The sequence below is a fragment of the Thunnus thynnus genome, chromosome 23, assembly GCF_963924715.1.
Source record: "Thunnus thynnus chromosome 23, fThuThy2.1, whole genome shotgun sequence".
Classification (NCBI taxonomy): domain Eukaryota; kingdom Metazoa; phylum Chordata; class Actinopteri; order Scombriformes; family Scombridae; genus Thunnus; species Thunnus thynnus.
The window spans coordinates 9,703,728-10,277,301 of NC_089539.1; the positions used below are offsets into that span (position 1 = coordinate 9,703,728).

A 573,574-nucleotide genomic window follows, 5' to 3' on the forward strand; every position below is an offset into this window, starting at 1 on the left:
TTAGGGATCCATTATCTGCAATATGATGTCATTCCTAGACATGACATCACCTGCTTCTTTGTTTGTGGTTTTGGAATGGTTTAGATTCCTTTTACATTTTTTGGGGATAAGGATTTAAACTGTTGTGTGACCACGTGCCCCATGAAGATCACTTTTTGTTGTACCCATTATAATTTGCTCAAACTTGCCTTGGGACTGTTATCAGCTAGATGTTGCACCAAATTTGTTGTGTCTTCTTCACAGGCCTCTTTTGTTGGAGAGCAGAACATCAAATCATCAACATATTGCAAGAGAGCACTCCTCCCTGGTAAGGTCAAACCCTCCAGATTTTATTTTAATGCTGCAGAAAATATTGCTGGACTTTGACAATACCACTGTGAAAATCAACCATTGAGAACCACTGTATATCTGAAGGCATCTGTGATACTATAGTGTGTAGATTTGGTACATTAGGTACTTGAACATGAAGTGTTGCATTTCTCCATTCATCTGGCTGTCCCTCATCTCTTATCTTTTTCAAAGGAAATATTGGGGTTCTCACTGGGTATGTGTCACATGGTACAATAATTCCTGCTTTCAGGAGAGAGCCAAACACCAGTGTTATACCTTATTTTGCTTCTGGCTTCAATGGATATTGATCATTTCATGGTTAGTATTCTGATTTAGGTAAAATTTCAACTGGTTACATGCGCTCAAGCAGACCAACATCATATTTAATGTTAGCCCAGAGAATTGTAGGAATATCTGTCAGCTCTGGCGAATCAGCTGCTAATTGAACCATGGTTGTTGTTTTTCTGCGCAGGCCTTCTGCTTCTGAGCGTACACACCTTTTCCCAACAAATACCAAACCACATGGTGTACTGTATGATTTCAATCTGTTGTAGAAATAAATTAAAGGCTCGTACTGAAGCCCTGAGAAGCAAGTGAGAAAAAAATTCTGGTTATCTATTTTCTAAGCCTGATTTAAATTGTTTTCTCTCCTGTGTTTATGACTTAGGAACAGGTGAAAAAAAGGTTTTGCCAGGATAGTCTTTCAAAGTTCCTTTTTTTCATTTTGAAACAGGTGGGAGGTGATTTTTTTTACTTCCTTTGTTGTTTGTTAGGATAAAGTTTTACTTTCTCCATGCACTCTAAACACAAGGTACATATATTGTGTGTTATTGTGTGCAAGTTATGTAACATTACTGTCAAGTCTTTCTTTTGGCTAGAAATGTATTTAAATCAAAATACATGTATATTTGTACTGTATTTTAATGTGTGTTTGTTTGTTTTTTCACAACAAAAATGCTTGAAAAATATACAACTCTGACACAATACTGAAAAGCCAGAAACGTGTCATGTCCTCATCTGATCAGGTTCAGGTACTTGTACGTGCCAACAATGGAACCTTCAGGTGTGCTTGGACCCTTGAATTGTGCACACAGTATTTTTCCTATAGATTATATCAAGAGAAAGAATGCTTCATTTAAATGAAATGACTCTACTCCAATCAGTAATAATATTAAATTGTATATCATGGCAAACAGTGGGAAGGGGAAAATCCACTACTTAAAGTGAGAAGCATTCATGAGATACGACTGACAACACATTCTTATTTTCTCTCTGAGCACTTTCATCTGCCAACAAAATCAAGTTTGGCTCACTGTTCCAATATGCTTGGATAGCCTGGGTCATATTTTATAACACCTTACCAAGCACCACTGATCAGGTTTGAATTTCACCCCAATAGTATGTAGGTCTCATTCTACCCTCTGTGAAACAAGACAACATCACTCAGAGTCATAGTCATTGATAGTCATTAAGTCATTGTTGTTACTTGAGTATTTTATTCATTAAATAAATAAACAAAGCTTATTAACCTTTCATGGCCTCCTCCTTCACTGATGTGGCTTACACCTCTAGGATGGAATTGTTGGACCCACAAGTCAAATGTTGGACTTCCATCTGGAATATTAAACAAACAAAAATGAGCTGACTGGCCTCAAGGGTGATTTAGATTGGTCTCAGTCATTGGTTCCAAAATTGTGGTCCGGGGACCTCCAGGGGTCCTTGAGGGGGTTCCAGGGGGTCCCCTTAAAAATGGGGAGTAATTCAATTTTACTAATATTCTATTCACTAGAAGTTAGCACCATGTATAAGAATGACTATTCTGATCAGAGATTTCACTGTTTCCAGTTATCTCCCCACCTACACTATAGAAAGTTGGAATGCTCTACTAAATCAAATCTAACAATTAGCTACCTTCTCAGATAGGGGTCTCTGGAACAAAAATCTTATCAAATGGGGGTCCATGGTTTGTTATATATCAATTTGGGGGTCCTTGACATGAAAAGGTTTGAGAACCATTTGTCTAAGTATCAATGGTTCAACTGTCAACTGAGGACTGGTTAAGAATAAGCATTGCACTATAATTGCAATATTCAATAAACAGCATCCAATTCTATATCATAAATCTGTATAATAACTGTATAAATTTAAATGCCAAAATCAAAATGTATCCAAAGTGCTTATTCTATTTTGAATAGCTATCAATAAATGTACACAATTATCCTATTTACTTAGCAAATGTCCAGATGTCCCACTCATTTTTAAGATTTTTTTTTATCTTTATTGGTAAAGCATCCCACTCATAAGGGGTGGAGTGTCCCTGTTACCATGACTAACATTACTGTAAACTAACATTAGCTATGCAGTCGACTTAAGCTAGGTTGTAGCTGTTGGTTAGCCATGAACAATATGTTTTTCACTCACTAGTTAGTAGGCTAATGGCTAACATCAATATAGCTAATGCTAACAGCAGATTAGCGCTGATTAAAATACATTTCTAGCCAAAAGTAAGACATGACAGTAATGTTACATAACTTGCTCACACACAATATATGTACCTTGTGTTTAGAATGCATGGAGAAATTAAAACTCACTTGGAAGAAAACATTAATGCTTTTAGTCCTATTTAGCACATGTGGTAGTGGTGCACTTCATCCTCTGGCCCTCTGGTTGAGTATTACAACAACAAACACTTTCACAGATTTAAAAAAAAAGAGGAACCTAAAAAGATTATCCTGGCAAAACCTTTTTTATAATTAGTTCTTACATCATAAACACATGAGAGAAAACAATTTAGATCAGACTTAGAAAATGGATTACCAGAATTTTGTTCTCACTTGCTTCTCAGGGCTGATGATGACTCAACACAGTCTTTCACCCACGGACCTAAGTCCTTCCGGTTTCTGATTGATCCTTTTGCTAAAGGGATAGCTGAGTCATGCATTTTGAAAAAGCTGTGTTTTAGGTCCTCTGGTATTTTCACTAGTGCTGCACACATATCCTCTTGCCAGTACAGCCACCACATATTCAATCTGTCACTTTCAGCACCTGTTTTAAGCCAACCCTGTCCACATGTCTCATCCTGTTCATATGAGTGTGTTGTGCAGTGCAAATCCTCTTGCTTTATGTTTTGCACTTCCTGCCACTCATACACATACAGTAGATTTCTTGGATCATATTTTACAAATTGTGGTGCACAATTTAGTTGTGCACCACAATTTATCTGATATCACAACATATCTGATATTCTGCTGATATTTACCCCTCCATCAATTCATCACCCTGGTTAAATGACAATATTTGTTGTTTCCGCTGGAAATGTCAGAGGGTAGAGCGACTGTGGAAATTTACCAAGCTCCAAGTGCACCGTCCCCAATACAAAGACCTTTTAACTGAATTTAACAACATGGTTAAAGACGTGAGGGCTTCCTATTTTGCCAACCTAATCTCGTCCAGTAAATGCAACCCCAAAGTCCTGTTTGATACCATCAGCAGTATTGTCACTCTTGCACCTCCTGATGTGACTTTTTTTTCAAATAAAGATTGCGGCAACTTTCTCTCTTACTTTGTGGATAAGATTAGAGATGTCAGGGCTAGAATCACCCCCTCCTCTACCCCCTTTTATGCCTATTCAACTCGGCAGTCAATTTTGGACTGCTTCTCTCCTATTTCTCCTATTCCCCAAGACCTTACTGATCTGGTGGGCAGCATGAAACCTTCCTATAGCCTTGTAGATATTTTACCGACATCCATGCTTAAAAATGTACTTGGGTCTATTGATCCATACCTGGTCTGTATTATAAATAGCTCCCTGCAATCTGGTTGTGTCCCAGCTCTTTTTAACACGCAATTGTTCAGTCTCTTCTGAAAAAACTAACCTTGACCCATCCCTTCCCAAAAACTACAGGCCTACATCCAAGCTGCCTTTTATTTCAAAAGTCTTAGAGAAAGTTATTGCCTAACAGCTCACTGCTGTCTTGACTGCACACAACACTTTAGATAAATTCCAATCTGGTTTCCATCAGAAGTATTCCACTGAAACAGCTCTTCTCAGGGTCTCCAATGACATAATGATGTCTTCTGATGTGGGTGAATGATTTGTTTTGGTGCTGCTGGATCTCAGTGCAGCTTTTGATACTGTAGATCACAGCATCCTGATTGAAAGGCTTAGGCAGTGAGTGGCACTGGGAGCACCCTGGACTGTTTCTCCTCCTATCTCTCAGATAGGAGTTTTTCCGTGTCGCTTGGTCCCTACATGTCTGAAACTGCTGCTCTTTCTTGTGGTGTGCCCCAGGGTTCTGTCTTGAGTCCTATATTATTTGCTCTGTATATGATTCCCTTAGGTCATATTATTATCAATTTAAAGGTATCTCTTATCACTGTTACGCTGATGACATTCAGCTGTATGTCTCTTTTAACACTGATGAGATTGATAATCTGTTTTGCACAATTGTCTAACTGCCATAAAGGACTAGATGGCTAACAATTTTTTACAACTAAACACAGATAAGACTGAGATCCTTATCATTGCATCAGATAGCAAAGCCTCCAAGGTTGCTCAGTGTATTGGGTTCCTTTCTTCAGCTGTACAGTCTAATCTTAGAAATCTCAGTGTTATATTTGATCAGGCAGTGCACTTTGATCAACGTATAAAATCGTGAACCTGTTCATGTTTCTTTCATTAAAGAAACATTGCCAAACTCAGGTCTGTCATTTCACAACCTGAGGTAGAGATGATTATTCACACTTTTATATCATCCCAGCTGGACTACTGCAAATCCCTTTCACTTGCCTCTATTTGTAGACAGTCATCCCTGGACCATCTACAAATAGTCCAGAACACTGCTGCAAGGCAGCTGTTAACCTTTCCTGCTTCAGCGTCCAGACTGTGGTCGGGAAGCACAGGGGAGACAACGCCACTTGTATAACACAGCGTTCTGGACTAGGGACCAGGTCCAGCAGGATGTCTCACATCACACCCATCTTATCATCTTTACATCAGCTTCCCATCAAATTTAGGATTCATTTTAAGGTTCTTGTTTTCACATAGAGAGCCCTGTATGGTCAGGCACCTGGATACATCTCTGACTTGCTCCATCCTTATGTCATCAGCAGGTCACTTAGGCCTTCTAACCAGGGCTTACTGGTTGTCTCTTGCACTTGACTGACAACAAAAGGTGATCGTGCCTTTGAAGTGGTGGCTCCAACACAGGAATACTCTTCCTATAGAAATATGATTTGCAGTCTCTGGCAGTGCCTTTAAAAAACAGCTGAAGTCTTGTTTATTTAAACTGACCTTTGTCTCGCCTCATAGTGTCTATTGTTTGTATTTTGTGTGTTTTTAAGGTATGTTGTTGCTTATGTTTTATTGTTTGTTCCTTTTATTGAATGTTTGTCTGCTCAGTGAAAGGTCCTACATTAAATTGACTTTACTTACTTACTTACTTACTTTTTCAGTACTGATTATCACGATGCTCAGACAGCACATTAAGTCGCGTCCCCTTAGGTTTATTGGACAACACAAGGAGAGGAGAAAAGAGTGTTTCAATTTTTCCCCCTCATCATCCACAACAGATAAGGGAGCTGTGTATTTTTCTTTGACAACTTGACCACTAACCCCTATAGCTGACATTGTCCTCCCGCTCATTTTTGGAGCTGGAGCTAGATCACATTTCTTTATTACCAACTCTATTGCCCCTGAGTCGACCAAAAATTTGACCATTTGGCCTGAGACTTGTCGTGTTAGTGTTGGCAGGGTGTGATCTTTCTGTTTTTGTTCTAAGTTCTTGATAACTTCTTGTATTAATTGATAGTTGTGTATTTATGTGAGTGTCTGTGTTTGTGTTCTCACTGTTCCCCTGGTCTTCTGGGTCCCGACCTTTCCCTGATCCTGCGTACCATCAGTCTCCACCTTTTTCTTTGTTTTCTGGGTTTTGTCTGCACTCATGGGTAAAATATCCAAGCTTTCCACAGACGAAACATTCTTTGCCAGTTTTGCTGTTCCCTCTGCCTGGCCTGTAGCTTCATCCCCTGCCATGGCCATGGGTGTGACTTTGTCCTTGGTACATTGTCATCACTCCTTGTGATTGGCCTTGGAACATGGCCAGCTGTGCCATCTGGAGCTTTGCTGCTGTGTCTTCACTCTTCTTGATCTTTTTCTTTTCATTCTCTCTGAATCTTTTTTCAGAATGTATGGCATATCTTCTCAACAGCTGCCAATCTTCTTGTGTCACAATCAATACAATGTCACTTTACGTTGGACTGTATCTCTGGAAGCAGTCCTTGGATGAAGGATTCAGATGTGCTTCCCATGGTGAGTCATTTTGGTTATTGCAGGTTCTGTCCGACCGTTGCTGGCATTGTAATCTTTGGTCAGACACACTAGATAATCTGCCACTGTTTCATTTGGTTCTTGTTTGAAGGCTGTGATTTTCTTTAGGTCCATCTGTGGAGTGCACCTTGGCTCTACTCATGTGAGCAGTGCATCGACATAGCCCTGGTAATTTGTATGGTCGGGTCTCAGGTCAGTTGGTGGCCAGTCTCCCTGCACTGCTCCCCATTTGAATTTCGGGTACCACTGCAATAGACACTGGATTTCTCCAGTAGTGGGGTGATGTTTGATAATTTGGTGGAGCACCTGTTATATGCAGCTCCTCTGGCTCCTAGTCGGTTTGGTAGTTCTTCATCCACCCATACCATGTCTTTGTATTCGGAAGATCACATCATTGGCGTCTCTGTCATTGAGAGGGATAACACACTCCACCATGGGGAATATACCGCCCTCATGTTCTTCATCTTCTTCTTCTTCTTCTTCACCCTCTGGATCTGTGGGATAAGGAAATGCTTGTGTCTTGCCTCTAGTGTTCATGTATGGTGGTCCTTGCACTGGAGGTGCTGCAAGGGGTGGGTGTGGCCTTCTGTTCCCTTTCTTTGGACCCTTTATTCTTGTTGGTGGTGGTGGCTCAAGAATCTCAGGGTATTCAGCGAAGGTAGTGAGGTCAGGATAGATGCCAGGACCAGAGTATGGTGGAGGACTATGGTCCTCTTCTTGATGGTTGTTTTGTGGCTGAAGACATTGTGGCAGGGCTGCGTCCAGGTCAAGATCCCATTTGTCTGTTTTGAGACACTGCACGGCCTGGTTAGACACCCCTCCCTGACCTACTGCTGCTACTGCACTTTGTTTTGCTGCTTCTACAGTTTTTCATCTCTCCTCTATTTACCTCTTCCAGCCACAGCATAAATGCTTTCCAGTCCCCAGTAAATGGAGTGAACTTCTTTCTTTCTTTATTTGACATTTCTTTTGCTTTCTTTTTATCTTCCTCCTCCTTTCTTACCACATTCTTTTTTAATTATTCCGGATTTCTTGGGCTGAAATTCCCTTCTGAAAGGAAGCCAAATTTTCTTACCTAGACCTCAAATTGACTACAACTTTGTTCACCATATGTCCTTAGCATATATGGAACTAGGGGTGAGACTGATTTTTTCACATTACTGGGTTCTATTTCTCGTTTGCTATTTCTGGTACCCATCTCATGGCAATTTGATTGAAATTACCCAGTAATTATCAATAAGTTGTCACTTCGGTGCAGACACTGTTCTTATTTCCTTGTTTTAAATTGTCCAATTTATGGCAGTCTGCTACCTCGTCTTTTTTGTTTAATAATCACAGGATTCATTCTGCCCAACCTTAACCCTCACACACTGTTTATATTCTGACCCACAATCAGCCTCTGTACTAAACTTTTGAACTAAAATCTAGTTTACATTCATCAACACCTTATCAGTCATTAATAAACAGGTGATTTATTCGGTAACACTGTACAATAAGGGTATATTAATTAACATTAGCTAATGCAGTAATAAACATGCAGTAATAAACATAAACCAACAGTTAATTAACAGTTAACTAATATGTCTAGAAATCATTTAGTAATGGTGTTCATGTTAACTAAGCTATTAATACATTATTTAAATCGTTCATAAAGATGCTATTAATATTAGTAAGACAGTAATAAGCATTAATCAACTGTTAATTAATACAATCATAAGCATTAAGTAACTTAACAAATGTCTCTTGTTAACATTTATTAAGGGTTTACATGCTTATTAAGGTACTAACTAATATTAGCAAATGGTTGATAAAGATATTAATTAACATGTATGTGATGAAGTTCATCAGCTAAGCCATTTCATTAAGAAAAAACTGTTTTTATAAATGTTTATTTAAGAGTAATGATTGTCCACTTACTTGTCCATCCTCCAACTTATGACTTATTTTTGGTAAAAGTTTAGATCAGTGGACACACTCCATGGTCTTCATTTAGAGGTTGTAAAGTTGAAAATGTGTATCCCTTAAGTAACATTTCATAAATGCAAAAGAGTGCTGAATAAGCATTACTTAACCATAATTAACCATGTATTCATTCTCTTTGTGACCCGTATTGTAAAGTTGAAAACATGAATTCCTTAAGTAACACTTCATAAATGCATGAGTGCTGAAAAAAACAAACAAACAAGTATTAATGCTCTTTGTGACTCTTATAAATTTGAAACAATCACTCAGCTGCTAAACTTTAGTGAAACATTTCCAACTAGAAATAAATTCATCATGACAACCATCTGTTATCAACATGATTCATTCCAAATTTAAAAAAATGAAGACTTTTGCTACATATTAAAAGAAAATGCAATGATTTTAGCGTTCTTTGAAAGGAATAATGAAAAGTGATTTAACAATTTCACTCTTCTATGAAAATAACGATAAAAATGTTTTTCTGACAGGCATGTCACTTGCGTTATTTTGGAAACTAGATTTTCAACAAAAATTGAAGAGCCAAGAGCAATTAACCATAAAAAACATGTTTTTGAGTGGAGGGGATCTCTAAAAATTGGGACCATATATTTTACCATATATGTTCTGCAATGTTACTAAGACATTACAATTTACGGAGTGAGTAAACTGAAACTGTACCGTAAAAGAGAGCATCATTTAATCCCAGGACATTACAAAGTCCACACCACATCCGTTCATCAAAATAGATGGTTTCCTTTCCTATGCAATATAGACAAACTTGCACCATATTTTCCAGTGTTACTAACTAAAACATGACATTTTATTGAACAAGAATGCTGAAACAGAAGAACTGTCAAAGAAAGTAAGAGTTAATGATATGGTAGTTACATTGCACTAAAAAAGTGTGCTTTTGATGTAAGGATCATATAATAAACATGTTAATACAATGTAACAATATGTACCAACACAAAGCTTAAACTGTTGTTACCATGTAAATGTACTATATAAATATTACTCACTTAATAGAAACTGGGTTGAAAGAGGCAACTCCCTACTGTAGCACTTGTGTTCAACTTAGGCTATGACGCTACTTTGTTTACCTGGGCCCTGATGACTAAATATGAAAGGACTGAGTGGTTAATGAAACAGTTGGCAGGTATATTACAGTGCATTCAATATTTGTCTTACACTTAATGAAATAATTGGAATAATTGAAAAAAACAAAAACAATGAAAAGAGCTCTTGTAATTAAAAAGAAAATGATATAGTCCTTGAAGTGTGTGATGATCATTCCTCATCCGGTAATTTTCTGCAAATCCGTTGTGTCAATTCTGTAAAACAGAATCTGAAGCAGCTGGCCACACCACTGCCAGGTTTCACCACTGGGACTGGCTCACCATCACATTCCAGCAAAGAGTTAATTTTAAGCTACAAACCCAGGGTCATCAAAAAACCAATCTGCAAGTACAGTACAGAATAAATCAGATAAATCATCATAGTCTACTTTCAAATGAGATCTCATCCACTTCCTCAAAACTCAATTTCACAACTCTATTGTCTAGGGATTTTTCTTATAATTTTATGGTATTGCACCAAAAATTAACTTCATCTGGTATCAGTAAAGCAAGGCATTCTCATATAAATAAAATATATTTCCTACATCTCTCATGCAACATAAAACTAGAATCCCTTTAAACAGGATCTGACAAAAACAGAATAACTTTTGCAAAAATTAGAGTAGCATAACTACATTCAACATATTACCATGAATACAACCAATACAAAAACATTTGGACACACCATATACATCTAAAATACTTTGTAGTACTGTTCAAAATACTACTAACAATAAAATAATAACCTAATAATAGTAATTTTTTTTAACTTAATTTCACACAAATTAACTGAATTCCTCATATTCACTTCAACTAGCAAAGCTAGCTATGTTATTAATTATGCCTCTAGCGCAGTCTAATTCAACTCACCAGAGCTTCCAGAATAAAAAAACCCCACAATCCCTTTGGCATATGTGACAAAACAGTTATAAACCTTTAAGGAAGAAAACTGATAGTCTAGCTGAGGTTTATTACTTGTTTCTGCACTTCTGCTTTCTCATTTATCAACCAGATTTTTTAGCTCTTCAGTTTCACACACTTCCCTTTATCTCTCGATCAGTGGAATCTGACACTAACAGGGGTGCACTCTCTCACTGGGTGAGCTGACAGGATGCACTGAAGTTCAAAACACCCTGACTTGTGAGGAGTTAACCCTTTAGTGCCCCATTTTGCTAGTCATCTTGGATCATAGGAGGGGTCAGGTGTACCACAGATGACACTCACACCACCCTTTTCACAAGTTCTGAGTTGTTCCTGCAAGTATAGACCTTGAAAAGGAGCCCGTCATGTCCAAGAGATAGAACCTTATGAACAGACAAGGTGTAGACCAAGACACTGCCGTGCATATGTCCTCAACACTCACTCCACTGAACAAGGCCATAGAGACTGCTACACCACATGTGAAATGCGCTCGGACCACAGTGGGGGGTTCCTAAGCCACCTGCCTGTATGCTTGGAAGACACTCACAAAGCCAACTAGCTAGGCTCTTCTTGGATAAGGCTTTACCAGCCACTCTATCTCCATAGTACACAAACAGCTGTTCTGTGCGCCGAAAGGGGGCAGTGCGTTCAACATAGCATGCCAGTGTATGTACTGGGCACAATAGATGCAGTTTTGCCCCCCTGACATCCCAATGGGAATGAGGAAAAAATGCCTCTAGCTGAATAGTTCTCAACCTAAAGGAACTCCTTATGTTCTTGAGTTCAAAGGAGGGTTTGGTCTGAGAGTAGCACCGCTGTGGTCACCACAAAGCAGCAGACAGCTGGGTTGAACCGACAGCGTGCACAATTCACTCATTCTCTTAGCTGAGGTAAGAGCAAGCAGCAAAGCTGTCTTGAATGACAATGCCTTCAGAGAGGAGCGCTCCAGAGGAGGACATGGAAGTAAGCATCTTTCAGGTTGATGGCTGTGAACCAGTCACCTGGTTGAACCAGTTCCAGCAATCTCCTGATGGATAGTATGTGGAATGTCTTTCAGGTGATACATTGGCTCAGAATGTGGAGATCCAAAATGGGTCTGAAGCCTCCTGTCTTCTTGGGAACCAGGAAGTATGTGGAGTAAAACCCCCTCTGTTTGTTGTGAGCGGGAACTATTGAGACAGCCTGTTTCAGTAACTGGTCCTGGATCTCCTTGGAGAGAGAATCCATCTCCTCTAGGATAGAATTATCTCCTTGATGCCCAAGAACGGAGGAAGAACATGTCAGAATTGGAGTGAATAAGCTGGTGTCAATGTTTTGTCCATTCACTCCAATAATGGGCAGTTGTGACGCCATTCCTTGTGTCAGAGGACCGGCAGCCAGTTGGGCAGGCTGGCAGCCAGGAAGCTGTGATACTCCAATTTGGCCATCTCCGCTGACAAACCTTCCATAAATGGAAGATTGGCCCATGGGGGGCTGGTATCGAAAGGGCCAAGCCAGTGGAGTGGTTCATGAATGCATCACTGTCAGCTACCTTCACCGTCACCTTCCATATATCCCACAGATATAACCGGAGGGGAATGGAGAGGACTTGGTGTATCCTCTCCTTGGTCTGTGTGTGGGCCTGGGGCATTACTCCCTGAGGAGGAAGTAATACCGCCGGCCGGGGAACACAGTCTGTCTCTGTCTCTGTCTCTCTCAGGAAGGAAACCAGTCCTGCCACTGGTAACTTCATTTTCAGTGGCTCCCTCCAGGACACTTCGACACAGGCTGTAAAAGCCCTCACAAAGTCAGCTGACCGGTAGGTGGGATGGGGAGGGGGGGGTCTTAGAGAGCCCTACATGCTCTGCTGCCATGGCCACAACCTTCATGAAATACTGGCAAACTGAAGTTGGTGGTGGATTACTGAAGGTCAGCAATGTTGTTGAGAGGTGTCATCATCTATTGGCGAAGCCGTTCAGAGAGTCTCAGCTGAGGTGTCTGGTGGCAGAGGCCCAGACGAAGTGGGAAACTCATCCTCACTGTGGAGATCAATCTCAAGCTCCAGTTAGTTCTTGTCACAGCGAAGTGAGATGTCACACAGCCGAAAATAGTCCCACTGTTGCCAACGTTGAGTCCACGAAAGACCCTGGCAGTGCACACAAGGTGGTGGATGCATTATGCCACTCTCTGCATGGTCCTGGCTGAGGCACTCAAAGCAGAAGAGATGCCCGGCAGCGGTGGCGATGACACCAGGGCACAACGGGCAGGAACAAGCTTGGTGGGGTGACTCCATCCGTGGAGATGTAAGATCAGTGAGCTGATTTCACCGTCGCTGAAGTGAGAAGGAGGTGAGCTGCAGCAAGACGTTGCCTTTTATACAGTGTGAGACACATACAATTAGTAGGCGTGTCCTGATCGGCCAGCTACGTACATGTGAATTTCAGTAGGCCTATTGCGTGCGTGTGATTGGAGGAGAGTATTACCTATAGAGTCCACTAGAGGCAGAGCCTGTGTGAGATAGAACTTTCTCATTTTACAGCTAAACAGGACACTAAAGTATGTTTCTGACAACATTTGAAGTGTAAAATAGGCAATGCAGTGACAGAATCTTGATTCATATTTGATCAGCACTGCCTAGTTTGATAGTTTGAGCTGAGTTCGTGTTCTGTTCGCGTTGCACTGGATGGAACTCATTTGCATAGGGTTGAGGTTGAGTTATGATTATGCCAATTCAGATATGGTGGTTGGTCCATAGACTTGCCGTGGCGTATCCATCACGCACCACTCAGCTGGATCTCCTGCTTTCCATAGAAAATGAAGTGGATCAGTTGACTTGACATCCGTCAATAGATCCAGTCTGTCTGCACCATCAGGCTGTTTTGACCCTCAGTGCATACCATCAGCTCATCCAGTGAGAGAGTACGCCCCTGCTAGCTCCAGGTTCCACCAATCTAGAGAGAATGGGAAGCATGTGAAACTGCAGAGCTAAAAAATCTTGTGATAAATAATAAGAAAGCACAAGTGCAAAAACAAGTTATAAACCTTAGAGAGACTATCAGTTTTGTTTCTTGATGGATTAGAACTGTTTTGTCACATATGACAAGGAAGTTGCATTGTGTTTTTTTTTTCTTACTCTTGAAGCTCTGGTGAGTTAAATTAGCCTGCACTAATAGCATACTTAATAGCATAGCTAGCTTTGCTAGTTGAAGAGAATATGAAGAATTCAGTTAATTTGTGTAAAATTAAGCTAAAACCAATCAGAGTATTTTGAACGGTACTACAAAGTATTTTGGATGTATATGGTGTGTCCAAATGTATTTGTATTGGTTGTATTCATGGTAATATGTTGAATGTAGTTATGCTACTCTAATTTCTGCAAAAGATATTCTGTTTTTGTCAGATCTTGTTATATTATAATTGTATGTTATGTGAAAGATGTGGGAAATATATTTAATTTATATGAGAATGCCTTGCTTTACTGATACCAGATGAAGTAAATTTTTGGTGCAATACCATAAAATTATAAGAAAGACAATAAGGTTGTGAAATTGAGTTTTGAGGAAGTGGATGAAATATCATTTGAAAGTAGACTGTATGATGATTTATCTGATTTATTCTGTGCTGTACATGCAGATTGGTTTTTTTTGATGATTTTGGATTTGTAGCTTTGAGTTAACCCTGTGCTGGAATGTGATGGTGAGTCAGTCCCAGTGGTGAAACCTGGCAGCGGTGTGGCCAGCTGCTTCAGATTCTGTTTTACAGAATTGACACAACGGATTTGCAGAAAATTACCAGATAAGGAATGATCATCACACACTTCAAGGACTATATCGTTTTCTTTTTGGTTACAAGAGCTCTTTTCATTGTGGGGTTTTCTTTCAGTTTTCGTAAACTGTAAGAGAAATGTTGAATGCACTGTAATAAACCTGCCAAGTGTTTCATTAACCACTCACTCTTTTCATATTTACCCATCAGAGCCCAGGTAAACAAAGTAGCATCATAGCCTAAGTTTAATACAAATGCTACAGTAGGGAGTTGTCTCTTTGAACCCAGTTTCTATTAAGTGTGTAATATTTATATAGTATATTTACATAGTAACAACAGTTTAAGCTTTGTGTCGGTACATATTGTTACATTGTATTATCATGTTTATTTTATGATCCTTACATCAAAAGCACACTTTTTTAGTACAATGTAACTACCATATCATTAACTCTTACTTTCTTTGACAGTTCTTCTGTTTCAGCATTCTTGTTCAATAAATGTCATGTTTTAGTTAGTAACACTTGAAAATATGGTGCAAGTTTTTCTATATTGCATAGGAAAGGAAACCATCTATTTTGATGAACGGATGTGGTGTGGACTTTGTAATGTCCTGGGATTAAATGATGCTCTCTTTTACAGTACAGTTTCACTTTACTTACTCTGTAAATTGTAATGTCTTAGTAACATTGCAGAACATATATGGTAAAATATATGGTCCCAATTTTTAGAGATCCCCTCCACTCAAAAACATTTTTTTATGGTTAATTGCTCTTGGCTCTTCAATTTTTGTTGAAAATCTAGTTTCCAAAATAACGCAAGTGACATGCCTGTCAGAAAAACATTTTTATCGTTATTTTCATAGAAGAGTGAAATTGTTAAATCACTTTTCATTATTCCTTTCAAAGAACGCTAAAATTATTGCATTTTCTAAATAAAATCATTACATTTTCTTTTAATAAGTAGCATAAATCTTCATCTTTTTAAATTTGGAATGAATCATGTTGATAACAGATGGTCATGACAAATTGATTTCCAGTTGGAAATGTTTCACTAACGTTTAATAGCTGTTTGATTGTTTCAAAATTACAAGGGTAACAAAGAGCTTTAATAAATGGTTAATTATGGTCAAGTAATGCTTTTTCAGCATCCTTATGCATTTATGAAGTGTCATTTAAGGGATACATGTTTTCAATTTTACAATATGGATCACAAAAAGCATTCGTTAATGTCCAATTATGGTTAAGTAATGTTTAGACAGTATAACATGCACAATTATGTATAGGTTAGGCTATAAGTTAAGAAACATCTACATAAAGATAAAGGAACAAGCAGACCTCTAAATGAAGACCATTGAGTGTGTCCACAGATCTCAACCTTTATCAAAAATAAGTCATAAGTTGGAGGATGGACAAGTAAGTGGACAATCATTACCCTTAAATAAACATTTATAAAAACAAACAGTTTTCTCTTAATGAAATGGCTTAGCTATGACCTGTGACATACATGTTAATTAACATCTTTATTAACCATTTACTAATATAAGTTAGTACCTTAATTAACATGAAAACCCTTAATAAATGTTAACAAGAGACATTTGTACTTAATGCTGATTATTGTATTAATTACCTGTTAGTTAATGCTTATTACTGTATTAACTAATGTTAATTGCATCTTTATAAACTATTAAATAATGTGTACATTAATACCTTAGTTAACATGAACACCATTAGTAAATAATTACTAGAGACATTACTTAACTGTTAAATATCTGCTAGTTAATGCTTACTACTGCATTAACTAATGTTAATTAATGTACCTGTATTGTAAAGTGTTAGCATGTACTCCTTAATAAAGCTTTCAGAGAGCAGAAAGAGTTTTACTCTTTAGGTCTTTTACAGCATCTATTCTGAATGAACAAAGTAGAAGAGAAAAAAAAACTCTGCTGCTTGTAGCAGCATGTCTGTCTGTGAGAGGGAGAAGGAGAAGGGAAAGAAAACTCTGCTGCAGCTCCTCTGTGAGTGTGTCTTGCCGAGGGCGGGGCACACACACACAAGAGAACAGTCTGCTATGAGCACTTTATTTGATGAAAGAAAGAGTGCAGGTGTTGTGTTACATCAAATCCATTGATATTCATTAAAATTTGAATGTTTTCTTATTGAATTGTTGAAATTTTATTTATCCACCACAGCATTAGACAGTCTTTCTGATGACACGATGCGCTCACATCATAAAACGCAGAATTCAGACTAAAAAACAACTTTCACTGTTGCTTTCAAAATGTCAACAGTATAATCCTGTCATCTTTAATTAAATATAGTACATTACTGTCAACTTGGGTTGATGAAATGGCTGAGATTTAAAAAGTAGCAAATGAACACCAATAAACTGAACACCTTTTGGCAGTATTTTACAGTAAAAGTAGAAAACAACAGTTCTATGATGTATTTATAAAACAGCAACAAACTGCCAATTTCAGCAACAGCAAGACACTGTAAATTTTACAGTAAATTAATGGCAATCCTGCTACCAGTTCTTCTATCATTTTTTGACAGAAAAAAATCTTTAACAGTGCACCATGGGATGGGGAACAATAAAAGAAACAGTGAGTGGTTATCCAGTAAATTTTAATAACTATTCTTAATTATATTTAAATGTCAAGTCATGTCAGTTCCATCTGTACAGCGCCAAATCACAACAAAACTTATCTCATGACACTTTTCATATAGGGCATGTCAACTCTTTAATAAGGCCATACACTTTAAATGTCCTTTTGAAATGTAGTTCTTTCACACTTAATCTTGATACTTTTAATGTTTTATGTAAAGCACTTTGAATTGTCTTGTTGTTGAAATGTACTATACAAATAGACTTGACCAGCCTTGCCTCCTTTTTTTCTCTCTTCCACACACACACACACACACACATTGGTTCTTGCTTCTATCTAATTCAAAACGCACTATATCATTATTGTCCGCAATTACACAACCACAATAATTTCGTTGAATGTTAAGAAAACAAAAACAATTTTGAGTGGTGCCTTTTGAATAAGTATGGGTTGAATTTAACCCTCCCTACATACAAAAGTGTGTATCAGCTGCATAAAAAATTAATACAAGTTGAAATATTTTCATTTCTGTGCATTCTGGATCACTTTGGGAAAAGTCAAAAATCATCAGGCTAAATGAACACAGTTTCCAGGGTCTTTTACTGCTCTCAAATGTAAACATGAGTCAGATTTGACTCTGAACAGTAAGTAAGGGCCAAACAGCATTCCAGGATTACTATTCTGCCTGATCTTATCACAATTATGTTAAAATCACAGAACAGCTTGTTCTCTTACGGACAATTTCTCTAAGTGAATTTGCTGTTTTGAGATGTCTTCAGTGACCCAGCGCCAGACTCAATGCCTCGGTCGCCCCCTTTTCACCAACCGGGCCTTTGGTTAAGACACAGTTGCATGGAAGGGAGGTTTGGAGCTTGTGAGGGTTCCTGACCGCTGCCATGCACGGTTTTTCCCTCAGCAATGAGCCGTCGCTGGTTCACATGACAACATACCCGTCCTTGTGGCCAGTTTTTGAATTTTATTGCAATATTTAGTAAATCATTTGCAAATGGACCTCTGAGCTTGTGGGGCTAAAAGATCTATCATGTAGTTCAATGAAGGTATTTGTACATACAAGCATGCATCACAGAACATCCCATATTCGTCATCCTAACAAGAGTCTTTTAATCAATGCACAATGTTCCATCTATTCATTCATAGCTTTATCTATCTTTCTTCCTTTGGGGGTTTCCTTCTCTGCCTCTGTCTACTGAGAAGTAAAAGTTGAAGGCCAAATCCCACAGCTCGGGTTTGTTAACTTATCCACATCTGTCGGAACTGGCAGTGGAACATCCTCACATGAGAGGCAGAGAGTATTATATTGTGCACTTAGCTGTAAGACAGTTTAACATAAGACATTATAACATAATCTTAAGACAATAAACATATAGATTATATAGAGTATAAACTTCCATTTCAGTAACCACAAACAAGATTTGAATGCACAGCTTTAGGAGTGCATATAGAACATTTCAGCTCAATGAGTCAACACAGCACTCCATTTATATATTTTTATAAGGCAGCAGACAGACTCTACTGGCAGTACAACCGAACTGTTGCCACACTAAAATTAGCCCCCTTAACTACCTGCTTCTCTTTGTGAATCTCTGTTATGCACAACGTATCCTCCCACCCCCAGACATAAGGTCAGCTCCTTACAGTTTTGACCGGATCATGAATTCTGGACGGACACAACATGAATGTCAATAATCCAGGCATGACAAAACTTAACAGCAGCTCCAACAAACTTCACAGCTCCTATAAGATCATCTCTCAGCTATGAAAACTCCTGATAGCAGTCATTAATCACTCCAGTAATAACGAGACAGAAAATAAACAGGGGAGGTGTGCTCTCTCTCTCTATTCTTCTTTCAGCCATTCACTTAATCTCTCATCATTCCTTTCGATATCATATGCCTTCCTGCTTCTTTCTTGCTTCAACTATGATCTCTGGACTCTTTCTTGCTATCAGTCATTTATTCCTTCCACCTCCAATTCTCTATTTTTGCCTTTGCATTGTGTCTCTGGCTGAGAGAAAGAGAAAGCATTGGCAGGTAATTTGAGAGAAAACAGTGCCTCTGTTCTATATGATATGCCAACAGCGATACTTACCAACTCAACCTTCTCTAATTACCTCCCAGCCAGACGTAGACTCATTGTTGTTTACTTGTGTGTGTTTTCAGAACTATGTGTGCATCTCTGCTGCATTGTTTGCAGCTGGGCATTTTTCATTGGAATGGGACAGTGTCTCCAGAGCTCGCTGGCTAGCTTTGAGCCTGGGCAGTAAAAGTCATTTGGGGGTATTATGGACTGAGCGAGAAAGGTTCTGTGAATGGTGGAGTAGATTATGGAGCGATTCCCTTGTGCTCTCCTCCGCCTCTTCACATTACACAGCTAATACACACACAGGCTCAGTGGCATTGCTTGTCCACTGGATCAAACCAGATTTTTATTTAGTCAGCTGGGAGCCGGCCAAATCATGCTGCACTCCACAGTATGGCTGTGACTGTTTTGCCATGCATTTACATTTGTTTGGCTGACAACCAATTTAGGTACAATATAACAACAGGTTAGGATTTGGCAAGGTTAGATTTTATTACACTCCAATAGGAAATCACAAGAAAGTGCTCCCACCTGCAAGCATTCCTGCATGTTTGTGATCGTTGCCACATGTACACACATCGACAACAAACACCCACCAAACTACCAATTCCTCCTGTGCTGTTATATCCCTTGAGTTTACTGTGTATTGCTATTCTAGCCGACTGAGATTGTTTGATAGCGCAGACACATATCCCATATCCCCGAATCTCTTTCTGGGTTATTTTATATTTAGCCTTCTAGTGGCTGGTCTCGCATGGCTGCACGAGCCTCTTGCTCAACGCTGCGCCAAGAATCCATAAAGCTGCCCTGAGGATTCAGGCCTGTCAATTTGTGTTTTATTTTCCCTGAGAATACTGATTCCTGCCCTTCATGCTTCTTCTCTATTCCTCAGTTGCAAGGTTGAGGAAAAAGAGATGAAAAGAGAGAGACAGAAAGTAGAATGTGCAAAAAAGACTTGGGATGGACCAGGCAGGAGGCTGGAGATCTACGAGTTGTAAAGAGGTCTGGTGGTTTGGAAGAGATGCCCAGGCGCTCTCTCTCTTGGCCATGAGAGAGGGCCTGGGGTTTGACAGAAAATATGAAAGGGTGCGAATTCGATGCCAGGGGCTGCGGGAGAGAGCAGAGACTGAAGTGAGGATATTAAAATGCTGGAGCGGAAAGCTAGTGCTGGGAGCAACAGAATGGAAATGGTCTGAAGGGAAAGTATGGTGCGAAGGAAAGAGTTGAGATAGAAAGGGGCATCAGGGTTGGAAAAGCAGTTTGGAAAGGGAATGAAGGAATGACTGAGCGCAGTGGTCAGGGATGTTGAAAAGTTCCTTCAGATTGGGAGTTGAGGGCAAGGGCACAAATAGAGAGAAGAGGTTAGTGTGAAAGGCTAGAGCATGGCTATGACTGGAGGAGAGGGCTGAGGAGAGATTAGACTGCTGCCTGCGTGCCTGCGATTGATCTAATACACTACAAGGTGGCTGTTCCTGATCAAATATGGATGATGAGCTAGCAGATTGACAAACAGCCCAAAGCATGATAGGAAAATGACATAGAAAAGCACTTCCTCCACTCCTCGTGTAAATCTTTAGTTTTGTATTTGTTTATGATCTAATTCTGAAAGTTCTTAACCCATTTATGAATCAATCATGTTTTCAAAAAGGGATTTGTTTTCACTAAGACACAGTCTTGTTACAGCAAAACAATACTCGTCAGTTAAGCTTCTGTAAGGAGACACAGTTTCCCTTCTATAAATGGCCCTTTTATAGGCTTTAGACAGAGCCTGGCAGATTTAAACCAACGGGAAATTTACACACAATGGCTTTGATTAGAGCCTTGCTTCATGCTCACCTCCTATTCCCAGACTTCTATTTCCAAGTATCTCATAGCTTGCTTCCAAAAAGCTCATATGGGAGCATTTCAGATTCCCAGAGAAATATATTAATTACCATGCAAATTAGTTTGGGAGTCATTGACTTAAAGCATTCGCCATACTTCATTTCAGAGTCTGTAAATGCAATTAATGGGACCTCGTTCACAAGAAAGAGAATTGCCTGCAGATAATTGTCATTGTCGGGATCCTATTAAAAAGTTTCTCCCCCCAGTAAAACATGGCATTGAGAGAAAATGCTAGCCATCACGTCACTGCGACATAGGCCCCATAATGGGATAATAAAACCTCTTTCATCTGCCGTGAATAGAGTGATACTCAAAACAAAGCAACATAAAATGATTTCCGACATGATTTCTGAGAGCCCCCCATTCAATTACAGTTCTTGGGCAATCTGTGCAAATAGGCTACTGTCGTGGCAATTTTGCAATTCCACTCTGACAAAGAGGAGCAAGACAAAAATCTCTTACAGTATTGTCACACTTTATTAAGGTTCAGAGCAGGGTACACAGCACAAAGTTAGTTTGTAGTATCCACACAGATGAATGGCTGTTCACACCTTTTATACTTTGGAACTCTTCCCTCTTGTCAAAGCTGCTTCCTCCAGTAAACATCCTCATCTGGTTTTGTTCCCTTCTAAGGTACTGTAGCAATTTTGCTACTCTCTGACACACCATTTCAGTGAACAGTTATCAAATTCTCTGCTCACACCCCAAAAAAACCAAGATACACATTCAATGAACCCTTCTGTTGTTACATTGATAATACCTTAGTATGTAATCAGTATGTAAAGTTCTCTCAGTTAAAAGTTACATGGTAAGATTCAGAAAGATCAAATATAGTGGAAATGAAACATGATTACATGTGCAGTAACTGTGTTCAAACCTGCAAAAAAGATATTCAAACTTGATTATAGGTGTAGTATGTGTAATTTCCGTCCCTCCCTACCTGCAGCACCCAGCTGCAACGGATGCCTTACGAAATCCTACTTAGCAGAGATTGGGGAAGAGAAATATTGAGGTGGAGGAGAGATGAATGCAATTGGAGGATAGAAGTAATTCAAACAGAAGGTTTCAAATGACCTACATAGAAGTGAGGAAGAAACACACTTTTTTATGAATGCAGCTTGTTTCCATGTTGTAAAATAAGCAGCACTGTCAAATCTTGAGGAGGAAGGAGCAGAAAAAGGAATTGAAGGAAGCTCCATGTTTAAATCTGGGGCAACTGGTCCATCACTATGGTGATAATCTATGATCCGGCATGATAGGGGTCAAAAACAGGTGACAGACAAACAGCCCCAAGCAAACACAGATAGAGTCATTGGATGCATGTTGTGTATGCTCAAGCTCAGCAAATTTTTGCCACGGAGGGAAAATAGCACATGAGTTGTGATTTTCTTTAACCATGGGCCAGGAAGTTGAGTCCATTAAATCAAATTGTTTTTTCTTAGGTCCTGAGATGTAAAGATTAAGGCTGCATTTATCAAACATATAGTGTGAGGTTGTTTGTATTACTGGCTGCTGCAGTTTCAAAAACCCAGAGAATTATGATCAAACTCTATTAGCTCATTGGTTTGGTTTTATGTTATATTTTCAGGTTCCCAGCTTTCATCAATCTTGTTCACTGCCTTCGATAAGTTGCACAGTTGCACACTATCTGCCTAGCACCAAACAGCATACAAACAAAATAAGTGACAAGCAGGTTAAGACAGTCAAAAATCCAGCAAAAAAAAAAAATCCAAAAATTTTTTCAGGAAGAAGTGAACACAAAAATTAAGTTAAAAGATAAGTGAAATGACCAGAAACTAGATGAATGCTAATGTTCCCACATGTCTTCTGTATGTGCAATTTTACACATTTGTTTTGTGTTTTGTCTGACCCCTACAGGCCAGAAATTGATTGATGCAGCTTTAACGATTGGGTTTTCAGTGTTAAGGTTATGTTTAAATTTCTGTCCAAATAAATCAGGTTTCAATTGCTTAGAAGAACAAGAAAATTCATAATTCAAAGGTGCAGTCAGACATTGTAATGTCTATATTACAACTTCCCTCATCCATACACCCAGAACCATGGCAAAAAATCAAAAAGTAGAGAAAAATCACTGTCTTTACTAATTCTGATTTGACTTGCATGGTATGTGGCAATTGTTTATTTAATTTTGGAACTGACTAAGCCTTATTTCAATAGCAAATGCAACTTTTCTCTTTGTTATTTAATTTTCTTCTGGCTTTTGGCAAGATGCCAAGCCAGGAGGCAACACAAGCAAATGCACCTGTTATCCATTTGGAAATGACAGCAAAGAGATCAGCATGTGGAACAGGTGGGTCACTCCATTCCCACCATGTTGTTTACCTGGGATCAACATTTACCCCTGCTGCTGGAAGGCATATTGCCCCTTAGCTCTGCTTCCATTAGTCAAATGGCTGTGCTGAAATGTTAATTTGCTGTGAGAAGAGAAAACAGGTGGTAAAGGGTTCACCAACTACTGCACTACGGTCAACTATGGTAAGCTATGTGAGATGGGGGAGCGATGAGGGGTCAAGACATTTATCTCATGCGTGTAATCATTGCTGTCAGCATTGTCATCATCATCTGTAATGTTAGAATTGGATTATTTTCTGCTTGTGGGAGAGTGCACCATCACACATGCACATGCATTTATCATATGTGCCCATTCCCACTGGACCCTCAGGTAATCAGAGATGTCAGCGGAAGGTGCTGGAATGGAACGTACTTTGATTGTAGTAGCACATCTCCATTAGCAGAGAAGATAATTACACAGTATTATCATATCATCTCATAGCTGGATGTTCTGTTGTCGCTGTTTGGGTTATGGCAAGCTGACAGAAAATGTTAACACTAGATTAAAGAGTGGACAAATTATGTTTCAATTCTGCCTCATAAACACAGTGGCACATTACAATACATGACAAAAAAACACTTTATTTTTCACTGATAGAAGCAGGATATTGAGTATTGGATTGAAGAGAGATCACACAGTGACACAGTAATAAATTCATCAAAAATTTAACAGCAGGTTATTTTTCATGTACACAGTAATTCAGTAGTAATATATCAGAAGAGGAGGGTAATGTGAAATGCTGGAGTGCAATGGGAGAGTTCATCAATGATTTAATGTTTTCTCATCTCATACCATCAACACAGAGATAGATTAGGCAATAAAAAGATTTTTTTTTCCTCATATATAGGCAGATTATTGACATCCACTGTGGCATTGGAGACTGCAGGAATTAATGATCAGTTGGACATCAACTTCTTCACTGTCCCCTCTTTTGGCCTACAAGTAATGTGGCACAATAACTGCAGTTATTTAAAAGTACTTTGTTGACACATTGTTTTGAAGCATATCATTGCATCACCCAGTAAAAAACTAATTTGGTGAATACAGATTTTTTCTGATAAATTGAAGGATATAAATGTTCTCCTGTACTTCTTATGTTACATAAACCATTTTAAACCCATTGGACTATCAAAAACGCATTGCCACTATGCTGAAAACACTATTTTTTTTAGCTCTCAACTTCCCCTCTAGTGCCACCATGCAGTTGACATTTGAGGTTTTGAGTGAAAATACTGGATGGACTGCCATGGAATTTGGTTCAGACATCTATGTTCACCACTGTTGAAGTGTAAAACTAAGATGGTGAACATAGTAAGCATTACCCACTAATGCTGTGTTCACTTCATATCTCTCAGACCACATTCATGAGCAACCGTGTTGGAAAAACCATTCACTTCAGCCTCTGAGCCTCTCTTGTAATTCCAAGTCGAAGATATTGGGAATTTATGAAACCAGTGATATCTTCCACTTGGTAAAAGTAAATACAGAGCTGTCAACAAACCAGTGCCAACATGGCTGCAAAGCCTCCATTGGTGGGAGTTACATCTAAATAAAATTCTATATTAACAGTAATTCAGTAGTTTCAGATCATTTCAAAGCAGCCATACACTGTTTGTTGTGTATCTGATTTCACTTGTTAAGGAACCACTTTAAATGCCTGAGAAAAGGAGCTAATTTAGTCTATTTAAATGGTGTGACTACAAGGCTAGTGGTGGGGGTAATAATCTTGTACATCATGCTGACATAGCTTGAATGCAGCATAAACATCAGCATATTAGCATTGTCAGTGTGAACATTTTAGCATCGTGATGTTAGCATTTAGCTGAAAGAACTTATGTGCCTACAGTAAGTACAGTATCACAGAACTGCTTACATGGCTGTAGACTCTTTGACTTGTTGAATGACAAATGTATTGTTAATGGAAGGCAATGGTGGATAATGACTTTTCCATTAAAACAAACAGCCTGTCATCAAAAGAGCTAAAAGGAAAACATTGTATGTATTTGTATTTCAAGGTTTTTTATGTTACACTGATACTGTTGTTTACTGGAGGCCGAAATGAGAAATGTTACTATTACTCTGACTTGTTATCTACACAGCAATTAACTGGCTGACTCTGTGAAACCACTCAGCTGCAGTATTAAGTCTGAGATCTCTTTCTTCCTTCCTTTCCGTGGTGAACCACTGTCTCGCAGATATTCAGAGAGCTGAAAAGGCTTCTCGGTTTCCTCTCTTTCTCTTAATCCATGACAGTAAGAGAGAGACTGCCATGGTACCAATAAGAAGACTTTGTTCGCTTAAATCACTGAGTGGCAAGCTAAGTTCAAAGCCCTCCTCGGTGGCCCAATAAAGAGGAAGTAGCTTGTGTCTGGACAGATCAAAGGGAAGACGCATAGAGAAAGGTCAGGTCTCAGACGGTCCCACACTGAGAAGCTCAGTGTAGCACCGAGAGAAGGAGAAGCTCCCTACCAGGTTTTCTATTACTGTCACAATGGCTGCTGCTAGGCTCATGCTAGGTGATATGTTATTTTACATGTTGGGCCTAAGTCATTGTTGTACAAAAAGAAAGAAAAACCCAGTAATTACCAGCAGTGTCCCTTCTCCAAACTACCTATTGATACTTAGGATGTCATTATTTTTAGATTTTTATGTCGAAATAAACAACTCTCATCAGGCTAACAATACATGGTGCCCCAAGAGAGAAAAGCCTCCTGCCCTGCCTAATTAGATCTTCATGGATTCACCTTATGTTGAACATGTGACTTTGTAGATACAGGACACTCTGACCGCTAAGACCCCCCGCTCCGTCCTGCCCTGCTGTTCTTGGTCATACACCATTTTAATTTATGGGCGAATATACTTTTTAAAGTAACTTGTGATGGCAGGATTTTAAGTGTATGCCGCTAAAGTTATCAGTTTCTGGGAAACTGCTTGGAAGGCTCAAAGAAAACGCATTGACCACCCGGCATGCTGTGTACTTCTAAGACTCCCTACTATGCAAACTGTTATTAGGCCACTACTGCAAATAATTTATTACAAGAACACTGCATCTTGACTATAGTTACTGCAAAGCATATTTTTTAGGATATGAGTTATTGGCTCTCCATACCAGTATCCATTGTTATACTAGTGTCCAGGCTCAGGTTCTACTAATTGTCACATTAAAGTGTGTCAACTGTAGAGCTAGGAGATAATTGTATAGTCAGAAATCACTGTTTCCTGCTGTAACTCCATAATTGAACACTATACTACTGTGTAGAGCCCTTTTTGCTCATTCTCTTTGGCTTATTAAGGTTCCACTGACGTGTAAAATCCTTGCACAATCAATAAAACATGATGTTGAGTGCTGCCAATAATCAGTTAAAGGCATGAAAACTGAGGTAAAGATCGAAGTTTAGCATTAAGATATGGAGCACCAAAGTGTGCAATATTGAATAAATAATGAAGGCATATGAAATAAGTAATAATTTAAATAAACAGTGAAGGATATATAAATGAACCAATACATTGTGAAATCATTGAAGAATTCATTAAAATTCAGCCTCATGTTATTCCATTATTCTTAGTTTCAAATTGAAATTTTTACTTCACTTCATAGAAGAATTGTGTATATCAAAATACTCGTTTTTAAAAAGTCTGTTTTTAGTTCATAATGGAATTTTTCATCACTTTTCATATCACCTTTTACTTCATAATGTAACTTTTTATAATGTCAGCTTTATTTCATCACGTCACTTTTTTTATAATGTCACTTTTAATGACAGTATTGTTGTCACCGGTCACCGCCCCCTCATTTTTTTAATCAAATACTCTGATCATCTCTTAGACAAGCAAGCTCAACAAATAAGTCACTGGTTCTAGATACCAATATCCACTGCTGTTAGTGTCCACTGCTTAGGTTCTAATAAGTGTTGTATTGTACCATTAAAGTTTGTCAACTACAGAGTTAGAAGATCACTGTGTTGTCAGAAATTAATCCATTCAAGGTTCCACATCTGGCACATTGACCCTAAGCAGTGCCTTATCTCCACAGCATCTCACAGAGTAAGACTTGGAATACTACACCCAGTGTAGAATGGAAAAGTCCCTCAGCCAGTGTGTCAGCCCATGCATCATGCTGGATCAGGATGCCACAACTGGTCCCTTGTCCTCAGAGCATCTCACTGAGTACTTTGGTATCACATTCAGAGTAAGCCCCTTCAGCCAGGCTCTCTGTCATTGATGTGGACATCCAAGGACAAATTTCATCTGAATCCAAAAAGAAGTCATCGATGAGGTCAACTCTCTCTAAGCAGTGGTTCTCGACTGAAGATCCTCCAGCATCACTGCTGTTGCCAGCTTCTAGATGTCAAATGACAGAGAAACAAAGAAGGGTTTGGCTGGAGCTGTTGCAACCATGAAATCCTTCGTCAAAGGATGAGTCACTGCAGTGCCTTTATGGGATTCCTCCATGTGCTCCATGTGCACGTTAGGTTAATTGGAAACTCCAAATTGACTATCTTGCATTGTCTTTTAATTAAACATTAATACATTAATTGGATATAGATTGTGTTGTGTTTCATTCAGTGTTTTTACCTGTTTGCTACTCTAAATGAATACTTGAATATCGATTGTTGTAGCCGTTTGTTGGAGACATACATGATGAGATTGAGCTAGAACATGACTTTCTCTGTTTCCTAGACATCATGCTAAGAGTCTGAAGTCCTGTTAGCATCCCCTAGTGGTTGCAAGTGCAGTCTTCATTATGGACACGATATGAAAGCATTGGATAAAATACAACATATTAATGATATAGCTATTCTTGGAGTCTTAACAGCCCTACCATAGTTTGTCCTGAGGATGGCACCAGAAGAATGGGCAGGAAATCACCAAAATCTTTAGGATTCGTCCTCTGGGGAGCAGGAGTCAAATGGTAAAACAGTCTGTTAAGTAGAATTTGATATTTATTGTGAACAAGTATAAATTTTGTCCTGATGGGGCTGTTAGAGGAAAGTTCAGTAAGTCAACAAAATGATTACGATTCATCCTCTGGGTATCAGCAATATCCACAGTTTGGAGAGTTGCTCCTCTTTAACCAAATAAAGGAAAGGAAAAAAAAGAACAAGTGACATGAAATTTAAAAAAACAGACTTGGAAAGGGCATTTTTAAATAATAGCAATTATTTTAATTGTATAATTCAATAAAAATAAACTCAAAACTCTGTTATTATAAGTGATGAAATAAGATTTCATTATAATTTGTTGAAATTTAAGAATTTCATAAATTATTCACAATTTATTTGTTCGTTCATATGCTATTTCAATTTATGCAAGCAGTTTTTAAAAAATGTTATGATTATTTGTTTATATTAAATCAAAACTTTGGGATTCCATATTAAGAGGGATTGATTTATTTGGCATTTTATCAAACACTATTGGCAAATGACAAAATAAATGAAAACAAAAGCAAAAAATGGTCATGCACAAATGCAAAAAACAATATTATAGCAAAAATATAAAAGGGAGGTCATTACCCAATAATTAAAGGTTCTTGCATAAAAGCATTTCTGTGACAGTCACTTTCAAGAAGAAAATGATTCAGGTAGCCAGCCTACACTCTAAGGTCTTGGAACAAAAGGCTTTAATGGCAAAGGCCCGATTAATTCTTTTTCGTTTGTTTTTCTAGGCTTGGGAGCTGCTATTGATTATTAATCATTATTTCACCCACTCAAGCTCATTTTACTTCACTACTTAGAGATAGTGATTGTTTTACTCCGTGACTTGAAGGTTCAAGTTCAACAGGTTGCCAGGTCAATGACAAAATTCTCCCTTTCTACTCATATATTTCCCTAAATTTAAAGAGAAAAAGAAAAGAAAAAAAACCCATAACAACAAAATAAATAAAATAAAATAAACCCACCCACACCTATTCCCCCCCCCCCCCCCCCCCCCCCCCCAATTGCTTGATCAGTAAGTTATCCTGGACACAGTTGAATATTTGCAATCTGGATCACTGGAAGTACAGCTAGAGGGTAAAGCCTCAAGGGAACATGATGAAGTTTACACAGTCTTTTTTCATGTTTTTTTTTTTAATGTTTTTTCCATTCATGTGTCATTGTATTTTCTTGTGCTCATGAGGTTATTGTATAAGTGGGTTAAGGATTAGTCATTGTCTAATTGTAATCATTTGAAATTTCGGAAATATTGAGGCTTTTAAGTGTGTTATTTCTATTGTGCTTCATGAAATACCAACTGTTTGTTTAATTTAGTGTCTTTCTTTTTTATACAATGAGATGGCACTTAATTCATTCAGTTCATTGAATATTGCCTTTGAAAACAATGACTCTTCAAAAGCATCATTAACCATCAAGTAAACAGACAGAACAACAGAGCTCCCTCCCGTGCTTGCTTATCTGTCCTTGCTGCCTTTGTTACAGGTATCATTCACTGCTTCCTGCACAGTTGAGTCTTTCTTAAGTCTCAACTAAAGCTGCTAAGATGGGGGATCATATTTTCACCGAAAAAGCATTTATCTGATTTTTCAAAGCGGTTGTACTTGACAGCAGCTTGTGAATGTTTCACTTGAAATTCTCATCTACATTTTAAAACACCATTTAAACTCCACAGATATTTGTCAAATCCATTTGAACTCCAACAGAGGCCAGACTGCCGGCGCTACACACCAGTGAACACAAAGAGTCAACAGAGCCAGTGCCACAATGTTGATTCATGTTGAGAGAGAATAAAATACTACTTTATTATGGTTCACAGCCAAAAAAGTGAGTCAGCCAGTATCTTTTTGTATAACTTTGAAGCCTTTGAAGGGGTTACATCCTCCAAAATAGCGGGATCCGAGTCAGTGTTTTCAAGCCTTGTGTGCTTCATTCTGTTTGGAGTTTTAGAAAAGTTATGTAAAAGTGAAGGGAAGGGATAACATATGTAGGCCACAGCTCATGAATTATATTCAAGCCGAAGTGAATGGCTGTTTGTGTGCGAGTGTGTGAGACAGAAAAGGCAAGGGAATGTGAATATGTACTTAACTGCATGATTTGCATCAAAATAGTGTATGTCTGAATTAACGTGTATGTGTGTGCAGGTTTTGTGCTTGAGTATTTGTGTGTGTGCCAACCAGACTTTGGCCTTTCTGTACAGTCAGTGCCACAGCCACTGACACAGCACCATTCAGAAGGCAATGTGCCAGTGACTTCCAACCAAGTCTCTAATTGACTGTCTACAATGAATCCTTTGCTTTTAAAAGAGAGGAAGAGAGATGGAGATGAGAGAGGGGAAAGGGGCACAGTTTATTTTGGTACAAATTGTCCACTTTCCCCATTATTAGTGCATAAGTTACCGAATAGGGCAATTACACACAGATTTAGAGGATTACAAGGACTGATAGGGACACATATACAGCAATTAACTATTTTATTACACTCATGTGGTTTATAGTCTGGTTTACAAGAGGTCCAGTCTAGTGCACATTACTACAGCAAGGCTAAGCAGGAACTGTTTACTTATTGAAAATGATAGCCTAGTTGACAAACCATCTCTGTTGGCTGCAAAATAGAATAGCAAAATGTCTCGCTTGAATATTGAGTAATTCATGCTGAGGCTTATTTGTTCCCTGAGGACCAGAGGATAGTGTGGGCACAGTGTTTTGGTTTAGTATGCATGGCAGGGTGTGTTGAGGTGAATGCATTGAGGTCTCCAGAGCACACTGCCAGCAGACAGAGCCAACTCTAGCTTGACGGGAGCAGCCAGAGTGTAGAGCTCTCAGTGGCGCTGTCCATGGTGCTGAGGTCCAGTAACTGTGGTACTGCAGCAGCATTGTGTTGGTCATATATAGGTGAGCGTCAGTGCCTGGAGCTGTCTGTGGTCCTGAAGCTCCATTGCTCTAGTGTGCTGTCCATGGGGCTTGGTGAATGGCGCTGTCCATGGTGCCAACACTCTATTGTGTGCCATGGACGGAGGTACTGTAGACATATGACGAAAAAGTAATCAAAAAAAGTGAAATCTGACTGTTGTATCATTATATATTAGATATTTGATTGATGATGCATTATGTGTAAGTACCTTTTGCTGCTGTAGTTGGTCATGGTGAAGCTAATTTTCACAACTTGTGGTATTATGATTAGTTGAATCTCTGACAATGCACCTTATCTTATAAGATGATTATGAGATATGTTTTTTAAAGTAAAATCTTCATCTGAACAAGTGTGAAGTGACAGTGGATATACTTAAGATAGGTTCAGTAACTTCAAAATACTTGAAAAATAAACTATGTGACATTGCCTTTAGGCTCAGTCATTGTCACTAAACATAAAGCTGAGGGTCAGTGGTCTGTCTGTCTTTGCTGCAGACAGACTACAGCCAGGCTGTGCATATTTTAAAGCATATGTTTAATATTTCAGCAAGGACAATAATTGTATTATTTAGAAGGTGTTAATCAACATTGGTTTTTCAGATAATACAGAACATTACAGCCATGACTAGGCACAAGATGGCAATAAAATCAATTCTAAATTGAAGTTAGTGCACTCCTGGTGATTTTATTATTCAGTATTTTTTTTAAAAAAAGTGAATACATTTGAAATAAGTGCTGAAAATGTGGAAATCTTGATTTTGTTTGACTTGTTAACGGTAGTCATTATGCAAAATACAAAGCTCCTATATTAAAGGTACAAATATGTCGTTTTGCCCACATAAACACATAACAAAATGAATATCTTTTCAAAATAACATGAAAATTACAATCCATTACACATATTTGCTGACAAGGAAACCTAACCTCCCTCTATCCCATAGTAAAACGACTGAAATAAAGCAAAAATTCACTATTCACATAATATGTATATATGTGCATGTGAGAATTACTGTATATACCTCTTATTGAAGGGATATATTGCTCGTAGGAAAATATCACTCAATTATTATTGATTCAAAAATCGAATAATCATACAGCATATGCAATATCAATAAACAACTGTGAGCCGTGATTCCAACTGATGCCATGATGTAAAACGATTTCGTCCGCGTAACAGCATCTAGCTGTTGTCATACCACTGTAAACCGCGACCTCAAGTGGTTTATTGCTGACGTAATATCGATTATCTGAATGTTTCACTTTGAACAAAATCACTTGGAGTCGCACAGTGCGCACTTTTCCCCTCGCTCTTTTCTCCCACTGTCTCTCTGTCCACTCTCCATCCTCCGCTTCCTCCTGCAAGCATGCTGTGATCTTCATCTACTTCATCCCCAAACCGTGAGCTCAAAGGACTTTTTTTTTTCCTACGACCATCCCTCTTTCATTCATCCAGGCGTGTATTCACCGGATTTTATAGGACTCCGTTTATTTTTCAACCCAGTCTTTGGACTATGCCAGCGGGGCTGCTGAGGCTGAAGAGAATCGAGGAACCTACCACAGGTGAAAGGAGATTTTACGACGCTGCGGTATAGATGATTGAACACTTTGAGCAACGCAATCATCAGGCACCAGCGCTTCCTTATACTGAAATATAAAACGGAAATTGAGATTAACACACTTTGGGACAACTAAAGGGACGTTTACCAACTTGCGTTTCTGAACGAATATAAAAATCATTTCCCAACTGGGATTGCTAAGGAAGATGTGACCTTTTCTTTTGCGCACCGGCAATCCGACTACCCAAGGAGCAGATCACCGCTTTTCTATCAGTTGCTCGATCTTGACATGTCTTTTTGGGGGATTACACGCGGAGATATGAGCATTGTAAGAGGCCGAGCTGGATTGTGAGATTAATACCTTTTCTTTTTATTTGTCTCTTCAAAGAGGAAGTGCTCTGTTTGTTCAATGGCTTCAGTGTCAAGGTTGGCAAGACGCAAAGATGCCAGTCGCTGGCCGAGAATGTCGTCAACTTTCTGGGCTGTGGTGCTTCTGACAGCGCTGCTGGTTCTCTACTGCGGTAAGTCGCGGCGCTCATTTTGACCACACATATCGGCATTTGGAGCGTTTGGCACAAACACTGGTGCGCAGTGGGTGACCGTGTCATGCGGGGACGCTTTGACAACAAAATTATGCGCCTGGTATTGGCAATCGCTCTTAGTGTATTGATCTCACTAGTTGTCGACGTGTCAAATTTTTTTTTTCTTTTTCCTAACAGTTATCGGAAAACACTTGTCCGCACAGCTGCGCGCGCACACACACACTAAAACCCACACACAGACATGCATGAGCTATACAGAGAGACAGAGAGAGAGACTGAGAGGGAGAGAGCTTAGATAAGAGTAAAATGTGTCTTTTTGTCTGTGAAATGTGCTGAAAACACTTTGGATAGGAGAATGAACTTCAGTTTGCCAGAGGCCTAATTAAGTCTCTTGTGGCTCCCTTTAATTCTCTCTCTCTCTCTGTCTCTCGCTCTCGTGGACACACACATACACATCTCTGTCCTGAGGGCTGTATTACTGTCAGACTGACTTACTGGGGTCAGACAGTCATGTATCTGTCACATTGACTCTGGACTAAAGACTGGCTACAGAAAATGTCTGAAATTCAGATGAAACATACTGTATAAAGAATAGACTTTCCATTTATGAACAAGCCCTGTTAGTTGGTCAAACAGTAAGTCTTACCCCGGGTGGTAAATTCAACTATTGCCTGAGGATAACCTTATTAGGCAAATGTATTCACACACACACATACACACACACACACACGGTTGCACAATCACTCTCTCTCTCTCTCTCTCTCTCTCTGAGGCTACTTCTCTGGCCGAGGATGTCTTTTCATTTCTTGTTTCCTGGCACCTTCACACCTTCTCCCTTCTTGCTTCCCTTCTCTGTCTCAAACTGCATCTGAGTCACATATGAGCAAAAATCCAGCTGGCACACTGTGCTCCAGTCTGCTATGTGTAAAAACGGAGGCTATGTGCAATAGCCATGATAAACCCATTAAAAACTGAGCTATTTCATTAGCCGCTGAGCAATGATTAATATAATCATCTTGTCTTCGAGCACATTAGCAATGCTGGTGTTGTAGAGAAATGAACAGATTCGTTATTTGATCATTTTAGCCTTCTGGAGTATTCCGTATGATGTCCAGAATGGCCAGAGCTCTGTCTTTTTCTCTTTTCTTCTTAAACAATGAACAAAAGATTGAGTTTGCTTTGTAATCACACAGGCACGGGTTAATCAATAGGGGGTTTGGTTTATAAGAGCGAAAGGTTCTGGACAGGGGGTCTTTTTCTTTTATGGTGCCTTCGGCCATGTCGATTGATCTCCTGCTTGTGTCCAATCAATGGTGCCTGGATGTTTGTTTCAGTCAGCAGTCTTTGAGTTCCCCAAGGACCTCGACCTCCTACCCAGCAACACCTCACCACTTCTGGAACTTAATAATCCAAGCAATAGTGATTCCTTGATTTGTTGTATTTTTTCTTTTATAACGTCTTCAACCCAAACTGCTCAGAGTTGTTTGCTATTTTCAGTCTGAAATGCTATTTGTGCAACAATGAGACTGGAATCTTTTTTTCTTATTGGGTACTTTAACTGTAGCAAAAAGATAAATGTCCATTATAATGGATATATATTATTTCCTCCCTTTTTGCTTTTTGTTCTCGTTTCTTGTCTTGTGGACTTTTTGGCTGATAAATCTCCACTCATTTGAATTTGCAGCTCTGAAGATTTCACTGTTCTCTCTCTTTATTTTTTAGCTTTGTCTTTCTTATCATCCATTTCCATTTTGTTTGACCTTCCTCCTTTTTTGCTGTCTTTCTGTTTTGTCATTTTCTCTTATTTATTGTACCCTCTCCTCTACTTTGTTGTTGTGTCCTTCAATACCCTGGTCAGCTGGCTGGTCCATTTCGCTGTGTCGTCTTACATACCTCCAGATTTTTTTGAAGATGTTTTTTTTTGGTCTAACTCCATCTCCATTTTCTGCATACTTTATTTTTCTAGATCTATTTTGGGTCTTTTTACCAGACAGTTTTTCTGTTGAAGGTCTGAGCTGAACTGACTGCTGCATGTTACTGTATGTTATTCTGACTGAGGTCTCTGCTCTCTCAGCAGTTTGTACCGCCTCTCTCTCTTGTCATCTATTGTCCTCTGGCCTGTCCCACTTCACTTCTCTTCTCTTCTCTTCTCTTCTCTTCTCTTCTCTTCTCTTCTCTTCTCTTCTCTTCTTCTCATTCATTAGTCCAAGAAACATCTTAAGTCATTTATTTATAATTGGATTATTTTTTTATTTTCAGATTTGGACATCTTGAAAAAAAGTATTACTTTGCAATTTTTGACATAGGCAGTAAAATCTTAATGTCTCTAGCTCTCTACATTATACTGTATGCTTAACAGTGTTATTGAATTTGCATTTACATTCTCATCTGATCATTTTATGGTTTTTCTTGGCTATCAAAACATGTTTGTGGGGATTTTTTTTGCAATTCTGCCATGATTAGTTCAGCACATATGGAGGAAATGGCTGTTGTGCAGGCTATAAAAATGGCTATACACATATGCACATATAAATGCCACCATAGATGATTCACAACTTTTTTATCTGTACATCTGTTTCTAATGCTTATATGCAAATACGAATAAGTGGCATCCATTTTTACTGTACCATGTGGATATTATTATGTTTAGATTTTAATATGTACTTTTCACTGTAGTCCGTGAGAGAAAAAATACTGTACATATTGTAGATATTTACATGCATGGTGTGTACTGTATAGCTATTGTTTGTACCAAGGGCAATTTTGCTTTGCAGTGCTGCTGTGTTGTGCAGCCAAAGGGGGGAAATGAGGGAGCTCTGTGATTATGGCTATGACTCATATGGTGCCTGTCACCTAGAATCAACATCCAACTTCACACGATCTGCTGTCCTCACTCAGGCCCTTCTGAGAGGGAGAGATTGAAGAGGAGAGGGAGAGAGAGAGAGAGGTGTGGTGGAGAGAGGAAAAGGGAGGGATAGAAGAGGAGGCATTGAAAGAGGTGAGGCCAGGAGGTAGCTTGATATCCTCACTAATGCTTTGATAAGAAAAAGGTGGAGGTGTGGGGAGCGGGATAAAAAAAAAAGGGAGGAAAGGAAGGGGAGATGGAAGGAGGCAAGACGGAGGAGGGAAAGGGACTAATGAAAAGCAGATTTGGAGGGATGAGAGGATGAGCCATAGGAAGGAGGATAGAAGGAGGGAGAAGAGAGAGAGACAGAAGCTCCGCTGAGGATGAAAAGGGAAGCATGGTGGTGAGGGGGCAAGAGGTGAAAAAAGTGGAAAAAGAAAGTGAAAAGAGTCAGACAGGGAGAGACAAACATAGGGCTGAGAGAGAAAGAGAGACGCTTGCAAGATAAATGACAACTGCACAACAATTTAGCGGCTCAAATCATAAGCTCCTGTTGGAAACTGTAATCACACAAGAATGCTTTGGTACCCTCTGATTACATTAGAAATTTTTTTAAAATGCATTGTATTCTGCACAGTAGCTCCCTCCTCTGGAAGCTCTCAGCCATGCATTGGTTTGCCGACGGTGTTATGTATTCATGAGGCTGTAGCCCTGCATGTGAGCTTGGAGGAAGGTGATGATAGCCACAAGGCTAGCTAATCAGTATGCTAATCTTAGCTTGGGATAGCTAAGGAGTGTAGCACGACTGTAGTCCTGGTCTGAACTGCAAATAGAAAGAGAAGGAGATGAGGAAAGATAGAATAACAGGCAGTTAAGCAGGGGAAAAGGTGGGGGAAGCAATAGAGAAAAAGAGGCGGGAGACAGAAAGAAAGAGAGGTCACGTATAATTCATTCCTTGTACCAACCTTCAATGTCAAAAATGTAGCGACTGCTGATTCATTCCAGCCTTTAATGTAATCTTCTGTGCACTGTTACATCCACAACATGGACACATACACGTGCACAGACAGATATAAACACTCAAGGGCAAACACATACATTAGAGATATTAATGAACATAACATCAAAGTAGGCACATAGGTTACAGTGATGCGCACACACCGGCACAACTGAATCAAAGCAGGCATTCAGGGTCACACATACAGAAGCAAACATCCATGACCTACTTGCACATACATGAACATCACCCTGGAAGGATACAGATTTTGAGAATGCAGAAAGGTTGGACACACACACATGCATGAGCACACATTCAACTGCTATCAGGGACAAAAGCTCTCTGCTGCTTAAAACCATTGCCATCAGATCACTCTGTCTCTCAGCGTGGTCTCCTGTGTTTCCTTCTGCCTGTTTGTTTATGGCTTGCTGTTGTTGTGCGGCTGAATCGATGGAATGTTGACTGTTACTGAGAACTGCAGCTTGGGGGCATCCATGGAGAAAAGATGGTGTGACGTGCCCTGATAGCTGAGGCATCTCATCGCCTGGCGAGCTCAAAACACATAATCAAGCATATGTAGTGATATGTGGAGGCTCGTATCTGCCGACGTGTGTACACACACATACACGCACATACACACACATAGTCTCCGTCGGAGATGTCTGAGAACCTTGCAAGTCTGATTCACCAGCTGAAAAAACGGGAGCCGACTGACCTCGAAAACGCAAGAACTTGTAGGTGAACGCATGCACATATTTGAATATCTTATCCTATTTTCAGCATAGCCTCGAGCCTCTTCCTCTGCAGGGAGGGAGACTGAGAGAGGAGCCACTGTCAGGAAGCAGCAGAAAGGGCTGCCGATGGCCTGGGGACGTAAATTCATAAAGGGAGTCAACTTGTTGAGTTTTCCGCCGAGAAAGCACAGAGCCACATTATGGACCCCCGGAAATGGGGCCAGAGACCATATACATATTTCAACAGCTTTTTAGAAGGCAGCTTTGCAAAATTTAAAGACCATGATGAGTGTCATTTGAAATATTAAGTAGCAATGGGATCTTATTCAGTGTGTGCAGGGATCCATTGACATTAAATGGGAGATGGCAGTGTGGCCACAGGTGGTGTGTTTTTTTTTCTGTGTGTGTGCAGCCTGCACTCGTGTCAACTCGCTGCTGCACTTTTGACTGAATAGAACAATTTAGAGTTATGGGAATGCTTGTTGATGGTGATCTTCAGGTTGGCATATGTTCGGCGCTCTTGGCTCTCTCTCTCTCTCTCTCTGTGAGGCAATGGGCATCCATCATCCCATACGTTTTAAAAATGTCTTGATGTTTGCACACTCTGGACTGTGGAAAGGCAACACCAGGATACACTGACTTATAGCTGAGGCTGACAAGAAGCTTCCTTCCTTTCTGAACCACTTTTTTTTTTTCACAGTGAACATCTGGTGTATAAATAGTTTGTTGTTTCACCTTGGATTCTAGTCAGCCTTCTCAATAATAGACCACAGTTACGGAATTTCTTTTAAGGATGAGCAGCCAACCTGCAGCTTCTAAAATGGTACTCTCTTGATGTACACTGAAACACAGAAGTCAAACAGAATTATTTAGAAATTACATTGACAGGGTGCATTGTTCCCTGCAGCCTCACACTGAATCAATGGATGTTGACCTTTTCGATGACAAGCTTAACACACACAACACTTATAAATGCAGATATGCAATCAATTACAGCCTTGGTGCTCCTCATTTCAATTTTAGCATTGTGTGTGTTTCTGCTTCTTGTTAAAACTATTGATTGTAGGGAAAACTCGTGAGGAAAAATCTCCTTAATAAAACAAAGGATGTAATGTCATCCCTTGTGGCAAGCAGCACATACTGACTGGCAGACCCCTCCTGGCGAAGAGACAGCAATAGCTTTTAAATTATAGAAGGATTTTTGTGGTATAGCTACAGTAACTCATACAAGTCAGCATCATGCCTGTGTTTTGCAGTTTCGTTATCACAGCTTTATATGTAGAGTAGCACCACACAGCCTGTTCCTTCGCAGCTGCTCCACAGCCTCAGAACAGTTAACACCTACAACAGTTGGCTCACTTGTTTACGCTGAGACGCAGTAAAAGTTGCATTAAAGCCACCTCTCTGTCTCACTGATTCTATTTTCCTCATCGCTTCATCCTCAAAACCATCTCCCCCTCAGTTCCTGTTTCTCTCTCTGTGTTCCTCAGTTTTAAGATGCCTCTACATGCACCTTTGTAACCAGACCCTGCTGTGTGAAAAACGTGGATGCCATAATGGCACGCTAATATACTGTGACATTACCTTAATGTGAAAACAAATTGTGTAGTGTTTGGAGTTTTCAGTTAGGCAAAGTATTGTCATATGCGTCTCCATGGCTAATTGCACCCTAAATGCTCCGTGTCCCATTGGGAATTAATTTGGTGTCAATGTGACTTTAATTACCATTTAAACTGCATTTATAATATTTACATATCATATTGTAAGTGGTGTATGACAGCAGGGTTCAACAGGTTGCGTTCAAAGAAAGGCAATGTTTGTGCATAAATGCTTGGCTGCCACTGTAGCATGCAAATGTCCCACATTAACTGCTTTTCCAGCTCTACCATGACAATATAGCTCATTAAAAAAAATTACAAACACAGAATTTGAGATCCAGGCGCCTTTGACAAAGAAAAAGTGATTAATGATAAGTTCTTGAAACCAATCTTTTAAATTGTGCAAGGCGGCTTAATTGGGTCGGAATCCGGACAGAGTCTTGCGGTGTGCTTCTGTCTCAAGAGGATTCATGGATGTGCACTTGTGCTTGTTTTGCCTACGGCCAGTAAGCCCATTCAGAGAGAGATGCTAAAGCTACTCCCCCTTTATTACTGCAAAAAGCAATTGCTTGGAAGAAAATGCCAGAATGGTGCTTTGAATTCCTGGAGGGGCCCATCACTGAGACGCGGCCCATGGAGCTGAGACAGCTAGCATCTGGAGCAAAAACATGGCGGTAAAGTGAGGAGAGGGAGGAGGAGGGAGGAAAAGAGGGAGTACGATGGCAGAGGGGCAATGAGAATGAGAGAGTAGGACAGGCAGAGAGCACAAGGGAGACAGAGAAATGGTGAGTGCGAGACAGACAGAGCCAGGGGTTGACGAGGGAGCAGTAGAAAGAGCTTGAGAGAGAGAGAAAAGGACTGCGCAGGCAATGAGACAAAAGACAGACAGACGAGAACACTCAGACGGTCCGCAATTGACAGCCGGTTGGGGAATAAAGTCAGCTAACACAATGAAGCAGTCGGCAGACAGACTCGCTGCAGAGTAGCCGAGAGGCTCTCAGAAGTAGAAACAAATATTACATTAGAAGAGACAGAAGCCATTTGTCACAGTGGGAGGCCTGAGAGGTAGTTAAGCTGCAGAATATGGGGACCCGTGGCCTCGTTGATACATGTCGCCACGAGGAGGAAATTGTGCTGAAGTCAACTCCGTTCAATCAATTGTCTGGTGTCCTTCAATGACTCCCGCACTTAACGAGATAACGCCAGCACAAAGTTTCGCCAGTCCAACTCTCCAGAACTTGTTATGGGGCCTTGAAGGCCTCCCCTCATTCCCTCCCTCAATCCTTTCCCTCCTCCTTTCATCCACTCTTCCCTTTTCCTGCCAGCCTGTCAGCCCCACCACTTCCACATCAAGGCCCGGTGACATATATGCTGACAGCAACGATTCAGTGTTAATGTTTCCGGATGATAAATCTGCTGGACATGTATGGCCTAAATGACAGCTGCACTCTGTTTGCACCCAGACGTCAGAGACGGTTGATATTCTGAAACTGTTTCAAGGATTGTAGGAATCAGACAGCCAGTCGGTCAGTCAGTCGGTCAGTCACCTGGTCAGTCAGTCAGAGTTTTGGCTGTGAGCCACAAGGTCCATTACCTGGCTCTCAATATGAAATTGATTTCATTAAATAACAGCTGAAGTAGAATGTTCATAATAACAAAAGCATCTATTGTCTGTTTTTTCTCTCTTTGTTTCTGCCTTTCCTTTCACTCTCTTTCTCCTTAGTTAAGCTGCTGACACTATCTGTGATTGATATGGAAATTACAATGCGCTTGCCCTCATTTATCTTGCAGTGTTGCTTGTTGCTGCTCCAACAACCATTTTGGGATGCAGAAACGATGAACTGATTTGTGGTAGCTGTTGTATAGAGCAAAAGGGATATACAGTAAAGATTTGATTTGAGACCCTGCATAGCCCAGAGGATGAGAAAGTTTTCCTGTTTTAATGGAAAAACAACCACTGTGCCTATGAACAAGGCAGTAACCTCAATATTTCTAGACGCACACATGGAGTCCCAGAAGCAACAAATGTCACTAATCAGTCAAATGTATCATTGAATACATAAATAAATAATACAATGCAGTTAAATAATTTAAATGTATGTATTAATGACTGTAAAACCTCCTTGTTTACCGCCCATTCACCCATGACTATGAATTTTTACAAATTTTTCATGTTTTGTGAGTTGCAGGGATGTGCAGAGAGCCCGGTATTTGTATTCAAATAAAAGTGGAAATAGGTGTAAAAATAGAGTTTTTATTATATTATTTTTCATTTTAGGATTTTAAAGTGTTAAAATAACTGTCTATGAATAAGCTATCTTATGAAGGAGATCCCCACACTGGGTCTTGAACTCGAGTCTCCCAGATCATCGATGACTGTGCTGACTACTGAGCTAAAACCATGTGTCTTGCCAATGTGCAGCCAGACCTGTACCTTTATCTCTGGCAAACAACCCTAACTCCGGGAGTGATGTCCAAATAAGGAAATGTGCGTCATGTAGCAGGTGGATGTGACTCCCCTAGTTGAGACCTGCTAATAGACGTAACAGCGGAGCAGAGGAGAGAGACTGAGATAGCGATGTAACTGACCTGTGCGCTGGTATTTAACATGTAAAAACAAATCATTTTCAAATTATTTGTATGAAAATAAATGTTTGTATTTGGGCCCATCCGTAGTGGGTCGCAGCATACGTTTAATCCCCTATTTTACCAACATGTGTTTATATAGTAGGCCTATTACATATACGTATTTTGGTGTAATGTGGTATAAATATATGTTAGAGTAGTTATTGTATGAAACACTTACCCCCTGTGGATGACATTTAAATATGTTGTTTTATTATGTCCAACGTTAATAATTTATACTTAGAACTCCAATATTAAGTTAAGTATGGCATCGTGGCTTAAAAATACAGTAAAGTCATTTGTGCAATCTCCTTTTGCAATGAGGGCATTAAGAGAGCAGTTTAAGATGAATAAACCTTGGAGTGGATAAGCCTGATGTCACATTGCAGCAGCAGAAAAGAGAACTGGTATGACAGAAAACACTGGAGGATGCTGCTGCCTGGAAAGAGACAATCTAGTCAGATGAAGTAAGTACTGGAGCTGAGCTGTTGCAGTTTTAACTTCTTTGAGAGCTTTAACTTACTCTTGCAACGAGATGCTATCAAATTTGACAGATGCGGTGTGTTTACTTTTCTAAATTTAAATAGTGTTCATGTGAGTAAATGTGACACACTTACTGCATGTAGTTGGAGTTCTTAGTTCATGGCAATGATAGAGTTTTAACTACCTGCTACCAGACAACCGTTTATCTTTGTGTACAAGCATACACCCTCAGTGACTGTAGCTCCACCAGTCACCAGCCACTACTGGTTCCGAGTTATTTTTATATGATCAAAGTAACTGCCAGCAATCAAGATGTTCTGTGTGACAAAGTTGACTGGTGGTGACTGACACATTTGTTCCCCTCGGGGCTTACTGTTGCTGTATGCTGCTGAGATCGTTCAGCATTACAAACTTGTATACTTGACTCGACCTGAATCGACCCAAGTGTTGCTTGCTGTGTTAACTGATTTACATACCTCAAGTTTCTAATTCTTGATTACTACTGCCATGATACAACATACTGTACATATGTACTACACAAATTTACCACAGTGTGGCCTTATGGAGGGTACAAGTGGTTGGTTAGCCAGACACTTCACCACTTTGGTCCAGACTGAAATATCTTAACAACTAGATTGCCATGAAATTTTGTACAGACATTCATGTTGCACAGATGATGTGCTGTAGCAACTTTTCATCCAGCACCACCATCCAGTCAAATTTGAATTTGCCCAAAAGTTTGATTTATTATAAAATAACTGCAAGACTAATGATTCCCATCAGACTGTGTTTAGTGCTAATTAGAAAATGTTAGCTTGCTAACACACTAAACTAAGACGGTGAACAGTATTTAATGTAAAACACAAAAACACAATTTTACAAGTCATCTGTAAATGTAGCCCACACATACTTAAAGATAAATTACTTTATTTCCAGTCAATACTGGTGTGAATGTCACAGAAAACTCAAAGGTTTGATATGTTTTAAGGTCCAATATATACAAAGGCAATATAACACTCAAATGTCTGGTTCCAAACAGTAATTTCTGCCAAAAATACAGCTAAATATGCTTTAGTTTGTGCATGTTAGAGCCTTTTGTAAAGTTGTCACCCTCTGGGGCTCCATCCAGTAAAAGGGGGTGAAGATGATCCCCTGTCTTCTCTGAACAAGAGAATAACAGCGTGCAGGAATAGAGGTAGAGATTCCAGAGAGACAGCCTGACGAAAAGTGTGAGAAGCAGAGGGGTGGGACAGACAGAAGGTTAGGACTGCTGCAAGGGACACAGTAGGAAATGTTGCCCGAGAGTGCTCAGCGAGCTGCAGCAGTGTAATTCCAGCTGATACTCCTCTACATGCTGAAACATGCCTCAGTTATGCATGCATGGCACGATGGAGGAGATTTAAGATTTTCTCTCATGCTCTCTTGCTATCTCAGTTTCTCTCTGTGTCTCTTTGTATACAGTATTTCCTCCCTTCCCAATCTCCCCAGCGCCCCTCGCTCACACTCTCTCCTCCTCCCAGCCTTTGGCAGTGATAAACCCTTCCATTGTTACAATGACAGCAGAACATGCGAGTTATGCCTGCCTCTTCAGGGTTGAAGAGCTCATTACGACTTCTCAGCGGGGACCCTATAGGCAACAATATATGTGATGTGCATGTGACACAATCAGTGAAATTCATGCAAATGCACCCTGTTATGAATTACACTGTTGGATATTGCCCTTTGTGATATGTAACAATCACTTTATTGCTGGCATACCCTATATCTTATATGAAGACCAAGTATTTAGATAAAAAGCAGGACATGGTATCTTTTGATTTCTTGCTTTTTCCCCCACAATTTCTGTCTGGTTTCTTTCCATACTGTATTTAAATGATAAAAGTGGCTGATTGTAGAAGCGTGGTGCCATTTGAGAAAATGACACATTTTCACTCAGATAATCTGATCTGATATTGGACTTGTAACTTTGAAGAAAACACTATCTCATCTCTGGCATAAAACCAGAATATTCAATATAGATCATTATTTTCTGAGAAAGACACAATCTACATCATTTCAGCACCATCTCTGACAAAATGGAATCAATGTGAATATGACTGGGAAAAGATATTAGGTAACTCACTAGGGCTCAACCATTTATATATGTAGGTTGTTAATATCACTTGCTCTGAGTAGAAAATGGTTGGTTCACCCAGTAAATTACAAAACAAAAACATAATTTCTCACATACAGTACTTCTAGTGGTACCCATCCATGTCCATACTTAATATTATTTGTCGCAGTTTTGAGATATCGTACTCGTATTCATACCTCCACCCTAATACAATGTAAGTGAATGGAACTTTGCTTTCAACAGTTTTCATTGGAACTACATTCTCCTAAAAATAGAAAATAATATTGATGACAGTATATTCTGTGGATTATCCAGAACAGCAGGGACACTGTTTCTAGAAGGGATGTTACCTTTTTTTAAATGTCAATTTTAAATGCTGTGAGCACCAGAAACAAATATCTGTTTACCTCCATCCTATTGGGGTAGAGGCAGATATGTGGCTAGATACTACAAGGCAACTCTGTCTCCTAGACATTAAATTTATATATTGTTTCGCCACATATGTTTTGGTGGAAACATAGTTTCTCCCTGGATTATGATTACTGGCATTATTTTCTACATTGCAGGATGTGCTGTGCTCTTGTACAGCAAAGATGTTGTAGGATAATGGTCAGGGTGGGTCATGACAACCCAAGTCTCACATGTGGTTATAACACTTCAGTTAAGGTTAGGGAAAGTTCATGGTAAATATTTAAAAAAATTAAAGCCACTCTGTTTCAGGTCACCATTGAGAGCTGAATATTAAACCAAGACAAGAATCATTCACTAACCTTAAGCCAGTGCTTAGAGTTGCCAAAATATAACCATGAAACACTTAATCATGCTTTAGTTGCCACAAGCAGATATCGTAGAGACATAAGTTGTCAGTTTTGCAGATATGTTCAATATTAGCATTTTGCAACTTTGTGTTTATTTCAAAATGTTTTTGCTGTTTCACATTAGTAATATATAAAAAGAATTTCTAGGAGACAAGGTTGCACTGGTGGTAAATAAGAAAATATGTTTTTTTTTCACAATGTGGATGAACTGATCCTTTAAAGACTGAAACCATTTGTACACCAGAAGATCTCATCAATGCTTAATTTACAGCATGCACATTTTATATTTACAATTGAAGTATCAAGGGGTATTTTAGATTGTACTTTTTTTTTTTAAACTTCAAACACGCTGACGGAGACACAATAACATATTTCTTGTAATTATTGTCATAGATATAGTCTAACATACACCATAGTGTGCATCATTAACTCAGGGCTGTGGTGAATGCAGTACATAATATTGGTGGGTGATTTCATTTTTATAAAAAATGATCTGTTATCACAGGAAGATGCATGTCACCAGCTCCCCAATTAAATCAGAAGCTCTTGGTAGCGAGCGTTGGTTGATGAATCAATCCTACACACTCACATAAATGTAATTACTTCATTTGTCAACGTCTGGGGAGACCACATCGAGCTCCATGTACCCAAAGCTTCCAGCAGAGAAGTGAATAAAGAGAACTCTTCGCCATTTCGCCCTCCTCTTCATCTCCGGTAGGGTCTGCCCCGTACAACTTAATCACAGCTATAATCATTCAGTAAGAGCAGAAGTTATCATTTCATCAATTCCCTTTGGCCTGTGGCGGACATTACAAGCAAGATATGAGTTTCACATCAAAGTAGATACCACCCCCATTCACATCCACCTTCACATACATACACACACAAACTATTGCTGTACTGTACTCTCCAGAAGAACAGCATGCATTATTCATCAACATGCTAACATCTATTAAAGAAAGATCACATAAAAAATGAGTTGTTTCTTTTAACCCCTGAGCTATTGAGGTGGGGGTGGGCGGTGGCTGACATCTGTTGTTATGGGTGCTGTTGCGGGAAGGTGGTAATCAGATGATGGGCGTTATTTTTTTGTATTCTAATCCCATCTTGCATTGAGAGGACAGATGTTGGCAAGCTAATTAACAAATCCTTGGGCGATGTCGACGTAAGTCTTCACATTCAGAAGCTGTAGGAGGGGAGGGAGATATTTTGTTGGATCATACACAGTCAGCATCTTAAGCATTACACATAAGTGTGTGAGTATAAATGCTCACTCTCTCGCTTCCTTTGCCACAAACCACCTACTAAACCCTGATTTTGAAGTCACACATATTTTTTTAGTGAGAGACATTAAGCTGAAGAAGAGGTGGGGTGACTTTTTTCTCCTGTTGACACAGTATGTCATCACCAGCCATCAACTGTTGCTAATTTATGAGCAACAAGACAGAGGCATCATTTTATGGCTTTGATAAATCAAACAAAAGTAAATACTGAATATTTCAATGTTTTTGCATCATGGATATGTAATAATTATGAATCAGTTTTCTCAGCAGTTGTATTAATACATTTTAATTGGAACATAATTGCAGATTAAGCATTTTTGTTAACTGCAATGCTACTTTGCTCTCCTTTCTGTTGTTTTATTGTATCTTTGTAAACCCAATAATTTCATGCAGACGTATATTCTATTGTAATTATTAGCTAGATGTTGATAATGAACCGATAATGAACAAACAAAGAATTGCATTTGATCACATATTCTATTCATTTTTACATTTCTAAAGACTTGCAAACCATGCAGCTAATCTATCTCTTGACACTGTGTGTTCTGTGCAGTAGTGAAAAGTGTTCAGGTCTTTTATCTAACTCAGGGTAAAAATACTCCAACCAAAATGTATTCAAGTATTAGCAGCAAAATAAGTATTAAAAGTAATAATGCAAAAGAATGACCCCTGCCAGCGTATTATTAAATTATTATTACTGATGCATTACATCTTTATTTTATTTATTAGTTTATTCAGTAGGAACAACACAGATAAACATTGTTGCACAGGGAAAAGCAGTGTAACAGATGTAATGTATTTAGTAATGTACATAGGGCATCAAGCCCCCGTCCCTGCTCTGGTTTTTAAATTCTGGTTTAAACAGCTGAACAAATATGTAGATAAAACAGACAGAACCAATAAAACAGGCTGTGTACATGTGTCTATGTATTGTACATGACTGTGTACATGACTGACATATAGGTGCAAGAGTGTGTGTGCATATATTATTCAGCATGTAGGCAAGGCAAGTTTATTTGTATAGCACATTTCAACAACAAGGCAATTCAATGTGCTTTAGCATGAAAGGCATCAAGACAGATTACAAAAGCAACACTAGGCGATGTAAAGAGACATTTAAATACAATTGAAAAGTGTTAAATTTGGAAATAAAAAAAGAAGCTAAAATAGAATAGTAGGCATAAATGTATGTGACAAGTGAATCCATTTGAAAGTAATTGAGCGCTCACATCTTTGTTGTCGTTTAAAATATTCATACTTTATTGTATAAGGTGGTCATACATTTTGTATGTGACTATAGCTGTAAATTAAATGTAGTGGAGTAAAAACTAAAATATATGTAGTGGAGTCGAAGTATAAAATAGCGTAAAATGGAAAAACAAATACCTCAAAATTGCACGTGCTGTGCTGTATTATTGTTCAGACTTTAATATGCTGTATGTTCATGAATAGTTAACTTTTTTCTTAATTATACAATTGCAAACAATTTATCTCTTAAAATGTTAAAATGTTTTCTGACTCTGCTTCTCTCTCTCTCTCTCTCTCTCTGCTGACTCACTTTGACTTCTGGGTTAACACTTGCTTTTAAGCTTGCACTTTTGGTTGACTCAGCTTTGAGGGTCTGATCAGAGGGTTGGATGTCCACTCACTCCCAGCAGGAACTGGGGCTGCCCTTGTCATAGCTGCGGCTCACAGGAAGCATTAGTGGTTCGGTTAGCGTGTAGGGCGACCGGTCATGAGACAGTTTAGTGCATAGGGGTGTTGCTCTTGAACACACACACTCATATGTATACATTGATGCATAATCATTTTTAAAATCAGACAAATTTTCACACACACACTTGCCGTCTTACTTTCACTGTCTTTTTCTCATTTTCGCACACAGTCTCATTCTCAGTCCTCCACAAGGAAACCCACACACAGAAGCACACACACACACACACACACACACACACACACACACACACACATTAGCTTGCCATTTCTTATGAGGACATTGTTTTAATTTACATTGATTTCCTGGAGGTTTACCTTAACCTGAACCTAACCCCTCTTTTAACCCTGCATACAGTCTTAATCCTCGCCCTCACGAATACAGCTAAAGGCAAGCACAAAGATACACACACACGCACATACCCACACACACACACACACACTCATCCATGTATGCAGAGTATGCAAATTTATAAGATAGTGGAGAGAGGGTACCAAATAATGAATCCTCTTCCTACTACTGCAGGGAGATGAATGGCCAGGAGAGTGGAAATAGAATTTCTCGATTTCATAACCCCGTTCTTTTGTTGTATTGTCAGCCTCCGTAACGAGGTCACCTCAAATCGCTCCCCACCTACTGGAAATCAGGGAACAGGAGTATGTTAAAAGAGAAAAAAAAAGAGGAGAGAAAGAGGGCGAAATGTAATGTCAGAAATGTAGGGTTCTCAAGGGCCAATTTTAAGTGTGTAGATTTAGTTGAAAACGTGTTGATGCCATTGTAAATCCCAGTTTTAACCTATGGCATCCTGCTTGCAATCAGCATAAATTGCTACTCATTTGAATGTCTAGCTGGAGTTTGCATGAAAGCAGTTTTGTTCAGGCTTTCTGCTGTTCACTCAGAGCATGTGGATGTATTATATGACTGAAATGAATTATCAGAAGCTTACGAGTAAACGCGCCTGTGAATACACATACAGGCACTCACACATGCATGCTTTCTCCTCCACTTTTTAATCTTCCTCTCTGTCCCATAAACACACACACACACACATCCTGCACCTACAGCCATGGGAAGGGGCACTAAGATCTCATCCTGAGGGAACCACCGAGAGAGATTAACGTGAAGTATTTCTCTCTCCACGGTGGTTCACTTCTGTAGTGCTGCTAATCTAATGCACACATTATTCAGAGAGGCCCTGCATCTATTAATGGAGAGCACAGCCAGATTTATCGCCCAGGTTTAACTGTATGGTAAAATAGCGCATTAAGCAGATGATATCACAGCGTATATGAAATGATTATGCGAGCTTGCAGATAAAAAAAAAAAAGAGGCTGAGGGGACCTGCTTAATTAAATGCAAGGTCCACTGTTATACATCAATGGTTTTCTCACGCGCAGGCCACTTAATGTAAACTGTGAGGAAGGGAGCTGTTTTTCTTTTTGCTTCTCTTTTAATAGTAAAGAGCTGATCTGCAGTGTTTTATCCCTCCTCCGCCCACTCCTCCTCCTCCTTCTCATCCTCCTTATTCTTCTTCTCTGCTGTGTCATCTCTAGAAGCCGCTGTGCCCAAATTATTCCTCAAATTTCCTCCCGCTCGCCGGATTTTCACAAAAAAGGGGCCAAATGGCTTCCTCTATGGCTCATTCCTGCGTCATCTGTAATCTCTTCCTCACCCTGAGAGAACAGTGTGCTTGATGTCCATTAATACTCCAGAAATCTGTTGTATGACATTGTTAACAGTTTGTGTTCAGAAATTTTTATTGACTATATGGGAGTAATGATTGCTGACTCTGGAAAGCTGTGACCTTTGCATGAGGACACGCACTTTGCCACACTTCTGACGACCACCCAGTTTTGCTCTAGTACAAGTAAAATAGGCCTCACAAGTCAGCAAGACATCCCAACACGCAGCATCACACTTAACAATGTACTATGCTACTCTGTAAAGCACAGAAGCAGTTCCCTCATGGGCATGTAAAATTTAGGTCCTGTTAGAGAAAGACGAATTTGAGCATGATGCAGCAGCCATTAAATAAGCCATAGATTTCTTCTCTGTTCTTTTATCAGGGTAAGCACACAAACCCTGGGATAATTCAGGCAGAATTGAATGCTCACTCTATTTTTCTGTTCTGCTCCTCCGAGCTCCCTGAAGCTTCTTTATTGAATAGCCCTAGATGCTGTAAAGAGGAAAGTGGGAAGGGACCACCACTGCTGCCAAAAATGCAACGGTGGCGCCAGGGTGAAGCTGTAAAAATATCATTGCATGCGTTCTGTAAGTGCTTGAGTGTATGTCTTATATGTGCATGCTTTTTATTGTATGTACAGTGCATAGGCATTGTGTGTGAAAAGATGGGGGCAGGTGACATAAACAGTTTCTTTCCCCCTCTCTTTATCAGTAATGAAATGTACGTTTGGTAACCTACAGTTTACATTGTGTTAAATTATGATAATTAAAGTGCTGAGAAATATACTGTATACCTATTGTAGACATCCTTCAGGGTTGCAAGTCCCCTCTTGGCAATTCAAAACAAAAGATAAAAACTGCATAGTTGCAATTATATTATGAAACTAGGGGAGTGCAGATCTCTGCCTGGTCTGTTAAGTCAAGATTGTGGCGAAGATAACAGAAACAGGGATTTACTCATCTCATATCTTGCCTAAGTTTAGTGGATCATAACATATTGAGTTTGGAATTAATTAGCAGATGCTCTGGTTCAAGATGAGACCAAACTTTTCTATCGATGTCAGTTTTTGAGCCACAACGAAGGCCAAAATGTGGCCTGCAACAGACTAGTTAAGCCTTGTTTTAAGCCTAGCTGATTGCCACAAATGCCTTTTGCTATGTTGTAACACATATTGTAAAATGGCAAAGACTGCTCATAAAGAATATTTTTTTTTATTACTGTTGCTTTACTGTGCAAAATTGATGTTATATCTCACTTAGAAGCAGTTATGTTTGGGTTGGTTTCACATCGGGGTTTGAAGAGCTGCACCTCAACGTAACTGCAAAGTGCATCAGTAAGCTCTCATCTGTGTGATACTACTAAAATGTGAGCCAAAACCTTTTAATGGTTGCATCATAAAAAAAAATTGCAAAAAGAGGGGGCTGATTTAAACGTGAGACACCCCAGCTGTGAAGAGCTCTGTGAGTTAGCGGGAGACCTTGTGTTGTGCTGGTTGTGCTCGTGCCAGGCAGCCCCTTGTGAGTGCTTAGCTGGTCTTTAACTGCACACACACGCACACACACACACACACGTGTATCAGGTTACCTTGACTGACAGCGACTGGGAAAACAGCCATACAGTCAGGTGGCAGATAGACCTACTCATGAAAACATGCAGCAAATGATATGGAAACACTTGCAGAAAGATAGACACAAAGGTATGTTATGATCCCGCTTACACAAACGATTTTTTTCACCTTGCGCACCTACAATCGACAACTCCTACTACTGAAGCATGTATAGACTCTGTTGCCTTCGAGAAATACACACATGTGTACACACAAACATACAGACACATGCAACACACCTCCATTGTATAAAGTAAAAAACATGTAAGTGGTTCCCTTGGGAGAGAGTAGGTGGAATATATAGGGGCATTTTCAACGCCCAAGGCACAGTAAGTCACTGCACTCTTAGACAACAGGCTCCTAATAGGCTTTGCCTGAACTCAGTAGGAGTGAGGTTTGAACAATGGTTGATGGAAAAACAAATTCTTATAGCACCCAAGATACTTTGTTGATATGGGAATAAACAGCAACACTTGGTGGAATAAAAGCTGTAGTTTTATAGGTGCTGCCCTCGGGACTTGGTATATGTGAAAGTAAATACCAGGAGGACCATGTTATCTTTGATTTTGATAGATGATAGAAGATAGAGGATAGAAGACAGAAGAAAACTATGCCTTTTTTAGTGTTTTTGTCATTTATTTCATGTCATTTTCTCGCTTCCTCTGTCACTCTTTTCCCTCTCTTAACCCATCCCTCATATCTTTTTCTACTTTCCCCTTTCCTGTCTTCTCCCGAACTCTCCTCCTCGCCATCATTTCTCTTGCAAATGTCTCATGTTTCTTTCACATTCCTCCAATTCCTTACCTCCCCGACCTCCTTGTTTCTTTCCATTCCCCTTTTCCCTTTGTCTGTGTCCATTTTTCTCCTACTGCTTAACAGGAACTATCAGCAGCAGCAGCAGCAGAGCTATAAAGTGCTGTATTTTACGGTAAAGCTTCTGGCCCCAAACAACTCTTGGACAACTTTGCCTAGTCATGCAGTTAAAATCTGTGTCACAATTGCTGACCAAAACATCAGCTGCCGTCAAAGGCAGCAATTTTGATGCAATTTAAATGGAGAGGAAATGTGTATAAAGGCCAATTACCACTGTGGTTTTCCTCACTTAAGAACCTCAGGGCTACTCCACTTCCTTCCTCTCTTTCTCTCTTTGCCCCTTCATCCAAATCAGTGGAGGGAAGAGGAGTGGAGTAGAGAGGGAAAGTCTCTACCAAGATGAGATAGGAGGAGAGGAGAGGACTGGAGAGGAGGAAAGAAGCACATGTGACAACTGGAAAGGGAAGGAAATGAAGGGAAAGAAGAGGAGGTGATAGTGGATTAAAAGAAAAATTAAGTCCAGAAGAAGAGAGAATAGCAGAAGACAGGAAACAAATGGAGAGCTTTACATAGGTAATTACAGCAATGGGTGACATTTTGGCTTTAAAGAGCACTTTATTGACCACTCCACTTGTAAGCTCTTTCAAGAAGGCTCTCATACACTGTGGTATAAAAGCTGAGCAGGATCAAGATGAGCCCATTCAACTCCATGGAGGGTTCATATGAATATACATGCCTCCTACAAGACCATCAGTGGTCAGTGTTTTCCCAGACTATTCTCCCCAGAAAAACGACACAATGGGTCATAATGTCAGTTGCCTAAAACAACATACTGTATAGTTACGTTTGAGTGACAGATGCCATCTAGCAGCTGTAGTAATTATGACCCGGAGCAGTGGCGCAGTTCAAATGACGTATATATAAGACGTGGTCAAAAAATGTATTTGGTCGTTTAATTTTGAGGACTTATTATTTCAATCAGTAACACACCTCAGCTCCTGATACATCTGGGATTTGTTGTAAACTGGAAAAAATGCACCCTGTGTCGGCCAAAAAGTGCCTTTATTTGGAGTTTCAGATGGATTTTCGCAAAACAAAGTCATATACATGGCTAGTTGATAATGGTAGCTAGTTGGTAGTGCTAACTGGGGTTACATTGTTGCAAGTCCATCTTTCTGTTTATGGTGGACTGGCTAGAGGAGAGATCCCAGAGGGCCTGCACAAAAGATATTTGCTAATATCAACAAGGTAGCGTTCAAAATTGGTAAAACATTGACAGTAAAAGAATTGGGGCATTCCTTTAATAGTGTCATCATAACAGGAACTGCCCTTCAACTTCCTGCCACATTAGAACAGATGTGCAATTTAGGGAGGGGAATGATCACATTGGTCAGAAAAAGAACAGGTCACTCTTTTTTGGTGGCCTGGCAGAGACACAAAGATCTTGGTCAACGCAGATCAGAGCTGGGCTCAAATCCCGGTGGCCTCCAAGTGGCCCAGTTCAACAAAGCCTGCCAAAAACGAAAGCCAGAACAGCTGATGTCAGTGTCCCTGAGATAATGCAGGAGCTGAGGCACTGGTCAGGGTGGCAGAGGACGGGACAGGACGGGCCAGGAGAGGACAAGAAAATAGAAAAGGCTTCATTTTATGGTTTTTGCCTTGAGAGTGTCCTTGGCTTTGCATATTTATGATGGTGAGGAGACAAGTAGGAAAATCGGAGACAGGGTTTAGAATAATTCCCAATTGACCCCCCTGGCAGTAAAATTGTAATAATCCAGAAGCCATCTGATATTCAAAGGTATATTAACTGTGGGGGTTCACTGTCTCTCCTCTCAATGACTGACCATGTTTGACTGTGCTGGTGGATAACTTTCACCTTAAGTGACGGAGCTGAATTTCACAAATTCACATTTTGTTGTTGGTGTTGTTTATAATTAAATTGCATTTCATCTTATTTTAGTTGTCTGGTTTAAGCTGACAGCGTCTTCCCCCCCTCCAACAACATACTGCTACTCTACCACCACACCCTCAACATCAAGCCCTTGCATGACATTACTGGGTCATACTATTAATACACACCACGGGGTTTCATTGCCACATGCATTCTTTGTAAATATTACTTTAATTTCAAAACTGCTATTTTTAGGCAGCCAGTTGTCAGTGGGGGTCAAAAAGACACTCACTAGCCTTATGGAGTAGGTGCGTGTTTGACTGTTCATGTCACATCCTGGTAAATTATGTTTTTTTAACATATCTGTGCTAAATCTATTATGCAAAGCTGCTGCATACATAACATTTGTTTTATTGTATCAGAGTAGTATGTGTCTAGAGAGGATCCTGAAGCTAAGAAACTTGCCAAAAATCATGTAATCATTATTTGAAAAAAGTCAAAACAGTCAAACACATTAATGTCACATCAACATCATTCCCTGGCCCCATCAAAATTCACTTCAAAGTCCCTTAGCAGGAACCTGTCAAGCAAATCACTGAGGAGTACAAAGTGCATTGAAGAACCTCTTCCCGAGTACAGATCAATTTTCTTTGTGATCAGCCGAGCTTGATGAGATAAAAGTGTTTCAAAACGTTTTAAAGGCAAAGCTGTTTCCCTCTCTGTCTCCCCAGTCAGCCACTTTGAAGGCTTAGGGCTTTTTTTCCCTCTTTCTTCTCTTTTGTTGACTACGCTGAGGGTGTTAAAGCAGGCTTCTCATTTTGTGAGCGCAGCATGAAGCAGCAAGAGGCCACCATGCAAAATATCAAAACTAACAGTAATTGTATTGTTGTATCAGTCGGGTAGACGCAAAAAAAATGATCTTATATCTGATATTTAGATTGGTAAAACATGAAAAACCCTATGTACCGTTTGTTCTTTTTGTTGAATGTTAAGCTCTTAAAAAGCACTCAAAGCACTCCCGCAAATATTATCCTCTCTAATTCAAACATATTTGCCTCTGAAGAGGTAAGACGGTGGATTGTGGTATCACAGTGTGGTTCAGGATTTAAACCTGCATGGGTGGTGGCAGTCTGTGCAAGCGCCAGGCTATGGTGTTAGCCACCGGTCCTGCCAAGCGAGGCCCCGCCACATAAACAGGATTTCCCCCTTGGCAGGCAGGCTGGCATAGCGGGCCCCACGGCCCTTTGAAGTGACAGGCCCCCTGAGTCCCCTGGGAGAGGCTTGGGATCTGATCCCTTTGCTCATACACACTCGCCAGGACACAAACACGCACATATACACATTCACGCATGCACCAACACATAATCTGTTCTCGCTCAATCAAGCACCCAAAAAATATGATCTACCCCTGTGTCCAGCAAATACACACATGCAGCAACACACAAACCATGCTTACATCTTTGTAGCCAATGCTGATAAAGGGCAAGCAGGAAGCTCCCAGAGTGCACCTGGCCCTGTGTTGATAAAGGAGCAGGTCACGGCTCCCGGCATGCATCCAGGGTTGGGCCAAGAAAAGACGGATGAGGTTGAATGGCAGAAGGATAAGACCAAGAATAAGTAGGAAAAAAACAACTTTTTTTTGTCTCTTCTAGCACCACTTATCTATTACATGTAATACTGATGACAATAAAAATGTCTACATATTCCACTTGCTGCATAATGGCTAAAGCTGCAGGGCGTAAAGGGTCATTTCACCTGGAATCAAGAAAAAAACAACATTTTCCTCAAATGTATTCAAGTTAGGCAGATTTTTCTTTTATTTGCCCAGGTTTTGAGTTCTCTATCCTTGAGATTTCTGCCTCCACCCCATAACACCAATGCAATGGAAAAGCCAGTTGCCAGGAAAAAAAACTCACTGCTTTTAATTTATCCTATTTCACTTATCAAACACTTATCAAATGTTTTCCTACATGATTTAAATACTTTTTGGCCTCAGAATTTGCAAACTGACAATTATAATTATTGGATTTTGCCTGGAGGAGAAAGCTAATGATTTGAGCTATTTCATTGGGATTAATTTAATTTATATTTTGAAGATTGCGTGTACTAATTGATTAGCTTTAATCTTTCTAAATGCGGAATGTCACTTTGCCCATGGCGGTGTGGATTATGTCATGCTGCCGGGGCTTTGGTTGGGTTATTAGGCTACACATTTCCTCTAAAATGCATTGCATTACTCATCTACCCACAAACCAACTCATAGGTGTTTGTTATAGAAGAACACTTTGCACATCTATTTCATGAGACAGGTGCGTAGGAGAGGGACGAGTGGATCAAAAGTCAAAAGTTGCAAACAAACTCTCACACACTGTCTAACTTGCAATGATGTGTGTACTGTATATGCAACGTGGAGCTAGACCTTTCGCCTGATGAAGGTCCAGCACCAAAACGTCGCATATAAATGTATCATTGCAAGTTAAACAGTGTGCAAGAGTTTGTTTGCAACAGGTATTTGTTATGCACATCAGTGGTAGACACTGAGATTGATTACACCGCAAATAGTAGAAAAGATTAAGAGAAAGGGGAAGACAGAGGCATAAATAAAGACAGTGCTTGGTGGGAAATACAATTGAAAAGTGCAAGAGAGTTAAACGGAAAGATAAAGGGAAAGACAGAGGGAGGGAAAGAGAAAGAGAGAGGCTAGAAATCAAGAGAGAATCAATGAAGAGGGAGAGGCTATCAAAAGCTTTCAACTCAGCGCCAATCTTTGAAAGGGACTTAATCAAAATTGCTCTGCTCTATCCCCGGCCACCCCTCCTCCTGTTGACTGTGGTGCGCTTCGTCAGCCGGGGGCTTGGCAGTAGTGATGGTAATATTGCAGGAGTTGCCTATTATCGATTTGCTCATGGCAGCCCTCCTTCATTCTATCTGTCACTATTAGCTCTGTGAGTGAGTGGACACAGGAGGAGTATGAGGGGAATGCAAGGTTCAGATGGTGAGAAAAAGAGAGGAGGAAGGTAAGGAAGTGGTCAAGAGACATAGAACTGTATTAGGGACTGTATGTAAATTATTGGGTTGAGGAGGGGGGCTGAACTGTATGTTTTACTTTCTAAAAAAGCAAAGTCCTCCCCAGCATTATCGATATTTTCTTTGAACCCTCTGATCTCCCTTATGATGGCGCATCCCCATTTTAACATGTGTGTCAAATAAATGAAATGAGTGTTTTCACCAAAAATGTTGTAAATATACAAAAATCCTGTTTACCAAATATCCGATCTATAATATAAATAAATAACCGATCTTTATGTTTGAACTAAATTCTCTTACATGAACAGATCCTATTAGTGATGCTATTAGTAACATCCCAAACTGTTAACAGCCATTGTCATGTTTCATTTCACTTTACTGATCAATACAAGTTAGCAAAGTGTGATGCTATATTTGCATTATAGGCGAGTTTCATATGACACATTTAACTTCACTGTACAATTACTGCAGTTCTGCACTCTACTACTACAGCTACTAGCTGATTGTGAAGAAGAATATAAAGCTCTGATAAAGAGACTGCAATATGGCCAAACACCCCTATACGATCCCCATGAAAGATATCTTTTTGATGCAACAAGGCTCATTTGATCTCTTTTGCATAATAAATCTGGCAAAGTACATAAAATGTAAATGTGGAGTGAAAAAAAAAAAAGATCCTCCACTGCACTCCCAAAACAATCAGACTACCCTTAAGTAAACATAAAATTGCAGTACCCTCCCTCTTTTCTGACCCACTGTCTCCCCCTAATAATTTTCATACAAGCCCTTAGAAGCCTCTGAAAATGGCCTCTTAGCCACGGTTATGTCTGAATAATGCTATTTCTCCCCACAATGTATGAGCAGTTCCTTTTTTATTTTATTCTCTCTCCTCAACCTCACACTTTCTCTCCTATACCCTCTTATTCTCAAAATTTCTCTTCCTTTTCTCTTCTTATCTCTTCTACTCTCTTCTCTTCTCTCCTCACACTCGACAACCTGTCTATTTCCTCTGCCTTGTCAGGTGATTGAGAGGCATGATGCGAAAGAGGGAACAGGAAGGGGAGGGGGCGGGGTTGTAATAAACTCAAAGATGAATCAAGGACCAGGCAGTGAAACCCACATCTCTTCTCTCTCCCTTCCTCTTACTTCTCCTCCAGGCACAGAAGGGTGTGGTGGTGTGGTGGTGTGGGGGGGTTATGCAGAGTGTTAGCAAGAACTGCTGAGGACTCAGAAACCCTGCACCTTTTTTCTTTTTTTAAAGCCCCTCCACTGTTAAATGCATGTAAATAGTCGTGTCTTGTAGATGACAGGCAGCAGATGTTTACCCCAGGGCTCAGTAAATCACAGGTTAGTTACTTTGATTATGGACCCTCGTCAGTCCCCGAGAGGAATAACTTGACAGGCTTTAGGGCAAGCTTGTGGCATGAATTATAAATAACACAGTCAGTTGGTTACTGCTCTTCGATAGCCAACTGGGAAACTGCGAAGGTGTTTGCTTCAAGAAATAGAGTTCAACTGAAGTTAAGAATATAAATATTGCAGATAAACCTACCACAACACATGTCACATACTTCATATATGTTTAACAACCCAATATCCTACCAAATACATTTATATACCATTAATTTGTTTTGCCAACTAGTATGTTTCAGAGAAAACCTAAGTGCAGCACAGGTCACTGTCAATGGGTTTTCCAGTCCAATGAGTGTGATGTTCTTAGACAGCATAGAAGTCATAGAGAGGAGGTTGCCTATGGAAACCCAAACTGTCCAATATTAGATGAACAAATAATCAAATACAACAAATTGCAAACAGATACGTAACTGGCTCTGCCCTGTTTATCTTGATGATAAATAAAACAAGAATTGGGAAAAATGGTGTTCATTTTTTTGTTACTTATCTATATATTGACACTTAAAGTGTCTATAGTTGGGACATTTGGTGAAAGCGGCTATCATCAATATTTTCACATTAATAGTGGATCAAATGGTCATGTGTAATGTAAAAAAAAGTTTTTGTTAAAAAAACAACAACACAGAATTCTCATCCAACTCTGCAGTGCCCTTCACCTCTAGCATTTTACCATCTTTCAGCTCATTGTTTTGGTTTTACAGCCCACAACTTTAATGTATTGGTTCAGTTTCCAGATGCTGTTTTCAGCAAAATAGATCTGACAAAACCACTTTACACTACCTACTCAGCACTTAATGGCAAAAGCAAGGCAAGCGAGTAGCCAACTATCTTAACTTTATTGTTGTGGTTCACTCTAACCACTCTCTTCAACCTTATTTCTAGCTTTCCTTTAAAAAAATAACCCCAGATAAACCGACTGTATGCTCCCTGCCCAGTACCAAATGAAAGACACAATAATTAGCGGCTGGCTGCTGAACATACCCTCAGGAGCTGGTGGAGACCAAAACAGAGAATGAATATTGAACATTAATCAGCTGGCTAGAAACACAACTTCAAATGAATGCTAATGTTGCTCCATATCTGCTAGATTTCTAAATAAGAAAATGTTTGCTAATAAGTTCAACATATCAACAGAGGATAACAGAGTGTTGTGTTTACATCCTGTTTCTACTGTGCCCAAGTGTCCAAAAAAATCTGTCAATGAAGGTTTAAGGAAAGACTGTTTTTGGTTAAATATTGAAAAAGTCTTTTTCAAAGTTTTTTTTAGGACCATAATCTTTTCCTAACTTTAACCAAATGCTTTGAGTCACTTCAACTTAACCATGAAAAGATTAGTTGTTCTTTAGATTTAGTCATCTTTCAGATAGTGAAGAGAAAGCAAATGAAAAAGTGCACATTTGCAGATACTGTCAGTGTCAACATTTTGCGTGAGCAGTCTGCAGATATGTTTGGTTTTTCCCTATTATGTTGATTAAAATCATAATCCAAATGACACTGTGTCTGCTACAAAACGTGTGCAGATTTGTGGTATTTAGATTTAATTTTTAGAAGATAGAGTTGGTGGATAAACAGTATACTGCACAGTATGTAGCATATATCTTTGATTCTGTGTTTGACAAACCGTTTTTTGTAAACAGTCTTTCCGTGTTTGACATGAGATCTTTACAGCAGCCAGTGTTTTCCTCCTCATAAAAGAGCTCTCCGCTCAATAGGTGGTAGAACATGAAGCCAGTGCAAGCTGCCCATGTGTGTGCGTCAGTGTGTCTATGCATGTGTGTGTGGCAGCCAAGCAGGCAGTCAGGCATCATGCGGCCACTGTATCAAACAACAGCAGTGGATGCCAGCCACACTTCCGCTCCTCACATGAAAGGAGGCAGGATGGGAATGGTTGTGGTTTGGGGGAAAGGATTGGGGGGGTCGGATGGAAGCAGGGAGGGATGGATGGGGCGGATGGATGGCCGAGCGGCCTGAGGAGGCTGCCAGGCACCCAACTTCCCTGCACAGATGGAGCCTCCTCCTTCTTTTTCCTCTTCCTTCTCCCAACACTGCCCAACACCATCCAAGTACCTCATAGACTGTGTGTGTGTGTGTGTGTGTGTGTAGGAAGAATGTGATGGGAATTTTAAGGTGTAGGGGTTTATGTGTGTTTATGAGTTTATGGATATTGGATTGTTAGTCTGAGCATCTCACAGTGTTTCTGTGCGTATGTGTGTGCAGGATTTGCAGAGATGCGGGGAGGGGTTATTTGTACAGAACAGTAGGGGGGGGGGGTTGGCTGGTTGGAATGCAAATGCCCATCCGAAAGAGAAAACTCAGGCCTCAGCTCATTTTTATGCATTTTTTTACGCTTACTGGGCTCAAATCAATCAATAAATAAAGCAAACGTGGGAGAAAAAAAAAAGAGAACGTGCATTTGTGGGCAGAAAATTGTTGGTGGATAAATATGTAAATGCTCAGTGCCTCTGTGAAACATTGCCATTGCCCTCCAAGCATTTTGGGCCTACTTTAGAAGCAAACACATGAGTGATCAGAGTCAGAGCCTTGCTTGATAGCGTTCCTCTCGAGGAAGCTTTTATGACATGAACTCTTTTTTTTTTTTCTCCCCCACTCTCTTTCTCTCTTCTTAAGCAGTTCACCCCTCTCACTTTCAATTAATCAACCTCCCTCTCTTTTCTCAGTCTTTCTCTCTCTCCCTCAATCTGTTTACCTCTTTCATACGTTCAATTAACAAACCTCTTTTTCTTTTTCAGCCTGCAGATTCTGGTCACACTAACAGTATGTTGCTGTCATCTCTCCTGTGGCTCATGTAAAACCTGCAACTTCCTGCACAGATAGAGGAGAGAGTGTATGCATGTGTGTGTGAGTTTGTGTGTGTGCGTGTATACCATACCAAAAGAAACATTTGACTCCATTTTGACTCCACCTTGACTCCTTCATGGATCAGCCCCTGTGGTTGAAGCAAGAACAAACATTTGTGCCCTTGGCAGCTGCAAAGGGAGATGATTATCAGGGATTGAGGTGATGTGTTTGTCTGTCTATGTCCATAAATACTGGATGTGTGTGAGAGATGGGATGATGAATATGTTAGAGGCTGTCTTTGACTCATGCAGGATGCAACCTTGTGTGCTGCTGTGCCTTTACATCTGGGCGGGAGCACTGATCTATAAATTCTTGCGTGTGTGATAATTCTCTCCCTTTTTTCCACATTCTCTCTCTCTCCTTCTCACACACACACACACATATATATAGAGGGAGATACAGGTTGCAGGGGGAGGCAGACCAGCAAGCAAACATGTGGCACTTGCCAACACCCCGCAAAACTAATCTCATATCTACTTTTGCTGCTGGGAGATTGTATGTGTGACGGCCCTAAGGAGAGCCGAGAAGGCAGAGAGGGGATAAAATCAAATCTAGCTCTTGTCACCAACTCAATTCTCCAAGTGATCTTTGTGTGTGTGTGTGTGTGTGTGTGTGGTGTATGTGAACATGACATACCGTACAGTAAAGTGCATGTAGGGATGAACACGCATGTGTGATTCACCACTTGTGCTTTCTCTTACTGCTGAGAAAATCGAGTTTAAGGTTTTCATTGGTATGCCAAAGTTACAGAAGATTGTGAATACGGCTGCTGCTGCTCAAAAAGAGTGTCATCCATTCTCCACTGTAGTTCTGTTTGCCCTTCAACTAAAGAACCTCTCGAGCCTATAAGAAGGGGTGAGAGCAGTTTCTTTTTTTAAGGCTGTAGATTCAATATACATTGCAGGTGGTGGCACACTCACTGTGCTGCGGAATAAGAGATGAAGATGGAGCCCTCACATGTCTATAGCCGGGGATAATGGGATTCCAGGCCATATTTTCACGGTGTAAAGAGACAAAGCCTGGTTGGAATCATGGTTGATCCCCCTGTCTTTCTAGTGCTGTCAGAGGGAGTTTTAGCCCTGAAGAGGCCAGGGGATGGTGCTCTATCTTTACAGTGTTTGTCTTCATTCTCATATGCTCTCACTTTCTCTGCCATTTCTTTTGTTCTCTCACTCTCTGTCTGTTTCTCCCTCCTGTCTGTCATAACTTTCTTGTTGATGCTCTCCTTTCCTCTCTTTTTTACTTTTCTATTTTTCCCTCTTCTCGCCATGTGCTGTCGCAGTCTTCTTCTCCCTGCTAAGTTTTCTGGTTGATGAATTATTCAAAATATTAGTCTACTTGTCAAAAAGAGCTTGTATTTAAAGGATCGTACCGATGTGTTTGCAGGTTTTATCCCCTGACAGTAACTAACAATGATGAATAATTGATGTATTTGCTGATCATTTTCTGGTACAGTTTAAAATTAGCGGACATATTTATAGCATTGACCAAAATGAATTGATGTTAATCTTCACTGTGGTAGAATACACATTTCAAGCAAGTTTCACGTAAGTTTCTCTGTATATTTGTTGACCTTGGTGGCAAGCTGGTGCAAACAATTTCCGTTGAAGAGATAAATAGATGCGATGCTAGATTTCCATACCAGACGGATATGAATGGAAATCAATGAATGCCTGAAATGGGGAAAAAATTGCATGTAAAATCAGCAGTAAAGTCCTTTCAGTTAAGGTTAAAATAAATGTATTAGTTATCCTAACATTGAAAATGAACAAACTTTGTATTTGCCCAAATTTTATTTTCCTTTTGTTGCTCTGCAGATGCTCATTTTTAAGTATTTCAGATATTAAACCTTTGACTGGTTTGTGGGGCCATCTGTACAGGAACCATATACAACATGCACGAGGGTAAGAATAAAACACACAAGTTTATTATTTCTCATGTCACCATTTAATATTGAGCTTTCTCTTGTGGCCTGTATCCCCCTGAACAATCCCTCTGTCTGCTTAACTGAAGGCCATGTGTCTATAGCCAGGAACTGCAACTGAGCAAAGGGGCAGTATATGGATCCAATAATGTGTGTCCAGCAGCAGCCTGTGGTGACAGACAGACTGTGTTAGCGTCTGACTCTCTGCTGAAGCGTTGCTGCAAAATTGTGAATCATCTCGCCCTTCATGTCACTCCATACACTTACTCCCCGTCTTCCTCATGCCCTGTAAGACAAAAATTAGTTTTTCCACGTCTGACCTCCTTCTCTTATTCTTCCTCTATAGCTCTCTTGCTCCATTCTGCCTCTCTTTTTGCTGTTCCTCTCTCTGTCTACATGCCCTCATCTAATAATCACATTTCTTTTCAATTGCCTTTCCTTTTTTTCTCCCAGATGAATGCAGGCCTGCCAGGGTAACTCAAGGTTACGGCAATCTAGAGAGGAGACTGCTCTTTTTTTTTCCTTTTCTTCTTTTTTTATACTTTGTGCCAGACTATGTTGCTACCAAATATTACCATCATCTAGTCTATTTTCACAATTGAATTTGGCTTTGGCCAGAGAGGCCACAGCCTCCTCTACTTTAAGGCTATTGCTTCTTTTCAATTTCCATTGTATTGCTTTTCATCCCATAGCAGGTACACACAGTCTCCTGTGCCTCATTTATTCAGAATGGTCTTAAAAGATATATTGAAATATATACAAAGTGTGCAGTAAATGACCCACTAGGCATAAAAAATACATGTTTTGCATATTTGCTTTAAGGTTCAGATTCCACCTGTCATAATTCAAGATAACTGTCATTACCACACTTGCATGATTAACATGATTAACAGTTGTTACATATTGTCACTAACAACAAAGTGACATGTTAATCAATAAAAGTGTATGCAAGCAAAATCAAATGTGAGGCATGATTACAGGGTCCCTGCAGTCAATATTTTGAGGGGGCACAGTTTAATGATGCATATACTGTATGTTAATGTTCACACCAAACCAGTTACCAGTAATTATTTGCTGTGGCTCCTATGTTTATGATCAAACCAGCCCCCTATCAGTAATAATCTAGAACTAGAATTGAATGACACTTATTAACTCTATATTGCATTTAATAGCATAATAATGAACAAGAAAATGTTAGTGAAATAGGCTTTAAACTCAGAGCTAACGTCACCTGGTTAGCTTGCCAGCACTGTTGATTATTTAATGTTAAGTAAATAAAGCTCACAAACATGTAGCCACTGTTTTTACTTTCGCTATTTAGCTCTTGATGCTTTAAAACAAACAAAAAAAAAAGAAAAAAATCCCCTTATATCATCCCCTGTTTTTTAGGATGTATTTGAAATAGGCTAATGTAGCAAAGGACAACAAGCTAACACAAATTTTAATTTCTTGTGGGTTGTCATTAAAACCACTGATGCTAAAGTAGCTTTAAATAGGGAAATTCTGAACCTCTTAAGTAATTTACAAATTATTCAAGTCTGTTTTATGGCAGAGCTGAGATTGGTTATTCATACCTCACACTGCGATTTACACAACCGCAATTTGCAACGATTCTACACGACTTCCACAGCCACGCAGATGAGCAGCATCTCTAGCTCCACTGCTATGTACTGCTTTCTAGCTGGACGGAACAAAGTAGCCTAGTTTAAATGCAAATAAAAACATACAGAGAGGCGATGTTTGTTTCTATACTATATTACTAAGGCTAATTAAAAACACCACAGAAAATATAGTATAATGGAACAATTTCTAAAGCCATTCAATTGAAAATATTTGAGGGTGTTGTCAAGTTGAATCAGCGCAACATCTCTGCCTACATACATCATATAGTAGATTGGCTATTTAAGTATGTGAGGCTTTAATTGTATGGTCCTGTTTTAGAACAGTCAAAATATATGCCATCAGTTCAAGGTTATGTTTCCAATTTTTTGCAGCACCTGACACAGGCAAGCACTGAGCTGAATATTTCCCTTTTTCAAAAAATTCATTTTTATTGCTTTCATTGGGGCGAAGAGACACGTTATCGCCTGGATCCATGTCTCACCTCTTATCTTTCTGCCTCCTTTCTTTTCTCATTTCTATACATACTTTCCTGCCTGCCTTGTGTGCAAAAACTCCTGCTCTGTTCACCTGTTTGCTCTCAGACGAGCTATTCTGCATGTCGAGTGCTTATACAGAAGGCCAAACCTCTTCAGAGTATTTTTTTTCTTTGTATATCTTCTCTCCCTTCCTCCCTCCTGCTTTGCTGTCAGGCTCAGTGATCTGTTCCTAAATGTTCCAGTAGGAGATTTCAGCCACTTTTAATAGCAGTGAGGATGTTCTATACATAGAAGATTGCTATGAAAATTGAAACTCGGGTCAATTAACGTTCTCTCAGTCGATTCCTAATAAAATAGAAACTGTGGTTCATTTAATGCTGATAGAATATTGATTTTTAATTACTTCTTAACAGATTGAATATGACATCCTCATTACAAAAGTTGATCAATATTAAAATGATGAAGTCAGCTTTCTTCCTGGATTGCTTGTATTGAAAGGGAACTGAAGCCAGCCCTGGTGTGATTTCTATGTTGTCACTAATGTGAGACGCTTTTTCTGGGCGCCATAATTAAGGTCTTGACAATTTTTTGGATAAACTAGTCTGTAAAAGTAAAGCAAAACCAAAATAGTTGATAAAAATGTTTGTAGTGCAATTTTGCTTGGCAGTAATTGGAAAAAGAGTCACTTCAGCCATCATTAATACATTCTGCATCATAGTTTTTCATCTTTTTATTCTTTTAATATTATTTCCATGTTGTCAGTAAGGAAATGGCAATCCAAATAGGGTTAGAAAACAAAGGATGTAAGGTCTGAAGCTTACAAATATTAACTTTGATTAAAAAAAGCATAAGCAACTTTTCATGCTCCCTCCAATTCAACAAACATGTTTTGCAAAGATTACAGTCATCAAAAGCAGTGTTTATGGTCTTTATTCCCATTATGTATACAAAGAATCTTTACAAACCTGGCAAAAGCAAAGATTAGATGCAAGAGCAAAAAGACTTAGTTGGTTAGATATCCAGTTTTATTTATTTTTTCTTGTGGTCACAGTCTGAGTCTGATTTCATTTCTAGTTATTTTATCACATTTAGACACAGTCTGTCCTCTGGGTATCATTACCCACAACTCTCCCTTGAATCAATGGAAACACTTTGTAGATAAACTTGTATTTGGTGTTGTTGAGACTTGACTCTCGTTAAATATTTAATTGTCAGTGCCGTTGTTTTTATTTGTCTTTTGTCTATTGAGATGGCAGATAAACAGCAAGACATTGCTGTTGAACAATTTTATTGTCTTTACATAATGTTAGCTGATTTGTAAAACAGTGAGCAAAATGTAGTGCATTTTCTAAAGACACAATATGAAAATGTAAAAAAAAAAAAAAATTAAGAATTGAGGAAAGTCACAATTCCTAGGCAACATACTTCAATGACATTTTGAGTCAGTATACTCTAAGTTCAAGTTACCACACGAGCTGCAGCATCTGATCTTTGCAGCTTTTGCTGTAAATGCAACACTCACATCTGCATCATGATTGGTGTTGGAAAATTCAACACATATGTGTTTAAACCCTAGTATTGAAGAAGTGTGGGGAGTAAAGTTAAAATGTTAGTAAATGTTTCTAATCTGCTGGACAGGTTGTCGACTCATCATTTTTTTACATGACTGAATTCATAATTATAAATTCTTTAAGTTTCACCAACATCATGTATTCACTCCTTCAGCAAAGCAGTTCCTTCTGTGATACTTGCCTGGTGAAAGCTGATGAAAAGGAAATTAATAATGAATCACGTAGACTTAATAAAGCTCATATTGCCAATAATTCTTTGTGGTACTGTAGCACTTAACTGGTAACTCATGGAATCAGGCCAGGTGAGGCTTCAGTGCTGAGGGATGATGGATGAAGAATGGGCAAATGGAGACTAAATGGAGAGGAAGCTCCGGGGTGTGTACATGTGGGTGCTTGTTTGTTTCTTCTCTGACTACAAGAAATGTAAGGAGCTTAGTACAAGAGGATGAGACTATCACTAGTGTTTGTCGGCTCAATGTATTGCATTTTAAGACGTAATGAAATGTGCGCTGTGTGTGTGTGAAGTCAATAATGAACCGTATAATAACTTTGTTGCTTAAGTCAGTGTGAGTGACACTGATTCCAATTAAAAAGGGCAGATGTTGTGGACAGTTTACTCATTTAAGATGGTTAGATTAAATGGATGAATATGTGATCAACTGTATTAAAAGATTAAAAATAACAATGTTGTTGTGTATTATACATCCAATTAATTACAGGAAAAACAATCTATTTCTGTTCTTTTTTTCTTGAAGAAAGAAAGAATGAAACTATATCAAACTTCTGTGTGACATTTCCCCTTCGGGGGCTGCAAGACACGAGTCTTTCTAACAGAAGCTAAGGAGATTAAATTCTTGGAGAAGCAACACATATGAAAACCAGAGAGATGTTGCTGAATATCGTACATCTCTGACAGGTCACTCATGGCTTGACATGAATAGAAACTAAGCTGGAAATCTTAGCAGGAACCTCCAAACATGCGCGCATTCTATCAAATTTTCTCATCTTTTTCAAACAGTTGAAACTTTTTTTTTTAGATTAGGTACAGTAAGAACATTACATTCCCCAAGAATAGAACAGGATTGAAAGTAATAAAGCTAATCTGTCTTTCCTTTTAGGCTAATAATAAGCCCTTTATAGAAATAGATGAGCTATAAATGACATCCCGGTATGTTCATTATAGTTCATATATTCCTATCTTTAGATTTCCTCCCATCACTTTGCATTGCATAACATGTGAAATGAGAAATATTCACTAAAAACACACAAACTATGATGTGAAAATTAATTGATGTCCCAGTTGTTGATGTCCCAACAAATGTTTCCTAAATACAAAGACATGAATGTGACGGATGTCTGAGGTGACATGTTTTTGATGGATTATTCCCTGGCAGACACTTTGTTTCTTTCCTGTGGGTGTCAGGTGATTGACAGTAAGCAAAGAGAAACAGAATCAACACAGAAACACTCAGCTAGAACACTAGGTTGTGATAATTGAACAGAAGGTTTCACAAAGCCAAATTGGTTCTTGGTGCTTGGTGCTTGGCTGTGATCAATTGTCTCCCGTAAGTGTGCGGTGAAGTTGAGTGGCAGCAAAAGGCCTGCTTTGGTATCTCCAAGTATGGTAGCTGTGTGCAGATACTGCTCGGGATGATGTAACGGAGAACAGAAACTTAGATCATTGTCAGGACAATCCATCTCAGGTGCAGGAATGAGCCATCCTGTAGCAGTCGTGTTCGCAGCCTGCCCATTTCTTGTTTCCATATTCACTTTTTTCTCTTAACATCTGGTTGCTATCGTGTGCTAAACACATAAATATCTGTCCTGATCAGATCACATAGCCTACTACAAATTTCTCAAAGTTGGGAAAACACATCCAAGTAAATCATCTTTGGCATAATTACCTACCATATTACCTTCAGCTGGCTTACTTTGTGTTGTAGCAGTACCCTGATGTTTCCATCATTCAAATTTTCGAGAGCACTAATGCTAACGTATCAGTACAATGGTGCATGTTTTAAGTTATTTAAGAATTTGGGAAAATCTGTTACTCGCTTTCTTGTCAAGAGATAGATTAGACGCTCAGTATCACTCATGTCTGTACAGTGTATAGATAGCTGGAACCAGTAGCCACTTAGCTAAACTTAGCATAAAGTGTGGAAACAGGGGGAAACAGCTATACTGACTCCTGCTGTGAAACTTGGATTCGCCACTGGGTAATTCATGGATTATGAAATGTTTATTCAATTAACTCTCTATTAGGTTGTTAAAGGACTTTATTTAGAGTCGATTGACTCCCAGAGGCCCAGAGGCAGCCATTGTTTCATGAGAGACAGCAGGAGTGTGTTCATCTGGCCAAACAATAATGACTCCACCTGTCAGAAGACACAGTGGGTCACAAGGGAAACCATATTGGTGGCTGCCACCTCAACTTTTATCTCTGATTAAATTGTAAGAATCTTTGTGTTGGACACCCTACTGGACATGAGCCGTATGTTCCAGCTTTTCCCTCTGATTAAGCCCTCCTTCAGATTTATTGGCCATGGGAAATAATGGGAAACACAGCGAATGTAGAAGTTTTAGGCCATTACTCATGGCTTTTATTGGCATGGGCTCTGTCTGGCACATAGCCAGTGACCTGCACAGAGGACAAAGCAAGTAACGCCTCTCCTGGCTCCTGGCAAGGAAAAGTGAAGCGGTGAGGGGGTGGCAGTAAGAGGAGGAGAAAGTGAGAGAGGAGACATGGTAGCAGTGTAGGTGGGTGGTGTGAGGATAGAGGGGAAGGAGATGGTTTAATAATTTACAAAAAAAAAAAAAATTCCATAGCACTCCAAAACTTATCTCCAAATATTTTTGCTATATTTTTGCCCCTTGTAATATAAAAAGAGGGTTACAAAACATATAGGCAAACATCTCACAGGGATTTATAATAGTGTCTAGACAGAATAGTTGGTCCCCAAGGTGGCGGTGCATAAATGAGCCCATGTACTTTGTGATAAAACTAAAGTTCAAGCTAGAAATGAAGGTGGGATATAAAATACTAATATGCATATATTCGTGTTTTAACCTGTTGTTGACGTGTACAGGAAATCAAATTTAACCTGTATGTTCTGCTCAAAAAACATACTTTTATATATTTTAAATAAGGTGACATGAAAAGAAAAAAACATATCTAAAGGGCCACTCCATCAAATTTACTAATGAAGCTGTATAATACAATAGAAAGTTGTATAATGTCGTCTGTGGTTCTGGAGGGAGCTTTTGAAAGTTTGAAAACATAATTATTGAAAGATGTTGTTTAGCTGCTTTATGGGAAATGTAGAATCCAGTATTTTTGATGCTTGCAGGATATGTCAGCATCTGTTGTATCTTTTTTTTTCCTATATGTTTGATTAATTATCAAAACACACACACACACGCACACACACCCGCGCAAAAAAACAAAACAACAAAATTAAAACAAAAAATTGCTGCATCTGTCCCTCTCAAGTCCACCAACATTATGGCAGTGCAATACTAAATCGCTGGAGTACCCCTTTAAAGTAAAATGGTCGATTTTGCAATTGTTATTATTTTTACACATAAGAAAGTAAAGCAAATGTCAACGATATATAAGCCTATTTAAATATCCAAATGAAACAATGTGACAGATTCTGATTTGCACCATGCTGTTTCATACACTCTGAAAATTCATGGTAAGAAAAAGCATAGATGTGTGAAAGGAGCAGAATTCTAGCAGCATTTACTCTGTTTTCTCTCCACACTATTCGAGTTCATATACAGTGCTAAGCCATGGGTGAAGTGATTCCAGAGGTTGTTCTGTGCCAAGTGAAGCTTGAGGCTTGGCTGTGCAGCGAATGTTGGGCCTTAAATTTCTGTTTTATCAATAACTTAAAAGAAAAGTCTAATTACTGGTAGGTGTAGGAACATGCAGCAAAATCACTCACTGCATTCTTTTCATGTTCTAAATATTTCCTCACAGTTGCACAAATTGCTTTTGCCACCTTAAATTTGTGTTAAAAAATGATGCTCCAAACACTGTACATATGGTTTGGTTGCTTAGGGACCATTTTACAGGTTCAAATGTGTTAAGTGTCAGGACCAAGTGCATAAAGATGGCAACCTTGTGAGTAGTTGTAATTGGTTCTTCTGGCACATCAAACTGCATAACTACAACTGTCTCTGTGTTTCTGTTTCCTAATTAGGCTTTTATGCACACACAGTTATATTTAGTTTGCTGCTTTCCAGTGAGTATGGAATAGTATAGGTTCAGTATATGATAACATCAAACATGCTCACACACCCACACAATCACAAACACACATATAGTCTTCCCACCCTAAATTCTTGTTGAGGTCAAGTCCCTGTTAATTGCTTTCCATGCAGTAGATGGATCACAGTGTTAGATAGGAGGCAGGAAGGTGTCAGTAAAGAAAAAAAAGGCACTCTCCAACACACATGCATGCACACACATGCATGATATAAACACACACACATTTGCAACATGCAAACGAAGGCATAGACATTCAAAGCATGCACACAGACACACACAGTCTGGCACACATGCCAGCCGACAGAGACTGTTATCAGCTAATTAGTGCTAGAAGCTGCAGGGGCCAACCTTATTGACACTGCAGTGACAGTTTTCTGGTTTGAGTGGCACCGTCACTCGTCCAACTATGTCATTCTGATTCAATTATAAAAACAAAAATGCTGGGATAAAACTCACAAGTACCCCAAGGAGGAAATGCAGCTTTCAGATGCAGTGATCACTTGAGCAGCCATATGGGCTATTGTGCGCAAACTGGCCAGTGTCTTCCACTGAATGAATTAATATTTTACATTTTCAGCTATTGCTACATCCCACATGAGGTTTAAACAGCATTCAAATATACATAAAACAGAAACAATGGCAGTGTTTCCACTCTGCAGGGGGGGAGATTACATGAGCTATTGTTTTGCTATCCAATATTGGTCGTGCTCCAGTCGGATTGGATTCACTCACAGGAATCTGATATCCTTTTAAACATCACACTGTGAAGGGAGCAGAAGAGGCTTTTTAAGAATTTGCAGCGGCATCAATTCTTTATGTTTGTAATATGATGAAATTTTAGGCTACATGTGTAATAGGTTTCAGGGGGTGTTGAATATTCTTGGAAAATGAGCCTGAGGCCAGGCTAACCAAAGCCTATTGCTTGTTTCAATAACTGAGAGGCTTTACTTATATGGAGGTGCAGAATTCCCTCAACAGGCATACATTTTCCTTTGCAACATCCAGGGATGAGGTGCAGTAAATCCACCTGAACTCAGCACCTTTTTTAAATTTATTTTATTTTATTTTATTTATTATATTCTTTCACATCTTATATCCCCCTCCACCAAACACACACACAAACAACACACACACACACACACACGTGGACGCGCGCACCCTTTCTAGTCAAAATTAAATCTTTATGAATAAATGTAATAAAAATGGGGGTAATGGGTAAATGGGGGTAAAATGCGGGTCTTTCCAACTTTGAATTATTTTGGTTCGCAGTCTGTATGATCATCTGGAGTCCACGGTTTGCTCACTTTTTAAACCTGCATTATTGGAAACACTCTCATAGCTGCACTATCTCATGCTTTGTCGCTGGAGGAGATTATTTGGGGGGAGTAGTGACGTAACCTGGAGCTAAGCAGATCGAAAAAAAGTCCAATGAGGAACACACACACAGTGATAGAGAGAGGTGGTATTCCTGCCTGCAACTGCATGTTCTCATCTTTATAGATTATGTGATTGGAGACCAGACTAGATAGAAGAAACCTGCGCAGACGGGTCTTTGCTCAGTTTGATGTTTTATTTGCCTTTCGAAGAAAAATCAAGGGAATTGGGCAACCACACTGCCTCTGGTTATATAAAAAAATGTTTTCAAGAGTCACTGACGCGCACATGAAGATTATCCAGACCATGCATACTTTATGAAACTGGCAGCTCTCGTGCGTAAATGGCAAGAGTTGCATTGGACTGAATGAAGAAGGGGGGTGAGAGTAGGGGAGAGGTAGAGAGAGGGAAAGCACGGCAGTAAGAGAGAGAGGGAAAGTGACGGAACGACGGAGCAGTGTAGTGAGGAACTGAGAGAGAGAGAGAGAGAGAGAGAGAGAAACAGAGAGAGAGCGGCAGTGAGAGGGAGGGAAAACGAGAGAGAGGGTCTGCAAGGCGACTTGGCTGGCAGTGTTTGCCTCTGCCTCTCCAGCAGTGGGAGAGATGTGCGTAACATGCAGCGGAGAGCGGTGATCATCATCTGCGCGCCGCAACGCCGTGGACCGCCGTGCGCACTCGAAGACGGAGACACACCGAGGGGCGCACCCCGCTCCGCCGAACCTGTCGTGAGCGAGACTCCGGTGAAGCCGACTAGAGACTCTTGAAGAAAAAGAAGTGAGGAGAAGAAGGAGAAGTGGTGTGAGGAAAGATGACAGCCCTTCAGACGGTGATTGGGGATTAATCGCCCCAGTGTTTGGAGCCACTCTGACGCACCGGCGGCGAAGCAAGCGCGCATATATATTTTTTTGTTGTTTTACGGAATCCACCTCTTGATCACACCTCAGTCGGACTATCAAGTGGGGATTTTGCATGAAGGGAATGAATGCTGAATTACGTGACCAACAGAATATGAGTCAGTGCGTGTCTGTGAGCTGAGGTGGAGTGTCTCTCTCCCGCTGCACGGCTGTCTCGGTCCGCCAGAAACCTTCCTGCGCCAGGATGCAGCTGCTCAGAGTTGCGTGGGCACTGACCGGAGCAGCGATCTGCTGCTTTCTTATCCTCCTCATTCACTCCCGCCTGCTCAAAGAAGGTAATCACTCAGACCGCCACTGATTTACATGTCACTTTTATGATGTTTGCACGCGCCACCACCTTCCATGTAGTTTATATGAAGTTTTCCGCAACAGTGATTACAATGCGGAATGTATCCGTCGCCTCGGCGCAACTGCAGTCAAAAATCGACTTTTTTCTTTTAGTACAGCTAAAATGAAAATACAATCTGAACAACACTAAAGCAGAATCAATTTGAATGAACCTCAGCATCTCAGCTGTGATCTTCCTCACCTGCGATTGTGCTTAATTGAAGATATTTTCTTTTCAGAAAGAAAAGTAGCATTAAAACATCAGTTCAGTGTTTGTGCAGAGTACTCATTTGGTGTAAACGTTTTCAATAGATGGCACTAGAGTCTAGCTTTAGGGTAACATTGAGGTCAAGCGGCTCTAATGTCGTCCTATTATCTTCTATTGTGTATTCTGCCCCTTTTATGTTCAAGCCGGGGTAAATTTCAAACCCGATCATCATTCACACTCCCCCCAGCGAGGCTCAGTGCTTCAATACACTGCCCAGAGTATGTCTGTCATCATATTCATGCTGTATGGATGGCATAGCCTGCGGGCATGGCTGCATTGTGGCAAGTGGTTCAGCTTTTGGGGGGTAATTAATTGAGTTTCATTCGCTGACATTTGGCTGAGTGAATGGCATGTGATTTAATGACTTTGGCAATCAGCAGAAATCCATCAGAACGTAACTGATGTTTCAGTGTGGCAGCTTATCCCCCGTAACAAGCCATTAATTCCACCTACAATGTAGCATAATAAATACAAATCATACCTGTCTACAGGGAGATCTTCACGCAGAGGTTGAGTACACTTACTGCTCAAACTCCTTATGAAAGTCAAATAGTGTAACCCAAAGAATTACTGTACTCTATGAACCTGGCACAAGAAACAGCACTTAATATTCTCTTTATACATGTATACCCCGGGGCAAGCAGAGTCTGTTTGGCACTTAGGAATGGTCATGGGTTTTCTTTGTGCTGGTTTTCAAGAAGCATGGCTTGGAATGGCCTGCCATCCCGTCCCCGCCTCCGGCCCTGGGCAAATATTCAGGTCAAGCAGTGGCAAACAATCTCTCCTCACCGTGGTGAGTCCATGACTACTGTAGGGTAGGAGAATGTCCAGCCATACTGAGAGGGAAAGAAGAAAAAATACGTATCTGTCAGCCAAAGTTGGAGACAAAGGGTGTTCAGGATTTTGTACTGGCACATGTCCCGAAGCCTTCTTTTAGAGTTTTAATTTACTGTGGCATGCTAGCCTTTTCTACAGAGGTCAAAAAGAGGATTGTGTGGCCACCTAACAGTACAGAAAAAAGTGCTGCTCACGGCTGTGTTAATGCGAGGGACTCTCATTAGATTCAGGCCATCAGCATTGTTGAGCTTGTTGACTGGCAAGGCAATATTTTTGACCTTCACTGCAGAGTTGTTTGTCTGTATCATGTTGTGCTTTTACACCGAGGTGTTTTTCCCCTAAGCCTGCATTTTCTTGCCTGCTTTCAAACTTGACACCAAATAGCTTTTAACTTTGGGGGAATGCTGCTGCTTGCTCTGTGGCAAGAAGATGCAATTTAAGTTCATTATGGTTTATAAGGTCCCACTTGCAATCTACTTGCAAGAGAGAGTGAGAAAGAGGCACACAAAGGAGGGCTGAGAATATGCTCACTTTAGGCTACAAGAATGGCCAAGGTCAAATACAGCTGTAAGGGCTAATAACACGAACTGATAAAATGAATTCAAAGGACTGCATTAGTGAGAGTCTTGTGGGGATGAGGATAATGAAAGGCATGCACAAGGGGCCTAAAAAAGAACAGACCCCTTTTAATCTTTTCTCACATATTGGTTCATAAGCATTAAGAACATCAGGGCTGTGCAACACTCCATGTAAAATACATATACAGAAGAAAAGGAAGAGGACAAACAAGAAAAATGTATTTTTACTCTCTTCTTCATCAGGTCACAGATTTATCGTCTGTATCTGTGTTTACATATATGTGGGTGAGCTACTGCTGGTGGTGCAGATGTGCACGCAGGTGGTGAGTTATCTGAAGGTAGCCTGTCGACAGCACATATCCTGAGTTATTATCATAGTGGTGAAGGTGGGAGTGCTAGCTAGCTAGACATCCAAGAAGGTGATTTTCGCAATGGGAATGCTCACGAGGAAACAAAATGTCACCCCTCTTCCAGCCGTTAGATATACCCGAACATGCCAGCGAGTGTATTTTTGGGAGTTGTACACCTCATTGCATCAGCTCTCTTGCATAATGTGACATGGGATCTCGTGCACTGAGAAATGAGGATGCAGAGAGGGGTGGATTGGGGATGGAAACATATTAAAACATTATGCATAGGGAATGTGGATGAATTTTGCACCATAAATTTCTCACACTGTCCACTTCAATAATTCAAGCAATGGAGCAAATCCCATTTTGCTCTTCATTGGCCGAGATATTTGTCACATGGCAATAGAGAGTCTGACAGGTTCATGGAATAGTTCTTGGTAGAGGAATTCTCTGGTGAATTCATGGCTCAGGATAGGGTAAAATGCTGAAGAGTTTCATTCCAAAGCAGAGATAACCATATGTTACTTACTTCTAAAACATTATTTTTGCATGATCAGCCTGGGGCTTCTTTAAAATCTAAAAGGACTATAGTTCTCTTGTAATACAATAATATAATTGTGGAATTATGTGAAAATTAGCATCATGGAGATTCCAGAGGTTTATAGTTAAATAGTCAAAATAGCAGACCTATTCCCTCTTGGTGAAGATCATTATTTGTGGAAAAATATCTTCTCAAGTGCATCAGTGTAAATCATGAAGAAATCTGAGGGCTCTCAGCTGTAAAGAAGATAAACGGAATAATCTTGAATGACTGATGTGCTTTTGCTTCTTAATGTTCTTGGTGCCATGACTAAAGTGCAACAGCAAATGCAGTCCTCTTTGATTTAACATAGAATGATCTGGGTTATTACCAGTGAGCATTAGTAGGCAACTTTGTTTGACAAAACAGATTTGTGTTTTGGGATGAATACTTTCATAGGTATCTGAGAAAATAGGCTTGAAAAGACAGAAAACACAATTTAATTTCAAGTAGATTTCAAACAAGCCAGCTCTTTTACCCATGTGGCATTATGAAGAGACTCACCAGTGAATCTCTCTACTAAACTCCTTTTTAACTGTACTCATTTTGCCAGTAGACACCGTCGCAGTTTCATACTTCAAAGAGAGGCATATTGGTAATGAGAAGTTGAAATTTTCTTTTTATTAATTCATAAAGCAATGTGTCTGCACACCCCAGTGGCCTCTCAGCGTCCTCTGCCCTCCCCCTAAACCCCCAAGAGGCCACCGGTCTGCCTGATGACTGTAGTTATTGATTCTCAGGTGAAACCACAGGGTGAGCCATAATGGGCCAAAGTGACAGACATACGTGCATTCATACACAGCACCTGACATCAGGCAACCAAAATCATTCTTCATTTACCACAGACAGAAGCCCAGCCCTGGGGATCCTCCTTAAAAAGATATGGATTAGGCATTCTGTGGCATGACAGCTCTGCTTTGAGCCTCAGGCAGATTTGGGTCAAGCAGTGGCAAATGCTTTGTGTCATGCACGTATGTGGGTTGTAGAGAAAGGGAAGCCCTGTCATGTCTAAAGTCATTAGTTAATTACAGTATGTCAAGTAGTTGAGCTCAAAGGATTTGTAACCATACCTTACAATAATCAGCACTCCCTTGATTTCTTGAGTGGCGGTGGGGGTAATCACTTCATTGTGGTCATCAGGCAGGCACCCTCCTTCTCTTGTGTTTCAATGATAAGCCCACAACACCTCCAGAGGGCTCAATAGTGACATCTGGCATCCCAGGTGTGCCCCCCACTGCTTTTACCCCTTCCTATAGATTTATGGTCACCTTGAAGCCCAGATCGGGTCCTTTCTCTTCAGCCAAACCCAATGGCTGCTACACTCGGCAGCCTCTGACAATGACCACAGTAATGCCACAATGCATAGGGAGGTAGACCACAAGACAAGGTACAGCCTGAGATTTGTTGTCATGATCTCTGGCAGAAAAATAAGCTTCTGGTCTAGATCCACCTGCATTTTCCTGTCACAGGCTGTGTCCAGTAGGCTTGATTCCCTCCTTGTGGTTGGAAGCTTTGGGAGTTGTCTTGCTGGTACGAAGGCGGTGGTATTAGAGAAGCCAGTTGTTTGGGGAGAAATGACACAGGCATAAGTTCTCCTTTGCTCCAGGATACTTGCCAGTTGCCAGAGAACCTGATTGTGTCTCCAGGTACAGTGGCCTTTAGAAAGATTGTAAGGATGGGTAAGGCATTGGGACAACTTGTCATGAGACCAGAACCACCTCTCCCATGCTGAACCTGACCTACAATGTCTCTGTGCCTGAGAGCAAATTTTTGTTGCTCTACAGTCTCAAATGGGGTCAGCCTGGGAGCATTTGCTCGTATCCCAACATCTTGAGACTCACTTTGGTGCACTTGTATTCTTCAGTGAGGCTAGAGACAGGCAGTTCCAGTGCACCATTCCCATACAAGCTGATACTGCTGAGGCAATGCGGAAGTCTAAGCCACTTCTTTATGTAGGAGCTGATTGTTCTCTCCAGCTTCTTGACTTCGGTGATGGGAATCTTGTAGACTGTCAGAGGCCACATCAGACGTGGAAGCAGTCAGTACCACAGGCACCACAGTTTCAGCTTGCCAAGGAGTAAGGTCTTGTCTATGCTGACCAGTCCTTTGATGGTTTCTTCCCCTAATTTGTACGTAGGCTTGCATTGTACTGCCATCTCTGTCTTCTCTTAAATAGCTTCTGTCTTCCAGTATTTGTTGTCTAGCTTACACTGTTTTTCCTTGAAAAAAGCTGATGGAAAAAAGGAAACCAACATTTAATCAAAAGAAAAGTCTGTAATCAAAGGTTGTTCAGCTTGTGACTTTGCAGCTTGCCTGTCACACAATAAGTTAATAGGTGCTTTTATTTTAAGAGGTCCTTGTGGAACAATGCCTAATCAGGTCACCTTTAAAAAGCCCTCAACTCAAAGCTCAGGTCACTGCAAGAAAAAGGCCAGGCTTTGTTGCCTGTGCTCTCTACAATGCTTCGAATGCAGAATACCCTCGCTTGCAACCTTCAAGATGCGACCCCATTGCCTGCCAATGGCCATACAAATTCTTCAGGCTCTTCAGCAGGAATGGGGCCAGTTCTACAACTGCAAATTCATAGGATCATTGGCTTTATGCACCAGATTTGTCAAGCAATGGATGGTTATGTAAGATACTGCAGGACTGCTAAACAACTGTTTATATTGACAGTTGTTAGTGTTTCCTCTTTATGCCATACTATCTTGTTTTCCTATTTTTATTCTTATTGCAGAGATTTCAGTCCAATTACTCCACTCATTGTGCCATCTGTGAATGTTTCATTTTTCCATCAGAATATTAATTCAGTTTGTGCTAAAGAAGCAGAATGCTGAATGCACTTCAGGCGCAGTCTTTTAAAAGGTGTCATTGTTTGCCAACCATCACCTGCATCTAAAAGATGTAGATGTGTTTAATTACAACCAAGGCCGGAACGAACTGCAGTATGAGACTTCAATATGACTTAGAGATACAGCAGCAGAGGTGTAGTCATTAAGTATTTCTTCCTTTTTATGCATCTATTATTAATCTGAAGAAAGAAGGGATTTTAGAGAACTTAGTCCTGAAGCACGGCTTTAGGCTCAAGTGACATAAAGATAATATGCGTGTATTTAATGCCGCAGTAATACTCCTTTAGCATACTGAAGCAATGTAGATGCCACAATCACCATGTTCTACTTGGCAAATCCTTAATGATTTCAAATCCCTCACAGCAATGGTATACATAGGTAAGCAGAGCATTCCTCTGTGTGTAATCTGCTGTAAACCGATTTAAATTGAGCACAATTTATCTTTAATGGTCAGTATCAGCTGTAATCCATAAGGGTAATGCACATTAATCAATTGCTTAATTGATTCATTACTTAAAAGGTTTGTTAATTAATTCAGTTCGATGAATCAATCACAGTTGCAGCAGAAACCTGTGGTGGTTTTTCAAGGTAATCTGAACCCACTCCAAACGACCCCCTTGTGTCCTGTGTCTGGGGGCATTTTCTATCTGTGTGTGTGTGTGTGTGTGTGTTTGTGTGTGTTAAATCGCCAATATTTACTCATGGCACTGTTTTTCACAGTTCCTATCGATTGTGGGACAGTAAAAAGTGTGCACTATTGCACCCTGTTTTCCTAAAGTCCTATTGATTGCGTTTTGGCAGTGCTGTGGGACAATAAAAAGGCAGTGGTTGGAGTTAGGCTCTAATGAAAAGCTGGCTGTGAGGATCCTCACTGGGTTCCAGTTTTACTGGAGAGACTCATTGGCCTTTGGAAATAGTGATGTTAGAAAGACATTGACCTAACACACTTCATTCCTGCCCTTCCAACCATGAAGTGCGGTCTAAAATTCCCAGAGGCCCTACCAATCCAAGCTTGAAGACACAGAATTTAGCTACTCTGTCTGTAAAACCTTGAATCAGCAAGGACATGCAATGCTACATCTTACATCCTCAGATGCTGGTGATAAAATGTGTAACACATGCAATAGATTGTGGCACAGATCAGCAAGCTAGCACAGATTGCTAGATTGGTTTCTGTGCTCGTCCTGGTTGTTCAGCTAAGATGTGGGGAAAAACATAAAGGATTGAGTGATTTTAATAACAGCTGCTGTATCTTTAATTAAAACCTCGTGCAGTAGCCAGGAAGTGCATTCTGGTCACTGCAATCTGATAGAGCTCAGCTGTATAAATTAGTCATGTGAGTGCATGTACACACACATACAGGACGGGATAGAGGAGGAGCAGTGTTTGGCAGACATACTGAGTAAGACAAGGAGAAGGAGGGCCAGTAGTTTGAGAGGTTAGAGACTAGCAGGGCCATTTGTCTACCAGCTTGTCAGCTGGTGGGAGAAAGATTCTCTCAGATCAGCATTTTCCTCTAAGGAAGGGCGGATTCCTCTGAGTCTATTCTTGCAACACTGGCAACATGTCCATCACAGCCATCTCTCACAGAGAGGATGGTTCCTCCCCTCAGATGATCCAACTCAAGCTTATAGTATTTATCAAGATATACAAGCTTAAAGAGTGCTGATTTAAGTGAACTGAGCTGGACCCTCTGTCCCTTTATTCATAAACTAACTCTCCAGACTATTGATTCAGTGACCACCAGGGTGCTTGAGTGTGATACATCCACACATTCTTGAGGAAATGATGGGTGAGAAGTGTGCTTACCCTTCTGCGGTTTCAATTTGTGCTGTCCCGCTGTGTCAAAGGTAGAGATGAGGTCATTCCTCTGTTCAATCAATCGCTGTGTCTCTGTTCATCTAGCTGATCAATAGCTACTTAAGAAGTTTGATCTTCTTTGTGAGTGAGATCACAGTCATTTGAATGGACTGAGAAACAACGTTTTTCTCTCTTCACAAAAGCTTGGCCCCAGAGGCCATTGTGACACAAATGTGGTGTCTGTGATAACAGGCTTGGTCATGCTTTATGGATCCAATGCGTTCGAAATGTTTTTTTTTCCATTTTCATCTGACAGAAAAGTAGGTTTAATCTGACATTAGCTTGGCGATAGTGCATTAGCTTTTCGTGTCAAAGAGGCCGAATATTACCGATGCTATGCTGCTCCACCGAAACAAATTGCATGTTACTCTTTAGAAAACTAATGGAGGCTTTATCGATTCAAACAAGGCCAGCCACTTGCTTTGTCTCGGCTGTCAGATTGTGTCTAAAGCAATTTCATAAAGATCATTATTTTCTTTCTCGGGATGTCTTGCAGCTAAACAAGATCCTCCTTCGTTCGTTCCTGCCTTTTGTGCTGCTTACGGTGGCAGCTCTTATGCTCCAATTGAAAATGAATTAGAATAGAATGCCACATAATGAAAATCACTAAAAAACATTGGCACGTCACATCCCCTTAGCTTGTTGCACCCTTGAATAGATTGCTTGTGGGGTTCCAATTCCTATTTTCGATCTAACACAGTAAGAGAAAATGGGTTTAGCCCACTGTAAAGGACAAGCCATAACATTATGGGTCATAACAAGCGTTGTCGCTCATTTATCTTCTAATGTCATTATACCATGCGGAGGGAAAGGTGCTGACATGGATGTTAGTCATGCAACAAAGCGAGATAACTCAACACGTTTGCCGCACTTCTGGTGATCATCGTTGGCATAATTGAGGAAGCTGGCGAGCATTACGGTGTCAAAATGTGATCCAACAGGTTGCTTGAATAACATTATTCAAACGATTGCATGTTTTGTCTTGTTTACTCATTGGAACCTCTTGTCTTATGAAGTTGTGGAGTATTTATTAACAGCAGAATCTGTGATCCATTAAATTCAAAACACAGAGCTGGTACCTGCTATCATGCCCAAATTGATTGTGTTTTGTACTACACAGACTAAGAATAAATCATTGTAAAATATTAAGGTTTTAAGATGGTTAAAGCAGGCAAATATTTTGAATTCGTCCCTGTTGAGAAAAACAGAAAATGCTGATTTTTTTAAGTCTTCGACATTGCCTTTTAGTGGTATTTGTTGGATGAGATTTGTGCATCTGTTGCACAAAGAGCTGGAGTTCTCCTGTATTTAGCCCCTTTTTTTTGACTGTAACATCGTTGCTGCATATAGTTTTATGCTCATGTTTACAGCTCTGTCGATACAACAGCAGGGAGGGAAAGAAAAAAAAAAGAAAAGCAAAACAGCCGGCGATTCTGCTTCATCATAATCATTACGGTCCATTCCACATGGGGGAGAGGAACTTCATTATTGTACCTGCAGGGACTGTTAAAACCAAACTCATGAATACAGAAAGCTTTCTTCTGTGGCATGTTGTTTCTTTACAGTACTGCTACTAGGGAATATTTAAAGCCACATTCTTCACTTAAAAGTAATACATGGAGTATATACACTGTGTACACAGTAATTCACAAGTTATGTTGTATATTCATGGCTATGGGTGCTAAACCAGCCGGGGTTTGCAAGGTGTCTGTTTGAGCTCAAATAGAAGTATGTATAAGGGGGCAGGTGGGTCACTGCTTTTTGAAATCTAGTGTTTCATCATCTGAGAAGTAATGTACTTTTTTCTATTTGGTATGTATTGATGTGCATTGATGTGATCTGACTCTGCCACACATCTTTCCTCTTTCATAACATTGACTTAGCTAGCCTCCTTTTCCCCTACGGTGTGTGTTCACGTCCTCCAGTATTACATTTTTCAGAGGTTATTATCACCAAGAAATTCACAGTAAGGGCATGAATCAGACGTACCCTTGATAGTGTTTCACCGCACAGTGTGAAACAAAAAAAAAAGACGGAAAAAAATCATATTTTAATAATCATATGTATTCAGCAAATGAAATATGCCAGGCTTGCACATTTGCCTTGCTGAACAGACAATAAATTATACCTTGTGCGCTGCCACATAAGCCCAAGGATAATACCACATCCAATGAGTTGAAAGGAAATAGGGCTTGTGGGATGCAGGAAACAGAATGCCCTTACTTAAATCAAACGGCGGGGAGAGGAAACATTGACACGTAGGTCCTGTTGGTGCGATTCACTTCCTGCATGTGTTCTGCTGTGCCAGAGTGCACATCTGCACAGTGAAGTTGGCATGTAAACACACAGCCTTGCTCCTTCTGCAGAGGTTCGTTGCCAGATCGCAGATAGACGTTGTGGCCACAAACGTCTGTGCACATCGTTAACATGCAGAGGTGCAGTGACAAATACAAATGCAGACATATGCATACACACGCGCGCACAGTCCTGCAAATATACACCGGAGCTTGACAGACTGTATGCACTATCTCATGTTTGCTTCAGTACATTGCAAAGCAAATTCCTGTAGCTCCAAGTCTAATTTATCAAACAGACTGTGTGAGTGTGTGGCGTGGTGTGTGCGTGTGTGAAGTTTCATCATACATTCCAAACACACACTCTTCTTCAAGATAGTGAATAAATGCTGCAAGCAAGCGTAGATGTGCACACACAGGCACAGAGGCAGCCATGTATACATATGCATGTACAGCCACAAAGGGTCATTTGCCCAAACACACACACACACACACACACACACACAGTCGCACACACAGAGTGTGGCAGGTTCTTATGGGACTCCAGAGAGGATGAACTATTGCTGCAGAGGCCACACACATGCAAACAGTCCACACTGAAGCATACACACACAAACACACACACACACACACAAAATACACACATTGAGGGATCACTGAAACAATCTTGTCAAAGATGGAGATGTGTGTGAACAGAAAAGGCATCTGCTACTTCTCCTACATGGCAGCGGCTTGATAACCTGACACATAACATGCACACATGCACACACACTCACACACACACACACACACACACACACACACACACCATATCCACAAACTGTTAGCATCATCTGTCATTTGGTTGCCACACACTGACAGATACAGTACATTCCAGTTATCATCTGAAGACTTGACATAATCTTGCGCACACATACACAAACACACACTTAATACACAACCTATCTGACATGTAGGCATACAAAAAGGCAGAACTGACATCATGGAGGAAGGGCAGAAGTAAAAACCAGTGACATCTCAGCCCTAATAGTGTCTGATAGGTAAACAGAGCATAGCCACCCACCTGCCTTTTGGCCCAGGTGGAACCACTTGAGCAAATTGCCTCCTTAATTGATGGACTTGAACTGGTTGTGTGTGTGTGTGTGTGTGTGTGTGTGTGTGTGTGTGTGTGTGTGACTGCTGGGGTTTCTGCCGGTGCCTGTGGCTAGGGGAGCAGTAATAGTGGAAAGAGAAATCTGTCAGCCGGTAATGAAATAATTGGCACAAACAGTTACACATGCGGGCTCCTGTGCGCACACACACACGCACACAATTACAATTTCTGATGCACATAAATACACACATGTCCACAGACACAGGCTGAAACATTCTCATAGATTCGCACTCTCTTCTGCGCACACATACACAAAACGCACACACAGCTCCAACCATGAGTACAGATAACAGCCTAGTGAAGGAGCCTGATGCACCATTTCCTCTGGTTGTAGCTACAAATGAACTAACCCAGTGGCTGAATATGGACAGACTGTGACAGCAAATGAGGCGGAAACGAACAGACGGATAGAATGTAGAGAGATGAGGAAGACGAGGGAAAGAAGGAAGGATACTCTCTATATTTATACACTGAGAGGAGAGGAGTTAAAGTGCATGAACGAGAAGAAAAAGAGTAGGATGATGACGGAGGAAGAGGAGAGAGAATGAGACAGACGGAGAGAGAGTCACAGGTTGTTGCCGATGGGTTGCTTCCTGAAATAAATTCTTTTTGGGGGAGGGTTACCATGGCAACTCAGGTAACGGCAGACAGGGATTGGTTGTGCTAGTAACTGGCACCAGCGCTGAGAGAGAGAGAGAGAGACAGACAGAAAGAGAGAGAGAGAGGGAGGAAATCATCCAAATTCTGTGTAGTTTCTATCCTTGTAGGATTTCAACTCTCTTAAGATTATCCAGTTCATCTGTGAAATGAGGACCAAGATTAGTCAGATTTCTGTCATTAGCTTTCAGAAAAAGACCCTAATATATTGTGTGTGCAAAGAGTTAATCAGATCTTAAGATGCTTATCACTGTCAGTATTTTGAGAATGACATGGCAGAGGTCAAAAGTTTGGTTTAAGTTAAAGGTCCAGTGTGTAGAATTTAGTGGAACAGTCTTGGCAGAAATGGGTTATGATATTCATAAGTATGTTTTCATTAGTGTAGTGCACCTGAAACTAAGAATTTTCGTAACCTTACAATGAGCCCTTTATATCTACATAGGGATGTGGGTCCTCTTCCACGGAGGCCATGTTGCACCGCCATGTTTCTACAGTAGCCCAGAACAGACAAATCAAACACTGGCTTTAGAGAGGACTTTTTGCAGCTGCTGTAGGTTCTCCTACACGTTTGGAAGGTCAGGGGTATTCAGTTGGTTGCAATCTGCAACCTCATTGCTAGATGCCACTAAATCCTATACACTGCACCTTTAATGTGCTTAATGTCAATATTACTGCCAACCAAGAGAGTCAAACACTGTCCCTCCAAAATTTGTGAATAAGTGATTTGAGTTTTGTAGCTGGAATATATTTCTAAAAATAGAAAATATTCCCAGTGTTTCATAATTAAAAATGTGAAAGTGGAGAGAATTTTGTTTTTTTATTTATGCAAAGCCTTACTTCAGAGTACCACTGGTGCTCATGCTTAATTTCTAAAAATTACAACCCCTCAGACATCATTATAATAGAGGGTCTCTTACCAATATCCTCAGTCAAAACTTAAAAATCAAACAATATCTAATCCTAAAGCACATAACTTTATTATCATACCATACCCAGTCAGTGGTCAGTGATTTTCTCTCTTACTAGCAATTTGTATACAGTTTCATTTTCTTTAATTGTATCTTGTATTGATCTTTTTTGAGTAATACATCCATTGTTTGTGAATTCATTGTTACCTGGACTTTTCCAATGTCCTGAACTCCTAATGCGGGAGGAAAAATGACCTGTTCCACTCAGGTCAAAGGTGAAATATGTTAATGAGGCATTGCTCCTGCTGCCTGTCTGCATTTTCATCAGTCTCTGCCTCATTATTTCAAAACCTAATACGAGAAAAGTCACACTATGTTGCAAATAAAGTTAAGATTAAGTATTTGACCTGGTAAAATTGATTTGTTTTGAACTATATATAACAGTATTTTGACAGTTTTGTTGTTTTATGATCTTTATCTGTTTTTTGCTCTCCTGATCACTGATTAAGTCTTCTCCTGTGCCATTACTTGCTCTGTTTTAAAAGCCAATACATAAAAAGTTGCCTTAATTAATTCTCATTCAAGCCACTGTCACATTTTGCAGTGCGTAAGGATGCAGCAGTTCAAGTCAAGAGCTGGTTACATTTACTCAACATCCTCAAAATAGCCCTATAATGGCGCTGCACAAGTACATGTGTCTTGTAGTGGAGAGGACACAGTGAGGGAGTGGAGAGAATATATGTGTGTGTGAGAGTCCGTGTGTAATAAGTGTGGTAGATGCAGATGTGGGGAAGCAGTGCCTGTGAAAGTCCCCTCAGGGGTCTGTGTATAAGGTTGTGTAATGTCTGTGCAAGTGCATGCATGCGCATGTGCAGGCAGGTGTTCTTCCACGCGTCTCTGTGTATTCGTGTGCACTTGCCTATATGCAATTGTGCGTCATTATAGGCTCCAGTCAATGTGTGCATTCCTATTGTGTGTATATGTGTGTGCGCACCGGGAGCCTGGAACACACAGCAAGTCAATAATTAGCACAGACAGCAGGGGGAGGACGATGAGAGAAAACAAGATGGAAAACAAGAGAAAAAAAATGAAAGAAAAATAAAAAATAATAAGTGCAGCAAGCGTAGCTGAGTCCCCCACCCACCCACCCTCTGGTTACCGTGGAAATCCAGATAAGGATGTTTCCTCTCTTATTCCGCTAACAGGGCTCTGCATTGGCTCTGACAGAGCCTGAATACCAATTACACTGCCCTGGCACCTCCTCCACTAGAGACAGAAACAGGGGGTTGTGGGAGCAAGGAAGAGCAACGGCGGGGGCAGTGAGGGACACACAGAGAGAGGGACAGACATGAGATGAATGCAAGGACAGAGGGACACAGGGTAGACTCGGCTGACCATATAATATGACAATAAACGGGGGTAGACAGGGAGGGTGAGGAATACGGTGCAAATGAGTGAGAAGAGAGGGATAAAAGGAGGAGTATGTGAGAGTTTTGGGAGCAGTAAACGACTGAAACCTTCTGTCTACAACTTTTCATTCTCTCAGGCATCATAACAAGCGTTCCCCCCTGCCCCTTAGTGTGCTTGACCATTTTCTGTGAAGTTAAAGCTGTTTTCTTTGCATCTTAAAGTGACGTCTGACCATCGGCCGGTAATAATAACGGAGGCCTGATGATAGCTCTGGTGTTGAAGCTGATGAATAATTTATCATTTATGCCGCGCCGCAGTGAGCACATAGTCTCCATTAAAGCACATTGACTGTCTGTGCTCCAGCTCTAGCCTCTGGCTTTATTACTAATGCACACACATGTGTGCCCACATGCCGACACGCATAGACACACTTCAATGCACACGCACACACACATATTCATAAACGGAGAACTTCCTCCGTACATACTTGACATGCTCCCATCTCTCCTTCTTTCCCCTGCCTCCTTATTTCCTTCTCTTTTGTTATGCTAACTGCTGCCGTTATAGTAAGCAGTGCTGTTTCCTCTGTATTACCAAAAACAGGGTGCGGGGTGAGAACTCAGGTTGTGATGAACTCTTAAAAAAATTCACACAGACATTCTCAAGTCCTCAGAGAAGAACTACAGTGAAGGCAGTGCCAAAGCACTAACCTTGTGTCACCACTTGCTGTGATATACAATACATTTTTTCTTTCCCTTCCTGTATTTCTCTCTCCTCTTTTGCTTTCCTCTCTCTGAATGGCAGCAGCAGTAGTTTCTTTTTGCAGGAGTCAATTGCTAGGCGCTACCTTTGTGACTGGCACAAAGACTTAGCTGTGCGGCACCATCAGCTCCTGCTCATCCAGTTATTGTGGAACGCCTTGTGTAGAGGTACATAATGTAGTTCTCAGCTGCTTTGGAAGTTATTGTCCTCCTCCCATGTATTTGACTGCATATTAATATTTGGTGTTTTGTTGAATGAAATGGTGCATTTTTCCTGTGGTAAGCAGGTTTACACAGTGACTTCATGTAGATATGCAGGATGAAGTTGAGCAGTTTAGAGTAATGATTTCACCATCACACTCAACTTTTTTTTTTATAAAGCCCTATGGAGTTTCACAATCTACATATCTGTAGCAGTAGAAACTGGCACGATAGTTAATTGGTTGTAAAATATTTATGACACAAACTTAAAGCTGTCATAATTCTACTTTATAGACAGGATTCTCTTTCATTAAAAATATTAAAAATTAAATGTAAGGTCTTATTTCTTACTAGCAGAAGTTATTTTTGCATTGCTGCTATTTTGATCAGCAGTCTTTAAAAAAGATTGAGGTTTTTTGAAAGTCAATTTTGATCCCTTTGACATTTTTTTTTGCAAGGGGGTCACATCAGCTGCCTCTAACAAGGTTGCATAAGCTAAGTAAAATAATTTCACAGTGACTCACATGCATGAGAAATGAAGTTTTTTTTTCTCTACCCAGCAATGGTAGGAGTTTAATTAGCTCTGTCACATATTTTGTAGTGATTTTTATTGGGGCCCTATGGAGTTTATTTAAATTCATAACCTTGATATTTAGCATACTGGAGGTTAATATTAAGGTAACCGCATATCTGTCAAAAAAAGAATTCTCATGCTGAATAACTACATCGGAAAATTAGCATTTTGTTTATTTTGAAGTGACCCACCTTGCTCAGTTGTAATGCATTGAATATATTTGGAACTAAAGCACTTTGGCCACCCAGAAAATTATAACTGTACACAACAAAACCTTCTCTTTAAAATGAAATTGTTTCCTGCAGGTTTCTGCATGGTGTCTGTGCCAATCTGCACCTCCTTCCTGCAGGGAATATTCCAAACTATTTCAGTATTTTTTTTTTTTTTTTTTCTGTATGCGTCTCGTCTCCTTCCCGGCTTTCCTGCACCTGAGGCACCAGATTGCGATATCTCTGCAACCATGGGGTGGGCAGTAGGTGTGTTATCACTGTTGACACACTTTAAGAGGTACCACACATGCACCAATGACACACACACACATACAGGTACTGCATTGCACAGATAAAAAAGATTGCGACTCTCCTTCTCAGTGTAGCCGGGGGCAGAGGAGAAACAAACCACACAGTCACACCCTGAAAATGATAGAAATGCCATTTCATATTATTTCCCAAATTATTTCCCTCTGACAGTTCAGTTCTATTTGGTTTGCTTTTGTTCAAATTTCACTTTGCTCTACAGTCTTCCTGTAGATTTGTTTTCAGTTTTACAATGTTCAAAAGCAGATCATGGATTTAATATTAATGGAATCTGGGTTTGTGTGTGTCCTTACATGCGTGTGTTCCCTTCTGTTGTGCTGTGTGCATTCTGTTCATCATACCAGTAGCCAGGTTATCTCCTCCTTTATCATTATCTCCTACACTAGCTCATAAATCTGTGCTGATACCGCCGCTCCAGTGTACTAATGCATATTCATAACACCACCATCTAAATATTCATGAGCAAATGTCTGGCCAAACAGCTTCCCCCGCCAGAACAGTGAAATATAAGAAACAGTTTGCCTTTTTATGTGCTTGTTTTTCGCTGTTTGTGGCAGTGGGTGGGGAGTTTTGGAGGAGATGATGTATTTGCATGTCTCAAGGAGAATTATGGGTGCAGAAGTTTCCCTCCAACTATGCAGGCGACTTCACCGAGGTAGCTTACACTTGAGTTTTGTCTTTTTGTTTTTTATTTTGTCAAGAAATTGTCCAAGGGCTGGTAGTTGAAGGTGAAAAATGAGCAGAGTAACTTTTGATAGGTTTATTTTGCAGAGTTGGTGCACATACATCACGGTGGCAACAATAAATGACATATTACCATGCAAATTACAGATGCATCACTACCACTTTTTTTTTACTACCAAAACAACACCATAAACTTAATGTATTTTATCAGTTGAAATCAAGTGGCCCTCTAACACCTTTCAGGGTTTTTATAACTGCAGAATATTTTAATCAAATCTACTTTTTTCATTGCATGTCTGACCTCTTTTTGATACTTTCTGTTACCACTCTTATGTATGTGCACCAAATGCTATCACCTCACTATCACATGTGTTTTTCAAAAACAATAATAATTAACCTAAAATAATATCTTTGACCATTGACCCTGGTTTAAACCCTTTTCTCTGATTCGTCATAGACAGTGGAAATTAGACAAATAAGAAAAGACCAAGCTCAGAGATGTCATCTGTTCAAAAAAACTGAGAAAGGGTAAAAGTGTTTCTTTCTTTCATTTATTCACTTCAGTCATTCTCCGAATGAATAACCTGATAGCAGATTGAGACGTTGTGAATAGGAGGTGAGGGATGCGAGGTTGTCAGAATCCTGTCATTTTAACATTGGTTGGACGAGTGTTTGCTACCGGATATTTGCAGGAGTAAACCACTAACTCATAGCAGTCATAGCGGATAACACACTTGACACATTTGCCACCACTATGTGATACCTGCAGTGACATTTAGAACCTTACTGTAAGCAATACTCCACATTTTAACCTTTATCCTGATGCCTTTAACATTAGAAGTAATGAACAGCAGTGTAGTTTGTCGGCACTCCCTGTGTTGCAAAGGCAGCCAAGGAACTCAGACTGGATCATATCTGGACATCAAAAACTGCAATCATTGCCCATTGTTCATCTTCTTTACTTTAATATCAAACCTTTTATTTCAACTCTTCCTCTCAGTAACAAAAAAAGGGACAGGTACATCCTGGATATTGATAAATGAGTGTCTTTTAGCAAACCTTATGATTCAAGCTTAGCTGAACAAAATGGCTGGGATTATAAGATGGGGGTAACTGCTAAGTAACTCAATTATATTGCAAAAAAAGGCCTTGGGGGAATTCCTCTGTTAATGGCTTCTTCCCGAATGATGTTTAATATGCTGTGAGTTTTCCATTTCTTGCACTTTCATTTTATTTCAGCCTCTAACATAGAGAATATTATGTATTACACAGTACCATGTTTATGATCATTGAGTGTAATTACACTACTGTAAAACATTCTATAGGATACATGGCAACTACTATAAGTTACTAATGAAGCCCTTACAAGAGGCTGTACTGTAAGTCCACAAGGTTTTCTGCTTAAGAAACTGCATCAAGGGTAGCAGATTCATCCTCACTCCCACATTGCAGTCTTTGTGTACTATTGCAGACAACTGATACCACATTTATAGCATTACAATAACTAGTCCAAAAGAAGGTCACAAAAATGTTGGGGGGTTTTTTTTGTGATCTGCAAGTTAGAGATTAAAAACTGTGTCATAAGTAGTCATCCTCTCACGTGATGCAGGCATATTATAAGCTTAAAGTCCCCCTGTACTCAAAAATATGTTTTTCTTATTGTTTCTTGACTTTGATGTTTGAGGTTCACTGTACAGATTGATGTGTTTGCAGAGTTTGACACTGGAGGGCTGTTTTCACATTCATCTGCTGAAGGGGGAAAGTTTATATGTTTTTGTCTTAAATCTGAGTTTAAGGCATGTACATACAATGATTTGTGACATCACAACTAGTTCGGAAGCCAATCATGGTCCAGTGTCCTACTTATAAAATGTGACGTGGTAACCTGAAGCCTCCAGTGCACAAACACTGAGAATGGAGACATCTTTCATCCAGTAGTTAAACTTCTAAGTAGTTAAGTAATTAAACTTTTTTGTGGAAAAACTATGTCAGACATAAATTATTATTCAAAGCAGAGTATTTAATGTTTTAAAACATGTCTGGAGAGGATCTTTAAAATCAGGTTCAGGCTCAGGTTACTTTATTTGTACCCATAGGTAGAATTGGTTTGCAGTAGACAAGGCATCCAGTTTGACACACATTTTTACAAACAACACAGACAATAGAAAGACATGATAAAAGTGCTCAAGGCTCCAATAATCAGGGCTTAAAAAGAAAAAAAAAATCAATAAAAACCGCTGAAATAAATAACCGCTAGAATAAATAAAGTAAAATGCAGGTAAAAAGAAATAAACAACATTGCTTCTATAGCATCTGTGCAATGTTGTTACGTCTTGTTTATCTGAGTGATGGCTGCTGGAACAAAGCTATTTTTATACCGCTTTGTTCTACATCTTGGGACTATAAACCACCGTCCAGAAGGAAGAAGTATTGTAATTGTACCAGTGTTTTCCCTATAATTGTACAGGCCCAACGAGAACCCCCACAGGCCAAAAAATCTTTTTTAATGCCAAAAATAAACCAAATATCTATTCATTTGGAAATGGAGAGAGATTGGAGAGAGCGAGTGTCAGAAAAGTGATGTGAATGTGAGCGGCGCAGAGGAAAAGGTTAGCGGTAAGTTGTCAATCCGGCAGTAAATGTACAGTATAGGCTACAGTGTGTCTCAATACCAAGTCTTGTCTGTTGTTTCCCCAGTTGCTGGAAAAGTGGAGGGGGTTAGCCCCGAAGTTAGCAACAATGGGTTAGCCTAACCTGACCACGCTCACTTACGGTGGACTGACCTTTACGAAGGACCAGCTATTCTCAGCCGCTCCTAAACAGAGAATGAAGAAATATGTGGCTGCTGAGTCTCTTCCGAGTTTTGCTCAGCGCCCTGGAAATGTACATGGTTGTAACTCAATGTGTAATGAAAAGGTGTAAAAATAATCTAATAATTTATTGTTCCCAAAAGGTTATAAGCTCAGTAGTTATTTATTTTTTTAATGAATAAGTACTTTTAAGCAGAACTTGTTCAGGTGACCTCCATTTGGCATTTGTAATAAAAACAAACATTTATCTTTAAACTTTGAGATATTATATTCCACTATACTTTATGCCAAGTGAAAAACCTAGAAACACGTACCAGACAGTTTTTTTATTGTCTTTTTTTTTTAAGCTGTAGCTCATACCAAGAGAATCTCAAGTGTAAAATCATTTGGCAGGTAGGAGATCCAGAGGCTGTTGCCAGGATTAAATGCGCCTTTTCAGTAACAAAATCACTTGACAGTCACTCTCACCCCTAGTCCACATTGTCTAATTCTGTTATTGTACCAGCAAAACTGCAGCTCCTCCTCTGAAATTAAGACATGGTACTGTTGTGTGACTATGACAAAATGACAGTGCCTGACAGCTTGTCCCTGCATCTGACAGCCGAACGTCCCTCACATCCCATTCCCCCCAGCAGGCAATATACAGACCAAATTATTCATCTGTAGAACATTTGAAATAGGGAAAAAAAAGCAGAGAAACAAATGACTTTCTTCCTCTCTTTTACATCTTTCAATCAGATGGCATTCCTGAGTATGGGTATTTTAGTTTCCAACAAGCCAAAAACTGTCTGAGTCAGTAACACACAGCTCTAAGGGAGCGTGGTGTGTGTGAGTGTGTGTGTACTTGAATGAAAACCACCCTTAACAATGGTCCGACATGAGATGAGCTGTGTGCTTCATACTCTGCATAGTTGTCTCATTGTCAGTCAGTCAGCTGTCAACAGCATTATTGCGATGATTAGGAGAAGGTCTTTTGTTCAGAAGAGAGAATCATCTCTATCAAGCTCTTGATTCAGAGGAGAGGAGAGGAGAGGAGAGGAGAGGAGGGGAGAGGAGAGGAGAGGAGAGGAGGAATCTGAAGGAATAAGTTAGGTCATGGCACAACCCTCACAGTTATTTTTACTGGTTTTCCATCTCTCTTTTGTCTTTTTCTCTCTCTCTCCCTCACTCTTTTTCACCTGCCGTGCCTGATCCCTCCCTCATTTTCTTCTGTTACATATTTCCCCTCTGTCTCTGACTTGCCTTCTCCTTCTGTCCGTCATTTCTCCTTTTCTCCTGCTCTTACTCCCAGACATAGCGACATCCTCACACAGAAACGCAAATTGCAAACTTTGAAGTCTGATGAAGTGACAGCTGCATGCGTCCTCACTGTCTGCCTTGCTTTTATTGGTACCCTAACGTTGCGCACGGGTAATTGGGTGAGCTGCTAATCAGGCACAACATTGTGGTTTTTTTATTCTTTTTTCATACTGTACTATGACTATTTTCCAACATGAAAGAGCTGAAGGCGTCTGGTATTTGATAAACCACGTCCCCTTTAGTTATTGCCTCTACAACTATAAAACTTTCTGTTTTAGCATGGAACATATGTGGTTTACAACGATAGCTGTGGCTGATTTACCACATGAAATTTTTACATTTTGAAATGATGGGTCCTTGATTTCAAACAGAGGTAGACAAAAGCCGGCTGACCGTCGGTATTGCTGGCTGTAGCTGGCAGATTTGATCAGCTGTAGCTAGGTAGCCTATCAAGTTAAAGTTAGCTCTATACGTTTGTTGAAAACGTTGTCTTCACTGACTTTTTAATGTTCCCAGCTGACTTGTTTTAAAATGGGAATCTTGTGAAAGGGATCTTGGATATGGACTTGATGGCTATGCATGATATTAAGCTAAAAGACCAAGGCTATACTGTATGTCACAGGTCAAAAGTCACCATCCTCATGGGAGTTGATGATCCATGTAGAGAACGTGTGAATAAAGAAACAGTATTGCTCTTGTGTTGCAGCTAGTTAGTCCTATCAGTATAAGTATAAGGAAAAATGTAAGATCAGATTCCATACTTCTTTGTATTTTCAAAAAGTATTATTTCACTTTAAATGTTACAAGAGAAAAGGCTTTGAGAATGAGGACTAACCAATGTGTTTGGCAAACGTAGCTAAGGCTATCTCAGATAACGCTGGCAGGGGTTGCTGAAATGTGAATTTCGCAAAATCCATTAGAGAGTAGGACAGAGCCACTAATATTACCCTAAATTCTGATAGCAGCCAGGACCGACTTCCACAGAAATATTACAGTATGGATGTGCTAGTAATGAATGGACAAATTTGTTCAGGGGAGTGGTTTAGCAACTGGTCATTGTCATCATGGTTGCTTGCTTTACGTGTTTGGGATAGCCTCACATGCTAACCTAACCTTATAGATTTTTACTTTGTGAGACAGTGGCTAAATAATCTAAGTATTTAGAAATAGTAAGTCCTTCTAAAAGGTTTATGCAGCTATCAGCTTCACCCTCACTTTCATTGCATATTGACACAGGCCTAATCCTGGAACAGTTCACCTGAAAAGCAGCCAAAAGCCAAGACCCATCAGTGAGAGTGGAGGTTCTGATGTGTCGAGTCGCTCTGTTTTCATCTCCTGTATCCCAAGTTGTGCTTACAGTCTCTTTTCCCCTCTGAGACACAAAAATATTAACTTTCAGCCTGGTGCAGCTGCCAATTTCCTGCACCTAACGGCACATTCTGTCCATCACAGGGAATGCTTTAGACAGGCATCTTGTGGGTTCTGGCAGCCTTAGCCAATGCAAGGAGTAGTTCCATCAGTATTTTCGGAGGTTATTTACCTAATAGACTATTATAAATATGTTGTGCTTAACCTGTAGAATTGTTCACTGATCCTTTTGACTACACAGACTTGTTTTTTATGCCTCCGTGCTGGCGACAGTCTTGGCTGGAGCAACAGCCATGGCCAGAGGCATTATGTTTTCGGGTTGTCTGTCCGTCCGTCCGTCCGTCCATCCCATTCTCATGAACGTGATATCTCAGGAACGCCTGGAGGGAATTTCATTACATCTGGTACAAATGTCCACTTGGACTCATGGATAAACTGATTAGAATTTGGTGGTCAAAAGTCAAAGGTCAAGGTCACTGTGACATCACAAAACATCTTTTTGGCTGTAACTGAAGAATTCATCCGCTAATTATGACAAAGTTTCACAGAAATGTCTAATAGGATAAGAAGTGATGACATTTCATATCCGAAAGGTCAAAGGTCAACTTCACTGTGACATCATAATGTTCTGCAAAAACACTTTTCTGGCCATTGTCCAACGCCGTAACTCAGGAACAGAAGGTGAGATTGTGACCATATTTCACATTTGGTTGGATAGTGAACTGGTGACACTAATCTTGGGTGCCCACATTGAAACTGTGGTGATTGTATAGATCTTCTGTCTTGCCGGATTGAAGGTGAGTGTGGAGCATCTATAGTTTAGAATTTGTAGCTTCTTTGCAGCAACATCCACATCTGAAGCTTTGTCTACTGACATGACTACAACTTTGTGTTCTGTCAGAATCAGCTTTATTGGCCAAGCATGTGGACATATACAAGGATAATACACTTGTTACTTTTTATTAAATTCCTCCAAAGACTTCACTACAAATATTATATTAGTCTGGACAGACATGGATGTAAACTGCAACTTGACTGGTTGGCGGAGGCATATAACCATGAGGTGGCATTTCTAGTTTAAAGTAAAAACAGGGGACCACCACCCTTATATTAATTGTGTGTTTGCACTATATTGTGGACCTCCACTCACTCACTGCACTTATAAAGTAATAAATTAAAGAGGTCCTTGCATCCACATCGCCTGCTGGAGCTGTTTTCATCTTTGTGGACAAGTAGTAAGGGGTTGCCTCTTCATATATTGACTCTCAGGCCTTTAATAATTAAACACTGAAGAACTGTTATCCTCTCCATCTGCTCCCTTGGGTCAACATCTTCAGCAAACTGAAACTTCACATGCAGCCTAATGCACATTGAAAAGACAATGAAAGAAAACAGCCTTCAATACAACAACTTTTCTATTCACTATAATTGACTTGTTACATCAGTTTTTCTTTTAACTTGACATTATGTTCATCTTCACTCAGTGAAATGTGTTCGCCATGTCTACCATGCACTGGAAGAGACTTCTGGAAAACAGTCACAGAATCTACACTATGTTAATCATTTGGTCATCAACCCACCACTATGAATCAGATTTGCTAACATATACATACAAAATAGCAAAAATTAAGGGTCATCTGTAGGTCAGCAGAAATTAAATACAGGAGAGGGAACTTGTAGATACAATAAATATGCTTTTTTATTTTCTCTAATGGTTGTAAAATAAAACGACTTATAAGCAGTAAGAACTGACAGAATAGGCTTTGTACAGCTGCTGGGGAATTTCAGTGCATGACGCTCCTATTTGTGTCTTTTTTAATTTTGTTTTAGGATCCTCCTTATAAAAGAGGACAACACTCTTACAACAGCAATATTGAGAAGAAGAAAACTGATTGGTACAATTACAACACACTTCTCCTACCATCCTCATATCACCTCAAACGAATAAAGCAGAACCTGCCAGCGGCAGCAACTATGCACCAGACTTGTGTTCCAGGATGGGGAGTTCATTTTAAAAGCACAGGCAATGATGAGATTTCAGGAGTGTGGATACTGCAATAAGATGATCACAAAATCCTATAAAAGAGCGCTTTATTGCTAAAGATAACTGTAAATACAACCCAACCCAAAACCTGCCACTGATCTTATTATATGCTGTCTACAACATTCCCCTTTGGCTAATAAAATAAAATGGATCATACTCTGAAATTGGCATTGATATGCACTTAAAGTCCCAGTGAAACGTAAGTTAGAGCGTCTTTAGCTTCTGTACTGTGACGTATTTCCCAGTGAAACAGAATATTTGAGTGGTGTACAGTTACAAAAGGGATTTAAATCAAATCCTTCACATTTGATTGGACCACTAAAAGAGGGGGAGGACGAGATGAATGAATTAGACCTCATCCACGTTGTTTTGGAAATGAAAACAAAGTTTTTGCCCACTGATATCCAAACACACATCTCTTTCTATTTCTCTCCATGTTACTCTGCTAGCTACTACAACCCACAAATTGTGAAGTGCGGTTGTATGTGACAGGTGTGGCTAGCTACTCGCTCAAAGTCACATTTGGTTGGATGAACTTCTGTAAACGGAGTCATCAAACATTTGAAACCGTTTTACAGAAAAAGAAAGGACATGGATTGTGATGTAACATACTCTGATACTGATTTTTTGACATATATTTGGCATATAACAAGAGATAAATGAAAAATTAACACAGGGATTAAAACTGGGAAAACATATTTTTCATTTAACTGGGACTTTAAGCTACATAATACTTAAAACGAAATCCCCATCATTGCACTGAGATATCAAAATTAACGCTAAGGGATTCCTTGACAGTTTGGCTCCTGTGTAGTTCAAATTCAGGTGTTGATTTTACTGTATATTACAGCTTTGAAGACAGACAGAAGACAGGGGACAAACGGAGACTCAAAACACCAAAAAGGGGGATAAAAAAGAAAAACAGCCAATCAGATACAGACAGGAAGATGAGGACACACACCAAGAGAAAGACGGACAGATCAGAAGACAGATAGGACCGGGAGAGGCTGGCAGACTGAGCAATGTGTATGTGTATGTGTCTTTATGCCCCAGCTGAGCCTCGGCAGAGCAGCAGCACAGAGGCCAAGTTAAATGGGGAGGGGAGATTAAAGGCAGTGCCGGGGCCTGCAGCCTCTGTATTCAATCACCGCTCTCGCCCACACCTCAGCCTGCATGCTGATCAAGCCGCAGTGAAAGGAGCCATGCACCCTGCCACTCCCATACACAAGCGCAGAGGCTACACACCCGTGGCCACTTGTGCTGTCAAGACACCAGATTTTGACCATATAATTATCAAAAAATATCAGGCTAATGATAACATTTGAACATCATGTTCAGTTTCAGTCATTAAAATAATGTTAAATATTAATCTTTAACAGTATTTGTAGTACTCTTAGTATTTCATCGCCAAATAGAAAAGCACAACATCTTTGGTGCACATGCAACAAAATTTAGAAAAATCACCATCTACAAAAACATCAGATGTTTTAAATCTCTCTAATTCTCCATCCATCGCTGTCAAACCTTTCACAGGTTTGATATATCCGGATCATTAAGTCAGTTACAAGAGTTGGCTGAGGGAATGAAGGTTGGAGAGAGGGAGGATGTGTGTGTGTGTGTGTGACCACCCTCCTTAATGTCACAGTGAGTCTAACTTTGCCTTTCACTTAAACTACAACTTAATTTGGATTGATGCTTCTCTGTTGAGGTGTTTCAGTGGTGCAGCTGTCGATGCTTCTGGCGTAGGAATAGATTTATTCAGGGTGAGACTTCACCTGTTGATTGTTGTAGCAACACTAGATAAATGTGTCATGTTGGGTTGAAGGTTTCCCTCGATTTTAAAATTTACTGGGGATATATAACTCTTTTACTGCCAAGAAGTTTGATTTTATTGAGGATAATTAATCATAAAATGTATTCTAGTTTTCTTGTGTTTGTTAAATTATATGACAATATATTTTTTTTAACCAATTCCTCTTCTTTTTGGAAATAAACACAAGGCCAGCCACACTGAGCCATTTGATACTCTGTTTTTCAGTTGACAACCATTATACTGAGGTTGTTACTGCTGCAATGGCAGTGATGGAATATCCATAGCATGCAGCCATTTCAGCATTTTATTTAGCTGGTATGAAGAACTGGGGCATTGTTCACCGACACTTTGTTGTAATGTCAGGGCAATCTTCTGCGATCAATGCTCCACCTGTTGAAATCTGCTCTGCAACTGTACCTACTGCAGGTTGCTTATTGAACTGTCTGCATGGTTTACATTTACAGATGTTGCACTCTAGTTTGTTCATTTAATCTAAACCATATTTTGCCACACAGCTGAACTGTAAAATGCTATTTCAGCGTGAAATGCAACTGGAAGAAACCACTGCAGGTGGAAAGTTGATCCAGTTATATTACTGGAAAAAAGACAATTTGGGTCGGACTGTATCTACAGCAGTTGCATGGAGGCATTAAATACGTTTGGAGAAGGTGTCTTTGTTTCAGCACATACAATATTCTCCATACACAGACACACAGCTAGTGTTTTTCTGGGAAACAGGGACAGATAATGGTGAGAATTCTCTAGAAATACCTGGATCTCACTTCCTGATATTCAACCCTAGTATCATATATTATCAGGCTATGCTGTGCAATGATTGCATACCTGAAGTAATTGTGTCTATATTCTTTTATTCCCTTCACAGTTGAGAGCGACAATCACAGAGAGGAGAATGTTTGCACTGGAAAAGGCTTTGCTAGATGACAAATGTATTTATATTATTTCCACCATCCACAATCTCTGCCAGCAAGAGAAACATGTAGGAGAATACACAAGTAGCTCAAGATGACCGTTCACAGTTATTGTGGTCTCCATGTGCTATCTCTGTAGACCTCGTAGCCACAAGCTGCCGTTACATTTTTCAAGACGTGCACCTCTGGCAGTGCCTCCAGCGGAGCTACAGAGTCTCTGTGACACCCTGATGTAGAAACAGGAATCCATTACTCCTTCTGTGTTGGTGACTGTGAAATATGTGAGGTTGGTTATGTTTCCTCCTGGCCATCGCTGTAGCACCACATTCTTCTTCATGTCACATTCAAAAATATGCCATTCTGCTTTACAGAATCCAAAATTTTCTCACAAAAACAAGTGAACCCTTTTATTTTTTCCTTCTCAAAATAATGCTTTGCTCAACTGATATTTTGTTGGAGAAAAGCCAGAGTATTTGTGAATTGTGAATGTCCTGCCCCCTGCTGAGTGCCTCTAAATGGGAGGTGGAGAGAGAGCAGGAAAGAACCGTTTTTGAGAAAAATAAAGAGTAAAAACAAAAAAAGCAACTTTTAAAAGTGAAATGGCAACTGCTAACGTTACTCCTACACATGTATGGAAGCTCAAACACAACCACACACACTTGCATATGCTTTGTTATAGATTCTCACACATTCAAGCCCAGCTGGCCCTGATCAGGAGCCTAACAGTGTCTGACATACCTTGCATCCATCCCCCAAGGGTGCAGAAGAAGAAAAACGTTTGGAGTTTCACACGGTCACCCAGGGGTCTTTAGTCTACGAAATCATGGCAACATTTAACTCTCCTGTTGTGTTTGCGGCCAAATTGGACTGATTTACAAGTTTTCTCTCTGAAAAAATGTAGTTCATTTAATCTGATTGTCATACGTTTCCATGACTTTGTCAACACAGAGCATCTGAACACACAAAATAAATTTGGATCATTTTCATTAAATTTTGATTGTTTTATTTGATGTTTGTACACCTGTGGTGTTTCCAGTGAAATTAAATGAATGGGTGAGACTACAATTAGCATATAAAACTGAGTTCAGGCACATGCCCATTCATCAGATGAGCACACTTCCTCTCCCAGACCCCTACATGCATGTGTGTTTGAGCACACGCACACACACATACACACATCATTCCCCTTCTTGGCTTCCATGGCAACCCCCATGGGAACCTTTCCCCAAAAGAATCTTCTTTCCCCCAGGGGAACCACACCTGTTTGCAGTTCTCACAAACAATCACAACATTGTAATAATGTGTAGAATTTTTCTTCTAGCTCTGTTATATAAAGCTTTTTTGAGGCCTTGCTCGCAATTCATTCTGTGGCTGCATAATGAACAAACAATATACTGTATGTAATGCTCCTGATCATATCTTTGATCATGACACTGGTGAGGAGGAGGGAGGCCAGGAAACTGAGAGTGAAGATACATTAGAGGAGGAAGTGTCAGAAGCTGAAGACAACACAGAATATGATTAAGACCAAAAGACAACTGAACACATCAGATTTTTATTTTGTGACACTATTTAAAAATTTGAAATGGTTTCAAAAACAAATGTCTTTGTTAATTGAACTTTGACACAAAGTAGTCTGGGATAAATATCACAATATGTTGCATCTGACTATTTGTTATAGTCAAAATAATCAATAATATATGTATTCTTATGGATTTATAAAAAGCTATAATGGGGCGGTCATTTTGGACCAGGAACACAGAAATAATTAACATGAAATGAACACAACAGGAGGGTTAAGGGACTTCACCTTATCATCGGTGCCCTGTTGGGATGTATCCTCCAGGGGAGGAATATGTGCTTAATTGCAGTAGTGAAGTGGCACTGGTATGCGCGTGTGTGTATGCACACGAGCTTTCCTGTGTTACCAAGGGTTACCAGGGTCATTTGTTCTCCCTTTTCTCCCACCGTTTTAATTGATGATCATTCATTGTTTCACGCCAACACCCTGTTATTAAGCAGAGTTCATTATTCTAAAACACTAACGCTGGGCAAAAGAGGGTGTCTCATGGGAAAACACCATTCTTCACATGCTTTACACAAGGTCACAGTAGGAAAAAGCGGCCCTAGCTTCATTATGAGAACTACACAGGGACTGAGTTGAATTTATTGTAATCAGAAGTCAATGTAATAGCGACAAAAGCAAAGCATTAAGTTGACGAGAGTGTGTTTCAAAGCCTTTGTATTCTGAATGCAGTGATCTGGGTGACCCTCAGTAAGAAGGTGTGGGATTCCATCTAGGGATGCTGTTATTGATCCAAATTTTGATTCTTTTTGCAATAAATCTATAAATTGTTGAGTCTCTAAAATGTCAGAAAATAGTAAAAAATGCCACAGCTTCCCAGGGTCTGAAGCAAAGCAGCAAGTCCTCACCTTTGAAAAGCTGGAACCAGCTAGTGTTAAATATTTTTTCTTTTCTTTCTTTTCTCTAAATTACTTCCATAATTACTTATTACTCATTACTACTTATTACTTAAATGATTCACTGACTTTTGAAAATGGTTGTCTGCTAATTCTCTGTCAATTGCCGATTGATTAATTTCAGTGCTATTTCTATCCCTATTCAACCATACTTTCTATGTCTATGAATTAATACATTCTTCTACCACTTCCTACAGTGGTGAGCAATAGGTTCAAGTAAGGAACACGGCTATAGAGAAGCTCTGGTATCATCTTGTGCTTTAAAATGTTAATTTTGAGAACAGCAAAAATGCTGGGAGCAGAGCATTTCCATAAGAGGTGTAGGAAGCAGAAAGGACAGCTTTCATAAGTTTAGTTGTAACTGTGGTTGCATGGCAACATTCACTTAGCCAACGTGTGTGCCTTTGTGTGTGTATGACACAGAGGGAGATAGACTGAGGTCTATCTTGTGGTTATATTTGGCATGCATATGCGGCATTTGTGCCTATATTCTTTTATAACTGCACTTGTTTATGTTGCAGTGTATGTGTTAGTGCTCCTGTGTGCCTGCTGCTTGCCCAAGCATTTTAGCGAAAAAGGGGCAGAAAAAGGAAAATCAAATCATTTTTTCAGAGTGGCTTCACAAAGCAAGAGAAGCGCTCAGACGAGCTTGCTTCACCCAAAATAGATCGACCAGACCACAGTTCTTTCTCTTTCCCCTCATCATGATGAGAGAGTGCTCCCAATGAGAATTGTCTCCAGAACTTTCTCTCATGGCTCATGGCGACATAGGCAGGGTATTAATAATTTCAAGGCTAGCTTTATGATGAGTTTTCGGTCACTTGATCAGTGTTGGAGATGAAAATGGATGTCTCAAGGAGTTCAATTCTTTCTAACAGCAATCTACTACATGATATAAGATGGTGGAACATGATCTGTGTACCTTTTTTCTTTCATTCAATAGTTTGTTTAAATTTAGGCACCAGAGCAAGTCAAGTTCACAATATCTTTGCAGCCTCCCAGAAACACAAAATCAGTTTGTTTTAATGGAATGGTTCAGCACTTTGGGAAATACATGTATTCACTTTCTTGCCAACAGTTCACTGAGAAGATTGATACCATGCTCATGTCTGTAGGCTACTCTAAATATGAAGCCACCACTAGCTTAGCTTAGCACAGAGAGTGGAAACAGGTGGAAACAGATAGTCTGGCTATTTCTGAAGGTAACAAATCTGCGTACCAGCACATCTAAAGCTCCGTAATTAACATATCTTGTTAAATGATTTTTTTTATTGACCAGGGCCAGTGTGTAATCACTGTGAGGTTGCCAGGTAACCAGCAGAGATTGTCATTCTTAAGTTTTAATTTTGCCTTGTGCCAAATTAACAAACAAGTTATAAAATGTTAATTAGTGAGATTTAGGGGTTCTGGCAGGCACATTCTGCTAACTGCGGACAGAGCCAGGCTAGCTTTCTGTATCTTTCTGTTTCACTTTGTTTGCAGTCTTTGTGCTAAGCTAAGCTAATCAACTGCTGGCTCCAGCTTGAAGAGACATTGACAGATATGAGAGTGGTATTGATCCTCTCATCTAACTGTCGTCAAGAGAGCAAATAAGCATATTTCCCAAAATGTCAAACTATTCCTTCAGTCAAAAACTAAAATCTATTTTGTGGCCTCTCTTGGCACTTTTTATGCTTAAACCATTGTGTTCACTGATAATCATGACCCTGATCAGAATTTCCTCGAATCATTTGTGTTCCTCTTACCACACTGCTCGGAACAATCACATAATTTCTAACACTGTCAATGACATACTGTACCCTCTTCAAATTGCTTTCAATGATCATCAAGGTCCAAACTCCAAATAAATTGAGGTTCAAATAAAACCTCCAATGTGTAGACAAGCACAGTCCCGACATGGACTCGGAACTCATGAGCTCAGACGTGAGGGGCAGGCGCGCTAGCAAGGAGGCTAAAACCCACGGGCACAAGCATCTATTGCCAGCAAATCTCTTAAGGTGTCAGGGAGTGAGGTTTACTCGCTGCACAGCACTGTACCCACTGGCTACCATTACACAAGGAGGTGGAGGTTTCATTGTTTCTGTACCTCATACTCCTTCTGTTCAAGTGCAGGTCATTTTGGAGATTTCATTCAAGCTCTACATCATCCAACGGCTCTTTTACCTAAAGCTGTAATTTCATCTGCTCTGCTCTCCTTCCCGCTACACCACATGCTGTTCAGTTGGCTCCTCCAGCCTCTGATTAGGCTTGTTAAAAGGATTCATTTAAAAACTAGCCTGCCAGGCCTCAGGGTAGAGGGATGACATCAAGGTTCTACTAATGCAGCGTTTGGATCCAAAATGGGATTTCAGACTTGCAGACTTGGCGCCGGACTCTCCCTCTCTCATTCCGAACAGCTGTAGTGTGCTGGAGTGATATAGCATTTTAGTCTGGCAATGTTTAACATGTACACACACACAAGCACATACACACACACACACATACACGGATACACAGTGTGTCCTCTCCAGCAGAACAGATGTGATGCTAGTTTCCAACTACATCAAGCTGCCATGTAGTGTTTCTGGGTTAAGTGGAGAATATGTGGAAAAGAATTTTTTTTGTTACCAAGGCTTCAGCCATTACATGCATCGTTTTGATGTTTAGAAAAGAGCATGTCCATGTGTTGGCATCCCTATAATTCACAGTGCCTCACAGCAATACACACACACACATACACACACACACACACACGAGCCGTTTGGCTCCTTCGAGACACTATGACAACATTGTTTGCTTAATACACAGATCAATATGTTATATTTCAGCATTTAACATTCTTCCCCTTACACAGCATATTTTTAGCCCTGCTAGCGAGATCACAGTGTCGATGTCAGTGGCTTTGCTGGCTCAAACTACAATGGTCTGGCTGAGTGGAAGGAGCAACACAGTCCCCATGGACTGCTAACACAGTTTTTAGACTTTTGTCTTGTTATTAAATTGTCCCTTATCAGCCCACTAACAAATATTTTCAGAAATGCAGATCTGATAAAACATTTCCAAGAAAAAGCTCACCTGTGTTGTTATGCTTTCATCAACACTTTTTTTTATACACTAATTAGTTCCACTAATTTTGTCAGTGAAAAATATTTGTTGATGACCTTGAGACTAAATACATAAAAAGTTACCTTTGATAACAAAATCTGTGACAAAATCTATTACAGTCTTCAACAACTAATAACTTTTTCTGAAAGACAAACAAATGGATAGATGAATGTAGTTTTAATCAACAACTGGCAAGCATCTGGAGAATCATACATTATAGTTCCTATCAATATTTCAAAAGTTGGTTCAGCTGACACACTGCTAAGCAGCATCTTGATTTCAGTTGTTATACCAGTGATTATATCTAAGGTTACAGGCTTCTTATAAGGAAAAAAGTAATGATTTATGGACCAAATGCATCTATAATCCCACTGAAAACTGGACAAAACACAGCTGAGATAAACTAGGAAAACATGCAACTATAAAAAGGTAAGCTAATATTAACACACCATTATCAACAGTCACCCAGTGTGTGGATATAACATTTACGTTACTTTCAGTTGGAAATTTTAGTATTTATAGACAGGAATGAGCACAAAATGTTGGCTTTCAACAATCAAAATATTTCACTCAATGTTTGCCTAAGGAACAGCTTTGCATTAATGTTGTCCATTTTAGCTGGCCCTCCCAAGCTAAACCTTATAGCCCCTTTTATGCTTAAAAAGCATAAAAATAATGCATGGCAAAAAAGTAGACTAAACAACAATGGACAAAAAAATTATATGCATTTTCATCAAAAGACTGATCTAAAACTAAATCAGAGTAAGGTGCCAAAATTAACACTACCTGGTGGTTACACAACCAGTGTGTACAGAAGCAGGTATATTACTGTCCCTCAAAGTAAAACACATTTATTGTATTGCGTAGGACTTGTGAGTTGTGGTGTTGATTTACCATCAGCAAACACTTCATAGCTATTTTTTGGTTGGGAGCACTCATCTTGTGTATGTATGCTGCCACAAGTGTTACTGCAAAATGACGGCTAATTAAAAACTATTTTCATAAGACTGCATTTCAATATCCTCAGTAATCCTAAAGTATTCCATGGCAGAATGCATTTGTGTGTTGAATTCAGAAGGACACTCTGAAATACTTTGGAAAGAGCTATTTCTTGTGCAGCACAGTGTGCAATCCCAGCATGACTCCAGCACACTGCAGATTTTCAAAGGACAAAAAAACTATACCTACCTCCCCTACCAAGCCTAAACCACACATTTTTATAAATATCTAAGCATTTGATTCAGCAGATTGAGACTCTGAGAGGCAGCTTTTAGTTGCATTTGGATCTCTTGAGCAGAAAAAATAAGAATAATTTTTAAAAATAAATGAAAAAGAGCCTCTTGAAAAAACATGGTCTCAGACATCTGGGCAAAAGATGCAATGAGTAGAAGGGGGAAAACTGTCATGTCTCCGCACATTGTAGCTGTGCAGGACATTTGTCAAAGGGCCGTGTATGGCAGAGCAATTGTAATGTGCTTAGGAGCGGGAGGAGAAATAATAAAGCATAGGAGCATGTCAATAACATTACGTTGTATTAAACCGTACGCTCTGCCACATGAATCCATCTTCTGCCACAGTCAGAGCTTTCATTTCACTCTAGGGTGGCCACACATACATTTTAATCAGCCATTTGGCTGGCCAAGCTGACAACTGCTCGACAACAGAAGCTGATAAGGGTGATGATAAATCATAGCGCTACTGGTACAAGCTTTGGGTTCGTTTCTGAGAACACCTGCCAGTTTTAGATTTTCCCCACTATTCATGAGGCTATTCCAGGAAACAGGCTTACTGTTTCCTCTCTTCACAGTCCAATTTCTTCACGGGATGTCTGTGAAGAGATTGGACTATATTTTGCATCTTTGCATGTATAACAATTCGTAGTGAAAAATACTATGTAATTTTTATCCTGCACAAAACTGCCAGACTTATTCTTTGGACCAAAGAGGTAGTTGTGCTTTCTCCAAACTACTGTGTTGAAGTTGTGAATCCTTTAATATTTTCTAACCTTTTCTGCAGAGATCCCTCAAGGCCATTAGAAAGAGGAATACCTTCTCGTGCTGGGGAGGTTTGGTACAGTTCATTATTTGCTTTGTTTGTTTAGTTTTGCAAGGCTTTACTTTACTGTGGCAATGTATGTGGTATCCCTGGTACTATGCTCTGGAGGCTGAGCCACGAGGATGCTTGGAGCAATTTGTTTTAGAAAGGAAGGAATGAAGTCGACTCCAACTTTATTAGGGGACTGAGACCAGCATGTTCTCTCACACAATATTTGGAAACACTGCAAACACGTAAAATGCTTACAGCTGAAACCAACTTAGGGCACAATATGTTTATTCTGTGTGGACAGTCAAGACTGGAAAAACTTGTCCTTCAGGGTCTCAATGCTGATACATATTTAGCTCTAACTTATTAGCCATGGGAATGTCAGTCAGTCTGTCCATCACTTAAGTCCAGACTGAAATATCTCAACAACTATTTGATAGATTGCCATAGAATTTTGAACATATATTTATGGTTCCCAGAAAATGAAGTCTGCTGATTTGGGTGGCCCACTCACTTTTCCTGTAGTGCCACAAGTAGGTTAGAAAATTCACATATCTATTGATCTCGACATGTACACAACATATTGGTACCAAATTTGGTGCAGATATTAATGGTTTATAGATGATGGATTATAAATGACTTTGGTGACCCCCTGACTTTTCCTCTAGTGCCACTGTGAGGTTGACATTGGTGGTTGTGAGTGAAATGTCCCTGCAACCACCGGATGGGTTGTCATGACATTTAGTACAGACTTTCATGTCCCCTTCAGGATGAATTGTAACCACTTTGGTGATCCCTTAACTTTATCTAGTGCCACCATCAGGTCAGAATTTGAATTTGTTCACCCCTTTGGATGATGACCAAATATCTGTTTAGTGCTCTTTAGCAAATGTTAGCATGTCAACACACTAAATTAAAATGGTGAAGATGCTGCTCATTGTACCTGCTAAACACTAACATATTAGCATTGTCATTGTCAGCATGCTAGCATTTAACGAGTGGCTGTATATTTTCAATCTTGTTGAATTATCATGACTTTGAAAATCTATGAGATGTTCTAGCTTATTAACAAATTGCAATTCATTTCCACTGAAATTTGAAATATTTCAGCCTTGTAAGTATCATTATCTTAATCAAATATGGTTTGCCATGTGTCTTGCAAAGTGGTATAAGATTAAATTTAAATGGGAAGAAATTTCCTGAATCCTATCCTTGTAATGGACTTATACACACGATACTACAGTACGTTGCAACTGGAATACTTTATGAGGCAGAGCCCAATTATTTTATTTTTACACTGGGTTTAAAATTAGAAGATTCTTTATCATTACCATAAAGAAGTCAGTGCAGCTGTATAGAGGAGAATATGGATGGCAAGACAACAACATGAAAATTTAATTCATTCAATTTCCCGGCAGCTACAGCTGGGACAGTAAAAGCAATGCCCCTGTTTGATGAAATGTAGGCAATTAATGAGCTCCATCGACTCAAGAAAGAAGAACAACAGAGAATTGCAACGTCAAATCAGCCACAGTCTTTGAGCTCGTTGACTTCACACATAGTACTGTACCTTAGTGCTAGAGTGATCCGCGTGATTACATAAGACATCCAAACAGTCTGTTCAGCTTCTTTGCAATGGAAGAGTTCCAAAGGAGAAGGAACTAACAAAGAGAGAGAGCAGAAAGAAGGCGTCGAGTAGATGATCTGCAGAGATGGGTGGGGTAGGGAGCAGGAAGTAAGCGCACGCACACATGAAAACATTCACATACGGTGCACACACACAGGAGTTTACATGACAAGTCATTATCCGCCATCACCCAGAGAAGACAGAAGAGTTGCAAGAGGGAGGAGGGAGTTAAGTGAAAAGGCACAAAGGAGAAATCAGCGAGCAATGTAAAGGAGGGGAGGATGGAGGAAGATGAAGAAAGCAGAGGAAGAGTGTGGTGGACGTGGGGGGGTTGCTTCTTCATCTCCCAAGTGCAAAAGACATGACAGATTTGATTTTGTTGGCATGCATTTTTAAGCAAAGGAATCTAGTGTTAAGACATTTTTCTGCACATCGGTAATCACTTTTCCCATCTTCTATGTAGGTTTATATTTATAGATATATACATCCAGTAATGTATGGCTGCTGGCTATAGAGTAGTCACACTCCAGTAATGGTAGAGATGGGTAAAGATGAGTGCTCTTCAACATTGTGACTACATCTGTGGTTTTCAGTTTGATTTACCTCTAAACATACAATCTGGTTTTGCTCTTCATGAAATGATAGTGTCACAAAAAGTAGACAATTACAAAGGTGTGGTAAAGGAGTAAAATACAGCAGAAAATTAAGAATGATAAGCATCTAATGTAGGTTTAGGTTGTTTTGGGGTAGAATTAGGTGTTACACTAATATGTGCATTCATTTAATTGTGTTAAGTTTAAGTGTTTGCATGTGTAGCAATCATTGGAGGAAAACAAAAAAAACAAAAGGGATGGTTTGAGATCATAAAAGAAGAGTGTGCTACTAAGAGTTTTAGTTTATTTGCATTTGCTAGAGGAAACATCATGGGATCACCAAAGTTATTATATTTCATGCTGAGGGAGTCATGAATGTCTGAGCCGAATTTCATGACAATCCATCCAAAGGTTGTTGAGCCATTTCATTTCACTGAAACCACAAATGTGAAACTCATGGTGGCGCCATAGAGGAAAAGTCAGGGGATCAACAGAGTCGGTAGGATTCATTGTTCGGGCTGACAGACTGACTGACAGTCAAAATGGCTAACAGTTGAATGAAATAAAATTTAAAAAATGTTAATAACATTTTTTTTAAAAGAAAATTGAAGTTGTTGCCTTGAGCTCTGGAGAACTTGTGGCTAAACAATGAATCAAAAAACAATCGATAAATACTGAGAATAATTCAAGTTCAAGTTTATTTGTCATTCCAACCACAAAATAAAAATACACATGTAGCAAAATTATATGTTGTTTTTTCTCAAGACCAGTGTATAAGATAGACAACACATAGAAACATCATACAAGCATAAAAACCTTTTTGAGATGTTTGAGTGGACTGGAAGGCCAACATGAATATGTCTCATATTACTGAAGTTTTGCCCTAAAACATACATGATGGCAAATAAGGGCATGTATATATACATCTACAGACACACCTTTAAAATAGGACATGAAAAATAATAGAACAAGCTGCAAACTGTATGCACTCAAACATTTTCTCAGTCTGAGGCCATGGCCACCACAGGTACCAGTGTGTGGATGAATCCTGATAGATCCCCATTACCCTGGGTGTGACCCCTCGCAGCTCAGTTCATTAAGCCAGCCACCCAAGTGTTCGGGACTCAAGTCCAGATTTAATCACAACTTCCATCCTCTTGCCAATCACAATTAGATCCTGATAAGCCTCTCCAGGATGGCACCCGAGGGTCTCCACACACAGACAAAGGTTAATTTGCAAGCAGCAAGGGCCCAGCTACTGGGCCAAAGGTCACCTGATTGAATACATGGAGGATGTGTGTGTGTAAGATGGGGGGCGGGGGGGCTTGGCAGCAATTACAAAGTTCATCAGTATTCATGCGTTTCATTCGTGGCTAATGGGTACATTACCTTCAAAGAGGTGTGCTGATAGGATGTGGCCCTTAATGGGAAATAGCGTGTGGGTAGTCTTTAGGCAGCTGGAATTTAAAAGTAATTTCTTCACCATTGTCTTTTAAAATCCCTTCACACATGTCATTACATCTGTGAGCTGCTCAGTACCACCATGCTGCTCCTCTCTTGGCTCCTGTGGTTCCACTGGAGCTGTTCAAGGTTAAAGATCTTGCCCGTCAGACATTAAGGAACACGTCCCTCCTGACATAAATGTGAAAATCTCAAAACAGCATCCCCACTGCGTTTGCAATGTGGTTAAAGTCAGTTGAATTAGAGTATTTGCAGAAAAGCGGGATCATGTTGTTTCTCCATGCCGGTCACATTTTCAACCTGGTCACTGTAACTTTTGAAAGACAAAATAACACAATGCTTACTTTTAGAAACAAAAGTTGGATTCTTAAGCAATAAAACACACCTTTACTCAATTCAGTACACTCAAGGGTTTTGCTGCTATAGCCTTATTTGGTCTGGTAAGACCAGTAGCTAATGTTAGCTAATGTTAGGTCTTGTGTAACTGACATTATTAAGTCAGTTTGCAATCTTTGTGACAATACTGTTAAACTTGACTTTAACCTGTCACAGATAAACATTTCAATGGTTTTATCACAAAAGTAAAACAGGCAACTGACTCAAGAGAATCTTTGAAAGTAAAGGGTAATTGTCATCTGTGCCAACAATGGCTGCTGTTCAGCAAAAACAACATTGTCTTGCTGTAAACAGATAAGCTGTGTCTGGATTTTTGTTTTATAGATTCAAAATTAGAATGAATGTCCTTGCCATGTATGTTTATGTCTACAAAGTCTTACTGTAGATATATGCAATACACAAATACATGCACTTGTGTCAGTCATTCCAGTGAGACTCAATCCCTCGAACGTGCTAATGTTAGTGCCATGCCCTGCCAATTCAGCTACAAAGGATTATGAAAAATGACAAGAGTTACAACACTGAACATTTTTATTTTGCCCTGTTTATGATTTCATCTCTCTGACCTCGCATCCTGTGGTGCAATGTCATTTTCAGGCCAGCTGGCAGCGGGGACATGTGAGATTGTGACGCTGGACAGGGACAGCAGCCAACCACGGCGGACCATCGCCAGGCAGACGGCCCGCTGCGCCTGTAAGAAGGGCCAGATCGCTGGAACTACAAGAGCCAGACCCGCCTGTGTGGACGGTAAGAGCAGGGGCAGGGCGATCCCGGCTTAGCTTGCTTTCTTTAAGGCCCCACTTCAGTGAAAATTACTCAGACATGTGTGTGTTTTTCCTGAGGCATGTCTGAGATTTACACTGAATCCTGTTGGTCTTGAAGCACATAAAGAAAACTAAATGTGCTCTTGTAACATTCAGGCATATCCAAGCGTTGAATCATATCATCAGTCAGGGCAGTTAAGGTTTGGCTGTTTTAAGTAGGAGCTTAAGGTGGATAAACCTACAGTGTGGAGCAAAGTGGATCACAGGGCTATCTTTGTGATGTTAGAAAAGCCTGTACTGAACCAATTTACAGTTGAATCATTTTAAAAAGTGGCTGTTAGGGGGTTTCTAAATCCCCCACCACCAGATGGGCTTATATTTCATGGAATAGTGACAATATTTGTGGAATAGTGCAGTTGTGTTTCGTACTATAAGCTTTGTTGATATTATTATTTTGTTATAATTATTATTATTATTTCTGACTCACATTTTCAGAGTATAGAGACAATATTAGAGCAATTACACAAATCTTTAATTGCATTTATTTTAGTCTTTGTAAAATCTAAAAAGCAAAAATCAGCTTCTGCACACTGTCAGTAGTTAATCATAATAAATCTAAAAAAATGTATTGAATTTTTGGTCAAGCAGAGTAATTACTGAAACTTAGCTATTCAGTGAATTTAACATAATTTTTTACAGTGTGCAGGAGCAGATTTTTTTTTTTTTTTTTTACTTGAATTCAACACTTACTCTCCTATGCACCTATCTAACTACAGGTGTACAAAGATCACTTTTCCTGTATAAAAAGAAACCCATAAGTGAACACATAATTCTTATTTTTATTGAAACATTAAAAATCAACAAACTGGAGATGCATGTTTTTCACAGGACAGCGACAATAGTAAAAAGAGTGAAAATAGTGGTGTAATTAGTGCACAGTGAAGAGGAAGAGGTCCATTAGTTGTGTCCATGGCTTCCTCACATATATCTAACGTTGAAGAAGTTTGCCCTTTATTTCCACTTGAGCACTGATATTTCTCTAGTCACTGTGACAGCTTGAAGAAATTTGATTCAAGAAATCTGAGGCTCTGGCAGTCTTTTGATGGGGTTGAATGATGGTGTGACTTCAGGTTTTCTTACATCTCTTAATGACATCTTCATTGTCATCCCAGTGCCTCTTAGGGTGCCTGTCTCTGAGTCTCTCTCACATGATGTGGCTTCTCGCCTGGGGAGAGAGGGGAGCTTATATGAACAGGTGACGGTAGAATAAACCGCTGTTGTTGGGAAAGACCTGCAGTGAGCTGTACCTTTTGTTGTCTTGTTTTGCCTGTGATTCAACTGTGCAGCTTGAGGAGTCTTCACAGTCACATCTCTGATTGGAGGACTAGTCCTCAGTGCACTGATCATAGGGGATGATGGCTTTGCACTGTGTGGACAGGAGGTTATACTAGTTTGTGTGGCAGACAGAGATGAATGTTGACATTGAAGAGTTGACCTTTCTCCAAATTCATTTTCTTCCGCTGGCCAAGAATTTGTCCAAAACGGCTTCATACTGAGATTTTTGTGCTTTGCCTTAGTCTTATAAAGAAAATCTGATCTGGTAGACATGACCACATGTGCACCTGCACTGCGGAGTCACTTTGCTCTCCCTACGCATGCCTCTTTTGCCAGTGAATACATTGTAAGGATGTTGCATAAATCCTGATAATATCTGGAGGTATTTGTCACAATGTGGGTTTCACGAGGCACTGTGGCATTTTGCGTAGGCTTGATACTCTCTTTTTCTGAAGAGAGCTTAGGCTTATCAGCAGGCTTTTTAGAGACCTTAGCAGCTGGACGGCAGTTGAAGTGGTTCACTGTACAACCAACTACTAGACCTTGAAGAAAAATAAAATCATAAATCATGGGTAATATTGAAACACTATAGAATAAAAATTGATACACTGCAGAATAACAAAAGGTTTTTACAGATAACACTTCATACACAGAAGAAATTCAAAGTGCACTTCATACAAGGCATAAAGCATGAAAATGCAAATCAAAATGTTAGAAACCATTTTAAAAGAAATGAACAGATAAAAACTGAGGAATAATACAAAATATAAAGATGCAAGTGAAAGGTGGATAATAATGAGTGCATAAGGTTTAGTCAAAGATGATGACTAACATTAAAGCTTTTAACCTGGATTTAAAGCTAGTCCAAGTCAGAGCAAGTCTTGTATCACCTGGAAGACCCATTTTTGTTTCTCCATGTTAATTTGGACTCTGGGAGCAGTAAGCAGACTGCTATTAGAGGACCTGAGAGGCTGAAGAGGGCTCGCTAAACGACAGTCAGAGATGTATTTTGGCTCTACAAGCCATTGAGATTTTTTTAGATGAGCAAAAGTCATTTAAAATCTACTCTGTTCATTTTTTTCTTTTTTACATTTTTTATTTTCTAATTTGAAATTAATCTCAAATACACAGCTCATTCAAAATAAATATTTCCTTGTGAAGTATGAGTATTGGGCAGAACCGTTTTTACTTCCATAGTCCAAACACACACAGGCAGATCTAAGTCTCTGCATCACCTATATTATAAATGTACATATAAGACAAACTATTTACTGTATGCTATCCTTGCAATGAACTGACCTCTTGTCCAGGTTGGGACACAAGTGAATATGGAAATGAATAAATATACTGTATACAGAGACATCATGCCCATGCCACAGATGGCTTTAGAGATTGTTAAATTCTATTTTCACGATATGTGTTTTTAATTAGCATTAATCCCTCCTCTCTGTGTAGGCTACTTGGTTCCTTCCAGCTAGAAAACATTACTTAGTAGCAGCTAGCTGCATGACTAAATGTACGTGGAAGTGTAGAAACGTTAAACGTGACAAAACAATAACCAGTCTCAGCTCACACAATGAAAACAGTATGACTGGAATACAGAGTTACTCAGAGTTTCAGAATTTCCCTATTTAAAGTAACCTTAGCCTCAGTGGTTTTAACTTTAACCCACAAGTAATTAACATTAGTGTTAGCTTGTTGTCCTATTAGCAGCCTAATTATTGTTTGTTTGTTAAATTTGCAGCACTGAAATGTATTCTACAAGTCAGGGGACATAAGGCCTTTTTTTTTTTTTTTTTTACAAAGAGTCAAGAGCAAAATAGTGTCAGAAAAAATAGTTGCTACGTGTGTGAGCTTTCTTTACTTAACATTAAATAATGGAGCTAACCAGCTAACATTAGCCCTGAGCGAACATTTTCTTGTTTAATATTGCTGTTAAATGCAATGTAGTGTTAATAAGTGTAATTCAATTATAGTTCTGTATAGTTACTGATAGGGACGCAAAAACATTACTGGTAACAACTTGGAAGCATTCTGAAACTGTGCCCCATCAAAAAAAAAAAAAAAAAAAAAAAAAAAAAATGACTGCATAATGCTCCTGACTGTATATATTTAACAAAATTTAGAACTGTGTACACTGTGTACATCGCTATTGCATAAGATGGTATTCAAAGTTTAGTTTAAGTTTGGTTTTGAAATCTAAATTATGCACATAATGTACATGAATGTATGCAGAGTGTGTGAATATATTTGTCTGTAAGGTTGTAACTTACCATTTCCTGCCATATTGTCACATTTCTTCCTATCCAAATACTCCCACATACACACATACACCTTTATTGCTGTTCATATTACAAAATCCCAGAGCTTAATATTATTGCCATGCAAATCTGAGATGCTTGTCTCCACAAATGCAATCTTATTTGTTTAGTCAGACTCAGGCCCTGCTCACTTTGGGGACATTGAAATAGAGAGAGAGTGAGAAAGCGAGCTGACATAAAAGACCCCAAACGCCACAAATGGGATTTCAATCAGTTTTAATCTACTTGAGTCCTTGAGGTCTGCTCTCTGTTGTAATATGCCTTTGCTTTGGCTGACACGATCTGTGTCCTTCATGCTTCAGATGCTGTTCACATTGGTCATCCCATGCATGCAGGATAATCCATAGCTCCATCAACAGTCTCACATGGCTTCCATGACAGTGTGTGGTAATGAAAACAGAGAGACTAGCTGTATTGTGGTGTTGATCCTGAAGTCATTCTTTGTTGTTGTGCATTCCCCGTTTCCCAGTTGCTCCATGTGTGTTTATTGCTTTGAGGAGGTGAAAATGGGAGATAAGCCGTCGACATGATAAGCCTTCCGTAGCCACGCTGTTTGATGCACGGGTCCATAAGGAGACTAGCTCGGAAAAAAGAAGACAAAACCTTTAAGCATTGCATCTCTGCAGCACAAAATGGTGTCTCTCTCTGACCCTTTCTTATTTATTCCTCTTTGCTTTTTTTTCCTTTTCTCTCTCACACACACTTTCACTCTTTATTCTCTCTCTCTTTACTGTATGCCTTTGATGGCTCCAGCCATTTGAGGCCTGTATCACAGCCCAGCGTTGCATAAGTACACCCTCTCCCCATCTGCAATTTCATGCTCTTGAGCCTTTTTACCTTTGTGCTTGATGACTTTTAAGAGAGCTGATATTGATTCTTATTAGGAGGGTGAGAGACCGCGAGAGAGACTATTAGAGAGAAACAGCGAGTTACCTCCTCATGCTGGTTGCGGGGGAAGAATGACAGAACTGCAGAAGGGGGCAACTCCAGAGACTCACATGCTCTTGTTGAGGGTCACTGTGGTTATGGCGGTGGCAGTGATAGCTCAGAGGGGAGTCCCTGTCTGAGGTGAATGTGTTTGTGATTGGTCTCTTTTTTGCTTTGATGCTGACATTGATGAAAGCTTCATAGATGACCGGTTCTGAGAGGCCTGTGGATAATACTGTGAATTACAGTGAGAAACCAATGTCTGCGTGCTCATTTATGTGTGAAAAAAGAATGATAGACTAACACATAATTTGCATTGTCATATCCGTAAAGCTGCATTGCAAGCTATAAAAATTATCCTCTTCCTGCGAGATGCACATCCCTGGGTAGCTTACATATGAGGAATTGTTTCAGTGAATCAGGCAGTGATAGAGACAACAGTATGCGTCAGGCTCAGTCTCTGGGCTATTAGACAGTACCAGAGCTCCAATCATACTGCATCAGCCCACTGGTTTGATTTGATCCAGGGAGGAAAGGAGGGGGCCGCAGTCTGTGGGGGAAACATGTCATGTCAGCTCCGGCAGCCAGTTAGCAAGCTAGCTGCTACCGCAGCGCTGTCCAGAGGGACCAGGACTGGAAAAGATGGTCCAGTGGTGAATCTGTAATGTTGCTCCTCCTCTATTTTCTCTTTCTTTTGGCCTTTTTTCTCAGTTTCTGTTTCACATACACACATGTATAGCGCAGACTGAAGACTGATGACCATAGGCTGTGGCCTTGTCAAAGGGAGTGGAGGAGGAGAGGGCAGGCAGATGGGGACCGCAGCCTGAGGTGGGTTGCTTCTCCTTGGGTGTGCTGGTTTGGAGCGAGACACAAATCACATGGCGCTTTTTATATACCAATCACACCCAGGACACACGACTCTCCCAGTGTGTCTTTTTTGCATTCCGTCTTTTCTTATTCGCACTAGTTCTGTTGTTTCATTTCAGAAATCTCCCATTTATAAGTTAGTATTACTAAAAAGTCCAACCCGGAAGAATTATATAATTTTCAGTTGCAGTTTGATTGCATTTTCCTTTGTTTAAATACATGATCCATTGCCTTGTAATGTTAGTGTCCTGTACATGACAGTTTTGATTTGCTAAATCTTTGCTTTTGTTTTTCCCCATAGCAGAAATCATTTTGTGAGCGCAAGTGCAATCGTGTCCAAATAGAGGATTTTTTTTTCTCAATTTGGCATCAATTTGTTGTAAAATGAGCCAATGTCTGTGTTGTATTATTTGAGGTGTGAATCCATGGTGAATCATCCATCAGCGTCCTGTTGCCTGTGATTCTAGGAAATCCATTGACCAAATAACTTCTATTGAAGTAACTGCAGTTATTTGGAATGGAAGCAGGAAACAAAACAAAAAAGACACGACGATAGATGATATTGTGGGCAAAATAACAAAACAACACCGTTTCAGATGGCTGCGACTGACTGATTCTATACTGTAGGCAAAACATTACTTACATCTGCTGCAACAGCTCAGTACTGTGCACTGATGATGGGACATGTGATTGTATAGTTTAATAAAATGAAAGGATATAAAATAAAAAGAGAACTTCTGGAAGGAAGAAGTCTATTTTATATTCTCTTTGTGAATTAGGTAAAAAGAATAAAGTGTTTGAGGGGGATGAAGAAAGGACCAGCTGTGCCTCCAGGCAGTGATATTTAAAGACTTAATTTTTACTGCTAAATTTAAGAACTTAAGAACTATAAGAACTCAGGTTATATCGCATTGTTTAAAACCAAAAATGTATTTAAATGTCATAATAGTCACACACTAAGAGTAAGAGCAGGTTCTTTTCCATGTCTAGTGATGGGCATAGTAAGCAGAAGGAGTGTTTAATCATATTTGTAGGAAAAAATAATGGTGGAATTTTCAACTTTTATATCATTGGCCATAAGCATACAATTTGGCATTTATTTTAAAGGAAATCTCAGACACTAAGACCTAAAAGTGTTGAAAAAGAGTTAGAAAAAGCAACTTTTTCCGCTGTTGTTTGTCTACTTCCCTATACACCCCCCAAACATTATTGAGGCAACTGTCGAGACATCGCAGTTACAGGCTATGAGAGGGAATAAGAGAAGGAACCAAAGTCCCAAACGAGTGTATGTATGTTATTTTTTTTTATTCTTTTCTCTCTATCTCTCTCTTTTTTTTTTTCCTTTTTTGGGCACTCTCAATTTTGCAAATATTAATGCGGAGCTCTCCCTCCAGAGTGACTGCTATCAAAACAGTTTCTTTGTGGGTTTACGCAGACGTGCACAGAAACACTGAGCCGGTCTGTGTTTTGCAGTATGACAAGCAGAAATATAGTACAAAGAATGCTTGTGTTTTCCCCGTAGGGAGAAAAGCTGATGAGTGGCGAATATTAGCATAAAAATAATGCAAAGTGTCATGCTCCGGCTTTCATTCCGTGGCAGAGTTACAGTAAGTTTTCTATCCATTAACCTTGCATTATGTTTCTCTGTAGCCTCCTCCCTGCTGAATTTCCTCAATAAGGCAAATCCATTTTTCACAGTTCTTTAAAAATGGACCACTTCTTGTATTCCTCATTAGATAATTACTTGCACTCACAAAATATAATTATACACTGAATATATTTTGAGAGACTTTTCTTTTGAGGTTATGTAATCCTTAGAGTTGTTGCCACTTTGGCTGCACAAACTTACAGTGGTGTTGTCCTTTGCTGCCCGCTATCATTTCACAAATACAGATTGGTGCCGTTTCTTTTTCTCAAAATGACAGATGTTAATGCAGTCAAAGATGAATAAGTAGTCCGCTGGATGTATGTGTGCAGGAGTAATCCCATATGCATACATTGACTGTAAATATTTAATATGCCAGATGATATAGCTCATACAGATGCCATAATGCATTCAGGCAAGTCGTTATGCTCTCTCTTAATGAAGCTGCATTATCCACATATCCCTTCTGCCCAGAACTCATTGCACTCTGCCTTCATAAATCTAGAGGCACAAGGTGATGAAGTGGACCCAGGTGTTCCAAGGTTCTGAGTTGTTGATAACGTCAGGGGTTATTGATGCTCTATTGTTGTGAATCTTGCTCTCTGTGTTTTATTATAATTAATCCGGGTTGAATGAGAAAGAGGCCACTAAAATTCTCTTGAAAAGTGCTTGATAAGCATATATGGATATAATAATGGAAAGCACTCACTTTTAAAATGCTACCTGCATTCACCTGAATCTTTCAGTCACTTTGAGTCTTTTTCCTGCTCTTTTCACTGTCTCCTTTTTATTCTGACGCAGAGTGTTGGTGTTACCTAAGCAACTGTGAGTCACCTGTAATTTTGTTCTAGAGGGGAGAGAAAAAAAAGTCATCTATGTATAATTCTTGCTAAATTCTGTGCTGATTTAATGCCAAATCATTCAGCTGAAGATCAACTCTACACTGAGTGTTCATGAAGAGGGATGTTGGCTCGGTAGATTGACTTCATGTGCTGCGTCTGGGTTTCAAATGAGCCATCAGGCTCTTGTGTTGAAGTATTACGGAGCTCTTTATAGAGCAGGATTCTTTGCAAGGCCAACACACCAATCACTTGCTAAGCCCATCAGAGTCATCCTAACATTTCGGCCTTATAAATCTTCAAGAGCTAATATGTCTCTGCTCAACTGTTACTCACTCGCACCTCGTCTTTTACATTCTCTGAGTGTGCACGCACAGGCATAAAAAACAGGCTCATCCACAAATGTGAGTGTACATAAAAATTGAGAGATTACATACAGTATTTGCACCTACGTATAAAAGCAAACAGATGAAATAAATCAGCGCATGTGACTAAATAAAAATGGAAGCTTTTCTCTGAGTCTCTCCCTCTCTTTATATCTTCATTTCTGACACCTTTCCGGTTGGTGGTGAAATCCTGTCAGCAGCCGAGGGCGGCGAGGGGGCCTGCGCAGCCTTCTGGCTCTGCACTCCGCAGTGCGCCTCCTAAACGCCCGCCGCCTGTCCTCCCTGTTTCCCACAAGTCTGCTCACCAGCGCTGCTGTGGTTGATGGTCCGTGCTCTCACCCTCTCCACCTCACTGGTCTAATTGGAAGAGAAAAGTTCCCCTGCCGTGAACGCATGTCCAAGGGGCTATGTCTGTTCGCGAGGCTACGGGCTATGAACAATTAATTAATAATTACTGCTTCTATGGACCCCTCAGGGCCAAAGCCACAATTTATAGCAGGAGGACAGCGTCAAGTGGGTCTGTAGTCTTAACTACTGCCCAGGCATAGTGATTGCATAATAGTTCAAATGTCTGTATGATCCTTTTTGTTTAAATTTAGTTGATATTCTAGGTGATAAGTTGTTGAAATGTGACCAGTAGTGTTTCCCTGGCTGTTCTATTGGTTAAGTTTTTGTTTGTTTAAATCATGATAGTGGTTGTTGCTCATGCTAACAGCCCAGTTCTTCCTTTCTCTCGTATAGCTTGTTCTGGCTGCTCCTGGACATAAAGTCAAACGTTTTTTGTTTTTTTTGCAGTCAAGGATTAATGATTAAACCCTTAAAAATAAACCTCAACGTTAAAACAGTAGTAAAAATATATAGGTACAATAAAGTATTTACTGTAAAATAACATTTAAAAGTGTTGAGCATACTTTACAATATTAAAGAAGGCTTTGTGCACTGTATAAAAGCTTTCATGAATTGGGCAAAGGTTGAAATCAGTATTGTGTTATATATCAGTTGACAGCAGAGAGTACCAAAGTTGATTAGTTAGTAATTTGATTCATTATTTAAGTCAGTTTTTTAAAAGACAAATATTTGATGGTTACAGCTTGTTAAATGTGATAATTTGCTGCTTTTCCTCATCATACATCACAGTAACCTGAACATCTTCTAGTTTTAGGTCAGAAAAAAGTAAATTAAATACTGCTCCTTGTGCTCTAGAACATAGTGACCGGCATTTTTCAGTATTTTCTGACATTTGGCAGACCAAACAATTTATCAGTTATCAAAAAATGGTCTGCAGTTTAACCGATAATTAAATTAATCACTACTTTCAGCCCTAAACATAATTGATTATTAGAGTGTAATGTAAGAAATCAATCACTTAACATGCAGCAGTGAATACTGTTGAAATGAAACAGATATGCCTGTCTAAATTATTATGAAATGACTGTAACAAGGACAAGGTTGTAGGCTTGTGTTAGCTCAGATTCTCAGCTACCCTCTATTCATTAACTTCAAATTTAAATCCCTGTTAATGTCACTATCAACCTCTGTCTGGCTGAAAAACACAGCATATGGAGTGATAATACTGCAATACTCACTGAAAAACTGAGAATATTACATGAAAGTCTGAGAATATGAAATAAAAATGTGAAAATGTAAAAACAAACAAACAAACAAAACCCATCAAACCTGATGATGACCACTGCTGGTGCCATCTTTATTAAGCCAACAAATCTGGTTCCAAAAATCTCAAGTAAGGATGAATATATGGCCCAAATGAATACTGTTGTTAATCCAACTCAGCAGATATTATTATTATCTACAGTTCTGAAGAAATTTCAGTGATGCTTTATTTCACAGGTACTTTAATTTGATACAGATTTCCTACAAAGAAGAAAGTAATTTGCAGGTATTTAACTGTTAATTTTATGGGATATTTTACAGAGAGGGTGGCGCAATTTGGTACAAATTGTAAGAATAAACAGAAAAGTTGTTTTAGTTCATAATATTTGGGTTCATACGTAGTTCTTAATTTGTAAAAATCCTTAATAAATTAGACTTAATTCTTTAACTGACAGAAAATACTTAGTTTTCAGTGTGTAGTTTTGTGTGTCAAACTACATATTAGCATATTAGGTTGTTTCTTAAAAACTGTAAAGTATAAAATTAAGGGATCTGTGAAATAAGTGTTACCAGACTTTCTTTGAAGTTGTGCATCTTTTGCTCTTCATGTTGGATGCAAAAGCGTTTATCAATAGATTTAAAGCCGATTTATGGTGTACAATTCCAAAAAATGTAGAAGAAAAACATACATAGGCTACACAAAAATGTTGCCATATGTTATGCAATATATTCTTTAGTTTTTTTGTGTTTAATTCAGTGTTTATGCTGCAGTTTTCCCATTATTTCCTTGAAATCACCTCAGGAAAACATGAAATCAGTTTACCATCTATAAGCATTTCAGACATTATCATGGACTCCTGAAAATGCTCCAATCTTTAAGCACCATACACAGATGTAAATTTTTTCCCCTTCTGGCAAATATCGAGATGCAATATGTAAAAAGACAGCTTGTTCTTCAGTAATTCCCTGTATTTGTCTAAATGTCGGGCCTGTGACAACCCTGGTGAAACATGTTGGCGTTGGATCGAAAAGCAGCTTTTATTGCCAGTTCTTGATGGAAGCTCAGACGAGGTGGGCCAATTATCTTTTGAGACCCCTTGCCATTTGATTTCTGCCATTTGACGGAGGGGCTGCCAAGAAGGGCTGCAAGTGTTCATTCACTCATTCACTCTCTCACTCACTCACAGCTCACATCCAACACACACGAGCCCATCTGGCACTGAGAGAGGAAGCGCTTTCTCTTTTTAACCCCCATTACTCACGAGGTGCTGATTCCATATGATGGGTGTCAGAGCCCTGCAATGTACATCTCCTCCACTGACTCTCCTGCACCCACTTATCTTCCTTTCATCTCTTCCTTGTGATTACAGTTACTATTCTTTACTTTTTTTAGGAGCCAAAAGGAATCAAATGGTTGGGGCCCCAGTTTTTTTGGATGGATGGATGGATGAATGGGACACAATGTGATGGACCGGCAACATAATATCACAGCTCTGCCGGGAGTCAAAGATCTGTGCTGGCTTTGACTGCTGGGGACGTGAGGACAAAGTCAATAGGCGAGGGGAAAAGGGGAGGCAATCTGCACTCGTCTTTATTTTCAACAGTGTCAAAACACAAGTAACAACACAATGAGAGCAATTGCCCATTGCCTCGTATCATGCTATTAAGCTCATGTTGGATAATTTTCAGTACACTACGCTCTAATGATGGACAAAAACATGCTGAAACTTGTTTTTACACATTATACTATGTAGTTGCTCAAAAAAAATGAGGGGACTATCATTATATGCCCTTCACATGATTGGGAGGTGGTGTGTGTGTGTGTGTGTATATGTATATGAGTGATGCTGAAGCAGGAAGTAATTTGGTGGCTGGTGGATGTAAATATAACACGGTTGTGATTATTCTTTATCTTCCTCATTAAAGCAGCGGAGGAACAGCTGCACGAGTACACTGGGCAGCTAAAGAAGGGAGGCACTCTATTGTGACTGAAATGATAAAATGCATAATTAGGTAGTCAATGTTGTGTTCCATCTCTCTCTCTCTCTCTTCCCTCTCTCTTTCTTTCCCCCCTAGCTCTGTCTTGCGCTGATAGGTGCAACTCCGTGTTGCCTCTCCATTTTCAGAAATGTTGTTCATTAATGCAATGCAATTTCGGGCAGGCCCTCTCTCTCTTTCTTGCCACCGCGTTTTGTCTTTGGTAATTTACCTTTATTGGCTGGCTTAGCAATTTCATCTGAACATGGGTTCATTTAATAATGTATGCGTCTGGTTGTTGTGTACCGTTCCAAACCCCACCTGTAATTGCTGTGCAGCTGGGTGCACTCGGCTGGATGGATGCGCCAGCTGAATGCGAGGACTCGGTGTGGAAGATGAAAAAGGGAGTGAAACTAGAAGAAGGGGCGGTTGTGTGCATATTGGTCATGTTGATGTTGTTCAATATAAGTCTCATGCTTGTATGGTAAGTATGTAGCTTAGGTTAGCTTAGCTTAGCATAAAGACTGGAAACAAGGGGAAACAGCTAGCCTGGCTCTATCCAAAGGTAACAAAATCCGCCTGCACCTCTACAGCTAACAAATTAACACGTTATATATGGTTTGTGTAATCCATATGAAAAACGTAGTGTAAAAATTAACAGTTTTACAAGTGGTTGTGTACAGAACTATTTCTTGGCCAGGACCAGTAACTTCCTGGAGTATCCGCTGGTTGCCTAGCGCCATAAAAATAGTCAGGCACATAACCCTCAGGGTTTTTTTTACAGGTTTTTACAGTTTGAAAAAAAATGAACGTATTTCTCAAAATGCTGAATTATTTCTTTAATATGTGTTTGTGCATTATGTGCGTCTACTTCTGTGTAGACTGGGCTTTATGCATGCCCTGTGTCCTTATCTGTGCTGCGTGTGTATGTGTGTGTACTGTCCTGACACACAACTGCAGTCACCCTCCGCTCTCATCTAATTGTTCTGCAAAGCCCCGCGAGGAGGATTGTGGTCACAGTTGTCTTTGTCCTTGGGTTGGAGCACCACTGGTTCACCTTGCCAGTAATAAAAAAAAAAACTAAAAAAAAAAAAAAGCCAGGCCTGTTAAGTGCGCATGCACATAAAAATATGTGTGTGTGCACATGCATGGGTGTTAGTGTGTCCCCTCAGTAGGAGGACAGACATCATTATCCCCACCCTTCACACCATCCTGTCCAGGGGAACCTTTTAATCTCCTTGTAAAAAAAAATAAATAAATAAAATCAGGTGAATGAAGTACAATAGAACCCCTCCCCCCTGTGCATCATCCTCTCCTGTCACGCGGGGGCAATTTTTATAAGAGCCAGTTATGGGACATCACATGGCCAAAATAATATTAGTATGGTGGTGACAGGCATGTGAAGGCAAGATGAATCTAGGATAAAAATAAAGGCAAATGAATACAAATGGTGTATCCTTCACCTAGAGGGGGGAATAAATCATATGCAGACTAATGTGGTGTTCACTCACTCGCTCTCTTTGTCGCTTTTTCGTCGTCACACACAGACACTCTCCCGTTCTCTCTCTCTCTCTTTTTCGTTGCCTTTCATTCTCCATCTCACTTCATCTGATTAAGTTAGCTACAAAGTGTCCTTCTGTATTAATAATCCGCTCAGAGAGGTGAGGGGAAAGCAGTACTGTATGTAGGTGTCAAAATGTCACTGTGGGAAAATGCAGTAGACCTTGCCAACTCACTATGTAAGGGATATGCCTATGTGTGATGCTTTAAGTATGTGTTTCCTCTCATATTTGTATTGTGTGTACATGCCTTTATGTTTACTTATTGTCCACTTGTAGCTAAAGAACACATTCACACAAATAAACCTGTCAAATCATCAATGCTCCTCTGCTGTAGTGGTATCCGTACAGGAGAAGTACACAGTGTGAGTAATTTGGTGCTTTTAAAAATAATGGAATCAACAAAAGAGCTGCAATATTAATCTGACAGTCTACTGTATAGTATGTTGTGTTTTGACTCACATTTTGTGTATCTTTGAGGTTGTAGTAGTAGTATTTGCGGGGGTGCAAGTAAGGTGTAAACCTAACTTTTGTAACAGTGAAATTTTACTGCCTGTGGACTGAATTTATTTATAACCCAGATTAAAGTATTTTGCATTAGGTCAAGCCACACTGTAAAACAAAGCTGTACCATGTACTAAGACAAATACAAGCAGTAGCAGAGCTGTAGTTGCCTTGTAGTTGCTGCCGTTCAATATTATTTCAGTTGTCAGTCCAGCAGTGTAAAAAGCCAAAACACAGTAACTACACAGACTGTTTGATTAAAATTTTTTTGGGCATTTGTTTGGCATGCCCACTATGCCTTCAGGGAGTGGAAGCAGAGAAATAAGTATATGGTAATAGGAAATATGGCTCTTATTATAACACTGTCATTCTTAAAGCACCATTACTAATAATATGGGGTATAGTACCATTTTTAACGGCAGGGTACCTTTCTAGTATCAGTAAACCATGCAACACTAGTAGGGCAGTATTTACATGACGTTTTCATGCTGGCATGTGCTGGCCATCTTGATAGTCCCTTTTGGCGCTAGCAGCCTAATCCGCACAGTAATCCACATGATTCCCCATGTCCATCTGCATGTGTTTGATTAATTCCATTAATTCCATCATTTTCCATCCTGATGTTAGTGTGGATTAAAAATCTCTTGACACCACTTTGAACATGCAAATATAGAGCTAAGCCAATATATGCAAATAAATTTGAGGTTAAGGACAGAGTGGACACTTGTCCCACTGAAGATAGACTACTGAGAAGAAGACAGAATTGGAGAGTGTGATGTGCTTCTTTCTGAATGGATGAATCATAAGAAGGTATAGAGGATGAATGGGCACATAGGAGGATATGTATGTGCGTCATTGCATTGCCACAAGGCTGATGAGTGGGCCAACGCAGGCTATAAGTGGTCCAAGTGCCGAATAATGCTCAGGCCACACATAACCCCATTTTGTGACCACTTACAAATGCAGCCTAATGGTTCAGCTGAGGTCATGGTCAAAACTGGGTCTGAGATGGAATATCTGTAGTTACCACAAGGGACAGACATGGGTTACTATGGACATGTGTGCAGATTACTTTTTTAAACCACCATATTCCATCAAACCCAGGTTTCTGCAGCGGTGGGAAAATGCTTTTCTTCTGTGCTTGACCACTTCCAAGACCACACTCAACCCCAACATGTACATATCGGCTAAGTGTTCAAGATCTTCACCGAAAAACAAATACGTGACTATGATGAATATGACCACTACTTCACCACTGGTTGGCATGTACAATTAAACTGTGATGACTTCAAAGTATTTCACATCAAAGGTTATATATCGTGAGAGAAATGTTTGTGAAATATTTCTTCTCTGCACACATGAAAACATTCAACTACTACCTTTTTCCTCCCTGAAAAATGGATAAACTGTGGTGTAAAGGGACCAGGCTAGACTGATTTGAGAGTGCAGAGGGCACATCCCGATTGATAGATGGAGGACGAGGAGGTAAAGCCTCACATCAGGTGATTGTGTGTTGCATGCACACCCGCAGGCAAGCAAACCTTGCTCCCCGCAAATCTCTCGGAGTCTAAACTGAGGCCAGAGGTTTGGTCCCAAGGGGAAGAACACTTACCGTGGATATAGCACTTTAAAGGCCAGGGCTTTTGAAATGTGTTGTGTACCAAAGTGGGTTTTTGCCAAATACTGATTTTATATTCTCTGGTTTTAAAAGAGACCACTGTTGCAATAACAGTTAAATTATCAAGTTGTCCACTGAAGCCACTGCCATCGATTGTGGAGTGTTCGGTTGCTGAGAGGAATTACATACTTTTATGGTAAATTAATGTACTTTTCTAGCATTTGGAGTATTTCATTGACTATGAAATTCCGATACATTTGAGACAATGGTTTGGAGAAGGGTTGTCATAAATTTAATGTTTCCATGTGCCAGTACTCCTAGCATGGCAAGGCTTTTCTTACCTTTTTCTCTTTTGCTTTCCTCAAGAAGACAAACATTTTGACATTTTGAAAAACTGTTGTATTTACATGCCTTTCACTAGAGTCACTCTGACAGTTTTGAAAGGCTTTCTTTGTGCTCAAAGTAAACCACACCTTTTCCATTTTGTGGTATAAAACAATCTGCAGAGGAGCAGTTCTCCTAAATTAACAAATTAACAAGGCCTTAGGACACAGAGTCCTGCTGGTTTTTAATTCTAGCCATCCAATCAGGGACTTGCCATGAATTGAATAGATTTCCCTTGAAATTTTAGCTGGTACCAATAAATATATTTTTAAACTGTGTTAAAACACAAGGACACTGCCAGTTTTCTTGGCAATGGTCTATTTTATAATTATACCAGTAATTAAAAATGGGGTAGTGATTTACTGATGTCAACCACTATTTAGAGTCACATCCCAGTCGCATTGTGAACAAGGCCAAAAGTGTTTTGTTCTTACTCAGCAAACAAGCCAAGGTGACAATTAACTTCCCAGTCATTGAAAAGCGTCCTCTGCTTTTTGTATGTTATTTTCTAGTGAAAGACTACCAGCTCAAGCATTTCGATATGCTCTTAAAAGGAACGCCATCTCAATAGTTCTTCACTCTGTAAAAAGCAGTTTTCAACCTCAACAGCTCCAAGATACAACAGACAGTGTATTCACTGAGGCCAGTGCAATTAGAAATTGATCAATGCTTACACGCACAAATCTCCTCTTAGCTGACCAAAATAGCATCCTACTCTACAGCAATAAGTAACATGACTCATAGAGAATGCTAAAGCATGTACACACACATGTCCTTATATCATCTCCTTGCCTGAAAGGTATAATATGTAACTATTCTGCATTACAATGTCTAAAAACGACTAGACCTATGTGATATATTTTGGTGAGTTGTGTACTTACATTATCCCAAATGTTTCCAACAATGTTGAAATGCAGAAGAATCCATACTTTAAGTCAAGGTAAAGGACCGTTTCATTTGGTCACTGGTCAATGGCGTCATATCGGCCTAATCCCATAATTCTAACCTTAAATCTAAACTCAAGACTTAACCCCTAGTGTGAAATTAAAAGATTATATTATCACATATCAGTTCGATTTAACATTTGTCTGCTTTTCTTTTTTGCTGAAGCAGTTTGTGATTTTTCTCCGTGAAACATTTAAATATTTTGTCGATTTCTTGGATGGAATCACCTGAAATTAATCACCAGATCATTCAGCCTCTTTTGAAACATTGTTATTTAATGGTTACTTTATAGCTTATGATGTAACTACCCTGTTTATACTCACTCGAAAACACAAGTGCTGATTAAACTGCTGAAAATTGCTGCTTATTGTTAAATCTATCATAACCCGCTTTTGTAGTCGTAGTAAATTCAACATCAGTAACGTCTACCACCTGGAAATAGTCCTTTGATGGTGTGAGAAGCCAAAATAACCTGACTTGGAAAAAAATATATTCAGTTTGAAAATCTGAAACTTAAAATAAGGTTCTTACGAGGATAGAAGAATCACACACAGGCATATCAGTAAACAGGTTGTATTGAGTCCAGCTGTGCAGGATGGAGCTAATGAAAGAGCCAGTGGCCCCGCCCCCTCATCATTGCCACTAATTACACTCATTAATATTAACGAGCTAATTTACATGACGGCAAAATGTATGCTATTTATGAGCAAGGTGTCTATGTTGGAGTTGGTGTGAAGGATAGGAAGGGAAGGTCAGGTGAAATAAAATCAGAAAAGCTCGCACACGCAGGTATGTGTGCATTTACACACAATATCCATCCCTTTAGTTTTTTATATAAAATAATCCATTTGTGTTCATTAGTATGTTCTTTTTCTCCATAATAACTATTATCTTATTTTTTGTTAACTACTTTTATTGTTTTTATATTATTATTTATTACATTTTGCACTATCCTACTTGAATACATTTGCAGAAAGGAGAGAGGCGCTCCTAAGTGATGGCACTCAAAATGCATTTTAGATTACAGACAAACTGTTCCCAAATGCACCTGTTAGATAAATGACAGACACCTTTTCAGACAACAAATGCATCTGAAATATGGCTCAAATCACTCATTAAATCTGGCTCAAGGGCACTCAGAAGTTTGCTGACATAGACATTTAAAATCGTTTAGGTGAACAATAATGTTTGTACTCACTGTTTTCAAAAATTCTTAATAGAGCCTCACAGATACTGATTTGCTTGGCCAATATTTGGGTGTTTATATTAAAAAATCAGATAATAATATACCATCAATATTTATTTTTTACCACATTTTTTTAACAATCCCTTAAGTTTGGTTTGTTTGGATATTATAACCAAGATACATATGTAATAATAATAATAATAATAATAATAATAATAATAATAATAATAATAATAATAATAATAATAATAATAGTAATAATAATAATAATAATAATAATAATAATGATAATAATAATAATAATAATAACTTTATTTATATAGCACCTTTAAAAACTGTTTACAAAGTGCTTTGACAGACAAAGCAAAAACAGTACAATACAAAAGCACAGACATGACACAGAAGGCAAAGAGGAAGACAACAGGAGAAGACAATGACAAACAATAAAGAGATGATAAAAAAGATTAAAAGATGATAAAAATACAACATCACATAAAAGCAAGTCTTTATAAATTAGTTTTAAGAAGTGATTTAAAAGAAGTTACTGATTCTGCGAGCCTTATCTCCTCAGGCAGGTCGTTCCAAAGCCGCGGGGCCCTGATGGCAACATCACGGTCACCTTGTACTGAGTGGTAGGCCTATATCCTTACAAAATCTGTGAAAAGTTAAACTCAGCCAATAATATAGGTCATTCCCATGCATTGGTCAAGATGTAATTTTCATTAAATAGAATACAACATGCTTAATAGTTATGAAGGTGGATAATTGTTGCACTTAAATTAGACCAAACTTCCTTGAACTTCTCCCCCTCCCTCTCTCTCTCTCAACTCAACCAGCCAAGGCAGATGGCCGCCCACCTAGATTCCAGTTCCGCTTGAGGTTTCTTCCTGTTAAAGGGGAGTTTTTCGTTGCTGCTGTCACCAAATGCTTGTTCATGGGGGAATTTTGGGTCTCTGTAAATTAATGAGTATGGTCTAGACCCCTGCTTTATGTGAGAATTTGACATTATATAAATAAAATGGACTTGAACTGAAAGAATGCTGAAAGGTACTAATATGCACCTCTGTTGCCTTTGTCCCTCTATTTAAAGTGAAATCTCCCACCCTTGTTAAGTATGTATGCTATACAATGTGGGCTGTTAACTGAACTGCACACTTAAGCTTTAACCAAGAAAACTGTGACAGAACATACAAATACTGTAAACATGTCACAGTGTAAGATGGCATGACACTGAATCTACCGGAATTTCCGTTACTTTTACAGTTTCCTTTAGCATGTATGTGTGAGAGACGGTGTGTGTCTGTTTTTGTGATATGTGCATGGGTGCATGCTGATGTGCACGTGCATAAAAAGTGGGATTCCTGTGGGAGACGACATCATCTCCTGAGACAGGACAAAGTCAATATGGAGAGTTACACAGAGCCCACAGGGAGCAGGCCACCAGAGGCCAGACTTATACCGACGGATAAAGATAGAGAGGGAAAGGGAAGAGTTTGCATGTTAGCAGTGTGTGTGTGTTAAGAGAGAGAGAGTAAATGAGAGGAAGCAAGGGCAAGAGAGAGAAAGTTAAGGATAGCAGGGCAGCAATTGTTTTGTGTACTGTATATCCAGTGCTCACAGCTGTTGGTTTGCGTAAAACCCAGCACATACACAAGTATGGGTGAGATGAATTTTCCTTCGGTGTCGAGTTGTCATGTATTTAATCAAGCATTTGAAACCATCTTTTTTTTCCAAAACCTTCTGTTACCCATTGGGAATTGACTTTTTGGAAAGATACCATTATTACTGTCTATGTGTGTGCAGTGATAAAGAAGAGAAGCAGGAGGGAAAGTGGAGTAGGTAGGGTTATGGTTAGACAGGAATATGGACAAAAACAAAAAAATGTCATTGTATGTGGTGCATGTCAAGTATGTTTTTAAACTGAATTTAATGTACTGTAGATCTGTAGATATAGTGCTGGGAAAGTTGCATTAGCATTCTCATTTTATTCATCTCATGATTTGCATGCACTTAAAGCAACCTCTTTGCAGCACATTAAAAAAAGAAGCAAGACAGGAATATAACCTATTTTGTGTTAATTCTACAGTGGAGTCTCTATATTATGTAATTTTCATTCCTGATTGTATTCTATTCATTTATTTGTTATCTTTTTTGTTGGATTTCTTGAGAATATTTTTTTTTTCTGTATGTGATTATATATGCATATACAGTTTACCACAGTTAATCACAGGAAGATCTTAATTTTACATTTATATATATTTTTAATTGGAAGGTTCATTTATATGGCATCTTTACTGTCAGTCACTCAGCCCTTCTACCCAAATGACCCTATGTCTTGGTTCAATGTGCATATCAGTGTGTTGCACAACTGTGTTCTTATTTTTTCAGCAGTTTTCTTTGATCAAACCACTTTGTGCTTTTCCACTTAAAAGCCTCTTGTTTAGGTGAGTGGTCCATTATCTCCCCTTCACCATGGTTCATCTACAATGCTAAAATAAACTCTACTTGTGTTTCTCAACCAGGCATTTGTAATTTTGAGGGGATTTTACATATTCCACAAACAGTGGTCAAATTAGAGTTATGACAGCAAATAGTGTTTTTGCTAGATGTGATTTTTTGTGATTAAAATAATTTACAGTAGACATTTATTGTTGTAATGTGTAGTTATGTGCCCACTTGTGACATAAGTACAATCCTCAAAATGTGTTATATAATCAAACTAGAAGAGTGCACTCAGTAGAATGTAGATCTCCACAAGGTCTGTACAGTAAAGATAGTGGCAAAGATTACAGAAACAGGGATTTATTCATCTCATATCATACCTAACTTTAGTGGATCATAACATATTAAGTATGGAATTAATCAGCAGATGCTCCAGTTCAAGATGAGACCAAACTTTTCTATAGATGTCAGTTTTTGAGCAACAACAAAGGCCGAAATGTGGCCTGCAATAGACTAGTTTTTAACTTAGCCTTAGCCTTGTTTTTAGCCTAGCTGATTGCTGGAAATGCCTCTTGCTATGTCGTAATGCATATCGAAAAATGGCAAGGACTGCTGAAAAAATGAAAGTCTAAGTTTTACGACAGGCTCATAAGGAATGGTGTTATAAAATACATTTTTCAGAAACTGTGAATCACCGCAACCATGAGAGGTCCTTGAGCATACAGTCATAAATGTGCACAAAACATATTAGGCTGATGAGTCCAGTAGTATGCAAATTAGCTGCAGACAGATAGACACATGCACACACACAAGGACACACATGACCAAACACACGATCCCCTCCAGGCTTTCTTCTGGCAGAGATAAAAATTATTCCAAATTATTGCAAATTTTAGACATTTGACTCTTTTAGGTGTACAAGTGGATAAACTCCAATAACAACAAACAAAAGGTTCCCAAAACATTCCCAGGCTGAAGATTCACAAAAAACTCCTAAGATACAGGAATTGTTTTATCACGCTCAAATTGCCTGAATTATTTTTGTATGTTGGTAACGTAAAACACTTGATGCAAAGTACTTGTGTCTGAAGAGCACTGAAAGTGCTTCAGCTTATCTTTGCTCGTCACTATCATGTTCATACACTGCTACTTGATCTCGCCCCCCTGCAAGCTCTTATGTAGAAAGCCGAGCAGACGCTCAGAACACAGTAGAGAGTGGACTCTTATTTATTCTTACAAATGAAGCAGAAGTTAATGTTTTGTACCTGGAAAGAGAGTTGAAGCATACAGGAAGTGAGACTACAGTAGACAGGTTGTTTAACTGCTGGTGGTGGTGACTGTAAAAGAAGAAGAGAGAGAAAAGATATCCACCACAGAACTTGTGATAAAAGTTGCAAAAGAAGAAAAGAAAGAGGGAGCAAAGAGAAAGACAGACCAGACCTCCCCTGGACCCACATTTTCCCATGGTGCCTAGTTGTTGGGCTGCCTTTAAATTTGTCCAGGGACAAAGCGGCACAAGGTATAATCCACCTGCCAGTCCCGTTCAGCATCAGCAGCACTCTGGCAGGAACATTCTGCCCCCCACTTAAACACAAAATACCATCAGTGCGGAACAGTAGAACCTATTCTCCTCTCCGCTCTTTCTCCTCCTCCTCCTCCTCCTCCTCTCTTCTCTGGATTACAAATGCACCACAGGAAAGCAACGTGGGTGGTGTTGTAGAAAGACAGGAGATTGGGTGAGAAAGACGCAGAAAGAGATGAACTAAGAGAGAGAAAACAGACGGAAAGATGCAATACTTTAGAGGCAGAGTGAATATTAGTGAGGGTGGAAAAGAGATGAGCAAAGCAAGGAGATAAGAAGCAGGGGTGGTGGTGGTGGGGGGGAATGAATGAGAAAAAGGAGTCAGAGCGTTTTTCCGCACCTTCCCCACCCTGCTCACCAGTAGGGAGGCCCCAGGAGAGAGCAGAGATTGATCGGTTCATTTGGATTGGAAAAGTGGATCTCTCCCCCCAAAAAACTTGTTTCCTTCCCAACCAAATGACAAATGAGCTATCGATTTGTTGTTTACAATCTGGGGTGTACAATACCCCCCTTAGTGCGCATGATGGACCTCATAATGGTCTCTGAGGTTTACCATTGACACTTGCTACAAACTGACAACTCTAAGGGCCGCAGCACGCCCACAACAGTATGGGCAACTCTGTTGTTAGGTCTGCTCCGTGTAAAATGACAAATAACGGTCAACTCTGCTCATAAAAAACACTGTCACAAACACTTGTGGCAATAATCACCCTTGTTCTTTTTCTGTTCTCTGAGACCAAATAGACCTTGCTTGAGCCCTGCAAAGGCTTTGCCATTTTCTGTGACTACAAGGATGATGACAGGATCAAAACATCCTCAATGCCTGTCTGTCGGTTGCCGCCAAATTGCCTAGTCCTTGATCGACGCAGATGGAGAATGTACCATAAGGGTGTCAGGCGATCAACAGTGCAGCCACGGTTAGACTTCCTGTACCAAGTGTCGCAACAAGCTAGAGGTTATTGTTTTCTTGACCTTTGCTATTGATCCTCACTGATCCTTGGAAATGTCAAGTTAAAACCCACACAGCCCTCAGCCACACTTACTAAATACAGTAAACAAACACACAAATGCAAGACACACAAGCACACACACATACAGAGAGAAAACAAGAGGGAGATTTTTTAACCTAATTTCATTGTGAAATGTAATTATAAGACAACATTATTGTGTGCCAAGTACGTGTAATTATGATAGTTATTGGTGTATTGCATGATGTCTGCAGATCTGAAATAATGCAAAAGCCTTGTAATCATCAGTCTATTCTTCCATGTCTTCATAACACTGTTCATTACCATCAATGGGCTTTTTGCAAAGGAGATTATTTTATTGGCCGTTTCACACAAGACAGAATAGTCTTGTTATGTATTCCTCCTACACGCGCACATACAATGTTGCCTCATTTGCATATGCATCTCTCCTCGGGGCGTTATATGGTGTGCAGTGCCATTTAAAGTCGAGTGCCTTGCACAAAGGAACTGTATCAGTAATGGAGGACAATGTGAATGAAATGATGTTAATTTAATTTGGGAGATCAAAGCAGCAAATATGTAGTGGTGGAAGAAGTGTTCAGATCCTTTACTTAAAAAAAAAAAAGTATAATGATGTAAATACTAGGGATGTCAACCATTAAACAGTCCACTAGGATAGAAAAGAAGAGGGGGTCTCCCGTACAACTTGGCTGAACAGTGATAAGGGGCCCCAACCAGCCACTGTTTTTTTATACATATTGTATAATCTTTAATAATGTGTTGTATTTTATAAGCTTATCATATGTTTTTAATGTAAAATCTTAATCTGAAAAGAAACTAGTAATGACAACTGTCAGATTAATGTAGTGGAGTACAAAACACAACATTTACCCATGAAATGTGGTGGAAAACAAGTGTAAAGTACTTGCAAATATGTCCTGCTTTTTTCACTGGAGTCCAAACCAGCATCATGCCAGTTATCATTTCACCTCTCTACCTCGGTCCATCTGCAGCAAAGAGACAATGACAGAGGCCATGTAGGGTAAAAATGCATCAAAAATGGGAGTGGGAAAGTTCTGGTGCTAATCTAAACTTGGCAGTTTGATATAGAAAAAAGAAAAAAAAAAAAGATAGAATCAAGGGTAGAGGCAGATTGGTCAGATTTTGATCTGTAACTCAGCACTTTTCTGGCAAGGAGTGAGGGTGCGGGGGTGGAGGAATTGTATAGGAGTGAGAACTAGATTGCTTCCCGATGCAGCTGCCTCGTAAAGTTGGGAGGAAATGACATCAGACATCACCGGAGAGAAGAGGAGAGGAGTGGAGCAGAGAATAGGCCTTCTAGAAGAAGAGAAGCAAAGGATAGAGAAGAGAGGAGGAGGGGAGGATGGATACAGAGCTTAGCCAAGCAGTACTCTAAATACATAACTAATGTTCCTTGCGGTGCAACTAGAGTCCCGGCTCATTTATTGTCTCAATAAAGCTTGTCTGACGGCCTCTGCATCGGTTATCAGTCACAGAACCATCTTAACTGGGTCAAGACCGCTGGGGGGGTGGGGGGATTGGTTCAACCTCTCTCTCTCTCTGTCTTTGGAACAGTGGTGGTGGCAGAAAGCACAGCTGGGGCCCTGTTATCGCTCACACTTAATGGAGAGAGGTCTTGGAAATTCAGAGTACCAGGACAGATATATTTGGACCGTTTATCCTTTGAAATGCACACATGCGGCCAAGTGAAGGACACCTGGTGCATATTGGATATACCAGAGTCAATACCCTGCCTTTGAGTTCCTAACTGGCATTATATGAACTTGTAAGTGTAGTTAAATCTCTATTTAAATGCTTGACACAATATTAAGAGCTTCTTTTACATACAAAGCAATGTGTTAAGAGGCAACTTAATTGTGTGCCATTGAAATGATGTTCCCGACAACTGCTGCTATTTCTCACATCTTTTTTTTTTCCAGTTTTTGCATAAAAAAGCACTGCTTTCCAAGTTTAAGCACACATTTTCTCTGGCCTTTTCCACGCTAACATCTAACGTCAAAGGAAACGAATAACACAGCTTCTGTCTCTAGTGAAAACCTCCTTTTTTGAAGAGAGAAAAAAAAGTGCAATTTTGAAAGCATGTAGGATAATAAACCCTGATTAGTCTTTGTTATTACAGAGAAAAAATTGCCTTCTAAAAAAATTAATCACCAGAAAAGGAAGCGTGCAAATGCACACTCTACACAGAGGCAGCACTAAGTAAATCAAATAATAATAACAACAACTAGAGTGCTGAGAAATGCTGAGAAAAAGTGATTTTCTTCAACACAGCCAGTTAGGGAAAATGAAAAGTAATTTGTTGTCCCTTTGAAAATATAAAACAAAGTGGTTGCAATCTTTAAATACCAAGAGAATACGTTCAAAGAGCAGAGGCCGTCAGACAAGACAATAAGCAATAGTTTAGCAAAAGAAATGAAAAGTGTCCTCTAAGGAATATAACTATATCCAGACAGTGGTTTATGGTGTAAAAAAATACTTACTGAGTACTGGGCATGTCACAGTGAGGAAATGTTCCCACCAGCTAATAAACTTGTGACAACACTGGTGTTACCGGTTACACTGGACATTTTACAAGATAAGATATTTGTTGATGACGCTAAATAGGCTCAATCTGTAGAGCGCTTACTTTGATCTTTAATATTAGATCTTCCCCTTAATTATGAGTTAGTGATGGCGGGCTGCTGCTCAGGATCACCAGCTCTCCTCTGTATATAGCCGGGCTGCGGTGCACACAGACATGGAGATGAGCCAGAGGATGACCGCCGCTTAGAACCAGAACCAGAGCAACCCGCCTGCCATCCAGAGAGGGACGCACCAAGAGCAGGCTGAGCAGACTGAGCAGACAGAGAGCGGGAGAGTTTCTGTCAAAAACAAGTATCAAGACCCGGGGAGACATGAGAGCAGCTGCTCGTTAACAGCTACGTGTGTTTACGGCAGAGAGCAGGAGGGAGGACAGACGTCTCACTCCGCTACTCTGTGCTGCAAGTTTTTTATTTGATGAACGTGTACGCTTATATGATAAAATGAACTAAATGGGTTTTATTTCTATAAAAAAAAGCAAAATGATGGTGGGCAAGTAATGTAATCGGTGTATGCCTAAACACTGTGTAACACCGACTACTGCAGCAAGCCTAGTGAGTACAAAAGTTCAAAAGATAAACACACTAATAATGGTACAACAACTCTTCTTTTATTACTCACCGTATTACCTTTCTTACTCGCTTGAATTCTCTTTGCATGATGAGCTTCTGTTTGGCCATTATCACATTTCCTGATAACATTTAGATTCATCGCTCCCCCTGTTATTTTTTTCCTAAATCAAAGCTTAAGATTATCATGTGCCTGACACATTGTGAGCTTCTTTTTACCAAGGTAATTATCTGGAGTGGGGAAGTGTTTTGGCTCGAAACATTGTTCCACTACTATTTAATTTTGTTTTCTTGCTCTAATTATTAAATTATCATACACTGTACCAGCTGAATAGTCAATGAGTTCTTAGCTGGTGGCAAGAAAATAAACCTGAAGGCAGAGAACTTTTCAGAGTCACTCTGCTTCGTCCCAGCTCCCACCGCCCAGCCTGCAGCCAGAATGAAAATGACACCAGAAGCTTCAGGCAGAGTATGAAGCTTTAAATTTTGTATCTATAATAAATGCCATGTTCTATACATATTTTACATGCCATTTGAGGCATTTAGCTGGCACATTTAATGAGAGAAATTAAGAGTGAGTGAGCAGTTTTGGTCAAGGACAAAATTGTCTGCAGTTTTTATTCAGTATTCAGATCCTGAACTTAAAGTTATAATACATGAAATCAAACCCCATTCTTGATATTATTTATGATCAGCATTTTTTCTACACTAGCCATTAAATATAATCAGAAAAAAAACTTGAATTGCTCCTCTCTATATATTAGTTTTTATTGTTGGTGTCAGAGTCTGCCATACTGTTAATGCAAACTGAACATTTCTTACAGTTGCTGCTTCACAAAAGAAGTTTTCAACTTGCAAAATAAATAATTTATAGTTTGTTTGATATACATTATATTCCGATATAATAGTGAATGTATTAAAGTCAAAAAGTACAATATAAGGGGCAACAAATGCACATACTTACATTAACTAGAAATTCCTGAAAGATGTACTTAGGTACAGTACTTGAGTAGATGCACTTGGTTACGCTCCTCTGATCCGACATTCACCGCACATCACAAAATAACCAAACAGAGCCATGAACTCCTATGTATACACATGAAGTGTATGCAAATGCACAAACAACATTCATACATGCACACATGCTCACAGCTAAGTGTTCACAAAGACCAAATGACCTGAAAATAATAAGCACTAACCAGATTCCAGGGAAACTGAACAGTCTGTCATAAGCTGCCTCACACATAACAGCAATGATTATGCTCTTATCTTCTTTGGGGACTGTACTGAGTTGAATTATCATTCATGCTGTATTGCTGTTTTGCTTAATTGGAATTTGTTTAGCAGGCTTTGTAAGGGAGCAAACAGGGAATAAACAGATTTATGGGGAGCTCTGCCAAGTAAAAGGTTATGCATAATTTAAGGCGGATTAGTTTGGATGTAGAGGTCAATAAGGCTAAATAGACAAGAATCATCAACATCCAGGAAGAAGAAGGGGTGTCTTGAGGGTCTGGGTCTCCACCAGCTGTGCAAACTCTTTATTAACAGACGCTAAGATGCATCCAGGAGCATGCATTAACTCACATTAACACACACTCATACACACACCTTGCTCATACTTCAAAACACATATCAGCAGCTAACAGAAGGCATACTATATGTGTGCTAACTAATTATATCAGTGTGTTTATTTCTGTTTGCAGCCTGAAGGCAATGTTCTACTTTACTCTAAGTATGTCACTATGTCATTCATCATCAACTTCAATATAGTCACCTTCATTACTGCTGCCTGCATCATGATCACAGCACTGTCATCATAACCCATCGTGACAGGGCTATACTATCCTGCTGCCCTGCATGTCACATTTTCCTGCTCTTTGCATAGTTTACATCTTGTTCACTCAGCTGCTGATAATGGCAGCGTGAGCAAACTGTTTTTTGGGGGTTTTTTTTTACATAAGTTGCCTCTGTCAGACAACAGTTCAGTCTGCAGTCAGTGTTTGAAATGAACACTAAGAGGCTGAGATAGTACAAAAAAGGAGAATTATTTCTTTTTAGCGTTTTGTTCACCGTCTTTTGTTTAGCAAGGTAACATCCTGTCTCAGAATTCATAAATACATGTGTAAATCCCATTTTAACAGCTGGCGTTTCACTCGCATGACCCAAAATATCTTTTTTTTACCAGCCAACACTGAAAGCAACAACAGTGATGTCAGTCTCCCCCCCAGGTCTCCACCTTCACTGATGCCAAGATGATCGTTCAGAGTCATTTGAACTGCTAGTTTAGCTTAGTGAGGCTTCAGCAGATAGTTGATGTGAATGAGTGTTAGGGAAGATATAAATTTGTCCAGAACACTATCACATTGTAAACTAGCTTACAGCTAATAGTAGTGTTAGTCATACATTTTTCAGCATTTGGGGCATCTAGATCAGTGGTTCTCAAAGTCCGGGGGTCTGCGGTCTAATTTGTGTCAGTTTAGGGGTCCTTGATGTGCAAAAGTTTGAAAACCACTGATCTAGAGGACAGACTTACTAGATGTTCTTAGGAAAAGGGAAAATAACTTTTGTTGTAATGCAAGCTATAAACAGTACTGTACTGACTATACACAGAATTTACTCATTCAAAAAAGTGTAGTTACTATTAAGTTAATCTAAAATGCATGAGTCAAAACCTTAATTTTATGCTTACTTGTATGTGTGAGAAAGGTTGAAAGAGTGAGTAAATATGTATATGTGCATATCTGTTGTGTAGGCGTATATCCATGTACTCGTGACAGACTATTACACCGTGCGCTGTGTTGCACGTCAGGGCACTGTGTCTCACAGATTAAGCATGCATTTTTCTGCTTTTGAGGTCAGGGCCGTTTATACAGTCTTATTTACTGAATGCGTCCTCATCTGCAATTATCAATTACTAATTGTTGCATATTTTGTCAGTAAAACACCATCCAAGGTCACTTTTACCCCCATGCATTCTGTAGTAAATGCCCATTTTTTTGACTCTAAGCGACATTTTTCTTACAACTTTAAATATATTTTTAATTAATCTGTTAATAATAATATATAATATAGCAGACTTCTATGGCTATAGTATGAAATGTAATGGAAACAGTCGGGGGAAATGTGGGGCTTTCAATAGGTAATTCTGTGTTCGCCACCTGCTTCCAGGTGTATATGTCAGGGGTTTACCGCTCACTGCTGATGTACTGGTGTCTCTGTAGACACTGGTGTTAAATGATCTCTTTCCTACAGACTCCTGTTCAGTCTGACATTTCCTCTTCTGGCTCACACAGCCTTTGGGCTCTCCTTCTCTTTGTGTGTGTGTGTCTGGTGGATGCACATGCATGTGTGTGTGTGTGTGTATGTGTTTGTGTGTGTGTATGTGTACACCCACAAATCAGGGGTTGCTGTTGGCGTTCAGCTGTGGGGAAATGTCAGAGCACATCTGCGAATGAACGATATCAGCAGTACCTGGTGGCCAGCGCGCACACATGTACACTCACCAAAGGAAAACAAGCCTGGAGCAATGGCACACCACACAACCTGCCAGTTATGCACCACAATGGCACCTAGCATAAATAGTATGCAGGAAAAGGAGGGTGTAGCTGGAAGCCGCTATGTGGCAACTGTGTAGACATTCGGACATGCAGGAACAAAAGTCTTATTATGGCATGATTCTCAGGTTTTCATAATTAAAGTCCCAATCAACATATGTACTGTATATTTATCATACTGTTAACATTTGAAAGATATTACTGTGGTATTGAAAGAGGAGGGATGAAAAAAGCCATCATTTTGTCATACTAATGTCTCACAGTTGATTTCAAATGAGACATTATTTTCTTTTATAAAATAAGTACAAAATTCAAAAATATGCCCAAATCTCAAGAAAGACATTAAATTAAGCATTAAGACAAAATAACTTTGTAATGAAGAGATGGAAAATGTGATTTTATATACTGCAAAAATCAACATCAGTTTTTACAGTATTACAGACTGAAATTGTAATAATTACATATCCTAATGTGTAAAGCCTTTTAAAAGTTTGATTCAAAGTTCTTGAAAAAAACACATTAAACAACAATTTTTGCAAGGTTGCAGTGCATAAAGGTTTGTTGTTTTTTTAATGGACCTACTTAGCTGCAGTGATGTTGTACAATGACTCATTTTTAATGGATTTTCAATTGTTTATCTTGTTGAAATGAACCAGACTGCTGTGCACAATTTTAAACATTTTTATTCACATGAAGGTCGTTTTTAGCCAAGATGAAGGAATGATGGATAATGGGAAGAAAAACAGCAATAATCTGTTACAGAATAAGATAATTTTTAATTTGAAAACGAAGAATCTTACTTTAATTTCAGAGCAGTCATGTCTATTAAAGTGGACCCAGCTGTAAAACATTATTGTCTCTTCCCATTAAAGATATTCATTTACCACATCAAACAATGGTGAGGAGGCAGTTATTAATATCAAATTAAGGCTTCTGTTGAATTTTTCTTTATTTTTTCAAAATGAAGTCCATTTTGCAATACAAAGTCTGTTTCGTGTTTGAAATATCAGTTTTAAAACAGTTTGCAGTTTTGCGTCATAAGTCCCGCCCCCTCACTGTTAGCAGATGGGTCATGAGCCAAACTAAAAGATCAAAGTACACATCAAATACATTTTTCCTAAAGATGCTTTCTGTCATTTTAAGTAGTTCTTATCACACTGATGTTTGTCTAAGCACGCTGATAAGTTTGTTTTTAATTAGTTATTTGACGATATAAAAAGGGGGCGTGGTGTTATGATTGACAGCTGCTCTCAAACCTCTGCCTCACTCTACTGCACAGACTCTGTCTCCGAATGATGTCACACAAGCAAGATAGCAGGTATTTTGGCTTCACTTTTGCACAGCGATAGGAAGCTTCGTTCATCTTTATATACAGTCAATGATGTATACAGAAAGGCACTCATATTCAGTGCTGTAGATGTTGCATGTATGGTAGTAAAAGATTTGTAGATGACTCTCTCTAATGCACACACATACACAAAACACACCCACGAATGCATACATGCGTGCGCACACAGACACAGGGCTGAGGTCTGGAAATGTCAGTCAGCGTGCTATCTCATTATTTCTGCCTCTTGAAGTTTCACGAGTGCAGAGGAGCTATTTGGGACACAAATGCACTTCACCAAAAAACCTCAGGCTTTTTAAAAAGGGGCTTGACAGCTTTTAGTGTGCAGATACTCATCAAGGCCGCCAAACGGGTGGAATAATCTTATGAAAATCAGGCAAAGCAATAGACTGGAAAGGAACATGCATGGGAAGGAAAAGAGGTGAAGAGAGAAAAACAGAGATGAGATGAAGGGAGAGAATAAAAATAGGGGGCAGGCATGAAAGCGCAAAAAAGAGAAAATAGTGGTTGCAAAAGAGGGGAGAGATGTGGGGAAAATAAGACAAGGGGAAATTAGCTGAGAGGAGATGAGCGGAGAGCAGAGGGAAGGAGGATAGAGAGCTGGTGGCTAATTACAAAGCGCAGGGATTTATTTCTTTGCATTGGGTTTTTCTCTCACATTCCGCTGAGCCTCCTCCTAATTCCTGCTCAGCTCGATTCAGGTTTAGGGAACGTCTGCCTACCACGGCAGGTCAGATAGTACAGTTAATTATCCAGATAGTAGATCCACTGTAAAAGGAGACATGGGAAGGGGATTTCCATGATGAAAGCAAATCTTGGAGTCTTAATGGCACTCAGTTGGGCTTTTTCAAGCCGTCTTTTGTTTGACTTTGTTGCCTGACATGTCAGCAAAGAGATTACTGTGTGTGTGTGTGTGAGAGAGAGAGAGAGAGAGTGTGTCTCTGTGGGTGTGTTTTCATATGTGCAATGCAAATGCTGTGGTAAATATACAGTGTGTGTTGTGTAGCTTTTACATTACTTAGCTGGTACCCTTATTCAAACTGATTTAAATCAAGTGCAACAATAAGGTGATCTTAAATTTCCAGATCACTAACAAGAAAAGCAACCACTAATAGAGAGGGCAGGTGTGCTTTTTTTTATGTGTGCACATGCTTTCATGTGTTACAGAGAAATATGCACACTTACATTAAGAAGAACTGCAAAGGGAGAAAATTCTGGCAGATTCATAGCACTCCTTTGTGAAATGAAGAAACAGTGGATTTGCTTAAAAGGCTATTTGACTCGCCATTACTGGGCATGAAATGCCTGAGCAGCATGCCGATGCATCAGAGAGGAGAAGGTGGGCAGAAGTGGCAGCGGATTGACAAAGAGCAGAGAGAAAAATGCATATGAATGCTTATGTGTTTGAGGTTTGTGTGCGTGCGTGAGCTCCAATTTACAAACAGCTCATTGTGAATCAGGAATGATGTTGATTTGCCTCTGTCAGACAGTCTCTGCATAGAATCACACAGGCACACAGAGTGTTGTGCATCACTACACTAACTAATGTGATTGCGTGACACAAAACACAACCGTGTAAAGATCTGGTGCATAGCTGGAATAAACAAATATAGGGAATAAATAACAAGATTTTCACAGTTTGCGGCTAAAAAGTTGCACATAAGCTGAGCGATTTTAGCACAGTAACTGTGTGTGTGTATGCATGTTTTCATCTACATAAATGTGTTCAAATGTTTTGAAAATGTTGCATTTTTTTAAATAAACATGCAGTCCAGCCATATCTGGTGTCCAAGATCACCAACCCTTGACACATTGCTGATTCTGCTACCTGCTCTTGCCATATCTGATCTGTACAGTTTGTAATTATCGTAGCACATCTTCTTATCTTAGCACCATCTCTTGGAGAGTGCTGCACTGCATTTATTATACCATATCTGATCTGTCTTTAGGTCCGCTTTCTGTCTTTCTTGCTTTCGTACTATCTGTCTTGCTTCCCTTCCTTCCTCTTGCGCCCTCTCTCTCTCAAACACACACACACACACACACACGCACAGCTCATCTTTCTCCTGCCATCTCAGGCTTGGCATGGCATTAGACAGAATTTATTAGGCCAAGATGCTGGCTGTTGACATTAGTGTGATCTACCATTTGGTGGGAAGATAAGTGTCCCATGGAGGGTGTAATAATGTTCTCTCCCTCTCTACTCCTTATCTCCTACTGATGAAACTGTCCCTTACACATACATAGCATCAAACTCGTGTATGTGTATTTTTCTGTCCAAGCCTGCCTGTGTTCACTGGTGTGTTTGTGCCTGACCGCTTGCATGCTTGTGCGGGTGCATGGATGTGTTTAGGGGATGTTTTTATTTCATATCACCCTTGAATCTTATAAATTTCAACATAAGCCACTGCCCTCACACCAGCACAGCAGTTATATGGTCCAATGGTAACAGATAGTGTCACTATCAGAGAAGATGTTCCTGGGAGATGAGTTTAGTTAGTGATGCGCATCCAACAGATAAGGGCTGTGTCTTAATGGTTTCTGATCATTTGTATGATAAATCACAGTGATTGGACGAGTTGCAAATAAAATGAAATAAATAAATAATTCCACACTTCATTTTAGTTTGTAAGGTGGCAATTCAACATACAAGCTGCAGTATTTTCAGTCACACTATCTGGCAATAAAATGCAATGCGGTATAAACAAATGTATCATTTATTTTTTTTAAATGTTGAAAATCGAAGTTAATTTATTAGGTTTGTACAGATACTGTAGACTTGCAACAGATTGGAATGTTATTATCTGTGAAGCAAATATAATAAGATACTTTCACACTGTTGCAAAGAGTGTCCAATTCTGAATTTTGGGGTTATGGTTGAATTTTAAGGTCCCATACTCTTTGCCAAAATATGGTTACATACTGCATGCAGCTGCTATTTGTCACTAGAGCAGTTAGATGTCATTTAGTGAGTGTTATATATAAGTAAACTGATGGGTGGATAAGGGGATTATGTTGCAGGAATAGTCTGAGAAGTTTCTTTGGATTTTGATATTTCATTGTGAAACTGGGTCACATATGGAATCCTTTGTAAATGTTGTGCATCCATGCTGACAATGACAGTTTTCATTTGAGTATTCCTTTCATAATCATCCAAATCAAGTGTTAAGTTTAACAATCACCTAATCAAGCTAGAGTGGTAGTAATACCTTTAATTACAGATTACAAGAGTTGGAATATTTTCTTTAATTGATTATTTGGTCACAGAAGTGTAGTGCAACAAGCTGTAAACACAACAGTGACAAACTATCAACTTGTTGAAATAGTAGAGTTTATTAGAGCTTATTTGCTGTTTGCAACTGCCTGCCACATCTGGAAAGCAGTGCTGAAGAGAGAAGTGAGATTCAATCAGTAAATAGTAAAGTTGTGGGCCGAAAAACCAAAACAATGAGCTGAAAAATGCTAAGACACTTTATAGAGTGTAGGGTAATTGCATGGTCATTACTAATATAAAATATTGATTCGTTCTTGTGGTAATTGTTATAACTTTAAGATGTCAGTAGCGCAAATTTCCATGAATAATCCCTCAGTCACCTGAAAATCAGTTCTTTCAACTTCAGATGTCTGTGTGGTTCCATTATTGAATATTACATCATTTATGTGACACATCTTTGATAACTTTGTTATTCAGTTAAAAACTGAGACAGGAGTTGTGACAGATGGAGCTGTTTTATAGTTCTCATTGTCTAAAATGACATCTGTAAGACACATGCAGAGAACAGCACTTTTACACGCATGTAACAACATTCATTCCCTCATTACTATTATTTACCAGACAGCGCTATACATCTTCATCAGCTGAGGGTCACCTCACTGGATGGTAATTCAGAAGTGAAACAAAACCCGCTAGTGACCTTGCTGACAACATTCATTAGATAAAATCACAATAATGGATTAAATTCAAAAAAGAAAGAAAGAAAAGATTTCTCAAGAACACTGCTAGACCTCTATTAGGACTGTTACATCTGACAAGTATTTTCCATTCACCTCTATGAATGGTGTGTTTTCAATATGTCCTCTAATTTTCTCATCTGCCTTCCTGCTTCCCTTTTCCATTTACAACCCTGTTATACATCCTTGCCCTTACACTACACTTAACGGCTGCCAAGGTAGTGCTGCATGGTTGTGGATGCAGATTCAGAACGCTTCCTTGTCCTTTAGATTTACATAAAATGGAAATTTGTCTTTGGCATTGGCATACTTCACACATCACATCAAAACAAAAGACACAATACAAATAATAAATAAATATGTGACCACATTTTTAAAAGATAAAATAGTTCTTTAAAAGGCAAAAAGGCAAGGGCTAGAGGAGTCATAGTGTGTCTGTGTGTTGGGTGGAGTTCTTAAGAGACACTTAAGACACTTGAAGGCAACAGTTTAATGTTAATTGAGAGGATGGATGGGATCTCCCAAAAAATTACTTATTGTGGTTGTTGTTTGGTTGTATGACTACTAATTTTGCTAGCCGCGTTAAAAGTGGTTGTTTTTCTTGGCTGTGATGTTTTCATATCATAAAATGATGAGGTAAGGTCATGTTTAGTCCGCTTAGCTCTGCTTCTTGCCTCTTTATGTCCATTGTATATGTTGAACCTATACTATCAACTCTCATTTTGTCTTCTTGCCATACAATAGCACCTTATGACCTTTTGGTTGCAAGGCTGTCAATGCCCTGACCGTAGGAGTGGTTGTGGTTGAGTGGTTGCGTCATGCTGCCAATTAGGACAATATAGTCAACGTACATAAAAAGGTTACACTGCACATCATTTGTGCACTGTATGTTCAGAACAGAAGAGTAGCTAAAACGCATCCCTGAGGAACACCTGTAGAGACAAGCCAGTTAGAGAAGGTGTTAGGGATGCAAACTCAATAGGGTCATAAGGAACTCTGTAATTGAAGTTACCAGACTTACATTCAGGTCAGACAGGTGTTTAGTGTTTCTGGTAGGGATGCACCGATCCGACATTTTCTCTCCTGATACTTAAACTCAGGGTATCTACCAAAGCTGAGCTCTGATCAGATACCATTTCTTGCTATTTGTCAAATTTTAAATTGGTATGATGTTACCTCACAGCATGGAACTCATTGGGATAAATAAGACAATATTATGTGCCCAGTCTGCCTAATAAAGTCAGTTTTTAAGCCAAGACCGCTAAATTGGTGCATCCCTAATTTCTGGATAGCAATGGATATTCAGAGGAGATATGAGTAGCATCTTCTATCTCTCGATTGGCTTAATAGGTAAATAGCATCACGTCTAGAGCGGTAAGTTTTGGAAATGCATCTGTCAGGAACTGGCAGTGGAATGGGGTCATGCATGCTTAGCGTAGTGCTGCTTGTGTAGCAGGGCTGATCTAATAGAAAAATTCATTGCTGATAACACCTCATATTTTTCAGATTTTTGAGCTATTTCAAATTGCATTGTTCCCCACATGTAACTTTGTCCCTGAAGTGAGAATATTAAAGTCACACATGTTTTAGATTGTTTGTGTGCAGCTAGCCTTTAGACTAATGATGTTAGGACCAAGTAATTCAACCTCGATAGTGTGTCAGCAAAATGCACTCAACAATAATAATGCTTTACACTGTTTACTGTGCTGACACATTGTTCCTAGTTCCCTCATTATTTACCCATGTAGTGCTTGAGAAGGTATACATATTTCATGGATTGATTGATACGTACATAGATATTGTTTATGGTGAACAGATATTAGCATTAGGTACAGTTCTTGCTGATGATCTACATGCAAGGTTATGACAGCAGCTGAAGGTGCCCTTAGAGCAAATTTATAGATATGGAACTGAACACAATTCCCACATGTTTTATGAGAGAGCTAGCATGCCATGAATGCCATGGCGAAAGAATATGATGTATGTATGCCCTATAAATCATTCTGGGTCTCACTGTTATCCATTAAAGAATCCTATTTTTCATCCATAAATGCATATGAATATGAGCATAAATATGTGTGTACTTCTTTCTTTATCTTGCCCATATTCTGTAATGGTCAAGAATGTTATCAAGATATCCTTATCCTCTACTTTGTCTTCACCCTCTCTTCCTCTATCTCAGTTCATCTCTTCTGTCTTGCTAATTTACATATTCAGGTGCATGTGTTAGTTTTTATTCCTAAATCCTTTTTTTAATGCAGTGTGTGATTTATGAAGATTGTGAGCCTACCCGAGACACAAGCGGCTGTGATTAGACACCTTATCTTTAGAGGGGTTTCTTATTACACCAAAAAGCACCTCATTACACCACGTACATAATGACCCTTAAATTAAACTTTTTCTTTTTGTCCTTTTTTTTCCCCAGACAGCAATAATTTTCACAAACTTGGTTGAGTTTTTTCAGGGCAAAATAATATTTGTTTACAAGAATAATGTTTGTTTACGATGAAAACTCCACAGGGTACCTCTAATGTCATGGCTAGAAGATTGTTTTTATATTTTCAGTCACACCTTTTTTTCCATTATTACAGTATGTAGTCTAATACTGCTGTGCTATTAATCACAGCAGCACTATTTCAAAAGCCAGAGGTTTAATGTAAATTTGTGAGCCTTGGATGTTTTTCTGCATATGCTCCTTGATGACTCATTCTGCCTCATTGCCTCTCGTGGAAAACAGGTAACTGCATATATTATGTATGAATTTTCATAACTGGTTGACTGCTCATGCAATGGAGGATGTTGAAACTATTGCTGATACCTTAGTTGGACTATAAGTTGTTCACGATCATCTAGAGGTTTGGTCAAGTTTGCATTTGCTCTAATACCACTTGGAGTGAAGCTGAGGTTTTAACCATTTATCCATTACTTGTAGCTTTCTATTTCAACTCCTCTGCTAATGTGATAACTACTTTTCATGAAGTCCACATTAAATTAGGTAAAAGAGCTTTTATGTATTCTGCAACCTCTGCCTGCAACCTTCTGCAACTTGATCTTAAATGGCAAAATTTGGTTTCTCTTTGTGAATTCAGATCATTGCAGCACAATCTGTCTGCTCTCTCATCTGGCTGCCACTGTTTTGGGGTATTTTAAAATCGATATGTGTTAGTTGCATTGATTTATTGTTTTAGATTAGTCCTATTTGTTTTATTTCACTTATTTGGGATCTAGACATCTACTGGATTGTTTAAGGAGTCCTAAGATAGTTTTGGTTGAAATATTTTATGATTGTATTGGATATAATTTTATGTGTTTCTGTGTTCATGCGCTGTAGTGTTTCACGCCAAAATTGTGATGTACTTTAACACATATTTTGTGTTGTTTGTTTTATGTTGTTGGGAGGCATCTCCTAATATATTAAATACTAAAGATATACTATACGAAAGATCAACCTTTATTCAATTTACAATCCTCTTTGTGTTAATATGCCTCTTAAACACAAATATGTGGATATGTATCTATATTTTTTTATTCATTGACATTTTTAATTAATTGACTGAGCTACTCCACAATCTTTCCACAAACCCCCTGGCAACTACAGAAGTACCCTCTAGGGTATGACTAGCCTACCCCTAATTGGGAATCACTGGTTTGGGGGCTAGTGGTTGTTACTGGAACTGTTTAAATCTGCACAGAGGAAATGAATAAGAAACACATAGAAAAAGGCTCCAAGCTCATTAATCATCAATGCTCTTTGGGCAAGGTACTTAACCCCTACGCAATTTTTACATGGTAAAAAAAAATCACTACAATAAAAACAAAAACAAAAGATGAGACAAGAAACAAAGATGAAAAAAGCTGACATTCCCTCCATGTCTTGACTCATTTTGTTTGGTGGTGATGATTCCTGTAGATAGCTGGAGATAACAGGATATTTTTGAGAGCAAATTTCAGATATAGCACTTAAATCAACAAAATGTCAGGTTTTGGTATCATGTCCTGCAGAATCTAAAAGCAAGGGCTTATTTCTAGTCTCATTATTCTACACTAACTCAACAATTCTAAAGAGCAAATCAATTTTGCTTGTGCTCTAGCAATTACAACTTGTAGCATCCATGGTTTGGCAGAGAGGAATAATGTAATTGTGCTTGCAGTAGAAAGTCCTTCTGATTGGTCTGAACTTTTCTTCAGTGGGGCAAGAATCTATGAGGAGAGAGTAAAGCTCAGTGCATAAACCCTAGTTGAAAAGAAGCAGCTCTTGTGGCAGTGTGCTTCCTCCCTGTGCCAACAGTGGAGGTTGGCATTGAGAACAAAAACGTGGGGCAGTGGTAATGACTCCTTTAGGGACAAAATGTGGGGACACATGCATAAAAAGAAAAAGATGTACAGATTATCCACTAAAACCTCAACAGTCAGTCGAGGTTAAGGAATATATTGACTAACTGCAGCATTTCTTTCTTTATCTGTCAGATTTCATTGTCACTATATTTATCATTGTTATCATTATGGTTCAGTCTATAATGGAAGAGCTACAGAACAAGTGGATGTAATATGCTTAAGCCTGGGGTTTTTCTGGAAAATCTTATGAACTGAAGTCTTGAACTGAATAAAACAGACCAAGTTGAGACAAGGTTATAACTCAAAAAAGTACAAATTACAACATGTTGTTATGACAAAATCTCGAAGACAGCGCTGAGTGTCGCAGAGTATTTATTGTCCCTGGTGGTAGAAGCTTGAGTACACGGCTTACAGAATATTTTATCCTGTTTGAAATGTTGCAGAATGCAAGAAGGGCTGTAAACCTGCTAAATATCATTTGTGATGTTTGAATTTATTTACCTGACTGATCACAGCTTTCGCCATCTCTCTCCATCTGTCTGATTCCCTCCATCTTTCCCTCATCTCTCACTGTCATCCCCTGCTTTCATATCTCACAATTGTCTCTTCACTTCATTGCTCTTCATCTACCTGCATGTCATCTCTCTTCCAGTCCACCCCTCTGCATCTCTCCATCTTTTCCTCCATCTTTTTCACTCCATTTATATGTATTTCAACATATATTTTTTTCATATCCCCCCTTTTCCATCATTTTTCCATCGTGTTAAATCTCTGCCCATATCTGTCTTACTCCATCTATCATCCCTCAACCCACTCTCTCTATTTTAATCGTTACATCTCTGCATCCACCTCTCTCTATCATTTCTCTTCATCTGTTTATTCCTCCTATTTTCTCTCACCTTTCTAATGGTGCCTTTTCTCTCTCCATCTTGTCTGCAGCTGGTATTGTTCGGAAAAAGCAGTGGTGTGAGATGGTGCCGTGTTTGGAGGACGAAGGCTGTGACCTGTTAGTCAATAAATCTGGCTGGACCTGTACACAGCCCGGAGGCCGAGTCAAAACCACCACGGTGAGTTCAGGCTCTCGTTTAGCCCCCCAGGTTACACAAACACTCACAAACTAGTCGGTGTGTGCAAAATGTGTCTACACCTACTGCAACAGGGGCACTGAAAACAACATGACTATGAGCTATAAATGAAGCATTTGCATAAAAAATCAATTGCGATGTAAATACAAACTGCAAATGAAACAGAAATGATTTAACAGTTTTGTTCACCAAACATGACTGTTTAGTGACCATTTTAACAAGCTGAATCATTGCACAATATAATGAAATATTGTTGAGGACTAGTTCCCCTTAAAATTCTGATCTGGTTATATATACAGCATTTTACATAGTATGAGAGCCTGTTTTAAATCACTGTTTCTTGGCTACAGTTTGACTTATTTGTTTTTATTTGTTTTACTCTCAAACAGTTTCATATTTGACAGTGTAAAAAGTGCAGTTAGTTAGAATTGCATAAGTAACTTAATAGTAACTTATAATAAATAATAGTAATCAATTAGTTGTTTGGTCTATAAAATGTTATAAACTGGTGAAAAATGTTGATCACTGTTTCCCAAAGCCCAAGGTGTAGCTTCAAATGTCTTGTTTTGTCCTGACAAATAGTCCACAACCCAAAAATATTCAGTCTACTATCATAGAGGACTAAAGACACTGGAAAGTATTCACATATAAGAAGCATCAACAAGAGAATTTTTAGGCATTGTTTTCATTGAAAATGATTCAAAACAATTAATCAATTATCAAAAGAGTTGGCAATTCATTTTCAGTGCGATCAACTAATCGATTAATTGACTAATCATTGCAGCTCTACAATACACTCAGGGTGTTTTTCTACTGCAAGCTAACTTGGTCTGGTATGACCAGTAGCTTATGGTGGCTAATGTTAGCTAACATTAGCAAACGTTAGATGGATATTGCCATTTTAAGTCAGATTGCTGACTTTGTCACTATTCTGTATGTGTGCTAGCTGTTAAACTATATTTTAGCATGTGGCAGGTAGATGTCACTGCTTTTATCACAAATGTAAAACAAGGAGTACATATACTTTACCTCACCAGGAGACATATTTGTTGTTTCCTGCTTGTGGTCCCATTTCACTCACTCACAGTAAGGTCACCTAATGATGTAGATGTCTTTAAACAAAGCAGTATTAATTTATTTGATTGATTGATTTGGCCACTGGGGAGCAGCAGAACAAGCTGTAAAGTTGATATGGCAAACAAGTTAGGAAACACTTATTTACTGTACACATCCTGCAGACATGGAGCAACATTAGCATTCATTTGAAGTTGCGTGTCTGGCAACCCAACGTATGTAAATCCAATATTCACTCTCCTTTTATCTCTGTTTTGGTCACCACTATCTTCTTGGAAAATAACTCTTTGGCTGCCAGTTGCTCCACTATGTTAGTCTCTGACTTTGTCTTTCTATCGTTTGGCGCTAAACAGGTAGCATACAGTGGGTTTAGTCAGATGATAATTCTCTGTTGGTTTGTCACTGCTCATTCACATGATACAGCCATTTAATTTGGTAATATAAAAAAATATTTATTAGTGCAGCTTTAACCAGTTTACAGAATAGAATCTTTGGAAATTAAAGGAAATTCAATGTGCCAATATTTTGTAATCGCTACTTGTGGCCACAGTGACTGCTGTTCAGCAAATGTTGCACAGTCTCACTTTAATTAATAAACCACACAATATGGGAAATGTGTGAAATTTACATGGGGATACAAATTCTTGATTGGACCTTTAAGCACCATATCCAACTGTTGCCATATTACTGTACTGTGCCAGCTTGCACACTGTCAGCCACAAGTTCATTGCGAAAAACAGAAAACCCAGTTAAGTATTCACTTCACACGCACCCTGGAAATGCTTCTCCCCCCTCTTTGTTCATCTTCAGCTCATCTTCACAAACTCTAGGCGGCTTGTTTACTTCCTCGTCGCCAGCAATTAGCTTGAATTAGGGACGCTCTTAATGTTAATGATCGCAGCAGATGGGGAGCCACTGCTTGTATTTTGCTAAGATGCCGCCCGTTCATTCACCCACCCGTCCTCCCTACCCTATCTCCAGCTCTCCAAGCATCCTCCTCTCCACTTCCTCCCCAACGCCCCCCTCCCTTCCCCACCTAACACACATCATACACCCTCCCACTGCTTTCACCCTGCCGTCCACTTTACAAGAGATGTAATCACTGTTGCTCTCCCGCCTGCTATGCGCAGTCTATACTGTAGCAATTAAAGAGGTTTCATTTGATGTTACACAACACACACACATACACACACACACACAACACAGCTGCCCTATCTGTGAATGTCAATGGGTGAACACTGAGGGCCGGTGGGGCTTCATTAATGCATCTGTCATGATTTAGTCATCAGCTGACTAACTTTTTTATGCCTTCCTGCTGAAAGACAAACAGACATACATACACACACATACATAGCAGATACACAGACTGAATGCTGAACCCAGACAGTACGGTGTGTTATCAGTCAGCTGCTGCCCCTTTGCTCTTATTGTGTTGTGAGTCGTGCACAGTGCTTGAAGTGGAAACAAAGCAAGTGCCAGTACTCTCATTATTCACATTTTGGCGTGTGTATCTGCCAGTATCAGCAAATCATCAGTGTTATATTCTGAACTTCTACAGTGAACAAAAGATACTAGGAGATATTACTGATGTTCACAACATAAATTTATTTCATCAAGGGGACAAACATTTCAATTATAAGAGTAAAAAATAATTGACTATGTGCACTAGCTTTAGTGTGTGCCGACAGAGAAAAGCAGGCAGTTGGGAACTGGTGAGCATCATATAGTGCCCGCTGGATAATGCAGGTTATTTAGGGACATTATGAATCGCCCAAAGAACCTGATATGGAAAGGGCAGAAAAGAGTACAGGCCAGCAGTGTAGGCAGAAATCACAGTGTGGGTGGGCACAGAGAAAATCAGGTGGGCCTAACCCGTCCAAGACCTATCATAGGCTACTATTAGGTTCTGAAATGTATATGTTAACCAAAATAGGCCAGTACAGCTATACTTGCCTGAAAGCACCACAGTTTAATCATACAAGCCTTATACATCATCAGAGGCAATGTTACAGGCACCAAGATAAACATTAACAGCACTGTGTAGCCCGGCACGGCGGTCACATATTCACACACACACACACACACACACACACACAGCTGACAGATGCAACAGCATCATTAATCAAGCATATGGATAGAGGTACACCGGCACCAACATGCTCAGTAACGTTAAAAATGACACCTGAACATAGCCTTGCACGGCAGCCACATAAACCACACACATGCACACACACACATACACACATACACAGATGGCAGGCCCAGCAACATCAGCATAAAATCCAATTGTACACCCAATAAAAACTATACCCAATAAAAAATAATATTGAAAGAGGCAATAGGCTGCTGCAGTCCAAAATTGTAAATTAGCTTACTTTTGATGATTACAGCAGGAGACGACGGGGCTTATTGGTGTTGAACACTCAAATTATTTCATTATAGTCCAAAGCTTCAGTCAGTTCTCTTTTAAAGGAGAGCAGGGAGAAAGAGTTCAGTCTGTATGTCATCAGCGATGCCCTGATGCCAGTTTTTATCCAACTGACAGTTAAACAGAGTCTTTCAACAGCACAACTTGTTGCTGCTGCTGACGGGGAAAGAGCTGAATTAGCAGCCATGTACGTGTCGTTACTTGGTACTTGTAAGAGGAGAAACCTGGTGCAGAAGTAGTCCCTTCCTCCTGGTCCACACAATGTCTTTTTATGACAAACTTAAGCAAACTGCCCTGTTTCGCAATGGTTTTTATCTTAACATACATTAAAAGCAGCTAGCTAGCAAAAAGTAAGCTTCTGCGCAATGCGCAGGCTGTATACTGAGTGAAAGAGGAGGAGCTGCTCACAATCTGGCATTTGCAAAATGCACTGCCACTCAAAAAGTCTGACCTATCATCATTGTTTGGTAAACAAGAATCAAGAAACAAGAATTTTTATATTTTTATTGGTTGTGTAGTCACGTTTGAAACAGTATTCATTGACCGCTATTCACTGAATTATCCAGCTAAAAAGGAAGCCTTCACCTACAGCTACGCACCAGATAGGCAGCTTGTGAGAAGTGCCAATGCACAAGATAAAATCACAGTACACCAAAAAGTAAAACGTAGAAGTGCCAGTACTGCGTATCAGTGAGTGCCGGACCACTTCGAGCACTGGTCGTGCACGTCCCTCAGTGCCCTGACACAAACCTGAACGTACCTGGCTGTAGAGACTGAGGTGACAGCTGTAACATGTTCCACCTACAGTGTAATTTGTTATCTGGGCAGGCAGATAGCCCACACACACAGTCATAGGCAACATAAAGCTGTATCCATGTATTATATTTGACAGATAGGAGCCAGTGTCTGTGCATCACAGGAAGCAGGGGTTTTGAGTATGCAAATGCAATGGTCACTGAGTGTTCATAGGCTAATAGATCCAGTGCACGAGCATTCTTATGTGTGTGTTAACATGCTCTCGCTGATGTCTGTTAGTGCGTGTCCCCAACTATTTGCATATTCATAACTGTGAATATGTGTCCCCACTTCTCTGCAAAGGGTTGCTTTGTACGCTTTGGCCTACTTGTACATTTCATATCCTGCTTAGGATGTCAGTCAATGTACCTCTCATCGGCTTATGCTGACAATATGTGGGACGTGACAGGTATTTCTTGCTTGCTTCATTGGCTACTTTAAGCTTGGTGACAGCTAGTCAAATGGCTGGACAGATATGTGCATTCATCTGTGCCAGTCAGTGTGTGTGTGTGTGTGTGTGTGTGCGTATTTAAGCAGCTTTCACTGTCAAGGATTCTAATAACTGGCAACAAGCAGACCCGGGTCATTGTTTAAAAATTCTTCTAAAAATATTAATCTATGTGATGGATGGTCTTGCCTAATGTGACTGCTCCCTTTAATCTTGGGCAAGTTGAGGAGTATCAGGAAGATTTAAGACATTACTTCACAACCATGCATGTAACCTAGAATTGCCTAAAATGCATTAAAGGTTAAGGCCGATTCGGGGGCTGCATCATTCTCCAAAGCAAAAATTACATAAATCTCTTGTTATCTGCGGACTCGAGGGAGAATCACGGACAAAAGCAAAACAAACAATTTACCCCTCACCCTCCCTCTGGTTAATTTTGAACAAATGGACCCTTCCCTAAGGCTTTTCAAGGTTACGTCCAAACTGCAGTCACCCCAATATTGCCTAAGGTTGACTGTTGGCAGTGCACAGTCCAATGAACATGTCCGACCTGTCTGTCAGGTGTTTGTGTGAAAACATCAATGCAGACAAACAGACATATCCCCAGTGGCATTTGACTAAGCCAAGTCAATCTGACTCAGCCCCACAGCCCCATAAAGGGCTATTTTGGACAAATGTCAGGAGGCAGTTTGCATGTATTGGTCAAATGTTTGAGAGTTTGTGTTTTCTCTGTCAAACAGAGTAGGATTGTTGTTCAGGATGACACCACTGACCTCTTCTCTACCTTCTGTTTTAGCTGCCAGCATGGCTCAGTATAAGTTGAGAGGCAGATCAGATGAATGCTGCGCGTCTTCCGTTAACCTAAGCAATGTCATTCATTTCAGCAGCAACTATTTGATGTGCCTCTGTTTAAAAATAACTTCCTCGCATACTTGTTTTCTCTCTGTTTGACTCCTTTTCAGACTTTTCCTCTTTTTACTTTCACTCACTATTTTGCGCTCACATTTTCTCCCTCCTTATCTCTCACTTTTCTCTCCTCTTCTGTGTCCCCCTCCCATCCTCACGCCACACTACACATTTATCTTAGTCTGACCCTGCTTTGAAGAGTACATGTTGTCCCTGTCAATAAAAAAATGCAATATGGATTTTTCTAAGCCTAACTCCAGAAGAAACATATGAAGATTGATATGTACATTGCTTATTACTGACAGTGACAGTGATGTTTTGAGCGAGGTTACTTTTATTAGCAGCGCTCAACGACTGCAGCTGAAAAGGACAAATATCAAATAGAGGTACACTTGTGAATGTTACAGCTATAGTACATAATTTATAACAGTAACAAGAGTCCCGATGATAGAGTGACAAGTTTCTCCTCTACAGGACTGACCTAACAGAAAATGGAATTCCTTACATGAACCATATCTCTGAGACTGTGAATGAGCTCCTTGAGTTCACTTAACTGTATTAATAAAACATTAAAATGCACATGGACACTCAAGTTTATGTACATCAGTCACCACTTTATTTTCTTTCTGTTTTATCTGAGGACATAAAACTGGATGCCTGCCAAAACGTGTGACGTATAGGAACACGTGAACATAAAAATGATGAATAATCACTTGCATACATAGCAGCCAAAAAGATCTGTCAAAACATAAGTGATGTTAGCAAATGAGAATATTCCAAGTTACATTAAGCTGACTACTAACTGTACAATATGTTCAAATGTTCTGCAGCGTAGTTTGTAGCACAAATAAAAATGAGACAGAAACAAAACTAAGAGTCTAAAGCAGTGGTTCTCAACCTTTTTTGGGCCAGCGCCCCCCTATCCATTATCCAGGTCCTTTACTGCCCCCTATCAATTCAAATGTAGGCTAATTACCTTCCCTCAATATTGATGTTGGTTATTATTCTGTGTTATATCATTTAAAAAAGCACATAAACAGATTTGTTTAACAGTTGGAATATCATTATCATTAGTTTCCCAGGAAGCGAAAAAGCCATGTGAATAGAAATTATATTTATGAGTGTTAAACAAATGCAACGATTAGAAATTTGACATTCAAACTTTAATTAGGTCTTGTTATTGATCACAAACAGTAGACAATCAGAAAGCGGTAATTTGGTGCCAGTGCCAAACAAGGAGCATTCTTATTAATTGTTCCAATGGAAAACAAGAGCAGCCTACCAAGGAAAAAGTCTGAGGCTACTGGAAAAAAAGCAGAAGGATATGTATCCATAGCTAAGGTATTCAATAGAGTACTGGCGGCATTTTTCTTGTTCTACGCCATTTTGCTGATATGATTGTTGTTGTTTTATGATGCTGTCCAGTTGATTAAATAATCATACCTACAGCAGTCAAATAAAATAATCAGGTCAAACCCCACAGGGGTTTTAGTCAGCAGGTTTGGGGGTCTCTCCCAAGAAAATGTTATGTTATTTGGCTAAAAACTATGCATTTCCACATAATTTTGGACTATATTAATTACAATATTTATTTTAAAAAAACACACTGTGTGCCATAAAAAATAATAATACCAAAACATTGGTAAAACAGTGAGTGGATTTGAACAGCGATTTTCTCATCCTCCCATAGTCAGGCTGTAGTCACTAGCCAGCTGTAGGGATGGTACGGTTAAAATTTTATCTTTATCTTATCTTTATCTTATCCAAAGGCCAACATTTTACTCTAATCTGTTAATTACTAAACAAATGTTTTGTTTTTTATGTTATCTTTTTAAAAAAAAAAAAAAAAAGAATCAATTCAGAACAGGCTTAGAATAGATTCAAGTCCAATAATATCTCACTGGAAAGAAATCAAAAATGTCAGTAAAATACTGTGTCAGTCCTCCTGTCCTCTGTCCTCCTCCTTCTGCTGCTGGTTGAGAAGAGGGGCTGGGTTGAGCCAGTAACTAAGTTTACAAGAACTTGCCAAATTTTAATATATGTTATAAACTAGGCTAAACACAAACACCGACAAACAGAGCAGAGGAGAGGACAAAGAAGTGAGCGCGACCATAAATGACAGCAAAACACAGTAGAGGCTCAGCAGTTTCTCCGTGTCTACACAGAAAGCGGAGCATGTTTAGCAGAGCAGCATCAGCGAGAGCTCCTTGTGTCTACACATGAGGCGTTCAGGTACAGTATTGAGAGTAGGTCACCTGTGTTTTTGAAACACTCAGAGCCCAATACACAAGTAGTTACACACTTAAAACTGATGAAAAAAGACTTGACAGTGCTGGGAAAAAACCCTGAAGTCTGATGATAAAATTTAGAAAATGTGCATTTGAATGTAGGACTAAATTTGAATTAAAACACACATACAAACGCCCCTCAAGAACACGTCAAAGCCCCTCTTTCAAAATTATTGCTTCCAGCACCCTCCAATGTTCTCTGAATGCTCCCCTGGGGGACAGTACTGCCCCCGTAGTTAGTGAGGAGTATTGGAGTACTAGAGTTACAGCTTATTTTAACACACATTTAAGTAGATATGACTCATATGCAAATACAGTATATGCTCTGTGTTACACTTGGAGACTAGACATGTACTTTATTGGTTATACACACACAGCAGCCTGCTTCATTTATAGTTGATTGAAAGTACTGTTGTAGCCGTAGAAAAAAAATGGCATCAGCACGCAACTTCCTATTTCTGTTTGCGAAGAATAAATCTGTTTAAGGCAAAAGTTGTGGAATAAAAACACTGTTAGAATTCACACGAAAATAATTTCAGCACCATGCACTGTTGGAATTGTATGATACAACCATGTTTTAATGGTCTCCTAATGTGGGGGCATTAATAGATGTAACAAGATGATATTTATATATATTGCCTACCACTGCTATAGTACCAGACCAATGTTCGCAACGCATTGCAAGTAACGGTCACAGCATTCTGACAACAAAATATCAATCACCAGATAAAAGTACACCTTAAGGCAGCAACTAGGGTTAATTTCCAACTCTCAAAATACTTTAATCCCTCTATGACGCTAAATGATTTAAATATACATTTTATCACAGTTACCACAGTCAAATGCTGCCTTTGCTGCCTTTCCAAAAGCTCTCTCTTTTTGCAAAGCGATATGCAGTCTCAGCAGTCATCTCCCATACCTCCTTCTTTCAGTGAAAGGCTTGCTGTTGTCTCTCTCCAGAGAGGAGGATGCTCTTCGTTGTGCCCTCCACCATTTTAGACTGTCAGATGAAACGGCGCAAGGAGCTATCTCTCTCTGCATGCGCCGACGCGGGGAGCTAGGCGAGAAAGAGGCAGAGTGAGTGCGCCATTAGAGGAGAAAAGCAAAATCACCTCAGGTTATCTGACGGCTTTTGTGACAGCCTGATAAGACAACCAATTCAAAACAGAGCTAGAAAAGCAGTGTGAGAGAAGAAAAGAACAGAGTGACTGAAAGAAAGAAAAAAGAGATTGGAGTCAGTGAGACGAATGGTAGCGTAAAACATTATTTAAGTCATTTTCAGTTGCTGCACATCAGGCAGTGACTCTTGTTGTTAAGCCTTTCGGTGCCTGTTAAATTTGAGGAAAAGGACACTCCTTTCAAAAGTCATTTTTCTTTCACTAAGTTATAATTGCATAAAATCCAACAGCAGGAAAAAACTGTTGAGACTTTTTTGACAGCTGCTACGTTCTTCACGGAGCCCTGAATAGAGTACACAATGCTTCAGCCAGTGTTTCCAAATGATCAACACACAGCAAGTCTAAAAAGATCATTTGTTATCCTGAAATTCAATCAAATGCATTCTACTTCTCATTGAGTACTGCGCATTTCACACGTAATGATACAACATCATTATTGGCATTTTCAGACATTACAGGAAACAGTAACTCAAAATGAGGAAAACAGTCCCAGAATAACTGAAATGAAGAGAAGAAAATCCTTAAATGTCTAACTAGGTCTTAATCATACGTTCCATTAGGTTGGTCCTGATTGGGAATTTAGGCTGTGAACAGAGTGCTATGAGCAGAAGTGGCACCTACTGAGAGAAAGACTGTGATTACTGTAATCAAGACTTTTTCACTGCGGAGAGGAGAGAAGAGGAGAGGAGAGGAGAGGAGAGGAGAAGAGAGGATGGAAAAAGGAGAATTGAGAGTAGAGAAGGAACAGTCCATACCTCTGTAAGCAGGGAATGAATGAGGAAATATGTTTGAGCATGAGTATAATGTTTCATAATATGAGCTCATGTGTATGCATATGCATATTTTATACACTCTGGGGGTGTGGAAGAGGGTAAGAGTCCTCATACTGTATGTGTATTCATGTATATGCATGTAGTTAAAGGCTGTTTTCATCCTCACACAAACAGCCTTTTTCTACAAAGGGTGCCATTTACAGAAGACAATCCCCTGGCCAGTCTGCATCTCCCTGCAAGCTTGGAGAGTATTTACGCATTTATACATCTGCCAGTGACAGCATGTGTTCGGCCGAGTATGAAAAAGCTCTTTCGATCGGGGTTTGTAAGCAAGTGCTGAGGGCCTCCCTCCCCATCCCCTCCATCGCTTTCTCTCTGTTTCTTCCTCTCCGTCTCTCTGTGGATCCAGCTCCGGCTGGGCCTGATGGGATCCCCCAACACCCCACCATCACTGCGTCCCCCCCTGTGGTTCTGGGTCAGTACCGACCTTGGTAATTGATCCCTCTGGGCCCTCCAGGCATATCCAACAGTGGGTTGAACAGAATCACTGCTAAGAAGACAGCTGCTTGGCCACCCCAGACAGGCCGAGAGACAAGGAGAAAGAGACCCTGTTGCTGCTTACCATTAGCTCTGTCTGCCAGCTTCCTTCTAGAGGGAGCCAAGTCAGCATAACCTCACTGCGTGGAAAATACCAAGTCCTCCATTTTGGGAACCTGGGGAAGATATTGGGGCTGTTAACAGAGAGGGGGCAAGAGGGACAGACAAAAATAATCTTTCTTATCAACAGCCCAAGAATTTGTGGGATCGATCTGCTAAGTGAGCATTATTGCTTAAGCCCACAGCCTCCACTGGCCTATGAAGTCCCTGAGTCCCTGCCTGTATTTCAGCCAAAGTGTCAGCACTGCCCATTTTCAGAGTTTGTCATTTTCATTTGGCCAAAAAAGGTAAAGGATTTCATAAAGCAGGAAATCTTTGCTGGCGTGTGCTCGCACTGTAAGCACCTGCAGATTCATTCGAACAAGCAGACAACCACAAATTCAAGGACAAAACATTTGCACAGTCATTCACACAAGAGTAAATAAAGGATATTTTTGCTGTACTGGGAAAAACATGTATCTATTTTTAAACCAATTTAAAATCCTATTTTGCACAATAGGTTTTAAAATGGTTTATTTATTTATTTTAAGAATTAGGAAGAAATTATCAATCCATATATCAACAGTGTATCTTTTTGTTTATGTAAAAAAAAATCTAAATTATCAAATTCAGATATACATAATATTTAAGGACTAAGCCATGTTATTGGCTTGTTTTGGCATCTGATAACCCTTGAAATGCATTCATCTGTTACTCCAACTGGGCTTCCTAGACTGTATTTCATTATCTCATCAGTGCCTTAAACCAGAGGTTCCCAACTACAGTGCTGCAGATGTATAACTTCATAGGCTATCATAGGCTATTTTTGCTATAATGATCATAAACTTGGTGCAGTCTGTGCTGTTTTTTCTGTATCACTTTCTGTCATGCCATGCCCCTAATAACAACACACTGATGTGTAATTAAAGTGGGTCATTTAGCAGGTAACCAGTCTGTCGCATCATGAAATACATGTAAAAGATGAAATGTGTGAGGTCTCTGTCTGAGTGTTGCTAACAATCTGTCTGTCTTTTTTAATTACAAGGAAATACAGAGAAAGTACATGTTGGTTTCTGTTTAGTCTCTTTTTCATGCTTTTTTTTTAATCTCTCTCTTTCTCTCATGCAAGCTGTCTTGAGTTGAGATGAAAAATAGAGAGAGATCATGCCTAAATTTTATTTCACATTACTGCTTAACAAGTCTGTAAAAATCAATAAAAAACCACAAGGCTTGCTTCCAAGTGAATCAGACCCTGTTTTACTCCCACACGTCTATATTTAACATTATACGCAAGGAACAGTTTCCTTGTGACGAACACAAGCACAGAACAGCTCACCAGGTTTGCGCAAAGCCAAAAAAAGGACATTTTCAAGACACCTTCACAAGATAAAACTGAAAGTGGTGGTTGTGGTGGAGATGGTGTCACTGTGTCTGAATCTGGGAGAACAAAAACATAAATAAATACTGCATCCTCATTTTGAGCTTGATAACCATACCGCCTTGCCCTCTCCCTCTCCTACTCCCCGTCTCCTCTCCCTCTCTCCCCTCAGGCTCTATGACGCGACAAGAGTCCCCCTCGACACTCTTGCACTATGGAGAGCATTGATGACCCCTTGACAGACAGCCAAAATCCATCTACCACCACCACCACTACCCTACTACCACCACCACCATCACAACAGGTCCACCCAAACCCTGGTCCCGCAAAGGCAGGAAGCAACACAAGCAGCTACAGAGCACCATGGGCCTCATGGAGGCAGCAAGGTACAAAAAAAAAAAAGCCCCCTCAAAAATACCTTTGATTTGTGACTTCTTGAAGTGAAGCTTGTTTTGCACAGGGCCTGAAAAAGGAGATCAGTCGTGTTTTTTGTGTGTTATTCATAGCCAAATGTCTTAATAAAGCTTTTCGATTTAAAAAAAAACATAAAAGTGGAAATATACTGTATCCCAATGGTCATCTTATTCACCATGAGCCTGCATAGGTACTGCACATATGCAATTTCTCCAAAATCAATATTCTTAATGTGTGAGACTTGATAAATAGAGTAATTACATTTCTCTCTTCTATTACTGTTTTTTTTATTTTTTCAGAGTCTGATCGTTACAAGCAATATTATGGTTTTATTAGATCACAAAGACATCATTCCCTAGCTTTAGCAGAACATGCAAAACAAGAGGAATCACAGACACAAACGCAAGCGCACATAAATCCAGATACAATTTAAACAACCGTCTGCTTGTTTGATATCTTTATTTGACTCCCTCATTTTTCCATAAGCCTGCCAGCTCCCTAGTGTGTGTTTAAACACAAAAAATCCATGTGTGCAGAAATACCAGTAAAACCCATCAGTATATTTTTTCAGCTTGTTTTTGGTCTGTTTTTATTGGCATGCCTTGTATATTGTCTTTAAAGTATTGTGTCAGATGGCGTCTCGGAGCTCAAATAAAACAAGGGCGCCAGACAGACTCTGATATTAATGCGTGTGATCGGGAAATAGAGAGTAGCAATGTAGTAAATTTAACGTACAGTGCAATAAAAGGGATGAGGCCAAAGTCATAAAAATGCCCAGTCTCATAGAGTTGCTGAAAACCAGGCTCTTCTGTCGGTCAATATTGTCAGCATTTATGGCCCATGTTATGATTTGCTTTCGAGAAAAAAATCTGATCTTGCTGCTTTTCAATCCAGACAGCAAGTCCTCAGCAGATTTAAAACTATAAATAGACACAAGATGGAATGCATGCTCTGTACTCAGATACTTGCACAGTGCATCATATAGAGGATTGTTGTCTGTCTACTAACAGAGAAGGCTCTCTAAGATTGGATTTAAACATTTGATCCCATAATATACAATGTAAAGGAAGACAATGCCATATTGCCTGCAGCAGCCTGTCCTCACAAGAAAAATTACAGTATGGGTCTAAAATTCAGGCTGGCAAAAGCAACCTCTAGTTACGTTTACACCATCTAGCGGCTGCAGTAATTATGACTCAGGGGAAGTGACGTAGTTAAGATGACGTCAATATTAGGTGACTTGATAAGGTGACTTAATAAGATGATTTTGCCCTGTTAGGAGGAGGCTGGTTGGGTGGATGGCTAGATAGATAGTAGACAACAGACTTTGCTACAGGAGACCACCGTTCATTTCCCGTTTCCAACCATTTTTTAAAAAAACGTAACGTCATGGTGTTTACTGTTGCCATGATAATAAAGGTTGCATAACTTTAAGGAAGTATAATCCATGATTCAAGTGATCATTTTAACCCAAACCATGATCTTTCCCTAACCCTATCCAAGTGTTCTTTATCCCTAAACCTAACCAGACCTTAACCACAACATTGTCACACCATAAAACATTATTTTTTAACAGTGTAACTGTTTTGGAAAGCCAGAGTGCATTACTACAGCTGCTCAATAGCATAAACATAACTGCAGATCATTTTTGCCGGCCTGAATTTTAAGACCTATACTGTCGTTACGAGGATGTGTTTGCCTACAGGCATGTGATCTCATGCAGTTCCATGCGATACAGTGTATAAACACATATAATCTGTACATTAAAGTGTATCAAGGGACATGTTGGAAACATTTCAGGCAAGTTGTTTGCATCCAAAATAAATCAATGACATTTTGTTATTCCCTCCTGAAGCCACCGTGGTAGGAGTGCAATGTTAAAGATGTTCTAATGCTCCCTTTTGAGCATTCAAGTTCTGATCATATTGTAGAATGCAGATACTGAACTGTGTTTGCTTTGATGTTCTGAAGAAATGCAGTATGAAAGGGTTGATAATGACATAGCACCCCAGATAGCTTTGAACTCTCTCTTAATGTGGAATGGAGCCTAGTGTCTGGAGGCCTGTGCATACATGTTCATGTATTTTGATCTCCGCGTCTGCTTCAGGCATTATCCAGCTTCACAGCATGTAATGAGCGATTTCCCATCCCTTATTAACCTGTGGATCATTCCTAACCTACAAGTTCACTGATGAATATTCATTTAGCAGGCTATTGTGCAGCGTGCGTGCTCAGATAGAGAAAACATGCTTGAATACACATGACTTAACATTGAACAGCGAGGGCAGTAAAAAGTATTAGAAACAAGTATAGTGTCAAAAAAGTAGAAGCATTTTAGAATAACAGATGAGCAAAAAAGGCTTTATTCCATCAGTGGATGTTTTAGCACCACCTTGCCATAGTTCAAGTGCAAAAAATATCCAATCATGCATCAGTTAATCAACTGCATAATTTTTAGATTTGAATTATTCACATCTATCATAGTGTTTAGAGAGGCAAAGTGGATCAATTTTCTTTCATACGTGCCCATTCACACGTTCACTCTGGGTCACCGCGCTGTGACATTTCGAGGGGAGTCAGCAAGAGTTCACACAAAGAGGAAATGTCAAGCCGGGGCCATATGTTCGAGCGAATGTGCTTTCAATCCTCTGACTCCCAGCTGGAGATTGTCTCCATATGTATTGTGAATATAGTTTTCTTTAGCTCCCACAGATGTAGCTGAGTTCATCCGCACTTGAATGCACGTGCAAAATATATGTAAAGGCCAACATGTGCGCACACGACTGCATCCTCATTTATAAATCAAAGCATTATACTCTCAGCTTCGCCTAGAGACAGGAAGCTCTATGTAATGTCCCTGAAATCCATTGTTTTCCTCATCCCCAGTTGAATGCTGCTGGGTATATATATCGATATGTATTGAGTGGATTGCCTGCTTGCTCCATAACAAGAGAAATCTGCACAAATTAGACATTAGTGCAGATGAATTGTGTCTATGTCTTTCCCTTCTGTTACTATGACACCTCCAGCATTCAAAAGTCTAATTCTCTTTCCGGTCTTGTTTGAACAGCCGCTGTATTCAAAGTTTGTCCATGTGTTGAATAGCCACAAGCAGCTCTGCATCACATTTTTCCTCAACTCTGCATTCCTCCTGCACGGGAATTTAAAATATTCTCTTGCCGTTATAAGATATAAAATAGAGTAATATGGTCGTTTCCTGATAAACCCAAGGTAATAATCACCTAGGGCCTGTGAATTTTATTCATAGGGCAAATTCATCTCATATTCATCTGACATCCGTTCCTCTTTTTTAATAGAAGGCTTGCATTTCCCTGAGATGAGATTTGTGTGTGAGATTTATGGGGAACCATTTGCCACAATGTGGGTGTGAGAAAAAAAAGAGAGGTATGCGACAGGGGAACATGGAGAGAATATAAGAAAATTACCATGGTAGACACAGACTATGGTAGCTTACATAAAACAAGACCATCTCTATACCCGCCATTTGCATTGCATTTCCCTTGAGATTTCAACAACTGTGTCTCTATGCAGTGATTCTGACCTCCTTCCATTTTATAGTTGGCTTCTTGACCATTCGGTGCCACTGTAATCTCAGTTTGCCCATTAGGGGGCACTGTGAGAGGTGTTTACACTGGGATAAACACCTGTTTGGGCAGCAGTCGCAGTCAAGCAGTTAACACAGGCATGCCCCTGTTTTAAACTGTTATACCTCTGGGTCATTTCGTGCCCAGCTCCAACAAAACCACGATATTATCTCTATTAAACTCAAGCTCAGTGAGATCTTTATTATTCACAGAGCATCAGACATTGTCATCTTTGATACACGCTAGTACTCCATCCAACACCTGCCCCCTTTCATGGCAATTTGCACCCTGTGAAATCATCAAGAGTTCATTATTATGAATTAAGCTTCAGTGGCAATGCAGCAATCTTGGAAGGCATCGGCGCCTCTATCAAGTTGGCTGTGTGACTGGCGGGGGCCAGATGGCGAGGAGGCTTCCAGATTTGTCTTTCTGTTGTAGATTAATTGATTCTCGGTCTCTGCACTGTGAGACTCGCTTTGTTATTGGGTTACACCCGCTGAAGAATTCTAAATATTTGACTGGCAAAACACTTCATTTGACAGAGAGTAAGCTGTTGAGTTTTTAATTTTTCGCTTACGATGCTATCAGATTGCTGTAATTAACACTTCCATTTGGTAGGGAGCAGTGGGTTTGATGATTCTTCTAAAAAGCTGTATTTTAGGCATTTTCTTGCCAAGAGTCAGATGAGAAGATCTACACCACTTAGCTTAGCTTAGCATGGGAAACAGCTAGAGACTGTGCCCCGCCAAGGAATAATCCTGCACATAAACTTCCTGTAAACTTTTCATTTTTATACTTTGTTTTTTGTACAGATTAAACAAACAAACTAGAACATCTTAATTAGAGAGTTTTAGTCACCCTCAGACAGAGCAAGGCTAGCTGTTACTCCCCTGTTTCCAGTCTTTATGCTAAGCTAAGCTAACCATCTGCTGGCTGTATCTTCATATTTAGTGTATACAGACCTGAGAGTGGTATCTCCTCGTCTAACTCTTGGCAAGAAAGCAAATAAGCATTTAACAAAATGTCAATAACCTATTACTTTATACCTTAAAGGGGAGGACAGATACTCATTTATACTGCAAAGACAAAGTTTACCAAAGACTTAAGTAAATGTCAAACTTCTGAAGATTTAAATAAAAAGATCTACTGTGCAGCTTCATGTAAGATTACAATAAATAATCATACTCTCATTAATATGATGAATTTCAAAACACAAAGTGCTTATAATATGCTAGTATAAATAAAATGCATTAAAAAGGACTTATTAAAATGCCTTTTTTACATAAATACACCAGAGAACCTTCACTCAGGAGCTGTGAGGAAAGTGACAATGGCTGTGAACTAAAGCAATCCTCTCATGTTTGCTCTGTCCTTGTTGATTCACAGGTCTCATAACACAGCCAGAGACGGGAAAACCAGGGAGTGACTCTGACTGAGGGAGCGAGCTCTCCCCTGGACACTGGACAAACTACTCGCTGTAAAACACTTCCTATTTCCTGTGACCGGCTTCTTCCGGGTTTGTGACAGCTCCCTCCTGCTATCTGTCGTTGGGTCAACATATTGCGTCCCGCCTCCTCTCCACTCTATCTGCCTGCTCTGTGAAATTAGCAGTGCCTCCTCGTGCCATGGAGGATCGGACATCTTAAAAAAATCCCTTGAATGGTTTTTGCCTCATCGGAAGTTCTCTGTTTGGAGCTGCTAACTGCTTTGAATACAGGATTTCCCACATTTCTCTCTAGCCTCTAGAGCAGGAGTTCCAGAGCAAAAAAAACGGGATCATTACAGACCAGACCCTGTTGCTTCTCGGACCACCTCACGAGGCCGCAAACTGAACTGAGCGCTCTCTGCTGTGAATAGGCCTTCTGCTGGAGTAAACCTCCCATATTTTTATAGACCAAAGAGCAAAACAACAAATACGATCATTATGACAGAGTGGACCATCTGGCAAAGACACACAGAGACTTTGTACACTTGCTGCTTGTGTCGCCACCGACCAACGACTCCCCCCCTCCCCACAGAGACACGGTACACAGCGGACCGATGCAAACCGAACCTTGCGTCCGGTGGCGTATGTACCGAACACAATCGAAGGAGTACTTTTAAAACTTTCCAGACATTTTTTTCTCAGACTAAGCCCACCACTGTATTTTGGAACTGGAGATATAGGTACTACATACGTATAACTGTGTATCAAAAAAATATCTGATTTGCATTTTTCAGTAGCTACGGTTGGGACAGTGTGCATTGTTGGGTTGGTCACGGAGAAGGATTGCAAATCATATCAAAGAGATGATGAATATCTACAGAGAGTATAAATGCTGTCGAGCCTGAAAGGGAGTAAAGAAATGTCATTAAATGTATTTTGAAAGGCCCTAAAAAGTTATATATTTAACAGTTTTATATGTTGTACCTTTGTAGAGAAGCTTATTGGACTTAAAATGTGGTCACAATGGCAGTTAAGTAGGATGTGAACAAATGCTGTTGTTCTCATTACTGCTGGCTCGTAGTCCCAGGTTTTCTGTTCACACCTCAGTAGCCGCTTTCTTTTCATGGTCATCTACAAGTCACTGTCTATCAAAACCATTAATGGAAAAAAAAGGAAAGTGACACAATTTATTGAGGACTGATCTGCAGCCAACTGAACATTGTAAATCTATGGTAGTCAGTGGAAGCCATTGAAATCTGCTAATTTGCTATGATATTGTATTGTACACGGTGTGGAATACTGACTCATTTCCTCTCTATGGGTTTTTGATCTCTTAATTTATTTTTGTGCTTGTGTTTGTTCGCACAAATCTGGCCTCTCTTCCGGTGGCGATGAATACAACGAGGAGAGAGAGAGAACAAGGAAAGCAGAGGAAGCCTTGCCGAAGTATTAGAGTCATTTACATACATTTTTTATCATGAAATATTTTAAGAATAAATTAAATACATGAAAGAAACGTCCCCTGAAAATTTAGATGGTCTTGGTGTTCAAGGTCACCAAAAGAAAAAGTCAATTGATCTTATTCTGGTCTTACTTTTAATGACTGTATGTGTTCTGTCACCCAAAAAAACGTGACTAAAAATGAAAGTTTCCTTTTCTTTCCCAGGTAATCAGGTGGTTTTATGACCAGATGATTTCTGGCTTGAATCACCAGGAAGCCCAAAAGGTAAAACTAGGTAGGTGAAGGCAGTGCCGTATCACTGCCCCCTCAATCAGCAAGCATTCTTGTTCTTTAGATTTTCCAGTGATAAACAGGTGGTTGTACTGAGCAGATGCCATATGTCAGCATGTGTAAATGTACAACTTTGTAGCAGAAGGTTGCTGGAAAAGAAAAAATACTATGATATCCAGCTATTCTTTTACTCTTAAATAGTCCACCCAGTAGAAAGCAATTTTTTGTTCATTTCTTAGTTCTTTTGAGCAATGATGTTTTTGTTTGTTTTTCTTCAGCTGACCACACAGTGGGCTTCTATCATACAATTGAGATGTCCATTTATAGCAAAAGTGCACTTTCAACAATCTGCACAGATTTGTGTCCATTAAAGTGAAATGAAATCCACGTTTAATTACACATCTCCTTCACATGAACAAGAGCAATGTCTACACCCCCAATAACTCAACATATGATGTTACATATGAAACATTTTAGATGAATAAATAATATGAATAAAATATGAAGGATTTGTCATATAGAAATAGCAAAAAGTCATATTATATGCAATGTGGTAATCTTTGTAGAACTTGAGACTTGCTCATCTGTGTTTTGGTTCAACAGCTCAATAATATTTGGGGGCAATGGACGCTTTTTTTTGTGGTATTGCTGTTTGTACTCAAACACAAAATACTTAGTATTTCCTCACTTCAGTCTGGACACAGACGTTGCTCAAAAATTGTTCTGAAAATGTCAGATTTGCAAACAAAGGTGGTGAAGGTGGCAGTTATACCACCTTCACCATTAATGGACATCTCAACTATGGTAGACCTTTTTTTTTAAAGTATTACACAGTCATGAGTTTTTGGGGGTATTCATTTACATCATTCTGTTCTGTAAACCCTCTGAAACTAATCTACACCAAACACAGCCTGCTCACCTTTTAAAATACACATCATAAACAAGACACATGAGTGATTTTTGTAATGCTAACTTTCTGGAAGGAAGTCACCTGAAAAGATCTAGTTCTGGTTTTGTGTCTAACATAGTTCAAGAATGGTAGAGATGGCAAGATCAAGTTCAGTACAACTATTTTTTTAAGAGACGACCATTGAAAGGTTAAACTGCTGATCCTATTGTGGGTCATGAAGGGCATGAGCCAATCCCAGCACATGTTGGACAAGAGGTAAGATACACCTGGACAAAAAGACTATACAGTCACATTAATCCTGGGGGAAACATGTTGGAAATGTGCTGGAGAATTCCTTTACAGGTGATCAAGAAAAAATCACTTGCCAGGTAAGTCAAGTTAAATTAGTTATATACATGTATATATACATATCTCAACTAGCCAACTATAGTCAAGTTTAACAATCAATGTCGCAATGTGCTTTGCTGGTCTACATCAATGTTGGTTTCTGACCCAGCTCAAGAAAAAAAGAACCTCATAAGAAATATCCCTCTTGATTTTGTGACAAATTGTAATTATTGAAATAATATGAAGTTGCAACAATCATTTAATATACAAAGACCATCAATTATAATATAAATTATAAACAGGACCCCTTTCATGACTGATGTGGGCTGAGAGGAGCTCCATGCAATAACAGTCCATAATGAAAGAAAATGACAACTGAAGGCATTAATCCATAGAAGCATGCAATTATGCATTTCACAGGACTCTTTTGTACAATGATGAGTGTTGTCATGTGATTTTCCAATACAGTGTTCAAGTGCTACTGAGTTGACTTCAGTGGATGACACATCAGTATGGGCTTCACAGTTGAGTAGGGATCATTATGGCTTTGCGCTGTCATTAAAAAATAGCAATTTAGCTGCAGAGTGATACATTTTCAATATTTTTTTTTTTGTCCTACTTATATTTTATTTATATTTTTACGCCGTTACTGTGGTACAACTACATTTCTCAGATACAGCTCTCTGAAACTATAAGCCCCATGCTGTTTCAACTTGTGTTTCAATTAATAAATAACTAAGTAAGTAATATTGTCACTGTTCTGTGAAAACCATGTATCTGCAAAATATCAACTTTTCATGAGCTAAGAACAGTTAGCAGTTCTATTATCAGCTCTGTGACAGTGTATTTTTCAAGTAGTCCTATTGGGGTTTAAATTCTTTATTTAACATAAGAAGCTGTGGGACTTTCTCTGCCCTCATCGGAACATAATTTAATTTGTGATACATGATTATCACTGGACAGTGTGACAAGTACTAATAAAGCTTGTGAGTCTGACCCTACATAGATCCTCCCAAAATGTTGCAGTATGTGGATGCAAATAAATAGAAGGTAAAGATGTCCATTCGCAGAAATCACATTTTTAAATAAGGGTTAGGTAAACTGGTAATATTGTTTGGAAGCATACTCATCTGCTGGAGGAGGAAAATGTATCTATGCTCACCTTAAATCTGAAGATTACATACAAGCATGATTCTGTGACATCAGAACTAGTCTGGAAGCCAATTGTGGTCCAATATGCAACTTACACAAGTGTGATGTGGAAACTTGAAGCACACACACACACACACACACACACAGAATGGACAAATTATTATTCAAAGCAGTATTTTTATATATTATATTTGTCTGTATGTGCCCTTAAAGATCCTCTCAGACATGTTTTAACACATATAAACATATTTGTAGAAGTGAAACGATGCCTGGTTATTAGTCTTAGTTACTACACTGAAGTCAAAATTGAAATCAATGCATTTCATAGTATGATACTAATAAATGTGTATTCTCCATCACAGTTGAGGCAGGGTATGAATGGGATTAATTAGATGCTTTCAGGGTTATTTACAATATTGCCCCTGTAGGCAGACAAACACTGGGGCTGGGATGGTAAAATAATTTCAGAGTAGAATGGGTAATGCAGACGCACAGTCTTCCAAACTGTTGTCTGGGTGTTCGCTCTCTCTGACCTGGCAGGCATCACAAACAAGCTACTTTGTGCACAATTTCTCTACTAAGATGCAGTGTTGGAGTGGATATACACATCCGTGGTTCTGCGGAAGTAACAATACACACTGCACACTGTAAAAAAGGGACTACAGGCATTTCCAGGTATATGCAAGTATTTGTTACAAGTATTTCTTATATCCTACATTATACCAATGGGAATATGTATGAACCATTTCAAACATGAAGCAGAAATCCATCTGAATCCCCCCTGACTCCATGCAGGAAACAAAGTCTTTTGATTCCAAGATAAACACAGAAAAGCAAAGGTCTTAACCCCAGCTTCTCTCGCTAAATCCTGGTTTGAACCGTTATGCTCACCCATACTTGACTTTTACTCCTAGAGCTAACACAGCGATCTGGCTGGATCATCTTTCTGCACCGTCCTCTATGACTCTGTGTACAGAGGAATATCTGGAGCCAGAAATGAGACCTCGAAGTAACCAGGGGAATTTTTTTTTTCTTCTCTTCGTAAGAGACTGATTGTCAGGAAGGGGTATGGGGGTAGGGGTGTTTAATTACAGCAGATTGAATTCCGATAATCTGTTCCATATCCTTGAGGTTTTTCTGGCAGCGTTTAGAGTCATGCCTCTACACGTTTTAATTTGATTAAGACAGGACAATGTGGGGTTTCCTGAAGCTATGACTATAAGCAGGTACAGTCAGAAAGGAACCCTGCAGAGAATGACGACACAATTGGAGTCAGATAGGGGCAACTATTACGCAGTGAATAGATTGGTGCCTTGGGTGGGTTTTACCCCCATTTTTTTGCTTCAAAGCCTCATGCAGTTTTCTCTTTTCTATGAAAAAATTGGAGAGCACGCCTGTGTGTTTGCTTTTCTGCATGATTCTGTTTGTTTGTCTGTCGATGTGTCTGTCAACGCCTACAGAGGGAGAGGAGGGAGAGAGTACACAAGATGCATGCAGCTCTACAGCCCACAGTAAACCCTGAGGGTAAAAGATTCTCTCTCCATTTACAGCCCAGATAAATCTCCGAAATACCAATACTGCATCACACTGCACAAAATATTATTATATGCTTTGATGGATAACATTTACCTGCTAATTCAAATTTCATACTGTGAGTCTTTGTTTACAATATAAATCTAATTAAGTGCAGCCATCACAGTGCAAGGTGGATCAATACACAATATGGCCAGCACAGCTGCTTACCTCACAAGGATGCCTTCCCCTGCCAATATTTTCAACCTATAAAATAGCTCGGGTTTTCTCAGTGTGGCCAATAATCTGTCAAGGTTAGGGCAACGAGAGAAAACATTACCTCAGTGGCTGACACGCTGGCTACATAAGAACAAATAACTAAAGCAGAGTCATAGCTTTATGACAAGGTTTATCCATCATTTTTTTCCCTTTAAGGACAGTTTATAGAAGTTTCCCCCGTGTTTATTTTGTTTTGTTTTTATTCTTTACTTTGTGATTGAGAGTGAATGCTAATTAAGGCCACACTTTTTCTTTAAAGCTGCTATAATCAAATTTTTATATGGATAATAGATCAAATGACTATGTGTAATGCGAAATGGGTCTTTTGTAGTGACAAACCCACAAAAAATGATCAACAACTCTGCAGGGTGTCACAGCATATTAGTGTCTTTCAGTTTATTGTTTTGGCTTTATGACCCATAGTTCTAGAGGCAACAGACGGTCAGCAAAAACCCACAGTACGCTACCTGCCCTACACTAAACAGAAAAAAGTTAGCTGGCTGGTGAACATAGTAGACCATTTAGCAGATAAAGAGCCAGATATTTCTGTAGGGAGTTAGTATAGACCAAAGACAGAGCTAAAAGGAGACTGAATATTGGACTTTCATTCATCAGGTGGACACAAAAATGACTGGAGTTGAATACTTATGCTGCTCTATCTGTCTCCTGCATGTGTAAATAAGTAACTGTTTGCTAACAAGTTTGCTGCATAAACTTAAAAAAGTGAATATATGTCAGTGCTTTGTTCAAAGCTTGTTTCCACTGCCCCCAAGTAGCAAAAAAATCTATTATTTCAGGTTTAACTTCTTTATTCATGTTTTACATGCAATAATGAAATAGACATTTACCATGTCTTAACCATGAAATTGTAAGGTTGTCACTGCAATCTGAGTAGTTTTAAGATATTGAGATTCAAAGTTTTCACATCCAATAGTAGATAGAAAAACTAACATGCAGTAAAGTTCTCTTTTATTGGTCAAAATAACAGCCCATTTGAAGATATCAAAATACTATTACATTATTGAACAGGGCTTTCAAGAGAACCAACTCAGAAAATCAATTTATGGATAAAGACTTTTCTTTTTTGAAATTACAGGGACAGTAATGGATAAAACTGAAAATAAACCTATTCGGAATGTTAACAACTTGTCAAAGAATAGTACCATGTGACTTTTTAAAAAAAAAAAAAGTCAGATACTGTAGAACCTTATAATTCTAAGTTCACAATTTGTCTTCATCTGACCTTCTACAGCATCAACACCACATATGCTGAAAATGTCAATCATTATCTTATTTGTCAATCTAATTATCTTTTAAACATGAAATTAATCTACTATAATAAGGTGGTTTACTAACAAGAACATTTGAAACCAAGTCTGACACACTTGGCATCAGAACCTTAATTAGTGTATATCCAGCAGTAGTGCTGCCCTCACCTTTCGTTCCATTGAGCGCTTTGCCACTGTGTGGAGTTTGACATGTGAAGTCTCAGGTTAAGCTCCAGGGCTCCAGGTCTGAGCTCTGCCTTTACTCCCCCTGATCAACCTCTCTGTGGTAGATGGTTCATTGTCAGCTGGGTGTTCAAGCTCCATTTAACTCTAACTAAGTGCCTTTAGCCATTATCGCTGTTCATTAATGCTGCACTGTTACTACTGAGCAGCCCTGAGAGCATCTGACTGAGGTGACTGCACCATGTACAACAGTTAAGACCATGCAGGAGTTGTCAACTCCATTTTGATGGTTTCATTGTTATACAATTAAGGGCATAAACATAATCCTAATAGCGTATTATATTGAGGATATTTGCTAACATAAACCTTCATTAAAATGCAGACACCTGTAATCATCTTATGAGCAAATGTTTATTTCCTCTAAGTAGGACAGGGACAAATCTTTGAACAACAAAGTCCTCTATACCAGTGATTCCCAACCAGGGTTACTTGTACCCCAGAGAATACTTCTCTGTTGCCATTGAATATGTGGAAAGCTTGGCTAATTACCTTAACAAACTCAACTAACCCAAATAAAAAATAGAAATCATGATTTCATTGAAAAACATATATCCACACATGTGTGTTAAAAAGAAAAATAAACAGCCAAATGGATTACAAGTTGGTGTAATTACAAAAAAAAACAACGGTTGACCATCAACCCAAGTCAGTTATAACACATAACAACATGTTGCCACTGATAGTGCATGAAAACTTCAAAATTCAAATAGTTAGCTCAAAATATAGGATAAACAATTGAAATAGATAGTTAAAAATAATGGAAAAATGGTTGAAATAAATAATGTAATAGATTAAAAGTTGAAATAGTTAGCTAAATGTAATATGCTGAGAGTGATTAATAAACACTTTTGAAACAGTTGGCTAAAAGAAATGGATAAACGGTTGAAATAGTTAGCTAAAAGAAATGGTTTTATACTGTATAATTAGCTAAAAAAGGACACAGTTTATATAGTTGGCTAGAAGTAAAGGATAAACAGTCGAAACCGTTAGCTAAAAGTAATGGATAAATGGTTGTATGTCTGTTATATGATAATATATTGAAACAATTTCCACTTTTAGATAGTATAATTGTGCTAAATTACATCCTGTTCCATTCATAAAATCATATTTAAGTGGTGTCAGTAAAGGGGTACTTAAGCTCATCTGATAGGGCTATGGGGATACACCAGACCAAAAAGGTTTGAAACCACTGCTCTATGCCAGTCAGTACTGAAGAAAGAAATAACAGACTAAATGATGAATGACTGAAGAAAAAGACATAAAGAGTGTGAAATGCATCCTCCATCCTATGGCATCAGTAATCAAGGTCTGCTACTGTACACTGAGTGCCCCTCCGTATCCCCAGAAAGGAAGGGATGCAGGGTGACAGCTGGGGACCTGGCCAGCACACTGGACCACTAAATGAGAAAAATGACCAGCTTTCACCAGCTCTTTTAAAAACTCATTTACATCCTGTCAGATTCCATTATGGCCGGGGACCTGCACCGAAGCTGCAGGACAGGACTGAGCCTGAGTGCACCGACCGTGCCGGCCAAGCTCCTATCAGCCTGACCCGGCTCACCGGTCCAGTAGACAGCTGATTCTCCTGTGTCAAGGTTTTTTGGCTTCTCTCTTTCTTTATTCTCCCCCTCCATTTTCCACACTACCTTTGGTGTGCTCTTGGCAAAGAGCAGGTGATTATCAGAGTGCCTGAAACCCCACTTTTACTCTTTTATACAATTACTGTACAGTATGTGCACCTAAAAGCATCAGCAGAGAGGATTAGGCCTACTAAATGCTGAGCCTTGAATAAATAATCTGCTAGGGGGTTAGCATTAAAAGAAAGCAGAGAGAGGAGGGAAGGAAAGTGAAAAGCATGTGGATTTAGCCTTTCAAAATAAAAATACACAGTATGACATGAATCAAGAACCTTGAAACTGCAGCTGAATCAAAATGACTGTGAGATCACACAACAGATTGTTTAGCACTGAAACAATAAGTTGATTAATTGATTAGTTGATCTACAGAAAGTAACAATTTTGATAATTAGATAATTGTTTAAGTATTTATTGTTATTAAGCCAAAATGTCAAATATTTGTTTGCTCAAGTTCTCAAATGTGAAGATTTGCTGCTTTTCTCTGATTTATATCATTGCAATTTGAAGACATCATCTCTGGCTCTGGGATATCGTGACATTGTCATTTTTCACAATTTTATAACATCTGATAGACTAAATGATTAAGTTAATAAAAAAAAAAATCAGTAGATAACAATATCTATTGCAGCCCTAATATTGTTAACACCAAGTTTTACTGTTAAATGAAAGTTTAAAATCTATTGTAATATATGTATTTTGTTTTCAAATCATGAGTCAAAAAACAATAATAAAGGAGTCGTTTGCATCAAATATTGCACAGTATAATTTTTGAAAAATCTGTAAAATGACACAGCCATAGTGTTGGGAGTATCACTTTGCTCTTCTGTATTCAAAATGTTTTATTATACTCATATTATTTGTACCAAATTTAAATTATTGTTTGTAATCAGACTGCTATAATCCCATTGTTTGAAAGAATGTTAATAATGTATGTTGGTAAGATACTCAAATTAAGATACTCAAACGTCATCTGAAAAAACTTCACTTCTGTATCATGAGAGGACGCTGGCGTGTATGTCACCTCTTCTCAGTCCGAGGTGAAATTGCTTTTTGTGCAAAATTGTGCTTTTCACTGTAAGTAGGACTAGGTGTTGATTGTCTCCGCCACCTCTTGTCTCAACATTTTTGAGTCCTGTATTACTAACAGTTTAATGGTTGTACACCTGTGGATCTGTGTATTCACCTACTCCACCAATCAGCTGTAAGCTGTTAGCCACTGACAAGCTGTTAGCCTATCTCTGCTAGCTAGCGATTCACAAGCATACTGAACAAACTGTGGTATACTCATATAATTGTACGGCAAACTCATATACCCCGACTGGACTTCTCTCTGCCACGATTTCAGGACTATCCCTGACCTCTCCCTAGATCCGTCATCCTGCTCTAGCTTCACTGCTGTGCTGCTGCTGTGGTCCAAGGTTGGGTGACCCCCTCCCCCCCTGGCAGCCTCGATAGCTAGCTGGTGCTCCTCTGTCGCTGAAATGGTGCTCATAAAATACTCCACACTGGAACTCCTAAACATCTTCTGTCACCTCCCGCCTGGATTACTGCAATACACCCAGCAAAGCCCTGGACAGGCTCCAATATGTGCAAAACTCAGCTGCCAGGGTTCTCACCCACACCTAGCCCTGGCAGCACATAACCCCCACCCTCAGCTACCATCACTGGCTCCTGGTCAAGTCCTTCAAAATCCTCCTCCTCACCTACAAATCCCTCCATGTCCTTGCCCCCAAGTACCTATCAGACTTCCTCCACCCCTATACCCTGTCCCGGAATCTGCGGTCCTCAGATATGGGTCTGCTCTCCATCCCCCACACCAGTCTGCAGACTAATAGGGACAGAGCCTTCAGTGTGGCAGCCCTCACCCCTGGCAGAGATCCACAATGCTGCATTTTTGGACACTTTTAAAAAACTCCTGAAAACTTACCTGTTCACCAAGGCCTATGACCTCTAGTTAATTCTGTCATCCCTGGCAATCATTGCAACTATTGTTTTCTGGTACTGTATTTTTGTTTTATCTGCCTAATTATGTATAAAGCGTCCTTGGGTCTCTTGAAAGGCATTATATAAAATTAAGTTATTATTATTATTATTATTATTATTATTCCATCAGTCAGTTGTTGCTATTGCCCCAAATATTCCCTGATTTGCTTTCCCGATCATTGCACAAGCTCAGTAACATGCTGAACATTATCTTTGTAAAACTGACAATTGTTTGTCATGTGCGCAGTTTAACTATACATACAAAACAGAATGTCACAGTGACAGAAGTAAGTAATTCAAAAATACAGCTGTTCAAAGATCCTACAGTTGCAGTTTGGGTGCTGAGAGCTCTAACAGCAGTTGAACTCACAGGGGTCACAATCGGCGGTCAGGCACTAAAAGCCACTTGCGTGTCTCATTCAAACTCCGAGCATGTCTGCAACACTGTGATCTGACGCATACATCAAAGCCACAGAGTGTACCTCAGCACACACTAGGAGCTCCATCAATCCCCTCTGGCCTGTGGAAGCTGCCTTTTCCAACACAGTCGGCCATCAAGGGTGACATCCTTGAGGAGGCGATACAAACAGCGTCTAATGAATTTTTAACGACGAGCATTGCGAGTGGCAAAGAGAAGGAGAGCGGGAAACAGAGACGGCGAGAGAGACCCCTGCTGAATGCATTACAGTGATTTGTGGGCTCACCTTTGAGCGGGAGTAAGAGGCCTCCCATCGCAGATCATCGGGGTGTTAAGTGTGCTCAGTGGGGGAGCCTCTCAGCACCGCATCGTGGGCCAAATGATGTTTGAAATGTTTTAATCAAATCCTGTCTGTTCATTAGACTAACAATAGGCTTCATGGGGTGAGCACTCAGTGGTTCGGCTTCTTACTGCCCCCAGGGGAACCCTCCTGATAGAGTAAGTTCCCTAACCTCCCAGTGACAAATTTTACCATGAGGCCTCTCTTTACATTTAAATGGGCCTTTATCAGTGATGGCAGTTTGTCATGCAGTGTGATTTATATGGGAAAAAAACGTCTTGCGTTCCAGTCTCAATCAGTCTTCTTGAGCTGCACTTTCATCTATGGCAGATTATGTGTCAACCTAATGTCGCCTAGAATGTATATGTTGAATTGATCAAGTAGACATAGATGTAAGACAGCTTGATGCTATTAGCAGCAGACTACCTCCACAGGTAATCTCTGGTTTTCTGTCACAGAGGAGAGGCTTTGTCAAGTGTGACACTCAAGAATATTGTTTGCCTTATTGTTTAGGATTAAGTCGTTTGAGGGTCTCAAAGCCCTTTGACTTCTTTTGCTGTGCAAACACAATGTGCTTTGAGGAGGTTTAGATAACATTATAACGAGTAGATTTAAAGCTGCAACATGTAACCTTTGTTGTTTTAAGGGCCCATGAACAATGTTTGATATTTTGATATTTTATTCATGCTTATATTTAATGTTAATATTGTTAGAGATGCAACATTTTAGTCAATTAATCATCAACTATTTTGATAGTCTAATAATCATTTAAATAATTTCTCAAGCAAAAATGCCAAAAATTCACACTAATGGCATTCCCATCAGTCTCAGCTGTGCTTTGTGTTTATTGCAAAACAGCAAATCTTAGTATACTAACATGCTAAACATGGTTAACATTTTACCTGCTTAACATCAGCATGTTAGCGTTTTCAATTTGAGCATACCAGCATTTTCTGTGACTGTGTTTTGAATGTTGCCTTTTCCCTCATTATTGCAATATGCTGAAATGTTTTCTAACAGACAATATGGTGGACCATGGATGAAATGTAAAATCAACTCTCATGAGTGCCAATAAAGGTTATTTCAAGGAGAGAGAAAAATGAACAAACTGGATAAAATTTGAACGGCAGTGATCACTTGCATGTACACCACTGCTTTTTTGCTTGGAGTGCCAAATTGGCCTTTTTGAGGATACCCAAATGTGTGCAAATCTGTGCCCAAATGGGACACTTCCATGCTTCACTTATGAATGTCACACCAGATGGGCACTCGTGCAGCCAAAATGCCCCTCTGTTTGGCCCAATTTATTGCCACTCTGGTGTGACCTTAGGGTAAAAACACACTCTTACCCTAACCCTGCGCATAGAAGAGGCTTTCCTTTTTCATTTTCAGCCCTGTCCCTTTCTGATTTAGGTGAGTAAGATTTTCAACTTGCTTATTTCTTGATAGCTTCCTACGCAAATGTATCCCAAATAAATCCTGTATGGAATGAACATGTACTGGTGTTAATCAGCTTAAGTATGCAATTATAAAGCCCTACGTTTAGTGTTTTTCCTATAATAATGACCCTCCATAACACATTTGTGATGTAAATGTACCATGTAGCAAGAAATTAATTATTGTATTAAGAGCCAACTCATCTGGACAAATTGAAAAGAAATTAGGTAGTGTGGCATTCAAGGAAAAAATGTATAGCTTTGTATTCACAATAACACACTCAACACTATATCTACTTCAGAAAAAAAAGGTTAATGATTGACTGTAAAATTGCTATAATCTGCACAGAGATAAATATAATTGTTCACAATTTTATTTATTTTAATTAATCTTTCTTTAAGGAACTGCTCAATTATATTTTCAAGGGTGGATGTCTGACTTTGTCCTGATACTGTAGGCCAATTCAGGATGTTCTTGATAGCAGACACAGTCTTTTACGTCTTCTTTCAGGAGCAAGATGCACCAGCCTTTAATCTGAAGTATGAAATGTCCCCACATTGCTAGACCACTAAATCTACTTTATTGTGTTATTTCAACCTGTCAGACCTATCGATCAGTGGATTAAGACAAAGATGATGTTTTAAAGCTTTGACTGAGGGTTTCATAGCTGTCCTGAAATCCAATACCAATAGGGGTTCATAGATCCTGGCCAGGATTTAGTGCTATAGGCAGGATTGATGACATGGAGCCAGGGTATAATAGTGGAGGTGCATAAGCCCCATCCTTCAACATAACTCAAGATAACGGTCTGCTTTTTATTTGGTTATTAGAGTCATTCAGTTGTCCGGTTATTTAAAACATCTAGCAAACCACAATGCTGTGTGTCTCTGTCATAGATAATGTGACAGGGTTTGCTTCTCTTGTGGGGAGGATAAATGTGTTCTAAAACTTCATCTAATACTTGGGTTGTATCACTGATTACCGCAAAACTGTACAAGCATAAGCTACCACATTATTCAAAGTCATATAATCAAATTCTTTTTCTTTTTTCTTTTATAGACAAGACAAACATTTTCCACTGGTAGAGCAACATTTTTTAATAGGCACCGGATTTATCCTCACTTTAAAGTTGGCAAATACTAGGGATGTGCAGAGAGCCCAGTGTTTGTATTTCTATCTATATTTGTTGAGGCAGCAAAATGATTTGTATTTGTATTCAAATAAAAGTGGAAAGAGGCTTAAAAATCCTGTTTTTTTTTATTTTAGTTTTAATTTTAGAAAATTAAATTTTAGTTCAGCTTTATCTCTGGGGAACAACCCCAAAGTCCAGGAGTGATGTCCAAATAAGGAAATATGCGTCATGTAGCAGATTGATGTGACTTCCCTCGTTGAGACCGGCTGATAGACGTAACAGGGGAACGGAGAAGAGCGACAGATAGCGATGTAATCTACCTGCACACTAGTATTTGACATTGTTTTTTTTCTTCCCGAAAACAAATAATTTCTAAAATATTTGTATAAAACAAATGCTCGTAAAAAAAGAAACAAACAAAAAAAAAACACTATTTGTGCTTTGCCGAATAACATATTTGTATTTGGACACACCCCTAGTAGATACACGCACAGCTTGTAAATATTATACACAATATTTCATTTCAAGATGAATGTGACTAATTTATTTGTTCTTTCAATCACAATCAATTGGCACTGTAAAATATACACTACTGTAAGACAGAAATGTAACGTTACTGTTGGCAAAAAGTACACTAGTTGACAATACAAGAGGACATTGGGAAAACCGAAAAGTACAATAATAAAATAGAAACAATATATGCTGTAACCAATACTCCTTTTTGAGCACCTGTTGCAGTCACCATTGCTTGACAAATCTGCTGCCAATGAGACTGTGAGGCCTGCACAATAATGTGGATAAATCTGCTTGGTATTAGGACAAAGCAGCCATCTCTGGCTCTGTTATCATTGATTTTGTGTTTTAGTAAGTGATCGGTGTATTAGAAGCAAAATGGAACTGAAAAAGAGGCAGTGAGCGTTTATTTTAACCCAAAACAGCACTGCTGACTTCAGTCACTGGCGCACAGTGCAAGTGTAGATAGTATCTTCACTGAAACTGCTGGCTCCTTTTTATTTGAGCTATTTATTAGTGCTGCTTCACACATCTCTCACTGGAAAGGCTGTATGTTAGGATAAGGTGTAACAGCTAAGGCCAAAGAGTTTCTGCCACAGTGATCTAAAATGTGGGGACAAATCTAACATCAGACTATTTATCACTAAATGGATCCACAATGACAGTCTTTTCACATGTTAGAGCTCATAAACATCACCTTTTGCCCAGAATCAGATTTTTACATATTCATATGTAATTGTGTTTTGCTTAGCATTGTTCTGTGTTCTAAAGAATCTTAATTTCACTTTCCTTTTCAAAATTGTAAATTAGTTACAGTACAGTAAAAAGTTTGGACACATCGTCCCATTCCCTCAAATGAGAAAGTGAGTCCAAACTTTTGATGGGTACTGTACATTTATGTATTATCTTACATTTACATGTGCTACATCTGCAATTGTCTAACAATTTGGAAATGAAAATGAAAAATGGCATTTGACATTTCATTTTCTAAGACTTAACCTGCTGTACAGTGGACAATATTCAAATGTTAAAACAAATTTGAAAATTAAAATGTAATATAAACAATGTAACCTGATTTTCCATTTGTGCAAGTGTTATTTAAGTCATCAACCCTGGGAGAAAATGATCCGATGAACTGATCTGTGCAGCTCTGTGCATTAATTTACCGCTGGCTCTGATGTCTCCGTAGCATTTTGATATATAATATTTGGAAGATAAATGTTGGTCTCACAGATGAAATCTAACAATTGTTTCTTTGTTGTAGTTTGTCTGAATGTAAAGTGAAGCTTCATGTTTTTACTGGACAGAACAGCAGCGCTGCCCATGGGGCTCTACATGTACAGATGTCACCACATTTCAATAAATACAAATGTATTACGATGAACAGATCAGTCTATATTAAAATTTGTTTCATTTTATTAAGTGTCCTCAGAAGTTTGTACTCCTGAGTCGAACCTGCCAAGTCCTCAACATACCTACCTGACTGTAATGTGACAAAATAATATCAACTCAAAGCTCTACGTCTCACAAAAAATAATAACCTCATTGACAGAGAGATGCAGTAAATTCTGTTATTCAGTTTGTGATGTAGCTATAATAAAAATCCAAACTGTTGTATAGCTTAATAAAATGAAATTTAGACTGATCTGTACATTTGAATACATTGATATTTATTGAAATGTGGTGGTATCTGTACATCTAAAGCCCCAGAGGCAGCGCTGTTGTTCTGTCATGTAAAAACATGAAGCTTCACTTTGCATTCAGACAAACTAATGTGGCAGCTACAATTGTTACATTTCATCTGTGAGACCAACATTTATCTTCCAAAAGGAATTATATCATATATCAAAATGCTACAGAGACATTAGAGCCAGCGCTAAATCACCAAAGAGCTGCACAGATCAGTTCACTGGATCATGTTCTTCCCGGGATGACAACGGACGCTGACCAGCCAATCATCTCAGGAGTCGGACTGCTAGAAGCTGAGATGACCAGCTAGTCTCAGCTGGCCAGTGACTCTGAAGACGATTTACAAACAGACATTATTTGGATAAACTGACCACATATTTGGAATCTACAAGGTTACTTTCTCACCTGAAAAAATATTAAAACTTAATAAAGTGACATATTAACAGTCATATAGTGGTACAACTGAAGACCCACTTTGATGAGAGGACTGATAGATTGCATTTTCATTTTCATTTTAAAATCAAAAGAGCATGGTGACATGTAAATGTAAATGCAGTAGACTTGGGGCAAAGTGCATTTGAATATTGTACACTGTACAGCAGATTAACTCTTTGAGAATGAAATGTCAAATGCAATTGTTAGAAAATTGCATTTTCATTTTATTGTGACTTAAATATTGCTTACATACATCCATTACATGGAAAATCCGGTTACATTATTTATATTCCATTTTAATTTTCAAATTTGCATTAACATTTGAATATTGTCCACTGTACAGCAGGGTAGGACTTTGAAAATTAAATGTCAAACAGCTTTTCCATTTTTGTGGTTCATAGAGCGCCCATACGAGCATGTGAAAATGAAAATTCAAATTGAATTACTGCATTTTCATTTTCATTTTCACTCAAATAATACATACATATACTATTGTGGAATTACATTTTCATTTTCAAGTTTACATTATCATTTTAATTAAGTCCCCTATGGGCTTCCATAACTTACTGGCTCATAGAGTTTTATATACTGTATATGTTAACCTTCATTTTGTTTACCTTGGATGAAGTTACCAGTCAGATTTTTTTACAAACTTTGTTTTTTTTTTTGAAGACTAATTTTTTTCTTGCCTTAACAGAAGACTGTATTACTGTATGTGTTTGACTAGGGACTGTTTAGCTAAGGTCAGTGTAGCATTATGCTAGTGAGACAGTTAGCTAAGTTATTACTGAAAACAACCTCAGTAATGCTAAGCATGTTAGCCATTTATGTGTATTGTCTGTTTATTCACATATAATTTACTTTATATATTTTAATTGAGCCATTTTATGTATTATAAAGCTGAATTCAGTTTTGTTCCATGTTCCAGAATCAAACTGATGTCACAGCAGAGAACATCTGAACTGTGTTTCTTTATCATTTCCAAGCCGTCTGTATGTGTGTGTACAAATATGAGAACTCTTGAAAAACCTGAATTTATCTGATTATTAGAGTTTTAGTCAGCCATGTCTGGAAGTGACCAGAAAAACTCAAGTGACAGCAATGTAAGTTTTTAGATCTGTTTGTAAAAGAAATCGCAAGTCTCATCTCAATAGCAAATCACACTAAACTGCTGGTTGACATATATTTATAGCTTAGCTATAAGTTTAGTTTACATTTCAGTCACATGTAATGTAGAGCCTGCTAACCTCTTGACACACACAGTAGGTGCAGAAATACATATGCAGAGATAAGCAGATTTATAGTTATACCACTATTTTTTTCCCAGCTTCTACATGACTGCAAAAGTCATCAATTTACTTAATTATACTTCTTTCAAAATGTGTGATGAGAAAATAGACAATGTATAATGAGATTTTAACAGGAATGCAACGAAAGCATAGAAGATGCATATCTCAATTTGAAATCACTTTTAATTTTCTATTTTTGCTTCAGCTTCAGTTTCTTAGTTTACAGTGTGGATACAATGTATACAGACATAATATTTGCAGTGTATGTTTGTTTATTGCATATGTTAAGGTCCTTTAGATTAAAATGACAGACCGTCCAAACATTCTCTTTTTTCAGAATTGTCACAGCAGTGAGGAGAAGGATCCTCTTGATGAAGTCGTAGCCGCTATGGCCGGACTTTCTGTAAGTGGAAGGAGGTGTCCACCTGTAGGTGGAACCAGCAAGAAGTATCACAAAAAATGCACAAAAGTCACTCTGTCCACACTCCCATGGGCTGTCAGTGGAAAGTCCACTGATGCCAAGGTGAAGACTCTAAAAAGACGATGGGACAATGTCTTCTCAGTGGATAAAATTCGATCCACTTCTCCTTACATAAAAAGGAGTAAGATTAAAACAAAAGTGCTGGGGAAAACCAAAGGGGAAAGGACCAGAATGTACTTTGTTTACAACCGAGAAGAGCCTGAGCCCAACATCCCACAAGAGCAGGAAAATATTGAATGTAAAAAGACAGAGACGACAAAGGAGGCAGAGAACAAAGAGAAGGCAAAGCCTAGACGGGGCGGAGTAATACATAGGTGGGTTCTCTAACAGCAACACTCATTCTTAGGGTAACTTTATTATTATTTTACTTTATTTTGTCTTTATTGTGAGAATTATAGCTTAAATTTACATTCTGACTTTAACAGAAGTGAGAATAATTGCTGCCCTGTCTTGCCATCAAGTGCCTCTGAGCCACAGAGCCTCAGGGACCTGCAGATGGAGGACATCAAAGCAGTGGGCCAGACCTTCTGCCCAGGATCATATTCATACTGGATATGGGGGTTCATACCACCGCTGCCAATTTGCATACTTTGGCCAAAATTGACTGCGGCCAAATAAATGAATAATAATTGATATTAATTATATTACTGCCACTGCTGTTTTCAGTGTCTTCAGTGTCAACATGACGGTTTATAGTTGCATGTATGATGAATTAATGACACTTTGGGTGTATAAACAGCCAAGATGGCTATTCTGGTGTTGTTGGAGGACTTTTTCTATGTTCATTCATGGCTAAGGGACTGGAAATCAGGATTGTGGACATGCATAACATTTTATAATGACATTTTTAAAAGATACACAGACTTTTAGTCTTGAACCTACACAGATTTTATTCAGCTGGTCCCGAAATTGCATTTTATGAATTTCTTTAAAGAGGCTATAATCAATATTTTTCATGACAATAATGTATCAAATAACAAGAGAACTGTCACTCGTAGTTATGAGCCTAGAATATTATCACCCGACTCTGCAGCTCCTCTCAGCTTTACAGAGCTTTAAAGGTTGTTTCAACACACAACTTTACAGTTTTGATTCACTCTCACCACTCCCTTAAGTTGTTTTCACATATGAACTCCGGACATTGTCCAGAGTTGCTCTTTCACACATGTAACACACAACAGGAGATTTTCCGTGTCAGACACGTTCTCACCTGCTGGAAATACTCTGTTTGGTTTAGGTGGAGGGTGGCGCCTGGGTAGAGCATGCAGGAGGCAGGACATGATGCAAAAAGTATGCTACAGTTGTAATTTGGTATTTTTAAACCTTTCACCCGAAATAAAACGACTTTTATTTTATGAGAAATCACAGGAAGTCCTCTCTCTCTAGCTTCACAGTCGAAACAGCTGGCCTGCTGTGATTATCCAGCACCAGCCGCATGATAGAAACGTCATCAACACGCCCACTCAGTCGCTGTGAATTCTCCGGAAAATGAGCTGCTGTATTCACACATGGACATTACAGTTTGTACTAGAGAGCTGGCAGGATGAAATCCATTTAAAGGTTATATATATAGAATTGTGAAGCAATTTCCATGTATCATTTTTTATTGCCAATGAGTGAACGGGTTGTAACGTAACTTAAAAAATTAGACCTTCCCCGACTTTCTCGGTTGTCTGTAACAGCCTGCAGATTGATTTCTATGTGAAGGACCAAGGCCAGTTTTTCAGCGAAAATCCAAAGGATGCGACGTTTTTGCGCGCTCCCGAGTGCCTCGCCTCTTTCCCACTAATGCACCATCGACTGGCATAACAACACAACAACACAATAAAAACAGTGCTATCCAACTAAAAACACACTGCAGATATTAGCTCTCCAGCTAATGAGACAGTTAGCTGCCTCCGTCAACATTACACATTTCACAACAAAACACCCCGCAATGACAAGTTGCCCACTCCCAAGCACACACAGCTAAAACGACATTATTTCCTCAATAAAGGAGCAGAAAACAAGCTCCAGAGCGATAGCAGAACATAGCTTACCCCATAGCTTTGTTTTTTCTGTTGGTTGTCCAAAGGTGGTAATAAGCACACATTTCACAACAAAACCGCAGTGTGTTGCTCCCCAGCCACAGCCCATTAACGCATACTTTTGCAGGTTGGGTGGTTTGGATTGGCTGTCACCGGCCAACGGCCACAGCGCAACAGGAGCCTCTGTGTTTGTGTTTGTGTGTGAGTGTGCACACATACATACGGAGGGCGGGGGCTGACTGACAGGAAGTGACATGCTTTGCTGAAACACAATGCAAAATACAACATTAGAGATCTTTTATGTAAGCAAGGAAAAAGACATCACCTGCAATAGTGATGCATGCGCCCATGTGAGTGCAAACAACAGGATGTTGACTGCAGCTCATTTAATGGCCACAGGTGTCACTAATGAGAAGGAATTTTAGATTCTTACAAATAGAACCTTTGATTCGGACATTTGCGTTCACACATACAGCTCCTCCGGGTAATGTCCGGATAACTTCAGGATTGCACTGCATGTGTGAAAGGGGCTCTAGAGTCGATTTCAGCCGCAGCAGGAAGCTGTTTTTAGAAAAAAAGCTTGAAAAAAAGACTGTACACTACCTGCTCAGCACCGGACGGCAAACAGACACAGTTAGCCACTAGCTGGTGAACATAGCAGAGCATTGAACAGCTAAAGAACCAGATATTTTCTTAGAGGTTAGTAAAGACCAAAAACAGAACTAAAGGAGGGTGAATATACATACTTACCACATACTTTTTGGAAAGTGCCTGCCCTTTTCCAATCAGACGACTTCTTAGATGATTCTGTGTAACAAACCTTCTGGTGTGTTAGGTTAGTTTTAAGGACCTGTGGTGGATGACTGCAGGCCAAATTTCAATATTTTGAGGTAATATAATATATTTGACTGTGCAAATAAAGTATACAGTATACATCCACACCAATGTATTTATTTTTGGAATGGTTTGTGGTAAAGGCCCATCAGCCCAACTTTAATGGCTGTTTTCTGTCTTCAGCAAGAGTGACAGGCAGCCCATGTTCTTCTTTGCCTCAGTAATCTTAGTAATTCCATATCCATTTCCCCATCTCTTTTTGCCATGCAGGAAATTTCATATCAGAGTTTAATTCACTGAGTTGTCGTGACAGTTTGTGCAAAGCCATGAGCTCTCCACCCTCTGGACGTTTGGTAGTTAACTCCTCATTCGGTGAAATATATGTTTTCAGCTTAATTTGATAGGAGCACACCACGGGGTTTGGAGTATTCATCTGACAAAATAACAGAGCATAGAGATCCAATACCATTATTATCATCGTCATCATATCCCTTGCTACTGGAGACTGGCAGCAATATAGGAAAACACTGGCCTATATGCAGTGTACTGGGAAACAAATTCAGCCGCAGACTCTGCTGGGACCGGCCCAGGGGGTAGGAGTGAGGGCTGATTACATATGTACAGTATATAACTTGTGATTGAGCCCAGTCCCGCCGGAACACACACGAAGTACGCTCTCATACGCACCCTGAATGACAGACACACAGAGAGGTTCAGTAAAAACTTTATGGATTTTTTGACAGACCACCAGCCCACCAATAAGGCACACCAGGATTTGTCCCAGCCAGTGCACCACTGCCTATGTGTAAAACAATTTTCATGCCTATCCTGAAGTGTACTTTTCAATCACTTTGACTTCTGATTGCTTTCTGCTTTAATGGTTATATGGCTGTAACCCCATTTGGGTAAAATGATAAAGCAGAGTTGAGCTTTAAATGTCATTTATGGTATTTTCATGTATGCAGTAAGAGGAAGGGAGAGTGTATAGGTCAGCTGAGCTTTTTCATCTGAAGATGTTGAATAAGAGTCCAAGTTAAGGAGCCCCTTCCTTGCCCTTTGAATTCTCTGCTAACATGCAATATGTTCCAAGTTTCAATTGCCCTTACATTTTGTGTAAGGAAATTTCATCCATCTATAAGTGGTGATGGAAAATTACCAGACTGTCAAAATTCACACCAATGAGTATTCCTGTAACCTTTGTACTTTGTACATTACCACATAATTTGAATGACGACACAGAATATCTAAGGTACGCTGTTTAACTGCCTGTGTGACATGATATACCATCTCTAGTACCCATCCACACAGATATTGGACCTATCAAATTATCAGTGCCAATATTGTCTGTCAGAACAAAAACTTTCCACTCCAGGAGAGCACTAATGTAGAGGGTTCACAAGTCAATTTCGCAAGTCAAAGCAAACACCATGGATTTACTGATTTCTTAGCAAAAAAATATTTAATTTTATTTTGACTTGCAAAATAAAGGTGCAGTGTGTAGGATCTAGTGGCATCTAATGGTGAGGTTGCAGATTGCATCAACTGAATACCCCTCCCTTCCCCCTCCCCTTCCAAACATGTAGGAGAACCTACGGTGGCTGCAAAACTCGCGAAAAACATGAAAGGCCCTCTCTAGAGCCAGTGATTGGTTTTTCCGTTCTGGGCTACTTTAGAAACATGGCGGTGCAATATGGCAGCCTCCGTGGAAGAGGACCTGCTCCCTTAGTAGATATAAAAGGCTCATTCTAAGGTAACGTGAACATAATGATTATTATTTTCAGATGATTATACAATAATTAAAGCATAATTGTGAATATTATATTCCATTTCTGCCAAGTCCGTTCTGCTAGATGCCACTAAATTCTACACATTGCACCTTTAACTACCAGAAATTGAGTTTTAATTACAGTATCATTGTTAAGATGATTACTGCTGTTTTGATGCACAACACTGATGATTCAGAAGCTTGGAGTCTACAACAACAGGGTATGGAGGTCCCAACTCTTCTATGCCTTCCTACAGTCCTCTTCAACTTATTCAAGCTGTCCCCAAAAGACCAGGTGAGAAGTGACGGACTGCACTTACTCCAGACACACTGCACCTTGATAATGGAGTGGGGTTGAAACGATTAGCACACTAACAGCTTCACACATGTAGGATGTGAATTCTCTTAGGGACGACAACGGGAGACAGACAGATTGAAAGGAGGAGGACGTGACCACCCACCAACACAATTCACAGCACAACTGCTACTGGTGCCACAGCACCCTGACACCTCTTGAAGGACTTAGTGCCCTCGAACTAGAGGTGAAGGTGTATCTACAGAGACTGAACTTTTTGTGAGAACAGTGGGCCCTATTGTAATTGCAACAACAAGCACAGTTGCTATTTTCTGTCATGTAAGTGCAGCAGGCATCCATGTTCACTATGCATAAAAGGGTTGGTAAAGCAGAATATAAATGCATGGGTGTTGTGTTTAGTCATTATCTCCTTAGCTAGTTGCATTAGTCATCTCTTACACCTTTTGAACAACCATGTCAGTCACGATGACACATGATGAAAATGGCTCTGCAAATGGAAAGGAAAATGTTATAGCTGTCCAGGAGGTGTAGAGTGTCAAGGCACAAATTTATACGGCACCATAAATTCACATAAAGGACCTTTTTAATTTTCAGTCACTATGTTTCCGCTCGTAATGATGCATGTTTTATTTTGCTCTTAGTACCTCTGTATTTGAATACAAGTAAAAGTATGATAAGGATAAAACCTTTTTAAAAATGTTACATACTTTTGCTGGGGTACCTGAGTTTTAGTCAGAGACACTTGCATCAAGAAATGTATCATTTATGGCAAATAGTTACACTGTAAGATTTAGCGGAAACAGCTCTGCAGTTTGGGGAAGCTCTCAAAGAATCTGAGTAAGATTCTGCAGGGAGGATTAAATCCCACCTCAATAAACACAAACATGAACATTAAATCTTAGATAAATCAACAATATAAAAAAATAGCACATAAAGAGGAGGTGGTGGCGGGAGCTGTGGCAGCAAATGGACTTGGCATGAGTAAGCAGTGTTGGGTTATAATGTCTGTACACCTGCATGAATGTGATTTGATGTTACAGTCAATTGATAGCCAAACAGCTGTGAACAAGCCAATAATTATCAGGAATGAATGAACAAGCTGATACCAATCAACCTGTTTGTTTTTAGATGAGAATCTTTGAAATTTCTGCAAAATTTGGTAGTAGCTGGTAACTACAAACTAATAGGTTATAGTAGCTAGTAACTAGTTTTTTTGGACGTTGATCTTAACGTGTCCACTGCTTAGTAAATGTCGTAGCACTGCATGCAACGGTCTGTACAAAGTCATGAAAATAGAGCTCAGAAACTTTGGGGAACAGCTGTAGGCTAAAAAAGTAATTTTTTACATTCAAATGTTTTACTTGACTTCACTTCTGCTCTGCTCCAGATGACCTCCAAAGTTAAACAAAACTTTTAATGTGCAGCATCTCCTCACGAAACACTTGATTTCCTCTGTGAATTTAGCCTTAGTTATATAACACTGTAACTGAGGTAAAAAAAAAAGTATTAAAAAATCATATCCAAGTAAAATATGTGCAGTAAACTCCACAGTAAAAGATCCTCTCAAGAGTGTAAGAAAATGCTAAACTGAACAGAAATGTCGAGTCAAGATCCAACAGTTGTAGCAGTGTTGATACAGTAGTCACCGACCTTCTTTGACTTAAACAGTTGGATCTACGTTTTGATTGGCCGTGTATCTCCAATCCTGTGAGACCCAGCTAAGCCTAAAACACAGTACCGAAGCTCAAAGCCAGCTAACCTCTGAAAAAGCTCTCCTGGGACACTGTTAGCTAACTGCTAGTGTAGCACCCTAACGACCAGTGATGCCTCATGTCTTCTTTTGCCTACAATGTCCTTAGCATGAAAGACGAGCAATATCGACAAGGGAGGAGATTGTGGCTTAGCAACCTCGATTAATTCAAAGTCTTTCACCCACACATCAAAGTGATGGTTTCATTTCTTTGAGACAAAAAGAGAACAAAGCTGTGAACTTTGGAGGATTTCACTGGTCTGCAGATATGAGTCCATTATGTTACCTAATAGTGATCTAAAGCCATTATGGTGTTTTTCCCCCACATGAGAGATGTGTTTTCTCAGTGTAACCACTTTTAGTGAGGACACATCAGTATGGTACTGTACTGATGTACCTCCTATACTGAAAGGGAAGTTTTTATTGTCTTTCAAGCAGCACATTATCTGTATTTTAACAGTTTACTAGTTTTCAACCAGATTTTGAAATCTGGTTGTCAGTCTGATTGTCACCATGTCAAGTTCTCTTAAAACAGCCACGGAAATGCTGTGCTGTGTTCACCAGCATGATGCTAACTTTGTCTGAGGCTGGGCAGGCAGTGTGCAGTGTTATCAGAGCTTTTTTTAAGTTTCACCTGGAATGGGCGTTAATTAGAGCGATGAGAACGAACAAAACTGTAAAGTGACAAACCAAAACAGTGAGCTGAACAATGCCAAAACATTCAATATAGCTGAGGGGAACTGCAGAGTCAGATGATAATTTTTTGTGGGCATGAGCAACCTCTCTTACAAACAAATAGTCATGTGGTACATTGTTGATATAAAAATATTCATCAGTGCAGCTTAAGGGTATTTTTCCTCATCATTTATAATATTCAACCAGCTGCCAGTGAAATACTTCCAGGTCAGTTCAGTGTCAAACCTTCTTCGCCTCACCCGAAGAGACGATTTGACCGCACCATGGCACAGCTTATAGCGGAACATGAAAGCAGGCTGAACCTTTAGGAGGGATGCAATGAGCATTTTTGTTTTATAACTCAGCACACTGATCAGATTAAAAGCTTAAAATGATGACACACAATATGAGCAAACTAAGAGCCCCATTTATGAGTCATTCATAAATTTTATGCAAGACATTTCTGGACACTCACTGCACTTCGCTCAGGGAGCTCTCTAGTTGTCACCACTTTCCCATGTTCTTTCCCTCTCTTTCATACTCACTTTGCTCCCCTCAGCCATGAATAATTGATAACAGAATGCGATCTTGGGCTTTAAGAGTTTGAGTACTCTGTATCTGTCTCATAATGATTAGTGAAAGGGTCACACTGCTGAAGCCCCTCGGTCGCCAGCATCCACCCTTAATCCTCCTTAATCCCCAAAACAATGGGGTCCTCCATGCAGGGGACTGTGACAGATTTTTATCATCCTGCTCAGAGGGATCAGTGTGTCTTCACACTGCCAACACAACAATGATAGCAGTTTAGAGCTGCCTGCCCTATAAGTGCCAAGTACAACCTTATACATTACACAAACCGCTGCAAGCACATGCAGTAGGTAATGCAAATGCAGACAAAAAAAGAAATTCTATTTTCGGTGTGTTATAGGGATTTTTCTCAGTTCTCAGTGTGATTTGTGTGTCGGGGTTAACATGTTTACCCCATCCAACCCCTCTATTGCCAACCACCTCACATCCTATTTCATATGGAAGGATCAAGGCTGGCTTGTTTTCTGTAGAGCCAGAAGGGCTTGCTTTGGTCTTGGCTTTGGATTATGAGCAAAGAGTTGAGGTGATACAGACAGAAGGAGAAGAACAGAATTGCAACACAGGAACTGTATGACCAAAATATGACTATAGATACACTAAATAAGAGGGGTAAGATCATATTCACAAAACATCCAAAGGCTAAAAGTAGCTCCTAACTGACTGAGTCAGGAGCAACTCCTCAAAATAATGCACATGTCAGTCAAAGTCAGCCAGTCAGTCAGTCAGCTGCTGCAGGTAATGAGCTTCGTTGGGTCAGCATTTTGGAAAAATACAACAATAACAACCTTTTGAGTTCATTAGGATCCGATCAGCTCACCAACATATTGGAACAATCCAATAACACAGAAGATGCTGGTTTGTACAACTCTCCACTACTTGCACACTGGGAAAATACAGTTTGCAGGGCTTCTGCTCTTCAAGCTCCAATTTGTATGACATTTTTTAAAGTGTAAATTAAATAATCAACAACAACAATAATTAAATAAAGCTGATTTCATGGCTATTGATGGATTGCCTGGCAAAAATGGTGCTATATGTAGAATTGTTTGCTTGATCAACTGTAGAAAGAAATATCACAATATATCAACATGCAGATGGTGTTTGATGCCAGATACAACCTTACCGTCAACAATATTTAACTATATTTCATGTGTGAAATCTGTGACAAACTAACTAAATATATCCACTTATGGGTTCCTGTATATTCATTGTTTCATTTCACATTCACTGACACAGATCGGCTTCCTATGTCATCCATAGCAACAGGGTCAACCTTGCCCCTTCTCTTAGTTTAGAGTTCTCTCAGTTCCTTACTAAAAATTGCTCTCAGCTGCTTTGTGAATTGGTGTTAAAAGGTTAAGATAAGATTCTTTGTGAATATGACCTCAGGAGTGCTTCACCAAAGCTACGTTCAGATTGATAATAGCCCTGGTTCAAAAAATGCAAACTCCTCATGCATAGTTGGGGTTCTGACACAGAGAGTTCTGGTGAAAAAAACACAGGGTTATCCATCAACAGTGCTCAATATCAAACTTGACTTGGCTAAACATCAACCCACTGCAAATTTGTGGGTTTTAGCAAGTTGAGGGAGTTGACACTAAAATTAAAAGCACATTGTGGGTAATCAATAAACTGATTGCAGTAGTTTTAGAATAAGCATGTTTAAATTTGACTCCTTTTAATCCAATAAAATGATAAATAAATGAAGGCTTCAGTATTTCTAATCCAGAATTGTGTTAGCTCTTCAAGTTGGCAAATAAAATGTACAAAAAAGTATAATTGAAAAGTTACTTGACTGAATAAAATATGAAAAAATCCCAAGTAATTCATTTTCTAACTTAATATAATTTAAATGTGACTATTATGACTATGCCAGCTAAATTATAAGTAAAGGCTTTATCATTACTCTCACAGAATTTTATTGAATATTTATGTTGCTAAAAATTTTTACAAAAAGTAATTGAAAAGTTACCTGAACAAATAATATGAAAAAGTATTCAGTAATTGAACCTTCTTCTTGGTTTCTGGTCAAAATTTGTGGTGAAGGATGAGTTGGGGGGACTCAAGACCAAAGTACTGTAATACTAAAATCTTGGCTATAGCCCTGATGATTTAGTAACATGAGTGCTGTAGATGTACCGTTCATCTTGCAATCTGTGTGGCAACGGATAAAATGATTGTAATAACTTTCTAGAGTTGTAAAATCCTGTCTATGGTGTTATAAAGTGCAGTGCAGTGTTCTGATCTGACAAGCCTTCAAACTCAAGGATCATTTACTCAAACACACTTATTTCATTGTGTCATTGTTACCTGTGGCAATACAACCACACAAACGCAGCCCCATGCATTTTATTTATTTTTTGATGCAACTGACCCACAACTAAAAGGGCTAGATGCAACTTAAATCAGTGAATAAAACCTGAGTCTATAGCAATCACATGCTCTCAACAACCATAAAATAATTTCCCAAACCTGAAGTCACCCAGACGTGTCAGCGGATGCATTCATGCAGAGCTTACAAAGTCATTACTATTACTTCCCACATGCCTAAATTATACAGCACCTATTGCCAGGCCTTTTGACCCACCTGGAGACATACTGTGAATACTATAATGCTATATTTCAGATTCAGAACAGCTTCCACCCTTGAGCATTATGATAATCTTTAGAACCAGCCATATCGCTGAAAATGGTCTGTCACACACACACACACACACACACACACACGCATAAAAAAAAAAAATTTAAAAAAAAATCACCCATTATGTCTGTATCTGAACGTGCACATTCTGGACATGCATGCACACACACACACACACACACAGATGCATCCATAAGGAAACAGCATCATCGAGACGTACAATAACAGCCATTATTACTTGGCATTTGGCAGTGACATCAATCAGAGCCAGCCATTCTAAGCACTGTGATGGTACATAACTGTTCAGCCAGAGAGCTGATTTAATAGAGCATGGTCTGATAAAGTCCCTGCAGAGATCACTTCATGGCCAATAGGTTGTTCAGGCAGCTAATTGGTCAAAAAATAAAACCTCTCTCAGGAATTGGATCCAATGTTATCACGGTGAGTCTGGCACACTATTAATGAGTTGCATTGGCTCCCTTTAGCCCCCCTAACTATATTTCTACTCAAGCTGAGCATGGGGACTTGTACTTGGGCATAATAATAGTGATGATGACCAAATGTTTACCTTATAAGCAGAGTCTGTACACAGGAGGATTTCTGCAGACTGTGTGTAGTTGTAATAACAGTGAGAGTAATGATACAGCCACACAGCCTCAGCTGCTCCGTTATTTCACAGTAGACCATCCAACATTTTTATTGATCCACATTCATATACCAATAGAGATAAAGAGATTTTTTTTTTAAATCTAGGGGACATATTTTTTCATCCCATTGAGTTTCAGTTCAGTAGGGCAACCAATATTTAGTGTTTGCTGAACATGATGATACTAAATGGAATCAAAGCCTTAACCCTGCCAATGTTAGAGCTTCACTTTACATATTGAGATACACTCAGTGCCAGCACAGTGCCTCCTACAAGTGAGCTTTGGAGGTGCTGGTAGGTGAATTTTGTTACCTACGGTTTCCAGTCTTTGCATTGAGCTAAACTAACAGGCTGCTGGCTGAAGCCTTGTGTTAAATAGACAGATACAGTATGAGAGTAGGGAGCCTAACTCACCTAACTCTCGGCAAGAAAGTAAATAAACATATTTTACAAAATGTCAAACTATATGCCTTTATCTTATATACCTTTTATCTTATTTTAATCATTTGGTCAATAAAAAAATGTGAAAAATATAGATCACAATTCACAAGTCCAAAGACTGAAAAACAGTCCAAAAGCCAAATATATTCACTTCATCTGGACCAAGAAAACCAGCAAATATTCACATTTGAAAAATTTTAAAAACTTAGCTACTTATTAAATGACTGACTATCACTTATTGCCAATTAATGTTCCGTCAGATTAATTGATTGATCAAGTAATTGTTTAAGCTCTAGACCAGAGAATGCTGTTTTACTGTCTATCGATCGACCCCTCCTTCCATCCAACCCACCAGATAACACAACATATTTTCATGGTATTTTGGCCAGTGTGGAGTATCCATGCATGATATATATACTGATAGGCTGGTTAACCCAGTAGCAGCAGTGAATGTGTGACATTTCATGGACAGCATCACCTCATCTGCCTCTCCCCTCGGCACATCATCTCCCCCCTCTGTGTCTTTACGTCTCCATCCTCAACTCCTCCTCTCTCCTCTCCTGTCTTCCTTCCCCGTCTTTCCTCTCCTCGTGCCCACTGTGGCGTGACAGGTGACTGACGACGTTAACAATAGTGGGTGCGGTGCTACCCTGCTCAGCAGAGCACACGCCGCATGATAAATTACCCTCATCAGTTTGTTTTGCCAACAGCCCACACAGGTCACCACCAAGGCCGGTCGTGACATTTTGTTGCATACTGTATATGCAAATACCTGCCAATCAATTAACGCGCCGCTCCCCGTGCTCCCTGCGCTGCCCATTGTGATTAAAATGAATTGATTGTGGGCTAAAATCAACAGCAGCCAGCCTGCCAAAAGACCAGGGGTCAGCGGGACACAACAAAGAAAATGGGGGGGGGGAAATAAAACTTGAAGTAATGTTGTTCTTTCTTCACTCTTCTCTCTCTTCCCTTCACTTTATTCTTTATCGCTACCTCATAACTGCGGGCATAAAACACTATGAAATTTGCTGAAAATGAGAAAACTGCAATGTAAACAGACTGGGTAATAAATTTGAGGGAGGCTGTCAGGGCTTTTTGAAGATCAGGTTGATATGTGATGGGAAAACGATGGTGGCAGCAATTTTTCAAGCAGCCTGTGGTTATCGAGTGATGTGAGTTCTGTGTTTCGCGAGTGTGTGTTTACATGTGTGTTACAGCTGAAGAGGCAGGTGCTCAGGGTTGTTAGTTCGCGATGGCAAGACTGACGGACAAAGAGCGAGCTATTGTAGGCACCACAAGGAAAAATTATAACCAGCTTTTGATTCAGTATCAAGGCCTTAAAAGGTGAGGTAAACAGATCACTGATGGTTTACAGAGAAACTGATTAAAGGACGCACTTATCATTCAAAACCATGCCTGCTTACATAAACAATGTTTGCACAGGAAGAGTTGAGAGCGAGGTAATGGGTGGTGCAATTCTGAAACGATAGCTCCCTTTAAAACTGCTATTTTCTGTGACTTTGGAGTGATTTCCACTTTTTTTTTCACACAGCTCTATTAAAGCAGCTCAATCATCACCACGAACTCCTCTGCAAACAGGAGTTCGTGGTGATGATAGTGAAGGCCATCAGCTCGTGGTTAACAATGACTGAATAAGTGACTGAATTTATAAACACAGTACTTTACCGTCTCTACTTAAATTAAAGGACATGACCAATTCAGATTTGTTCATTTTTGTGCTAGTGAATGATATCTGCACCATTGATGTTTGCATCTGATTGATAATTTGTTATTAGCCACCTAAAGGGGCACTTTTACTTTTAACCAGTAAGTACATAAGTTCAGTTTACACACCTTCAGGAGTGCTACTCAAGAAACAGTTGTAAATTGTCGTCTGTGGCTTTCTCTCGAGAGCTTTCCAAAGTTTGAAAATTAACCTTGGGTATTTAAGGTTTAATGAAAGATGCTTTTGAGTTGCATTATGGGAATTGTAGATCTAGTGTTTAGTGAAGCTTGATCCACACACTAGGGACTAAAACTCAGGATATCTCAGACACCGCTGCTCCGATTTTGATAATTATTTTTTTAATCTGTATCTTCTGTGTGTCTTAACTTCATGCAGGTGCGATACAAAATTCCTGAAGTAGCCCTTTAACCATGGTACCTAGTCAGCTATCTATGACTGTCAGCATATTTGAAGCTTGTATCTCATCAAAGAAACATAATCTTAAGATTTCAAAAGTGAGCACGGACTCTGAATACACTAAACCCCTCCACCATTAGTTGAATTATGTGTGATTAACTGGAGCATAAATTTAAAAAAAAAAAATCCCTGGTATATTACTTGACATGATAGCTGTGGTAATGGTTAAGCTTTGATGCTTTGATCCAGCGATGCTGGAAAAAAAAGGAAAACTGCAATCACACACAACACGTTATCTAATGTGTTATCGCCTGCAGTTGGCTAACATTGTCATGTGATTGGTTGTTCTTATTATGTGAGAGCCCAACACATGACAGCACAAGTAACCACAAAGCTTTGTAGAATCAAAACAAGATGGAGAAATTGATGTGGAAAGTTTGTAAGAGGCAAATTAGAGGATGAAGGGCAAAAGCTGGTACTGTGCTGTCAATGCAAATGCCCTGAAATGCAAGCAGGCCGTTTGATGGAAACTATGGAAACCAGCTATGCCGATATCTAATGAGAAATCATAAAATGTATTCCCTAATATGTTTCGTCATCTGTAAGTTTTCCAATGAAGAAATGAATTCGATTTCCAATGTCAAACTTATTTTACTTACATACCTTTCACTGCACAGTCCCATGTTCTTCTTCTTGCATATAAATTTTATTGTGAGAACTTTTTTGTGTACAGTACAGCTTCACCTGTAACGACAACAAAACCTCTCTGTTTTTTAATGTAGATGCCAAACCTCCACCAGAGCCACACACATGGCTCCAAGCTATGCTAGACCCTCACCTCTTCATCCTCCCCTGCAGATCTTGGCCTTCCCAAAATCTTCAGCAGTACTGAAATAGTCAAGAGAACAAATTTGTTTTTCACTTTCTATCACAAAATCAACTGTTTTTGATATATTTGATGTAGACACGTCTTTACATGCCAGATTTGACTGTTAATAATCCTCTACACCTATTAAACTGAATATGTTCCTTTTAGGATTATGGTTTTATTCTGTTTAATCTCTCAATGGTGGATTATAGTGTATGGGGCATGTTTAATGAAATAGGTCATTTTAGATGAACACCTGGCACACATTCATTAATAGGAGAAGTTAACTCCCTCATCCATTCTCTTTATCTGCATGATCCATCTGATCTCTGTGTCTCGTTTCAGGGACACCTAGTTTTCTGCTTTTCGTTTTATAGCTGTTATAATAACCCAGAATAACGGTCCACAGCCAGTAAACCATCTTCTTCCTCCTGTATTATCTGTAATGTGTAACTTTATCACAGCTATATCCTTTGTTGTCTTTGTTTGGGATTTCACTAATAGTATTTAGTGCTGGTTTTGTCATGTCTGCCATCTGCTGTGCGGATCCAAATGTCATTAACAGACAGACCTTCAGCCACAGTAAATATCCCGCCATTTGCTTGCAGCACTGTATTCAGCAGCAGTTGGACAGCCTTTGAGATCTTATGCCAAAAAATTTTTTATAGCCCTAAAGTTCAGGAAAGGCTTCAGTCACAGTTAAAAAGTGAGAAAACAAATTAAAATGTGCGCAGAACAAAAACTTTGTATGAGATGGGAATCAAATGGGAAGCAATGTTAATCATCCGCAATCCCATAATAGTGTTCTTATTAATCCTGCCTCCTTCACATAATCCTTTCAGAGCTGAATACTTTTATAAACTTTATTTTAGTTTTAATTTTGAAATATTTTTAGCTTTAGAGACAGATAAAGTATTCTCAAACTACAATTCAGTGCTATGGGGAGACTATTTGACTATAGTCAAGGGGCTGGGTATCAATACTGTATTTTATAGCAAGCTAAAAACACATCTCCATCACTTTTTTATAATTGTTGTTACTGTATATAATGCATGTCTGTTAACACATCTTATGCATCAAGTGTGGCAGATTAGGTTTTCTCCTCTCTTCTGGCCCTCTAAATTATCACCAGGCTGGATTCAATGAATCAGCTGTGCACTGATTACTGGGCGCTGTGTTCAGTGCTGTATCCAGGCAGGTGACTGGTCCTTGGATAGACGTTTCTGCCTCTTCCTGGAGCTTGATTTCTGGCTGGCGTGTGCATGGTTTTGGCATGACTGGCGTGTTTCTTTGTGATCTGGTCTCCCAGCAATTGTAAGCGTTAGTCTGCTACTCTCCTGTCGTCAGACCCAGAGTGATATTGCCTCGCTTCAAGGCCTTGTTTAACGCAGCGTTGTTTGTGTGTCAAGTGATTGAGCTGCAGCTTTGCAGCTCTCCCCCTCCTGCTGCTGGGAAGCTGCACCTTCACGCTCTTTGGTATTTTGAAGCCAGGCTGTGCAATACAGTGGGTGGCCCTTTCCAAACCCCCGGCCCCCACTCCCTGAGCAACTGCTGTTTTATCTTTACATCTCTACTTAAGCTGTTTTGTCTCTACGTTTCCACACTTCCACTCTGCGACCATTGTCGATATATGGACTGGTTTTTACTTGTAATGTTTTGTGTGTGTGTGTGTTTTGTTTTGCACCACAACTGGTTAGGCTCTGCGGCTCTGTCTGCCTCAGTGGGAGTGAACTGAAGCTGTCCATTAGGACACCAGGACTCCTACTGGGTTTTTTTTGTAAGAATATAAGCAATGTGTGTTTTTGATTTTTTTTTTCTTTTTTTCTTGAAGTTTATTTGAATTGTGGATCCATTTATATGGTCTGATTTATTGTTTAGCCGCATTAGGTTTTTTTCTGTTGTTGGTGGTGGTGGTTCTTAGAAGATTATTTCTTTTTTCCTGTTTCACTGTTTTGTTTATTTTTTCTCTTCTTTTTTTTTTCTTTTTGTTCAGCTTGTATTTGTAGATTCCCCCTGTGTTGTGCCCTCCCTTTGGTCAACTAGGCGTGCGTTTGGTGTGTGTGTGTGTGTTTTAATGTGTGTTCTTTTTAATTACAGTTGACCACTGTAGTGGCATTCATGTGGCCCAGTATATAGTGCTGTTAATTGTTTGCTTTCTCCTTTTTTTGCGCTGGGCAAGAGCTGGGCAAGCAGGTGGCAGGCTGATTCCCATGTGGTGGTGTCCCTTCACTGATCCCTTACTGTATAGCACTTGGGTGTCATTTGGACGGTGTGGTGTATGGTGTCAGCCCCCAGTCCTGCTGCTAACATCTATTATAGCAAATGAATGGGCCATTGGGGATTGCCAATTTGTTGAGGTCCTAATTTGTATTTTAATGTTGTGAGACCTGCTTGTCTTTTTTTTTTTAAAGAAATAAAATTTATATCTACTTTTTGAAAAAAACAAAACAATAGAAGTATAATCAGCCCATATGCAGTAGGGATAAAACAGCTGAGACAGAACAGCTGATGCAGAAATGTAGAAAAGTAGAAACAGCTGATGTAGTGATGTAAAGACAGAACAGCAGTTGCTCAGGGAGTGGGGGCTGGGGGTTTGGAAAGGGCCGCCCACCATAGTGCATAGCCTGACTTCAAAAATACCTTTCAAGTGTGTGAAACACCAAAATTACCGACTGAGAACTACACCTGAATTACAAGTAATGCAAACTCGCGTATACATACCAAAGAGGGCAAAGGTGCAGCTTCCCAGCAGTGGGAGGAGGAGAGCCACAAAGCCGCAGTTCAATCACTATCACAGCAGTTGAGAGACCAAAAAGAAAAAATTACCTTTAGCTCGAGGCCAGATAAAAGCAGCCTAAAGTTAGCAAAATAAAATTGAGCCAGCCTACCTTGACACACAAACAACACTGTGTTAAACAAGGGCTCAAAGTGAGGCAAAATTACTCCAGTCTGCAGCCAGACGACGAGCAGACCACACTGCAAAGCAAGAGAACAGAAGCACATATATTGCCAATAACACACGCTAACATGCAGTACAGGGAAACGGTAGAAATACACACCTTACGATCGCTGGGAGACCAGATCGCGAGGAAAACGGCAGGCATGCCAGTATGCCAAACTGTGCACACGCCAGCGGAATGGAAATCAGGCTCCAGAAGAGACAGAAACGTCCATCCAAGGAACAGTCACCTGCCTAGATAGAGCACTGAACGCACCAGCAAACAGCTGATGCGTTGAATCCAGACCAGTGACAATTTAGTGGGCCGGAGAAAAAAGGAGAAAACCTAATCTGCCACACAAGCAAATTCATTCATGAATTCTCATGATGGTGTCAGCTGTGGTGATGAAACTGTAAAGCCTCTGTACCGTACATGCAAGTGAACCACTCTGATCCAGGTGATACAGTATGCTGCCTTTTTGTGGATTCTTCTACCCGAACAAAGTCAAAAGAGATGACTCACAGAAGAATGTTGTTTATGTCATGAAAATGTACAGGAGTTCGCAGTATGACTGAGCTGTTGCTGCAATGACAGGAAGGGCCTGTGCCAGTAACTGCTTGGATTGCACTTTTCAAGGCTAAAATTGTCTTTCCAATCATTCTCTCCATGTGTGTATATGCGCACCAAGGTGTTTAAGTAATTTGATTGTTTGTGCATTCGCTGTGTGTGTGCTTGAGCGATACTCTGTGGGTGTGTTCCTCATGTTAAGATGAACAGGGAAAATGGGTGTGTGTGGGAGGGGAGAGTGGGGGGCGTACCACAGTGCATAGCCCATGCATAATTCATAGCTCTGCATTGAGCCATAATCTTTGCTCCGTGCACTAATGAAAGCTGCAGCGCTGCATTTTTACTGCATGTAAGTCAGGCTGACTAGATAATGTGGCAGGAAAGAGAACATCGCATCATGACTGGGTACAATGACTTCCCACTCCTGCCGTTGCTACTTTCTCCCTCCAGACACTTGCAGCCACTTTAATCCGACAGTCCATCAAATGTCACTGGAGGCTGATGATACAACACGCCAGACCTTTATGGTTTTCAAAGCTAGTGGAAGGGGCAGACAATACCTTTTAAAAAAAAAAGGTGGGAGGCCTGTGTGGCCAGGGAGAGAAACCAAGCTTTGACACGCGGAATGTAGTAATGCAGTGGTTGGGTTGTTGTTATAATGAACGAGTTCTAGCAGGTAGAAGGAGCTCCAACTGACAGCCAGTAGAGGTGTTTTCTTTTAGCTTGACAGCAACACTTTTCACATTTCCGATCCAGAACTAGGAATTGGCCGACAAAGCCAAATTTCTCACCCCCTCTATTTCAAAGAATCTTGATGTTTATGTGACGGAATAATGTGCATTAGTGAGAGCGGCACATCATTCGCTCTCCTCCTCTCTCTCCTCCTTTCTCCTATTTCCCTCCCATTGCCCATCAATTCCATGGGTTCGGCTCATTGAGTGCAGTGGAGTGAGACCGATTCGCATGGTCGCGCTCAATAGCACCACGCTGCTCAGCATGGGGATATTAGTGTACTCTGCCAGATGGTTTGGATTCAGTCCTCTGACCCCACTTGTAAAGAATCAGTTTTCTATCTGTCAGCCCCTCTGCATGTTTTTGTGTCCCACGTCTAGAGGTGTCCAGGCAGGGTACATCTAAGGGCTGTAAGCGGCTGATAAACGCTGACAGTGGAGAAGACACTGAAATTATTGAGTTGAGAGAAAAATGACAGTGAGAGACAGCTTCTATAGGACAACTCATGCTGTAAACGTAAGATAGAGAGAATGAGCAAGGAGCATGACAGCTTTTCTGTGAAACACATTACAGTTGTTCTCTACAACATGTCAACAGTCCATTCAGGCATCATTTCATGATTATTTTTTTTCAACTGACAAGAAAAGCAAAGCAAAACATTGTTGTGTTTAAGAATTTCAGGGATGAATGTTAGAACAACCAATCAGCAAGTCTTCCCCTCAGGAGACTCTGAATTAGAATCAGTGGGAAAAGCTGAAGGCAGAAGACAATTGTAAGTCTTGTAGGCGTACTGGTGCTTCCACATTAGTCTCACTCCAGCCTTCACCATGGCTGGTGCGATGTCTCTGAAGAAAGGTAAGTATGTGTTAGGTGCCATCAAAAATAGGAACGTATTATTGATTTCTACCAGAACAACAATTTAAGCCTTCATTTCAAAGTTCAAATGTAAAACAGGAATTTTCCCAGTGCCTGTGTCTTGAACAAAGCTCATGTGATGATGGGATATGGCCTCATTATTACAAGCAAAGGCTTTAGAGGCTCACCTAACACAGTGTCCTAACAGCAAGCAAGTGACCAACTGTCGCATCACATCCCGTAACATCACTCTCTGTCCACACTGAATATGCACTTCTGTTACAGTACATCTCATGAACAAACCGCATACCTATCAGCTGTGCGCTTGAGATCAGACTAAAGATGTAATTACTCAAGTAAAAGATGGGTGAGTACTTGCTACCTTCCTATGTTTGTACTATTTTAAACACATGTTTATATTGTGATATTTAGATTTTTCTTTACTGGAAATGACATACAATATAAATGTCCCTCCAGCCAGCTGTCACTTTATTTAGGTACTTGTAGTAAAATGAGGAGGTATGGTAGAGATAACTCCTCATTTCAACTAAATGAATCAGCCATTCCTTGTCCATGACACCATGTCCTACAGTGCTTTCCACGTGAGCAACAGGAAGTAAATAGAAACAGGGTGTCTGACAAAAGTTAAGCTCAAAACGGTGCGCTGCGTCACGCTGCGCAGCACTGCGTCACGCTGCGCAGCACTGCGTCACTCTTGGCCAGTTAGGGAATTGGAATAGAAAACAAAACAATCAAACTGATTTTGTCGCTGACACTCGCTCTCATCGCATTCAGTTATGACATATTGTGAAACCTCACCACCTGAGGTTCCCTTTTGGGTGGTTCATGTCAATCCCCTTGCTGTCTATAAAGTAGGCAGACTTCTGAGGCAGGAGCCTCCTGTCCATCGCCCACGATGAGCTCATGCATTATTCTAAGGCAAATTTCCTTCCAATTTAAAGAGAAGGTAGGAGGCCTTGGAACATGAAGAAGACAGCTTGTGGACAGAGTCTGTTGGACTTGAATTGCAGTGAGACTATTGAATTTTCCATGTCTCCCCAAGTCTGTATTTCTCTGGTCCTCCCACGGCACATCTTTTGTTTCTCCCTATGCCGTCCTGTTTGAAAAGCTGGAATACAGTACACTCCTTTCAGCTAATCATGTATTCATCTGAACTTATGTCATGCCATGTTGCATTGACATCAGCTCTTGTAATGAAAAAGAAGCTTAAAATCTAAGAAAAGGTTTAAGAAGCTGTCAAAATGCTTGAGCTTGGCTCGTGATTCAGTGGCATCCTCTCTTCCAAGAATATCTCCTTGGAGTAAAAAAGAATAATGATTTGTGTACATGCTGCAGAGTCATAGCCTAAAAGGAGAGCAATGCTTATTTTGCTTTTTTTTTTATACATTTTTTGAAAGTGCTGAAGGTTTTGAAAAGCACATCTGTCTGTATTGGCACATCTCCATGAGTCAAATTACAACACATTACGCTGCAATATCCCATAAACTGTTGTTAATCACCTTTGCCATCTTTGAGCTGAATCATTGATGGCTGAAAACATGCAATGTTTAGCTGACATTCTGGGAAATGTGTTTATTCCCTCTCTTGCCAAGAGTTAGATGGGAAGATGATACCACGCTCATGCCTGTTAAATATGATGCGACAGCCAGGAGATGGTTAGCTTAGCTTAGCATGAAGCAGGGGGAGACAGCTAGCCTGGCTCTGTCCCTATTAAATTAGTGAGCTCTAGAGGTGCTGGCAGGTTAGCACAAACTAAAGCTAGCCTGTCGACCAATACCTCTAGAGCTCACTAATTTAACAGGGACAGTGCATAAACATTGCTGTAAAAGCATCTGACTTAGCCAAAAGGCTATTTTTCATAGCTTAACATTGAACGTACAGATATGAACTCTCAGCAAAAAAGAAGAAGAAATGCATTTTCCAAAACTTTTCCTTTAACTGCTTATTTGAAAGGTAAAAGGTAGAAGCACTAATCAATATCCAGACTTTGACATTGACGTTTGACATTGACTTTGACATTTGAGATTATGATGCAGATGTCATGTCAAGCAACATTTACTATAAGTTTCTGTGTTCTATAAAGTGCTCAGTGTTTCCCTTCCTAAGGTTTCCACCAATCATTTTAGGCCAAGTATTTTGAGCTGCACACAGAGAGAGAGCCTGACCTGATCACTGTGACCCACTGGTTCCTCTGCCTCTGCGTTGCTTCATCGGATACTTGGTCCCTGCAGCAGCTGTGTTCCAATTAGAGAGCCCTGACTTATGTGGCCTGTATTAGCATTTCATTTAGGCTCCTCTGCTCCTCACCTGGCCCCTGCAGTGTGGCGGTCCGCCACAAACTGTCACCGGCTCGGACCGCTTGGCTGAGACTGCCCACCAGTCCCACTAATTGACTGCTGATCTACCCACAGCGCTCAGGTGAGCCCACACCGCATTAACTTGGATTTAATTCACAATATGAAGTAGAATATCGTCTTATCTTCTCAGGTCTTCCCTTCTATTGGTGGGATAAAAAGGGAGCAGGCCCATGCCATGGTAAATTTAAAAGAGACCATAGAGCGTGGATGGAGGCTATTTATGACATTTACCTGCAGAGCTTTTGATTTTCACTCTTGATTCCCGTTTTAATGGCAAAATTATGTTTATAATACTTTTCTAACCGCTAAGGAGTGGCACAAAATTTTATTTTAAAGCAGGATAAAATCACATACGACAGGTCCTTTGTACCTCAGTGTGAACATTAAGGGTGTCATGCTGCTGGCTGTGACTGCAGAGGGGTGCCCTGCAGAGAATAAGAGATTCCTCTAATCACTGTTTGCCTGGGCTGAAGGCTGCAGAGGGCCAGGCACTGCAGTCTTATCTCTAGGATACACAGAAGATCTCTTGCACACATACACAGAAATCAGGGAGTGTATTCCCGCAGCAGATGAGATTCAAAGAGAAGCAGATATTCAGGTATTCAAATAATATTATACGCTACCTTTTTATATAAAGTGAATCCCTTGACTGCCATTGTCAAGAGGATTTTTGAAAGAAGCGATTCCTAAGTTTATTTCCCAGGCTGCTGCCAGATATCATAAGATTCAAAAAGATCTCAGAAATATAATATATACTTGGATAACAAGCAATGACTTCATTTCCATTTTGGTTTACACAAGTTATTGGAAATGTGTTAATAACAGAAGTGAATTTCACAGCATCGAGCCACTGGGTAGCCAAACAGGGAATGTATTCTTCTCTCATTTAATTAGTGGGGTTTCAATTGAAAGCATCAACAGTCATCTTTTGAATGATGGCATGACACCTGGTGGAATTGCCAGTGCCCTACAGTATCAATTAGAGCACACAAGAATAACACAAGCTAATATTTAATACTGTCTTTTAATACTGTAGCATTAAAAGAAAAAAGATAGTGTTTTATCATTGACACTGGGAAATTGTGGGAAATGGACAACACCAGTGGTTCTGCATGTTTTAGAGCAGTTACTGCACTGCAAAAAAAAAAAAAATCCATATTAAAAAGCCATTTCTGTCCTTTAATTACATCCCAAAGCACAATCTAACTACAAAGGAAGGACTCTCTGTGTGTCTCACGTCTGTCTATATGTCCTTCGCATATCTCAAGAACATTCATCTGATTGCCTTCACACTTGACGGATGTATTGCTGAGAAACCAAGGACATGGAGTGTTGAATTTGCTGTAATTTGGACACGTGGCATGTTTAATATTAATAAGCTTTAAATAAACAAGTGAACAGCGAGTCGTTCAGCTCCATGTACACTGTCACATCACAGTGGGGCGGGGCTTCAGGGCTCTGACTTGATGCAAGTGCAGCATGGAGCGTCTCTCCTGCTGGCTGCTGACAGCGCTGTCATCTGAAGAGTCCATCACACTGGACAGTAGAGGAGGAGACATAGAGACCCTGGTACACATCGTCTTTAAACAGGAGTTTATCCGACTTTGTCACTTAGTCACGGTGTGGCCCCACTGTACGTGAACTGACTGGCAACAAAATCCGCACTCATTCATTGTCTATGGGAAGTGACTAATTCACTGCACAAAGCATGCCGGGATACCTGGTGATGCGGAGCACGCTGGTGGTGCGACGAGAGGGCGGGAAAAATTCAAAAATTCAAACAGTGCTCACATCAAGACAGCCAATCAAGCTGCTGCACCAGTTACTTTCTGAACAGCTGTGTGTACCGGTTGTTTGACTGGCGGGGCAGGGCAGATGCGAAATTTATACAAATTGGTTGTGTACAGTGGTTGTGCACCACCAGAAACACAGTCGCTCTGCGTCACGCTGCCCTCCGTTTCAATCATCCCTCTCTGTTTCATCCTTCTCTGTTTTCATCACAATTATGTATTTAGGTCATTTAGAGACAAGACTGTAAAAGTTTGCAGCCTGTCATGTTGTCACACACATCCGGGGGGATAATAACAGGCATGTTTTGAACGGGCACTGCACTAGTTTTACTATAATAAGTGAAAAGATATCAGCCAGTGTAGTAAGTATATTTCAACCTGTTTCTAATCGAAATTGTGTTTATTTATTTCTTAATGAGAAGAATAAGGCAAGTCTCTACTTAGTACTTGAAACAAGCTCTTTGCAGAATACTTCACTTCTTTTGCACTATACAAATCACTTTACGTTCACCATTTTGCAAAACCATGCTGTTGTGCTTTAGATTGTTTGATGAATTCTCCCAGGAAGCTGTTGGCTTCCATTCAGTTTTATAGTCTCTTGAGTCATGAAATCCATAGATGTTCAAATCAAGTTTCAAGTGTCTGCTAATTAATTTTCATAGTCTTCGGAAATAAATATGTAAAGTGAGGAAAAATACACCTTAAAACTATACACCGTTGGAAAATGCTCAGTAAAAATGTAAAGTTTACACAATTTGGACACAAGGACCTGCAAAAACACCAATGCCATACTTTAACTGCCAGATTTAGTGCTATACATTTCAGCATAAATGCTTAAAAATACTTAAATACATACTTACTATATAAATTACTAATCAAGTAAATCACTGAGTGACATCTGAATTTGGCCCTACAAGTTGACAGATTTATCTTATTAATATGATGTTAAATAAAATAATGTTAGCAGTGATCTTGCAAACTTGTGTGTTGCTCCTTTGCTTCAAAGCTCCCCAAACCACAGTACATATTTATCACCGCCTCCGTCTTACAACACTCCCCAAAGCTGCGCCTGTCCAAGTTTTTGTTGCATCCGTGAGACACCCTGACAAGAAATGGATTGCGGTGCTTTCCCGCCCCAGTAAACAGGCTTCCTGCTTGTGAAGGTATAGATGGGTTTGATATAGGATGCTGTTTAACCCAGAAACGACGCCATGGCCCCTGGGACAGCCCATTCCTCACACTGCACATCCATCATGTAGGGCAATCGAATGAATGGGATACAGGGCTCTCCCGAGGGAGGGCGAGGAGAAAAGGAGAGAGGAGATGTGGAGGGAGTGAGAGGAGAAGATGGTGTCAGATTTTACCCATGCATGTGGGTGGAGGTAACAATAGGCCCGCCTACCACATTTCCCCACTTACGGTGTTCAATTTTTAACGGCCTCTTTTGTCAGGCTCCATCATGTTCCGACTGCTAAACAGGAGAGAGAAGATCCGTGGGGAAGCCAGGTGAAGCACTGGGGAAATCTTCTGTTTAGGCTTGAAACACAGGATCTAGATTGGTGTAGTCGTGCTGGATTGGCGGTGGCTGTGAGGAATCTTCTGTGTTTACCAGCTCATTTTGATGTGCCAGACCTTGTAACAGCTTTTAGGTGCCTCAAACCCCACCGGAACTATATTAAAAAGCACACAACAGCACTTTGCCCATCACGGTGTGACAGCCATATACTTATCAAGTCTGCGTACCTTGAGTGGAGGAACTAAGCCAGAGAATCATTAAAAAGTCACCTCTAAATTCACCTGTGGAATTGAAATTTATTTGTGCTAAAAAAAAAGCATTAAATGTGAATCCTTGGTGTTTTGACTAGTTTTAAATTTGACCAGAAATGTAAGTTTCATTTATTTTTCTATTGCAATCATGCCCCTACATGTTCTCCATGGGGTGTGAATTTTTGGTTCTGACTGAAGATACTGGTACTGTAATTTGATGCAGGACAAACAAAGCACTGTTTCAATAACTCAGCAGGTGTAACAATAACATGAAGCAAAAGTAACATCTAGTGCAGGGGTGTCAGACTCATATTGGGCAGTGGGCCGCATTCATTCAAATGAGACCTCAAAGGGGCGGATTATTTTTTGCTAACATCAACAGGACTCGAGTCGATACATGGATATTCTAGGCTACTTTCTGATTTATTATTTTAAATCAATCAAGTTGTAGCCTACCAATCATCATGAAAATAACACAATGTAAAATTATAAACTGTAGAAGAGAACAAATAGCCTATCAGAGAAAGCCTTTTTTCCTATTCATACGACTCTGAACAACAACAATTACAGATGGTGTTTAAATCTCTGAGTCACTCATTAATTATAGGCTACATTTGAATTAATGATAGTTTTAGTTATAAAACAGTGATCTATTGTCTAGAATAGCTGGTTGAGATACTGTGGTTAGTCCAGCTGCCCTGTGAATGATACAGCTGGTCTTAACTGCTCCATCATGTGTCTCTCGACATTTAGAAAACAAGGATTGTTGTTGTTTTTTTCGAGATGATGCAAGCTCATTCACCTTTTCAGAGTCTTCCTGCTGTGTACTTGTCATATTTTTCTGCGTGTGTCTCGTAGTGTCGTTTGATATTGTACTCCTTTGTCACAGCTACTTGTTGTGAGCAAATGAGGCATACAGGTTTGCCATTTACCTCCCAGAAGAAATACAGCTCTTTACATCTATCTTGAAAAATTCTACATTCTGTGTCAACCTTTCACTTTTTTGATAGCATGTGTGCTAAACTAACATAACACAGCAACAGTCAGTGCAGCAACTACCCTGGTGATTTTTCCTACTTCTGGCCGATGGATAGCTTGTGGTGCTAGGTCTAATTCATTCATCATATCATAAAAACCCCTTACTGTGCTTATTACACATAGTTGATAATCATTGGATGTGGATATTTTAATTTAAAAAAGAAAAGATTTAAATATATGTTATTCCTCTTTCCCTCTAAAACATCTTGGTAGTCAGATGAGACATGCTCGAGTGCTAACGTTAACAAGCTAGGCTAACAACATTCCACTTAGCAGGAAGAGTCCTCCAAAGTGCCAAATGTTGTAAAAGGTCAGATCTTAAATCAGTATATAACCAACATTATGTAGGCTTGTATTAAAAGGGTTAAAACATGCCTTGTATCAACGTTCATACAGGACTTTGTTGCACAGTTTTTGACAGCGTGTCATCAAGCAACACTGGCCCTCAAATGTCAGTCAAACACTGCTATGGGAAATGCCCCACTGAGGCCTGAAGCTAAGACACTGTTTCCACAAATATATCCAAAATTGGTTTTATCCTCTTATGAAAAAATGGAAAATTATGCATAATAGCTGTATCATTTATTTTTCCTTACACAAATAAGTAGTTCAAATTTCAATTTAGCTTAAGGGAATCATTCTGTGCAGACAGTTTTGTTTCTAACTGCCTCTTTACAGGAATTTCTATCAACTTTAATCATTTCAGTAATTAGAATACTTCATTTCATAATCTAATATTTCTACTAACTAGAAAATATTATAAACACACTCATTTCATTGGACAGGTGACATCTCACTCCAGGAGGAAGCGACGGTAATAGCATATCTGATTGGCTGAGACATTAATTATGCACTTGGCTTCCCTTGACCGTCTCCGTGTCCCCCTCGGTCCCGACTCTCCGCTGAGTGCTCATTAGTGAAATGGATTACTAATGGATTATTAATCTAAGAGGAGGGAGTCCGCGGCGACCCAGCTCTGAACACCTGGAAAGCAAACAGTAAATAGCAGTTTACACACACAGACACAGACGCGCGCACACACACACACACACACACACACACACACATACACTCAGGTACAGAAATACAGTGCATAAACACAAACATACTCTCATCAGCATATTCAAACACACACACACACACACACGCATACACGCTTGCCGGGTGTTAGTTACAAGTCTTTTAGGACAAAAATAGCTTGACCATTTGATTTATTGTTGGCCCAGTAAATATAACGGATACATCTAATTAGCCGTAATTAATTGTTGCACCATCTTTGTTTCTCTAGGTTTTGGCCTCCAAATGTACGGCCTCTGCTATGTCCTCTCCTCCTATCCTTACCACCGGCAGATTTCCATCGCAAACAAATGGCGCTGCACGGTGAACCACACACAAGACATAACATATATCTTTTTCTGTAGCCGAGGCACCATTACGTTTGCTTTTGTCACCTAATTATTCCTCAGGAGAGGCAATTAGCCACCACACAGCAGCTAAGGCTGCATGATTTGAAACATTCTACACACATACACATGCACATACATGCATATGCAGGTAATACACAAATATATATACGTGAGGCACTCGCATGTTAACACACACATACTGTACACGGCGTTCCACACATGTTGCAAAGCAGTAACACACGCATGCACGCAGCAGACATAATCACTCAGGAGCACGGGTCCAGGGAGAGCACAGTGCACTTCGCAGATAAAAGAATCTCAGAAACAAACCAAGCAGTTTATATTTAGGCAGTTAATTTAATCAGATAAATGTTTTTACTTTATATGCAGAGAAAACCATAAATATAAATCTATGTACATATTCTCCATATCAAAGACAGACTTCAAAAGAAAAGAAGTGCTGTGCTTTCAACAGCCTTAGCGTGTCCATTTGGGGTTTGTTCTTTTAAAAATAATCACTGGCCTAAGCAAAAGTATCACAAAGGAAAGTGGAGAAAAAGACATAAGAAAGTGCTTAATCTTGTAAAAGCTGCCGACTACTTATTACAAAAGTTTGCAGTACCAAATGAGTTGTTCTCTGAGACAATGGACCAAAAGACCAATGGCACCTTATTTGTGTTGTGCCCTAAATATGTCACATTGCCGTCAGTTGACTCACAACTGGCCTGGGCTTGGCATAAACACTCACGGCTTATCAAATCTCCCTGCTACTTGCTGGGATGTCACTTCTAATCAGAGACCAATTACAACTTCCAAATGGGACCAAAACTGATCCAGTAAAAAGTGACATGCTTAAGTCTAAGTTTGACTGTGTTCTTCATTAAAAATGAAACAAACTCTGACAGGCTCGTTGGTAATAAGTCTTAAATATACCACTGAGGATTTCATTTTCCGAGACTCTGTTATTCCCAAATAGCATTGTTTGTCCCATTTAAGCAATGTTTTAATTATTTTACTCTAAAGGAATTTAGGATTTAGCACACATTACGTACATGACATTTATTTCCTGAATGATCTTATTACTGAGAAATGGCTAAATCTTCCGCTTCTTCTTTTTCCAATTGTAACTGCCTTGGGAGCTGATTAATTCAGTTGGCTTCTCCATGTCTAGTAGAGATACACGTTTAGAAAGATATGAGGGAAGTCTACAGCTCTCCATTTTCTCTGATTGCCTACAAAGGTCTCCCTCTCGCTGCCGCCATCCTGGCCAAGATACGTGGCCAAGATAATTTGGCGCTGACACACAACTACGTACAACACATAGCCATACACACTGATGCAGCACAAGGGTGCGTGCCGACTGCCTCCCGGTACACTTAATTTGGCTTAACACACATGAACAAATACATGCAGCCGCCCCCACACTCCACACACAATGCTGATTATTAGGGCCCAGTGTTTTAGGGATGCAAGGGAGAGCAGATAAAGAATTTGAATTCCTGGCAGGACTATCAGTAAAGGTTATTAAGCCGTTGTTGATGCATCCATTTGTCGTGGCTGTATCCAGCAGTGTGACATTTATCAAGTATGTCCAGCTAAATGTCACAGAGAGAGGTAGCTCGCTGTCCTGTCCCTAATTAGGACCCTGAAAGTCATACTGAAAGTCCCTCTCATCCACTCTTCTACTTCGGGACAACATTGATCTCTTTCTCTTTCCCTTTCTCATTCTTGCCTCTATTTTCTGCACCCTCCCCCTTTTTTTCTCTCTCTCTGGCATAGCAGGGAGTGCATGTTAAGCAAACTTTGGGGTTTAACAATTGATTCTGAGATGGGGATAAAGCGCAGACAAATGGGGAGGGATGTATGCCATCCGTCACGGACACAGAACTCATTGTTTGCAGATTTTAACCTATGGGAGAGCTAGCTTCTTTCCCAGTGGGTTCCACAAATCATAGGCAGGCAGGGGAGTGCAGCACAGTAGGCAGGCCTGGCCTGGGAATAGTCTGAAAGCAGGACGGAGACTCAGCTGTAGTGAACAAAATGCCTCGCTTGTACTGCTCGCTCCCTCTCCCCGCTCACCAGCCCCAGTTTTACTGGCCAGACTTAGAAATTGATTTTAAGGTTATGAAAATTCTAAAGTATAAAGAAAATGATAAAGAAATATGTTTATATAAAAATATGTGTTCAACATTTACTTTACTTACAGCTTTACTTATAGCTCTTGAAAATACATTTCTGTTGATGTGAATGTAACACTATGAGTGTCTGCGTGTCTGGTGTAGTTAAATATACAATATATACATGGGTAAATATGTTCTACCTGAAGCTAGTTTGAATGTCAAATCATATGGATTTCTTCCACAGTTACTGTCACTTTAGTACAAAATCCCCTCTTTGTGTTATGATTCCTCCACTGCAGCTCAGCAAGAGAAATGCATTTTTACGCACAGCAGGGACTGTGAATTTTGTCCCACATCTTTTACCTTGAAATCAGGAATGTCATGTCATGTCAGGAAAGGATCTCTTTGGGGCCAGTATGCACAAGAGGAATGATTACAGCAACCAAAAACAGTTTCAATATATACATTTATGTACAGACTTATAATTAAACCATCTTAAAAATGACACATTTGTGACAAAAAAAAAAAAAAAAAACAGTCCAAAGGGCCTGGTGTCATAACATTTTAAGGTAAGATAAATCTTCTATTTGATGGGGCCTACTTTAACATTTGACTCAATTTGTCCACACTGGAACATAAAAGCTGAACTAAAGGTAAAGGTAAAGTTAATTATATGAGTTTCACTTTCACATTAGATATACTTAATAATTGTCTTGTGGCTTAAATATTAAGCCATTCAAGTTACTAAAAAGTTATTGTGAAAGAAAAGTTTCTTTCTGTTCTTAGTTGGACAGGAGAGTGCAGCGGAGATCTGGGAATAGTCTAGTGAAAGCAGGACGAAGCCTCAGCTGTGGAGAACAAAGTGCCAAGCTTGTACTACACCCTTTACTACTCACCGGCCCCATTTTCTCTAGACAATGTTTTACTCTGAAGGTGAGGGCAGAAAAAAAAAAGCAATGAGTAGGAGAACAGTCTTTGAATCAAGTGTTCTAGGGGTTCAGATTGTCAAACACCTGCCCTGTGAGTGTTTACATCTTCTCCTATGGAGGCTGGGTAGTGAAAAGATCATTATGAGTATTAACTGTGTGCATACATTTCCTAAGTGTTACCAAAAACATAAAAGAAGCTCAGTTCCCTCTTGACATGTTTTCTCATTAATGAAAAGCAGATCTATAAAAGAACATTTCCCCATATGACAAGTCAGAGAGGGAAATCACTATATATGAATGTAAAACAATGGGTCACATTTTCAGTCACTCATTAGGGGATGTAGAACTTTGATTTATTTCCCTCTTAGTTAACTTTAAAATGACAGCATACAATAGCATTTAACATCCTTAGATTATAATAAGAACACATATCCAGTGTTAAATTGCCTCTTGTTTGTAACAGGTGTGGTGAATTTGGCTATTGAGATCATTTAACATGCTAATTTTAAAGTTAACAATAGAAATAGAACATGTGCTTCAACATTAAAACATTTCATTTCATCATTTAAAGTCTGAAGCTGGCCCATTACAGAAATCAGTTTGAACAATTTAGCGATGTCAAATCTTTGTGTTGTGCACAATAGGAGTCAAAATATATATTTACTGGCAATTGTTTACTTCATATTTGTATCTTTTAAATGCGCATGAATAGAAACTGCAGTAATTAATGTTTCTGGAATATCTTTTGCGTAACAGTGGAAGAACTATTTAGATCCTGTACTTGAGTAAAAGTGACAATACCACCAATAATGTACCATATTTCAGAACTCTGTCATATGTTTTGTACATAAAATAGTTAATAATTTGACTAGTAACTATAGCTGTTAAATAAATGTACAGCAGATGAGTAAAAAGTATAATATTTCCCTCTGAAATGTGGTGGAGTAAAAGAATAAAGTAGCATAAAAGGAAACACTGAAGTACAAGAACCTGAACATTGCACTTCAGCTTTTTTTTTTACTTGAGTAAATGTACTTAATTACTTTCTACAACTGCATTCACTTATTTTATAGAAAGTTCATATATACTGTATCGTGTTTATTCAGCAGTTTAATTCACATGAAGCTCTTCTGTATCAGTCTGTTTTTCTGTTGTGGACAGACTTTTTGTGTAATGAATAAGTGGATGGTGAATTGACGCTCATTTAGCCGCTTGATGAACTTGGCACAGAGTCAATTTTTAAATAGTTTTTTGCTACATTTAATTACTTTGAATTAATTTGGCACAATATAGACTTCAATGTGTACTTTCCACAAACATTTCAAAGTGTTTTCATGCCCTGATCTCATTCACAACTTCAAGCAAACGACACAGGTCACCTTGTTTTGTAGAATGGCTTGAAAAACAGGGCTTTTGGTTGAAACCTAAATAGGTTATCACATCCTTTTCTCTATTTTGCTTTGATAGGATATCGTGCGAACCCCCATCCATGCTCCTATTTGAATTCCTGATGTTTGTTTTGGCTGTGAGAGCTTTGAAGATAGGCCAGCAGTGTAAAACCCTGCACAGAGGAAAAAAGAAACCCCTCGAAAAATCCCACAGGGATATCGAGTGTGGTCCTGGAACATGGAATATGCTTCCACTGGCTTCTGAGTCAGTCCGCATTTAGATGAAAACACAGAGCAGTCACAAACAATACATTTGATGTCTTATTGAAAAAAAAGATACACTGGCTCAAACCGTGATTCACCATCAGTCTTTTAGGTGTAGGCTACTTTCTTCACGCTGGGATTGAATTCATTTTTATAGGAGGACTCTGCAGTGCTGAGGAAAAAGAACAGAAGCACATATAGGGTTTTAATGGGGAAGGATGTTGCATTAATGTATAGTGAGCTAACCCAGTGGTGAGTATCACGAGACCTCCTACCTGCATGGAGACAGAGCCAAAAACAGAGCCATGGACTCAAGGGGGGAATAGCTCTGAAGCCTGAGATTGATGATAGTTAGGGTGTGCGTGTGCGTGAGCGCGTGTGGACTCCAGGAATTTATTATATATATTCTTAGATGTCTGTTTATGTGTGTTAGATGTGTATGTTTACAGGAAACCTGCATGAATCAGTGATGAGGGTCTTGTAAATGTGTATTCCTATGTGAATTTATCCGTGCATGTGTGTGTCTGTGTGGTAAATGCTTGCATGGACATACACACATTCAACAAATCTGTGTATGAATGTGTGCTCAATTCCCCTGTTCCTACACCTCCTTTCTGTTTTTTGTCATTTAATTTCCCCTTGCTCGTTACCTCGGGATCCCCGCTGATTCCCCCTGGTTCCTCAGCTGGCCCCTGGCCTCTAGGTTCCCTAACTGAATCCTGTGTTGTTCAGTCTCAGAGCGGTCTAGGGGCCCGCCTGGTGTAACGTAAATAATTCATTGAATTCCAGTGCTTTGGCAGAAAGGTGATAATGCCTTTCTGGGTCTGTCTCATCCCTTAGGAGCTACGCAGCCCAGCGCAGAGAGTATCAAGCAACGGCAGCGTGTAAAAGAAGTTTGCATAACCTCTCGATAAGCGCATACAACAGTAAACGCACATGCACCAGTGTATGTGTGTTCATGCCTGTGAATGCCTGCAGCCCACGCATTCGCTACCAGTAAACCAGTAGAGATTAGAAATGTTGTAGTCTTAGCAGGACAAGCAAGATATGAATGACAAAGAACAAAATGAAATTGGAGTTGTGCATATCTATCATAGAAAATAAGCAAAAAAATATAAAGGTATATGTAAGTATATTATTTTTATCAACATTCAGAGTAGGGAAATTTAAGAAGACATATTTTGTGGTGAAATGCAAGAAAATGTACCCATGATAGTCTACAGTCTACAGTCATACTAGCAGCTAGAGGCTGTAGGCTACAGGCACAACCATGCTTTGAGCTAAGTGCTAACGTCAGCATGCTTATATGCTCACAATCAAAATGTCATGCTGGTGATTAATGTTTACCATGTTCACCATCTGAGTTTAGCATGTTCGCTTGGTAATATTTGCTAATTAGCAGTAAACACAAAGTACCGCTGAGGTTGATGGAAATGTCATTAGTTTTGCAGGTATAATACACCAAAGTATTAGACAGAGGTAAGTTTTGTAGTAGAATTAACAGTCTTGACAAGCTAGGTGTTTTATTGTTTCTTCAAGCCATTGAAGGCTTTAGGCCTGTAGCCTATTCATGTGTGTGTCTGTGTATGTATGTGTGTTTAATGGATTAACAATGAATTCCCAGTTACCAACAATTACTACAATATCGTCCCACATCTCTATTTCAATCTCGTCTGTTTCAATATGTCCTTTTGGGATCCCAGTTGGATTATGAAGCCAGAGGTTTGGATAAATGGGTCTATTACTGCAGATGGGACTAAATCAGTGGATTCATTTCTCTGCAGTTGAAAGATGCAGATCTCTGTGTAACAATGACAAAACTGTAACATCTGCAAAATTATGCCTGTTTAAAGGCCATGTAAAATCTACAGAGAAAGTAGTCACTCACTTTGCTGACATCACATCCTATTTTGATGAATTTGCAACAGAGGGAATACAGGATTAGAATCTGTTCATGTTGAAAGAGGACATTTCACTGTGGAAGAAAATATACTTAATGTCATAGCACAACACATTTCATGTACAGGCATATATAAATATATACATGCAAAAGCATGCTAACAACTTCAAAATGTGAGAGCAAAGGAGGGAAAAAAAGAAAAAAATACAAGGAGGTTAGGAGGCTCATTAGTTTGTGGGGTTACATAATAATGTTTCTAAAAAGCCCTTTTCATGACATCCACTTTGAAGTATTTAGGGTAAGGTTAGCAGCTATGTCTGCCTTTTAATTGTATGGGATGTTAACACTTCAGCTTTAGATAGCTTTATATTTCCCAAACACGTCAGTTAGTCCTCGTCCTAATAGCCTTTTCTCTTGTAAAATTATCATGGTTTGAAAAAGCAAACAAGCATGTAAGCTAAGAAGCCATACAAGCTCATGCAAAATAACAGTTTTAAGTCTTTAAAGGACCAGTGTGTAGGATTTAGTGGCATCTTGCCCTGAGGTTGCAGATTGAAACTCCTCACCCTCACCCCTCCCTTTCAAGCATGTAGAAAACCCTATGGTGGAGCTGGAGCCAGTGTTTGGTTTGTCCGTTCTGGGCTACTGTAGAAACATGGCGGTGCAACATGGCGGGCTCCGTGGAAGAGTACCCGCTCCTTTTGTAGATATAAAGGGCTCATTCTAAGGTAATGAAAACACAACAATTCTTATTTTCAGGTGATTATACACTAATGAAAACATGCTTATGAATATTACATTTTATTTCTGCCAGTCCTTCACTAGATGTCACTAAATGCTACACACTGCACCTTTAAGACCTAACTGTACTCTGTAATACCAGAACATGTTTCTTTATTTCCATATCTTCTTCATGGTTCATCTACTGGTAAGGATGATGATTGTTTGCCTGGGATCTGTTAGCTTTAGCCTCAGTCTTTTAGAATGAAACCATAGACAACTTTTGACTGTATGTAGCCAGCTTGTGCACATTTAAGACCCCTTTTACAAGGTTCTCGTTTTAAAAGGAGTCATCTTGAAACATTAAAAGAGCAGGAGACCGCTTTTTCAACCAACTCATGGAGCTAACGTTTTATTAACCAGCTAGCTACAGCTGATAAAACTTGCCAGTGACAGTTGTCTTGCCACCTGCAAAATTGACAGTCATCAGCTAGAAATGAGAGGCTTCTGTCAACCTCATTCAGAAGTTCAAGGACCCAGTGCTTCAAAAATTATTAAGCCTTTTTAGTGATAAAGCTGCCACCATTATCATTTTAAACGGTCAATTCGCTTTGAACATTTGAGGGTTTAAAGGTTTTGTCAAAACATTGTTACTTTATGCATTACTAAAATAGCAAGACAAGACAATGGAAAGAGCAACAAGTCCATGCAAAATTTTAAATGTTGATGAAGACAGATAAAAGATAAAAAACATTTATCTGTCTGCCACAGGGCTGATGATCTGTACTACAAAGAAAAACAAGTTTCCTTTATTCTCGTCTTCGCTCACATGAAAGATTTTCTGCATGTAAGTGAACTACATACTGACTGCACATCCTTTGTGTTTGCAGAGAAATAAATGCGCACATGCTTGCATGGGTACACGCACATACACACACAGGCAGAATATCTTCATCAGTAGCCTCTGATGAATGAAGCATGGCATCAAAGATGACAGAAGGTGTAGTCCCACCACGGCTTTTTTTGTATTTTAACCTAATCATTGTTTTCCAAGTGTTTGATCCTGAAGGCGTGTGTGTTTCTTTTCCATTCAGATATGAAGCTCAGCAGGGATCCTGTGTTAATAGAGCAAGATAAAGAGACAGCGAGGGAAGAGGAGCGATGGAGACAAAGATTGGTGTTGATATGAAAGGAACAAGATGCGACTCAACCCAAATAGCACTGATCAATCAGCTCCTAGAGAGATGCATGCTGGGAACATGGCGGTGCACTTGCCTGTGCCGCATCCTTGCTTCACTCGCTTCAATAGGTCGACAGACAGCTCAGTCGCTACTTCTCCTTTTAGTCTTCTTTCTCTATTCTTTCTCTCAATCTTTCTCCCATCCAGAAGCTCCCTAATCCTCTCTTTGCAAATTCACCCTCCAGTTTTTTCATTAGTTATTAAAAGCTGTCAGGCCGAGGTTGGCCTTCACTCCATCATCCCCAGGAGTTCCCACATTTGGTGCAGTCCTGAGGAGTGTCGGCATAACACACACCATCTATTAAGCACAAAGTATGTGGGGGAATTCTGCAGAATATTCACTCAGTCTCACTCGGTGCCTTTTATAAATTATCATATTACTAAAGAGGCACATTTGCTATGTATGGTTTGTTGCCTGGGAGCTCGTTCTAATAGCCCTCTATAAAGCAGGAGGGGGGCTTTGGACTCTGATGTATGCTGGCCAGAGCCCACTGTCAGCGGTGGGCCCGGCAATCATTTATCAGATTTTTTAAGAGATCTCCAGATGGGGAATATTAACAAGCATATTTGGCGGAGCTAAAGTCTATAAGAATCTTAGTGCCATACTTTGCTGACACTATACAGAGAGGTGGGGCTAGGGGCTGAAGGGGGTGGCGGTGGGGGTGGGGGGGTTGAGTCGAGGATTGGTATTCGAGATCTTGAGTGGATGAGTGGAGAAAATATCCACACAATATGCCTCAGTCAATTAACATGTGCCATGTTGCCGCGCCGCATTCATACATCATCTGAGAGGGTTTAAATCGAAAAACTGACGTTGCCAAAGTGATGACATTTTCAAGGAGCTCAAAATGCATTCCCACTTACAATGTTCCCCAGAATAAATCCTCTGCATTGTCAAGATATAAGGCAACTCCATTACTGTATTATTCTAACAAATGCCTTTTTTTTGGTTTTATTTTTCAAGATAGCTATTTTTATTGAGCGCTACAGTGTATAATACCACATAGAGCGTTAACATCAATTTAAAAGTATAGTTTTACAGCTAAAAACTGTAAATGCTGTAACATACACCCTCAAAACTTTTATTTTACTAAGACATGGTGCTGTATATATGTGAATTCTATGAATCAAATCCACAATTTAAGATCCTTTCTCATTAAATGATTGATTGCTTGAATGACAGAAGACTTTATAACCAGTGGCATCAGCTAGTAATGACGGGCCCCAATGCAAGATTTTTAATGGGTCCCACTCACATCGAGACCCACACACAATATGCACACAATACACACAAACTATTAGAGACTTTTATAGGTGAGACTTTCAGAAATTTCTTATTGCAGTATTTAAATGTAGTAAATTCATTTACTAAGCAAAATTTATTAAACTCCTAATTCGTCCAGAAAGATAATTAGGTCATGTTCCAGGTGCAGATGACTTTGAAACTATCGGAATATTATAAGAATATTATAGAGTAGAGCAGAAGGTTTCTCCATAGCGCTGAGGATAAAACACAAGCAGCACTTTGGAAGTACCGTGACATTATCTTTCTTTATCTTTATGTCATGAAAGTATCATATTTCACATTCAAAAATACATGCTACTGTAAGAAAGCACTTACTTTAATCATGCAACCATGCTAAAATAGCCTACAGTATATTCATAAACAGATATTGGAAATGTAACAGTAATATTGAGTGATTTATGCTCGTAGATGAAGGCTAATGCAACAAATAAGAAACCAGAAAACAAAATATCCAACACAAAACAGAAAAGCTCAAATATGAATGATCATTACATGATTGCAGGAAAGCATTTGGGGATTGAATTTCTCCATCTGCAATCGTTTCCATGCCGCAGTGGTCAGGATCTCAACATGTTTGCGCCTTAATTCCTTTTTCAAGGAAATACACAACAGCATTTTAAAGTCAGTGTGCACAGTCCTGTTCAGGTGTCAGGCCCGGTGTCAGTGAACACAAATGTTTGGCAAGCTCATGTCTACTCAGACAACAACAGGCTCAGCTCAAATTAAAAAGAGAACACTAGTGAGGCCGCGTGTTACGGTCGCTGTGGCTCCCACAACTGTTGGAATCTGTTCTGGATTTATTGGTTTCAATTTCACACCTCTTCTCTTTTAATGCCCGCTGTTTCGCTCCGCTCCTCCTCTCCACTGTGCGTTCCTCTCGGCTTCGCCTCAAGCTGCTGCTGAGCTCCACTCCTCAAAACTGTTCTCTCCTTATTCCTGCTGGTTTTTGACTCATTTTCTCCTCCTTGACTACTCTTCTTACAGTTATCCCTTTCATTTGTCCTTTTTTCTTCCTTTAGTACCTGTCCATGGTTTTTCAGAAAGCTGCAAAATCACTGCATTACAACAACTTTAGTTAGGGTTAGGGACTGTATGAAAATTATTTGGGGAGGGGGTCAAGAAAAGGGGGAGGGTTATGTATTAATTCTATGACATGAAGGGAGGGAAGTCTGACTTATTTAGGAGAACAGTGAAGGATCTTTTAATTTTTTCCTCCTCCGAGATTTATATTTTTCAGGGCTTTATTTTTCTTATCAAAATCACCCACCAGAACCAAAATGTCAGTTTTGAAAAACATCACTAATGGTTAAATGTTATCTCTCCACAGAGCAAATCATTTTTTCACTAACTTAATTTTATAAGTGTATAACAGAAAGCAGAACAACAAAGTTCGTCTGTGATATAGTTTGTAATTTATTATCTTGTTTTGATATTTATTGGTGTGCTGTTTATTCGGCAGCTCTTGATTCAGAATTAGAGAGTTTTTCATCATTTTGTTATGTTTGGCATAATATATTATTTTGAGATATTGGGGGGAGGGTATTGTAGTTTTTTTCTGGGTTAAGGTCCAATGAAAATACAAATAATTGTGGGGGAGGCCTTGCTTTTTTATAAAACAAATATAATATTCAGCCCCTGTCTCCACCGCAGTAATTTTTATACAGTCCCAAAGGCAACAAAAATGTATTAAATGTTAGCACAAGGTTTTGGTCATGGTTAAACAAAACGAAAAACATTTGCTCCACATAAAAAAATTTACTCACAATTCCAAACTTTCTCATATATTAGAAAATGAATGTAGGTCATCCAAATTAATACAAATGTATCCACCCCCATTTACTTTCCACTTCATTATTTCAATGTCAAACTACCACCTGTTTATGACTGAAACAGGTGGTACAGACTACACCTTCTGTTTAATTTGAACACTATAATATTACACATTCATTTCTTTGAGACTATAATTAAGAATTTCGAGCTGCATTTTCTCCTGTTGCAGTTGTGTCCTCCCTTTCTCCTCCTTGTCTCCTCTCATCGCCTGGGCTTTTAGCTGCCCTTCCACCGTGGCGTTGTCTGCTGTCCCACCGCAGCGGCAGAATGACCCGCAGGCTGTGAATTTAAACGAGGCTGAGAGCTGGGCAGGCCTGGGCCGCACCCGGCCATATGGCTCTGTCTCTGATAGAGGGATGAGGGGGTTAGGAAGGAGAGACAAAGGGATGGGGCAAGGATGAAGGAGTAGGATGGAGCAGGGGAAAGGATGAGGAAAGCTTACTTGGCAAAACGAAAGAGAACAAAAGGGGGGACTGAGAACAACTGAAGTGGCTGAAAAAAAATGAGAGAATAAACATGGCTCTCTCACCTGGAAGAGAGAAGAAGAGGTACACAGAGGTGCACTGTAAGGAGCAAATTACCTGGCATTAATCTGGAGGTAACAGCAAAGAGGACGGAGGAGGGAGGGAAGTGAGGTCGCAGGTGCGGACAAGGTGCCAGCTCACCTGGCAGAAGAGCGGAGCTCAAAAGAATAAGGGGTAGAAGAGAGGGATGAAAGGAGAAAGAATAGAGAAAGGGATCAATGCCAGCTCACAGGGGTAAAAAAAAATAGGTAATGATTCACACTAAATAACTGGAATCAACATAAATCCAATTATTTACATTGCTGAACTTTTTAAGTAATGTCATTTAATTTCGACATCTTGTGTAAAACCATACTAGTAAACTATTTATTTTAGGTTGATGTCTATAAGAATTCTTAGTATTTGTCCTCCATCACCAACTTAATTTAATCAAAATAAAAAATAAACCTTTGGTTAAACTCCAAAACTAAAAATCTTAGATTACAAGAAAAGATAAATCATTTTATAATGTTGGGTTTAGAAAATATAATGTACATTGAATGAACAAAAGCATTGTTATACTTTCTCAGTATTTAGAGGTGAAGGGGGTGGAGGGGTAAAGAGAACAAAAAGAGGGAAGAATGGACAGAGGAGAAAAGTGGAAAAAGCTCATTTTTGGAAGAAAAGAATAGAAACTAAAAAAAAAAGAACAGGTAGACAATACTACAGAGGAAAGGATACATAGAGTAAAGAGGGCCAGATGGAAGGAAGGAGGGAGGAAGGCGGGAGACAAGACATACTGGCCTGGTGCGGGGGCCGGCTGTGGAGGCTGGGTGTCGTGCTAGTCTCTGCGGGCCCAAGGGTGCAGACGGACAGAGGGAGGGAGGGAGATGAGGAAACAGAGATCAATTCTGTCAGAACTGGGTTCATACCCCCGGGGCCACAGAACTGGGCTGGCCCGGGGAGAGAGTCAGAGTAGGAGAGAGCGGAGGAGAAGAGCAGTGGTGCTATTTATATCGTTTTATTCTGGACTTAAATGTTACACAGGAAGAGAAAAGGAGATATATGTGAGCGTGAATTTGCTAAGACGTAGATGTTTGTGCACATGTTTGAACATCTGTGCATGCAGAAGTAGTGGATATGCATATTTGCATGCATAAATCTGTCAATATAGGGTTGTTGACTCTAGAAGGACACACAAGAAGAGCTAACCATCCTTTTGTCATTGCAGGGGAGAGTCATACATCCACGAGAGCAACAGAAGCAAGACGGAGACAAAGACGGAGAGAAAGAGTGAAGTAACCCCGCCTTGTCCCCAGCACCGGGGGAAATCTCCAACTCCAAGGTTAATTAAGCACTGGAAATGAGATCAAGAAGCTTTCCCTTTCCGACTCATTAACCAATTACAACGCTTCTTCAAAACAGTTCAGCACTCATCTCAGAGTGCAGAATAATTGTCTGCCAATGCAGATCAAAAATCAAATCACGCGATAGACCAGGACTAGCTTCGGCAACAGCCACAGGCGTGTGTGGATGTCCAAACAACAAGCACAAATTAAAGCATGCTACAAATGATATGTCGTTATTGTGAAAGTACTTGCTTTCACATGAGTACCATTCTTGAATCAAGTGGGATTATTAGCAATGCAGCGAATAATTCCACTTTCAGATAAAAATGAAATAATTCCAGAAATAAGCAGTGAATGCAAAAAGCACAGGATGTTGTGAGAGGAAAGTTATTTCAATAAAAAAGAATCAATTCCACTCGAAGGCACTGGCAGCAGCCTGGAAGACTGCAAACCTTGTGAGAGCCGAGGTCTCTCTGGGTACAGAGGCTCACCAGTCTCCCTCTAAAAGAGGTTTCTAATATGCTCTTCCAGTATAATTTTGGGGATGTCATTTTTGTTTCCTTTTGTTATTTTTGGAATTAAACTTTTGTATTTTTTGACCCTGGTTTTACCAAAATGAGCACTGATCTAATGCACCATGAGAGTTTTTCACCAATCTCACTTCAAATTATTAAATATTTCAAAGCCTAAAATTCAAGTCATATTTCCATTCTCAATGTGGTAGGAAATACTAGGATTTGAATAATTTTCCTCTTTGTATGAATTTATGACAACCAACAATTGGAATTACAAATTGCATGATCCATTCAAAGTTCACGCAGAAAGCTTGGAGGGGATTTGAGTCATATCAAGACTCCGCCAATGCTGAATTTAGCATGCTTCATAACTTTACATGAAATTTGATGGCAAGACCTTTTAATGAATAGTAGCTTGCTTTTTGTAGCACCAAGGGAAAGTCCAGGGGCACACTATGTCACCACAGTAATTCAAGGCCCATGTCAGCAGCTTTTAACCCCAGATCAGTAGTTCTATCACAGTCACACAGCCACAGGGCATGTACTGTACCACTGACAAGGTCACTGTAAGAGATTCTTTCATAGAGGTGCATAGATCAAGGCTTTAAAGTCTGAACATCACTGCACTGTGCCGGCATGTTACACATACTGAACATGGTCTGCACTGTAGAAGAAAAAAGGATGAGAGGAATGCTTAAGGTTATAAATCTATGCTTAGTCATGATTAGTGTTATAAAAGAAAGTGCTCCTGGGGTGAATGAGGTACCCTGATTGATTCCCTTAAAGATGGCGTGTATCTAAAATAGCCCTTAGCTAGCTATCAACATTTGTCCATTACTTTATTTCAACCATTACCAATCTATTTCAACCATTTGTCCTTTACTTTTTAACTATTTCAATCATTTATTTATCACATTTAGCTATATAATTCAACCCATTATCATTTACTTTAAGCTAACTACTGCATTTCAAACATGTATCTGTTACTTTTAGCTTTTTCAACTGTTTTAAGCTAAATGTTTAGACCTCTCTGCTTGCGTGCTAACTGGTGTCAATTGCAAAACGTAGTGTTAAGGTGTTACAGCTGACTCAGTATTAGTGTGATGTACATTTTTAATCAAATCATAATTTCTGTTGGGTTTTTTTTTTTCAAATTAGCTACATCACAATCTTTCAAACCTGTAAAAGTAATCTTTGGGGTACAAGTACCTCTGGTGGGAATAACATCTATAAATGTCTCAATTTATAAAATAATTCTTTCAATAATATTCTCTTTACATGCATGGCCAGGCCCGCATTCATGTTGTTGGAGTAGGTGAACATTTCATTTTGAAACAAAACTGTGCTTGCTGAGCTACTGCAGCATTTTGGCTCCATCCACAAGAGTCAATGTTTAGGAAAAAAAAAAAAAAACATTTCTGCACTTTATCACACTGTCAGAAATGACAAGGAATGGCTTGGTAACTACTTGGCTACTCAGATTTTTGTGTTAGAATGAACTAATTTTGTTTGCACTGTGCAATACTTAAGAAACCTCCCTGTAGTATTAATATGTGACATGCAGAATAAATGGAAGAAGAAAAAAATCACAATGACTTATATCGTATAACCTCATTTAACAATGAGGTTTGCCAAATATGATTTATAGATTGTAAATGTGTGAGAATAGAGGGATGGGATATTGTTATTCAGACTAAAAAAGCTACGCATGAGTAAAACGGGATGTGGATTTAAATAATAAGAGAAAAACCAGTAAGGTAAAAGGGCAAAAGATGGACTAGATAAATTCACTGCTGCCTCTCTTACACACCTCTCTGCTGCTGTTCATTTGTCTCAATTAGCGAGCATCCATTCAGGTTGTATAGTCTGTAAATTCATCCCACCCAACCATCTATTTACTTTACCTTTTCTATTTTTCCTCTCTCTGCCTCTTTCTTCATTGATTTAGTTTTAATTTTCAAGATGAGTGGCATTAATGTCTTACATTACCACAACACCATCACAGAGATAACAATGGAAATGGGCTAAAAAAATATATATCATTATGTTCATTAAATGAAAGTCAAAACTGAATGGTATGATACTTTTCTTTTTTTTTTTTAAGATACATTTCTGACGAGGAAACAGTCAGATATAATCACAGGGTTGTGGCTGAATGAATGTACCTTAGGAGATGGCAGTTTGCCACATTCTGCAGTTAAAATAAGATTCACCTCAATCTTCAAGTACAGTAAGCGAAGTAATTTGACTTGGTGACATTGATGCAGAAACATATTGACACAGTCAAACGGACTCACATGGCAGCAGGGCACCAAGTCCTCACATAGAGTGCAAAGTGACACAGCCTTTTATGTTCTGCTGATATTTACATTTCATTGTGAATTGTGACTAAAAAATAATGTTAGATCTGAGGTGTGTGGTACACTGAGTGACTGCAGCTGTGGTGCAGGGAGTGACCATTAAACAATAAGCCACTTACTCTACTGTATAGGCAGCAGATTTTTTGATCTATCATGGATTTGGAGGTGATGGTTTTAAATAGTGTGCCTGAGCAATCATAGAAAATGTTCTGCTACTCGTTCTCTCTCTCTCTCTCTCTCTCTCTCTCTCCCTCTCTCTCTCTCTCTCTTTCTCTTTTTCTCTGTAATGAAAAACAGAAGCAGCAGCAGCTGGGTGGTCAACTGTTGTCCTTCACATCCCAGTGACCAGCTCACACTGATCACTGTGCATTACTTTATCAAGAGCTGACGCTAGCACACACACACATGCAAACTCTAATGTCTCATATGCAGGGTGTGGGCACAATAAAAGAAAAAAAATGCACAATGTAACAGCACTACAGACTATCAAAATCCAACCCTATTGTAAGACAAGGACACTGATATTAGACAACTCTGTAAAACCCTGGATTACGTTCAGTTATGTTTTATTTGATCCAATGCCAACGTTTTGAAGTTCTAGCTTTGTACAATACCAATATTATATGGGTAAGGTTAGGGAAACATTGTGATTATGGCAAATTAACTATGGTTAAAGCTGCTATAATCAATATTTTCAAATTAACAACGGATCACATGACCATTTGTAATGTGACACGGGTCGCTTATAGTGACAAATTTACAGATAACTGTCACTCAAATCTGCAGTTGAACCTCAGGTCTACGCAGCATTTTAGCATCTTTCAGCTCATTGTTTTGGTTTTACAGTCTACAGCTTCTTTTTTTTTTTTACACTCTCATCTCCAGCCGCAGTGAGCAGCTGTTTTCAACAACAAAAAAAACCTTCTAAAAACCAACCGTGCATTACTTGCCCAGTACCGATGGCAGGCGGACAAAGTTAGTGAGTTACTGTTTATGAAAAGGGTGACCATTAATTGCGGGTCTGTGACGGCATTCAAACTCTGCTCTCCTGCAAAAAAAAAGTCACAAATGCAACACACCCATCCACCAACACGACCTTCACATCCTTTCACCTATAGATACATAGAGGGGATGCCACTTCCTGCATTGGACGTAAACTGTAAGGTGCGGAATCGTAAAATATGGACAGAAAGGTACAAACACGCACATCAAATGTGCAGAGAAACAAGGATACATCTTTTCTGATTTATTTTCTATGTTAGATTTTGTTCCTAAATACACCCATTTAATAAGCCAGAACCATGAATTAGACTTGCTAAGGAGAGGAAGCATCTCCTCCAAGTTAATTTGGAGGCCTTGAATTAACTCTTTTCACCTCATCGGCCTACAAAAAGTTGTAAGTCAAGGCACAAATAACTACAAATCGGAAAAAAAAACCTCATTAAAAGCAATGGATTATTATTTGAAGGAATGTGCACTCACCGAGAATAGACCTTTTGCTTCTCTTGTCTCCTTGGAATTCTTGAACAACAGACTATTTTAAAAATGGATTTGCCATGTCTAGTTATAAATATTTCATAAAGTAAATCAGTAATCTTCCCCAATTATTCAGAATGATCAATGTGCCACTTTGCCAACTGTAGTTTTAACAAAAAATATCTTATTTCAACAGGTGTCATAGCGTTTCATTTTTCTGGTCATCATATAATTGTAAATGAGATAAACATAATTGTCCCTCCAGGCCCACAGAGAAGTTGAATGTCTCTATTAGTGTCCTATGGGGAAAGGAGTGTGTTTATGTATAGGAGGGTGTTTCCCCCCTGCAGATTATTCACATTCCCCTTGCCGCAATTCTCCCCTTGACACATCATTGTAGTCCCTCCAGCGAAGACCATTTTATTGTTTGTGTGTCTGTGCAACAGTAAAGTGTGATATTGGTCATAAATATTTCATGCTCTCTGTCTGGGTGGTTCTCTACACAAGGCTTTGTGTATATTTGTATGTGTCTGGAGAAGCTGTGTTTGTGGTGAGAAACTGATGTCTTGCTTGGTTGTCACACCATTTGAGTTTCAACCTGACCTTTCATGTCCCCATTGGACGAAACTCTCCAGGGATTAACCAATCAGGGAGCCCCCGCTGAGCAGAGATTAAATCAGCCTCCCATAGCTGCCAAGTGATCAGAGAGGATCCATCTCACACACGCACACACACACTGTGATCAAGCTGTTCCAACCTACTGTGTGTCATGTGTGAATGTGTAAGAAAAGAGACAAAAGAGCCCTTTAAAGCCAACTGAAGTCATACTGTCCACACTCTGACTGAAATATGTTTGTGGCATCGAGTATTGAAAGTGTACTGATACTTCAAAGCTGGCATCCAGTGCTTTGTCAGATTCTTAGGCTTTTATATCTAAATCAGGAAACTTTCCATACTTTAAACTATATTTTATGTACAGTAGATTTAGTTTGTTCTTTTATATAACACTGATATATGATTTTGTAATATTCTGTTAACATCTTTTTTACAATTGCTTTGGTTCAATTTTTTACAAAAGTCTCAATTTTCCAAACTCTTGATTCAAACTCCATTAGTTAAACGCTAATTTTAGCTCTAAAGCTCTCATAGAAAATGAAAACACAACAAGAAAAAAAATAGTAATTTATGCAGAGGTCAAAATTCAAAATTATTAACTCAATAACTTTTGAAAACTTACATTTACTGAAAGGCTGTACTTTTGTAAATATATAGTCAATAATGACATTTTTAAAATTACTTTTTACATCAAACATTAGATATTTATTCACAGTAACTAATTACTGCCAGGGGTCGCTATATACCTAAAACTGTGAATGGGTAAAATTTACACATGCACCTGGCCACCAAATCTCTAATACTAAAAGTTGTACTGTGTCGTTGTATTAAGGCATTGTATTCACAAAGAAATGTCTACAGTCACAAGAGGAGTTTGTTTAATCATCACTTGTGTATTGGTCCTCTTGTTTTATAATCTAAGTATCTTTAAGAACACTAATCACTTTGTATTGCCGTCAGTATACACTAGAAACGAAATCAACATGACAAAGTCAAGTGCACAATTTCACCTTATCGATTATAATTTAGGAATTTCAATAATGTGTGAATAAGAGAACATCACCAAGAAACTTGAAGTAACCATTTAAGCTTTTTAATTCATAACCTCATAATGCAAATATATTTTGATGTTCCATTCATGAAAACAGAGTAATGCAACAGGCACATTAGGCTAAATAGCCCATAAACAATAAATGGTAACATGGCATAACATTTGGAAAGTCTAGAAGAGCTGCACGATTAAATTATTTTATCCCCATTCAAGTTTGTAGAGAGCTAACCGGAAGTTAGCCGATTCGGCCGGCAGAATTCTCTAGAGCACGCACAATATGCATTGATCCAGCCAGCGTGGGAATGTCAAAGATGACATCAGGTTAAAAACTCTGTATACAGTGAAATACAGAGAGATTTACCTGGCAGCGATAGGCTTAATCAGCATTGTGTGAACTCATTTGACAAAGGCTTGAATGTAAGGAACTTTTAATTTATATTTAAAAGTTCACTGCAGGTTTAATTATGACTTGACATAGTTGTCAGATCACACACTCCAACGCTGTTGCCTAGCAACTTAGAATGTTCAAACATAAACTGTGCAGAAATAAACGCATTTCATATACGGGTAAATTTTACACGGTGGTGGTTATAGGTATAATTGCCTGTGTTTTTAATCCGGATTCATCTTTACTATTTTTAACAACAGGAGGTGCTACACAACATTATTTTAGAAAAAGTCAAAGACTGGGGGACATGAATATTTCATTAAAACACAGTAATGTACAATCAAAAAACCACCACAGGTAAATTTTACCCCATGGTGTTTCTAGTGTTAAAAATAAAAATGTTTTGTATTTATTGTTAAAAGGGTACACAAGATAAAATTGAGCCTGCAGCCTCCTCTCGTCTGTCTCATTTCGCTGCTTTCCCTCTTTCTCTTCCTCTCCTGTCCTCCCAGTTCTAATCCCTGTTATCTATTTGATTGACCAAACCCTTTAATCACATAGCTATCTCGAGGATGGAAATGGCAGTGGCTAGATAATTAGCTGCTAGATAATGGATGCAATTTTTTTTCCGACAGCCATCCGCTCCTCCCTCGTTCACTGGTCATTCCTGGAACAAGTTTATAGTTAATTGACTATTCATCACAAGCCATCTGATGCTTGCTGAGTTGCTTTCACCAACATTCTCTGCTTTTACATCCCTGCATACAGATATACAATTATACAAAGGCAGGAACTAGCAAGCACACACACACACACACCTCCAAACACAGAAACTAACATGCACGTGCATTAGCATAGGGATCCCCCTACAGACCAGCTCATCTACATTCATACTGAAGTTAGCTACTAATTTAGTCAGTTTAGAGTTTGATTATGTGGTAAACAAAGGGAAATTAATCAAAAACAAGGCAGTGCAACACAGCACGTGTAAAGGTGTGTGACCTTTGACAAATATTCCAAGCACAGATTGTGTGACCTTTATCAAAGACACAAAGTAAACTCATACAAACAGATGTCAATTCTGAATGTGTGTGTTTTGTCAACTTGCTTGTTTGCACATAGTAGAGGGATACAGTGGAGTGACAGCACATGCAGTAGAGATCACAGCTATAAACCTGTGTTTTCTATGATTAACATTGGACTAGCTGCACATTTTCTTTCTGCCTTTGAAAAACAATCAGGAACAACTGACCCTCATCTAACACATGACAATGACCAGTTGTCCACATTGTTGACTTGTGGCACACCATTTCATCATCGTCATTATCATATGATTTACTTAAAACCTCAGAAAATTCAGGGAGAACCCTCATTTTCAATAGTGCGAAGGTACAGACATACAATAAATGCAGACACAACTAAAATCAAATAGCCATAAAAGAAGAACATATGGCTATATCAATTAAAAACAATGCTAAAAAGGAAAGTGTAGGGATTGACAATGAGACAAATAAATCAGTTACAATCAATAACAGTATTAATGAGGTCAACTTGCAGTTTTTTTTAAGCATATTCCAAGTATGTGGGGCACAGTAACAAAGCATATCTTCCTAACTCTGTATGAATTTTTGGTACTTGCAGGGCAAGCTGTGTCTGTGAGCGGATACCAACATTCCTAGAAAGCAGGGTTGAGAGATAGGAGGGGAGTTTTTGTAAAATAGCATTGTAAATAAATAAAAACAAATGCTGATCCCTCCCCGCTGATAGAGCAGACAAGCCACTTTTTTGATATAGTAGGCAATGGTGTGTCCCATAACTATCTCCAGTGATGAATCTTAATGTAGAGGGATATACTGCATCTAAAGGTTTGAGAGTGAAACTGGCCGCCCGCCCATAAATAACATCCCCGTAGTCCAATACAGAGAGGAAAAGTGCTTCAACAATTCTTTCTATTGTATATAAAGGAAAGAACGATTTATATCTAAAAAGAAAGCCCAATTTCAATCTCAGCTTTGATAACAACATATCAGTATGGACTTTAAAAGTCAGTTTTTCATCTACCCAAATGCCTAGATATTTATAGTATTGCACTCTCTCTGTTGTAGTGTTATTAACAGAACAAATTTCAGAACTACCATCGTCAATATTTCTTGCAATCGAAAAAAATCTGGTTGGAAGTTGAGCTCCGTGATATTGTTGTCAATATTATATATTTTTCATTTTTAAGTTTAATGTATATTATTGATCTCCTTTTAGTCATGCTGTCCTGCTATCAGTTACCAGCCCTGGAAGGAAGTCTGCTCTTGTGTGATCCTTCCAGTAATTTGTTCCATGAGTGGGTTGTCCTCACTGATATGACTTGTTTTTTTTGTACAGCACTTTGTAACCTATGTTTGATAGAGGTGTTATATTAAGACCACATTCTTGAAAGCATAAGGATTAAAATGGGTTTGAATTGGTTTTGTGTTGGTATGATGGGTATGTGTTGGTATGGTTGATTTTGTGCTGTTTTTGGTTTGGCATGGTTGGTTTTGTCTCAATATGTTTGGTCATTGGTTGGTTTTGTTTTAGTTTTCTGTTGATATGGTTGGTTTTGTGTTGGTATGTTTTCATTTTGAGTTGGTTTTGTGTTGGTATGTCTGGTTTTGAGTTGTTTTTGTATTGGCACGGTTGGTTTTGTGTTAGTATGTTTGTTTTGAGTTGGTTTTGTGTTGGCATGATTGGTTTTGTGTTGGTTTTGTCTTGGTATGTTTGATTTTGAGTTGGTTTTGTGTTGGTATGGTTGGTTTTGTGTTGGCATGGTTGGTTTTGTGTCAGTAAGGTTGGTCTTGGGTTTTTTTAGTCGGTTTTGTGTTGGTATGGTTAGTTTTGTGTTGGTAAGACTATGATTGCTCAAAAACTGCAGTATAAAAAGCATAATAGAAAATTATTATTTCCATTAGGGTCATTATTAGATAGAGAAAGAGCAATATGACAGATCTTCAAATCATTCAAGACATGGTGATGTATTTATAAGTATCATTAGACTACTTCTATGGCTTCTTACCCCACTTCAAGGTACCTTGACAATAATCTATAGACAAATCTGCTCTTTACAAACCACCTCATTAAAGGACATTAAATACTCATGGGAGGAGGAACTGGGTGAGGAAATATCTGATGAACTATGGGAAGAGGCACTCAAAAGGGTACACACCTCTTGTATTTGCGTTCGGCATGGTCTCATTCAATGTAAATTCATTCATAGGGCTCACTGGAGGAAAGCAAGATTATCCAAAATTTACAAGGATGTCGACCCTAACTATGTAAGATGTAAGCAGTCTCCTGCAAATCATGTACACATGTTCTGGTGTTCCCCATCTCTTGTTGGTTTCTGCAAAGACATCTTTAACACGTTCTCAGAAATAAGCGGCACACAGATCGAACCAGACCCTTTTATTGTATTATATGGGATTTCCTCACCCACACTACAACTGACCAAAATAAGGATGTAACTGTCTTTGTCACTTTGTTGACAAGACAATTAATTTTGCTTAAATGGAATCCCCTGCACCCTCTTCTCATGTTCTTTGGATTAAAGCCATTTTAAATAATGGCTTTAAATAATACACACTTAAAGGGTCTATAAACAAATTCTGTACAATGTGGACTCCCTTCTTTTCTTATTTTAAGTGACTACATTTCCCTGCAGTTCCAGAGTGATGTATATTTACTTTATGTATATATTTTTTTATTTTTATCCTCGTTGGACGGTGGTGAGGACGTTAGACATTCTAGTGATGGTATGTGTACACACAGCATCCAAGATGAGGGCTGTATTGTCTGATCTAGTTGACTTGTAAATAATTGTATCAAATGTATATATTTTTTGCTTGTTTTTTGTTATATTTCTGTTTCACACGCTGTTTGTTGTTCAAGTGCAATTATTTTAAATGCTGGTTATGTTGATCATCCAACAAACAAAACTATATATATATTTTTTTTTTTTAAACTTTCTTGTATGGCTCTTTTTCCACCAAATGCAGAGTTTTGGTTTACCAATACACATTAGAAGAAAAACAAGTAATCAGCTTCTCCCACCATACTGAAGGAAAAAAAGGTCACACATGTTGTTGCATGGCATGTTTCTGGAGTGATTCTGGACTCCATCAATTCTTCTTGCATTATAAATCAGTTGGAAAAGGGAAATGTAATTATTTAGTGGTGTACCATAAATTTTAGTATAGGTCTGGCGATGCCACTGGGTTACAGGATACTTTTCTCATCACGGGACCAAGGTGTTACCCAGAGATCTTTCATCAAGACCCTGCAGTTTCTGCCATCAGGCAAACAGAATGACATTCACATTCTTTCCCCAATTAAAGTGCGAGACTCTGTGGAAAGCTACGGGATAAATTGCCTCCTAATCGGGCAGGTGGGCTGTGAGGACTCTGGGCGTCAGAAGGCTTTAGATCATTCCATTTATTACCAAGTTGATTTAATCAGCACTGCCCGTTGATTTGATGAATTGCTCTAATAAGCCGCTTGGTGAATTGTTAATCTTTGGGGCAAGACACAGCGTTCAAAAAGTCTTTTAATACTGCCAACACAGATAAATAATTGCAGGCATTAAATGTCAAAGCAACATATGAATATAGAAAGCAGAGAAACGAGTGTGACTATGAAATGAACAAAAGGCGTGAATATGTAAAAAGAGTGAAATGAGGAGGGGTGGGGGGAGTGAGTGGACCTCCTGGCAAAACATGAAATGTGTAGTTTGTCTTGCATAGAAAGTGGAAACTTGAGTTACAGTAATTGGTTTGTGCCACCTGAAAATCAAAGTGTTGTATGTGCTAACTAGATTAAAAAAAAAAAAAAAAACAGCATTTAAGACTATCAAGAACAAACACACAACCTACGTATGAGCACTGGTGTCTTTTAAACTTCAATGAGGTGTGATCACAAACATACCAGGACAAGAGCTTGTTAACTTCACTCCATCATCCAATTTGTCACCAAAGAACACAGCAAAGGAAAGTATCCAAGGTTTCATGCTCTAAATACTCTTTTTCCATGCCTAATTTACACATACAGATGATTAATGAAACAGTAGTTGTTGTCATATGAGATGTGTGTGTGTGTGTGTGGGTGAGATGCTCTGGCACAAAAACAACCCACAGACTGTGGTGAGAAGTCATGCAGAGAGAAAGTAGTATGGGGTGGTGGAGGTCTGTCCCATCTGTCTCCCTCAAGAGCACCGCACACACACACACACACACATAGAGTTATTTATTTGATGGGAAGCTTTGTTTTGCAGCTAGTACCTGCATTTATCTAATATCCCATTTTTCTTTTAAGCCAAAATATGTGACAGGTTTCCAAAATTAATTTTCTATTTGATCAATTTTTCAGCAAATATAATTGGAGTTACCGCCTTTATTTACAGTAATTAATTATGCATGTGCTCTTTCTCTTTGAAACAATCCATTCTGTCCATGTTTGTTCACATGGGGACTGTTTACATTTGCTATTTGTCCTAGTTAATCAGACTGATGTGAGACTTTGCAGGATTATTGTTACTTTGAACTAAACTGACATAATGAGTGTGCGCACGCTTCTCTGTGTGTTATAAAGAAGCCTCCAACCATTAGAAATCGACCAACAGTCAGTTAACTATCGCATAAGACAAACAAGAGCATCTTCACAACTGAGGAGCTCAAACTTTTTGTTTTAAATGACTTAAAGGTTATCTAATTAAAACCTGAGAGAGTTGCAAAATTAAGTATCTTCAAAGTTTTTTTTTATTTGTATGCCTATTATATCTGGTTATTTTTTGACTGTACCTTGATGACACTAATTTTCCACATTGTAATGCACAAAGCAAACAGAGGAGCTGCACACAGTTGCAAAATATGAAATCAGTTGAAGATGGCGATGAGAGAGCTACATGGAACATCTAGGAAAACAAGGCGATTATTTTCATTATCAATTAATTTGCCAATTATTTTCTCAATTACTCATTTGGACTGCATCATATCAGAGCATAGTGAATAACGCTGATTACAACTTCCCAAGGTGCAAGTCGACATATTCAAATTTCTTGTTTGGTCTGACCAACAGTCCAAAACTCAAAAAGATATTCAGTGTAGCATCATGGAAAGAGCAGAAAATCTTCACATTTGAGAAACAGAGACAAGTGATTTTTTTCTATTTTTTGCTTAAACAATAACTGTATCAAAATTGTTGCTGAATAATTTTGTCAATCGGCTAACGTTAATCAAATAATTGTTTCAGCTCTAGTAAATGTTAATTAAATCAAATATTTGATTAATTATTAAAATGTAAGAAGTATAAAATCTTTAGAGAAAAATATTTAGCTTTCTCTGAAGTTTAATTGCCAGAGATTAACGTCCAACTGTGCACACATTGCAACATTTCCCGGTGAAGTACATTGATTCCTGGTACACTAACTGCAACAACAGTATACAAAGACAGAACTTGCATAAAAGAGATTCCATTTCTTATTTTAATTGGGCCTCTACATCAACAGTGCAGCCACATTGGTCATAAAATGCTGGAAAATACACTGCAGACTCACCCAGTATTTCACAGTACAATGCACACATTCCTTCACTCCAGTGCTTGCTGCTGGGTTTTTCTTGCATCTTTATCACTGAGGACATAAATGTGTCGTAGGTTCAACTGTATCCGAAATTGACTTTGTTTTAAAATGCCATGTAAAGATAACTGGTGTAAACAGCATGGTACAGTATATGTACATTCGTTTGAGAAACAACAAAGAACTGAACAGTTCTAATGACTGCAATGACTGGATGAATGCACACGCCGTACCGACGCATGGTGAAGATAATACGCTCTGTGTAACAGATTCTGCCTTTGTTCTTCAATAGAGAGAGCACAATCAAGAAAAAAAATTACATTCATTATCATCGAGTCTCATTAATAATGAACATCACGCTGATTTAAACAGGGAAATGGGTTTTGATGCCATCCCACGCACACACACACACACACGCTGTCTTGATATCATTTTTCACAAAATAGAAACTACTATCATGTTAGGCTTTGTGTGAGGCTCACAATGTTGTCAAAAGGCTATAAAAATGTGACATCATGACCCTGTGGAATAAATATGCAGCATGTGAATATAAATGTGGGAGTGTGACCTTGTCTCCTAGACATAAGGAGACAGCAACCTCCTTTTTTTTAAGTGCATGGACCCAATGCACTCAAGTGATAATGTCACAGATGTTGCTGACCTTTCTTGCCTCACCAAAAAACCCTTGCTTTCACACAGTCACATGTCCACAGGCACATGTGGATGCATGTGCATGTACACAAGTCACATGTTAACAAATTCACATGAGGCCTCTCGTCCTGCTGTTTCATTGTCCCTCCCTTTCTCTGTTCAGTACACCACGAGGCATAATGTCCCCCCGAACTCTCCATAGCCTCTAAGTAACACTGCACACGTATGGACGTACACACCTTCAGGTACATGGACACACTCACAGTGTGAAGTAACCTGAGTCACACAGGGAAGGTAGCATCAACATTAGACGGCTGTGATGGGGGTTCTTGTCAGAGAGCCTGTTCTCACATCTGTCTCTGTTTTGACCTCTCCCCATGCTCTGAACTCTCGGCGGCCACGCACACACATATCATGCAGCTAGCTGGCAACTGAACCTATTAGAAATGACTGGACATGTCAGGACCGGCTCAGCCACAGCCATGAAGAAACATGACACGACCACACACGCTGCTACACGCACATACGCACGCACAGTTCTTCTTCTTTAGACAATTTCAAGAGCAATTAGTCTGTTCATGCCACCCGAGTTAGGCAGTATATCTGAATGTGGCTCCAAATCAGAGGAGAAACACTGCTAGTTAATGATGTAGAGCTGGGGGAAGGGTCACCCATGACTTCGGTCAAGACTCGCTTAACACACTTTCTTTCTCCTTTTATTTAAATGCAGGCTGAAGGTTTGTATTCACGCCTAATTGACTCAACTCTTCCTGCTGGCTGTGTGCTGTCCACTGTCATATTATGTGTAATGTAAAGTCCAGCCTTTAGTTTTACCAGTGGCCTGCCATCCATTTCCGCTCATTATGCTGAAAACACACAAGATGCATTCTTAAAAGAGCTAATAAGACATAATGCTAAAAACATCTTGTATAAACTGTGTTTAGAAGACCAAACAGAATATCCACCTTCAAAGAATCCTACAGATTTCATCATATTAGCGACTGGTTTGAAGCGGCTAGTTAGAGCTGGCAGCTATTAACTTTAATGGCTGGTAGTCACTGTCGACACCACCGACAACAGGAATGACAAAGGTACAGGTACATCATTATAGAGTAAGGCAACATGTAACAGCAAACCTGGAAATGAAACTGACACTTCATCTTTGAGCTTTACAGGCAAATTAGTTGAAAAGGAAGCCAAAAATAATGAGCTGGTTATATTCAAGTCAATGACATGTGCTGTAAGTTTCTGTAAGAGAGGTAACAGTACAGGGCCATTACACCTGTTCAGTCACAGACAAGGAACATTTATAGTAAGTGGATATATAGTTAGATTTAGTAGAAAAGGCTGTGGAAGATTTCAAACAGTAACAAGGATTCTGCTAGGAATTAAAGGAATTGTTTGACATTAAGCCAGTACAGCATATAACCCGCCATAAAATGGTGAATTTCAGTTTTTGTACGGATTAAACAAATGAAACATAAAGTGTTAATTAGTAAGATTTAGAGGTGCTAGTAGGCAGATTTTGTTACTTTTGGACAGAATCAGGCTAGCTGTTTCCCCTCATTTCCAGTCTTTTTGCTAAGCTAAGCTAACTGGCTTTTGGTATTGATATTTCCTTCTTATTGTCAGCAACAAAGCAAATAAGCGTTTTTCCCAAAATGTCAAATTATTTTATTAATAAGAACATACTGTACGTGACCACTAAGTCTTAGTTAAATGAACAATACCAAAAAAGTACATAAGGTGGAGGTTAAGGTAGTAGAGCGAGCTGTACCAGTTCAAACAGTTAGTCTTCGAAGCACACTAGTGCGTACAGGAACAAATGTGGATTGGGTGAGGGGGGGGGGGGGGGGGGGGTTCCTTTAATCTTTAAACTTTAATCTGAAGCTAAACATATAAATTAAAATAGTAGTTGAGGCTAATCCATTACATCTAGGATATATAGGGTATATAACCCATGAGAAGCTCAGCTGTTGAAATGGACAAAAATGCAAAAACAGATAAATAGGAAAACAGGAAATAATAAATTGCTCATAGTTGCTGCTCTGTGCTCACATGAGGAGTTCAACCACAACAAAACAATGCATTCGTCAGCACTCAATGAACTGTGTTTTTTTTAATAACAGATATAAAAAGGGTAAAATGTTATTTACACTGTGTTTCACTCTTGCCAGCAGAAGATGGGGGGGTTGGGTGGGCTTGCCACACCCCTAAGCATCCCCCCTCCTGTGCCAGTGCACGCTAGCTTCTAAAAATAAATATTTAGTATTAATTTATAATTAGAATCAGAATTTATTCTAATTAATTAATTAATTAATTAATCAAATAATTATCTAAATGATCTAAAATATTAAACAAAACATCAATCATAACTCTAATGAGGTTAAACATTTAATTATGTTCCAAAATGATTGATGCTCAACTGGAGACCAGGAATGATGGGATTCACATGAGGGACCCAAAGCGTGACACTTTCAATTACCTAAAGTTTTATACACTCTCCTCGATGCACCCTGTGTTTATTTGCAGTCTGGCAAAGGCAACTATTGCTTATTTGCCACCACCTGAGAGATCTCACCAAGCTAAAAAAAAAAAAAAAACACTTTATTAAAAATTTACATACTAATTGAAGCGACATAAAAGGGTTGACAGACACCTCAGCCCTTAGTGGAGGATTGGAGATTAAGACCACAGGAAGCGAGCCGTGGAAAGTCTGCTCTCCTTCTCCCCGATGTGTGCGCGGCATCTTCCAGGATGTGCGGTTGTGTCGTATAACTCACATACCAGTTACACATGACAAAAACCTTGGCACATACAGGGCAACATGGCTGCAAAACAAGACAACGAGGACAGAAGATAAAGAGCTTGGAGGGGAGAAGAGAACGGCACGTCGCTCAACACGTGGTGAGCTGAAAAATGAACAAGTGCGCGTCACAACAGCGTGAAACCACAGGAAGTTATGGGAGCGGCAGGCAGATCAGTGGCTTTCCCCCCGTGGCAGATTACACAGAATACACACAATGAGAGACAGGAATATGGCAGCAGCTTACTTTTTCTCCCCTAATTATCAGACGCCATATTGACTCTCTTCAGGAAGAGAGGAGGTAATTTTGTTTCTGAGTCCTTTTGGGAAATTAATTCATTTTACTAAAGTGACTTGGTAATTACAGTGACATCAAGGTTAATTGCCAAATCTGTATTGCTTTGGTGCCGTCAACGTCAAAGAAATCTGTTCTCTAAACACTCACCAGTAGACAACAGACCACACAAGCACATAGACACACACACACACACACACACACACACATACACAAATGGCTCATCTGGGTTATGAACAAAAGCCTGCAGTCGAGCACAACCAAACAAGCACGGACATACACTCACATAAAAATACTGCATTATAAAGGCTTTAAAGATGCTAGTGCATTATGACTGAAAGAAAACAGTAAACAAAGCAAAAGGTCAAAAGACTGAATAATACAAAAGAGGAAGAGAGCTAAAAAAACAAAACAAATCCTACACAATAACCATTTTTAACCTTCAGTATACATGTGATGGGCGATGTTTATGATATGACTTATTCATTTCAGTAATGAAGTCCTTTATCAATTGTCTCTGATGATGAGCTTTGTCCACAGCTCACTGTTTGCTGAGGTTGCCCATAAATTCCCACAGAAAAGTTTATTAACAAAACAAGGCAAAGTCATCAGGGTGAAACCTTGGTAATCATTATTACGAAATAGGATTCATTTGTTCTCCGGGGACCAAATCAACAATAAAGACATCGTCCTCATTAACGGACCAGAATAAGGTGCCAACTGCGCTTGTTATGAAATATGTTTATTGAAACTTGTGTGGAAAAGCACCAAGTACAGCGTGCTCCACAAATATAAGTGCTGATTTGCAATCTTCCTTCGTACCCTTTTATCCTTGAATAATTTGAATTAAATTATTTTGCCTAATGTTGGTGCCCCTGTGCTGCTGCACCCTCATCAACGTACACTTTGATGTCTTCTTTAATGTGTGTGGGTTTTTCGGTTTGTTTCTGTTTCTGTTCGCAGAGCCGGTCGGGCACTTTCCTCCAGACAATATTGCTGGTTCTGACATCAGCGCATAAATCGGGGTTGCAATAAAAGTAAAAATAAAAAATATGTATGTTTTATCCGCACGTCCATTTCTTTCCCACATGCACCAGAAACACTGCAATATGACTGGCACTCTGTATGCTAAGAAACTACCAAAGGCATCAAATAACTTCACAAACAAAATGTGTCCTGCTGTGAAATCCTTTCTAGAGCTTTTAAAGAACGCAATGCTAGCAGAGGCACATGGAGAGTGCCAAGAAGTACCTCAAATGTGCTGAATTTAATGGAGGAGCGGTGCATCCAAATAGCCAGCGCCCGTCTCGTGCTACTGCGGCTCATGTTTCTGCATATGCCTTTTCTATCCTGACAACAGGTGCTGCATCAGCCAGACAGGATGTTCCTGGATGTTGCGGGAATCCCTCAGGTCTCAGTCTCCTGCTGCCCGCTGCAGCTGCCAACAAGCAGGCGTACAAAAGAATGTATTGACCAGACAATGACACACAAGAATCCACTGTGTTTACTTAACACTGTTAACACTGGCAATGTCTGTTTGCATGGATGAATCAAGCTTCAAGGTTTTATGCACAACGCTGAAGATTTTACACCTCAAATTAATATTAAAATAAAGCAGTTTTAGAATTTGATGCTTTCAATCACTATTATGTTCAAACTCGTGCTAAAAGAACTATTAAGAGTCAAAGCTAGTAGGGATTTGAGATACTTCGTAACTTTGATATTTGCTTGCATTCACAAATACAAACACACACATACTCATATTATTAGTTATTAAGTTAAGATAATTGTGTTGGTGATGATTGTGAAGTCTCCAAAATGGTTTATATTGCCTCTACAGACATTTTTGAATTAATTTTCAATTGAATTTTCATCACAAAAGGCTCCAGCCCAATCACCACCTCTCCCGCTGAAAATTGGTAATATTACATTTTTAGGCATCAACATTTTCCCGAAGATATCAAAGCTGTTTAATCTGAACTTCAACCTGCTACAAGATGAGCCTACCAATATCCATCATGGGAAGAATAATGACTTTGTTTATTTTTAGCAATATTCCCAAAAATAAACTCACAAGACAACATGGATATACAGATAGAAAAAAATCTAACTACAGACATACCCTTTGTTGCACAATTTATCAAACATTGTTCTTTTTTTAAAACCTATACATTAGCAACAGCTCTGGCAGTTTGTTGGAAGCTCCATAAAATCACTAACTGCATACTTTTACTCAATTTTCCTTTTTCCAACCTGCAACGAAAAAAGGTATGACACATCTCAAACACATCTCTCATAGTAATACCCTCCATGGCCATTTAATAATCACTTACTTGATTATCTCTAACTCAGGTTTTAATTTCATCTTATTTATTTGGTCTCAAGGTTGTCCAGGATGTTTTGATTCAACTTAATAATGATATCTATAATGTGCAATGATACAGTACATATTTCATATTGTACTCATATGGCCTACAGTATACAAGATATCTAATTTAATCAAATATGCTGTCAATTTGTCCAACTCTGTGATTCTTTTTCACATTTCAATACTTTGCATGATTATGTTCTATTCCTTTTTATTAACCCAAACAAATGTAAGCAAAGCCTCCATACGCCCACTCAAACAGCATCATAAAAATGAAACATGGACAGCATTATTATTTAGGTAGTAAAGATGATGTTACTTTGAGTTCATCTTTCTCTATATTGCTAACAAATCCATAATATGCCTGGTTATCATGTAGCAAGTATAAACTTCTGATTTATGAGTCTTCTAAATAAATAATTAGTTGGGTCTAGAATATTTAACCCAGCAGCTTACAGTGCTTGTGCAGCTTTTAACCAATCAGAGAACAGCTCAAGGCCAGTTGATCCTTGATCAATGATGGGTCTTGATTTGCTCATTAGGCCCAGATGTGAAGTCTAATTAGGCTCACCAGTCTCAATTGCTGCTGTATCAAAACACACACACACACACACACACACACAAACACCCTGGCCTCCCCCATCCCCTCCAACCTGGCCACCCCCAGACAACCCAAGCTTCCTGAGTGATCAATGTCTCTGTCATCCAGGGCTGTGTCCGGGGCGCCAGGCAGGGCCGGTGAGCCGCTGCGGCCAGGCTCGGGGCTGACATTAGCGGACACAGGGTGAGTGATGTCAGCCTGCTACTCCCGGGGGGCAGCAGAGGCAGGGGATCTGGCTTGGCCCAAAGCAGTGGGCTTGGAGAAAGGTCACTGCTCAGCCTGGTGTGATTAATAAGACAAGAAGCTGAGTGTCCCCAATGCCATTATCAATATCCGTGGCCACCAGCCGCCCTAACTGCATATGCAGTAGGAGTCTCACACACACACACAGGAGGAGGCTAAAAACACGGATGCGATGATTCGGATACACACACAAGCGTAGTTAAGTCTTCCTGGCGTGCCTTGTTTTTGGTCCCATTTGCTCGTTAATGTGAGAGGTCAGCTATCAATTAGATCATATTTATTCACAACAACGGCTCTGACTCAACCTGATTCTGGTAATGACTCACAGCAAACAAATCCGAGAGGTGAAAGTCTGGGACTAAAATGTCAGCACAGCCTCGGCGACAAACATGACATTTAAACAGACATCTGTTTCGCTGTTCAGTTTCCCCACCAACCGAAAATATTTATCCTTACCACAGTTATCCCATGTAAATCAGGAAAAAGAAAAAAAAATTCCCACTTGCATGAGACGAGACTGCAAGCCATTAAAATAGTTCTGGATCCTCATTTCCATGTACTGTACTGCGACTCCCTGAGCTCAAGCAAAGTCGAAACAAACTGATTTGGACATCAAAGCATGTGAAAGAAAATCCAAAGTTTACAAAGACAGTACTCCCCTCTGCAGCCTGAGCATTTTATTTCACTCCTATCCATCCTTTTCTTCTCTCCATCCTTCCTATATTAGCTTTTAGTTAAACCGCATCAGCACCAACAAGCAGATCTTGCTTCCTTAAATCAATTAGCCTCTGCATGTTGAGTGTAACTAATAGCCCTGCTGAATCCTAGATTAAATATGCTAGATACAAGCCGGGTATGAAGCGGGATAGTTAAGATAATTAAGAGTGATAAATCCTTGAGAGGGGGAGGAGGGTTGGAGAACTGGAAAGAGCCAAGTGTGATCGGCAAGAGGAAAGACAGCTTGAGAAAGACATGGGAGGCCAAGATGGGACGTTTTAATGGGGGAGTGATGGGATGAGGGGCCAAAAGAGCAGAAAAAAAATGAGAGAAAAATAAAAACGGCGTGCAAGTGTGAGCTGGAGAGCCAGTGGTGGAGCGGGAGTTGTTTTCAGCCTAGCCTCAAGCGACCCAGATGGCAAGGGCTCGTCTTCGTTTAGCCCTCGGTGCATTTGGCAGCAGTTACTCCTCACTGCTGGCTACTGTACATCTCTCTCTGTCTCCTCGCACTCGTTCGAAAGCCACATTAGAACGGGCCATGAAAGATTACCCCATATTTTCACACTCCACAAAGTCTTCTGTTTTTAACTCTCTGACCTCTGTCTCACATTTCTTTCGCATCCAGATCTATAATACAGCACACTGCATTGATGTCTTCTTCAGTGCTTTGCATTCCACTGTAATGCAAATCAACCTTTGTATTTATAGATATGTGCACTCACTTGTAGTCACTGCATTTTTCAAACTACACAGCTGAAGCTTTGAGACAGCAATGTGCTGAATGTCTAACATACTCACAGAAGTGTTGTCAGTGTATACAACTTTAATTTTTAAAGACAGCTAAATAAAAAATACATTTTCCAAGTTCTTATCCTGTGTTTTATGTCAAATATATGGCATAAAGCATGGTTATGCATGTATTTACTGTATACAGATGCATAGATTTATCCTGTAATGCTTTACTTTATGGCTCTGTAAATTCATAAGTGTGAGTTTCCTTGGTTTGGAAAGAACAATGTAATTTGGCAGTAATCATAGATGAAAATGAGATTGGTGTTCAGTTTGGTACACTTCCAATCAGTTAATTCAAATTAAATACTAGCCTAACCTAGTGACCTTCCAAGTATCCAATTCTAGATTAATAATGACTGAATACGTACGTAGAAATAGAGTAGTTCTTTCAATTAAGTTCCTCTATGACTGCTTATAACTCAACACAACTAACTTCACTCAAGTTTCCAAACTCTGTCTACATTTTCCCTATTATGAATATCAAACTACATAGTTCTTTCCAACAGACTTTCTAAAACATGATAAGTAAATAATGGACTCCAAAAGCTAACCTGACTAAGCCTTTCATCATCAACGTAAAACCGCTCTTAGCTAGCACCATTAGCTTGTGGGTTCTAGCACTGAAGTGTGGGTCAGAGGTGTGTGTCTTCGCAAACACTTTGCTTACATTTGGAAAAGTGCAAAATAGCTTTGGTCTAATTTATTGATTTTTCCCTCGTCCTCGACCTCCTGATGTAATAATGTGGGCAAAGGAAGTGTCTCTCTAGAGAGTCTATGCTATTAGTAGCCTGGCCGTCTTTGGCTACAAAATCTGCATTGTGTGTGACAATTGCTCTAATGCCAGCTGGGGTTATTCTCACCCCTGGATAAATTAAATTTAAAAAAACTAAAGGACAAAAAAAGTACAGCAGACTGAAAAAGAAACCACCTGGATGCTCCAGCAGTCTAGCTTGAAATCAGTAAACTAGCGTGTTACAATAACGTGCTATACTCAACAAAAATATCCTCCCAGGGTGAGTTAAGCAACCCAACTGTGGCCCCCTTTACACCTTGCGTTAAAATGCATTTTGGGCAATGGTTTTGGGTGACCAAATTGCAATCGGATAGTGCGTGACCACATCAAAGTACAGGTGTAAATGCACCCAAGAGTCACTGAGGACAGATTGTGATCCGGCAAAAACCACCTCCGGATGTGGTCAGAGACGCATTGTGACCACATTGAACACAAATGTAAATGCAACATGCAACTGCATTTGTCAACTACATGGGCAGAAAGACATAATCACACATGACTGTTCCAAACCAGGGAGGTAGCAGCCATTAGCCAGTCAGCATGCTAAGCTACTAAAGAAAGCAGCAAGAAATCTATGGATTCTACTTGTTGAAGACAGCTTCTTCCCCCACTTCGAAAAGCAAGCAAAGGTCTGTACAATGGTGCAGCTTCATGGATGGCTACCATCTTTTTTTTTTGCAGTTGTGTTCTTTTGGACCCACGCAAATGAGAGGAGGATGTGATGTTCAGTTGTTTGAGGTGGACAGAGCGATCAGATCTCAATGTGGACACTGGAGATATATATTAATACCAGGCGTAAATGTTATCAGGTTAAATCATATCTAGATACAATCTGGATATGAGATGCATTTTAATTCAAGGTGTAAAGGGGGCCTGTGATTCATGTGATTTACACCACTGTTTTTTATCAGGTTTTAACATTATTAACAGGCGCACTCACACTACAGCTGACCTCAGAGGAGGTGCTGTTGCCAACAGGGTTAAAGGTCAATAACAAAACAAAATTGACAAATTGAAAGCTCCCCATAAATATATATATATAGAAACAAATATATGCCTCAAGAACAATCACTAAATATGTACAGAAATAAATGTTGTGCGAATAAATCAAATGCTTGAATAATATTATAAAATCTCTTTAGATTATAACCTGATCGCATATTCTGTTTCATTTAGAAATATGTCACAATATGGAAACTTAAACTGCTGGGACTTTAATATTGTTGATTAAAGGTACACTGCTATTTTAGCAATAAATGTGCATTTTCAAACTTGCATACCTGCATATGAAATCAGCAATTATCTGAAATGTTAATCTGCGCCAGTAAGTATTTGTCTGAAAGAGTTAATTGGAATAATACTAAAGAGTGCCAGAAACAGATGACATAACAGCTTCACACACAGTTGGATTCATACAGCAGAACCTGATGAGGGCCGTCTTTTCCACCAAGCTAATAAGGACCTCAGGAGCTCTCCATCACTGTGAGAGATGCTTTATATTTTCCTCTGTCATCCCTGACAGAAGCAGGCCTCTGATTTAGCACAGGCCACACAACAATGACTTTTATTAGGGAGGTAAATATTAGTGTTGGGAGAGCGAGAGTCACAGCTGGGGCTGAGACGTGCTGCGTTGACTGCGTAGAGACAGTATAGTGAGATCGTTTGAGGGATGTTGAATTTCAGTCTTTTGTCACTTCAGAGTCCAATCAATTGTTCTCATCAATAGCTTTGTTCCGTTGGACTGTGTCCTCATTTTAATGAGATAACAGGAAATAAAGGCACTTTCTGACTTTTAGAACTTTAAAAACTTTGTAATGAAGTCCTTAAAGGGACACTCGCACAGAGCCCATTAGACTAATCTCCAGAGATGCATATCGTTACTGTGCAGAGGTGGGCACACACATATGTTGATTGCTCATTATTCCCACTATGGCATTACAATGGTGCAACAATGTAAATGAATGCAATCTGAACAACTGAACATTCAACATAGAAGTTGTACAGTATGCTGAATCCACTCAAACAGCTCAACGGTACTTTTGAAGCAGTGCAGCATGATATGAGGGACTCCGTGGCTAAGCGGCGTATCATATTTTATAAGACATCTCTTCTCCTCCCATGGGTTTCCTGGCTTATGCCATAGCCATCAGTTGTCAGCCGGCGAACTTGACAGCCACACCACATCGAGACAAGTAATGCTAGAAAGTGCCATGATGAACTTAAAATGATAAAAATGGCTTGAGGCCTTTTCAAGTGCAATCTAACATGACATGTAAGGAACATGCTTTACTTCTCTACAGCAAACTGAACAGCGGGAAAAGATTAACATTAATATCTAGTATCTAACCCATATTTATCACATCTTGTCACCAGCAACCACCCACCACCTGCCTTGATGACTCTGTGTCATGAGGGTGAGGGGATTTCCAAACGACATCCTTAGGAGTGCCCTCCCACTCATTCCCGGTCCCTCCTTCAGAGCCGGGCGAAATAAAGCATCATTTCCCTTTGTAATGGCTGCCGTGACGGCTTTGAGATTAGCTTAGATAAATATAAAGACCGGCGGTTTTACTACATGGCTCATTGGCATGGCAGATGACAGTTATTACATGCTGCGGGTTAAGAGGAGAAAACACGTAGAAGAGAGCAGGGAAAAATGGCAAAGGCAGATGGACGATAATGGCAGAGCAGATGTTTTTCTTCTTTTTTTTTAAGGATGAATAATAAACATTTGCTTAATGATTTTTGAGCAGATTTTTGAATAAAAGAGCAGCAGAAATTCCCATTGAAAGTTATGATAAGGAGGAAGGTGAGGGAAGGTACATATCTGTCATTCCCCTTGTTAGGAAACTGAAATATTTCTACATGCAGCCAATGCTGTTTTCTCTGCTTTTATGATGTAAATCATTAAAAATACTTTACAGTACTATAACATTAGCAAAGCCTCTGCAAGCATATAAAAGTGAACCGTAATTCCCTGTGACAACACATATGCATTTGAGAATTTGTGTTTGAAATGGATGATGTGCTTTTACCTACTGTGTGGATGAAAAGAAACAAACACACAGCCTGAGGGGCTTTGTGAAATAACCCTGATTGGGTGAATCACTGGATACATTTCAGTCATGGTTAAGAGAGTAAAGAGCCAGACTGTCAGGACTAAGAGAATGCAGACTGGCTCCAGGGGTTGCTGTTGGGTGCTGAGGCTGTCTTGGTCCTGTCATAATCCATCCAGCAGCCTCTGTTCTCAGTCAGTCACTCAGAATGTGCGCACCACAATGTCAGCATGTTTATGTTTGACTTGAAGCTGGGGTTTGATATGCAGCCCTGGCTATGCTTGGTGAGGGTCTTCGTTGATCATGATATCATGGTCATCAGCTCTGCGGATGTTCTCTTCAAGACAAATGATGAACAAAGGATTATTTCTGAACTGCCTGCAGCTGTGGTGCCCCAATCAGGCTGCAGTGGTGTTGGGTGTGTCACCGCTCTGACTGTGCTACATTTAAAAAAATTTTACAATATAACAATATAGTTAAAAATATGTTGAGGATCAGTCAAAAAGTAAGGGTAAGAAATGGATAATACAGAAAAAACATTTTGTATTTTCAGTCAGTGATCATAGATAAGATAAATGGCATGTTTCTCACCTTTGTAAACAGTCAGACTCCTGTGAGGATCGACGGACTGACAGCCAAAGCATGCTGTAGCAAACTATCAGCAACGGGTTGAACCAACTCAAAGGTGATTTTTCTATTACTTGTTTTTGTCAGTTGCTGAAAATAGTAAAATGATCATTGATATAGACTGCTTAAACATAATCACCTGATAGCGGGAACTGTATGATGATTTAAAAATACAAAAATTTGCTCCCCCTAATTGAATAAAGGGGATGCATTTTCTCCACTTGCTCCATTGCTCAGGCGCCTATGGACATGACACTATTTTATTGTGCACATTCAGGATGATGTTAGCGCAGGTCTGCTGTGAGTTTCATAGCTTATCCACAGGCAGTCTGCTAAAATACTTCCAGAAAACAGACAGCTTGTGCTGACGCCAATGATCTCTTTAGCAGTATGGACAAGACATAAGATTTACTAGTGGTGGGAGCTGCTGGGTTTCTAAACCAGTCAGTGATCCCTTCATGGGATATGATCTTTCTGACAACACAGCAGAACAGAAACAATATCTTTGGCTCACCTGAAACAGTCTGAGACAACACGAGATGTAACAGCTCAGGTGCATTTGAGTACTGACTCTCTACCTGAATCCTCACTTGTTTGTGTCGAACCTACCGAGATCTGTACAAGGATACCTGCTCTGTTGCTGTTTGGGGATTAGAACTGACTGCAGATTCTTTGCCAGTATTTTAAAAATCAACTCGTTTGCACTGAACTGTATGGAGAAAAATATTAAGAGTCTACTCTGCAATTGAAAAAAGAAATGAATTTTTTTTTTTTTTTAAATGTCCTACCACCTGACAAAACCATCCACACACTCACACAAAAGTCTGGATTGCAACACTGAGCATTAATTAACTGAAATAACAGTGAGCAAGAATATCAGTGTTTGGTTTCTGTATATTTTAGTTTATTTACAAAGGAACCACAATTATTCATCTTGACCTCGAAATATGAACAGCTTCCTCAAAAAAACCCCTCTCAAGTGTATTAATTAAGAAAAAAGAATGAAACTTTTTGTTGTTCCATCCACCACCTCTGTGAAGGTTTCCTGAAAGCAGTTTTAACAAACCACCATGTCAGGTTTTCTCTCTATTTCCCAGCTTATTCTGAAAAGTAATTGGGGATAATGAGCTGTAATCCATTTAAAGCCTGAACACACTTGTTCAAAAACATGTACTACACTACTTGTGTTGTCCCTTGACAAGTATTGCACAGGTCTCTACTTTTCAGTGTGTATAACAAAGAGATTTTCCATGCCAAAAAAAAAAATGCAATGTGACTTGCCAAAAAAGGATTATCTTCCGTGGAGGATGCTGCAATTGAAAGTGACGACATCATCTTTTACCTTATTTTTGTTATTTTGTTAGCAAACATAAAAGGAGACATACAGCTCATGCATTCTAAAAATATAGAGTTTCTCAACATTTTTCCACTTGGTAGTCATGCTACAGCTCGAGATCACTCATACCGTATATATTGATACATTCGCCTGGCGTATTTCCCATCACCCCCTGCAAAGCGTTGCAAAGGCTGCAAGTCTGTTCACTCAATGCAACAATCAGAAATGACCTTAATGTTGACAACAAGGACACCAGCAATGGATTACTTGTCAATTTGACTGCATAACAGAATCATGGAGTTGGAAGATGAATTACCCTGCAAACCAAGCAAGACAAGTGGTGTGTGTGTTCATTTAAACCCGATTTATGTATTTAACGGCTTACGACGGGGTGTACGTGACAGAGTGCCACCAGCCGCTTAATTCAGATGTATTACAGCTAACGCAGAGCACTTCTGACTGACAGCCAAAACATAACGCTTGGAAACAATTATTCATGAGGCCTGCAGAATCCTGAGTTAGGTGACCGTTCGGTTTGATGATAAATGCTTCGTTTTTAGCTCGAAATTAATTTGCTCCATCAGCATCCATGAACATCTATTTGTGTGTGTGCGCAGCGGTGGTAAGCTGCACTGGTCCTGTCTTTGATAAGTGCCCTCAGTGTTATCATCATTGTCGTCAACAATGCTGCCACCGTTGCTGATTTAATCACAGCCTGTCAATGTGTCCGCACTGCTGGAAGCTTTGTGTTCCATGTTGATCATTATGTGTTCCAGGCCATCTGCACAAAAGGAAGGCTACTCTTGATCAATACGTCAACAAAGATGACAGGCTCGTCCCTGAGAAATGTCTGCAGTGTTTGGCCACGTCTATGCGTAGGAGATGTTGTGCTTCTATAGTTTTTTTTTTTTTTTTACCTCCAAGAAGTGTGTGCATACGCCTGTTTTTGCATCTCATGTATGCAAATGTATTTTAACATGTGCATATACATCCGGATGCTGTGCCATCGCTATTTTCCGCATGGCCACTTATCAGTTTAATATGCTCCACTCACCTCTTGATTCCGTCCTTGTGCTCCACAACAGCCTGTCACTTCATTCCCGATGGTTGCAACGTGGAGCATGCAACACCACGCGCCGCACCTCCACGCCGCCTCGCTATCTGATATCTTCTTCCTCTTTTCACCTGATCTTCTGAAACCTTCATCAAGCAGATGGAAAGAAATGCACAAACAAAAACAACATCATTACACTAAGAATTTTTTTTTCTTATTCATTTGAGCATTCAGGCTCCACGCATCACATCTATTTAGAGGAGGCAAATTGATTCAATTTGCTGTGTTTGCATCACACTTAATTCAACAGCCTCTCGGTGAGCTGTAAAACATGCGTCGTCAGGGAGATGGTTTTATTTTGATTTTTTTTTTTTTTTTTTGCACTTCAACCGGAGATGTGTCTTCCTATGAAATCTCATTTATTAATGTAACTGAGCAGATCAAGGCAGTGAGGAAAAAAAACAGCAACAAATAAAGTCTCATGATGAAAAGCTGTAGATTAGGTTGTCAGATAGCTACAGCACTGATTTATCAGATATTATGATTGTTTAAGCTACGCAGCATTTTATTTCTCAGAAAAGAAAGAAATTAGAAAGAAATTTAAAAGAGAAATTAAAAAAGAAAATTAGAAAAAAGAAATGGACAAAAGTCCTTAGAAACTTTTGTTAAACAAGTATGATATGGACACAACATTTAAAACCATTGAGCAGTTAAACACACAGCCAGACTACCAATCAGACTGCAAATTTAGAGATCTATTTTTTTGTAAATTTTGGGGTGTTATAAAATATTAAGTCATCTAAAAATGTAATATTTATTATAATCTCAGTTTTGTACAAAGCACTTTTAAGGCTTTTTTATGGTAGGTCGCTTGACATTTTTGATGAGTGTCGCTAAACAGAAATTAAAGAGACATGCAATGTTTTCTACTCATGCTTCAGTGAAGGGTTTCAGTCATCTCCATGGTAACTAGATGCTATCCTCCATCCAGCTTGTTTAGGTATATTATATCATCCCAACAGGACTAATTAAACATGGATGTCACAAGTTATCAGACCAAAATATCAATAAGGAAGTTCAGTGAAAACTACAATCTCCATGGAGACGTTAAAAAAACACTACCCAATCACATTGCGCAGCAAACTATGATGGTGTCTGTGACACAAAATTCTCTAGGTGTGAGACATGAAAGGAAAGTGTCGAGCGACACTTTCTTCTGTCAAAAATACATCATTTCTATCAGGTTACACTTTCCCAAAGTGTCAAGTGACCTACCATAAAACAGACTTCATTTCAAAGTGAAAACAGAAGAAGTGTGAAATAAAAGTTCCAGAGACACAAATGATTGGTGTTAGACCTTATTTAGTTGGACATTTGAATTCTTAGACATCATCGACATATTTGTAACATGTTCTCCCATCTCATAACTGTCTGCAAACCATTTCTCTTTTGTAGAAACAAATGTGGGATGTTGCAACACAGCTAATGAGCTAAAATAGATTCCTCCATTTTGGACTTACTGGCTCTCTGCTATTGGTGAGCACAAATTTGCGTGTGAAAGTTCACCAAAGTTGTGGAATTTCTTTTCCCTGCATGAGAAAGTCAACTAATCATGGCAAAATTTTGCCGTTTTTTAAATGCTTGTTCCAGGCTTTAACTCAGATGTCAAATATACAGTAGATTAAATGTTGAATATGAAAGGCAGCATTTCTGTGCAATGCAGGTCAACAGTAGATCACTATTCAGGTCTCTGTTCTCCTACTTGAACCCTGTCTGAGCGTTAGCAAACACTCTTAACTTTAATTTCCTAGAATATCAGAAAATCTGCTCGTCCCAATATTCACTTTCCCCAGAAGAATCAGCTGAAACACCTAAAGCAAGGCTAAATCAATAGCATGTACAGGTTAATAGCAGTCGTGTTTTTGTAAGCCCGCACATCAACTATTAATTAGCTGGTGATTAGAGTCAGCTGGCAAGAATGATTCACAGCCTGAGGAGGCTATCGTCCTTGTGCTCTGGCAGGATAAATCAGCCAGTATTAAAGAGGGAGATAAAGGTTCCCTCTCAACATGTATTCTTGTGTCCTTTATGGAAGTACAATCACAAAACAATAGTTCACATTCACAGCGAAACACAGGCATGGTCTATATAACATATCTACTGTGTGTGCGATTTTGCGATATCGAGGACACATTTCAAACTGTAAAGACTTGATCTCTGTGCTCACATTCTGGAGAGAGTTGCTCTCCAAGACAGCTTGGGAGGAAAAGCTTGACACAAGGACAGAAAATAGACTTCATCATTGATTTTATCATCACCCATAGACTGAGGCAGGAAAAAATGCGGAAGACTAACAAAATCGGTTTTCCATTTAGGGAATAATTTACGGAATAACTGAGGGTAGAAATTACGACAGAGGCTGCATTGATAAATAGATTGAAAGGACTTGGAAACAAACAAATGAGAAAAAGAGATGTTTGTTTAATGTCAGAGTCCAAGTCTTGTGTGGATGCCAATGACAAGGCCATAATACACTCACCACCAAGACAGCATGCGCATTTGATCGTTCCCGTCTGCCTACCCTATCCTTTCTTCAGATACAGTCTAAATTAATTCTGTGCAGCTAAGAGACTTTGCAGAAAACAAATTATTCTTTTTTCTTTCTTTTTTTTTTTTAGGATATTGTTTTCAGTCTTTGGCATTCATGTTTCAACGGATGATAATTGGAATGCACACCTTCATATTCAAGATCCAAAGTGGAGAAAAACAGTGAGGATATTGGATTGTAATTCAAGTGTTTATAGTGTCTGGTTCTTGTGTGTCGGTGTTTGGTGTGATTACAAAGGGTTTGCGCACATTGCAAGAAAACAGGGAGGCATAACTTCGCTGGAAGAATCGATTGTTTTTTTAATCATTGTTTTGCGGTGAAATGTTTTTTGGAAGTTCACTTTATCGACTTAGTTTTTGTTTCATAAATCTTTGAATTGATGGGTGGAAAAAGTATTAAATATGTATTTGTTAAATTGTGTAGAGTGAGCACGAAAGCTCAAGATTGAAAAAAAAAAAAAATGCTGTCTTTTAAATCAACCCCTCCAACCCCCTCCCCAAGGGTCCCAACTCAAAAGCAACATCTACCCTAAATAAACAAAATCACAAAGACTGTTCAGACATAAAAGAAGATGAAGAGAGGACATGTGTCAAATACAAATCATGTTTCCGGCTTTGGAAAGCAGCAAGCAGTGTAAATGGATCAGGGACCCCTCAAAAGCAATTTCTGCTATGATTCGCACTGTGAAAAACAGGTGTCAAAAGATACAAACCTCAGAGGTCAGATTTTATATTCTATCTGTTGTTTGAAGGTGCCATAAACCAAGTTTGAAATAGATAAATGTTCATGATGAGGGATATGTTTTTATTGTTTTCTTTTGGGTATTTTTTTTTTTTTTAACATTGAAGTGACATTAAAATCAAAACAGTTTGACTTTGAGTCAAAATGCGGTATGTGCTGCTAAGTTACAACACTCATATATCAACATATATCCCAAAAATGAACAAACACACTGTTGCAATGGTTGAAATCTACTCCCTTTACAACTTCCAAATAGTAGTTTCACTTCTGTGTGGGAGGGGTGCAAATATACTGTATGCTTAGGGGTGTAAAATCTTAGAGAATAACCCAGACTCTTTCAAACTAGGGTCATGGAGTGAGGGTCTGACCAAAGACGCTATCAAGCTGCATTATGAAAAATGTAGGATTCTGTGTTTTTGATGCTGATCTTGATGCATAATATGGACTAAAAGTCAGGAAAATCTGGCCTCTGCTGCTTCAATTGTGACCATTCCTTTTATTATGTCTCTTGAAAGACCCCCAACACTATAGATGTGCAATAATGAATCACTGGAGTGTTCCTTTTAACGAGCGATTCTTTGTACTGAATGTAAAGTATTATGTAAATCTGGTGTGCTCACTAGTTATTGACACGATGAATTCAATAAAGTAGAAGTCATGCAGAGTGTGATGTTTATTTGATCAAAGATATGTAGATTCTCAAAACACTGAAGTGCGTGAACTCCAATGTATTTACTACATAATACAGTTCATTTTATCTAGTTGAAAACAACAGAATAAGAAATAATAAGAAAATGATGTGTAAAGCATTGTGCTGCTGTCCAGTGAAAAGCATGGATCTATAAGTTCAGTTCAATTCAATTCAATTCAATGAGTTTTATTAGCATGAAAGTTTTGAGAACAATTTTGCCAAAGTATCAAAATACAATTAGATTGTGGCACGTTGACACATCCTTCTCCTAGGAGTAATTTTAATTTTGAGAGGTCATTAAACTCTTTGAAATCTGAAATCACAGAGTTGAACTTGTTAAAGTAAATGTTCCTTATTTCATTGAATGTTTTACATTGTAGGAGGAAGTACATCTGTCTCAACCTCACCTGCCAAACAGTGACCACATACTCTGCTATTCATCCTTCTTCGATTGCCAGTTTGTGTTCACTGAGCCTGTCCTTGGTTAGGATCTGTCTCTGCTTTCTATCTCTGACAGTAGAGAGATATTCTGCCAATTCATCATTTCATTTTTAGGCCAGATAACATTATCATCTACTTCGCCTTTAGTTTCTTTTTCCCAATGTTCCAGATAGGTTTCTTTATATTGTGTTATAATTTGGTTTACTCTGATTGGTGTTTGGAAAGCAGTGTTGGTGTGAGAGTGGTCAGAGTGTCTGAGGAGAGGGGAGTTAGTCTCAGCACCAACTGATATAGGGGACTCTTTTCTCAGCTCAGCTTTTGGGTTTGGAGGACTTTGGAATGGAGGATGTCTAGGGGACTGGATTTAAGGAGATTAAAAAATGTGAGTGCTCTCTTTTGAATGTTAATTATCAGTGGATATCTGCCTAATTCTGCTCCACATGCATTTGTTGTTTTTTCTGGGTATGTATAAAGAGTATCTGCAGAATTCTGCATATAAAGTTTCTGTAGCTATGATGACTGAGTAGACCCCATACTTCTCTACCATACAGCACAATGGGCGTGATGACACTATCATATATTTTAAGCCAGATTTTACTTGGAATTTGGCAATTATAAAATGTTCTCTTAATTGCATTTAGAGCTCTTTGAGCTTTTTCTTTTAGTGCATTCACTACCCTGTTCAAACTCCCTGATGCTGTTATGGTTATAACAAGGTAGGTATAACTCATACTATGTTCGATGATATGATTATTTATGGTAAACTTGTATTTGTTCTCCTGATATCTGGGGCGTTTTTACATTATTCAAAGGTTTTAGAGGGGAAGGAGAATTATCTGAATCCATAATGGAGCATTTAATATGGTATTCTCTTGACAGTGATAATTGCAGATTTTGGTGTTACAGGAAGGCAATAGAAGCTACTGGTCAACAATCTCACAACACCCTTATTGTTTTAGGTAGGCGGTTTGATTTCCAAGCAGGCAAAATTGGCAACTGCTCCAGAGCCCCAGGGGTCCCAAAGGCCCCAGGGTCACTGTTACAGTGATATATTTGCTCTGGAACAGCTTACCATATCATGTTAGAATGAATTAATCTCATTTAAAGGCTTGTATGTATGTAGTCTGACCATGTGTCTACCTATAAGCATTCTTTTTACTCTGTTTTTATAAGATTGTTATCTAATAATAATGTAACTGTAAATCATAAGGGTGTTAAGGGGTCTAAATGTAGTTTTAACACCTTTATTATTTCAGTTTATATTACTTACCCAGTGCATATTTTGACACAGCAAACCTTGGACAGGGTAGTTTTCTAGCAGAAGTGCTAGTTGATGTCTGTGACTAAAGACAAAATACTGTATAATGAAGCTGCCTCATGTAGTCTGCGATGTGCTCTGTGCCTGATGGGAACCTAAAGGCAAGATGATGCATAAACAATGTACAGAGTGCAGGAGAAACTTGGGATCAAAAGGGGCTCACGGCTAATTTCAGCTGCTTATATTGAGCCTCAATCATTCATGGTCTTTCCTCACTTTCATGATAGTGATTCTAACTATGCATCCTTAAACAAATCTATTTTAATATATATTACATACAACTGATCCATTAGTATAAATCTACTGCACAACATGGCAGTTTTTTCATTAGACAGATGAGATGGCTTCACGCCGCTGATGGATGCGAGATCTGTGGGCTGATTGTAGGGCAGCCATAATGACCAACAGTCAGCGTGCGCTGTTCTGGGCCACGCCGTTTGATACCCTGCACGATCCCGCAGCGACATTTCATTCCCCCATGTGCAGAAGTTGTATCAAGGTCGTTTCAAATCACCCCCGTCCCCATCAAAGCGACAAGTTCAAACCTGATGCATCCCCGCACCGGAGAAGACGACATAAATAAGCTTGGTTTGACGAGTGAATATAACACGTCTGAGTGGGTGGGAGGAGGCGGAGGGAAAAGAAAATATTTTTTCACCCCTTAATGGAGCCGTCAACAATCACTTTTCAGCAGAGAGATGGAGTCACAAGGCGGATGGCGGTTTTGTGGTCTAAGGCAGAGGGAAAGCATCATTACCATAGAAAACATTACAGCGAACGACGGACATCCAGGCCATCAAAGATGATCATCTCATAAATTCCATGCACTGTATAATAGGCCTGTCACTCTTGAAGGCTGAAGGGAAAATAATGCCCACAGCTGATTTTTATCTTCCACAGTGCTTCTGCTGATTACTGCTAAATAGGCCTCAGCTTGTTTAGCTAATAGACACCACGGATGCAAAACCGCAATGTGTTGGGCAGCTTTTGATGGCCACTGTCCGAATCCATATGTCCCTTTCAATCTCCCATGTCTTATCATTAAGCCAATAATTTGATGAGCAATTAAAGCAAGGCCGTTGTAAACAACCACTCAGCCAGCTTGATGTGTGGCATGTCCAAGTGGGAGAGACTGTGGTCCTGTTACCGCTGCTTAAATGCCAGCGGTAGGTAATCAGGCATCAGCAGAGACCCTGGACGGGCTATCGCGACAGTGCATGCAAACACACAGATACACACAGTAGATGTTTATGGCTTCACAAATCCACACACAGTCAGGCACACATACACACACACACACGGGCTGAATAACAATAAGACGTTAATTTAGAACAGGGCCCGGCTAAATAAAAGACTAATGCCTTAGGTAGCCAACTCTCTCCTTGTCGTAAAGGTCACAAATTATGTCTTTGTCTCCGAAAACATGCAGTCTAGACGATGTTTGGGAGGGAATATTTCTAGCAGGAGGGTAGCATTAGACAGGCAGTTTCCCCTGCTTCTCGTTAATTACATGATTAAGCTCTGCTAAGGTTAAAGACCCATTCAAAGCCCTGCATCGCTAATTGGGACACAAGTGATGCTGCTGTCCGGACTTCATCTCCTCCTTGTATTCCCCTCACACACACACACACACACGCACACACACCCACACACACACATACACTAACAAATTTAATAGGTTACATCATGTGAAGACACGAGTCGTTCTACATTTTAATTTTGTGAGCCGGGAAACACCCCGTTGTGGCACTACATTTAACACAAATAAGCATTTAGCTAATGCCCTTCTCCAGCAGTGAGTACATCAGTGGGGTAATTTCTACAGTAAACCTTCAGTTTTAAGCAAGCAATATGAGGGAACACTACAAACTAATTATTCTTTTCATTCAAACACTTGTGCAACGTGTAGGTTTGGTTTCAGAAGTTGGGGAGGACATGCTTATATATATATAAGCATCCTGTATATCGAGAGGAAGTGGTTATTGTGCTGTCCATAATAAGGGTAGTACAATTTTTTTTTAAATTGCATTATTAATGCAGTCACACTACTTAAAATTAGAAGTCTTCACAGGTTGGATCATATCACCCGATCCGACAGGGACCTGAGCACAGTGAGACCTAACCCAAATAGACTCAATCCAAAATGCGGTCGACTCAAACAGACCCTAATAGAGAGAGAACACCAACACCAGCAGCAGCAGCAGCAGCAGCAGGATGGTCATCAATTAACAAGCAGCCTGGAAAAGAGCAGCTGTATAATGATAATAATAATAATAATATCCTGAGATCGGTTAAGTCATAGAAATTAATTCCAGAAATGATGTTTTATTCAGCTGACACAAATAATTGAAAGTACTATTTTTACCTCCTGCACCAACAGCAAAACATTCTGGACGCTAGATAGATTTTTACAATTTCCTCTCTGTGAATCAAATTCAAAAATATGATTATTATTTAATAGTATATTTTTTAAATAAAGCTTACTGATTTTCTAAGATATCTTCTTCTGCAATGATTATGGTGTACCACGTGATCAGAGCTTAAGCTGAGTTGGCTCTGATACATTCAGATCCAGTCTGGTATTAGAAATACTGACACACAGACCCAACACCCGTGGCTATAAAACCGAGTATAATTTGAACACTGTCTGACTCGAACCTTGTGGGAAAAATATACCTTTGTGTGTACGTCAAAAGAAAGATATGAAACATTACATAAATAGAGCAGTGAAAGACTTTTTTGACATAAGGATAAGAGGATAGGAGCACGTTTGAGAACCAGGTATGTAATATATTGAGGTGAAGAGCAGACCTGAGCTGTTTCATGTTGTGTCCACTGTCTGTCTAAGTGGTTTTTCACACATATAAAAGCATACAACATGTGCAGTGAATGTTCCAAATCTCTATGTGCACACTTTTCATCAAAAACCAGCAAAAAAAAAACGAAGCCTGCACTTATCCAAAAGGCCACTTCCACCTCAGCAATCCTGTTTTTCCCTTCTCTTTTGCTGTCTTCAAAGTATTTCAACATCTGTCAACTTTTAATGACACTTCTGTTATAAAATGTCTTTGCCCGCGCTGTGGAGCAATCCAGAAATTTCAAACATAGATGAATGGCTTCTGGGAGTGGGCGTACAGCTGAGAGCTAGCTAGCTATACGGACTCTCCTAGGACTGAACTGTAATGAGCACTATGAAAGGCCCATGTGGCCTGCAGAGCTAGCAGCTAGCTGTGCAGGGTAGCGACTGCAGATGAGACCCTCTGCGGTGCGCAGCAACTTTAACTCTTCATTAAAATGGAGTAATGGAAGAAAATCATGAGAGTTATCAGTTAAACAATGCAAGCTTCTGCTGCTGCTGCTGCTGCTGCTTCACTTAGAGTCCTAGACAGAGACAAATAAACTTAGCTTGTGTAAATGGAGCAGAAAGCATTCAGAAGGGGAAGACGAATAGGGCACGCACTCACACTGTTTGGGAATCCACTTTTATCCCTCACTATATAGAAATAGCCCCCCTCTTTTTCTTCTCTCCCTCTTACTTTCTCTCTCTCAGGCAAACTGAGAGATGGTGATCTTTTCAAAGGTCATTTGAACCATTTGTCTTATCTCAGAGTTTCTTCACTGAGATGGCGAGCACAACAGAGAAACTTTGCCTCAGGCTTTGGCTTTGTACATTTCATAACCAGCTGGCAAGAGCCCGAACAAAAATTTCTCTTCGCAATAATGTCTTACTTCCACTGTTATTAAATTATGATGCACTAAATATGACACCATTGATTTTTTTTTTGTCCCTCAACGAGCAATCAACAAACGGAGGGTTGTAAACAATACTGTAAACTGCCTTATAAATAATTCATGCAGACCCCCGATGGTTGACTCGTGTAAGCGCCCGTGCGCTTCGACCTGAGTTTGAATCTGGCTTTTGCTATGCTGCCATGACTTGCCCTTTTCATTTTGCCATATTTCTGCTGCTGTGTCTGTAAACACTAACAAGCCACAGAGAACAACCAGAATGCCTGTTCACTTAATAAAAATAAGTGAAAAATGATTGTGGATTGCTGCTGCTGCCAATGTCCTACTGTGAGGACTACTGCGTCTGTGCTTGAGTATTTACCTGTTATTATGACAAACGAGCGCTGATTATTACCCAGGGTGCACTGGGGACAGCAGTCATTATAGCAACTTCCTGTTTCTCACTAACACCTGTGCCGGACGCCTCAGGCTTTGGCAAAGAAAGATGAGAGAATTAATATTTATAAAGAGGAACAGCTTCAGACTAATCGCTAGAACAGAATGAGCTTGTTGTAACAATATGGAGACCACAAAAAGTATTTCACAGATGTAATAGAGTGAAAGAAATTATGTGTTATAAATATTCTGTCTAATATCATTGTTACATCATCATATTTGATTTCTCAAAGCAGACCTAATCATTTCAAACGCTGGTGACACTGTTCAAAATTTTGCCAGACTTAACAGTGACAGTATGAAAATTGAAACGAAATACAAATAATTACAATATCAGTTCTACTGACAGCTGTATAGATTAATTCTGTCATGCTCTCAATCTCAAGAACTGTCATTTGTGATTGCCTTAATGGATTACAGGCGCAAACACAGTGACTGCAGAAACCCTGCTAATAATATGTTTCAGCTTTGAATGATTTTTAGATTTGTTCCCCACTTATTTCTGTATTTTTCTGATATTTTGATGTAGAAAAGCAGACCTGGTGTTTCAGACAGTAAAATATTTGCCATATAGACAATGAAAATAGTTGTACATGTAGACAAAGTTCTAAACAGCAAATGCGTCATTTTAAATTGACTCTGAGTACCTCTGACTTGCAAATGTAGTGAGATTCTACTGTATTGAGAAATGTGACTTCTACTGTACAACCAGATCTAGTATTTAGAGTATCTGAGAATATAGATTAGTCTGTATTAGGGCTGCAACAAACAATTGTCTCCATTATTAATTTGTTTAATCATTATTTCTTTCAGCTGACAGATTAATTGTTTAGTCTATAAAACGTCAGGGAATTGTGAGAAATGAATTTCCCAAGATCCCAAGGTGATGTCTTAAAATAGTTTTTTTTTTCTTTTATTCAATTCACAATGAAAATAATAATAATAATAATAACATAAACAATAACAGCACAACCTCACAGTTCAGAGCCTGGAACCAGAAAATGTTAGATGTTTTTTGCTAAATAAATCACTTAAAAGTCCTCCTCCACTCAAACATGTGTTTTTCTCTTTACTTCAGTTGGATGTTTGAGCTTCACTGTACAGAATGATGAGTTTGATACTAGAAAACTGTTTTCACATTCATCTGCTGAAAGTTTCTCTGTGCTCATCTGAGTTTAGGGTGTTTGCCTACTAGCATGATTTGGAGCCAATCATGGTCCAGTATGCAACCTACACAAGTGTGATGTAGAAACTTGAAGCCTCCGAGCGTAAACACTGAGAATTGATACTACCGTGAAGTAGGAGACAACTTGTGTCCAGCAGTTAAACTTTAAAAATGCTTTTCTTTAATTAAGGAGAGGGAAGAGATGTAATTTTAATCATGTTTTAATCTATGTCAGAAACAAATTATTATTCAAAGCAGAGTAATTTTTTATATCTTAAAACATGCCTGGAGGGGATCTTTAGCGATTAATCAATTACTAAAATTGTTGCCAATTAATTTTCTGATGATCAACTAAGCGACTTATTGGTGGGTAAAAAATGTAACAGTGCAGCTTCTTTTACATAGTCTGTATTCAGTGTGTTTTAAACTTCATGATAATAATGAATGCGCAGCACAGCAGGGAGGTATGAATAGATGCAAAATTCATGCAAGTGTGTGTGTGTGGGAGGGTATGTGAGTTTTGAGGGGTGGGGGCACTGGATTATCCAATCAGATTTTAGGGCAGGTCAACCCCTCCTCCCAGAACTATCTCAGCAAAGCAGGCCATGATGACAAGACACCTTCAATTAACCTGCTGCACTCTGGCCAACGACATTTAGGCACAACCATGACCTGAATCATAAACTAGCTTCCCCTCTGTCCTCAGAAGTGTTTCACTTCTAATTGCTCCCCTCATACAGTCACCAGCAAAAAGAGGCTGAAAGTGAAAGGAGCCCTGGCACATAAAGAGGATTTTATCAGATTATTAATATTATTTACTGCATGTGTGTAGGCATGAATCTTATGCACAGGTTGCCCACAGTGTTTCTGGCAGACCTCACTGCTTTCACAGCAGCCCAAAAACTGAAATATTCATCTTAAACATGATCTTTACAGCACATGATTTATTTTCATAGTCCTATGCCTGCTGTTGAAAATATTCATGGCTGATGCTATGTTATGGAAACATAATATTCATACAGCTCTATCTCTTATATCCAGACATGTTCCCCTCTGTTTTCTCTCATTGATTTTGGCTGCTAGTGCCACCAAGTGGCTGGATTGTCTGGGTTTAACAGAGAGTAACAACACTACAGTCTCCTCTCTCTCTTTTTCATCCCGGCCGGCTCGGTCTATGTGCTGGACTGATTCAGCACAAACAGAGTCAATATGCCTTTTAAATGTCCAAGGCAGAACCACCTCAGTTGCTGTCATCTACAATTCATCTATATCACAGGCCGGGAATACACTTGTATGTATGTCAGTCGGTTCAAAATTACTTTTAGGGATGGTGATAGATGTGTTGCTTGATTGTTGAGTTGCTGCTAGATTGAAGAGCAGTCCACCCGCATCACCAGCACTCTTTCTCTCACTCTCTCAGGCCTCCGTCTCCCGGGACGGTGAGGTGGGCAAGAGCTGTGAGTGATATACGAGCAAGCTTGAGAGAGATGAGAAGGACCTGCCATTCCCTGTCAAGAGGGGACGTTGCAAGGCAAGAGGTTACACACATTGAAATGTCATTTCCTGCAGTTCACTACTTCACTCTCACCGCTACCTCGGAGACCATGATGAGAAATGCGTCTTATGAAAAATGGCTCCCATTACAGGCTTGACCCCAGCTGATCTTTGCAGTTGACCCCCACATCTTATAAGTGTGACCCCGTTGCAATGTCTCAACCTCTTCACCCTCTCCACACATACACACACGCACACGCGCACTCGCATGCAGAAGCACTCACACCCATCCACTCGTTTTCTGTCCCACGGGTGCCTTTAGCTTAGTAATGACTACCTAGCTAGCTGCCAATAGGACCGTAGTGAGTATCTACTGCTATCCTTTTTCTAAATCAGTGTAAATGGATCTGCTTCACACCAAAGGACAAGAAATTAATCTTGCACTAATCACTACCATGGACCACTTACATCAACTAGAACTGGATCCATGCTGATGAATTCATGAAATATTAGCGCTGATGCTGCATGTTTACCAGTGTTGAGGAAAGTTACTGTAAAAAGTAATTTGTAAAAGTAATTTACTTTGCTTTAATGATTTATAATGTGGACGTTAAAGGTATTTAATGAGTACAAGTCACATTCATGGCTGCTGCTTTTTTCAAAAAAAAATGAGCAAATTTCACTTATATCAAGCAAATACTGTATAAACAGTTTATAGAGTGAGCAGCATGATGTCTCATCATATTATATGATGAGACATATGAATGAAAAAAAAATCAAATTTAAATACTTCTGAGGAAAATGTAAGATTGAGATGTTTAAATACCTTAAACTAACCATTATGTTAAGTCAGAAAAATGAACATTTATGTGGCACTATGTGTAATCATTTACATTTACTTTACAATTGACTTCCTTTATCAGTGGTGGAAAAAGTAGTCAGATACTTTACTTTAGTAAAAAATAGCAAAGTACTGAAGTAAATTTAACACAAGTAAATCAAAAAAGAAAAAAATATCAAAACTTAAAAGTACGCAGAAAAATGTCCCCATAAGTCTTATGTTGTGATATAGGCTATATAATTAGATTTTTAATATTGATATGTTAATATGTAAGCAGCATTTTCATGTTATAGCTAGAGGTGGAGCTAATTGTAATTGCTTTATATACTATAGAAATTTAAATTACAGCAATGCTTCATTTTATAAATTTATCATCTTTTTTTAAGTTTAGAGTTTAACATTACAGAGTAATGTAGCAACTATGACTGTATTAAGGAACATTAAATGAAAATACTGAAGTAAAGTTCCACAAAACTGAACTTCACAGTATTTGAGTAAATGCACTTAGTTATATTAGCCTCCAAAACATTTGAAATGAATGGGTTTACCAATAACAGAGCAATCTTTGCCACACAATTCATTATTCTACTTTTCCCATCAACATGGATGATGAAACGCCTGTACTATACAAGCTAGTTTGAATGTTTTATTTAAAGCTGAGTGTATTTAAAGAACACATTTTACTGCTAATTAAGTGGACAAGAATGTCCACATAATTATCAGTGAGATGTTCTTGATCTTGTCCTGACCTTATGGTCATCCTCCTGTTTAAAGCGCGTGAATCACAGTGCTTGCCTGCCTGCATCTAGCACTATACATTGTGCGTGGGATTTTTTACTTTCAACACTGAGACCGGTCCAGCTTGGAGAGAACTGGCATACGTTCTTTATATCATCCGCCTACTGAAAACAAGCCCTTTTCCTTCTTTCTCAAATTACAGAAACACAGTAACAACTGCCTGTACCATTAAAATTTACAAGATACAAAAACAACGGCCATGTTTTTTTATGACAGGGGCTCAGGCAATACAATACACAGCCACATATTATCTCATAGCTCTGGTATCCTGCTACTGATAACAGCTGCTCTAGCCAGTAATCTTAAACACAGCAAATGATGCATAGCTGGTCATATACACTACAAACATGGTATTATTGAGAAAGACCCTGCAGTCTATTCTACTTATCCTTTAGTTGTCTATATATTTTTAAAGAAGGTTTAACACTCCAATTTGTATGGTGGCCCTGAGGTGCAAAGCACGACAACATAGAATGAAAAGACATTCACAAAATAGAAAACATTTCACTTGTATTTAGTCCAGCCATGAACAGGAATTATTGTCCCTACCTTGTCTATTTTATGAAATGTCTTTTGTTTTGGTGTTGTGTTTTATTAAATGCTATCATGTTATTTAATTGTCTTAATTTGTTCTCTGAATTGTTGTATTACCTGAAATATTGTGTTTTCAGGTTTGATAATAGGATTTCAGAAATGCTGCTGTGTTTTCTGAAATGCTGTGGTGTGTTCAATTTTGTTATTGTGCTATCTTATTTGTAAATGTGTTTTGTCCAATGTTGTTGTGTTTTGCACCTCAGGGCCACCATACAAATCAGAGTGTTCAAGGGCAAACATACCTGTCACAGGAGAAGAAAAATCTATAATATACTTCTAGACATTCATAGAAATCTGTCTATGTTCTAAAAAGTTAATGTACAGGCGTACATTGGATGTTTAGGCAGATATGTGATCATTGCTATAACACATCATGCAAGTATTTTTCTTTCATCCTCCGTCTCTGGAAAGATGACTTTATGTATTCAGGCTTCCTCTGGGTTATAATGTACGCCTAGTCAGACTTGAATGTATATGAATATATTTCACCCAAATGTGTCTGCGAATTGACCTCAAATAACTGTGTTAATCGATTCTATTTAGCACATTATTATCATGTATAATGTGGGATCAAGATATGCTCTGCAGGGTCAGTCATTAAATAGGGGGAGAAAAAACTGTTTTACATATTTAACATATTAGTGATTGTTTATAAGAGTCACACCATTATTATTATTTCTCTCATACTGAGAAATCAAGGATACAATGATGCCGTTACACATTTATGCAAAACAAATCTGATCAGAAGTAACCTCCAGGCAATGAAACAAGAGAAAATGTGCTGTGGGAGGAAAGCAAGAAAATATTTGATCAAAGTTAAGAAGAATGTCAGCATATTATGGTTTTCATCTGCATCCAGCCTGGCAATGACATCCTCCAATCAAATATATTCAAATGTTTATGTACAGTAGCGCACTCTGTTCTGACAGAAATAGATGATTGATGTCATCATCACTGAAGTGTGCAACACTGTTGTGGAGGCAGAGAAAATAATTTAACAATTTGATTACAGTTGGACTGATGGACAATGTGGTGCACGTAAAACAGCATCATTTATTTGCTCAACATTTTATCAGCAAATAATAAACATATTAAACAGTGGATAGCTGTTGAGAGACTGCAACCAAAACACTGATGAAACAGGAAGCCAGTGCATATCTAACTATGGTTAAACATAGAGTGACGTCAATTTAAGTCAAATTAAGTGACAGTTTTTTGCCACCAAAAAGCATTCAAATTATCCAACCCATCCTTGATAAAGCACATGGATCTCATTGGGAAAAAAACCTCATTAGATTTGCCAATGGAATAGTTATTAAAATCACCGTTTGCAATTCAAATCCACAATCTAGAACCCTAGAGAGATAATTTTATCATTTCCATATTCATCTACAGCAGTGTCAACAACACTATTCTCCCCCTTGAATGTTATTAAATACATTAGCTTCCCAACGCCAAGCCAAAGATTTGGGCTGAGGTTCAAGCCCTACACCTCAAAGACTGGAGGGCTGAAATAATTCTCTGTGTTATATCACTTAGAGTAGACAGATTTTCAAATTCACAATTTGACCCAAATTGTCTAAAGAGTATGACAGTAACCAGTAAATCTGTGGTGGAAAACATTTCCATTAGGCCTGTGCACATATTCATAATGTTTTATTCCACTGATGGGTTAGAGGATAGAATTTGTATTTAATTTGGGCAGGAAAGGGACATTTTTACATGATTAGATCACATATTTCATGCAAGAGTAACAAGCAGCAATTTACAAATATGTGGCTCAAACCACTGGCTTTTCCAAAAGTAAAAAGTGAGCAGAAAATGATCATGTGGGAAGGAAAGTGATGATTTCTCTCATGATCAAATTTGATATTTCCAGCATCGGCTGAATGGTGTTTTATAGGAGTAGTTTCTTTTATTTTTTCTTTTAACTATCTTTAAACCATCTGCTTTTAGCCTCATCCATTCCAAGTCAACAAGCAAGATCTTCTTTCTACACTCATTTTCAGTGCGGGGCAGTAACACATTACTTAGTAATGTGCTATTATTGTAATGCATTAGCTAATGTGATCACTTTTCTCAGTAACGAGTAGTTTGAGGGATTACAATTTGAAATTCAGTGATTACATTACATTTACTAATCCCAGTAACGATGCATTACTTTGACAAATGGGGGATCAGCTTGTTTAATGTCTTACTGGGAGTTGATATCAGTTAAGTCTGTCTGCGTTCAGTTGACAGACTTAGCTTGGCGCAACAGGCTGGATAGCCAGGCTCCTGGAAAAAGAAGAGAAATACAACATATTAACCTGTTAACACCAAATTCTCTCATCCACATGTTTTATTAGCTAGCTTGCTAACTTAAGCCACTGTTAGCCTACATTTACATTATATATTTAGGAATTACATGGATTGTTGGTGGGTTTGTTTGCAGTAAATACCTCCAAACCATATAGACTAGCTGCATATTAAACCTTTATGTCTAGATATAGTCATTCAACAATGACACAGGAAGACATACACCATGAAAGAGGAAAGATATTAATTTTTCCATCAACTGTAGGCTCCCAAGAACTGCTGGAATGCACTGACCAGCAAAGTGATGATATCTCCCATGGCAGTAACAAAGGTTGTATTTTTTTTTTCTTTGCACACAACTTGATTAACATGCCCCTCCTTAATCCCCAGCCTCCCGGCTACTTGACCCGCCACTAACACCCCTCTTGTCTCTTGCTGTTCCCTCGTTATCACAGCCATCTTGCCTGTCCCAAATGCCCTTCTTCCACTTCATGTGTCCTTTTTAATACACCACCTGCCTTCAAATGCCACCTTGCATTTCATTACAATTTTACCAAACACTTCACCTCCAGCCTCTTCTCAGGGTTTACTCTCATATTTTAGGGATTTAGCGGATTCTCTTATCCAGAATGAGTTACTTTAACATGAAAAAAAGCTTCTTAGGTCAATGTTTGGAAAGAAGAAGCAATCAATAGTAACACTTGTGTGGGTCGGGACCTACAATATTGGTGTGATCACAAATTGGTCATATGAGAGGGGTGTATTGGGGGTAATGAGCAGATAAGCACAGGGGAGAAAATAGTATAGTATCAAGTTAGTGAAATTCATGTTTGGGCAGCTGCTTTTGTGATTATCAGCCTCTAACTTTGTTCTGCTGTATATAGTGATCACTATACTGTAGTTTTTGACCACTAGTAGGCCTAGTGCTGTAATGCTGCAATGTTTTATCAGAGGGCATGAGGTCATACATGCACACGCTCAAACACATGGGCGAAATGATACAAACTCTTGGCACTGATTTCATGCTATTCCATTAATCAACAGTTGTGGCGGTAACGTGCAAAGAGGCATAGCAATGTGCCAGAAAGGGCAGTGAAGAAGAAGACAACAAGGTAGCAAACTTGAACGTAAACTATGCATTATTTAAAATATTCTCTTAAATAAGATTACTTATTTTACTTTGCCTTAATTATATCTGCTCATTTAGTAAAACCTTGCTCTTATTCTATTAAGTAGTTGTAGAGGCAGTCTCCTCATTTTCCACCATTTTCTTTACAAGGGTCTTTAAAACGTTTGGTCTAGAGTTTCCACAGATTGCTGCAATGACCTGATTATTTTAACACGATGACAACAAGCATTTCATTTTGCTTCTCCTATATTTCAAGTTATCAAAGTACCCTGCCACCTCTGCTGATTTTGGTGGATAGTTTAGTGTTATCACTTCCCACAAGAAGAAGGGTATCTGTGTCCAATTTGTCACCCTCCTTACCAATTTCTGCATGCAAAAGCACTCTTAAATTGCTATTCAGTTATTTAATACAAGTGGTTAGGGAGGATTGAGGGGAGGATGATATTTCTATTAACTCATAATTTGAATTGCAAATAATTTGCCAGCGTGTCATTTTTGTGGTCTCATCTTATCATCTGAAAAAAAAAGAGTGCTGCAACAGATCATTATTTTCAGTATTGATTAATATGCCAACTATTTTCCCAATTAATCAATTAACAGTTTTGTCTATAAAAATGTCAGAAAATATTGAGAAAATGCCAAAAATATTTCCCCAGAGCCCATGGTGACGTGTTATAAAATGACCAACAGCCCAAAACCACCAAGTATTCAGTTTACTATCATATATGACGAAGAGAAGCATAGTTTCTAATCAATCAATTCTAATCAATTAATATAATCATCTATCAGTTGTAGACTGCTTTAAATTAATTTTGTAATACAAAACTAGTAGGCTAGACGTGTGAATTGAAAAGAACAAAAGATGTAGATGTGTTAGAAAACAAACTGCTGTGATTCTGTTTGGTAGTTGAGTTTTACCTAAAATGTGAAGAAACTTATTTCTGTACTGAGAAGAGAAACTTTTTACCATAGGAGAGATAATTTTTCTCCTATTCTAGGTCATTCTCAAAAGGTGGTCAAGAGAGAAATAAAATCCCTCTCCTCCTACATCATCCATCCCTGGCCTTGAAGTACATCATGCTGTTCATCTTCCTCCGCTACCTCACATTTTTCTTCATTTCACTTCCAGGCGTGAGCCTGTCTACAGTGCAAACATGCAGTCGGGGGTCAGATAATCTGGTATACGAAGGGTTTTCCCACATTAATTAGTGCGTGAAATCAAGGATAAAATACTTTGAACTGTTTATTTTGTTTTCCTGTTCAGTTCATGTTTACTGCTCAGTTTAAATACAGTAAATCTGATTGAACATCTGATTTCAAATCCAAACAAACTGAAACTGTTTGCAAGTGGGCGTTTTTGAATATCATTCACTAGACCTCCCATTGTCTGAGTGGGATAAGACTCCATGAGCCACGACAGAAGACTCTGACAACACTTCAGACTGCTAAATCCAGTATGTGGTGGGATGCCTGACTTTAGTCCAAATCTGAAGATATTTCAGGCTTGTTTGTCAAGTAATTTTTTTCTTTTTGACGAAGGGGTGTCTTTCTAACTCCTTCCTAATAATCTTTTTCCCCCCGTTTGCATTTATTACTGATTCTCCTACAAATAAACGTCTCCTCTCTGGCAGATTTGTGACTCTGATCCAGGGGCGTAATCTGTGAACAGCTTTGTCAACATCGCAGGCTGCCTATTCATGTTACTGTTTATCGCCACATTCCAGGAAGACAGACAGCGAAGAAGAAGTGGGAGCAGAGATGGAGGTGAGAGGGAAGGACAGACAGAACGGTGAATGAAAGGAGGAGACAGAAGCCTCGAAGAAGAAGAGAGAAGTGGGGTAGAGCGGCTGTGAGAGGAGGGAATCATTCAATCGTTTCTGCAGAGGGAAAGAGGTATGAATATTCCAATTTTACCCTGCTCATTAGAGATGGCTGTCTCTTCCTTTGGGGGAAGCACTGCTTGTGTTTGTTTCCAGCCTGATTATTTGCATGATGTATTCTACAGCTTTATATTCAGTGATGGGAGAAAGATGACGTTCTGGCAGGCTGACAATGAGGCCTAAGGGGCGCCGAGGCAGGCGCAGTCAGTTTTATTCAATGCAAAGATCAAAGGCCACGCTTCTTTACCCCAAATTAGTCACCATTTCACAGTCACTAAAGCTCCCTTCCAACAACTCAACTTACTTGCACAGCTTCTAAACAAGGCTGTTTTCTAAAAGCTTGGCCACACTGAGGGGATATCATTGTTTTGGGACAACAGCCAATAACTAATCATGAATCCATACTGCCAAGAGCCTGAAAAACTGGTTACTACAATTTATTTTGGATGACCCAAGAAGCGGCAACAATAGTCGTGCAATATCCTGGTCTTCTGGCACAGAGGAGAAGATGGCTGCAAGTGAACCTTTTGGGCAAAACCACCGTTCAGCAGCCAATCATGAACTGGCCTTGAAAGATGACATGTCAACCACATTGTCATTTGAGATACTAATTAAAGAATTTGAATGAGCAGACAGTCTACAAACAGACCAAAGTAAAAAGAAGCGTCGGAAATTAACAGGAAGCAAGGACAAAAATGCCCCAAGAAATCTCAGAATGCCCCTAAAAACCATGATCGAGGGGCAAAAATTGCCCCCAAGATTTCAAAAAAGTTTTTTTATATTTACCAGTTTGGGCTAATATCCTGATCCTACATTAAGCCATCATTTTATTTTCATTAAATTAATTTAATTTCCATTTCCGTCTCTAACACACACTCACACAAACAGCGCTGTCGTCCACACTACGCCGCTGTTACGATACCTGGCAGAGGTCATGCAATCCTGCACCTGCAGTGAAGTTGGCTGCTGCGATGGACCGGTACCTCATTAAAAAAGCTCCAACTGTTACCGATGAAAGCAACCCAAATCCTGAGCCATCACTAACGCCAACCCCAGCAACTAAGACGGCAAAGAAAGTTTCCGCTTCTGTAATTGAAAAATGGAAAACAGACTGGCTTGGTGTTGAAGAGATGAATAAGATGACTCTCCTCTTCTGTATGCGGGGTTCACCCACCCAAACATAGTTTTAGATAGCTATAGATTTGCTTATAGTAAGTAATGCTAACGCTAGAGACTTCAAAACGTCTTTGGTCTGGCGCGTTAGCTAACATTAGTGTTAGCAATTTGGCTAGCTAACATTAATATTACAGCCAACATGTCTTGCCGACTGGTGGGGTGATCAGTGCCATTTTATAGAGGCTGTTCTATACTCTCTCTCATATATACATTTATATATATATATATACTCTGGCTCTTTTATACAGAGATACTCCATTATAGCTGTAAAGAAGATGTGTCAGTAGGCCGCCTTTGCTTTTTTACACTGAACCAAACAAAGCCGGCATAATGCCACCGCCGTCTGTGCATCAGTTCCCTTTCCCGCCGTGCCGGTTGTCCCTTACACAGATGTCGATCCGGCTCTGTGACTACCTCTGTAGCCAGGTTATTGGCGCCGCTAGTTTAAAAGTGGGGAAAAAATGAAGGCGCCCAGCAATAAAGCTGCACGGGAAAGGAGCACAGCCTCTAAATCCGCTGCACCAACAGCAGCAGCAATGGAAATAGATGACACAGAGTCTGACTTTGACAGTAAAACCCATGTATAATATGAATTCCACTCAAGTAGCCCATGAAGTATGGCTAGTTGCTGTGACTGACTTATTGAATAGTTTATTGTTTAATGGCTATTACTTTTGCAATGTTGTTACTTGAATTCAATCCTGTTAATGTTGTTGTTTGTAAGGTCACCAGCTTGCATTTACAGTTGTGAAACACTGCCTTTTATTTCCTCAAATATTTTTAATAGACCTTCTACAGTTTCTAAAGAGGATATTTTAAAAAAGACGATAAGCTAGTAGTTCACAAGACTGTGATGAAGTTTTCGATTAATCTATGAACTAATGCATTATAGAAATACAAAAGCTATTAGGAGATGAATAAATATTTTTATTCATCTCCTAAATATTTAGAACTGTCTCCTGCTTTCTCTCACACATACAGATGGCATTTTATACACATACACACACACTTCTCTTTGGAACAGCAAAAGCATGCTTTTTATTTACTCATGTTGGCACAAGGTGGTGATTACTGTATGCATTTTAATCTGGGCCCATTTCACATTAAAAACAGCAACTTTATGCACAAATTACCCCAAAATTTGTAAATGCCCCAACTTTTTAGACAGTTTAGACAGACAGTTTAGACAGACAGACAAATATTTTTCAAATTTCCTACACTGGTAAAATGTACAAACCAGCATATAAACAGTTCATCTATTGTGTTATATCTTTAACCGTTACATACTGTTCATATTCTGACCCTCCTCATAATTAGTATCTACACCAAATTTCTGAACCACAAATCTATTTCTCATTCATAAATATCACCAGTCATGAAAACATGGGTGAGTAATCCTTAATGAAGCTTTCAGAGAGCAGAGAGTGTGTATTATTTATTTGTTTATGGAGAAAAAACATTCTCAATCTCATTATATTCTGGTCCTATTATTATATTAATATATAAAACAGCTATCATGATATCAATGAATGTTACTGAATGTGAAGAATGCAACAATATTTTTGAATGCTGATCTTTGAACAGGAACACTGTCTGTGTACAAAAATATGTGTAAGCTGCACAAAAAAATTTAAAGAGTTGAAATATTTAATATTTTGTATTTTCTGAGTCACTTTAGGAAAGTTATAATAAATAATAATAAAATAAAAGGGTCAAATTTGACCTGAACACTATGTAAGGATTAATGGTATTCAACCTTAACGTTACTGCTAGTAAATTCTAGTTAAGTTATTATAATTAGGTTATGGTGATTGTGACGTCCTTCTCTCTGCCTTCTGCTTGTGAGGTTGGTTTGGTTTCCTGGCTCAGGAGCTGGTGGGCGGGGTTAGAGAGGGCGTCAGGAAACTACCAGAACCTGGGTAGTTGAGGCCTCAGCCTATCTGAGTGGCTTCCTTGTTAACCTCTTTGTCTTGTCTTCCTCCCAGATCTCCACCAGCCAGATGGTTAGGGTTTTGTGTTTTGTTTGCACGCATCACACACACTTCACTCATCCACACACTGCATTCATTACTGACCTGTAGCTGACTAACATTATTATAATATTTTATCTTACGTTGACAATAAATGTCATTTTGGAAACTTCATTCATGTGATTCCCTTCTTTGTCGCTGACTCTGAGCCAGTTTGTGACAGTGATGTAGAGATTCTGTAGATACTTGTACTGTATGCAGAAGCCAGTATAAAACTCTGCTTGTGCTCAGTGTAAGCCTACATTATGCCCAGTAATTGTGTTAACTGTGACAATGATTATGATGACTGTTGTTGATTTTCTTATCTTTGTCTTTTCACTTGTGTCCTTTTTTGAATTCATGTTGAGGGGCATATTTCCAGGGGAAAATGTTGGAAACATGGAAAGCACATAAAATATAGATGTGACCTGTTTCCCCCATCAATAAAACATTAAAAAAAAAACTTTGTGATGCAAACATATTTGTATGTTTGCTTTATAAAAAGTTGCATGTCACAACCTTCACTGCAGTCTGTAATGTAGCAGAGGCAGATGCTAGGTTGTTTTATTTTATTTCATTTTACAGTTTTTCTCTCTGCTTGTCCAGGTTCCGTGCTGCACTGAATTTGAGTCTTTTGTTTGAAATTTGAAACATTAGAAGTTCAGGAAAACATCATCAGTTTTTAATGCAGCTTAGCTGAATTGAGTGTTACAAAAAAATGTAAATAATTGAAATTAAATTCCAGAAATGGAATTTCCCATTAGCCCACTCACTGTACATTTCCTAGACATTTAATGGACAGTTTAAATACATGTCATGCTTCATAAAATGTTTGCAGTGTTCCTTTTTGTTCTACCATATGGTTGAGCTTACATTTCGTTGAATTTGTGGCATCAGCTGCTCTGCGGGCAACATGCTGACATTTTACTGAAAACGTCACACCTTCACTCCTGCTTTTGAGCCAAGTCAACATAGAAAATATGAGGCAATGCTCACCCTCCCTTTGCGACTCTTGTCGCTAATGTTTGTCCTTCTTTGTGCACACATTCAAACAACACGTGATGCAAACATTTTCCAGGAGCACCGTTTCATCAACTCCATTGGATGCCTTTAATGTGCTGCATAATAAAATGCAGCAATGAGCATACAACAGCTTTAATTCTACATAAATACCAAATATACAAGTCGCACTGCACATTGCATCATAGTGAAGCAGATTGTGCCTGATTAGGCTTCAAACATGAGTGTGATGGCTTCTCAGCATGACATCCACCTTCTCTCGCCTACTCGACTCACCACTCTTTTCTCTTTTCGCCTTTTCTCTCTCCGCTCAGCTCCCCCTCTCCCCGCCTCCCTTACTTTGCTGGAGAGCCTGCAGTCACATTAGCTCAGAGCAGTGACTTGCAACTGAGACACCCCCCGTGGTGCATCAGCTATCTATAGATTTTAACAGATACACAAACTCTTATCTGTTTGTTTCTGAGAGGGAGGCAGGTATGTGCTCAAACACATTTCTGCTCATATCCCCTTGCTAAATACACATTTGACATGTGTACGCAGCGATCTGAGATACAGTGGTATGGTTTCATTTTGAGGCTTGATGGCAGTTTAAAACTGACAGGCTATGAATCAGGGGAGACCGAGAGAAGAGAGAGAGAGAGAGACATAAAGAAGGAGGAGAGGTTGAGACTGGAGGAAGCTGTGAAGGTGAGAGGGAGAGTCAAGGAAGAGATGAGGCAAGACTGAAAGGTGAAATAGAAACAGAAGAACACAGCTTAGAGAAGAAGAAGTACATAAGCTGCAGAGGGCAAGGTGTGAAATGTTTGCGGTGTTTATTCACCTATATAGGGCTGAGTGATGTGGTTAAAATCAATATTACTATATTCATATATGTCACTGTATGACAAATGTATGACAATTACATATAAAATAATCTGACTGAACCAATAAACTCCTGTTTCTCTATTATACATTACATGATATCAAACTTGAATAAATTGTTTTGTTAGTTTTTGCTTCTAAGACCACAGAGGGCAGGAGAGACCACTTGCTTCTCAGACCAACAATCACTTCTACTATGCAACTATAATGTCTCCAGTTCGATTCTGGCCTTTTCCTTGCTGTTTTTACTAACAACTGTTAAGTAAAGATAAAAAAGCCAACAAAATCTACAAAAAAAAGCCACATGTGCAATGATAACATGACATCATCATAGAATGATTCAGGTGACAGTTTATAAACAATAGCTTAATATTAAATCCAAAAGTACAAGAGAACTTGTACAAGAGAAACTTGATGATAACCACAAAAATATTTGTTTTCCAGGGTGCCAAATACACACGTGTTCTTGTAACAAGACTAAAAGTGTACAGACATGCTAGCAGCTCTGAGCTAAATGCTAACATCAACATGCTTACATGCTCACAATGACAATGCTAACATGCTGATGTTTACAAGGTAATGTTTTCTTTCTGTCTTCAAAGGACTCACAACACATTTCATCACATTAAAAAAAGTATATTTTGAGCCCAAATTAGAGCAGAAAGTAAAATTACAATTTTGGACTCAGCACCTGAAAAAGAAACATGTGCATGTGTTTTGGAGATGAATTAGAAGGTAATTATACCATGTTCACCGAATGTTAGCATGCTAACATTTGCCAATTAGCACTAAAAGTACAATAGAGACTGATGGTAATGTCATTAGATTAGTATTTGGCAGTAAACTATTGGACAAATTGAGATTTTAACCTCAGGATGAGAAAATCAGAGGATCATCAATGTCAATTCATGTCAATTCATCTTCTGGGGAACATGAATACTTGTATGAAATATCATCAAACTCCATCCAATAGTTGCTGAGATATTCACTCTGAACCAAAATGATGAACCAACCAGCCGATATTACCATACCTGCAGTCATGCCGCTTGCTTGACTCAAAAAATAGCAGGAATGTAGTTCTAGCACAGATCCATTTTCATGCTACACAGGAACTAATGTCACGTTCATGTAATGTTGCACTTGCTTGTAAATTTGTTCACGTCAACCTCCAAATCATAATTATGACTGGCAATCTGGGATTTTGCTGAAAACTCCAATATGGCACTTAATAATGCATATGTGCCTGAAAACCAAGATAACATTTACGCCTCACATCAACCAAAGTCCTTTGTTCAATGTAATTAAACCCAAATTTAATGGATATAATGTTGTTTTTTTTAATTCAGCGTATTTTAAACCATCATACAACCAACTCAACTATCATATAACCTTCATTCAGTTGTCAGATGACATGAACACTTCCAGTCCTTACCATGGGAATATTTCCAATCCTTCCCATCCATCTGACATAGTATAAACGCGGCATAAGAACCAAAGACTAGTTACCAACATCGCTTGCAAAATGCCAAAAAAGTTGTACACACAACTTATGTTCTTGTGTGAGCCCATGTGGTTGGGCTAACAGCCATTCTAAGCAATGATATACATTAAGTGTATCTGACAAGCAGCTGTCAGCCTGACTCTCCATTATCGTATACTGAACACCGAACACACACACAAACACAGAGACCTGGTGAACTCACCTGATCAAAGTCACTCATTCATGTCTCTCCCTCTCTGTCTCTCTCTCTCTCCTACCCTCTGTCACTTACACTCTTGGGAATCAGAAGAGGACACACACCTGCGGCTGTAGATTGCCTCACTAAACAGGCTATTAGGATGCATTCAGGGACGACAGGGATGGCTTGTAATGCCTCTATAATCACAGAAGCCGTGCTTCGACAGATTGCTTGAGATGACTGCATTGAAATTCAGATTCAAAATTACTGATCTGACTTAAAAAAAATTACAAGATGGTCTTAGTTAAAACTTTGAGGGCTATTTATCTAAAATTGAGAATTGAGACAACCCATTTGGCATTTCACTGAAGGGGGAAAAACCTGTTATCAAGTCAGTGAGATGCTGCAGTCGCTGAGAATGACATGTACAAGGCAGCGACTCGTCTCTATGTAGGGGGTTTCTGTAGAGTTTAACTGAGCAAGGCAGACGACATGCCTAAAGACTGAGGAGTTACAGCCATGAAACCCCATAGCTCTCACAGTATCAAATCCAAAATTGAATTTTCTGCTCTGTCGCATGTTGCTTGTTGAGATGGAGACAGGGCGAGCAGGGAAGGGAAGGGAAGAGAAGGGGGGGGGGGACGGAGGCGTTCTTTGAATCTCTTAACCTTTACGGCTTGTTGCGGTATCAAGCCCTGCGGACAAGATCGGACGCTGACACGTTTGTCGAGGGATGACAAATTAGCTGTCCTTCCAGATGCCTGATTGCCTGACCTTTATTCACTAAGTGGTGGTGGTGGTGGTGGGGGGGGGAGTGACAGCGGTAAATGGTGCCCGTGTCAATGAGGGGCCTGCACAGGAAATGCACATTTCACCCCGTCTATTAGCAGTCGCAATGAGCATCATGGAAGGACAATCAAGAGCTGAGCATCTTACCTAAATATCTTCTTCTTTTTGAAAATATGTTCCATAATATTTGAATTATCTATGCTGATTTGTTTGCTGTAATGATAACTTTGAGTGTTTACTGCTAATACTGTAAAAACAAATACATTTAATGTAAAGGAAAAAAAAAACTGCTTGAAAATGGAAGAAAACAGCCTGTAATTTTCTCCTCTCATGGATGCAAAACAAAGTATGCGTTCTGTCTGCTAAAGTACTTCATATGACACTCAAGAATTCAGTACTTCATAAGTACTCGAGGAAGACATGAGAGCAGAGATTGTGTTAGAAAAAGAAAACACTGAAAGTAAAAGGACTTCAGCTGCTTTCCGCTGAAATTGGAACAAGAGAGTGTGCGAGCCGAGCTCACAAAATTACTCCAGCGCTTAGTTGCCTTTGAGCAAAGGAGATCTAAGTTTGGTTTGTGATACCTTGTTGAAAAAGTTGTTTGTATTTAACTCAATCTAATTGAGGCATCTTTAGCACTCAGATGAAGTGGGCCCCAGAAATCTCCAGGGTGCACAGTGGTTTTCAGAACCAAACTTTTTTCAGGTGGCTTTCTTCTAGGATGATAGAGGCAGAAAAATCACTCTTAGCATGTGGCATGTTTTCAAAGATAGTCTTTGCTTTTGTAGTCGAGTTTTAGAGAGTTTACTGAGCAGATGATGTGAATGCAAAATCAAACAAAGTGTGACAGCTTACATAAATAATATTTTATATTGCTCAATCAAGATGTCAATTAATGGTGAAGGTAGTATTACTAATTACAATGTTTATTTGTTTTTCAAAACTGAATATTGCCAAAGAACATAGTTTTCTAATTTTAAACTGCTGTCAATATAATAAATCTAATGTTACTCTATATTAATTTGATTTTCAGATATTTTTTAGATGTTTTCAATGAAAGCATTAGTACTAATTATAAGGTGAATCCTACCATTTTTATTATCCTACCATTAGTAATTTTTTAAGTTTTACATTTTGCTCTTGTCCATAAAAGGAAATGTGTAATTAAAAATATATAATTTATTTACAAACCCATCATAATTTAATAGCTGTGCGGTCAGTTAAAAAAATGTATTTTGTTGTTAGAGCCAAAAAAAACTATTGAGTTGAAAATACTTAGTGAAATACTTTCTAGCAGCTGCTAATTTGAACATACACACACTTGAATTGCTACGATAAAAAAACATAAAAATATGAGATGTTTGTTAACCATTGCAATGACAATGTCACACACACACAAAGCACACGGCTCGACCACGCTGAGCATGCTCACTCATCCAATGTGCTGATGTCATCTGTCCATGTGATGGCAAGGACTGACATGAATGTTCTCCATGAGCAGCTGAGCGGAACAAGAGCTACCAAAACATCTGCTAGCAAGGCACACACACGCTTGGATATACACACTCAAACACGTGGGAGCATACAAACAAGACACTGAGCTTCTGTGCATGTAGAGTTATTGTGTATCAACGTGGTTTTTACTTTTGTTTTCAAATTTGTATGCATGAAAACTGAACGTCTGGTCTCAGACGCCAAATTGGGATGGTTTTATACTTCTACCAGTCGCTAATGACTACAGATCATGACAGAATCAGATCTGTTAGTTATTAATTCATTTATTTGAATGACAGTGTGGACGGAAATTAAATATCTCTCCATGTTGGTGCTTGAGGGAGGATGGACAGCTGCAGCGGAGGTGTTTAGTAGAGGGACACTGAGGTGTTAGACCACATAATTATTTGGCAGGTTGCTTCTAAACCGTAAAAACTCCAAATTATGTAACTGGTGCATGTTTGAAAGTGTATAAAAAGCGATAAGGCCACAGGAGGATGTGACTGAAATGTCACAGAGTTAAGAGTCACCAAAACACCACAGTTTATTTATCTGATCCAGGAAAACAATGCATCTATGATTCCAATTAACTGTTCAGGCAAACCAATTAGAATGCTTTAAATACGTGAATTTACTGTTTGTATATCCCTCAAACCTGTTAATATAATCTAAGAATCTATATTTTATAAATTTGTTTATGGACTGTAGGTCCCTACCAATGTGTTTTAATAATCTACATTTAATTACACATCGGGTTAACCTGTAAGGTCAATGCAGAATTGTAAGGTTTGTGTGTATTCTGCAAAAAGTGGCAGATTTTAATGAAGAATGAAATAGTGAGATATGGGGGATAGTTGACCTGATGATCTGGCAACCCTCAAGTTGGCTAGATGCTGCACTGGCAGTATGTAAAAACACTATCTTCACTGGATATAACTAACAAGAGTCAATTGATTTTAAGTTTAAATTTAGGTGTGAGGTGTTAGCTAATTTGTGTTCATTGCTCAAAAGTGTTATTTTCACAGCTTCAAGCATTATTATTTTAAGCAAAAATGCCAAATTCAGAAGATGGAGGGCATATGGTCCTTTTTTTTTTTTTTTTTGAAAAAAAGTTTGCAGCACACATGGACCTGTTGAGCAGAGGCAGCATGAATAGAAAACTGAAACAACAGTTGGTGGAAATGACACAGGAGCTTCTCGCTTGTTCCATCTGATCAGCCTATTAGAAGGCAGGAGAAATGTTGCACAGCAGTTGTCTCAGTTGTCTGCAGTTGTGGGTGTTTGTGTGGCCTGAGGCAGAGCTCTGGTCTCAACATGTGACAACACTGTACACCTACAGGGGGTATGTTGAACACAGGTACAACAAGACGAGAGCACCTGAAAAGATGTTGAGGGCATAAATAAGCATGTCGAGTGCACAGACCGAGAACTGAGAGGTCAGAGAAAAATATTTTGTGCTTACACAATGAAGTAGAGAACGGAAAGCTTGAGAGGTATAGCAACGGTAGGGGGGCGAGGCTTTGCAGTCAGCTATCATCTTTGACATCTGAAACTTTTGTAGCATTAATATTTAAGATATGGTAAGTTGAATTAATTTTATTCTTCCCAGAGGAAAATCTTGTGCCAAAGATGCTCAGTATACATAATTTCCCCTTTTTCATGAGTGCATCAGAAGTTGAGTTGTTACTGTGTGGTTATTTATAACATGGATATTATTTATATGCAAAATTAGCAACAGCAAGTGATTAGTTTGTTTGTGAATGCCATGTATCTTTTTGTCAAGAAAATCCTGGTAGAAGCAGCTTGACAAACACTGAGACACACAGTCAGGTGAGCTCTGATGTCAAAGTGAAATGTCTGGCTGTACTGTAACCTGATTGAAACATTTTAAGAAGTGGATGTTTTTAAGATGGTTTAAAGACAGGTTAACATTTGAGTATTACATCATTGTATTATTTCATTAGCTAAAGCAAACTTTTGATCTGTGACAGAACAAGAGGTTACAGAATATCAGGTGATGTTTGACAATGGATTACAGCACAAAGTTGAAAGCAATTCATTTTCTTGTAACATATTCAAGTCTATCATATGTAAATGTTACATATTAATTTCAGTCTCAGATTTACATTGATAAAATAAAATGTAAAATATCTTTTTTAAATTAGAAAAAAATCTATATAATACAAGTTCTGTTTAAGGGAAGTTTTACAAGCAAAAACACTACAATTATGGATGTCATTAATTTCATATATTGAGTGGCCAAACTTGGTTGAACAGCTGAGTGACGGCACCGAGATCTATAAGTGGTTTAGTTTCAAGTGGACGAGACTTAGTTAATTTCAGTATTCTGTGAGCATGAATACATTGTAAAGTTTTCAGAGAGAGAATCTTAAAAGTTGAAATTCAAATGAAAAACACAGTTTTTGATGGATTGCAGGAATCTAAAAAACAAGATGGATCTGAAGTTTTAATAAAAATCTGAGTTTATCTTTGCCTTTCAGCAAGAACACATTAAGCTGTCAAATTCTCCCGTACAAACACAACATGGAAAAAGATCGAGGCTATCCTTAACATTGACTTTTGTCTGTCCTTTTCTATAAGTCTAAAGGTTTCCCTGCGTGCTTCTACGCTGCATGTTAAGCAGTTCCATCCAGAGTAAACTTTACCCAAGTGCATCTTCTCCTACCTAATTGAGTTAGAGGATGCCATCTCCTTTGAGAGCAGGACATTAAGCTTCCCTCTCAGGGAATGGCGGGGAAAGTAAATCACTTTTAATTAGAATAAACCTTAAGATTAGATCTGGCCTTTCCCTTCCAGTCATTTGCATATAGCACCTCTCAATACGATGCTAGCACTGGTGGCTGATAAGCGGGATTTGGAGATGAGAGAAGAGGAGAGGTGTTGGGGTTAAAGCCAAAACTGCTCAACAGGTGATTTGAAAAGGCCTTGGGCTTTTATTTTTGGGTACATTACATTTCACGCAAACAGAGAAAACTCATATTGAGGAAATGACACTTGGGGAGTTTGCTGTAGATGTGTGTGGAGATACTGCAGGGGACTCAAGTCAGGGCTTAGTCATGATGGTTATGATGGTGGGAGGTTATTAATGACTTAAGTTCAGGGTTCCTATACATTTTCCATTTCAAATGTGTCATACTTTTCCAGACTCAAATGTTTTCAATGTCTTTGTCATATTTCATTAGCTCTTGTTCGTTATTTTTTGCAGCTTTCCTGAGGGCATTTGATTTTGCAAGCATAGAGATCTTGTCAGTGGCTTCTGCTTCAACTGCAAGCTCATCTACAGATGTCAGAAGTGCATTTAAGTTGGTCTGAAGCTTTCTTCTCTTCATCTTGAGTTGGTCCACCTCATTTTGTACTACCTTCCGTTTCTGTGTTTGTTGTGTGTGTTCCCTCTTCTTCTTTTCCTCATCAAGGTGCACATGGTATCTCTGTCTTGCACAGCCAGCAGACTGTAGTAGTTCTTTGGTCATCCCTACATTAACTACCCCACCCACATGATGCAGGTCTTCTACTATCACCCACGGCACAATTAAGGTTCTCTCCGTCATGTTTGTGACAGTGATGATCTTATTAACAGAGAACCCTCTTTCCACAGAAGCCTGGCCATGGGACAGCAGGAAAAGCTTTTGGACAATTTCCCACAGATGTTTGAATGGATGCTTTTTGTTCCAGCTGTGCATTGAAGAAGGTGTCCAGTCTGCCGTGGGCAACTGTGAGGCATCCTCACTGGTTTTGCAGATCACAGTGAAGTCCCTCAACTGGTTGAGGATTGTGTCACACTTGTTGTCTCTGATTTTGTTCAGCACTGGAAATCATCTATAGGCACAGCCTCAGTTGTTTCTCAAAAGGTCTGGCTTCTCTTTTATTATCTGTGGATCACATGCTAAGTTTCCCACCTGTGTGTACCTCAGGGGGGCATTTCTCCAGCAGCTTTGTCACAGCTGTAACATGGAACTTCTTTGTCTTTTCTAACTGTGAGGACATCTCACTCAGAAAACTTCTTTGTCTCCCTCAATTCTGAAAGTAGCATTTCTCCATCAAATCCTATGTTGATAAGGGAGGCATCATTGTGATTTGCTCAATCTTTGAAGTATCTTAGAAGAGCTTCAATGGAGTCTTCACACTCTTAAATGTATCATCTGTGACAAATCTCTGGAGAAGGCGTTTCAGTGCAGTGAAAAGATCATCTGTCAGGAAAGGTAGCATGGCCTTATCAGTTTGATACTTTTTTAGAAAAGGCTGGCACTCTTGAGCAATGGAGAGCACGATGTTGGCTTTTACCAAAAACATGGGGTCAGTGCATGCCTTTTCAACAGACTCAAAAGGCTCGTTTTTTGGATGCAGTACTTTAGAGGCATTAACACTAGTTACATACAGTATGTCTGGATCTGTGACCATATTGTAATGGCTCTCTCTAGCACTGTGACATTTTCTAGCCATCTATGTTGACAGTTCCTGAGAGGGAAAACAATTAAACCTGATACTTTGACATAATCATAATGCCTGGCTGGGGAGTCCTTAAAAGCCAGTAAAGACAATTTAGAGTGGGCTCAATGACCCAAGTGGTTGTATTGCTGCCAGCTTCAAATGTATTGTGCATTATATGTAGTCCACAACTATGGTGAGGAGTTTGCATCCAATCTCCTCTTCCAAGTCACTGGACAGTGTGTCAAACAGCTTCTAGTTTACATTTCGCCCATCCTTTGATAGCTGCAATATGCCAACAGTGTTGCAGTTGATGTGTAGAGGTTTGCAGAGGTCATCAGCATATAAGCATGTATAAGAAAATGAGAGTTGAAAAACCTTACACAGTCTCCATCCCAAAAGTGTATGTTCATATAAAGTTATTTTGACTGAAGGGGGGGGGTCAAACTCTCGTCAAAAAGTACAACGTAGTCACCAGCAGATTTCACTTTTGACAAAAGTAGTGATGAGAAAAATGGCGCAGTACCAAAGGTTGTCAGGTAAGCTGCTTTGTCATCCCCACAGGTGAACTTGGAGGCAATGTTGCTGTTTGGAAAAAGGTCACACTTCCCAGTACAGCTATTGAAGGAGCCATGCTTCTCCATGACACTAAGCACCCAGTTCCCCACTTCTGCAGACAAAACCTCTGGGCCACTTACAAAGGTGCTCAGCAAGCTACTGGATGTAGCTGCAGATGTGACACTAAAAAATAAGAACAAATTTGGCTCATTTGGTGGAGTACAAACATTAAATAAAACCTAACTGCATAATAGCTTCACATCCAACAATTATGAACAAGTAGACACCAGAATTCTCACTGAATTGTCAAGGTCAAGGTTTGGTTTCTTTACACAGAAAAGATAGTCCATTTACTTTTCAGATAACTACATCACTGCATAACTAATAAATGGTAAGACAAGCTTAATATTTGGTTATTTGTGATGTTATGTATATATGCAATTCAAAGATATTGTCGCATTTTCTTTCAAACTAATTTGGTTGCGGATGTCCGGATTTGGCACAGTTATAAGGCACTTCAGCCAGAGCTGCTTTGCAGGCTGTGACGCAAATACAAATCCTGTAAGTTACCTGTTTTTGTTGTATATAAAGATGTTTTTCTGTGGATATTTAGTTTGCATTGATGTAATTTATGTTTTTTAAGATACAATTGCTTTGTTTTGTGTCTTTTATATCTTTTAACATCATGAGACAATGATGGAATGCATCTTATCCCTTGTATTGGATTGAAGTGTTTTTGAAGATCCATAAATAAAGCAAATCAAAATATATAAATATTCATCCTTCATCAATATTAGAGATATTTGCACAACCAGTAAAAGTATCTGAATTTTTGTGTATTCAAAATTAATTTTATTATGGCTAAACATAATTGTAATTATCAATTGATCTGATTTAATTTTCTCCATGAATCGATTAATCATTTTGTCTCTAAAACATCAGAAAAAAGTGAAAAATACAATTCCCACAATTTCCCAGACATTTTGTACAACAGTCAAAATCCTGAACATATTCAATTCACAACGGTATAAAATAGAGAAAATTTGCAAATCCCCACATCAAAAATGTATTAAATGATTAATAAATTATCAAAATACTTGCCTATTAATTTTCTGCAAGTCAGCTAAAGCGGTACACTAATAATAATAATAATAGTACTGCAGTTCCATAAAGTTGGGAAGCTAGTGAAAAAAAGGTGAAAAGAAAGGTCAAAATTGACAACATTTCCCATAATGAAACAGTCATTCAACTTTCATTAGACCCCTTCTGCCAAATAAATGTCCACATCTTTCAAACCCTACAGCAACAGCAAGTTTTCTACAAAAGTATATGATATAAATTTGAAGTCTCAAACTGAGAACCCCGATGACATAACCTTGATGACATCATCAGGGTTATTTTCTCTTTGGAAACTCCCCTCCACAGCCACAAGCAACACTGACTGTTTTACAGGCTGTCCTCATGATGACCAACCTAAGTGCCCCAATAATCAACAAATTGTTTTAGCTCTGATTTTTATAATATGCAATTTCTAATCTTTACCTCCTTCAACTAAAAATGCAAAGCAAACTGTTCTATAAATAAAAAAAAGAGTGTGTATATTTCTGTACTCTTGCTTTGGCACATTGAATTGTTCTCTACACAAACTACAGACAGAAACACACCTTTAAGTCAGTGACACACATTCGCTCACACCCAACACCTAGTAGACACTAAACAGTGCATTATAAACACCTTTATCATGAACTACTTACACTCTGAACCTCTCTGTCACTCTCTCTGCTTCTCAAGTGACACAGAGAGAACCCAGTGTGAGGCCAGCACAAACGAACCCCGCCTTCTGTGTTTTATTAATGAAATGAAAAAGGTCAGTCAAGTTATTTTTAGTTGAAAATGTTTCCTCCGTGAATGTCTGATCTTCAGGAATATCTCACAGGGTTCAGTGTCTGTAAATGACAGCTGGCAGCTGCGGAGATTTAACCTGCAACCTTTCTGATATGGGACAGACCCTCCAACTTAAAGTCTGTAGGGAGGAGAGAGGAAAAGGGGGAACGGGTAAGGAGAAAGGCATGGACATAAAGAGAGAAAGGAAGGAAGGACGGCGTGACACGCACACAGACAAACAGAACAGAGGCAGTGACTGAACCCCACTGAGGGAGATGTGCGGGGACACGTCCAAATCTCCTCTCATTCAGAGGTGACAGTCCCTCTGTCACCGTCGTAGAAGTCCGCAGGGGGATCAATGTCTGCTGAGGTGGCCAAACCAAAAGCTATCTGCATCTCCATTAGTATTCCTCCACGGTGGGGCCCAGGCCATCTACTGCATCGGCCTCGTAGCGCAAACCGGCAGCGCAGGTGCCACGTCGATAGATTGATAAGACAAGCCAGACATGGCCCTGGAAAGCCCGCGACTGAACAAGTGATTTAACCCCCTCTGGGATAAACTTTTAACATCTTACACAAGCAGCAGATAAGCACTTTCACACGTACAATATCACATGCAAACGCGCCCGGGCACACGTGATCGCACGCATTCGCCCACACTGAGAGCAGATATGGACATCTTACAAGGATGAATGGCCAGCCCGCGAAGGACGGCAGGACAGCATAATAAAAGCCAGACGAGGCATTAATCCTCCTTGTGGGGTTCGCTGATGTTTGCAGCATTACGGCAGGCCAATAACATTTTTCATGTCCCAGCTGTATGAGGGGGGCTGGAATTAGAGGGCCACCAGTAAGTGTAAAGCTAAATCACAACTATGTGCTTATCATATTGTGTCATCATTATAATACAGTGGCTCTAAGGTACTGGGTGTTTGTTTGAATACAGCACAGGTGATACTATTTGCTTAAAGGAATAGCTAGTTAGGAATAATTCATAGACATTTCTCTCTTATAGCTATCTGTTAAATATGAAGCTATGCTAGAGACTGGACTGGAAACAGGGAGAATAAAATAGCAAGGCTCCACCCAAAGGTACAAACAACAAAAGCTCACTAATTATTATATATATATATATATGTAATATATACATGTTATATTTTGTTTCCTTTTACAGGGGATTATGTGCAGGACAGGGCTGTTTCCCCCAGATTCCAGTCACTAGTTACCAGTGTCCTGGTTGCTGGCTGCTTCATATTTAACAGACAGATTTTGAGAGTGGTAGTGATCTTTTCAACAAATCTAGGCAAAAAACACTCCCAAAAAACATATATGTAAGTGTAAATATCCATTGTAGATGGTTATTTAAGCAACAAGACACAAGTCACTAAAAACCAACCTTTCTGCCTTTTCTTTTCTTACTTTTTTTCACAATAGTACAATTTTTTATTTGATTTTCTGGGCCAACTCTGTCAGCCCTGTTAATAAAAATAAAAAAAATTTAAAAAAAACAAGTGAGCACTCCATTTTATGAGTGGAGATGACCTTTACAGAGCTCTGGCTATAGTGAGGGGATTTCAAGCCACCAATTAGCACTCTAGTTGCTGTTCTAGTGCGATCTCAGGTCGCAGAGAGAGGCACACATCCCATCAACAACATCAGCATATAAAGCGGGAGGCAAGGCACGTACGACTCGGTCAACGACAAATGGATACAAAAGGGGGCTCGTCAAGTAGAGGTCACATTGCATTACATTGTGTGGCGATGTGGGGGTTTTGCATTGGGCCGGTTTTGAACTATATTAAGCAATTTCAGTAGGTATTTAACTTCATGTCAGTATTAATATAAGGGGTTATAATAATAGTAATAATAAATACAAATATCTGGTTAAAAAACATACCATACCACAGTCCTTTGTTACCATGGAATAACAAAAGACTGTACAAACAGGCATAATGCTTCAGAAGTCTTCAACTCCAATTCACTGCGTCTATGAAAAATGACAACACCAACGAATGCACACATGCACCTCGAGGATTATGCCCCAGTAAGCACACTAACAATGTGGTCAAGGGCAAGCATAATAATGAATTGATTGTCCTCTGAAAGTGTCATAATGAATGTGAATCAGACTATGCAGTGTGTTTTTAGCAATCAATAAGGCTATGAATTACCAGCACCATCCAAGTGATTGATTATATTCATTTCTATTTAAGCATAATGCAGCGTTAGATCAATTTTGAATATCTTCTACATTCTCTTTCCTACCTTTATAAATAAAACGAGCATCAAAGGTAAAATAAAGGATTGAAAAACACTGACTCTCTGCTGTTTTTTGCTTTAGACATGAGGTGAAAGAGAGACAAAAAACTATTTGAAATTAATTTCCAAAGAGTTGTCAATATTCCTGAAGTGTGGCACATGTAGCGCCTAGCTATGGTGCTGCATTAAGCTTTCATGAAAGTGAAAGTTAATTAGATATGATGACTGAACTCCCGGGATCGTAATTAGCCGAACTGCGTGACTGCTCTCCTGTAATTAAATGTCATTTTCCCTCAGTTCACTGAGCCTGAAAAAAAAGGGAGAAGAAGAGGAGGAAGAAGAAGAACCCTCTTGCAGAAAATGTCAGTTACAACAAATTCACCTGTGCCCCATGGCCTGATCCTGGACATTTCTGGAACACGGGCAAGCATGGATGACAAAAAGTGAGTTCAGGTTGGTAGTCAGTAGTGTGCACTGAACTAATAAAAAATGAGCCTCTGCTTGGTGGTCCCACACTGGTCTAGTTTCATAGCTCTCTCTGACATTTGGATTGTGTTTTGGGGGTTGGAGTGTGGACACTCAGAGGTTGCGAATGAGTGTAAACATTCAAGGTTAAAGTGTGAAGGTGAGAAAAGAGAGGGGGTCGTATCTTTGCGAGTGAGAATGAAATGTCAGATTCCTTCTACAGTGCCACTCTGGCAGGTGTCATATGTGGATAACCCCGGGATGAGAGGAAACAGTGAGGAGAGAGAGGGAGAGAGAAGAGGGGAGGCGAGCCAGTCCCACCGAGTACACGGCAGGTCCCTTGTCATGTGTTAGAGGAGAAGAGTCAAACCCGCAGGAACCAAACTATTGACTGACACCAGAGGACACACTGTAAGGACAATCATGACAACAACAGCAACCGCAACCTCTGCTGGAAAGCTGTAAACACAAGTACTCTTTCTCACAAATCTATTTTTGTACTCCTATGTTTAAAAAGCTGCATAGATATACCCCAGAAAAGATGAATGAATGAATTGTGGAACGTCATTTTTATGTTGACGTTGTAAGAAGCAAAGAAGTAGTTGTTTGCGTGTGTTTTGGTCCTGTGTAATTCTTACATTGTTTTTGAAATATATTATTCATAGCTTATCCATGTATAAGTATCATGATATATTGCTAAAGCCCTAATTTTGTTTACTTGATGAAATAGTTTGAGTTCACATGATAAAATATATACTGATCTAGAACTACTGGCAGCAAGGAAATGAACAAACTCCTTCACACGCTTGACAAGGCTTATTATAACATCATAGGGAAGGTTTATGAAACTTGTCATTTTTATATGAACTTTGATCTTCAGTATTTGGAAAGCTATTTTAAAAAGAAACAAAAGAAATCTTGATATAATAGTTATTATTTATGTATGTTTTTGTGTGTCTGTACATGGATTCCCTTTGTCAGACTCTCTACATGTAGTATGTAACATGTAGTCCGTGTTATGTATGCTTTTGTTTGGATGGATCAGTGTAGATGGGTAGCCACTGGGTGTGTACATGTTCTAGATGCTGTATGGTATGTCTATAATAAAGAAACAAATAAATAAAGAGTACAATTATGTACCCACAAAAGACCAACATGTACCAATAAACAATCCTATAATCACAAGGCGATTTTTAGAAAATGAGAGTACTACCTATTTTTCCTGTCTTCCTTCTTCTTTTGCATTGTGTGTATCAATTTGGAATCTCTGTCACTGTCACTGAGGGAGTAGACACAAAGAGTATTGACAGACCAACCGTGAGCAGCAGTAATCATCACTAGTACTGCGGCAAGGATATGATCCCTCAACAGCTTCCCACCCATGAACACCTCCAATTCAGTGGAAGCAATGCAGAGCAGGGACCCAAATCAGTTTACTGCCTTAAATTACTTCAGTGACTGCGCTTTTAGTTCAGTTTATACCTTAAATTATGTACTTTTAGTCATACATCTTGGTGTGTATCTCATACTTTTCAGTATAAAAATGTAATTCTCCTGTATGTCTATTTCTGAGTGCGTTGGATGAGTCTCTGGGGGCGCGTTCATGAACACTTGCATGAATGCAAGGATGGTGAATGTCACTGATAGGAACACCCACAGGCTATATTCTCTATAATAATCACTCATTTTACTGTCTCTATATAGTGCGCTCTCTGAAGAAATAGCATTGACTCTGGAAGAGACAGTGTGAGTGGGGAACCTAATTACCTCTGCCCGATGGACAGAAAATGATCACTGTGAATGTAATAAGGCTTTAACTTGTTTGCCTGAGAAAACGACTTGAAGCTCCCTGCCGTGTTTTGAATTAGAAAACGACAGGTTAAAAACCCACCTGTGTCTCTGACTCAATCACTAATGTGGCGTCACTCCACGTCTCGTCTATGCTGCGTTCCGCCCCGTAGAATTATCTGCATTGGTCACGGGCCTGATTTGAAAACCTTTTTCATGTCAAAGACACCACAGACAGGCTTCAACTACACTTTCATACACTGACTTGCTTTTAATTTGATTGCATTTTATGCCTTTATGAAATACTTCACAGCAGAGAGAATACAGGAAATGAGAGAGATGGGTAATGACATGCAACAAAGCTCCAAGGCCAGACTCAAACCAAAGATGTTGGGATTCATGGTCAGTCCCTTGGTAACCAGGGTGCCCCAATTCTCAAAATCTGTTCTACTTGAATGATTGAGATTTCTAATCAGAAAGTCTCTTTGCAAATTCAAGAGTTCAATTAAGTACTGCACTGGAACATCCTTATGCACCTCTTGGGGTGCCCCAAAGCCTTCCAATTTCCAAATAGGTATTCACTCATGCAAATATATCAGCACAAAAGTTGTACAAAATTTGAACACCACCCATTTTCTCCATGAAACAGACCAGGGTAAAAGGAAGTGAAGTGTTAAAAATAGCAATATCATGGGCAAGCACATTGTGGCTTTTGTGGGGATACAATGCTGTATATGATTCTACTACTTTAATGTCAATGCAAATCTTTTCTTGTATTTTGTTTATTTTTTTTATTTGAAATTAAAATTACAACAACAGACAGTGATGAAATTGAAAAACCCTGAAACCCAAAGGAAAGAGAATCCCAAACAGAGCCATAGAGCAAGTATTAAGGATCCATCATCTGAGTATTATTCCAGGGGAGTCTTTTATGGGTGCTTTAAATTGGGTGATTTCATGACTGCAGCAGTCTATGTAATATAATCACATTAAACTCCCTTAAAGGGCCTCCTAAATTCTCCTTATGTTTGCCTGATCCCTTATCGCAGTAGACCTGAAGTGGAAAACAAACTGCTGTGATTTTTCTGAATAAATCAGTTCTCTGTCAACACAAACAGGGAGGGCATGCCAACCAGATTTCACAAACTGTCGCTGAAACAACTCAATATGCTCAAGAATGAATTCGTACCGAACAACAGTTGTCTGCTTTGACCTTTCCTCCTCACCACAGCTTTTATGCCAGTAGCTATAGCATTACATCCTGTCTGCCTATCTTACTGCTTGAGCACTTAAGGTGTCTACCGCTAATTCCACCTGAGCCCTTAATTACCTCATTAATTTAGGCTGACAGGGTAGGTTAAAACCCCTCTGTGATCCCCAGGCTCCATACATGAACATTAGCCACTGAATGGGAGGCCACAACCCAGTACCCTTTTTTTGAGACCCTTAAGTGTTTAACAAGGTTTATACCTAATCCACAACTTTATCTTTATGGATCTTGGCCTGGTTTTTCAAAAGCAGCTTAATTGTTGATTGGCTTACAGTTGAACCAACATCATCTTAGTACTTGGCTACGATGGAAAGTCTTGTCTGAAAGAGGGCTTTAGGGACATTACAGTACGCCCAATGTGGCAGCTAAGCTATGAAACCATCAGTTGAGGATTTCCACTGTGGCTTTAGCTAAGCCATCTCCCAACTGGATCCATTCAATGAAGACAGCCACTGAAGGACAGACAGTAAGAGAAATACAATGGCTTGAAGCCTCCTGGAGATCCTATCTAGACAGAGCAGTAATAAGGAGAGGGCTGCGTGGAGGGTTATATTGGTCTGGCTGGATGGCATGGAGGAGAAAGGAGGGCCATCACACATGTCCAGCCTTGACTGAAGATGGGATTAGAGAGGGAAACGGGGGAGACAGACAGACAGAGATAGAGAACAGACACAGAGGAAGCGATAGTGAAGGAGAGCAGGAGAGGGTGAATGAGGGAATGGCATAGAGGAAGATTGATGGCTGACTCGTCCTCGGTCAGTGAATTTTTTTTTCCATCTCTCCAGACGAAGCCTTCGTCCAGGAGCCCCCTACCCTGCCATGGAGGAGGGAAACGGGCAGATGGTGAAGATGGAGGAGAAGAGTGAGAGTGATAAAATCACAGAGCAGATAGAAAAAGGAATAGGGTGATGGTCTGCAATAATGATGATTGTGAAAGGTGGAGGGAATGAGGAAATTGGGAGGGAATGGTTGAATTCTTTTTTGCTCAACTATTAGGTAAAGAGAAACATGAGAGATAGTATGAGGAAGTTAAATAAAAGTTTTAAAAAATAGTTTGATTTTAGGAATCCCCTAGTTTGTCTTTTGCTTAAAGGGGAGTAGTTGCCGCTCCTGTCTGTTTTCCTAAACCTTTACTCGGAAATGCACTTAAAAACATTGTGCATGTGAATTGCATTTGGCCACAGCTGGGGCTCTTTGCCACATGTGCAGGACAGAGCAGAAAACTGGGCTAAATGGCACAATTACATCTAATATGTCAAACAGCAATTGTATGTTTTGCCATATTTGTGGCATTCACGCAAGGAAAATCGATTATTCAATTAAACTACAAGAACAGAACAATGAATATGATAATTCTATTGTTGAAACTGACATTATATTCAGTAAGAACGAGTTCACTGTACACTATCTATTAATTGATCATTTTTTACATAATTACATCAGCTCTGCGCTGACTGTTTTTCATTCAGAAAACATATAATGCATGATGCATTCATTGACAAGTTTACAGATTTGGGTGTGCAACTTTAAATATGTAAGGGAAATACTGTACATGCACACAAACAGAAACATGCAAACACATTTCTTCTTCACTATATGCCAACACAACTGTTTCTGCACTGAAAGATGTTTATGCTGTGTTACAGCTGTATGTGTTCCCTGTGCTGTTGCTCCTTTTTTCTCTTCTGTCTCTTGTTCCGCCCATGTCTTCTACACCTGATTAGTCCTCACTGAGGTGCACCTGGAAAACGCCGGGAAAGGAAGTGGTTAAATGCTCCAGGTTGCTGTTGCAGCGAGAGGCTTCTGGTCTGTGGACTGCTGCCTCTCAGCCTGGGATTTTATTAAGTGTTGCTGTTGTCTTTTGACAGTTGTTTATAGTCTTTATTTAGTGTCTTGGTTGTTTTGTATGTCTTTATGTTAATAAATCCCATGGTTTGGATATTTTAAAAGGTGTTGTTAAAGTTTTACTTTGGGTCAATGGTGGAGTGTTGTTCGCCTTATAGGGCCGACTAAGGGCAGGGTGTAACAGCTGCATAACACCACATTAAGCCCGAGACAACAGTTTCAACATGGAGGCACTGTATGGAGTGACTGTAAGTGTGATACAGCTGACTCTCTTATGTTAGCTACAAAAGCAGTGTTTGTAATCACACATGTAACCATGACCTCAGGCTACAAAGGGCTGCACCATAGATCAGCAAAGTCAATGTACCATAAACCATGTATGATGTATAATTCGAGTCTGTTGTTTTGTTCAGCTCCAGTGTACTTTTGGATAAAATGAGCACTTTATTTCCAGCACAAAGAGCTGGATATGGATTTCATTCTCTCAAATCATGTCAGATCGTTTAACTTTGGTGGAGAGTTCATTGATTTGCAAGAATGGGGAGATTTGCCACTTGAGTGACTCTGTCAATTCATTCTTCTGTGCCTGATTTAAAATATATCAATTAATGAAAAAGATAAAATACCATGTCTATGAAAGGACATGATGTAGGTGCAAATTGGAAGCATGTATTGGCACTGTTTGAATATCCCATTATTAAATCATAGTGATGTCACTGTATTTTCAAACGTCATTGTGAAATGAACCAATTCTTATTCTAATGTAAAGGCTCTTATACAATTTATATCTAATTACAGAATTTGTAAAAAACAAACGTTTTTAAGAAAACTCCCCTCAGATGAAGTAATCCCTATCTTGTTACCAAATGTTACCTTCCTTTTGTTGTTTAAATTAAACAAAAACTTTTACAAACATGACCCTGAAACTTGGTTTGAGAAACACCCAACACAAAATACTTAGAGGTGATGGGACGGGTGCAATATATAGAAAAAGATGATAAGAGACATGAAAACTTTTCCTATAGCAACTTTGCTAAACTAGGCCAAAACTAACACAAAGCAACCAATCATACCAATTTCCAACAAATAACTTGATAATACTCAAGGCGACTGTATGAAAGCAGAGATGAGGCCTTGTATGTCCTTGCCATACTGCACCTGCAGGCTCACTTCCCATCCTTTAAAAAGCATTGAATAAACTCTACTGGCAGTTAACAGGTCCATTAAATCAACTACGATTGTGCCGGAGAGCGGAGGGGAGATGTATTACATTTGTGTTATTGGTCAAATATCGCTGGCCTGTGAAGGAAAAAAGGTGATATCCAGCACAGGCCGGGCAAATGGAGAAAAGGGAGGGGGGTATGTTACAGCTATGTCCTTTCTGATAAGTGAGTTTTCTCTTCCCTTCAACCCCCTCCCCACTTTAATAAGAGTTGACACCTATTTGTGACATATGACTGTATCTCTGATTGCCTGGGGCGTGATAGCATCCCGACGCCTTGCTCAGCTGGCGATGGAGGGATAGCGAGAGTGAGCAATGGAGAAATAGAGGGGTTTGTGGCTCAAATGTGCTGGTCACTGCAATACTCTATCTGTGGGAGATATGGAGGCTGTGTGTCTGTCTGCTGTAGCGGGGAGGGGGGCAGAAATTGGAATGTGAGCAGCTCATGTGTTGCTTGCTTTAAGATGTGTTGGATGACATAAGGGAATAGATAGATGGACAGAAAATCGTTGGGTACCTCAGGGAATCCATTTATTCGCATCTCCATTTGCTAGCCGCTGTTACTGCAGACATGTTTCTGCAGGGCAACTTCCTTTAGCTGTGGGATCTCCAGGTGTTCCCAGGCCAGCTGTGAGATAAAATCCCTCCAGTAGGTCTTTGGTCAACCCTGGGCTTCCTTCACAGCTGGCCATGCCCATTATACTTCCAGTGGAAGGTAATCTATATGCCTGATCTACCTCAGTAGGGATCTCTCAAAATAGAAGAGGAGTGGCACAGTTTTACATTCCTCCTGGATTGCAGAGCTCTGTAGACAAGGAAGACTGAAGAAACCTCATCTTTCATGCCTGAATCCATGATCTAATTATCTTCTTTCTTTTCTGCTTTTCGGTCTTTCGGCCAGCGTGAATTTGCAAAAACCATCTTCTACTTTTTTATTACGGTCCTTCGTATGACCCAGCTGTGTGAACATGGCTATCTTGGGCCCCGAGACCAAAAACTGTGTTATTAAAAAACATTGGTGCAGGCGTGTTGTTTCAGGTACTGGTTAGAAGATGAAATACAATCCAAGAAGGCCTTTTTGAGTAATACATCCCTGAGTTTGAAGGCCCATCAGATTGAACACCAAACAGCAGAATCAAAATCCTTCCTCACAGTATCGAGGTTGTTCCCAACATTAAGATCCTGTCCATGAAAATCCAAAACAAGACAAAAGACAAGGCACAACCCTGTCAACACACCGACCTTGAACTATTTGACAAATGCCAAGTATGCAGCGTAACAGACCCCTAAGACGCCATACATCATCTCATACCAAGACAAATGACGGAGCCTAGTTGAGAGCTTTTTTTTTTACTAGTCTGAATTCTAAGATGAGCTTTTATTACATAATCATCATGCACCACCGTCACTGGCACAGGTTGGTTGGCACAGGTCACCCAACCTTTTTGCACATAGTACAAAATACCGAGAGAGGTGGTATTTAAACCCTTAGTATCCATTTAGTATAGTTTCCATGTACGTGCAGCCTTGCAGTGAGAGCAGAGGTTTGACACTGTGGTTTCACAGATCAATGGCCTCTCCTCTGCAGTGTCTCTGGCATGATAAAACATTCCTCACTCAGTATGCTTACTGAGTCTTGGCTACATCTGATGTGCCTGGCTAAGAAGGTCACCAAGGTTAGATAAAAAACAAATGTACAAGTGTATTTTTTATCAATAAATTCAGCTGTACTGACAGTTATAAATGTGGTGGCTATATAAAAGATAAGCATATATTCTATGAATTGTGTAATGGAAGATCTGAATGGATCTCAATGCAAAATAACAATGTGTTTTCCAATCAAATTAAATGGCATGATATAGGCCTCCATATTATCTTAAAAATAAGAACTTCCTTGTACTTCTGAAAAACATTTATACAACATTTTTTGTTGGTCTATTCAACTTCAACAGTCTAACAGTATTTCTGTACACTCTAACATACAGAATCATTTGTCAGTCAGTAAAACCTTTTTGTGCTTCTATAAAAACTTTAAGGATCCCTCCCAGAATATCTAGAGCAACAGAGCCGGCAAAGAACCCATTTCATGTAATAACTTGATGTCATTCCTTTTGATTAACCTTAAACTCTGATAAAGCTTTAAAACTTTGAGTTAATAACCTTTGCAGCTAATGGCGTAAGACTGAATAATGTGAAGTCATCAAGCGTAGTTAAGTCAATGCTGCCTCCTGACCTTACAACCTGTAATGAAATGCATCTGCAGCCTAATGTGACGAGGATTGCTACAATTAATATGAGTGTATTATTTTCTTTGAAGTAAAGCAGAAGGGAAATGCACTGTGTACTGAAATGATTACTGTTGTTGTTGTTGCTTTCCCTGAGGGTATAAAATGTCTTGTGTGCACCATCCTATCTTTAAGAATTATTTCAAAGTCGCCTTTAAAGAAGAATCGTATTTGTCACCCTGATTTATTTAAATTTTTAAACCAAAATCAACAACTTAATTTCAGTTGGGGAAGTGTGCTTCAGTCCACCTAGAGCCATTGTTAATTACAAGTTAATGACTGTTTGTGGAACATTATGAAACCTCTGTGGCAACTGTTCAAAATTACAGGTTCCTGTAATACATCTCGAGACCGATGAAATTGTCATGCTCCTGATTGGGATTCATCAAAGGCTTCTCAATTAGGAGACATCTCCGTTGACACCGGAGAGCTTTTCCATCTAATGAAATACCTCACATTATTGCCCTGCTAGTAAATTATTCAACTAAACTCCTGATGGGGGGGTGGATGGTGGTGGATGGCAAGACATAAAGAGAAAAAAATAAAATAAAATAAAAATGAAAGGAGTCTCCTCATCATTTTCAATTCATCACCTTTCTTCCATATTGCCCTCCAGATCACAGAGAATATTCACCTAATCAGATTTATGATTTATCCCATTTAAATTCAGTCGACTTTCTCAAACGCTGAGAGGTAGTGGGTGGAGGAAGAGAGACTGTGAAGGAAAGACAGAGAGAGAAGCAATTTATAATCTACAGAAGAAAGACACCTAGTGTGGGTGACCTCTATTTTAATGAATAAAGATTGGCTCTTTATATATCCCACTATTGTGCCATTTCTAATGAGCATAAATTATTAACAGTTAGTGTCTCAGGCTCAAAAATCACTGGGCAGCTTCTCCTGATATATGTCGTATTATAGTCAAAATATGTGGATTTCAAAATGAGTAATGGTACTGAAGGGGCACAACTATAAGACTATTATGCTATATACAACTTATGAGCATTTTAGTCCATGGTTATGTTATGTTGTATGGACTGTGCTGGAGGACAAACATGTGAAAGCTCATTCTATATTTTCTTATTGCCTCATGAATATAAAGCGCAATTATTGTGATTGTACAGTACATGCAGTCGTATGTATGTATGGCTGGATATCGCTAGGACTAAATGAAAAAATGTGATTTGGGTGAATGAAGGAAATGTTGAATGAGCAACAGAGATTGCTCTATATCAACAAAACTTCTTCAAGCTCAGACAAGTTTATTAAAATATCACCAAACAAATACAAAAAAAGAAAAATGTTATCTGTCTGTGATTTAATAAATCACAAGCATACTTGATATTCCAGTGTAATGGCTGTGCTTGATTTATCACTCCATTCAATTTATTTTCACTGATAATTTCCTAATATCTGTGAACAAATTAATTAACATGTGCTTGCAATTCAATAAAATGTGTTTTCATTCATTTTTAAAGATTTCCTCCACTCATCGTAATTAGTTTAACCTGACTGCATTGATTAATTTGGTTTTATTAGCTTAATATTGTGTTGAATAAAGCTACATTACATTTACTATAACTGATTGCAATTTTTTGATAATTTATTATGAACAGACAACGCTAAAAAATTGACTTATCACAACACTGCTCACTTGTAAAGTTTGAAAAATAGTATTTTAAAGGTAACCTGTGGTTATACTACTGACTACTACATACTACTGACTAAAAGTTTGGATATCTCAACCTCTGCTACACTGATTTTTATCATTCTTCTTTAAAATCCATCTGTCACAAGTCTGCCAACTTTATAGAGGAGCAATAGCAATAGCAATAAATAGCTGGAGTACCTCTTTAACTAAGTACAATTGGGGCTACCAAGGAAAAATCATCTACAGTATATAAAGAATTTCTATACTCATAAATCTAATTTCTACAGTGAATCAAATCCAGTCTGCAGGACAAGTGCAGAGATTTCCAGCTAATGTGAAAGGGTTCAGAGGTGAAGTTTATGTTGAGCCTAAGCAAATTATTCCAAAGCCGTAGCAGACAAGGGTAGCTACTGAACTCTGATCCATTTTGTGCACAATGAAGTGGACGGGTCTGAGGAGTAGCCCAGGAGGGATCCCTTCAGTGACAAGGCGTATAATTCCACATTGCATAATCTGCCCTCAAGTATAAGAGCAGACAAAGAAAGAGGAGCTTAGTATTTTAAATGAGATGAAACAGCAAGAGGTAAGAATGTGACTCACAGGTGACGCGGGCGTTTGATATAGAGAATCACACCCATGCTTTACTGAAGGCCAGCACATACAGCACACAGGTGCCACCCCTACAACCAGGATTTGAAATAGAAGGGCTTTTTCACTGTGACCTTTGTAATTCTATACTGATGGGAAACACGGCTGAGAGTTGAAGTCTCTGCAGACCCTGCAGTACATCGAAATCCACTCCACATTTTCTGCCCTGCCTCAGTTGCAGAGGTCTCACAGGGTTTCCAAATACATGAGTTTGGTTCACTTCTGTCATACAGATCACAAACTTATTTCTCCAACTCCTAGCCTTCCACTAGCCAAAAAAAAAACTATCCTAAAAGTACCGTGTAATGCTTTTTCCACTTATAGACTTGCAATCAGTGATCAATGACTGAAGAACACAATTTATCCACTCTTCCATTAATGAATTTCACAATGAAAGATAAGAAAATGTGCTTTCATAATGGACCAGGAGAACTCACTGCAAACATATGAATAAACCCAAATTTTTATAGTGGAATACTAATGTTGCCACATAGTTACATTGTTTTAGTGTTAGGGCTGGTATATTTAACAGGAACAACATATAACTGGATGAACACCATGCTGTATATCTGCAGCATGTGTCAAGAGGAACATGCCAGACAAATACTCCCCATGTACAATAATGATTATAGCCAGCTAAAGCTATAAAGCCATCTTTTATGTTTAGAAGGGAGGAAAACCAATATGATCAGATTAGATCCTGTTTTCCATTCTGCCTACAGCCAATCTGTGATACGCTACTTTATTTTACAGATAAAATGTACACTGACACAGCCATACCATCACAGAAACACACACACACACACATATCTGAACTATCACTGATGGATCTGCTATGGATCTGCTGGTCTCTAATGTAATGGACAGGTGGTTAACAGGATGTATCTATGTAACCTTGACTCATGTGTTCACTTTACACACATAAGCACATTTGTAGATCCTGACAGCGCAACGAGCCTTGAAGTGATAGTGGTTTGACCCCAGCAGGTTATTTGTGCAAGTCTCTTAATGATTCAATGTACTCTCTGACCCCACTTTCCCTTTTATCAAATAGAGCAAGCTGAGATGATGAACTGCTTGGTTTGCCTGTCAATCTTTACTCATGATCTTAAGCAATGAGATCTTAAAGACACAAAATACACATGGTTAAAGGATTTCTACCACTTCTGGTAAAGATTATATTCACAAATTTAAAGTTGGGCATACAGCTTTAGAACAATGATATCAAACTTTTCAAACAAAGTTAAGTATTTCTTCTAGAATCATACACTGGCACAGCATTGCTAAAGATTAGTATAGAAAGATAGTATATTTTCAGAGTGGCACAGCATGACAGAAATCTGTTTTCCGAGTTCTAAATTGGATTAGCGAAATGTTCTCCCACTGAGTGTGGAAAGAGGAGCAGGCGTGTGGAAAATGTTCTTCACTAAGAGGAATCTTCTGGGCGACACAAATCCTGCTGAAAGGCGTAGCTGCCTTTATTCTTGGCCACCGTGCACGGATGACAAGCCTAAACGCAGACAAATTCACACACAAAAATGCACACACAGGGACATACAGTAGGTGCTGTACATGGAGGCAAAAAAGGCAAACACAGACAATGACAGAGGAACGTGACTGAACATGCACACACAAACCATGAAATATCAAACTTGAATTTACACACGCACGGCTGGGCTCCCTCACAATGAAAAGGGTGTGAAATGAGTCCAGGGCATGTTGCACTGTGGGAAGGCTTTTAACACATGCCTGGACACCAGCGAGTGGTCACGGACCCTTCCTGTGAGCTGGTCGACGCTGCTTGTGAGGCTTGTGGAAAACAATTAGCTGCGTCATCTCTCACTCTGAGCCGAGTCTCACTAGAGTTTAGTTGTGGGCAGAATCTCTGAGCTCTACAGGGAGCTAAACTTAGGTTAGTCTTCAGCTATTCCTGGATTTGTCATCTACCCTGACTAAATATTTCAGCCGGCACTGGATGCTCTGTTTTGTCAGTGTTTGTGTTGTCAGCAACTAAATAAATAATTAAGCTAGGCAAAGGGCCCAGACTTCTATTTTAAAATAACTAGAAGGAATTTTAGTGTGTTTGCTCCAACATGAGTAAGTGTCTACAGCCATGCTAGCAGCTCTGTGAGGCTGTACTTAGTGGAGCACAGTGGTGCTTTGAACTAAATACTAACAGTAGCATGCTAACATGCTCACAATGACAATACTAACATGTTGATGCTAAGCAGGTATAATGTTTACCATTTCACCATCTTAGTTTAGTGTGTAAGCATGCTAATATTTGATAATTAGCACTAAACACAAAGTACAGCTGAGAGAGTATCATTAGTTTTGCAGGGATTTGGTCATAAAACAAAGTATTAGACAAATGAAAATTTTGACCTGATGATGGCGCTAGATGAAAAGTCAGGAGGTCACCAAAGTTATGACCAAAGTCTTCCTGTGGCGGACATTACTGTCTGGATGGCAATCCATCCAATAGTTGCCAACATACAGTACCAGTCAAAAGTTTGGACACACCTTCCCAAACTTTTGACTGCTACTGTATTGGAAGCCCCACTCCAGCCAGTATTACTTCCTGTTTATTGGTTAGCAATCTTTCTCAAACAGAGAATGGGGGTGTGGTCACCCATGAACACACATCATCAAAAATCTGCAGCCAAAGACAGATGGAGTAGTTTTTTTCATTAGTTAGTTACTATAATAATGATTTTTTAATAAAAAAAATAAAGAAATTGATTTGGTGAGGTTGTTTATATGATTATATCAGACCAATGCTAGTTCAGCAATAATTCTAATGTAACTCACCTCATAAATGGTCACATAGTTTAGTAATTAATGTTACACAACTGCGTTTGCACTGCAATGTGTTTCAGGAATGACACATGAGACGCAATGTTTGCTAAAAAGAAAGTTGGCAAAGAGGCTGTGATGAGCCCTACTAACCCGACGTCTTCATAAAAAAGCAGAATATCGAGTTATAACCAACCAGTCTGATGTGTGTAGAGGTGTGTGTCGTTATACTGTTGCATCCTGGTGTCATCAGGTGATTTAATGGTAAACAGGTGAAGGTAAACAGTGAACAGCCGTGTGTAACGGTACTGTGCTCTTGTGCAGCACTTCTCAGAGGCTGCGGATTTATCAACATAGTCCTGCTTCCTTCAGATGCTGCAGGGATTTAATGAACTGAAGGAGAAGCTTTTCATACAGTATAAAGCAGCTGTGGACAGCAGATACTATAACAATCACCTACATTCATTTACAGATCAATACAGACTCATTTACTGACTTACCTGTTTTAACCACATTAAACATTATTTTCTGTGCCAATTTTGGTTGGACAGTGTTTCATTAAAATACATTATTTATATTTTAAGCATTAATCCGTTGTTGCAGCACCACGTCTGCAGCAAATAGCCTATTTAGTTTGAAACACAGGCGCCTGATACTGTATCAGTGGCCTATGTGACACTCACAAAAACAAAGGGATTTTATGAGGATGATGTATGACTGTAGCGTTCCACTAATCCACCATCGATTTCTCTTAGCAACGCTTAAATTTTTGAATGTTGAGCACAAAATTAAGTTATTTATTTATTCATTATTTTATTTATTTAAAAATATTTGGCAAACAGTGTGGCTAATCAACATTGTCAGGAAATGACTCAGAAAAATATGTAATATCTTAAAAATGCCAAAATATATTGTGGGGGTTTTAACTCACAACCATAAATATCTACCTCATGGTGGCTAGGGGAAATGTCAAAGGAAGTCAGTAGAATACATTGTGTGCAAACTATTTACAAGGGGTTATGTCCAGGACTACGTCTTGGCCAGTCTTTATGCTAAGCTAAGCCAGCCTGCTGCTGGCTGTAACTTCATACTGAACAGACATTTATGAGAGTGGTATTGATCTTCTCCTTTAAGTATCAGTTAGAACGCAAACAAGTGCATTTCCCAAAATGTCAAACTATTCCATTAATATCAAAATATTGCTTAATGCAGGTTTAAAATGTTTGAATAGCTACATTTGCTATTTTATTACTCAATATATGTATAATTTGTTTGATAAATGGTTTGTTAATTTGTTTGTTTGTTAAATAGTTCCATGTTCCATGTTCCACTGTATTTGTTGTTCTATGTACATTACCAGTCAAAGGTTTGGACTGTTAATAGGCTACTATTATGTTAATATTATATTAATACTATTGTTAGATATATGAATTGTCTGAGATTTTCTGCATTCAGTTTTATTTTGTATCACCATCTTAGTTTAGTGTGTAAGCATGCTAATATTTGATAATTAGCACTAAACACAAAGTACAGCTGAGAGAGTATCATTAGTTTTGCAGGGATTTGGTAGCATGCTAATTTTCTGCATTCAGTTTTATTTTGTATCACCATCTTAGTTTAGTGTGTAAGCATGCTAATATTTGATAATTTAGTGTGTAAGCATGCTAATATTTGATAATTAGCAATAAACCAATGTGGCGTTGGTTTATTCTTTGTCACTATATTCAATATGATCTATGTACCCTCTGTATAATTTAGTTTTCTTCATTTGATATTTATAATTCAATATAACTTTGGACTACTTTATTAATACTAGTATAATTTACTCAATATATCATTAGATTTATATATAGTTTGATATACTGCTCATTGATATATTCAGTATTTTTTAATGTACTGTTTCATAAATGATGTTGTAGTAGCACCTGCAGCAAGTTTTACGGTGCATGAATGGCATAATGAAACATATAATTCCATCATCGTGTGTCCATCTGAGATATTGTGCATGATGTCGATGTGAATATCATGCAATTGTTGTACTGCCTTTGGTTAATCAGTGTAATTTGTAAAATGCCACAAGGAAAGAAATGACACTCATCCCCCCTCCACCCAAGCAAAATGTTATTAAAATCCAATCACTGGCATCCGAGATATTGTGTGTGACATTTGGATGGACCGATGATGGTCGATCCATAGTCTCTCACCTGATTTCATTGTTGGGGACAATTACAAAGTTGCACTAATCTCATTTCATGTCTTGGTTTATTGCGTGATAGCTAGGTTTATCAACTGCTAGGTGTCCTTGAGGAATGTTTTTAACATTTACCTCTGAAAACAACAATCGTGAGAGTCCACTCGGCTTACTCATTGCCTGAAAATACCTCCCTCATGTGTGAAACCAAACACGCAGCTCACAGCACTGAAGTTTAAGCAATTCAGAATCACCTTTGTTGTGTGAAGGTTATTGACTCATCCCTAAGATCAATGTGACAGTTTTCGTCTGCACAATAAAAACGGCCTGCCTTATGATTCACTTAGCAGACGTGTTGGTTTGCAACTACTGAACAGCTAGAAAGAAGCTCATTCAGGGCTCGAATGAAACCAGCAAAGGTGAACCTTGAAAATAAAGTGCATAAACAGAGATTTCACACAAATACATCAAACTGTATTCTTCTTAAAATCTTAAGGAGTTACACAATGAAAAGTTAGTAAGTCCTATGTGCATTTGTTTCATGGTTTGGCTCCAAAACACTGTTACATTTGATATAAGATGATACAGTAACTTAATTCAAATGATGACAGTGAATTCATTTTCAAAAAAATTGTCAGTTGTAATGGTTTAAATGGTTTTAAAATTATAGTGCTTTTGGTAAACCTTTTAATGTCAGCTAACGGAATTTTGAAGAGGGCAATGGCACATTAGTTTTCATACAAATTGGTTGTTTTTTTGAAGTTTAATTTAGTTTTACTTAGTTTGAATTTTATTCAAGTTTTCAGAATTTATAACAAATAAAAAAAAACTTATCTGCAATTCTATACACTCAGGACTTTTGTGGTTACAGTCTTGTGGCTAATGCTAGGTAGAGTTAGCTAACCTTAGCTAGATTGATTGATTGAGCGTCATTTTTAAAAAAAAATTGTACTTGTGGTTTTTTGACACTGATGTTTTCAGCATGTCACAGATAAACATTCTTATGGCTTTATGTAAAGTAATGCAAAACGTGAACAACTTGTACCTTGCTAGTAGATGCATTTGTTGCTTTCTGCTTTTGGTTCTGTTCTGGTCACTCTCAGTCAGGCCTCAAAAGAGCTCAGGTTTGCTCCAAAACAGAAGCAAACAACAAACAATGCACAGGCATGCAGTTTTGTATGCTACAACTTGTGTCAGTGTATGCAGAGTTCAGACAGATCCATGTGGCTACACGGACACATACAGTACAGTACAGCCTGCAATGAAGCTAGTTCACTTAGGCTTGCAATGTAATATTCCTGTTGCGAAAATAGACCTACGTACTGTGCAATGATCAATCAAACTCTATTAGGGTTCTCTGTGTTTATTTCTGTAAATATATAGCTGTGACAGCACTGAGGTGTAAAGAATGGAGTGCGCATTTTGGAGTGAATGAGAACAAGTGAGGCAAAGGTCTGAGTTGATAATCAAATTCTGATTCACCACACTGCAGTTGAAGTGCTTCAAAATTGGCATGAAACCTTTTTATCTGCCTCTTTCAACTAATTCCCTCTTAGAAACAGATATCTGTCCAAAAAATGGAAAATATAAAAATGAAGTTGTCAAAAGCTAAAGTCCAAAGCCAAAACTTTGCTGTTTGAGCCTTGGTAGGGGTTTGGTCTCTCTATTAGTCAGCACAGTTTAAGGAACACGTCAGTTTCCTTGAATAATGCTTTACTTAGACTAACTAAGGGAACTAATGGTGCATTAGTATTAAATGAGACACACTGGAACAAGAAACAACCTGGTAGAGTCTAGATTTAACAAAGAAGCAAAAAAGAATTAATTCATATGAATGCATGTAGTAATAAGAATGTTTATCCCCTTAGGGAAAACAGTTAATGATCTATGCTAACACACAAAGCACAGATTGCACTTCTGCCAACACTGATTCTTCACTGATCTTTATTCTCACAGGAGATGTGGGTAGTGACTAAGAACGAATGGCTGTTTCTCATAATTTCAGAAATCTCTGTTTTTACTAAATAAGATTTAGTTTATTCTTATTTAAACTTGTGCAAAAATGTATTCATATGTGCATTATCAACTACACACCATCAAACCCAGTCACTTTAGTCTTCCCAGCCTTCTTTGCTAAAAGTAGACTTTGCCGAAATTGCAAAGGTACTCAGGCACCAGGATGGTACTGGATATAGAGACAAGGACTGTACTTCAATAGTAAGACCCAGGTTGTGGCTTCAATGAAGGCAAGCATCTTATCTGCTCAAGTGTCCTTAAGCAAGACACTGAGGTGTACAATAAGTGAGAATTTATTTTTATAGTTATTGAAATAAATTATTTCTATATTAAAGCTTTCTATATTCTAAAGCTCAAAAGACTGAGGAGCGAGTTTAATGTTTCTTTAATGAAAAAACAAATAAATACTGTAGTCACTTTTCTTTTCTATATCATTATTATAAATGGATTCATGGATAAGGACTTTCAAATTAAATTTCTGTTTGAGAGATTTAACTGGGCTTGCACTTGAATATCCTAAAATATCCTCGGTGCTGCTCCAAGAGCTCCAAGTCTATTAAACTTCAGACTTAGCAGGGCCTGTCTGACAGTGGAGGGCAGGTGGATTTTAAACCTCTCTATAACCCTGTCAATGAGCAACTTCACTTCACTGTGTGTGTGTTTGTGTGTGTGTGTGTGTGTGTGTGTGTGTGTGTGTGTGTGTGTGTGTGTGTGTGTGAGAGAGAGAGAGAGAGAGAGAGAGAGAGAGAGAGAGAGAGAGTGTGTGTGTAGGTGTGTGTGCAAACTAGTTCCCATGTGCCAAGTGTGTGTGCGCATGACTCACCTCCAGTGATGGTCTGGGATTGCAGAAAAAGAAAGACAGGGTTGGAGGTTAATCTGAGGTTGGTACAGTTCATCAGATTCCTGAAGTGATGTGCGGCAGCAGCAGGAGCAGGCAGGTAGAGTCTAGAGAGCTGAATACAGAACTGCAGCATCAACAACACAAACTAATAGTAGGTATCCTCACTTTGCGAAAAGGTAAACAAAAATATGAGACATTTCTGACAGTCGGAGATATCATTAATGTCGTACCCGCCACTATGTTCCCATTCAAAAAGCCTTTTTCAAATAAGTATATGGCAAGAACGCAATATTAATGATTTGACAGTTTCTGCACAAACGAAAACCAAATCCAACGTATAGACTGTAATATGCAGCTACGGCATTGTTTACTCATTGTGTTTATTTCAGCAATTTCAGCTCTGAAAGTGTTTATCTTATAATCTGGACAAAGAAGAAGAGCAAGCAAAAGAGAAAGTAAGATTCAAAATGAATTTTTAGTTGAGTGATTACTAAATGACAAGAAGTAAAGTCACTTATTAATGTTACAATATCAGCAGTATACTTTCAGTAGAAAACCTTGTACAGCATTAACTTGTAGGTATAAAAAGCATTGGAACGCAGCTCAAACACTGTCAGCTTTGTGTGGCATTTTGTTGAGAGGGCATGCAGTGTTGACAGTGACGGTAGAAAATGCAAAAAGCTATTCAGATTAAGAATGCTAAGCCTCCAGAGGCACAGCCTCTTCTGCCTCCATATGAAAAGACCCGGAGTGAGACCTGGCATACACTCTGTTGGATTACAGGGAAAAATGCCTTCCATCAAAAAAATGATTACAGCACCTCTTAGCCAATGTGCATGCAATGAGAAAGCTGAATGGATGAATAATTATAGCAAGGAGAAGCCGGAAGGAAGGTGAGGCAGAGAAAGAAAACAGAGGGAAGGGGGAGGTTGAAGGGGTGGTAGGTTTGTGAAACAGGTATTTAAAATCTGACATTCAGGAATAGTGCCGTATTCATGAACTGTATGGTTAGATATGATTTTGTCTCACAATAATGCATGCAGTGATCAGTATATTTCCTTTTCATACTCACCCCAAAGGGCCTTTGAAGAATCTGAAAAGAAGAGGCAGGGTGAGTAAGTTTTACAAACAACAAAAAGTCTTTTCATCACAAAACAGGCTCTATGAATACACTGAAGCCTATTTACAAAGAGATCAATGGAGCGTTCAAATAATTCAGAAAATGTTGATGAATAGACGAACAAGTCTCATATTGAATTAAGATTTTTCTTCATTTTTATGTTTTGTTTACTTTCGGGTGGAATTGGTGCAATAAGGCGCTCCAGATTCAATGCAATTCAGTTTACAAAGGGAGCTCGATTTTATTGATTTCATTCTGTGTAAAATAAATAGCACCTCCTAACACCCACCATGCCGTTCACATTATGTTGAATGTAGGAGTGAATTGGGAATGGCGCGAGAGGTCCTCAGGTGTTTAATGTCAAGGCCAGATTCTACAGTACCACGGAGGGCAATTCCAAATTTAACATCATTTGTAAAGATTCAATACTGCTACCATAAATCAACAGAAGGGTCTAATGTCAATGACTAACTACTATGTCTCATCTTGGAACTATTAATACTTTTTTTCCAATCTTTGGTCATGTTGATTGGGGGGTATTTACTGGTTCCATCAAAAAGTACATATTTCACTCCAGCTATGTCTTTTGTCAACTAGCCAAGGAAAAAAATCACTTTTTATGCATGGTGGAGTGATTGGCTGTATCTTTATTTGTTTGTTTGTTCTATTGGCAAGCAGAGAACCAATTGGAGCCATTGGACTACTCTGAAAGACTCAATCCAAGATCACAGCAAAGATTGGAAGGCTGACTACAGACAACAAACATAATGTGACAGTTGGAATGGTCCATTTCAGGTAATATGGAATTTTAACTTAACACTCCCCGAATATCTTGTTTTTGTCAACTCCCTGTGGTTTTACTTCTCAGTTTGCTGCTGTGATGTATGTACCCAAACTTGCTGGGTGTGGCTTGAAACTTTCCACCAGCAAGGGCAGTGAAATACTGCGTTTCAGCCTGGTTTTGACTTACTGTTTGAATAGCTGTGGAGTGCATAACACATAAAAGTCAACAGTGGAGCCCAGCCAGTGATGAATTTGTAAGGCTGATACCAATACTGATATTTGAAGGTTTGATAATGATAACAATATATCAGTTGATATTTTTTGCTTTTTGTCCTTTTGTTTTTTTACATAAACAAACAACATTGTATTATTTTTTGATAATTAAAGAATTGTGAGCAGTGTATGTACTGGTGGATGAACTTTGTGATGAAGTTAGTGTTTCTGAATGACCTCAAACTACAATATATTTGACATTTTTCATAAACATAAACACTGATAAACATTGTACCTGCAATAAGCTACATCAGCTGATGTATCAGCCTGGCCAATTTATCACTGTAGTTCTTTTGTGACTTTTGTGATTTTTGGGGGGGTGACTGGTGAGTTTATGTAATTACTCCATCTGCAAATTAATGCTTACTTGGTACAAAATGAGCCCTTATAAAATGTATGCCCAATTAAAAACAAAGAAATGCAGCTACAACAAGTAATGACTTGGGTTGTAACAACTATGAGTGCATTTGTTGCGATATGAATACCACACATATTCAATCATTTTCCAACCACTAAACATGCAGAGTGCACCTCAAAGGACAGGAAGTGCACTTCCAGGCTGCTGCGCATGTTTGATGAATAACACGCACGACTCCAGACTCACAATGTATGAGAAATTAGATGCAAAATGCTCAGTAAATCTGGCAGTGTGAGTTTATGTCAGCAAGTAGTATCTATACAATTGTATTACATAATGTTGCTATAGAGAGTAGCATCCCCTGACAATTTCCTCGATAAAAAAGTCAAATTATTACTTTAAAAACATGAAACATAAAGTTGAAGGCCATTCATACTGTGTTAGCAAAGGGCAATCAATACAACACTACTGACTTGAGCCAAGTCCACTGCCGGGTGTGAAGGTTGTTTGCTTACTCAAAACATGACTCAGGGTCTAAATGAGGAATTGAGTTACTTCAAGTGCTTTAGGTATGTTCCATATGGTAAACAAAAAAAGCTTTTTGAACAGTCCACCCTTACCAGCTGGGGGCTGCATCTTCAAAAGACTGCCAGCATTGGGGCAACATTCTGCAGGGCAAGAAAATACCAGAACATCTTACACTCTCAACATCAAAATGCAACAAATGAAAGGCATGAAATTCTCTCTGAGAGGAGTGCCAACACTGACAGACCACACCATCAGGTGAGGGTGCAGCCAAGCTATGTATGACTGGTAAATACAGCTCCACTTCTCTGTCTGATCTAACTCTTTCAAGCAAAAATATTGTTTTTCTTTGTTTTAATACTCTTCCTCTCCTCAAAACACACCTCCATTCTACACAAACTGCTTCTTTTCTCACTTTCATTACCTCCAACACAAATTCCTCCTGCTTTTCTTTTTTATATCAATCTCACGCTCCTCACACTCCTCTCTCATCTGTTTCTCTCTCCCCTGCTTGCTACAGTGTTTTGCCACGGCAGTTACCTTTTCCCCTGTAGGGCTGTGTGTCTGCTGTAATGAATTGTACTTAATTGCCAACTGGGACCCACAGCCTTAAATATAATTCTCAGGACACTTAACCTGGGTCACTATGAATGATAAACACACCTTAATAAATGGGCTTGGGCTCGAAGCAGAGAAGAAAACCATTTCTCTCTTAGGTCCAACCACAGCACAGGTAGGCAAACACACAATATACTGTAAATGATCAGGGCAATTATTAGTATTTTTAAATGAATCACAGCTTCCTGCAACATATTTTAAGGGCAAATGAGACTATAAATTCTATCCTGTTGGTGAGCCTTATTATAAGATGATATTAAATATAAACAAATGAAAAAGTACATAATGGGCTTTTTACAACCCTGCTTTCTTTTTGCATGCTCTTTTATCAACTTGATATCAATTGACCATTTTTGCTACCACCTCCCCCAAACAGCAATTGTTCAATCATGGCTAAATGCACAGAAGGCCTGTAAGCTTTGGATTTATCCACATGCTTAAGTGTTATGCATGGGGCTAGCAATAGCAATACTTGCTATCTGAAGAGTTTGGAGAGTTTTGTGTTTTGTTTTTTTTGGGGGGGGGGGTTGCATTTACAAAAGCAAAAATATACAAGAAAAAGTGTAAGGAATGGTATACACAATGTATCTGTCTGCTCTAATATAAGCCCTAACAATAGGCGTTTTTCACAGAAGACATTTTGACATGTCACAGTAGGAGAAGCACAAAAAAATAACCGTAACTTGCTCTATCCTGCAATACAAAAGTAACGGTGTTCCTTTGTTTCCATTTTTAGTCCTTGAAGATGGGAGGAAAGAACAGTTTGTGGATCCTACTTGTTGCCATTTTTAGCCTTTAACCTTTTAACTCATCATCCGTAGTCATCAAATGCATATTACAGTTAGTTGGAGACATTAAGAAGTCAGCTAAAAGCAACCAACTTTCAACCAACTCACATAGTTATGGGCAATACTGTCACTAAATAAACATTGATTAGCTAGTCAGCAAGCTAGCTGAAAAATCTCTAAGTGACAAAAATAACCAAAAAAAGCATACTTTTCTCTACATCTGTCTGAAATTAAGAACACATTGTTTCAACACTTGCGGCATATTTCAAATGGAAATCTGCTACTATTTTCACTGTAAAATGCACTCGTGCCATGCTACATTGGAAAGCTCCAAAAGGCCATAGCAACAGTAACTAAGGGGAGCAGGGCTTAGCAGGGCAATTATGAAAATTTAGGGATTCAAATTCCCCAGTTTGAAGTTGGCGCTGTCACTATTGTTAAAAGAAACCAAAGTCTATACTATGTGTTTCCTTTTTGTATATCCAACAAAATCCCCCCCTCATACAGCTGTGGGGATGTCCACCCTGTGTCTGTGGCCAGGAGATTGACTTTACTGGTTATGACACTCATGCATAATAGAAAGCACACAGGGCCCGGAGGAACTGAGGAGCATAGAAAAGAGGCACTGGGAGCAGTTAAGGTGTCTGGCCAATAGGACCACCTCCCACTTCCCGCTCATCCCCTCCCACCAATTCTCCCTCCATCTCAATCTGACACATGCTGCAAATGCAAAGCCAGATCAAAGTTAGTGTAGCCCTTATGAATAAAAGAGTACAACCCATCTGTGCAGCTGCAGAAAGAGAGGTTCTATGTGCAAAAAAAAGCAAAGCATTGGGTTGTGGGATGGCCACACTGGCGCCATGGACCTCAGCCCCTGCGGGACCGAAAACACAGGTCCTGCCATTTCTCTTGGCAACCAGTGCTAGAATCAATTGCTTGTGAAAATACATGAAAAAGACCATTCTGATTTAATGAAGTGATAATGATGATGACATTAAAAACAGACAGGGAGATTGAGCGAATTCCAGCACATGAACTACACGGATTGAGTGGTGAAAATTGTTTTTTGAACTTTAGGAAATGGCTGCATTACCAAGAAGGTAGTGCAAAACTCTTAATTTTATCCCATATAATGACAGGTCACAGCTAAGTATGTATACATGAGTGGATGTCCACATATCAGATGTAAGACTCACTGCTGTTGCCTTTTGAACATCAGACTTACTTTTTTATTTATACTTATTTTACTTATTTATACTTAGTACTTCTTTTCCACATTTTTCAAATCCTGGCCTAGCTGTAAGAATACAAGTGAGCTTTATGGAGATACACCCTAAGTCCCACATCTTCATGAAGAAAGGTTGGGAATCATTAAAAAATGCCTTGTATAGGAAATGTTTTAGGGTAGTGAATTCAAAAACCAAAACAAATTTTCTCAAAAGCAATACAAGATACCTCGACTATCCTCCACCTCATCCAGCCTTGGCAGGAAATTCTCATGGTTGGTACACAAAAGCCTTAGCATAAAACATCTACCATCATTATACATCAACTGCTGAGGGCACAGCAAGCACTGGCCCTGTGAAAACTGTGTGAAAGTTGGAACAATGTTGAAGTAAACAGCTAAATCAATTATATTCAGGTCACATCTGGAAAAACTCACTAAACAAGCAGTCACACAGTTAATTTGATACTCATCAGCTGGGCATATTTTACCCAATACGGTCTGCTTCAAGTTGAAGTTAGTTTAAAGTTTGAAATTGATCAGCTGAACTTCGCTGACTGACTTCAGTACAGGGGGTCTGATAGTATCAGCAACTAATCAGAGAGTTATCCAAATACTACTCCTCATCGTGCTTCAGTGTAGATTGCACCATTTCACTTTAAGAATGAAAAAGAAGTAGAAGAAAATGCTTCAAATGTCATGAATCACATGATTTTCAGTGGTTTAGCTAGATGTCACAGTTTATGGGCATGTGACTTTTGTTGTAGTGCCAACTTTGGAAATTCACAGTGATCTTGTTTATTATTAGCTGCCTATAACATGGATAACAGTCATATTCCAAAATAATACTGATAATTGTTACTTTACAAATCAATATCAGTATTAGCAAAATGTAGCATAATCATTTTAGTTATCTAGCTAAGCCCCTAATCCTACTTTATATAAAACACCCAACCTCAGAGGACAAACTCCTGTGCCACTTTGTTATTCCTTCTCTCAAAAACTGTCCTCTGATGTCACAGGATTCCCGGTATTCTCCTGGTATTAAATAGAAAAAAAACCCTGAGCCAGGGAGAGCAGGGGCGGAAGATGGCTCATCGGCTGACACAACGGTAACAGACACAGGAACGGAAATGACAATAATCACATAATTGGCACAGAGACAACAGCTGCTAGACACGAGCTCTGAACATGTAGCTGTGGCTGGTCCAAGGTAACATCTCTCCAAGGCCTAAGAATACACTAAGGCTGGATGAAATGCCTGAAGCAGGTGAGACTGGGACTTCGTATCAACCAGTATCTCCTGAGAGGGTCAAGTCAGTCGAATGAAGCTCAGAGGCAGGACACAACCCACAGTCCGCCAAGTATCAATATCCTGGTTGTAGAGGAAGGTAAGTCATCCACTGTTGTGGATATTTGGAGCGATGGTCAGCACCTCGGTGGAGAAAAGTGGACACGAGCCTGATGTCTTAAAGCTGAAAAGGTTTATTGAAGCACTTGGCCAGAACCGAAAACAGTAAACACCAGTGTTCTGCTCTGATGCTGTCTCTTTCTGTTCTGGCCCCTAAAGGTCTGAGTCCTAGTCTTTATCAGCCTACAATATGAAAAATGAGTCTAATTGGTTCACTAGTTTCTAAACAAGGAACTGCATCTTACCCGTGACAGTTTATGTCACGTTGCATGGAACTTCAGCTGTTTTGGTTTGAATGTCTGACTGTGTCAATAGAATCTACGCATCCACCTATCTGTGTTGTCTAGGAAAGCCTCCTCCGACCTTGGTGACCATGGCAATGCTGATTTACCCTCTATCAGAGAGGTTTCTGCTTTCCCCAAAACATCACAGACAGCTGGAGTCTCAAGGAGAGGAGACTATGTCCCCTTCCTGCTTTAGCATTACAGTGTGACCTCAAGGCCCAGACTTGACCCAGTGTAACCCAATTTGTAACCCCTAAAGTTGGAAAATTCCATAACAATCCACAACATCTGAGAATCTCCAACCAATCCAGACACAACATGTGATGGATAAGATCCAAGGATACAGGCCACATGTGAAATGGCCAAAGTCCTGCAGCAAAAAAGAGTGGAAAATGGTCAATGCAGATCTGAGCAAGATCCTTGAAAGATTTCAAGGAATAGCAGACAAGAAGCTGGAGAGGATGAGCAACCTGTTTTATGAATACAGGGTAGAGAGGTTTGGAGCAAGAGACCCAAGGAAGAATAAAACGGCAACCTCACCCAAGTCCAGAAGGTAACAAGAAATCAAGCACCTAGTCAAGGAGAGAAGGGACTTGAGGAAGCAATGGAGGTTCAACAGAGTAGAGACGGGGGAATCAACCTACTGCAAACAGACCTAAAAGAATACTTGGCAAGACTACAGAGGACAGAAAGCCCGAATTATGAAGGAGAGGGCAAGATCATCGTTCTACAAGGAAAAGAGCGGAGCACTGCAAGTGTCAAAGAGGATAGTATGCAGGATAGATCCTAAAACATTGGCAAGTTCGAGGAATGCAACATTAAGATCTCCAGTGTTCCAGTGACCATCACAAAACTGGTCAGAAATTATTTTCAAGATCTGCAGTTTTGCCTCACAACATCAGAGTACACCATGTCTTGGCAATCCCTGGAAACAGGAATAATGGTAAGATGCACCATGTCCCCACTAGCCTTTACAATGGCCATGGAACTGAACGTCAGAGGATCCAAATGGGTGGTAGGACGAGAACAACTGCAGTTTGGACAACGACTGCCTCCCATCCGCACCTATATGGATGACATGACCACTCTGACCACAACCATCGCATGTACAAAGCAACTCCTGGAATAACTTCATTCCAACATAACATGGGCATGGATGAGGCTTAAGCCAAGCAAATCCAGGACCATCTTCATTATCAAAGGAAAGCTCAAAGACCAGAGATTCCAAATTGATGAAACACTCATACCAACAGTATCAAAGATGCCATTCAAGAGCTTAAGGTGGTGGTACAATGCAAGCCTTAAGGACTAAGGACCAGATTAAGCATATGAAGGAGGCAATCATCAAGGCCTTGCTAACATAGACAAGACCATACCTCCAGGTAAGTTGAAACTTTGCTGCCTGCTGTTTGGATTGCTCCCCTGTCTGATGTGGCCTCAGAAGATTTATGAGATTCCCATCACCAAAATTGAGACAATGGAGAGAATAGTTAGTACATACATCAAGAAATGGCTCTCTTTTATGGGAACGGGAAACTGGAAATGCCTATCACAAGCCTAACTGAAGAATACATATGTTCCAAGGTAAGGCTGGAGATGACCCTGACAGAAACTCAGGACATCACAATTTGGGCAGCAGTGCCCAGAGTGGCAGCAGGCAGAAAATGGAACCCATCTGAGGCGGTGCAGCAGGCAAAATCTGCTCTCAGGCATGGAGATACTGTGGGTCAAGTGCAGCATGGATGAGGCGGCTTTGGGCTAGGCACAAGTAGACCCACGTGGCACAGAGCACACCTGCCCAGAAGAGAGGGATGGTGGTAAAAGAGATACAGCAGCAGGAGGAGGCAGAACGATGTGCAAAGGCAGTCTCACAGGTAAAACAGGGAAATCTTGAACACCAGAAGCTTGCCTGGAGGGATCTTTGGAAAATGAAAGGAGGCAGACTTAGCTTCATCATCAGAGCCATCTACAATGTTCTTCCCAGTCCCAAGAATCTGAACCAGAGGCTTGGCGAAGACCTATCATGTCCCCTTTGCCAAACACCAGCAATCCTCCAGCACATACTCACTGACTGCAAGACCAGCCTCACCTAAGGAAGCTACACCTGGAGGCACAACCAGGTCCTTTGGCAACTGGAAACTGGCAACTAGTGTTGGAAGAAAGGAGGACTAACAACAATGCCCTCTCTCCCTGAGCCCCTGGCTTCTCAAACACCATGGCCTTTGTACCAGCAGGAAAGGTACCAAAGAGGTCAACTGCAGGAAAAGAATCAAGCTTACTGGATACAGCACAGGATAGAAGATGAAGGTCAATCTAGACCAGACGCTCACCTTCCCACTGGAGATCATTACAACCAGTCTCAGGCTGGATCTGATCCTGTGGTCAGCCTCACAAAAGGCCCTGTTCATCATAGAACTGACTGTGTCATGGGAGGATGCAGTAGGCGAAGCACACAGACGCAAAAAGCTGAAGTACTCCAATCTAGCAACTGAAGCAGAACAAAAGGGCTGGAGAACATAGGAGCTCCCTGTGGAGGTCAGCTGCAGGGGTTTTGTGGTGTGATGTCAACCACTAGGCTGTTGGGAGGGATGTCACCGACAGAGGCTGCCAAGCGAAGCAGCAACTGGCTCTGGCTGAAAAGAAGGTGTTGTGGGCCTATCAACAAAACACCAAGGAAGGAGGGTGCCCACCTGATGACCCCACTGAAGCTTCTACCCCTACTCCCACTGCTAGTTATGATTTACAGTCCACATAAACAGGACTGAATCATTGACAGAAGAAACGTGGACACGACCAATCTTCCTGGAGTTCTGTTGCTGCTGGTTATGATTTACAGTACATATAAACAGGACTGAATCATTGACAGAATAAATCTGGACTCGAATGATCCTCCTGAAGTTCTGTTGCTGCTGGTTATGATTTACAGTCCACATAAATAGGACTGAATCATTGACAGAGGAAACCTGGACTCAACTGATCCTCCTGGAGTTCTGTTGCTGCTGGTTATGATTTACAGTCCACATAAACAGGACTGAATCATTGACAGAAGAAATGTATACTCAACCGATCTTCCTGGAGTTCTGTTGCTGCTGGTTATGATTTACAGTCCACATAAACAGGACTGAATCATTGACAGAAGAAACCTGGAATCGACCGACTCTTCTGAAGTTTGGTTATTATTCACAGTCTGCATAAACAGGACTGAATCCTTGACAGAAGGAACCTCGACTCAACTGATCCTCTTGAAGTGCTGTTGCTGCATAGGCCTATCAGCGAAACACCAAGGAAAGAGGGTGCCCACCTGATGAACCCAGTGAAGTGTTTGCCCCCTACCCCCACTGAAAGAATGATTGCGGATTACAATACGGGATTGTAAAACCAAGTCCTATGAGCTCAACTGCAAACTTTATAATCATAGTCTCTAAAAGCAACATACTTACATCTGTACAAACAAAACCATTTGTTCTTTTTTTTAATGTTCTACCAAATGGTGCTTCCTCAGATAAACACCATTACCACGGCTTTATTCTCTTAGTCTTACCCCAAGGAAACAAGCCAAGGCAAGGAAATACTCTCTGATGTGATATACCCAGCACAGATGCGTTTACAGTGTGTTATTAATCACAGGAAGATCATTTGCTCCTCAGAGCCGCCCAGGAGCTTAATTTCATTTGTTCCCATCGATTTAACGGCCATTTCAGAAACAGGGGTTGGTGAGAGGAGTGTAGGCTCGATACAAGCTATTGATCAGAAACTAAATGACCTTGTGCACACAGTGACCGTGGAAATCAACCAAGAGATGCAAAAGAAATTACATCATTCAAAGGTCCTGGCGGGTTTCATGTGGCGATGTTGGTCAGAAGGTCTGCTGCTTGATACGGTTTATAACCACAGATGGACCAATGTTAGTTGATGCAACAACACACGCACACACATCATATACACCTGCCCACACAAGCATCAACCCTCTCCTCCTGAGCGTAATTAATCTTTCTGTTCATATTCACGCTCCGCACCACTCCACCCCCCAGGAGCACTGTCATGACAACCGATTCCACGCTGGCGAGTTATTTTCCATGCTTTCACTCGTACTTGGCACAGGGAGTCAATTATGAACACCTTGCAACCTTTGGCCCTTTCGCACATGAACTACTATTCCCAGGTACGGTGCCACATCACAGCTAACTAGAGCCTAGGGGGGCCCTCGCTCTCTTGGTGCGCAAACAAACATTGTTTACACAAATTACAAGCTATAGGAGATGATTAACTACCCAGCTGAACCCAGGCTCCGCTTTGGCAGCAGTCCCACAACACAATTTATGAGGTTTTGTGCATTTGTGTGTGTGTGTGTGTGTGTGTGTGTGTGTGTATATGTGTGTGTTTGTGTGTGTGAGTGAGTGAGTGAGTGAGTGTGTGTGTGTGTAGATGGGGGAGGAGGTGTGGGGGTTAATACAATAATGAGACTGCAATGCTGTGAAGCCACCAAGCAGGAATTAGTGGCACTAAATGAACTACTCTTTTGTTTGAGGCCGTTTGATTACTTGGGTGGCAGCAGAGGGTGTGATTTCATTCACATTTCTAATCCTAATCTTGTTATAGTATACCTCCCCTCTCCTTCTACATATCCCCCCTCTCATGTGTGTGTGTGTGTGTGTGTGTGCACGCACGTTAAGTAGGTGAATGATGGATATATCTCGTTGCCTGGCTTACCTTATCAGCAGAAGGGCCAGTATGGGTTTCATCAAGAGGTTGATGAAGTTGGAGATACAGGTAAGCCAGGCAGCGTTTGAGGAAAGGAACACCCACACAAAACAAGATTGGCTTGTCTTCCCAGCAAAATAAATGGTGTTGTTGAGCCTGAGATAGTCAAAGAAGAAAAGGGGAGACCGCTTTTAAGCTGCAGCCCACTTGATAAGGGCTCCACTGTGATTAAAGAAGGTAAAAGAAAAAGGGAAACCGAGCTTAATGCAGTTCTCACTGACGGAAAACTGTCAAGAACTTTCTTAGGTTGCATGCTTGGTAATTGAAAACATGTTAACATAGTCGACAAGCTAATACTTTGGCATAAAATGTAGTGGACATACATTAACTTCTGAAATGACTAGTCTTTATTTAAGTTGATCGAAAAAAAATGTATCGACAATAAGTAATTTCTCAAGCAAAAATGTCAAACATTTGCTGGTTAAAGATTCTCAAATGTGAGAAATTGCTGTTTTTCTCTGCTATATGATAATTGTAAAATTGAATACCTTTGGATTTTTGATTTATGGCTGGACAAAACAAGCAATTTGAAGACATCACTTTGGGCTCGGAAACATGATGGGGTTTTATCAAGATTTTTGACCCTAGGTAAATCATTTTTAAAAACCTTATCAAATATCATCACCATATCAAATATTTTTCACTTTGCACTGTATATTTATAGTATGTGTAGGTAAAATATAGTAATATGAATCACAACCAAAATTAGATTTGTAAATGGCATTTGTCATTATACATGGTGAAATGTGCCAGAAATTTGGTAAGCATTCATGAAAGCCCAGTACTAATGTTGAAAGGTCTAGCTGTCCAATGATTCAGAGATACTGTATGTGTTGACATAAAGTATTTGCAGAAATGCAGAGATTTCTGCAACATACCAAGCAGCAATTAATACTGCATCTCATACAGTATGCTTAAAAATATAAACTGCAAGCAAACAATAAATGGCGCATGGTAGAACACAGAAATGCCAAGGCAGTCTGGGATATTTTACACAAACAGAGCACTGGCTGAGCCATTCTTGCCAGCATACATCAAACTGTCTGCTGTTCAAAGAGAAAATTTAATGCACCATCTAGAAGTTTAGGGAGGATAACCAAAAGTGCTCCTTTGCTTCATCAGCTCACTGTAGATGAATGAGTTTATGATCTCGGATGGAGTTCATTTTAGTCATTATTATCCCCTCTGCTACCTCTCTCACACCTTTTTCACCAGTTTGGTCTGCTTGCCATTACTGCCTCAAGACCTCAGTTTGTTTAAAAAGAACTGTTGTTGGGTCATCTTAACAGTGATAATTTGTGTAATTTTTCAAAACAGACAATCCAACAATCACGCACCTTTATGCAGCAAGGTGTGCAGAGATATGAAAGTAAGGCAGGATTTGCTGCTCTCTAAAACTCTTTTTTGTATTCTTCAAACAACTACTTACATCACTTTTCACATGTACAACTGTGCAACACCACGGATTCCTATAAGGAGCAACTGTCCAAAAGAGTGCTCCCTCTTCATCACCTCTATCTTCTCTCTGTCACCGCATTTCTATGATTCACTTGCATCACGACTACAAAGACATTCAATAGACACAGAGAGACTTGTAAAGAGATCAAGAAGGCAGTGTGATGTAGCCAGAAGGAGGCTGAATGTCAGTGTGGCCATTCGAATGGGTAAGACTTTTGCTTTTTGACGTGGTCAGACAACAGTCATTTCAACCATACTGAACCCTTGGTGCTGCCTCCCAAGCATACCAGTAAAGTATAGTGCTAAATAAATCATATTATTATCTTGAGTAGGTTGTTGCAAGGTAAACATGTCAATCTGTCCTTTCTTGTGCAGCCCCTTGTGTTTAAAACTACCCCCAATTGTTGTTGATGTTAAGTCAAGGGCTTGCAGGATAACATGTCCAGTATTTCTCCCTGGATGCAAACAGGATTGATTCTCCTTGAATTACGTCATGATGCTCTCCACCAGTCCTATACCCCTCCTCTTTGTTTTTACAGATACATCCTACAAAAGGGTAATCTGAGAACATCTAGAGCTGTCATGACCCAGACCTAAAGCTGAAATTCAAGGTGTAGACAGCGAAAAGAAAAGGTGATAACACTGCTCCATAGGGTGCCCTGTATTTCTCTGAAGCGTGACCTAAAAAACTGCCTTTGATACAAACAAACGGTGGCTTATCAAAGAGACATACCATAATCTAGGAAACCAGGCAGGTGTTGACTACTGGCACTATTTCTGTGCAAACCACTCCAGAACTGCCATTCCAAGAAATAGAGAAAGAGCACTGGAAGAGAAAAAAAAATGAGAGGAGGAGAGGTTTCAAAGAGCAGACAGAAGACAGACAGAAGTAAGCAGAAAGACGAGAAAGGGAAAGAAATGGGGACGGGGAAGAAGCAAAGAAAGTCAAGAGAAAGAAATTAATAAAAAAAAGAGGAGGAAAGGTGTACAGAAAACTGCAACTAAGAGGTTGAAGTAAGAGGCAAAGAGTGAGTATATGAGTGAGTTAGAGTAAGACAAAGACTGTCGCACTTCAGCTGACACGATGTCTCTTCATCTTGTCACATGGATAGAGAGGCCTGGCCCGGGGAATTGGGAGGAGTGGAAAACGCTGGATCCCAGGCCCACAGTGCCCATCACTGTCACTCATGTCTGGCTGTACAACACATTTTGGTGACATGTAGAGATCCCCTGAGTCTGAAATGGGACGAGAGATCCTCTTTTTTTCCCCTCCCACCCAGACTGCTTCCAAACAGGCCCCTCTTCTGTTCCACCAAGTACTGTTATATCCTTCTTCTGACTCCTTTCCATTTAATTCAACCTCTTCTCCGACGTCACAACAGCATTTATAACAGCATAATTTCAGATTAAAAATCAATTAAAATAAATGGGATTGGCTTAATCAGTGTATATATCCATGGAGGAAACGTACATTTGCACACAGCTTTTGAGAAGTGCAACTTTGACACGTACCGTTGACCAGCTGCAAACAGCCTTGATAGTGCTGACCTTTAAAGGGGAAAGGAGAGACCCGAATAGTCCAAAATGGAAGAAGCATAATTTGCTGTGTCTCCAATTTCTACCTGATCTGCTGTAGTATAAACTACTCCACCATGAAGATGAAAACACTGATTAGCAGTCAGTCATGGTACAGGAGTAAACTGTAATGCACAAATAAATTTCACTGTGCCACTTCCTGGTGTGGCTGGGCACTAAAAGTGTGCTCAGGCCAAAAGCAAAGTGAATTTACACCTTTCTCTAATTAACTGCCAATGTACCAACTGTAAAGACATTAGCTGTGGCTGTTAGATGCTGTGGCCAGCAGGCAGCGTTTGTAGCATCTCTCTGTTTGTGTGACAGCTCAAACTCTGACTGAACTCAAAACTTACCAAGAACTCCTGTTCTTTCTGTCATTCTCCTCAAGACCCCTCTCCTTTTTCCTTTTGTCTCTGTTCATGAAGTGAAGTATCTTTCCTTGACTTGGAATGTAATTGTGTAGCCATTAGACCTCCAGCTACATTCTAATTTCTCTTCCTCTTGATGTTATTCTCATAACTCCTTCTCTATTGCTCTGAGAGCTCTTTCACCCTTGCCTTTTGGTTTTGCTCTCCTTTCTGCAATTTCTGCATGGCCGTTTTCCCACTCGCCTCTCTATTTTGTTTGTCTTTATGCTTTCCTGTCCGCCAGCCTGATTGCTTTCCAGCCTGTATGCTATTGCTGTATGTCTGCATGCCATGTTGGAGGGTGCAGCTTGATCCATCAAATGGCAGGCAGTGACATCTTGAGCAGGATTTCACCAGCTTCTCTTGCTGTGCTGTCCTCACACATGTACGCGCGAATGAATGAGCTTGTAAGCAAGCAGCGGCAGTCCTACGCCTATGTGCGCCTTGGTTAGAGCAGCTGTGATGTTCATTCGGGTCGACCAGTGGCTCCAGCCTTATTAGAGAACCGCTAGATTGAAGGAACCAGACCCAACCCCCGAGAGTGGGAAAAGAGGGGGGAGGCGGGTGGGGAGTGCAGCCAGAGTAAGACCAGAGCGAACAGCCGCATTATCACATTTCCTGCCGCTATTTTCCAATTAGCTCACTATCGATCAGTTCGCCAGCCTCTTGACGCACTGTGCCTTTCACCAACTGGGCTTGAAGCCACTTTCTGTCCAAGTTGTGTCGAGATTTCACTACATAGCGGAGGTGGACAAGTGTGCTTTGCCTGGGAAATCGTCCAGGTATGCTGGGATGGCAGAGCTGAATCTGTCTCTGATATTCCCGTCATATGTGTCTTTACAGTGAAAGGTGGGCAATCAACCAATTTTTGTCAGATAAATTAAAGAAGAGAGTATCACATATGCATTTGTCTTATGCAAGTATGCTGTCTGGAAATGGATGACAAGAGTACAGCTCAAGGTTGATGTGATCATGAGCTGAGTATGAGGAATGGTTCTAAATAAAGGCATGTCATACCTGGCACTCTCTGAATAAACATACTTTTACTGATGATGTGTTGCAACAGAAGACATGTTTGATTTCCATGTTTTGCTCCAGACAGGCCATTTCCACTAGTGTCTCTGGGAGAAAAAAAAATCACTGTACAAGACTAATGTTCTCACAGTCAAACACAATTCCTCTATCAGCTCCCAGTACGTTTGTGTGTGTGAATGTGTGTCTGCACCCATGAGTGGCAGGGGAAAAGAATAAGGGAAGGTTAAAGCCCCAGTGATAAAAAAAAAAAAAAATTGGGATTGTGCTGATGACCCCATCACACTATGAGGACAGTGAGTAGAGGGAATGGACTGTGGCTCTGATCTCTCTCTGTGCTCCCTCTTTGTATATGTCTCTCTTTCTATTGCCATATTTCTCTCTATGTTCTTCCTAGACTGTACAGTACATATTGTTGACCATTGTAAAGCAACTCTATCTACCACTGAATCTTATGCAGTATTAATAGATGATTTTCGGATAGATTTTTGGCCACTTGGGGGCAGCGAAACGAGCTTTAAATGAAACATAAAGATTATATGGCAAAAATGTAAGCAAACCATTGCCTGTTGCAGACACAACATCAGTGTAAGTCCATTCACTCTCCATTTTTCTCTGATCTTGTCTCCACCAATATCTGTCTCTTCGGCTTCTAAATGCTCTACTAATTTCCTAACTATGTATGTTTTACAGTTTTTTCACCCCTTTCACATATAGCTATTCATATCCATACACATTTAATATAAAGATAATTATAGCTGCTTTAAGTATGGAGCTAGAGCCAGTGGGTTGATTAGCTTAGCCTAGCAAAAAGACTGGAAGCTAGCAGAAACAGCTAGCCTTGCTCTCTCCAAAGTTCATTCCACCTATACAAGCACCTCTAAAGCTCACAAATTAAAACACTGTAGCTCATTTGCTTAATTAATGCACAAACAGGAATGTAAAAGTGACAAATTGTGGTTCCACAGGTAGTTAAGTGCTCTAACTATTTCTGAGCAAACAGCAGCTGAGTCAGGCAAACAGTTTCCCCGTTTCCAGTCCTTATCCTAATTTAAGCTAATTGCCTTATGGCTCTAACTCCACACTTCATGCACAGACATGAAAGTGGTATCTATCTTCTTATGTAATTCTCCGAAAGACGAAAATAAGTGTTATTCCCAAATTGAACAATTGCCTTAAGCAAAGAGAATTTGCTTTAAGTGACCCTGAAGTGAAGTAAGTAGTAGTGCTCAATACCAGAGGCTACCTGAGTTTTGCTACTGATACCTGAACTTTTATTATTATTACATCTATGGACACATTTTGAGTATAGTACTAAAAAAGTTTTGAGGTTCAATACCTAACCCTAATGATGACACTAGTGGAAGATTAATTTCAAATATGTTAATTGAAAAATTCTCTTAACAGGTACATTTGCATTTGAAAGTGGTAAAATCAGACAACAGCAAACACTCAGGTCCCTCCATTATTTTCTAATATATTGAATCAATAGTGTCTGCGCTATTAATGTGATGGACAGACAAACAAAGACATGAATAGAGCCCAAATCAATGGTTCCCCCAGACACACACTCATACACAATTTCATTATGGAGAGGGCATTTATCACACCACGTTAGCAGATTTCCTACACGTTTCAGGGAATACAGGATTTGAAAAGCCATTGCTTGCATAAACAAATGAATCATGATGTTATCTTGCTGTTTAATGTATTGTACCTTTGCTATTTTTTTAGCAGAGGTGTCACCTACAGCAGCATAAAGCTCATGAGCATGGGAAACAAAAGCTCCTGTCAGTAAGGATCTGGTTGTGTGTCCTGAACGGGCTGCGCCCTCTTATCTGAGCTCAGCAAAAGTTCCCATCGATTGGCCCGCTGATTGTGCGTCTGTCAGCCTACCTGTCCGGCCCTTCTCCCTCCCTCCCTCCATCCATCCCCCCTCCTCTTCCCGGCCCAAGGCCTCATTGATCAGCCGTGCCCTGGCTCCTGCCCGCTGATCAGTCAGCTTGATGTCTTTTGTGTCTGGGTGAAGTGAATAAACTATTGGGCCAATCGAACGGGAAGCATAGGGGCTAGGAGAGTTGGTGTTTGGCCCTTGAATGCGAGACTGAGAAGGACAGAGGGATGGGAAAGGAAGAGAGGAAGGTGTGAGAGAAGAGAGGAAAGATGAAACAGAGCCATATGGATGAGAAGGGGGTGAGGGCAGCCAACTGCCAGTTCTCAGTAAGATGAGAGCCACAGCACATAAAAGGGTGGAAAATAAAGAAATGGTAAAATAAGAGATGAAGGAATAGAAGGTGGCACCTCCCATGGGGTGTAAGTTCACAAAGCTCAGAAGGCCTCTCCCACCAAGGCGGGAGCAGAACATCCATCTCCAATCCACAGACTGATGACAAGCTCCACAGATAAACACTAGAAGCGGCATCCAATCCGTCTTGAGACTGTCAGCGTCCCAGCGCTTCTTCACGACTGTGGACATAGGGAATAATTGCGTCCATGAGGGTGCATAAATTATCCAGCAGTTGTGGCAAATCCATAGGCAAGTGGATGAAGCCTGAGCACAAGGATCAGTGCCTCTTAAATTTCTGAGCAGAGCTTCCAAGTCTCAGATGGGCCAGACTGATGGGAAGAGGCCAGGATAAACCATAATTTCCATTTCATCCCTGTCAATAAGTATTTGATGATGGAGGATAAAATAGGAGGAGAGAATTTGCTATTATAATAAGTGAGGCCTTTATGATCATATTTTGTAGCAAGGTGACAGAAAATTGCACTGATGGATGCGCAGATGGATGATGCGATTGTGGCATAATGTAGACAGTTGGTGGAGGAAAATATTGGTGGTTATCAAAATAGATGCTAACCCAAAGTAGCACTGCATGAGTGCATTTATTCACATTCAAACAGTTCCAAGAGCATATGATTCATTGTGGAAATGGCAAAAAGAAGTAATGCAACAGTTGTTTTTGTGTTGATATTCCCCAAAGAAAAAGAAGAAAAATCTCCATGAAGGGTTTATTCTCTTTCACCTACACTTACCACAAATAATTTGAGCACAAAGTCCAAATCATGCCTCGTGCCGACTCATTACCATCTCCTGCTATGACAGCAAATGCATTTCTAATCATGCTTATAAAAACTGAACACATAAACAAACATTTACCCTGTTTCGAAGCCCCTGGTTTGCTTGGGGATTGGTGCATTTTCTTTCTGTCCTCCATGTTTTCAGTCAATCGGTCCTTAGATAAAAAGAGCTTAGAAAGATTATCCCCCTGGCTTGCATGCCATTATCATTAATCAGTGTGTTATTGACTGCTCTGTCCTTTCCTGTTTCAAGTTCAGGCCTCCCTTAATCCACAGATTTTGCCCAGAAGACACACACTCAACTCCGGGAGGCTCAGTGCAGCTTGAACCATACCCACCCTTGCAGGCACCAATCGATTTGCAGCGAGCCCTCTCCCACCTACCAATCAAAATGCCCAAACATTGTGACTGGTGATGTAAATTCCCCCTCCGAGTACCCAGAGACTCATTTTGAAAATCTGTAACAAAGGCCCGAGGACTTAAAGCTCAGGATCTGTCAATTTTTAAATATAATCAAATACGATGTGAAAACACCAAAGTGGGAGTATTCATCCAATTCATTCATCCAATAAAGATTCACTAAGCTCTGAATTTGGTGAATTACACATGATAAGGGCTCCTTATTTTGGATTTTATTGTAAACATTAAAAACTAGTAAAAATCTGATTTAAAAAAGGCAATAATACAAAAAACACACACTCTTAAACAACATCATTTAGAGTGCAAACACTTTTATTTTACTTAGAGGGACTGAAGGATAATTAGCAGCTAATTTCCATTCCCTCCACTTAAATCTCTGCACGTTCTATTATCAGGAGATTTTCTGGGCTATGTTCATTGCAAGAGGCCATTGTTAACCAGTGACTCCTAACTATGGGTGCTTGTGCCCCAAGGAGTACTTATGTAGTAGCATACTGTTGTCAGGAAGTAGAAATCCTAAGCATAGTGGACAAATAGCTGAAATAGTAAGTTAAATGTAATGGATACATGGTTGAAATATTTAGCCAAATGTAATGGATACATGCTTAAAATAGATAGTTTAAACTAAATGGTTGAAATAGCTAGCTAAAAGTAATGGATAAATGGTTGAAATAGTTAGCTAAACGCTGTATAAATGGTTGAAACGTCCAGCTTCTGCCACTCCATGTTGTAGTATGAATACAAAATTTATCAAGGCGACCTACACAGCGATAATTCTACTGTCTGAAAACAATTACTGTAACAGCATTCACTTTAAAATAAACTCAAATGAACATGATGGGTGGTGTCAATGAACGTGTCTTTGAACATAAGATAAAACCACTGCTGTAAACTACTGTGGTCACTATCTTCATGCAACAGAGTTCATTTTTAAAAATCTAAAACAATGATCCTTACACACCATCTACAAATTAATATGAAACACCCACTATTCCAAAACTGATCACAGTACCAAAGTGTTACATGCAAGACATACAGATATGAAATTTGAGTACCCTGATTCTATCCCGAACACTTGGAGATATATAAAACGACAGTGATCATCAACACTAAACAAAGTGCTCTTGAGTGAAACGTTGAACTCGTAGCGGCTCACCCACCGCGTGCTGCTCTGTAGTTCAAACTCAAAATGTAAAACACACAGTCACAGGCATTCCCCGGCATTTCCAAGCCATACCATGGGAATTGATGTTGCCAGGCATGTTTGTGCTGGAGTACAAATCATGCTGTCAGTTTCAGTGCACCTATCAAAAAAGCAAGACATCAACACACACAGACGGGGACGACAGGAAGCACACTGACATAGCATGAGTCGATGGGGAGGGAAGTAGCCTTGAGCAGTGATTGGAGAAGCTAGTGTGTTTGTGTATTAAAGTGTGTGTGTGTATGCAGTCATGTGGCTTCAACAGTGCCTGCGTTGGCTCGTGTACTGTATGTGCATCTGACTGGTTGTGCTGTGTGTATATTTAACCGTGTGAGTATACACATCACACACACACACACAGTTGTATATCCGTTGGTAAATATGAGCTGAGCCTGATCAATAATCTGAAGCAAAGAGAAGCTTAGGGCTTTACCACATTAACTCTACACTGTCAATTTCTATTGTCCCCACACCTCCCCTGTGTTCCAGCATGTGTGCTTGCACATGCTTTATGTGCACAAGCATGTCTGTGTGAGCATGCCTGCAAAAGACTGTTTGTTTATAGGCAAGGCATGTTAGCTTAACTGTGTTTGTGTGCACTCGGCTGTGTGTGTGGCGCTGTTTACGTTGTTTAACATACGTTGGGTGAGGTCATGTACGGTCCAAGCTTCCCACTGTTGACTGCAGCTATTTACCGACTGTGCTTTACTGACACATACAGCCTGGTCAAACAGATAGAGATAATCTATGCAAATGTAACACAGTGTTTTCTAAATCAAAAGCTATTCAGCTGCCTGTGTATCTTCCTGTACGTGTTCATTGAGACAGTTCCCAGAGGGCTTCCTGTGGTGCTGGCTTGGTGATATGAGACTGATTAAAAACATTACAAAGTAGTTTGTTCAGAAGCGAGAGCGACAGATAAATTTGTGTTCTTTTAATGTGAATGGAATGTGGTATCACAAGGATGTCAGGATCTTGTTTCATTTGTTTTTGTTTTGTCATACATGGGACACAAATCTGCAAAACAAAGGTTTTCAGAAAGAGGAGGAGTGAAAGGATAGGTTCAGGTTTTTTCAATCATTCTTAATGCAAGAGTTAGGGTTACCATCTGTAATCATCCCTCCTGCCCTTTCTGGATGTTAGCCATCCCCTCATAGAGTGACTACACTGTAAAAAATGGGGAACAAAATTCAGTTAACCAAATCAAATGAGGCACACACCTGAATAAAGGGTGAATGAATGAAATTTATGAATAACAGTGTTAACTCAAAGGGCACCAGCAGAGAGCATACTCTCAGCTGTCACATTAAGATCGCTTTAGGGAGGGATCTCTTCATGGCTCATTATTGACAGGAAAACTCTTTTAACATTCATATGGGCATGTGAATATTGTTTTAATTTAGATTTGCAAAATCAGTTTATTTATCCATAAACAAACAGAAAGGTAACAGTATGTGTTTTTCTTTTTTTATGGGGAGTTGTTGGCACTTTTTCTTGGTGACCAGCAGCTGGAACAGTAACTTCCAACATATCTTCATGTGAAACCTACATTTTTACATTTCTATTTGTGTACGAATTGAACCAGTTTACCCGTTTCCCCCTTCTTCCAGTCTTTATGCTAAACCGATTGCCTCCTGACTCTAGCTACATGTTTAACAGAATGGTATCAATCTCCTCATCTAAGTCTCGCCAAGAAAGTGCATATGTTTATTTCCAAAAATGTTGAACTATTCCTTTAACACAATACAATGCCTTCATCATTGATAAGTATGTATTTCTGAAAACTTTCAACGGCAGGCAATTTAATCAGCTCAATGAACAGATAACCATGGCGCTGTCAAGTTAAGACACTGAATAACACATTGCTCAGTGTCACTGTGGATTTTGGTGAATTTTACTAGCAGAACTTGGACCATGATTGGCACTCCTCACTAAACAGCAATGCCCTTGTAGAGCAATTTAAAAAAAAAACGGCTTTTAAGTATTTAATGCGAGTGAAAAATGACTGGTGTAATTTAGTTTAACTCACATCTTTTTTGAACCTTGTGTTTAAGCCATCATTTACACATACAGCGTTTAGCTGTCATAGTCATCCTGAGGGATTTTTAGTGGTTTAGCAGAGGTTCAGTGTCTTCTTCAGGGGCACTCAGAGGCTATGGAGGTATCAAAATAGTCTCTAATGTGACATTAACAGCTAGAACACCCTGCCACATGTCTGTGTCTCTTCACGCCCTCGCTGTAGTCTTCTCTCTGCCTGAAACCCATCAACACTGTTCCTTTGTGCACGCCAAAAATCATTTGTGCCCATCCTACTTTCTATGCACATCCCCTCTCCTCAGCACAAGGCTGAGCTCAGAGCCAAAAACCTGCCTCTCCCAACCACCCACTACCCCCTCCTCTTTCATTCCCCCCCCCCCCCCCCCCACCTCTCTCTCTGTCTCCTTGCCCTCCTCTCCTCTCTCCCTCTCCTCCTCTCTGCTACAAACTCCAAAGTCTCCTAATTCCTGTCATGCTAATTGGAGCTGACAGACACAGCTAATTATGCACAGATAATCTGCTGCATCTGACTAATTATAATTCCCATTAGCTGCCGATAACGCTCATTAGATTAACTTTCTCCAGGAGAAATTGGAAATAATAGGCTGGGCTCGACGCTGCATCTTTTTGGTAATCACGCATAGGGGTGTGTTTGGCAGGGAGGGCTGGTGTTTGTTTGGTGTCGAGGAGGCAGGCTGGTTGCTTTCGATGGCCGCTGTGGAAATAAATACACCGCCTGATCCAAATGATATCTGATAAATCTTGACTGCTGCCGCTGAGATTGAGAGAGACAGGGAAGCCACAGAGAGGGGGGGTTGCGACATGTGGGTCTCTGTCAGGTAAGAAATGAAAACATGTTAAAAAAATATGATCTTCAAGGCACTTGTAAAGACAGTTTTGGAAGTGGTGCTCCAGCTCTGCCACTCTAGTTCTTGAACCTGAATTAAGTAGTTTATAGTAAAAGAGAAAAAATGAGCAGAAAAAGATGAGCTGTCTGTGAGCTGAAATACAGCAAATACACCCCTGATAATGATGATGTTCATGGTAATCACACACATACTGTACATATCCATGATGAGCTGTGAAAGTTCAGGCAGGAAACTCATGGCCTGCAGTCCATTAGCCCACTCTGCAGCACGATTGCTGTAAACCACCAATCAACCTCATTTTCCCTGAACGGAGTATGTGTTGCCCACTCAGTCTGCTGCTCTGCCATCCACCAACCTGATCTCACAAAAATACGTAAAAATGACCACAACCTCTTAAGACCGCATTACGTGGTGGTGGCACGTAACGTGTTAAGATTAGGTGCGTTAAGAGGTTGTGGTCATTTCATGTATTTCTGTGAGATCAGGTTGCATTTGTCTGTACTTTCCAAAACCGTTACAAATCACTGTTAAAATATAATTATGTTTAATGGTGTGACAACGCTGTGGTTAAAGTCTTTTTAGATTCAGGCGCAAAAACCACTTGGTTAGGCTTAGGGAAAGATTATGGTTTGGGTTAAAATGATTCCCTTGAATCATGGTGTGGGTTACTACTTCTTTAAAGTTAGGCAACCTTTGTCGTCATGGCAACAGTAAACACCACGACAATTGTAGATATGGTTTTTAAAAAACTGTCCTGACTTGCAGTTGGAAATGTGACACTCGCGGTTGGAAACGGGAAGCGAACTGCGGTCTCCTGCAGTTTAACAGCTCTCGCTTTTGCTGCATGATACAACGGTTCTGCTTCTTTGACTCACCCACCACCGACAGTTACCACCTGCTTAGATGTGCTTTTATGTGCTGCATAGAGGGATATTATATACTCTCCAATAGGTGTGCACCAGCATCTGCAGGGAGGACATAAAAGCAGGTCTGTTCACCGCTACCGTAACTTTTAAGTTGTAACGCCGTGTCATCCTGTTTGGTGATTCCTTTAAACTGAATATGTAAGTTGACTACAGTAAGTTGAACTGCACTGACTACATAAAAACTGATGCTGAAGATCAGAATTTTGCTGTATGAAAACAGTACGTTGTGAATAACAGTGATTACACATTACGCAAGCTCTTCTTTTCATCCTATTTCAAGGATTAAAACCTGTAAAATCGCCACCTTCTTTGGAAATCCTACCTTTTAAGTGTATTGGTGCATTACTAAATAGATCAAATATAAAGATAACTATTAAAACTGATGAAAAAAAAAAAGTGTTTCCATTAAATTTTAACAAGAGGAAGTCATCGAGTAGGCATCAATGTCGTTTGAGTACAAGAAATAGAGAAATCCTCTGTTATGGTTTCCAAAGCTTGGCGAGCAATTGGACACAGAAACCAAATGTAATTTATTGATGTAGTGTGGGACTGAGGAGCCCAAAGCCTGGGGAACACACAGGCCCTAAAACCCACAAATGGGATATTGATCGCTTTGAGGGAGGGAAAGAAAAAAAAAAGTTATATTTAACCATGAAGTGCCTCATTTACTCTATGGTTACTCGAGTGGTTAACATTCTCGCTTTTTCTCTGCCTGTGTCTCTCCCACAGCCACTTTCGCACACACTACATTCAACAGCGCTGTGACATTCAACAGTGTATGTTCCTATGACAACCCATCAAATCGCCCATTGGGAGCAGGGCTGACAGCACCTCAGGGTGTTTAAATGAAAAGACTGTGATCTCAACTATACAAGATCCTATAGTGGAAGTGCTCTGTACTATACTGTACTGTACTCTGTGATAGGACAAAAAGCGGAGCTCAGTTTTCTTTGCTCCAGTTGTGTGTATTCATCTTTTTATTCAGCCCCTGGGGCCAGCAGTAATCCACTGTCTGTGTGTGTGTGTGTGTGTGTGTGTTGCACACGTGCCTGCTTGCCTCTGCACATGTGTACTCCCGTTTGCAATGTCCTGAATTTGATCATCCTAACTAGCACGTCTCGTAAACAATAAGTACCAGACCGTGTGAAAAAAAATCATCCACTCCATATATGATGGATCCGGCTACAAAAAACAAGATATGTTGGCTAATTGCGAGCACAAGAGCTTTGCTGCAATATTCACTGGCATGTATTTTAAAACACAAGTCAGGGCTGAAACCATAGCAACAATGCTTTAGCAAAGAGAGAAACAAAAGCACAGTTATTGTCTGCATGAATATGTTTAAGCCCACCTAAACTCAGCTGTCTCCCTGCGCACGTCCAGAAAAATGCCTCTAAGTGGTGTTGTCCGAAAAAAAAACAACAGGGAAAACAACAGAAGTATGATTACAGGACTACTCACTCACTGCTAAAAAAAATACAAAGGGAGTTTGATTTGATTTTGCATTTCATATTTGGGTAGCTTCAGGCTTTCCAATTTTCCCTGGTACAAAACAAAAACAGATCTTTTGTGTCTGCAGCAAACTGGAAAAGGTGGTCGCTCCACAGAAGTTGCACTCCGAGATTTTAACTACAAAAAACGAACATAAAAACCTTCACATGTCAATCTGTCTTAAAAATGTTATTGCTCTGACAAAAAATATGATCAGTTCTCTATCACTTGACTTGTTTTTTTCCTCAAAGTTGCACTAATCAATATTTTCATATTAACAATGGATCATATCACTGTGTATGAAGCAAAAGAAATCACTCATAATAACAAAACCACAGAGAATTATCACACGACTCTGCAGTTCTCCTCCACACTACAAAGCATTTCTAAATTGTTCAGCTCATTGGTTTGGTTTCACAGCCCACAACTTTCCCGTTTTGGTTCAGTCTGTTTCAGCTTCGCTTGTTTTGTTTCCAGCCGCAGCAGGAAACTGTTTTAATCACTCTGAACAGTTCTGATAAACACACAGTATGCTACCTGCCCTGCAGCGAATGGCAGACTAAATTAGCAACCAGCTAACATAGTGGAGCACTTAGCAACTAAAGAGCCTGATAAGTTCCACAAAGAGTTTATGAAGACCAAAAACAGAGCTAGAGGGAAAATGAATATAGGACTAACATTTGCCAAGTGACCAGAAACACAACTCAAAATGAATGCTAATGTTGTTCAATGTCTGCTGAGTGTGTTAATAGGCAATTGTTTGCTAAACCGCTCATCATAAAAACTGATCAGGGAAAAATAAATCAATTTTAAATGTACAGATTTACAGATTAAACAAATAAGATACAACATGGTGGTTGTATCACTTTGGAGTAAGCCAGGCTAGCGGTTTACCTGTTTCCAGTCTTTATGCTAAGCTAAGCTAATCGACTCCTGACTTGAACGCCATATTTAAATATTTAATTAATTAATTACATATTTGAATAGATATGAGAGTGGTATCAATCTTCTTGTCTAACTCTCAGCATAAAAGCAAATAAGTGCATTTCCAAATGTCCAAACTATTCCTTAAAAGTTGAAAAAACTATTTGCAATAAGATGGTTTGATCTGAATATATACAGGTATAAGCACATACATGTAATCATTTGTATTATTCTCTTGAACAGCAAGACAACAAAACAGTTGGTTAACTGTTGAGTAATAAATCTAAAAATCAGAAATCCATGAAGTGTGTTTTTAGTGAAACCAATAGTACAGCTACCGCTTACTCTTGTTTTGCCAATTTTCTGTTTCAGATTGCTATATAAACATTCGATTAATCAGGGGTGAGATAAGTCAGAATTCTCCCTTCTCAACACATCAGGAGCACCATGTTTAACAGAGCAAGCAGCTCATTTTCTGATGTAAGTAACCACTAAATGAAATGCAACACCAATATCAAGTGTCTTAATACAAGCCCTCAGAAGTTTTTTCTCTTGATTTGTCATTTAATCTACTTCTGTAAGAAAAAATACACAACTGGTTGAAAGACTTCTATCGCTCACAAATAATAATAGGCCTATTTAAGTTCTGATGAACAAAAACACTTGTGTAATAGAGTTTAGAATGTCTAAAATGAGGATTAGGATCCAATCTGCGTATTTTTTGTGAGTCTCTCTTGATAAAGAAGGCAGTTAAATGGCCAAAATGTGAATCAGTAGTAAATATATAGTGATATTGTGGTTTTAGCTGGCTAATGTTGGCGCCGCCGCTCACTCACAATGGTGAAGTCCAAGCACATGCGTGAGCAACAGGATGCTGGCTGCAGTTCACTTAACGGCCACTGGTGTCATTAATGAGAAGGAATTTCTGATTCTTACATATTGCACCTTTAATAGAGTGTTGGATCACTAGAGCAACTTCAGTGTACCTTTGTACAGACAGGGAAATGCCTACCTGTATTTGAGAGTCTGAGATACTGCACCACTCTTTAAAAAGTCCATTATTTGGTGTTTTGTTTTTCAGCAATGTAGCCAACACTCCTATCCAGACTGATAAGAGAGCAGGAGGAGATGAGGTTTCAGTGTCTTAGTCAAGGGCAATATGATGGGACATGTGACACATTTGTCTTTGCCTGTGAAAACTGCCAAACTCACCTGTGCATATGTGAGATAGAGTGTGTGTGAGAGAGAAAGGATGAGGAATGAGAATAAGAGATTAGGGAGAAATTTCATTATTTGTTTTGCTTTGTTGATGGTAGAAAACAACACTCAAAAATAGAGCAACTCGTGTTCAAATAGGTTGAGGTCTGGTGACTGAGATAACCAATGCAGTGAGTTTGTTTTGTTTTCATCTTTATCAAACCAGCCAGTAATGCCCTGTGGATGAGGGTACTGAATTCCTGCAACAAGGAAAAATAGACACATATGCTTCCTCCCTCAAGTCTTATTTTTCTTGTCTCACCCAAACAGTTCTGATCATTCTTGGATCAAGGACACTATGGCTCTAAAGCATACAGTATCTACTACTGGTTGCTTGTAATTAATTTAATCTAGGAAATTTTCTCTTTTTTTGATGTGCCTAACAAGAAATACTACACTGTGACATACAGATGATCTGGGAAGTATTAAAAAAGAAAAACAAGTCTCATAAGTTATCAGCTATCTAGTGAACTGAAATAATATATTGTACAAACTTGTATATGCTCAAACTGGACTCAAAGTCTAGACTTTAACCTTTGTTTTTTGCATTTTCTGATTGTCATTTTGTGTTAACCTCAGGAAAATCATGTTCAAAAATAATAACAATAATAATAATAATAGACTGGAGTGACTTTTTGAATGAAGTGTCATAAGTTGAGAAAAGATTTAATGTTCACTTTGATTGATTACACAGCTGGATGAAATACGTGATTTATAGTAAATGGGCTAAAACATGCAAAACCACAGGTATGGTCTATACACATTATAACCAAAGGGGCAAAAAATGCTAACAGATCAATTCATTTCAAATTTTACAGTAAACAGATTAGAGTGATTGATAAATAGATAGATAGCAATGACATTTGGTGAGAGGATCAGCAGGCACATTTACACACTACTTATGCAGCATTTCCCTTCCCATAACTGCCATATTAGATGCCTTTAACGACTGTCTATCTCATTGTGTCCGCTGTTACAAGCTACACAGTAACACTTTAAAGTGCAGCTGTCATTTTTATGTGCCCTTATAGAGCAGAGCATGAATACGTTTTTTTATGTGCGACACCACGAGCCCTCATCATTGGTCATTGCAGGGGTGGGGTTTGAGCTAGTGGTGGTGATGGAGTGGGAGGAGGGGGGACAAGCTAATGAGCATGTTAGCAGGTCCTTTAGCTGCGAGCTGTCCGTTTATCAGCCGGGAGGGCCCTGTGTAAAGATGTCAGTTCACGCTTGATTCACATCTGAGGATTATTGCCGTCCCTGCCTGGCTTGCGTATCGGCCGCCGCTGCCCAATCGGCGCGCTGTGCTGATGAGAGGTACAATAACCACCTTGAGAGGTGCTTAGCAGCTGTAACGATAAGGCTGAGAGCGTGGCGCAATAAGAGGATGGGGAACTAGTCGTGGGAGTGAAGGGCTCTAGCCATCAAAACTAAGTATACCCCTGACCCTTTTGTGTTTTGCAGCAGTAGATTTTCAGTCAACCATGCACACACACAGACACAAGTGCAAACACAGAAACACTCCATGTCAACTTTGCACTTCATCATGAAGTCCATTTTCTCTCCATTTTGCTGTTCTTTCTCTGTTGCCCCTCAATTTCAAAACACAAAAAAGACTTCCAGCTCCCTCTTCTTTTCCTCACTTTTCTACCTTAGTTTCCATTTTTCCCCTTATTCACAAGTAAAATCTGACAGTAATTGACCTGCAGTGTCCAGTCAATCTGTCTCTTTTCTCATGTTCCTCTCCTGTTTGCCCCTCTTCCTGCTCTGGACCTCTGCAGAATGCTGCAGGATATCTATAAGAGGAAACAAGACATGGAAATTTTCAAAAGGAAGCTCAATTGTCTAAAACGAGCTTCCAGCAAGAGAGGGAGGACTATAGAGTCCTATTTGCATGAGCAGACAGAAGGTTAATAACACAAGCCCTGCTGTGACAAAGGAGAAAAAGAACATAGAGTAGGTAGGAGGGATGGAAAGTGCTGATCCTCCACTTCTGGCTCCTGAGAATCCATCTAAGACACAAGGGAGGAGCGTGGAAGTAATTAGAGCCCTGGATATATGATGGGTTTCATGTACAGCACCACCTCCCTTTTCCTCTGCAGCACCTCATTTCCCAGAATACATGTTAAAACGGGACAGCAGCAACAGCCACAAATATGAAAATGTATGTGTTTTACATCAGTGATTCCCAACCAGGGGTACTTCTATAGTTGCCAGGGGGTACGTGGAAAGAATATAGAGTAGTACTTTGACAAAATAGCAATCACCTCCCCCTTTTATACATATTATGTTAAGGAGAAAAACAAACACACAGATAGTTAAAAAATTAAAAATTGCTGTGATGCTAATCTTTGGTACATTTACAATATAACCAGTAGCTACCAGCTATGATAAGCTGAGTGTACAGTATACAACCCCACCTACCTGAGTCAGGTGTGCCACATAACACCACATGTTGCTATTGAGAGTGCATAAAAAATAGTTAGTTTAAAGTAATGGATAAATGGTTTAAATAGATTAAAGAAATGGCTGGATGGTTGAAATAGTTCCCTAAAAGTAATGGATAGATAGTTAACATAATTAGCTAAAAGTATTGGCTAAATGGTTGAAATAGTTAGCTTCAAGTAATGGATAAGTGGTTGAAATAGCTAAAAGTAAATGGTTGAAACAGTCTGCTTAAAGTAATGGATAAGTGGTTGAAATAGTTAGCTAGAAGTAAATAGTTGAAATAGTTAGCTAAAAGTAATGATAGATGGTTGAAATAATTAGCTAAAAGTATCGGCTAAACGGTTGAAATAGTTAGCTTCAAGTAATGGATAAGTGGTTGAAATAGTTAGCTAAAAGTAATGATAGATGGTTAAAATAATTAGCTAAAAGTATTGGCTGAACGGTTGAAATGGTTAGCTTCAAGTAATGGATAAGTGGTTGAAATAGCTAAAAGTAAATGGTTGAAACAGTCTGCTTAAAGTAATGGATAAGTGGTTGAAATAGTTTGCTAAAAGTAAATGGTTGAAATAGTTAGCTAAAAGTCATGTATAAATGGTTGAAAGAGTTAGCTCAAAAGAGAGGATAAATTGATAAAACTTCCAGCTTCTGCCAGTCCAAGTGGTAATAGTATGAATGCAACCTTGACCAAAACAACCCAAACACTGACAGTTCAGTTGCATAAAAAAACTATGCAACACGTTCATGAATGCACATTCCACTTTTACATAATTAAGTGTTAAATGCCACTCATTTTAAAATAAATTCTCAACAACACATGTAGAGCCTGACGGGTGGTGTTGATGAAGGTGTACTTGAGCTCATCTGATAGGGCTACATCAGACAAAAAAAGTTTGAGAATCATTGTTTTACACGATGCAGGGGAAACTGATGAAAGCTGTTTGTGGTAGCTGGAAAAGAGAATGAATGTGACAGGGAGACAGTTTTTTTGTGGGAGTGAGTATCAAATCAAATGTCTTTCCTTTCTCTTTCACTGTTTGTTTTTAGTGAGGACACCAAATTACCTCCTGACAATAAAGCATCTCTGACTTGAACTGACACACAGCCAGTCAAGTACAGTTAAAAGAGAGGAAAACAAACTAAATTGTGTTATCAATCTGACATCTGTTTATGCGAAGCAAACTATGAACGCAGCTCATCTTGCACAAGTTTAGAAAGCTTCTTTTAGCTACCCCCTCTTTTCTTGCATCATGGCTGAAGAGTGCAGTTCAGAAGTCACCAGAGGGAATTGATTATCAACAGGCGGGGGCTGGATCCTTCCCTGCTTTGGCATAATGAAGCTCTCTATTTCGGGACCATCAGGTGTTTTTTAGGCTTCTTGTCGCTATTCCTAGGCTCTCTTGCTTCCTCTCTGTATCCTCGGATCATACCAGCCCAGATATGAGTGCACTGGGAATACAGCATGAATACATTTTTTTAAGTCTAATTCAAAGTTACAAAGCTTTTTTTTTTTTTTTTATTCTGGCAACAATGGGTTGCAACTAAATCCGCATTGCGATAGTTTGCCTGTGACAGTATTTCAACTGCATGATGGAAACAAACAAGAGGGGGGGAAAAAAAAGCTCATATGCAAACACAAGCACCGACAATTAAACACACACACACACACAGGTGCGTGAGCAACGAACACACACAATCGCAATACACAAAGACACACAACAACCTATAAATAGCGGAGATCCATGGCAACCTGAGATTTGTTGTTTGCCGTCACATGCTGCTGAGAGCGAGAGAAGAGCGAGGACTTAAATAACACTGGGAGATTGGTTTGTGTGAGAGGCAAAGTCAAAACAAATTACGCCTTTTCTATCACTTTGGGCCTGCCGGTAAAGCATCTGAAATAGCTTTGTGCCTGGGGACATTTTACCACTGAAAGAATATGGTGGCAATATCCTCCGAGGACCTTAAAAAACAAAGGGATGAGGGAAGGAGGAGAGGATGGGGAATGAGAGGGTTTAGTTTTACTGTGGATCACAGGTGGCGCCTTGACCACCTAACTAACTCTTTTCACTTTATTCTTTCCCATCCCTCCTCCCTTCGCCTGTCTCTTCCTATCTAGCCGCAGTGAACTGCTGTCACACTGAAGGTCCCTTCTATTGAAAAATGTGAAATACCATTACGAATCCTTTATTGTTTATTTTACCTTTTTTTTTTAAGGTGGGGTGGTCCAAAGTGGTCCAGAATTACAACAACGTCCAAACATAATGAATATGGAATTCATACTCTTGAGAGGCAGCCAATTTCTATCAACTCCAACTTGTTGATTTAACTTGTTTTTCAGGTAAACAAGTCAGAAAGAAATTTCTGCCTTTCACCATTTAAACTGACCTTGAGCAGACCTTTTACTTTCCTCTCTCTTTCTAATGCAAATAAGCACTCAGAGAAAAAAAAAACAAAAAAAAAAAACACGGGCTTGCACTTTCCCTGTGTTCTGTTTTGCTTTGCAACATGAGCGCTGTTCCAACATGTATATCAGGCTTTAATTGATTTTTGTTTTGCAAGATAAAGTAATTTGGTGCAATTGTTTCAGTTTGGCGGCGTATTTGCACTCGCTCCCATATGCTGTTCATTAATTTGCAGCTAGTGGGTGATTTATCAACCTATTACACTTGGGCTTGCGCCTTCACCACACACAAACACACATACCCGCCCGCAGTTTGTTCCCCTTGGTATCTTGAGGAGGCATACATGTGGCACTGCTTTGGTGGCTAGTGCTGTAATGGTTGTGCTAAAGGGCTGGAAACGAGCCAGGCCCCATCCGACTACAGATGGATGGACACACGGGCTGTAGAAACAAACACACACACACACACACACACACACACACAGACTGCCTGCCCTGGCCCAGCCTGGCCCTAAACTGGACTGACCTGGCCTACTTGGGAGCCACAGCGAGGCTAAGTGGGGCAACCAGGCCAAGACTAGATCAAAATGCTAATACCACAAGATGCAAATCACTCATAATTACTTGATTCCGAGGCATAAAACAGAAAATCTGTGCACCTTTGTTTGGGTTGGGAATACTCGGTGTGTTAATCCATGAATAGGCATTAACGAATTCATGAATAAGCATTTCAGGATGCAATCTAGACAACATTAAGAGTCTAAAATCTTCGGCTTCTTGAGGGATGCAAAACAAAAATCTATAAACAGAGAGTAGAAAATATGAAGGCCTCCTGATCTCTCTGCAAAATGAAAAAGCTAACAAGATGTCCATGTGAAAGCTTTTTTTTATGCTCTCACCTCTTTATGCATGAGTATGAAGCAGGGGGGAGAAAAACAACAAAAAAAATTAAGCTCAGAGGCAAGTGAGACATAATTTGTTAAAACTGGATGATGCAGCTCAATAACAGGAATGTGGTCTTAATATCATGTAGCTCTCCGTATTTCTGAATATATTTAATCACCGCTGACATGTGTGGTGTTATAATGTGCTAACTACTGTGTTAAACCCCATGCTGTTGTTTGTGAGAAGCGCTGATAGAGAGAAGGGGAAAAACATTTCTGTTGTTATGATTGCTTTGGAGAGCCAAGCTGAATAGATTTTTTTTTTTTTTTTCTACAAGTGGCAGTTGCAAAATTAAAAACTGAACAATAAAACTGTCTCCGGCTGTGATGAGTTTCACAGGTTTCACAAAGTGACACGCAGTATATTTTCAAGAGTGTACGACACAACAGACGTGTTTGTTGGATTGGATGTCAAAGCGTACTGCCAACAGTTTGCAACAATTTTATCTAAAAAAAATCCAAAACCAAAAAGAAAATATCATATGAATGAAGAAGACTGTCTGCCAAGAAGAATGGCAGACAGTCTCTGTATTATTGATTTTAGACAAAAGGGCCTGAAGTCTGTGTGTTTGAGTTGGCTGATCTTTCCACAGCTGCTCTGCTTCTCTACCTCGCAGCGTAAAACCACGTCAGAGCGGAGCAGCCTTACGCCACCAGAAGCCACTTTCTGTCAAAGAGAGCATTTCTAAAAGAGTCTTTTTGCAAAGAAAATGCCTCGCTGAAATAGTTGTGGGGTGGTGGTGAACTTCCTTTGATTATTTACATGTTTCCTCTTAAAAAAAAAAAAAAAGAAGAAGAAGTACGTCAGTGCCAAAGCACAGTAGCAGCGCTGGCACCTAGATACAAATTTTTCGTGGAAATCACTTCCAAACTTCCAACACTTTTTTTTTAAAAGTCTGTCTCTCCCACTTTCTAATTAATTAAAAGTGTTATTGTGCCACTTAAAGAGATTTAAGCCAATTTTTAAACAAATATAATGGCTTTTTCTGAGCGCACAGTCTTTCCTTTCTTCCACAAATTTAGAACTGAGCAAATAACTTCTTGAGATGCTGCATGTTCATGAAAGCTATTTGTGGAGACACAGCATATCTTATACTATATACTGTATATATATGCAGTGTCCACCACAAGTGCATGTTAAATCTCTAATCAGATATGTTATAGTGTTTTTCATAGTTAAGGCTGGGCCCCTTAGCTCCACCAGCGCTTGCCACAATCAAATTTATCACCATGTGGCGAGTTTAATTTTACATGATACCTAAATAAACTCAAGTTTCCATTTCACACGTCTCGTCTTCAGTCTAATACTCACTTTCCATCTCTCACACTCACCCACACGTGTGCGCTTTCTATTTCTCTCCCCTCCTGATCGCTGGTTCTTCATGACGGATGAATCGCCTCAAAATGAGCAAGCTAATCAAGAAACAAGCATACTTTTGAACTAGAATAACAGAAATTAACCTACTTTAATAGTTTATCTCTTTTTTTTTTAAATGTTGACACTGTATTTTGACTGAATACATTTGAGATGACTTTCAGTTGACTTATCTCAAGTCAAAATAAAACCAGACAGAATGAAGCTCATGTAAGAAATTTACAAAAAAGTAAAAGAAAACCTAAAAAAAAACACTAGAGAAATCACAACTCAAGGTGACCTTGCTCGGTGGCCTGCACCATTAGCACCTCTGAGCATTATATAATCAAAAGATTCTCTTTTTGTGGATCTAAAGTCGATATCGGAAAAAGAAAAATTGCTATTATCCGCCCCATAAAGTAATCTTCATCTTATAGTGCAAACAGAAATCCTCATATGCATCAGAGATCTGAAGCTACACAGATGAAATTTAAATGCATTTGTAAATCAAATGGAAATCGCAGGCTGTGATCATGACTTTCTCATTAACTCAGTGAGAATGATTTCCTTCATCCTTGAGCTACTGGACATTCATGCCTAATCCAGCACGACCTCCCTCTGTGCCACCTTACAAACCAGCCAATTTATAAAGCCACACAAAAAAAAAAAATCCATAAGCAAAGACACCTTTCAGCCAGGGGTGCTTTTATTCCTTTTTTGTGCAAAGTACTTGCAGTGGTTTAATTAACCTTAATTAAATTTATGTGGGGATTTCTACTTAATGAGCTATAACATGCAAAACCACCAGCTTTTTCCCCTCGTAAGGAATCAATATTTCCATTAAAGACTATTCACAGTGGCCTTGGCTTTTCTAGGATGCTATGATGGATATTGCCAGTGAAGCCTTCCTTATGCCCAAATATGGATTTCCTAGCTGGGAAATATGTCCTGTTTCCTTTCCTTGCTTAAGTGACAAGAGCCTCACTTTCAGCTACTAATGCATTATACAGAGCAAGGTCAAGCCTCCAGGCAAACCTGCTCTCACACACACACACACACACACACACACACACACACACACACACACACACACACACAAACACAGTCAGGACCAGTATGCAGATGAAATCATAGCCGACATTAATAGGTAAACACACCGAAGTAAATAAACTCCATTAAAAAACTGACATGTTTAATTTAGCTGAGCTTTTTGCCTTATCGGCTCAGCTGTGTTGTTGTTTAACAGCGAGTGGGAGCAAGGAGAGAGAGAGAGAGAGAGAGAGAGACAGAAAGTGACAGAGAGAGAGAGCACTGCAGGTAATTATACTCCATACACTTGTAATGTGGGGGTCAGCCCGAGTCCCTCCCCCTTTGTTCTACAATCAATAGCCTCGGAGGAGGTGGTGAGAGCGAGGAGGAGAGACAGGGAGGAAGCGAGGGGGAAGAGACGGAGTAACAAAGTTGGTGGGTCCTTATATTCTACATGAATCATTTAACAGCAGGAGTGTGGGCAGGTGGGAGAGCACAAACACAGCGGCGCACAAACACTTAAGTAGTCAGGTGCAACAGGGAAATATCTGGTGGCATTAACAGGCCCCTACAGGAGAACAGAGACCGAACCTCGCAAACGGATTGGTTGAAGAGGAAGGCACAATAAAAGAGCCGAAGAAGGCGGGAGAGAGAGGAAGAATCACTTTTACTTAATCTGGTGATCTGTGGGGAAAGAAACAGCAGTGACTTTATTGTCCCCATCTAGCAAGATAACTTAGTGGGTTTATTTGACAGGAGGATGGTGATAAAAAAAAAAAGAAGAAGAAGAAGAAGCAGAGAGCGGGAAAGAAAGTACACCGATATTCCTCCTCTAACCAGTTAGACAGAACATTCTTTATTTTTTAACAAGCACCAACCTGAGTGCTACATTCTCCTGAATCTGCTGCTGTTCTCACCACTCAGAGAAGTTACTGTATGTTTGCATATATCCTTCCTCAAATAACAACCTCACTGCCACAGTTACTGATGATTGGCTTCCCTCCATATATACAGTATAATGTATATCTGTCCCATCAGAATCTTATTGAGGCTTTTGTGAGCCTAAAATTAATGAGCTTGTGACCATTTTTGTTATTTTGTCACAAATTTCACCAATATTTAAACATGTCTTAGATTTCAGAAATGCCCTGCTTGATGAAGTGCTTCTTTTCCCTGTATAAGGTAACCTTGGCACTTCTTGCCAACAAACTCCAGAAAACAAATGGTTCCTTTTAGGTCAGCAACTTACCATTATTTTTATAAATAGATGAATATGTTAATTTCTCAATGTTTTGGTCTAAATAATGGCAGAAAACATTAAAAAGGTCCAAGGTGATGTCTGTGAGTGCAAATATATTTAATTTATTATTGTCGAAGACTAAGAAAACAGCAAATATTCATATTTGAGAAGCTGAAACCAGCAAATTTGTACATTTTTGCCTAAAAACGAATTCAACAATTGATCTTTTATGTAAATAGTTGCCAATTTATTTTCTGTAAATCAATTAATCTACTAATTGTTTCAACTTTAGTTTGTTTGAGGTGTTAGAAATGGTTCACTTTGACTTTAAAAAATGGTCAATCGAGAAGCTTTGCTGGAAGAATACACAGCTTGGGGCAAGGAGTGCCTGAGCAGACAAGTTCTGCAACAAAGTCCTGGCCACAGTGGTTAAAAGGAAGGTTTGTTTTTGTAGAGACTGAAGCTTTGTTTTTGACCTTGGCTCATAAAAGCAATTCTGAATAAGGTCATCTGCTTCGATGTAGCCTATGAGGTCTGCTACCTGGCCCCTAATCCGACAGGTCCTGACAAAGTATTAGGTTTCGGGTCAGGTTCAGGGTGTTTTGATGTGTAAAGAGTAAAGCTTCAGGCAAAGGACGTGTGCGATTTATTAACAAACTTGTCTCTCTCTCACTGTCCGTTTAGACTTGCAAATTAATGCTCAGTAATGGATAAATTTTACAAAAATATAGCTTTGGGTGTGAGGTCAGGTTTGGGTCTCAAATTTGGCAGAAACAGTCGGGTCATTTAGGTCTTAAAGATGCAAATATGGGCTTGGCTTGGCTCTCAGATTTAGGTCTGTGTAGAACTCTACTGTGGTGAAAAAACTGCAAGCTGCAGTATCGCAGTGATTGGTTGAATTAGCTTTCAGTTTTGCAACTGCAAGATCATGAGGAATTCCTGGAGGAACTAATATATGGTGAAGCAATTATTTATGAAGCCCTTGTTATATACAGAACCTTAAGGATGAAAACGCAGATTATAAAACAGCACATCACGCTGTGTTTGTTTGTGCACCTCCGCACACGTATGAATGGATAAAGGATGCCACTTCAGCTGTGTCTCCACATGGAACCGAGATAGAAGGCCATTGTTTGCTTCTCGGCTGAAATAGGAATCTGTCTTGGTCCGCATTCGCTTCCTCAACCTCAGAAGCAGATGGAGATAAGGAGGGACGCTATTGCAGTAATGTCAGTCTTCAGCCAAATGGATAAACCTGGATGGCAGGCTTTTTGCCGGCGATAAGGATGTTACTGCCACAGATCTGTGCCAGACAAGAGTCGGCTATCTAAAAGCCGAGGAGAATGAGGCTCGCAGCTTCACAACACAGAGCACGGTGAGCTGATGCTACAATTTTCAAAGATCTGAATGGTATCGCAGTGACGACAGTCTCGAGGTATCTTTATTCTGGATGTCTTTGGGATTGATGGTAGCTTGCGCTGTATAAAAGGCTCTTTATGTAGACACTGACAGCTAATGTCACTGCGGAGACAAGTTCAAATGCCTTTCACTTCAGCCCAGTTTTATTTCAGGCACCATGCTGCCATTTATGGACGTGATTAGGCCTTGATGTATACCGGGTGGGAGAAGTTTTTGCCTGTTATGCAAACCAGGAGTTGCCACACCAGCTCACCCTAGACAGAGCTGGGTGTGGCGTTTCTGACAAGCCCGCCACAAATCATTGTTTTGTTTCATCCCATCAGTGCTTTGAAGCGTGAGGCGCCAGCAGGGGAAGTGCGATTATTCAGCTAAATTCTGCAAGGGAAATTACAGCTCTGTGGTAGCAGGTGCATCTACAATCACCCACCCCTCCTCCCAAACACACGCACACCCCCCCTCTTCTCACCCTCAGGTATAAACACGCATGCAAACGTGGACAGAGAGGCGCATATGCCATAAAAACACACCTGTACATAAAATACATACGCAAAACGAACACACGCATCAAAACAAGCCTTCTCAGTCACACCTGCTCTTTTTCTCCTTTGCACAAATCCTCCCCTACATCCCTGGAAACATACAAGCAAGCACAATCACTCAGCGACACAGATCCGCACATGATCTCGCCACAATGCGGGGCAGGCAGGAGCTGCTCCAGAAGAGGTAATTCTGTTCCTGTTTGTTCGACAGAGGGGAAGATAGGAGCTGGAGGGGAGGGTGTGGGGGGGGGGGGGGGGGGGGGGTCGGGGACACAGGGGGGGAATGGAAAGTGTAAATCTAACATAGGGCCCTGTGGCAGAGCCCCCAGGATCAAATCCAATTCTGCCAAGATACACATTAAGCCCCGTCAATCACAACAGTGTCCTTGGAATGCGGCAGAATGGTGATGAGAACAGCGGGGGAGCCTCTTTTCCGCAAGAGCCGGGATGAAGCCACTCGGGCCGGAGATATACTTGCGTTTAACTACAGGTTTGCGTGCGCATGACGGCTGCCTTGCGTATCCTGCGTCCGTCGCGTTGGTTGCGCACATCCTTAGAAATTAACGCTATGCATCCGGACGATGCAATACACACATGAACAGTAGGGGCAGTGTAAGGGGCAATATGGGGATGTGAGAAGGTCAGGGGTCAGTAGGACAAAAATGGCAGAAAGTTTTGAAGACAAGTTAATAGACCAAGTCTGTACGATGTGTCATTGCAGCTGCACAGTGACAAATATGCTTGTGAGAAGTCTTTGCTTGTCAGTGTCGCCATGTTTCTTGTTTACATTGTGCAAATCCGGAAATTCAATTTACATCCTTAGTTATCTGGTGTGAAAACATGCAAAGTACATAGCTAAGCATGTGAACAATTCCATTCACTATGCAGCCGGTTGTCTACGTGAACGCATGGTTAAAAAAGCAAGTATATCTCCAGCCTAAGACACACATCTGTGCACACAAAAAACACTCACAGCACCCCAAGGGGTCCCCATGTTTAACCCCACCCAAACACACACACACACACACACACACACGCAACATCCTCCACACTTCTACATGTAAACTGCACCGAAACAGAGAGGAAAGAACATGCATCCAAAACAACATATTCAACATCTGAGCCAAATCACACTCCCTAAATCTAATTTAACTTTCAGCAAAGAGGAACACTGCATGCTGTTTGGCTCGCAGCTTGAGTTCATTCGGGCTACAGTGGAAGCGACAGTTAGCCTATTTACTTTTATTCTGGACTTTTGCTAATTATCTTAACTACACAAGTAATTATCTTTCACATCAAAGGGCTGCGCTCTGAGCCCTGCTGCCCCCCCCCCTCTCCTCCCAACACACACACACACACACACACACACCATCGTCCCCACATTTCCGGAGCCAGCTGAATCATGACATTAATAGATAATTAGGCGATCGCCTCGCTGCCATTTGATGGGGGCACATGTGATGAGCTGAGGAGTGACTGACTGGAGATGCACAGGGTGAACGGCGGCTGTTAGATCTCAGGTGTTAATCTGCAGGCTTGGTGGAAGCCGACATAGTTTGTTACAGATTAGCAGTAAATAAATGACGCCCCAAGGGACCATAGACACTTTTTTTTTTTTTTTTTTTTTTGGCTTCATACGTGCTGAGCAGCCCTTTCATCTCAACCATTAGCGAGGCAGCTTCTGATCACAGTCCGCTCTGATCAATGAATAATGTAGCTGCCGGTTTGATTGGTGCCCAAAAGCCATGACTTAATGGCAGGACCTTGCAACTGAGAACATACAGCATGTATTTGCTTTCACTCACTTTATCTGCTTCATTCACAGATGCCTCTGGGCTTCTGTTTCTGCAAACAGACAATAATCAGGTCATCTGGCATCAGGCTTGAATCCTTCATTAACAATCTAACGATAATCTCCACAGAAACATGTGACTGTGGGAAAAAATTTACATGAACTGCATTTAAATTCTTTTGAAGTTGTTTGTTTTGCTCACCTTGGAAACACACTATTTCTACTTCTCCTCTGTGGTAAGAAGTAAACGCACCCCATAAATATTTATCTACCTAGGGCCCGTGCTATTCTGGCCCAGTGTTTTGAACCTAGCCACTGGAGATTGGGCCTATCAGGGACCCACAGAGAGAGAGAGAGAGCGAGAAAGAGAGAGAGAGCGAAAGAGAAAGACAGAGAGAGAGAGAGAGAGAGAGAGAAAGTGGGAAGGAAAGAGGGGAGAGAGAAAAAAAAAAGAAGAGGGAGCTGCAAGGGAGTGGTGGAAGATAAAATTTTTGTGCGTGTTCCAAAATGGAAAGTGGACAGTTTGCGTGATGTTTAATGCAGGAGGATCAGGGCAGGGTTCAGAGTGTGTTTCCTTTACGAGTCACCTCACACACCTCCAACTTTCAGCCGCAAATAAGACCACTCTCAGCAGCAGCATTTTTAAGACATTTTGTGCTTGTAGAGAATGTTTAACCTCTCGCCCCACAGGGAGGTCAGCCCTGTGTTGTTTGTTCAGACCTACAGAACTTAAAGTTCTGGCTGAGATCCCAAAGTTTATAAACATACTAAATATGTCAGGCTAACTTTGCGGGGGAATATGTATAAAATGATGCAAAGACATGCATAGAATATTTCCAGGCGTAACAGCATGAACTCTTTGAGTTTGAATATATTCAGTTTAAACATCATACAGCTTCAGTGAAGAGCTGGAACAAGCTGATATCCAATGTATTCTGTATGTCAGAGAGGCAGAATGAAATGTTATCTGACCTTAAAGTTACTTAAGAGGAAATATAAGTGAAAAAATTGGATTTCAAGAAGCTGATGTGCTTTCACTGCGAGCAACAGTGATTTTCCTTATCAATTAATCTGGTGATCATTCTTCCCATTACAGCTGTCGATGAACTGAGTATTCGATCGACAAGAATTTAATCAACATGTGTTTTGATATTCAAATAATCACTACGTTTTTTTTTAATGCAAAAATGACAGAAATTGGCAGGTTTCAGCTTACATATGTGATTATTTAATGCTTTTCTTTGTCAAACATTATAGTAAACTGTATATCTTCAAGTTTTGGACTGGTTGATCAAATAAAACTAGACATATGAAGATGTCATCTTGGATTCTGGGAAGTTATAACAGGCATTTTTCACTATTTTCAGACATTCTAAAGACAAAATGACTAATCCATTAGTCAAGAAAATAATCACCTGATTAATCCATAATGAAAATAATCATTAATTACAGCCCTACTCCCTACTTATCAATTATTCATTTAGTCTATGAGAAGTCAAAGAAATTGTGAAAGAAATGCCTGTCATAACTTCCCAGAATCAAAGCTGACATCTTAAAAAGTCTTGTTTTGATGGATCAAAGGTCCAAAACCCAAAGATATTCATTTTGCAATGATATATGACGAAGAAAATTCCTCTTATTTGAGAAGCTGAAACCAAACAATGTGTAACATTTTCCCTTATGTATGCCAAGTTTTGCTTGAAAACTGCCTGAAACATTTAATCAATGCTCAAAATTGCTGTCAATTATTTTTCTGTTGTTCAACTAATTGGTTAATTGACGGATTATTTCAGGTCTACGTGCTTTCACTTCATATTTATCAAGAAGCTTTACTGTATTACAGCATCCAATAGCCATAGTTTCTAAGTGACATATATGCAAAGACCCAAGATCTTTGCTGTGAGAAAAAAAACAGTGGCTCAGGCACAAAATAAGCAGCTTCATGCTTCAGTGTCATTCAGTCCTGAATTAATCTGGCGAGAAAAGTCAAAAATGCCAAGAAAATCTGCGGAAAGGACCTTTTTTTGTGCTACTTATCATCAAAATCGTGCAGGTGGAGGGAAAGTTATCAGGAATTAGTTGCCAGGTCTGACACCGGTATGCAACACAGGCAATTTTGGCTGTCATTTCCTGATGTGGAGCCACAGAACTGCTGCTGGTGGCACAAGTTCATAATAATCAGATGCATGAATATGGAACATGCGCGTGCACATTCACAGCTATGAACTTGTGCGGTTCCCCTTGTCTGCCTGCCTATGCATGCAGAGGAGTGTATCTGTATGAGAACGTGACATTTCCTCCCCAAACCCGGGTGACACCTCTGTGCAGGGGGGGGTTGCATTATACATCCGCGGCCCTGTCTCACACACTCACCTGTTCGTGAGCTCTGCAGGCTTCCATAACTTCAGAGCCCTCCACCTGGATGTTATTGCCGCCCGTGGCACCCTGCTCCACCACTCTAATGAGCCCGCCTCAACTCAGTCAAAGTCATCTGATGACACTGATGTGGGAAGATTGATATTCACGCTTGACTTGCCGTCCTCTCCACTTGACTGCTGTGTTTACCTCCCCACACAATTAGTATCTGGTGAAGACAGACAGACAAAGAGAGAAGAGAGAGGGATGGAGTCAGACTCTGCTGTGTGTTTGTGTGTGACCACATTAGCTGCAATTGTTTATAAAGATGGGAGATGTCTTTCAACGCGGCTTGAAGGTGGCTTTCTATATCACAGGGCCATTACTTGCTCATCTAATCCCCATAAAGCTACTATACCACTCTGAATGTCGGCAGCTTGAAAAAACAAAAGCTGGATTGGCTTAAGTAAAATGCATATTTCATATTTTCATCCAAATTTGCATCTAAGACGTGCCTCGCTTAGGCCTTTTAAGGCACTCTTATGAATGAACCCGCAGAGCAAACTCCACTAGTGTGACAGAGCAGGTTCAAATCCAGCCCACACAGCGCTGTTTACATGTCTCTCCTTTCCATCTCCATTAGTTAACTTTCATCTGAATATTAGCATATAAACAAATAAAACACTTAAGAGCAGAATTGACTGCCCACTCTCTGTGAGACAAAAAAAAAAAAAGAAAAAGGGGGGAGAGAAGAAGAGATGGCTAGTGATTGGCATTAGGAGACTTTTAGCTAAGCTGGAGGGGAGAGAAAGGCACCAAACCAGCAGCCATGTCAACAGCAGCCATGTCTTCAAACTGATTTAGCATTAATTGACATTCTCTCTAATCGGTGCATTCACCATTTCAACACAGTGATGAAAACGGTTTATATGCTGAATACTGATGCCCACCTGAGAGGAGGAATGAGTGCAGCTGAGAGGAGCAGGTGGACATTCAGGTGGGTTTGTAAACGGACGTCTTGGCAAAATGGCGGGAGATTCTTTATGGAGCCACAGCGCCCCTCAGTGGACAGACTGGGAATGGCGGTCTCTTTCTGTGGAACTGATACCAAACATACTGTATCTCTGAGCAGTTTTTAGGGTGTTGGGCAGTGGTGGAAAGTAATTAAGAACATTTATTCAAGTATTACACTTAAGTACAATTTTGAGGTTCCATTCATACTTCTTCTCCACTTCATTTCAGAGGGAAATATTGTGCTTTTTACTCTACTAACTGACAGCTAGGCTTCTACCTTTCAGATAAGATTTTACGTTTAAAATACATATGATAAGCTTACAAAATACAATGCGCTGCATATTAAACCAATGGTTCAACCTTTTTGGTTTGTGACCCCTTTTAAAACAAACAAAAAAAGCAATATGTCTTCTTGTCAGGTTTCAGATGTTGCTGAGGTATTAGCAATTAGCTACCAAAGATTTCCTCTCTAAACTTCTCAATGCTTTAATTTAAATAATGTTCAAGAGATAACATTATCCAGTATTTCACCACAAAATAAAAAATAAATGTATACAAAATGATGCAGTAGAGTGCATTTTACTGATAATACATCTGTAAGTGGCCGTGTGAATGTCAGACTCTCAAACCTTTTATTTTTATGTTGTTGGATTGGTGTCCTTCACTTTAAAGGATCAGAGTATTTCTTTTACCAGCTAGCTACAGGTTTGTAAAGTCAGTGATGAAATAGCTCCAGAAAAGCACTAAAAAATTTACCTTGCCAACTGGAGAAGTGAAACTGTATTGATTTAATACAGCTCCTTTTCCTACCCTATGAAATCATACCTGGTTTGTTTACTTGTGACCATTTCTGTTGGGAGCTGATTTAGAAACTCAGAAAATCCTAGATAGGAGACTTTAAAATATTCAACTGGAAATCATGTTTTTGTCTTTTTATATGTATATTTTGTAGTGTTTGTGCACCATGCCTGACCCTTAATCATCACATGTAAAGTGCACAGCAGTCTGGTGAGATCAGGTTTGATCCACAATATAGGCACATTCTGTCAGAGCCCATTAAAAAGTTGATCCTTCTCAGCAGCCCATATTAGCTTCCAACCTATAGAAAACAATTTTCCATTTCAGTGGACAATCAGCAGCTGAGTAGATGATCAAGGTGCAGCACCATATGCCCAGTGGTTGGTTGAATTTTTGTTTGCCCACTGCCAGTCATGAAGGAGCTGAAATCCTTCAAGTGACCTTCAGAGAATGAGTCCCTTGTGTTCCTAAATGGTCCACTTTTAAAGGGGAAGAAAAGGCAAGTTTTCTTGACTGGATGAAGCTAAAAAAAAAAAAATCCTGGCTCCTACCATTCCCTTAATTTCCCCACATATTTCATTAGACTCCCCTGCCCAAAAAATGTCCATGTCTTTCAAACTATAACTGTTACCTGTGTGTCTGTAAAAAGGAGATGAATATGTGTTTATATCTTTTATTTTTTGCTTTACTACAAAAAAAACAGTCCCAGCAATATTTTGTATGACCTGATTAAAAAAACTACTACAGTTAAATACAAAATGAAATATACCAAAACTACCCAATGCTACCCAGAAAAAAACAGGCAATAGTATAAAATGAAATGTTTTGTAGTCTACATCTACAAAAAAAAAGTTAGAAAAGGTTACTTAAAAAGAAGGCAAGTATCCACCACAAAATGTGTCACTTTACCACAATCAATTTGCACGTCGTTCCTTGAATATGAAGTAATCCAAATACTTTACAATAAGTTAACGCAGGCACATCTCCCTACGACTACAGCAAAAATCAATAACAGTCAAATGTATCACATAAAATACATTTTCACTTTTTTCCTCCTTTTTTGGCAACAATTTCACACATCACACAGAAAATCAATCAGCAAAAACTTCTGGGTAGCAACATTTTTGGTTTCTTGAGAACAATATACGTCCTGTGTCCACAACATCAGACTGCCTGTATGAGCTTCAGAGACTTACATACTGTATAACTGTGTATTCAAATCATATAAATATATAAGAACAAAAATATACTAAAACTATTTTTAATACAAAAAGGATTAATACCAAATGGAAGCTTACGATTATAAACTTCAATAACTTAAAAAAAAAGAAAAAAAAAAAGGAATACTTTGATACTTTTCAGAAAACATGACATTTTAGCCCTAATCTCCTTAATACTAAGGCTTTTGCTGTTTTTTTTTCTCTTTTGATATACAGCACTGGCAAAATAGCACTCACACCTCAGTGCCAAGAATGCATCAAGTATAAATACTAAGAAAACTCCTGTACAGTACCCATTTATGTCAAAACTACAAAATAAGTTAGTGTCAGGCAACTGTACACATTATTTACAGTTTAAATACAAAGGAAGGTACTTGTAAATGGAGATGATTTGAAGTATGGAAATGTGACCTTGACATTAACAAAGACTTTGGCTACAGCTGATTCAACTGAATGTACAACTGAAAAGCCCTCAAGTAGGCAGGAAATGTACGTTTTTGTCCAATTTAGCTATTTTGCCAGCAACTGTAGCTGCTTTTTTTTAACCTTTAAGAGAAATAGTGATCGGCTACCTGCCAAAATAACGGACAGAGTTGAAAATGTATCAGTGGCAGCCAAAATCTACGAGCATGTGATTGGTGTGAAGTTCTCATCTTATGTCTTGACACCAGAGACATGTCTGGTAAGGTTACCAATATGTAGGAAATCAATCACTAATGTTTCCACCTTGAAATGATGAATGATGGTGGTTGGAGTTAGGATGGAGGGACAAAGGAAGCAGTCTCTAAGCACAGTTACAAGCCTGGAGGTGGAGAAGTAAGATAGACACATTCATTTCAGCAGCAGCCGTATCCCATCGGCACATGGTAGGAGTGTGTACGAGTAGGAATGGATGAGGAGAGACACCACCTGTTACAGCAGGTGCCAAGTAAACATTTGAGTCTCCTGCAGAGACAGAGAGAGGGAGGGGAGAGGAAGGTATTTGGTACAGGAGAGGTACAAGTTTGTGTGTTTGTGTGTGAGGGAGAGAGAGTCAGGGAGTGTCTTCAGTCTACGTCGCTGAGGTCACTGACTGGCTCGTCCTGCACTATGCTCAGGTGGTTCATGGCACGGCTGAAGGCAATCTGGACAGCCTTGCGAATGCTGGATGTCCGTCCTTCCATCATTTTGATCTTGTCAATGGTCTTGTCCATCCCCAGGGGAACCATCTTGGATCTAGGAAGCCACTGCCTGAAGGGGGAGAACAGATTCAAAACATTACAGTGTTTAAATACTTCCCAGGAATAATCATGTCTCTTTTCATGCAAAAACTGTGATTTCTCACTATAAATGAATTTTCATTTTAAACAGACCTACAGATAATTATCATAAACTGGTGTTTATTCTCATTTTTTGATGTTATTCTTTCATTTCAGGTGGAAAAAATATCTTCTGTGTCTCAACATATCCATCTTGCCGACAGATTTTGAACCTCTTTGTTTTTGCCAAACAGCTCAACTACCAGCTGCCTTTTTTTGGATGAAAAGTAACTGCAAGAAACTGTTGCAGCTGAAAATATGATCCGTTAAGTTTTCATAATTACAGCAATGTAAGATCTGACTTTAGTATTAGGCTACAGCAGTTGCTTGGAAATGTTAGAGGCTTAAAGTAGGGATGCAACTAACCAGGTAATCCACAACATAAGATGTTGAAAAAATTGTGAAAAAAACAACCATTACAGGTTCTCAGAGCCAAAGGTGACATCTTCCAATTGCTTGTTTAGTTCAACTAACAGTCCACACCCCAAATTTAGAAAAAAAGCAGCAAATCTTCAAAATTGAGACACTGACTGGAATGAAATGTTTCGATTTTTTCCTTTAAAAAATGAATTTAACAATTATATGATTACTAAAATTTTCCAAGAACATAGAGGCGCTCACAGACACACAAGCACATGTATGCTTAAAATTACAGGTTTTCTGCAGGCAGTTTGTCAGGGGGAAAATTGTGGCGAGAACTCACAGTTAATGCCAAAATTCCAGTTTCTGCTATTCGACCATTATAGTAGCAAGAATAGTAATAAGTAACAATAATCCTAAAATGCTACTATTGCCTCTGTGACTGCTTTAGGATGGGAAAACTCAGGAAAAATAGGGAAGATACATGACTGAATGTGTGCCATGACCAAAAACCAATCAAAGAGTTGAAAAACTAGATAAAATAAAAGATAAATAGAGGAGTAAGTTTTAATTTATGTAATAAACCAGTGGGTGGATAGGAAGGAAAAAAAAAACTTTTTACTTTTTTTACCAACTGATAGGAGGTTAAACTAAAAATATAAAGCTTTATATTTCTTTTTACACTTTATTTTAATTATTATTTAATTACCAATATTATGTATTGGTGTATTTAGTTCTATTTTCAACTTGACTGATATCCTTTTAGTACATTTTGTTAATTTCAGGGCTCCATAATGATCACTCCAAGATACGGACTGTGACACCGAGGCTACAGCACCATCTTCACTGTCAAAGAGACTGGAGACATTTTCCTGCTGATGGGAGGCGGAACTTTCAATTGCCTCTTGAGGCGAGAGCCATTTGTTGTCTCTTGAGAATTTATGCTATGCAGCTACAACAGAATAATGATCAGCTGACGGACAGCTTGACAGGTTTACCCTTGTCGACACCTGTGTCGGCTTAAATCATTCCCACACTCACCAGCTGCGCTTGTTGTCGAAGAAGAGGACGAGGTAGAGTTTCTCTTCGGCTTTGTACTGCATCTGTTCTCCGATGCGGAGCACGTCCATGGGGGGCATGGGGATGGACACCCCGTTGTGCTGGCAGCCCACACGCGGCATGTGGGGGTCGATGATCTACACACAGCGGGGGAGGCGAGAGAGTTTTACACACAAACACACACATACAAGCTCGTGAATGCAAACGCATGGTAAACGTCTACACATGGAATCATTTGAGCATATAGTTAATGTAAATATATACACATACGCTACAGCATGTAGCTTGTGGCGATAGGATTCTTTTCCTCATTTGTCCTTTCATGCTAAGGTCAAATTACTCTTAACAGCTAAAGGCTGCCACCTAGAGGACACACATTAAAAATGCTACTAAATCCATCTCTTCTCTCTCTTGACTCCTACAAGAACAGCTGTAATAAAACTATTGCTTCCCCCTGTGAGATAAAACCATCACATTTATGTTCCAATGTGTTTCTATGTGAAGAGATGGCAACAACACTTGAGAATAAAAAGACCTTAGTCAGTGATTGTCATACGTTGTCTCCCCCACAAACACTCACCAAGGCAGGGTAGGAAGGGTATCCGCTACATTTGGCCCAAACTAGCTTTAGGGGTTCCAATGCAACTGTTGCAGCACTAGTGGGCATCCAAATATTGCTGTTGCCAACCTCTATGGAAGCGGGAACGACATCAAACAAGTTACGTGTGGGTTTAAAGTCACTCTCTCTCTCTCACACACACACACACACACACACACACACACACACACACACACACACACACACACACACACACAGAGCGACACATTTGCAAGGCCATGCTGCACAGTAAGTGCATGAGCATAAAGCGAATCAGGGTGGGAAATTAAATTTGCCCTTCAAGAGCTGCAGTGAACGACAGATATTACAATTTACCGGCTGCTTTTACCTGTTTAACCAGCCAAATGTGAATTTTAGACAGGGGAAAAATGTCCAGATGCTGACTGGTTATATGCCATGTGTGACAGGCAGAGTTACAAAGACTCGCCGGTCACAGCCAAAAGTCACAAGAACTTGGCTGGTAGTTGCTGTTAATTTCCAACCCTGCTTTTTATGTGTATGAATACCAAGTGTCTGCACATTCTATCAAGTGAAACTTTTTAAGACCGTATTGATGTTGAGGCTAGATTTAAATATGCCTTCAATTCTCCTGTTAAAACAGGGAAGGTTACAGGGTTTAATTGTAAAGATTTTAACATTGACAGAACCTGCAGACATCCAGGAATATACACCATTCATTGTACTACAAGGCTACAATAAATAAATTAATTCACAGATGTATATGTTGACTTTGTTTTTAATAACTGAATGTCCAGTGAGGTTAACCATTATCTTACATTTAGTCTGTAGCCAAAATATTCTCAAACAAGCAAAATGCAAAGATGCAAAGAACTCGACTAACCGGCGGCGATTCGTGCAGCTTTTGCAAAATTCCCATTTTCGATGCAGGCGATTAATTCGCTCTTATCGTCCACAGTGTTTCTCCGGACCAACGCGGGTTTGCCTTTCCCGCATTTTGGAAGACTGAGAATGGTGCTGGAAACAGAACAGGAATCAACTTTGTGAGTGAAACATCTGGTGCCATGATGACTCAGACACAGAAAAGATATATTGCCCTGACAGACAAACTAACTGACACCCTATCATACCCTAATTCTAGCAACGTAGTGTTTTATTATTCACTGTTGCTGTTCAGCTGCTGCTTCAGTGACGAAATGTCAAACAATTTAAAAATAAATGTCACAAGACACGAGAAATGTATCTTTGATCTAGTGGATTACCTGGTGCCTCCTGGCAGACTGCTACATGAGGAGATGGAGGACTCGGAGGCGCAGCGTCTCCGTGGCTCCACAGGTCTACTGGCTCTACTGGGCGTTTCAAGCTCCTTCTCCTCTTCTTCTTCAAGGAAACCACTTGATAGGCCTGAGAGGAGAGACGGGCAAAAAAATTCAAACTCCAGTCAGAAAAATTCGGATCCAAAAGTCGCTTCTTAGCCGCTCCTGTCAAAATGTATCTGCAACAAGTACAGGCTATCCAATCAACCTTCAATCTAATTTAAGCAAACGGATGTATAAGAGTAAACAAGTGTGCAATTTGGGATTTGAGTGCACTGACTTGTAGGCAGCTAATTGCGATATTTACACTGCCAATTTCTTGGGTTGGCAGCGGAGCTAAATGCTGTTTTACTAATTTAATCAGGCACTTAAAGAAATGCCATTCAAATTCTCACATATGGTGACTCAAAGAAACGTTTACCCGTGCAGACAAGTTTTAAAAATGTCCTGTCATGTTGTTTTAAAACCCTGTTTTTCAGTGTGTTTTTCTCTCCATACTTCCTACCAGTGTCAAGTCTTTTAACAGGGGACTCGCCCTCCTCTTCATGTTCTCCATCTCCTCCCTCTTCCTCGCTATCTCTACCACCGCTGTGCTTCCTCTTCTTGCCGTGAAGTAGGGTCTCCAGCCTGGGTATGACCACTGACAGGAAGGATTTGGAGCCCAGCTGTGCGCCGTCTTCATCTTCCTCCTCCCCCTCTCCCTTTTCTCTGTCAGCTCTGTCAACATCCTCTTCTCCGCTCTTCGGGGGCTTGTGCGGACTGGCGGCCTTCGATTTGCGGAAGAGCACGGCAGTCCGCCGGTTGACGGTGCCCGTGGGCTCGGCGAGAGTGGACGTGGCCACCACGCTCACGTCTCTGTCTAGCAAAGAATTCTGGAGGCTGTCGTGAGAGTGGCCGTTGAGGCGTGGAGTGGAGGACAGCAGGTCTGGTATTTCCCTATCGAACTTGACGCCCTTGCTGTGAGTCTTGTCTTCGCAGTCTGGGGCGGCATCGATTGGTTTGAGGGTGGGGGGCTCGGGGTCTGTGTCTGAGTGGATGAGAGGAGGAATGGAGTCTGAAGGCTCCAATTTAGGAGGAAGAGACTTGTCTCCTGGAGGGTAGGAGAAGAAAAAAAAAAAAAGCATTCATAAACCATTCACAGTTGGAATTTTCACTGTACAGCCAACATTCATCATTTAAACTGTGACCACTAAGTGCTACACACATTATTCACGTCATGGTGCACAGGCTGTTTTTACAGTTTTTGATTATTATGCGCTGCAATTGTTTTTTCCTTGGTTTTTTGGGTGCAATGCATCAGCTTTTATTATTTATATTGATGTATTTTTCCTTTGGTCTTGTGCCTGCAGAAGTGCTGACGCTACAACTGATCATGTGGCTTTTAGGTTTATCATATGACTGAAACCAGGCTCTATTTAGCATAACACCGAGGCACTTTAATAAATAAAAAAATGAGAGCAAATGACTTTTTCCCTTTCTTTTTTCCACATGCTCATTACAATGCGATCTTCACCAGACTTAATGTGACTCTGCACGCTGCGAGTTTGAACTTGAAAAAAAGCTGCCGCAGTGACACAGCGTGATCCGTTGTGTTATGACTGTTTAAAAACGTTAGCTGTGACTCTAATAGTGGCAGACATTCAGTTGTGAACACGAAGTGTGCACCTTTGGTCTGTTCAGGGATTAGTTCCAGGAGAGAACACAAGAATGTTGTGAGGATGTACCAATAACCTGTTTTCTCTGTCGCTAAAGCTCAAACGTCACCTCAACGTGTTATCCTAAAGGTGTGGCTATCTGGTTCTGTGATTTGAGATAAAGAGTTCACGTAAGGTTTTGTGTGTTGGTATCGGTAAGCTTCTTGAGCAATTTTCAATGAATTTTATGACCTACAGAATGTTTGTTGGACCTTAAAAGACATTAAACATTATATCAGCACTGATAATGTTTTTATAGTATAGGTTTTTATCAGTTAATGATATAATAAAGAGGCATTTGGCTCTCCTATTTCTACTATGGGGGGATAAGAGTTAGTTAATGTTTAGAGGTGTAGACTGTACAAGCAACATGGCAAAATTTGAAGTATAATTATTATGTGTTGTGGTACTAAAAGCACCTAAAAGGAGACTATACATCAATGTTTCAGACACACTGGGGAGGGGGAACAGCATGTGACTTTTTAGCTCTGTGAGGCTATGTTTTGCGTTGGGGTTTGGGGGTTAATCTCTGACCTCTGACCCGCGTTCCAGGATACCGAGGACATGTGACGAGCGCAGAAAAACAGAAAATCGACTTCCTTATAAAGCTGAAACGGATCCATACGTACCCTCGTCGTCTGGGAAATGTCCATTAGTCTTCAATTTCTCCTCTTTAGGTTTACGCGACTCTGGCTGGTAGGGAACTGATGAAGAAGATGCAGATGTGGAGGGGGTTGTGGAGGAAGAGCGGTGGTGGTGGTGGTGGGAGGGTAGGACTCTCTTTAGGCTCATTTCGTTGCGCACGTCATTAATGGTCTTTTTGAGCAGCTTGATGCGTTTGCTGCGGGAGGGGCTGGACTTCATGGCATAGGTCAGATCGAACTTCTCCAGTAGCTGCTGCAGCTGCTTGTCCAGGGTCAGGTGCTCCCGATGGGCTGGTACTAGTAGGTGATCCACTAAAGAAAGAATCAAAACAATCAAGCAAAAGATTAAAAGTTGCTTTTGTTCAACACATTTTATGGATATTCATCTTTCACAAATGCATCACAGAGAAATGTATCTTCGTTTCTGCCCTTACCGTCCTCCCAAGAAAAGGATGGTGGTGTTTTGATTTCAGGAGCTTCTGTCAGATGCATGCCGCTTTCCGTGTCAAAGCCGATCCTCTCCACATCACGCCGCGCCTTCCTAAGCAGCGCCCCGCCCTGGTCTCGGAGGCGAACGGCAGCCCGGTAGAAATATGTGTCCTTTGAGTTATATTTCATGCAGTTGTCGACAATGAGGTTGAAGTCAGCCTCAAACTGCTCAAAGCTGCAGTAGCGCTGGGCATCGATGCGCTGCCGCATGGTGGAGAAATCCATCGGGTGCTTGATGTGGTCGAGGTAGTCGGGCACCTAAAGGAGACGGCGGATAGAACGAGTTATTTTCAAACTAATTAAAAAATAAAAATATATCATTGTGTTTTGCATTATCACCAGACATTTTTCACCAGATTTGAATATTGTACATGCAGCATCTAATGTCATTAATGTCAGCAGGTGTTATACAATAATATCCTTTCCATGTAAAACAGCATCTAAAAACACTATATTTGAGATTGATGCAAAGTTCCTTAACTTAAGAATCTCACTGTCAACAAAAATACATGCGCAGCTAACTCAAAACATGACGAATCTACTAGTATTGAATTGAAACCAGAGTCAAAAACTGCGCCCAACGTGGGGCTCGAACCCACGACCCTGAGATTAAGAGTCTCATGCTCTACCGACTGAGCTAGCCGGGCTTCTGATAAGAAGCACCCTTCAATTTTTACAGACATCACCATCTGCCAGTGGACCTTACTCTCGAGTTACATGTGCAGTTTAGCAGGAAGTCACATTGCTCAACACTGACTACTAAGGGAGGGGTGGGCGGGGGTTGATTTATAACCCGAGCCACCGCGATCTGAACGTGTGCCACGGAGTGAGTGGATGTCTGTTGGTTGCAGTCTCCGTGGTGTGTTCCGAGTGCAACTTTTAACAGAGGTGGGGCGATGTGAGGGAAAGCTTAGCCTGTGGTTATTCTCTTTGTGTGTGTGTGTGTTAGTTGTTTGAAGTCTGTTTGGTGTATCAGGGCCAAGGTTAAATCAATGATCATTTAACAAGGGCACACTGTGTTTTTCCCTGGATTCCCATGTACACTTTGCTTTGCTAAAGGCACAAAAAGAGTTAAATAAAAAATAACTGCATGGGTTTAAGTCAACTGTAAGGTTTTTAAACTCTAGATTATGTTGTATGCTTTTTCAAAATTTCTGAAGCAATCATCAGCCAATCGTAACACAGAAGAACTGGTAAAACAGGCTGTGTTGTGGTTAGTGGGCTTTCATCCAGACAATAGCACAATGGCAAAATGCAAAACGCTGTGTTGCTACAGGGTACAGGTAAACATGATTAAATATAAACCAGCAAGTCCAGTTTGAAACTTTATCAAACAGCAAGTCACTGTATGGCAGTTTCAATCATTGTTCTCATTTAAAGCTGGGTTGAACACCTCTTGAAACACACAGATATACGCATACACACACCCACACATAAAAATGTCCCTTACGAAGTGAAATTGTTGTGTAAAAAAAGAAAAGATAGTTTGCAACATATTCTTGCATAGGTGAACAGTATGGGTGAATATGTGGAATCCAGAAGTTTTCAAGAATCTAGTGAAGTTCACCTCGCTGACATCAACCGGCTGGGCGAAGATCCTGGCCTGGTCTTTAGCCAGGAGCTGGTCCAAGAGGGCCCTGAGCAAAATACTGAAGGGAGTCAGCTGCATCTCTAGAAGACTCTCCTGGAACTTAATCTGCCACACGGTGCAAAAGAAAAACCATCATCAGACCAGATAGTTTCATTCATTTTGCAGATCTGGCCATTGTCTTGAATAATTTCTCCCACCTCTAGTAAAATATTCAGAACTCAAAACATCCACCTACCTCTTCCCTCTTCAGCTTCTCCCTCTTGCGGATTAGCTCCAGCAGCAGCCGGGCTCTCTCCAGGTCGTGCCGGAGCCGGTGCCATTCCTTCAGCTGGTCCTTTAATGCTCTGCTCTCCTCCTCATTCTGCTTCTGCAGACGACAGAATTGAAAAGGAAATGAATACATGGAAGGATAGAGTGGGATAGATCATATATAACAGCAGCGGCATGCAGGGCAAAACAATAAAAATGTGAAATACTTTATGAAATGTGTGAAAATGAGACATTATGACACATATTTCATGTTCTACAAGCTACTGGTCCAATAGTAGAAAGCAAAAAGAAGACTCAACGTCTTCTGTGATTGACTGACTGATGAACAAACCGGTTGTGCATTCTTCTGAGACTGCAGGCTTGTCTGGAGGCGTCTGATCAAGGGAAGCCCGTTTCTGGATTGCCGTTTCAGAGTCCAGTAATTTAGGACCAGCTCCACAAACGCTTTCTTCTTCTGGATTGACACCTGGTTCAGAATATTTTGTAACCTGGGGGGAACCAGAAAGACGGGTATTAGAAAGATACTGCCAGATAACTGGCAAGAGTCACTACTTGAGCAGTTAAGTAAGTCAAGAAAACAGACAACGGGAACATACTGGTTTCCTGTGGTTGTGGTTTACAGAGTAATAATAAAACTCAACAGCCACACACAGAGTTTAACCGCCATCTGACGGTAATTCACAGAAGCAGTTCGCTGAGGCTTTAATTTGTGAGGACAAACATTAACCAGTGTCACATGTTCAAATCCTGCAACGGCCACATGTCCTCACACACTCATCAAGCATAAATGTAAACGTAACTGAAAAAGCCACCCATTCTTAAAAATACAAATGAGTAATATATTTTACACCCTCCATCTTTAATATAGCTCATAACTATACCTGTGAGCAGGAAAAGTAGGCACAGTAACAGGAGTTGCATCTTCAATTTCAACTTCAGGCTCAGGCTTCTTACTCTTACTCTTCTTCTTCTGTTTTCCTTTTGACTGTCCTTTACCAACTCCTCTCCCCTTGTCCACTTTCTTACATAGTCCATTTTTGGGTTTCGCATCATCATAGATTGTAAGTGGCCTCCTTACGCAGCCATTAGGTGTGTGAGCTCCACAGTAGGCTGTCTTTTTCACAGAGAAGGTGGGCTCTCCCGTATCTGTTATCTCTTTGATCGGCTCCATCTTCATGAAGAGGCCAGCCTTTTGGGCGCAGCTGACGTGGAATGCGGTGTAACAGTTGGCTTTGTGGCACTGAATGCAAGCCCCGACGCCTTTCTCTTTACACAAGTAGCAGGTGAGCTTCCAGCGGGCTGGGGGAATGTGGCTGACGCCATCGATGGGTTCGATGAAAGTGGTGTTGGAGAAGCCGACCTCGGGGACCCAGAGGGCGCATACAACGTGGCCCCAGCGGTCATCTTCCGTCTTTTTTACTGCTCCACCCTTGCTGGGACAAAGGATGCAGTCAGCAGGTTGGGTGGGTGACTGGAGGCAATGTCTGCAGAGCCACTGGCCCTCAGGAATGTAGGGCACGCCGTAACATTCCTGGTGTACAGCCACGTTGCACATATCACAAAATAGAATAGCGTTGCTGTTGTGACACTCGCCATCCATACAGATACAGCAGACAGCATCGTCGTCAATGGGTGCTTGCTTTTCACTGCTTTTATCCAGGCTCTCTAGGTACAACTCTTTCTCAAAGCGGTCGACCAGAAACTCAAAAACGTTATGAGAGATCTGACTGACCCCTTCACTTCGCCGTTTTTCATTGACCAAATCAAGCCAGGCGTAATCTTCCTCATCCATGTCATACTCCGTTTCCTCATCCAGCTCTTCCTCAGTCTTCTCCTGATATTTATAAAAGGCAGCTGGACGCTTAGGAACTGCTGGAAGGTTATATTCCACAGTACGAAATTTAGCGTCTGGAAGAGTCGGACCAGCATTACCACCGGCATGATGTCCACCTCCCTCTCCATGACCAGTGATGCCCAATGCAGCGTTTCTCTTCTCCTGGTTGTTTTTTAGTCTGACTGACCTCAAGAGGACCTGCTGCTGCGGTTTATCAGCATTCTCCTTATTGCTGGTGCACTCCATCATCTCCTGCACCATGGGGTTATCATCTGAGATCACCTCCAACTTGTCATATATGCTGAGCCGATGGACACGTCCATCGATATCAAGCTCCACCATACGCTGCGCCTGGGCATAAGTCAGGATCTGCTTGTTGGGGGAAGGCTTGATGGGAGACGGCGGCCTCTGCGGCACCGCAACCCGGTGGTGCCGAGCTTTCTTCTTCATCTTGAAGCTCCGTGTTGCTGTGGAGACAGAGAAAGGATGGAAACAGTCTGAGGTCTGCATGTATTTCACTGGGGTCAAGTAAATTATACCAAGAGCAGAGGACCTCCAATCCAATTTATTGAGATGGCTGTCACATAAGGGCTAGGTAAAACAACAACCAGGATAAATTACTGATACAGTGTTCTATGATATAACACGCTTATTTATGATCGACACAGACTCTCACTATCCACAATTCAAACCATTCAAACAGTAATATAACATGACAAAACCCAAACTGTGTCCAAAAGGTAAGTTTCTTTCAACATCATGAGATAAGGTTATCAAAATATAATGTTCCCTGCAAGTAAGATAACAAATAAAGTCTTTGTGTAAAAACAGATATTTGTGCATGTGATACATTTATTGTAACTGATTGCTATGATGATGTCCCTGTTGTACACTGATACATAAGCTCTTCAAATTTAAACATTTGGTCCAAAACACAGTTAAAAATAAGTTTAACATTGTGTGACTTGAATGCATTGTACTAACTTAAAACTTACTAGCTGACTCAGAAAGCAAAAGAAAGGTGCAGCTTTTATTGGTGTCACTGCCTCCGATTAGAGTGACTGTTTATGTTGTGAGATGTAATGTTGCCACAAGCCAGCTGTACGTTAGTTTTATCAATGAGAGGCATTTAAACGCGGTGGGAGGCGGCCACACAGGGCACAGTCAAAATGACTGCGCAGGACTTAGCACTTGACCATTTGGTGCAGAGATGCAATTGCCTTTTCACTAACAACTCACTAAGTGGCCAAGTTGCTAACAATAACATTAGCTAGCTAGCTAACTAGCAAGAGGAGCTAGCCACCCCCCTAAACGGAGCAAATGGCGTCAAACAAAACAAGAGATCTTTAAAAACGCTTGCGCCGCTTTGTAAACGTACAATCACCAAATGCACCGAATGCCTCATTGCAGTCACATATAAAGCAAATAAATTCAAATAAACCCAAAGTACATACCTGGGATTCACGAACAGCTTTGCTAGTTGAAGAAGACGGTAGCTAGCCAGCAGCCTTACAAAGCAATGGCGACACGGCCTGCTAAGTGGCTCTATTTCCTTACACAATGTTCTCATCCAACGGGCGATACTGGGGTGTTTTCAGCTACTAATAAAAAGAGAAAGATGGCTGCTTGGTGCCTATTAGGTTTCGATGGTAGGCTCTACAGTGAACACAGTTATTTGCTTTGTGGACCATTCATAGGCTAGAGTCTCACGCTAGCCACAGTCGACCAGGAGCAAACAGCAGCAGCAGTACGGACGGCTCATCCCCCAACACAACAATGCGTTTCACCAGACAACTCCCACCCGTACGCACTACTCTACGTGTGACGCTGGAGGTCATGTTGTTGGTGAGTCGTAGATTTCACACAAAAGCCCATCTGTCTGTCACACAATCAATGCATTTGCCTTTTTGTCGATCCTTACAAGGCTGCACACGCACAAAGCTCCAAACAAAGCGCGAATCAGGGCAGCAGCACTATCTGGGTCAGCTGAGACACATATAGCTCGGTGAACAGGGGTGATCATTAATAAATGAATGAGTTTTTCAAATTGCTATGTCTATCTGTCATGCGCTGGGTTATTTGATTCAGCATTTCTCCTCTAGCCACAGTCGGAGGACAGTCAGGATACAAGCAAGAACAACAACAAACCAGCTGCGATGCCCCACCCTGGTGACCAGTTCGCCCAGTAGTTATCCTTGAGGTTTAATGCAGTAACATATTGTACATATTTTATATTCGCTTTTTAAATCCTAGAATGACCGTGAATGCAACATATTTCGTGGTAAAGCTGTATTTTCGATGTGTTAATATGGAAACTAGAACCACCACAGTTATGTAGCTACTGTTGAAAACCGGCCTTTTGAATTATTATTATTATGTATTACTACGGTGAAAAGTTACTTGTAATAAGCGGACTCAGTACTGTCATTTTAATCAATTAGTCGTGCAAAACTGATTTGAAATAGCAATTAAGTATAGTGTCGTATGACATATTCCCTAAATGTATTGTCCCCTTCGCCAGCCACACTGAGAGAAAATAGGATTTTATTTGACATCACGAGAATAAAGTCGTAATTCTACAAGAAAAAAAAGTCATATTACAAGAATAAAGTTGTAATTCTACGAGAAAAAGTCATTACCAGAATAAAATCGTAATTCTACAAAAAAAAATCATATTACAAGAATTAAGTTGTAATTCTACAAGAAAAGTCATAATATTACCAAATAATGTTATAGTCTATGAGAAAAAAGTCATGATAATAAGTCGTAATTCTGCAAGAAAAAAGTCATTACGAGAATAAAGATGTAATTCTACAAGAAAAGTCATAGTCAAGTCATAATATTACAAGAATAAAGTCGTAATTCCACGAGAAAAAAAGTCATTATGAGAATAAAGTTGTAATTCTATGAGGAAAAAGTCATTACGAGAATAAAGTTGTAATTCTATTTCTATTCTATTTCAAATTCCTGATACTCATAATAATGTGGTGCTGGTGTGCCAAAAGATTAAATATTTGGTTATTTGTGAAACCTATTTCTACCAAAGTATAATTTCACAAGATGCTCCACATTCCTTATTTTAACGCAGGTGGTAGAATGCTCCTCTGACATTTCCCCCTTGAATGCGATATTACATTTTTCTCATAATAACAGTTTATGCTCATAAAATTATGATTTTTTGTCACAAAACTTTATTCTTTGGTCGTAACATTACAGGAACAAAATCGTAACATTATGACTATGCTTGTAATATGACTTTTTCTCTAGTAGAATTACAACTTTATTCTCAAAATTTCAGAATGTTTTTCTCTGTGGCCCTAATGTAATAACAATACTCATTTTTTTCAACTCTTTATTGTTTCAATCATTACATACAACATGTGACATTAGGTCAAAAACAGAAACATTAATGAAATACGGATAACATAACAGATATGACTCCACTCTCAATAGGGTAGTACAGTGGTTCTCAAACTATTTAATGTCAAGGACCCCTAAACTGACACAAATTAGCACAAAGATTTTGAAGATCTAATAAGATTTTTGCTTTTAGTTGTTTTATTACAGGAAGTGCATGAAACCCATGACCAAAATATTCTTACATTCCGTCTTTGTGTTACTTATGGATGGAATTGTAGTGAAAATAAATCATTCTCCTTTTTGTTGGGGACCCCCTGGAACTCCCTCAAGGACCCCTGTGGGTCCTCTGACCCCACTTTGGGAACTATTAGGATAGTTCATCCAACATAGTAACATGACATTGGGTAACTATAATAATAATAAAGATACATTTATATAAAAACATTAATAAAATAATTTAAAAAAAATACAATAATATAAAATAATAGCTTAACATAAAATGTAGACAATAAAATTTAATTTCTTTAAATAATACTCCGTCCTAGTGAAGACCCTGCGCCCAGTGTGACGTCATTAAAACATGTTCCTTCCGTCCGACGCTGTGTGGAGCTGCTTCGGCCGAACGTGAAGTGCTAGCAAACCAGCAGACAAAAGCAACAAAGTGAACCCCCCCCTACGGATCAATCAAATGTGTCATATTTAACTGTTTAGGAGCCGAAAACCTAGTGATCACTTCGCCCTACTACACAGTAAGTACACTGAGCGGATGTATTCGTCTGTATTGGTTTTAATGCGGCCAGGACGTCGTGGTGAGTGCTGGGCTGACTCGGATCCCGGGTGGTTCGTGTGTTGCCACGGCTGGGTTCTGCCTCGCCAGGTTAGCTAGTATGTCCTGTGTGTGTGGCCTAGCTGGCAGCTAACCAGCTAGCAGTCGTGGTGTGGTCCGAAATTTACCTAAGGCCTCTCACAGGTCACTATTATGTTGACAAGATAGTTGTATAAGTTACGATGCTTTGAATATTTGCTCCACAAAGCCATGTGATAGACGTGTTATACCTGAGTGTTTGTTTTTGTGTGTATATTAGTTAGCCTTTGCGGCTAACCCAGTTAGCCACCGTGGTGTTTACTGATGATGTAGCGCAACTGCCACTAACGTTTTATTATAATGTTAAATATTTATTAGTCTGGGGGTCGCACACGTTTCAGGATCTGTGGTAGCCGTTGTTGTATTCGGGTAAGCTGAAAGCCGGTTTGTAGATGTCATTTTTTTAAGTCGTGTGTTGAGTGAAGATGAAAGCTAGTCAGCGTTGTGGCTATTTTCTGCTGTCCTCTCTCATCTTCCTGACTAGCACTTGAGCCAAACCCGGAAAAACTGGCTGTCACTTCTCACATAGGAAATAGCGTACTTGGTTTTTTCTTGTCTTTTTTGGTCTTTTCTTTTTCTTGTTTAATTTTTTAATGCCTACTTAAGTAAGGGTATCAATTAATAATACATACGGTTACAAATGGCCATATTGACCACATTCATAAAGTTCGATTAAAGTCAATGATTGATTATTTTTTAGTCTATGTAGAGAGTCCCACAAGTTGGCTGGTTTGCATGTCAGTGGTTCTTGTGTACTTATGCTAATGTGTTGTAACCGATGTGTTATGCATGTAGCCTACATGTACTGTTTCTTTTGTTAATGTTTGTTTTTCTTCTAACGGCTGTTTACTCATGTATTGTGAAGTTATTTGAATATTGTAGCGAGAGAGTGTTATCTCAACATTTTCACACGCTTATTTTATGCTGAATATACAGCACGCAGTACTTTATATCGATACTATTGGCCCATATTGGTCATAGCAAAACAATATTTACTTTAGATTACATTATAAGGAAAATCACAGTACAAAGATTCAGTGCAAAAGCTGTGCAGTCTAATACAACTTAAAAGTAAATTCTTGCTTAATGAATTTTACATATATACATAATTACACATATGTATGTACACACAATTTGCTTTCCAGAGAGGTGTTGATTAAACTTGATGGTGCTGTTTCACTGTATTGCATTATACTGAGAGATGTTTGTAATATTCTGTCCACCCCATTTATATCAGTCAAAAACTGAACATTATAACCTTAATTTATTGCTGTGTTGTGTTGGGTTAGATTGATTAATGCCTTACACATGCATAAGACAGGATCATTCATTTGTGTGGTGCTGATAATGCATTCATAGCTGGTAAGATCCTGATGTTGCCTAATAGCAAAAATGGTAGACTAGCTGTGTCAAAAATTGTAAGGAACTGTGTCTCTCTGTATATCTCTATGTATCTTTTTTTTTTTTTTTTTTTTTAAACCAAACACCAGCTATCCCCCAGCTGATTTCAGTGATTAGTTCCCCCAAGATTTGTTAATCAGTAATATCAACCACTGAAGTGTTCAGATCTTGTAAACACGTCCAAAGATTCAATCTAGTATATCAATGATTTAAGCAGCTTGGATGCAGAGTTGTAGCCTATTGTCAGTCTTTCATAGATCCACTGTGTCATGAAGCAGTTATACATAATCAAATGACGTTACTAATATTTCCTTAGAAAGCTCAGTGAGAAAGAATATTTAATCCGTGGGTGTGAGTAATACTGAAAGCTGAATGAATTGAGCAACAGTTCTGTGGAAGAATCTTGGAGAGGCGTATCTGCCCTTGATGGATGATTACCATTTACCAGACGGTTGCATGCATATGTAAGCTGTGTCGTAATTCAGGGAATGGATCCTACAAAGGCCCATTAAGTGTTTCCTCTAGAGGACCTGAACATCGGGCTGAATCCACACCTGTAGATAAGACATCAGCCTCATAGATACCAAAACTAACACTGTGTTCAGATCATTTCCATGTTTATTACCAGTTGTTTAAAAAGTGGTTAACACCAGTGGTAAATTGTGGGACAGTTTTTGTGAAATGTGGTTTTACAGCAGAAGTTGCGACATACCATTGCTGCGACCAAACCTTGTTTTAAAGGTCAGGTCATTCAGTTTTAAATTTATTGCGGGATACCTTTTAGGCATGGGACAATATGAAAATTACATGTCATGATTATCCTGGCCAAAATAATTGTGATTAACAATACTATTCCAATAATCATCAAAATATGCTTAAAACTCTTAAAATGGCACTAAAACATACTAGAATCACTTTACCTTACATTTTGCTAAGAAACTAATGTTTTTATTGCATCACTTTTTTTTTTAGCAACACTGTGTGTCTGTTCTTTCTTACAGAATAATTCATGTATTTTTCTTAAGTTAGGCTCTATTTTTCACTTCTCTACCATGATTTTAAATTGTACAGACAACAATTTCATCAGTTGCATATTTAATTTTTGTTTATATTTAATATATCCCTGACTTAAGAAATACAGGCATTATCCTTTAACAAAATAAAGTCCAACTGGCATTGTGGCATTGAGTCAAACTGTACTTTTTTTTCAAGTCACTTGTGAGGATCTTCATGATCAACTTAAAGTCATATGTCATCCCATGACAAATACCTGAATAACCTGTTGTTTTGTAATCTTGTTTCATTTTTAGAATACACTTTGATCTATTTTTATTTCTCTTCCTTCTATCTCTCCTTCTCTCTAGGTTGTGTGCAGAGAGGTGAAAATATTTCAATCATAAATGGAGAGGGACAAGCAGGCACCTTGTGTCCTGGACAGCCACACACGCATAACAACACCTGCTTGAGAGCTGCAGTATCGATGACTACACCTGAAAAAATTGATTACATTTGACAACGCAGACCTGACTATTCTACAGAAACTCTTGGGCTGCTGCCATGGACGGGGAGGAAGAGGTCTCTCACATGAGTGAGGAAATGGTCAGTGAACCTAATGGCTCCATAGAAAACAAGAAAAGAGAGGCAAAAGGGACCTGCCTGAAAATTGAGGGCCAGGATGGCTATGTCTTCAAATCCTACAGCATTAACCCTCATGACTCTGCGGATGCAAAGTCGTCTGCTTCTTCCTCAATAACACTGGATAAAGACTCTCCCCATTCTATCGATTTATCTTCTCAGGGTGACAAACAGTTGGAGTCAGACATAGAAAAAGAGACTGATCCAGCTTCTCCTGCTCTTTCAAACAAATGCCTAAACACTGATACTGAGGAAAATACAGAGAATAAAAAGTATGAAAATGGTAATGACGCAAGTCAACATATCAAAGAGGAGAGTGGGGATGCAAATGGCATGGAGGAGGAAACCCAGGATGATGAAAGGCTAGCATTTAGTAGCTCAATTGGCCCTTTTGTAACTAAAGAAGGTGATGAGTACAGTAATTTACTAAGTGGATACACAAGCACCCTTTATGATGTTGCCATGGATGCTGTCACCCAGAGCCTTTTGTCATCTATGAGGAGTCACACCAATCCGAGGAAAAAATCTCCTGCATGGAATCATTTCTGCATATCACCACGAGACAGTACCAAAGCAATCTGTTTATACTGCATGAAAGAGTTCAGCCGGGGTAAGAATGAGAAAGACCTCAGTACAAGTTGTTTAATGAGGCATGTACGAAGGGCTCACCCCACTGTGCTCTTACAGGACGGAGCAGATACATCCACAAACAATCTGACTAGCGCTCTTGCCTCATCTTTGATACCTCCTTCCCCAAACTCACCAAAAAACGGAGACTTGACAAATAGCATTAATACTTCTGCCTCAAAGAACACTTCACCGTCCACCTCCTCAGCTGATCCAGACCTGTCATCCAAAGAAGTGTTACCCAAAGTTGAACCAAAACTCGAACCGTATGCCAACACTGACACTGTTTGCAACATGCTCACATCCTCACATTCCAATGAAAACAACCTTGAAGACATGTCAGACGGAGGACCTGAGCGCCTTCCCGGCACCCCAAAAAGTGCTAGTTCCCGTCGGAGATCAGCTGTTTGGAAACACTTCTACCTTTCACCTGCTGACAATTCCAAAGCAGTATGTATCCATTGCATGAATGAATTCAGTAGGGGGAAAAATGGAAAAGATCTTGGGACAAGCTGTCTTATTCGTCACATGTGGAGGGCCCACAAAGAGGTTGTCATTGAGGAAAACGGACAGGGCAATCACATTCCCCCACCCTACACAAACCCGCCCTCACTATTGTCTCGCACACAACTACAGGACCCACTGGAAGTAAAAAAAGAATCACCTCTTCTTCCATCCTCACCAGAAACCATATCGGATGAATTGCCCCAAAGCATGGAGGAGAGCATGGATATAAAGGAGGAATCTGAAGAGGTGATGCCTCTCTCAGGGCAGGAGACCTCACTCAGTCTCTCCTTTGGAGCTCAAGGGGAGGATACACCCTTAACTTCCTCACCATGTGATCGCTCTGAGGGTCCCAGCCTCAATCAGGATCATTCAGTTTTCCAGCAAAACAAGAAGATCATGAAACGGGTGAAATCTGAGGTGTGGCACCATTTCATAGTGTCACCAGTTGACCAGTTAAAAGCACTGTGCCGTTACTGTCCATGCGTCATCAGTCGGGGGAAACGGGGCGACTTCGGTACAAGCTGTCTGATGAGGCACCTCATGAGACGCCACCCAGACGTCCTCAAAAACCAAAAAAGCACAGATGACAAGGAATCCTCCCCTCATCCCTACACCAACCTCACCACAACGGACGCAGTTTCAACCAAAGAAACTGAAAGCCCTGCCAGTGAGAAAAAGCCACAAACCCTGCCTGTTTTCAGTAAAAAGACGTCAAAACTGTGGAACCATTTCTCCATTTCACCTGCTGACCCCACAAAGGTGGTTTGTTTGCACTGTAGCCGCACAATTAGCAGAGGCAAAAAGACTACAAACCTTGGCACAAGCTGCCTCTTCAGGCACATGCAGAGGTTTCATGGACATGTTCTTGAAAATAACAATACTATCTCAGGTGATGTGCCGTCTGCAGAAGTTCATGTCAAACAGGAGCTCATGGATACCTCCGTTTATGAAACAGAACAGACCCGTGAGAGGTTTGATGAACACCACCCGGTTGCCAAAAAAATCACCAAACTTATCGCAGAAATGCTCGCACTGGATCTTCAGCCATCAGCTATGGTGGAGAATGCTGGACTGAACAGACTACTAGAGTACCTCCAGCCTCAGTATTCTCTACCACCTTCTTCTTATTTTACCAGCACTGCCATACCAGATATGTACGAAAGGGTAAAGGATGTTGTGCTGACACACCTAAAAGAGGCTGAAGGTGGTGTTGTCCACTTCACGACTAGTATTTGGGTCAGTAGCCAGACAAGGGAATACCTGACCCTTACTGCCCACTGGGCAACGTACGAGTCAAGTGTCAGACCCCAGGGTCAGGATTTTCACTGCTCCGCTCTCCTAAGTGTCTCACAAATAGACTGTGATCACGATATGCATGACATCCCAAAGCAGCTTGAGTATCTGTGGGATTCTTGGATCACCGCATCAGGGCTGAAAAGGGGGTTCACTGTAACTGATAACAACACCATCAGAAACACCTTGGAGGACCATGGCCATGTCACCATGCAGTGTTTTGGACACACTATAGACCTCATTGTTAGCGAAGCCATAAAGAGCCAGAGAATGGTTCAGAACCTTCTGAGTATTGCACGAAAGATCTGTGAACGTGTGCACCGCTCGGCAAAGGCCAAGGAGAAGCTGGCTGAGCTCCAGAGGGTCCACCAGCTGCCAGAGAACCAACTGATCCAGGATGTTCCTTCCAAATGGAGGACCTCCTTTTTCATGCTGGAGCGGCTGGTAGAGCAGAAGAAAGCCATCGACGAGATGTCGATCGAGTGCAATTTCAGGGAAATGATCAGCTGCGATCAGTGGGAGGTGATGCTGTCAGTCTGCAATGCACTGAAACCTTTCGAAGTCGCCTGCAGGGAGATGAACAACCGCACTGCCACTCTGGGACAAGTGATACCACTCATTCACATCCTCAATAGAAAGATAGACCTGCTGTTTGATGAGACTGTGGGCATAGACAACATGCTCAAGTCTCTAAAAGAAGCCATGGTGAGCAGAATGTCCGCAACTCTGCATGACCCCCAATACACCTGGGCCACCATGCTGGACCCACGATACAAGACTTCATTGTTCACAGAGGAAGAAGCTGAGCGATGTAAACAAGACCTAATCCAGGAGTTGGACTTGTCCTCTTCTACCTCAGTTGCAGTTAAATCTCCGCTGCCCAACGGCTGCAATGAGGCCCCTCTGTCATCCAACACCTCCCACTCAAACAAGGACAACCTCTGGTCCCTGATGGCTGACATCAGACAAAAGATAAAACATGAGGAAAAGCCAAAGTCCTCAGAGCTGGCAGTGCTGGAGTACCTTGAGGAAGACATACTTGATCAAAGCTGTGACCCCCTCGACTATTGGAACCTGAAAAAGTTCCTGTGGCCCGATCTTGCCAAAGTAGCTGCCCGTTATGTGGGCTGCCCTCCCAGCATCGTCCCAGCAGAGACACTGTTCAGCACAGCTAGCGTCAACTGTGCCCTAAATCAGCCCAGGCCTTTACTGGAGAACATGGAGGGTCTGCTGTTCCTCAAGGTCAACCTCCCTTTGATTTATTTTCAGTACTGATTAAAATGAAGCATTAACTTGAAAACCCTTTATCAAGGACCAAGAGACATAGCTGTGAAATGGGTTTTTTCTGTTGGGAAAATGTAAAATATCAATTTATACACTGATCGATTCTCAATGCAAAGGCCAGATTTGGAGGTTTTATTGTATTCTGTGTACTACTGTTAAAACACTTTCGAGCTGTTGTGATGAAAAGTCTCAGTCAGAAGTGTATCAGGGAGGGAGGGTTTTTCTAGCTGTAGGGGTTGGTGATGTGTGTTTGCTTGTAAATCGATGTTTTTTTGTTTTCCGTGTCTACTCTCTCCTTGTGCCTTATCCAAAACTACTTCAGGTCAAAATGCTGTAAATATTTTGTTAAATTTGCGCAGATCACGTCAGGATGCTTTTGATTATTATGGATTAAAGATAGATGCAGAGTTGTTTTCTGAATGAAAACATGGCCCAAAAATAAATGCTGTGACTGAAAGATGTTTTAAGTTAATGTTATTTAATTTTCATTGTGAAATTGTGGCTCATGGTACTGTCATTTAGAAATAGACCTTTTTTTCTCTTTTTTTTTTTTTTACTTGCTGAAATGTTTTTAATAAGATCATGTATAATATTGCTGTATTTTCAGAATAAGCCGTTTGTTTGGATTATACAATTTTGTCTCTTAAGCACAATTTAAGTTTATGTCCAGGGGATTAAATTATGGGTTTATTATTGAGTAAACCAATGTACTGTACATTTTTATATTAAATGACTTCTGAACCTAATTTGATAAATGTTTTAGCATTGAGACTGGAACCATGCAAACTTTGTGGTCATTTGTAAATAAAGGTTTTCCTTATGCAACATTTCAGATTATTTTTTTTTGGCTATCAAATGTATTTTGTAGACTCGGAAGCACTGAAATCCAATCAACAAATCTGGTTCCACTCATTTTCAACTTTATTCATCTATAAAAATCTTATCTACACAACATAAAAATTACAGCCTGAGGTAAAGAATACAACGCTGTCTGTAGAAGATACAAGAGTTTCCTTGTCTGTAGAAAACACATTTTTCCTTGCTAGTCATGAAATACAATGCATAATAACTCCAGTATGTTTCTTAGCATGAGAAAAGAGAACCATCTGCACTGGAATAACATTTTAAACATGATTAGTTCAATCCAACATGTTTATCTGCTTGGGTAGCACATGTCAGTAGAATGTGACAGATATTACTCCTGTGTGGTTCCTGTAAAACCCGGAGATATGCCCATAATGTACCCATATCCCATTACAACCTGTGAGAACACTGGTTTTACACATTAAATGTCACCTTTGGTCAATAAGAAAACACGACTCCTCACTCCTGCTGAATGTGGTCTTTCTGTTGCCAGGATTCAGTCCTTCTCTCCATCAGCACAGTTTTTCTCTCTAATCGCACACTGACAGGAGGGAAGTGAAACACGTTGAAGGCAGTGTTGCTGTAACCTTCTATGAAAGCCAGAGGCTGATGAGTGTCCTGGAGTAGCCGTATCTTGGTGACGTTAGCTTCCATTAGTAGGTGTGAGTACATTTTGATCTCTGGATTCGTGGGGTTCATGTCCTCTCGTTTGTCATATCTGTTGAAAAGTAAGAAAAAATGTGAACAAACTGATACTATTACTACTGCTGCTATTTTACGGGAATTAGTCCAAATCCATGAAAAACACCTACCTCCAGTTTCTGTTCTGCTCCAAGAAGCGAGATACTCCAGTTTCAGCAGCATAGGTGTCAATATGAACAAAGACATCTGAAAAGACAAAACTAATGTGTGATGATGTCTGTACAGTATACTCTGAACAAATCTTTTATATTATATTTATATATATATATATATATATATATATATATATATATATATATATATATACACACACATACATAGTATGTTATTTCATTACTGAAATCAAATGGAAAAGCCAGGACTCTTAGGTCTCCTGCATAATCAATATGGTTATTATGGTTTGGTACACATATTCAAAGGAATTAACTACATTTAGATTTCACTTTTTCTCCTATTTAAAGCTTGTAAGGATCAGTAGTTTCTCATATTATGTATGGTGACCTCCCTGTAAATCAAAATGAACTAGATGTAATTCTAACCTGCTGTGGGTGGCAACAGCCTGTGTAGTTCCAGCATCCCTTGGCCTCCTGGGTAGTTGTGGTGGGAAACATAGAGACAAATACTAGAGTACAGCACGTTGGTCAACAGCTGGCCAACCACAACTGCAGAGCCCAGTTTATACATCCAGGATTTCTGGTAGTTGCACAAACTAAAGCGCACGGGGGAAAAAAAAAAGTAAGATTACACACCCACACTTTTTCAATATGGCTGGTAAAGTGAAAAAATTGGTATGTGCTGGAATCCACCTAACACTTGATGATAGATAAAATGTAAATTTTTTGCCCTGTGTTTTTCACCGTTAACATCGGCATGTTATATCTCAACTTACATAAAAGAGCAGCCTCGGGCGGCCACCAAACTGAGTATGGGGAAAGTGTATATGATGAAGCGCAGCTCCTTGTGTGGCAGCAGCGAGTAGATGAGGATGAAGCCCACCGTAGGGAGCAGGAGCAGCCTCATCCGTCTATCAAGGAGGCCGAGGGGGACGAAGAGCAGTGTGCAGCCCAGGGCTCGGGGCACCGCGGAGTAGAAGTACCAGAGGAAAGGGGAGGTTTACTAGGGAGGAGAAAGTCAAGGAGAACTGGAGGGTGGAGATGATATTCAAATCTTAATGATTTTCAAGTATAGTAAATTCACAAAAAGTTAAGGTAAATGAAGTGTTAGCGATTATGAAATGAAAGGATATTCCCCAGTTGGAACTCTTGTTGAGAATAGTGTTGTACCACAAAACCTGTCCCTCAGGCCACAAAAGCTTCTTCCAAAAGAAAGAGTCAACAGCCACAGTCAGAGCTGCAAAATACAGAGACAAAGTATTAAAACCTACCTCTCATTTATTGAGCATACTGCATACTGTTTGTTAACTGTAAATTCACCACTCACCCAGTGACAAGATCCCAGCAGGTACAGCGTAGTAAAACAATTCCAACAGTCCCAGCTTCCTGCTCAGCAGCGATATAAATAACATGAGACCCAGGAAGATGCAGAGCTCCGACCGGAACACAATGATGACTAAAGCAGAGAGGCTGATGAATCTCCCGTATCTCTGAGCCATCCAAGATGTGAACGCCACGAGAACTGAGAAGACAAATTTAGTGTCATCATGTCGTTTGTGGATTCTGTTTGTTCCATAAATGATTTAGGAAAAGAGAAAGATGGAAAGCTTGAGATTATGATGACTGGAGCATCTTACCTATTGGCAATGCAAACACATTAGGGAGTGTCCTGGTGCTATAGAACATCAGGTGAAACTGTGAAGCACACATCAGACAGAAGAGCCCTGCAACTGTGGAGCCAAACTGCCTCCTCACCTCTCTCTGCATGTGCCATAATGCACCAACTACACAAAGTCCCAGGGAAGCTCGGACTGCACAGAACACATCAAGAAACAGCATCAGTTAGAACTGTTTAAAACCAAAGAGCTTTGGGATTATTAACATATAACTTGGTTGGAAAATGACATTTAGTGAGATGTTTTACCCATCAGCTGTGTGTAGAATTTTGGTGCATCCAGCAGAGAAGACAGAAATACAACAGGGGAGCAGAGTGTGGAGAGAAACAGCGGGCCGATGAAAGTTCTTGGCACAACGCCGGGGAACTCATGATGGTCATACTGAAAGACACAACAGGCACTTTTCAGGCTCTCAACAACACTAACACATCTATAACTTCATCCACAAGAGTTATTGAGACAAAAAATGGTAAATATCAACATCTACATTTCCAGGACAACTGGGCAAACTCCCATCTACTGATGAAGATCATGTGATATGATGAAAAGCTCCAGAACAGCTATTAAAATGGACCTCTACATGATATTATTTTATCAACAGTTTTCTCAGTTCCTTTGGTACTGTGTAGATAACAATGATAATACCCACTTCATTTAGAAAAAAAATTAATATGTATACAATGTAAACTATATTGTAATATAAGGCTTTGTAAAAAATAAAAACACAGATGTGTATGATGTGGGGCTACTCAAAAAACGTTAGAGAGATTTTTTTAATTACTTTTTTCACCTAATATGGTCATGACAGGCATGCTTACGTTTATCTTACTTATTGCTATGCACTGCATTAAGTCTGAAATTACTTAAACGTTTTGTTAATCCTCTTTGCAACTGTTTTGCATCTTATATTCATTTCTTACTAATTAATTTATTCCTAAAGTATACAAATATAGGTTTTAAAAAGGAAGGATAAAGCAGATAGCTATATATATATTTTTTTTTAAAAAAAAAACCTGTAAACCTTTAACATACCTGGTACCTGTTAATGTGACTGTTGTCTGTATTTTTTGTTAGCATCCAAAAGACCTGCTTACCTTGTCAAAGTCAAATCTGTGATACAGGATGTCGTGCGCCGCTTGTAAGTTAAAGCTCTCCTCAACTTTAGTGAACGGACACACGAATAAATGCAAGAGAGACACAGAAATGAACAAAAACAGCAGTGGGAGCCCTAAAACCTTCCTTTTTTCAGCCATGACAGCTCAAAGATGTGTCATCACGTCCGGTCAAGACAGGAAGTGAGCTACACAATATGTTTTCATATCGCTAAAATATAAACGTTATTTTTATATTGATGGGATTAAGGTGTTGTTCAGAAATTTTATCATTCAATTAAAAAATAATTTGTTTTTAATACTACACACAACCTTCCTTTCCGTTTTTGTCCCGCGCGTGGCGCCTTGTCATTGGACGAACGCTTGATTGACAGGTGTTCACAGCCAATTATCACAAGCCACAATTCGACAGAGAGGCTGACGCGGAAAACTAAAAACGCATCGTTTTTTTCATTCAACCGGCATGTAAATACTACTTTGTTGCTCTTTTGCATAGATAACGCTAACTCATATTTAATGTTAAGCGCAGCTCATTTAGATGTGACCGAGCTGAGCAGCACGCTAGTAGTATTAGTAGCAAGCTCGTTGGCGAGTGAAAGCGTGTGTCCTGATATGAAACCGTGTGTGGACTGATCGGCTGAGATGCTGTCCACCGGTACAGAGCTGCGGCTTCTGCGGCGGCTATTGTCTTGTTTAACTCTTGTTTTACTTTTTCAAGCCACCGACGCCAAGAGGGATTTAAAAGCCGCCTGTATCACCTGCCAGCAAATCACTGACAACTTCAACAAGGTCAGAGAACAAGTCTAAACCTCCTCTCTTCTACTGAAGTGATATGGACGTCTTATATTATGAATGTGAAGTGCCTTTCTTGTCTGTATTTTCTCTTTGTTTCCTCCTGCACAAAACATTGACTGGGTCTGTATTTCAGGGCTTTGACAGAACAGCAAAGCAGAACTTTGGCGGAGGCAACACAGCCTGGGAGGAGAGGAAACTGTCCAAATATGAGACAAGGTGAGGCTGTGCATCCTGCTCTGTCCAAACTCCAGGTCACCCTGCCACAGGTGCCGGTGTTATCCTGTATTTGGTGACCCATCAGATTCTGTGACCTGCCCTGATATTCTTACCCTAATCCTAACTATCTCACTCCTTATGCCTAAACCTCACCAACACTGCAGGTCACAGAATCTGATGGGTCACCAAATACAGCGAAACACTCGTCATCAGAGCTGTGTTTGCTTCACACCCAGAGCTACGGTCTGTTGCACTTGGCACAAGAAGTGTACCACATTTTTAGATAAGAAACATGCATTTAAATCCAAATCAAGTGGCTGGTGGTGTGGACAAAAGTGTTGCATTTGGCAGATGCTGGTGTTAATATCTCACTGTGGTTTGCTTTCCTGCATTTCCACACATCTCAGACTAAATTCAAAGCAACACTTTTTTTGTTTTTATCATCAAGATTTTGTCTTGGCAGATAATTATTTCTGTTTCTTCCTTGTCTTTCGTCCTTGTTACACCGTGTACTTACCCCATGCTGTTTGTTACAGTGAGATTCGTCTGGTGGAGATCGTGGAGGGGCTGTGTGACAGCAGCAGCTTTGAGTGCAACCGCATGGTAGAAGAGCATGAGGAGCATTTTGAGACTTGGTGGTTCAAGAGGTGAGTAGTCAGCTTTATAGTGGCAAGTACACAAATCAGTGATTCCTTGCCAGTACAATTAGGCAAATAAAGAGAAGTATAATCGTTAGCCAACGTCATTTGTGTATTTCAACAAATCTTATGTGGTAAACCTCATCTGTTCCTGTTTTGTTTCCTGTTGCAATGCAGGAAAACAAAACATCCTGATTTGCATAAATGGTTCTGCATTGAAACCATCAAAGTGTGCTGTCCCAAAGGAACGTTTGGACCTGACTGCAATGGTGAGAAAATTTCTATAGTAAACCAGAAGGCAGCACTTGGCACATACTAAAATTATTTAACTATTATTGTGTTTGTCTGTCTTTCTGACTATTTTTATAAAGCTTGTGTTGGGGGCTCTGAAAGACCTTGTCACGGAAATGGAATGTGCGACGGCGACGGAAGTCGTGGGGGCAACGGAAAATGCAGCTGTGACCAAGGTTATAAAGGGGAGTTCTGCCTGGACTGTATTGACGGCTACTTCAATGAAGTGAGGAACGACACCTTCTCCTTGTGCACAGGTACAGTTCACAAATACAACTGAATATAAGCAGCTTTATCTGTGACACGTCAGTTATCTTTTCATACGCACAAGAAGAGGAATGATTAGTAAATCTGCTGTTACAGAATGCCACTCTTCCTGCAAGACCTGCACTGGAGCAACCCATCAGGACTGTGATGAGTGCAAGGACGGCTGGGAGGAAGATGATCAAGAAGCTTGTGTCGGTAAGATGAACAGTAATAAGTCTCCATGTGGTGACTATCCTACAGAGAAAGTAACAGCTAAAACTAGCCTAAAATGTATAAATGTTTGAATCACAGAAAGTCTTTTGTCATTTGAAATCAATGCAATTCACTGTCTTAGAGCTTCTTAGAGCTGAATGTACTTAAAACTCAATAATTATGCCAGCACAGCAAGATTTAATAATGAACAATAATGACAATTTCAATATAACATAGAAAAAGCTGTAATTGTATATTGCTATCACAGGTTGCCAATCTATCTAGCTTGTAGCTATTTGGGAAGCAGAGAGCAGTTATTCACAATGTATTCATAACAAACTGTATGATTTGTCAGTTAACTTCTGAATATGGAGCACTTAATTTGATGTAGCACCCTAATGGAAAATCATAGTGGCACCCATAACTCTGCCTGCAAGTCTCCACACACACACACACACACACACACACACACACACACACATATCAGACCATGGTCATTTTTGAGGACATTACACAGATTTACATTCATTTCCTGGAGACTTACCCTAACTCAAACCATTACCACTACTTGCCTAACCCTAACTTTAACCACTGACCCAAAAATCAGCTTTTTCCCAATTGGACAAGCCGTCCCCAATTAACTGGTCATAAGTCTGAAATTTGTCCCCAGAAGTAGCCTATGAGAGACCACACACACATACACTCACATCTCAATATCAAAGAACTTTAAGTACTGTGTGATTAAATCATGTTTGGTCCCTTTTCTGACTGCTACATTTCATAGTGGTATATTTCATTCTGATGTGGTAAATGGCATGAAGAATGTACAGTAGATTAGTGCTGCATTGATTAGTCAGTTATTTGATTAGTTGTCAGCTATTAATCACAGACTATTTATAATTTATTAATCATTTGGAGTCATTTTTTTTAAGAAAGAAATGTCCTAATTCTCCAATTCCAGCTTCTCAAATGTGAATATTTTCTGGTTTCTTTAGTCCTCCATGACAGTGATTTTTTTAATCTTTGGGTTAAAAAAAGGTGATCACATGTTTCACCATTTTCTGACATTTTATAGATGTAACTAAAACTAATAACTAATCGATTCATTGAGAAAATAATCAACTGATTAATCGATAATGAAATTATGAAAATAATCATTAGTTGCAGCCCTACATTAGATTATGTTCTGTGTGCACCAGTTTACCTCACTGCAATCAATCTGATGTGTTAACAGATGTAAATGAGTGCTCCAAAGACCCTTCCCCATGTGAAGAAGATCAATATTGCCTCAACACGGAAGGCTCCTACTCCTGCAAAGGTAAGAGGACATAATGCCATTGGTGTGTGCTCAACATTGTGGACACAGACCATTTCCAATGTTTTTAAAAAGTCTTACTTTAATGGAAAAAAGATATATATCCTTGTTGTGCTGAGAAAGTCTAACAAAATTGGGAACATCAACTGAAAATGCATTATGATCTTTCACAAATGTCTAGCTGTCAAACTGGAAAAATTATTCAACAAAGACTTTTCAGTAACATTCATCTAATAGAAAGTTTTTTGTGTGTTTGTCCTTCACAGCCTGTGATAAAGTTTGCTCCGGCTGCACTGGAGCCGGTCCTGATAACTGCCAGGCTTGTGCCAGCGGGTACCAGGTCACAGAGGGCACCTGCACAGGTATGATGAATGAAACAATTCACAATTTGAAGGGTTTCATTTATAAATGCTGTGTTTCCATTCTAGAGGAATCTGTTAGTCAAGGTTCAGTATTTCAAAAAACAATTCAGTGCTCTAAATTGCTACAAAACTATTTTGCACAGGATGGGGAAAACAATACATTTTTAGATTGATAATGATCGTTTTTTGAAAGATTTAGCACCAAAACACAAACCTCATTAACAGACATGTCTGAAATGGTGCTTTTAAGAATAAAACTTTCTTGTTAAAAGTTTGGAAAATGTTATTTTGTTGTGAGCAATTTAATTTGTAATGTAAAAGTTATTCTTCTCCTGAAATTTGTTTTTATTTTTCTATTTTATAGGTCACTATAAATACAATACACTGAACACACTACAAAACATCAGCACCATCCACTTTGATATTAAATCATAGTCATGCATGTTTAGTTATGTTTCTTCCTTTTATTGTTTCATCCTTTTCAGAACACTAATTAAATTACTTACATGAGTGCCAACAGTTGTCATCTAGTTAACTCTAGATTTCAACTATTTAAGATCGTAATGTTTACAGTGTTATTTCACCTCAGCATTGAAGTCACAATTATGTCATAACACACTGACTACTTGTGTGCACGTTCATGCTTCCAACAGAAAAATGTTAATCTTTTCTGTTGTTTTTATCCATTTATTTGGTCCTCCTTCTCCTTACTGAATTATGTTTTCTAGTGTTTGTGGTCACAGGAAGGAATAGGAGTCCTTGATGTGTTGCTACTTAAAGGACCAGTGTAGCGGCCACTGTAGGTTTTCCTACATGCTTGGAAGGGGAGGGGAAGTGTAGGGGTATTCATTTGGTTGCAATCTGCAACCTCACCACTAGATGCCACTAAATCCTATACACTGGTCCTTTAATAGCTGAGAGCAATCTATCTGGAATGACTTTAACAGAGGACAAATGTGTGTTTTTGCCAGATATTGATGAGTGTTCCCAGCAGGAGTTGGTATGCGCTAAGGAGCACCAGGAGTGTGTCAACACAAAAGGCAGTTACAAGTGCATCTGCTCGAGCGGCTATGAGGAGCAAGATGGCGAGTGTGTCCAAACACCGCAGCCAGGTGAGGATCACTGTTTATTTAAGGAGTGGTTTCATACTGTTCATGCTCTGCTTAATCTGAAACTCTGAGCAAGCTCTGTTCAAGTTCAGTGTTATCAGTAGTTGATAAGATACTAGAGTCTCTTGAACTGTGTGTTGACATTATCCGCTATTAAGTTTTATGTTACAACCAATTTTATAATTTTCACTATAAAATTGATTTTGAAATTCCAGAATGAAAGTGAATTTATGTTGATCTAATTATTATACTATACTAAATATCTAAACTTTTATATATAAACATTGCTTTTTTCATTCTTCCTTTGTTATCAGAAAAAGAGGAGGAACCAGAAGCATCCGAGACAACCACAAGTCCACGGGGGGAACTTTGATGTAAAAACTGGCATCAATAGGAGCAAATCAGGAAGAACTGTTGGAATTTCAGAACATCTGAAGCCACTTGTTTTAAAATTATTGAGTACATGCACTTAGTGTCCCAGCTGCACTCAGAACCAACAAAAGCCGTCAAGACAGTGTTTTCTACCAGTGGATCATGGATTCAAGGACAAAAGAGACATTTTATGCTCTCAGTGTGCTGTCGTTACTTTTCTCTGGTGTGCTCAAACTACCACTCATTGTCTTTATTTGTTGTATGGTTTTAAGGAAATTAAAGGTGTTTCAAATAAAGTGAATACAGTCAAAGATACACATGTCAACCAAATGTGTATATTTTCTTGTACAATTATGGTCTTATTTTTTCCTGAGCAAGTATAGTGCAGTGAGGTATTATTATGAAGTTGGAGTGATGATCACAGGAGATATTGTGTTGCAGTGATTATAGATGACCACAGGGTGGCACTCTAGCCATATGAAATACAGATGCCCAATACTGAGTCTGTAGTGATGTGTGCATTACTTTAATTGAAGTAGTAAAATCCAGACAGTGTCTCAGTTTTAGTTTTGTTTTAAAATGTCCTCTTACCTTCATGTTGTATCTCCTACCATCTTATGTTTTGTTTTGGGGGTTTTTTTGGTTTTGTTTTGGGTTTTCTTTTTGGTGTTTTAGCATATGGAATCATATTCTACATCTTCATATGCACATATTCTATATTTTCATTCTTTGGGTATCTCCAATCACAACATTTATCCACTGTGGCTACTTGGCCCAGACTTCACTAATCACCTATCGCTGACATCCCTTGGTCTTCCGAAAGTACCGTCATCACTCTGGTGTTAGGATGCTTTTTGGAAAGACCTTCCTCTGGCCTCGTTTGGATCAAAGCATATTTTTCTAACCCAAGTCTCACCTTGCAAAAAGGCTTCCTGGCTTCCTACAGGATGATGTCAGCTGTTTTGACTCAACAAGCCTGCCAAGGTGGAGGAACAGCCAGTTGAGACCTGTCTGAGCTGGTAGTGAGGCAGCAGAGATTCAATCATACCACAGGCCCCCACCCCACCCATCATCCTTCAAATACACAGTGCTACCCCTCCAATTTTCACCCCTGGATGTTAACTCCTATATGGAAAGGTTCAGGAAAAGATAGAAAACGTTTCATTTCCAAGTGTACATGAAGATGTAATGCTACACTAATATAAAGCAATTTTTGGAAGAGATATATAGAATTATTTTTATCAACCATGTGACAAAAAAACATGAAAATGTGTCCAGAATTACTTTACAAAAGTTACTTTTTTTAAGCACCACACCTAAAGAGATAGTTAACATTTTGAGAACTATGCTAATTAGCTTTCTTGCTAAGTGTCAGATATTGATACCACTGTGTGTGATGAATATGAAGCTGTCACCAACAGCTGGTTACGTTAGCTTAGCACAAAGACGGCAATGGGGAAACAGCTAGCTAGGTTGTCCAACTATAACAAAATCTGCCTACTAGCTGCTTTACAGCTCACTAATTAACACATTGTATCATTTCAGGTTCTGTATGGAGTAAATAAACAATATAACATTAATTTATTAGTAAGTTTTAGGTGTTAGTGCTGGTAGATGGATAGAGTGAGGCTAACTGTGTCCTTTAAGCTAAGCTAACCAGTTGCTGGCTGTACTGTATGAATATGAGAGTGGTAATCTAACTCTTGAAAAGAAAGCAGTAAGTTTAAGTAAAAAGTAAGTGTATTTCCTAAAATGTCCAACCATTTTTCTAAAAACAATAATATAATGAGGTTGCACAGAGCAGTAGTTCCATAGCAGCAAACAACAAAAAACGCTCTTAAGTCACTCATAAAATTCATGTATCCTCAGTTACTAAAGATGGGGAGAAAGTGTTTGTCTTTAGGAGCAGGGATAAGCAAGATGAGTACCCAAACAGAGAAAGAAATGGTGAAAACGTGTCAGCATACTGACTAATACATGTGTCAGTGTACCTGTTATGCTATGACATCCATCTAGGTGATTTTAACTTGTCTAGCCTTTAATAGAGCTGTGACACATATTGGATATGATGCATCATTGTTTGGAAACAGGATAGACTCTCAACTTTCACCACTTCGTTGATAACGCAGCTCAACCAGGAAGGTATGTGATCATTTCACAGCAAGCTGATGCTGAGTAACTGGTGCGATGAGTAATAGTTGCACCTGGCTTTTTTCTTCTTACAAAGGCTTTACTTATTTGCTACACACAAACAAGTGCAGAAGAAAAGATTTTGTGATTCAAGCTGGAGTAAGATAATATAGTCCATCCCTCTTATCAGCCCAAACCGCAAAGTGGAGCTGCAAAGAGTGTTTCATTTCATCTATCTGAGACACACATTCACTCTTTTTGCCCAGACTTGGAGTTGGTTAGACTTTTTTGACCTTTTAAAATAAAGGTATTGATTTAAAACTTAAAGGAAAATTATAGTATTTGTCAACCTGGGTCTTATTCTCATAATTGTGTCCATTCTCACTTGCTAACTTGCACTCGTCACCTCAGTTATAGAAATTTAGGAAACTAGGGCAAATTGCCCCACAAGACCAAGTAGATCCCTATGCAGTGAGCTATAGTAGAAAATTCAGGTGGCTTTACTTTCTGTGTTTACTCTCACTGTCTCAGAGACAAGCGTTTGAAATGAGTTATGTACATTGAAGTTTATCTGGAAAGCTTGCGCTGCTTGCCCTGATACACCTGCTTTGCTGGAGTTTGCATTTCCAGAATCTCGAAATTGGAGGTGCAAGTGCAAAGTTAGCATGACCTCTTAGCTTCAATAGCTAATTAGAGTGGCTATGATCTGTGTTTACTTTCATTCTGTCTCAGAGAAAAGTTTAAAATTATTCATGTAAATTGGAAGTTTATCTGGAAGGTTTTTAGGAGGCTCACACTGCTTGTCACAATGACGGTGCTTGATGTTGCAATCTGACGTTGCTTGACCTCTACAACAGTGGTGAGTGCAAAATTAGCATGACCTCCTTACCCAGAACTTACAAAATAAAAATTACATTTTAGATGAGCGATACTTAATGATCAGGTAGGTAGGTATTCAAAATTAAATTAAATTAAATTAAATTAAAATTTTCATAGCCTTTCACATTGAACTTGTAACCTCTCTAAGACAGCTCCTCTAACCACTAGGCTTGCCCGCTGTTGAAATTAGAGTATTGTTTATGCTGCATGCTAACCTCCCCTTTCGTGCGGCGTAGTGAATCCCTGGTCAGATTCCACAAAATGCACATCAAGAAAGATGGTGTTTTTGTGTTGGCACATGCACACCACTGCCTGGGTGTTTATACACACTGGAGTAGCATGCGCATGAGCGTGCATGCGCTGTGGTTGGAGGGGCACCATGCTCTTTTCTCTTGACTTTGTGGTGGTTTTCTTCTGCCAGTAAACCTCAGCTGTGGAGCACATGGTCCAGCTGTAGCAGGGTGACTATGAGGACACTGACAGGGTTATTGAGGAAACCCAGGAGCATGCTGGGCTAGAGAGTACCCTGATAGTGAGCTGTTAGCACTGTAATCTCCTCCACTTAGAAATGCTTTTTTATTTGAGTTAGCAGGACACTTTGCCCTCTATTCCCTGGCATTAAATTGTGACTCTGATTCTCATCTTCATCCTCATTCATCAGCAGCTAAATCTCAAGGCTGCTGTTTCCCAAAGCTATCCTTAGACAACAATCCTCTTTGTTCCATTGTAAGGCAGTGGGACAGAGATAATCATAGTGCTGAGGTACGTGTATGTGCTGCCTTCAAAACTAGAAGCCAGATGTGGCACCATGTGCTTTTGTTCAGCTGACAGTGGCCTACACCGCCTCTGATGTCAGGCACTCCTTAAACTTGCTGCCCTCTCTGATGCGGTTGGGCCTGCCTTTCTTTCACCCGCTGGAAGCTCAACCTCAAGCGATTAAGCCTGACAAATTGAAAACTCTGCATAGCAAACCCAACTAGAGCTCAAATATAGAACTTCTCAAGGTGCTGTTGGGGAATCTGTTTTGCCTTTCAGAGCACTGAGAAGGAAGTGCAAGCAGCTTCAATGAATGAACTGAGACCAGTTCTCCTGCTCCAAGATGCTTTATAGAATGCAGACTTTGGCGGGAAGTAGAAGCATTAGATGGAGGACAGAGGAGCAGCTGGGGCTGCATGTGTAGCTGTAGCTGCCTGCCTGAGGTTTAGGAAGGGAAATTGGAAATTTGTGTTGTGTGCGAAAGAGATAAAACACACTGACTTTCAACCTGTGTGACCCCTGAAACATAGATGAACCCAAGTGGTGGACTGCAACACAGATGCAGTTTCTTCAGGTCCAGCTGCTCATTATTACCTGTTTATATTGTTAAATCTGCATTAATAGATTGTTTGGCCACTTGGGGAAGCACAAGAAGATCTAAATACAATATGGACATATAATCACTTTACAGCTTGATATAAGTGTTAGCAACCAATTACATATTTATACATAAAGGAGATATGAAAGCAACATTAGCATTCATTTAGAGTTGTGTATGAGTCCACCTGATGAATTTATTCACTTATATGCTTATATACATGTAAAATATAAGTGTATACACCTATGCCCTTGTATTTTAGCTGTTTTGCTCTCCACTAATTTCTGGCTGCTTAGCTGCTAAATATGCCACTGTGTTCATGAGCTAGTTGCTAGTTTTGTCTCTGTTGTTTGGTACTGGATAGGTAGTGTACATTCAGATTATCAGAGCTTTTTTTTTCCACTGCAAACCACTTCCTGCTTCAAGAAGTTGATAAAACAGTGAGAGTGAACCAAAACACTGAAGTTGCGGGCCAAAAAACCAAAACAATGAGCTGAAAGATCCTAAAACTATAAAGCAGTAGAACTAAGGGGAATTGCACAGTTGGGTGATTATCTGTGGGTTTGTCACTAAGTGCCTTGCCCCCCTCACTTTACATGTATTCATTTGATGCATCGTTAATATAAAAATATTCACTAGTGCAGCTTTAAGTTTAATCTGGATGAATTGCTAATTGAATTAAATGAGGTTGGAGGGTATATTAAATAGTGTTTTTCATAGTGTTTATTAGTTACAGCTAAATACAGTGTATATTTCTAGTTTAAATGCTTTTGATTTAAGCAAAATTGAAGCACATTTGATTCATTTTCATTCAAAACGTTATGTTTTGATATTTCAGCTATATCCAAAAGCAGGTATGTTGTTCCTGCTGTGTAACTCCTGTTGTTTTTGCTGCCAGTTATCAAAGTTAATGTTTAAAAAGAAGATTAGGGCAGTTCTCTTTACTGGAATCGAGCTGTACTGCAGACTCTGCATTTACTGGCTGTGTTTTGGATTGATGAAAATGTCTGTCTACAGGATATCCAATTGATTTTTGTTGGTAGCAAACAGAGAAACATAATGTAAATCTGAATTATTTACGTCATGGGATCATACTTTTTTTTTCACAACACAGTAAGGTGTGCCTCCATCTGAAGGAGCATAGAAATCATAGATTAGCAAAACACCCAATAACACTCGCGTTTTTCTTTCATGTGTAAAAATGATATTCTACCTGGGATAATTCTGTTCAATAATAGTGTAGAACCAGTCCAAACATTTTTAATTATTCAGCATGTTATTTGGCCCTATTGGTTAATTGTGCTAGAAATGAAAAGTTGGAGGAAAAAATATGATACCTTTTTTTTTATTAGCTGGTATCCTGTGAGTAGATGTGGCCATGAAAGGCTCACATTGCATGGACTTTTACTGGAAATATACTTTATACACATAGAAGTGCTATTAAGTATATTAAGGAGTGAATGCAGCACCATTAGTTTCTCTATTAACATGTTCTATAGAAGAACATATCCAAATAAAGACTTTTGCATTTCTTTGCTGTTTTGTTTTATTCAAAATAAGATGGTAGTTTCAGCACAGCCTCCTATAGAACAATGCTTCCACTAAATTGTTTTTCAGAGGTGTATTTCATCAGGGAGGAAGAGGAGGAGGGGGAGGGGGTATGAGACAGGGAGTGGCGTGGTGATAGCTGGCACGCTCTCTGCTGCACACAGATTTTGCAGACAGGTAGGATGGATTGATGTTACCCACCTTTGTTTGATCTTAAAGCCAGCGCCCATGTCTGTGTGTGTGTGTGTGTGTGAGTGTGTGTCTCTGTTTGCACGTGCAGGCATCCACTTGTGTGTGCGTGCCTGCATGACAGTATGATGAGATCTGGCATGTGTGTATGTGTGTGTGTGTATGGGTGTGTGTGTGTGCAGCTCTACAGTGTGACTGTACCGTCTGGCCTCTGATCTCTTTCACCCATCAGGAATGAGAGGAGACAGACAGGGTGACTTTGATCTCACAGGGATTTTTTTAAAGAGATGCTGCAGTCCTCCTTCCTAAAAATCTCTGGTTTCTCAGATGCTAAGGAAAGATGCTGCTGCTGTGCATTGTTTCTCTTCTGTATTGCACTGATTTAAATGACAGCCTTACAATTAGAGGCTCTTAATGTTTTCCAACTGCTGACAAACACAGCGCTTCATGCAAACACCAGTTCACTCACTCTGTGTTTACATTAAGTAACAAAGTTACAATCAGCTTTCTCCGGTAACCTGGTTAATCAAACATATAAACAAAAAACTGGTTTTCTGTAATCAAGGAATGTAATTTTCTTTTCGGGAAAGTTCCCTTTGTGGAGGAGGTCTTCGTCATCAACCTTCTAGTGTCAAACTCTGCACATTCATCATTCTGCAAACATCCAACTGAAGGAACAAAAAGAAAAAAAAAACACATTTTTGAGTGGAGGGGGACTTCAAGGAAAGAATATGACATCCTCAAGTACTTGAACGAGAGAAAGCGCCGCCATGGTGGCATTTTTTTAAAAGTTGTGCGGGTGCATGTTGGAAGAGGGATACAGGATGACTGTCAACTGTTGGAAAAAGTTTGAGGCAAGCACAACACAAAACAAGAAAATACAACAGCAGAAGTGGCAGTGACTCAGCTATATTGTCAGTTTTAAACGGCTTTAGATGAACGTTTGAATCATCGCCCAATGACCTCTTTGGAAATCTTGCTTCGACACAGAAGTAGAAGAGGATCAACAGCAACAGGCTTCGCCACCCACAGTTACAAACTTTATAACCTTACATTTTGATGTTGAGCCTTATTGTTTTGTGGGTTTATCACAAGATGATTTGGCTTGATTCTAATGTTATTTTGTCTTGTTCTGTTCAGAAAATAAAAATGCAGCCAACAATGAAGACCTGGGTAGGCTGTCAACCCCAACAATACCTTTATTTGAGAGACACAAGGACTCTGCACCACAGCTCCCTCTTTTTGTTCACTTTTATTAAAACTGTTGTGGCTGGCCAGCATTAGCTCTTTTTGGTTGCCATAAATCCACCATGTTCTCCACCATGCCAAATGTGATTTCATTTGTAATATACTTCCAGCTGTAAAGACACATATTGAATGTAGGGATCAAGCTTGTGGTCTTTCATTTGTAGGACCATAACTAACCAGATGTTGATGCTCAGGAGATTCAGAGGTGATTGAAGGCAATGAACTTTGAAATCTTAATGCCAACATCCAGAAGATTTGTCTTCATAACAAAGTGTCTCAAGAGCCTCACAAAAAGTGAGTGAAGTCATACAGCTACCCTGACAAGCAGATGTTCAACACCTGGTTTGATAAACCCTGTTAGGACCCCGAACAGGGGCTCTATACCATGTCAGCACTTTCTTCATGAGTCTATTTATATTTTTAAGGTTTAAAACTGAAATAAAATATGTATCAGTATCAGTCATGGTGCAGTTATGACCTATTTCACACTGGGGTTGTAAAACAGATTTTTTTTTTTTTTGGTATGAATAGGCCATATTTTGTATTGTTGACCTATTTTAACACCTGCAGGAACATAAAACACTTAGCTGGCTCCCCACATCAAAGGCATATTTCTCTCTCACTGTTGGACACAACTTCAAAGTATTTTCCCAACCTTTTCTCTAAAACCAGTTGTAAAACCTTTGGTGGATGCAGAGGCCCCGTGTTAGCTTCTTCTCGTAGCGGTGTGTGTTGCCATGGCGCTCCGGCGGTGTTGACACTGGAGGGTGTAAATAGACGTGGAGGAGAGGGAACAAGGTGGTGGTGTTCAGGGAATAGAGGAGGTCATACACAGGCTCAGACAGACAACACAGTCTAGGCGGCAGGGTGGATTAGCGTTTAGTGAGACTGGATGGGTCACAGGTTTGATTCTGTGTATATCCTCACTGACTTGGTTATAGTAAGCCGCATACTAATTCCGTTAAATCCACATTCAAACACTGTCAAAAAACAGATTTATTGCTGTCTGGTACGTTTTTTCTCATTCGACTGACAAATGACAACATGAAGACACATTGTGATTCTTTCTACTGAAGCTACAATCACAGCTCTTTAAAAAAAATTACAATTGCCTACATGTATAGACACAGAGCAACATTAACATTCATTTGGAGTTGTGTTTCTGGCCACATGGTCAACTGCTGTGGAGAGTATCTGGATCTTTAGCTAACTTTGTCTGTCTGCAATTTGGTGCTTGACAAGTTGTGTACAGTGGTTTTTATCAAAGCTCAAAATGCTTCCTGCTGGCTCTGAAACTGGGACTGATGAGAGCAATGAGACTGAATCAAAACAGTAAGTGCTGCAGGCTTTAAAATGAAAACAATGTGCTGAAAGACACTAAAACGCTCAGGGGAATCACAGCTAATAATTCTCCCTTGGTTTGCATCTACAAGTGACCCCTTTCACATTACACATAGTCGTTTGATCCATTGTTAATATAAATAATGCAGCTTAGTGCAGCTTTATGATAACATGGATCATAATGTTAAATGTTGGTGGATTATCAAAATATAATGTTGAATTTCAATGTGTGTTTAACATTTTAAGACCATGGAGTGGACACTGATGCAGTCCAGTCACAGCTGGCAGTGCCTGGCCCCTTATCTGATTAAATCAACCCTTATCTGATCTAAATCGAGAAAAACTGAACAAAAACGTGACTTCTCGTCCCTGTTGCTGCACCAGCTAGATAGTTGGGGCATATAGTGCATGATGAATCTGAATGAGGTGGGTGGCAGTGATGCTGGAGTGTTAGCAGAGACAGACAGTGCTGCATTGGGAATTTGACGTTCCAAGTTTGGAGAAAGCTGAAAAAAATACTATAAATGTTGGAACAAAATAAATAAATAATGTTACAAAAAAAATACTGCATGTTGTTCAATCATTGGTCCAAAAATGGAAGGAACTGTACATTAGGGATTTTTTTTTTTTTTTTAATGTATGTGAGACTGCAACCCTGCCTGGAGACTGTGACAGACTGGTATGCTGTTCTGGGGGCAGAAGTGGAAGACTGGCTGATGAGTGGGTTGCAAATAACTACATATGTATATATAACTTCACTCACTCAGGTCTAATTTGTGGTATTTGTTTTTTGTTGTTTTAAATGTGCTCAATTTGCTACATAGTCTAGTCTTAAATGTCAGACATGGTATTTTTTCAATCTCAGTTCTGTCAGTCGCAGAGGCTGTATTTTGCCTGCTACTGCATGGCAGCACTGGGTCATCAAAACATTCTCACATCTTCGTCCAGCTTCCTGAACGTGCCTCCGTCTGATCCGCGTTTTATTGGGTAGTTTAGTGGATGTGTTTCATTGCACTGTAATAAGAGAGGACATGAGTCTCTTATGAACCTTGAAAGCCAAACGGCCACATGAAAGCATAAAGCGGCCTGTCACAACAACAACAACAGGCATCAATTCCATTTTCCCCATATTATAATCGACTGGATATGAAACAGGCCTGAGCTTCTGTGTCATTCTCCATGGAACTCATTTCCTGGCTGTTATCAGTTCATATGGCTTTGTTTTTTCTGGACGGGAACCCTAGAAACGAGAGAGCAGCGATCACAGGAGGGCTCAACAGCTTAGCCATGCTGACCACCCCACTGATGGCAGTTATGCAACTGACAAGGCTACTTTCGGTCAGCACAAGGGGTGATTCACGTTCAGTTCAACAACCTCAGCCTAAAAACAAAATCTTTACTTCATGATGGCAGCTCTCGTGATCATTTTCAAATGGCACATGCTTTTTAGTCAGAAGGTTTAGTGGAAATTAACGACAACCAAATCCTTTCTTTTAACTGCAAAGTATACATTGGACAGTTCCAGGAAAAAGAGCGCGTTTTGTATTGAAGGCTATGCTGATGAGTCTGCAGTCAGACAGAGAGAGGGAGAGTGAGCAGCACTGCTGGGTCAGCTAAGCCTTGCCTGTCACCTCTCTGTCAGCTCAGCACTTCTGGACATATATCTGCCATGTAGAGCTGCTGGGCCGGTGACATGCCACCCATTCCCCACTGAAGCCCACTCTGCTAAAGCCACTTCCTACATCCCCTTTATAACTTTTCAGTCACAAAATACTCAAAAATGTGCCCAATTAAACAAGCAGTTAAATAAAAACATTATTTTAGCTATAATACCAGCCAAGCTATCTCTAGAAATAGACCAATATCTAAAAAGGACCCTCAGAATTCAGTTTGAAGGAAATAGGAAGGAACTATTTAAAACCCACTCCACCTTCTTAAAATCTGAAGTTAATAATAATGTAATTTTGAAGATGGGGAAAAAAATAATATAGAAGTAATAATATGAGGTAGCAGATGTAAATGAATTGCATGGATGATCAATAAATCAACAAATTGTTTACAAATCCTTATCCATGACATCTGTCTGTGTTAAGGATACATTTTTTTTCCCTCAATATATCAGAAAGATTTTGCATTTGGTTTTTTTTATGTCCTAGCATTCTGGGTAAAAGCTCTCTGGCCTCTTTGGTGCTTAAAAAAAATATTTTTAGAGTCTTTAAATGCTGCTAACTGGCATTCACTCCAAAGTTTTGTGGCAGAGTTTGCACTAATTGTTACATTCCACTTTTTCTGTGATGTTTCCATTATTTTTTCCTATCACGCAGCATTTGAATCTACACTATCCAGCAGCTATTCACATAAGTAGAAGTTGCAATACCACACTGTAAAAATTCTAAATTACAAGTAAAAGTCTTGCATTCAACATCATACTTAAGTAAAAAGTACAGAAGTATTACCAGCTAAATGTACTTAAAGCAGCTATAAGTGATATTTTATTATAAGTGCATGAAATGTAAATATGTATTTAAAGAATGTGCCCAAGTATTTGAGTAATTGTACTTAGAGTACTTGAGTAGTTGTACTCAGTAACTTTAGTTAACACACTGAGTAGCACTGACTCAGGTTAAATGAGGTGTCTCTCCTCTTGTCGTTACACATCTGACCACTGGGTGGCGACCTTGATGTAAGAGGCAATTTGTCAGCCGTACCTCAGTGGCCCGCACATGTACTGACTTAATAGCCAGAAACATCTGGACACACAAGCAATTCAAAGGCTGGACACAGCTGTAGACAGGAATCATCCAGCAGAGTGTTTTCCTCCAGGCGGCCTGTCTTTGTTTTACTGTTCTGAGTTGGTGCCTGCATGAGCTTCTCTCGCCTCAGGACCTGAATCTTTGAGTTTACGGCAGTGCCAGTAAAAGACATTGATCCTCACTGTAGTAATGTTAACAACACCATGGCTTTCCATTATGTCCTCTTCTGGTAGAACATGCCATTGGGTGGTGATCTTCAGTCAGATAAGTCTTGTTTGTGTTTTAGTTTAATAGTACACGTGAGGAGAGTGATGCACAATCTGTCTTTTTTAAGCAGGCTTTATCATTAATGTAAGCTTGCATGCAAATTTGTGCATGTGGGGGAGGTTGTTCAATTGTTATATTCTACCACATTCACAGCTTTATGATCATTGCTCCTTCCGCTCCTCCTTCCAATTATATTCCTTTCCTTTTCTCCTCCGACCTCCCATCCTCCTGCCATGGATGGTAGAGGGGCATCGTGGCAGGTCATTGTGGCCTGACTGAGGATGCACAATGGTGACATAACACACCCTCCGTCTTTGATGTGCAGACAGGTGTTTCCCTTTCTTTCAACCTCTAATTGTTGCTGAAGAAGAGCAGAAAAGAAGAGCTTCCGGTGTTTCATTCCATCGCTGAAAATGTAAATGAAGCATGTGACCAAATGACTACACAGCTTGATCTGGCAGGTTTTACATAATGCTGGAACTGAGTCGGGTTCCCGTGGCCAAGCAATAGCAGCTCCGGCTTGGCCTACATCCTGTTTCTGGGACTCTTTAGTGATGGCTGTGAATGGCTCTGCATTTTGGTAGCAAACGGTGTGGAAGTGTCTCTGATTGCAGAGAGAATGGAAGCCAGTGAGCAGCCCACTCACCAGGCCGCTGCTGCCCCCACACACAGACGCACACAGACACATACACAGGGATGCTTACGTCCCATATTGGCAACAAAGATGGCTTTGGTGAACTGTCATTCCATTCAAAGCATCATGCGGATGAATTAGAAATTATACAATTAAATTCATAAATTGGATTTAATCGATTGCGCTAAAAGCAGAAAGGCTGATACACACACACACACCCACAATGCTCACACAAACGCACTCACTCACTTGACTCTTTCCATCTTGCTCTCGCCCACACGCTGACACACTCTCACACATGTTTGTACGTGCCAATGGAGTACTCCCAGATGGACTACTACCAGAGCAGGAATTACGTAACAAAGGCCTGTTTCAAACTCCAAACTTTAAACTTAAACAGAAAGGCTCAGTGAGAAGATTTTCTTTTTGCCATCTTTTGATGATACTCTCCATGGCTGAAAAACGTTCACACTCTTTAACATTGAGGTTGGTGTTAAGGGACAATTCAGATTTATAACAACTTTGGCCATAAATTCTAGCAATAACGATAAAGTTGTGCCAATCAGAGAATTTGCGGAGATCAAGGAACACTGCAACAATAATAAAGGCTGACAAAGCAAACACGAGCAGTCAGATCATCCAACTGTTTGTAACAAGCCAACAAGTTTAACTCTAAACCACTTTTTGGGACATAAAGCTATAAGTTGCACATGAAAACTGTGCTCACACAGCGACAGCTACCGAAGGTCAAAGTTGAACTAGGAAGTGTGTTTGTGAACTGTGATTGGAGATTCTCAGTTACATGAGATAGCACTGACACTAGTGCACAAATCTGTTAGCATGTTTTACTACCAGCTGACTACATCGCTAGTGAGCTAACAATGCTATTTTATAGACAACACTGGCTGTGAGTGTGACAAAGTATTTTTTTGTAATGTAATGATTTTAAAAAATGTTGCAATTGATATCAATAATTACTGTTTTATTACGTCTTTTTACTACTGTCTCATTGAGCTGTGCCTGCTTCATTATCTAATTTCTCCAGCCAGATCTTCTTTTTCTGGGGGAAAAAACCACCCACACATTTGAATTTGAAGAAACATTCTGTGATAATACAACTATAATACAGACATTTTAAAGTATCTTACATTAAAAACATCCCTAAATGTGATTTTTCAAATCTGATTAACTAGAAATTATGTATGCATGAATATTCAGGGTATAATGGAATATTTTTGGAAAGAGGGGAAATTGCTACTAGTCTTTATTTTGTTTGTTCATTTTTGCATTTGAAACATTTTGTCAAATCAAAATGAGTTGGAAAATAAACATTTTGATGGTTTTCCCTTTGCTGTAGAGTTTTACAAATGTTTCAATGACACTTGTGTTATGCATTTCTTTACTAATTACCCCTTTATAGCACAAGCTAGCAAGTTTTAAGTGTTCCCAGATTTACTCATTGTGTACAAAAACTGGCCAAAACTATGAGACTAAGATCCAAGTTGTAATAAACTGGAATATCCAATCACTTAGCACTAAAACTGACAATAACAGCCATTGTCACTCCGTTTCATGCTAACAAACTACTACCATTTACTTGTTTAGCTCTTTTCTCTAAACTCACTAAGATGACTTTACTGAAACCCATAACTCAATAAAACCTCTTAGGTAAATTCTAAAATCTATTGGTCTCCACTTTGAATGAAATGAGCAGGTTTTGTAATGGTTTTGAACTTTCACCCTGGCAAGGCGGCAGTTACACAACTTGAATTTGCAATGGAACAAGATTTGACTGTTAATCTAGTGCATCCCGCCTCATCTCCCGCCAAGCATCAAAACTCCTGCCCCTCACTTCTGCCCCACATGGCTGGCAGAATGCAGCCATTTACAAGCTGGGGAGGAAAGGGGTTGGAGGTGAGGGGGGTTGGGGGGTGGGTAACTGGGAACAGATGTAACTTTGGCCACACACACAAATGCTCACATGCTTCTTAATCCTGCTCTCCCTGCGTCTCACTAGTGTCCTCCCCTCAGACCATGTTTTCAATATCGCTTCCCTCCTTTTCCTTTTTCTCCTTATTCACCAGCTCCCCTACATTTCTCCCCCAAACACCACTATTCCTTACATGCCCACCCCCAACCCCTCTTTTTACCCCCTACCCCCCGCTCTTCATATGCAGGTTTTAACAACAGGCTCAGTGTGGCCCACTGGCGTCACCTTGCTCCTCCACCGGACACAGGCCACTCTGTTTGGGTGCAGGAGGGCCAAAGGGGGGCCGACGTGACTCTCCACTCACCCAGCACAGCCACGACCCGGGAGACACCGGCAGGGAGACCAAGTATGTGGTAAAGAGGGAAAGAGAGAGAGTCTTGAATGCTATTTCAGTCTTGTCTCATTCCTGTTTATATGCCTTTCCCTCTATCTTCTCTTTTTCTGTCTCTCCAGTGTAACACCTTTGCTCACACACCTGTCAGCAGGTTGAACAATGTGTGTGTTGTCAAGAGCATAACACTGTTAGGTGTTGTTTTAAGTGACTTTTCCCACCCTGCCTCCCTGTCTCACTGTCTCACTCCAAACTCCCCCACCTGGCCACATCACACAAAGAGCAACACAATAGCCTTGTTGTATTGGCACTATTGCTCAGAAGGGAAATACAAGGATTGTGCTGTCATACCCTCCCCCACTTCTCGTCCTTGCCCCCCGTGAGTTTTTTACGATCAGCTCTGATGCAAACTGCAATCTGAACAATCTCTCCTTTGTAAAACCTATAATTCCCCACAGCTCAGAATTAGATGGTAAGAGTCAGACTCCTGAATGCTGATCATGGGGGTTCCATCTGGTCTCTCTGGACTAAATTAAATGCATCCTCCTAGTGAGAAAATGTGTAGTCTCTTCTTTGGGGAAGTGCTGCATTATGACCGAAACTAATTGTTAAGAGAGTCCCCTGATGAGACAAATCCTGATAAATGTCATTATCCCCTCTGATGTTAGGCTACCAAGACAAGTGACCAAAGTCAAAGGCAACTGGACTTTCTGTTTCTTCTTGACATTTTACCGCTCTGATGACTCTAATGATTCTCACATGAGTGCCATCTGACCTTAACAATTCACATCTGACCTCAATGACTCTCATGTGACATCAATGTGTTGATGACCCATAGGTTAAAATGCCCGGGAATACCATACAGTCAGCAGAGGAAGCCTCTCGGCTGAGTGGCAAAATAAGTCAAAAGACCAAACCGCATGTCCAGTTGTCCTTAACCTGCCATTATCCCCTATTGATTTCCATTAAATTTATGCTAATCCCATATGAGGAGCTGCAGATGATAGCATATGAGTTAGAGGAGGATATGCAAAACGAGATCTGCCATGGGATTTTTGCTAAAGTGGCTGTAAAAGGTTAAACACATTTCCAAAACATACTTACATATACCTTTTTACATTATACCTTCCAGGCAGCCATTGATTTCCATTTATTTTAGTAAAGGAAATGAATTTGCAGTCTTGAAACATCAAAAACCGACATCACATGCTTGTGATCATCATGGTTATATTGCTCAATTAAATCTACCAAAATTCCACCAAAAAGGAGGAGGTGGTTGTGGCAGCTAACAGTGCTGGCATGAGCATCTCAGCAGAGTACTGTAATGAGAGGTGTCAGGTAATAATAGCCATGCTGTACACCTGCATGGACCTGACTGGATGTTACAAGCCAGCTGGTTGCCACATAGCTGTGAATGAGCCAGTGATTGTGAAGCATGAATGAAACAACTGATGCCAATCGGCTAATACAAGCGTGACTTCAGTGCTCTGCCTTCCACATGCAAGATTTTACTGTGGGTTGCCCAACATCCACCAAATAACAGCTACATGATCCTCTTCATCAAGTCCATGTATCCTTATTTTGACAGTCCAACACTGAAATCTTAACTGTGTGAGTTTATTTGAATGCAACAACAAACTAACTGTCTAACTATGGAATAACAACTTATTACTAACTAATTTTTACTGAAATAATTTACTAAATCATTTTCAGGTCAGCTTAAACTGCTTTGAATAGCACAGTGAAATGAATGGAAACAAGTGGCTACCTGGAACGTAGAAAAATCAATCTTAAGACCTGAAGTTGCATGAAAATGGTCATGCAACTAAGTACAAATAGCAGAAAGTATATTCGATTTGTATTTTCAACCGCTAGTGCAGTCCAATAACTTTTTTAAAATAGTTGGAAACACTGTGTTGAATATTGTTTGCCGTGATATGATGCCCATTATCTTTTCTCCTGGCCTTGAAGAACTAAATTTCCATCTTAGCAAAAAATAGGACATTCGCCCAGATCTTATTGCTGTTTCAGATGGAATATGGAGGTCTGTGTAGAGGAGAGAAGCCGTGACAGTGACAGATGAGGGCTCTCTCCTCCTTCTTCTCCCTGTTCTCTCTGGTATTATACGAGATGACAATGCTGCAATGTTACAGGAATGCATCCCGTATTCCCTGATGAAAGAGGCAGGATGTTGCTGATGCTCATAGGTTCTTTCAGCCGGCAGGCCCCGCCCTGCGCCCCAGCCAATAACAAAAGACCCCGCTGCCTGCTCCGACTGATTAACCAAACAAATGCCACCGGTGGCACAAAACATGTCTGTAAATGCACGTGGGCATTCCTAACATGCCTGCCTGTTTATATGGCAAGGGGTTCAGAGGGGTTCATGCGTTTGTGTGTCGGTGTGACTGAGGGCAACCGTGCTGTATGGACACTGCCAGTGAATGGCCGGAGTGAACTCTGCGACTGAATTCTGCTTTTCACTCAAGTTGTCGCGGTACCTACTGTTTGTGTGGCAGCTACATAGAGGGTCCAGTGATGTGTCTGTGATTGGTCACGTTGGACTGCTTTGTCTTTTCTCCCAAAGGTTTCCAGTGCTGGTAGTTTAGTGAAAGTCAACATGGAGCTTGTTGAAGAAAGCATCTTCTGCTGCACATTAATATAAGACATACAGATGGGTGATAAATTAAAGGAAAAGCCAACAGCGGTCTTAGTTAGGGCCACCACGAGCCTCCAGAACAACTGCTCCTTGGCAAAAAAATCAAAGAATCTCAAAATCACTGAAACTCTACGGGAGGGATGAACACCATGCTTCCAAAAGATATGTCCTCATTTAGTGTTTTGACATAGTGGTGGTCTTTTCAAAATCTCCCATCTGTGTTGTTCTTTGTTTGAAATCTGGTTACTGCAAAGGCCACAGCATACAATTCACAATACGTATCATACTCACTAAACCATTCAGTGAATCCCTGTATGGAAGCATCATTCATTATGTTGCTCTGCTAATTCAATAATGCTCTGAACTTGTTTAACTATGATTATGACTTTATCTTTTTACTTGAAGAATATAGTTTTCCAACCACTGTAAAATAAGTAGAATCTAGAATCACAAACAAGTGTGTTAGAGCCTCAGTGTGCTTAAAAGAAAGTGTTTGTGGGATCATACATAAGCATCTTAAACCCCCTTTTGTAACGGCAAAATTGGGGATGCTGTGACTTTTGCCAAAAGACAATCCGAAAATTAGGCCCACTTTATGTAAAAGTTAAGCAAGGCTTTCTCTCAAGGCCCCTTTTTTCATTCTTCACACAACTTTTTGTGTCACTTTTCATGTGTACAACCAAGCACAACACCATGAATGCCTCCAAGGAAAGCCTGATCAATAACCTAATTTGCAAGATTCATTGTGTTGAGACTGCAAAGGCACTCTGTCAGTGTTGCAGCCAGGATCAGGCAGGCTTTTCGACCCACCTTTGAGTGTTAAAGGGTTGAGTTAAGGGTTGAGTATGCTTTAACAAACTCAACCAGCACCACTAAGCATGCTGGACACATTCCCAATGACACACATCCCTGCTGGCCTCAAAAAACAAAAGTTGCAACATCTGTCTATGGTAAGATGATGTGTTAATCAGTCCTGTTTTTGTTCATTCATTTCTGAAATAAAAATAGTCATCTGCATCTCTCCTGTCCTTCCAAATGTATCTTTCCTAACAGGAAAATCATTCTGATGATAAAAGGGAGACAATCTACGTCATTATATGATAAAGACTGACGTCAAGGAGAAGAGAAGAATGAGAGGATGATGGAAAGATTCAGAGGAAAGAAAGAAGAAAAGAAGGACATCAGGAAAACGAGAGTGTGCAGTGATGGAGGAAGTGTTTGACTTATAAGAGGTGACAGCAAGGGAACAAAAGGTGTTACGGAGGAGGTGGACATGACGCACAGGTGCTCACACATACACGAACATACACACACAATTGTCATCCCCAGACAATGAATTCTCACCTTGGTGCCTTTCACATATGAAGGGGCATCTAATTTACACAGCGTGAGTGACATCAAGCTTTGTCATTCAAGGTCTCATCAGTATTCTCCTTGTCTAAATATGTGCAGTGAGTGAGACCTTTTCAAATTTCCTTATATAACTGTGACACTGAAATACAGTGGAGACCATAGCACGTAATGTTAGGGTTAAGTTTAAAGGATGAGGCTGGTGTTATTCTATTTTTTTTTATTGTCTTATTAGACCAAAACAAGTTAGTCCATCTCTCAATAATTTTACATGTATGTGACACTTAGCCCTAAGCCTATTTGTTCCACATGAAGACATAAATATTTAAAAGAGACCACAAAAAGTAATTTTCTTAAAGCTGCACTAATTGATATTTTTATATCAACAATGGATCACATGACTATGTGTAATGTAAAATGGGTCACTTGTAGTAACACACACAGAGAATTATCACGAGACTTGGCAGTTTCCTTCGGCTCCACTGAGCATTTTTGCTTCTGTTTTAGCTCGTTGTTTTCATTTTCCAGCCCACTCTCATCCACCTTGTTTTCTGCCACAGCTGGCAGCTGTTTTCAGTGAAAAATTACTATACACAACCTGCCAAGCACCAAATGGCAGATATATTAAGTAGCCACTAGCTGGTAAACATTGTGAAGCATTTAGCTGCTAAAGTGTTAGATATTTCCTTCAAGAGTTGGTTTGTACCAAAACAGAGATGAATAATGGTGGCTAGAAATGTGAACGCTAATGTAATTGCTCTTTATCTGCTGGATGTGTAAATAGGAAATAGTTAGCTAACACGTTAGCCATGTTCAGCTTGTTCTGCTGCTCACAATTATTTAAAAATGGCAAATGAAAGTTTAAAATGGCTGGGCACTAGTTTTTAGCAAACGTTACTCAGTGACTATTTTCAGTCACAGAATAATACATATTTGCTGCGCTAGTATTTACATCACTTGGCTAGTGTATATGGAGTATGTGGACTCAAAATAAACTACAGTACTTATGTTCATCGTAATGAAGGAGCATGTCACCAAGTGCAATTGTGTGGCTAATTTATGTGTTTTTAAATGATAAGGTTGGAGGCCACCATGCATGTATACGGACTGTCATGAAGGTGAGTGGAGCAGGTGGACCCAAACGCAAGAGACGGCAGGAAGGCAGGACATGATGCAGAATATTTAATGAAACAATACAAAAAGTCACTGGAGACACTGAGTCACAGGAACATCAACCAGAAGAGCAGGAGACACAGGGAAAAACTAACCAGAAACACAGAACAAACGCAGATGACTCGACAAAGACCGAAATGAAAACTGGACTATAAATACACGGGGTGATTGCAAACTGAACACAGGTGAGGGAAATGAGACACAGGTGAAACACATGAGGTAATCAACAAAGTTGGGAAAACCCAGGGAGTAAAGCTAACATGACACAAGGAGAAAGCATTTCAAAATAAAACAGGAACTAAAGTAATCAGACAACAGGTGACACACAGGCAGACTGGGGGCTGATAAACTGGGGAAGACACTAGGAGCAGGGCTGGGCTAACAAGGGTGATGCAGGGCAGGTGAGAGGAGGTGCCCATAAACACAGGAGGAACACACAAGGGAAACAGAGAAAACCAAGAGAACAAAAACAAAGTCCAGGCAGGATGTGACAAGAACACCGCTCTGCTAGCTTGTTGTGCTACATTAGGGTTGCCAACCATCCCGTAAAATGCAGAATCATCCCGTAATTGGAAACTAAAAGATGTAAGTAAGTTAGTAAGTAAAGCTTTATTTATATAGCATTTTTTAAAAACACACAGTTACAAAGTGCTTCACAAACACACAAAATATATAATAAATAATTAAAGCAAAATGAATTACAATATGTAAAACACAGCACAATGAGAAACAGACTAAAATAGAATGAACATATAGAGTTTGGAGGGAGGACAGTTGATTCAGGTTATTGGGTTTAGTGGAGAAATAGATCTGTGTATCATCGGCATAAGAGTGATGACACGTCTTGAAAGTGGCTGAAGAAATGACCCAGAGGAAGCATGTATAACGAGAAGAGGATTGGTCCAAGGACGGACCCCTGAGGGATTCCACACCACAGGGGAGCTGAAGAGGACACGATTGTTGATACAACCCTTAAAATATCTATTAGTCAAATAAGACTGAATCCAGTTTAAAGCTGTACTAGAAATGCCAAGCCAATTATGCAGCCTATCAAGTAAAATGGCATGAGTGATGGTAGCAGTTAAATCGAGTAAAATAAGGTTGGACTGGAGTAGGGACACAAATGAGTTACATTGTTTAAAAGGAACTGCTGGGAAATAGATGCAAATTCAGACAGTAAAACAGGGTGGCTGAGTGGGGTGGGGGGTAAAACAGTTGGGGGAAAATATGACCTCAGATCATCGATCTTGCCAACAAAAGGGATAAAGACTTTTCACAGTCATTAGAAGATGAAGGGGGAATGGTAGTTATTGTAGTGGGTAGTATGGATGCATCAACGGTAATACACTTGTGGTCAGAGACAAAATCTCACTGTAGGAAAATCTCACATAACAAAAATTTGTTATAGTCAGAGCTCCTCAGTCTAAGGTTATACCCCAGCCCCACCATCCCCCACGTATCATAAAGTCTTGACCTTGTACCAAACTTTGAGAAATTTACAATGTCTGGATCATAGTGTGAATAATACAACGAGGTGAAAAAATGTCTTCTGTAGAGAGAACTGCATCCTCACACATGAGCGATGGGCTCTTTCTGTCACGAAAATACTTTCCAGAGAGTCAAAACTTGGTGTGTTATTACTCTTTGGAGCCATTCTAAACAAAACTAAAGTAACCATGCTCTTTGGGGACAAGGAGCATGTCACCCAGTGCAACACCAAAGTCTTTTGGACAACAATAGAGCTCTATGGCACAGAGGAATATGATATATCATGCTTTGGATACACACACAATACTTGTAAGTAGATCAATTCTTTGTTTGTTTGGTTCTGCACATGAAAATAGGAAAAACACAGAAAACCACCCTATCCTTTAAAAGTTTTTGGACAATAATGGAGGTCTTTAGCATAGATGAATAAATAAGCAGTAGTTGCTGATAGGATAAACAAACAAATTGTTAATTTTGGTCTTTTCATGGGATTTGTTGACAGTAAATGAAATCTAGAATAGTGCTAGTCTTATACTTTAATTGGATATGAGACACAGTAAGACTTGAAACAAGGCCACCATTCATCCCAAAAAAAATACAACCATATTACAAAATGACAGAAATAGCTTGCCAATACCAGCAAGTGAAGGTACTTGTTGTATTTCTACAAATAGAATATTGATGGAAGCATGATGATTATAGAGGTATGATTAAATGCTTTGAGGCGTATGTTACAATTTTGGGCATTAGGGAAGCAAATAAGGGAATAACTGAGTGTGTGTTCCTGTGAGTGAGCATGTGACTGTACACCTCCTACTCCTATGACGTCGGATGTTATTCAGGAACAGCGTGAACGCGGATGCTCACACAGAGAGCGATAAGGGGAAAAGCCTAGAAGATATTATTATCATCATCCAGTAGCGAGTGAATGACACAGTGACACGCACTCAGCAGTGACGCAGGGGCTTTCATCCGTCTTCCATGTCCTGGAAACAAAATACAGCAAGCGGAAGGGAGGGAGGGAGAAAGAGAGAGAGAGAGAGAGAGAGAGAGAAAATGGCAGTCCTCAGCCTTTTCCAGGTCTTGAATAATTAAGCAGTGCTGAGCAGTTCACTGAGCAGATCACTAAAACTCTATTTTTAGTCAGCATGAGCAACACTCGCTAGTCATGACTCATTAAAACGTAAGAGGCGGAGCTCACGCAAGGATGCAGACAAACACGCATACGTACGGATGCTCGCATTCAAGCACATCCACGTGGAAACCTAATCTTGTTCTCAGTCTGTACACACACTTGTTCTCTCCACTGCATCATATTTGCGTGCATAGACACACACACACACACACACACACACACACACACACAAAAACAGTCATATGATGGCAGCTCTGTGCCTCTGGCCAAAACAATGAGCCTAACATCAAACATAAGAACAATGTCATAAATCTTCGTGGATGAGTTTCAAAATAAACATGCTAAGAGTTTGATTCCTGTGACACTTCGAGAGCCAAAAAAGGTCATCACTTTGTTCCAAAACAAGATACACCAAAGCAACAAATGACGCTGACTGATCAAAGAATTGATGTCAGAAAAGGGTCAGATCACCCAAATTACAAAAAACACTGCTGAGCAAATCTTTTTTTATGCAGTGTGTCCCAGTTATTCTGAATAATCCACAGACCTCACTGAACATTTTTCTCTGTAACTACTGCCTACTATAGGAAATAGTCCTTATGAAAACTGTTGACAGCATGTTCTGAGAGATATCTCAAAGCTTGAGAAAAGCAGTATACTGTAGGTAATCAAGTGTAGGACCCACACTCAATCTCAGCAAGCAAATACGTGACCCAGAAAAACAGTAATGATTTTCAAAGTGAGAAAAGGCTCTTTGGATTACACTTGTTATTTGACTTTTTAGGCACGCTAACAGCATGGCTGAAGGGATGGCAATGCTGTTCGGATGAATTGCCATGAAATTTTGTACAGACAGTCATGGTCCCCAGACAATGAATCCTCCTGACTTTGGCAATACCCCGACATTACGTCTAGCGCCACCAGCAGGTTGACATTTTCGGCTTTTAGTGAAATTTTTGCATGGATCGCCATTAAATTTGTTACAGATATCAATGGTGCTCAGAGGATAAATCCTAACTACTTTGGTGATCCGCTGAGTTTTCTTCTAGCGCTACCATGAAGCTCACTTTTGTGGTTTTAAGTGAAATGTCTCAAAACCAATTACATTCCCATTAGCCTCAGTTGTAGGCTTACTTTGGCATGCTAACACACTAAACTGGTGAACATGGTAAACATTGTACCTGCTTAGCATCAGCATTTTAGCATTGTCATTGTACGCATATTAGCATTTAGCTCAAAGCATAGTTGAGGCTAAATACAGCCCCACAAAGCAGCTAACATTGCTGTAGACTCTCAAGTCTTGTTTTGCTCTTATGCTGAATTCAAACTGCCCATATTCAAAGATGAGGCTCCTGCACTGGACTGAGATATCATTGACTAAACCTAAGCAGTCAATACAGAAAAAAGAATATATGAAATTCTGTATAAAAGATAATCCCAACACAATTTGTAACCATCCGCTCAAGAAGCACACAACACAACATGACCAAAACTCAACATCAGCCATTTCAAACCTGAAGAGCCTCTCCATTTGTGCCTGAAGATTACCATGGGAGTACTTAGCTCGTTAACCTGCAACCTGAAACTTAAGAGCACATCCATCCAGTAAATACCTTCATACACCTATATGCATTTTAAATCCGCTCCTTTCCACCGGAAAACACTTGACTGTAGCACTTGGCTTATAATTCATGCTTGAGTGCATAATGTTCAAAGAAATACATGAAACGGGCTAGAAATCACTATACAGCATCATTAATATAAGATGAATATGCATATATTTAGAACTATATGGTCAAAGGAAATATCCTTTTCCCTCAAGCCTCTTGTGACCTGCATTTGTGCTCTGGCCTTCAACTGAACCCCCAAAGCCTGCTGGGTAGAAATCCTTCCCAGCAGCCAGGCAGGCTGAGATTAGCTGACTTCACAGCATATATATATATATATATATATATATATATATATATATATATATATATATACATATATATATATACACATACACATGTTTCTTAGCAGGTCTCAGATCAGTATAATAAAGTTGCTGATTAGTGGGTTTTTTTCTACTCAACTATGCCTCGCATTTGTCCTCTCCGCTTCAGTAACCCGCACAATCCATGCTGTCATATCATGTCTTATCATCCTGCTGCAAAGGTTTTTTTTTAAGAGTTCATGTGGAATATCACATCGAGGAGAGAGGGAGAATGAGAAAGGGGGACGGAGCGTGTGCGCGTGCTCATACATGTGTGCATGTACTGCATTTTGTGTGGGTGGTTAAAAGTGTTTGTGTGTGTGTGTGTGCTTGAGGGTGACAAGGGAATGTAGGAAAATGCGCTAGGGAATGTTGACACGCCATCATCTTAGAAACACACACACACACACACACACACACACACACACAAAATTTGCCTCTCCATGACATCATCAGTATGCTCAGTGACTCCGGGTCTGACACCTGGCTCCTTGCATACCAACCTGAGCACCTGTTGACCAGAAATGATGTCACTCACTTAGAGCCGGAACCACAAAGCAAACAAAAGGACAAAATTAGTTTGAGAAGTCAATGTGTCCACTGTGATGACACAAGCTTGACCTGTATTTTTGGTTATTTTGTCTGACCTTGTCATGATCATAAAATAGTGATTTTATATGCAACTCAGCAGCATGGTAATGATGACTGCTGGTCAACACAGTCTAGTATTTATTATCCATCATTCATCACATGAATTCATACTTGTTTTGTTATCTGATGACAGGCGCAGAAATTCGTCTACATTAAAATACAGTATAGGTGATCAGAGGGAACACAATGAGGCGGGACGTATGTTTAATAGGCCATCTCAGCCATCAATACTTTCTCTCTACCACATGACCCCTGGGGGGCTCCGTACGATTGAACAGTGATGTTACAGAGAGGAGTTCCTTCCCTCACAAATACAATTTAATTTCAGTTGGACAGTTTGAGTTACAGATTTATGGGTTTAAAGGCTTATCAGATGCTCAAACACTGCACAGCAGTTTATAATTCTCAAAGATAGGATTCTACAACTCTGGAAAGTTATCATGGTGACAAGTATCTTATCTTTCGTCACAATGACTGCAAGGTAAGCAGTAGAAATATGGCATTCACATTACAAGGTAATCCACCAGGAATGTGTGCTTGTATGTGATTGGCCAACGCAGCTCCTTGCTGGATGACGTTGCATTGCATTGTGTCAAAAGCAAAAAGAACATGTATTTTTTGACATCTGTGAATGAACCACTGAATCTTTACTGAATCCACTGTCAATAAGGCAGTAGTAAAAAAATAAACGTACGTACACAGTGACAATGTTTATATCACACATTACACAGGCTTCATATTGCCTGACACCCCTCACCCCCACCCCATCCCCCCTCCCTGAATTCTGGTATGTTGTCAAGTTACTTATAGAACTGACATTAATTAGAGACAGTTGATGACCTGCCAGTTGTGACATTTGTCATTTTAACCAACGAGAGTGACGGTCAGTGCCACTTAAAAGTGAGAGGCTGCTCCCTGAATGTTTTATACACAGCTCTTTGCCAATAAGAAAGAGGGATATGAAATAACAGATCTGATATCCACGTAAAATCAGTTTTGGCCAAGTCAATGTCAGGATGATGACTTCATAAACTCTACTTTCTCTTCTCATTTCAGCTTAAAGGTCACAATAATTGCAATTCTTCTGCTGTATTTGAGTTTTACCTGCATCACATCTCTGTCAACACAAATGTACGCAGGTCCAGTTTAACTACCTTGTTTATTCACAATGGAAAGGTCCAAAAATAGACCTGACACACAAACAAATGGGCTACTTGATACTCGTAACCTTTTATTGCGAGCTGTGCTGGTGACATCACAGCCGCCTCAGTGATAATCAGGAGCAAATAGAGAGAACGCAAACACGTGCATGAATGAACTGACATGGAAACATCAAACACAGTGCAATGTGGTGGAGAAAGTGTAAGGCCATTGTCATTTATACAACTACACGTGCAGCATATTGGGTTTTATTATGGGTTTTAAATACAGATATTTACAGTGAGTCCAATAATTGAACAATTCTCCTCCAATCAGTGAACGCTGGCTCTTTTGTCATGGTGTTAGACTCTGAAATCTGACATCTACCACGGCAGTCAGTAGAGCAGAAACAATCCTCTGCTGTGAGCTTCTCACCACTCGCTGAAAGCACTCTTTTAGGTACTAAGCTAATGGCCCGTTTGCTTCCTCCTCTCCCTTAAAAAAGAAAAAATAAAAAAGTTCTGGAAGTGTGCACAGCCCTGGCAGCATCATCGCTTGTTGAGTAACAAAGTCTCTTGGGACCTTTGCCATCCACCTGAACACGGAAACACCCACATTAGTATCTCTCTCTGGTTGTCTTCCAGAGTTTTCCTGTGTTTTTCAGGCCTTTTCTGTCTTTTTCTCTGCTGTTTGGCAGGGAACAGAAGAGCAAGGTGGTTTATAGAAAGTTATTTTGAGATCATGTGCTCTCACTCATCCTCCAAACTGAGTACAAGGATCAGATGAAGAAGGAAACCTTTCATGTGTTCAAGCAGATTATATTGATTCAGTGAACCCTTGCATAGCTAGAATTCTGTTTTTTTATGCTGTACCTGAAATTTTCTAGATTTAATAGGAGAAGTATTTCTGAATACACACAGAAATACAACCTTTAGACTTGTAAAATATATAGGCTCTGATCTGTAAATGTGTTTCTAAGTGAAGGATTTATAAAAGAACCACATATACCACATCATGCGTGCAACAAAAAGGATTGTTCAAAATGTCATTGGACTGTATTTTCTGTGTCACCGTGTCTTTTGTGTGCCATAAAACTTTTGAAAACAGCAAGGTTGCAGAAAGAGGCAGAAAGTAGGCCGTAATCAGTGGCCTCGCTGCAACCATATTTCCACTTTGCTGTTGTGTGTTATGACGTTGGATGTGACCTAGTTCTGTTTGGCCAGCATCTGAGTTCTCTGCTGCAGGTTATACTGCATTGCACACACACGCTTCCTACAAAACTAAAGCGTTTGCTACCCATCCTGGCTTCCTGTGGTATGCTGTGTTGCGGAAAAAGCCTGTGGGAATTCTCGCTCGGCTGCAGCAGAGCCAGAAGAACAGCGGCGTCTTCTACACAGCAGTGTGAGTGAAAACACTCCGTTAAGCACTGACCTCAGCTCTGTTGTTTTCTTCCCCTTTGCTTTATATGACACACTTAAGACCTGCCTCTACCTCTACACACACACACACACTAATTTCTGATAAGTGATAACAAGGAAGAACATTGACAGTGAAATGGCAGCTTTCTTATTTCTGATAAGCCAAACATTTGCTGCCCTAAGCTTCACTTGTCAGTTAGGCCTTTCCCAGGAAAAATCCTCCACCCGCGTGGTTAGCATGCACATACATAACTCAACTTTCATTAGCATAAACCTAAGCAATGACTGCATTAAATAAGTAAATAAATTAAGGTCCTGTCATCAACATGAGGTTGCCAGGCAACCAGTGGAGAATCCAACAAGATAAAACATTGATTAATGAGTTTTAGAGGCACTGGTAGGTGGATTTTTTAACTTTCTAGGCTAGCTGTTTCCCCTGCTTCCAGTTGCTATGCTAAGCTAAGCTGATCACCTCTCAGCTCCAGCTTCATACTTAATGCACAGAGCGGTACACAGATATTCTCCTGAGCGGACACATACATGTACAGCTGTGGAAACCAGGGATGCATAGTAGCTCTGTTTATACTACTTTGTGGAGTTTGTTTGGAGGATGTGTTCCTCGGCGTCTACAGGAAGACAGCGTTGAGACCGGGCGGACAAGTCCATGCGGTCACAACAAATTGGAGGTATGCGGATGTCTGCACAGAGCCTACGCGTACACCCTCTGATGACGAAATTTACGTCACACGGACACTAATGGACTCTTGCATACTTGTGGACGCTGAAGGTATAATTTCCGCTTAACTCTCAGCAAGAAAGTAAATAAGTATATTTTCCAAGATGTCGAATTATTCCTTTAAAGCTAAAATAGCTGGGGTTTTTTTTATTGCTTTACACATTTGTAGCAGTTCATGAACAAGTGAAACCAGAAACAAATAGCTCAGTTATAATAAGCTAAATCGATTATATTAGTACTAATACTCGACATAATGTAGATGTAACTGTCAGCAATGTATGTTTTATTGGAAGTATTTCATGTTCTACTTTTACATTTTATAATCAGTGTCATCACATATATTGTCCAATACGTTAGATATCCTCTGTGTGATTACTTGATCTGAAATTGAAATTACACGACTACTCAATCTGTGAAAAACTTGAGAACATCCCTTGTTTGTTGACACTTGTCATTTTTGTCGTTAAGCGTGAGATACTGTAACCTTCACAGATTCCCAACATTCCCATCATTGATTCTGAATTACAAGTGGATGCTGATGTGGACAGTTTTTCCCACTTAGCTGCTCGTTAGTGACAACAAATAATGGTGCGTTCAGGCACTCCTTGTCAACTCATAATATCAAAGATTCAAGTCCCATAATATCCGAGTTTACAGTAATTGTGACATATGACGGACAACTACCTAACAATGTACCAGATTATATAGTAAATGTTACTTCCAATTACCTTTAACTTCTCAGATGTGAAACTGCATAGAATGCATGTTCCTGTGTGAACATACGTATGCTTTCATACGTGTAGTGTCCTTTGTGAATCTTGTAGTATCTGCATGTTCTTGTGTTTCTGTTATGGGAGTGTAGCAGCACCGAGATAGGCAGTCTTTTGGGAACAATGGTGGCTTATTATTGGGAATCCCTTGTTTCCCCTTTCTCAGAACTGGCTGTCCTGGTTGTAACATGATCACTGTGACAACCACAGCCATCACCGTGGCTACAGAGCTCCAGGTAAACAAGGGGGGAGGAGGAGTGAGGATGTGTGGAGGAAAAGCAGGTAGAGGTGAGAAAGAGGATGTCAAGGAGGAATGGTTTGTTTGGTTGGTCAGGAGCCAACAGTTGTTAGGGGATGTACAAACTTAGAAACACAGATGGCAGGAGTTCAATCAGAGACTCCTTACTCAAGCGTAAACCTGAGCACTTGTTTGCAGTAAGTCAACTTTTACAGATTAAAAACAACCAATTCCCAGGAAAAAAAAATCCCTAGGAAAGACAAAAAACACCTTTGTTTATGTCATCTTCCAAAACCTGTTCACTTGCTCCAATTCCGCCTATTGTTCAGGGTGAAAGTGTTCTCATGTTAGTACTGGTCTCTTATGTAAATCATCAATGACATCAGTGAGAAACTTCTGAGAAAAAACCAAAACAATTGATTGCATTGATATAGCCACCTCAGGGCGAAAAGATGCTCATATTTCTTTCAATGACAAAGTGCTATGAGACATTTTGCCTCACTGAGGACACAGTCATGAATACAAAACAGAGCATTTCTCTGTGGTTCCTTTTATGTGTCAGAAAGATTTTTGCCTTACAGTGGACATGTAGCAATGTCAGAATAACTGAATGAAAAAAAAAAAACGCTGTAGTGAATGAATGGACTCTGGTAAAGGCAGAGAGAGAGAGGCCAGAGGAAGCAGCAGCGTTCGTCACTGATCCGGCTCCTTGGGGGTTTTGTGACACGCTGGCACTGCATCGGGGTCACGCTGTTCCAGAGCTGCTCCATGATGGACTTGTTTTTTTTTTTTTTCTAATAAGAGGAAGCGAAGCTGATGTTGACATGTAATATTGCTGAGTCACACCTTCAGCTTTCATGCTCAGGTGAACACAGTCACCTTGAACAAGACAGGAAGGACGGACGAATGCGGCCAATGTGTTGATGGCAACAGAGATCAGAACAGAACTGATAGTAATTATAAAAAATAATAATTATTGAGGTTTATTTCATGGCTATAGAACCAGTGAAATAATTTGCCGACTATTGACACAGAACGGGATGCCGTGTCAGTAGTCCACAAGCTGTTGTCTGGATTGGTTTTCCGTGCCAATAGTAGTTTGTTCTACTGATACATAATGAGTTTCCAGAATTTATTGCTTGACCTCTTATAGACCACTAACCGGACAGACCACTAACTGGACATTCTAGTGCCGTTAAACGGGCATTTTCCCCTAACCCTAACTGAGTGGTTTCTGTGCCTAAACCTAACCATTTTAACCCAAACCATGGGAAGGATTGATGTATCACCTGCAAGCAAAAACGTTCCTCCATTTAGAAACTATTTGAATTTGGTCTTGCACAGTCAATACCAATGCACAAGCATAATAATTCAGTACCAACAATAAACGGATTATTGACATGGATGAATCTGTACCAATAGCCACATCCTTATTTTATAAACATTTATAAAATAATTTTGACACACTTTGTTTTTGAGCAAAACTAACTAATATATGCAATGTTACAAAAGAGACAACTTATTTTCTAATTTAGTCAATCTCACAATGATCTTACAGTGGTTGAGATGATGAGGAAATTTTGTGTTTCTCAGTTTTCCGGGGCATTGTAGCTCTCTGTTAAACTGTCACTTGCCGCCAGTCTGCTGCTAGCTACCCTTAAAAAGGCAGTTTATTATTCTGGCCAGTGGATTTTTTCATCTTGCAGTCCCATTTGGCAGATGAGTCAAAAAGTTAATTTCAGACACTGATGAATGCTTTTAAGAAGACACAGTCTGAAAGAATGCGCCCCCGCCTTTAGACGTTTTAGGATGGCACTTTGTACAAACTAGTTTGAACTTTGAATGTGTTTGTGGAGGAAAAAATCCTAGTGGTCAGGTTTCTTCCACACCAGCTGACACAGGACATACTTGTTATGTATTCATAAAGACCCCTACCATTTCCCTTGACCGAAGCATTGGTCGCAAAGCTGGAATTGGTTCTCAGCTGCTTTGGTGTGGCTGCCCACCTACTGCTCCTGAATATTTAGTATGTGTTAAATTCCAAGGATGCAGAGTGTTGCTAATTAATTAAGTGACTAAAAAACAAGTTAGGTTTTTAAATGATAACCTTGTTCTTTGTCATACTGAAAGAATGTTTTTTTAAATGTTTCAAAGTAATCAAGTCTGTGCTTAGTTATAAAGCGTCATCAAAATTTCTGTTTAATTTCTCAGCATGTACAGTTCTTAGAAAGCAAAGCAACGCCCATAATTCTCTCCTTTCTGTTCCCACTGATTCCCAGGATCCTCCCAAACCATATATTCTCAGGCTGAGCGAGTGGTGAAAGTGCAGCCTGATGGTGGACCTACTGTATGTGGTTGAGCAGAAAGCCTGAAGGAGGGGCCAAAATGAAGGAGTAGTTCCCCACACAGTGGTAGTTTTCTCTCCCTCTGAGCAGCTCCCATACATTCCTGGTAGCATGAGGGAAGCTAAGCTCAGCCTGAAGTGGTTGTTACATACCTGTGGCGAACGCGCGCCCTTTAATCATCGCCATCAAGGAGACGCGCCAGCTTTCGTGACAGTCCTGAATGGGATTCTGAATGCCATGCCATTCTCACAGCTTATAATCGAAGCCCTGCTTGTGTAAACTGTGTCCGACTACCACGTAGTGATATTTGTTCAGTTGAAATAAGAGGGAAGTAGATTTGATTCAGTGCTGTGATAGAACCTTTTTTAGTGTGCCACTCCTCTTGTTGATTTTTTTAAAGAGCCAGTCTGGGCCCAGAAGTGGGTCATAGAAGAATAAGATGTTATTTTAAAGGAATTAGAAATCTAAAAGTACCATCTTGTCTTGACAAAGCTTTCAAGTTCAGTGTTGAGATAGTCCGAGATAAGAAAAAAAATCTGTTTGTGACCCTTCAACAGGATAAATTTATCTTGATTGTTACATACAAAAGCCTGTGCAGTCACTTGTGACTCATAACAAAAACACATGTTGAAATGTAGGTCTCCATGTGCAGCACTTCCCTGCTGCCATGAATCTTCTCTTCCTACAAACCCACTCACGTCCAGACTCTCAAATCTTATCCTGATGTCTCTCACCCTGCCCCATTTTTTCATCCAAAATATTGTTTTTCCTAACATGTCTGCACCTGCCCCATAATGCTGTCTTTCTGTCTGCCTCGTAGCACTCATGGCGCAGAGGTTCAAAGTCTTTTCGGTGTATTTAATTGAAATTTTCTTAGGTTAAAGCTGCACTTATCAGTATTTTATATCAGCAATGCATCAATCATATAATGTGAAAGGAGCCAATTGCAGGGATGAATCCGTGGAGAATGATCACCTGACTCTGCATTTCCCCTCAGGTCCATGGAGAGTTTCAGTGTTTTTTTTCAATCCACAACTACACTGTTTTGTTTCACTCTCACTGCTCTTATCAAACTCGTTTCCAGCTGTAACAAACCATTGTTTACAGACAAAAAAGCTCTAATAAACTGCAGCATTTAGCTCCTAAAGAGCCAGATAACAAAAGATAACAGGAGAAAGGAGCTAAAAGGAGAGTGAATGTTATTGTTTTTGATCGCCTGGTGAATGGCAATGTCCAATACTCACTCTTCTTCTAGCTCTGTTTTGGTCTCCACCAACTCCTGAGGGAAACATGTGGCTCTTTAGCTGCTACACGCTCCATTATGTTCACAGCTAGTTTGCTAGTTAGCTTTGTCTGTCTGCAAACATAGGGTTCATCAGTCACTGCAAGTGATATCTTTCATTACCCATCATTTGATTCATTGATAATATAAAATTATGGACCAGAGCAGTTTTAAAACATGACTTAGAAACATTACATTCCGGTTTTACACTCCACTCGTCCTCAGTGCCCTGAGCTACAAAAGCAGAAGAGAAAGTGAGTATAGCTGACACCAGAGAGCCACAAAGGAAAAAAAAAGACACCTCGCTGCAGAGCAAGACACATCAGCGAAAGAATGTAGTCACTCATCCATTTTTACACTTCTACAGACATTGAGATCTGTGCTCTCTCTGCTGATGAATTTTTGATATCCGCGGGGGCTGTGTTTGTCTTGAGTTCAAGGAAACACTAGAGAGCCATGGTCCTGAAACAAAACCTGACTGACAGGGAGTCCTGCTGTGCTCTCAACCATGAGAATATTCAGTCATTCATTCTCTTCACCTGTTATTATGAGGTCACATGAGGCTGCAGCAAGAATACAAGTTTGTTTGTGCTACTTTAATTTAGATTTTGTTTGAGAATGCGTATCTTTAAAGGTCCAATAAATGACACTGAGCCTCACTGGATGCAAGCAAACAACTATTTGTTATGTAAAGACATAGTGGAGTAATGGCGACCTGAGCAGTGAATGAAGTCACACTTACTCTGTGTGTGTTGTTATCTGAGCTTCTGTGTTCTTTGTTTTGGTAGCCGCACCGGCCGCGCGTAGATGTTAGTGCATGTGAGTCCCTCTGCGTCCTCCACGTCCGTTTCGAAGATGGCAGCCGTGTCACAAACTTTCTTAAATAACAGCTTAACAGTACACTAAAATATGTTTCTGAGAACATTTGAGGCGAGTGATAGGCAATGCAGTAACTGATCCATATTTGATCAGCATTGCCTAGTTTGACAGTTTGATCTGAGTTTCATGGGGTGTCAGCTTTCTTTTTTCCCCCCCAACTTTATTGAGTAAATGACACACGTTTGTTTTGGTCTGAGATGTTGGTGCTATAGTGCGACATCTAGTGGCTGAATGTCATGTATTGCAACTTTAAATAAATACGCCAAACAAATGCACGTCTTTCTAATCCACGTTCTGAGTCCAAAAAACTGCAAATGTGATTTCTGCCTCACAAGGACTCGCAAGACTGTTGAATGCTCCCTTTAATATATAGGAAAAATGCAACATTTCAAGCCCTGTCAAGTACGATGAAATCAAACAGATTCATTGTGTCACTGAATAGTCTTACTGTGTGTTCAGACAGAATGTGAGGCAAATTTTACAGGTGACGCAATTGCATATAAAGTCAATGAAAACACGTGAGTAGACACACATTCATCCTTGGTGACGCATTGACGTGAAGACCTGCCAAGTTGAAAATTTGCGCGGATCCTGGGGCTTTATAAATCTGCTTCATTAACGTCATAAAACCAGATGACAGGGGAAAGCAGAGAGAAATGAAGAAATAACAGAAAGAACACAAAGACTGACAGACACGGTTGGTGCATCTGTTGCTAGCTACTTTACATCTAATGAACTTTGGTCAAACTCGCAAAAATATACTTTGCGTTCTTTCTGGAAACACCATTAGTCCCACCCAACATTGTATACATATGGAAGCATGAATACTATCTCATAGGCAACAAATACATTGAAAATATATTAGGGAATTAAGTACAAAAAAACACAGATGTACAAAATCAAAGAGAAAATGATCAAAGTCAAACACGAATACAATAATACTAAGAGGACAATCAACTGGGAGAGAAGGATTCAAATAACCCTTCAGTCAGCGTTCTCTCAGTGTTTTTATGTCAGATGATATGAATGAGAAACTAAGTTGGGGTTTTTTGTGGTCAGTTTCATAAATACGCTGCTGTACAACAAGAAATGTTGTTGGACTAACATTTCCCGAGATAGTGTCCCGTTTCACCGGCAGAGAAGGCTCCTCTCATCGTGCTGAAGAAACAGATAACAGCCACAAGGCAAAATGAGGACCAGGTCAACGAATCCTTTGATCACATTACAAGACTGTAACGATTAAGATCTCAATCTTTCTTCCTCTCTGTACACACACTCTCACTCTTTTCATCCCCTTTAAACCCTCACATTCCTCTCACTTTTTGTTTACCCTCTCATTTTTTTTCCCCTCCTCATCTCCGCCTGTTATGACCTCCTCTCTGTCTCTCTCACACACTCTCACAAATAGATGTGATATGATCAATTGTTCTGACTCGGGAATATTAAGCCGTTACAGTTCCCTCACTTCACCTGCTGAGATCTGCGGTTGTTGATGTTGTTGTTTTGGAGCTTGGCAACAGCAGCAGAGTACACCGGACTGATTGAGGCTTTGGAGCCTTGATTCTATTTAATCTCAGGGATCTGTTTGTACCACTGTGTGTTTGTGTTTGTGTGTGTGTGTGTGTGTGTCCTCATACAAGTCTGTGTGTATGTCTGATGCTGTTGCTTTTGTGTCCCCTGAATCACACACTACCCTCATGTTTACAGCGTAGACACACAGTGTCCCGTCGACCCAGAACAATGAGTTCCTTCACGGTGAGCGGTGACAGCAGCAGGTTCCCAGCAGCCAGGTACTCCTCTCTGCCAGTGGCACAGCCTTTAATGAAGGCTGAGCCAGACCAGTGGAAAATCCCTGCGGAGGCTCTGCGCTGGGTAACAGAGAGCAGGAGGCCTCTAGAGTGAGCAGCCAGCCGTCCTGCAACCCCATGGGCTACAAACAAAGGCACATACACAACACAAGTACTTAAACGTGGTTAAAGTCAAAGGACACATACAGTATAAAGTAAATCAGAGTAGTGCAAATTTTTACCAAATTTTCAGAAATTTGTTTTCATCTGCTGCTATTTTTGGTTTCTTCAGTGGAGTGGAAACATGAGTGGGCATGTAAGTCACCTGCATCACACACGTCATGATTTACTCGCTAAATCTGTTTCCATTGGATTTTGTCGCATTCAGATTTTATCGATACGACAACTTTTGCACCTCAGTCAAGCGTACAAACTTTTTTGCAATATTTTGGGATTTTTTTTCAAATATTCTGTTTTCCACTCACATTTTTTTTAAAACAGGTGGATGAAAACACACCTAATGCTTTCAAAAACAATAAATATTGGTCATATATATATTATTTCCCTTTAGGAAACATAATTTTTATTTGTAGAGCTACACGTTCGTTTAACTGACTTTTAAAGGATAATTTCAGTTTATTATAACTTGGGTCTTATTTTTATAGTCTTGGCTTTTCCAGTTAACATTGTACTCACCAAGTTAATTGCAAAGTTAATTGCTTTGATCTTAGAGTGAGAGGACCTTGCCTCAACAAAGTCTGACGGAGCGAGGGACTTAAGCAGTCAGACCGTTACACAGGTCAAACCAACAATTTAGCCAGATTATGTGAAAATGAACGCACCTGAAATGCTGAATAAAAATCTCTCAATTCACAGGAAAACTGCAGGCATGTACAACTATGGTAAGCACAGTAGGTTAAAGCTGAAGAAGGAAGTAGGTCTGTAAACTGTGAATGATGTTAATAGCGGCCATTTTTATAACCTGTATGATCATTTGAATTGTTTTACCAATAAGAATGATAGCCAAAAGAAGGCACAAAAACATGTCTGACTGCCGCCACCAAAAATTGAAAAATCACTTTTAAAAACTCCATTGCAAGTGTGAAATGATGTTTTTTGTGATTTGGGTGTACGGGCCCTTAAACTGCTGCCACAAACTCAGTACTCTACTACCAGACAGCTGGATTATAACAGCCTTCTCTTTCAATCCAGCAGATTGATCAGGTGAGTCCAGGTCAAAGCTGTGATTTCATGCACAGTATTTGATCTTCTTCTTTCAAGAAGTAGAGGATGAAGTTAGAAGTTAGAAGAAGATGATTCATGATGAAGTGTTTTCAGTGTATTGTGTGGGAGAGGTGTGTAAGTACATGCACAAACTCGAAGTATGGAGACATCCAGAACTACAACGTGTACACATATATAAGACAGCACACACTTATGCAAACTCATATAATTGACATATCCTTAATCGGGGTCAGATTTACGGACATTCACACAAACATATACACACACAGAAGTAGCGTGAAGTGTAGTATCACTGGCGGTGGTGTGATCTCTCTCATCCTTTCCTTGTCTTGGTGCTGGCGCTCCAGTCTGTACTGCTTGTGTGGGTGCCACCCACCCACCCATCTGTGCCCATCAGGGCCCTCGGGCCCAGAGTCCATCTGGCATCTTCCTCTGTGTCTGTCGAGTTGTCACCTACGACGGCCGCTACCAACAGCCCCAACGTGCCAGCACTTTTGTTCAGAGAATACAGAGTAACAGAGGGGGGGGATAAAAAGCTCTGCATGCAGTGACCTCAGCTACAACTCAAAAAAAACACTACTACATACTTAGATTATGATAGTAAAATGATTCATGATGCTTCTTTTCTTCAATATTTCAGATAAATTGAACACAACTTCAGGTAAAGATTATTTAATCTAAATATTTTAGACCCAAAACATTTCAAATGCGCTCTTATCTCATAACATTTGATCTTTTAATAGATCTCTGTAAAGCTGTGGGATCTTCATAAAGTCGAGCTCAGTGGCAGCGCAGGATGATATTAACCAGCCTGTGGGATCAGACTTCAACTGAAGGAGACAACAGTGTGACATATGCCCCGCTACACTTAATGAGGATTTCACGGTGCGAGCGGATGAGGCCTCGCCGTAGCCTTCAGTCTAAGCAGAAGGGATTCTGATGAAGACGAGTTGCCGGTCATTTGCATGTCAAAAAGCCCGGAGACACAAAGACAATGGAGGATTACCAGGGACGCATTTAGATACGCAGATGTCAACGTATTGAATGTGACATCAGCCATCATTTATGGCTCTGTTTTTTATTATGGGGGTGCTTGTAAGGAATGAAGTTTTAGATTATGATTAATTGAGGCATCTCCAGCTATACTAGTCCCCCATTCCCTCACTGAAAGTTACCTCGTCCTGGTTCAAGTTTTACGTATCAATATGCAACATTAAAGCCATTTTTCAGCACTCAATTCACATAGATTTTTAATTTTTCTTATAAGAGAAGGCATATTTTGAGGACTTACAAGACATTTTCTCTCAAATACTGTATTAATAAAGCTCCATTTGCAGATCTAACTCTTCAAAATCACTTGTGAATGAAGTCAAAATACTACTTGATTGCTGCTTTAAATGCCTTAACTTGTCTGCCCCATGTATCAAGATGTACATTATATTCCAATGGGTAATTAAAAAGGTCTATTCCTTTTTCCCAAGCATATAAATCAGTCCTGTTATCATGAATTAGATCCCTGAGAAGATTTAGGGACCAGCTGTCTTATGAAGTCTTTAAGTACCCATATGTCTCCACTCCGGTCGAGTTGGAAGCAGCCAGTCAAGTGTAATTGGACATGTGTAGGCGTCTGGATGAGCTATCAAGATGAGTTTTTTTTTTTTTTACACAGGGATAAGAAGGTCTGAAAAGTGTGAGCGTTTGACGTTTGTCTCGCCCCCCAAAAAACCTCACTTATGTCTATCTGTCTGCTTTGTCTGTATAAAATGTCACTTTGCAGCATCTTTAATAATTCAGCTGTAATCAGTGAAGTATTACAGGTGAGAGCTAATGGCACTGACTCACCAGAGGGGGCAGCACCTCCCCAGAAAAAAAAAACAACACACTACCCCTAATACACCACTCACTCCTGCTTCCTGGAAACCCTTCAAACACACACACACACAATATATACACATGCACACAGCCTCCGTTACTCATGACCTTCCTGTGTCCAATAATGGAATGACTTATGTTATTGTACGGTAGGTAGGCAAGCAGGAGACATAAAATGGAAAAGCAATTAGTTATATTTTAGAGGCTGAGCGTATGTGTGTGATGATGCAAAACGTCCCTACTGTCTCTCTCTCTCTCTCTCTTTCCTCCATCATGCCAGCATCTGCCTCTTATTAGCCGTGTGGCTTCTGCAGGTTGTCATCCCAGTTAATGGCTCCTGTGATGTTCCCCCTCAGCCTCGTTGACAGTCGTGTCACGTGTAACAATATTGTTGTTATTGCTAAAGGCAGTGTAAATGAACCACACGTCAAGTAGATTAAGAATTTCGGCTGGTGTGTTCAAGGTGTAAAGACTTCATTTTATGTGTGTGCTTTTTACTACTGTATCATGCAATATCTCTAACATATGAGGTAATTTGTTCCTTTTCTCGCTAAATATGATGTAATAAAACTCATGCATCACCTTCAAAATGATCAAGACACCAAGACTTATTTCTGTACATACAAAATGGGAGTTTAATTGAAACTTTTGTATCAAAAAATAGCAATATCCATCCTTCACAGCCACAAGTCACACAGCTGAACTGAAAGGTCTCGAATATGAGGCTATGTGACAACTACGCTGTTCCACCCGTTGTTTAGCTTTCCATAGAACTCAAATTCATCTTGACAGCACAGAAACCAGATGGATTCCTCGGATACTTTAGCCATTCAACATTACCAACAGACTTTTTAAAGTAGTTAAATAACATTCAAATGCTCTTTCAAATTTAAGTAAACTCGTTTTTATTCTGCTTTACATCGACAACCGTGTCAGTGCATCCTCCACATCTCAGAAAACCCATTGTCGAAATGTAAAAAATAAGTTATAAAGGAATGCAAACTAAAGGCCAAGTAGGATATGCAAATTTTTTTGAGGGAGGGTGTTTAAGCATAGACAATAAATAAATAAATAGCCACAGAGTGTGGAATGTCTACATGTTTACAAATAAATTAAATGCAAATGGGGAGGAAAAAAAAAATGTACACACACAAAAAGAGAAAAAAAAACAACAAAACACGCTGTACAATATTTGTTGTCGAAAAAAAAAATGCATAATTGAGTCCATGAATATTGCATTGATTGTGCATTTCACACCCCAAACCCTGAGGGAGGCCAGGGGCGGGGGCCATGTAGTGTTAAGCAGTGAGATGGTGGGAGGCAAAAAAGAAAAGAAGAGGGCCACACACCCCGCAACAGGCATGGGTGAAGAGAAGGAGAAAAAGGCGGTGGGGGGAGGGGAGAGGTGTGTGTGTGTGTGTGTTGACATTTTGTAGACATTCAGAAAAGACAGGATCCAGTTTCCAAACACCTGTTCAGGCTATAGAGTGAGTGAGCAGCTTTAGAGAGAGCGACACAGAGTTGAGTCGAGTGTGTTTCAAGTATTCCATTGTCAGGAAGAGCCCCCACCTCCTTCTCTCCTATCTAATGCTATCTTAGCCTCTTGGCTGGGGGCCGGTTGGCTTACAGTGATGGAGAGGGGGACAAAAAAACAAAAAAAATAAAGAGAAAAAAAATAAGAAGAATCCTACACCCTCCTCCATCACAGCACAGGCAACTTAGCCGCCAGGCCGCGGGCAATCAAAAAAACAAAAAAAAAACAAAAACAAAAACATAGTTGTTGACGAAAGCCCCCCAGAAAAGCAGCTTTCCAAAAAAAGGCACTCCAAAATCAAAATTAAAACATTTAAATAAAAAGGTTTTCTCCAAGCTCTATGAGAGCAGCCATGTCTGAATAGGAGGGCCTTGCCAGCTGTATATACCAGCCTATTAACAAAACAAGTAAAACAAAAGTTTAAAAAAAAGGGGGAGAGGGGGATAAATAGTGCTGGTAAGACCGCCCAAACAGCAAAATGTTCCCGATTAGGAAACAAATATAATCAACTAAAAGAAAAAAAAAAGGGGGGGATGGGGGGAAAATAAGATAAGGAAGAACAAACAGTAATAAATTAGAAATTCCCTACAAAAGAGGAAAATTAAAGTACATTTTTCTTGCCGGTCCAGCTGTGTCAAGTGCCCAGCCGCTGACAGGCCAGCTGGGCTACAGGCTGCTGGCCTTGAGTCCATATTACTCCCTACATCCCCACCCCTTCTTTCCCCAGAAAGTCTTTTCAGTCCATCAGAGCCGTCCTCAGAGGCTCTCCTTGCTTGAGGTTGTGCTTGACGAAGAGTCTGTGTCGATGGTCCTGAGGCGGATGTCACCGGCGACCGGCTCCTCTGGTGATTTGGGTGATTCTGTTGTCGCCCTCATCCAGGGGTGGTCGCAAATCTGCTCCAGGGTCGGCCTGTCTGATGGACGCAGGGCCAGGCACCATTTGATCAGCTGCTGGCACTCTGAGGGGGTGGAGGAGGAGACAGAAAACAATATTGAAGATAAGATGCTCTGAAGTGAAAGGGAGAATATACTAAGTTGTTTTTTATCTGTATGTAGCTGCACTGCATATGACTCAGTTTGTATGGATCTACAATATCTGAGTGTGTAGGCAGAAGAGACAGCCAATAGAAGGAGAGCACACATCCTTTTATTGAGTTAGCTCTCTGGGGGTTGCAGGGCTGTTACACAAAGTGCACTGAGGGAAATCAAAACAACCTAAATCTCAATTTTTGCCATGGTTGATAAAGCCGTCTACCAGCCATCAGCAGGTAATCCATTATCAATGTGAGGTCATACTCTAATGTAAACTGATTCATAACATTGTCAAACTGGGAAGGAGATTGTGGGCTGTACCAGTTACTGTGGCTAGAGGGCAACAGATTCACCTCATGTGTTTTGTGCGTTGTTATGGTTGACTCACCAGCTGAAACCCTCCTCCTGAAGTACAGTCTCCCTCTGAGGATCTCCTCGTCCTGCTCAAAGGGGATGTCTCCACACACCATGTCGTACAGCAGCACGCCTAGCGACCACACCGTCGCTGAGCGACCGTGGTATCTATGGAAGCGGATCCACTCTGGCGGGCTGTACACTCTTGTACCTAAAAGATGATGGACAGAAAATAAAAGGGGGGGAGAGTGAGTGTGTGTGTTGTGAAATGCTGCATTAAAAGGGATCTAGTTTGTGCAGGTTTAAGTGTAACACTACAGGAATATAGAGGGCACCAGTGCTCACAAGAAAAAAATGGAAACTAATTAATGTGTCTGTGTCTAAAATGGCTGAGTCATGGTAGAAATGCTTTCCATCCTTCTTTAGCCACAAAACACAAACTGGGTGACCTGCCTGCGTCTCCTCCCTCCCTCCCTCCCTCTTTTCTTTCTTTTCCTCCCCTTTCCCTCCTCCCTCCTGGAAGGAGGAACTTGGATACCAAACAAACAAAAAAAAGGCAATGTGAGCCCATCACGTGAACCACCGACTCGGGTTTCACAACAAACAGATGTTACGTGGCACTGACCTAATACCCACAAACTGTGACTGTGACTCAAGCTTTACTAACAAAATAACAAGCGGAAACATAAAAGTACACTCAAATCTCACATGATGTGAATGTGTGAGAGATTACAAACGGCCACCAGTAGGACTAATAAACTGTGAGTCATATCTGTGGATCCATAACATGCGCGTCATCCCGCTAAAAACACTGGAAACTTTTCATTTAGCAGCATCGATCCGTGATAAGCTGTGAGACCCCAGGCGAGGAAAACCCTCGATTAAAAACAGACCGCTGCGTCACAGCCTCATGAACGCCTCCATATCTGAATATAGCTCAACGGAGCATCAAGGGCAAATACAACCCAGCCCACGCTGATACGTATTCAGAAAAAAAAAACAATTCATAAAGCCAGCATTGTAACAGCTTATAAAACAGATTCGTGTGTAAAAAGGGGGCGGCAGCTGCTTAACTTACCGTCGAAATCGGTGTAGACTGTGTCCTTGAGAATCGCCCCTGAGCCAAAGTCAATAAGCTTGAGCTCCCCAGTGCGCAGATCCACAAGCAGGTTTTCATCTTTGATGTCTCTGTGTACCACACCGCAGCTGTAGCAGTGTCTGACCGCCTCTAAAACCTGGCGGAAAAAGCCCCTCGCCGTGTCCTCGTCCAGGGCGCCCTTCTCGGTGATGAAGTCGAAAAGGTCCTTGACGAGCTCCGGCCTCTCCATAACGATCAGCCAGCCGTCCGCACGCTCATAATAGTCCAGCAATTTGATAACTCCGCGAAAAGATGAGCTGACCTTCTTCAGCAGCAGGATCTCCAAAGGCACCATCGCTCCGTTCTGCAATAAACAGATGGGGAAATATATAAATACACACAGCCATTCTCCTTTTAACATCACAACACCCAGCGGCAGCAGCAGCCGGGGGGTGGGGGGTGGGGGAGTGGGGGACCAAAACAAACCACACACACATACGGATACTTACAATTGTGCCCCACTCGGTCACCCTCTCCTTTGCAACATGCTTCACAGCAACCTGAAATACGCAAAGGAAAAAAATACTTAAGCACATTCTTAAAATATTATGAGGAAGTCACATTTTATTGTAGGATCAAAACACAGATCCCGATCCTTACCGGTGCGCCATCGGAAATCCGGCTGCCGGCGTACACGGTTCCAAATCCTCCGCTGCCCAGCACAGATCCCACCTGGTAAACCTTGTCAAAGGGCTCCTTTTCCACTTTGACTGCAAATAAAAGTAGAAAAAAAAGAAATGTCAAGGTAACGGTAAGCGCAGTATTTCCACAACAAACCGCAGCTTACTGCGAGGTCAAGTGTTCGCTATCGTTTCCGCTGCACTGCTACTAGCTTACTCTAAATTAATCAAGCTAAGCATAAATGCGTTTAAGCTACTTTTCAGTTGTTGTATTACAAATATATTATTAAAGCGGTGGGAATGTAGCGTTCAGTAACGATAACCTACCCGGCTGGAGCTGTATTTTCACTGGTAGGTGGTCCATACTTGAAGGATTGCAAATATGCGAAAATGAACCAAACTTTGACAGCAACATATTCAAGCTGAGAAGCCGGCGTAGAAGATCCCTATTCACCCGTTGAGAGTCGATTGGAAACCAGTTTAGTAAGGAGAGAAGTGAATTCAGGCGCAGTATAAATGTTCTTGGCTTCAAGCGGGTAACCGTTAATATATCCAGTCCAGCAGTGCACCAAGTCCGCCGCACCGCGCCCGTTAAAGTCGCGTCACGACAGTTAAGTCGTACAGCGTTTCCCCAAAAACCGGCATGAAATCTGAAATGTGTGTCTTGACTCGAGTATCTCCGACGAAAAAAGCCCTCTTAGGTAATAAAAACAACGAACACTCCGATGTGTGTAGCAGCCGTGGCGACAGTAGAGTGCGTTTAAAGGCCCTCCGCTGTGTGTTGATATCCTGAAGAGTGGCCGCTGTCTGAGCTTTGGCGCGGTCTCCCCAAGCCAATATTTTGACGCGCAGTGGGATGCTGGTATCCCTCCGCCACCAATACAAATCGACACTTTCGTTGTATTCGAGATTATAAATCGACACCTTTTTACTAGATACGCGTCTACGTGAAAATAAAAGGCAGGTAATACAATTTCTTTATACTATTATTCGAAAATATCACCGGGATAACCCTCTGCACCACGCACTACTTTTCTCATAGTACGAGACGCCCAAGAATCCCTCGTCTGGAAGCTTTGCGCTGTGTTCACTACCGAGTCGGAGGCGACGACCAATTAGATGTCGTATATAAATACTGTGTTTCGTATCTGGACCAATCGAGAAAAAGTTATTATAATAAAGAAGGCATTTGAGCGCACGTGGCGGCAATTCAGAGACGTCTCCCCTCCCTTTTCCTTTGCCGCTCTGCAGTGGGAGACAAACAGTTGATGGTTGCAGGGGGAGACTTCATTTCTCTGTAGTGTAATTTCCCACAAACTATGAATAAACTCTTTCACATTGTTCACAGTAATGGAATGTACTTAAATTTACTTGTGTTATTTGTTTACCCTTTTGTACTGACCTCCAGAATTCCCCACACTCAAAAAAAGAGCATTTTTGTCATTTAATTGATACCAATAATTATTTAAAGATCTAAAAAAAAATGAGTGTATGCATACAACAGAGATAATTAATAATTTCATATTTTTATTTAACCTTTATTTAATCAGCAAAGCCTCATTCAAATGAAAAATCTCTTTTTCAAGAGTGTCCTGGCCAAACATAGGGTCATATTATACTACTTATAGTATAAATAGTATGTATTTATAAAATCATGGGAATAATCTAAATGACACTTTAAAACAACCTCTACAAACTATAAAAATAAATGAATCTAAAATAATAACTCAACAGCACATCTAGCTATAGAGAGCATACTGCATTTTGCTGTATACGCATAAGTAATAATAAAACAAGAGAACACTATGTCATGCACTGACAGTTTGAAAACAACATAGCGTAGTATGATGATAGGATAACAAATGGAAAAATAATCAGATCAAGGTGTGCAGGGCCAGCTGTCCCATTTCAGAAGGTAAACTTTCCAGTTTTACTGCTACACATCTGACATGACCTTGGTTCCTAGTTGAACTTTCCACTTTTTATCCTGTGCTACCTCTGATAACCTGTGTGTGCATGTATGTGTAAGTGTGTAACCACTAACCAAACAGTAGCATCAGAGAGTTCCAGGGAACCTTATCTTGCTATAGGCCTGCCGACTGCAAAGTTATGTAAATGTGCACACGCAGGCTGCATATGAGAGCAGAGTAACATCCTCTGGGCTAACCTGCAGTGATGCTCTGTATATTCACTGTATGATAATATACTCTGTTTCGTCTTTCTAGTGCATTGACACTAATACATGTGGAGAAAATGCATGATAGCAATACATTTATGCATTGCTTTATGTTACATCTCAGCATAACAATGCTGTATGGACACATTGCATATATATATTGAAAAACAAAGCTTTGTATTCCCCTAAAGAAAATGTGTCAAGAGGACACGCAAATGTACAAAGACATACTGTATTTGAATTTTGTGAGATATACTACTATACACATGCAGATTGTGTGGGGGCATATGGAAGAACCCTGAGGGTTGATTTGTTTTTATCTTATACATTAGCATAAATGACAAAGAGTTCAGTGGTTTATTGGGTTATGCTTCAAAGAAAATGAGTTTGACCCTGCACCAGTGTTAGTATCAGTCTATTCCCTGCAGAAAAATCTTCTCACCTCTGCTGCATGATCATTCTATGTTCATTAGTTTATTTTTAGAGACATTGTGGCTCTGACCCGTACAGTTGTTACCATGGATTGCTTTTAATACTATAGCCTTTTTTTTTACCCCAAAGTTCTTTCAAAAGCCAAATCTCATGCACTTTTATGTGTGAAACTTGCCAGTGTGCTTCCTCTAACAGTCCAAGCAGATGAGCTCGGGTGAATTTGAAACACTAACCTGCCTATAGTTATGAGCTTGAATGAGTTTTTATCTCTATGGCTCTTTCCCAAACCAGTCCCTCCTCATTTGCACTTCTATACAGTGTCACTTCACATGAATTCACACTCTGCTGAGGAAGGCACTCCATACCAAACAGTAAATTGTGTTATTTATTCGCCATTCTTAACCTTTAGCAGATGCAACTTGTGCACCAAAATAATACTTGGGATAGCCCTCAGTATAGCATACCCTCCATACAAGTGTGCAAATGGAGATGGAGTGGATAGAGCGAAGGTGTAGTGGCTGGAATGATATTGAATGTCAGTCCCGTGATAGATTGGACACCAGCCTACTCCTGGTGTTTACTGCCTTTCAGCCAATGCATGCTGGGACAGGCTCCAGCAAATAACATGCTTCTGAATATGAAAAAAAAGATGGATTGATAAAAATAATAATCATCATCCCTCTTCTTTCACTTTGTCCTACCTGAACTTCTGCAACTCCTATTGCTGCTGTGTCTAATTGGAATATAACAGTAGTGGTTAATGGGGTGAAATGCTCATAAATGGAGAAACTATCAAGAAAAACATAGGGTTCTTGTAAAAAACTTGTCTTCACCTTACAAGCCCCCTACATGGCACCTTAGACAGCTCTCCTAAAAGCAAACCTAAATAATGCATTGCATGGATCTCTCAATTCTATCATCCAAAGTATTGTAGTGTATTATGTAGAGATAAATCCAAGATCTACAAGGCGTTGCCCTGAACAAGGACCAGTCAAGTTATGAAGTATTCATGATTGTAATCCTTTTTTCTATTTCTTTTTTTTTTTTTTCTCATGGCGGTGTGAACCAGTTGAGAAGCAAGTGAGGCAGTCAGGCAGTTGGCCAAACCAGGGCGTGCTGACAGCAAAGGCACAGACAGCTGTTTTGCTGAGGCTTCATATGAACGCGTGCTATGCAGTTGTTCACAGCTCTCATGGGAAATCATCATCAGGGCTTTTATTTATGTTCACCAATCCTTTGATCCATGGATGTAGAGAGAATGATGAAGGGTGTGGGGGGCGCAGACAGAGCAAAAGAAAGATGACTTGTGGCCTGTCACTGTCCACCCTCCTCTTTCTCTCTCCTATTTCTTCATTTTTTTGCCCCGTTTCTCTTTCTCCGCGTGCCTAGGATGCCTCCTGCTTTCCTTTGCTCTAATTACTGCCTTAGTAAACTGTGTCAGTGAGCCGAAATAGTTTTGATAAGGGGTCCGGCTGCGTTTGCATCTGTAATTTGATGGGTTTCATTGGGGACACATAAAACCAGACACACCAGAGGGTACGTGGCCACATCTGAGCCTTGGGGTCAGCCGAGGTTATTTTTAGCGCCATCACGCTAGTCCGGTGGCTGCCACATCATTTTGGTAAGCCGCCGATTGAAATCGATCCAGCTTGGTTGAGCTGGTGCTCTCTGCCAGGGAAATCTGAGGGACTGAATTTGTCATGCATCGTGCTGAGGTTAGATCGCTCAACATGTGTGCAGGATATACATGTATTATGTTCTCTGCAGGCATGTTCGCTGTAGCAGCGTCCTTGAGTAAGAGTGCACAGCCATGACAAGTGTTATAAAATGACACACATTGTAAATTTTTTGGAATTTCATATAAAAATGAGATTTGTGTCATCACAAAAAAATAATTAATATTTAAAACCTGGTCGCACCATCAATTAAAACAGCAAAATTGCACATGGAAATCAGTTAATTCCTTGGGAATCGTGGCATTTAGTGGATTTCCTTGAGGAAGCAAAGTAATTCCACACAAATTTTTCACGTTGATTTTCACTTTGGTGAGCTTTGACCCACAAATTCCCACTGTGAACTGATAGGTAAGCTGTCTTGACACTGCTGACCTTTGGGGAATTGGGGAAAGGGGAGTCCAAAATGGAAGGAGCTATAGCTTATTGGCTGTTTCGCACTATCCACTTTTACTCATCTCCCTTTTGTAGGAATATAAACTGCAGAGAACTGCAGTCGATGCTTCAAATATTTGAATTAGACAATATGAATTTATTGTCCTCTGGGTGACCAGGCTACTCTCTTGTATGACCAGAAGTAAAAAATTAAAACAAATTGAGAACACATGTATCGAAATACAAACATTTTGCTACTGTTCCTTCGAGAGACACTGCTCCGGCCACTTGCACTAACACTATCCTGGCCACTTGCACTAACACTATCCTGGACAGGTTGAGACTACTGGTCATGTGTGCTGCATGCTTGCCAGGTCGCTATATGGATTACTGTCTGGACTCAGCATTATGTAATAATGTCAGGTCCCTAGTCAGCCTGGTAATCTGGCAGCCACATTGCATAACTGTTCATTAGCTCCTTCTACACATTCCCTCACACCTTCACTTTCACACTTTTTATATATACTATGTATGTTTTTCCTGGTAATTTATACAGGATATAATGTTAATGTTCAATGTTCAATTAATATTTACCCTAGATATACTCTACCATTAACACAGAGAGTGATAGCCCAGGGTCATACTAGTGTGCATATGTGGGTGTGTATTTAAGTGTACAACCAGGAAGTTAAAGGAGGACAAATTGAGGATTGAAATGAGTTAATGTTTAGACTGCATTATATGACACTGAATTTACAACTGAAATGTTTTTGTTTCTACCTATGTTAGCATTTCTTATCCGTACATTATATGATTAGAATGAGATAAAGTAAAAGAGAAACCAAAAACACTGTGGCAGTAAGCCAAAGGTTATTCTACTTGATGTGACATACACAACATATGTGCCAGCTCATTGATGCCCTAATTGACACTGTATGAATAGGCCCTAAAGAAACTGTGCACACATGAAACCATGCACACACATTCTTCCCTGCCACCAAACATCTTCAATACTGGCACTTTACATCAAGCAAAAACACCCATATCAGCCTAGTTCATTTGTATCTGAGCTCTCTATCTTCAGTGCACATGCACATGGTCAGCGTGTGTGTGTGTTTACATAAATACTGCAAGAGGGGACAGAACAGGCCGCAGGGCTAGTGTAGGAGATTTCATAAAAACAAATCCCATTTGATCATTTGGATAGGAACAACCTTTTATTGCGTTAGTTAAGGTTTTGGGTTTGGGTTGGCCTTTGAGTATACCATGTAAAAGGGCCGGCGTTTTGCCCAACTCAGAACTCAGGCAGTAAAACATTTTGCAGTAGAAAAGATTAGCACAGTTTTGATGGCAAAATTCAAAACAGGTGCTATGTTTTCACTGCTTTCCCTCTAATGGGGGTCTCCTCAGGCGACCATATGGATGCAATTTTAGCTATCAAAGCGACATTGCAAGTTTTACTTAACAGTTGACATAAATGGTTTACATTCCAAATAGAGTTTTCACCTCTTATCCTTATTAAGAGATTGTTATTTACCAGTCAATAGTCACTCTCAAAGTCTATTGCTCAAACTGTTTCAGAAATCCTGCCCCCAAGCAGCTGTGTTGGTAGTTAATCCTCAGCGGTAGAGCAGGCGTATATAACGTCCACATACTGTATACATGAAAGTTTCAGCTAAGTGCTCCACTTCCCTTCAGTGACTTGATCCATTTAACTGCCCATCCCTGTCTTAAGAGGATACTGAGACCAAAGCCTTAAATCCCCCAAGCCCACGACCCCGGGAGGGGAGGGCAGCAGGGCCAGAGATGGTCCAGAGAGCTTTGATTGTAACTGCATGTCCAAAATATAAGAGCTACTTTTTCACTCTAATGAGGTGAATCCAGGTAAAGGCCATTATCCTTGTACTGATTTCCTCTTATTTTATATGTACCAATCACAAAAGAAGGGGATGTAGATAAAAAGAAACAGATGAGCCTTTTTATGGTTTGAGTCAAATCAGATGGGGATTGTGCAAAAAGGCTGCAGTTCAAAATCAAGGCGATGTCCTTGGCATTTTTGTACATTCAGTTTAGAATGTTTTGATATGGACCAAAGAAGAGGTTTGACCCCTGTCCAACACTGATGGAAATACTCAAAGGCGTTGCGGAACCAAATTGCATGAGCAAAATGCGGTGCTATGATCAGCCACAGTGTTCAAAAACATGAATTTCTGAAGCAAATGAGCAGTAAAATTCTTGTATATATGATAGGAGCCTTTTTGGACAGATTAGTGGCGTGTCACTGGGGACAGCCATGTTGGTTTATTGGTCAGTTCGTTGGTCCACACTGAAATATCTCAACAACCACTGGATAGATTGCTATAAAATTTGGTACCAATGTCCATAGTGCCCATAGGATGAACTCTACTGACTTTGGTGATCCCCTTACCTTTCATATAGCGCCACCAGCAGGTTTGTCTGTAGACTCTTAGTCTTATCTAATCAGTGCTTTGGAACTGTAAATTGTATAACTTAAATTGTGGGCAATGGAACACACAGTATGATTAAAATGTATGCAAAGCTATGTGAAATGCAAATGAGACTTAACGGAAAATCAGGTGATGACAGATTGTTACCAACATGCGTTTAGGGAAAATGTGCGATTTATTGACTTTCATTGACCTCTTCTTCTTGACTTTTCATTCACCTATTTCATTGACTTAACAACTAAGACAAGGTATCATAAGCCATCAGGATGAATAAAAGCTATCTGCAGGTGTTTTGTGCCACTGTTGAACTGTTGAGCCACCAGTTATACCACTGCACATAGGTTCCTGTTACAACAATTGGTTCCTGTCTGCCCTTTGGCCCGCGCTTTGAGTGATCTGATTGGCTGGCTGCTGTGACAGGCATTGTGCTGACTGTGTGTCTGTGAGGGCCCGAGCTCTGGCACAAGCTGCCTGGTCAGCAGTCTGTACCCACACACACGAACACACATTTTACAATCACACACAGCAGTTCAGAAGGAAACCTGCCCATGTGCAAAGACACATGTGCCCGGTGCCTAATACATACATATACACACACACAGAAACCCACACACAAATTACATGCTCAGCCATAAGCAGCTGTACGGTTCATGTTGTGTTTATGTTTCATCTTCACAGATCCTGTCAAGCGATAAGCTATGGTCACATCATTATTTATTCACCAGCCTGGCTAATAGCCACATGTCACTGCAGAGCTTGGACACATTGTGCAGAAATTTAACCCACAAGAGGCCCTAATCCATAGGTCCTGATGTTATGACACAGTGACAATAGCAAGCAAAGCAGCTGTAGACCCCCTCGCCGCGACACCTATGACACCAGCACAATAAAAAGGTCCCCTGTGCCCCGCCCCCGACGCTCAAATCCTTCACACCTGAGCGCTCACACTGAAATGAACTAAACGGTGACTGGAGAATGGAGACGGAGTCCACATTATCAGGTCTTCAAACTCAATTTGGCTCTGTCCGCGTTTACATGATCAGGGTAATTAAAAGGTGTAAGGTGGGATTCTGATTGGCAGCTCATCACCGCTACTTTCTAAGCTAAAGGAAGCTGTTTAGCCTCCTATAGACAACCAGGCCAATTCCCTGTTAGATGGCACGGCATGTGTGCAGGTTTGCATGTCAATGATAAGGTGATTCTGACTTTACAAGCTTGTTTGTCCCTTAAAATTCCTTGAATGAAAAAGAAAAAAGAAAGTCACTGATTTCATTGGTTTAAAGGAACCAAAGGCATCTGAGAAGTCTTAAAAGTAAAAAGGAAACAGAACAGGGACCTTGTCTATAAAAGTACTCCATTTGGGGCTTTTGGGCTAATGATGCTGATTATCATAATGACCCTCTACATTCAAAAGTCACACTCTACTCTGTCCTATCCTTGCAAAACCCCACATTAACACACACTCACACACACACGCACACACACACACACACACGGAGGTAATGAGAATTAATCGAGAAGCGTCAGCGCTGAAATGCCTCCTAACGATGGCCTGACTAATTGCATGTCAATAGGCTTTGCATGCTCAGCAGTTTGAAATACAAGACTCCCGTCCTCGGCCGTAATTGGTTAGCTTTTGCGCTGTAATCACAACTACCCCAACCGAAGCCTGTGCCTGTCGAAGATAACACCGAGTACTTATTGAATAATTATATGCAACATGTCCAATTATTTCCCGTGAATATAATAAGCTTCCACCTCACGTGTCAATATTGGCATGTGTAATTTCATCATCATGTGAAGCTGATGATGCTACCGGCAAATCTTCAAATATTTATCGCTCTGGATGATTGGTGAGGACATTATGGAACATTGTTTGATGATCAAATGTATATTTGTGTAATGGCAATTATACCTGCAAATGCACATGAGCTAGATAATTAGCAAGCCTTTTTTTTTACATGTCTTTAGAAGGTGATTGCTTGAAAAGAGAGAGAAGCAGTGGGATGGATGTAAAAGAGAAACAGTAAAGGAATGAGTATGTATTGTTAAAAGTCATATTAAGGCTCCCGGCGACTCTGCCACGCCCTCTGTTGAGTACATGTGACCTTTCATAGCTATGAGCAGTCTTACGAGACAGAATATGCAAATACATGCTGGTGCTTCTCTGTTCCTCATTCCTCAGTCTCTTTCTCAGATGGAGGTGCAGATGGATTGTGGGTAATTATGGAGGGCTCTTGAACTGTGGGTAATTACAGCCAGGAATGCTCACAGCTGAGAGCGGAGTGAGAAGCTGCGTGTTGGCATGGCAACCAACAAAGTGTTAATTATTTTCCTGCTTAAAGGCGAGGGAGGAATCCCCTCTTCAAAGGGAAGAAACACCTGTGAGTCAAAGCCCCCTCCCCTTCTCTTTTTTTATTGCCATGCTCTTTCTTCTTCCTCTCCTGGCTCCCTGTATTTTTCACAGCCATTTTTCCTTACCTGCCTCATTCTTCCAGTTGCCCCTTCTCATCTCCTTTTTTCCGCACATCCGAACCCTTGTCGCATTCTTTCTTTCTCTCTCTGTCTCATGCTTGTTCGCTCACTAAGGGTCTACTAGAGAATACAAAAGTAAGACGAACAGAGTGTCTGGTGGCTTTGAGCTTTTGGCTGCTCTGTCCTCACTCTCAGTTGGCTCTTACTCTTACAGAAAATTAGGTAAATTAAATCGATAATGTTTTTGAAGGCAAGGTGACAACAACTCCAAGGTCTCCACTTTGTAACTGACTGCTGTGCAACTGCAGTATGATGTAAACAGAGCATGTAGAGATAAGTTGACAAAAGAGGGGGAAAAAGGGACTGAAAACGCCAGAAAGGGTGGACACCTGTGTATTTCTGATTATTATACTGATTTATTATGTGACCAGATTGAAGTGTTTTTTTTTCATTCGCCCTCTTGATTGTCAATCACTCCCACTCACTCTCATTCATCCTTTGTCTCAAGCAGTTGGATAGTCAACTATATAAATTTAATAAACACCATTACAGGAAACTTCCATTCCTTGCCATTATATTGACATTACTGTAAACCACTTCTTGGATACTATGCGAATGAATGTTGTACACAAGTTGTAGCAGACTTGAGACTTGTGTTTGACCAGTCAGCAATGATCAGCACTGCAAACTCTGTGCCAATGTTCCATAAGTGAATATGACCCCAAGAGCAGGGACTTTTTACGGACAAGAAACTATGGCCCGGTAACTAAATTTAGGCCCTGCTTCCTGGTTCTGAAATGCAGGTAAAGTTCATTAGTCACTAAATGGGTTTCTGCCTTCCTGGAAAAGACACTGTGGAAGAAAAGAGCTTCGTGATACTGTTATTTTCATTACTGCAATGCCATGGTATTTTTGTGTCACATGAAATGAAATGTGCTCACCTACTTTTACAGTTGCCCTTCCTGTGGAAGTAACCTAAGTTCATCATTTATTCTATATTGACATTTTAGAAAATCCCCCATGAACTGTTTCAACATTTGAACCAAGCCAACCAGTTTTAACTGAATTTTCTTGATGATACTCCTAGATAAGCAACTACTACAACTCCACAATTTAGAATTCAAAGTTTAATGTAAAAAGGACATAAAGTGAAGAATTTACTTTTTAATGAAACAAAAACAATTAATTGTCAAAGAATTCAAGTGTTAAGTTAAACGATGATTAGTAGATGATCAGTTAAAGATGATTTCTCTGGAATTGAGACTTGAATGAATAGGAATGAATAAATAACTGATAAAAGTTACTTCCCTCTATGGATGCACTGCTGATAATTTGAATAGGATTTAAGAATTTGTTAACTGTACCTAAGAAACACGAAAGTGCTTCATAACATCCTGATTGTTTTTACTCCACTTGCCATCTCTAATTTGAGTGATGGGCAAAGCTTGCTGGGTCTGTGTGTCCTCCCCCATTCTTCCTGCTTTTTAATTGGTTCGTCAACAGGACCCCTGCCTCTGTTTGTCCAGGACCTTAGAACACACACACACACACACACACACACACACACACACGCACACATCCACATTCGCATGCAAACATGAACATATACACACAGAGACCCAACTCACACAAACACACCAAAACCAGTAAGGGGGTGTGACCACACTGACTGGGGCCAACTATTTCCAGAGGCCTCTGTCCCTCACAGCTGATTAGGAAACTATGATTAAGGTTATCGCAAACTTTCCACAACGGAGAACACCTTGACTTTCACGGGCTCTGTTTGTCTTTCCTCAACATTGCTGGTGTGTAAACAGTCCCCAACTCACATTTCTCTGTCCAGTTTTCCATTTCAAGCATGTACCCACAGCCATGAGTTGCAATAAAGACAGTGAGTCAGGTTCCATCTTTGAAATGTGAAAAGCCACAATAGTGTCAATACAGGCAATTGCTGCTCTGTTGCATCAGTGAATTGCAGCTATAATAAAGAAACTAATTCTTCCTCAACTTTTTTGCATATAATTCAAAGGTTTGCTCAAATATTATCAAACAAGACTAAGATAGTGCTGTTATCTCAGAGACTATGATGCTTTATTTAGGCACAGCTAAAGTGCTAAATGCTAACATCAGCATGCTAATATGCTCACAGTCACAACGCTGATGTTAAGGAGGTATAATGTTTAATGTATTCACCATCTTATCTCAGTATGTTAGCATGCTAACATTTGCTAATTAGCACTTAACACAAAGTAGAGCTGAGGCTGATGGGAATGTCAATAGTTTTGCAGGTATTTTGTCATAAAGTATCAAACAAATTAAAATTTGGGGACCAATAGTCCAGTAGTTGCCAAGACAATTCACTAAAAATCACAAATGTCAACCTCATGGTTGCGCAAGAAGAAAATGCCAGAGGATCACCAAAGTCATTAGGATTCATCATCTGGGAACCATGAATGTCTGTGCAAAGATGTGTGCCAATTCATCAACTAAATGTTGACATATTTCACTAGATAGGTGAAAACTTGGATAGTGGTGCCAGATGAAAAGTCAGGGAATCACCAAAGTCCTCTGGCGACCATGAATGTCTATACAAAATTTCATGGCAATCCATCCAACAGCATGTCGAGAGATATTACTAAAAAACAAAAATGTCAATCTCCTAGTGGCATTAGAGGAAAAGTCTTGGGGGGGAGGGGGGTCACTAAAGTCAATTCATGGCAATCTATCCAATAGTTGTTGAGATATTTCAGTCTGGACCAAAGGGGTGGACCAGCAGACCTTCAATGCCACCCATATAGCCAAACACACAGTACTACTCTATCTTCTAAGTACAATAATACAGAATGTTTGTCTAACTAAATCTAGCTTTAATGGACAAATTGGTCGCAGAGAGTTGTGTTTTGACAAACATAGACTTATTTGTACTTGTTCTACTCTCTTTAATGTCTTATCAGTACACAGAATTAAGACCCTGATTAAGATAGGCTGTGACTTTCCGCTGTTTGACCACTCAAAGGTTAGTGTTCCAAGGTGACCGCAGGCTTTCCGATGGATCTCCACCTCTCCCTTTGATCTTTTTCCACTGGGAACTCCGCCACATGTGACCTGTTCAGGTAGAGTAACAGCAGGACACTCCATGAATGCTGCTGAACAGGACTCAATCTTTAACCGAACTGAACTAGGTCATGCACTCACTAGTACAAAATGTCTCATTTGCTTAAAGGTATTTTGTCCTTTATTTCATTGGTGAAATCATTAACAGAACACTCCTTTGATCCTGTGTTAGCTGGTCAGTTTCAAGAAGGCTTCACACTGTGTACACTCAGCATATTTTAAGAAGCAGGTTTGCTTGAAGTCTGGAAAAACACTGGGGAAAATACATTTGCAATTTGCAAGTTCTTCCATGTTGATTGTTTTCTGGCATACATCCTAAAATAAAGCCTGATAGAAGTGAATATTGCTGGGCAGTGCAACACTCACACAAGCCCAATATAGCAATATAAACAGTGTATATCTGGGCACAGATTAGCACGGCAGTGTGTAAAGGGCAGGAGAATCGGAGCTGTGCTGGCAGCTGATTGATGAAAATACCATAACAAGGTTTCAGGAGAAAATAATTGAAATAATTGCTGACCCAAAGTGATTTGACGTAAGCTGCAGCTGGGTTCTGCTGAGCTATTGAAACATCAACCATACTGGTGGGAAGTGGGTGCTGATAAATGGGAAATTGCCATTGCTTAGACTTGGCTTACAATACAAAAGATTCAATTCATTTCTTGATGCACATTTTTAAAAATCAGATAATGTCACTTGATTTAAATACAAATAAACTCAAAATTAAAAAAATCTTTTATTTTATTTTAGCCATGCTAGTGGGGTAGCTCTAGGGTTGTCAGGCTGTCAGTTGTTCCATTACTTTCATCCAAATGTAACTATCTCGACACCTACTAGATGGATTGCTATACAATTTAGTATAGACAAATTTTGCTACAGACAATAATGTTCCCAACTTTTACCCTAGTACCACCATGAGGTTAACATTTGACTTTGTCCAAAACTTATTCTCATATTCTTATTAGCCACAGCTGTACTTTGCGTTTACTGCTAATTAGCTAATATTTGCATGTTTGCATTCCCTATGTTGGCATGCTGGCAAGTACAGAGCTGCTAGTGTGGCTACAGACTCTTAAGACATTTTAAAACATGTTTTTTAGTCTAGCTGAATCAGACTCTGCTTTGTTTTCCTCCTTGGTGTGATTTGTTTGGGTAGATCAGAACATTCACGTTCGGACCAAAACAACCGCACTGAGACCCTTTGAGGTTGCGATCTCAGTCTGGTCCGAAACGAATTCCGGAGCAGTTCATTTGTAGTGGGAACGTGATCCAACCTCGATCGGACCCAACTACTAGGCGTACTCTGGAAGTTTGAGCTTAACGGCTCCTGTAATCAGGTACACTTTGCATACTGGGATGTGGATGAGTGAAATCAACAGTTGTTGGCAGCTAGAGAGTCAATTGAGGTCCAATCATGTCCAGCTAGCGCAACAAAGTACATGCATTTTTGATATTTGGCCAGACGACCTTCTTCAGGACCTTCCTCCTGTGTTCATGTTCTTGCTACTGCCCCAAACACAACTAACCAATGAGCGGAGGGAACGTTCCCACATGGCTTTTAGTGATGCATTTTGGTTCGCTTTAATTTTTTTCCATGGGCACAGAAACCTGAACCACGGGGGATGACTCAACAAATTTACCAACTCCTTCACTGATATGGACTAAAGCAAAAGAACTATAGGTTTGAAAACACCCTTGGTCTTGTTTTAATTCTGGAGGAGAGAGCTGTCTTTTTCAGTAAGGCTTACAGATTTTCACCTCAACATCAAAATTTTAACAACTGCACATGTAACTGACTTAACATGGCCATTTTTTGCAGTGTACATTGGGTTAAAAGTGATACTACTGTGGTAGTGGTTGGTGAGAGAATCTGTAAAAACTCTGGGTATTTTCCAACTATTGCTCAGGTGCTCTTTCATAACAGCTGCACGATTGGGTGTGGTGCATAATTTGGCAAACATAATAATGAAGTATACCAAACCCCAGCAGTTGTAAATCTAACTGAACACACCGGTTCAGCCTTCAATGGCATTCATAGTGAAACGTTACACTGCAGCACTGCGACCAGAGCGCTGAGTGATCGTGTGACTTCGCCTCAGGTACAAACGCAGACAGGCATCAAAGTGAACAGCACCGCGTGCTCTTAGAGCGACAATGCGTGCGTGTGTATGAGAGTGTCATTGTGCATGCACAGTATGTCCACACGCTTACACTGTATGTCCTTGCACCTGTGTGTTAGTGTCTTTTTATGAGCTCATGAGCAGGGGTGTTCTCCCCCCGAAACCAGCCCCTTTCCCCTCCTGTGTTCGCCTCATGATCAAAGCCCCTGCCGTGCCACTGCTCCTTTTGATCCTGTGGCACAATAGGGTCTGTTGAGGTTTTGATTTCTTCATCCATTCAGCTCCATAAAGGCCAGGCCACCCCTCTCTTCCCAGTCCAGTGGACAGGGGGGCAGGGGGAGGGAAGTACCCTGGCAGAACCCTGGAACTCCCCTGCCCGCAGCCCTGTCTGGTTAGGATCTGGACATCAGGAGCTATAGCTGCACATACAAACTAAATCTACACAATCTTAGCACATTCCTAGCACCACTAAAATGAGCTGACATAAACCAAAACTGCATAAGGTGGGGGAAACAAGCCTCATTATGCCTTCAATGTCATTGTATCTGACTTTCCTTTATGTACACCCCTCCCTTGTGATGCAGTTTTAGTGATGAAATCAGTTTAACTGTTTCTCATCTTTTCCTGCCCCATGACCCCATTGTCCACTTCATTAAAATATTAGGAACATTTTTCCTTAACGTTACTGTTTTTTCAATTAGCTGGATGTTGTCTGCATAATATTGCAAAACTAGCGTTTTTATTTTCAGCCTCAGTTAAACTGAACTGCTGTGTCTTTTAGCTGTAAGTAACAGAGAAGTCTAAATCAGCAGTCACTTGTCATCAGCTGTAAATGAGCTTTTGTTGTTACAACAAAAATTGTGCTGCTTAAGCTACTTCTCGTGCATTAAGCTGAACTAATGTTTAAGTTTGGATATTGTGACATACTATACTGTTGCACTTCTTGTTGCCACACCAATGACTAAGTGTCTTGTTTCAAGTTTCAGACACATCGCATGGCCTCATCCTTTACGACAGCATTACATGAAAGAAGCTAGATACGTTTTAGACATTTAAGCAGGACTGTTAGAAGCTCTTAATCTAACTAAACAGGATACATGTCTTTTGATGGAACAATGTAGTTAAAACTGCTGCACAGATAAAACAAAATATCAAACATTTCAGCATTTTTGTTTGTGTAGCCCATTCCACATCATCTTATTCTTATACCATTTAAATAGTAAATGGTCCAATGTCTTAGCAGGCTTGTACCATGTTTCCAAAGTATGCTGACTGAATGTTCTCTTGCAGAAAACACATATTGCCAAAGGAAGAATTTTGAAATGAATGCATGAAATGACAAAACAGGCAATTCTCTCACAACCACAAAACCTCAATCTGAGGCAAATTCTGTCTGTATCTTCCCAGAAAACTAGAAACAGGAACCCAAGTGTCAACCACTGTTGAACTGCTCATTTGTGATTTTTTTTCTCTTCCTGGGAAAGAGGCGCATTTGCATGGAGAATTAATTTTACTTGGTTGAATGGCAACTGGAAAGTCCAGTTAGATAATACCCCTTAAGCATAATTAGCTCTTGAAATATTATTCATATGCTTCGTTCTGTTCCACCGCACCTTCATTTCTCACTGCGATTCAATTAATGTTCAATGAAATTACTGACTGAATACATCAGAGAAATGGTCATACAATGGAGTAAAGCATCCCAATGATATAAAGACCCATTTCTTTGTTACCTTATGAATTACATTTCTTTTAGTTATTTCTGATGCCAGATAATTATGTCATGCTGACGATAAAGACATGAGCAAAATGCCTTTCTTTTGATAGAAAAATGAATTGAACTACCAAAAAATACAGTAAGTTTTCCTTCTAATGGCCTTTTCTTTTTATTGTATTTTTTTTTAATTCACTGGTGCAAACAGGCTGCTCACACACACACACACACACACACACACACACACACACATGCTCGTCCAAAAGTAATTTGTTCTATGATTACTACAAAATGTATGTTTTTCATCTCCTATGAAATGACTGACAGTGAAAAAAATAAACAAGTCATGGCAATTTGTGAAGCACTATAAGGAACATAATTGCTTTGCTAACAAACTGATACAAATAAACTGGGTTTCCTGCAGTGTTTTATAGTGGAGGCGCACTATTTCACCAGAAATAAAGTGTATCCATACCGACATACATTTTAATGAAATATAACATGTCTATTAAGCTTCAAACACATACCAGGTATTTCATGAATGAGGTGATTGTTTTAACTGTTCCTTGATTAGTAAACTGATTAACAAGATGATTTGTTTGAACATTGGGAGCATGTTCCAAGGTTGGGAGAAAAGTAGGTGTAAAGATTAACTGATACGTATCGGAAAACAGATAAGAGATTTATCTACATGTTTATTCAGATTTATGACTACCTTTGTTTTTCAGGGACTATATACAAAAAAAAACAATCTCATACAAGGAGAAGATATAATATAGATTTAGCTACTAGCTAATTTCCGTCCGCAGTCTCTGGGCAATATATAATTATTTCAATACACAACTACAGATCAGAGGAGAATTCTGTATGAAATTAGGAAAAATTGATACAGCTGTTACAAACCAATCTTTTGAAATTAGTCACAGGTGCAACACACCCTTCTTCTGCTAGCTTGCTACATTCCCCAATCCTGTACCTAAGTTAAGCTATCTTCAACTTTCTCACGGTGAAATGTCACACTGCTATGTACAACGCTGCTAGCAATCTTTGCATAGCGTCTGCAGCATTCAAAACACACAACTGTATCATTATGCTGGCAACACCTCAAACCTTGCTGTTCATTTAAGAAGGAGATGTTTGCACTTAAGGCAGCAGCATTTTAATGAGAAACTCATCCTCCATAGGGCTTTGCTAAAGAGTTAGCCAATGAATCACTGCCCACTGCCTTAGCTGACCAATTTTCTGGGAGCAGCCCTGCAATATCTACTGTGTTTTCAATCTAATGTGTTTTTACATGTTATATTATGGTAGTGTTGTGGAAATATGGTGTAACAATGTTAGCTTAAAGGTGACAAGATATAAAGATAAAGGATATCTTTGAGCTTCTTCTGCAAAATTTGCTCTTTTGTCTCAACTTTAATATTGGTATGGGAAAGTGAACTAAATTTAAAGCGTTTTATCTTAAACCATCGTACCATAATCCATCCTAGTTTGCTCTCAAAAAAAGCTCTAGAATCTGTTACTTATTCTTTGTGCAGGTGTGTGTGAGATGGAGCATGAGCCTGACACTGCTAACCTCCCTTGTCCCTCTGCTATCCATGGTGTGAACATATGTGACAGAACATGCTAACACCTCTTTCCCCTCTCCCTCTCTCTCATACACACACATACACACAAACACACACACACTCTATCTCTCTTTGTATATCTCTCTCAGTGTGTCCCTCCTCAGTCCTCCGGTGCTGTCATGAACGGGTTGCAGAGTTCACGTTGGAAGGTGTGAAAACCCCAAGTGGCTCTGCATATCGTTGAGTGGAACTCTTCAGTGTGCAATTGTGTTAGCTGACAGTTTGCTCACTTCTTCATACATTTATTTATCAGTGTGTGTATACGTGCAACCTCTGGCATACATGTGCATTACAAGCATGTGTACCAGTGTTCCTGCCTTAAGCACATGGCCTTTCACATCCTGGACTCCCTATCTGCATGTGACGCTGAGCGCATGGATAACACAATGAGAGCCAGTCACCAAGTATCATCTGAGCATCACCACTTATGAGTTATGCTTATCAGTTCCCTTCATAATGCCATTGCTATAATAAGCAAAATATGGTCACATCTGACTGTATTATATCGATTTAGTAGTAATGAATGACCACCAACGGCTCACTTAGTTTTTATTTCCTTATTTTACTTTTTGAAGAGTGAGTTAGGATTTGGGTTGTCTTTTCACCAGAGCTGCTCCTGCCTGTATTTCTGGCAGAACAAAGTGTGACAAAAGTTAAATGAATCACAGTTTCACAGGTAGAGGCCTGAATGTTCTGCCTGAAGCTTGTTTCGTAGCTTATTAAAAGTGTTTTGCTTAGCCTACAGCTTACCTTAAAAAAAATCTCCTGGTATTAAACTGTATTTAGTGAGCCTCTCAAAGCCAACCCACAGATTTTCTCTTTGTAGTCTGGCAAGGCTCCACAGGAATTTGTTTGTGACAGGTGTAGTTCAAATTGGCTGCTCAATAGATGATTGACAAGTGCTCGCTTTCACTGAGACTTCCACTCATGATTTAAGGCTGTAGCCAGAAGTTCAGGTGGCAAGTCCCCCCCAACAAACCCCCCTGTTCCTACTATGTTTTAAGCTCTCTAAAAGGTAAAAATGATTTCTAACGTCCTGTTAACTTTCCCCCTTTCTGTTAATTTTCCCAACAATATGCTGAAAGCCTCCTCTATATTGCATCACAATACCAGGACAAAAATGTGGCCCAATTTCGCCTTCCTTAATTGGATTAATGTACTGCCAGCTGGGCTGTCACTTATGTTTGCTTATCAATTTCCCTTAAACCTGGATTCATTATTTTTGTTTGTCTTTGGCCACTTGGGGACAGCGCAACCAGATGTAAACAAAAGATTAGCATATTATCTTGTCATCAAGTTATGGCTAATATGTGAGTGAGCATAGCCTAGTTACACATCTGTCAGACATGGAGCAACATTAGCATTCATTTGGAGTTGAGTTTCTGTGCATCTGATAAATGTTAGTCTCCTTTTAGCTCTGTTTTGCTCTCCACCTACTCCAGATATTCAGTATATCTCTCTCTTTCGCCGCTAAATGCTCGACTAGCTAGCTACCCGTATAACTAGCTTACTGTATAACTAGTTAGATTGTCAATAACTTTGTCTGCTGGGGCTTGGCATGTAACATAAAGGGAGTTTATCAGTGTTTTTTTTGCTAAATCAGCTGCCTGCTGCACCTGGAAACACTGCTGAAAACCAAAACATTAAAGTTGTGGGCTGTAAAACCAAAACAATGCACTGAAAGACATGAAAATGTGCCATAGAGTTGAAGGGAAATGCAGCATTGGTGATAATTCTCAGCAGATTTGTCATGTACCAGCAAGACCTTTCACATCACAAATAGTCAAATCATCTGTTTACATAAAAATATTAGAGCAGTTTTTAAGTTTAGTTACTTACTAAATAGAATAACCTTTAGTATTTACCTGAAACCAGTTTGTGAAACAAGCAAATTTTCCCAGAGAAAACATTAATAATGACAAGTACAACACTATGAATAAAAACACTTGAATTATAACATAACCATGCAGTCAACCGATTACCTGAGAGGCAACAGCTGTGACCTACCTATTATGGCTGTCATGATGTCTCTATAGAGACACAGTGGACATCCATAATAGGCCACTAAACACAAACTGTCCCTCAGTATTAACCTATAGCTTCCTTTCACAGCTACAGTGTCATTAGCCCCTGCACTCGAGGTGTGAACAACCGTGGAGCAAGCGTCTAAAATGGTGTAATGAGGAAGACAATGTACTGCTATGGCATGCCCCTGCTATCTCCTGCACCCTCGAGGGAATGATACTCACGCGCTAAAGCACAAAATGTACTAGAAGTGAGAGACACAGAGACAGAGAGAGAGGTAAGAAAGGGGAGGGAACTAGAAAAAAAGACAAAGATTTACTGAGCACTAGAGGTGATGAAAGGCAAAATGGCAAGAGAGATCAAAAACAGATCCACATTACACATTTGCTGCATTCCAAATTGCATACTTCTACTTTTCACTTTTAGTACATAATGTAGCTTGCCTTACAAAGTACATATGCAGTATGCATACAAGTGGGACATACTACTTCATCTGTCATTGCAGCTTCTGTTGTTGCACTGGCTTCTGTCATTGCACTGTCAGTGCACTGTCATTGGTCTGTGCTCTCTTGGCAGCTCAGTCGATGTGATATATCTTCTGCTGAGCAGAGGATTGTGGGTCAGAATAGCCAAAAAATCATGCTGGCTTGCATACTGCAAAATGCTCCCGGATGTAGTAGGACATTCTTTTTTTTACTGTTGGCATACTGCATTTGACATACTATGTATTGGGATATACAAAATCTTTTTCTGGCATACTAAATTTTATGGTAATATGAGTCAGAACGCACCCAACCGTTGTCTTCCTCAAGGACACTCTGGCAGGACATGTGTCTGTCGGTAGACACACATTGAACCCATCCGCTTTTGGGTGCAGGACAGTAAGATCTAGGCCATGCCCTCATGTGTTCCCAAGTCATTTCTGTCTTTGTCCTCCCAAGAATCTTCCACTGTTGACAAGTATCCACGACAAGCTCTGTTGAATGTCAATATGGCACAGTCCACTGTTATGATATGGCAACAAACACAGCAGGGAGTACGCATAGGTTACAGTAACTGATGTAGACACAGGAGTCACGTGTGGCCTGCTGCCATAATAGTTATTGTTGACAACATGACACACGCGCAAATGGGAAAATTCCAGTGTCCAGTGATTTGCTTCATTCTTTGATGATTACTCACAAGAAACCCCTCCTTAGCAAATCAGCAATACAACGCAGGAGTTATTGTTAATCGACCATAAAATCAAGTGACTAACGTGGTGGTTAGACAGCTGAAAGGTTAAAGGTCAAGCAGGATTGGAAGGTTGTCAATACAAATTGTGGAGCAGCTGCAAAAATGTGCACTGGGGAGGTGAAAGAGAAGCACTCTGATTTCTATCAGCAGCTACTCTTGATGTATAAATGACCTTTAATTCCTACACCCTAAGTGATGGAGCAAATGGAGCTTAGTGGAGTAGAGTACATCACTTTTCATAATGCTTCCTCTCTCTTATTTGTGCATTTTCTATTCCAGTTATCAATTCAATTAACTGACTCTTGTTCGCCTCAACCAAACTGATTTTGCCATGGACAAGAACTGATGTTCTTGCTGCTGTCAGAATCTCAAACTATTTCCGTGAAGAAAACAATCATTTGTATATTTTGTAGCTGTTCTGGAGCTTTCAATCATATCACATGAGCTTTATCACCAGATGATGTTTGCTCAATTGTCAGAACCGTAGATTTTCAGAAGTTCCATTTCTTTTTGATTAACTTAAAAGACTTCTTAACCATGTTGGCTTAAAATTTGACAAGAAGCCCTAAAAGTGCCCAGAAAAGATGGAAATGTGAACATCTACATTTTCATGAGACCCACTCTGGGATATAATTTTTACTGAGTGTTTTAATTTAACTTAATATAACTTGATCTCATTCAATTGTAGCCCTCAGCTTTACAATAAAACAGAAAAATCGACCAGAAAATCAAGGCATCTGTTTTTTTTCCGGGAAGGCCCTGGCAGCCTGGACTACATGTTCAGTATTACTACTTTCTTTTATTTGTTTTCCCCTTTTTTGTCTTGTTGTGTTTATTATGCTCAGATGGAGAAGTGCATGTAAATCCCACAAAGCGTGTAATCTTGAGCACTTTAATAGAATAAAATGATGAAAAAAAACCTCATGACAACTGAGCGAATGATCCATCTGCTGATGAAGATCACACAATACAATTGAAAACTCCTGAACAGCCACTAAATAGACCTTGAGGTGAGATTGTTTTGTCAGCTGCTGTTTCCAAGATCAAGGATGAACTTGGAAACTCAACAGTTTTTCTCTGGATTACTTTCAGCTGTGATTTTAGTGTCTGATTGATGCAACCAACATCCAGCCTTTCGACTCCGGTTCCAACCTCCAGAATCTTTGAGCCTGTCCAATAAAATCATGAGAAATATTACTCCACACCACATCCATCAAGATTTTCACCACCACCAATGTCTAGACATCAATGTGGGATAATCCTACATGGCTCATGGTATTACTACCCTAATGAAAGATAATGATTACCCAGTAGTGTCTAATTGCCAAAGATTCTTCTTAACATATCTCCTCTAGCTTTTCCTATTTTGTGCAGCCTACTTCAAGTAAATTCATTTAGTTTATAAGTCCTTCTTTCAGTCAGTCTTCCCTGATTGAACAGTAGCAGGCTGGGGTTGCACTTGGCAGCTCTCAGTTGTGAACGTGTGTTAAGAGTGAGTGTGCAGGGTGTGCTCAGCTAACCTTCCCAGGATAAATAAAGATGAAGTAAAGATACTAAAGCCATAAGGTGGAGAAAAGTTGGCCCAAGGAGTGTCCTAATTCCCAGGGATATCCCTGTCTAGTGTTGGCCCAAGCTGAGTAAACATACAGTTGCTAAACTGTGACTCATGTATTGTAACTATGGTTGCTTTACCAACAATGACACACCACTGTACACGGCATGGAGCTAATGCAAATTAGCAATGATTCATAAACGGCGTAGATCAAATCAACCACGGTGTCAAAATGCCAATAGGATGTTAGGCTGAATTGGAAAATTGGAGCTGAAAGAAGATTTAAAAAAAAAAAAAAAGAAACTCTGCAAAAGCACACTGAGGTACACATTCAGATGCCTTGAAAGAATTCGAAATGCCAGGCCATCCTCAAAAGGAGCCCACACTGACACTGGTAGCTTTTATAGCCACGGCTCAACTGCATCAGCCTCCATTATTCATGCCCCACTCAGCCGCTTCAATCCGGCCCAGACCCGCTCACCTTACACGTTACGCATTCATTCACAGTAGCTTTTACTCAAAGAACACCGTCAGGCACAGAGCGGGTGTCCTGCCTTCGGGTGAACACACTAACCTAAACACACTAACCTGAATTCTTTGTCAATGCGGTGTGACAGTTTTATCGAATGTATAAAACTGACAGTGAAGAGGATTTTTCACGAAGATTTATGTGAAAGCTGACAAGTGGCATCAGTATTTAGATTTATATGCTGTTTTATGAATCCCCGAGTAGCCTATAACTTGATTGAGTGAAAGGAAGCTGGATTGTTGCCAAGCTTATTTCAAGTTGCCCTGAATTTGCATAAATGAAAGCAAAACAACTGGCACTCACACGTAAATTCCTGTAAGTTCAGATGTAAAGATTCCCTCTCATCTTGTGCCAAAGTAGCCCAGATTGTTGTTGGCACGGCTGTTAAACGCATACATACGCAATTACCTTGTATAAGCTGACAGCTTGGAGCAGTGGGTGAGACCTGATCTGCGGTTAAGGGGCGTCAGATTTTTTACGGTGAGAACGTCAACCAGCATGTTTTCCCTTGATTCTGAGGCAGGCCCATACCTGTATATGTGTGTGACATACATGCATGCAAAGTGCCGTGTATGTGTGTGTCGTTATTGTGTGTTTGATCTAAATAAGTCAATCTACTGTATTATGTAACCCAACATCCTAAAAGAAACTCTTTGTTCATATGAGTTCGGTTTTGTGAGTTTACACACTGCTGGGGCGTCTGATTATCCTGCGCCTGCCAAAATGAATTGACTAGCCAAACTACAGGCCTTTTCGAATGTCATGGCTATATTTATCCAGTGTGAGACACACTGTGTGTCTCTGTCCGTCCCCTTTGAGAATGGGGTCTGGAATGCCACCAACGTGAACCAAAACTAGGCCAAGCACAGATGGACTGACTGCTTTACAGGCGTGCCGACATGTCAGAGGCTGTGATTGTGTTGCATAAAAGACCCCCTGTGTGCCCCAGCTTGAATTCACAACTTATACAATGTTATCTTTGGCTGCCATCAAAGGTGGAATTGATCAGAGCTTAACTGAATCGAATCTGAAGGACACTGAAACTGAAGTGAAGATTCGAAGCAAAACCAACTGAACCAAATCAAATTAAACTAAATAATTATCCTGTGGATATAGAAAAATGAATTCAATGCAAAACAACCGCTACTACTACTACTTAAATTCACTTATTTAAATCCTTCCCACCCACTCATCCACTTTAAACCCTCCCACATCTTACGGCCGGGTCTCCTTCCTGCTGAGTAGCTCCATCATCCTTTCATCCTTCTGACCCATTTATCTGCAGGACTCTGCCCAGGTAAATCTGCACTGATATCATTATGTTCCCATTAAAGCCCCCCCCTCACCCCTCAGTGTATCCAGGGCAGACAAATCTAGGCCAAGCAACCCTCCTACTCCACAGAGGAGACGAGGATTTCAGGAGGAAAACATTGCTTTCAGACTTGGATCCACAGTGGGAGCGTAACAAAGCATTACTATGCAAAACAAGTTAGATAGGAAGTATGAACGGCACGCTTGAGTGGTCTCAGGTTACATTTAGTTGGATAAGATGGTTAAAATTTCCATTTGGAGGCCATGTTTTTGCAGATGAATATATATTATGCTGAAGATAATGATCACTGTGTAGCTCCACATGGCTATTTAGTACCAATAAAAAGCATTTATGGCGCAATTGAATTTATTGAGCATGGATGGTAAAAAGGAGTAACCATCTGTCATGTTGTATTTCCTCTGCAATTACAAGCTCGTCTGTAATGTTATTTGCCCAATGGTATCTTTATGAAAGGCAAATATAGTGCTTGGGCATTATTTCAACTTTAATGTCGCAATGTACGAGACTGACGCTGGCAGTATGTCAGCCTTCTTCAGTATGTAATCCATCAGTATGTACATGTGAGCACCTGTTTTTGCACTGTGTGTCTCTCTATATGCGTCTGCTATTTCCTGACTTTCAGGCCTGGCTTCTCAGCCCTCATGCTGCAGGGCACTTGCAGCATGCTGCAGGGTCCGAGGCTGCCTGACATTTACATGCGGTCGGCTATTAGTGTTTAAACTAAATATTACCACAACCAAGATCAACAGTAGACACTGACCAGGCCCAGGCGCCGGCAGCTACCACTCCCCTTCCTTTCTCCCTGTCTCGCTTTTGCTCTGACTTTTCTGTCTCTCCCTCTGCGTCTGGTATTCTGGTGTGTGTGTGTGTGTGTGTGCGCGCACTATACAAGGATGAAGCCAGGCGGCCAATTATGGCTAGAGCGAGGCGGAGCAGGAGTGTCAACATGTAGTAAAGAGCACACGGCCCACTGTCTGGAAAGACTGAGAGAGACGGCGAGGGAGAGAGAGAGAGAGAGAGAGAGAGAGAGAGAGGAGAAAAGAGAGCAAAGAAGATATAAAAAGAAACTGACAGAGATTGACAAAATGAAAGAGAACCAATAAAAAAAAAAGACAAAAATATACACAGACAGTCACAAAGACACAAGAGGAAGACAGGCGATGTATAAAAAAGACCCAGTAGAGTACAACACATGACTAAAAAGAAGAAGAAACATTTCTCTGCTTCCTTCGCCTAGAGGATTTCCTCGAAAGGGCAGAACCACACAGAGAAGGTTTTTATTCTCTACCCTACACAGGCACATGTTCACAAAGGCATTCATTAAAGGACTTTACAAGGGCAGTCACATTATACCTTATTGTTTCAGTCACTATTCAACACATCAGGAGGGTGTGAAAAATATCTGTAGCTGTTTTTTTTATCTCTTTAGTCTGCAATTTAACAGGAAATTCAGGTGTTATCATGAGAAAGTGTTAAACCAACTCTGTTGTAGAGCAAGCAGCAAGCTTTCAACAGCTTTGAAAAAAATTAAACAGAAATCATCACTCAAAACTTGTCTTGAAGTCTAACATAAAGTAAAGACAGTAGTCTTGTGGAAATCCCTGTTGTACCAAACACAATAACAATTATGAAGCAATAAGCCAAAACTGGAGTTCTCTCTCTATTGCAGTAGTCGTCAAACGTTTTTCAATTTTCAGTCATCAATGATATTGGGCAAAGTTGAATTTTATTGAAATAATAAAAGGATCGAGGTTAGCAAGATAGCCTTAGCAAGCATCAGCACACTCGTTTGTTTATTGTCTCCACATGAATCATAATAATTCAACTCTAATTCTGCTCCACATGTTTCCCCCTGCTCATTCACACCCCCACCTGCAGTGGCTCGCCTCCCCATGACAGCTGTGTGAGTGCACGGGTGAATGAGAGGCATACTGTAAAGCGCTTTAGTATAATATAAATCCAATGCAATTACAATTTAGAGGCGTGATTGCGGCTTTACTATGTCCTGAGAAATTGCCGTCTGACCCGCCTTTAAAATTTCCTTTTGAGTCTAAATCAATCCAGAGGCCCAAACCTTCAGCCTGACCCCGAGCCAGCCCTGACAGGAGCGTCAGCCTCCGCTGTGTCTTCATCACTCAGTCAGGATGTATTGAGGGAGAGAGTGAAGTGGAGAGAAATCACCTGGAATCTTGTTAGGTTCAATAGCTTTAGTCTGTGTGTGTGTGTGTGGAGCAGAGTGTGCGGTCCAGATCCTAAGGGAGGAACTGTGGCTCAGATTAGTTAACCCTGTCTAACCCAGGTTGCTGCTCAACCTTATCCCTGCAGCGTAAGCTCTTAATGAGTTCACTGCCTTCTTGTTTTCTCTCCCTCTCTGACTGTGTCTTCATTCATCCTGCGCTTCCCTGCTTTTGCTTTATGGTCATTTTCTTTTCTTTCTTTTTTTTCTTTTACTGTCTTTTACTGTCTTTCTCTTGTTTCTCCTCCCATGCTGCCATTTCTTTTTCTCTCTCCTCTTCCTCTTCTTCCTCCTCCTCCTCCACCCCTACCCAACCCCCACCTCCTAACATATGTTCTTCTGGGTCAGGATTAGGCCCTTCCTTGTTAGTCAATTAGAAAGAGAGAGAGATAGAGCGCATGAGGGGTAGAGAGGGAAATTTCTTGCACGTTCTGGTTATGAACTTCCACCTACACTAAGTCACATGAGGCTGCTAGAGGGGTTACAGTTAATTCTCTGTCGCTCTGTTGTCGTATCAGCTGAATGTCATGTAAAGATGGATGCCAGTCAGAAATATGTGTAGTTGGATTTTCAAAAAGTAAGAAAAGCAAAAAGTCTGCTTATCATGATCAGCACTTTAATGACTTACAGACTTCCAAATCTGGCGAGGACATACAGTAAATGGAGGATGAGATGGAATATTACTAAAATACTTAAAATAATCTTTGTGCTGACTAGTAACTCATGTTGGTTATGTGAAACAAGCAATCAATGACTCATCACTCATAACTCAGTGATAAAGTTATTATATTACTAATTACATAACATTACTAAATTACTAATTACAACAGCCAAAGTATTTAGTCACATGACTTGTTATATTACTCTTTACAGCTCTGTATAACAAACAATTCACCCACATGTCACATCTTACATGCATCTTATATTTAACATGTTTAAAGTTAAAAAACAACACATTGCGGTTTAGCAGCCAGTCTGCAGTTTAAAGGTATTACTGACCACCAACAGCTAGCTTAATGTTGACTGCACGCATCACTCCAGGAGTCCCGTCCTTACAGGGAAGCCCTGGGGTTCAACCCCCCCCTTGCCCCCCCAAAAATACTTGATACTTAATACTGATTCCTGAATGTCGGATCATCCGTCGCAGTCTCTCCACTAAATAGCATTGAAATGAATGTCAACCCTCCCATCCAACCCCTGATAGGATGGCGAAGAAGTCGACCCTCCATAATGTTGATTTAAGGGAAAAGGTATCATAGCCTTGTATTTGTGGCAGATAGTCTGTGCTCATAAATGATACACCTCAGATAATTATGATTACAAAAAATCAATACAGACCCTTTCATTCTCTTGTTCACACTGTTAATAACATCTGATCTGTCATCTTTAGAAGTGATGACCCCTCCAAACCTCTATATAAAGGCTGCTGGTTAGTCTAGACATTTCAAAAATAATAACAAAGCACATGAGCAACATGTATGGAGTTGACATTCCTTTCATAACCACTTCTCATGTCTGTGTCCTTCAGTGTTCAAGCTGTTGTACCTTTGATTTACCTTCCTGCTATCCCATATAAGGGAAAAGCAGGAAGGTCTCAAGGGAGAGAAGTATGCTGTTGTTGCAGTGTCTGGCCTTACAGTCGCTAAGTCTGCCAGTGGCCTGCACGTGAGTGTCTGAGTGAGTGTTTGTGTGTATGCGGGGGAGCCAGCTTGTCTATTTAGGGGAAAGAAATTACCCAATGCTCCCTTTGGGAAGAGAAGCAGCAGAATAAAGACTAAACACACGGTAGGTATTTCTAAAAGATGCAGAGAGGCCTTAATAAAACAGCTCTGGGAGGCTTCCCTCATCTTTTTACCTTTCTCATCTCTCCCTCCCATGTCTGTCTCTCTATTTCTCAATTTCCCTCCTCCCAGAAGATAGACGCCCCCTCCCTCCTCACCCAGTCATTTCTCTCCTCTTTGGGGGTCCACAGTTGGATTAGCCTGTCTCTGAGAAGACTGCAAAAAGGAGCCCCGCTGTCTCACGTGAAGCGAGCTCAGAGGGGGGAGAAGAAAAAAAAAAAAAAAACGAGGAAACGAGGGAGACGTTGTGATCCAATTTTCAGCTTTTTCTCTTCGCCTGTGTTTTGTTCGATGCTTGTTTAAACGGGTTCCCAGGAGATGCTGTAACCGGGGTTTGTAAGAGAATCTCTACGCATATGTGTGTGTGCGTGTGTGGTCATGAGCAGGTTTGGTGTTGTGCTTTATTCCACACTGATGAATGAAAATTTCAAGTAGACAAATCACAGCACAGCCCTAGATGACTTTTCCTGAAAGTTGCGAGGGAAAAATAGATATCAGTAGGGGATATTATCCTCCGAGTAAACCACAGCAAATATATTAAAGACCTCCTCTGGCTCACTTGTAGCCGGGGTCATCTACAAGTTGACCTTACCTTGACCCAAGCTTTTTTTTAAGTCCCAAAAGTTATGAGCACAGGAAATATAAGCAGATAAAATAGGATTGAAGCGCTCTAAGCTCATCTATCGCAGAGACCCCCTCTGTTCAGGCTTAGAGGCCGATTATGGCATATGATATTGAATCCTCTTTGGGCTGTAGCCATTGTCTGAGTGTGTGTAGCTTTGTTGTGTGTAAACCTGCCCATGTTTGTGTGTGTGTGTGTGTGTTTGTATCTGCCTATATGTGCCTGTATGGAGGCCATTCATATGTGTGATGTTCCACCAGCCGCCTGACCTTGCGTCAGGGGGCTTTTACCCCCCTCAGGGTGGGGTCAGGAGTTCAGCAGGGTGCTAAGTAATGACCTTCAATCAACATCCATCACTCACTCATGGGATGCATGGCTGCTTCCCCTCTACCCAGGTAGGGGGAAGAGCGAGGTAAGGCTTAGCGTCACTCCTCACTGGTGGACCTCCATTTGATTTACATAATGTCCTGATTATGCCGTTCACAGACTTTTGGTCGGCGGTTGAGGGTAATAACTGAGCGTTTACCGTGGGAATCGTTAATAGCATCAGCATTTCAAGGTCAATGGAACAACATGGGAGTATAAGCCGTGGCCAATTTAATAGCTGATGCTCTTGTGACTTGCTGTTCCTTTGTTCTTCACTGCATTCGCTTCCTTTCGTCTGTACCGGACATTACTTATAAAACTGAGCCAGAGCTTAAACCTGAATGTCAAGAAAAAGGCAAACATTTGGCTACGGCGAATGCCACTGTTTAGCAGTAAACACATAGTACAGGTCGGACTGACACCAAACACATGAGGAGTATGTCGTTGACTTGGCAGGCGTAGGTACACACTGACTGAAATGTCGATCGCTGTCGTCATGACATAACCTTGTACCTCCAGCTCAGTGCTTACAAAACCTGGCTTGACTGATGGCCAACCTGAAAATAAAACTGACACACTGAATTGTTGAAATGCTGCCATTATGGAAATACAGGTCTTAATATCCAAGCAACACGAGAGTCATGACTCCCCTCACTTTCCTTTTATAAAACAGAAGCAGGAGTTGAGTCATCATCTTATGAACAGCAGGGTCATCCCCCAGTTACGGGAATCTCACTCTGAATCCCTTCTGAACTCCAGCGGAGCTGATCTGTAGCTGAACCTGACCTCTGACCTCCCTGTGGGCAAGAAAACAGGGGAAAAAAAGACCTTGTCAAGGAGTAACATATTACTTAAATGGATAATTTGACATTTGTGGAAACTTGCTTGTTCGCTTTCTCGCTAAGAGACACATGCAAAGATCAATACCACTGTAATATAAGAGTGGAATCAATCTTCTCATCTAAGCGAATAAGTGTAGTCCCAAATAATCAAAATGTTTCTTTAATTGCAATGAATACACCATGCAATACATGTCAAAAAGCTTGACCTCTGTGTATTTTGTGAGGTTTTTTTGTTGAAACAGTGGTTTATGTTGACTCAACTCTTTTTCTAACCCTGTTACTGGCTCAGCTCTAAGTTATTTTTTTCATTAAAAAAGCTCTTTTGTATGCTCCCAATGACTTTTAATGAACTTTCAAAGGCATCTTTGGCCCCTAGCCCCCGTTTATTTGTGACCTAGGATGACAGGGCCTGGTGGATTGTTGAAAGATAGAGAGAGAGAGTTTTACATACCACGAGGTTCAGGTTATGCTGGCTACGTTTCAAGACCGTGCGTCAACGCAAGTGCTCGCTCATACCTCGCCTTCTCAACTTCCACCAGATCCAGCTTCTCATTATCACTTGACCATGCTGATTAAATAATAAGGTTATAGAAGGGTTAGAGAGTGTGACCTACGATCAGAAGGTCAGAGGTTTGATCTCAGGAATGGAAAATGTGTCCTTCAGGAGCAAAGTGTCTTTGAGCATAGAAGCTACTGTATTGCCACTGTGATCAAAATGCTAAAAACATAACTGTATGAGGCAGTGTGATTCACTTTGAAAACCGTTGTATATTCCTCATCTGCCCGTCATATATCATCCTCAAAGCAATCAAGAAGCCTGATGTGTTGGTTTTGTGCTTTCGGGGAAAATGGTTTTTTTAAAAAAGGAGAAACTGGAATGAAAAGCAGAGTTATTTTCTCTTCTCTTCATGTGGTGGTGGGATTGGTGGAGGTTTTCCTTCATGCTAACTGAGAGGTCCCCTGTGTTCCTGTTTTAAAGCTAATGTATGGGTGGGGGAGAGGACGTATTACCATGGCTCATACATACAGTGGTTAAAGAGTTGCCTGGTTTTCTATTTCACATGAGCACACACACACACACACACACACACACACACACGCTTCTCCCTCAACCGGCTGCTCCTGTCGCTGATTGTTGACCAATGACTGTCAGATGGGGCTGTGGATTTTGACTGTTTATGTGTATGCATGTGTGTGCACCTTAGACATGCCCCTTTGTGTGTGTGTGTGTGTGTGAATGACGTCTGCGGCCCTGTATCATATGTCACCAAGGCTGCAAAGCGCTGACCAGCCCCTCATTTACTAGGTGCCCATTTTACCTTGAAAAAAGAACGCAGGGCCAATCATCCATTATTCAATGTACCACCACCAACCTCTGTTTAGCCACAGCCTCTCTAAACTCCGACCCTGTAATAAGAGAGTTCATTCTAACCCCATGTCAAGCCATGTCATGGACCTCAGCCTGCTTCCAAGTGACCCAAATAGATCAAAGTCAATTGAGCTTTTTTTTTTTTTTCATTTGCAGGAATGAAACCTTATTTTATTCCCGGATGGAATGAGCTTTAATTAGTTTCGATCGGTGGCCCGATTTAGTAAAATATGAATCACTATTAAGTGTCATTCCAAAGAATGCACTTTTGATTTCAAGCAGTCAGCGCTGTAATATTTTTAGACACGCTTGGTATTTTGTGGTGCTATATTTGTCTCCAAGCTGCACACATTCAAATCAGGTCAAATTATATTGTCAGCTAAATTTGAGATCTTTGTCAGTTTTATTAGCCTTTCATGGAGTAAATTAGAGGCGGCTATATGAGTTGGATACTATATATGCTCTGTTATGTATTTGTGTGCATGTGTGTGTGTGTTTTTTGAATATAGTTTATGTTCAACATGATTAGTTTGACAGTCTGGAACCCATCAAGTTAAAAATGGAAGATGTTTCCCTGTTTATACAGTAGTTATCGTCCCGCTCCCCCACTCCCTTTTCCACCACAAACACACACTCAAGGACCCCCATGAAAACACACACACACATACACACTGCCACCACCATCATCCAAGCCTCCCTTCCTTTCCTTTGTCTCATGTAATTAAAGCGTCCGCTTGGCCTTGTTGGCCCCAAGCCACTTGTCTCTTTATCTGAGGGAAGACAGGGGAAAGTTGTCACATTCCTCTTCTCCATGGCAGGGCCACATCATTATCCACCGTGTGCGTGTGCGTTAGAACTCTGTCTCACACGCTTTTTTTTTTTTTCACTGCCCACATTGTCTCTCTCCTCTTTATTTAACGTGATCCCGCCCTCTTTTTCCTTACCCTCTCCCACTCTCTCTTTATTTTTACCCACAGTCCCTCCTCAGCATGGAACAAAGGGAGGAAGTGCCCCTGACATTAGTTGTTAGGATTATTTATATCTTGGCTGTGTTGTGTTATTTTTAGCAGTTAGGTTATATTAGTCGCCGTTCTGCCAGATTTGGAGCTGAACCACAGGCTGTTATAGTGGATGATTGTCAAGGATGCTGCTGTTTGAGAGCACACCTACAATCACTTGGCCTTGGGTGAACACATAAGTAGCTCGGGTAATTGTATGTTTTCACTGTACGAACCAGCTTGGCTGATTCCCTCTGCTCTCCTCGTGGGACCTTTTCTCCTTTTTTCAATTTTAGTCTCCTGTACTTTTTAATAGAGTCCCTCTCCCAGTTGCATAATGACTGTATTGTGTTCTGTGGCAGTCGCTGGACATGAAGTACAACCAATGGGCTGCTGGGAATGTTTGAGAAGCTAGAGGCTGAATTTTATTTCACATTGTATTTGTCTGTGTGTCTTCCTTTCACTTTCAGATTTTAAATCATTCTTACGCAAATGATTATTCTGTCTAAAGTCAATAAATTAAAGGTAATCTCCCCACTGTTACATTTTTTATTTTGCCATTTAGCCTCTTCCTTGTGCAGCCAAAGTCAAAAATAGACCACCATATTGTCCAACAGTTGTATTTACGTGCAAATTGTCACTTTGCATGAGTGCAAAATGCTTATTATGGATGCACAGCATCTATTTGGAATGATTGCAGATTGCAAATCCAAAGGCTGGTCACTGTCGCTGGTGGCTACGGGATGAGCTTCTCTCTCTCTCTCTCTCCGCACCAAACCCACAATCCTCCCACGCTTGCACTCACTAACTCCCCATCCCTGACTCACAACCAAATTCTGTTTAACCCAAACCAACCCACTGACCTTGGCTTTTCAAATATTCCTGTGATCCGCCCAGGGTAATCTAGCCAATAACCAGCATTTTGGATCAAGCTACCATCAGCAGCATCTGACCAAATAAGGGAATTTGCTTATTTTTTACTTCTCTTACACATAGCTACAGGAGTCAAATGGCCTGTGGTGTAAAGATTAGGCCAATGTTCTTCCCCAGTTTTGAAGTCAATATGTGTGCTCTCCTGCTCTAGCGCAGATGACATTCACTTAAAAGTAAGTTCTCATCTGAGGATAATATTTGTCCTCTGCAAATTAATACCAAAGTTGCATCCAGCTGTTTATATGCCTTTGATGAAGACATCCAGGTAGCTAAATACTTCATTTGCATTGTGGACAGCGATAATGAAACAGTCTGCCATTTAAATCACATTCTGGGAAATATGTATATTCGAAGATCCATATCTGTCCATTAAATATGAAGCTGGGCCAGGAGATGGTTAGCTTAGCTTAGCTTAGCTTTGCTTAAAGACGCGGGGAAACAGCTGGCTTGGCTCTGTCCAGGAAAACGAATTAGCAACAACAACAACAACACAACGTCTGCCTGTTCCCATGAAGCTCACTAATTAACACATTATATCAGGAAGTTACGTGTTGGACAATGTCTTGGCCTGGGCGCTGTAACTTCCTAACTTCCTGGAGTCTTTTCAACAGCGTGAAGTTGCTAGGCAACCAGTGGAGACCAGAAAATCACTTCCAAAAAATTTTCCGGCACATAACTTCCTGTAACACCACAACTTGTTTTTACACTTTTGTTGGTTGATGGTGATAGTTTAAAAAATTGAGATATAAAATGTCAATGGGTTTTGTTACCTTTGGACAGAGCCAGGTCAACTGTTTCGCCTGCATCCAGTCTCTATGCTAAGCTATGCTAATTAGCTGCTGGCTGCTGGCTGTAGCCTGATATTTACTGGAAAGACATGTGATTGATATTGATCTTCTTGTTTAACTCCCAGCAAGAAAGTGAATAAACTTAGTTCCCAAAATGTTGAACTATTGCTTTGAGGAGCAACACTGTCTGTTTCCAAGTAGCAAGTAGAAGAAGTAGGTTAAGCTCTGTTAGGAATACAAATGTGATCTTTTGCTACTCCAAGGCTGTTATATTTACATGTGTACACATAAGAGTATAAAGACTAGATGACTTTGACATGTGCATGTTATTTTTCAACCACAAATTCAAACATTTCAGTGGTCCCGTCTTCATTACGTGGTTGCCAGTTTTGCTTACTGTTGTAATTCCACCGTCAACAAAGTCAAGCTAGTGAGTGCACCTGGCAACACCTGCAGAGAAGTGGTGAGTGGATGAGTAAACAGTCTGGTATCAAAAAATAGCTCCACTTGCATAACTGTGCTGAACACAATACTACCTTTTATTTTTGTATTCCACACTTTTAAGTCTACAAATATACACGGTACAGCATGAAAATGAGGATTCAAAGAGATGCAAATGATAATGATTTTGCACAACAGTCACTAGCAAATAAGCTATGAATGACCCTTTGGTATTGTACGGTCCAAACGTGACTGTGTGGATTCATGAGAGGCAACAAGGAGACAGCTTTCACGGCCAGCCTCAGGTCACATGACGTATCCCAGTGAGACATCTCACATCGCAATGACTGTCTGGGTCTGACTCCACAACCAGGGCAAACGGCTACAAGATAAGCTCCAGTTGACTATGCGAGAGAGAAAAACACAGAAAGAGAAGGAGAGAGATAAACACATACACAGACATAAACTATGTTATAATCCTGATGTTAAGATAAAAGCTCTGACTTCTGGAGAATTTTGGAAAGAAAAAAAACCCAGCACAACAGTTCCTGTGTGCTACAAATGAAAGGTATTTTGTCTTTCCTGCTACACTATACATTTTAAACACATTTTCATCATTCTTGTCCATCATTACTATTGGTTGTGATGACATTTTTACTAAATTGCTGAGATGTAGGGATGAGATCATTACTATACAGTTACATCCAGTAGAAACAGACAGTCAGGAAGGTTATCACCACACCACAAGGTCCACTCAAAAGCTGTTCTGGAGCTTTCAATCGCATCATATGATATGATATCCTCAGCTGATAGAGTTGCCCAGTTGTCAGAGATGTAGCTGTTCAAATTTCCATGTTTGTCTCACCTTTAATGAGTAAAACTGTCATCTAGTAACATTGAGAGAGATTTGTCAGGATCTGTCTGATTCATCAGGTGATTATTTGACTGATCCCACTGAATGTTTACTTTGCAGGAAAAGTTTTTTCCTTGCAAACACATATGTAGCCTGGGGTTGAAAAATATTCATAACTGATAAAAACAACGATGGCCAAAACCTTACTCAAAAAAGGAAATTTCCATCATTTAAACCCTGATTTTTTTCTTGCAAACACATATGCACACACCTAACACACATTGTGAACCTACTTGCAGCCATTCCACTTGGGAGTCTTTTGTCTATCTTGCAGCAAAGGAAACAATTCAAAACCTAATAAAGTTGGAGTCGGTTCAGAAGACCCCAGCAGAAGTTTATCCAAACATTACCCCAACATTCCCTAAGTTCCCTTTCCCGGAATTTCCAGAGGTTTGAGGGCCAATGGAGGGGGTGGAACCATCCCTAAACCGGGCCCCTCTCCTCCTGCAGCTACTCTCCTCTCTGTTATTGTTTTGACTGAGGTGGAGGGTTGGGGGTGAGGGGGTTCACGTGGGGTAAGGCCCTGCCTATTATGTCTGGGCGTCTTGGAATCTAGGTCACGATTAGACCTCATCTTCTCTCCTCTCCCCTCCCTCCCTCCCTCCTCTCCTCTTCTCCACTTCTACAGTGACCGCTGCCAAAAACCCCTGCTCTTTAATCCCTGCTGCCTTTTTCACTCCTCAGCCGTCTCGATCGAAGCGCCGCGCCCATCTAACCCACTCCCCCCTCCCTCTCCCCACAGTTCCTCCCCTCCCCTCACTCCCTCTCTCCTGTCTCTTGCTTCTCTCGCCGCACCAAATGCCAGGCGTTTATCAGGGATAAGCAGCTGTCCCCTTTGCTCGCGGGAGTAGAAGAAAAAACAGACAGAGTGGAGGCAGGAGAAAAAAGAAATGGAAGAAGAATTGAGAAAAAGAAGCATAGAGAAGAAAAAGATGCAGACAGAGAAGGCAGCAATTTCACTGCTGCCTTTGAATTTTGACTCTTAAAGTGAACTGATATCAAAATCTTGGGCCACTAATCACACTAAATAGCATTGAATTTGGAAGCTATCAAACTAAATTCATATATTTTATTTAACACCTTTTTTTTTTTACCAAGCAAGAGTGGATTTTTTTTTTTTTACATATTGTCACAAGAATTTTGTACAACACATGGCTTCACGTTAAGACACTGTGTCTCTTGAATTCCTGAAATGCAGATATCAGTGTAAACACACAAGGGAGTGTCTCTTTCATAGTCAGTTGAAGGCTAAAGCTACTGCAGAGGCGTCATTGCTCTAGTGTTAGGTGAAAACAAAAGCATAACTTAGATATGGTCTTATAAATCAACAACCTTCAGTTGACAGCTTTGTGTGCTTTGAGCTTTTCAGGGACAAAGTATCACAGGGAGCCGACACCGCATATATAAAGTTGTAGAGTGAAAGGTGACAACAGTGTAATATTTCACAAGATGACAATTAAGAAGTTTTACTTGAGCACATGATTGGGATTTTATCTTTATTGTACTTGTTCTGATAAGGTAGCGTAAATGAATTGCCAGTTGACCTTGGTTATAGTGACTTCACTTGTTAATGTTTGTTAAAGTATAATTATGGTTTATTACAACTTGGGTCATCACTCCTATCAGTTATGATGACAGTTTAGATATCGCTGAGATAACCGTAAAAAACGTTTGTTTGAGAAATGAAACCTAAATCGAACACCTAAAATGTTGGTTATAAGCTGTCATGGCAAATAAAAATGTGTGCTTTCACAACCAGGTGAGAGTGGTAAGTCAAAGCTTTACTGTGGGACTTGGTGAATGACATTCACAATGGACAGTTTTGGTCATAATTGTATTGTTCTCCCTTGTTTTCGTTTTCCAACTAACGGTATCAGTAAGCTTCAAACCTGTCCAACGGCACTTTGTTTCAAGCTTTACACTCCATGACCCCAGCTATTAACATGGTATGTACAATGTTATTACTGTATATAGGTCTGATCATTGTAACATTAAACCAGATTTTGGAGGATTTTACCTTTTAAATGTGGCTCTTTTTGTTGAATAAACAGCCAGTCTTTTGTATTTAGCACGCAAGTCATTTAGCCATTGAAAGAGAATCACCAACGGTTACAACAGCACACAGGAAGCATCTTATCTTTATTGTATAATGTTCCTAATAGTGTCCTACTGCTCCGATTGGAATGCAACGAGGGTGCACTGTATGCCAGATCAGAAATGCCACTCCTTATCTGCTGGCTTCATCGCCACGCATCTGATATCAACAACAGACCGTCTGTCTGTCTGTCTGTCTGTCTGTCAAAGCTTCATTCTTTGCATGCCACTGTGTGTATGTCCATATGTGTGTGTGTGTCTGCAACAGCCAGTGGCGACGCAGTAGATATCCCTACATGAACGGCTTGGAGCTGTGTTACTTTTGACTGCAGATAGAGCCTGTTATCATCCGTTTGCATCTTCGAGGAGGCACCCTGCCATTTGGCTGAGGTGACATGTGTCGTGCGGCTTGAGTGACAGTAACACAAATGAAACGCGTATATCAGTGCAGTCGCTGCTGGGCTGTAAACACAGAAGGTGTGCGTGCACGGGGATGCATGCACATAATGATGCTACTGATCTGTGTGTGGAGGAGGGGAGAGGGTGTGGAGAGGGAGCTGGCACATCCATGCAGCAGCCCCTCCAGCTGTGAAATCTCCAGTAGACCCCTGGGAGAGGAGGAAAAGTCTGTCAGTCTGGCCTCTTTTATTAGGAAACTCTCTCTGGCTCTCTTTGCTTCCAGTGTTTTTTTTGGCTTTTTGTCTCACATTATCTTTCAGTTTCTTCCTCACACACACACACATACACACACACACTCCTTCTCTGTTGTACAGCCCTGATAGCTGATGGGCATGACTCGAGCGGTGGGGGGTTTGGAGGAAGCACAGGAGCCGTTGTTATGACCCAACTATCACAAGTTGTCACATTTAAGAGCGCGTTGGCGCAGTCACCGGGTTCACTTGTTTAATCATGTGTGTCAGGGTGGGGGTTGGGTGGTCTAGGAGTCATATAGGGTGGCTTATGTGGGTATTTGCATTGTAACAAAGTAATAGCGTTATATTAATGTTCTTATTTTCTTGAGGAGTTCACTGAGAGCTGAGGACAGAATCCTGTAACTTCCTAACTTGAGGTCGTGACCCAGTGGAATCCGGAAAATATCTGTAATAATAAAAAAAAAATCCATACATATAATTCCAACATAATCTTTTCATTTATTTTTTCAATCTTAGCGCACCTACTCTTTTCTAGCTCTCTTCTCTGCTCAAGGGCATCTCAACAAATGTTCATGATTCAATCCAGCCACAAGCCTTCATCTCCAGTCTACACTCTTAACTGAACCATCACTTGACACAACAGCAAAATCATTTTCTTCTTCTGTCACAATAAAATCCCCCAGTAGGATTATAAGAACACATCAGTTCGGGCATGTAATTAGATATATGACATTATCTGCATGGGTCAGAGGTTGACATGGGCACCTCGGCCAATGACAGAAGATCAGCCTACAGCAATGAAGGACAATCAACTCTTCAGACCAATTAAAAGAATTATCATTATCATTATTATAGTTGTCATTACAACTTGGATGCTGGTGTACGCGCTATTCAAAAGTTGGAAACTGGTTATTATGGTAGCTCAATTGCTGCAAGTCCTTGGGGTAAATTATAACAACAACAACAAAAAATTTCTACATTTGGGAAATTCACTTATTTGCTTTCTTGCCGAGAGTTAGACGATAAGATCGATACCACTCCCGTTATGTGCTGTACTATAGTATTTCTTGGCTGGGAACAGTGACTTCCTGGAGCCTTACTGGTTGCCTGGCAACACCTCAGTTATTACGCCTGTGTACTTCAAATTACAGCTAAATTATATTGGCTAAAAAATGTAATACTGCCTCTTGATTACATTTCATCAACATAGCGGCAAAACTGATATTACGTACTATACATGCGAAATGTTCACTGTCAACATCCTTCACTGCTATATTATAATATCACAGTACTTCCTTGAGGGTGGATTTTTTTTCCCTCCAAACGTGCAGTATAATCCCAATTTTCATCAATACCGTTTAACCTTCATTTAACCCTGATTTTTAAGTAACTTTCACTCAAGCAATGCCTAAAATGCCCCCTTTTCAAAGTAAATACTATCTGATTCGTCTTTGTCACAATTACATGCAAACTCGCCTGACCCTAACCCGTACGCGCCATTTAATCATTTCAATCACAGACTAATCATCTAATCACCATTACTGTGAGTGGAGACAATAGTTCAGTTTATTAGTCAACAGATGCTGTCCAGTTGTTTCTTTTTTTTTTTAACCGTCCCATTGTCATTTCCATAATTCATCCTCTGACTTATTAAGAAGATAATCCCCTTGTTATACAGTCGCCACGGCAGAATTCACCAGGGAACTGTGTGTATCTGTGTGTGTGTGTGTGTGTGTGTGTGTGTGTGTGAAGGGGGTGGGGTCATATTTGAACCCATATGAACCCTGATACCCCTTTCTTCTCCTTGCCCTCCTACTCCTCCCCCCCTCCTCCTCCTCTTCGCTTCCTTTGCGTCGGCTGCTTGTGGATGCTAATGATTAATTGCTTATTTGCTTGGACAGGGTTTGATTGGCGTGTGTGCGGAGTAGACTTGACGAGCTGCCAAAGCTGTCAGACAGGGTGATGCAGACCAACAGAGAGAGAGAGACTGATGGTAAGAGTAGGCAAGATCAGAGCCATCTGAACTCATTAATGCCTGCGCCACACATTTCACAACACACCAGCTCAAACATATAGACATACATACACAAATCTCCACACAATCCATTGACAGAAATATGTGCGCTATGTCTACTTGAACGCAAATACAATAAAAAAGACACATAGAAGTAAATACAGTCATTGGAGTGCAAACATGCAAATGTGCACGTATGTATGCTCATATTTGCTTGCACGCACTCACACATGCTGAATGACACTGTTCTGTCAATTATCCGAGTGTACTGCAACACACTCCATTTTAATCATCGTTAGAAGCAGAAGCGACGTTCATCAGAGATCACTACCTATCAAATTACATGCCATCTACACTATAAATGACCGATTGCATACATCAACATGCATGAAAGGACAGTCTGGGAGAGATTGCAAACTCAATTTGCCTCCGCATGCTTCTTCTAAACATACGCTCCTCTTTACATTCAGTTAAGTAATTTGAATAATCTATTTTTATCCTGGGTAGAGTTTATATTTAGAGGCGAGGTTTTAAGTTTTAGCATTTTGGCTTTCTTTATGAACAAATAAATGCTGTCAGTGTTGCTTGAAGCTACTGTCTTTAATTGAATGTCTACGTGTTGTACTCTTTGTTGGAATTCAAGTTGGCGCTTCATGGATTGAAATTAAATCAACTGAACCTAAGTGCATCATTGACTTTACTAACATTTAAGGCACTGAGTTGATGTTCTCATCCAGGTGAAGACGCAGTGTCTTTGGTGAGGGATGCTTGCACCTGAATCAGACTGTTTATTAAATGCTGCCCAGCAAGAGCAGTTATAGGTTAATACCCATTTTATACCAGAGACCTGAATGCGTCAAGGGTATATATTAATCCATGTTTGACCTCATTCATGTAAGACTGCTGTCAGAGGTCGTCACCTTTCACAGAGGCTTAAGTCTGCAACTGTAATTCCACACACTTCAGTGCTAAACCAAATAATTATATAGAATTCATAATAAACTTTATTTATGATAAATAAAGCTTACACAGAATTAAGTTGTGTTCACGTCTCTTAATATAATTTCAAGGAACAGTTCAACATTTTTGGGAAATATTCACTTTTTGTGTTAGATGAGAAACTCAATATGACTCTCATGTCTGTGTGTTAAGTATGAAGAAAGGAAGCAGTTAGCCTAGCTTAGCATAAAGACTGGAACAAGGAGAAGCAGCTGGTCTGGCTCGGTCCAAATTTAGAGTAATAGACCTACTAGCACCTCCAAAGTTCACTAATTAAGATGTTATATCTTGTTAGTTTAATCTTTACACAAACTGTAATGTAAAAACACTAGGGGTGTAACAGTAGGTGTATTCATACGGAATACGGTTCGGTGCATTCAGTTGTACGAAGAATACGCTCCGTGACCCAAACAATTACTGTGAGAATAGTTTAATACTACTACTAATAATAATGATATTTGTGTATCAATAATTCCAGAGCTTGAGTTCCACCCGGAAAGTTTGTGCACCACTTAGCTGTAGCATGCTCATGGACATATGCTAACGGCTTAGCCAAGGTAGCCTGGTCACCCTGGTTACCCTGTAGTGTTGCTGCTGTCAGAATGACAAATGAGTGACCCATAACACTGACCGAATGCAACACTATTATTAAAATATGCAGCATTATCTCTGTAGTGAAACAATACTGTGTCAAACATCAATTATATTCAAAGAAGTTCCCATTCCTAGAAGAAACAGCTGTTCACTAATTCAAGGAATTTATAGTTTGTTTCTCTGTTTTCCAGGATGTCACTTGAGCCATTAAACCACTGTCTACTATTGGCTTTATTTTTTATCAGCTGTGAGTTCCATCAAGTTTCCGTCAAAATTTTGGGTTTTGATCAAAAAAAAAATCCATATTTGTAAAAAAAAAAAAATTTTCCAGTCTTGAATCTCAGGATACTCATCTCAAGCTAAAGGGTAAAAAAGCAGATTGGGGTGGTTCACTCATTAAAATCTCCGAATGAAACAAACGTCTATTTCTCTCCACCACTGATCTCAAGCTTTCTTCCTCTTCCTGTGTTTGGATATGTTGTGCTGTGGAAGCCCCCCCGGCAGCCCCCTCCACCCTCCGCCACATGCAAGATAAATGATACCAATTTTATAAACAGCATCTTTGCCAGCGCTCACTTGTGCCACGTGTGCCTGAACACACACATTCACCAAACACTCACATGAGCGGAAATGGGAAAAGCACATAGAAAACACTCAGGTACACATGTACACAAGCACACACACGCATACACACGCGTAAAGGCAGCCCGACAGGTTTTGATCAATAGTGTTGTGAGCCATGTAGCCTTTTCCTCTGCTGTAGCGACCACACATTTGCTGCTCCAGGCTGAGTAATTGGTGCACACCACCATGATAGCTACCATGGCAAGAAACAATATTGATAACATGCCGCCATGTGTGTCTGTGTGTGTGTTTGTGTGTGTATAAATGGTTCTCCAGGGAATACAGTACACCTTGCAGGTTGTTCAGCACAATGCATTTCCTCCCCCTCTCTCTCTCTCCCTCTCACTCTTCATTTGTCCTCTTACCTGTCTCTCCCCCTTATTTTCTCTTCTCTCCTCTGTCTGTTCGTCCTTTTTCAGTCTCTCAGGACCAAATCACACCCCAATACAAATGCCAAAGGGCCTCAGAATGTGACAGAAGCCAGTCCGCCTCTGCTCTACTCCTGCACACAAACACACACACGTACACACACACACACAAATTGGCTGCCATTATAGACCTAGTCACCACATGTCTCTGTGTCATCTCTGCGTCTCTTAGTCATTTGTTCTTCAGTATCTCCTGAAAAAATGTTACAGTTTATTTCAAAATCTATTAGCTTTGGGAAGTTGACTGTTGGCATCAAGGGTTCCAGTAGTGAAAGTGTCATTTCCTGCAAAGACAATTGTAGGAGACTGGCAGCTGAAGCACTTTCAAGGCTTCAATGAACATGAATGTCTTCAAGTTGATCAGTTCATCAGTACAAATGATGAGCAACTACGTTAGGCTATTTGATTAATTCTTGGTCATATTTGCAAATGAAGGACAACTAGTCCTGTCTGTCAGTGCAAGGCAGGAAATCTCAATCCAATCTCTTCTCCTGTATCGTCCCTTGGTGGAAATATCAAAATTAATTCGGTCATCAGAATCCCTTTCTGTCTTCAAAATCACTCTTCTGAGAGTACTTGCCTAATATACTCTGTCTTTCTCTATTTCTTGATCCTTTTCCAGCACTTTCTCAAAAAAAAAAAAAAAAAGAAGTGAAAAATTGCCAGGCATTTATATGTTACCTCATACACCTGGAAACCTAATGGCACTTATGTCAGGTAGAATGTGGAGTGTTGAAGCGCTTATACTTGAAGGCTTGATTTACTGTGGCTTGGATTGTACCTCATTTATATGTCACTTTGGACAAAATGTCCATATTTGGTTCTTTGATAAGAAGTCAAAAGAAGAAGTCTGTGTCATTAAATGACTCCCAGGGTGCATATTTGGCAAAAAAAAAAAAATCCAAAACATCCAGTGACAGAGTTTACATTTCTGACAAAACCTGATAAAACATTCAATAGATTAAGTTCACTTTTGGAATATGGGTCAATTTTGGATGAATTCAGCAACTACTTACTGTTTACTGTTGTTGCTTTTGTTGCAACAACTAGCAATTTGCTACTGCTTTGATTCCGTTGAGTGTTAATCACCAAACCACATGTGGTTCTTGCTGCATAACGGCCACCTGTAAATCACTGCAATAGTGTGAAACCATTAGAAGGACTGCGTATCGCGTGTATGTGCGTCCTTGTGCATGCATACAAAACAGGGACCCACTCATAAAAAAACTGCTCTGTAGCACTACTAGAGGACAGAAACCCCACAGGGTTCCTTTAAATATTGTGTTCATGATTTTATTAATTTGTTTAGCTCAATAATTGATTGATCTATTGTGTGGTTAATAAAAGCCTTCAAAACGCTTTCTTTTGAAATCTGGTGTCTTTTTTCTTGTTTCACCCTATCTGCCCATCTGTGTTTGCTTATCCCACTGTTACCCCCGTTTCGGCTATGTGTCTGTCAGCTGACCCCTCTTGCAGGTTCTTCTGGCGAGAAGATGCCAAATACCTTTCGCTGCCAACAGGCGCGGTCACGGCTAAATATACACCTGCATGCAAGCAGGACTCGATTTATCCTGTCGGTCGTATGTGTGAGTGCACGTGTGAGCATTCCATGTGTGTGTGTGTGCCCGCGCGCTGGTATGCTGTGCTTTTCCACGTGCACCTGAATATGCACGCGAACCTGGCCTCAACCCCCGCAGTGATTGCCTCTCTTCACACCTCTGTGCAAGGGCCTATTTTCTGCCACTTACCATCTCACCCCTTTCTGTCGGTGTAATATTCATGAGGAAGGGGAGCAGCTCTTCTCCTCTTTCTGGAGCCCAGATGTTTAGGGTAATGCTGTTGACACAAAAGAAAGGAGAAGGTAAAATGAGAGGAGGTGAACAGAGGAGACGAACGAGGAGTTAAAGGCAAAAGGCAGGTGAGGAGAGGGAGAAAGTGAGGGAAGCGGAGGAGGAGGGAGTACTAGCGGCGAGGCAGAGGCAGGAGGGCACTGGGTACGCCGTGTCCTTAAAAAGCCTCAGAGGAAGTGAAGGGAGAGGCAGGGATGAGAGGAGAGGATGAGCAGTGCGGCGTGGCCTGGAAAGAGGTTAGTAAACCAGCTGAAATTGGATAACAGTATCCCTACGTCGCCACAGTTTCACATTACGAGAGCTCAGTGAATGAAAATAGGAGATTAACCGAGATATGGCGCAAGGACAGATGGTGCTGATTTAATCTTGTGTGTGTGTGCGCAAATCCAGCACATATGATGGTTTTAGCGCAATGTGGAATAGACATACATGAAGTGTGCTGCGCTCATGAGCCAATTAGGAAATCCTTGATTAGGTGTCAATTTGGTGCGCAGAGCAGATTCAGAGGGAGCCAATCAAAAAGGCAGAGGTGGCGGTGAACGCCGTGTGCACATATATGTTTCAGGAAACATTTCTGCAGTCGGTGCTGCAGTGTCACCCTGCCTCTCTTTTGCCTCTTTGTTGATTTTTCAGAACAATTTGTCCTCACAGGAAAATGTCACGCTACCCTGTCAGCTCTGACTCCATCCCCCCCTCTGCCACCCACTGTCTCTCTCTCTCTCTCTCTCTCTCCATCTCTCTTTCCTCCCCTTCCTCTCACTTCTCGTCAGCAACATGGAGAGTTGCAGCTTCCTCCCTCCCCTCTCTTCACATCTTATCATGTCCTTTTTTCTTTTTTCTTTACTTTACATCTCCTCTCCTCTCCTCCTTCCCCTCCCCTCCTCTTTGAGGCTGAGACTCAGTAATACAGCAAATGCCATCCATGGAACACAATGTTCAACACTTTACACAGTGAATATATTAATGGATAAAGTACAAACTGCTTCACATGGTCACCCACATGCCACAGGAGGAGATCTGAAGAAAAAGAGGGAAAAAGATATAGACAGTCTGTCTGCTATCTGTTAACTTCTCTCCTTTTTCTTTTTCTTTTTTTTTTTTTTTTTTACATTTAACAGCCCCCTCTTCCATCTCTTATTACTGTCTCTCACATTCCACTACTTCCATTTCTTTTCTCTCTGACCTTCATTTTTTTTTTCTTTTTATCTTCCATAGAAAGATAGAGAGCAGCACAGACAGATGGTGAACAGGTAGAGAAAGTCATAAAGAAAGAAACAAAGAAAAGAGACGTAGGCTGACAGAGTCAGACAGCTGCACCAGACATCAAAGCCCAGCCTGGTCAGTCTCGCATAGTCAATAACTCATCCTGCTAACAACACATAAAGTCTAAGGTTACACCTCTGAATGCAGCCAATCCAGTGCAAGCTGAAAACCCCTGACATGCTGCCTCACATATTTCATAGCTGGGATATCACGGACGAAAAATTCTCATAATATGACATAATTCGCAGAAAGATCAGAGGATTATGGAAATCCAGATTTCACAAAAGGATTTTTAAAACTAGGTCTGAACTTTTGTTTTATCTCCAAAACGTTCCTACCTCATACCCTTTCTCCTCTAATCATATGTGCCCTACTTCCACCAGGTGCATTTACAGTAAAAAAAAACCCCCACATATATAACATATAACAAAATTAAAATTGGTTTTAGTTTTCCGAAGCGCAATAATATATCACCGGCATCCCTGCTTCATTCCCTGTTTCATTTCCAAATGCCCCACCCCCCAGTCCCCACCCCCCAGTCCCCACCCCCTTGTCTGCCTCCTCTCCACTTGACCACCTGTGGCCCCGCTTCCCCTCCTGTCAAATCCTCCTCCAAACGCACACACACACACACCCCTCTGTCACTTCATCCATTCCTGCCATTGCACTTGTGTCTTATGACCACGCGCTGTGCGTCATGAGGCTTACTCAACAGCCCCCCAAGCCAGAAACCTCAAACACACACACACACACACACACACACACACACACACACACACACACACACACACACACACACAAACACTCATCACGCTAATAAACGCAGGTCACGCTCGGACCAAGCACGTGAATATCAAAGAGAAGGACAGAGACAAATGCACTGTTGCACAGAAGCACTCTTACACACACACTCTGGCTTTCCACGCCATTCATGGAAGTGCTACTGTATCAGGCTACTAAAGCATCTATTTATAGTGATGACTAAGTTTTGCTGCACAGCCATCTATGTATCTTTACTGCATAGACTCACAGAATGACTATGTGTTGGGTTATGTATTGCTGACACATGCAGTAAATGTTTGTGAGTGAAGAGATGTTTCTGGATGACCGAAGCGAGTGAGTGAGTGATCTTTACAGTCAAGGTGGCCCAATGGTTATACGAACTGTAATGTAAGGTCATACAAACATTCATCTATAAATTCTCTTATTTTACAGTTAAGTTTGTTACCAGAAGGTCAAACAACAGGGAAAATCTGAGTGTTGAGGATCAAAGTGAACAGTATACCATATTAGAACTGCCACGATTGGTCGATTAATCGATTAGTTGATCGAAAAAATGAATCACCAAAGATGCTAAAGATTTGCTGGTTGCAGCTTTTTGTATTTGAGGATTTGAAGTGTGTCATAAATGTAGGAAACAGAATATCTTTAGATTTTGGACTGTTGATTGGAAAACAAGACATTTGAAGAAGACGCCATGAGCTTTACGATATTATAACAAGCATTTTTCACCATCTTCTGACAATTATTTTTAATGAATAATTACAATAATTGTTATGCTTGCCTTACACCAAACGACTTCACACCAAACAACTTTTCAAAAATTTCCGATGTTGGAATAAAATCGTGAGAGTTTTGCTAGAGTTGTGGCATGTTCCTGTCATCTCGATCGTTTGGTGTAAGGTGTTCGTAAAACTCAGTCCAAGCTGTCTTAAGTCAGTCTTTTTCTTGTCTTGATGTTCCAATAAAATCAAAAATGTTTGATATTATCGGAAATTGTTAGTCTTGGCTCAGGCAAGTAGTGAAATTCAATGACGTGAACATTATCAACAACCAATAGGTGCAAACTGCAACCAACTGGGTAGATAGTAAACATGGTGGGAACTCCGGGGAAGCGCAAGAACATGAACAAGTCTCGTTTCTCTTGGACTGTGGGAAAGGAGGAGAAACTAGTAGAGTTGTGGAATGAACAAGAGTGCCTCTTTGACGTGTCCTCCCATTTGTACCACGATAGAGTGGAGAAGTGTCCACATTCTGCGGTGTCTTCTCTCTTTCTTTTTGGCTGGTTTTTCAGAACAAACCACTGCACACACAAGGGCAGCTGTGGCCAAAAGCTGCTTCTGTTTCTGCTCCATTGTTCAACAGTTTTTCTTTTTGTAAATTTCCACCAGGAGCAGGATGGGAAATAATCTCAAAAAGAATGTAGTTGTAGTCTTGCAAATAGTGACCCTGCAAGATCCACAGTCTTTGCGTCTGTGACTAAAAACTCAGTGACTTAAGACACATTGTCTTGAGATGTGAGAGGGTGTCAGACTTTAGTCTTTCAAAAGTCTTTTCGAAGTCTTCTAGTGTATAGTAGCCATTAGTTGTAGCCCTAAACTATAAACAAAAACTTCATCAAAAGCCCTTCTCATAAATGTGATCCAGGAAGTCTAGTTTGAGTAACAGGTCCATGAGTTTGAAAGCTTAACAGATGACGAAAAACTGCACAGCGGTTTATAATATTATGACAATTATTCTATCTTTTGTCACTGCAATCTCAAGGTAGCTCAACAGTAGAAATACAATAACATCACAAAGTTACGAAGAATGTGCGCTTGCATGTATCTAAATGGCCGCCAATGATGTTGCATTGCAGTCTGGCAGAGGTTGGGCCTGGTTGATCCGGCACCCTCTGCATTGGCACTGGGACGAAAGCAGGGGCTGCATTTTTTTCATGTAGAATTCACGACCTTACCCTCCAACTCACCACTGTCCTCCAGCAGTCACATAACTCCCTCTCAGACACCAGGTGCCAGATCTTGTATGATCATTGTGGCTCCTTTTGCAACAGTCCTGTCATGTCTGATTAAAGCATAACAAACATTTAGATGTACAGTTATCACCGACAATTATCTAAGTTGCAGTACTGGTCATGTAAAGTCTAAACTCACGCATGTTTGGCAATGATGATATGACCAATCTAGACCATGAACTACTATTAGATCTAGTCTACAGTGGATGATCTTTGTACGATCAGAAATGTTTTTCTACTTGAACTCACCATCTTTCCGAAGGAGATATAAACTTTGAGTATTATTACTTGATATACAGACACATTAACGTTCCTTGGAAATATAAAGGAAGAATCCTTTCATGGAGCAGCTGTGCCTTTCAGTCATACCCTTGAAACACACTTTTAGACAAACATGCACTTACTTACTTCCAGGTCACATGCTTCTTCCGAAAACAAAAACAACAGCGTTCTTTGATAATAGTCTGGTTAAATGCTAACTATGATAGGAATGTGAGCGCGCGTGGGCCCGTATTAGCACAACTTTTATCATGTGAGTGAGCTTACAACACACACACACACACACACAGAAACACACAAATGCACATTCCCACACATGCACGTGCACTTGGGTAACACAGAGAATGGGATTAGCCATTGTCAAGCAAAGTAGGCAGCACCCGGTTAAGACGGTACACACCTAAGCACCTTAAGAATGTAAATATCACAGCTATTTGAAGTAGACACAGGTGAGTAACATTGTGTACATACCAAACTTTATCCCATAAGGTGCTGCACTGAGAGGAACTTAGGGTAGACAGGGTAGAGTTGAACTTCTGAGTGGAACAAAGCAGTAGTACACATCCTCGTACGATGATATTAATTCAAATTCTGCATCATGGATCAATCGTGTAACAAATGGTGAGAAGCAGCCAAGAGGACTTTGCATGGATTACAAGAGAAGAACATGGCTGTAGATACTCTAACTTCATATACAGAAAAACTTATGTTTGCCATGAACTTCTCATTCAAAACTGTACTGCCAACTACTTTGTGTTGCTATTTTAGGGACAAATCTTTTTTTTGCTGATTTGCCTACTTTTTTCTGTAAGAATGCTTAAGGTGGTAATCTGTGGATTTTGGCAACATGTTCGGTACTAGATCACGTTAATCAACCACAGTGCTGACCACTATTCAGTGTGACATTTTTCCCACAGATTTTCTGTTGAAGTTGGCAGTTTGATAGGTTTATGCACATTGTCCAGATCGTGATAACTACGTTGTCTTATATGTCTGCTAAATAAAGCGCTAATGTCTCTTCTGGATGTATAGAATTAAGGTCTTTCCACGATTATGGAACGACCTGCCACAGAATCTCACACTTGCAGAATTCAGTATCTTCTGTTAATTCACTTCTGAATATTCACTTTTATCATAAGGCTTTTTTTATAATCTTTATTTATTGATTTATTTATATGTGCTGTTTTTTGTGGGAATGTGTGTGTATTTGGCATTTTATATTATCCTTTGTTCCTTTTATGTCTGCCTTGTGAAGCACTTTATAATCACGGGTTTCCATAAGTATTATATAAATGAATGTTATTATTATTATATATAAATGCATCATTTTCTGTGCACCCACAAAGACCTTGATACTGGCACCCTGTTTCATCAATCGGTCTTAAGCCCCCCCCCCTCCACCCACCGACTCCTAAGCACCTGCCCTAAAGGGACTCCCCGCTGCCAACCTTTATGATTCACATGAAGCGAATCACATGCGAATTAAATTTCACATAAAATCTCTATCTCCAGGGCTGAAGCCATTCAACGCTATAAACTGCAGGGACGTGCTTGCAATATGATCGTGTTTGTGATTATGTTTATCCTTTACAGTCATAATGAAATATAATTAAAATGATATTTTAATTTGACAGTGAAACAAATGAACTAATTTGCATCTCCCTCAGACCACATCCCTTGGCTCTGATAGTAGCCGACCATGTGATGTTTAAAGTCATGTGCTCAGAAGCAAAAGGTTTTCATGTGCTGGAGGGTTCATTTCTTATTGTGTCTTTTGACAAAACAGTCAAAGCTTTCTGGTGTTCTTTCAGCCTCTTGTCCAGGATCATGTGTGTGACATCGTGGTCCGATCTAGTCTTCCTCTGAATGAGATGGAAAACATCAGCTGTCTGACAACACCAGACCAACATTGGTCCCAGCATCGACGAAAGCCAATCACATCCAACATCTCCCTTGAACGGAGACGGAGTTACGATCTCCCCCACATGTATGACCACCTGTTATCACATGATCTGAACTCCATGTTTAGGTCATGTGTTGACAGCTAATACAACTCCATTCACTTATAAAGATGCGATTTGAGGTAAATATGTCGTTTTCACTTGTAAAATGATTATTTTACCTAACCAAGGAAAGTTTATTGAGCAATAATGAGCAGTACCTGGGGTTTCATCTTCATCGCCCAACAACTGCAACATCAATCCTGCTTCTGTAACCTTAAAGCCACTGTGTGTAGCTGAGAAGCGATTAGCAGGGTGTGTCTGATAGTATTTGGAAGAGTACAGGTTGTACCATCTTAAGTAACACAGTGGACTGAGCACTGAGCTTTCAGGTTTGGAGCTGTCATAATGCAGCAGCTTAAGCCATATCAGTGTGAACAGTGACCCCTGTTGCAGTTAACAGTTACCCCTTACACCTGGTGTGTGTGTGTTTTTGAAAAGCAGCTAGAGATTCTTGGACAAAAAGAAACTGTGTGTGCAGCCTTTAGAAACATGTGACCACAACACTGGCCACATTTTTCTTACCTTTGCTCTCCCTCTGTGACTCAGCATTTCCACTGCTCTTGTAAGCTCTTTAGCTGCGGGTTTGTGTATGTATGTGCAAACAAATGTGTGTGTTTGTGTTATCTTTAGCCACCTCACTCCAACCCCTGACCTTTCTAAAAGTCCCACTGTCCAGTTGTCCAAACACAGACATGTAGACTGAATGACTGACCTACTAAAGAATGTTTTCATTTGGCTGCACAGCAACCTCAAATACACAATACAAGCTTGAATTCATATACATCCAACAGGTAAATGTGAAACTTATGCTGTTTCAGAGCAAAGCTATAGAAAGATGTAGAGGACACACAGCTCTTATCAGTCTTTGCATGTCAAGGATAAAGATTACCCTTGAAATGAGTGGCATATCTTTGAAAACACGATCAAACTCCACTGATACAGGTAGCTTTTGCAGTTCTTTGCTTGGTAGACACTTCAGTTATTGTAGTTGGATGCTTACTGATATATGAGCTAAACCCCCATATTATGAAGTAAGTTTATGGCTTTATTTCAATAAATATTTAAGGATTTGGAGTTTTGTGGAAAGCTGATTTACCAGTGGCTTTGCCTCATGTGAGAATGGGGCAGTAACTGCAGCCAACATGTTCTGAACCCCATCACACAAAAGAATGATAAACTTCAGGTACTCTGATGACTGAGATCAGGGTCAGTCTGTCCTGTCCAACAGTCGTATTATCAGGGTTTGTCAATATGAAATTTGACCTTAAGACCTCTAGAAATGGGGACATGGAAAACAGTGAAGTTGTGTCCCAATTCTACACTACACACTGAATCTAGCCAGGGTTAAATATACTCAGAAATGTCTATATGTAAACTGCATTCACTGCTAAATTTGATGGACAATACTGGGACAAAAATGTAATAAATGTGATATCAGTAGCTGGTTAGCTTAGCTTAGCATTAAAAACTGGAAACAGGGGGAAGCCTATTACTTTAAAAGGGATTGTGGGCAGTGGGAAGACAGCTCCAGGATGATCCCATGAAACAAAAATAAAGTAATGCCTGGAAAGTATTTGGCCTTTTCTTTGTCAAGTTTCAAATTTGAAACTTGGCTGCAGTGTTACAGAATCATAGTTCATTTGCTGTTAATAGAAAATCCTGAGGTACATTCATTTTTTGCATACTTACTGCAAAGACTGTATACTATTAAGACTGGTACAAAGCATATACTTTACAGTATTCATATTCCACACTAAATTTTAATGGTGACCGAGTAGGTGTGAAGAAATGATAACAATTCAACCAATAAACTTTTCATAAATTTGAATGAAATCCCTCTCCTCTACCTTTTTACCTCAAATCAAACGGCCTTTCTCTCCTTAAATAAAGCCCTATTAGATTAGAGTTGAGAATAATCCCCCACTGTGTTGCTCTGTTTACAATGAATGGCACTTTTCTGGTTTTAAAACCCCCCAGAGCAAAAATTTTGTGGACTGCAAAGGAAGTCAAGAGTAACGTTCAGTGGCATTTATTGGAGAAAATGCGTGTGACTGCTGCAATCAGCTGCTGTTCAAAGGCTATGACTAAATAGCTTTTTTTGACTTTGATTATTCACACATACTATAAGTTTTATCCATAGATAAATCACAGCAGCAGGGCCTGTTGATTGAGAAGTTTGAAGTTTAACTGCAACACCCTCATGGGCTAATTCCTTTTCATTTTTACACACTTCACAATCCAGTTTTATGCTGGTTGACCATTGCTAACCTTGTCAAATTAAACCAGATTTTTGGAGATTATCTAAATCTGTCTTGGAATATTTGGACTTCACAAGGATTAAAATGTGCAAAACTCTGAGTAAGTCATTGAGTTATGCCACTCAGTTATGGCCGTTGCCTTATGAATGTATCATGATGGTCTAGGATACATTTTTGTGTTCTTTAAGCTTCTACCATAAAATGGTAGAGTGTAAAGCGAAGAAACAACATTAGGCTGATGTTAGTTACTTTGCATCCTCTGAGCTCATTTCTAAAGCATTCACTCTGTGGGTGCTAATTTGCAAAAAGTAGAAAATAGCTTGAGCCATTTCCCTAATTTTGCCTCTTAGCAAGAAATCAGACCGCAAAAGATTATGATTTGAATGCTCGTTCCTTCAGACAATTTCTATTTTGTTTGTTTTATCTCAGGTATTATAGGCCATTTGAATGCATTTGCATTTCCTCATTTCATCTCACAGATAACTGCTCTGTGAACCCAGCTGTTACTACTGGAGCTACAACAAGTGTGCTGGACCTACTTCTTATCTGTGAAGCTTGAGTGAAAACATTTGCAGTCATTAGGACTGTGGCTGGCCTTGTGTTTGTGTGGAAGCCTTGAGGAAAGCCTGGACGGGGGTGGTGGGACTGCCCTTTGGACCAGAGTAAGAGGCCCTAATGACTCAGTTATTCCTGTGACAACAAGTTATTCTTATTCCAAATTCACAACAGCTAGCAGGTGCAGCAGTATGAATCTATTAGGCATTAGCATACTGTTCATCCCAGACTGAGTATCTACACCACCAAGAAAACGAATGAAACACAACATGTGAGCTTATCCGTAGAGATGTTTTCCTTTCCTCTCTTCTATCTGTGATTGCTTTTCTCTCCTGGAGAATTTACGAGGAGCTGAGAGGCTCTGGCACCTCACCAAGTTCACAAAAGAAAAAAAAAAAGAAGCAGTAGAAGTATGCATGAAGTTGCAATCACTCCTGCGGTTTGAGTGATGAGAATCATTTGTCTCTTTTATTTTGCGTTAGCAGGCTGACTCAAACCTTTTTAATCGTATATCTGGTGGGACGGTGAGAGTTTTTGTTGATGGCATAATTACCAAAGTGCACGCATACTGTAGCAGCGGTAGTAATGATAGTGTCTGTTTTGCAACATGATAATGGTAATTTACTGTGTTATGGCTAAGGACAAAAAACCCTCATTTAACAAGGCGAGATGACTAAGAGCAAATTCATATTTACAGCTGTAGCTCAGAGTGTTTGATGCAGCAGAGGAAGAAAGCGTTGCAGACATTAAAGTGAATGGTTAATGGCCATGCTCAAGGGAAGCTCTAGAGGAAAAGGGGTCTTCTTTTACTCCTTTAACCCTTATTTTTCTACTGAGTGTGTGTATTTAAACCGGTGACCTTCTGGTCACAAGCTTCCCTCTTTAACCTTCAGGCTGCTGCTGCCTCCCTGTAAGGTTTTGAAACACAGTGTTTACACTAGCAACATCATAAAGGGCTATTCTTAGGCCCTACATCAGTCAAACTGTGTGTATGCAGGGGGCAGATGGAGAACGACAAAAAAACACTTCAAGTGACCTCATACGGGTAGGAACCCCCACAAACACACACACACCACCTCTCTCCTTCAACCTTAAGTGACACATAACAGTCAAGGAAGCAAAGCAGGCAGGTATTTTTCCTCATCAAACACACACACACACCCTCCTTAAACACACACATATGTAGGTCAAAGAGACACGAACACATGAGTAACTGGTAAATGTGGTTAAAATACTATTAAAGACACACATATATCAAACATACACATCGGTCAAACAAAGTCACATTCGTCGTACACATTTAGACAGACTAACACACACACATACACAATCTAATCCTACACAAGGCTATTTATACTGCAATCACAGAAATGGACTGCTTGCCATGTGACAACCCTGAGCTGGAACAGAATGGCTCACTTTTCGCACACACCTGCCTGAAATCATTCAAGTGTTTCAGCCTGGCTTGGCTTGATAGTCCCACAACATGTGTAGTTCAGTTTGTGGCACTTTTCCCTTAATGGAACTGCCCTGTCGCTGATTCGTCATGACGGAGGACCAGAAATGGGGAAAGATATCAGACTATTAAGACGTGTGGCTGAAATGGAAGCGAGGCGTACCCGCTGGGGTGTACAAAGCTGAGATGGTGGGGAAAGGTCATGTCAAGGTTCTGCAAAGGTTGTTTTATTGTTATTTACTGCTTTTTGATTAGAACATGACACAAATCATTGAGAGCTGCTTTAAAAATTAAAAAAGGAAGAATCTTCCAATCAACAACAAATAAACCTTTTTTTTTTTATCCCATTCATCACCAATTTCCTCCCAGCAGTTTATCTTCTCTGTGGCTGTCATTAGAGCTATCGTATGAGAGGCCATTAGAGAGAAATTGACCCAGCTCCCTGCCAGTCTCAGCAGGCTACAGGCTCATCAAGCCAGCCCCCACCCCGCTGTGACCGGGATGGCCGGCCATCACGCTTGGAAGTGGATTGGCGTGCTGTAAAATATTTATCGATGCCCCACTTGGCCCTTGGGAATTGTGCACAAACACGCTCATGCACTGTCAAACACATTTACACACCAGCAACTCACCAACAAAGACAATTAAATGTTGATTGCGATCATAGCTTTTAGCTCATAGCAAAAATGTTACTTTATAGTATTCAATTTATTGCATGACATTAGTTTATTTAGGTGAATCAGCTGTAAAATAGCTTTATATGTTTTTCTGCTGTTTCAGAGATACAGACTGACAGGAATTGATATGCTAAACTTGTCAGCTTATTAAAATGTCTTTTTTTACCCTCTCCAAAACTAAAAGTACAAGAGCAAAAGTGTTACAAATGGATGAACAGATTGTTGTGTGCTCTAGTGTAAGCTGCAATTGTTAGCCTGTCTAACAATAGACTAAGCTAACTAGCTTACAACCCAAGTACTAACCTAGTCTCACTTCCAAGGCCAAGGAGCAAATCATTAACTGACTGTATTAGTTTGTGGGATTACAGATTATGTAAACATAGCATAACAAAAAAAGCTAGCTAACTGACAACTAGCATATCCTGCTCTTTATTGGATTTGGATCACCAGCCAATGTTACACAAGATAGCGCCACGTTGGCCTCTCCTCTTTTAAAAATACAGACAATTATGTAAACTCAGCAGTCACATGGGATTAAAAAGTAGATAACAGTTTGATCTTACATTTGTCCTTGTCATACTTATAATAACTAGAACTAACTAGCTGACTAACTAGCTGGCTCATCCCAGGTGACTTTTCACCTGGGATGAGCAGCTTTAGCCTCAGTCTTTTACCATATGTATGTAGCCATTAAGTGCATGTGTACAGTAAAATTCTTTTTAAGATTCATCTGGAAACATTAAAATGTCAGCCGGACACTGTGTTTTCAGCTGACTCATGGAGCTAACGCTGGGTAGCTAAATAAATTCTGACAGCAAAAGTTATTATTTCAGCCACCAAAATCAACGCTGGTTAGAAATGAGATGCGTCCTCTTGTCTACCTGAAATCAATGACACACTCTTTCAAAAAATTGCTACAAATTTCCATTATCGACCAATAACGTTGTGATATATGAGGTGCAAAAACGGAAACCTTGACAGGCATAGAAACAGTAACTAAGGACAGCAAGATTTAGTGAACGGTCAGTTATGATTTAGCAGTCAGAAAGTGCTCTTAAAGAGATCCATCTCCTCTCAAAAAGAGAATCACATGGGACAAAAGCAAAACCATTACAATTAAAAATTGATAGCTCCGGTTAACAGTCACCATTAATCCCAAGAGTTGACCAAAGATATGGAGGTGTGCAGTGACCATCAGCTTTAAGTGCTGTGAGCGTGGGGAGGAGGGAGGATCAATGCTTCCTAAAGTCCATCACAGGGGATTAATTTATATGTAAACCATGGCCTGTATCACTCAGCAGCATGAGCTAGTGTAATTAATGCTGTCAATAAAATGTCTGTTATATGCACAAGGAGGGTGGGAATGTGTATGAGTGAGGTAGATCTGTGTGTGTGTGTGTGTGTGTGTGTGTGTGTAGAATTTACATAATACAAGCTATAAAAAAACATACACATGTGTACTTGTACACACTGCACACATGTAAGCATGTGCGCAGCACTATCAGCAGTAGTAGTTCTTACAGGGTTGAACTTTGCCATGTTCTTGGCAGTCGTATGTGTGTTTATTGTCAAAGGTGGAAATGGAAGCTTGAGTGTATTGTTTACTGGAGTCATCAAGTTACCCAACCCTTGAGGGATAGCCACTGTGTGTGTATGTGTGTGTGTGTGTTTATAGGTGTATGAAAGAGAAATGAGAAGAGGAGGGGACATTTTACAGGCCCTGCAGACACGTGAGTCCCTGATCCAAAGATCATTTCAAGGGTGCTTTGATAGTGGGGAAAGGGCAGCGATGTGAGAAGGCGCTGGGCCAAAAGATATGAGAGACACACACCCTCACATACACATATATGCGTGGCATGTCTACTCTACCATCTCTGGAATATGTCTATGAATATTCATGACTGTACTTACGCTGTAGTCTTAGATGGTGCACTTTTTTGCCTAGAAAGCATCATGTGCATGTGTGTGCGTGTGTGTGTGTGTATGTGTGTGTGTGGTTGTCAGGGCTCAGAGATCAGGTACAGAGCTGCCAAGCTGTGGGTGAGAGCTCTCTGGGGGCCTTTTCTTGACAGACTTGCCACTTGTTTTTCTCACTTGTGTGTGTGCATGTGTGTGCATGTGTGTGTGTGTGTGTGTGTGTGTGAGTGTCTGTTTTAAACCACTGGTGTCTCCTGCGTTTTAAAAGTCAGTAAGTGGAGTGTGATACACAGTTTCACTGGTTTCATGTGAGTGGCAGACTTAATGACGGGATCTCCAAGAATTCACAGCACCTCCTCTAAAAATGCAGCATTATGCAAATATATATGATTAATACTTCTTATATTTAACTTGAAATGATGCACATTATACCAAATTATAAACACAATTTATAATCAGAACGTGATGTTCATTTACTCTTATAAAATATGGAATTAGCTGAGTCTCTAATCAGGTTTTTGCATTGAAATTGTTGACCATAAAATGTGTAATGCATTCACACATGATGTTTTTACCCATATATAATATTAAATAATGTTGCTTCCATGGTCTAAAAACATCTTTCTCCATCTTATTTTCCTCCTGCCTGTTTTTCTCTTTATATCCATTCAGTACAAAAGTGGCTATTTGCTTGTAACTTGCCTAAGGAAAGCTTATTAAAAATCAACAATTGAAAACAACATTGCTCATTTATTCTCCCACACGTATTAATATGAGATTTTACATTTTTTGGTCATTTGTGCTGATTGCATTCCACAAGGTTTTTAATGCTTCTAAAAATGTAAAACATTTGGCATTATTACTCAAAAATGCAGCTTGAGTCTGAGCATAACATCACGGTCCAATTGTGTATCAATCTGGGCCAAATACTCCCATCAACAACTGGCCCATATCTTGTTTGTCATCTTAAAGCAGTGCCATCAATGACATGCCCGGCTTATGTGCTTCATGCCAATGCTGATTGAATGCCAGCGACTTGAAGCCATATCTGGCCGAGATCAGTCTGCTTATTGGAGAAGTTAAAAATCAAAAATATGTATTGCTTATTGTTACATCATTAAGCTTACGTGCACATAAAAATATTATTTTGTGACCTCACAACAAGGAAATTGCGGCCAGGTATGCAACTTGCACAAGTGTGATATGTAAACCTGAAAAACCACTGCACACACACTGGGAACGGACTTTTTAGTGAAGTAGGAAACATTTTGCATCCACTGGTTCTACTTGTGATGAAACCTGAAACATATTCATAGATTCAGAATTTAAGAATAAGGGCGAAGGAGTAGCTTTTAAGAATAGTTCACTCCTTAATTAATCCCTTTTTAGGGACGGGGGACTGTATCAGACACCAATTAACATTTAAATCAGAGTATTTCTTGTCTTCAAACATTTCTGGAGATCTTTTACACATAGCGAGAATCTTCCTCAATGAAACTGCACATTTTAATCTTATATTAACTAAGAAAATATACAAAATAAGATATTTTTGTATTTTTGCATTGCGTCTCCCATTGTTTTCCTGTTTACATGTCTACTGTCACCTGTGTAGCAATTTGTACTGCAGTAACCTGTCTGAAAGGTTCTGTGCCAAAAAAATGTCATTGCTTAATAGATCAATGATAGACAAACATGTGACTCTTTAATTATGGTACAGTCTATCTAGTGGCTACACTAGACCAACCTGCAATTATGTAATATGTACAATGTAGGGAAAAAAACAAAGCACATCAGATGTTGAATCGTTGGAGTAATATCATTACTGCTGTTAAAGTATGCTGTACTTAAATCATTACATTTTATGCAGCACAAACATGCTATTGTGTCCTTGGTGCCATGCAACATCTTAAAATGATTCAACTTAAACACGAAAACATACGACATGCAGTATTTCTGCTAATCCATCTAAGATTACATACCCAAGTCACATGCCTTGATTTATAAAAACCCACAGGCAGCTGCCATGGCTTGGCACGTAGGGATTGCGGGGCTTATTTATAGTCAACGTGTGATTCTCATGCCCGATCAAAATATCAGATGCTGGTATAGGTGCGAGCGGATGTATCTGACATAGCAGGGGCATTCAGTTCCTTCAGCCAGGCCGCTCTGAATCACAACGTCTGCTTGAAATGTAAATGTAAAAATGACTCAGTGTGACTGGCTCACGGTACACTGTTCCAAAGCACTGCTAGACTCACCATCCCTCGCCACAGCTGCGGCCGTGATGTTTACATTATGATGAATGAATATACAATGACGAATTCACTGTATACATGTGGGGTGATATGTATAGTCTAGTTTCTATTGAATGTCCTGCAGACTCCTGTGCAGTGACTGTGACACCCTGCTGTTCCTCTGTCATCTGCAAAAGTACTTCTGCACAGACTACAAATTCATACATTCATTCTACTTGGCAAAGGATTCAGAAACATTGAGACACTGCATTCAGTACTGTAGCTTATTCATAGTAGAACATTTACTTTATCGAGGCCTACTGAGGTCTAAAAGAAGGATTTATTTTTATTCTGCATCCAAACTCTGCACTGTAGAGAGAAGACTTTTAATGTAATTGAATTCACATTTCAAAAATAGTACTTTACTCAGGACTTGCATTTGTGCTTATTGACACTTATGTACTTTCTTGCCAAGGGTTAGAAAAGAAGATCGATACCACTCTTGTGTCTGTGTGTTAAATATGAAGCTAGAGCCAGGCAGCAATTAGCTTAGCTTACCTTAAAGACTGGCAGCAGGGGGAAACTAGCTGCTAGCCAGGCTTTGTCAAAAAGTAAAAAAGTCAGTTTACAAGCAACTCTAAAGCAAGTTGGTTGATTGTCTGGTTACTTAACAGTGACAACGAGACACCAGGAAGTCACTGCACCCAGCCAAGAAATAATCCAGTATGACATAATCCACAATGTTAAGCTAGGTTAACCAGCTCCTGGCTCTAGCTTCAATATTTAGCATACAAACATACAGGTGGTATTCCGTTATCTCACTCTCGGCAAGAAAGTGAATAAGCATATTCACCAAAATGTCAGACTGTCCCTTTAAAAAGCGATGCACCCAAATAGGCAATATGTAAATAGCTACTATACAGTAAAGCTAAACAAGATATTTCTAAATGGGCGTGATTTGTCGTCACAGAGAATTGTCGTCACACCGACCTGCTGTTACTATCACTATTTGGCCACAGTGCACCGTGGAGGTTTGGTCATCTCTGCAGGCGAAGAGGTGCCAGCTTGGCCCTGCAGAGCCTCTCTCTGAGCTCCTGGAACATTCTAGCGGAGGCCCAGAGGAGGAGGAGGAGGCTTCAATGCTCACAGTACGTCGCTATGAACAGCCGGCCTGTCTGCCCCTTGGCATGTGTAACACACACACACACACACACACACACACATACACACACACAAAGCAATGTAGTGAGTCAGCCAGTCAGTGGGGCTACATTAAGGAAAGCTGGGCAAGATTTTGAGTGCCAGCTGGACCTGAGCAGGGTATCTGTATCTATGTACGTGTGTGTGTGTTTGTGCACGTGTGTGTGAAGCAGAGACCAAGAGAGAGTCTGGGTTCTTGCCAGTCAGAGAGACTGCTAAATATGTCCTCTCTGGAACACCGAACAGAGCTAACCGAGGTTATTCCAGGACACACTCTTCCCCTCCTCTGCAGCTCCGTCTCGATGTTTCTCTCTCAGTCCTTTCCTTTCTCCCTCTGCGGTCTAATATAGAGCTCATTTTGTGTCTGTTTCTAGGTGCCAAGGCCAGAGGGGGTTGTGTGTTTACGTGTGTGTGTATGTGTGTGTGTGTGTGTGTGTGTGTGCCAGCTGAAGCTGTCTCGACGGCTGCTTTATTTTGGCTCCAGTTACCATAGCGACCCAGTGGGACTTTCAGTGTGTCTGAACCAGTGATTCAATCAATGCAAACCAACACCAGCAGCAAAGGTGTGTGTGTGTGTGTGTTTGTGTACTATAGCATGTAACAATGCAGAGTGTAATATATAAATAGAATCCAATCTTTTGAGTGAATTTTCTCTCAGATCAGTACATCATAACATGAGTTATGTGCATGTTTTGACTTAGGTTACGACACAGGTTAATTAGCCGAACAAAATTACAAAATTACAACATAGTGCACATGATTAAAGTTTTCTCGTAATGCTCTGACTCTTATCAGTCCACACTACTGACCTCCCACCTTTAGCCCAAATGTTTACCTGGTGAGGAAAGCTCGGTCTTGTCCCAGAACACGTCAATAGTAGAAAGGCCAACAGTTACACAAGAAGTGTATTCCAGTAAAGCGGCCACTTCTCTGCCAAGCATTACTGTGGGTTATACTGACTGTAAGGCCAGCTTTGGGTAAATCAATAGAATATTACTCTATGGTGGGGCAAACCCCAACTAAACCCAAAGTTGGTTATTTTCATGTTATTATTAGTTTTTTTTTCTTGTTTACATCTCCAGAACATTTTTAAGTAGGTGATGCTCAGAGCTACACTGACTACAGTTTGAGCAGGTACAGCGAACAGGACACTGTTATTTTTGATACACTGCATTCATTGAGTTAGAGCTTCTTTATTACTAATCTGAACACGCAAAGTCCTTTATATTGTAAAACTCAGGTTAGTTCTGAAATAAAACAAATCACGTTGTTCTCACTGAGAACCGTCACTGGTATTGTGTACTATTTGTAGAAGTCAATGTACAGTTTATGTTTGCTGTTCCCGTTCCTCTCATGAGGCATATTGATTCATAGATAAGTGATGACAACAGGCACACGAAGAGATATTGTTCACTGAATATCTGTATGTGTGTGTAATTTCTCTCCTGGGAGTGAGCCCAGGTGCCATCATACATGACATAAATGCTGTTTGTTTACATTTTGAAGTTATTACACACGAATGTAGTGCAGGTGTCTGCCTGTCAGGCATGTGAGCTCAGCATACATACTGAAAAACCTGCAGAAAGCCTACACTGTTAACAGACATCTTTTAATGTTTCTGTCTTCTGCATCAAACTGACAATCACAAATATAGATTGTGTTGCTTCTTTGTCAACAAAGAAAAGACGGCAGCTGCTGAAATTTTGAGTGACGATATCCAACATTCACCAATTAATATATTAGCACTGCACCACAGAGCTTTACTCTAGATCACAGCACTATCATGTTACTTAAAAACTGCATGTATCTACTGTATACTGTGACACGATTCCACTTGCTGCCTACCATTGAGATGCCGTTATCCTAGATTTCAGCCATGCTAGCAGCATGGTTTGAGGGATGGCAATGTCATTGTGTTGTTCGGTCAGTCTACCACTTTGGTCCCAACTGAAATATCGCAAGTAATGCTATCATGGTAATCTAAGTCAATGGTAAACATTATACCTGCTAAACCTTATAACAGCTGCTAGCATGGCTGTAGCCTCTGAGTCTTGTTTTCCTTTGGACCAAACCATCATGGAAACATCTGTATTGTTGCATTTTAAAATTTGATTTGTTTGATTCATACCTCATACTTCTCTATTTCGCTGAATCAGTAATGAGGGAACAAAATAGGTATTAATTTATATTAAATGTAGATTATTACTTTAAAGTGTGGCTGATATTAAAATTCCTTTTCATCTGTCTGGTTTGACTTGTATACTACAAACACAAGACATTTATTTTTATTTTTACAGCAAATGCACCTCCTATATTGATGTTCTTCATCAACTTTGAGTTTTTGGTTCCAACTGAATTAATTGGTGAAATATTAATGTGGTTGGGCACTGAAAATATTGTTTGTTATATCAATTACTTTTTAACAGGCAGAGATCAATGGATTCTAGTCATCTTACTACCAGGAAATATCATTGTTCCAAATGCATTTGATGGGTTGAACCAGTTTGGGCCCCATTTCACCCATTACTTTTCTGCGATCATGGGAAACTCCCAATTCGAGGCTCAAGGTTTAAATGCTGTCTCCCCAAATATGTCAAAAAATGGTTTTATCCTCTTTTAGAAAATTGAAAAATATGCACAATACCTGCAGTAGTTCCTTACACTGAAATTAAGATGATTCAAATTCCAGTTTGTCTTTAAATGTAAAGTCAGCGATTCTAATCCACTACGCTTTTTGTCAAATTCAGTGAAGAGGCAGAGAGTGTGGATGGACTGTTGCGCTCACATGAGACAATTTTGTTTTTCTGTTCATGATCATCTGTGAGAGAAACAGAAGCAATTCTACAGTTGACGCATGGCGCTGGATCAGGCCATATTTCTCTTTTGGTCGTTGCCTTGGCAATGCATGTCCATGAATTTCGGGGGCAGAGCTTCTGAAGGAGCACGAAGGGAGAGAGGGGTGTATTTGTTTGGGTGCTCAGTTCAAATACTACTAGTCTTTCTCCAGAATAACTGACTCCATCTTTAAGTGTCAACTGTTACATAAGCCTCTCTGAGTGGGAGTGTGAACTTAAATGCTAAAAGATGAATGTAAAATATAACCATGAAGAAAATCACAATGTGTTTGATAACTTCATTGACTTCAGCTGAATACCTCTTTCAAAATGCTGCTGCTAATCTTAAACCTCAAGGCCATTTCAAGAAGTCTGAGCCACATTCCATTCACTTTTTCCTTGAACAAGAAGACATGAATGGCTCTGACAGCATAGGCAACTAGCACTGTAAAAGAAGCAGAACCATTCAAACTTTATCATTGATTATAATCCGTAAGACAGCTCTTGAAAGGCGGCTGTTGACCCTGGAAAGCAGTGGTGTTTTTTATTTACAAAAATTAAATTTTTTTATGTTGCATAACTGGGGAAGTTCTGAATGTGACAGCACCAGGAAATGTTTACTTCATTAGTGCTGTACGCTTCCTTGACACCATGTTCCTGTAGTTTTAATACTGTGTGTGTGTGTGTTCACATTCTGTGTATATCTGTGTATTTGTTAACCGGAGTGTTGAAACTCATCAAGACGGGAAAAACAGGATGTCAAATGCACCACAAGGTGAACATTGGACACAAAGGGAACAAACTTTGAGTGTGTGTGTATAGTGTGGGTGGGTGGGTGTGTTTGCATGTATTGAACTCTCAGCTGACCTCAGTGGCCTTTTGACCCTTTCTCTTCATGAAAACAATGGTGAGCGCTCTAGAAAGTCCCATGGATTCTGCTCGCCAACATCAGCCTCTTACAGTAGGATGACATGGAGAGAACACACTCCCAAGCAATTATACACACATACACACACACACACACAAGTAGTTCATCAATTGTTTAATAATACGAAATTAGTAATGGAAGATGTGGATGAAATTGCCCTTGTTGGCACAAATTCTTGTTGTCCAGGTAAAACGGTGTGTTTTTTTGACACAGTTATATATTGACAGTAGCTTCCCTTCAAGGACTTCCACTGGCTAACTATAGCCTCCCTCGATGTCATATCCTCTCTGGAGAGCTGAACTCCGCTTCATCTATTTATGGTTCAAATCATTGTCAGAAGATGATGGACAACACTCCCTGGGTGTGAACTGGAAACTGGCAAATACTCATTTATGGAAAAAAGGCTCAAAAGAAACATGTCCTCAAACCATCAGCTGACTCAAAAGATTTGTTGCATTGTACCCCTTTTTAGGGATAGTTCGATATTTTTGGAAATACACATTCATTTTTTTGTTGATAGGTAATTGAGAAGATCAATAACACTTTTAATATCTGTATGCTAAATATGGAGCTAGAGCCAGCAGCCGTTTAGCTTAGCTTAGCATAAAGGCTAGACAAGACTCAAGTTGTCGTTTTTACACTTTGGTTTTTATACGGATTAAACAAGATATACACTTGGATTAAACATTAGAGGTGCTGTTGGGTGGAACTTTTACCTTTGGATGAGCCAGGCTAACATTTCCCCAGTTTCCAGTCTTTATGCAGAAGCCATCCCACTAACACACAAACATGAGAGTGGTATCCATATTCTGATCTAACACTCAGAAAGAAATCAAATAAACGTATTTCCCTAAATGTCAAACTATTGCTTTAAATTCATAGGGTTTTCTTCTTTTTACTTTGCCTATGCTTTCTCTGTATGTGATTGCACCTGATGTTTCAAATAGATCCAATCCGAGCCTGACCAGACCAGAAAAGACCAGATAAGAGAAAATGTATCCATGTAGATAATATCTGTGCTATTTCTAATATGAATCCTTTATGTAGGGCAGGATGGACTATAGTGAGGATGCCGCATAGCAGCTCTAATTCATGTGGAAGTGAACTAAATATTCAGCATTTTCTTTACACACATGAATATCTATGTGTTTTGAATGCATGCATACATACATGCATGAGTACTGTAGTATCTTGGGTACTATTAGCCCCCTTGCTGACACAGGCTCTGGGGAAAACAGGAAATGGAGCATGGTGTGAGGTCAGCACACCACTGACTGCCCAACCATGGAGCAGCTAAGCCCGAGTGTACATCACACCAGTGTTTTCCCCTGAATGGTTATGTCCTGCAGCAGCTGTGGAGACTTTGTGATGAGTGCTCATGCTAGATATTCCCTGAGAGTGCTCATTAAAAGGTGCTTAATTCTGTGTGGTTCCACCATCTGAATAAAGTGGTGAAAATATGTCTGAATTTACATTTAAAGCTGCATATTCACTTTGGTGCCCAGAGTTAGATGAGAAGATTGATATCACTCTCACATTTGTACATTAAGTATGAGGCTAGGGCCAGGAGTCGATTAGCTTAGCTTAACATGAAGACTGGAAGCAGCAGGGGGGAAAGCTAGCTTGGCTCTTACTGGTCACAAATAAGCTTACAACACCTCTAAAGCTAAAGCTCACAAATTAATATGTTATTTCTTGTTTTTGGTCAATCCATACACATACAGTAATGTAAAAATATTGTTTTGTGGTTTTAGAGACAGTTGCATGTTGTATCTCTTTGTGACTAGCTGTGTTGTTGTCACCGTGAGGTTGCCAGGGAACCTCAAGCATGTAAATTCTCTTAAAACCACATGTTTTTACCTTTATGTTTGTGCATACATGCATGACATGCAGCACGTTGACTGTGAGATGTAGAGGCGGTAGTGGGATTTTAAACTTTGAACAGAGCCAGGCTAGCTGTTTTTCCATGCTTACAGTCTTTATGCTAAGCTAAGCTAATTGCCTGATGGCTCTATAGCTTTGTATTCTTATTAAGTGGTATCAATCTTATTTAATTCTCTGCAAAAAAGCAAATAAGCATACTTCCCAAAACATCAAAGTATTTGTTCAAGGTGTATTTGTTACCCTTTAAATCCACATTTGCACACTGGCAGCTTTAATTACAGTGATAAAAATGCAACTTCAATACTCAGAAATCATGCGTTTCACATTAGTAAACTGCCTATATACACTTTTGCTTCATATCAAAGTGTCTTGTAGCTCGGGAAGCTCATGAACTGAGCTTTGTCTGGACAGCATGCTCACTCAGTGCTATTTGGGAGGCAGTTTGGATTGCACTTTTAGGTTAAGAGGTGTACCCAGAATTTAATTTGGGACATTATGGCAAGTCTACTTAGTCTTAATGAAGAGGGATGGGACGTTCCGCTCTGCAGCTTTGGTTTGTGACAAACAGTAGGCTGACAAGATGGTGTGTTTCTTACATAAAAATCTTCCCCGTCTACTCAAAACTCTCACTGCTAATTAAGTGCAGTGAGTCAGTGAGGCTCAGTAGAAAGGGCATCAAACAAACACAAACCACGGCGCGCTGTGAATGAATCATTCTGAACATTGACTGAATGCTGACTCATGTTAAAAGACAGAAGGGGTTTTGTGTGTGTATTAGTCATTTTTAATTCACTCTATGCAAACACAGCAACAGCCCTCTGGCAAAGGAACCATGATTTTAGTAGTGTCTGTTGATGCAGTCAAATGACTTGTTAGCTAAGAATGAGCATACTAGTAGTACCAGTAGCTGCTGTAGAAGCTGTTTCAATAGTAATAGTAGCAGTAGTAGTCATAAAAGCAGTAGTATGGTTGCCACTTGGCTGGCTCTCAATTTTTAGTTGTGTTATCTGGTTCCTGACTGAGGACATTTCCAAGGTGGGTGATGACTTGCTTTTAAAAGTAATTTTTTCCCACTTAGCTCTAGTGATACAGTATCTAGCCATGTAGATTGTCTTGTTTGCCCAGGTTGTGAGATATCCATCTTTGAGATTCCTGTCTCCACCCCAATACAATGGAGGTAAATGGATGTATTTTAGTTCAAGATGCAGCATGCTATTTTAAGAAATGATCTTTTTCCGGAATTTGCGTCCCAGTTACACACAAACCTTACTATGAACAGTTTTCATTGGAACTGCAGTATACTTTTACTGAAGAAACAGCCCTTCTGAAAACTGTTGACAGTGTATTCCAAGGAATTACGGTCATTCTGGACCGTTCCACACTCCACAATTTAAATCAGTGTCAACGTTGAGTGTCAATGTAACACTGTACGACCTGCAATTAATGTCCATCTTTTTTATAAACACAACCACAGTCTTTCCTTAACTCTTACCAAATGTTTTAATTGCCAAACCTTAAAGGAGAATTTCAGTTTATTTCAACCTGATGTGTTTCCCATAAATGCATCCATTGTGGGTCTTGTTTATTTGGACAGTGGTATATACTTATATACTATATTATATACTCTGTTTTGCATGAGATTGAACATATTAAATAGTATAAATACTATTGTCATTGAATGAAAATTCAGGTTTATCCAGGTTTTTGCAGAATCGTCCAGTATCAGCTTTCTTGTTAGAGGTTAGGACCACAGTATAGTAATGGTGATTGAAGACCTTTTTGGCTTTTTTATCGTGTTGCCTAACTAAAGAAAAGTTTTTAATACAATGTGTATCATTACACAAAAAGCTAAGGGGAGTAAACATACGTGGACATACTTTGATAGAGTAGAAGTAGCTACAAATGCTGGAAATAATAGTCACTGAAATCTTTTTTTTGTACCAGTTATCTTGTTATTTGTCACCTCTCATAACAATATAAGTAGAGGGGGGGTGTGGTGGTGGAAAGTGAGTTGTTGACACATGTGTGTGTTTACACTGAGACCCATGCAACACTCGTCCCAAACATGGACTTGTTTATTTTATGACGGACAGAGGAATTTTCTTCGGAATTTCCCCCATCCTCCTCAAACACACACACGCAGAGAGGCTACCCCTTCCTGTACAGCAGATCCGGCACATGACCAAAATAAACTCTGGCTCAAAAACAGGATGGCGGGAAGACACTCAGAGCCTGTCACCCTGCATTCTGTTTGTGTGTGTGTATGTGTGTGCGTGAGTGAGAGCGAGGGAGAAAGTAGTGGTGTTAGGGGCCTACTCTACTACAGAGGAAGCCAGCAGGAAGTCTGAATCGATTGTTTTTCTGGTTCACTGAGTTCACTGCAGCCTGTGTCTTCATAACAATGACCAACGACTGCTCTGGACCCGCGTGTTGTTGGAAAACCTGTTGTGTGTGTACTCGAGCGTGGTCATGTAACATAACATATATAATGGGATTACATGATCATATTAACACAGAGCAGATGCTGTGAAAATCCCTGTCATCCTACTTTTGAAACGAGAACGGTGATTCTCGTTGAACTGATTACTGTAAAAGGCGTGTGTGCGCGTGTGTGTGTGTGTGTGTGTGAGCCTGATGAGGTCACTACATGGGAGCCCGCCAGTGCCTGAATAAACATTTACAGCGAAAAATATTTGTGTCTGCCTGCGAGTTTCACCTGGCTCGCTGTCAATTCAGTTCTGTTTGTCATTTATTTCTTCTGTATTTGGCGATGGTTGGAGATGAAAGAGAGGGAGGTTAAAGTTTATCAGACAGATGTCCTGCAGTCATTTTCATTGGAGGGAGGGAGAAAAGGAGGAGGAAATGACATCAAGAAAGTAGAAATAGTAGAAATAGAGTGAAAAAGAGAGAAGGATGAGGATGAAGAAAGAAACGATGTTCAAAGATGGTGAGGAAAACAGAGAGGAGGAAAGGAAAAGATCAAAAATAGGAGGAACAGGGGGCAAAGAACAAGGTTTGGGTGGATGGGAGGACAGAGGAGGTGAGGTGAAGGTCACCCTAACATCAGTGGTGGGTGACAGAGGAGGGCAGGAGCTCCTGACTGGGATATCAATGCGTGGTCACCGTGGACTGGTTTCAATCACCTGCAGGTCAGTAACACACGCATGCAAACAAAAACACAAAGTCAACATGAGTAAACACAGAGTCACTCCAACCTACATGTAGGTGTGTGTGTGTGTAGCTGGTCACGTACGGTACATAAACAGAAGCACACGGCAGTCATACAAGCAAACACAAACAATCAAATGCAGAACACACAGTGCAAATAAATAGCAGCTACAGGTAGCATAAAAGCAAAGAATTAAATGTGCACACATGAAAAACTCTTCCCTACACACACACACACACACACACACAAGGATGGCACAACACTGTCACACCAACCTAGAGACAAAGATAAAGGATTTTCTATATTTTGTTTTTGCTCTTTAAGACTAATTATTTCTTAATATTTGTATCGCATGTACAGTATATATCCTTACATCAACCATCATCTCTACAAAGTTACTATATTAAACTGTATTGTCAATATACTTGTGCACTACAAAACATAGTCTCGTCATTTGGAGATGAGGGCAACTTGCTAAACATAGAGATAAAGCACTACCATACTGTAATGCTATTTGTTAGGAAGCTCTGTCGTGCTACAGTAGTAGTTGACCAGGATCAGAGGGTAAGTCTTCAGCCGCCTCCAGAAGTAGAGACATTGCTGCACCTAAGGGACAAGGTGAGGAACTTCAATCTGAAGTCTTCAGATTTACCATCTCGATGCTATTCTTTTTTTCAATCTTGAGAAATACAAAGCTGCTGCCATCAGAGCGCATCGCCATCATTCCAACAATAAAATCTGTTGCTGAGATTGTAATATGTGATGAAAAAAAAAAAACATCCACAAAACACAGATAGGGGTGCAACATTGCCAAACTGGAGCAGATTGGAAGAATCTTTAATTTCAGCAACATTTCTTAAACAGTACAAGTGCTCATTACTGTGGTATTTTTGCACTGCATTTCCCAGAAATCACATGTCAATCAGTGTGGCCATATGTCTAACTATGTGTTCAGACAGAACGCAAAGCTAATTTTAGAGGCAATAAGTCAATGGAAGGATGCAAATTCGTCCGTGGTGAAAATGTTTCAACTTGAGCAAAATATTTCCGCGTATCCCGGGGCTTTATGGCTCTGCATCATAAATGTACAGATATGAGAGGGGAAAGGATCCAGCTTTACTGTTCATGCACATCTGACACCAATGATCAGAACAGCACATGTATTTACTTTCTGAACTGGGTTGACAGTGAATTACTAAAGCTTGTAATACCAATGTGTGTAGGTCAAAAGTGAACGTTCAATCACGATTTCAACCAACATGGAAGAGAAGTCCTTCTACCCCGAGGGAAAATGGACGTTTGAGCGTGTCCATTTCCACGACAACTGGGACACTTCATGTGCTGACGGGAGATCTTGCGATACAATCGAAAGCTCCCGAACAGCTATTGAGTAGATCTTGTGGCGAGACTGTGTTTGTCAATTGCTGTCAAGAAGGTCAAGAATGCACTTTCAACCTCAATTATTAACATCTCTCTGTAACCTGTCACCACATTCATTTATCAAAAAATGTCCTCCTCATACCAGATGGGGCTCTGTTAACAATCTATTCTCACTGATACAATAGGTGTGTTTGCATGTATGTGGGTATAGCATAATTACACACACCTCTTCACATGTGTATTTGAATGTGTGTGTGGCTTAACAGTAAGACCCTCACAGCATTTGAACTTGATTTCCTCTGCAGTGGAAACCAAACAAACAAGCTCCGTGTAGCTGAACCAAAGAGATGTGTGTGTGCGTATAAATAGATTTTGTGCGTTACTGATGTTTAAGAAGCTCATGTGCGTATTCATGTCTAAGCACCCCAGTTTCCCTCTGTTTGTCTATCCTATAGGAACCAGGTAGTAAACACAGAAAGAGGGTAAACATCTACTGCACGTGCTCAGTAGTGCTTTCCGTCACTCCCTGATCACCAGGAAACAACAGAGAGCAAGTGAGCAGCAGAGCACAAACACTCAGGAAGTGGAAATGTAAACACACTTACACCTTATGTTCAAATACTTGTGTGTGTTGATGTATGTGTGTATAAGGATATCCCCTCTCCAAGCATCAGAACAAGCAGCATTCAAGGAGGAGCATGGGAAAATAACAGACACTCCCTCTTGATCCTGTGTGCGTCATACACACATTATCAATACAATATCAACACTGTGGGTGTGTCTCCACATTACAGTTTGTTTTAGCTGCTGACGTGTTTAATACAGAGTTTTGTCTGCAAATAAATCATGGAAAAAGAATCTCCACAGTATCTGATGTTTATCATTAATAAATTAAGATGTGGAATACATAACATTGCTTGCTCCATCTATCTGTTAAAGTAACAGATTTTTGTCATTCAGGCATACAGGTGTATGTATTTATGTTATGTAAATGTTGGTCACGGTTTTATTCAGATTTGACAGGACCTTTACAGAAAGTGCTGCAGTGCTTGCATGATATTTGGCACCTGGCAACGATGATGTAATTCACAAAACATCTTTTTCTTTTATGGCTTATATTTTTACTGATCTGAAGCCTGGGATGTATTGGTGGGGTTGTTTTTTGGCTGGACCAATAACCCTGAATGGCTGTCTGTCAATGACTCACTGCGTCACTGACTGACTAATGAAGTTACACTGATGGTCGGCCAGCCCAGTGTTGGAGTTTCCTCTGTTGCACTTTCAAAATGAATTGGCACGAACAGCTTCTGTCACGTCCTCGGTGGAGCGCTGTTCGGTGTGCAGTCCCGAAATAAATTTTTAATAACACACATTTACCGACCGTCTTGATCTTCAAGGAGTTCATCCAAGTAAATTTGATGTAAAAGTTTCTCGTAAACTCTTTCTTCAGGATCCAGACCCGGCATCTTCTCTGAAGTTCATTAATGAGCAACACAGAGTGTAGCGCCTTCTCACATGTTTTCACTTCTTCATCAATCATTGTAACCAAACTGTTTCTGTCCCTGCAAAGATTTTCCACTTAGCACTTTCTGTTTACTAATTAATCCCACATACTGCCACAGCAGCACTTTGGATAGACAGAATAGAAGGAGAGAAAGCAGAAAAACAGAGAGGTAATGATTTGCTGTCGCTGCCTGGAAGACGCTGACGAGGGAAAGTGGGCATTAGGAGAAGTCGAGCCCTTTGATTTGTCTGTGTCAACAGAGTCTGGACTAGTAATTCACACACAAAAACACAGATATGCACTCAGGGACACACTGACAAAGGCGCCTGAGAAATGGAGCAAGTGGAGCAAATGCATCCCCATTATTCAATTAGGGGGAGCAAAGTTATGGTTTTGCTGCCCCACTTTTTGTCTTTTTAAAAATAAACTTATCATTATACAGTCCCTGCAATCAGGTGATTATGTTTAAGCAGCCTATATCAATGATAATTTTACTATTTTCAGCCACTGACAAAAACAAGTAATAAAAAAATCACACATTTTTGGACCACCCTTTGAGTTGGTTCAGTCAAACCTGTTGCTGATCGTTTGCCACAGCATTGCTTTGGCTGTCAATCACAGTCTGTCAATCCTCAAAGGAGTCTGTTTACAGAAGTGAGAAACATCCCATTTAGCTTAACTGCGATCATTGACTGAAAATAAAACATAGGAAAAGTGTATGTTAAATGAACCTGCTTGGCCCACTGACTCCAGCCGAACTTCAAATCAGTTAAATTAGTAGGATTGTGCCGTTTCCAAAATGCCAAACCGATTTGCAAGTCAGTGTTAGGTAACTTTGCCAGCCCACCCACCTAACATTAGCTCGCTGATCGGACCGGATTTAGCTGTGGAGATGGGATGTTCGCAAACGTGGCTACTAACAGGGCTGCCAACTCTCACATTTCAACTGTGAGACTCACACAATTGACACTTTTCACACGCTCTAATACCACACTTCCATTTTCTCATGCAGTGAAAAGTAAATATATAACTGATGACATTGTGGCGCGAAAAGAGGACACTGACAGCGCACAGACAGACAAGACAGAGCAGCATGGTGCAACAGCAGCACCGTTCAGCAGCAAGTTACTCAGACCTTCAGCAGGAAAGCGAGAAATATACACAAATAGTTTATATTGTAAGTTATTTCCATGTATGCCACTCAGACTAATCTCAGTCAGCGGCTTTTCTGGTAGCAGCACAGCGTCTCTCCCTATCCCCTCGCACCATAAATATGAAATAGCCATTTTTCTAACAGTCATTTCCTGTCCTGATCCACCCAATTATATACAATTTTTGATGCATTCTTGGTTTTCATAACACCCTCAATCTAACTGATCTACACTAGTGCAGGTGGCTGTTTCTTGGCTTAATCCAAGAGGTTAGGTGGTGTAGAATGCAGGAAATTTGTTTTCAATTACAATATTTTTTCTGGGGGAGGACCCCCAGACGTCCTGCCAATTATGTATCTTTCCAAGTTTGCTCCCCCATTTTAAAACACAACCAGGCACCCATGCACACTGACACTGATGCATACACATAAATGCAGATCCACAGACGTGTTTGAACACACAAAAACAGAGAGATGCACATACTGTACAAACATTCACACACTTCTGAGCACAAACACTGGGGGAGTGTGTGTCTTCTATTGGTCTGATGTATTGATCCCAAGGCTCTATCGCTGCACTCCCAGCGGCCATTAATTCACTGGGGCTGAGGGATGCCCAGACTGTATATTAATCTCTATGGAGGATGACTAAGAGTCATCCATCAGAGCGGGCAGAGAAACTGAGACAGAGAGTAAGAGACAGAGACAAACAGACAGAGCAAAAGACTAACATTCCCTGTGCACAATTATCGTGTTACCAGACAGACATTATGCATATAAATGTGTAAATTAACTTCAGAAGCACTAGCCAAATTATACTCTGACTAAAAGAATGACTAAAAGCAAAGTGTAAGTGCATGAGCTTGCATGAGTCGTATTTCTTGAGCATCCAAATGAGAAGGCCGATTCAAACTTAAGCTTAAAGGACAAGTTCACAATTTTTAAAGTCAACACTCAGGTGTTGTTTGACACTGGCAGAGGTTTTCCACGCTGTAATCATTCCTTCTGTTCTTACTGGTCCTGCAAACGTGCTTTCAATGTAAGGGATCGGGGCCAACATCCACAGTGTGTCCACAAGGTCATTTTGTGCAAAAATGCATTTAAAAGTTTATCTGAAGCTTATACAAGGCTTCAGCAATCTGAGTTAGTCATGTCAAGTGGATATCTGCCACATTTACCGTTGTTTTAGCATAAGATTTCCTCTTTGTGTTTCCTAGGACAGTGTTTCCCTGTTGGAAGTATAGTAACAAAAAGAGGGACTTTGGCACTAAAAAGATAGTAACGTTGAAAGATATCTACTTAATTTGACTCATTTGGACAACTGAAGCTTCATATTAGCTTCAGATAAACTTTTCAATACATTTTTGAACAGAAGGAGGACTGACACTGACATTGTAAGTGCATTATGAAGGGATCTTCTAATGGTCAGTATGAACAGGAGAAATAATTACAGCAAGAAAAACCTGTTTCAATGTTCATTTGCCATCCTGAATGTTGTTTTAAGGCAGACTCGAAAAAGACTTTTCAGGGTTCTGGTATTGTGCATGCTGCCTCGCTGTCATGGCTTACTGTCATACTTGACTACAACAGAGCCATTGTTAACATGATTAGTAACACCTGTGCTTCTCCTGCTATAACGAGTCTGCTGTGAGAAAGGTCCATCAAGACAGGCTGTGATTTTCTAGTTTCAACTCTGCAGTTAAACAATTAATGCTAAGATATCTTCTTCTGCAGGTTATAATTAAATGTGAGATTTCACAAGAAATCAAAATTTTAGCAACAACAAATGTCTACCAAGCAAAGCTGATTTTATATTTTGTGAGGGGATGTTTCTTGCATTTAGGCAAGAAACATCCAATCACTGAGTTTAAAATTATGTCAAGTGCACTGCTAACAGCAGCATTCAAAGCATTTTGAATTCATTACACTCCAATTTGTGCCTCGGACTGGCTTCTTCTGCATAGCAACTGAGGCTCATGGGTATTGTAGTATTTTTGAACCATCTGCCATGCCAAAATGATGGACAAAACATGATTTCTCAGAAACAATGTTGAAATCATTGAAACCGGTGGTCATAACATAAATGTATAGGATCATTATAGTATCCAGGAGAGTCTCGTGTTTCTATGTTAAGTAATATTGAGGATATCATTTAAAGAAAAATGTGAAATGGGAATACAGAACAGGGAAAAAACCCTTCTGGAACCAGCAGCATCTCCCACTTTGCAACTCTATACCATACAAGTCACATGATAATGCAGGTTGTAGACAAGACCCAAGAGAAACAGAACAAGACAAAAAAATCACACAATGCTTGCAAACATTCGCTTGTTCCAGCTTCTTGTATGTCAGAATTTGAAGCTTTTTGTTTTTTATATCATTGTAAATTCAATGTCTTTGGATTTTGGATTATTGGAGGACCAAACAAGGGATTTGAAACATCACCCTGGACTTTGATAAATTGTAATGGATGTTTTTTTTTTAGTATTTTCTAACATTTTATTGACTAAATAAATCCATTCAATGTGACTGAAAAGTCCAGAAAAAGCTAAGAAAGTGCTAAACTATAAATGGACCTTGAGTCGAGATTATCTTGTCACAGAAAAATAATCATTACATTATACAATGATGAAAATAACTGTTACTTGTGGCCTTAAATCACAAAGAGCAAACAGAGATATGCAATGGGACAGCATACATGTTTTTGCATACATTGCATCTCTTTCTTTGTGCTAGATTATCAATCAGTTTAGATTCACACCTCGGTATCTCTTAAGACCTCAGGCACTGCCTCAAACTCAGCCAGCGTGGGAGCATGTTGAGAAATGAACACACTACCTACTCCCCATCCATTGGCGTCATCGGTGCATTCAGACTCTGTCAAAGATTCGCTCCACAGTGTTCGCTCTTGTGTTTAACATACAAAGGAGAGACAATGGATTATTCCTCCCACCTTCTACAGTGTGAGGACTACAGGGAGTAAATCTCAAAAAATCTCATTCACATGCACATCGTATTTCATTAGATTTCCTATTTTCTGGAAGCTGTGCATCTTTATAGCACATACTGTGTGAGACAGCTGGATTACTATAACATACTGTATGGGATAAAAAGGTATTTTCCCTCGAATGCTCTTCTCTCATGGGTTCAGAGAAATTGTTTTTTAGCCATGAGATTGCTCGGAGAGAGGGAAAGATACTTGGAACAAAGCATTAATGCAAATTGGCCACACTTCAATGTAAGCATGAAGCTATAATGAACTACATTATGTTAAATGATAGCATGGCACATTAGAGAATACTATAATGGGCTTAAATTGGAATTATTGTGTTTTTCTCAGTATCATCTGAGGGCTTTATTTCAATTTTAATTTTTTGTTATGTAAGAAATGATTAACAGTATAGATAGGGCTAACCTAATGTGAATCTTTTTTTCCCATTCTCCTATTTTGAACCTTTCTTTTATTCCAAAAAAAATGTTTTTTTTGTATTAGCAGTACATTTTTGATATGGCTGTAAAGAGTGAACAGTACATACTAAGGCTGATATCAATTAGGTTAAAGACAGTAACACTTAATTGCATGAATACATCGTTTCCTGAGAATCCCCCCTAGATAATTTGAACTCAGTGCTGAAATGGCAGACTCCGCCACCAAAAATAAAAAATTATTTATAGAGAGACAGAATGTAAATATATAGAATGGCTATTGTAGAAAATTCAGACCATAAATAGTATCAAAAATTGGGTTAAAAGCCCTAAGAATTATAACTTTGAGCAGGATGACCCATTGGGCTATTGAAATCTTTTTCAATAATCTCTCCACATAAGAAAAGAGAGAATATTATAAGGGATATTTAAACATTAAGGATCTGACTATTATGTTTCAACTCGTCAATTGTGTACTGTATGTGCTACCTATGTCTCTCAGGATTCTTAAGCATTTATTTCTAATCTATTTCATAGTGGGAACCTGTACAGTGAAAAGTGTTTGTTAGATTCCTGAGACTGTCACACACTTTAGTGTAAGCAAAAGGAGTTTATCAAGGATAAACTCAATGAAAATGGGTGGTTAACTTGAGCAATAGTTTAAGAAATATGTGACACATAGACTTGCATAAAGAAAAAAGCACAGATTGCTAATAAAAGGGTAAAATGTGAACATTTTAAGCAACCAAGGCCATACTGGTGCAGTAAATAAAATTCACACCTCCACCACCAACGCAATCTAAAATACACAGTGCGTTGTAGTCGCAACACTTTTATATGTTTCGCTGAAAGCTGCCTATTGATGCTTTTGTCTATGTGCTTTCTCTGCAGCCCACTGTGACTGAAAACAAAGACTGAATGACTAAGAAGAAAAAAAAGACAAAAAAACGGATGGTGAAAGAGATGAAAAGGTACAAGGGAAGGCAATCCAGGCCTTCACATCTCTGACGTTTATCACTTTGTGTGAGAAGCTTTGTAACCTCTTGTCCTACAGATTACATACTATAACTGTGTGTATGTGTCAGAACATGTATACTGTAAAGCTCACATATGGTAAAGGGCAATACTGTGCTGCCACTGTGACAGTGACATGTCAATGTACTTCTCGAGGTCAAACATCATCACCATGAGCCATTATTCTTCTGTTAGAGGATATGTGTGTGTGTGTGTATAAGCCTCCAACCTGCTTATATGCATTTTGTCTTCTGTACGACTTCTGTTTATGTCCATATGTGCTCATTGGGTGCGAGCAGCAGCATCAGTGTGACTTCTGCATGTGTGTTTGTGTGCATGTGAGCGTGCCCATGTGTGCATCAGCAGGTATATTCTGAGGGGTGACAGGGATCAATAGTGCATTAGGCCCCATCACAGCTGCTTGCCCTGGAGACAGACAGGCAGAGAGAGACAGAAGGCTGATAATGCTCTCCTGTGGCCTGTCTCCCACCCTGGCAGAGACACGGAGGGAGGAGAGGGAAAGAAAGAAGCTGTCAAGAGAGAAAGACAGGCGGGAGAAGAGAGTGAGAGATACAGTATATTGATCAGGAAAGAAAGAAAAAGCGAAGAGGAAAGGGAATGGGATAGAAAAGTGGAGAGGGTGGAGGAAAAAAAGGGTGAGGATAGACAAAACCGGAGATAAAAAAATAAACAAGGCAATCACTGAGAGAGAGAGAAAAGGGAGTAGGGGGGACAGGTTGTAAGAGGGAGGGGTTTGAAGGGAGATATGGGGCAATGAATCGAGGGAATGAGGACTGCTGGGCTCTCAAGCGGAGAACTGGAGCAGATGAGGAATTTCATTTCTGATAAAGCGGGCGACTGTACATCAGCCCTCCATAGTCTCATCACAATGTTTAATAGAGATGTTTCATTTCTGACAGACAGGCTGACAAAACGATAGATCTATAACGCGGGCATGAAACATCTGTCGCCTTCACACACTCCATCCACACCTACTGTACACCATCACAGCCTCCACTCATCACTCAAACGCATGCAGACGCACACACTCGTATAAAAGAGAATACAGATGTACGTCTACACTCAAGCGCGCTCCCTAAGATGATACGTCAACTTTACAGAGCGGACAGTGACAGAAATGAGAGCATATGTCCAATCTAGCAGAGTCTGCCAGCGGTGCGGGGGCCAGCTGTTTGGCAGGGGAATTATTTAGGTTAAGATGTTTAGCCCCATTTTCCCCTCTGAGTCCTGCCCCGGAGAGACCCACGACGGCTCTTTTATTTTCTCCCGTCTGTCACAGTTACTGTAGAATCTCGTTTCCACAGTCAAGCATCAGCTGCCAAATAAGGAGATGTTTCGAGATTGTGATAGAGGAGGCAAGATTTGGAAAATAACGGTTGGGAAGGGGTCATGTGTTGGTGGTTGGTGAAGGATTTCCAGAAGTTATCAATGATGCTCCATGAATGTTTTCAACCTTCTTTAATTTTGTGTTTTAATATAGATCTATGCCAATAATAATTACTTTGATTTGCATAGCACTGTACAAAGTGCAAATACATGGATAAGATGCATTTCTTATAACCACTTTTGCATTCAGTGCCAGCAGGTAATCTTTATATCTCTTCTATCACTATCAAATACAGACAATTCATTTATTAAATGGTTGTTTTCTGTTGGGAGATACTGTAGCTCTGGTTGGTCAGCTGTTTCTCAAACCATGAGAAACAGTTGGACAATGGTTGGCCTTTTTTTTACAGAAGACATTTTGACATGTAACAGTAGGAAAAGCACAGGTTTTTAATAATACAAGTAAAGATGGTTGAACTCCATTTAGCTGCTTTGGTTTCATAATCCTGCTCACATTCACTCTGTCATATGCTGCATTCATGTAATGATGGCAGTATGGGGAGAACAGGTCTCCCTTTATACTGACTCACGTATTATTCCAGGTTGTTTACAGCCCCTGCTGTGCACGTGCTTCAGAGGAATGCAAAATGTTATTTTTAGTAGAGACTGTGATGGACAATAAATTGTAACCCCCCCCTACTTTGATGGACAGTGGTGGATACTCTGGATGACATAATTGTTTCATACCATCACCTGCTTATTTATAGACTCTTTTTGGACAGTCTCTTGTTTAGACACATGCCATTCCTGTTCACTCATGACCATGCTTCATTTCTGTTTTTTCTTTTGGTGTTACAGTCCAATGTTTTTCTTTGTTTTTCTTTGTACCATTGGACCACTGGACTCGATTTATACCTTTGTATGTATATATGTGTAAAGATATGTATACGCTTTTTTCCTTATTTGTCTTTAGATTTTGTCTTGTGAATTGGATACCGTACAGGAGACTTATTTATTAACAGCAGAGTGAAGGGTAGAGCAGTTCAACATTGTTATGAGCCTTTTAGTTGTTTTTTTTTTTCTTTCTCTCTTCAGTGGTTTAGCTGTCAGGGCTTTGAGGTTTTTATTTTGGAGTTTGGTAGTTATGATAAAAGGTGCCCAGATGTTGATTATTTGAATCATGTAAAGGTGAATGTTAATGAAATTAATAATCAAGATTTTAAAAGGAAAATCTTGTACCATCTAAAGTTACACAAACCACTTGCAGTATTTATGCAAAAGAGACATTTGAAATTGTAAAATATTGAACATTTGAAAACACACTGGGTAGGCGAGGTTTATGGAGCTGGAACTTCCTCTCAAAGTGGAGGAGCTGGGGTACTGTTTAGTAAATCAGTTAATTTCATGGTTAAAGATGTTATCCAAGGTGTAGAACGAAGATTTATATTGCTATCCGTGTTCTTAAATCCTTCAGAAATTATTTTCCTCAATGTGTATACTCCAAGTAAAGATGATGTGCGGTTTATTGCTTCATTGAATAGTGTGTTACTTGACTAACCTAAATGCAAATGTCAGCCCGTCCTCAAAAGAAAAACGACAGCATTGGTCGAAAAGTCATCTGGTAAAAACAACCTATACTTACGTTTGAGTGACAGATGCCATCTTGCGGCTGTAGTAAATATGACCTGGAGAAATGACGCAGTTCAGATGATGTCAGTATCAGGTAACAAATTTCCATTATCGGAGGATGTGGGTTGGGCGGATGGCTAGATAGATCGATAGATGGCAAAAAGTGGACTTAGCTGCAGGAAACCGCTGTTAGCTTCCAGTTTCCAACTGCAAGTGTCATGTTTCCAACTGCAAGTTGTGACAGTTCTTTTAACTACAATTGTTGTGGTGTTTACTGTTGCCATGACGACAAATTAAGGAAGTAGTAACTTTAACCCACACCACGTTTCAAAAGATCATTTTCACTCAAACCATGATCTTTCCCAAACCCTAACCAAGTGGTTTTTATGCCTAAGCCTAACTAGACCGTAACCACAGTGTTGTCACATAATAAAACATAATTACTTTTTGACAGTGATTTGTAACGGTTTTGGAAAGCACCGATGGAGGCGGCATATTAGAAAACGCTCCTATGAATAGTGCATGGTACAATCAACCTATGTGGTTGTATAATTACGAGGATGTGTTGGCAAATGTCATAATAGGTGGAGATTTTGTTTTGACTATTGATAATAAAGTAGATAAGTCTGGGAATAATGACCGACCACCATTTAAATCTCTTCTGCAACTGCTACACTCCCATAAAGTAGCAGATATATGGAGGACTCTCCACTCTGATACTCTGAGATTTTACTCTTTATTCACATCCTCTTAAAACCGTTTTTTCCAGAATTTACTGCTGTTTTCCTCACAGAAATTACAATCAACAATAAATCCTGTAGTTATGTCAGATCACACAACTACTATATATGTATTACTTTTTCTTTCAGTAACAAGTCTACAAGTCTAATGTTGATAATTAAATCCTAGCAACTGGCCAGCTGCTTACAAAAACACATAGGTAAACCAATACACATGGATCATACTGGGCTTTTAAAAAGTAGATTGTCATCTGACAATATGAAGAAGTTATTTAATCTTGCTAATGTTGCATATATTTAATCACTTAGCAGCCATATGTGATGTAGAGCAATAGAACAATTGTTGATCTATGTGAGGAAGAGATTAATATTAAAAAAAAAATTAAACCATACAAAAATACTGAGTAGCTCCTTGTAAATTAGCTGAATTGACTGTATTGGTGTTAATATTGGATTTTGTTGAGATGTAATTGACAGTGTTGATGTCATTGCAGAGTTTGTTGACCTATCTGTAGTTATTTTCATCAAGTGAGAGGAAATGCGCTGTAAAAATATCTGCAACTTGGAATTACAAGTCAGATGTTGACGTAACGTTTTTTTCTAAAACAGTTGCTTGTAATTACAGTCTAAATGATATGACGTAAATGCGGCATTACTGGGATACTTGAATAGAACAGAGCCATCGTTAATGTTATTAGTAACACCTGTGCTTTTCCTCCATGTCCGCCATGAAAAGGGCCTTTGAGCACAACACCAGAACATTTTGATTTGCTGAACAAATCTGAAATGTGGGCAATTCAGAAGAATGAAAATAGGCTAGACCTGTCTAGTCTGAAGGCTCTGAAAGCAAATGCACACCACCTTTAGATTTAATTTCTACTAGAGATGTTGCAGGATCTGAATTCGAGTGCGGGTGAGCATGGGTGCAAAAGCAAATTTTTTCTGTATCATCAGAAAATGAAAAAAAGTATATAAATTATATTTTTATATATGATAAAAAATTATATTTTTTATCAGTATACAATGTTCAGAAAAACAGGACTGAACTACTTTATTAATAGAACAAGTAAGATTGGAGTCAGATAACTCCTAAATATCTGCACTGAAACATCAGCACATAACACCTGTATTTATGCATAAGTATATATGTATGCACACCCACACACAAGCATGCATACCTACTACACTAGGCCTCAGGAGTGGAGAGGGTGTGTGTGGGAGGGTGGGGCAGGGACAGTATAGCTGTAGGGGTCTATGGGAAGCTTTCTAAGGCCATTTCCAGTGTGGTGTAAAGAGCAGCACCATCTGTGACTGGCTCTCTAATGAGCAGCTTAATGGGCCTGGAACCATGTGGCTTCCTCTATATGTCTTCACATGTGTGTGTATCTGTCACACATTCACACACACACAGATGTTGTCACCGGCACTCGCATGGCTAACATCAGCTTCTATGTACATCTAATGTGCAAATTTCTCCCATTGTTTTGCTCTTTCTGTTTCATCCTTTCTCGCGTTGTCTCTTTTTCTCTGTCTTGTGCGCACACTAACACTCACACAAGCAGATGTTGTCACCCCCAGGGGTACAGGCATCATCAGCATGATACCTTGCTAATAGTTTTATAGGACCTGGGGCGCAGCTCTCAGATCATAATGTTATGTGGATGCTAATATCCCCTGATATGCTGCAATTTGAAAAGGGAGACGCCGTCCTCATGCTTGTGATTACACTGATCTCAGGTTATTGTAGAGTACATGTTTATTGGTCTAATATGAAATTATATAGTGGGCTCATATTGTGTCCATGAGGGCTATAAAATGCTCAGAGCCCCGAGTGCATACTGTATGTGAGCTGTGGATTTTTATTGAAATGTAAATACTCTGTTATGCTGTAGCACTGAAATGGAGATGTCATACACAGTAAACATGTTATGCGATTGTTTTGCTTTGCATAAAACTCTATATTAGGTGAATACTGATTCCTGTTTCCTGACTGTTGTCTATTTATTAATTTCCAGAGTAGGCTAGCAGAATATGAGAAGCTCCGTCTAAAATTTAACCGTGAAAATAAAAAAAGGAACAAAATGCATCTGTCAGATCTCAAACGGTAGCAGTAATGATCTGCTTTAGTTTGCTATAAATTGACAGTTCTCAGCCTTTACCAGGCATAAATCAGAGAAATTCCTGTAGGTAGAGCAGTAATTTATGCATGAATAGCAGCAGGGAGGTGAAACAATGAAATGTGCCGATAAATTGCAGCTCAAAGGAAAACCAGGTGAAATCAAGAAGATTTTATCTCAACGTAGTATTTGAAAAAATAGCTGAGAAAGAAGAAAAAGAAAAGAAAAGGGATCCTGGATGGGGAAAAAAGGAGCATTTTACCTCTGTTCCACTCACTGTAAAAGGCAGAAAACAGAGTACGGAGGCCACATAATGGCAAAACTAATTACTCTGAATCATTAATCTGAAACATATTAGAATTTAAAATAGGTGGTGACAAGTATTTTATTTCACAGGTTTTGATTTTTGATCTTTATGATTGCACACTATTAATTTATTATAATCAACATCTATCAACCATACATCAGCAATTATTAATCTGAAATTACAAAAAAAAAAAAATAGAATCTGAATAGGATTACAAAAGTGTGACCAAATTTGAGGGTGCTAAAACAGAATCAGAAAAAAAATCTAATTTTTAATTAATTATTTTTTTCAATTGTCTTACAAGAAGTTCATGTCGTTAGCATGTCTGCTGTGTAGAAATCAACACAGGCATCTTGCTCTCATTTTTGGATCAGCCTCTTGCTGTTTGTAATTCATCAGCGGGACAAATTAACATACTGCATCACTCTGTTCGAGTAGTGGATCTGGCTAATTACTGCTTTCCTATTGTTTCTGTAATGAATTCTGTTTATTAGCATCTCCAAAGAAGCGCCGTGCTGTCACATGGCGCTGTGTAAAACCATTTAATGTACCGGTAGTGACAATTAGTGCAGGGTTGGTTATACTCCATGCTAGAGGCTCCCGTTAGTAGCATCAAATTGGTTTAATTAATTGTGTGATTTTCTGGTTTCTTTCATTTGTGACTAGCACTGGAGAAAGAAACTCAAGGAGGAAGGGGGTTGCTCCCTCACAAACGAAATGATAATTCACATTTATTCTTATCATTTTCTTTTTTATCTTTTTTTCTCTAACTTTCCCCTCTTTTTCTAACACTTGCACACTGGACACACAAAGTAATCTGTCCTCGTTTCCATGCTTTCTTCTGTCACCAACATTTGTCACTCTATTCTTATTACTTTTATCCTTTTAATGTTTTTTATTGCTTTATTGTAATCTATTTCTCCCGGCTGAATCCTATTTGATTAGTAGCTGAGATAACCCAATCCTCCCATGAGGGTCATTACTGTTTCATCTTATCATCTTTAACCTCTACACTTCCGTCTTTGTGGCTCTCTCTCCTCTCTCTTTAACCCACCTTCCCTCGACTCCTTCCATCCATTATTTTTGCCTCCGCATCTGACGCTATGTACTGCTTTGTTCAACTAAAATATTGGTAACCCAGCTGGGACCTATCAGCTCATGTACAAAGCTCGCAGAATGTAATGAGACGTTTTTCCCCCCTCTGACATGTTCTGGGTACATGATCCCCCAAAGTCCCCAGCTTATGAACAAGAGAGGAGACAAAAAGGCCCCTTGCAACCCGAAGTGGCAAAGACAGATCAGGGAAAAAAGGGGAGGAGGGAAGGGGAGTGAAGGGTCTGTAGGCCCGCTAATGGTGAAGGTCCAGTGGGAAACAGGGTTAATGTGATGTCTGCGATGAATGCATTGTCAGGATGGATGTGTGCTCGTGCGCGTGGGATACACCAGCGGGGCTCCAACTCGTCTCCGGGGCCTTGTGTGCATTATTTGGTCCCCCTTTGCACTTCTCTAGCTGCAATATTTTAAACACGCACACACACAGGGCGCTCCAGGGAAAAGGCATTATTGTGGCTGTCACGTCGGACAGATTAACAAGAACGATAGGGACCATAACATTAAAGGACCTCCGCTTGACTTGCTCCGTCAAGGATCTTTGAAGGTATGGATGGATGGGGGTGTGTGTGTGTGTGTCTGCGTGTGTGAATGAAGATGACATCACGAGGGGGCAAGTCAACATTGGAAGTTGCATCAGCGTTCCCTCATCCACGCTCAGAGTTTCCATACTGTAGCTCAGGCTATAGGACGATCTGTTTGCATCAGCATTTACTTGTCTTGCCTCAACATGTTGTGCAGACAGAGCAATGCAAGCGCTGCGCAATGCACGCTGTAAACACAAACATGTGAGTCTGTGTGGAAAGAACAGTAATGTGTCAATAGGCTGCAATCATACATACCCAAAAAGAAGATGGCACTTATTTTTTGAAAAGGGTGATGAAATCCGCAGTTTACTCCCAAACTGCACATGTGACTACTTTAATGCAAATGTAATCAAATTAGTGTGGAGAGCACCCCCATTTGCTGTCACCACCTGCACACATGCTCATTATGGGAAAGAAAAGGAGTGATATAGAATGCCAGGAAGGTTTTGCAACAGATTCTCCTGAGGTTGTAAGCACAAACACTCCCAGCACTGTGATACTTCGAAGACATCTCAGAGGAAAAAGGAGCTCAGCTACTCGCGGTGATTTTTCTCCAAGAATAAAAAGATTAATAAAATCTAAGCAGATCAAAAAAACATTAGGAAAATAGATGAAACTGTACTGTAGGTGCGTGCAGGAATATAGTTAGCTTTAGGCTCTGATAAAAAAAAACAAAAAAAAACATGTCCTTGTGAACAGAGAGGAAATAGGATGGTTCATACTTCTTAAATGTGTTTATATAGTATAATGCTGACAGCTTTAAAAGCTGATTACATAGAGAGTGTAAGAAACATCCAATGACGTTCACATTTGGTTTTAATCCTGAAAAAAGTGTGTATTCTGAATTCAAGGAAAGGTTCACAATTTTCCTCTTTGAGTTTCCTCAGAGTTTCCAAACTTATCCTTTAATGGATAAGTTCGGGAAGATGATGAGTCACTGCTCACCCCTAAATTCTCTGTTTCAAGAAAACATTTGTTATCCTCAGTTGGTCACGTCATACTTGATGTAAGACAGATGATTAATTATGCAATATTTAGACCTGAATCAGTTCAAGTTCTTTATTATTATAGTTTTCATAATCATCACCATGAAAGTGCAGAGTCACTGACTTAGTATCAGAAATACAATCCCACCCATTCATTCAATTGTTCCACTGTTAATTCTCCATTTAAAGGTAGAGTTTCGACTTCTGAAAAGAAGATCTGTTCACGCTGCCATTAGGATCTGCTAACCTTATGAAAATATTGTTAGAAAGGTTGTTAGTGGAGAGTTTCGGGGTTAGGGTTACACTGTGGGGATATAGTGTGGGATTATGTTAGCTGCAAATAGACACGTGACACTTTAACACCTCCTTTTTTTCACCTCATTCACTATCCAAGAAATGTGTTAGCAATTAAATCGACCACTTTGTGTTCAGTTCAGTTCAAACATTGCGGGTAGGAAAAGGCAGTGGAAGCGGTTGTTGCAGAAGACTATATCAAGCAAACCACGTGCAGGATGAATGAGTAATTTCATGCAATTTCATGCATGCATAAAGGGTTTTCCGGGGTTTGACCTTCTGCCTTAATGTCAAAGTCCAACCTATAGATGAAATTAACTCTGTTACAGCAGAGCAGCATAATTTACATAGTGCACACTGCTTTCCTGGGGCCATTTAATTGTTGCTGGTGTATTTGTAAATTGCTGCAGATAGCTGGACAAACACACATGATGTGATGTCACTGAAATATTAATCTAACACACCTTGTATTGTGTTTGAAAGCTGGAAAACATGAACAGTAATCATCAGGGTTAAAATACATTTCTTGGGGGAAAACAACAGGCAGAGACAGTGAGACAGCTTTTGTAACACACACTGTAGTTATATCATGAGTGAGTCCCTCTGTGTGCTCACAGCTCTCCCGGGACTAACTTTAATCAATGCCAATCACAAACAAATTAGCCTCGCCTTAACGCACCACCTCTCTCCTTCCTCGCTGACTACACAGGTTTCTTCTCCCAGCCATGCACATCAGAGACATCCCACATGGAAACGTTCCATAAGACATATCCCCATGGATATACAGTGCAGTATCGGTGTGTAAACGGTGAAGCTGCACAAGTCATGTTGCATAAAGAATGATGGAATTTAAATGTGGAATGCATGGGAAGCATTCAAGAGGCATCAAAGGCATAGAGAGTAAATGGAAAGGCGTGGAACTGTACTGGGAACATATACATAGCATGTACATATACAGTACATGTCCACTTAAAATATCCATGAAAGATGGTTATTTTCTGAAAACCCTTTTAACTGGATGAGTCAGCTATCAACTCATCCGAGGAAAAGTGGTTTTCACAGTGAAAGCGAGAGGAATGGGATTTAATTCCCATTCCTCCTAAAACAATTTGCAGTATTTACATGGTGCTGTATTTCAGTTTGAATAAAATAATCTGCAACTCCACTATTGTCTCTCGGCGAAGCCCATCTATATGTAGGCTACACTGTTCCACTTCTGAGGGTTAATGCCAGAATACAAATGCAAAGCTAACAGTGGTCTGTATGGGAGGATCTGTGCGGGAGGTGTTTAAACAGCTAAGAACGGGGATTACACTAGTTTACAGTAGCTTATGCTAACACCAGAGAAGAAGCTAATTGCAGGGAGGTGTCAATGTGCTATAGGTTACGCTATATATATATATGTTTCTGCTGTCTGGCAGACGCTTCAGCGACCTTAAAACTCGGACAGAGAGCCTGAAGAGAAGTTTTTATCCTCAGGCTGTCAGAGCTATAAATAAGGAAATGTAGAAAATGTGGTGTATAGTATATATAGTGAATAGTATAAATGTAGCAAATATACTGTTGTCTCTGCTATTGCACATTTGTCTTTTTTACACACTCATCTGCTGCTAATTATACTATACATTAAGTGTACATGTTATTTATCTATTGATCTATATTTTAATGCTTATTTAGATTTTTTTTCATAGGTTTAACATGTCTTTAAATCTTTCCTTCTTCTTAATAATCCTATAAGCCTCCTCCTCCCTTCTAATTCTTCTTTTCTCTTCTTATATCATCTAATATTGCACAGTCTTGGAGCTACCAGAATGTCATTTCATTGCAAAACTGTGCATTACTTTACAACCCTGTATGTGACAAATAAAACCTTTGAATCCTTTGAATCCTTGAATATGTCTGTGTGTGTACTCATATGTTTGTGAACATACAGAGTGTAGAGCCTCAGAACATGCAGAAGGACAGAATTTGTGTGTGTGTGTGTGTGTGTGTGTGTGTGTGTGTGGTTAGTATGAACCAATAAACCAACAAACACACCTCAGCAGCATGTGCTAATAACTGGTGTGAGCAATAAGGGCGGGACTGCCTCATCACAAACAGCCTGCAGCCACAAACACACACACACACACACACACTTCTATGTGCATGGCAGCACACACATGTACCCACATTCTGGATACATTGGACAGAAGTGCATGAATACAAGCACTAGTACAAACACACACATATTGAGTAATACACCCACAAACTGTGGACACATGCACAAACGGTACACAACATGCACACTTAAATGCGACACACGCAGGCTTTACCCACAGACACCCAGTTTTTCATCCTTTCAAGTCCTACTGTGAAAACCATGCGACATTTTTTCGACTGTTGTCATACTTGCGTATATGAGTGTGACATTGGACCCATTGATTTAGGCTTACTGGGTTGTGTTTGTGCAGGGGTGGCCACCCGCAATCTTCTTTCTTGTCGGCCACAGCAGATTTATAGTGAACCCCAGACACCGATCAATGGGCGGAGAGCGGAGGAGCAAAAGCAGGAAGGAGCGCTTTTGTCACTGTCCCTTCCTGTAAGTAAGGTGGATGTGTGTGTGAACACGAGGGCACATGAAGAATTTTTGTTTGTAGTATTTGTTTATCACCATGTGTCTACATACATATATAAACAGTGCATGTATGCAAAGTAGACCTACATGCACGCACACATTTGTGTGTTGTGTCTATTTGATGTATAAACACTGGGGTTTTATTTGAATGGAGAACTCAACCCTCCCCCTATCACATTCATAGCTTGCGAAAGAGCAGGAGTTTGTGAATGAAGTGATACAACTTGAACTAGTAAAGCCAAAGTTGGTAGTCAGTATCTTTTCTCTGAACAGTTTTCAAGCCTGAATTTATTCAGTGTTATCTGGTTATCTTTTAGGATTTAGTATATTACTTTCATTTGATTTAGAAAGTATCTGAAAAGGCAACTCTAACCCTACAATTAACCCTTGACCAAGGTAGTGAATATGCAGAGGTTAAACACTCTACATAACCGAGATTCACTGAAACATGATATTAACTTTCCCTACAGCAACTGAGACACTAACTGACAACATAGGACAGTATACAATACCAGTCAAAAATCTGAACACACTTTCTCATTCAAGTGAATGTGTCCAGACTTTTGACTGGTACTGTGTATGTGCAGTATATATTTACCAATTGAATAATGTAGCCTGTAACTAGGCCATATATTTACTATGTTATATTGCTATAGTTAAAGAAAACTTGCAATTCCCTCCTCTGTATGTAGTACTGGACGTGAATATCAAGGAATTTGTGCATTCCTGCTTTGAGTTTGCCTGGGTACTGTACAATATGTTAGTAACAAGTGATGAGTGAGTTGATTGCATTACAGGCATAGTAGTTTTGTAAGTTCCTATAACTACATAAAACTACAAAACATTTGGTAAGTAATTTCAGATGTCTGATCTGGGGAAACGACTTAAACTTAAATAACTAAAGAATGCTTTGAACCATCAAGGCACTGATTTCAACTGGGAATTAAAAGTATATAGAGTGGCAAAATTTGTTATACAAATACATAAAGTAGAGTGTCATCAGCAAAACAGTGATAAAAGCAAAAACAAACCTGACAAATAATGAGCCATTAAAGGAAAACAACATAGGGCCTTGAATTGAACCTTGAGGAACTCCACACATCAATAGAGCATTACAATGTCTGCAATTGATACATAAAACTTTAAATCTTATAAATAGAAATAAAACAACTTTTTAAAATACTATGGTCATTACGATCAAAAGTGATTCTTGCTGTAAATCAAGAAACTTTGTCAAACCTTGTTACTTTAAAGTAAGTTCAGTGTCTGCAGACTATCTAAGTAAAATGTGGCCTTTACATTTTGTCTCTGGTGCTACTATCATCCTTTTATGGAACTTAGGCTTCATTTTCCTTGAGAAAACACTTGCAGGAGTCAGATCAAAGGAGCCACTGTGTTTGCACCCCTTCACTACAGCTGATGCTGTAACAGAGAGCTGCAAATGTCAAGCAACAAGTGCTAAACATTCAATAACACCCCTTGGATTTCATTAAGACTCACAGACTGAATGCACTATTCGCACATGCAAACACGCAGAACAACTAATGATGGAGCATCCACCAAACCTTGTCTGTAGTAACCGCCATAGTTGATAGGTCAAATAATGACAACTGTCTCTCATCTCATCTATTTCCTTTCTATTTTGAGAAACATGAAGATGTCACATGAATGTTATACATAAAAATGGGGGCGGAAGAGAGGAATAAACAGTTGGAAGAAGGACAAAGAATGAAAAAGACATGAGTGGAAGATGGGAAGGAAGTGAGGACAGAAATTATGAAGTAGGAAAGAGAAAAGAATTATAGGTATAGAATAGATTAAGGGGAGAATTAGAAAGTTTAAGGATGAGAAAGGAGAGAGAGGAGAGAGGATGAGGCAGGCAGGAAGTGAAAGAGGATGAACGGGTGAGGAAGACAAAGAGAAAGAGAGGGAGAGAGTCCCTGGTGTTTGTATCTCCACATTAAATGGTGAGAACTGAGCTCGCTCCCATCGCTCCCTGGCGACCAATCAGTCTTACTGTGTCTGCAGGGGGGCGGCTAACCGGTTCACACCAGGCTGACACAAACTCAGTGCACTCACCCAGCCGACGGACCACCGTGGCAACACACACACACACACACACACACACATACACACACACACACACACACACATTGGGAGGGAAAGCTCCAGAGAATGAGATGGAGAAGCACAATTGCATTAATAGATTCAAATTAAGGCACCCATATTCAAGCTCACACATGTAGCACGCGGGATCAAAACAGAAAAATGAAGACATACACACACACACACACACACACACACTTCCCTACATATCGTATTCTTGGCCCGTCGTCTGCCCTTCCTCTCCCCTCTGACACAGTGAGCTTCAACCGGAAGCTCAGCTCCCATTCTGCAGAAAGAGGAGCTTTTGTCTGCAGAACACAGAGGCCTCTTTCTCTAAGCTGTGTACTGTGTGTGTGTGTGAGTGTGTGTGTGTGTGTGTGTATGAAAGAGTGTGTGTGCTGTGGGGTAACAAGTGCAGATAAAAGTTAAGAGTAATTGACAAAGAAGAAAAGAGAGGGACGGAAGAGGAGGGAAAAAAAACATGAGAAAAACCAACCAGGATCTTTGTCAGACGTTATTGGAACAGATTTTAAAAGATGCTGTCAGCCTAAAACAAAATGCAAATAAGGTCCACTGTTTTCTTGGCAGCAGCGAGGTGACATCACCGTGTGTGAGTGTAATATAAAGTTGCGCTTTACTCTTCACACCATGTTTTACTGACAGGGGGGAAAAAAAGGAGTCTTGTTGGCCTTGTCTAGACACAGAAGCCGCTAACGTGGCGCCTGACTGTCTCACTACTGTGAGGCTGAAACAAGCGGCGTCTTTCTTGCTGACAGGTCTCAGAGGAGAAAATGGGAGGACAGTTTTGACATGGTACTTCAGAGGTGAAGAGCAAGACATTTTTAAGGATCCGGTTGATTTTTATGTTCAAACGTGGTCATCACTCTTCTTTATGTTTTATGCTTTATGTACCATAACACCACCTTGGCAGGATCTGTTTTCTAGGATTGGAGGTGAAAGTATGTGTTACACCCCTGAGGTCAATTAAAGTTCAATCCACTCAATTAAAAATGTAAATGGAAGTTGAATTTACATACTAGTGGTAGAGCTTGCATTACATTTTCACAGACAAAATAGAAGAATATTGTAATATTATGAGATTTATAGCTTTTGATGAAAATTCACCTCTTACATAGAAGGAGTCAGGAGTTCAAGTGCCATACATATGCTAAATAGAAGAGATTTAAGAGCTTTCGTATTCATTGAGCATTTCTTTGTGACTGCAAACCTATAGAGGGTCTTTCAACACTTAAACAGTATTTAAAATGTATTTATTTGAGTATTGTCATGGCCCTAAGGCAGGAAACAAAAGGTCAGAGATGTGCTCAAAAGAAGAGGTATTCAGCTAAAGAATAGCCACCATGCTACAAAAGAAAACTGTTTGGGAGACGTGTTAAGCTCTCAGCCTTCACCAGCATCATTGATCTCTGACCATGTTGGAGGCTCAATAGCCAAAAGACATTCTATGTCATCACCTTCATTGATAACTGAACAATCACCCGTCCGTCTGGTTTGAGTTGAACTTTCACCTTCTTGCTTAACTCCACCAGACTCCTCTGAGCGACGAGTAACATGTTGTAATCTCTGTTATTTCCCCACATCGTCCCCCTCCACCTCCCGTTAACTGTAAGATTTCATACCAGCACACGAGCAACCTTTTACCTCCATAACACGTTGGTAGTCCCGCTGTTCAGCAATCTATGGGCCTCTTTCAGTGAAAGGAGCGCCTTATACTGTAGGTTGAAATGAACTCTGACACAGAATGAAAGTCAAGGGAAGACAGAGATAAAACTCATATACACAAACGATTCATTGACACAGATGTATAAGCATATGTGGTATTATGTCTACAGACATACACACCTTCCAAAACGCTACAAAAAATCCTACCATGAATTCATAATGGTTTCTTTTGTTTCTTTGCGATGGGCGAACATGGTTAAACTTTCTGGGGTTTTTTGTGTTTTTTTTTATAAAGTAGGTTTTTGTCCCTGTTTCTCCCACTATGGAATACAAAACTCTACGCACTACAGTCCTTGTTTCTGTTACCTCCACTAATGGCCTGGAGAAGATTGCAGAAACATGATGTTCCTCTGTGACACATTTGGTTAGATAATGGTCTGATAATGTCCATTCTTTCACATTTAATTAAAATTGCATTTAAGTTGGTATAGTGTTCAGTATGCTTGAAACGAACCAGGGTGTATGACTTCACGACCTAGCTTGTGACACTACTTATGAAGGCGAAAGTGTTTATACCTTTTCTGAGCAGTTATAGGCAAAAAGCCTGCCCTTGTATCCTCTTGGCTGACATTTCTCTCTCAGTTGTCATCTTTTGTCAGCACAAAATCATAGAAACAGACACTATATTCCAGGTGCACAGACATCTTATTATAGAAGTCTTCAAGTACTGTATGCTAACACACACATACAAACATCCATCACAGTACAACAAAAGAGACGCCATTCAACATGAGAACGGTTGTCTTTGTAGTCTGCAGACAAACATTTAACACGTGGACCATCACACACAAGTGTGCATACATGCATGTGCTTCCTATGCACACACACACACACAGCACATGCACTGGCATATTCACCCACGTGTGAAAATGGTCTGGCAAAGACGAGAAAACATTGTTGACCCTTAGCACCGCGTTCAGCTTTCAAAACCCTGCATTCATCATGACTGGCTACTTTTCAGTGTGACGCCGCTCGCAGCTTATTCTTGCAAAAGAACAGTTTACAAATAGAATTAATGCTCCAAATAGACTGCTGTTCATTGTGATTTATTTTTAGTGCTTGGATGACGCAGCTCATTCAGCTTACAAACACTGTTGATTTTGAAAGACTTTCTATTATAAGAGGGTGCTGTGTTGGTATTGAGTTAACAAATGAGTAGTTGCATGCGTGGATGGATGGAAAACAGATATGGATGTATCAGTTTCAGTAACTTAGAGCAGTGGTCCTCAAACTTTTTCACATCAAGGATGGAATTATAGTGAAAATAATTTATTCCCCTTTTTGCTGGGGACCACCTGGAACCCCCTCAAGGACCCCTGGGGTCCACAGTACAGTGGACTGACTGACTGTCACTCTCCAAATGTCAGCATTCTTTCCAAAGGATATCCGCATGCATAATTTAACAGCAGGATGGACGCTGATTGCAGCTGAGTGATCAATAGCCTTTGAGCTGTATTGAGCCTGCATGACGCAGCACATACGCAGAGCAGCGCTGGCAATTCATCAGTTGCAAGGTTGTAAAATTCTCTCTGCTGCTTGTCTTTGGGTCCGTCGTGATTTCTTGCAAAAAGGAGTAGTCTGAACTCTTTTGCGTGTACAGGCATGAATACCCACATGTCCAGCTGCTCTGTGGACATGCGTTCACATACAGTAGGGCTACACCCACACATCCCCCCGCCATCCTGCAACAGTCTTCCCCGCATTACCCCGGGGATGTGACTCAGGCCACTTGTACAGTAAAAGCACTCTCTTATGTGGCAAGGAACACAGACGCACACATACACACAAAACACTTTGCCATCTGGGACTCATTTCCCTCCATCTAGAACAGCTGTGGCCGAAGCTTTCATGTGTTGCGGTGGGCAGGCAGAGGAATGCCGGGCGAGCGGCCCCACGTGCTCCGACAGAAGGTAAATTACAGGGAGCCTCCATAACTCAGGAGAAAACGCAGCGGCCGCTTTGGAGTTTTGCGGCCAACCTCTGCATTGAATCCTCTCGTTTTTGACATTTCTTTCCCTCCTGGTTCAGATCTACAGATGTGGCGTGGGGGTGTGTGTGCATTACGGTTGGATTGATGCATCCCTTATTTTACTGGTGATATGAAGGAAGCAGCTCTGTTAAAGTGGTTTGTAAACTTGCGACGGATTGGCATTTGTTGTGCACATATCATCTATTTGTTCAACTGTTTTGGCCAGTTAATCGTTCAAACCACAGTTCAGGATGAGAATTAAGCGTTTCATGATATTTTTCAAAGAAATGTAGTGAGCTGAAAGGGTATTAAATCCTTTTGAATGCTAATTACACACATACATAACACACTGGAGGATACTGGGTTTGATTGGCTGACATCCTAACTTATTTAAATGAGAAAAACCTACTAAATAAATGGTTTTAAATGCTACAAACTGACCTGATTGTAAGAACTGTAAGTATGTATAGTGATTACAAATTTGATCAAACGTCAAGTTTTATTTTTATGTTTAAAATTCAGGTTAATTCCAGTTTTAATTCCTTTATTTAACAGCATTAATATAACAGAAACTCTTTACACATATGCTAACCCACCTAAAATACTTTGGTTTGTAAGTGTTCCAGTGCAGTTTAGTGCTACTTATGAGGCTCTAAATGTTGTTTTAGAGGCATTCATACTTCACGCTGCCAAGAATAAAATTCTGTGGGAATCATTAAATCCATGTAATTTATAGCTGTGAAAATTGTCTGTTTCAAATATAAACCTGAATATTGACTATCGGCAGCTTCAATCAAATTTTTCCAAAACACAGTGTATGTATGAGGTCAAGAAACACAGTCATACACACATCTGCAGAGGATGAAAACCTGCTATTAGCATGTCAGGGAACAGGGCTCAAGTGCACCACTCAGTACACACACACGCACACACACACACACACACATACACTTGAGCACACACACATGTATATACAGAACCCAGCCAGAAGGGAAACAATAAAATGTCAGCGTTGAAAAGGTCGTCAAGGGACAACAGACGAGCTTCCACACATCTCCTCCTCTCCGCAGTCTGTGTCTATGATCAAAGGAGAGGCAGCGTAACCGGGGCGTCACTCAAACGGCGACGTGCCGTACAATCAAACACTGTAAGTTGAGCTAGGCGGTGCAGAGCTGTGAACTGCATGGGTGTCCTGAAAATGAGAAATAGGAGTTTTTAGCATCCGCTTTTAGCAAGCTCATCACAAAATGCCTGCTTAGTGTACAGTTCACAAACAGTAACATTATCTCTCTGTCCTCTCGACAATAGGCCTGGCTGTTCTCCTTGCCTTCTCTCTTTCTCTTGCTCCCTCGTTTATCTGCTTTCCCCTGGATCCATTGATTGTTTTCTCAGCACTCATATTTTTGCTGTCTTGTCTTTTTTTTCCCCTTCTACCTCCCTCCTTCTGAATCTTTCCATCTTTCCCTCTCTACTTACATTTCTTCATTTTCTCCTCATGACCTCGCTCTCAACCTCTCTTTCTGTCTTTCTCCCTAAATGACCCCTCTTTTTCTCTTTCCTCCCCAACTCTCCCATCTCGTTCCCACTTCTCGTGTCAGGTGACCACTCCGCTGTAATCCGCACATAATGACGGGAGTCTAATCTGTCAGTTTGCTGTTTCTTCTGATGTACACCATTTTTCAATCAGCCCTACAGAGTTACCTAATCCCTATTTATTAGCCCAGTTAGCCTATATATAGCCCCCAACATACGCACACACGCGTCCACTGCAAACACAGGAAACGGCAAGGAATGACTGAGATATTAATATTAAGCAGCTTAGCTTGTGTAAGGGCCAATGTCTTTTTAAAATACCACAGAGGACTCAGAAGGGATTATATCGGCCAAACTGAATTTTTCTATTTTTCCTCATGCAAGGAGGCGGGAGAGAGGGATGTAAAAGGAAGGGAGGAAAAGTGTGTAGAGATTGCTTTCAAGGTGAACATGGGAGTGGGAGTGGAGGAGGGCAGCTGTGAAGCGTGCACACACACACACACACACACACAAAGTACACCTAAATGTCACTCACATCAAGTTTTGTGGTTTTATATAACTGAACCTGCAAGCAAGGAGCATTTATTGATGGAAAAAAAGCAACAACAAGCCTACTGTAGGTTAGTATCAGAGGTGTCATTGTGAGCTCCTGTGTTTATCTGAACAAACAATGCCTTTTTTTTTTCCCTGCTACATTTTTTCTCCTTAAGCGTGTCATGATGGAGGCGTTACCATGAAAAATGAAAACCACATCAGAACAGTAATTGAGGTGTTTGGGGAATCGCAGACTTCTGCACGAATGATGAAAGAAGTTGCTTTTTGATCCCTTTGGAGCTTATTCTTCTATTGAATATTACAGCTTGTTACAAATTGGCAGATTTGTAACAAGATTGAGATGTGACTTATGGGAGAATAAATGTATACATAGTGTAACTCAGGTTTTTTTTTTAAAAAAAAATAGATGTCAGGGGAAAAAATCTCCAAAATGCTCCACTCTGCATAAAAATAGGCCCACAAAATACCAAGGACACATCTTTTTATGGTGCACCCTGATGAGGTGAAACCACTTAGCATGATTAATATGCCCCCCCTACACTCGGAAAACATATTCATTTTGGGAAAAAATGCAGTGTGTGTGAGTTTAAGTATGTGTGTGTGTGTGTGTGTGTGTGTGTGCACTGTACGCCCCCAGCCTTCTAAAATGGTGCAGTAGAGCAGAGCCCCTCTGTGTGTGTAGTGTAGTATCCTACGCAGCGCTTGGCGAGAGTGAGCAGGAGAGAGAAATTTGACAGAGTGCCAAGCCGACCTCGTTTCCCCCACTCAGTGTGTGTATGTGTGTGTTGCAGTCGCAGCAGTACTGTAGAAGCACTAGCCAGCTTGGCTCAGCTCATAGCTCCCGGATCTCCGCCCTGCACTTTATGTAACTCAATCCCCACCGCCGCACAATGCTACACCCTGCTCGCTAGCCTTTTCGAATCAAAACTACCCCCCAACATGCACTGGCACACACAGCATGTACATGCATGCACACGCAAGCAAGTTTTCTAATCCTGTGGGTTGGGGGGGGGGGGTGTGAGGTAACGCAGGTTCAGTTACATTTGGCATCTTCAACACTCAACAAGTCAATCATTGATACATACAGTAGGTCACAGTAGAGATACTGTACTGTATGTCCTACACTCAGGTTAGTGGTGTGTGTGTGTGTGTGTGTGAATGTCTGTGTCTCATCCCATCCTACTGCTAAGCTGTGTATTCTATATCAGGGACAAGCACAAGGCTCTGAAAATGTTACAGGGACTAATAATACCACTATTGAATGTGGTGACACACTGCTTTCGTGTGTGTGTTTGTGTGTGTATGTGTGTGTGTGTGTGTGTGTGCTGCATGTGCGCATCTCTGGCACCGAGCCTGACTGTTCTCCTCACCACAAGGAACTCATTGACCTGAATCGGTGCAGAGCCGCGCCCCTCCTCGGGGCTGCTGCAGAGACTCTAGAGAGCCTCTGGTGGCCAAAACAGAGAACTGCACGCTGGAGTCACACTCAGAGCCTCACTATCAGAGACCACGAGTGACTTACACATGCATGCATAATCATTTGTCATCAGTTAGCACTTACATGTTATAAAATGGTGTTACACATTCACCACACTGGATTCTCTGTGAAATGCTGAACTATTCCAGTATTGAAAACATGGACAATCCTGACAGGGTAGGAGAGTGTGTGTGTGTGTGTGTGTGTGCCTGTCCCACGATGCAGTGGGTTAATCTGTCAACCGTTGGATGAACTCCAGTGTTTAATGGATTAGCCTTTCGCTGGCTAACTGGTGGACAGGCAATGAGGATTACTTTTTCTTGCCATATTGCAGCACTCCATCAGGAAGGATGGAGGAATATGTGTGTGTGTGTGTGTGCGCATGTGTCAGTGAGTGTGTGTGTCCCTCTAAGATGACTCTAAAGGGTCAGAGGTCAAGATTTCTGTTTGTGTGTGTGTGCGTGTTTTCTCTCTAGAAAAAGCCATGTCTCAGACATTAAAGAGAGAATGAGGCTTATAAGCTATAAATAGGCAAAAGATCAGAGAAACCGTCTTTTCAGGGAATATACATAAGAATAAAATAGAAGCAAACAGTCTTTTTAAATGACAGCTGAAACGTTTATTTCAGTCTCACAGTTTGCCGTCATGCCACAACTTTGCTGCGCTGAGGCTGCTGATGACAGAAAGCTTCCTACTCATATTCTTTACACAGAGAAAGGCATCTTTGAAGTCCCACCTTTCAGGCCTGTTTCATGTTCATTCATCAGAATTTCAGATTTTTAGACAAAAGCACGAAATATCTAATTCGTATGAGGTTCAACCCATCAACAGAAAGATTGACATTGCTGTCAGACATCATGTCTGAAGCAGCTACCTATATCAAAACGTGACCAATTTCAGCACACTCAGTTCATTCTTACATCCTTTAAGGGTACATGTGAGTGGTACTTATTGGTGGGAGAGGTCACCAAAACACATGAAATAATAACATCCATCCTCAAGAAAAAAATGTGTGGACTGACTTGTGAGATTTTATCTGTATTTATTCTGAATATTTAAAAAAAATCAGTTTGAAAATCTGATCATAAAAAATTGCAAAATTTGCAATGTAACTGCTCCGTAGTTTTCTGGCTGTTTTAGCCATTTTCATGTGATTTTCACTTATTTAGACAGACTCTGATGCACAAACAACAGTTCAATTATGTTTTTCTCTTATATTTTCTCTTCATATTCTATAACCAGAATAATTTGTGCATAGTGTTTGTTGCAACAGGACCTAATTTATTGTAAACTACAACATCACGCAGCAGGAAGAAAAATTTGAATGCATAAGACAAGTTATTTGGGTGAAAATGGACATATTTTAAACATCTATTTTAAAAGATAGAGTTTTGTTTCATTAAAATCAGTTTAAAAAACAGTTTATTTCTTTGTTTGCACATTTACACATAATTATACAACTAAATGGATATGTGCAAGGTGTGAAAAAAGCCTCTACAAAGTCTTTCCGAATACAAACAAAATCTAGTGAAATCATACATGTATACTGTGCAACTACTGTAAATAATGCATTTTGACATGAAAATGCTGTTTTTTTAATACTTTTATCCTTGATTTACTGACAGCAACTCACTTCTTGTGCTTTCTTTTCAGCAGCATCCATTTTCCACCCCTTTCACAGACACATATTCACACATTTTGCTCTGAACATTGGCCGCAGAGCAACTGCTCTGGATCAGCCAGGGGCAAACGCCTCGGTCAAGGGCACCTTGACTTTAGCTGCGTAGGGTGAAAGCATTATTCCCTCTCATCCCTCAGCACAAAGCTGCTTTTTTAACCTTTGGCATTGTGGCTGATTTCCACTGAGATAAAAGACAATTTTTCAAGAAAGAGCTGATTCTCCTCAGCAGAAGTTCTCAGAGTGTTGGTGAATGTAATTATACATTCAGAATCCTGCCCCTCGGATACGGTAAAGTAAGAATGCTTCATTTATTCTGAAGCAGCACTTTTTGTGTGGTTGAGGGTCCTCTGTGTATCTCAGTCATATTCTGTCGGAGTTTTTTGAATAACTAGCTGTAATGGAAAAAGTGGAATTTTGACACTTTGCTTGCAATTCTCTGTTAAAGTTGTGTGTTTCTCTAAAGAGCAGCTACAGTACACATGGTTAATATTTTTAAGGCTGTTTCACACCCGCAAGTCCAAACCAAGGTTCATGTTTTTGTTTCACTGTATACATTTATTTTAGTTAGTCCAGTTAGTTTTGGCTTCACATTGCAATTATGCAAGTGCACTAAAGAACTTTACATGACATACTGGTTGTCATCACTTATGTGGGCTGTGTCCCCCTATACTTGACACTGATTGGTTTGTAGACAGGCGTGTGTCTGATGTAGGCGTGTTGTCGCATCAGTGGGTAGCCTTCTATTGCCATTTTAATTAATGGAGAAAAATAAATGAAAAGATTTATTTTGTTGCAGCTCCCTTTTCCTGTTCTGACAATAGCCTGCCTCAATTTCCTGTAATTAGTCCAAAACTCTAATCCAAGAAATGTTTTAATACTAGAACCAAACTGAACCAGGATCCAGTTTGATCGTTGGACCAAGGTACGGCTGTTAAGTCGGGGAGGTTTCACACCACTAATTTTGGTTCAGATCAAACTGAAAAGTCCAAAAGTCCGGACCAAAGAGGAGTGAAAGGGCCCTTAATGTTTTTATTGTAGTTGTTATGATGGTGTTCTTGTCCAGAGAGACACGCACAACTGCCCATCAAGGAGGGACTAATAATAAATACAACATTTGCATTTTATTTACCAGCAGGGCGCCAGGGCATATAATGAAAATAGCGTTAGCAACCAAACCTTCAACCTTCAGTCATCTCTGTAGACAGGCTACGTTTTCTTGGCCTATGAGGAATTATATCCCATCCCTTTGCTCATCCCTGTAAAACTGTAAGGCTTGTTAATAAATGGCCCATTTACATACTGTGTGATCCCCTCAACCTTTTGTCAGAAAGAAGAAATTCTCACTGCAGCGAACCAACTGAAGGTAAAGTATATATATTTGCATTCTCGTCATTTTTCACCTGTTGCGTGTAGCAGTTTTACATGCTGTTATAAATACACATACGTACACATGATTTGAATGTTTGTCTGTGTACACAAACATGTCTTTTGAGTCACTGTTTGCTATTATGTTTGCACTAGCGACTCAGAAGATTTGCATATAGTGGATGTCATCAGGTTGTTTGCAAACCTCTTGCTGAGGGCTATATACCTTCTTCTGCTGAAAACTTTAACCTAGTTTGAAAATATGTTTTCTTTTGTGATTTTTTTTCCAGAGTTTTTTTTTCTGCTTTTTTTTTAGTTTGATCATGGAATGCTCAGTTGTCAAGGACTTTATCGCTCAATACCTGGCAAAGTCCAGTAGGCTGTTTCAGAAGCTATTGATATAAAATCGGCATTATTAATGACCACCTACTCTGATTGGCTGGAGGTGTGTCTCCCACCTTCACCCTCAGCCAATTGGAATACTACCTAATTAATAATGCAGGTTCCCTTATGCTGCATCTTTACCTGGAGTAATGGCTGCAGCTGGAGATGTAACACAGTATATAGCGGTCTATGAACCAGAGTCTGATCCTGAATGAAGGGGAAGAACCTGGTGTTGCACAGTTGAGATTTCAACAGGATCTTGCACAACGGTGATATCGTGTCACCGTTCCTAACCAAGTAAAAGTCTTTTTTTCAATCGTAGCCGGAGGCTGCTAGCTTAGCTTTAGCACAGATATATTATATTCCTTTGGCTGAGTATCAGAAAGAAACAATGTTTACAAGTGTGCTTGTTTTAAAACTTCATCCAGAGACTGAAGATAAAAAAAGTTGAAAACCCTGCAGTGTACTGAGTCTCATAAAGCAGACAGTCAGCTGTAAAACACAACACTTGTCGATAATGGAGGGAAGATTAAATTTCAGCCATTCCTAATGTAAATTTCCATCCTCTGGAAGGCTGTAAAGTCTTTTTAGCTGCTGAACAACCAGCAACACTCCAAGTGTCCTGCTTTGCTTGTCATCCAGCTGTAATGCAAACTCTGACCACAGACGTTGCAGCAGGGATGGGCTCATGCTAAAGCCTCCTGGCAAAGTGAATGTGACTTTCTGGTGTGACGTAGTAACGGGTTCCACCTCAACACTGCTAGCTCTTGAGCTGTGAATTTCAAAATTTCAAATAACTTAAAAACAGCAGGGAGATAGAATTGCGTAATTTTAAAGGACATGAGATGCCTTTGTTTTCCACAGTACTTGCCCTTTAAGACGAAAGGCCTCAAACAAAAAAACATTTTCATATTCTATCCTAAAATGTCATGACTTTGCTCATAGAAGTGTTACAAGTCAGATTTAACAAACTCTCTTAACCAGCCAAACTTGTCATAAATCGCTCATTTCAGCCTGATGAATGCCACCTGTTCCTTTACCTGATTAGGTATATGTTTGTGAGATCTTATCATTAATCAACACCCCTAAAATTGCAATATAAGGCCACATGTTCTGCTCCGGGCAAGTTTCATTCACAAAAATGTTCCCAAAGAGTAAAAACGCAAATTTCATACATTCAAGCTTTCAGTTGTAGGGGACCCAAAACATTTATAAAATATGAATAATTCTTGAGACATAACAAGTGTTGTATACAGTAAAAAAAAAAAAGTTTGGACACATCATCCTATTCCCTTGAATGAGAAAGTAACTTTTTGACTGGTACTGTATAGCAAAAAAAGGAGCCCATTTGAGTTTGAATCGTTTGTTGCAGTTCAACACATATGATGAAATGACCAGAGGTCAACCAAGTTGAGCTCCAATCATTCAGAGCACATTTGACATTAACAATTTAGGTCGCTTAGTTTCACATCCCTGTGAGACATTCAGTCCATTCACAAACCAAAAGTGGCACTAGGTCAGATGACAGTGGCAGCCGTGAGAAGATGAGAAGAAGAGACTCAAGTCTTGTTCTCAATTTTTACATTTTAACAGAAACAAGCACACGACTGCAACAGGATCAAACCTGCAGCCTGCCAGTCACATGAAGGCCTCTCTGTGAGCACCAACACACACACATACACACACACACACACACACACACACACACAGCTGACAGACAAACACACAACACAACAGAGACTGTAGTGTGTTCTTATGTGCTGCAGGCCTTCATGATCTGTTCCACATTTCTGCTTGTATCTCATTTTCTGGTTGACTGTCCACATCTTTTATAGGATGCAACCCATATCTGATGCAAATACGAACTGAAAAAAGCAAAAAGTTGAAAATATGCACACAAGAATGAAAAGAGACGTCACATCTGTTATGTAGCTGCTCCTCTGTTTGCTTCAGACATATTTCAGGTTAAGCCACAAGCCCTCAAGTTTTGACTGAGAGGAGACAAAAGCCAAACAAATCTGCTGTTGTTGTGTCTCCTTGTGGAGAACCACAACAGTGCTGTCAGATAAAATACACAAGATTTACTTCATGTCATGTGCAAAACATTTTGCACATGCAAATCTTGTCCAATTTATGCATGTTGCTTGTTATAAATGAAAAATGCAGTTTTTACATTTCACACTGATCTGCAAATGAACATAAATCTGAACTGCATATTTCCTGCTTCAATGTGAATATGCAGCTTTTATAAGTTACTGTAATAGAGAAACAGAAAGTGTAATTTGCCTCTAAACATGCACTGTCATCCTTATTTTCTTCCCACTGTACGATAGGTGGTGTTTTTCTTTTTTTTCCAGCTCTGTCATGTGTCTGGGTGAGACACAGAACATTCCAGCACTCTGTGTACCCAATATCTCCAGGTTTGTTCTGTCCGCCGGGTAATTATGTAACGCAAGTGAATAGCTTTTTAGGAGGCTTGTGTGTTTCTGTACTGTATGTGTTGATTGGTCATGCGTACTGTTTCTGTCTTTATTTCTCTCTTTTTGTGTCTGTCTCTCTTTGTGTCAGTGTTTTTTTTTGTTTTTTTTCCCAGTGTCTTTTTACACACATTCAAGCAGATAAACAGCCATCTCTGAGTCTGTCTCATCCGCCTGCAGCCGGAGGAGCCGGCCTTGTTTTTTAAGAGATGTTCTGTGTTTTTTGGGAGACCGTTGTGTAATCTCGTTAACGCCGGGGCTCTGCATGTGGGAAATGTGTCAGAGGCCGCGGAGCCCTGCCATTGGCTCACAGGGCACACTCCCCCGCTGTCCAGCCCCTCCCCCTCCTCCAAAGCGGGAATGCTCAGACGCCAGGACACAGTAGCCATGGCAACTGCCACTTCAAGAGGGTAGCGTCATGTAAATATCCCTATTTTTTTTTTCCCTTTTTACCCCTCTCCTTCTCTGCCTTCTGTTTTGGTCTTTCCTCTCTTTCTTTACATCCTTCTCTTTGGTTGTTTTTCTCTTTTTTTCAACATCACTTCTATTTTGGTCGGTCTCCTGTGCAGGAAACTGTCCTTTTTAGGGCTGTTTTGAGTTATGCTTTGCTATGTTTTTACTGTAATTCCTTACCTTATGATTACCACATGAACCTCTTTTTTTGTATGTGTGTCTTTACACCAAATAAGACTCTTGTAACTGCTTGTCTGTCAGGAGGACGACTGCCTGGAGCCTGTTTCCAAATTTACATCCCTCCATCTGAACTCCACTGCCCATTTCTGGCTGCCTATTGATATACACACACATGACAACTAGCTATAACTCATCAAGCATACACACAATATGTTTAAAACATTAGGCCCACCCACTCTTTCCATGATATATTATAGACAGGCTCAGTAATTCCATGTTAAAGTGAAGGTCATTTATTATTTTCACCTATTAAATCCACTTTAGGTGAAGATGTAGAGGGCTTCCCACATCAGGATTATTGCGGCGTCATCAAATAAATCATCTGTAGTAAGTGAATATTTCATAAGAGGACAATGTTTGTAACTGGATAACAATATTGATAGGTTAAATCTCCTGAGGGCTGCGGTCACCGATAATGTCAAGATATCTTTCTGGAAACATCATCACAGACACACGTCAGACGCTCAGAGGCAGCGTCATTTTTCCTGTAAAAGCGGATGAGGTGAGTGTGTGGGTGTTGTTGTGGATTATCAGTGAAATGTCACAGGCAGATTCTTGGAAAGCTCCTGGTTGCCGAGCGGTCATCACGTTGCTCCCGACTGACCGTCCACTCCGTGACTCACTCCTTCCGACACCCGCTGCGCTCCTTTCAGTCCTCCTCCTCCTCCTCCTCCTCCTCCTCCTCCTCTTGCCTCCTGAGCTTTCGGTGCCTCGCCTCATCACAAATCAGTAGAAAGGGAAGATACATAGCTGGAGAAGAACAGGGAGAAAGAGCGAGAGGGGTGAGAGTGGATGATGTTGATGGAGGTGTGTGTGTGTGGATAGGTTGGGAGGGGTAGTGGGAGAGCCCTGCTGTTGAGTGTGCGCATGGCAACTCCTCTGAGTGTGTGTGTGTGTGTGTATGTGTGTGTGAGAAAGACAGAGAGAGAGGAGACACCACACACCCAGAAGCCCCCTGCAGAAAAAGCTGCAGAATACTAAACACTAAAGGGGGATCTCTCCCTCTTTCTCTTTCTTTTTTTACACACTGACACCCTCAAAATATGTGCAAATGTTCAATCAGTTATCCAAAAGAGGAATCAAACACTTGAATCAAGAGAAATGAGCATAAAAGAGGATGAATTTTCTGAGAATTCAGCCTGAGTCGAGGGAAAGAAGGGAGGAAGGAGGGATGATGCAGGGGAGGAAAAGGCGAGGGAAGAGAAGCAGAGAGGGGAGGCGCGGGGGCGGAGAGGGGGAAAACCTGCAGTGCAACACAGTCTGAATTATTCATCGACGTCTGAGTGGGTCGCCTCAGACGGAGAGACAGGGAGAAAGACAAAGGGGGAGGTAGAGAGTGGCGTGGAGAGGGAGAAAGGATGAGCAAAGGGGAGGAAAAGAGGAGAAAGTGGAGGGGTAAAAAGGAAAGGAAAGAGGAAAGGACAGGAAGGGAGGAAGGAGGAGGAAGAGGAAAAGAGAAGGAATGAAAGGCAGAGGGGAAAAAAAGAGAAAGGAAAAGAAGAAGAGGAAAAAAGAAGGAGAGATGCAAAAAGAGAGGGAGAGGAGAGACAGAGAGGAAGAGGGAGGGATGGCGCAGTACTCGAGTCACGTTTGCACTGTCTGCTTCCCCCGCCACACACACACACACACACACACACACTCAAAAACACACTGGCACTATTCATACACACACCACGCTCACTACACCACAAGCACGACCAGTGCACACACACACACACACACACACCTGAGACACACTGTTAACACACCTTGATACGAGTGTAAAAAATCAAGCGTATGTATGAGAAGAAAAGAACAAAGATACACACATCCCAGACATAAAAAAAACCCTACTTTGGATGGTTTCTATATCCGTATGAGGTTAGAGAGGACACTCACAGTCACTCACCCACACACACTCGCAGACACACACACGCGCAGAGTCCTACACTGTACATCACAAGCAGACATCAGTAACAAACAGCTTCACACACATCAAGCACCTCCGTCGGAGGCAGCTTCAAAAAAGGGATGCATCAAACGGTCTCACGCGCACACACACACACAGATACGTACAGACAGACCGCGGGTAAACTACACAAAATGTGGGAGGATCTGACATATACTGCCAAGCTATAGAGAGAGAGAGAGAGAGAGAGAGAGAAAGAGAGACAGACAGCGGGGGAGCGACTGAGGGGAAGAGAGACGGAGAGGTCAAATGAGGAGATGGAGTGAGAACAGCAGGAATGAAAGAGGTGGACACACACATGCACACAAATCATTAAATGTCAAAGAGCATGCAAGGAACAAAGACGCACAAACATACCTGCATGTAAGGTAGCTTCAAGATAAAATTTATAGACAGATGTTGGCTAAATATTGAGTGATTCCCATTTCAAATCTGTGATGAAAACACCTTAAAATGCTTCAGTCGCCCAATGAAAGACAAAACGACTTTTAAGTACGTATTTGATCAAACTGTAGCGGTTAAACACTTCATAAAGGACTCATTTCAAACACACAGCGACAGGCAGCTTCATACAAGCAAGCTGGCACACACGGCACAAAATGTACAGACGTAATATCGGCCCCAAACTGTGTGTGTGTGTGTATGTGAGAAAGAGAGAGAGAGAGAGAGACACGTGCATTCAGACAGACAGAAATACAGAGAGATCATTTGAGAAGGAAACAGACTCGCAGGGAAAAAAGTAGAGACGAGGGAGATTGAGAAAGAATGGAGCGAGGGACTGAGAGAGAGAGGGATGGATGCAGAAGGAGGGAGAGGAGATGGAGAGGGGAAGGAGATAGACAGCACTGCTGCAGTGTGAACTCTTTGTCCCTGACGCATCTCTCACACACACACACACACACACACACACACACACACACACCAAAATAGATATAGCATGCAGAAGGAATGTCATATCAATGCCAAGCACAAAACCAGACAGCAAACTCCACACACACACATATATACCGCATGGCAGACACACACACACACAGCTTCACATATGTCAAAGTTCAGCAGTTACACCCAAATAATCAGGTATGCATTTGTACATAAGACGCTGCTATTAACTTCTGTGTTTCTTCGTCTCATTAGAGCACATTTTAGAACCATTCCCCTAATTTACATACTAAACTGTATGTTGCTGCTATTGTGCTCCACTGCTGCCACCGCCACGTGTCAGATCGGTCACTTCACAGTGTGGATCCCTTTTTTCCTGTCAATCATGTTGGAGCAACTGAGCAAGTAATAGTTCTTTTAGAAGGAACATCTGTGCTGGCCAACTGTATTCAAAATTAGATTACCATAGTCCCGATGGATATAATCTATCACCGGTTCTTTCAGCTGACAAAGTCAAACAAACAAGCTTCAAATAAGACGCGTGAAGGGTTTCATACTGTACATGTTGCATCAAACACAGTATGCAGTAGAACAGAAGTATCAGAATCAGTTGGGGTGGGGTGGACACATTTCAAGTCATGATAAACAAAAATACTGCTTATTTGAAACATAAATAACGGATAATATTAAAGTATCCATCCATTCTGTAGTGCACAGTCAAACAACGTATTCTGTGGTTCATTTGGAGGATTTGTCTTCTAGGTCTACCCTGAGTTCACCACTCAGCTGGACATGCCCAGAACAGGGAGGTTTCTTAATCAGATGCCCGAACATCTTCAGCTGACTCTTCTCGGAAGCTCCTTCCAAAGGCCTGAGTCTCTCACTTTATCTCTAAGGGTGAGCCCAGGCACCCTGCGAAGGAAAGTCCTTTCAGCTGCCTGTATGTGGTTTCATTTTTTGAGTGATTACACAAAGCGTACAACAGGTGAGATGTAGTTAAGGTAAATTGAAGTTGAGATCACATAAAATACACTTTTGGGCTGGGTGCCACAAATAATATGGGCAATGTCATGAGGTTTGTATGATATTTTTGGTATAAAGTAGGTTCTTCTCGTATGCTTATTTTCCCCATTATGACATTAAACAGCGGTTTAAAAGAAGGGACACAACATAAGGTGGAGAAGAGGAAGCTCAGTTCAGAACTGGGACTACATGTTGTTGCAGAAAGAAGAGAGTATAAAGAAGGTGCATATCTTTGGCATCAGTTCTGACATCAATCTTAAGTCAATACATGGTATCAACAGGTAACTAGAAGACTCTTAGAAACTCTTAGCAAAGCATTGAAAAAAGGGAACTCAAGTTTCTTTTCATTAAAGTGGAAGCTGGCAGGAGTTAAACTGAGTACAATCCTTTTATCTAGTTCTAAGTATCATAGCTGGTACCCTTTAAAGAATGTCTCTTTAGCTAATTGTGCACATCCTCCAGCTTGCGGTGGTGATCAACATGTGATATGCTGAAAGAAACTACTCTCAAGAAACTTGTTTAGTTGTACAAGATCATTAAATAAATGTTTAAGGTCCTTTAGTCTTGTGTCAGGAGCCTGCATGTTTCTGTAAATGTAATTTCTGTTCTGTATAAAGTCATTCTGTAAATCTACATTTCATTTTGAGGAAAGTCAGTATGTTGTAGTTGAGTTCTAAAGAAGAAGGAACCCCAATGTAGGGAAATGTGTTGTAAATATTTCTAAAATCTTGCCTATAGTCCTGACTCAAGGACTTTTGTGTACAAGTGTTTGCATTACGACTAAAACAACAGGTCGATTAATTGATGTTAATCTACTGGAGACTCTGAGGTCAGACACCATGCTGTGAAGACGCTGTAAGCAGACGGACACAGTTAAAGACTAGCTGGTGAACACAGTGAACTCGGATTAAAATATCCCCTCTACATGGATATGTCGCACTGCAAAGACTGTCGTGGACATATACAGAAGATTGCAGTACTTGAAACAAAAATATATCGTTTGGAAGGCTGCAAATAATACAACATTGACATGGAGCCAGAATGCTAAGCTAACATTAGCCCAGACACCATGTTCTACAAATACTGCTGGGGCGCTCATCTCTGAGACTGTCACAGCACCACAGACAATTAGCTGTTTACCAGAGAAACAAGATGTAAGTACTGCAGCAGAGAATGATTGCTCTGTCAATAAAACATCTTCAACCACTATTGAGCAAGCCCGGATCAACGGCGGACAACTTGGCTCACTCTTCACCTCCACACCGCTTGGTTAGGACCAGAGCGTATTCATAAAACACCAACTAGGCCAAAGCAACAGCAAGCTAACAGCACTAACACAAAGAAAAAGTTCCAGAAATCATGTCTGCCCACCAAACTGGACAAAATTATTGTGCATGTAGGGGCAAATGATATTCCCAAGGAACGGTCAGATATGTTGAAACATGACTTTGTTGAACTGCTAAAGATGCTCCCTAGATATTGAGGCATATGTTAGTGGTCCTCTGCCATCAATTGGATGGTGAGTAAATAAATTCAGCAGGCTACTGGGACTGAACACATGGCTTTTAACTGCTTGTGCCTTACATAAAATGAACTTTATCGACAATTTCAATCTGTTTTGGGAGTGCAGATACCTCTTTAGGGAGAGTGGACTTCATCCTAACCAATCTGAAGAGGAATTATTCACCTCTCACCTACTTTACTCCATTTGCCGCCCAACTGTGGCAAGACAGCCCAAAGATAAAGATCTCCACACCCTCTATGCCATCATCGAACTCCAGCTCAGCAACCCATGACACACAAGTCTGTGCCCCACTCCAGGACGGTGACCTTGCAAAGGCTCTGTCCATCCCTCTCATCAGCTGAATCTGGCCCAACAGCCCATGACATGATAGTCCATGAAAAAACCTGCCTCCTCTCTACCTCACCAAAAACAATCAAAGGAGGTTTCCCTGTCCCTCCCACCATCTGCAGCCCATGATGCAAAGGTCTCGTTGCCCCAGTCCTCCAGATCACCCTAACACCCCAATCTTTCCCCCATTCCATCCTAGCCAGCCCCCCTCGGCTACCACCCTTAAAACCCCCCTGACTTACTCCCCCATCAGTCCCAGCCAGCCCCCAGCTACAACCCCTAAAACCTCCTTGACCCCCCCCCCCCCCCCCATATGTGTGTGTGTGTGTGTGTGTCGAACACAGGGGGCAGAGGAGAGGACAGAAGCTAGCATGACCATAAATGACACCAAAACATGATAAAGACTCGAGGCATATTAAAACACCTAAGAGTTAAAATGCCTTACTGTAAGACTGGTAGGGGAAACCCTGCGTAACTGTGTTTTGCATACAGACTGGAAAGTTTCCAGGCAATGATGTTGTTGATGCAGGTGGCTACATTAGTTGGACCAATCAGGTGTCAAGATAGGCGTGGGTTTTACCATCAGGACAAAAGCTATGGCCTGACACCCCAGGCCAATCAGTAGGCGAACCAGGCAGGCCACCGGGGATTTTCCAAATGCTCCTGGAATAAACTTCTGGAAGATCTTAGATCTGCCCCAACTCTGGCTACTTTTAAAAACAAGCTAAAGACTTTTATGTTCATCTTTGCCTTTAATTGCGGTTAATAATTGCACTCTGACTCTAAAATGCACTGTGACTTTTATTCTTTTTTATGCCTTTTATACTTTTTTAAAAGAATTTTTCTTTTTCTATGCTATTTCCCTTTTATCCATTTTATGAAAAGCACTTTGAATTTCCTCTGTGTAAGAAATGTGCTATACAAATAAACTTGTCTTGCCTTGCCTTACTGACATGTGGCAACTTTTTTGATAATCAAAGTCATTCTTAAGCAAAAATAATTCTACTTCCAGCTTCTCAAATGTTAGGATTTCTCATCACATGTGCTAGTAAACTGAATATCTCTGGTTTCTACTGTTGGTCAGACAAAACAAGCTGTATTTAAATATGTCAAATTGGGCTTGGGCAATTTTGGGCAATTTTAATGTGAATTTATTTCACTATTCTCTGACATTTTAGTTGAGGAAATAATCGGTTTATAAATTGGTAGTTACAGTCCCAGTTTGCATACAAACAGTTTATAAGCCAGCGCTCCTCCTGTTTTGATTGAGACTCCTTGTATAAATGAACACTAATAATCTCTGAAATAATCATACAAACACACTCATTTACTTCTGTTTTTCACTACAATTGTAAAAAAAAAAAAAAAAGAACCACAGTCTATAAATGACATGGATATAGATACGATGTAAATATTCTTCCCATATGTGCTTCAAAAATGATTTGATATTAACGTTGTTGCCTCCAACACGCCACATTGCCTCCTCTTGAGTCACAGCAGTGCCCTGCAAGTCCGCTTCCACAGCCAGGCACATTGGTGACATTTCACTGGTGTTATGGTCACGATTCCACTCCTCTCTCTCTCTCTCTCTCTCTCTCTCTCTCTCTTTTTTCCCATCCATCTCTCTCTCTCTCTCTCTCTGTCTTTCTCATCCCCCTCAGCCAAATCCTTTCTTCCATGCCTACTTGTTTTCCTTCCCAGGCTGTCATCTCTAATAAGAATTTGTACTTGAATGGGGCTGGCTTGTTAGGCAAAGGTTGCATAAAAAAATAATAACACTGCAAATTTTGGAAAGAAAAGCATGGCATCCTTTTGCATGAGTGTGTGTGAGATGTGTCTGTGTGTTCTCACTGTAATAATATTATGTCCGCCGTGAAAAGAGACAGTATAAAGGCCACTAGATATAGCTTTAAGGCCAGATATAGCATATACTACAACTAATTTAGCCCCATCTGACACCACATTACGTGGTGTGTAAAAATGGTCCATGTATAACACTTTTAAACAAATATATATATATGTATATATATATATACATGATATATATATATATCATGAATAAAGGAGAGAAAAATAGTGAAAAAAGATGCATATTATTGCTGAATTGACCGTCCAAGACTTGATGACCACTGCATGTGTAAAGATCAAATGGCTGCACGTATGAAGCTAAACTGACCCACTGATAGCTTTAACTTTGGTTGGGTCCATTAGCTCAGTGGCATGAGCTGGGTTTGATGTCCATATAAGGCCATCTTAATATTCCATGTCTAAATCTGTCATTTCAGTTAAGACTATGATCCATCCGAGCCAGCGCTAATCTGAACACTGCGGTAGCCACAGTATAGCGTGACTGAGTCGTATTACACTAGACAGCCCCTGTGGTGTGTATAAATTTGCATGTATGTGTGTGTCATACATGCATTTGTTAAGTGTGCATATGTGACCTGCAACCTTTATGTGTAATTACATGTATCAGACTACGCTCTTGCATGTGTTTCGGGCCTGCCGCTTACATCTGTGTGCTGGCGTGTGCATTGTCTGCGTGTAAATGTTGCATGTTTGCGTGCACACATCGCAAATCCATCTGTGTGGACTGAGTGCACGTGGACACGCTCCTTTTCAACATGTGTGTGGCTCAAGCCTATTACAGCAGACGACTCCTGCGGTGCAGCTGGCAGGCAGTGAGATATGAGTGTCCATCTCTGCTCTTCCTCCTGCCGGGCAGACCAGCCGCAGTCTGTCACTTAGTGGCAGCGGATGATTCTCAACCACTGGTCTGCCACGGAGTGTATGAGAAGTAGGTTTGCTTATAGTTTATTTTTGCACAGAAATTACAAAGACAAAGGAAAAAAAAATCAAGATATTCCATTAAGAAAGAAAGAAGAAAGAAACCCATTTAATACTGCAAACACACATATAGACCGCACTAAAAATTATGTAAGAGTGACAAAATGCCAAATGCATGTGTAAAAAATAGAAACAGAGGGAGCAGTGTGTGGCCTCATACCCACTAGAATTACATGAGCTATTTGTATTCCGTAAATTTAAAGTAATAGCTTGACATTTTGGGAAACAAAACTTTAGTATTTTGGGGCATGCCTTCATTACAGACAGTAGAGAGAGGAATGAGGGACAGAGGGATGCGACAGAGGATTTTGGCCAGACTCAAACCAGCCACGGGGGCGTTCCGGAAATATGTTTTTTTGCTTGGCCACTGTATTTTCTGTATGCTAAATATGAAGGTAGAGCAAGCAACTGGTAAGCTTATCATAGCATAAAGACCGGAAGCAGGATGAAAAAGTTAGCCTGGGTACGTTTAAAGGTTAAAAAAACACCAGCACCTCTAAAATTCACAAATGAACTGGTTATCTTAATCTGTACAAAAACAAAATGTAAAAATGACATGTTGTACTTTTATGGGGCATTGTGTGAAGGACTATTTCTTGTCCAGGCACTGGATTCTTCATTGGTTTCCTGCCATGGCAGGACAGCCAAGAAGGCAACATGTTTCCTTTGGACAGAGCCAGGCTAGCTGTTTCAGTTTTTATGCTAAGCTATTAATCTAATTCTTATCAAGAAAGCAAATACAGGTATTTCCCAAAATGTTGAACTATTCCTTTAAAGGATCATATGGTGACTGAAATGTTTTGCTTTGGTGTAGAGGCAGTTTAAAATTAGGCCAAGTTTTAGCTGCAGGTGTGTAGTTTGGTTATTGTTCTCTGTAATGTTATGTAAGGATGAAAAGCAACTTGTGTCTGCCAAAATTCATAAATCTGTGTTCCTCTGTGTGATATTTAGCTATGACATGCAATTTTATAACAGTGTACCAGAGGAAAAAGTGAATTTGGTCCTCCTAAACTCTTATGGTCTGGCATAATTTCTGATTTTTATCGCCCAGAAGGCAATGTTAAAGTTAACCACTAATAATTTATTGTGAAACAGATCATCAGGAGATATGTGATGGTCAGTGAAAGCATACACTGGTCCAGTATGCAACACTTATGCTGCACTCCGGGTGAAACACATTCACATCATTATAAAGCATGTCAAACCACTGGCACAACACCTTGTATTGTCATCCGTGGCATGTTTCATGTTTGAAATCAATTCTAAATTAAACTCTTTTTTTTAATAAATATTTTTACCCAGGAAATTCATGCTCCTCCTTTTATGTTATTGAATCTGTCGATGGTTTTAACACTGCTTGACAACTTTATCACCTGCTGGTTGACCACCCTCCCCCAAACACATACACATGTACACAGGAACACACATGTGCACACAGAGAGTCAGTAACCATGAAATGACATCAACCGCCAAGACAATCGGTGGTCAACTTGATGTTCAAAGGTTTCCATGGTTACTGAGCCTGGTCACATGCAAACACACGCACACACACACACACACACACACACACACACACACACACACACACACACACAGATATTATTGGGAATAGGTCAAATTTACCTCAATGAGACTTAAATTTGCCTTCTAACATCTGGGTTTAAAGAAGACGCATTTGAGACTGACATCAAACCCTGTAACATTAAAGTCCAGCTGAAATTAAACTGCTTTTCTGTCTACTACACCATCCATATCTACTCTGTAAACCACTTGTCTTGTGTTGTCCTTTGAGAAAAAATCAGAAACCAAAAGGGAGAAATTTATATTTTAAATTCTTTGATGCCTATGTTTTTTTTTCAATTTTTGATATTTCCCCCCTGATATTTTAACTCTTATAATACAAAACTAAATATAAAACTATTAACAGCACAGTTAAAATGTCTACATTATTTTTGACTGCAAAGACGGATGATTAAATGCGATTTCAGTTGGACTTTAAATGCGTTATGTCAGTCCATTTAGCAGTTGTAAAACTAGAGCATCTGCACTTGTTTTCCAGTCCAATTGCCCTTGTTTTACATGTGCTAGATGTCACCTGGACATCCAGACGACCTTGATGACAGAAAAACCGCATAGATCTGTCCTTCCATTACACTTATGATGGAATTCACCCTTTTCTTTTAAGACGGAGCAGCCCTCAAAGTCAATTTAGTGGACTGCAGGATAGTCTTCAGCATGAACATTAATATACATCAGTTGTCTCTGGACTGTATTTTGCAAGAGTGACTATTATTGGCTTGATGGTATCCTGATTTTACAAGGCCAGAAGCCAAGGGGATACTGTGAGTTTATAGCAGGGGACGGCTGCTTTCAGTCAATCTTCTGCCAGGCTAAAGGTCAACCAAACCATCCTTCCATCCATCCCTCCATCCATTCATCAGTCCATTTATCTATTCATCAGTTTCCGTCTCTCTCTCTCTCTCTCTCTTTCTCTCTCTGGCCTCTTGGTAACCTCACGGAGGATGAGAATGTCAGCGTTCAGTGGCATTTACGGCCCATTCCGGCTCCGCTCAGAGGACCTTATTACACCTAGGTCAAAGGTTGGTTTGTGTGTTTTTGTTTGTGTACGTGTTTGGTTGGGGGAAGGGGTGCTCACACACACACACACACACACCCGTACACACAGTGACCTCACCTGACGGTCATGCATCTGATCAATCATCTGTGAAGGTATACTAGTTATTTTAGGGACGCAGATGAGGTAGCTATCACATGTGGTTAATCCACTGTGACATATTTGAGTGTGTGTGTGTGTGTGTGTGTGTGTGTGTGAGGGGGTAAGGTGGAAGCGTTTCATAAATGTATTGATTAGATGAATGGCAAGTGTAAACACAGAGGTGCTACTGCATTATGCATTAAATGAGCAGATAGTTGAGTGCATGTATGCGTGTGTGTGTGTGTGTGTGTGTGTGTGTGTGTGTGTGTGTGTGTGTATAAAAGTATCAGTGAGCAAACACATGTGAGCATGACTGCATGTTTCTCTGAGCATATGTGTGCAGGTGTGTGCATCTGTGAATTTGTTTGTATTTATTGTGTGTGTGTGTGTGTGTGTGTGTGTGTGTGTGTGTGTGTGTGTTTCTCCATGTACTAAGTAGCTTAGAAGTGGCAGCTGTAGCAGAGAGCACTGAATATAAAGACCCCCTCTGGACATCCATCCGTCAATCAAAGACTCTCAGGGGGAGTGTGTGTGTGTGTGTGCTAGTTTATTTGTGCTTCTGTCAATCAGCTGAACTGACGGCCCACCCATCTGTTCGCCCATCCATACATCGGCCACGCATAAACATATGAGCAGTCATTACACACAGTGACAAAGTGACTTGATGAAGCTCTTCGTATTCTATGGGATGCAAACAATGTCACTCTATAGTTCCTTTCACACATAAAACCAACAACATTACTTGGTTCAGTCATCCTGGTAAGACAACGCTTGTCTAAATGATGGATTTATTTTGCAGTTGAATGACTCATTATCTCCCCAGCTGGACTTCTGACGTGGAATACGTCAGAGAAATGAGCATTTCAAGGGGAGATGTGATGCTCTATATCCACTGGCAATTTTGTGCCCTACTGTATGATTTCGAATGGCTGAGTTTAAACAACCTGAAAACATATTTTCTTGATCAGCTTGTCACTACGAAGGGATCCTACATGAACACAAAATAATCTGCTGAAGTTAGGATACATTTGGTTTTGATACTTGAGAGATTTTTGTTGTATTTTGTACTTTTCAATATTAAAATCAAATTGTAATAATAGGTTGCTTGTGTTGCCAGGCTTCTGACAATCAAATGTTATCAAACCAAACCCACACAGTCCTGATGAAGAAGAATTTTAAGGGTTAAACCCTTTAGTCATGAATATTTAATGTTATCGTTAAAAACACAAGACTTGAAACCAAGTTTTCAGGTGCTTTAATTGCAGTCCACATAGTTTTGTTAAAAATGAAATGAATGATATAAGCCTCACTGATGTATCAACAGAAGACAACAAGCCCAGTTTCATGACGCACAATTTTTTGCTGGGCAGGAAGTACAGGTTCATATTGCAGTTTTGTGCAGTCTATACAGACAGTTGTACTTACCTCAGTCATGGACACATGGTTCCATTCTTCACTTTCCCTGCAGACGTACAACATCATTTCCCAGTGGTAAACACCTGCACTTTGATTGGAACGAATTGCATAAACATACCAAAGATCACAATAACAGTAAACAAGAGTGAAAGCTGACCAGCGTGAGAAGTTCACATTATACATGTAAGACAGTTGTGTTGTGGTGCTTTACTTGGGAAAACATGAAAAACAACTCTGGCTCTTTTGGGTGAGGGGTGAGGGGTCTTTTGCAGTTAATTCACTGGCAGATGAGAGGGGTTCACTCTCTTCATCTTGTAATTTTACATGAATGTGTGATGCAATGGCATGTCACGCTGGTTGTTTTGATTAGACTGACACAGGGAAGTGCGACAATTGGTGGCCTAATACTCACGATTAGACCACATTTCCCATAAACCCCGTCACTTCCTGTTTTGCAGTTTTTTCCAGTCAACTGGCATGGGGTTTGTTTTGATGATGAGTGGAGAGGTTGAAGGGCCTTGCTAACTGTAAATGAGGAGTTATTTTTGTTGATAAAGCGAGTTTTGTTTGGAAAGGCTTAATTTGCGCCGTAATGCCCTTAGCAGATCTCCTGTAAATCCTGTGAATGATCACACATCAATACATCAATACAAAATTGAGGATATCGATGAACTCATCACAATTGTCTTTCATTGCAAGGTATGGACATTAAATTTATGATGATATAGTGATGTCAAAATTTTCCTAGTAGCACCTTTAATGTGTAGCAATCACAGGAATTTTGTAAGCCCCCGCAAATATGCAGAGATTGGTTGAATTTGCATTGATTAATTTGCATTGTGATCACAAGATCAGGATTTCCTTGAGGGACTGGTTCCTATTTTATACGGACACAGAAAACTACCAGAGCATTTATGAATTGCATGTGGAGAGGGAGCTATTTGTCATGGCTTTGCATGTTTTATTCAACATCGAATAAATTGTGTGTGCCAATATCTGTGTGTATGCACATTTGTTGGTGCACATACTGCACACTGTATTTACATGCTCAGGTACAGTGTGCACATGGAATCAGGCTTGTTTGTATTTGCTCACTGACATTGAGTGTGTTCGACATGGTTGCCTTACAGTGTGTGTACCTGTATGTGTGGCAGTCCTGTACTCGTGTGTACAGTATGACTGCATACAGATTGTGAGTGTGTGTGCAGTTTTATGTGCATGTGTGTTTACAGTGTGTGTGGCACCTCACGTGGAGGTTTGCCTCCCCTCCGGCTGCCTGGCAGCTCGTTGTGCTGGGACAGAGTCAGTATTGGTGCCAAGTTCTACACTCCACCACACTCACCTCACATGGCTCCCAGTAGCTCTTCCACCTCCAGTTTTGGTTATTTAAAAAGTATTTTCCTAAATTGTGCTTGGCACTTTGTGTGCTGAGTGAGATCCACAGAGCCTCTGAGAGTAGCTCAAACTGTGCAGATTTAAAGACATACAGAAATTCATGGGGAAATTGAACAAGTCAGTAATGCTTCCCCCTGATAACATTGTTGAATCGGGACCTATTACTGTAATATTAGTATATGCAATGATTTGACATTTCCAACTATCCGGAGCTCAGGATTCATTCAGAGAAGGGCTTCTTTATTACAAACAATCCCACCGTATAAACCTGGAAACAGCTGACCTGTCGGATGTGTAGCAGAACACAGAGCAATAATTACCGTCAGATCCTGACCGATCCTGTGTTAATGAAGTTACCGCTGCTGTGCCACATGCATAAATGTGCACATCACTCTCAATTTAAAGACACACTTATCGTTTCTGCTGCTGTGTGATGCTGCAGGTGTTAAGTAAACCCAAAGGAAAGAATCTGACACAGCAGCTGGGAGCAACTAACATCAGTACTGATGTTTCTGCAACATCCCAGATTACATTTAGTGACACCTGAATGACATTATTGTAAGATCCAGACATTAATCTGACATGTTACAGACTCACCTGAGTCACATTACTAGCTGTATTTTGAAGGACATTTCAATAGGTTATGTAATAGATGTGAAATACTAGAGAAGTAAAAGCAAACACCTCTGCTGACTAAAGACACACAAACTGTGTATTTTACTCTCCCTGCAGTTTTCATTATGAACCAATCTGAAAAGTGGAGGAAAGTCTGAAACACTGGAAAACGCTCAGCTCACTGTAAACAATAACCTTACTGCCTGTCATACATCCACGGCCTGTACGTGTCTGGTTATGTGCAGCACCATATTTCTCCCCCCACCCCTCTGATGCTCCACGTTAAGTTCTGCTCAGTTAAATTAAAATACCAGTTTTGAGAACCAGAAATATGCAGCTCAGCTCAAAACATTTGGGGTTGAAACAGTGGCGGCCGGCAGGACCTACAGGACGGAGCCAAAGCTTTGGCACCACGCTCACAGCTGCAGTGTTCACTGTTGCTGAACATGAACACAAACGAGGCGCAGCAGGTTTCCTGTGAATAATACACATCCTGTGCTATTGGAGTCAGTGTAACGCTGAATATTGAGGCAATAAATCAGCTGTCTTTCAGCTTCTGGGGGAATCTGATGTTGTGTCAAGCATAGTATTGGAGGGGAGGCGATTACGCACCTGACTGACTACCACGTTCATTTTGAGATTAATGTCATTGTGTAATGAATAACAGGTTTTGTAGCTCTACTCTACACTGTGTTCAAGCAAGTGTGATTTCATAAGAAATCTGCTTTACAGCACAAAAAAAGAAAAGGGTGCTATTATTTCAGCGTAGATGAAGTGAAAACTTTCAGCGTTTCTTGCAGTGGCAGATCATGGAAAGAGTGAAATGCAAGTGGAAAAATGGGAAACCCCAACCCTCCAACATGTGAGGGAGTTCTAAGAAACACAACCACCAGCAATACCACTGGCATGAGACAGAGAGTGGGATACATCTCCACCAAGGTCTCTTTTTTACAGCAATTATTCAAAGGATGTCACAATTCATTCTAAAATTATATATTAATGTAAAAAGGCAACACATTTAATATTAATGCCTTGGCTGAATAAACGTTTTTTTTGTTAAAAATGTGATGGGGAAGTATGACCCCATTTTCCTTTTAAATTACCGATTGAGATAAACACTACAGGTAAAACTCATTCTTGTACTTGACTTGTACAGCACAAGAAAACAGCAGGGGGAAAGAAAAAAGGGAACACACACACACACAGAGTGTAAGACTATACACACTTGCTAGCCCCCTTGAATTATTTTCCACTTAGAAGTGAAAATACGCTGTGATGATCATGTAAAGCTTCGGAGAATGTGTGTGTGTGTGTGTGTGTGTGTGTGTGTGTGTGTGTGTGTGTGTGTGTGTGTGTGTGTGTGGAGGAGAGTTGGCTCTTCTCCTACTGTGTGGTAAATATTTCTTCAGGAGGATCATACCAGTCTGTTTCCCAGAACAGCCACCCTGCTTTCAACCAGAACTATTTGTTATTAATTCCACTATTATGATCTTCTCATCTTCTTCCATTTGCCTCCCTGCTTACAGTCAGCAGCTGAAGCCCCAGGGTGTGTGTGTGTGACTGAGAAAAACAGAATAAGACCAAGAAAAGTGTGTGTCTACGTGGAGCAGCATGTGACAGAAACTCCATGCACACACCAGCAGAATCAGGTGACGGCAAGGTCAGATCAAAACAATAACAGACATTCGTGCACGTGTGCCCACAAACCCGCACACAAACACACCACCTCGCCGCTCTTTTCTCACAAACACACTCCTTCACGCACAGCTGTCAAAAGTCGGCCTCTTGCAGGGTTCACTGCCTTTGTTTTCTCAGAAAACAACCTCTTTCACCCTGATCATGTGCCCAAACATTTTAAAGCATCTTTCCAGAAATTATTCAGACATATACATTTTCAGTGTAAGTTTTGATGGCTTTCATAACCTACTATGAGTATACTGAAACATTTGAGATTCAAAGTTCAGGTGACATACAGAACATACATTTATGTGGTATAATGCAGATCATTTCAGTTGTTAACTGCAAAAGTTCATTGCTCAGTATGTGAGGGATTTTGCTTCAAAACACAACATTTAAAGGAATAGTTTGACATTTTGGGGATATGCTTATTTGCTTTTTCATGTCTGGAGTTAGATGAGGTCAGTCAAATCAATCAAGATCAATTGAACTTGTCATTTTTATACTTTGATTTATGTACAGAATAAACAAACAACATATGAGATGTTAATTAGTGAGCTTTAGAGATGCCAGGAGGGAGAGCCAGGCTAGCCGTTTCCCATTTGTTTTCAGTCTTAATGCTAAGCAAAGCCAAGCTAACAGACTCCTGGCTGTAGCTTTGTATTTAAAATGAGGGTGGTATCGATCTTCTCATTTAATTCTTGGCAGGAAGGCAAATTAATGTTCCCCAATATGAATACGAAGGATTTCATCCTGATAGTACTGTTTGTACTATGTTGTATTATAGTTATTATATACAGAAATATTCAGAATAACAAGTATCCCATTTTATAACCAAAGTCCATTTGAAAAATCTTATCACTTCGTAAAACAGGCTCCACAAAGGTAATCATAACTAGCAATAATGTTCAATAGTGAGTTCTTGCATCCTTGCTTCATCAGCCAGATTATCACAGAACCTGGATATCTCCTGATGGAGTGAAACTCTCCTGTGGCTCTTTGTCCAAAAGCCTCAGTTTATCTGCCTTCCATACCCCTGGTTGGATCTGAAGAAATCACCCACTCCTAATAGGATTATGAGGACGCCAGCCCAACCACAGATCAGTCCTGAGAGGGCTGGATTGGCTTCGGCTTATCCCTGAACTAAGACAAAGGCTACAGATGGCTCCTTTTGTTACATTAGAGAAAGGTAGAAGGAGGAGCGTTGAACATACACTCACACTGTTTGCCTCTTGTCCTGATGTGTTCATGAATGCAAACAAAATGACCAAGCAGCAACCTCTGGGTCTGAGGCCAACGCGGAAGTGCTAAAAACTACAGTTCCTCAAATGGCCACTTGAGGCTGGTTTCAAAAGCGAGTTGATCCCCATAGACTCCCATGTTAAAATGCCCAACTTTACAGCAGAAATAAACATGTTTACAGTCTGGTGCAAAAAACAGTTTTGTTCTCTATAGCTAATTTCCCCATTCATGACAACTGTACTGGGAATGAATTTTTATGTAACTCATCCATTTAAATTTTATTAAGGCTTAAATTTGTGCATAATTAAGGGTGTGGCCACTTTGAGTGACAGGCGGATGCCGTCACAGGCAAGTCACTACCATGGCAACAATGTTGGTTAGGTAACGTAACCATGGTGTAACCCCTGATTCAGAATATAGGTGTAGCCGTAGCCGTTGCTATTTGTGTTTCAGTTCATGAGAGTTAATTGTAACATATAAAGTCTTGTGCATTTGGTCATACTGACTGACCCTCTAAGAAGTTGGCTGTTCAGTTTTTTCCAGTAAATACATTGTGTTTTAATGGTTTTAAGCCTGTTTTTTGCACGTGAAAATTAGCATTAGCATTATCACAGTGAACCATAGACTGTAGACCAAGCCAGCAGATAGCGTTAGGGTCAGCTCCACCCTCTCATCCAAATATGGTCATTCCTGGCTCCAAAGATCCAAGATGGCAACGGTCAAAATGCAAACTTGAGGCCTCAAAACATCAAAAAACCAATGGGTGACAACACAGTGGCTACGTCCATTGTTTTTTACAGTCTACGAAAGTGACGTATTGATGCCAAATGAAGCTCTGACTTCATCTTCATCACATCAGCTGATTTGTGGAGCCAAATCTTTCTGATACTTTAACTGTACTATTGGCAAAATGCTCATTTCTGATTGGCTGACAGGTGTCCTTTATGATTGCATAACAGCACTCATTTAATATAGTTCCAGTTAACAGTTAAACCACCTAAAATAAAACAATCTGGGAAGGAACTGTTCCTCTGTTCTTCATCTCCACCCAATCTGTTATTTTCCATATCAGTCATATTATATCATGCAATGTATTATCACTTGAGAAAGATATGAGTATGCATATAATATGATGCACACAGCGTATGGTTTCTGCATGTTCTGATTTGACCCATAATAGCTTCTGTCTTTGTAAAAATCTTTTAATTTAATCCTTAATCTTATCTAAAATATTGGTGAAAATGTTATTCCTCCTGGTTTTCCAAGTTACCAATCCAAAATACACATCAACATAAATTGGCAGGGTTAGGTAAAATGTCTCCTAAGCCCCAGTAAACCACAAAAATCAATCAGTCAATAAATCAATCAATCAATCAATCAATTTCAGATTTAAATTCAGTCCTCCACACTAAATGACAAAAACATGTTGTTTGTCATGTCCTTCTAAAACAATCTATATTGCCATTTTCTAATGTGGTGGCCGTATCGGCAGCGAGTCAGTGTTCTGCCACCTTATCTGACACTGTGATCATTAAGGTTTGGTTAAGTTTAGACATAAAAAAGACTCAGTTAGGGTTAGAGAATGACCTTACTCATGGTTAAAGAAACCAACATTGACTTTCAGTTGGAAATGCGAAGCGATGTCATGTCAAGCCATGTCAAGTCTGACATTTTGTTGTGTTGTCCAACCATCCCAACCTACTCTTTCTGTCATAATCACCACAACCGCTAGAGGGCTTTGTCACTTGAACATACACATATGTTGCTGGGCGTTTGCTACAAAAAATGATGCTGTCCTTTTTCTTGGGGGAATGAGGGCAGTCTCATTTTGCTTAAGCTGTAACATCTTTATGCTTTTCGGTCACTTTTATGCTTGTAGTTTTCATCACACTCGATTATCAGCTCTTCTTTTGTGGCTGTGAAGGACACAGTGTTCTCTTTTGGTGTTATTTGCCACTGATGATTTGAATCAAACATTCCTTTGCTAAGGCTGCTTTTAATTCACAAGAGCGTGCACGTCATCTGACAGCACAAGCCTGACTTCATTAAATGCTAACTTAATAAATCATAAGTTAATGAAACAAGACTTTTGAGTCATCATTAACTGCTGCTTTTGTTAGTTCTCATTGTGAAATGCCCCCAAATTACCTCTTTGCGATACCTCAATAGTATAACTCTTTTCAAACATTTCACACACGCTGACCTTCCATCTGAGGACAACTTCCCTGCAGCTGATTTCCATACAAATCCAGACTCCCTTCAGCTTCACGGGAGGGAAAAAAAAGGTTTAATTTCACCCTCCTTAGTAAAAATCACTGTCCATATTCCTCTTATCTCACCCCCGGAGCGCTGAGGAGAACACACTCACATGTGCACACACATAGACACACACAGCTTCTCGACCAAACCTCCTCAAATCCAGTTGACATGATGCAAGGTGAGCCGGAAAACTGAGGTAGCTGGTGTGACCTACAGAAACCTTTTAATAGCTTTTCATTGCTTGACTTTCCCTTTTATCCATTTAAATCCACTTAGAATGGAACTCGGGGCCGTTGTAAATGACTGGATCTCTCGGCATGAATTGGGAGAGAGCAACTTTTTGGAGCCAGAAGAGTGTGATTGAGGTCATCAGGGAGGTTTGCGGAGTCCAGAAGGGAATCATTTGCATTTGTGCCAGTGTGACCCTGCTGGTAACAAGTCGATGAACAGAGCAGAATGGAGGGATAAAGGGGACAGAACATGAAGAAAGATAGATATGCAGCTCACAAGCATGCAGAGACAAGTATTTCTACGCTTGTTCAAGTGTCTATTTTACGCAAAATCTGCATTTGTTCTTTAAAATTAAAAGAACAAAAAAGTGTGCAATCGAGAGAGCACAATCTGCTCTGCTCTGTTAAAAATAACTAATGGTCGTACCTGATCACTGCCAGGTAACACTTTTATTCTCCTCTTTAAATTGCATATTACATGAAGTGGGCTATTATGCTCTTCCACTCAAGTTTCAATTTCATTTCCCAAAAAAAAGCACCATTTCAAATGTCATGGAATAGATGCTTTTTTTTCTAATTGAACATCACTTCAATCATCACTTTCATTTTCTTTTCAACTAGATCCCACTGCTAATCTACTCTAAAACATCCAGGCTTTGTTCTAATTATCTTCACTATATTTATCTTGTCTAGTGTGAGCCATGACATCGCGCTGCTCCCTCAACAACACCGCCGTCAGTAATGGAGCTCGCTGAATACAGACTCAAACCTCGGGCCCTGCTGTGTGCTTTTGCATTGTATTCTATGAATAGAGAGAAACAGGCTGCTCTACAAACAATGATCAAAATTGAATACAATTTATTATTTATGTCTTTGTACATTGTAATAGCTGTATCTATCGTGCATTTCAAGGTACTGTAGTGGTTTGTGGTTTTCTCTGATGTTGCCATGATAACAGAAACCATCTTTGATCGTAGAGAAGCACTGAACTGGAAATATTTGACAATTTTCAACTTAAGCAATGAGCTCATGCCTCTATCTTCACTGCCACCACTAGAGTGCAGAAAGCTGCCATTTTATATTGTGTCAAAGGAACCACCAGCTGTAAACTGCACATTGTCTGCAAGCACCATAAGGTGACAACTCCACCCATTTTTGAGTATCAAACACTCAGCCCCTGTAGGATTAATAAGGGACTGGCACCATTACCCTTCTTGTAGGTCTGAAGCTCCACTGGAAGTCACATTTAGCCGTATTTTGGCGCAGCTAGTCTGTAATATCATCCATCTGTCACTTGGTGCTGGAAAGGTAGTGGACAGTGGGTTTATATTTACAGAGTTTTTTTGCCAACACGGTTGCATGCTGCATCTGGAAACTGTACTGATGAGAACGGTTAGAGCATAGACTGTATGAAAAAATGGACGTAGCAAGGTATGATACCATCCACTGGTTTGCATTGGAGTCAGTTTGAAGCTTGCTGCTTACGGTTGGTGCCATATTTTCTGTTTGGAGCCAGGACCCTCCAAATAAGGAGTGCGGGGTGTTTCCTTTCACGCTCCTGAAACACACCCCAAAGCTAACACTAATTTACTGGGAACACAGGGTGGTACAGACCTGTGCTAACATTAGCTAACTAACACTAGCGGTATCGTTATCAAGTAACATTAAACCTACCGAAATATTGCGACATTATTCTATCCGTGTGGCAAAGCCAGGGAGCCAACATCTAGCGACCATAAGTGGTATTGCACTTTAACATACTTGAACATTGGCTTCAGCCTCAAGCCACAGTGGTTGCCACTCTGAGTGAATCAAAACAGTGAGGTTTCGGGGTGAAAGATACTACAATGCTCCATAGAACTGAGGTCGACTGCAGAGTCAGGTTATAATTCTTTGTGGCTTTATTACCACGAGCAACACCTTTCACATTACACAAAGTCTCTCTCTGCTCTATCTTTGTTCATTCGCTCTCTGTCTCCTCCATCCTTGACAGATCACAGCTGTTCACAGCATCAGCAGCACCATCCAAAAACGGCACACCATCCATCTGGAGAGAAGGTTGTTACCTGAAATGCCTAATTATGAATAATAATAGTAACTTTATTTGTATAGTACATTTCATGCAAAGAAGCAGCCCAAAATGCTTTATAAAACAAGATCAAATGAAAGTAAACAATTACAACAAGTAAAAAAGCTTGATCACAAAATAAACAAAAACAATAAGTGAGAGAAAAAACAAAAACAAGCAAACAAAAACAGTTTGATCACAATACAATAAAACATTAACAAAGATACCAGTAAAATTACCCCAAATTAAAAAGATACTGTAGGTCTTTAATTTCTTTTTAAAAATACTAAATTAGTTTGCTGTTCTAAGATCCAAGGGGAGAGTGCTCCACAGTTCAGGGCCATAAAAACAGAAAGCAGCCTCACTAGATTTCTTCTGGGCCACCTTAGGAACCTCTAAAAGAACGGCAGTGGAGGATCTGAAAGTTCTTGTTGGAACATAAAATGAAAGGCAGTCGCTGATATATGAAGGTGCCAGCTTATGTAAGGCTTTATAGACAAGTAAAAGGACTTGAAATCAATTCTAAAAGACACAGGTAGCCAGTGCAGTGATGTGAGCAGTGGTGTAATGTGATCTCTTTTTTTTGTATTGGTCAAAATCCTGGCTGCAGCACTCTGAATTAACTGTAATTTTCTTAAAGATTTTTTTGGAAGACCAGTAAAAAGAGAGTTTCAGTAATTTAAGCAGCTTATAATAAAAGCATGTGTCAGCATTTCAGCATTCTGAGTTAGAAATGGTATAATTTTGGCAATGTTCCTCAGATGAACAAATGATGTTTTTGCAATCTTATTAAAATGTCAAATAAACTTTAGATCAGAGTCTAAAATCACTCCCAGATCAATAACGTGTCTTAATTTGCTTGGACAGACTAGCAAACACTGACTGCAGTCTCTGTCTTTCTGCTTTTGAACCTACGAGTAGAATCTCTGTTTTCTGCTCATTTCTTCTTTTTTAAAAAAATTTTACTCATCCAAATATTGATATCAGTTAGACAGGTAAAAAAGAGTATTTAAGAACTGGGGTTGTCTGGAGAAACAGAGATATATAGTTGTGTATCATCAGTGTAACAGTGATATTTGACATTATGGTGACTAATTATGCTGAACAGGGGGAAAAGAACAGGACCTAGAATGCTTCCTTGTGGAACACCGTATTCAATATCAAATGTCTGTGACACAGTCACCTAAACCAGTCAAGCACTACACCAAAGAGAACCCATTTCTCAAGTCTATTGATTAAATTGCCATGATCAAATGCAACACTCAAATCTAACAAGATGAGGACAGCCACATTATTTAAATTGGTTGAAATTCTCAGGTCATTTACCACCTCTAATAAAGCAGTTTCAGTGCTGTGGTTGGTCCACGCCAATATATTATCAGTAATTAGATCATCATGTAATTTGTCAAATACAATCTTCTCCAGAAAGTTACAGAGAAAAGGAAGATTTGAGATAGATCTATAATTAGCAAGGTCACTAATGTCCAGATCAGGCTTCTTAAGCCGATAGCTGTTTTAAGAGCAGCAGGGAAAGTATCTAATTGCAGAGAAGTGTTGATTATTCTTGTTTCATGGGAGAGGCACTGAAAGCTGGATTTGGTAGGAATGGGGTCTCGTGAAAGCAGGAGATGGGTTCAGAAGAGTGTTGATCATGGAGAAGAGGACTTTGGGGTTATCTTTGAGAAATGGGCTTGTCTTTCTTTTCTAACAGCTTTATTGTAAATTCTCATATGAGCCTTTAAGATGTCAAAGTTTGCTTTACTTTTCCTCCACTGTCTCTCGGCTCTGCAACAGTGTCTTTTTAGTCGACAAATGGTTTTCCAAGGTAATCTGTCTTTCTTTAATTCCTTTGAGGAGCAACAGTGACGAGAACTGAAGTGTCGGATGGAGGAAAAGTATTCATATCTAAAAACCTAGTTCTAACATCGCCATCAAGGATTTGCTTTACAACAAGTCTCATTACACTGTTTTGATGCAGACATAGTGGCATTTAAAAAAAAAAACAGCATTCCTACCAAGACTGCAGCATCAAGAAAAACGACAGAATAAGTCGTTGCAGCAGGTGCCCCAAAGCAACATGTGTATATTCAAGATACAGCTACAGCAGTTAATAGCTTTAACAACATAACATTGATTTCAACATGCAGACAATTATTTTCAGTTCATTAAAAGTCTTTATGTATGACAGTCAATCTAAGAAGGATTCTGGATGAAGGATGCATTAAACCTACATCCTGATATTTGAGAAAGAGGTTATTCAGATGTTTTCTTGTTGTTGTTTTTTTGTCTATCTATGCGCTTTACAACTCTACTCATGTTGTTACAACATTGCAGTTTAGACCCATGTCTCCCCATATCTACCAAGTCTATAAACATTTTTGCATACATAATTTGCTGATGTGAAAATGCAATACAGACTGGTTGTTTTCTTATAGTAGTACTCAATTGATTTGCGATACATTTAAAAATAGTCATAGAAAAGAGAAAGATAAAGAAAAAGTACCTGATAAAGAAAACTCTGTTTCTGAAAAATATGCATGATCATACATGTATATATTCATGTGTTATATTTTGTCCTTTAAGTTATGTAATATTTCCAAAGTCTCTGCCAAATATATACAGTGGGCTTCACAGCTCTAAGCTTGTTACATATACAGCTCTGGGAATAACTATGGGCCAGTACATAAATACAGAGCCCAGGAGGGGTCATAGAGTAAAAAACACTCATTTGTGCTCTCAATTCAGTAATTTGTGCTCTTGATTTAATAATTCATGCTCTCAATTTAGTAATTCATGCTCTTGATTTAACTATTTTGCCAGTTAGCCGGAAGTTTGAAGAAAGTAAATCCAAGCGATCCACAATGACGGTGTACGCTGGATGACAGAGTAGCATGACGGTGAAATCCTTTAAATCGGGAGCACAAATTATTAAATCACAAGCTCAGATTAGTTACTTTTTTTCCTCCCGGGCTCCGTACATAAATGTTTACTTGCTGGAGGAAAAGAAAATCCATAATACATTTTAAGTTTCCAGCCACATATAGAATAGCATCTTGAATTTGTACCTGTGTGTGTGCGTGCGTGTGTGTGTGTGTGTGTGTGTGTCACAGAGTGCAGTATACCCCGAATAACTTGGCTGAGAATGTGGGGGCAGCGCCACTTGGATTTGTATGGTAATGCTTTTGGCCCCCAGCCAAAGTGGACCCTGCAGTTGAGTTATTCCACAAGAGCACACACACACACACACAGACACACACACACCACGCCTTCACACTGGGAAAATAGGGATGCCCTTTACTCTTTTGGATGGAAAAAGAAATATGTTTCAATTAGCAGCTCAGTCCAAATACACCACTGTAAACACTGTGTGTGTCTGTGTGTATGTGTGTGTGTGTGTGTGTGTGTGTGTGTGTGTGTGTGTGTGTGTACATGTGTGTGGTGTCTGTGTGTGTGTAGAAGGGGGTGGGGGGCTTGTGAATAGGCCCATAGAGTCACTAACCACAGGCTGGCCATTACACCTAGTTACAGTCACCGCTGGATCGACAAGGAGACAGACAGTCTGCAACACTGACAGAACTCCACTGTGTGTGTGTGTGCGCGTGTGCATGTGTGTGTGTCTTATATCAGGTAGGGGATCCCCTGAGTTGCCCCCGTCAGTACCACA

General features: G+C 40.0%; 6 protein-coding genes, 5 long non-coding RNA genes and 1 other non-coding gene across 18 annotated transcripts; 5 read left to right on the top strand and 7 right to left on the bottom strand.

Annotated features, from left to right (window-relative positions):
* The first annotated feature begins 73,540 nt into the window (after nt 1-73,540).
* Nucleotides 73,541-172,708, top strand: LOC137175871 (chemokine-like protein TAFA-5). The gene is made up of 5 exons (XM_067581785.1): nt 73,541-74,216; nt 113,317-113,466; nt 153,898-154,025; nt 166,120-166,333; nt 171,353-172,708. The coding sequence occupies exons 1-4, from the start codon at nt 74,126-74,128 to the stop codon at nt 166,126-166,128; spliced, it is 378 nt and encodes a 125-aa protein (XP_067437886.1). The 5' UTR covers nt 73,541-74,125; the 3' UTR covers nt 166,129-166,333; nt 171,353-172,708.
* LOC137175872 (uncharacterized) lies at nt 161,636-321,413 on the bottom strand. 4 transcript variants are annotated; one of them, XR_010925733.1, is made up of 8 exons: nt 321,325-321,413; nt 320,757-320,804; nt 318,675-318,695; nt 317,585-317,714; nt 277,301-277,379; nt 260,227-260,372; nt 164,556-164,646; nt 161,636-163,039 (listed from the first exon to the last, which is right to left on the bottom strand). It is a non-coding gene; the product is annotated as an uncharacterized lncRNA (long non-coding RNA). The 4 variants fall into 4 exon arrangements; XR_010925736.1 differs by lacking the exon at nt 277,301-277,379; XR_010925735.1 differs by lacking the exons at nt 161,636-163,039; nt 164,556-164,646 and adding an exon at nt 228,204-231,383.
* On the top strand, nt 188,984-191,219 carry LOC137175962 (uncharacterized). The gene is made up of 3 exons (XR_010925761.1): nt 188,984-189,502; nt 190,026-190,483; nt 190,595-191,219. It is a non-coding gene; the product is annotated as an uncharacterized lncRNA (long non-coding RNA).
* Nucleotides 321,414-340,029: 18,616 nt separating the features above from the next.
* On the bottom strand, nt 340,030-363,004 carry LOC137175829 (uncharacterized). The gene is made up of 3 exons (XR_010925727.1): nt 362,901-363,004; nt 361,965-362,179; nt 340,030-340,092 (listed from the first exon to the last, which is right to left on the bottom strand). It is a non-coding gene; the product is annotated as an uncharacterized lncRNA (long non-coding RNA).
* Nucleotides 363,005-364,648: 1,644 nt separating this feature from the next.
* brd1a (bromodomain containing 1a) lies at nt 364,649-377,959 on the bottom strand. Of its 2 annotated transcripts, none has more exons than XM_067581927.1 (13): nt 377,569-377,959; nt 375,162-376,581; nt 374,612-374,768; nt 374,246-374,377; nt 373,987-374,115; nt 372,365-372,677; nt 371,916-372,242; nt 370,098-370,682; nt 369,539-369,680; nt 369,160-369,293; nt 368,280-368,389; nt 367,682-367,836; nt 364,649-366,212 (listed from the first exon to the last, which is right to left on the bottom strand). In XM_067581927.1, exons 2-13 carry the CDS (start codon nt 376,562-376,564, stop codon nt 366,029-366,031), a joined length of 3,771 nt encoding a protein of 1,256 aa, XP_067438028.1. In that variant the 5' UTR covers nt 376,565-376,581; nt 377,569-377,959; the 3' UTR covers nt 364,649-366,028. The 2 variants fall into 2 exon arrangements, with proteins under 2 accessions (XP_067438028.1, XP_067438026.1); XM_067581925.1 differs by having other exon boundaries at nt 374,600-374,768.
* Nucleotides 372,994-373,066, bottom strand: trnak-cuu (transfer RNA lysine (anticodon CUU)). The gene has a single exon. It is a non-coding gene; the product is annotated as a tRNA-Lys (tRNA).
* zbed4 (zinc finger, BED-type containing 4) lies at nt 377,941-387,913 on the top strand. Of its 2 annotated transcripts, none has more exons than XM_067581929.1 (2): nt 377,941-377,959; nt 383,105-387,913. In XM_067581929.1, exon 2 carries the CDS (start codon nt 383,298-383,300, stop codon nt 387,075-387,077), a length of 3,780 nt encoding a protein of 1,259 aa, XP_067438030.1. In that variant the 5' UTR covers nt 377,941-377,959; nt 383,105-383,297; the 3' UTR covers nt 387,078-387,913. The 2 variants fall into 2 exon arrangements, with proteins under 2 accessions (XP_067438030.1, XP_067438029.1); XM_067581928.1 differs by lacking the exon at nt 377,941-377,959 and adding an exon at nt 380,046-380,223.
* A 71-nt stretch (nt 387,914-387,984) lies between these two features.
* On the bottom strand, nt 387,985-391,778 carry alg12 (ALG12 alpha-1,6-mannosyltransferase). The gene is made up of 9 exons (XM_067581930.1): nt 391,536-391,778; nt 390,690-390,822; nt 390,403-390,576; nt 390,093-390,287; nt 389,898-390,002; nt 389,542-389,764; nt 389,192-389,361; nt 388,763-388,838; nt 387,985-388,668 (listed from the first exon to the last, which is right to left on the bottom strand). Exons 1-9 carry the CDS (start codon nt 391,692-391,694, stop codon nt 388,410-388,412), a joined length of 1,494 nt encoding a protein of 497 aa, XP_067438031.1. The 5' UTR covers nt 391,695-391,778; the 3' UTR covers nt 387,985-388,409.
* Nucleotides 391,779-391,947: 169 nt separating this feature from the next.
* Nucleotides 391,948-397,425, top strand: creld2 (cysteine-rich with EGF-like domains 2). Its single transcript, XM_067581931.1, has 10 exons — nt 391,948-392,342; nt 392,482-392,564; nt 393,101-393,211; nt 393,380-393,471; nt 393,574-393,750; nt 393,857-393,955; nt 395,187-395,270; nt 395,534-395,629; nt 396,601-396,741; nt 397,053-397,425. Exons 1-10 carry the CDS (start codon nt 392,196-392,198, stop codon nt 397,109-397,111), a joined length of 1,089 nt encoding a protein of 362 aa, XP_067438032.1. The 5' UTR covers nt 391,948-392,195; the 3' UTR covers nt 397,112-397,425.
* Nucleotides 397,426-423,450: 26,025 nt separating this feature from the next.
* Nucleotides 423,451-435,276, top strand: LOC137175630 (uncharacterized). Its single transcript, XR_010925664.1, has 3 exons — nt 423,451-425,443; nt 426,430-434,700; nt 434,783-435,276. It is a non-coding gene; the product is annotated as an uncharacterized lncRNA (long non-coding RNA).
* Nucleotides 435,277-436,610: 1,334 nt separating this feature from the next.
* Nucleotides 436,611-441,416, bottom strand: LOC137175629 (serine/threonine-protein kinase pim-3). The gene is made up of 6 exons (XM_067581425.1): nt 440,917-441,416; nt 440,570-440,679; nt 440,419-440,469; nt 439,910-440,273; nt 438,866-439,042; nt 436,611-438,404 (listed from the first exon to the last, which is right to left on the bottom strand). Exons 1-6 carry the CDS (start codon nt 441,002-441,004, stop codon nt 438,202-438,204), a joined length of 993 nt encoding a protein of 330 aa, XP_067437526.1. The 5' UTR covers nt 441,005-441,416; the 3' UTR covers nt 436,611-438,201.
* Nucleotides 441,417-475,862: 34,446 nt separating this feature from the next.
* On the bottom strand, nt 475,863-491,702 carry LOC137176044 (uncharacterized). Of its 2 annotated transcripts, none has more exons than XR_010925785.1 (4): nt 490,912-491,702; nt 486,003-486,090; nt 484,192-484,328; nt 475,863-476,339 (listed from the first exon to the last, which is right to left on the bottom strand). It is a non-coding gene; the product is annotated as an uncharacterized lncRNA (long non-coding RNA). The 2 variants fall into 2 exon arrangements; XR_010925784.1 differs by lacking the exon at nt 490,912-491,702 and adding an exon at nt 487,706-487,855.
* Between the last annotated feature and the right edge of the window lie 81,872 nt (nt 491,703-573,574).

Coding starts and splice junctions, on each gene's coding strand:
- LOC137175871 (XM_067581785.1), top strand. CDS start 74,126: ATGCAGCTGCTCAGAGTTGCGTGGGCACTGACCGGAGCAGCGATCTGC. Junction 74,217..113,316: donor CTCCCGCCTGCTCAAAGAAG/GTAATCACTCAG, acceptor TGTCATTTTCAG/GCCAGCTGGCAGCGGGGACA. Junction 113,467..153,897: donor CAGACCCGCCTGTGTGGACG/GTAAGAGCAGGG, acceptor TCTTGTCTGCAG/CTGGTATTGTTCGGAAAAAG.
- brd1a (XM_067581925.1), bottom strand. CDS start 376,564: ATGAAGAAGAAAGCTCGGCACCACCGGGTTGCGGTGCCGCAGAGGCCG. Junction 372,243..372,364: donor ATCCTTTTCTTGGGAGGACG/GTAAGGGCAGAA, acceptor TTCTTTCTTTAG/TGGATCACCTACTAGTACCA. Junction 369,294..369,538: donor AGTCTGCCAGGAGGCACCAG/GTAATCCACTAG, acceptor TTCTGTTTCCAG/CACCATTCTCAGTCTTCCAA.
- zbed4 (XM_067581929.1), top strand. CDS start 383,298: ATGGACGGGGAGGAAGAGGTCTCTCACATGAGTGAGGAAATGGTCAGT.
- alg12 (XM_067581930.1), bottom strand. CDS start 391,694: ATGGCTGAAAAAAGGAAGGTTTTAGGGCTCCCACTGCTGTTTTTGTTC. Junction 390,823..391,535: donor ACAGATTTGACTTTGACAAG/GTAAGCAGGTCT, acceptor TGTGTCTTTCAG/TATGACCATCATGAGTTCCC. Junction 388,839..389,191: donor GCTGTTGCCACCCACAGCAG/GTTAGAATTACA, acceptor TTGTCTTTTCAG/ATGTCTTTGTTCATATTGAC.
- creld2 (XM_067581931.1), top strand. CDS start 392,196: ATGCTGTCCACCGGTACAGAGCTGCGGCTTCTGCGGCGGCTATTGTCT. Junction 393,472..393,573: donor GTTTGGACCTGACTGCAATG/GTGAGAAAATTT, acceptor ATTTTTATAAAG/CTTGTGTTGGGGGCTCTGAA. Junction 395,630..396,600: donor CACAGAGGGCACCTGCACAG/GTATGATGAATG, acceptor TGTTTTTGCCAG/ATATTGATGAGTGTTCCCAG.
- LOC137175629 (XM_067581425.1), bottom strand. CDS start 441,004: ATGTTGCTGTCAAAGTTTGGTTCATTTTCGCATATTTGCAATCCTTCA. Junction 440,274..440,418: donor TGACCGAGTGGGGCACAATT/GTAAGTATCCGT, acceptor TGTTTATTGCAG/AACGGAGCGATGGTGCCTTT. Junction 439,043..439,909: donor AGTCTACACCGATTTCGACG/GTAAGTTAAGCA, acceptor ATCATCTTTTAG/GTACAAGAGTGTACAGCCCG.